Genomic DNA, 482,679 nt, shown 5'->3' on the forward strand with positions numbered 1-482,679 from the left:
TGAATTTGAATGTTGGCCTACCTTGCTAGATTGGGGAAGTTCTCCTAGATAATATCCTGCAGAGTGTTTTCCAACTTGGTTCCATTCTCCCAGTCACTTTCAGGTACACCAATCAGACGTAGATTTAGTCTTTTCACATAGTCCCATATTTCTTGGAGGCTTTGTTCATTTCTTTTTATTCTTTAAACTTCTCTTCTCGCTTCATTTCATTCATTTGATCTTCCATCACTGATACCCTTTCTTCCAGTTGATCACATCGGCTACTGAGGCTTGTGCGTTTGTCACATAGTTTTCTTGCCTTGGTTTTCAGCTCCATCAGGTCCTTTAAGGACTTCCCTGCATTGGTTATTCTAGTTAGCCATTTGTCTAATTTTTTTCCAGGTTTTTCAATTATTTGCCGTGGGTTCGAACTTCTTCCTTTAGCTCAGAGTAGTTTGATCGTCTGAAGCCTTCTTCTCTCAACTTGTCAAAGTCATTCGCCATCCAGCTTTGTTCCATTGCTGGTGAGGAGCTGTGTTCCTTTGGAGGAGGAGAGGTGCTCTGATTTTTAGAGTTTCCAGTTTTTCTGCTCTGCTTTTTCCCCCCATCTTTGTGGTTTTATCTACCTTTGGTCTTTGATGATGGTGATGTACAGATGGGGTTTTGGTGTGGATGTCCTTTCTGTTTGTTAGTTTTCCTTCTAACAGTCAGGACCCTCAGCTGCAGGTCTGTTGGAGTTTGCTGGAGGTCCACTCCAGACCCTGTTTGCCTGGGTATCGGCAGCAGAGGCTGCAGAACAGCGGATATTGGTGAACAGCAAATGTTGCTGCCTTATTGTTCCTCTGGAAGTTTTGTCTCAGAGGAGTACCCGGCTGTGTGAGGTGTCAGTCTGCCCCTACTGGGGTGTGCCTCCCAGTTAGGCTACTCGGGGATCAGGGACCCACTTGAGGAGGCAGTCTGCCCGTTCTCAGATCTCCAGCTGTGTGCTGGGAGAACCACTGTTCTCTTCAAAACTGTCAGACAGGGACATTTAAGTCTGCAGAGGATTCTGCTGCCTTTTGTTTGGCTATACCCTGCCCCCAGAAGTGGATCCTACAGAGGCAGGCAGGCCTCCTTGAGCTATGGTGGGCTCCACCCAGTTCGAGCTTCATGGCCACTTTGTTTACCTACTCAAGCCTGGGCAATGGCGGGCGCCCCTCCGCCAGTCTCGCTGCCACCTTGCAGTTTGATCTCAGACTGCTGTGCTAGCAATGAGCAAGGCTCTGTGGGCGTAGGACCCTCCGAGCCATGCGCAGGATATAATCTCCTGGTGTGCCGTTTGCTAAGACTGTTGGAAAAGCGCTGTATTAGGGTGGGAGTGACCTGATTTTCCAGGTGCTGTCACCCCTTTCTTTGACTAGGAAAGGGAATTCCCTGACCCCTTGAGCTTTCCGGGTGAGGCGATGTCTTGCCCTGCTTCGGCTCACATGCGGTGTGCTGCACCCACTGTCCTGCACCCACTTTCTGACACTCCCCAGTGAGATGAACCCAGTAACTCAGTTGGAAATGCAGAAATCACCCGTCTTCTGCGTTGCTCGCACTGGGAGCTGTAGACTGGAGGTGTTCCTATTTGGCCACCTTGGCTCCACCCTCAGGGAAGTGACTTTTAAGCAGACACTTAAATGAAGTAAGGCAGCCAGTAATGTGAAATTCTGCAGGCAAGCCAATGCTAGACAGTGAACAGCAGGGGTGAGGATTGTGAAGCCAGAACCAGCTTGAAATGCTCAAGAAACAAGAAGAGCAGAGGACACCAGGGCTGGGGATGGAAAAGCGATGGGGATGAGGTTGGAGAGGTGGCAGAGTGGACCACAGTGCAGGACTTCGCAGACCATGGAAGGAGACTCAATTTTATTCTAAATAGTGATGAGAAACCAATGAAAGATTTTGTGCAAGAAGATACTTGATCCAATTTTCATCTTTATTTATCTTTTTGAGGCAGTCTGACTCTGTCACCAAGCTAGTGTGCAGTGCTGCAATCTCGGTTCACTGCAACCTCTGCCTCCCGGGTTCAAGCGATTCTCCTGCCTCAGTCTGCCAAGTAGCTGGGATTACAGGGGCATGCCACCACACCTGGCTAATTTTTTGCATTTTTAACAGAGAAGGGGTTTCACCGTGTTTGCCAGGCTGGTCTTGAACTCCTGACTTCAAGTGATCCACCTTCCTGAACCTCCCAGAGTGCTGGGATTACAGGCATGAGCCAGCACGCCTGGCCAATTTTCATCTTTAAAAGATGGTTCTGATTACCGATGACGCAACATGCATGGAGGCTGGGAGATCTGGTAGGGGCTACTGTAGTAGTCACAGAAAGAGAGAATGGTAGTGGTGGAGGTGCTAAGAAATGGTTGAATTTGGAAGACCAGGGGAGGTAGAAACAGTACATGTTCATGGACTAGATGTGGAATGTCAGGGACACAGAGGAGTCAAGAATGATGCCTGACAACTGAGCAAGATAGGAAATAAGGGGGAGAGAAAATCAGGCATTCTTTTCTGGACGTGCTATATTTCACCTGCCTAATACACATGCAAGTGGAGAAACCAAGTAGAAGATCAAATAGGAAGACCTTAAGCTCAAGGGAGAGAAAGTCAGCATCTACATGGCATGAAGGCCATGAGAATATGTAGGATAAATTGGAAGATGTTGTAGAAGATGCAAATGTTCTCTGCTAACCATTGGATTTTCACAGTGCAATAAGTGACAAATAGAAGGAATGGCTGCAGGGAGCTTAGAGAGGAGTTTTGAGAAAGTGGTCTTGGGTCAGGAAACAAGAGACTGAATTCATTAGGGAAGGGTGGCAGGATGGATGTGAAGGGGCTGCCAGCTTCTGAAGACTGTGATAAAGTGAGAGCTATCGTGGTTATGTTTCTCCAGCAATATTCAGCTGCTCAAATACAGGGCATTAGTCAGGGGTCCTCAGAGAAACAGATCCAATAAGATATATATAACCAGAAAGAAACGGATTATAAGGCATTGGCTCATGTGATTATGGAGGTTGATTATGGATACTTCATTAAGTCCCACAAGCTTCTGTCTGCAAGCTGGAGACCCAAGAAAGCTTGTGATATAATTCCAAGGCCTGAAAGCCAGAGAGCCAATGGTGTAGATTCCATTCTGGGTCAGAAGGCCTGAGAACCAGGTGCTCCAAGGACAGGAGAAGATCAATAAGGCAGCTCCAGTAATCAGCAGAGAGTGGACTCAACCTCCCTTTGCTAATAGATTGGGTAATGCCCACCCACAAGGGCTTTACTCAGTTCACCAATTCAAATGCTAATCTCTTCTGGATACACCCTCAGAGACCACACAGAAATAATGTCTGAGCAGTTATCTGGGCATCCCATGGCTCAGTCATGTTGACACATAAAATTAACCATCAAATATAGACTTAGAGAGTTGGATTTAGCTGTGGGTGGGATTTTTGAAGACAAATGTAGGGAGGGGAGGGATGAGGAGGGAGCTGAGGGTATATACAAATGAAATTATACTTATGGATGAGAGATTCTAGACTGTGGAAGGAGGGAGCAGTGGACATTGAAGAAAGTGGCCTCACTGGTTTGGAAGTCATCATGGGCTAGCATTGTTGGAGAAGTGTCACTAGAGGGACTGTGCTGAGAAAAAGTGGAAATGAGGCTGGGCGCGGTGGCTCACGCCTGTAATCCCAGCATTTTGGGAGGCCAAGGCAGGCAGATCACGAGGTCGGGAGATCGAGACCATCCTGGCTAACACAGTGAAACCCCGTCTCTACTAAAAATACAAAAAATTAACCAGGCATGGTGGCAGGCACCTGTAGTCCCAGCTACTCAGGAGGCTGAGGCAGAAGAATGGCGTGAACCTGGAAGGCAGAGCTTGCAGTGAACCGAGATTGAGCCACTGCATTCCAGCCTGGGCGACAGAGTGAGACTGTCTCGAAAAAAAAGAAGAAAAGAAAAAGAAAAAGTGAAATGAAATAGTTTGGGAGCAGCAGGCCAGAGTTTGGTGGGGAAGATTACTAGGAGTAAGGAGGTCAAAGGACCAAGAAGCCAGGGCCGCTGGATGGACTGTCTGTGAGAGGGAAGTCTCCAGAACAGTTGGGCAGAGAAAGACAGCCAAATACTTGTATGAGGAAGGGGTAAGGATGGTCTGTTCCAATAGCACTGCTTCAAACAATGTGAGGGTTTTCAGAAAAGAAGGAAGAGCAAGGGTCTGGAGGGGCTAAAAGAATAATCACCTCACCCCAGGCCCAGTGGCACAGAGCTGGGATGCAAACAACCCTCACTTGAGAAGGTTGCTGGGAATACACAGGTTTTCAGTTAGGGGTAGAAGGTCAGAGGAACTTAAGGGGTGGTGGTGATGGTTTTGCAGGTGACAGATCATTCGCTGCAGAGGGCACAGGCGAATGAGGAGAGAAGAGGATGCCTGCTGACTGTGATGAAAGGGAGGATAATCTTTCCTGACCCTTTTCAAGCACAAATGGAATCAGCAAAGCTCACACGAACAGTTATGAGTTACTCACATGAAGCCAAGTTTTGCTTCCTACCAGATTCTTGCCATGTTTTGAATTACTGAGTTCGCCAAATAAGAACCATGTGAAAATTAGTTATTATAGGTGATATCATTTATTACACTTTAATTATGTAACGTCTTTGAAGAAATAAACATATCCTACAGGTTTCATCTATCTTCAGACATCAAAGTTATACATTCTAATTAAAGTTCATTAGAAATTATTTTTAAAAAATGGGATTCCAAGCAAGAATGTATGTTAATTCACATGTAACATCCACTCAGGCCAAGGTATTCTGACCTAGCAATGATATCACACCTGACACAGCAGTTGCAATGGCGACTGCTGCTTAATTGAGTTTGCCATGGACCATTGTCATCCTCCAGGATCTGTCTGGTTTTTGCAGGGCCCACGCTTGTGAATTAAATGGCAACATGATGGGGTCCATCACCCTGCATCTTCTGGTCCTTTAGGGATGACACTAATTTCTGCCATTCATTTTGGAATGCTGTATCGCTTTGGACGCACTGTCTATGGTTATAGAGGGGGGTTCATTTCAGAGGATTCCCCTTGGTCCTTTCTACGATGATAGTCTTACCCTAAGCCTAGGAACCAACAAATGAAGCATGTCTATTTCCATTATACATTTGGGGTCCAGAGACGTGACCACTTGGATGAGTCTGCAGACCCAGTGGACACACCATAAATAGGCAGGATCTGGGCCAGTCTCCATGTTTTAGCTACTCCAATATTCTCCGCTCTAACAGGGGCCCAAGATGCCCGTTTGTGTCTCTAGGTATTAATGTCTACTAAGACCTCGTGCAACAGTCACTCAAATGTTTGGGTAATCCTTGGTATTCAGTGACCCAAGTATATCCCTTTGGTAAAAGCCTGGGAGACCCAGGACCTCACCCTCTTGCTGTGTGGTTTTGCAAGGCTCTGCCTCCTAGGGACACAGTCTTTTCTTTAGTCAATGCACCTGGGGCCAAACAGTGGCTCAACCCCAGAAACTGGACAAGGGATTGTGACTTTTTATTGGTGACTTTCAGGTTCCTGATCACGCATCCTTGATTTCTCTTGGTTATACAGATTGAACAATCTCTTGCTGGCTGCCCATCTGTTTTGTTCCTAGGGATGCAGTAACTCAATAGAATTTTGAGTTAACTCCCTTGAGTGTTATTTTTGGCCAGGGGAAGAATTTTCTGAATTTGGAGAAGAGAGTATTTGTGAATATTTCTTGGCCAGAGAGGCAGACTGTGACAGTGACAGCTAACTGTCCACCAAAGCATCATTCTCTCCTTATGTACAATACAGTTGCTATGGAAAGGGCAGTTGTCCAGCTTGAAGCTGCATTTCCCAGCAGCCGCTGCATCCATTTCTCAGCATCCCTTGCATGTAAGTAATGCCACATGATTAGGTCTTGCTAGTGGATTGGGAGCAGAAGTGAAGTCACTTCCAGGCTGAAAAGGTTAAGAAGTGAATGTCCTTATTCAACAATTCAATGGACTGTTTGTTTCCTTTCTGCCAGCTCTGCCCAGCTCCACCCAGGGAGACCTTGGAAGCTAAATGTAGAAGGCAGATCCCCTGTCAATCTGGGCCCCTGAAGAGCCGCAGGGAGTAACTACCACTCTCCCAACATGATGTCGATATTGGACTGTCACAGAAGCAAAAAATCATCTTTCATTATATTAAGTGGTTGAAACATAGGAATTTGTTGGCTAAAGCAACTAGTTACCCTAATACATACTCTATAAATTCTATATCAAATATAAAAATTGTTTGTCTGAATAGATTTTTACCAATTTTTTTTTCTTTTTTTGAGACGGAATCTTGCTTTGTTGCCAGGCTGGAATGCAGTGGCACGATCTCAGCTCACTGCAACCTCCGACTCCCTGGTTCAAGCGATTCTCCTGCCTCAGCCTCCCAAATAGCTGGGATTACAGGCATGCACCACCATGCCCGGCTAATTTTTGTATTTTTTAGTAGAGACGGGGTTTCACCATGTTGGCCAGGATGGTCTCTATCTCCTGACACGATCTGCCCACCTCAGCCTCCCAAAGTGCGGGAATTACAGGTGTGAGCCACTGCACTTGGCAATTTTTACCAAATTTTAAAGGTGTGTTTGTGATGGTCTGACATAAGAGTAGAGATGATATGACATTAAATTCACTCCGAGGGGCCCAGGGGATGTCTCATGAGGCTCAGTATTTATTCCTTACAACAGCTGAAAATGATGTTCAGCCAGCCCTCTGTACCTGTGGGTTCCACATCCGTAGATTCAACCAGGCAAGGACTGAAAATACTTGAAAAAATGTTGCGTCTATATTGAACATGTACAGACTTTTTTCCTTGTTATTGTTCCCTAAACCATGTGGTACAACAACTATTTACATAGCATTTACACTGTACTAGGTATTACAAGTAACCTAGAGTATATACAGGAGGATGTGCCATTGCATATCAGGGACTTGAGCATCCTTGGATTTTGGTATCCATGGGGGGGGTCCTGCAGCCAATCACCCATGGATACCAAGGGATGACTGTATCATAAAAGGCAGTGATAATACAGTCAACATATACACATTTTCTCTGTCCACACCTTGTTAATATAAGTGATTGTTTTCTATATGGGTCCCTGGATGCTGCCTCTCTTACCTACCTCTTCAGGTTCCTTGGCCTCATCTGTCCCCCAAGCTCTTGGAAGCTTGGTCCACTCAGCACCAAGACAGTTGACTGACTCCACGCAGGCCTTCGATTTTCCACCCCTGAAGACTAACCAGCTGTGTACCTGGAGTCTCAAGATCCTCCTGCCAGAGATTTCGATGAAATGCTACCTTCAGGGCATGTGAATTCGTTTCCTGTTGCTGCTGTCACAAGTTACCGCAAATGTGGTGGTTTAAAGCAACAGAAGTTAGTTTGCTCACATTTCTGGAGGTCATTGTATGAAATGAGCTTCATGCTTCTAAAATCAAGATGCCAGCAGGGTGGATTTCTCCTCCTGTCCTCTCCAGGCTTGCGGAGGTTGCTGGCATTCTCCCCGCCGCCCGTGGACCCTTTCTTGCCTCACTCTTACTCTTGCTTCTGTTGTCACATCTCCCACCCCTGCCTCTGATTTTCTGCCTCCCCCTTCAAAGACCCCTTGGGATTACTTGGATAACCTAGAATAATCGCTCCATCTCAAAACTCTTTTTTTTTGAGATGAAGTCTTACTCTGTCACCCAGGCTGGAGTGCAGTGGCGCAATCTTAGTTCACTGCAACCCCCACCTCCTGGGTTCAAGCGATTCTCCTACCTGAGCCAAGTAGCTGGGGCTACAGGTGCCTGCCACCACATCTGGCTAATTTTTGTATTTTTAGTAGAGACGGGGTTTCACTATGTTGGCCAGGCTGGTCTTGAACTCCTGACCTCGTGATCCACCTGCCTTTGCCTCCCAAAGTGCTGGCATTACAGGGGTGAGCCACCCCACCTGGCCTTAAGACTCTTAATCTTAATCACATCTGCTGAGTCCCTTTTGCCATAGATAACATTCACAGATTCTGGGGATTAGGATGTGGTTATCTGTGTTGGGCCATTATTCAGCCCATGTCGGGGTAGGATATAACTTTTTTTTTAAATTTTATTATTATTATACTTCAAGTTTTAGGGTATATGTGCACAACATGCAGGTTTGTTACATATGTATACATGTGCCATGTTGGTGTGCTGCACCCATTAACTCGTCATTTAGCATTAGGTATATCTCCTAATGCTATCCCTCCCCCCTCCCCCCACCCCCCAACAGGCCCCAGTGTGTGATGTTCCCCTTCCTGTGTCCATGTGTTCTCATTGTTCAATTCCCACCTATGAGTGAGAACATGCAGTGTTTGATTTTCTGTCCTTGCGATAGTTTGCTGAGAATGATGGTTTCCAGCTTCATCCATGTCCCTACAAAGGACATGGACTCATCTTTTTTTTCTGGCTGCATAGTATTCCATGGTGTATATGTGCCACATTTTCTTAATCCAGTCTATCACTGATGGACATTTGGGTTGGTTCCAAGTCTTTGTTTATTGCGGCACTATTCACAGGAGTAGCCTTATCTCTGAAGACACAGGAAGGCAGAGGAGAATCTAAAGAAACAGGCCTTGCTAAATTCCCTGAGTCTATTAACATTAAATCTACGCACTTTGTCCAATCATACTTCTCCACAACTATCCACCTCTTCATCCAACCTAAGCATAAAACATAGTTTCCCGTGTTTCTTTAGGCCTTTATTCTAAAGGTTCCCATGCCATGTAAAACTTACATTAAATACATTTGTGTGTTTTTCTCGTTTACCTGTCCATTTCTTCTAGATTTTCTAGTTTATTTGCGTAGAGGTGTTTATAGTATTCTCTGATGTTAGTTTGTATTTCTGTGGAATCAGTGGTGATATCCCCTTTATCATTTTTTATTGCGTCTATTTGATTCTTCTCTGTTTTCTTTTTTATTAGTCTTGCTAGCGGTCTATCAATTTTGTTGATCTTTTCAGAAAACCAGCTCCTGGATTCATTAATTTTTTGAAGGGTTTTTTATGTCTCTATTTCCTTCAGTTCTTCTCTGATCTTAGTTATTTCTTGCCTTCTGCTAGCTTTTGAATGTGTTTGCTCTTGCTTCTGTAGCTCTTTTAATTGTGATGTTAGAGTGTCAATTTTAGATCTTTCCTGCTTTCTCTTGTGGGCATTTAGTGCTATAAATTTCCCTCTACACACTGCTTTGACTGTGTCCCAGAGATCCTGGTATGTTGTGCCTGTGTTCTCATTGGTTTCAAAGAACATCTTTATTTCTGCCTTCATTTCATTATGTACCCAGTAGTCATTCAGGAGCAGGTTGTTCAGTTTCCAAGTAGTTGAGCGGTTTTGAGTGAGATTCTTAATCCTGAGTTCTAGTTTGATTTCACTGTGGTCTGAGAGACAGTTTGTTATAATTTCTGTTCTTTTACATTTGCTGAGGAGTGCTTTACTTCCAACTATGTGGTCAGTTTTGGAGTAGGTGTGGTGTGGTGCTGAAAAGAATGTATATTCTGTTGATTTGGGGTGGAGAGTTCTGTAGATGTCTATTAGGTCTGCTTGGTGCCGAGTTGAGTTCAATTCCTGGGTATCCTTGTTAACTTTCTGTCTCGTTGATCTGTCTAATGTTGATAGTGTGGTGTTAAACTCCCATGCAATAATAATGTGAGACTTTAAGTCTCTTTGTAGGTCACTAAGGACTTGCTTTATCAATCTGGGAGCTCCTGTATTGGGTGCATATATATTTAGGATAGTTAGCTCTTTTTGTTGAATTGATCCCTTTGCCATTATATAATGGCCTTCTTTGTCTCTTTTGATCTTTGTTTGTTTAAAGTATGTTTTATCAGAGACTAGGATTGCAAACCCTGCCTTTTTTTGTTTTCCATTTGCTTGGTAGATCTTCCTCCATCCCTTTATTTTGAGCCTATGTGTGTCTTTCCTGAATACAGCACACTGATGAGTCTTGACTCTCTATCCAATTTGCCAGTCTGTGTCTTTTAATTGGAGCATTTAGCCCATTAACATTTAAAGTTAATATTGTTATGTGGGAATTTGATCCTGTCATTATGATGTTAGCTGGTTATTTTGCTCATTAGTTGATGCAGTTTCTTCCCAGCCTTGATGGTCTTTACAATTTGGCATGTTTTTGCAGTGGCTGGTACTGGTTGTTCCTTTCCATGTTTAGTGCTTCCTTCAGGAGCTCTTTTAGGGCAGGCCTGGTGGTGACAAAATCTCTCAGCATTTGCTTGTCTGTAAAGTATTTTATTTCTTCTTCACTTATGAAGCTTAGTTTGGCTGGATATGAGATTCTTGGTTGAAAATTCTTTAAGAATGTTGAATATTGGTCCCCACTCTCTTCTGGCTTGTAGAGTTTCTGCAGAGAGATCAGCTATTAGTCTGATGGTCTTCCCTTTGTGGGTAACCCAACCTTTCTCTCTGGCTGCCCTTAACATTTTTTCCTTCATTTCAACTTTGGTGAATCTGACAATTATGTGTCTTGGAGTTGCTCTTCTCAACGAGTATCTTTGTGGTGTTCTCTGTGTTTCCTGAATTTGAATGTTGGCCTGCCTTGCTAGATTGGGGAAGTTCTCCTGGATAATATCCTGCAGAGTGTTTTCCAACTTGGTTCCATTCTCCCCGTCACTTTCAGGTACACCAATCAGACGTAGATTTGGTCTTTTCACATAGTCCCATATTTCTTGGAGGCTTTGTTCGTTTCTTTTTACTCTTCAAACTTCTCATCTTGCTTCATTTCATTCATTTGATCTTCCATCACTGATACCCTTTCTTCCAGTTGATCGCATCGGCTACTGAGGCTTCTGCATTCGTCATGTAGCTCTCGTGCCTTGGTTTTCAGCTCCATCAGGTCCTTTAAGGACTTCTCTGCATTGGTTATTCTAGTTAGCCATTCGTCTAATCTTTTTTTCAAAGCTTTTGACTTCTTTGCCATTGGTTCGAATTTCCTCCCGTAGCTCAGAGTAGTTTGATCGTCTGAAGCCGCCTTCTCTCAACTCATCAAAGTCATTCTCCATCCAACTTTGTTCTATTGCTGGTGAGGAGCTGCATTCCTTTGGAGGAGGAGAGGTGCTCTGATTTTTAGAGTTTCCAGTTTTTCTGCTCTGTTTTTTTCCCATCTTTGTGGTTTTATCTACCTTTGGTCTTTGATGATGATGATGTACAGATGGGTTTTTGGTGTGGATGTCCTTTCTGTTTGTTAGCTTTCCTTCTAACAGACAGGACCCTCAACTGCAGGTCTTCTGGAGTTTGCTAGAGGTCCACTCCAGACCCTGTTTGCCTAGGTATCAGCAACGGTGGCTGCAGAACACTGGATATTGGTGAACCACAGATGCTGCTGCCTGATCGTTCCTCTGGAAGTTTTGTCTCAGAGGAGTACCCGGCCATGTGAGGTGTCAGTCTGCCCCTGCTGGGGGGTGCCTCCCAGTTAGGCTGCTCGGGGGTCAGGGGTCAGGGACCCACTTGAGGAGGCAGTCTGCCCATTCTCAGATCTCCAGCTGCGTGCTGGGAGAACCACTGCTCTCTTCAAAGCTGTCAGACAGGGACATTTAAGTCTGCAGAGGTTACTGCTGTCTTTTTGTTTGTCTGTGCCCTGCCCCCAGAGATGGATCCTACAGAGGCAGGCAGGCCTCCTTGAGCTGTGGTGGGCTCCACCCAGTTCAAGCTTCCCAGCTGCTTTGTTTACCTAATCAAACAACTAACTCGGCAATGGCGGGCACCCCTCCCCCAGCCTTGCTGCCACCTTGCAGTTTGATCGCGGACTGCTGTACTAGCAATGAGCGAGAGTCCGTGGGCATAGGACCCTCTGAGCCATGTGTGGGATATAATCTCCTGGTGTGCCGTTTCTTAAGCCCTTTGGAAAAGTGCAGTATTAGGGTGGGGGTGACCTGATTTTCCAGGTGCCCTCTGTCACCGCTTTCTTTGACTAGGAAAGGGAATTCCCTGACCCCTTGTGCTTCCCGGGTGAGGCGATGCCTTGCCCTGCTTCGCCTGGTGCATGGTGCACTGTACCCACTGTCCTGCACCTACTGTCTGGCACTCCCCAGTGAGATGAACCTGGTACCTCAGTTGGAAATGCAGAAATCACCCATCTTCTGCGTTGCTCACGCTGGGAGCTGTAGACCGGAGCTGTTCCTATTCGGCCATCTTGGCTCCTCCCCCTGAGACAGAGTCTTTGGATATAACTTCTTAAGTGGCTTTTAAAGGCATCAGATAGGCCAGGCATAGTGACTCACATCTATAATCCCACCACTTTGGGAGGCAGAGGCAGGAGGATTGCTTGAGGCCAGGAGTTTGAGACCAGCCTGGACAATATAGAAAGACCCCATCTCTACAAAAAATTTAAAAACTTAGCTGGGTGTGGTGATGTGCGCTAGTTGCTCTAATTACTTGGGAGGCTGAGGCAGGATTATCTCTTGAGCCTAGGAGTTGCAGTGAGCTATGGTCATGCCACTGCACTATAGCCTGGGCAACAGAGCAAGACCCTGTTTCTAAAAAAAAATAAAAAATAATCGTACCAGATGGCATGGACGTGTGGGAGCTGACTCCCCAGGTAGTGAAAATCATCCAGTGGGAAACAGGAGACAGGACCAAGCCGAGAAGATACATTTCTTCTCTCTGGAGGACTGCTCTGAGGCAGGACTTTTCTGCACAGCCTGTGCAGAGACATTCCATAGAGCCAAGCAGATGCTCCACTGAGCAACTGGCTGGATCTCTTTCTGGCTCATGGTGAAGAGGGGTTGGCACAATAAAGCCTTGGCTGGCATTGACTCCCATCCATTTCTGCCTTGCTCCCACATCCTTTCTGCCCTGGGATTGCATTTCTCAAAGCATCAGCAATTCATCTCTGCCTTCATCTCACCTGGGGTAGCCCAAATTGAAAGTCATACTTTATTCCTTCATTTATTGAAGAAATAATCACTAAGAACCTACTCTATTCAGATACAGTTCTGATTAACAAAGTGACAGTTATAAATATGAAAAAATGTCTGCTCTCATTAACTTCCATTCTAACTGGAAAACACATACAATAAACAAGACATCATTTAGTGACAAGTGATATTTAAAAGATGGTGATGCAATAAAGGCTAGTTATTTTATTAATATATTTGGTGGTGAGGAAGGGCCTTTCTGGAGGTGACATGTAACCTGAGGACTGAATGACGAAGAACTATTTATGCAGAATCAGGAGAAGGGGAGGTGGTGTCTTTTTTTTTTTTTTTTTAAGACAGAGTCTCACTCTGTCATCAAGGCCAGAGTGCAGTGGTGCCATCTCAGCTCACTGCAACCTCTGCCTCCCGGGTTCAAGCAATTCTTGTGTCTCAGCCTCCCAAGTAGCTGGGACTACAGGCACAAGCCACCACGCCTGGCTAATTTTTTGTATTTTTAGTAGAGACGGGGTTGCGCCTTGTTGGCCAGGCTGGTCTCGAACTCCTGACCTCAGGTGATCTGCCCTCCTCAGCCTCCCAAAGTACTGGGATTACAGGCATGAGCCACTGCGCCCGGCCAGGGAGGTGTTCTTAATAGCAGGTATCAATGTGCAATCAGTGCTCTTCTCACGTGGATGCTTCTAGATAGGTGGTACGCTCAGTTGAAGAGCAGCAGAAATTTACTTTAAAAAAATTCATAATTCTACCAAGTAACAGAAGGCTGGCTGATATAAAATATAAACATTTCAAGCAGAAGCTCTCTAATAACCAATAAATGGGACTTCCTCTTTGTCGTGAAGGGATGTATTTTATTTTACAAGTTAGATTCCCTTACTATATTTTACACTCAGCATAATTTAGAAGAAGGGTGATCAAAGTAGGAGTTATGAAGCTGTAGCTTTCTTAGCTGTTTAACAAACACATTAGGATATATACCCCTATTTCCTTCCATTGCCAACATATTTTCGCTTTTATGGTTGGCTATTTGTAGCAACAATTTTCCTTTGTCATTTCATATGTTTTGTGGATCAGTTTACATCTTGTTCAGACTGTAGCATCAGGAAGAAGTCATGGGCTTTGACATTAGATAACGCACTATTTCATTTAGATTTTCACTTTCTCTTAGATATTAAATGTTTTTAATAACATCATAAAAGGTATTATTTTTACATTTCTATAATTCATTGTTGGTCCTATATAGAAATGCAGTTAAAAAAAAAACCTGACTTTTTATCTAGTGATCTTGCTACAACCTTTCATTAATTCTTTTTTTCTATTGATTTTTTCTTTTTTTATTATACTTTAAGTTTTAAGGTATGTGTGCACAACGTGCAGGTTAGTTACATACGTATACATGTGCCATGTTGGTGTGCTGCACCCAGTAACTCATCATCTAACACTAGGTATATCTCCCAATGCTATCCCTCCCCCCTCCCCCAACCCCACAACAGGCCCCAGTGTGTGATGTTCCCCTTCCTGTGTCCATGTGTTCTCATTGTTCAATTCACACCTATGAGTGAGAACATGTGGTGTTTGGTTTTTTGTCCTTGTGATAGTTTGCTGAGCATGATGGTTTCCAGCTTCATCCATGTCCCTACAAAGGACATGAACTCATCCTTTTTTATGGCTGCATAGTATTCCATGGTGAATATGTGCCACATTTTCTTAATCCAGTCTATCATTGTTGGACATTTGGGTTGGTTCCAAGTCTTTGCTATTGTGAATAGTGCTGCTATAAACACATGTGTGCATGTGTCTTTATAGCAGCATGTTTTATAATCCTTTGGGTATATACCCAGTAATGGGATGGCTGGGTCAAATGGTATTTCTAGTTCTAGATCCCTGAGGAATCGCCACACTGACTTCCACAATGGTTGAACTAGTTTACAGTCCCACCAACAGTGTAAAAGTGTTCCTATTTCTCCACATCCTCTCCAGCACCTGTTGTTTCCTGACTTTTTAATGATTGCCATTCTAACTAACTGGTGTGAGATGGTATCTCATTGTGGTTTTGATTTGCATTTCTCTGATGGCCAGTGATGATGAGCATTTTTTCATGTCTTTTGGCTGCATAAATGTCTTCTTTTGAGAAGTGTCTGTTCATATCCTTTGCCCACTTTTTGATGGGGTTGGTTGTTCTTGTGAATTTGTTTGAGTTCATTGTAGATTCTGGATATTAGCCCTTTGTCAGATGAGTAGATTGCAAAAATTTTCTCCCATTCTGTAGGTTGCCTTTTCACTGTGATGGTAGTTTCTTTTGCTGTGCAGAAGCTCTTTAGTTTAATTAGATCCCATTTGTCAATTTTGGCTTTTGTTGCCATCGCTTTTGGTGTTTTAGACATGAAGTCCTTGCCCATACCTATGTCCTGAATGGTAATGCCTAGGTTTTCTTCTAGGGTTTTTATGGTTTTAGGTCTAACATTTAAGTCTTTAATCCATCTTGAATTAATTTTTGTATAAGGTGTAAGGAAGGGATCCAGTTTCAGCTTTCTACATATGGCTAGCCAGTTTTCCCAGCACCATTTATTAAATAGGGAATCCTTTCCCCATTTCTTGTTTTTGTCAGGTTTGTCAAAGATCAGATGGTTGTAGATATGCAGCGTTATTTCTGAGGGCTCTGTTCTGTTCCATTGGTCTATATCTCTGTTTTGGTACCAGTACCATGCTGTTTTGGTTACTGTAGCCTTATAGTATGGTTTGAAGTCAGGTAGCGTGATGCCTCCAGCTTTGTTCTTTTGGCTTAGGATTGACTTGGCAATGTGGGCTCTTTTTGGTTCCATATGAACTTTAAAGTAGTTTTTTCCAATTCTGTGAAGAAAGTCATTGGTAGCTGTGAAGAATGCCATTGGGGATGGCATTGAATCTATAAATTACCTTGGGCAGTATGGCCATTTTCACGATATTGATTCTTCCTACCCATGAGCATGGAATATTCTTCCATTTGTTTGTATCCTCTTTGATTTCGTTAAGCAGTGGTTTGTAGTTCTCCTTGAAGAGGCCCTTCACGTCCCTTGTAAGTTGGATTCCTAGGTATTTTATTCTCTTTGAAGCAATTGTGAATAGGAGTTTGCTCATGATTTGGCTCTCTGTTTGTCTGTTATTGGTGTATAAGAATGCTTGTGATTTTTGCACATTGATTTTGTATCCTGAGACTTTGCTGAAGTTGCCTATCAGCTTAAGGAGATTTTGGGCTAAGACGATGGGGTTTTCTAGATATACAATCATGTCATCTGCAAACAGGTGACATTTGATTTCCTCTTTTCCTAGTTGAATACCCTTTATTTCCTTCTCCTGCCTGATTGCCCTGGCCAGAACTTCCAACACTATGTTGAATAGGAGTGGTGAGAGAGGGCATCCCTGTCTTGTGCCAGTTTTCAAAGGAAATGCTTCCAGTTTTTGCCCATTCAGTAGGATATTGGCTGTGGTTTGTCATAGATAGCTCTTATTATTTTGAGATACGTCCCATCAATACCTAATTTATTGAGAGTTTTTAGCATGAAGGGTTGTTGAATTTTGTCAAAGGCCTTTTCTGCATCTATTGAGATAATCATATGGTTTTTGTCATTGGTTCTGTTTATATGCTGGATTATGTTTATTGATTTGCATATGTTGAACCAGCCTTGCATCCCAGGGATGAAGCCCACTTGATCGTGGTGGATAAGCTTTTCGATGTGCTGCTGTATTTGGTTTGCCAGTATTTTATTGAGGATTTTTGCATCGATGTTCATCAGGGATATTGGTCTAAAATTCTCTTTTGGTTGTGTCTCTGCCAGGCTTTGGTATCGGATGATGCTGGCCTCATAAAATGAGTTAGGGAGGATTCCCACTTTTTCTATTGATTGGAATAGTTTCAGAAGGAATGGTACCAGCTCCTCCTTGTACCTCTGGTAGAATTCGGCTGTGAATCCATCTGGTCCTGGACTTTTTTTGGTTGGTAAGCTATTAATTATTGCTTCAATTTCAGAGCCTGTTATTGGTCTATTCAGAGATTCAACTTCTTCCTGGTTTAGTCTTGGGAGAGTGTATGTGTCAAGGAATTTATCCATTTCTTCTAGATTTTCTACTTTATTTGCGTAGAGGTGTTTATAGTATTCTCTGATGGTAGTTTGTATTTCTGTGGAATCGGTGGTGATATCCCCTTTATCATTTTTTATTGTGTCTATTTGATTCTTCTCTCTTTTCTTATTAGTCTTGCTAGTGGTCTATCAATTTTGTTGATCTTTTCAAAAAACCAGCTCCTGGATTCATTGATTTTTTTTTTTTTTTTGAAGGGTTTTTTGTGTCTCTATTTCCTTCAGTTCTTCTCTGATCTTAGTTATTTCTTGCCTTCTGCTAGCTTTTGAATGTGTTTGCTCTTGCTTCTCTAGTTCTTTTAATTGTGATGTTAGGGTGTCCATTTTAGATCTTTCCTGCTTTCTCTTGTGGACATTTAGTGCTATAAATTTCCCTCTACACACTGCTTTGAATGTGTCTCATAGATTCTGGTATGTTGTATCTTTGTTCTTGTTGGTTTCAAAGAACATCTTTATTTCTGCCTTCATTTCTTTATGTACCCAGTGGTCATTCAGGAGCAGGTTGTTCAGTTTCCATGTAGTTGAGCGGTTTTGAGTGAGTTTTAAAATCCAACGTGATCAGCCAATAAGCTAGGGGCTTCATCATATCAGCTGTGAATAATAACAGTTGTATATCTTTTCCATTTCTTTCTTTTCTTCCTCTTTCTGGCTTGCTGAAGTGGCTGGAACCTCCTCAGTGAGCATAGCATGTCTCTATTCCGCTTGGCATCAGACGAGGCAGCTTGAAGGCTGGAGACTGGAATCATGTTAAGAGCCTTGTGGTTGGTACCTGGAAGACTTAAATAGATGGGGGTTGGCACAGCTGGGAATCCTTGGGTATCTTTCTCTTCACCATGGTGGCTTTAGGGCTCCAAAAGCACATGTCCCAAGGGAGAAGGAGACACAAGCAAAAGTTATGGTGTCACCGTCTATGACTTGGCTTTGTGAGTCACACAGTATTTTTCCTGTCACCTTCTATTTGTCAGAAGTGAGTAAACTAGGGCTGCCCCATATTCAAGGAGGGGACAATTAGACTCCACCTTTTCGTGGGAGGAGTATCACAGAATTTGTGGATGTATTTTAAAAGCAGCACAATTGATGTTCTAGCCCAAATTATTTACATGTTTCCTTCATGCAAAATACACTTGCTTCATCCCAGGACTTGCAAAGTTGTATCTATTAAGAGATCAGGTTTAGGTTTGAGGCCCAGGGTCTTGTCATCTAAATCATGTTCCCACATGGGTGAGGCTCCTTGCGGGTAGTTCCTCGAGTGTAGATCATGGAAGATCATTTTCTTGATCTGAAGATCTATGTACTAAGGAGACAAGTCTTCTGTCCTGCTGATGCCACATGCAGTGGTGGGTCTGGCATAAGATAACTGCTATAGACACTCTAACTCACACAGTGGGGAGAAAGAAGCACACAGAACTCCTTGGTCCATGGCACTTCTGAAATCCAGCTGGACACACATGGCTAGTGCCTTGATGAAGGCTCAGTTCCAGCAGCTGGGAAACTGGGAATCATCCTCCATGGTTTCTTGGATATATCCTCTGAGTCAACTTTTCTTTTTCTATAAAATGTAGCCATGTTTGCAGCAGATTAGATTTTTCAGTCTGTGTCCTGCCTGTCAAAATTTTGTTCCATATAATCCTCTTACAACATTTTGGGTTTACTATGTAACCTACTGGAATTCACTCCATTAAACAAAAGCCTCATCTATGTATCTCAAGATAAGTCTTTCTACACTGGGATCCCTGAAAGGTGACTCTGGAATAATTCATTTAAGATTCTTGGCCAGGCATGGTGGCTCATGCCTGTAATCCCAGCACTTTGGGAGACTGAGGCAGGTGGATCACCTGAGGTCAGGAGTTCAAGACCAGCCTGGCCAACATAGTGAAACCCCGTCTCTACTAAAAATAAAAAAATTAGCCAGTCATGGTGGCATGCATCTGTGGTCCCAACTACTCAGGAGGCTGAGGTGGGAGAATCGCTTGAACCTGGGAGGCGGAGGTTGTGGGGAGCCCAGATTGTGCCACTACACTCCAGCCTGGGCAACACAGCAAGACTCTGCCTTAAAAAAAAAAAAAAGATTCTTAGAAGCCCAAGTTGTGTGGTGGAAAGGATCTACCCTGATGATCTCTAGAGAACTTTGATTTTAATTCTAAGAACGTCACATAGAGTTTTACAATTGCACCTTTGGGTTCATCTTTAGACTATGTTGTCCTGACAGTGCCCTGAATTTGATATCTTCCAGAAACCATTTCTTAATTTTAGCAATCACTATGTCAATTGGAGAAACTAAGAATGAAAATCAGTTTTATTTTCAACTCAGAAAGTCCTGGCTCCTTTATATTTAACAGTTCTTTCTTTAGCTTGCTTTAGCTTGTCTATTTTTTTATAGCAAAAAGAAACTGGGTGGTACTTTCAACACACTCTCTGGAAATCTCCTTAGCTGGAACATTTAGCTCATTAGGTGCTTTTTCTATTTCCCACATTGCCACAGGCAACGGTGTTACTAAACTTCCTGCTGTTGCATCACGAAGGTTTTCTTTTTCCAGCTTCCAATAATATTTTCCTCACTTTCCTGTAAGTCCTCACCAGCAATCCTCCAGAGGGTCATCAAGCCTCTGCTAATGATTTCTTTGAAGTCCTTGATGCTTCACTAACATGTTTCTTAAGTCCAGCTTCTTCCCACTGCTCAGTCCCAAAGCCACATGCTTTAGGTTTGGTTATGGCAGCACCTCATGTTTAGAGTGCCAAAATATGTCCAGTTCTCTACAGTTGTGAAACTAACCACCACTGAACTTAGTGATCATTTTAAACAAGTTATTTTGCTCATGAAACTGCAATTTGGACAGATCTTAGCAGGGAGAACTTAGCTCTGCTCCCCTCAGCTTGAGCTGGGGTAATTCAAAGCTAAGGGCTGGAATAATCTAGAGACTCACTGACTTATCTTATGGCTGAGGTTGGGAAGACAAACAGCTGAGGTATGGTACCTCTGGGGTGTGTCAAGCTTTCCTCTCTGTGTGGCCTCCTTAACATAGTCTATTTGGCATGGCATCTTTTGGCTAGGGAGACTTCTTACATGTCAGAGAAACAGTAAGTAAAGATGTACCACTTTTTATGACCTAGGCTTGTAAGTCATGCAGTATCATTTCTTCCACATTCTCCTCATTAGAAGTGAATCACTATGGCTGACCCATATTCATAAGAATTAGACTTCACCTTTTTATGGGAGAGGTAACAAGAAGTTGCAGTATGTTTTAAAATGGCCACACACACTAAGCTGCACATGAGGCTGGGAAATGTATTCTGTGGCTAAGCATGCATTGCAAGCCAAAACGTAGGGGAATTCTGTTACTAAAAGGTAAAAGGAGAGAAAGGCCAGATTACTGGGTGTTAGTTAGCAGTCTCTGTCACAGGCAGCTTTGTATAGAAATTAAAACCTGAACCAAGTTATCATGGATGAAGAGAATGTGAATAGGGAGAAAGGTCATTTCAAGCAAGAGAAGAATATGAGCAGAAACTTGGAGAAGGTAATAAGATTGTGGGCATGTGTGTGTTTATGCTGAAAGTACATGTCTAATTAAAGGGAGCTGGTGATCAGATGGTAAATTATGCCACATAGAATGGGTGTGGTCCTATCAGGAGGCCAGTGAAAAATAGAGAAACTGCTTGGATTTGGCATAGTTTTGTGATGAAACGGCAATGTGTTAGGCCATTTTTCCATTGCCAAATAAATACCTGAGACTGGGTAATTTATAGAGAAAGAAGTTTACTTGGCTCATGGTTCTGCATGCTCTTCAAGCCTGGCACCAGCATCTGCTTGGCTTCTGGAGGGCTCAAGGAGCTTTTACTCACGGTGGAAGGTGGCATGGGAGCAGGCACAGTACATGGCAGAGTGGGAGCAAGGGCAGTCGGGAGGTGCCACACTTTTAGAAACAATCAGATCTCATGAGAACAAACTTGCTATCGTGGCACCAAGCCATGAGGGATCCTCCCCCAGGATCCAAATACCTCTCACCAGGCCCTACCTCCAACCCTGGGGATTACATTTCAACATGGGGGATTTGGAAAGGGACAGATAACCAAAGTATATCAAGTGAGATTTGGAGACGGATGACCCTGGACCTGAATTCCCTGTCCATAATAGTCTTGTGATTTTCAGCAAGTGCTATAGATTACAAAAGTGGCCACAATTCTCCAACTTTTTGTTGAATGACTTTACAGCAACTTCCATAAAGTTATGGAGTCTATTTCCCTGCCTCCTGACAATGCTCTGGCATTATGTCTTGCTTTGACCAGTAGAATGTGGTGGAACGAACAATGTGCCAGTTTTGAATTTTAATCTCAAGAGGACTTGCCTGTTCCCATTCATTTTCTTGGGACCTTGCAAAATGCCCCATAAACTGGCCAAGGCTAGGTAACTGGAGGATGAGCGAACATGTGGAGTGGAGCTCAACTCTCTCATCCAAGGTCCCCAAAATGAGAAAGTTGGACAAGGTTAACTTTGTTCACCTCGCTATAGTTGAACTGAAGAGCCATGAGCGGGCCCAGCAGGGAGAGGCTGCCCAGGTGAGCCAGCTCAAACTGACAACACCTTGAATCATGAGCTAAAGAAGTGGATGTTGGGCTGGGTACGGTGGCTCACGCCTGTAATCCTAGCACTTTGGGAGGCCAAGGCGGGAGGATCACCTGAGGTCAGGAGTGCAGCCTGGCCAATGTGGTGAAACCCCATCTCTACTAAAAATACAAAGAATTAGCTGGGCATGGTGGCACATGCCTGTAATCCCAGCTACTTGGGAGGCTGAGGCAGGAGAATCACTTGAACCTGGGAGGTGAAGGCTGCAGTGAGTCGAGATGTCCCATTGCACTCCAGCCTAGGTGACAAGAGCAAAACTCTGTCTCCAAAAAAAAAAAAAAAAAAAGAAGTGGATGTTATTTTAGCTACTGAAATTGGGGTGATTTGTTACACAGCAAAGCTAACTGTTACAGCAAGTTAAATAAACTCTTTTCTAAATCTCAGTAGCTTCACTAAAATAGATATTAAAATAGATCATAAATAGTGCCTATCTCATGGCAAGGACAAAACCAGACACTTGGTGCCAAGCCTGAAACGTGTGCTGAGCAAATGTTAACTAATGCCATTGATTACATCAAAGAGAGATTATTAACAGAGTAACACAAAGGAAAGAGTGTAAGAAAGAATTACTTTAGAAATCCCCATTCTGCTCATTTTTGCCTCATGACTTTTCGCCATTCTTTGGTTCCACTGCCCTGGCATGTGCTCACTCTGCATACCACAAATCTGCATCTGGGGGCTAAATGTTCTCCCTTCAAAACTTATCTCTTTGAACACTTTCTTTCTGGACCCCTTCAACACAAACCCAGATGGTCCACATACTCTGTTAATTGTCTTATTGCCTTATATATTTATATATTTTACTAACAGCCTCTAAGCAACTTAATAAAGATGGTTGGTGTTGGTCTTTGGGGTTATCTTATCTCCAGTTAAGAGGCCTGTTAAATTTCCTGAATGCCAAGTCATTCAGTGAACTCACAGACAACTATTCCCCCAATAGATGGGATTTGTAGGAATCACTGGGTATTTTCCCCAGCATATCATGAGGGAATGATGAGAACTTGAATGTAACAACTGGTTCCCACCAAGCAAATGTCTGAATACTTTAGAGTCCGTAAATCCTGTTTATGTCTCAAACTGCTTATCAACTGTAACCCAGTTATTACTTGAAAGTAAAAATAGAAGTCCTTGGGAAAACTAAAGATGGAAACAGATGCTATACTACATTTTTAATTTTCCCACCTTAATTACACCCCCTACCAAAACAGGCTGGAGTGCTTAAGGCTTTGTAAGTTTCTTCTTTCTACTTCATTCAGAGGTTGTCTTCTGAACCAGCAAATATCATTTTTAAATTTAAACAAAAGACATCTCTTCTCCATTGTGTTTTGTCGGTGGTGTGCAGGACCTCTGGCTCCTACCGGCTTGCCAGAGGTGACTGTGAGCTGTGTGCATCTCATTCCAACTCCACTTCCAGTGGTGATACCCTGGAGCCTGAAATTGGCCATGGTAGGGTTATTTATTTACACCAGAAAAATCAGCAAATTCTGTGAAGCAGGGTTTTTGTTTTTGTTGTTTTTTTCCCCCAGAGAGCCAGTTGGTAAGCATTTACCAACATATGATGGCCAGATCGCCATGGGCTTAGAAAGTACAGCTTCTGTCACCAGGAAACATTCATCACCTTCGTCATTGCAGAATGCTCTAAGTTGTGAGACTGGTAAAATGGGAACTCAATGAAAGCATGACCAAGACAAATGCTGCTAAGCCACAGCCAGTCCGGCTGGAATATGAGTGAGGTAGAGAGAGGCTTGAGACAAGGCTGGAGGGGCACGCAGAGGCAGAAAACACAGGGCTCGGCCGGGTGCAGTGGCTCACGCCTGTAATCCCAACACTTTGGGAGGCCGAAGCGGGCAGATCACAAGGTCAGTTCGAGACTAGCCTGGCCAACATGGTGAAAACTCATCCCTACTAAAAATACAAAAATGAGCCAGGCATGGTGATGGGCGCCTGTAATCCAGCTACTCGGGAGGCTGAGGTAGGAGAATCACTTGAACCTGGGAGGCAGAGGTTGCAGTGAGCTGAGATTGCTGCACTCCTGAGCGACAGAATTGGACTCTGTCTGGCGGGGCGGGGAGTGGGGGGCGGGGGAAGAAAAACACAGGGCTGTAAAGGAATAAACATTTACGTTTCAGTGGTATAGAAAGTTATGGTTTCACATAGGAAATAAATATATTTGGGTTTATGTTTTCTAAAGATCTCTCTAGGTATCTGGTCTGTGGAGAATAGGATAGACACATGGTGGGAGGGCAAGGGTGGAAGACTAATGAGGACACTATTTTGGATCGGGACAAGGGAGCCACAGCATGGCTTCTGACCCCTGCCTTGCACCTGCCCCATGCCCATCTCCACACCCCACCTGCGCTTGTGCTCCCAGCGCTCTCCACCAGGAATCCCTTCCTCTCCCATCCCAAGTCCTGCCATATTGCAAGGCCAGCTCAAGGTCCACACCCCTCCACCTTGCATCCTCCCCCCCGACCCCCGTCATCCCAGTCACATCAGTCTACCTGCCTTGGCACCTGGAATACTACTTCCTGATTATCACAAGACTTGCTGTGCTACCTTTTGTGGTCATTTCACATTTTATGTGCATTTGTCTGATCTCCATAAGTTGCTTAAAGTTTATTATGGAGATCAGTGGTATGATCTATGGCTAAATTGAGCGCCCAGAACATTCCAAGCAGGCACGATGCTAGATATCTTGGGGCACATAGAGGGAAGATAGAATCTGGTCCCACAGAAGCTTTCATTCATCTGTGGATTTATCAAATACAAAGATAGGTGATGCTAAGCCACTTTGCACTGATAAGGAAATGCAGGGAGGGAGGAGATTCATGCAAAACAGTGGGTAAGAAACACTTAAAGCAACAATCTTAAAACTGGGGACTGTATTCCTTGCATCACACATGGAATCAAAATTCTAACTGTAGCTTTGCTTCTAAAGGAAACATACTTCCATAATTACCTGCAACAGAAGTCAGCACATTCTTTCTATGAAGAACCAGAGAGTAAATATTGTCAGCTTTGTAGGGGGCCTCTGTTGCAACTACTCATCTCTGCTGTTGTGGTACAAATGCATACATAGACAAACCATCCACAAATACACAGAGATCTGTTTCAATAAAACTTTATTCACAAAAACAGGTGGCAGGGTAGATTTGGTCTCTGTACTGTAGTTCACTGACCCCTGATCTAAAAGATTACATACTTTGAAAACAGCAATGCCAAACCTTGAATCCAGGTCCGATATTTTCCAGCAATCGTGATGCTTCTCTGATCAACTGAATGAAACAGTTATAAATGTACTGGCTAAATTTAGCTTTATGCACTTGTTTTGTCCCCTATTACAGTATAAACTTTTGGTGAATAGGGATTTTCAAATTAATTAAAGCGCTTATTTTTATACCCAATACACACAAATACAGAACTTTACTATAGCAGATTTTTGACCCCAATTTAGTGTGCTATCTGAATAAAAGGCTTAGTAACTAAAAAAAGTGCTGTCTTAGATTTCTGAACTATTTTTTTTTTTTTTTTTTTTTTTTGGAGACAGAGTCTTGCTCTGTCACCCACACCAGAATGCAGTGGCACCATCATGGCTCCCTGCAGCTTTGACCTCCTGGGTTCAAACGATTTTCTCATCTCAGCCTCCCCAGTAGCTGGGACTACAGATGCGCACCACCACACCTGGCTAATGTTAATTTTCTGTGGAGACAGGGTCTTGTCATGTTGCCCAGACTGGTCTTGAACTCCGGAGCTCAAGCGATCCTCTTGCCTCGGCCTTCCAACATGCTGGGATTACAGGCGTGAGCCAGCATGCCTGGCTGAAACTATTTTTACAGAGAACTTAGGTGGTGATATGGTTTGGCTCTGTCCCCACCCAAATCTCATCTTGAATTATAGCTCCCATAATCCCCACCTGTCACGGGAGGGACCTGATGGGAGGTAATTGAATCATGGGGGTGGGTTTTCCCATGCTGTTCTTGTCCATAGTGAGTATGTCTCGGAAGAGCTAATGGTTTTATAAAAGGGAGTTCCCCTGTGCAAGCTCTCTTGCCTGCTGCCATATAAGATGTGCCTTTTCTCCTCCTTTGCTGTCCACCATGATTGTGAGGCCTCCCCAGGCATGTGAGACTGAGTCCATTCAACTTCTTTTTCTTTATAAATTACCCAGTCTCAGGCATGTCCTTCTAGCAGTGTGAGAATGGACTAATACAGATGGCCTTATCCTGTTTTTCCACAGAGCTATCTGAGGTACTATATAATCATCAAAAAGAATAAGGCAATTCTATAGGTATTAATGTAGGATTAGAGCTAAAATACTATGCTGAGAAAAAAGTAAGCTACAACAGTTTGTTTCCATCTATTAAAAATGAGGATGGGGATATATATGTATGTATGAGTAAATGATTGGACAGCTTAAATTATTTTTGAGAGAATATTCAATAAAACAGTAAAAATAGCTGTTTCTGGGAAAGGAAAATGGGTAATTAGGGCTACAGCTGGAAAAAAGTAACATTTTACTTCTAGTTGTTTTTTTTTTTTTTTTTTTTTTTTTTTTTTTTTTTTTTTACAAATCACCTATATGTATTAGCTTTCAAAAGATTTAAAAATTAAAAATACTAGATTGTCAGCGTCTGAAGTGATAAAATACTTTATGCTGGTGCCTCCTCAGTAACAGACATTCAAAACTACAGTCAGCCCTCAGTGTTCATGTGGTCTGAATCCAACCACAGATAGAAAATATTTGAAAAAACTTTTTTTGGTGGGGCACAGTGGCTCACACCTGTCATCCTAGCACTTTGGGAGGCTGAGGTGGAGGACTGCTTGAGCCCAGGAGGTTGAGGCTGCAATGAGCTGTGACTGTGCCTCTGCACTGTAGCCTGGTGACAGAGTGAGACCCTGTCTCAAATAAACAATGTTTAAAACACAGACACACACGGTATAACAGCTATTTATGCAGCATTTATGTTGTGCTAGGTATCTGTAACCTGGAGATGATTTAAAGGGTAAGGAAAGATGTGTGCAGGTTCTATGCAAATATTATACCACTGTATAGCAGGGACTTGAGCATCTGTGAATTTTGTATCCTCAGGGGTGGGGGGAGGGGGTCCTGGAACCAATCTCCCTTGGATACCAAGGGACGACTGCACTTCACTGACCTTGTTGAAAGCAACTGACATCACACACACCAATGAGTGCATGTAAAAGCAGTAAAATTGGAATAGGTTCTGTGGCTAGGGGAAGCTCAACGGTACTTTGTCAGCTGTGATGCTGCTCTACAGTGATGGGGGATGCTACCACTGGGGAAACTGAAGGGCACGCAGGCCTCCCTGTACGTTCTGTTGCAACTTTCTCTGAGTCTGTAATTATTTCTAAATAAAAGGCTAAAACAAAACCACAACTATGCCATGTAAAGGCTCACATGTAAATCTATGTTCTAACTATGGTGCTGCTCTAACCCCCCCAATCTGAGTCATGCCTTTCCTTGCCTATTTCCCCATCTATAATTGAGGGCGGGCGACAGCCTTCCAGAGTAAATTAAGTCACAGAGGGAATCCTGAGAGGTGAGCAGTAGAAAGAAGACTTCTGTCAAATTCTTTCTGAGCCTAAAATAAAAACAAAGACAACACACATCCAAGTCTTTGCCGGCTTTCCTTGGGTGCCTGGCGGGGCCACAGGCTTCAGGCAGCACCTGGCTTCAGGTTCCATCCCAATCCCTGCAGAATGGGAAGAAGCCATCCGTGAGCATGAGCAGAGGGTGGGAGTCAGTGGTCTGCAAGAGAAGTGGCGCTTGCTCATGCTAGACGCCTGGCCTGGTGGTTTGGGTACATTGGCAACCAAACTGCCTACCTGTGTGTTCTGGTCCACAGGGAGGTGCAGGCAGGTTCTAGGATCCAGGGTTGCAAGATCAGGCACACTTTGGGGCTGACATAGGGGACTGTCTGACATAAACACATTTCAAGTCCTCAGCTGTGTGTGACTTCATTTACCAGTCCCTTCTTTTGCTTTCTTGAAGTCACACTCAGTGTCTACAAGAGCAGTGGAGACAGCTGCAGATCTGTGTTTAGACCTGATGAGCAAGTCCATGAAACAAACACAAAGCCCAGACACTGAAACCATAGCATTAACACCAAAAAGCCGGCCGGGTGCGGTAGCTCACACCTGTAATCCCAGCACTTTGGGAGGCTGAGGCAGGTGGATCGAGACCAGCCTGGCCAACATGGTGAAACCCCATCTCTACTAAAAATACAAAACCTAGCCAGGCGTGGTGATGCATGCCTGTACTCCCAACTCCTTGGGAGGCTGAGGCAGGAGAATCGCTAGAACCCAGGAGGCAGAGGCTGCAGTGAGCCGAGATCACGCCACTGTACTCCAGCCTGGGTAACAGAGTGAGACTCTGTCTCTAAAGAAAAAAAAAAAAAACCACCAAAAAGCCAAAACAAAAATAAGCCTCCCCTCCATGGTTTTTAGAGCCTCCTCTGATAAAGGAAACACACAGCGTGTTAGCTAGTATCTTTTATTGTCAGAACTTCTGTGAGCCAACAAACAGTTTTGCATGGTTGTACACAAAGGGACAAGGCAAATTTCTTTTTTCGTGTGGGTAGACTTAGTTGGCCCAAGTCCTTAAAACTTTTCCATATAAAAATAAAAAGTCCAAGACCAGATTATTTTTCTTCTGGTCATAAATGCTGATTTATTTACAGGTGCCTTGTTCAGACCACCATTATAAACTTGGGATAAAATATGTGTGTATTAAAGCCTCAGCATTTAATGTCAGGGTCCTTTGAAGATTCACTCAAGTGTTAAGACGTTTCTGGAATGCAGCGTCTCTCCCCCATAGTCAACATGGTTATTATATCTGTAATCTATCCAGAATGATAGAAGCTAACCTTCCAAGTAACACTTTGTTTTTAACTTAAATCTTTTAGACATGAAAGACTCCAAAATGACTTCATTCTTGTTCTAAAACCAGCACTGGAGCCAGCTGTTGAAGAGTGGTTTATAAATACAGTTATCTTGTAGGCTGCTTATCTGTTTATAATACAGCAGACACAGATGGCAGACTTTGCTACATGTAAAACAATGGAGTCAACACGTGTTTTTCAAAATACAGCAAAGACAGGAAAATCCAGGATTTGGGTTTGTTAATAAAACCACCTTATAAAGTAACAATTGAGACTATAGCTCTGCATTATTAAAATATACAGACTGTGTACACCATTACACATCCTTTTTCCCTTTGCTTTTTAATGCTCATGAAACCATGATTAAAGTGTTGAGTTTATGAACACATGCACGAACAGGCAAGCACGTACACTTAAAAGATGAAACAAAGAAAAAAGTTGATTCATGTCATTCCATGAGAAAGGCTGCCCGCAGCACTCCAGCTCAAACACACTGTCCCCTCGAGCTCTCCATCCCCCTTCCCACTCCCTCACCTTCCCTCAGATTCGGGGAAATCAGGTTGGGAGGTTAGTGCATCATTGACAGAGAATGCCCCCCTTCCACGCTCTGTTAAGTCTCCCCCAGAAGGGGGAAAGGCAGTTCCCTTCAGTAGCACAGTTACGGTCGATTAGTGTTGGTTCCACAAGTTAAGGCACTTCCGGCTGCTTTGGTGGCAGCGTGGTTCCTCCCCTCCTTTTTTAAGGCATGTGTCCTCTAAGAGTAGTAAAGCTTTGGAAACTGTGCAGACTGTTAAAGTTGACAGCTTAATACAGGATCAATGAAGGCGGCAGGCAAAAGGATCCTCGGAGACACCTCCCTCAGACCAGAAGCTTCCAGAAAGCCTGGGCAGCTCTGTGTTTGTTTTGGCTGGGCATGGCACACTGGAGCCAGCCTAGGCCAGAGGGTGGTGCGTTCAGGTAGCAAAGACAGGTGGGCTCTGTCCCGCCTTCACCTGGAGCTGCCCTGGCTGCTGGCGGAGCGTGTCGTGCTGTAGCGCTTCTTCACGATCATGCTGATGTAGGCTTTCATGAGCTTGGCCACATCCACCACCTGCCCAGGGGGAAGCAGAACCGACACAGCGTCACAAGTCTCCCCCAGGCAAAGGGCCCTGCCTAATAATCCAGACATTCCCTGGGCACCCTCCCGTAGCCTTCCATGCTAATCGACGGATCCCATTTTGCAGGAAGCCAGAAGTTTAACCACTTTCACCTTCCTCATCAGGGAAAGGTGGAATCTCAGCTTTTCCAAATACAATGTGCACCACCTGGTGGCACAAACGTGCCAACTTGGCTTGATGGAAACTGTCAGACTTTGCACATTAAAATCCAGAACTAACCGAGGACGCTGAAGTTACTCGGTGTCAACAGTGCTGGGATTACTATCCCCGCTTAAAATAAATGTGAAATGACAGAGTCCACAATTACAGCCTTTAAAGACTGGATCATCTAATTCTAGTCAACTCCTTAGGAAGCAGCTGAAGAAACAAGATAACTGAGGCCCCAGGGGCTGGGAGAGCGGCCAGCTCCCCAGACGCCAGGCCAGCTTCTGCTCCACACCAGCCACCTCCTCCAGCTGGGATCTCCATTAGCTCCCTCCCATGATGTCCCCGTCATTGCCACCCCTTCTCACAGCTGGCCTGGATCCCTGTGCAGGCATCATAACCGGCTTCCATATCCCTGTTTGCTCTCTTCCCTTCCAGTCCCACCCCAGAGATCACTGTCTGTAAATTCACTGTTATGCCATGCACAATCAAAGATCCCACAGTGGTTCCTTGTTGTCTACTGGATCTCACCAAATCCTGCAGCCTGGCACCTGGGACCCTTGAGTCAAGGGCTCTCCACCCTCTTCCCTCTCACTGCACGACTCCCCATCAGCCTAGGGAACCTACAATGCCACATCCTCCAAGCAGCTGGAACGCCCTCCTCAATGCCTCTCCATTCCAAACCAGGCAGCAGGTGATTCCTCTCCACTCACCACGTTGACTTGCTAGCTGTTCCCTTTGTGGAAGCCTCAATAAGCTTCTTGTATTATATTTTTTAAACTTGGAGGCTGGTAGCACATATATTTAGAGGCCTTTTAGTGTGTGTGGTTTCACAATCCAGAATGAGCTGCACCCAGGATGGTCATGCTCCCGGCTCCCTCCTGGTCTCAAGAGGCCACCAGAGCCGAGTCTCACAGCTGTGACACCGCTATAATTGCTAACTAATTTTCATAAGGTTTTGTTGCAAATAATATACTTTTTCAGGGACATCTATGTCACTTCCCTTTCTCTGCCTTTCCTCCAAGGGTAAGACTCCTTGGCAAAATGGAACCAGATTCCTCTGTTGCAAAAGTATACAAAAAAAATATGGTGATCTCAGATTTTGGCCTGCAGGGAACCGGCAGCTGGAAAGGGACCACCACACTGTATTTTCGTGTTTTGAAGAAAAATATTCAAAGAAAATGACCTGGTCAAAGGCATGAGGAAATGGGGTCCTGTTTTTCTGTTTTGTCAAGACCATGAATAAAAAGATGAACTTGCTTTGCCTCTTACCTCACTGGTTTCAAAGAGCAGCTCCCTCTCATCGACCACGATCTTATACGTATTCGCCAGGGGTGCCCCAAAAGAGAGGATGTGTTCATACTGGAAGACTTCCAGTGGTCTTCCCTCTCCACGCTTGTAGACGGAGACGGCGTCCGCGCTGACACCCAACCAGAGTTCCTGAGGGAAGCCACCTTCCTTGCACTGGTGGGCAAGAGTCAACAGAAGAGTTAAGTCATGAAGTGGTTGGCAACAGAAAGCATCTAAACCATAAGACAGGCTTTGAGTGAAGTCCTCTGTGCAGAAGATTAAATATATTCGATGTGCATGCATGCATGGAGGGGCCTGAAATATGAAAAATGGCACCTCTCTGGCTATCTTGATTTCTAACTAGTTAATCTCACGCTTTTGGGAAAACCTCACTAACTGGCAGAGTCTAACATCTTGCTTTGACTCTCCACTTCTCAGCATTATTCTACTAGCTGTTTGGATTAGCTACGTGGAAGTGGCCTGGAAACGTACATGCTTGGCCGGGGGACTTAAGGAAGCTTCCCTGCAACCCAAGCCAAGTCTACTCTTGTATTAATATCTCCAGTTCTGCCTCCAATCCTCTTTGCGGATGGTTAGTCTTCAAATACAAAATCTAGGATCACAGAGGAAAATTCTCCAAATCACGCATGCTGAGCAGTTCTGGCTCCTCTTCACAAGGAGCAGCAATGGCCTTCCATATGCAGAGTGGGAACAGGGACTTTACCAGTTTAACTGTAGACTTTCCTGTACAGATTGGTGGAAGAAAATAAGACCCCATATGAAGGGGCTAACAACACAGGGCTGATCCAAACCTGGACAAGCAGGAGGGCTATAAATTGGAGACGCTGAAAAGAGTCTCTAGTTTATATCCCTAATAACCAGACATTCTCTGCATCCTCCATGCAAAAGCCAGTAGCTTTCTTTTTTCTTTTTTTTTTTGACGGAGTCTCACTCTGTCGCCCAGGCTGGAGTGCAGTGGCGTGATCCTGGCTCACTGCAACCTCCACCTCCTGAGTTCAAGCGATTCTCCTGTCTCAGCCTCTCGAGTAGCTGGGATTACAGGTGCATGCCACCACGCCCAGCTAATTTTTTGCAGAGATGGGGTTTCACCGTGTTAGCCAGGATGGTCTCGATCTCCTGACCTCATGATCCGCCCGCCTTGGCCTCCCAAAGCGCTGGGATTACAGGCATGAGCCACCGCGCCCGGCCAAGCCAGTAGCTTTCTATGCTAATTCACAGCTCACGTTTTGCAGGAAGCCAAGAGTTTAACTGCTATTATCTATTCCTTGTCAGGGAGAAATGGAATTATGGCTTTGTACAAAGCACCTGATTTTTTTATACTTAAAAACAGGCATAATTGAACCAACCAAACCAATCAAAAACATCACCTAATGAAAAGCCACCCACGGATTCTAGAATTTATAATATTTAGAATTTTATACAGCCTCAATATAAAGTCATCAGATATACGCTGAATTACTGTGATCATAAAAAATGGAAGCTAATCTAGACGATGAGCTGGCACACTTATCTGTTAAGGGCTGCATAGTAAAGATTTTTAGACTTTGTGGATCACATGGTCTCTGTCACAACTACTCAACTCTGTACAAAAACAGCCAGGGAATATATCTAAAGGAATGAGCTTGGCTGTGTTCCAATAAAACTTTGTTTAGAAAAAAGGAGGCAGGCAAGATCTGACCCACAGACCAGTTTGCCAAACTCTCATCTAGACAATTAGTAAGATTTCTTTTCAATAAGCGGTCTACTTAAAACAAAACAAAAATCAGTACTGGGTTGATGCCAATGGCTAAATTCCATTACGAGATAGACATTCTTCCTTTCAAACAGATGGCTGTAAAGAAAAAACAAAGTAAAATGCAAGTATATCCAAAGTTTCTAATTTGTATATACAGCTATAACATTTTTTTAAATGTAGATTTTTATCAGTGTTTAAAAAATTAGATCTATAGCTTCCCTAAGGAAGGGTAGAAGAATAGATGACATCTTAATTTTGCATTCATTCCTAATATTACAGATGTGTTTACTACACAGGAGAAGAGAAACTGTGAGGAGAAGGGAGGCGTTAATGGTACAATTCTGGGGGCTCGAATAAAAGAGGTTGAGAGAGCAAAATGCTCCATCTTGTCTTCTCTCCACATGAACTTGGCCGTGATCCATGTTCTCAGATGCCAGCACCCAGCCCACCCCAACACACGGCAGCCAGTTCTCACCTCCACATCAAACAGCGTCGAGCCATAGCCAGGCCACTCCTTGATCAAGGCCATGTACTTGGCCATGGCCTGTTCCTGGTTCATTCCCTGAAATTTCCTCCACTTGTCAATGATACTGGCTCGAGCAGAGGAGACTTCTTCCTTAATCCACATGTCCAGCATCTGCTCCTCCTCGACCTTCTGCCGGACCACGGATCCTGTCCGGAAGCTCCGCCTCAGGGTCCCCTCTAGGAAGCTCGTCCGCCTCTTCTCCAGCCGTTCACAAGGGGTGAAGGTTTTGGTTGACTGGCTGATGCGGGCCTTGAGTCTCTGCAGGGAATAAACCTCTTCGAGAGGTGGGATGGCAGCGTGCAGAGTATAATCCCCCTGCAGATACTGGAGTCGCAGGGCAGCAAGAACCTGGAGGTTTTCTTCCGGGGCTGGATGGTGGCCATGGATAACCGCTTCGTGGGCCTGAAAGGAGACAGTCAACAGCTTTCCGGTCAACGCACTGCCATGCCATGGGATGCCCACGTCGCTTGCTCCCTCACTTCATGAGGGTTTCTCTCAAACTCACCTTCCCTGACTGCCCTGGCTAAAACTGTACCCTCACCCCTGGCTCACTGCTTTAAATTTAATTTTCTCCCTAGCACAGATACCATCTAACACACGTCACATATTTTATTCCTTGTGCTCTCTCTCCTGTCAACTAGAACAGTCCCTGGAACGGAGGTTCAAATAAAATGTGTAGCAGGTTTCATTCTACAAACGAATGAAAGAGCAGCTGGTCTTGTCTTTGCTGGGAAATCCACAGGTGTGCCTCATTTCTAAGTACCAGTTAACTTACAAGGCTAAGTATTAACAGGTTTCACCCTTGCTTGCCGGCAAAGAAATCTGTTTCTAACTATTCCTTTTACCTGTTCAAACATAAATGCAAACTCCACACTGTCTTTTGGCACGTTGTCTGTGTCCAGGAAGCAGTAAAGTTTGAAGTAGAATTTCCATGGCAGGTCCCCAACCTCGGATGTGGCAGCCAGCCTACAGAGAGGAGTCAAGAGAGGCTCAGAATATGAACGAGAAGGGCCTTCAGTGACCCGCAGGGACCTGACTTTACATGGTGTATTCTAAGGACACAGACATTCTGTCCGGGCCCAGAAAACAGTGGATAGAGATGGGGATAGAGGAATAAACAGAGTGAAAAAACGTACTTTCATCCTGATTTTGCTTTAAGAAAACAAACAGGCAGCCCCTAGTTTAACCAGCTAACAAGTGTTTTCAGAGAGCCGCATTCGAATTAGTACCAGCTAAGCATTATGCTGAGTCCACGGGAAGAAAAGAAACAAAAGCCTGTTTCTTTATTACCTTTACCAAGCCTCAGATACATTATGATAACATTTATAAAAATTGATGTGAATACTCTTGTATGAGGGCTGTGTTTATACTAAGCAGGAATACCTTCGCGCTACTTCGAGGATATGAAGTCACAGATCAAATAGCGTAGGTCTACAGGCCAGGTGCAGTGGCTCACGCCTGTAATCCCAGCACTTTGGGAGGCCCAGGTGGGCGGATCACCTGAGGTCAGGAGTTTGGGACTAGCCTGACCAACATGGCCAAACCCCATCTGTACTAAAAATACAAAAATTAGCTGGGCGTGGTAGTACATGCCTGTAATCCCAGCTACTCGGGAGTCTGAGGCAGGAGAACTGCTTGAACCCAGAAGGCAGAAGTTGCAGTGAGCCAAGGTTGCGCCACTGCACTTCAGCCTGGGCAACAGAGCAAGACTCCATCTCAAAAAAAAAAAAAAGTAGGTCCATTTTATATTGTAGACATAACACATAGTTTAAAGAGTTTATAAGCTGGCTTCAGTCAATCAGCCCAATTTCAAAGCTAATGACAACTGGAAACCTAAAAAATCAAGAAATACCCAGACGGGTCCAACATGGAACTGAGAAAAGGAATGGGGTAAAAAACCACTGACAAGTTACATCACGTAAGACCGTAGCTTTATCTAGGAATCGAGAAAAATAGCGGATATGCAAAGTTAAACAGGCATCAACACAGGTAAAATAAAACTAACTCCAATACAGCGTGAAGCCACAAATGGAATGGGAAGCTCAAACCCTGAACCCTGCTCTGCAATTTCTCTTATTTGCTCTTCTGACACAGTAGGGAAAAGGAACCTACTTTTCAAACTTGGCTAAGACATCAGCTACGACGGTTCGACTTTCAATGGCTTTGTCGACGTGGCCGTTGTATTCAAACAAAGCAAACATGTTCCTGCTGTCCTCCATGGCCAGGCCTCGGATCAGCTTCTCCACCACCTGGAAGACACACCAGGGGGACTTCAGTTCCACAGGCTGCGGCCCCAACACGTGTTCCCAGAACGTGCCATCACCTGATCCCAGAGGGAGCTGCTGGCACAAGGGCGTCTCCAGCCTCCTAAAAATGTTACCCGTGTGGTCATCCCAGAATTTCAAAAGTACTATTTTCCCTTTGTTCTCTTGAGATTAGGTTTATCTCTTTCTTGCTGAAAATAACTCAGGGTATTTTGCCCATCGGTAGAGGCAGATGCTGGGCTGATTTCTTGCAAACCTATATTAACAGGAAAAGCGGGTGAAAAGCTTCAGTCCTGTCTTTTGGCTGATAAATTTATGAACTCCAAGGAACAACAGAGACTCCAGATGACGTTTTTTTTTTTTCCATAAGAAGCCTTGGGGGGTGGGGGTCGGGGTGGTGGTTATTGGATTACCACCCTTTTGGCCAACTGGTTTTATAATAGTAAGTTCAAATTTTAAAAAGAAAATGTGTTCATCTGATATTCATCTAGCTAGTCACGTGCAAACAAACACTTTGTTGCAGAAGCACTGCAATAAACCCTCATCAAAGTGGCTGGACCTGAGCCAGGTCTGCAGCTCTGCTAGACACTCAGCTGCTTCTCAGATTAGCAAGATTATGTCTCAGGTACTTTATCTCTGTGTTTCCACTCAATATATATATTTTTATCTCTATATTCGTGTGGTTGCTTCTGGGTTACATGCATTTCCTTAGTATTGAGAGCTGTACTAAGCAAACTGCAACTGTGCAGGACAGCCACTCTAATGCTGCACAATGTTCCTGACGCAGGTGTATCTGCAGCAAAGGCATCTAACAGAACAAGCAGCAGCTGCCTCTCCTCACCTCCCCAGCGGTGGTGTGGGAGTTGATGGTGATCTTGCAGGAGCCGCCGCCATGGCAATAGACCGTGGATGTCATTTCCTGCCTGTGGATCAGAGCTTCTATTTCATCTCGGGAAGGCACAAACTCTCGGCATTTGGTTTTCTTAAGAGATTCGTAAGTGAAGAGAGCGTATTTTTCCATCTCGCTTCCTGGAAACTGTTCCCGTATCCTAGGAGGCAAACACTAACTGTTAATTTTTAGACTGATGGGGGCTGGCTGCTGGGAGGAACTAGGCTGTGCCAAGGTTCTGTAGACCAAAGCAGTGAATGGTCCCCCACTGGTGAATGGAGCAAGCACCAGTGACTTCTTGGCAAGGGCCCGCTTCATTTTGTGCAGTTCAATTTAAATACAAAAAACCCCTAAAGAGCCAATGTCTCACTGGGAGCAACTGTGCTGCCAACTCACCTCTGCAGCGTTGTTAATACTTGAAAGAGTCATGCCTCATCCTATCATATGAAAATTCTTGGCCGGGCGCCGTGGCTAACGCCTGTAATCCCAGCACTTTGGGAGGCCGAGGCGGGTGGATCACCTGAGGTCAGAAGTTCGAGACCAGCCTGGCCAACACGGTGAAACCCCATCTCTACTAAAAGTACAAAAAATTAGCCAGGCGTTGTGGCGGGCGCCTGTAATCTCAGCTACTCAGGAGGCTAAGGCAGGAGAATCGCTTGAACCCAGGAGGCAGATGTTGCAATGAGCCGAGATCATGCCATTGCACTCTAGCCTGGGCAACAAGAGCAAAACTCTGTCTCAAAAAAAGAAAAGAAAAGACACTTCTTTTTCTATAGCTAATCAAAATCTCAATTAGATTGTTTCTATCTCTTTGATCTGGAACAAATATCCAAGTTTTTTTTTTTTTTTTTAAATATAGAGCAGTGGTAATTAATTGATCCAATGTCCTATACATTAGGACATTACACCAACGGTGACTTGGTCCCTGAAATAACCTTGTGTGACTTAAAAAGGATGGCAGCATTCTCTAAGCTTGCTCAGGCAACCCACAAGTCTGACCCAGAGGTCCCTGTCCTACTAGAGGTGTCTTCTGTTCAAAAGCCTCTTTATCTGAACGAGGACCCAGTGCCCCACCTGTGTAAGCAGCTCTGCCCAGCTCATCTCCCGTGCCCCCATGCTTTACCTTTTCAGATGGAACTTGAGATACTTGAGAATCCCTCGACTCGGCAGGAAGGTGCAGCTCAGGCATGTCAGGATCTGCCAGCTGTACAGGTTGCCCACACTGCCGGGGTGGGGCACTTTGTTGGTCTGTTTGATAAGCTGGCAGTACAGCTCGTCCCGCAGAGGTCGCAGGTCATGCCCTGTCTGTAGGATGCCCTGGATTATTGGAATTGGGTCAGACATGGACTCCAGTTGCTGCAGGGAATTGAATATCTTGATGGCCTCATCCTGAAGGGTGGTATAGCCTTTGTCTTTGAGCACTAGGACAAGCAAAACAAACACGGAACTCATCTGAGGGGTTCAGAATAGGGCATGAGCATAATCGGAGCAGTAGTCAAGACAAAGGAATAAATGAGGAGGACGGATGCAATGCCCACCACACTCCCTATACATCTCAATCAGTTGAACACAGATCTAAAAGCACAGAGGTGGGTAAGTTGACACTGTTTTGTTATCTAATTGAACTTCTTACCACATAAAATGCTTACTTAAAAGGTAATCTGTTGCTGAACAAAATCCTTTTTTGGAATGCAAAATTACTTAGGATCTGGTTGTCTGGCTACTCGGCCAGGTGCAATGGCTCACACCTGTAATCTCAGCACTTTGGGAGGCCGAGGCAGGTGGGTCACTTCAGGCCAGGAGTTCAAGACCAGCCTGGGCAATATGGCGAAACCCTGTCTCTATTAAAAATTCAAAAATTAGCTGGATGTGGTGGCGGGTGCTTGTAATCCCGGCTACTTAGGAGGCTGAGGCATGAGAACGACCTTAACCTGGGAGGCAGATGTTGCAGTGAACCAAGATTGCACCACTGCACCCCAGCCTGAGTGACAGAGTAAGACTCTGTCTCAAAAAACAAAAACAAAACAAAAGGCTACTCTCAGTTCATGGGGAGAGCTGGCATTTTCTGACTCCTTTAAATCTCTTCTTTTACTACAGCAATCAATCTTAGCATTACTACAACCACACTCTAGAAGTCTTGCTTTAATAATGAATCTAAGTATATTTCATCTTTTCCTTCCAATTCACGACGAATAAGAGAGTCTTTGAGATAAAAACAAATGCTTCTGTGTTAAGCTAAAGAGTTAGCAGGGCAAGTGGAATCATGGTCTCTGAGGAGTCGGGGTGGAGCTCTGGACTTACAGTTGAGATTTATGTCCCCATACGGAAGGGGCAGGAGCGGGGAGTGCAAGGGGTGATGGGTGTATCGAAGGATCGGGTTCCGCTTGTAAATCTGTTCCACCACATCCGAGTTCAGGCAGTTCTCCTAAAAATAAAGCAAGCAAGCTTATTGTAAGAAACCTGTATTTTCCTACATATAAATATTTTTCAAGACTCTCAAATATCCATAAACCTAGTGGGGCAAAGATGGTGGAAATCCAGTGTTAGGTGGTTTCATGGACGAAGATACCCATAATCTGTGTTTGAAGACAAATCACAAAAATACATTCTTACAGCTCATTTCTTATTTTCTCGTGCGTGTACTTCCCCATGTGATTTTAAATTTTCTCCCCTGGAGATTACATACATTTAAAAAATTTCATCTCAGCAGAGCACGGTGGCTCACACCTGTAATCCCCGCATTTTGGGAGGCTGACGCAGGTGGATCGTGAGGTCAGCAGTTCGAGACCAGCCTGACCAACATGGTGAAACCCTGTCTCCACTAAAAATATGAAAATTAGCCGGGTGTGGTGGCTGAGTAGCTGTAATCTCAGCTACTCATGAGGCTGAGGCAGGATAATTGCTTGAACCCGGGAGGCGGAGGTTGCAGTGAGCCAAGATCATGCCACGGCACTCCAGCCTGGCTGACAGAGCGAGACTCCGTCTCAAAAAAAAATTTAGGCTGGGCACAGTGGCTCATGCCTGTGCATTTTGAGAGCCAAAGGCAGGAGGATCACTTGGGCCCAGGAGTTTGAGACCAGCCTGGGCAACATAGTGAGGCCCTGTCTCTATAAAAAATAAGAGAGCAAAATAAAAAAAATTAATCTGATCTTCTGTTATTGATTTAGCCATCAGTAGCTAAATCATGTTATTTTTATCTATAGTTCATTTCATAAACACATTTTGCTAGTTCTTGAATTGCTGTTTTCTATTCTCTCTATACCTGAAAACTACACACATTAATATATTCTTGGGGAGACTGTCCTTCCACGTGCCACCCTTGAAACCTAAGAAAGTCTTTCACGGAATTTCTTCATCATGTACCTATGCTCCTAAAATGGTCATCTGGATATGAAAAAAACAAAGTTACTTTTAGAACCTTAAATAAACAGAAAAGTTGGAGGAGAGGTAATGAATCATTCTATCGTGGTAATTTCATTTCCACTATAAAACTTTTTCAGTAATATCCAATTGAAGGCCATAAAAATTTTTTAATTACTTAAATAATTTATATGGACTGATTTAGGGTAAGTTGACTCATTTCTTAAGAAGCATGGCTTTGTATTTGAAAAATTATATTTACTCTTTTAATGTCTAAATTCAAATTGATTCAAACAATTTTATGGACTTATTTAGGGTAACTTGACCTTTTTTTTTTTTTTTTTGAGACGGAGTCTTGCTCTTTCGCCCAGGCCGGAGTGCAGTGGCGCTATCTTGGCTCAGTGCAAGCTCCGCCTCCCGGGTTCACACCATTCTCCTGCCTCAGCCTCCCGAGTAGCTGGGACTACAGGCGCCTGCCACCACACCCAGCTAATTTTTTGCATTTTTAGTAGAGATGGGGTTTCACCGTGTTAGCCAGGATGGTCTCAATCTCCTGATTTCGTGACCCGCCTGCCTTGGCCTCCCAAAGTGCTGGGATTACAGGCGTGAGCCATCGCACCCGGCCAACTTATTTCTTAAGAAGCATGGCTTCATATTTGAAAAATCATATTTACTCTTTTTTTTTTTGCAGACAGAGTTTCGCTCTGGTTGCCCAGGCTGGAGTGCAATGGCGTGATCTCGGCTCACTGCAACCTCTGCATCCTGGGTTCAAGCGAGTCTTCTGCCTCAGCCTCCCAAGTAGCTGGGACTACAGGCACCTGCCACCATGCCCAGCTAACTTTTGTATTTTCACAAGAGACAGGGTTTCATCATGTTGGCCAGGCTGGTCTCAAACTCCTGACCTCAGGTGATCCACCCACCTCAGCCTCCCAAAGTGCTCAGATTACAGGCATGAGCCACCATGCCCAGCTGAAAAATCCTATGTACTCTTTTAATGTCTGAATTCAAACTGAAGAATACAAAAACAGGTAAGTTCCAGCACCGAAGACTGAGTGTGGCTGATACATGATAGTTTTACTCCTTTCAGAAGAAATCTTCAAAAAATAAATTTTTTAAGGCTAAAAATGAAATTATGTGTAGCCAGTGCCCTGGGTTGCATGGAAAACAACCTGAATCTGGTTCCAACTGGGCTGGGTGTGGTGGCTCAAGGCCAGTCCCAGTGGCTCATGCCTGTTATCTCAGCACTCTGGGAGGCTGAGGTAGGCAGATCACCTGAGGTCAGGAGTTGGAGTCTAGCCTGGCCAACATGGTGAAACCCCATCTCTACTAAAAATACAAAAATTAGCTGGGCGTGGTGGTGGGTGCTTGTAATCTCAGCTACTCAGGAGGCTGAGGCAGGAGAATTGCTTGAACCCGGGAGGCGGAGGTTGCAGTGAGCTGAGATCGCACTACCGCACTCCAGCCTGGGTGACAAGCAAGACTCCGTCCTCCGTCTCAAAACAAACAAAAAACAACTGGCTTGCCAGAATCTGGTTCTAAACACCTAAACACCCAGAGAACATACCACTTTGGAATCAGGAGGCCAATTTGATTTTGATGGAAAATTATCCACCACTGATGGATTAGATCCTCTCCCACCTCCACAAAAACTGAGTTCCCTCTTGGATCTGGTTAGCTAATTTCCTTTGCCGTCCATCAGTAAAATACCTGCCTCACCATCATTCTAGCACCTTCTCTGTCACAGCCCCAGCTCTGTCCCTTGCCCTGGGAATCTGCCTGCAGGACTGCTTGGAGGGCCAGCAGTCTCCCTTGACTTGGTTCTGCACCCGGGACTGACCGGCTACGTGGGCAGTGCAACCAGAACATCCCCCGTCACCGTTCCATTTCCGGAAAGTGAGGGTAAGAATCCCCGCTCAGGGCTGCCATGCAACCATTCATTCCTTCATCTCACATAGATTTACTGAGCGACTACACGTACTTATAAACAGCAATTTGTAATGTAACATGCTCGGTGTTAATAGAGAGACTCAGGAGCTTCTGGAAGTTTGCACGTGCCTGAGAGGGATGCCAAGTGTTCTTCTAGACCACCCTGGGCTCCTTGGGAATTCACTCGTGTGGTCTGGAAACTGTACAGTGACAGTGGAACTAGCCGGTTACTCCTAGAAGGTCTCCAACTGAGGCTGAGGGAGAACCTGACGCAAAGCAGGTGGTCCCCCACGCAGGTCACCACATCCCCATGAGCAGGGAGCCCCACAGTGCAAGCTGCAGACCTCATCCTTCTGCCCACAGAACCCAACAGGTGGGATCGGGTGACTCAGCGAAAATGTCTAACACTTCCCTAGAGACAAAACATTTTTGGTCTAAAGTTTCTCATTTAGATTCCCGAAAGCAGGGTACTCAAACACAAATTTAACCAAGCGCTAGTTTTTTGGGTGTTTTTTTTTTTTTTTTTTGAGACGAAGTCTCACTCTGTCACCTAGGCTGGGGTGCAGTGGAATGATCTCTGCTCACTGCAACCTCTGCCTCGGAGGTTCAAGCAAGTCTTCTGCCTCAGCCTCCTGTGTAGCTGGGATTACAGGAATGCGTCACTACACCCGGCTAATTTTTGTATTTTTAGTAGAGATACGGTTTCATCATGTTGGCCAGGTTGGTCTTGAACTCCTGACCTCAAGTGATCCACCTGCCTCAGCCTTCCAAAGTGCTGGAATTACAGGCGTGAGCCACCGTGCCGGCCAACCAAGCACTAGTTTTGATTACAGAAAAAAAACTGAGCTTCACTAATGCTGAGGTCTTGGTGCTCTAAGGGTAGAATCTCTGAGCTGTAATCACCCACCTTGATGGGCTTGTCTTGGCTTACCTTGATATCTTGAATCAGCTGCTGGGTGGGGGTGTCGATCGGGGCCTTGGTGTCAGTCACGTTTTGAATGGCACTGGACCACCGGGTGGCCTCGTTGAGCAGCTTGGTGTAGAGCCGGTAACAGTGCTTGCGCCCGTACACGGTGACGTTCCAGTAGCCTGCAATGGCAGGGGTGCCCAGCACACGCACGTCAACGCCAACCTCGGGGACTGAGGCAATGCCTGTGTCCTCTCTGACCTCAGTCCCTTTAATTATTCAATTCAATAGACACTGGCTTAATTCCTACATGTGTCCTGTCCTGCCCTGCACTAGGTATCTAGTGATGAAGAAAAAAAGTGTCTCTTGCACTGTGACATTTACAGCTGAGATGGGGAGATGAGTATTAGAACAATAAACCCATCATTAAATATATAAAGATAAATGATAACTGGCTCTGGAAGGGAAAAGGGTAAGTTAATGTCTCTTTTTGGGCTCTGGAACAGGAGTGAAAACTCTCTCTGATTTCTGACTTTCCTTCTTACTTCCTATTTCTTCCTTTCCTTTCTTTAGCCTCTCCCTTCAGAAGACAGCACTTGGCCTGGCAGTGTGTGAGTTCAGAGGCAAGCTGTCCGAACCGTCACCCAAACCTGACGCGAATGGAACAACTGTGTTACACAGAAGCACAAGATCACAACCAGCAACAAAAATCAAAATAAGCCATCTTCTGGAAACACTTTCATAATACTACAAAAATTACAAGAAACCCTCTAAGTTACCTGTGTACTTTCTATGCTACTAGGCTAAGTTCATGGACAGTCAGGATTTATCTTTTACAGGTTGCATAGGACGCTCATCGTACAATGATGGAAAACAGCCTGGCCCACATGGCAAAACCTGGTCTCCACCAAAAAGTATAAAAATTAGCCCGGTGTGATGGTGCGTGCCTGTAGTCCTAGCTACTCCTCGGGAGGCTGAGGTGGGAGGATTGCTTGAGCCCTGGAAGGCTGTAGTGAACCAAGATTGCACCATTGCACTCCGGCCTGGGCAACAGTGTGAGACCCTGTCTCAAAAATGAGAAGAATGAAAATTAAAAGGATGAAAACAGTATATGAAAACCAAGCTTCCCGTACGATGCCCTGCATCTGTTGACATTTTCTTGTCCTTGCGAGAATCTTCCTACCACTCCATGAATCGACCTCTAGTACGGCTTAAACACTAAGTGGTCACATAGCTAACCCCAGACAGGCTTAGAAGATAAACCAAGAGGACAACTTCTTTGGGGGGAAATAAAGTACACACTAGGAAGGAATCTTATTCCTTTGCCCGGAGCAAGCCCAGACTTTAAGATTTGATGCTCAGGGTTCGGGCAGCCAGCCTGGTTACCTGTCTCTTTGAATATCTTCTCATCTGGGGGGACGACAGAGCAGAGGCTGTTGAGGACCAGGGTCCCCAGTTTGAGCGCGTTCTTCTCTGAACTCTTGTAGTAATCCAGGGAATTGTGGGTGAGTACAAACCACCGTTTCTTCAGTTTCAGTGAAGACATCTTTGGACTGTTCTTCACCTCTTTGTGCAACCATCCTGGAAAAAAAGATTAAAGTGTAAATTAAAATCTGTGAGGAGAAACCCCAAAGACCACACAATCATCTGCATAATGCTAACACATGGGTGGGGTTTCTAGCTGTTTGCCAGAAAAAGACCACGAACACCCCAACCCGATGTAAATGGAACGACTACATGAAAGAAAAGCCCAAAATCACAACTAGCAACAAAAAACATGACCCTCTAGAAACACTTTATAATATCACAAATTAAAAATCACTTACAAAATCTCCAACAGTTAAAATGACTGGGAAAAGCAGCTCGAAATGAAAATGCTGCAGATGTCTATATGCAAATGGAAAGGGGAGTCTGTTAAGCAGACCGAGGAAGCAGGGCAGGCAGTCACCTCTCACGATGAATTCCTGGCCCTCCACTCTGGTGTCCCCTTTGGACCTCTGCAGCAGGGTTATCCAGTGGTGCATCTCCTCCGGCGTGTCGGCGTTGCAGTGCAGCACCCGGTTGGCCGTGATGATCACAAACGAGTTGGGTCTGAGCCACAAGATGAGAAGGAAACAAAGCCCCTTAGCCCTACCGTCAGCATCACCTCTGTGTGAACCGAGACTCAGTGCCTTCTTCCTGGCTTCTGGGTCACGGGATATACACTGCTAGGCTATCTGTGCTTTTATTAAGGCAAACGTTGCTCATTTCTGCAGAATTTCTTTTACGCATCATTAACCTTTAAACTTGGAGCAACACATTCATTCTGAAGGTCCTGGAAGGGAAAACATTTCTTCATGCAAAACTTTCCAGATGAAACTCAGTTCCGGGAAGGCTAAACAAGGTGACCATGAGGGAAAATTTTTTTTTGATGCCTCTCCAAAGTCAATTTCTTCCTGCCTTGGGTAATATTTCTGTGGGTTGGTAATGAAATGTCAGACACCAGCAATAAAAGAGGATCAGTAAATAGGTGTAGGTGGAGCATCTTAAATGCTTGATTACGCTTTATACAAAAAGCCACCTGGGTCCGGGTTTCCAAAGTGATCTAACAAGGGTGCATTTCCTAGTCACGGATAACGTGATAATGGAAATTTACTTTCTCCCTCACCTCTTTTTGTCTGGAAATGCCCTGAACCTCTCTCATAGGCCCTTGCTAATATAAATACTAACTCCTCTATCTAACGGCTTAAGCTAGAGAATGTGAACTCTTTCTTGCAAGTCTTCAAATGTTCACTGTAGTTAGGTGACACAAAAATTTAAGAAAAAGAGTAACTGGACTGCAGGACACAGGAAAAGCTATGCAAACAGGCTAAACTTGAGGTGCCCCTTAAAAATAAAAAATAAAAAAAGCCTTTTTCTATAGTTGGCAAGGGAGAAAAGTGGCCAGTTGAGGAAGAGAGAAAACCCTGAATGAGGATGCAAAATTCTAAGGATGGATCATCACATGCCCAGCCTGGAGGAGTGAAGGGCTTGGGAGAGTAAAGATGTGGAGAAGGTAAGGTAGAAACTCACATACCAGAATAAGAAGCACCAGGGCTTTGATTACGGATATGACACATACGTGTTAAAGATTCCTGAGCCAGTTATAAGGGGTGCAAGCTGACTACTAAAAACAAAGGACCCATGGTTCAGAAGGGCTCTTGTCAACGGGAGGGTGACTGACAGAGACCCCAGCACTCTAACTCTGCCAAGGAGGCACTATATTTTGTTGTCAATTTTAACACACTCGTATTCACTTTCCAGCATCTTACTGAGGGCAGAAGACAATTTTGATTCTTTCTCTGGTCCGTCCTAGAGAAACTTTTCTTAAATTCTGCTGCAGGCCAGAAGTAGAACTTACAAGATAATACAGAAAAACAGAGACAATAAAGATGAAGTTCACTGGGCACAAAGACGCGTAAGATCATCTCCAAAGATGATTTGCCTTCAAAAATCAAAACCAAAAAGGGTGCCAAGAAAGAAGAAATGTCAAGGAAAATCAATGTTTGTGGTTTATTAATACTCTACATATACATTATCATCAAAATCCTTTTCAAGTTTATCGTTAAGTTCAGAAAGGAGAATGACTCCCTTCCCCTTTGCTGGAATATCATTTTCCTAAACAGGCATTTTCTTCCTGTATAAATCCCAAGTTTGTCCCTGTATACACATTAAAAATATTCCTCATGCTTTTTAAAATTGTCCAGGTTCCCACGGTTTTCCCCAGGACTCCAAAGATACCCAGAGAAGGAGACTTCCAGGTGATGTAAAATTGGGTACCAAGAAGGAAGACTGGATTGCTGGGGTTGACAAGGTGGGAACACACAGCCTTGCGTGATTTCACAGCCCTGTGAAGAGGGTCGTGACCCAGCAGCACAGACACCTGTGGACACACACAGGTGATGAGCTGTTTTTGTTAAGAGCCACATCTGAGCTTACCTATCAGGGCTGTCAGAGGCACACACAGAATCAATCAGCCCCACATCCAAGGTGCCCTGGAAAAGAACAAAAAGTAAACAGAATGAGAGAAGCACTAAAGTAGGGTGCACACTACAGTAATACCTCTAGCCCACAACTCCCAATCAGACAGAAAAGGCTCTTTTCTTTTTAACTTCAAAATAATAGTTATCTATGAGACGACTCCTCTGTTGTGTGAGTACAAATAGCCTCTACACGGAGCAGAATCTATAGGCCATTTATTTTTTAAAATTACAAGTTAATCATTACCTCTTAACCTTTCAATAATTTATTTCTTTGTTTTTAAAAATATTTTAACTAAGTTTTCTACAAGTACCTCTATTTTAATTTAATTTGTTTGTTTTTGAAACAGAGTTTCACTCTGTTGCCCAGGCTGCGCAATGGTGTGATCTCAGCTCAACGCAACCTCTGCCTTCCAGGTTCAAGTGATTCTCGTGCCTCAGCCTCCTAAGTAGCTAGGACTACAGGTGTGGGCCACCACACCTGGATAATTTTGTGTTTTAGTAGAGATGGGGTCTCGCCATGTTGGCCAGGCTGGTCTCAAATTCCTGGCGGCCTCAAGTGATCCATCCGCCTTGGCCTCCCAAAGTATTGGGATTACAGGTCTGAGCTTCCGCACCTGGCCCCTCTTATTCTTAAAATATGTTCAGTGAACAGTGTTTATGACCTTCTTTCAATAGTACAAATTTCCTGATTATATTGTGTCCTTTAATTAAATCTTACACTTCTTCTCCTAAGAAACTTTATTTCAAGATTTTCTGATGAGGAAATAAAACTTGGTTTCCAAAGCAGGGTTTTGTAACTTTGTGTCTGGGATAGAGGGAAGACAAAGAATACAATTTGGATTTCGGCCCAGCACAGTGGTTCACGCCTGTATCACCACTTTGGGAGGCTGAGGCATGTGGATTGCCTGAGCTCAGGAGTTCCAGACCAGACTGGGCAACATAGTGAAACCCTGTTTCTACTAAAATACAAAAAATTAGCCGGGTGTGGCGGCAAGCGCCTGTAGTCCCAGCTACTTGGGAGGCTGAGGCAGGAGAATTGCTTGAACCTGGAGGCGGAGGTTGCAGTGAACTGAGATCTCGCCACTGCACTTCAGCCTGGGTGACAGAGTGAGACTCCATCTCAAAAAAAAAAAATAAGAATACAATTTAGATTTCACCAAGTCCTCTGAAGAGTAAGTGTGATGTGTACTTCCGTGACTTCATAAAAAGTAGGATTATTTCTTTTGTTCTTTTAAAGGTTTGAGGTGAGAGAACTGGAATGTATTACTACTTACAACCTTCTGTAATTTATTCGTTTTTGTTGTTTGTTTTTTTAGGAGACAGGGTCAGGCTGCTGGAGTTCAGTGGCGCAATCATAGCTCACTGTAGCCTCGAATTCTCAGGCTCAAGCAATCCTCCTGCCTCAGCCTGCCAAGTAGCTGGGACTACAGGCCCATAATACCATGCCTGGATAATTTTTAATTTTTTTCATAGAGGCAGTGTCTTGCTATGTTTCTCAGGTTGGTCTTGAACTCCTGGCCTCAAATGATCCTCCCACCTCAGCCTCCCAAAGTGCTGGGACTACAGGCATGAGCCACAGTGTCCAACTTAATTTACTGTATTTATTATTGTATTATATTGTACCACTTATTATATTTATTATTGTATTGATTCTAAACTCAAATGGTCCTGTTTTTCTCCTTAATTATTCTATATTTACCTTTTAAAAAAAGACTGTCTGGAAATTCCCAATCTTTCCCTTTTTTACCATCCTGACGCCCTCCCCGTCCCTGCCCCTAGACGCCCCACCCCCATCCCACACAGTGCTCCCGTACCACAGCATTCTGTGGGTTTGCCTGCTCATCATGCATCTCCTGGATCTCCTGGTCCGTGGACGCGTGGACCTGACTCAGCACGCTGAACCACTGGCTGTGGGGAAGAGAGAGCAACTGTCAAGGAGAGGCCAACCTCGTACTGGCAAAGCAATAGTGCCCTACTGCACGTGCTCTGTGAAAATGACATCTCTAAGCACCTTTGCTTTTAATTTGATTACTTCTTAGGGGTAAATGTCAGTTTCATTACCAAAGAATAAAGTGAGAAGAAGCAGATAAAGTACGTGTAAATGCCTTTTAGTGCTATATTATGTTCTAACTTTAGGTCAATGGACGGCCTTTTCTCCAGGTCCCATAGACCTTTACAGACATTTGACGATGATGAATGAGTTCCTTGAGAAATTAACAGCAAATAATAAATCCTCAGTTCTACCCAAAATACTTATATCAAGGATCCTTACTTAAGATATTACTTATAAACTAGGGAACATTCAGGTGCTTTTTCTGTTTTAAAACATAAATTTTAAGGTGAGAAGATCAATATAGGTTGAGCATCCATAATCCAAAACAAATCTGAAATCTGAAATGCTTCAAAATTCAAAACTTTTTGAGCACCGACATGATGCTCAAAGGAAATGCTCACTGGAACATTTCAAATTTTCAGATTAGGGATGCTTAACCGGTAAGTCTAATGCAAATATTCCAAACTCCAAAATCTGCACCACTTCCAGTCCCAAGCATTTTGGGTAAGGGATACTCAACATGTAATGGAGAGTATCATATTGGAATGGCCACTAGATGTCTATTTTTTTTTTTTATGAGATGGAATGTGTCTTCTTGCCCAAGCTGGAGTACAATGGCACAATCTCGGCTCACTGCAACCTCCGCCTCCCGGGTTCAAGTGATTCTCCTGCCTCAGCCTCTCGAGTAGCTGGGACACACCACCATGCCCGGCTAATTTTTGGTATTTTCAGTAGAGATGGGGTTTCACTATGTTGGCCAGGCTGGTCTTGAACTCCTGACCTCAGGTGATTCACCTACCTCGGCCTCCCAAAGTGCTGGGATTACAGGCATGAGCCATTGTGCCTGGCCTAGATGTCTATTTTTGTTATGTATTCCCAGGATGGGGTTTTCAACCATCTAACAGCATTTCTACTCAAGTCAATAAAACCACAGGAGAGTTGGAAATGAAAAATAACTGTTTTAAAGTAGAAAACTATTTTGACCAGAGAACTCTTCCATCTTTATTTCAAATGAGTACTCTCACATCCAACCTCATCACAATCAGAAAATAAAGGAAAACGTGTCTGGGCATGGTGGCTCACACCTGTGATTCCAGCACTTTGGGAGGCCAAGGTGGGAGGATGGCTTGAGCCCAGGAATTTGAGACCAGCCTGGGAAATTTACTGAGGCCCAGTCTCTACGAAAAATAAAAAATTAGCTGGGTGTAGTGGTACATGCTTATAGTCCCAGCTACTCGGGAGGCTGAGGCAGGAGGATCACCTGAGCCCAGAAGGCCAAGGCTGCAATGAGCCACGATTATTCCACTGCACTCCAGCCTGGGTGACAGAGCAAAACTCTGCCTCACAAAAAAAACAAATACAAAACGAAACAAAACATGTCAACTTAAGAAAAATCAAGCAGAACAAAGCATCAGGAAAATGACTATGAACAGACATGCATCCATCTAGCATTTACTGACCAACTACAAAATGTGAGCGCTATCAAATATGAAAGAGACGCTAGGGTATCCTTCTCCTGCTGGGGGCTTATAAGACACAAAATATATATATACTCCTACTGTTTAAGGCAGAGGGGAAGTACTTGGTATCCAATGGCATGTTTAAGTTAAAAAAATGACACCATATGTAAAGGTAGGCTGTGCAAACGATTTACAGCAAAGCACTAAAATCTATCTCGCGTGCTTCCTAAGGGAGAAAAATGTGACTACAAGCTTGAAAATATTCAACATATACAAGAGATATGCATATCTCTTGTATACAACAAGGAAAACACTTTAATATAAATTTGCACTATCCATTCTGGTTAACCAAACAGCAAGACTTCATTGCTTTGCTCATCTCAAAAATATCCCAAATTAAACATTGAAAAAGACATACATTCAAGTTGTAGGAATCACATACACAAAGGCATCAAATTTGTTGCACTTTCAATTCTGTCTAGATTAGACTCTTAAATTTATAAATTTCTTCTCTTGAATCAAGTATAACTTGGAATCTGAAAAGGAATTTTTTTAAAATAGTGTTCCACTGGTCAGGAGAAAAAGTCCTTGGCTAAAATATTCCAAAGGTTAAATTTAGCAGGTTCATCGTGGCATAAAACAGACAGGGCAGCTGCCAAACGCTGGGCCTATAATTCAGCTGAAAAGCTGCAGGCATTCCCTGGGCCACAAACAACCACATGTGGTCTCCAGGAGTCCCAGACAGAATGATGGGCTATAATTCCAGGTTTGCTTGTTTTTCCAGTTTGTGTTAGAATTTATGGGTCTAAGCAGGTGTTTTAGTTTGTTCCCATGGGAAGAATTATTTTCTGGTGTCTTTACCCTTAATGTTGCTATCATGGTACTGTATCAACTCAGAAAGATTCAAAGGGCAAGGGGTAGTGAGGGGTCCTGAGAACATACTAGAAGGTCCTAATGATCTTGGGGCTGAGAATTGAAGAATTCGGCTATTGGATGTTACCCTCGTAAATTAAAAGACGTTCTCAGCCAGGAAGAGGCTCACGCCTGTAATCCCAGCACTTTGGGAGGCTGAGATGGGCAGATCATCTGAGATCGGGAGTTCGAGACCAGCCTGACCAACATGGAGAAACCCCATCTCTATAAAAAATACAACATTTGCCAGGCGTGGTGGTGCATGCCTGTAATCCCAGCCACTTGGGAGGCTGAGGCAGGAGAATTGCTTGAACCTGGAAGGTGGAGGCTGCGGTGAGCCAAGATTGCACCAGTGCACTCCAGCCTGGGCAACAAGAGAGAAACTCTGTCTCAAAAAAAAAGAAAAAAAAAAAAAAGATGTTCTCTGGCATTGCTCAGACACCTCCAGCATAACCCTGCAGACTCACAAACTCACAAGCTGCAGGAATAGACAGGACAGACGTTCCACGGTGTCAGATCCACAAGGTGACCCTGTGATCCATCACACTGAAGAGCAAATGCTAAGTCTCCTTAATTTTGTGCTATGTCTCCTCAGCACTCCAGCATGGAAACCTGAAGTCCAGGAAGCTACAGACAACTTGCCCCAGCCAATGAAGGCCTCCACCCTCTTCTAATCTCAGTCAAAAGTTAAAGCTCCTTAGGAGCAAATGTTTTTAAGAAGTTCAATGTCTCCATTCAACAGAATTGAGGTTGCACTGCATTACAAATGATACTAACCGTTCTCTGTACCCTAGTCTCTTATTCTGCAAAGTATGGATGATGGTAATAATTAATGTCTACCTTGCAGGATCCAAGAGAATCAAAAGAGTTAATATTTATGAAGCATTTAGAATACTTCCTGAAATACTTAGGTATGAAACATTTAGAATATTAGCCTGAAATATAATTGTGATTACTTTTGCACCAAGCTAATAGTAAGTTCTGTGTAAGTTAGTACCTCTTCCGTTGAATTCTTCAATATTAAGATCTTTAAAACCCCCCAGTGCCATAGCACTATCAGTTACTTAAACAGCCATTAGTTACTGCTCCCTGCCCTTTTTCGTCCTTATGCAAACACAAATGATTCACTTTCAAAGCTCAGAAGCTTCCAGAGGGTAGATTTTCAGCTTCATGCAGCTGTATAATTTACACACGCTACCGGTGACAGTAACAGCCTGAGAGACAGGTGACAATGGATCTGTCTAGTGGCACTGGAGGCTGGAAATCCTGAACTCTGTGCTGTACTTGAACACATTTGCCCAGGGAAAGATTCCCCAAGGGACAAGTGCATCAATCTCGTATGACTCTTGGTTCTTCAAAAAAAGTCAATTAAAATTTTTCAAGGCCAGTACAGTAAACAGTGCTCTGTGTGATGCTCACACCTGTGCATGAGGGAGCAGGATGTGGGTAACACAAAGTCAACAGCGCAGACTCACCTGGCATCTTCTGGGGACTCTGCAATCAGGTGGAAAGTCCTATCGGCCATAATGATGTCGATCCCATTCTCCTTGGTGGTGTTATCTATGATCTCTCTGCAAAGAAGCAAAAGCAACAAACGCACATCAGGAACACCAAATTCTGAATAACTGAGGAAAGCAACTAATGAAGCCAATGACTAGAGTTGGGAACTGTCTGTTACTGACGAAACGGTACACAGTTGGCTCTCCATATCTGCGAGTTCAGGATTTGTGGGTTCTGCACCTGTGGATTCAACCAGCAGCAGATCAAAAATAAAAATCCAATTTAAAAAATAATAATACTACAAATTAAAAAACAATACAGTGTAACTACTATTTACAATGCATTTGCAACATACTAGCTATTGTAAGTAATCTAGAGACGATTTGAAGCATGTGGGAGAATATGCATAGGTTACATGCAATGACTACATCCTTTTATAGCAGGAACTCGAGCATCTGGGGATTTTGATGGCTGCAGTGGGGTGGGGAGTGGGGTGGTGGTTCTGGAACCCGTCACCAAAAGACATGGAGGGACCTACAATGGTTTTTCTTTTAGCAATGATGAAGACACCCTCTAGGGGGAGCCAGTCTCATCTCTGCTGCCCAGGGAGGAGGCTGCTGGTGTGGCCAGGGATAGCAGGGTTCCCCTGACTTCTCTAGGGGAGAGGCTCTCTCCCCTCACACTGGTCTGCCCAATGCCCACCCCTGCTCAGGACCCAGACAGGCCAGGGGCAGCAGCCCCCACTCCTGCCTGCAACTTCCTTTGGACCCTTTCTCAAATCTACAAAAGCCAACCTCGGCCCGGCGTGAGCTCTTTCCCTAATTCATCACAGCTCTCTCCCAGCTTAAGGCCAGGGCATCTGCGTCTGAATTCTGCTTGAGATGTGCACATTATTTCCATCAGGGGTGCTGGGAGTGAGGCGCAGGATTTGGGGTGTTTGGTCTCAATACCATCTTGATCTCATCTGCAACCCTCCCTAAACAACACTAGAGAAATAAAATTGGTGAACCAGGTTAACAAAATCAGGGTAAAACAGCAGCAGATGTTAGGATCAGACCAGAGATAGTAATACGTTTGATGAAGAAGGGTTTGGGGCATAAAGCCAGCTTGCTCTGATAACTAAAGAAGTGCAAATGTTCGGCCGGGCGTGGTGGCTCACGCCTGTAATCCCAGCACTTTGGGAGGCTGAGGCGGGCGGATCATGAGGTCAGGAGATCGAGACCATCCTGGCTAACACGGTGAAACCCCATCTCTACTAAAAATACAAAAAAATTAGCTGGGTGAGGTGGCAGGTACCTGTACTTCCAGCTACTCGGGAGGATGAAGCAGGAGAATGGCGTGAACCCAGGAGGTGGAGCTTGCAGTGAGCTGAGATCGCGCCACTGCACTCCAACCTGGGCGAAAGAGTGAGACTCCGTCTCAAAAAAAAAAAAAAAAGTACAAATGTTCACAATAAAACATGTATTTTACAGCAACAAAACTAAAATAGTCTGGTTAGAAAATAAGTATTATCTGACCTCATAGCTAGAATCACTGAGATGAAATATTTAAAAAAAAATCAAGATCAGGGCCGGGCGTGGCGGCTCATGCCTATAATCCCAGCACTTTGGGAGGATGAGGCAGGCGGATCACTTCAGGTCAGGAGTTTGAGACCAGCCTGGCCAACATGGTGAAATCCCGTCTCTACTAAAAATACAAAAATTAGCCAAGCTTGGTAGTGCACACCTGTAGTCCCAGCTACTCGGGAGGCTGAGGCAGGAGAATCACTTGAACCCTGGAGGCAGAGGTTGCAGTGAGCCGACATGGTGCCACTGCACTCCAGCCTCAGTGACAGAGCGAGACTCTGTATCAAAAAAAAAAAAAAAAATCAAGATCAGAACTACTGCTGACATCACAAGAGGACAACCAGCTACTCTAAGCCTTCTTAACAGAAATCAATACCAACACAAGTGAAGCACTCTTAAACAGAAAGAAAACCTGAACTCGATCACTCTCTAGGTCTAATGACCAATTCACAAGAAACAAATGAGAAAGAGAAACACGTTCAAACACATGCCCATATAGGGTTGGTGAAATCTAGAAACCATGGGATAAGCGAGCTAACATGTTCCATTACAAACAGCAAGTGAAAGAAAGGCAGAGGGGCATCTATACATTAAAAGAGACTTGAGTGATCTAAAAACCAGTGACAACATCTAGACCTCATTTGGATTCTGACTTGAAGAAAATAACTATAAAACCAACCCAAACCAACAAGAACACTACCACCTCCACTTATAAGGAAACTGCAGGCCAGGCACAGTGGCTCACGCCTGTAATCCCAGCACTTTGGGAGGCTGAGGTGTGCGGATCACCTGAGGTTAGGAGTTTGAGACCAGCCTGGCCAATATGTGAAACCCTGTCTCTACTAAAAATACAAAAATTAGCCAGGCATGGTGGTAGGCACCTGTAATCCCAGCTACTCAGGAGGCTGAGGCAGGAGAATCGCTTGAACCAGGGAGGCAGAGGTTGCAGTGAGCCAAGGTTGTGCCACTACACTCCAGCCTAGGCAACAGAGTGAGACTTGGTCTCAAAAAAATAAAAATAAAAATAAAAAAATAAGGCCACTGCAGAAATCTGAACAATGACTGGGAGTTTGGATAATATTAGGAGCTAACATTATTTTTTTAATGTCATAATGGTATTGTGATTATGTATTAGAATGTTTAAATACCTACTAAATATTTACAGAAGAAATTATATGATAGGGACTTGCTATAAAAGGAGGTGGTTTGCTGGGGGAGCGGACTGGATAGAACTGTGGATGAAACACTCTTGGCCATGGGTGGATAGCCACCGAAAGCTCTGGAATAAGTCCGTGGTTTATTATATTCTTCCACCCACTCTTGCCCATGATTGAAGTTTTCCATAATAACTCACTGTTCCTGTTCTATAGGAGGTGACAGAAATGGCTGAATAAGAGCTAACATTTCCATAACTCAGTATAATTCTGATGAAGCACCTAAGAATAGAGCTTTTATTAAGCAGCATACAAAGTGAGTTGCAAAAGAAACATACATCAATGTACTCTGGTGAAATTCAATACTATGCCTCCCTCTCTCACAGCTTCTTGGTGCTTGTGGCCCCTTCTATGGGATAATTAAAGAGAAACATCATGGCCGTAATCCCAGCACTTGGGAGACCAAGGCAGGCGGATGGCTTTGAACCCACGAGTTTGAGACCAGCCTGGGCAACATGGCGAAACCCCGTCTCTACCAATAATACAAAAAATTAGCCTGGCGTGGTGGCACACACCTATAGTCCCAACAACTCGGGAGGCTGAGGTGGGAGGATCACCTGAGCCCAGGAAGTTGAGGCTGCAGTGAGCCGAGATCGTGTCACTGCACTCCAGCCTGGGCAATGGGAGTGAGACCCTGTCAGTCAATCAATTGATCTATAGACAGATGAGGAACATCACGGTATGTGAGGCTGAGAGAAGATGGCAGAGGCAACAGAGCCATGCCTTGCTGTGAACCCTTGCAGGATTCAGACCCAGGATTCTCACAAGCGCACTCCCGCACCTCATGAACTCCAAAGGGACAGCCTGGAAATGTCCAATATTCTGCCGTCTGCAGAGACATGAGTTTTCCCTTACAATCAAATACATAAAAGACTTTCTTCTCCTCATTTAACTTTCCACTTTACAATGAATACTTTTCTGAAGTTGCGGATGCTGGCTGATTAGAAACATTTTACTTTTAAGGCTCCTGACTTCAGGCATTAATTTGATCCCTCAAAGATTATTTTACTACTTTTCTAAATATTTGAGGTCACTCAGTTTTGAGTGGAGTACGGCTACAGGTTATCCCCAAACATGTTTTCAGGCTTAGTATCTAGTTACCCCAGAAAACCAGCTGCTTGTAACTCCCAACAATTTTCTGGAAACATTACTTAGTCTTTTAACAAAAATAATAGGCCCTCAATAGTCCAAAGCTTTGGTTCTATAAGGGTGTGGCAGAAAAGGGGGCATGTTGGATTTGAAGACCAGCCCTGTTCCTCTCACTGCTGGGAATGGGGATGGCTAGTATAACCAACACTGGTATAACAGAAGAGAAGTGATTTATTTCGGAAAACTCCTCCAGTCTGTCTGCTTTTAATTTAGCTAATTTATCTGCTGGCAACAGCTGGAGTAAGGAATTGAAAGTGATACATTAACCCATAAAAAGACTCAGCCACTTGTTCCAAATTCACACCATTCTTCCTCCACACATTCAATTCCGTTTCCACCAGGCAACTTCCAGATCCAATTGGCTGGCCATCTTCCAAATGACAGCCACATGTCTGAGTGTAATCACAAAAAGCAAAGTACTCATGGATTAAGTCTTGCTTCCCAGTTTCCTAGTAATTTAACCTACTGAACTGAACTATCAGGACACCTGCTACAGGCTACTGCCGCTGCAAGGAACTTGCACAGCATGGCTCTATGACCACCAGCATAAACCATGAGCAACCCATCGGGCCACAGCCAGGCTTAGCAACCTACTTTGCCGTTCGCACTTCTACGGTGCCCTTGAGCTTCTCCTCGCTGTCGTTTTCAAAGTACATCAGCTTGGACTGGCGGAGGACAAACCAGCGCTTCTTCCAATTTCTCCTGGACAGCGTGGAGGAGCCCCCCCCTTTTTTGTGGAGCCAGCCTTGCTTGAGGGCCTCCTGCTTGGAGCGGAACCACAAGAAGGTTTCATCCTTGAGGACGCACCAGCGGCGTTTCCAAGAGTTCATCAGGCCACCTGTTCCCCGTGAGATTGGGTAGAGAGGGGTGAAAGAAAAGTCAGTCAAGTTGGATGACAACAACATGCATAGCAGGTGTTAAGGTCTAGCCGAGCTTAGACTCTGCCCCAGCCGCAGCACCGCAGAGACCCCTCAGTGAGGAGTGGCACTGCTAGCTCATGTCTGGGGGCACCACACAGATGTCACACCAGCCAGGCTGGATTATACAAGAATCCTTCTATCCAAAGGAGTTCCTGCTCACTTAGCTGAGAAAGCTTTGAAAGGAGCCAATAGAAAAGCAAGTAATGAACTGACACTCTAACCCAGGAATGAGTCAAAAGCCAAGGGTGAGAACCATGTCCCTATGTATGGATCAGGCTTATCCCAAAATGCACCAGAGAGGGAAAATTATTTTAACATGGTGTCAAAGTTTACCAGTTTCTTTACCCGTTTTTTGGGCCAGGAGCGGTGGCTCATGCCTGTAATCCCAGCACTTTGGGAGGCCGAGGCGGGTGGATCACTTGAGGTCAGGAGTTCAAGACCAGCCTGGCCAACACGGTAAAACCCTGTCTCTACTAAAAATACAAAAATTAGCCGGGTATGGTGGTGCGTGCCTGTAATCCCAGCTACTTGGGAGGCTGGGGTAGGACAATCGCTTGAATCCGGGAGGAGGAGGTTGCAGTGAGCAGAGATTGTACCACTAGACTCCAGCCTGGGTGACAGAGTGAGACTCCGTCTCAAAAAATAAACAAAGTTTACCCATTTCCTTCCATATTTGGTCAATGTGCGAACAAGAATTATCAGTGATTCCAGGGTTGACTGATAAAGTCTAACTTACACAGGTAAAGACAATATGGCTTTTTGGAGAAAAACATCTTTTCAAAGAAAAGCATCATCTGAAAATGGTTTACAGGTATAAGACTGAGACTATGAAAAAAAAAAAAAGAAAGCAAGAGTACAAACTACACTAAGATTTGAACTTAAATATACAGATGTTATCTTTCATAGGATAAAAAAATCTTGCTATGCTCTTCAGGGAGGATAATTTTGTATTCCAGATTCCCCAACCTGCTCAAGATCAACATCTGACACACATCTGTTATTATAAGACTGTCCACACATTATTTTCTTTTGACCAACCAGTAATGAAAATAAGGGTCATTTAAACATGGGATATTTAAAGTAAGTATAATCCTATCCTTTTATGCGTTCACTGTGTGAAAACCAGACAGTGCACTTGCTTCACTGAACTTTCTAGACTCCTCTCCCTCCTTTTGTCCAAGAGGCCCCTGCTCATCTAGCTGAGACATCTTTGGTAATTGTGCCAAGCTGCAGAGCCGTGTCCTAACATATGGCAAACTTGCCAACGGCTACCAGAATGAAACATTATTAGTGTTTTGATTTGTGACTTTAATCTGGGTTTCTCAAAACAAGCCTGGAGGAAAACTGTGCAAAATTATTCTATTATCTTGTTGTTGTTAAATGATAAAGCTTATTCACAGTTGTTTCAAAGATTAGAAGAGTCATCACGACAGCTCTCACCATTAGTTTATTTAATCTAATTGATTAATTAGATTTATTTATTTATTTATTGATAGCACTCACTCTTGGCCCTCCCTTTGCAATTTCAGGCCCTCTCTTGATAATTCATCATTTAGAGAATCACTTAATGCTATAATTTCCTAATTGCAAACATCTTTAGTAGGTTATTTGGTTGTAAAAATTTATTTATGCCCATAAAATATAAATTGGTGATTAGATTTTCTTTTTCATTCATTCGTTGCTCTGAAACTTTTTGGCTCTGCTTTAATTAAAGTTTTATTAAGTATTAAATGAGGCTGCATTTACACAATAGCTTTAAGAGATGCCGAAAACTCACCCATTTAACTTCTTTGACCCTGATTTTAATACTTTGAATGTGTCTTTACTTTTTTCCTACTCTTACTGGTTTTAATCCAGTAACTGTATAATAAATCAATGCTGCCGGGCGTGGTGTCTCACGCCTGTAATCCCAGCACTTTGGGAGGCTGAGGCGGGTGGATCACAAGGTCAAGAGTTCAAGACCAGCCTGGCCAACATGGTGAAACCCCGTCTCTACTCAAAATACAAAAATTAGTCAGGCGTGGTGGCGCACGCCTGTAATCCCAGCTACTCAGGAGGCTGAGCCAGAAGAATAGCTCAAACTTGGGAGGCGGCAGTTGTGGTGAGCCGAGTTCGCACCACTGCACTCCAGCCTGGGTGACAGAGCGAGACTCTGTCTCAAAAAAAAAAAAAAAAAAATCAATGTCATACATTAAGAGGAATATTGAAGAGAATTTTCAAATTAACTTAGGGAATTAAAAATTGAGGAATGGGAATTATATATTAGTAAAAACAGTTAAGATGATTTCTAACTGAGAAAATCTTAAGATGCTATGATTAAATACTTATTGGATCAAAGGTTCTGATTTGCAATGACATTTTTTCCTTTGTCAGGTGTTCCAGTGCTGGCTACCTCACCCTTGATGTTTTTCATTCCAACAGTCCTACTAAAAGTCTCCCCTAAACCAAACCTTCTAGGGGTTTCATGAGCACTGTGGGGCTCCAAAGCTGAGGATGGCAGAACTCTGAAAGGCAAATGACTGACAGTCGTCACTAGACCCATGTTTTCTAAGAGGAGCAGGTGAAGCAAAAAAGGAATCCAGCAAACAAAGCCACAAGTGAAGAAAACAGAAAAAAAATATTGAAGATAACAAAAGAAAAGACGTGGAAAAAAACGTAAAGAAGCTAACAGAAAAGAGAAGCACAGAAAGAAAGAAGGGAAAATGGAATAAAAGGGTTTTCATGGCTGGGCGCGGTGGCTCACTCCTGTAATCCCAGCACTTTGGGAGGCCAAGGAGGGCAGATCACAAGGTTAGGAGTTCGAGACCAGCCTGGCCGACATGGTGAAACCCTGTCTCTACTAAAAATACAAAAATTAGCTGGGCATTGGCGTGTGCCTGTAATCCCAGCTACTCAGGAGGCTAAGGCAGGAGAATCACTTGAACCCCGGGGGTGGAGGCTGCAGTGAGCCACGACTGTGCCATTGCACTCCAGCCTGGGCAACAGAGCAAGATCCTGTCTCAAAAAAAAAAAAGGTTTTCATGGTGGTGAAGACAAAAAAAAGAAAATGTAAATGTAAATGAAGAAAGACGGCAATAAAAAGGAAAGTGAAGAAAAAGGAAGAAGACAAATTTAAAAATCAAATATGGGAGAAAGCAGGAAGAGGAGACCTGGGGAGGAAGGTTCTCATATCCCTGCCCATCTCCACCTTCTCGACTCTCTCCCCTCTCCAGTCTAGGTCCATGCGAGAAACAGGACGGTCCCTTCTTTTTAACCATCCACGTAAAACTCCTGCCCAAAATTGGTGATGATTATGGTTTCTTATTATCCCTGTCACTGAGTTACGAGTCAGAGTCAAGAACAGGAACAAAGCATAAATATGAGGTCCCAATTAAATAATTAAATAATTTTCTGGCTAGGCATGGTGGCTCATGCCTGCAATTCCTGCACTTTGGGAGGCCAAGGTGGGAGGACTGCTTGAGGCCAAGAGTTGGAGACCAGCCTGGGCAACATAGTGAGATTCCATCTCTATAAAAAATTAGCCTGGCATGATGGTGTGCGCCTGCAGTCCTAGCTCCTATGAAGGCTGCGGCAGGAAGATGGCTTGAACCTGAGTTCAAGGCTGCAGTGAGCCATGACCACACCACTGCCCTCTAGCTTGGGTAACAGAGCAAGACCCTGTCTTAAATAAATACCTAAATAAATAGATAAATAAATAGTAAATAATTTTCCAAAAGGAGTGTGCCTCAAGGCCCCTAAGTGTTAAGGTTCAGCAAAGTATACTCAAATGTTAGTAACAATCAAAGCATACAATGCAAATGCTCATCATGAAGTAGGTATGGTGAGCAGTTCAAGCCAGCAGTGGGCCTCAGTGAGATCTTCACTTTCCCCCATGTCTAGCACATCCTTTTAGGCTCTCTAATATCCCTGGCAGGAGAGAACATGCAGTTTTTTTTTTTTTTTTTTGAGACAGCGTCTGGCTCTGTCGCCCAGGCTGGGGTGCAGTGGCGCGATCTCGGCTCACTGCAAGCTCCGCCTCCTGGGTTCACGCCATTCTCCTGCCTCAGCCTCTCAGGTAGCTGGCACTACAGGAGCCCGCCACCGCTCCCGGCTAATTTTTTGTATTTTTAGTAGAGACGGCGTTTCACTGTGTTAGCCAGGATGGTCTCGATCTCCTGACCTCATGATCCACCCGCCTCGGCCTCCCAAAGTGCTGGGATTACAGGCGTGAGCCACCACGCCCGGCCGAGAACATGCAGTTTATCATGAGAATGGGTCTCGACCAATTCCAGCAGCAGCAGCAACACACACATTGGTTTGTATGTCTGTATATATGAGAGAGAGCAATGAGACTGAGACAGAGAGGGAGACAGTGAAAGAGAAAGTGGGAGAGAGAGGGAGAGAAAATAGAAGGATGAAGAAAGAGCTAAGAAAGGAAAACGAGACAGGGAGAGACAGGGGAGAAGGACTGATACTGGAGGCAGTGGTTGCAAATGCTTCGTCCTGCCACTCTGCACCAAACCAGGGGAGTCACGACTGTGTTCATGCTGGTAGGACCACAGCACCCATGTCACACCAACATGACAAGGTGTCCCTTCATTCATCTAAGTGGCCCAACACTGAGGTAAGGGTAGGTAGAACGACTTTCCCAGTCCCCATCCATCAGCCCAGATACAATAACACCTCCGTTATTTCCCACCGCCATCCATCAGCCCGGATAAAATAACGCCTCGCTCTCCCCCTAACCCAGACTCCATGGCGGCTGCAGTCATACCTTTCATGTACAGAAAGCTGTGGAAATACGGCAGAGTGACACAGCTGTACACAGAGTCACGCCGGTATGAAAGCTCATCATCTGTATCAAACCTGGAATCAAAGTCCTCTTCACTATCTTCAAACTGGACCGAGAGAGAGAAGCCAACGGTGAGGGAAAAGGCCACAAAGCAAGCCACGAAGATACCCAGCATGTATCATCATTGAAAAAATACAAAAATACAGCTACTCAAGAGGCTGAGGCAGCAGAATCACTCGAACCCAGGAGGCAGTGACTGCACTGAGCAGAGATCGTGCCACTGCACTCCAGCCTGGGCAACAGAGCAAGCCTCAGTCTCAAAAAAAAAAAAAAAAAAAAAGGGAAAAGGAAAAAGAAAAAAAACAACTGACAAGCAATACGCCTGATTTACGGTAGCACACAAATAATTCGGAATTAAAAATACCAACTTTTAAGGTCAAATGGTCAGTTGAATTGATACATGAAAGACAAGATATACTTGAATCCAAAGGCTATCTGCCCTAAAACTAACAATGCTTTTTAAGGCTATAATTTTAATCAAACCATGCAAGAGTTCACCCCCTCTGAATTACTATATTAAATATATTTTCAAATCTTTGAAAGTCAAGAGAACATTCAATGCACGACCAAAGCGACAAAATAAAAGTAAACTACAGATAAATCCAGAAACTGGAAAAGAGTACATTTAAGCCCTGCAGCTTCTTCCTTTACAGCCACTATAAGAAATAACATCGTGTGGTTTGGATTGTGAAGTTAGTACAAGGAAAGTTTGCCAGTTCACCCCTGGCAAGTCTTGTTCCAGTTCAGGATGTGTCTTCATTTCCTAACGCAGCACGGCAAAGCTAAAAGTTCCATTCAAATTGTAAAAAAAGGGAAGGAAGAAATAAAATAAAATAAACAAAAGTTCCATTTAAAAAGCCAGTTTTAAGCCGGGCATGGTGGCTCACGCCTGTAATCCCAGCACTTTGGGGGTCCGAGGCAGGTGGATCACCTGAGGTCAGGAGTTCAAGACCAGCCTGGCCAACATGGTAAAACCCCATCTCTACTAAAAATACAAAAATTAGACCGGTGTGCTGGCGGGCATCTGTAATCCCAGCTATTCAGGAAGCTGAGGCAGCAGGATAGCTTGGACCCGAGAGGTGGGGACTGCAGTGAGGCAAAATCCTGCCAATGCACTCCAGCCTGGATGACAGAGAAGACTCCACCTCAAAAACAACAACAACAACAATAAATAAATAAATAGCCAGTTTTCTGAAGTCTTGGGCACAGCTCAGCTCTAGGCTTTGTGCTAAAACTGAAACAGGCACATCAAAGTTCTACTTATGAATGCAATTGGCTTATGGAATAAGCAAAAGGTTTAAGATGATCTCTAAGACCACGACTCTGCAATCTTTGCACAGATATCCTACGGGTATCTTCATTCAACTTGAGGATGCAACAGGGGTGGGTGTGACCGGCCACCCATTTCACTGGGACACGCCAGGCAGGTACTTACCGAGGACTGCGCCCCCTCAGAGCTGAACCGGTAGGCACCCGAGCTGTTGTAGGTCCCCACAGAGCAGCGGTAGTCGGGGGACCACTGGCTGCCGTAGGAGTTGGAGAAGGTCACGCTGCTGCCGGAAGTGATGGCACCGTCCTCATAGTCATCCTGGTCGTAGTCGTAGTCGCCGTCTGGGGAGGGCAAGTCCCCAGCGTTCTGGGGCATGCAGTAGGTGGACTCGCCGCTGGAGGAGTTGTGTAGGCTCCCGGAGTCCTGCACTGATGGGGCGAGCAGCACCGTGCTGTCCGCACTGGGGCTGGTGGGCACCACCGTGTCGTTCATGTATGGGTCCTCCTCTGAAGAGTCATCGCTGGTCCGGATGCCACTTGTTCGCTGGTCTGAGTGGCCGTGCTCGCTGGGGTTGGGGGAGTCCTTGAAGGCGTCGTCGTCGGCTTCGAAGCCCTCATCGACCTCCTCCTCTGGGTAGGGCTGGCTGAAGTTGAAGTTGGGCTTCTCCTCGCATGCGCTCTCAGCCAGCTCGCTGGAAAATTCGCTTCCCACCGACAGGGACCGCTCGATATTCCGGACACACTCGTCGATCTCGTCGAAATTGAGGGACTCGAGGAACTCCTGGGCCGCCCTGCACGCTTCCTCCTCCAGCCTGCGGAGCTCCTGGTCCCGCCGCTCCTGCAGCTTCTGCAGGGAAGCCTCGGTCAGCGACAGCTCCTGCTGCTCCTTCATGCGCTGCAGGTCCTCGATTTCTTTCTCCAGACGGAGGATCTCTTCCACCTGCTTATTTTCCTTCTGTTTCTCCAGTTCACGGGTCAGTTCAGCTTCCTTCTGGCTCTTCTGCAAGGCTTCGAGTTCTTGCTGCTTCCTCGTTTCTTCTTCCTGGACAGAAGCAGAAGGGAGATTTCAGAAGGCTTCAGTACAAAAGTCCAAGCATAGCTCCCGCTTTGCAACCAGGATGAAATATGGTCATTATGAGTTGGACTGTGTCCCCATAAAGTCTATAGGTTGAAGTCCTAACCCCAATACTGCAGAATGTGACTGCATTTGGAGATACAGCTTTTAAAGGGGAGACTAAGTTAAAATGAGTTCACTAGGGTGGGCCCCAATCCAAGATGACTGGTGTCCTTTTGGGAACAGGAGACTAGGTCACACAGAGAAAAAAGGCTGCGTGAGGACACACTGGACAGACGGCCACCTGCAAGCCAAGGGGAGGGGCCTCAGAAGACATCAAACTTAAGGATAACTTGATCTTGCAGTTCCGGCCTCCAGAGCTGGGAGAAAATCAGTTTCCACTGTTCAATCCACCAGTCTGTGGTATTTGGCTGTGGTGGGCCTAGCAAACTAACACGCTGGTTATACCGATTTAGAGAAATTATACTCTTGTGATGCACACTAAAACCTCAGCCATTCACTACGCTTTACCCAATTGTAATAGGTCAGAAATTGGATCATAAACACATCCTCTTAAATTGTTCTTCCTGTTATCTTTCTACTTTAATTCAGTTTTGAATCCTAGAGTCCAAGCATTAGAAGTGGGAAGGAAGTAGAAACACAAGAGGCTAAGTTGTCACTGCACTCATTACCTGCTGGGCGCGGAGCTCGGCTTCTCTTCGCTCTCTCTCTCTTTCTCTAAAAATAGTAAAGGAAAAGTGAAAATCAACAACAATAACCCTGGAACCACTTTTCAGAGAGATCTACGTTTTTAAAACAGCTTTGCCAAAGACAGAAAGCATGAAAGACAGAGCCCCTTCCTCTGGCCATGGATTTATTCTGTATGAATAAAAATATTCACAGAACTGGGTCTTTAATGCTGCCAAGGAATTTTATATTCTAGCCACCTAGAGTTACTGTTTCAAATTGTAGGTTCTGGGGCATCTGCTGGGATTTCTGGCTGCACAGACAGATACCGAGCACAGCACTCAAAATGTATCCATTTGTTTCATCCCAGCAAGAAAGGTACTGTACCTTTCTTCTTCCTCCCGTTTCTTCTTTTCTTCCTCTTCCTGTTTCTTCTTTTCTTCTTGCTCCCTTTTCTCTGCCAGCAATTGTCTGTAAACTCTCCGAGCAATCTGACCTCTGAGTTGCTTCTGGAAAACTATGGCTGCCTTTTTCAGGTGCAAAAATCTCCTCCTCAGAAGGAATGCTCTGTAATTCTTCTGTATTATCACCACACAATAAAGGACCTTTCTGTATTGTTTTCTGAAAATGAAAGAAAACAAGAGAATCGGCATTGAAGTAATGAGGCTTTGAGCTATTCAAATGAGCTCACATCAAGGCTACAAGACAAAAGAGGACCCAGTTTTAGAATGAGACTCTCATTATGGAAACTGGAGAGAACAAGGAGGCCCCTTTGGTCAAAACAAAACAGGAGAAAAACAAAGAAATAATAACAAACAAAACTAAAGTAAGAAGCCTATCACTATCTTGGCTAAATAAACACATAACCCCTCATGTTGGCTTTAAGTAGTCTTGGCAGAAAGTTGGGTAAATAGTTCCCAAAGAGATCTGATATATTCTCCTGTTCATATGAAAAAAATCATCACAGCAGGACAGCTTTGTGCTTCAGAAAATGTAACACGTAGTGTTTCACGGGCATAGTGGATGCAACTAAAACGCACATGAGGAGAAGTTGCCTCAGGCCAGGTGCGGTGGCTCATGCCTGTAATCCCAGAATTTTGGGAAGCCGAGGCAGGCGGATGGATCACGAAGGTCAAGAGATCGAGACCATCCTGGCCAACATGGTGAAACCCTGTCTCTACTAAAAATACAAAAATTAGCCAGGTGTGGTGGCATGCACCTATAGTCTCAGCTACTTGGGAGGCTGAGGCAGGAGAATCACTTGAACCCGGGAGGCGGAGGTTGCAGTGGGCTGAGATCGCACCATTGCACTCCAGCCAGACGAGCGAGCGAGACTCTGTCTCAAAAAAAAAAAAAAAAAAAAAAAAAAGAAGTCACCTCATTCCTCAAACAGCTGGAGGATGGGTCTCTATAGCCAAAATGATAACACCAAGGTGAACAGCCAGGCCGCTGTGGCTTCAAGACCTGACGCAGAGGAAGTAAGCAAATAATTTAAATATCAGGAGAAGGCTGGGTACGGTGGCTCACACCTGTAATCCCAGCACTTTGTCAGCCGGGAGGATCCCATGAGCCCAGGAGTTTGAGACCCTCCTGGGCAACATGAAGTGACCCATCTCTAAAAAAAAAATTTTTTTTTAATTAGCCAGGCATGGTGGTGTGTGTCTGTAGTCCCAACTACTTGGGAGTCTGAGGTGAGAGAATTGCTTGAGCCCAGGAGGTCAAGGCTGCAATAAGCCATGATCGTGCCACCACACTCTAGCCTCAGAGACAGAGTAAGACCCTGCCTCAAATAAATAAATAGATCTCAGTAGAGTTCCCTGCTGTCACTGTTCTTTCTACCTGAGAAGTCAAAAAGTGCAGAGCTCCCTTTCCTACCTGCTGCCCAGTCAGGCTAGCTAGGTTTCGGGAGTGGCTGCTTAGGAGGCCTGACCTGAGGCTCCCCTCAATTCAAAAACCTCAGGCCACTCCACTGGAACACACTGGGAAGGAAGGACCCCCTCATGGAGCTTCCTGCCTTATCCCCTCAGCGTGGGGTTCTTACCGTGCTAAGAAGCCCAAGACATGGGCCCGAATCACCATGGCCGCGTGGCTCACTTCCTCTTCCCTCCGCTTCTCCAGTTTCTGTTCCAAGGATTCTCGAAGAAAGACCTGCTCAGGACGGAGTCACATGTCAGAAGCAAAGAACATGGCCAGCAGAAGGAAGGCATTTCTGAGTCAAAGATATCTTCTGGAGTTAAGGCTTTTTTCTCTTAGTTTGATCCACCACATGGCCATGCTTTCTAGAATAGTGCTTTTTAAAGGTTCCACCTGTCATGGGCTAAAACAGTTGCAAAATCCAATAAAGATATATTACAAGGAAAAACAAAAATGCTGCATACAAATACAAGTGCCTTTTATGGTTATTGTTACTGAATTCAACAGGCATAAGATGACTACCAAATTGCTATCTAAGCTTCTCAACACTTAACACATCATGGGCTGGGACGAATAGTTCATGGACCAGCATTGGTCACTACATTGAGTCTACGTAATATGATTCAGAGATACAGAAAGCAGAGGAAGGAAAGGAGGAAGGAAGGGAAGCCAAGAAATTTCTAAAACGTTATTTTGCCTTTATGTGGAAATCCTCTCTTTGTGCCTGCTATGTGATTACAATCAGAGTATCTTGGCTTCAAAAACTTAAATGCACTCAAAATATTGACGTTAAGAACATTATTCTGAAAACTGAGTTTAAAATGAGAACTGAATTATTTCAGCTACATCTCAGTTTGACTAGCACAAGCACAGTGGAATCAGGACTAAATAAATTGTAGCTGTTTGCTTGCCTATGTCTGAGAATGGACACGTCCATCCTCTGCTTATCAAATAAGTGTGTCAGGTAATTGGCACTTTGTATTAGAATTCCTAGTTTTTGAAAAGATATGAAAATACCAGGACCTTCTCTTGATAAAGTGGCTTTTAATTTTGCCATTTCAGATTTAATACACGCATAAGAAATTTTGAATGATTCCCTATAACAACCAGTATCAAACATTTTCATGCTTTTTTGTTAACAATCCACACAGATGCATTTTGGTGTCTCCGCAATTTTTTACTTTACGCTTCCATGCGTCATTCTGGCCTAAAATGGTGCATCACGTTCTCCCAATGGCACATTTTTCCAGGTTCTCTGCTCTGTGTCCTCCATGACATTTGGGCAAAAAAGCAAATAAAGAGTCCTACCACCTTGTGACTCACAGCCGTACCTATTCCTGCTCTGGGTAAAACTCCATCACAAATCATTCTCCTAGGAAAGCTCTTCATACAATCCTCTCCTTATAATACAATTATTATTGTATTATATATACAATATATATTCTGTTGGCCGGGCGCAGTGGCTCATGCCAGTAATCCCAGCACTCTGGGAGGCCGAGGCAGGTGGATCACCTGAGGTCAGGAGTTGGGAGACCAGCCTGGCCAACATGGGGAAATCCTGCCTTTACTAAAAATACAAAAAATTAGCCAGGCATGGTGGGGGTGCCTGTAATCCCAGATACTTGGGAGGCTGAGGCAGAAGAATCGCTTGAACCTGGGAGGCAGAGGTTGCAGTGAGCCAAGATCATGCTGCTGCACTCCAGCCTGGGCAACAGAGTGAGATTCTGTCTCAAAGCAACATATATACATATATATACACACACGTACATACTCATATATATACACACTCATATATATACACATATACTCATATATACACATATATATTCACATATACATATACATGAGAATATATATATACACACACACACACTCTGTTGGTGCAGAAGCTACAAGTGTAAAGTTTGTTGGATGTAATCATCATTAAAGATGTTCAGAAATACAGAATTCCCTGTACATATCAAAATCACGTAGCAAAAGCAGTTTTCATCAAGACTGGACTTTTAAGGAAGCATTTCAACTTCTCTGAGATTTTTGTTTGGTATTACATATCTTACTCTAATGCTTTTGCTCTTATGAGTGCTTAAAAGGAAAAATAACAGCCAAATCTTGGGGAAGGGGGTGGTGGTGACGAAAGAGACAAAAGTGTCAACTCTCATGAGTGACACAGCGATGACGTGAACAAGTGGAAACCTTTGTGAAGGAACAAAGGTCTTCTCCACCATTGGAAGTCAAAAGAATGTCTTGGTTAGAATCAGAATCAGACAAATACTTGCTTTAGTTTTCAGTCCATTAAAAAGACAGCTCTCAAAATAAATAAATAAATATGTTTTTAAAAAGCATTCTTCCACATCTTTATTTACATTCTCCTTCACCAACCTAAAGGGCAAACAAATAGAGAAAATGCTTTTAGGGACCTGTCAGTTTCATTAAGAACACGAACCCTGAATTAGACAATGACAGAAGGAAAGTGATAGGTTTGGCTGTGTCCCCACTCAAATCTCATCTTGAATTGTAGCTCCCATAATTCCTATGTGTCATGGGAGGGACCTGGTAGGAGGTAATTGGATCATGGGCGCAGGTCTTTCCCATGCTGTTCTCACGACAGTGAATAAGTCTCATGGGATCTGATAGTTTTAAAAAGGGGAGTTGCCCTGCACATGCTCTCTTGCCTGTTGCCATGTAGGATGTGCCTTTACTCTTCCTTCATCTTCTGCCATGATCATGAGGCCTCCCCAGCCATGTGGAACTGTGAGTCCATTAAACCTCTTTCTTTTATAAATTACCCAGTCTCGGGTATGTCTTTATTAGCAGTGTGAGAACAGACTAATACAGAAAGTGTTTCTGTGAGCCCTTGTGTCACTTTGCCATGTTCCCAGGACTCAGCCAAGACCAAGTTGGCACAACCTAGTGACTGGGAATGTGGCATCAAAGCAGGCACCAAAGCAGCTGAGCAAAGGGTGGTACCCACTCAGGCGCTGCTTGGCTGAACTTGACTCAATATCCAACAGGAACCATTTCACGTGGTTCTTTTTCACTTTTATCTTCTTAGGTAGCTTAAGATCCTGTGGGTTATTCTAGTACACTGTCTTTATAAAAATACCTCCTGCATGCTTCATTGCCACAGAACTGAGGAAGAAAAGTCTGACACTGAAGTCCAGAGGGTCAGAAAAGTAAAAGTCTTGAGTCTTCAGGAATCCTTGAGGCAGTGGGAAAAGCCAAAACCAGGAAGGAGAGGGACCAGCTGCCCACCTCAGTCACCGTAAACGCAGCTGTTCAGCAGGGAAATACATTGCAATCTCCTCCCCACGGGCTGTGCCGTGAAGCATCCGACAGGCCGCTTCAATTCCTAGTAATGCTTCTCCAGTCCTCTAGGTAAGAATGCTTGCCTTACAAGAACAAATATGTTTTGGATAAGTCAGCCAGTTCAGACCTGGAGCCATGTCTAATTCGCTGCCTTCGACACTGGCTAAACTTGCCTGTTGTGTACGGCAGACATTCCTTTACCAGAAGACCAGAAGTTCATTAGAGGTTTGAGGCTTTAAACAGAAAGACCTTCTGGTGGCAACACACCAAAACACCTGCTATCCAACATGTAACTCAAACACTGGTCAAGATCAAAGCTATCAAGAAGCCACAATTCAAATGCTTTGATGTTTGCATTTACTTCCTAACATGTCTGTGGAAAAATAAACTTCCATCCAACTTCTACTCCCAACTTTTCACCAATTAAAACTGAACTCCTCTTTAAAAACTTCTTCATCTTGAATACTTCCTTGATCATTTCAATCCATAGGGATCTCTCTCCTGAAGAAGCTGTTTCCTTACTCCTTTAAAAAGATTGTACTGCATGATTTAATTCATCCACTGTGTGTGAATATCTTATCTTCCAACACAGTAAACTGAGGACAACGCCCATGTCTCTGTGTCCCCTATGCTACACTACGTCCCAAGCCTGCCTTGGGCCTGATTTCCATAATGTAAATTCTAAGTGAAGCTGGATTAGTACTTGGAGCCCAGAAAAGACTGTTAATGGCTGGGTTGAGTTTTAATGATCTCTAATGTTACTCCACTGTAGAAGGCAGTGAGGTGACTCGTTTATAGAGAATGCAATTTCTTTTTGTTTTTGAGACAAGGTTTCACTCTGTCGCCCAGGTTGGAGTGCAGTGGCATGATCAGGGCTCACTGCAGTCTTGACCTCCTGGGTTCGAGCAATCCTCCCACTCTAGCCACGCGAGTAGCTGGGACTATAGGCACATGCCACCACGCCTGGCTAATTTTTCTGAATTTCAGTAGAGAAAAGGTCTCACTATGTTTTCCAGGCTGGTCTCAGACTCCTGGGCTCAAGCGATCCTTCTGCCTCAGCCTCCCAAAGTGCTGGAATTACAAATGTGAGCCACTGTGCCTGGCTTGCAATTTCTTTTTGATTAAACAAAATCAGAGCAGATTGTATTGCACTGCCAAGAGCTCCACTTGAGCCATTTTCTTCAGAAAGTTTTCCTAATAAATGTATGACATCCTGTGTCACCTCTTATAGTTTTTCAGCACCTCATAGACACTGATTAAGCTCAGCACTGTGTAGAATGAACAATCAGCTCTACATGCTCTACTGGGTGATCGTAGAGAAGCCAACAGCAAGACAACAGGACAGCATATGAAGTCTACATCAGGGCTAAGAAGAGGATGACCTGGGACAACAGAGGAGGGGGCTTACCCCAGCTATAGGGTGCACTGAGGAATGTCAAAAAAGGAGTCCTTTCAAAGTCTACCTCTAAGCCAAGACCTAAAGATGAGTTGGCTACAGGAGTGGAGAGTAAGATTCCAGGCAGAGAGACCTATCACCTGCGGGGGGCACACCCTCAGGTGGCCCCCAGTGGGTTACAACCCTCTTTAATCTTCCTGAGTGGGGGTGCAATCTGGGACTTGCTTCTAGCCATTAGACTGCAGCAAAGGTGACGGGATATCACTTCTGTGAGAACGCTACAACCCTACGCTGGAGCATGTGGTTATCCTGCTGGCCTGAAAGAAGTGAGCTGCCATGTGTCAAGGAATTTTGAGGGCTTCTAGGAGCTGCGAGTGGTTCCCAGCCAACAACTAGAAAGAAAACAGGGACTTCAGTCCTCAAAAACACAGGGAAATGAATTTTGCCAATGACCAAGTGAGCCTGGAAGATACCCTGAGGTCCAGAAAAGAACAAAGCCCCAAGATACAGGGACTGCAGGCTTGGGGGACCCTGATCAGAGGACCCAGCTCAGCTGTGCCCCAGCTCTGACCCTTAGATACTATGAGATAATCAATGTGTGTTGTTAAAGCCATGAAGTTTGCAGTAATGTATTACAAAGCAATAGCTAGCTCATGTGATTATCTCTGCATGCTATCTCTACCCTGTTTTGTGTTTATATCTCAAATCCGTCAGCAGTAAAAAATTTCCCTAGAGCAGGGAGGTAGTAGGTCCATCATGACTTTCCCTTGCTGAATGTCCAGGAGGTGAAGCCTAAGTACTTTTCATCAATCTCACATTGGTCAAACTGCAAGACATACGTCTCTCTCTTCCCCCGCTTTCTCCCTCTTTCCTTTCCTCTTTTTATAAAGCAAGAAACTTCTAGATTAAAAACAGCATATTATGAGTGGAAGCTTTAAAATACTTCTCTGACATTGCACTGCTGTGTGTAAGGGCAGAAGGAGCGGGAATGAGGATTCACTCTTCGAGGACACATGTGTCCTCAGCTGCCTGCATTTCTGTGTCAAGTCACATTGCTGTCTTTCCCATGTGACAAGTCATTGAAGGTGGGTGGGGAATGAGAGTGGAAGCCAAACGAGGTTCTTGGCAGTTCCCTGATCCAGAAAGAAGAAGTCATACAACAAATTTTGTGACTAATTTTTTATGTTCAGGCCCGACTGCCCATACTCTGCTCCTATCTGGAAAAGGGGGTTAAGGAGCCTCTGCCCCAACAGCATCTTCAAACGTAGATTTTCCTTTTTGCTTTCTGGACTGAGTTTTTGACAACCAGAAGGATTTCAGACCGGCTACTGATCTCTCGCTCAGTCGCTGCTCTGGTTGCAGGGATAAAAGCCAGTATTTGAATTAGAGAAAGTTAGAAGGGTCTTGGGGTATCGCTTTGTAGACACTGGGGGCTGCCTCCTACTTCCAAAGTACTGTTATTCGTCTGCCAACATTTGTTACTGCCTGAACAAATACCCACACACAAACAATTAGGATGAGATGTTTCAATGTGTTCTCTAATGAAACAGAGTCCCTGACAAGTCAAGGACTTCACTTCAAATAAAATAGTAACTGTTTGGGAGACAAAAGGTTATGGTAGGCATGGCAACAGGAGTATCTTCCCAATGTGAAAGAACAATTGTATAGCGGTGTCATAGAGCCCTAAACCCTGTGAGCATCACCCCGAGATCTGTCAGGGATTCGGTGGGAGTTGCTCTTTCTCCGCATCGTACCTTGGTCTTCCCCAGCTGCCACTCGCTGTTGGAGGCATCATAGAGCTGCAGCAGGCTCGTGCACTTCCCTCGGACGTCCTCAGGCAGAGCCAGATTCCTCATCAGCACTTTATACCTGCAACGTGAAGACACACAGGGTCACCTTCTGCGATGGTTCCCTGTTTTCTCCAACCCCTTTGAAAAGAAAGAGAATCCAATTCAGCTCCCTCTTGCCTTTTGTAAAAGTCCTGAAAGGGTCTTCGGACCGCATACCCAGCTTTGCGGATTCTCACAGTCTCCAGCATCCCTGAGTACCGCAGCTGGTTCAGCACAACCGCCTGGTCAAACTGGTCTGGCATCTAAACCATGCAAAAAAAAAAGATGGGATACCATTAGAAAAAATGGAATTCGATAAGGGAGGCTTAATAAAGCCACCTCCATCATTGGTTTACCCCGCTTCAAAACACATACGAGAATCTTGAACCTACACAGAAATAGAGACTAGCACAGGAACCCCAGTGGAACCATCACCTCGCCTTAACAACCGTCAACCCCTGCCAATCCTGCCCCATCCACAAGCTACTTCCTCCCTCCCCTTATGTTTAAGAAAATCCCAGCCGGGCACGGTGGCTCGCGCCTGTAATCCCAGCACTTCGGGAGGCCGAGGCGGGTGGATCACAAGGTCAGGAGTTTGAGACCAGCCTGGCCAATATGGTGAAACCCCGTCTCTACTAAAAATACAAAAATTAGCCAGGCGTGGTGGCACGCGCCTGTAGTCCCAGCTACTCGGGAGGCTGAGGCAGGAGAATTGCTTGAACCCGGGAGGCAGAGGTTGCAGTGATGGCGCCACTGCACTACAGCCTGGTGACAGAGCAGTCTCAAAAAACAAAAAGAAAAAAAGAAAAAAAAAAGGAAAATCCCAAACATCGCATCACCTCATTTGCAAAGATTCTACTATATGTCATGTGTTAATATAACACTAGTATCATATCTTAAAAGATAACAATAATTCCTTTATATTAATATCCATGTTCACATTTCTGGCTGTATCACAAATATCATAAATGTACCACCACTTTAAAATCTATTTTTTCTGCAAAGACTTTAAAGTGTCATACAAATGTCACTTTATTTTACTTTTTAAATTTGAATTTAAAGTCATTTTTTACCTAAGAACACAGTGACTTGGTGATGGGTGGATACCCACACTGTGGCAGGTGAGGTGGGGGTGGGGGTGGGGATGGGGAAGGGGAGATGACCACGCTAGCCGGTTTGGAAGACATAGAGGCGAAAAAGAGTTTGACTTTGCTCAAATTCTAGTCAAATACTTATTTATTGAGAGCTCCATACTCTGATCACTAAATAAGCCTGAGAACACACAAATTAAAGACAGAGGAAATCAGAACCAAGACTTAATGCTCTGAAATGTGTTCTTTTATTTGTTCAGCTGCCAAACAAACTGGCACTGGGGCCAGGACAATAGGTTTTCAGAGGAAAGCAAAAAAGTGGGCCATTTAGGAACTCTGGGGACAGTGGTTTGTTTTTTCAGTCCACCCACCCGTGTTCCCTTTAATTAAGCTGCATGTTGTTATCCCACACAACTGTGAATACAATGACAAAAAAATAGTGCCATAGGACCTAACTGTTAAAAAAATACAAGAATGCAAAGTGGCTTAATTTGTGACCCTTAAAAATGCAGTCATTAACACAGAATTAGGCATAAAGCCGTGTTATTCTGCAAGCTTTCAAAATTGGCAAAAAAATAAATTTAAAGAATGCTTTGCAACTGTCCCTCACAGCTTTTGATGGAATAGCTGCCATCAGCCCTAGTGGGCTGACTTCTCTCATATTTAATTTCTTCTACAAACACTGTGGTCAAATTGTCTTTATTTAGCAGTATTCCAAACAAGTGCAGCCAGCAAATTAGGGCAAACATCCAAAGAACTGTGGTTCTCTGTTTTTAGTCTTGATTAAATTATCCTCAGAAAAGTAAGAAAAGCATAAAAATATGAAAACAAAATTAGCCTTGGTGACTCTTATGCCGTATCTCTGGATTTAAAAATGCGGGTTGGGGGGTGGCTGACTGTTCTGAAGGCATTTGGTTACAATGCTTCTGTGAGATTTATTTGGGAATATAATCTAAGCAGCACTGTATAGAGCAAATATAAAAGGAACACTGAATAAAGTATCAGACTTACTTAACTTTGTTAAATTTATACTACCAGAGAAGCCTTCTAAACTTAATATTTAATCACTTGATGCGCAAAGACTTTCATCCAAAATATCTCTATCTCTCAGGCTTTCCCTGTTCCTGATCCCCTCTTTTCTCCCAGTCTCTATAGAACAAAGTCTGTACAATTCCCCAGTCCGAAGCTCGAGTTATTAAAACTAAAGATATTACACCAAAAGGGCCTCCCCATCCAAAAAGTTCAGCCACACTCACCATCTTCCTGTCTCTCCAAGGGGCATCTCACCTTCAGTTTGGCTCTTGGGCCAAAATTCATATGGAAAACAACTGCCACACTGACCTTTTCCCCACAGCTAAAGACATGGAACAATAATGAACACCATTCCTGTGCTTTAAAAAGTGCCCGGTCGCCATGACAACCCCTTCCATTCTCGGGCTAATTAGTGTGGTGTGGTTGTAGGATTTGACACAGCCAGGGGAGGGGAGGGAGGGAGCAAGGAGCGGCCTCGAGATCCAGGCTCCCATTGCGATTGTGTCCCTGCCCCTTCCCAGTAACTTAACCAGGGGAGGGGGATCTATAGGCTGATTGTCGCCCCGGGCAACCCACCCTGCGATCACAATCACGAGGGGGTAGATCTGGATTTCCATTGGTGGTTTTCTTTTCGGCTGCAATTTCCTTTTCTGGTGAATTGAATGTTCAAAGATGACACAGCTGGAGGCTGGACAAGGCACAACTTAAAGGCATTTCGCCTTTCAAAACTCTGCTACTGCGCTGCCTCCACTGGTAACTAACTAGTTTTCCAGAACCTGAGCTCACTCCAACAAAGACTGCCTGCAGTGTACCGACAGGGAAGTCTCGATGGCGACAAATAGGTTGGAGTTTGGAAGAAACAGCCTCTAACCAGGGCAATTACAGTCACTTGATCCATTTACTGAATATTTACTGAACACCTACTATGTGCAAGGTTTTGTAATTCATGATCAGGGAAGATTTTTTTCAAAAAGGTGGAAGCTGTGTTTTGTTTCCAAGGACCCTGCAATTTAGGAGGGTGGACAGGTACATCAGTACTTAGATAGCGGAAAGCCTAATATTAAACTATAATTAAAGATTAAAATTAAGTTCCTTGGAGAGAGAAAAATACTGAGGGGGCATGGGAAGTGCACAGATTTGAACTAGAGCTCGGACTCTTAAAATGCTGGAGGGAAGGGGCATTCCCCACAGGAAAAAAAAAACAGGAAGAAAAGCCAAGAGGAACCTGGCAGGTTCAGTCAACAGGATGGGATGGAACAGAGGGGGAAGGACCTGGGTGGAAGATGGACGCATGGTTCTTGTATTCAAGATAAGAAGGAGTCACAAGGAGTCACTGGAGGCTCACAGTAGAGACCAACGGGGTCAGATCTGTGCTGGGTAAGGATCCCCTCGGTGGCAGCAACAACACTAGGAACAAGAGCATCCCCAAATGGGCAGCAGCTGGGTATATTCTGATACCACGCACGTCATAAAAATGTCATGCAGCCAATAAGACCAAATGCAGGAGATTGAGACCATCCTGGCTAACAGGGTGAAACCCCGTCTCTACTAAAAATACAAAAACAAAATTAGCCGGGCGTGGTGGCGGGCGCCTGCAGTCCCAGCTACTCAGGAGGCTGAGACGGGAGAATGGCGTCAACCCAGGAGGCAGAGCTTGCAGTGAGCCAAGATTGTGCCACTGCACTCCAGCCTGGGCGACAGAGCGAGAAAACAACAACAACAACAAAAACAAATTGTAGCAGGGAGTGGCGATGGTTACTGGGTACAAAAAATAGAAAGAATGAATATTTAGTATCTGATAGCACAACAGGGTGACTATAGCCAATGATAATTTAGTTGCATATTTAAAAATAACTAAAAGTATAGCTGGATTGTTTGTGACACAAAGGATAAATGCTTGAGAGGATGGATACCCCATTTACCTGATATGATTATTACACGTCATATGCCTGTGTCAAAATACCTCATACATCCCATCAATACACAACAAAAATAAATTAAAAAAAAATTTTTTAAAAGAACAACATAGGGCAATTGGACAAAAAAAAAAAAAAAAAAGATCAAATTGAAGACATACCTATTGACTCTAGGGCCTTTCATGAGGTATTATTGAGTGAGAAAAACAAGCTAGAAAGAATCTTACTTAAAAAAAAATAAAGATGATCACTCCTCTCCAAAAATCCCTGCTCTAGCTACATATATGCGTATAAATGTAGTCATGTACCACATAATGATGTTTCAGTCAACGACAGACTACAGATATGGCGATGGTGCCGTAAGATTGAAATTTTTTTTTTTTTTTTTTTTTTTTTGAGACAGGGTCTCGCTGGGATTACAGGCATTTGTCACCACACCTGGCTAATTTTGTATTTTTAGTAGAGATGGGGTTTCTCCATGTTGGTGAGGCTGGTCTTGAACTCCCAACTTCAAGTAATCTGCCTGCCTCCGCCTCCCAAAGTGCTGGGATTACAGGCATGAGCCACCTCACCCAGCCTGGGGGTTTCTTTTTGAGGTGACGAAAATGTTCTAAAATTGACTCTGGTGACGGCTGCACATATCTGTAAAAAATTTTAAAACTCACTGAATTGCAGATTTTAAATAAGGCAATTACATGACATAAGAACCATATCTCAAAAAAGCTGTTAAAAAAATTTTTTAAGTACATTAAGGCCAGGCGCGGTGGCTCACGCCTGTAATCCCAGCACTTTGGGAGGGCGAGGCAGGTGGATCACCTGAGGTCAGCAGTTCGAGACCAGCCTGACCAATATGGTGAAACCTTGTCTCTACTAAAAATACAAAAATCAGCCGAGTGTGGTGGCATGTGCCTGTAGTCCCAGCTACTTGGGAAGTTGAGGCAGGAAAATTGCTTGAACCCAGGAGGCAGAGGTTGCAGTGAGCTGAGATCGCACCACTGCACCCCAGCCTGGGCAACAGAGTGACACTCCGTCTCGAAAAAAAAAAAAGTACATTAAGTACCAGTCTAACACTGAGGCATTTAAAATGGACAAGAAATGGATGGAAGAGAAAGTTTGCATCCTGGAGACAGGACGAAATCTATGTAGTTTTAATGTATACTTTGGATAATTTAATCCTACCAAAAATAAGTAGAAATACTTATTTCCACACAATCTGAAAAATACTATTTCAGAATGCCTAGATGATTAATAATGATTAATAACAGGGCACACTAAACCCTCTACAAAAATCACTTACAGGCAATCCTTACCTCCTGCAGCTTATTTAGATAAAGGACAACAGAGGTGCTGACAAACAGGGACACCAAGAGCAGGGAGGGTGCTTCCCAATGAAGACAGAAATGCATTTATTTATGTATCAATGAATCCAATTGCCCTGAACATTACCGAGCCTTCCATAATTTCATGAACAGTGCATGACAATAAGAAGTATGACAGTGGATTTGGAAACAGCCATTTGCCTATGGTAAGGGGACATTCAATCTGTGCTTATTTAATGAAAGAAAATACAGTGAGTTTATTATCCATGGACCATTAAAGTTATAATGTTTTTCAGCATTTGAGAAACTCGCAAAAACCAACCAAGGCATCCTGAGAAGAGCCCAGGAAGACGTGGCTGGGGGTGGTAGGAATCCAGCTTGTCACACAGGAGCCATGGGTTTTTCCAGAGCCGGCCAAGATTTTAGGGAAAAGCCATTTTGTAGATAACGAGACTGGAAATTAGGAAGGCAAAATGACTTGTTCAAACCGGTTATTTTTTTTATTTTTTTGAGATGAAGTCTCACTCTTGTCACCCAGGCTGGAGTGCAGTGGTGTGATCTTGGCTTACTGTAACCTCTGCCTCCCAGGCTCAAGCAATTCTCCTGCCTGAGCCTCCCAAATGGGTAGCTGGGATTACAGGCATGTGTCACCACACCTGGCTAATTTTGTACTTTTAGTAGAGATGGGGTTTTCCCATGTTGGCCAGACTGGTCTTGAACTCCTGACCTCAGGTGATCCACCCACCTCACCCTTCCAAAATGCTGGGATTACAGGCTTGGGCCACCACGCGCGGCCTTAAACTGGTTTTAACATTTGCTTAAATCAAGAAGTTAAAAAGTAAGTCTCAAAGAGCTTTGCGTTCCTGAAAACTAGCATGTAAATCAAACTCGTATGCATCAAACCTATTTTCCTACTGACACATTATAAAACTGGGAAATATTACCATGGGATATAACTCTGAAAGGAATGAAAACTTCTTTAGGGAAAAGATTAAGTGGAACCTAGGCAGAGAATGTGGTCTATAAGGTATCATTCCCAGTGGCAATCCGTCTTCTGGAAACACAGACATTCTCTGGAGATTTAAGCACAAGGAACATTCCTAGAGATCAACTTGTCAGGTACTGACTTGGTCTAATACAGGCGACTTAAAGATCACAATTTTAAGGGCCACGACCACATCGATAAGAAATCAGTTTGCTACATTGTGAGTTCAGCCAAACATCTGCATATGGAAGCAACTAGAGAATAAAGAAGAGCTTTTAGAAAATCAAATTGCAAACTGAGCAAATCCAACTCTGGCTACTCCCATAAACACGGACAATCATCAGCGGACCATATCCTTACTTCGCATATCAACCTCTGATCACTGACAAACAATTCAACTGTTCTTTGACCCACGGGGATTTAACTCCATTTGCATCTCATACTGAGAGGTGACAGCACACTGGCAGTCCTCAGAGCCCTCACTTGCTCTCGGCACCTCCCCTGCCTGGGCTCCCACTTTGGTGGCATTTGAGGAGCCCTTCAGCCCCCTCACTGCACTGTGGAAGCCCCTTTCTGGTCTGGCCAAGGCTGGAGCCCACTCCCTCAGCTTGCAGGGAGGTGTGGAGGGAGAGGCACGAGCGGGAACCGGGGCTGCGTGCAGCGCTTGCGGGCCAGCTGGAGTTGCGGGTGGGCGTGGGCTTGGTGGGCCCCGCACTCGGAGCAGCCAGCCAGCCCTGCTGGCCCCGGGCAATGGGGGACTTAGCACCTGGGCCAGTGGCTGCGGAGGGTGTACTGGGTCCCCAGGCAGTGCCAGCCCACCGGCGCTGTGCTCTGTTTCTCGCTGGGCCTTAGCTGCCTTCCCGTGGAGCAAGGCTCGGGACCTGCAGCCCGCCATGCCTGAGCCTCCCACCCACTCCATGGGCTCCTGTGCGGCCGGAGCCTCCCTGACGAGCACCGCCCCCTGCTCCACGGCGCCCAGTCCCATCGACCACCTAAGGGCTAAGGAATGCGAGCGCACGGCGCAGGACTGGCAGGCAGCTCCACCTGCAGCCCTGGTGCGGGATCCACTAGGTGAAGCCAGCTGGGCTCCTGAGTCTGGTGGGGACGTGGAGAGTATTTATATCTAGCTCAGGGATTGTAAATACACCAATCAGCACCCTGTGTTTAGCTCAAGGTTTGTGAGTGCACCAATCGACACTCTGTATCTAGCTGCTCTGGTGAGGACGTGGAGAACCTTTATGTCTAGCTCAGGGACTGTAAACACACCAATCGGCACTCTGTATCTAGCTCAAGGTTTGTAAACACACCAATCAGCACCCTGTGTTTAGCTCAAGGTTTGTGAGTGCACCAATCGACACTCTGTATCTAGCTGCTCTGGTGAGGACGTGGAGAACCTTTATGTCTAGCTCAAGGATTGTAAATACACCAATCGGCACCCTGTGTTTAGCTCAAGGTTTGTGAGTACACCAATCAACACTCTGTATCTAGCTGCTCTGGTGGGGCCTTGGAGAACCTGTGTGTCCAAACTCTGTATCTAACTAATCTGATGGGGACGTGGAGAACCTTTGTATCTAGCTCAGGGATTGTAAACGCGCCAATCAGCGCCCTGACAAAACAGGCCACTCGGCTCTACCAATCAGCAGGATGTGGGTGGGGCCAGATAAGAGAATAAAAGCAGGTTGCCAGCATTAGCAACCCGCTCGGGTCCCCTTCCACACTGTGGAAGCTTTGTTCTTTTGCTCTTTGCAATAAATCTTGCTACTGCTCACTCTTTGGGTCCACGCTGCTTTTATGAGCTGTAACACTCACCACGAAGATCTGCAGCTTCACTCCTGAGCCCAGCGAGACCACGAGCCCACCAGAAGGAAGAAACTCCGAACACATCTGAACATCAGAAGGGACAGACTCTAGACGCGCCACCTTAAGAGCTGTAACACTCACCGCGAGGGTCCGCGGCTTCATTCTTGAAGTCAGTGACACCAAGAACCCACCAATTCCGGACACAATACCCCCTCCTTGGGTGCCTGCTAAGGGCAGGTGTCTGAGCATGAGATGACACACCACAGTGGACAAGGGACACACTGGTAACATGTGGCACTGTATCCCAAGGATGATGCCCTGCATGTGACAACGTATATAATAACGACTGCTTCTGCTTTAATAACAAATATCAAATACAGTGTGACAACTCCTTGGGTGCTTCTGAATACATGTTATAATTTATTTCTAGAGTGGATCCTTTCCTATCATTTTTGGAGAGAATTTACTCAAGGTCTAAAACTTTCATGTGATCACAATGTCTTGAAGATTATGTAAAAGTAAACAATTATTTTAATCAACTAAAAATATTTATTTGGGCCAGGCACGGTGGCTCACGCCTATAATCCCAGCACTTTGGGAGGCTGAGGTGGGTGGATCACCAGAGGTCAGGAGTTCGAGACCAGCCTGACCAACATGGAGAAACCCCATCTCTACTAAAAATATAAAAATTAGCCAGGCGTGGTGGTACATGCCTATAATCCCAGCTACTCAGGAGGCTGAGGCAGGACAATCACTTGAACCCAGGAGGCGGAGGTTGTAGTGGGCCGAGATTGTACCATTGCACTCCAGCCTAGGCAATAAGAGTGAAACTCGGTCCCTAAAGAAATAAATGTGTGTGCGTGCGTGTGTGTGTGTGTGTGTGTGTGTGTGTGTGTGTATATGTATGTATGTATTAGAAGCCTCCCATAGACTAAGCACCCACACAAATAACTAATGGTGTGGGATGTCCAAGAGCAAACCCAGTCCCTGCTCTGCCCTGACAAATGCAGGCCCTTCCCAGATTAGATCTGCTTAGGATGCAAAATGGTAGAGAGCCCGAGATCTGGCAACACAGGAGATCCTCAGAGCCCTGACAAACAGCCCCAGAAAGCCAAACAAAGGAGCTGAGCATCACACCGACAGTAAGTCAATTGCCTTTACTGCCTTAACTTGGGAGCTTATTAAAAGAATTTTTTGAAGACTTTATGTCTTATAAGACCAACCTCCACATTGCTAGACTATTTCTCAAAGTGAGTGGTACTGCATTCAAAATTTAGAGTTCTACTTTTCCACTATTTTATTTTTATTTTATTTTATTTATTTTATTTTATTTTAATTTAATTTTTGAGACGGAGTCTCGCTCTGCCGCCCAGGCTGGAGTGCAGTGGTGCGATCTCAGGTCACTGCAACCTCTGCCTCCCAGGTTCAAGCAATTCTCCTGCCTCAGCCTCCCGGGTAGCTGGGATGGGAATATAGGCACGTGCCACCACACCCGGCTAATTTTTTGTATTTTTAGTAAAGACGGGATTTCACCGTGTTAGCCAGGATGGTCTCCACCTCCTGATCTTGTGATCCACCCGCCTTGGCCTCCCAAATTGCTGGGATTACAGGCGTGAGCCACCGCGCCCAGCCTCCACATTGTATTCTTTAATGGCACCTGACCTACTTTAAATGAAATACTTTAAACTTTACATTCATATTGGGTCTGCAACTGAGGGACTCATCGCACAGTTCATATTGTGGAGATTAGTATGCCACTATCTTAAGAAACATAAAATATGTGAATTATGTAATAAGAAAAGCCATTACATAATTCATTACATGAATACTGTATGTGTGGGGCAGGGGGCACTGCTACAGAGAGGATTTAAAATATTAGGTATATTTGTATTTGCATTTCCATTATGGGATATACCTCTACCCCATTTAACTTTAAAAATAAACAACCTTATCTTCTGATAACCCCTCTTCAACTTTAAGAAGTTAAAGACTCCATAAGAATTACCCAAAGACAATTACGCTACATAACAAAATATCATTCCCAGTCCTGTAACTACTAAGAAAGCCTCACAACAGGACTCCCATCCCCTCCTCTTGCTGATTCACAAAGAACTCTGCAAGGAATCTCAGTCTATTTGCTTTCTTTGCTACAATAAACTCTCAAGAGTGGTGAATAAATATTCTCAGATAAGAAGTTTATCATGCTTTGAACAATGTTCAAAAGCATCGTAACTAAAGCAGCAATATAACTTTCCTGACCTTGAACAGAAGGTAAATAAAAGTCACTTCAACTGGCGACAAAAGTCCTTTGTACTTACATCAGTCATTTCACTCCGGGGCTGTTAAACACTTACACAGTGGTTGCTACTTGCTAATTTTCACATTTTTAGAAAAGAGGCAGAAACTAATTTCCCCTAGAGAAGAGGCAACCCCCGCAGGTGAGGAACAGGAAGGTAGTAAGCAGGGCCTGACTGGCGAGCAAGCTGTCAGTCAGTCCTGGAGGTCAGATTGTAGGGTCTGGAAATTTCTCACTCACCAAGTACAACCTTCAACCCACATACCCGCTGAGACTAAGTACAGCTGTCACCCTGAGCAAGGACACTCACACTCTGTTACAGCTGCAGGCGCTTACCTCGGACCCACACAAACCTCAACTACCTAATGGGAAAGAAAACACTGGAACATAAATAACATGCACACATACATGTCAATCTTTCTAAGGGATAGCTCTGGTTGTATCACAGCCCTGTTCACACAGAGCCAGCACATGCCAGTTTAAGACAAAGGCTTCGATTTCCCATTCGAGGTCCTCACAGTATGGCTCCAATTTACCTTCCCAGTCAATACGCCCTTATACAAATCCTACCTTTTAGTCCAACCATAGATCATTCTACTTGTTTCTTGATTAAAATGCTCACTTCCTGTCTCCACCTCAGCTGAAACTGGCCTCTCCACCTGAAATGTACCATCTGTTGAGCCTGATGGATCTTTTAGGTGTCTCTCAAATGCTCCCTCCTGCGTAAAACTGTCCCGATGCATCCCACAGGTGCCATCCGTGATGCTCTCACCCCTAGGTTCCCAGCACACGCTGTACTTGCATGAGGATGTGACCCCTGGTCACACTCTTTTTCATCTTAAGCATGTCCATGTGAACTCCCCATTAAATTACACATTCTTGCAGCGGAGCAGCTGAATTCTATGAATGTCTGAGTTCACTACATTGCCTGGTGTGTCACCCTACGTATCAGATACACTCTCACTTACGCTGGTATATTTGCATGAACAAAATTGTGCTTCTGTTTACAGCTGTTTCTAATATATTTGTTTAATTAGCATTAAATAGGTTTTGCCTCTCTTACAGATTTTGGAGAAATGAAAACGTTTTTTTGCTTTTTAAAAAGTATGTCAATCTACACAACTATAATCAAATGATTTTTGAGCAATGTGCAAAGGCAATTAGAGAAAGGATAGTCTTTCTAACAAATGGTGCTAGAATAATTGGACAGCAATATGCAAAGATATAATCTAGATGTGGACATTACAACTTTCACAAGAATTAAGTAAATCATAGACCTATGTATGTAATGTAAATCACAAAACTATAAAACTCCTAGATGATAACATAGGAAATAATCTAGGTGGCTTTGGGGATAACTTTGATACAACAACAAAAGAATGTTCCCTTAAGGAAAAAATAGATGTGTAGGATTTCATTAAAATTAAAAACCTTCTTCCGAGAAAGATGCTGTTAAGGCAATGAAAGACAAGTAACAGACTGAAAAATATTTGGAAAATACACACTAAGAAAGACTGTATCAAAAATTTACAAAGAACACTTAAAACTAAACAATATGAAAATCCAATTTTTAAAATAAGCAAAAGATCTGAAGAGACACTTCACCAAAGAAGATAGGCTAATAAGCATATGAAAAGATATCACCTGTCATTGGGGAATTACAAATTAAAACAGGCCAGGCGTGGTGGCTCACGCCTGTAATCCCAGCACTTTGGGAGGCCGAGGCAGGCGGATCACGAGGTCATGAGGTCAGGAGATCGAGACCATCCTGGCTAACACAGTGAAACCCCGTCTCTACTAAAAATACAAAAAAAAAATTAGCTGGGCGTGGTGGTGGGCACCTGTAGTTCCAGCTACTGGGGAGGCTGAGGCAGGAGAATGGCGTGAACCTGGGAGGCGGAGCTTGCAGTGAGCCAAGGTTGCGCCACTGCACTCCGGCCTGGGTGACAGAGCGAGACTCTGTCTCAAAAAAAAAGAAAAAAAATTAAAACGATAATGAAGTACCACTACATACTTATTAGAATGCTTAAAATCCAGAAAATTGACAATATCAAATGCTAGCAAAAATGTGGAGCAACAAGAACTCTCACCCAGAATTGGCAGGAATGCAAAATGGTGCAGTCAATTTGGAAGACAGTTTCTTAAAAGCTGAACACAGTCTTAACACATGATCCAGCGACTGCCCGCTGAGGTATTTTCCCATTTAGGCAAAAACTTACGTCCACACAAAAATCTGCACATCAATGTTTATAGGATCTTTGTTCGTAACTGCCAAAAACTGGAAGCAATCAAGACATCCTTCAACAGGTGAATGGACAAAGAAACTACGGTATATCCATACAATGAAATATTATTCAAAAGCTATCAAGCCACAAAAAGATGCGGAGGAACCTCAAGTGCATACATAGTGCTAGGTGAAAGATGTCAGTCTGAAATGGCTATATACTATTTGACTCCAATTATATGACATCCAGAAAGAGACAAAACTTCAGAGACAGTAGAACAATCAGTGGTTGCCAGGGGTCGGGGGAAGGATGAAGAACTAAAGCACAGAGGAATTTTAGGGAAGTGACACTATTCTGTGTGATACTGTAATGGTGGATACATGACATCATGCATTTGTCAAAACTCGCGGAACTTTAGAGCACTAGAATAAACCTTTGGGGAAACCAAGAAATAATGTAGATTGTCACAAGAGAATCTAAATGAATCGACCTCACTAAACAGGGTGAGGGAAAAGACGCTGACTTAAATAACGCTGGAAACATATAGAGTCTATAAGACTAAAAGCATAAAGAACTGCATTTCAGCTCTGTACTATAGTTGATAAAGTTGTTTTCCCCAGGGGTATGGAGTCACAACTCTGGATACTACTGTACATGTACACTGGAATTAAACAAAAAAATGAATGGCAGATGATGGGAGCCAGGTTTCTTACTGTTGGAGCGAGAATTTTGCAAGAAAACCTAAACAAAACCCATTCTGTCCAACTGGATTTGATTTACTGTCATGAAAACAGCACAGAAAATCTCAGGGTCCTGACACTAGTTCAAATATGACTCTAAAGGAAGCCAGCATAAGGTCCAAGTAGCCCTCACAATGTGTTTCTAGAGAACATGCCCAAAACGCAGCTCGATACCCAGTTATTTTTTTTTAATGACTCACATGACACGACTGGAATGTGTTTCTATGGGGGTTCCACTGCAAGACGTCATGAAGTAACTCTTCAGTATAGTGTTTAATGAGGAGGGATGCAAAAGAAATTGGGAGATTACAGCCATCTCTTTTTCCCCACTAACTAATTTGTTGTTGTTAAATGAAAAAATAATACACGCAAAGGATCTGGGTGTATATATGCATATATAATACATACACATACATACATATACAAAAAAGCATCTGCCATAAAAACCCCACAGCTCTCCTGAGGAAGACCATTCGTACTAGTTTCCTGTGTCTCCTTCAGGCACAGTCAATGCATGTATAAACACAGTATGCATGTGTGTGTATATGCACGCTCACGTGTGTGCAGATAAATACACGCACTGCTTTTTTAAAAATGCAAATAAAAGTGTTCCACATTTTGCTTCTCTTACCTAACAGAATCTTAGAGACAGTTAACCTGTCAGGATATACAGTTCTCTCACCTTCTTCTTCTTTTTTTTTTTTTTTTTTTTTTTTTTGAGACAGAGTCTTCCTCTGTCATCCAGGCTGGAGTGCAGCGGCATGATCTCAGCTCACTGCAACCTCAGCCTCCCGGGTTCAAGCGATTCTCCTGCCTTAGTCTCCTGAGTAGCTAGGATTACAGACATGCATCACCATGCCTAGCTAATTTTGCTAATTTTTGTATTTCTAGTAGAGACGGGGTTTCACCATGTTGGCCAGGCTGGTTTCGAACTCCTGACCTTGTGATCTGCCTGCCTCGCCCTCCCAAAATGCTGGGATTATAGGGGCGAGCCACTGTGCCCAGCCAAAATACTACATCTTAAATTGAAAATCGAGTAATAAAAATAGCAACTACCCAGCCCTTGAACAGGAGCTATGTTTCTACCATTGAACTGAGCACTTTACATGTGCCCACTTAATCTTTACAACTACTCTATGAATTAAATCAGTCCATGATGATAAAATTAAGTGTGTGATATACATTTTTAAAAAAGCAATCGTGTGGGAAATGCTCTCAGCTAATATTTCCACAACACTCTACAATTTCCAAAGTACTTTACCTACAATTTGCTCTATCACCCTGTGAGGTGGGTAGGGCAGCCATTAATTAGCATTTTCATTAAATAGGGTCAAAGAATGTTGTGTGACCTGAGTCATATCATACAGCAATTACCAGGCCAGAGAAGCAACAGGTACCCCCTTTTTTTTTTTTTTTTGTGAGGCGGAGTCTAGCTCTGTCACCCATGCTGGAGTGCAGTGGCGTGATCTTGGCTCACTGCAGCCTCCACTTCCTGGGTTCAAGCGAATCTCCTGCCTCAGCCTCCCAAGTAGCTAGGATTATAGGCGCACGCTGCCACGCCAGGCTAATTTTTGTATTTTCAGTAGAGACAGATGACCATGTTGGCCAGGCTGGTCTCAAACTTCTGACCTCAAGGTGATCCACCCGCCTCAGCCTCCCAAAGTGCTGGGATTACAGGTGTAAGCCACCGTGCCCAGCCCACTCAAGTCTTTTAACATTAAATCCTTGCAGATCATGCCAGATCTCCCCTAGAGTGCAGTAGCACATCTGCTGACTGACAAGTTTACGTCCAAAGTGATACCATATTAGTGGCCACTATGGTCATCTGTGGACGATCATCAAGTCAGCATGGTTCCATTCTGGCACATAGGTTGGTTTGTATGTATGGATCTCTATGGTGGTGGTGGTGATGGTGGTAACAGCAGTACTAACACCACTAGTAGTAACAGTACAAGTAGTACTTCCAGCAGCAACATTAGTGGCAGAGGAATAACAAAAGCTATCATGTACCAAGGGCTTACTGTGTCAGCTTTCATTTAATTTTAGCAACTCTATGAGGTAGATATTATTGTCATCCCCATTCTACAGATGCATAACCTGAAGTGCAGGGTGGTTAATTAACTGTCTAGGGTCACAAGGCTCATGCTTAATTAACACAGCTGAGCTTCAAATCCAGGCATCGTGACAGCCAAGCCAGCACTAAGCACCACTAGCTATGCGGCTCTTCCTGAAAGGTGCAAATTCAGGAAAGGGGGAGTTCCTGTAGTTCCAACGTATTCATTATTTAACAATGGAGTATACTTCCTGGTACATATTTCCTGAATATTTCTGAATGAAATTTATCACAATAGCTATCTTGGTAGCAGCCCAAAATAGAAATCAACTTCTGAGCATTAAAACCCACGAGATGATACATTTAGTTAGAGTGAGGGCTTGTAAACCACAGCCTGCCAGCCATATCCGGCCTGCCACCTGTTCTTGTAAATAAAGTTTTATTGGAACACAGCCACACATTGTCTGTGACCACTTCCACAATACAATAGCAAAGCCTAAAATACTTACTATCTTGCCAGTTACAGAAGTTTACTAATCTCTTGAGTTAGAGAATAAAAGCTAGACAAACAGGGTGCTCAACTGGTGCAAATTGAGTTGTGCTCTAGAGATAATTACACACCAGATTTCAAAAACTTAGTATGAAAAAATAAAGTATCTCATTAATCATTTTGAAATTTATTACATGTTGAAAGGATAACATTTTGGATATAGTAAAAAAAATATGTTGTTAAAACTGCTTTCACAAAAAAAACAATTTTTTTTTACACTTCTAAATGTGGCTACTAGAAAACCTAAATTAGACATGGTGCTCACATTCTATTCCTATTGAACAGTGTTATTCTAAAAAGTTAGGGCTTCTGGTTTATAAGGACTTGGAGAGTAAAACAACAAGGCTTAAAATTCTAATTTGATTACAATTTTGTTTGATACCTGCAGCATGTTTTGTATAAATACACTGTCAGACTATTTTGATATAAGGCTTGCATGTTTAGAGACTAACACATATTCCTTTTCATAACATTACCCATTTTTCAAAGATAAAAAACAATGCTCATGCAAATACTGTGAAATAAAGGCCCCATGAAGGGTTCTCACGAGGCTAATGACTCTGAACAAATAAATCAAACACGAAGAATTTCCATTAACATCAAATAAAGTGTCAAATAATCTTTCAAGATCAAGACAATGATTCTCAAACAACATATAACTAACTACTTTCCCTAACAAATTTATATTTAGTTTTCAGGGATCCCCCAAAAGATTCCTAGGACATTAACTTTGATTTTTGTTTTTTAAAACAAACTGTTGAAGCCAGCATCTTCCTTGCCTATGGGGATGCTGAAACAGAGCCAGCGCTGAGGACAGAGCTGTAATAAAGCTGGATTAAACAAGATAAAACTGGGGCACATACACTCCGATCCTTCCCCCCAGCCCAAAAAAAAAAAAAAAAAAACTAGCAAAGAAATGCCTGGAAAAGCTATGCCTAACAGCTCTCCAGTGTTTAGTACAAGCCCTTTCTCTTTAATTATGTCCATGGGACATTCACTCATTTGAATCTTGGCTGCCTCTGTGCCTGGTCACATACTTGTTTCCAAAACACACAAGTGGCCTGAAAATCACGTGTTGAGCGTGTGATTGAATGCTTCCTTGAGCTCTAGGAACATAGGCCGCCCTCCGCCATGGCTTCTTCCTTCCATTCTGGTTTCTGCCTCCTGGCTTCCTGCCTTTCACAGCCCTGCACCTGCCGCTCCAACTTCCTCTCTCTCAATGGCCCTGCGTGTGCATGGACTACTGCACACGGCCAGGGTCGCTTGTCTCCTCTCCTGCACACTGGACAGATTTCTCAACTCTGCCTCCTTCTGCGGGCTGCCCTCTGGGGAAACCCTGTAGGCAGATCCCAAACTTCAGGCCACACACCAGCTTGCACACCAACTCCTTGGGGATGAGGTACCTGGGGACTTTCTTTTGGCTCCCACCCCTCCAGCTCTTTGGGAAGATAGAAAGCAGAACTGCCTTTTGCTGCAAAAAGGGAACCCCTGGATCGCCAAAACTAGAGCTTTTTAATTTTCAACACTGAAAAAAAAAAAAGCTACATATAGTCTCCTTCCTGAATTAAAAGTTAAACGGCATATAATGACACCTAATATTTAAATATGAATTACCATGTACCAAGGCTTTCCATGAGTCTAATTGAATATCCAAGAGCCAGTGGGCAAGACAAGACTATTATTCCATTATATACCTGGAGACCCTGATCCAAGTGGAGTGGCTTGCTCAAGGTCACACGACTACTGTGCACTAGGACCTGTGTCTAGTTCTGTGCCCTTCGTCCTCGTGGGAAAACCAGAAGAGCGTGACTCCAAGTGTGGCCTGGGACGGCTGCCTGTCCATGGCAAGATGGCCACCAAAGGTGAGAATAAGCATTTAGGAACTCTTACAGCGATCTGATGTGGCTGCATCGTTTTTACTGTATTTTTTTACTGTATTTTTCTTTTCTTTTCTTTTAAGCAGCAGCAAGAAGGGGACCCTTTTCTTTTCTTTTAAGCACAGCGTGGAAGGGGACCCGAGTGGGTTGCCGATTTTTACTGTATTTTTCAAATGCACCAGTCCTCAATGAATTGGCAATGAAAAACAAAACACTGCTCTTTTGACTCTTTGAGATGCATTGTTCTAGAAGGTACTAAGGTCAATTTTGAGTTAAAGCTCCTAAGATATTTATTTGTATTGGTGTATATAAAAATCCACTGTTATTACAATATTATTCTGTAATTTTGCATGACGTACTAAACTTTCTCTTCCTATAGTTTAACATCAAGTCAGACTCAATGGATAAGAAAGTGTCCTTATTTAAATTCTTCTTCAAAACTACCACAAGTCTAAAACGTGGATTCAGAAAATCTGATATTACATCTATTAAAAGTTACCTAAATTGTACAACGATAAAATCCAAATATTTTTGTATTTCTCTCTACCTTCACCCCTTCCACTCTTCATCTAAAGTTGTATTTTCTATTTTTTTTTTTTTTTTGAGACGGAGTCTCACTGTGTCACCCAGGCTGGAGTGCAGTGGCGCGATCTTGGCTCACTGCAAGTTCTGCCTCCCGGGTTCACACCATTCTCCTGCCTCAGCCTCCCGGGTAGCTGGGACTACAGGCACCACACCCGGCTAATTTTTTGTATTTTTAGTAGAGATGGGGTTTCACCGTGTTAGCCAGAATGGTCTCGATCTCCTGACCTTGTGATCCACCCGCCTCGGCCTCCCAAAGTGCTGGGATCACAGGCGTGAGCCACCGCACCCAGCCTAAAGTTTTATTTTCTAGTGTGGCCCAACAGCAACGCTTTGCTAAAAGAACTCCAACTGTACCCCAGCCAACCCTACGAACTCATCCACTCACTTTCTCAGCTTCCTGTGGAGTGAGGCTCAGCAACCAGGCCCAGTCCTGGCCAAAGAACCAAGCAGAGAAACGAGGAAGATGTCACGCAAAACTACTGAGGGGCTCCTGGGGAAGATTTTCCTTCCTAATTAAAGGAAGAGGGGCACCGAGGGGAGTCTCTTTGGTCCCAACCCTGATTCTTTCCAGGATTAATGTTTACTCTAAGAGGGTGAGGTCTTTATTTGCTTTACTCAGAGATGTATCACAATGGCATAACAGATGCTCATTGAAAAAAATGGAATGACAATGTTTTGTGAGGAGGTGATGGCTGTAGCTATGGCAACCATTTTGTAACCTTGAGGAAGGACCAAGAGAACTACAGGCACATGGATCCAAGTCCTGACCCTGTGGAGCCTCTAAACAAACGCTTCTTATTAAATGTGGGGTTTTTACATATTAACCGTGTAGGTCATTATTGGCAGAATTACTCTGTCTTAGTGCTGAAAAGTTGGACTCTGCCTGGAGAGAGAGAAGGGTATGTGACATACCGGTACAGTCTGTTGGTAGATGGAAGAGGTGCTGTGGTGGAAGGGAAGGATTATCCCTGGGAAGGAGGGAGGCTTATGGGGAAGGGGCTTAGTCCTCAGTGGATTAAGGTGCATGGAGATATTGCAAGGCTTGTATATAGTTTAAAACTCTTCAGTGGTTAACACTGTGAGCCTCAAAAATAACCAGAAGACAAATCAGTATGGAGCAGAGGTCAACAGGGGCAGCATCAGCTGGTACGGGATGCCAAAACCAGAGGGACATCACGGGGCAGTGTCAAGTTCAAGCCCAGCCAGAGAAGCCAGAAACAAAGACAGAATACAGAGACCCAGGTTCCCTGGCCCCTGTGAGAATTACTAGGTGGGGGCCACATCTGAAGCAGCTAAATGCCTAGACAACCTGAGATGGGAGAGACTTAGGAACTCAAATATATTCAAAATATAGAGAGGATCTGACAAAGGCAGAAAGACAGGGATGCAGCACGCTGCGGAGGATGGAAGGTGGGGTGGCTGATGTTAGATGCTCTCAGTCCTTTGATGAATTACAAGGTGAGGTCGTGGGCTGTCATGGGAAGGTTGAAATCAGGTTCAGGGATGTGGGAAGGTATGGGGGGAGTTGGTGAAGAGCAGGGAGGCCACCTCCAAGGCTGGCACAAGTATGTACTAGCATTGATCAAAACACACTTTTTTTTTTTTTTTTTTGGAGACTGAGTCTCGCTCTGTCGCCCAGGCTGGAGTGCAGTGGCACGATCTTGGCTCACTGCAACCTCCACCCCCTGGGTTCAAGCAATTCTCTGCCACAGCCTCCTGAGTAGCTGGGATTACAGGTGCCCGCCACCATACCTGGCTAATTTTTGTATTTTTAGTAGAGATGGGAGTTCACCATCTTGGCCAGGCTGGTCTTGAACTCCTGACCTCATGAGCCACCCACCTCAGCCTCCCAAAGTGCTGGGATTACAGGCATGAGCCACCACGCCCAGTTTTGTTTTGTTTTGTTTTTAAGATGGAGTCTCACTCTTGTCACCCAGGCAGGAGTGCAGTCATGAGATCTCGGCTCACTGCAACCTCTGCCTCCCAGGTTCAAGCGATTCTCCTGCCTCAGCCTCCTGAGTGAGTAGTTAGGACTACAGGTGTGTGCCACCATGCCTGGCTAATTTTTTGTATTTTGAGTAAGAACAGGGTTTCACCATGTTGGCCAGGCTGGTCTCTAACTCCTGACCTCAAGCAATTCGCCCACCTTGGCCTCCCAAAGTGCTGGGATTACAGGCGTGAGCCACCACGCCAGGCCAAAACATGCTTCTTGATATTGTCCAGCAACCCTGTGGAATTGGAGACAGAGAGGAAAGCGTGGACATTACCCAAGACAAGGCTGGCAATCTGGACAGCGTGGAGGGCATGAAGCCCCAGGAGGTGACGGAGGCCACCAGCTTGGGATAGGGCGGCTCCCCATCTCCTGCCTGGCCTGGGAGTGTTGTCACGTGCTGTGTTCACTCTGGGATCATTCACGGCTGGACACATGACTTGAGAACTCATTTTTTAGTATGCATGCTATGCTGCCATCAGAAAAAAATGGAAGGCTGAGTGATAAACCAAGCAAGGAAAGAAAATGAGGAAATTCTGAAGGGGGTTCATGGAGATACCAAGAGCAAGGAGGGACTGAGGGGGTCTGTGTGAGGAATAGGAGCAGGTCCGTGCTCTCCTGGAAGGGTGAGAGATAAAGCTGAAGGGGAACATTTCATATTTTGAGTAGATCATATAAACTTAAAATTAGGGGTTTAATAATTCAACATATAAGAAAATGGATACTGCAAATCAATTAAAGTATGCTGAAAGAGACTTTCAGAAAAACCCAAAGAAACAAAGGAAGGAAGGAGGGCAGGAGGGAAGGAAGGAGGGATGGAGAGAGGGACTACAGATTTGTTCCAAATCAGACCCAAAGCCCTGGTGAAGACAACAGAAGGTTCAACCCTTTGCACAAATCCCATCTGGAAATCCTCACAGGGTAGCCTCCCCCTTGGGTATAATCTGTTGCCCTTTTATCTAGTGAACCTAACGAAACCTTTTTATCTGGCTAAACTAAACCTCCATCTCACTCTATTCATCTGTGTTCTATTTCTACTTCTCTGTCCACCATATTGAACAGGTCATCAGCTCCTTTATTCAGACGTGTTCTGAAAAATCATGCTGAGAAATACAAATTAGGAGGGCAGCTGTCTCTCTTTGTAGATGTTGCCAAGGAGGCCCAAATCGGTCATTAAAATGCTAAAATAGCTGTGAAACTCACTAAAGCACTTACACGATCACTAAGGTTATGTCCACGCAGTGAGGACTGAGCAAGAAAAAGAAGGGAGGAGATGAGGAGGGAAATAAGAGGAAAATGCATCCAGCAGCCACAAGTTCCTCAATATCCAAAGCCGGGAAAGTGGTCAAACTGAGATTTGGAATGCTTGGCTGAATATTTTTTATAATGCTGCATTAACGGTATTGTAAGAGCTGAGCGCGGTGGCTCATGCCTGTAATCCTAGCACTTTGGGAGGCCGAGGTGCGCAGATCACTTGAGGTCAGGAGTTTGGGACCAGCCTGGCCAACATGGCAAAACCCCATCTCTACTAAAAGTACAAAAATTAGCCAGGCATGGTAGCGGGTGCCTGTAATCCCAGCTACTCAGGAGGCTGAGGCAGGAGAATCACTTGAACCCGGGAAGTGGAGGTTGCAGTGAGCTGAGATCGTGCCATTGCACTCCAGCCTGGGTGACAGAGCAAGACGCCATCTCAGAAAAAACAAAACAAACAAACAACAACAACAACAAAAATACACACACTCAGAAAAATCTGAGCTAAACATCCAGTCACCAAACAGATGCCAAATATTAAAAAGACCACAAGGTCATCAGATTTATATTAGTGGAGTGCTGGAAGGGGCTTGAGAAATCACCCCACCCCATCATCCCATTTCTACAGGAAGAAACTGAGATCAAGTCAGCCCTTTTCATTTCATTAAAAACATAGCTAAGAAAAGAGTTACTTCTTTGATAATAGATATAGCTGATTTATAAATATTCATGAATATATACTGAGATACCAGAAGAAAAAAAAAGTCACATGGAGAATTTTCCTTGAAAATTGCTCAGTGCCGTCTGCTCTGAGATAAATGGTAATTTATTGGCAAGTCCTCGGTAAATTCTGCTTTCCAGAAGGAAGGAAGGCCTGGTGGGAAGAGGGTATTGGTGAGCTGCGCATCCTAGGAGTCCTTTTCTTGCTTATTCATGTATTAAAGTGGTTGCCTGAAAGTCATAATGGGAAATTAGCCAGCCTTAGATCACAGCCAATATCTGTTAAGTATAAATTAGAAACACCACAAAATATCCCATTGAGCAGTTGGGAGTTGCTAGGAAACGGGAGGTCAGGCAGCACTCAAAGGCCAGGTTATTCCCATCCCCGGGCCTCTTCAGGACTCTCCAGGCTGGACTCTGGGCAGGGGGCGCCACGAGTTGACGGCTCGGCATCGCAGCATCCACGTCCAGGCAGGGAGTCCAGGCTTCTGAGCTGGGTGACTCGAACTGCTTAATTGTTAAGTGCCTCCCTCCTGCTACCAGCAGGAAAGGGTCCAATGTGTGACATGCCAGGCTGGCTTCAGGGGCAGCCTGACGCTTTCTCTAAGATAGGAGTGCCTGAGAATTCGTATGAAAGAGTTTTAAGTTGAAGACTCTTCCACAGATTAAGCACAATGTTAAAAATAAAAGGGATGCAAAAAAAAAAAGAAAGAAAGAAAACAAAGGAGTATATGCTCCTAAATCCAAGAAGCAGCAGACAGAAGGCTATTCATGAGTGACAGCTTTCTCCTCACCTGTCCTTATTAACACATTTCATCCACTTCCTTCAGCGATCCAATTTGCTTTACTTAACATCTACCACATCTTTCGACTTAAAAGAACAGCTTTCAGGGTTCTGATCATATTGCTTCCATGAATTTGATATTCCCCACGCCTACCCCAAAATGAACGTACGTCCTTCACAAATTCTACCTGGCAATGTGCTGCTGAGTTCAGTCAACGGTGCCCACGTTCAAATGACAGATCACGAGAAGAAACGAACACACCTGTTTTTTGCTGGGAGAGCCACACAGTGAACACCAGAGTTCTCTACCAAGACTCCCGATGTCAGGCCGGGCATGGTGGCTCATGCCTATAAATTCAGCACTTTGGGAGGCCAAGGTGGGCGGATCAACTGAGGTCAGGAGTTCGAGACCAGCCTGGCCAACATGGTGAAACCCCGTCTCTACTAAAAATACAAAAATTAGCCGGACGTGGTGGCGCACACCTGTAATCCCAGCTACTTGGGAGGCTAAGGCAGGAGAATCACTTGAACCCGGGAGGCGGAGGTTGCAGTAAGCTGAGACTGCGCCATTGCACTCCAGCCTGGGTGACAAGCACGAAACTCTGTCTCAAAAAAAAAAAAAAGACTCCAATGCCACTTCTTTCCATAATGATGACTATGACTGCTGTTTATCAGCCACCACGGCCATCAGTGGTGTCTCCGTCCGTGCCAGAGTCTGAGCCAGGAGTTTTACAGACTTGCTCACAGTTCCTCTTTGTACCTACCCTACAAAGGGTGGCTTCTGTACTCCCTTCCCTGATGGGAGAACAGAAAACTAAAGTGACAAACCAATGACCTGTGGCTGGTAAAAGGCAGGCCGGATCAGTGTTAAAACCTCATTTGGTCCACCATGATGTGTGGCCTCCCAGGACAGCCTCATCCATCATTTTACTCCAGAAATGTTGAAAGAGTAACTTGCTTTATCATCTTGTTCGCCATAAATTGTCTAAAGGAGAGGTTGCTTTTATTCACTGAGCAAACAGCAACAAATCAACTTGTTCCTTGAGAGGAAAACCTTATGCTGTTAGCCCTGGAATAGGTAGAAAAACGCCCAGGTTAATGAATTGCTATAGAGTCATCAGGCTAATGGAGAGAGCTGTAGGGCAGAGTCTAAATGCTGTGATTTACACGAGAAAACCGTGGGACCAGGCCACGGTGGTGAATGTTGTTTAAAAATGCTACCATGAGGCCAGGTGCAGTGGCTAACACCTGTAATTCCAGTAATTTGGAAAGCTGAGGCAGAAGGATTGCTTGAGCCCAGGAGTTCGAGATCAGCCTGGGCAATATAGGGAGACCCCATTTCCACCAAAAATAAACAAAATTAGCTGGGTATGGTAGTGCATACTTGTGGTCCCAGCTACATGGGAGGACTGTTTGAGCCCAGGAGGTCAAGGCTGCAGTGAGCCGAGATCCCACCGCCACACTCTAGCCTAGGCGACAGAGCCTCGGGAAAAAAAAAAAAAAAAAACCCAAACCCAGAAAATGCTATTATGACACATTACACACTGGCAGACACTCTAAAAAATCCTCCCTGTCTGTCTCCGCATTCAACTCCAACAATATCTTGGCATCATGAACTATGATCTGAGGCTGGTCTGTGACACAGTAACAGAAACAGAAAAAACTCAGACATGAGCTGCTCATCTCTTCACTCTTTCCTACATTTTTGCACCCAACCCTCACTAGAGCTAAATCTCAACTGAAGAGTCTCTACTCATCCACACCCGCAGATCAGGGCCCCTTTCCAGGTACTGCTGCTAGTTTCTACTCTCCACAGCACCGAATAAAGCACAATCTATGTCTCAGATACGCGACTACACATTTACCAAAACGACCAGGACAAAGAACAAAAAAAGCCTTTGCATCCAGGCCAGTTGCTATAGAGTCTTTGAATATTCCCAACCTGCCTTCTCTATCATCTAACTACTTTGTAGCGACAGGCTGGAACAAGAAGAATGGATGTGCTGTGAGCAGGCAAGGTGAGAAGTGGAGAACAAGCGGCGATTGTACTGTAGTTAATTATTTTAATTGAGCATGAGAAGGGAAAGGCTTGAACTCTAAGGACGTTGGCAGAGCCCCAGAGTTTATGTAAACCAGGAAATGCCTCTAGCACGCCCCAGATAGCAGGAGCAACTGAATAGAAGTGGCCCATCTGCTGATGCAACAGCGCTGCAAACAATGGCTGCTCTGAGAGAGGGTCAGTTCCACAGAGTTTTCAGAGGTTGTACACCTCTTTGTTCCTGCATGCTCACAGGCTGTGTTAGAAGCCTGGAAATCCCAGTCAAATGATGTCACGACCAGGTCCAACCTGCCCTTCCACTTCTGCACAGGACCTTATTTCCCTAATTCGCAAGGTACCTCTGATTAAAAGCCTCTAAGAGCTGCAACTCTGTACACTTGTAGTCCAATGTAAACTGACTAGCTCAAGCTTTACTGAAAGCAATGCCATGCAGTCAGTGAATCAAATGCATAGGCCAACGTTTCAGTCAATACCAGAAAAAGAAAAGAAGAAAAAGAATGTGGTAGGCTAATTTTCCTTCTGCAATTCCTCAAACCACAATTAGCATAGTAACAATGCCTTATGTTTGGCCTTCATAATCCAGCGGGATTTGTTTTGGCTCAGCAAAGGGGATTTGTTTTAGCTCAGCAAAATTTGTCGTAGACCCCTACTTATGTGTTATAATAACCATATTTAAACTTCTGTGGTCCCGTAAGAAAACACGACCAAAGTATGCCTACGAGATTTCATATTCAAATCATGGTCTTTTGCCAAACGGCTAAAAGCTGAAATCTCAGTTATTCAAACTTATTATGCATACTCTTACTTAATATTCTTATTTATCTGAAGAGTTCTTTCTTAAAAAAATCACTAAATAGGGTCTAAAACATTGGTTTGCTAGTGAATTTTTCACCATCCTAAATGTGGAGGGTGAGGGGAAAAATGTTACTGTATCTTTAATAGGACCACTTTAATTTTGTAGAGGCAAACTTTGGGTATATTACAGAATTCCAAAGCCAAACAGTATTCCCTTTTAAGTGAAATACTGACAAATGAAGCATCTGGCACACTTTAATGAGCTGTTTTATCCTTTCAGAGTGGCTGAAACTAGGACAGCCATTCATCTGAGACAGTGGCTAGCACAGAGCAGTTACACAATGACACAGGACGCACTGATACTAAGCCCACCACCACCATTTCCCATCTCCTAACACGACTTACTAAAAAGGGAAACAAAATAGACATTTAACTGAATGACTAAGTACATCCAGAAAGTGTGAAACGATACACCATTTTCTATTTTAGTTGAATAGTAAAACACACAGTTAAAAGCAATAACAAATGCTATATAACAAGTTAACTTACATGTAGATGCCGTTTTTATTGACAGCAAATAAAAAATAAGAATAAAAACCAAGAAATCATCAGCATCGACAGCCCAGTGGTTTTCAAGAGGAGGTGGTTTTGCCCCCTGGGGGGCACCCGGGAAAGTCTGGAGACGTTGAGAGAGGAGAGTGTTACTAGCGTCTAGCAGGTAGATGCCAGCGCTGCTTTGAAGCCTCCTTCAAAGCTCAGGCTAGAGCCCAACAACAAAGAATAACCTGTCCAGCTCAAAATGCCAGTACTGCCGAGGCCAAGAACCCTGACTTATCCTGATACATAGGAAAAGGGTTAAGCAAGAATCATCTGTTTGAGATAGCTGACGCGGAAGGAAAAGGATGTGAAGTTTAATTATGGACACATTTCAGTTCAAAGTGCTAAACAGGTGAAGCAGAGTAGCACGGAACTAGAAAATCTAGAAAACTAGGAAAATCAAGTAAGTTACAAAATTAAGGGAGATGATGAGGCCAAAGCTTAGAGGAGGGTTTTGAGGTGGAAATACACAGGGGAGAGGTACTCACCTAGCCTGGAGCTGAAGGAGAGAAGCCAGTGTTTCTTTTGGAGCCCAGCGAGTGAGAAACTGGGGGCAGAACCCGAGGCCATGCCTACCTCCAGAGGAACCAGTCAAGAGGAGGAGGGGTGGTCAGAGAGGTGTCAGGAAGGAGGGGTGGTTAGCAGTGTCCCAGGCCTGGGAGCAGGGGTGGGGATTAAGAGGCAGGGCAGAGAGAAACTGTGCTGGCTGGGAAGCTTCCTGCAGAAGGGTAGCAAGTGCAGCCTTGATTGCCTGGCATTAGAAAGAAGAAAATAGTCACAGACTCTTTTTGGAAATGTTTAGCAGTGAGGAGAAGATTGCTCAAGGTGAGGGAGCCCAGTCAAGTTCCTATTCGCCCTCACTTCTCCCTTCTCAGCAGGTGTATGTGTATGTATATCTATATAATCATTCAGCTCCCAGGGGAGGCAAGACAAAGTTAAAAAAACAACAACAACAAAAAAAGAGGCCGAGCATGGTGACTCAGGGCTGTAATCCCAGAACTTTGGTATGTCAAGGCGGGTGGATCATGAGGTCAGGAGTTTGAAACCAGCCTGGCCAACATGGTGAAACCCTGTCTCTACTAAAAATGCAAAAATTAGCTGGGCGTGGTGGTGCACGCCTGTAATCCCAGCTACTCAGGAGGCTGAGGCAGGAGAATTGCATGAACCTAGGAGGCAGAGATTGCAGTGGGCCAGGTTTGCACCACTGCACTCCAGCCTGGGCAACAAAGGGAGACTCCATCTCAAAAAAAAAAAAAAAAAAAAAGTACACAACTGTTCTTCAGAAAAGGTTGCAACAATTTATACTCCCAGCAGCAGAATAGCAGAATCCATTAATGGCAGTTTCTTCAAATAGTCACAGAAACCAAGAAGTGTTATTAAAAAGCAACACAGAGCCAGGAGCAGTGGTGTGCCCCTATAGCCCCAGCTACTCCAGTGCCGAGGCAGGAGGATCTCTTGCAGCCAGGAGTTTGAGACTGTAGTGTGCTATGATTGTGCTTGTAAATAGCCCCTGCACTCCAGCCTGGGCAACATAATCATGTCCCAAAAAAAAAAAAAAAAAGCATAAAACCATTAAACCATTCAATCCTCACACTAGCAAAAGTATCTCATTTTAAACTTCATTTATTTGATTACACTATTGAGAACTTCAAGTAATTTTATATTTCACCTTTTGCAAATTTCTTGTTTCTGTTTTTTACTCGTTTTTCTACTAAAACATGTTCTTATTGATTTGTGAAGGCTCTTTATATATTAAAGCTATACATCCATTGTTATACACATTGGATATATATATCTTGTTTGCTGTTGGCTTTAATGAGGGCAGTTTGGCTATATATACATCAAAGTCATAACAACGTGCATATTCTGATTGGCAAATACACTTTCAAGAATTTACCTTAAGGAGAAAGTATTTGTGCACATGAAAAATACAGTACTATTATTTGCAACAACAAATAAACAATCCAGTAATAGAAATCTGACTTGAAAGTATAGCCACTGACAGAATTTTATAGTCATGAAAAAATGCGAAAGAATGTTTCAAGATTTATTAAGTTAAAAAAAAAAGTAGGTTACAAAATTAAGGTAAACTATGATCCCAATTTAAAGGGAAGAAAAGTATATACACAACAAATATAAAGAGGGTTGTCTCTGGCTGGTAAAATTATGGGTAACTAATTTTTAAAACATTTCACATATTTCCCTAATATTTTATAATCAGTAAGAATCGTCTTTATATTGAGGAGGGGTGAACGCAAACCCCAGCATCTAATGCGGTGGTGTTTTTATTATTGTCACTATTCTTTGTCGCATATTTTTGAGGGTCATAGAAAGAACTTGCCGGAGAAAAAAACAAGGAAAGTACCCCTAGGATGAAGAAGAACAGAGTGAAGTGCTGAAGAGCTAATGAAGCAGAGTGGACCATCTGCACAGATGAGAGAAGACCCAGGGGAGTTTCAGACCCTGATCTTGAGAACCGCAGTCCACCCCTAACCTCTGGTCTCCAGTCTCAAACCTGGCCCTTTGCTCCAGAGTCTTCTGAGGGAGTGACAGCTGGGAGGGAGGCTGATGGGGATTTGGGAATTGGTCCTTTGTAGCCGCTGGGGGAGCAAAGTGAGCTTTAGAACAAAGTCACTACCAGAAAGCACACATTGAGGGGGCTGCCCGTGAAAACGTTAATTCAGGGCGGCTAATGCTTAGAGGGGAAAAAAAAATATCTCAGTCTGCATGAGCTAGACGGACAGGGGTGGGAGTTGGGGGTGCAGGTAGGGGAGGGAAGGGATTTGCTCACAGTGGGAGCAGGAGTGCCATTCAGATTGGACATGATTCAGTAAGTTCATCAGGATAAGCCAAAGTAAAAATGCAGTGGTGGAAGCTGCAATTATGTACACCCCATTTTAGCAGCTGGCACCTCCCGGGAGGGAAGCCGACCGACTGGGGTCGCCTCTCTAATTGCACCACCTTCCCGTACATATCCTTCAGCCACCGAGGCATTCAGCAGAGAGAGGGAAGCACTTCTGTATTCCATCATTCCAGCCCTCTCGCAAGCAGCAATGCGGTTCCGGACCTGAGGACCCACATTTGTAAACTAAACAGAAGCGAGGTATGAGAAAACCAGTTTAACGTTGTAAGAGAGGTAGAAAATATGTGGCATTTTCCCATAGACAACTTACCTTTGCCTCTTTCTTATGAGGGTAATAAGTGTGTGTCAGATTAATTACTCTCTAAAATTGATGGCAAAAAAAAAAAAACCCAACATTCTCATACTTGGTTTTCGCTTAGCACCAGAAATCTTATCTACGCGACGAAAGCAGATTTAGCCTAGTAGCAGTCAGCCAAGTGCTTATTCATTTCTTTTAAATGTAACTCGATTTAATATGAAAGACCACTTTCACAATGAAAACACCTCCCTTCCAGGGCACATTTAGCAACTGAATAGACATCAACTGAACACCATTCCTCCATCGGGGGGAGGCAGAGATTAGCATTTCAGTCACTCTTTATTTTGTTCTTTCTTTGGGGACCTCTACTTCGGGGAGTAAAGGGAATCCCAACAGAATATGCCTCATCAGGTTTTTCCAGGCCGATTGCAAAATTCCAACATGTGTATGCTTGTGTGAAACAAGCACATGATATTCAACAGATGACCATTCAACTCCGATAACATCTCACATTTCCATACTTGCGTATGAACAGGTTTATAATGCGATTAAAAAAGAGATTATTCTTGTGCAGATTTCTTTAAAGGTTCCTATAAAGCACGAGGCAGGGAAAAGCTGGATGACTGCAGTGTATAAACTCTTAAAGAAAAATACTTTGGAAAAAATTCAAACAAAAGAAACCACCAATTTCCCCCTTCAACCTAATATTAAAAAAGAAGTTTTCCTATAAAAGGTGAATTCCATATGAAAATATATTGCATTATCAACGCCTTAACTGATCAGTGAATTGTGTCCTTCATTTTTACAAAAAAAAATTTGTAGTTCAAACTTGTACATGCAATCAAAATCAGCACTAACCCACTTGTAAACACTTCCGTGCCTGGAGAAACAGCAAAATCTGTTCCCCGTGTATGATCTCTGCAGTTTTACAATACCATCATCATGGCAAGTTACATGAAACTTTTAAGCAGAACAAGAAAGAGAAAAATCCCTACCTTGGGTTTTCTTTCACCCCTTCAGTTTCTGTCCACTGTAAATAGCTGCATCTTTAGCAGTCCGGGCAAGGGCATCTAAGCTGACAGACACAAAAATGGGCTTTCTTCGGCTGGCTGGTGTTCCCAGCCTTTTATGTGGTGCGTCTCGGGCTGTGCTGCTTAATTCATTCCTGATTCTACTCAAAGGAAGTCCAGCCTGGCGAGGCTGACGTGATAGGAACTGCTGAAGACACTTTTGACTGCAGGGGCAAACTAACCATCATGCACGCATCAACAAATGTGTAATTACATTTCAGGGCCCAAAGATTCTTGATTTTAAAAGCCAATCAATAATTTTTTTTTAAAAAAAGTCCCAGGACAAAATCAAGCAGTTTAGTTGTGATCTTGGAAAATCCACCCAGAGAACAAGAACAGCACTCTTTGCTGGTGCTGAGCTTCACTCGCTGCAATTTATCCTGATCTCTACAGAGCTCTGATGAATAGTTTCCATGACAACTTGGTAAACAGGATGGAAGTGACCACTGAGGGCTTTACTGGGATTGTTTTGTTTAGGGAGAAGAATGGTTGCTTTAAATGCTTCCTTTACTAAAATTTCCTCCAAAGGTAAAAAGGCAGCTTTTTACAGGTCTTCTATATGAAATGTTTTCAAAAGTCAAAGATGCTGGCAATGGGTGCTCCAGGTGCAGGAGACAGTCAAAACAACAGGGGACATGAGTGGCAATCAAAAACCAGAAGGGCCCGCATGGTGGCTCACGCCTATAATCCCAGCACTTCGGGAGGCCTAGGTGGGTGGATCATTTGAGGTCAGGAGTTCGAGACCAGCCTGGCCAACATGGTGAAATCTCATCAACACAAAAATTAGCCAGGCATGGTGGTGGGTGCCTCTAATTCCAGCTACTCGGGAGGCTGAGGCAGGAGAATTGCTTGAAAACAGGAAGCGGACATTGCAGTGGCTGAGATCACACCACTGCACTCCAGCCTGGGTGACACAGAGCAAGACTCGGTCTCAAAAAAAAAAAAATACATACATAAAAAGGCCAGGCGTGATGGCTCACGCCTGTAATCCCAGCACTTTGGGAGGCTGAAGCGGGTGGACTGCCTGAGGTCGGGAGTTCGAGACTAGCCTGGAGAGCATGGAGAAACCCCATCTCTACTAAAAATACAAAATTAGCCGGGCATGGTGGTGCATGCCTGTAATTCCAGCTACTTGAGATGCTGAAGCAGGAGAATCTCTTGAACCCGGGAGACGGAGGTTGCAGTGAGCAGATACTGTGTCACTGTACTCTAGCCTGGGCAACAAGAACAAAACTCCACCACAAAACAAAACACCAGGAAGGATTATGGAATGTCAACGAGGTGCTTTCCAGTAAGTACACAGAGGAAATGAGCCATTCCCAAAGACTAACCAAATGCACAGAGGAGTGAAAGGGGCTGACAACCTGGATAATTCTAAGAAGTCCTAACTCGCAAGTTGATGCTTCTGCCCTCTCTATCCTTCCATTAATCTTGTCCATATCATTCACCAGTTCTATAGTGAGCAACAGAAACTTCATTCTCAGCTGGACACGGTGGCTTACGTCTGTAATCCCAGCACTTTGGGAGGCCGAGGTGAGTGGATCACCTGAGGTCAGGAGCTTGAGACCACCCTGGCCAACATGATGAAATCCCATCTCTATTAAAAATACAAAAATCGGCCAGGCGTGGCAGTGCACACCTGTAGTCCCAGCTACTCGGGAGGCTGAGGCAGGAGAATTGCTTGAACTCGGGAGGCAGTGGTTGCAGTGAGCCGAGATTGCACCACTGCACTCTAGCCTGAGTGAAAGAGTGAGACTCCATTGCAAAAAAAAAAAGAAACTTCATTCTCAATGCTTCACCCTTTGACCAGGGAATCAGAAACCTCCCATTCTTATAGAAAATGACTTGGAAAAAAATGTTTGTTACATTATGAACTGATAATAAACATCTGGCATTTTGACACATGACAGTACTTATTTGTCAAAAGTCAAAGAACCATACAACACAGACAGTGGACTCCTAATATCAACTTTGGACTTTAATAATAATGTAGCAATACTGCTTTATTATAACAAATGTACCACATTAGTACAAGATATTAATGAAAGGGAAAATGGTGGTGGAGGGGGGCAGTGTGGAAACAGTCTGTAGTATATGCTCACATTTTCTGTAAATTTTTTAATGTTCTTTAAAAAAGTCTATTAATGTTAAAAATCAAGATAAAAATGTCCATCCCGTGACAATGCCAAAGACTAAAGGAAAAACTTTTTTAAGGCTCCTTATGACAATCTGTCAGAAGTGATTTAAAACTTAAGAGAGAAAAGGTCTTAAAACAGTTAGATTTTCCTGTGACTCAGCTTAAATTTGGGATTAAATTTGTTAGGACAAAATAAGTGGTAAAAATATAAACATATAATGTAAGTATGTGTTATTTTACATACACAATAACATGTAGCTGTATCATGTCCCCATGACCTCACTTAATACACATAACCACCCTCCCTCAGTAGGTACTGTCAATACACACACGTTAAACACAGGGAAAGGACGCCCGGCCACACAAGGTGTAGTGATGAGGCCTGGGCGAAACCTGGGTGCACACCTTTGATCTATTGTATCGGTGGCTTCATGGCTCCTCTGCACCTGGGTGGCTGTGCGATACCCTTCCCATGCCAACGGGATTATGGTGTATCATAATGTGCTAGACCCAGAGCACCCCGACACCCTGGGTCTCAGCAGGCGCGGCGCAGGGCTTCCTGTGCCCTTGGTGCAGGACATGAAGGACTGAGTCACCCAGGCCCTGCGGGTAACTAAGCAGGCTTGCAGAGGGAGCGGTGGCTGGGGCTGGGGAACAGGTGGGGTAGTGGTCAATGCAGCTGTGGGAAAACAGTCACAAAAGATGAAACAGAAAATAAAAACAAACAACATGAAAGCAAACACAGGCAGTAAAAAGGTAAGCAAAGCTCTAAAAAAAAAAAATCCTAATCGCCCACAAGAGCTTTGAGATGGTATTGCATAATGTGTTGATGTTTAAACAAAAATTCCGAGATAAAATTATGCTCAGAGGCTGTTTACTGGAGCAGGAAAATGTATTCTTATTAAGAGCTTAAAAATATTTGACACGCTCCTATGAACGAATATCTGACATTTTCACATTAATCTCAAATGGCCAGAAGAAGAGCAGCGAATGGAAGATGCAGAAATGCAGATTTCATTCATTACAATTAAGACCTTTCCCAGGCCGGGCGCGGTAGCTCACGCCGGTAATCCCAGCACTTTGGGAGGCAGAGGCGTGTGGATCACCTGAGGTCAGGAGTTTGAGACTATCCTGGCCAACATGGTGAAACCCCGTCTCTACTAAAAATACAAAAATTAGCTGGGAGTGGTGGCGGGTATCTGTAATCCCAGCTACTCTGGAGGCTGAGGCAAGAGAATTGCTTGAACCCGGGGGAGGTGGAGGTTGCAGTGAGCCAAGATCGTGCCACTGCACTCCAGCCTGGACCAAAAGCGAGACTCCATCTCAAAACAAAAATAAAAACCTTTCCCATGAACACTAAGGGCTTAAAAAACAAAAATTCAAAAGCAGACCAGGCACGGTGAGTCACATCTGTAATCCCAGCACTTTGGGAGGCCAAAGCAGGAGAATCGCTTGAGGCCAAAAGTTTGAGACCAGCCTGGGCAACACAGTAAGACCTCGTCTCTATGAAAAATTAAAAAATTAGCCAGGCCCAGTGGTGGTGTATGCCTGTACTCCCAGCTATTTGGGAGGCTGGGGCAGGAGATTGCTTGAGCCCAGGAGTTCAAGGCTTCTGCGAGTTATGATAGTGCCACTACGCTCCCGCCTGGGCAACAGAATAAGACCTTGTCTCTCAAAAATGAAAAAATTAAAATTAAAAAATTAAAAAAGCACCTGGCTACCTTTAAGTGTTAGGAAAGATTAAATTCTCTGTTTCTGAGGGTTCCTTAGGAAAAGGGAGGATGATCCCTTTATGTAACATTTAAAAGAGAGAACTAGATCATATTTCCTCAATTCTTAATGCATACATGCTCCCATGTGGACATGCTGAAACTGGGATGTGTCTCAGACATGCTGTTGTTCTAAGAAAGAGGTCCCCGTCCAGACCCCAAGAGAGGGTTCTTGGATCTCATGTAAGAAAGAATTTAGGGTGAGTCCATAGGGTAAAGTGAAAGCAAGTTTATTAAGAAAGTAAAGGAATAAAAGAATGGCTACTCCATAGACACAGCAGTCCCAAGGGCTGCTGGTTGTCCATTTTTATGTTTATTTCTTGATGATATGCTAAACAAGGGGTGCATTATTCATGCCTCCCCTTTTTAGACGATATAGGGTAACTTCCTGAGGCTGCCGTGGCATTTGTAAACTGTCACGGTGCTGATGCGAGTGTCACAGTGAGGACAACCAGAGGTCACTCTCGTGGCCATCTTGGTTTTGGTCAGTTTTGGCCACCTTCTTTACGGCAACCTGTTTTATCAGCAAGGTCTTTATGACCTGTATTTTGTGCTGACCTCCTATCTCATCCTGTGACTTAGAATGGCTGCGTCTGAGAATGCAGCCTAGTAGGTTTCAGCCTCATTTTCCCCAGCTCCTATTCAAGATGGAGTTGCTCTGGTTCAAACATCTCTGACACTACCACCCAAGCAGCCACCATGCTGCGACCAGTGCCTGGATGTGAGTGAATTTCATCATAATTTTTGTACTATCTTTGCAAATTATGGACACTACTGCCACTCCTCACATCAAGTCCAGCTGTCTTTTAAGCGGAGTTGAAATATCACACTACAGATTTACCAGTGAAACAGAAAGTTATTTTATCTGCAAAAAGGCCTGGAAACAGAAAAGCAAGGTGCCTATTTGTGGTGGATGAATGACCTCCATTTCATACTTTCTGCAAAGCAACGAGCAAGAGCTAAGCGATAAGAAATCATTGTGCTCTGCTGTAATCGGTGGTGCCTTTGCTTCCACAGTGACAGGAAACAAGGATGCATTTTACACTCTTGGAATTTAGATTCTGTGAAACATGGCAATAAATAATGTTTGGACAGAGTGAATAGTCTATAATTCCAGAAAGTTCCATCTCAATGTTAAAATCTAATGTTTAATTAACCTTTCAGTTTAAACCTTGTCATGTGGCAGACCCTCACACCCAGACTCCCTGCCCAATTGTGGCAGATAACAAAGGCCTGTGGGTGAATACCCATTTGGAGATGGGGATATTTGTATATGAAGCATCAGCCCTCAGATCAAGAAGTATTTGTGAATGAGCCCCTGGTGCTGTGCTTGGCTGTTCCTAAAGGGCCCTGAACCTGAGGTGGGGCTATGTCTAGAAGGGGTCAGCTGAGGGAGGTAGACAGGGCGAAGGAGCATGTCAGCATAAAAAGATTGATACACATTAAAGACACCACCCCAATACTGACCTACTGGCGATGCCCGGGTATCCTCCAGCTACACAAATCAAAGATGATCAGAAGAGAAAAGCATGCCAAAAATAAAATAAATCAACTAAAACAGAATCTATGGCAATAGTTACGTTTTTATCTTTCGCACAGTTGAGCACTCACACACCATGAGCAATTTCTACAATGTACCATGATGAGTAACTCAACGTTACTGAGCACCTATAAATAGTCTGGACCCTGAGGTGTGCAGCAGGGTGCAAAGGCTGAGACAGGCCCTGCAGAGCTGCACTTGGTCTTCTATATTCACTGAACACTTTATTCACAAACTAGCATTAGGGCAAAGAGACCAAAGTCAAAAGCTTAGTAAAGCTAAAGAGAAACCAGATGCATAAAAGAAGATAGAGGCTGGACGCGGTGGCTCACACCTGTAATCCCAGCACTTCGGGAGGCCGAGGCGGGTGGATCACGAGGTCAGGAGATTGAGACCAGTCTGGCTAACACAGAGAAACCCCCGTCTCTACTAAAAATACAAAAAATTAGCCGTGCGGGGTGGCAGGTGCCTGTAGTCCCAGCTACTTGGGAGGCTGAGGCAGGAGAATCACTTGAACCCTGGAGGCGGAGCTTGCAGTGAGCCGAGATCGTGCCACTGCACTCTAGACTGGGCGACAGAGCGAAACTCCGTCTCAAAAAAAAAAAAAAAAAAAAAAAAAAAAGAAAAAAAAAAAGATACAGGAAGAAAAAAAAAGAGAAAAAGATAGAGGAAGAATAACATGGGACCCAAAATTCAAGGCAAGAAATGTGTCACATTATCATCCGAACTTTTTAAAGAAATATTTTGTCTTTGTTTTTTTCTTTGAGACAGGTCTCACTGTGTTGCACAGGCCGAAGTGCACTGGTGCGATCTCGGCTCACTGCAGCCTTGACCTCCCAGGCTCGGATGATCCTCCCACCTCAGCCTCTCAGGTAGCCGGGACTACAGGTGTACACTACCACTCCTGGCTACTTTTTGTCTTTTTGAAGTTTTTTTTTCTGAGACAGAGTCTCACTCTCACCCAGGCGGGAGTGCAGTGGTGTGATCTCAGCTCACTGCAACCTACACCTCCTGGGTTCAAACAACTCTCGTGCCTCAGCCTCCCAAGTAGCTGGGGTTACAGGTGTACACCACCACGCCCAGCAAATTTTTGTTTTTTTGGTAGAGATGGGGTTTCACCACGTTGGCCAGGCTGGTCTCGAACTCCTGGCCTCAAGTGATCCGCGCCCCCCCGCCCCCCATCAGCCTCCCAAAGCGCTGGGATTACAGGTGTGAGCCATTGCTCCTGGTCAGGTCTGAAATAAAGAAAGGAAATGAAGAAAGGAAGAAAGAAAAGAAAAAGAGGGAGAGAGGGAGAGAGGGAGGGAGGGAGGGAGGGAGAAATAGCAGGCAGCACCTGGATTACATAAATATAAATCCCCGGGAGGAAATGTGCTAGATTCATTAAATTCATTCATCAAATTATTACACCTCTGGAAACAAAAGGCTCATGCTTCCATAATGTCTGCACAGAGCTCTCACTGCATGTGTGTGGTCATGAGTTGTCTAGGATGTTGTCAACCTGAGGGGCTGAGTCTGACCTAAGAAGGAAGCCCCGTGGAAGAGAGGAATACAGGTCATCAGGACTCATTTATGTGAAAGGAGCTGACATCCCCCCAAAGTCCTTTACAGAAGACCCCTGTGTGAGATGGTTTACACATCCTCATCTTCATCCTTGTGTCTCGGGGTAGAGACAGATGGGGCTCCAAGATCGACAGCCCACAAGGCTCACGTGACCTCCCTAACTCCACTCCACGTCTCCAGCTTCCTTCTCTCACTTGATATTCCATTTTCCAGCAAATTTGGCTGCATGGAAACTCTAGCCCTGCTGGTTTCCCTCCCCTGAGGCCTGGTCTTCAGCCTCCCCCAGCACAGGCATCTTTCCCTTCTTCCCTTCCGTAAACCTTACTCCATGCTGCACGCAGTGGCTCCCAGCACTTTGGGAGGCTGAGGCAGGTGGACCACTTGAGGTCAGGAGTTTGAGACCAGCCTGGCCAACATGGTGAAAAGCCATCTCTACTAAAAATACAAAAATCAGCTGGGCGTGGTTGCACATGCCTGTAATCTTCGCTACTTGGAAGGCTGAGGCAGGAGAATCGCTTGAACCCGGGAGGTGGAGGTTGCAGTGAACTGAGATTGCGCCACTGCACTCCAGCCTGGGTGACAGAGAGACTCCACCTCAAAAAAAAAAAAAAAAAAGATAAACCCTATCCCAAGAGGCTGCTTGTGCTAGAGGCCTTCTTCCACCAGAAACCAGTCCCAGAAACATTAGGTGATTAGGCCCCTGCCTTTCTGGAGAAGGCTGGACTGAATCTTTGAGGGTATTGTTCTGTCAAGTCAAAGATTTAAAGATGATGCTGCTGGAACCCATGACGTTTCCTTCCTAGAATCTGCATCCTGGACACAGCAAACCTAAAGACCAAACAGGGAGGAGAGCCAGCCAGACGTGTTCCAAGAGGCAGCCCAGGCTGAATCTGCAGGCAACTGCGGGCAACTGGTTCTCAAACCCCAGAAGGTGTTCCTGATGTGTATCAGTCTGTTCCCTTCTTTAATTCTGCCCTGAACCTCCTCGGGGCTTTTCTGAAGAATGTTAATGAGAGACTTTTCTGCCTGGAACTTACTTGCTAAAACACCAGGCAGGGACACCCTTGGGGAGGTTCTGATGAGGAAAAGCAGGTTTTCTATCTTAGAGAAATCTGTGGTTGGCTGGAGCACTTTTGGGTACCACCGCCACCGCCCAAGCAAATCACAATCAAAAAAGCTAGAAGTCCTCATTACCAACGAAAACTCGTGGAATGGAGAAGTCTACCCTTTGTGAACTCTGAAAACTCTAAGTTCAGAGGAGGGTAACATCCAAGGACAAGGCCCACTGCAGACTGGCGTCTCTCGGGAAGCAGGCTTTTCTAGGTGCTTCCTCGCTGAGCGCCAGTGAGGCTAGCAAACTGCCTTCTATACAATACCCAAGATTAGTAAAAGGCTGTTTATAGAAAAAGAAAAAAGCCCACATATTGTGACAGCCGAATTGACATATGCGTTCAGCATTTCAATTATACACTCCTCCTTTGCACCTGTTTTTCAAAACAATACATAGAAAACCCAAATTAAAAAAAAAAAAATTAACAACCCAAACAAAAGCTCACAAAGGATTTCTAGATTCTTCAACCCCAGATGCGCGTTCTGGGGTTCAAACACTTGGCAAGGAGGAGAGGCAGCCTGCCGTAGCAGCCAGGGCGGGTAAAGGGGGTGTGCTCCCACTAGCCCGGCGAGTGTGTGAGTCTTTATGCCTGAAGGCACAAAAGCAGCTACAGGTGTTTCTGTTGTTCCAATGCTACAGGTCTCTAGGTTATGGACTTTACAGCTGCCATTCTTATGTCTTTAAGATCATATAACACACACAAAAAGATACTTCTGACCAGGCTCAGTGGCTCACACATGTAATCCCAGCACTTTGGGAGGCCGAGGCAAGGAGATCACCTGAGGTCAAGAGTTTGAGACCAGCCTGACCAACATGGAGAAACCCCATCTCTACTAAAAATACAAAATTAGCAGGGCGTGGTGGTGCATGCCTGTAATCCCAGCTACTCAGGAGGCTGAGGCAGGAGAATCGCTTGAACTCGGGAGACGGAGGTTGTGGTGAGCTGAGATTGCACCATTGCACTCCAGCCTGGGTAACAAGAGCAAAACTCTGTCTCAAACAAACAAACAAACAAACAAAAAACTTCTATATTTTCTAAAACCCATGCTCCTTGCTTCTGAATAATACACAAAATACCTAAATACACACATATTTGAATACGATCTCCCAAGTCCTTCGGTGGACTGCGACTGGAGAGGAAAATGAGGTGAGGAGAAACCGTCTCATCCCTCCACGCTGAAAATACACATTCCCCATCTCTGGAGAGGAAGAAGGCAAGATTTTTCCTGCGAAATTTCTATAAGAATCTATCTTTGGATTAAAAAAAATATATAAGGAAGTCTAAATAAAGGTCATTTGCACACATTTCACAGAACATAATAGGTGGTGACAGTCCGATATTTCCAGTGGAACCAAATGAATGCTAATCGAGCCATAGCTATCTTGCCATAATCAAATTAGCATCTCCATCTACCATCACACCTGCATTTTAGGCCTCAGACAAGTCAGCTCTTGTGCCTCTGCCTTCACTTGCTGAGTGCCTTTATTTTTTCATTTTTTTGAGACAGAGTCTCACTCTGTCGCCCAGGCTGGAGTGCAATGTCGTGATCTCAGCTCATGGCAACCACCACCTCCCAGGTTCAGGTAATTCTCCTGCCTTAGCCTCCCAAGTAGCTGGGATTACAGGCACGCGCCACCAAACCTGGCTAATTTTTTTTTTTTTTTTTTAGTAGAGACGAGGTTTCACCATGTTGGCCAGGCTGGTCTCCAATTCCGCCCATCTTGGTCTCCCAAAGTGCTGGGATTACAGGCGTGAGCCACCGCCCCCACCGCTCCCAGCCTTCTGAGTGCCTTTAAAAGGGCACCAAGACATTCTTGGAAAGGTTTCTATAGCCTATCACTGGTGCGTTATTAATTAGTGTCTGCCATACTTCAGGACATGTAAAGTGAGCCAATACAAATGCAAACGTGAGGTTGAGTTAGTTCATTTTCTAAATGCAAAATTCAAAGCAATTAGGTACTATCAAATCTCAGCATGGAAAAATAAGGTCGGTTCTGCAATAGTCTGGCTGCTGAACTGCTTCCAAGCAGGCCTAATTTCAAAAGCTAGTACAATTTATAGGAAAAACTAACTCTGTGCCATCCAAGAGAGAAAACAGAAACACTGGGGACTGAGTATTTCAAATTAAAGTTTCTACTTTATTATAGCACTGCCAGGGCAGGAATTTAAGATGCCTACGATTGTAAAACTGTTTCACACCACGAAGAATGGGAAAAAAGCTTCCAATTAGACTATGGCTCACCAGAAACTGTGAGATGCATCCCAGCAACCGAGACTTTATTTTTTTAATTTGTATTTTTTGAAACAGAGTCTTGCTGTATTCCACAGGCTGGAGTGCAGTGGCGTGATCTCGGCTCACTGCAGCCTCCGCCTCCCGGGTTCAAGCAATTCTCCTGCCTCAGCCTCCCAAGTAGCTGGGACTACAGACGTGTGCCACCACGCCTGGCTAATTTTTGTATTTTTAGGAGAGACAGGGTTTCATCATGTTGGCCAGGCTGGTTTCGAATTTCTGACGTCAAGTCATCCAACCTATCTCTCAGCCTCCCAAAGTGCTGGGATTACAGGCGTGAGCCACCACGCCTAGCCAAACACCCAGGACTTTAAATTGACAAAAGACCTTGCACGTTTGAAAGATTAAATATGGCACTATCATCCTTATTGTAGAAAGAGGAGAGAACGCCATCGGATACTGAGCAACTCCTGGGAGTCTACATCAAGCACCAAAGCCCACTTCTATTGTCTGGTAAATACTGCCCACCAGAGTGTACAAAGCAAACCAAGTGGAACATAAACCAGCTACGTGACATAGTGTTATCTATGGAGAGATGTTCCAACTATTAATTTCCTACACTATGTCCCCAAAAAAGCTATGCATTTTTTTATGTTACCATTTTTTTGGTGATAACCTTAAATATTTTGACATACTTTTGAAAAACGGAAAGATGGGTTACTTTTTAAACTACCAGAATCATGCACATAAAGTCAGCACAGATCTTCAACAGAAAACCACTTTGTCACTTCAGGTCACACAAACACCAAATTCTCACCATCATATCTCACAGTAAGGTAACAAACTGAACAGGTTATTTTCTCTTAAAGAGATGTCCAATTTTGCCTCTCTAGAAGACAGATAATTCAACATTGTGGTTCTGGTTTTTTGTTGTTGTTGTTTTTGTTTGTTTGTTTTGAGACAGTCTAGCTCTGTCGCCCAGGATGGAGTGCAGTGGCATGACCTCAGCTCACTGCAAGCTCCGCCTCCCGGGTTCAGGCAATTCTCCTGCCTCAGCCTCCCAAGTAGGTGGGACTACAGGCACCTGCCACCACACCCAGCTAGTTTTTTAATATTTTTAGTAGAGACGTGGTTTCATCATGTTAACCAGGATGGTCTCCATCTCCTGACCTTGTGATCCACCCGCCTCGGCCTCCCAAAGTGCTGGGATTACAGGCGTGAGCCACCGTGCCCGGCCTTTTTTTTTTTTTTTTTTTTTGGGAGACAGAGTCTGGCTCTATCTCCCAGGCTGGAGTGCAGTGGCAGATCTTGGCTCACTGCAACCTCCACCTCCTGGGTTCAAGTGATTCTCGTGCCTCAGCCTCCTGAGTGGCTGGGATTACAGGCACGTGACACCATGCCTAGCAAATTTCTGTATTTTTAGTAGAGATAGGGTTTCACCATGTTGGCCAGGCTGGTCTCAAATTCCTGACCTCATGTGACCCGCCCACCTCGACCTCCCAAAGTGCTGGGATTACAGGCGTGAGCCACCATGCCCGGCTACTGTGGTTCTTATAAGCATACATCTTTAAACTATAAATGAGGAATCCATGCAATATTAAGCCAAAGGCAACTGGTTGGCATTATAAAAGATAAGATCCAGCATCAGTCAAATTACCAGAATATAATAAACCAAGTCTCATGGGAAACAGTTCAGATCAGATTTTTTACCTTAAACCTTATGAGGATGGCATCTAGTTCTTTAACATTAGCTCTTAAAATTACAATTAAATTTTACAATTTAATTACATTACAATTAAATTACATAAAAATTACATTACAATTAAATTACATAAAAATTACATTACAATTAAAATTTGTAGGGGTTTTCTCACATAAGAAGCATTCCTAAGAGGCTGTTTGCTGAATCAAAATAATTTAAATGTATTAACAATACTTTAAGACAAGCTACCTAATTAGCTGTGGATTCAGCGACTGCATATATCTAACACTATAGTTTCTTTGTTTAGGTAGCTTTTCCTTTTTAAGCTCACATTCCTTGTAATCGGATTATGAAATTAGAAAGCTAAAATCAAAGAGCCAAGACATTAATACTTATGACAACCTTTAGAGTGCTTTCTAATTAGTTATAAACAACTATTTAAAGTACTTAAAATCTAGCATTACTACTTAAAGCCTCTTCATCGTGTTTAAAATAACAATAAAGCAAAAAAAAGAAGGAAAGAAAGACAAATAAAAACTTTAAAAAAAAAATCAGCCACCACACATCAAATATTTCCTGTAAAATGATGTATCACACTCTGAAACTTTTCCCAAGAATTTTAAACCAAACGCTAAAAAAAAAAAAAAGTAAAGGCTTCACAATGTTTCCTTTTCAAATAGATGTCCCTAAAGCTTAATAACATCACTCAAAAGCAGACTAACAGGCCCAAGGGACAAAGGGAACTTTTTCATTTCATGTCAAGTTATAATAATGTCATATCCATTTCCAACCATCTACAATGAAAGGACTTTGGAGAAACCAAATCTGTGAGTAACCACCCCAGGAGGCTGTGTCCCTCGAGACAGATCCCAGCCTAGGACTGTCATCAATCTTACCTTCTGCATGTTTGGCTTGATACAGCGAACAAAGAAAGGATTAGAGGAGCTTAGCGTTGCCATTAAGGAATGCAGTGAGTCCTATTAGAAAAAGTATATGTTGATTTAGTCTCTTATTATGTCATTCTTTAAATTTCTCAGTACTCTAGGCACTTAGAAACAATAATTTAAAAAACACAATATAAATCATAGGACTAATAACTTAGAGGTTTTCATTTTTTAATTGTCATTCTAATATAAAATAAACATACTGAGTCAATGTATTAATAATTGAAATTATTCGATAATACACCAAACTCATTTATCACTTCCTTTGAAATAGTAAAATTCTATTTTATTTATTTATTTATTTATTTGAGACGGAGTCTCGCTCTATCACCCAGGCTGGAGTGCAGTGGCGTGATCTCGGCTCACTGCAAGCTCCGCCTCCCGGGCTCATGCCCTTCTCCTGCCTCAGCCTCCAGAGTAGCTGGGACTACAGGCGCCCGCCACCATGCCCGGAGAATTTTTTGTATTTTTAGTGGAGATGCGGTTTCACCGTGTTAGCCAGGATGGTCTCGATCTCCTGACTTCGTGATCCACCGGCCTCAGCCTCCCAAAGTGCTGGGATTACAGGCGTGAGCCACCGCGCCCGGCCTGAAATAGTACAATTTTAATAAACCATTCTGTCAACAAACAAAAATCATCCTAGGATATTTCAACGTTTAGTACAGAAAAACTGAGAAATAGCCACTCTTCCACTGTCATTATTCTTCCCAATTCATTAGTTCCATCGAAATGACAGTCTATGCCAGCACTTCACTGGTCTCTGAGCCACAATCTCTCACTCTTACCTTCAAATCGCCAGACTTACAGACTCCAGATCAATCTTTAATACTACTTTCTTTTCCAACTTTTTTTTTTTTTTTTTTTTTAGAGTTTTTAACATTTACCAAAGCAGACAAAAGCATACAATGAGTTCTCATTACCAGCTTCAGCTCAGGGCTAATCTCATTTCGCCTGATCCACACATACTATACCCACCCCTGTGGAAAAGCAAATCCCAGACATGATGTGATTTCCTCCAGCAGCATTTCAGTATGTAGGATTAAAGGCTAAACACTTTAAAGCACTGTGTAACCACAGCATCATCACACCTGAAAAGATGACATTAATTCCTTAAACTAATATTAAAATGTGCAATGGTCTCACATTTCATATTAAAATGCTCAACTGCTTCAAATTTTATGATTTTTAAAAATTTTATTATTTATTTATTTATTTGAGACAGGGTCTCATTCTGCCACCCAGGCTGGAGTACAGTGGTGTGATCACAGCTCACGGCAGCTTCAACCTTCCAGACTCAAGTGATCCTCCTACCTCAGCCTCCTGAGTAGCTGGGAATACAAGGGCATGCCGAATAACTTTTTAATTTTTTTTGTAGAGATGAGGCCTCGCTATGTTGCCCAGGCTGGTCTCGAACTCCTCGACTCAAGCAATCTTTCCACCTAGGCCTCCTAAAGTGCTGGGATTACAGGCATGTGTCACCATGCCCAGCCCATAAATTTTAAAGGGTTTGTTCTTTTGCATCAAAATGCAAATATGGTCCATTCATTGTAATTGGTGGATGCATCTTTTCAGTCTCTTTTAATCCACTGGCTTTCCCTCCATCTGTCTCTTTTTTCTTCTCATAATCTTGTTGAAGAAAACTGAACTGTCTGAACACTACATGGATTAATTACTTCTCCAGCTCAGAAAACTTTAAAATTTCTCACAAGACAAAACATCCTGACATTCACGGCCCTTCATATTTTGATACCATCTTAAATTCTCACGAGGTGTCCTGTCCGGCTGGTGTTCTACTGTCTGTTGACAGTCCTCAGAGACAGGACTTGCATCTCTGTGTCTGGGCTCTTCTCCTGCCTTCGCCTGCACCTGGAAAGCTCACCCACCCTTTTCCATTTCCTTCACTGCTAGTCCAGTTTAAAGTCTCAAACATTTCAAAAACCCAAGGGTGGGTGCAGTGGCTCACGTCTGTAATTCCAGCACTTTGGGAGGCTGAGGCAGGAGGATCGCTGGAGGCCAGAATTTTGAGATCAGCCTGGGCAACATAATAAGACCCCATCTCAGTAAAACATCTAAAAATTAGCCGGGTATGAAAAATTAGCCATGCGTAATGGCGCATGCCTCTAGTCCCAGCTACTTGGGAGGCTGAGGCAGAAGAATCTCTTGAATCTGGGAGGTAGAGGTTGCAGTGAGCTGAGATCGTGCCATTGCATTCCAGCCTGGGTGACAGAGCGAGACTCTGCCTTTAAAAAAAAAAAAAAAAAAAAAAAAGTCGGGTGTAGTGGCTTACACCTGTAGTGCCAGCTACTCAGGAGGCTGAGGGGGGAGAATCACTTGCGCCTGGGAGTTTGAGGCTGCAGTGAGGCGTGATTACACCACTGCACTCCAGTCTGGGTGACAGAACAAGACCCTGTCTCACACACACACAAACACACACACACACGCACACACACACACACACACACACACACGGAAAAAAAAAAAGCTTTCTCAGAGAAGTCCTGGCAAACCGACCTTCTAGAAAAAGAAAACTGAAAACCTCTGCTGGAAGATTAAGAGCCTAGGACAAGGTAACTGACATCAGTCTCATCTAACCAGGGGGAAAAAACATCCAGATATGAGAAGAAATATATCCCATTTCCACATGAGTCTCTAAATACAAATCAGAGTGGTCCCAAATGGCCTTAAGGAGTTTGCTATTTCAAAAGCTTAGAAGAAATAGCCATTTATTTTTTTAAAAAGGATCTACATGTTTTCATCTGACTCAGAGAAAAAGTCTATTTTATTTCTTTTCTCTCTTTTTTTAGACAGAGTCTAGGTCTTACGCTGTCACCCAGGCTGGAGTGCAGTGGTGCAATCACAGCTCTCTGCAATCTTGATCTCCCAGGCTCAGGCAATCCTCCCACCTCAGCCTCCTGAGTAGCTGGGACTACAGGCATGCGCCACCGCACCCAGATAATTTCTGTATTTTTTGTAGAGACAGGATTTCACCATGTTGCCCCGGCTGGTTTTGAACCCCTGAGCTCAGGTGATCTGCCCACCTCGGCCTCCCAAAGTGCTGAGAATACAGGCGTGAGCCAAAACTCTATTTTATTTCTAAAGCACTATCTGGTTTAAAAGCATGATATAAAAGGAAACAAAAATAAACAAATATTCTCATAGACTTCACATACACCCAAATCCTCTTTTCAGTTCTTAAAAATACAGTAACGACGGATTCCTCTAAGCCAGCAGTGAAAACGAACCTTGAACTGTGAGCTGACTGTAGGCCGCCGATGTTTGCTTCCACATTTCAAGGTATCCTGGTTGTTGCGGCTTGAAACATGTTCAAAAAGATCGTAGATAAAGTCAAATCTGTGTGAGGCAAGAGCAGGAGGTCAGTGAGGCACACACACCCATTATTAGGTGCAAGATTATTGTAATTAATGGTGCCCTTTCTCAATGATAATTCAAAGTAATACACCCTAGGCCTGGAAGAACTAAGACAGCTTCCAAAGATTTCAAACCAAACACTGCCAAAGAGCTTTAGGCACTGAAAACACGTGGCAGTGTCAGAGACCAGAGTCTTGCAGAGAAGGGGACTGGCATGACAGTGACAAAGGGTGGAATCCCACTTAGGAGCTCTGTGCTTTCTGGAATGCCATCTAAGCCTCTGTAGCCTCGGTCTCCTCACTTGCAAAAGTGAGTTATTAGTTTTGCCATCTTGCAGTGTTGCAAAGATTGAAGCAGTTAACGGATGGAAAGGTGCTCCTGGGGAACACTAATTACAGGGTGAGGCAGGCGATGGTTCAAATCCTGTCTCCCCACTTCCCAGCTGTGTTGCTTGGGCAAGATGTTTCATCTCTCTCTAAGCCTCAGTTTTTTCATCTGGAAAATGGAGATAATTTTTTAATTTATCCCCTAATGCCAGGTGAGAATGAAAGGAGAACATGCATGTAAAAGGCAGAAAGCATGCTACCTGGCATATCATATATATTGATATTAGTTATTATTTAAAAAGTTCTGTAAAATCCATTGCTACTATTAACAAGGTAAAAGTGAAAAGCTTCCCAATAATTTTTTTTTTTTAGACAGAGTTTCGCTCTTTCACCCAGGCTGGAGTGCAGTGGTGCGATCTCGGCTCACTGCAACCTCTGCCTCCCGGGTTCAAGCGATTCTCCTGCTTCAGCCTTCTGAGTAGCTGGGATTATAGGCGCCTGCCATCACGCCTGGCTAATTTTTATATTTTGTAGTAGAGACAGGGTTTCACCATGTTGGCCAGGCTGGTCTTGAACTCCTGACTTCAGGTGATCCACCCGCCTCGGCCTCCCAAAGTGTTAGGATTATAGGCGTGAGCCACCGCGCCCGCCCAGCCTTCAATGATTTTTAAATCTTCCTTGCATGGAAGGTATCATGGGCTATGGAGCTGGTGGGGTTGGTGGCTTCACTGTCACCAGGACAGTCAGGGAAGACTTCTGAGCATCTGCCTCCCCACAAGCGGCAATATTAGAGCTTTCCCTGGTCGCTTCTTGCTTTGCCCCAACCTTTTTCATTTTTGTTCTCGGGTGCTCTTTAATGCTCACTCTCTTAAGTTCTCTAACTGTGCTTTGAGCTCTTTGGAGAGAAGCTTTGGTTCCATTAAAATGTCACAGATGTCAAAGGTGAAAGAGAGTGAAGCAAGTGAACAGCCCCAGCTCCTCGGTTTGCAAGGGGAAACCTGGGGTTGAGACAGGAAGTTCTTTACACCACTCACAAAACTGCTTCACGCTGGCACAGAGGCAGCTGGCGAAACTCCACCTCGCTGGTCTCCAGGCCTGCAATCTTTTCACTACGACAAACTGCCTCTACTTAACATCAATACAGGGCTTTTATTTAAACGTATCGCATTAAACTAAGAAATTGCTTTGACAGCATGCTATGGTGTTTTTTAAACACCCATCATTTTTACAGGTCTGAAAACTCACCTAAAAATAAAATAGCTAACAATGTTGTATATAGTGAACCCTCACATAGAAGAGTTAAAATAAGTTTGAAGATCAAATGTTTCAAATTCTGAGTTTCTAGGCTGATACTACCTTATATGGGCTCCCTTTGTCCCAATTCATTCCTATCTAAGTGACAGGTGGCCATCTAGTATTTACATTTCTAAAAGTATTACAGCTTTTAAACTTTTTTGCTACTTTCCTTCCTTAGATATAAACATGTGTTTTTGTTACAGATTCCCACCAGATCCAACACAGGTGCTGAAAGCTTTCAGGAAAGGGTTTTTTCCCTAAACTCTTTCTCTCTTACAAAGCCTCCTAAAAATAGTACACTTCCGCCGGGCATGGTGGCTCATGCCTGTAATCCCAGCACTTTGGGAGGCCGAGGTGGGCGGATCATGAGGTCAGGAGATGGAGACCATCCTGGCTGACATGGCGAAACCCTGTCTCTACTAAAGATACAAAAAAAAAAAAAAAAATAGCCAGGCGTGGTGGCGGGCACCTGTAGTCCCAGCTACTCGGGAGGCTGAGGCAGGAGAATGGCGTGAACCTGGGAGGTGGAGGTTGCAGTGAGCCGAGATTGCGCCACTGCACTCCAGTCTGGGTGACAGAACGAGACCCTGTCTCCAAAAAAAAAAAACAAACCAAAAAAAAACCAAAAAGGACACTTCCTGGTCTAATACATACAAATAACTTATCACTGCAAGTTTCTGTGTGTTTTCTTTATTGATTTAATGGTGTAAATTTATAATTCATGAACGAATAAATGAATATGTAATAAATTTATAATTATAGCTGAATTAAGGCATTTATTTTACTAACTAGAGACACAGGAGTCCTATAAAACCAAGGCTGAAATCAGCTTAACCACGCAGCTCTAAGCTCCCTGTGAAGACAGCAGACCACACTGCTTAAGATATTAAGGTTCTCAAGCCAACCAGACCAGATCAAAACTGGACTCGATGGCTCACTGGTTACCAGTTGAGAGGTCTTGGGGAAGTCACTTAACAGCTTTAACTGCTTCAAGGCTCGGTTTCCTCATCTGCATAAGAGGATTAATAACAGTATGTTACTTATACCTCTGTGGTTGGTTTATTTCAGTACCTCACTAAATGGCAGTCATTGCTTATATTATTATTATTATTATTAATTTATTTATTTATTTATTTATTTTGAGACAGAGTTTCACTCTTGTCACCCAGGCTGGACTGCAATGGCGCAATCTTGGGTCACTGCAACCTCCACCTCCCAGGTTAAAGCGATTCTCCTGTTTCAGCCTCCCAAGTAGCTGGGATTACAGGTGCCTGCCACCATGCTTGGCTAATTTTTGTATTTTCAGTAGAGATGGGGTTTCACTATGTTGGCCAGGCTGGTCTCAAACTCCTGACCTCACGTGATTTGCCCACCTTGGCATCCCAAAGTGCTGGGATTACAGGCGTGAGCCACCATGCCCGACCTTGCTTGTATTATTGTTATACTTTTGAGTTACTTCATTGATGAAGTATTACCTGGGAAAAACAATACTAAGTTTCTTACATAACAGCAATTTGTTCTATATTTGTGAATTAAAAGCATTTGCACAAATATTCATTTGCTTGCTAAGTACTTCTCGGTGAGAAGACTGACATACCGGCTTTCTCTTAGCAAATTGAGAAGGTCATCTCGAAATGTATCTCTGTTCTTCTCCAAGATACCTCGGACATCATATTGCACCTAGTTTTAATAAATAAGAGAGGAGAAAACTGATTGAAAGAATAGTTTCAGGTCATAAGCAACTTCCCTGAAAGAGCCACAAAAAGAAATCATTCCAAGAAATTTATTTATTTATTTTTTAAGAGACAGGGTCTTGCTCTATTTCCCAGGCTGAAGTGCAGTGACGTGATCATAGCTCATGCAGCCTCAAATTCCTATGCCCAAGCAATCCTCCCACCTCGGCCTCCAGAACAGCTAGGACAACAGATGTGTCACCATGCCAGGCTAACTTTTTAAAAAATATCTTGTAAGATGTTTTTTATATCTATGTTGCCCAGGCTGGTCTCAAACTCCTGTCCTCAAGTGATCCTCCTGCCTCAGCCTCCCAAAGTACTGGGACTGTAGGCTCATGTGAGCCACCATGCCCAGCCCAATAAATTCATGATTGGCTTCTGAAACCACTGTTTTCTCTGAATACCAAACAGGCAAATATCAATAGGTATCTTAATAAAAAGTTACCTCTCCAGCATAGTGCTTCACTCCAAAATTGTTAACTGCAACTCTGGGCTTCACATAAAAGTGGTTATTCTAAAAAAAAAAAAAAAAAAAAAAAAAAAAATACAATGCCTTATTTCACTCACTGATTTCCTTTGACTTCCAGAGAACACTAAATACAAAAGACAGTGAAAATCATTTCCAAACTTGCCATGGATCTGCGTTTCAGGACACGGCATATGGTGCACTTTATAAAAACCATGTTAACTCTCGATTGTGTCATTATAATAGATTAACAATTTTACGTTCTCTAAATAAGCTTGGGCATTCTAACAAGTAGCTCCAAATCTAACCCTTTTGCTTATTTCAATTTAGTTCTAGTAATAGAAGAACAGCTTTGGTTTGAGAATAAATGTTCAATGTGGGAGGCACAGTTGGGCCAGCGGACTGACATGTCTGGTGTGTAATCCCAACCCACAGACGTGCTACTCCAATGTGATGAAGAATTGCAGGTTTTGACATACCGCATGCTGACTGTGTAGCTTCTCCAATAAGGTGCTGTCTGTGGCTTGAGGAAAATGGCTTTCTTCATTGATAAGGGCTAGGAGGCCAAGTTTCTAGAAGAAGAAAAAGAAAAAATGAATTAAAAGTTGAATGTGGCTGGGTGCATGGGTAGCTCATGCCTGTAATTCCAGCACTTTGGGAAGCCAAGATGGGCAGATCATTTGAGGTCAGGAGTTCCAGACCAGCCTGGCCAACAGTGAAACCCTGTTTCTACTAAATATACAAAAAAATTAACTGGGCGTGGTGGCATACACCTGTAATCCCAGCTACTGGGGAGGCTGAGGCAGGAGAATCACTTGAACCTGGGAGACGGAGGTTGCAGTGAGCCAAGTCTGTGTCACTATACTCCAGCCTGGGCGACAGAGTGAGACTCCGTCTCAGGGGAAAAAAAAAAAAAAAAAAAAGTTGAATGTGTGCGTCCCAAACTATTTGAGAGCTCTTCTCTACTCTCTAACAAATGAGTGGTTAAAAGAAAAGGCATGGTAATTTCTCGATTGGAAAATCCATAATGATACACTATAGAGAAAACCAATTAAGTTCTTATATAAATCTTAAAAAAAAATTGAACCCGTTGCAATTTTGGGGATAAAACTTTTACAACTGGCAAATCTATATTGGTACTGGCAAGGCTTTGCTTCTGACTTAAAATCTAAGGGAAGCCAATTCACACACTGTTGATTCTAAAATACTGAGTTCAATGAGACAATAGGTTTGAAGCAGCCAAGTATTTAAATTCAACCTTGCACATTTACATTTATGTTTCCAAATGGTCCATTGTGTTCTAAACATTCACATCGTTGATGTGCGTGTTCGTGCACGTTATTTTGTTCCCATAAATATGAATCAGTCCAGCTGGACCCCCTTGGGACTGTAACCATTCTTCAAAAATACATTACCTTCTCAATCAAGTCCAGGCATTCTCCATTGTCTATCCAGTCAATATCTTCCCACACTAATCCTTCCCTGTAGAAAGATTTTAAACAGCCAAGTTAAATGAAAACATAGCTTCAAAACGAATCTAGTTGCTGCTTTAAAAAAAAAAATTGAAATGGAATTCTATGAGTGCTTACCGGCTATATTCTAGTTGTTCTAAAGAAAAAATATGCTTGTTGAAGTACTCCTGAAGTTTCTCGTTTGCATAGTTTATATTGAACTGTTCAAAGTGATTAACCTAAGGGGGGAAAGCATTCAATAAGTATCTTTAGTGTACTCACGATTATATAGAAAGGTGAAGAAAAGACAAAGAAAAGATCTGCAGAGAAAAATATCAATGCCTGTTGTCTGGCACAGTGGCTCACACCTGTTATCCCAGCACTTTGGGAGGCCGAGGTGGGCAGATCACCTGAGGTCGGGAGTCCAAGACCAGCCTGACCAGCATGGTGCAACCCCGTCTCTATTGAAAATACAAGAAAAATTAGCCGGCTGTGGTGGCAGGCACCTGTAATCTCAGCTTCTTGGGAGGCTGAGGTGGGAGAATCACTTGAACCAGGATGTGGAAGTTGCAGTGAGCTGTGATCACGCCACTGCACTCCAGCCTGGGATACAGAGTGAGACTCCTTCTCAAAAAAAAAAAGAAAAAAAAAGAGTTTGCTCACAGAGATTTGTTCAATAGCAGCTAATCATGGACAGAAGAGAATTCACGTGCTGCACTGTTAGGAAACCTACCTCAAAGTTTTCAAATCCAAAGATGTCGAGGATGCCAATAGACTTGAAGTCCTCATTGCCTTTGATCCTGCTGTTGATCTTCTTGATTACCCACTCAAAGCAGCACGCATACAGAGCCATGGCCAGGGAGTCCCTGCTGTCTACTGCCTGTGGGAGAGAAACCAGCACAGACTCAGCTGACCCCGGGCACCCCAGACAGGCAAGGCCATCCATTCCCCACTTGAGAGACACACACAAGACTAGCATAGCATCTGGCCCTCCAGTGTGAAGTCAATCGATCTCATCTAGGAAAGGACAGATATCTAAAGAAAAGATAAACTGGAATTCACATATTTCTCTTCTGTTAAGATTAAATACCAGGATTCCAAACTCAACTTGCTATGCTGTTATACAAAAGAATCTAAACCATATATACAGGTACAAATGTTACCAGGTTTTTTTTGTTTTTTGTTTTTTTGAGACGGAGTCTAGCTCTGTCACCCAGGCTGGAGTGCAATGGCGTGATCTCGGCTCACAGCAACCTCCACCTCCCAGGTTCAAGCGATTCTCCTGCTTCAGCCCCCTGAGTAGCTGGGATTACAGGCATGTGCCACCACACCTGGTTAATTTTTCTATTTTTAGTAGAGATGGGGTTTCTCCATGTTGGTCAGGCTGGTCTCAAACTCCTGACCTCAGGTGATCTGCCCGCCTCAGCCTCTCAAAGTGCTGGGATTACAGGTGTGAGCCACCGCACCTGGCACCAGGTTTAAAACAATAATTAAGATGTGAGCTCTTTTTAAAATTTTTCTGATTTTCTATTATACTTTGTATTTACAAAGTTTTTCTTCATAATATGGTCAGCATTTTCATTTATCCAATTAAAAACATATTAGAGGAGTGTGATGGTTAATACTGAGTGTCAACTTGATTGAAGGATACAAAGTATTAATCCTGGGTGTGTCTGTGTGGGTGACATCTGAGTCAGTGGGCTAGGGAAGGCACATCCATCCTTAATCTGGTGGGCACAAGCTCCTAGTGAAAATAAAGCAGGCAGAAAAATGCGAAAAGGCGAGACTGGCACAGCCTCCCAGCCTACATCTTTCTCCCATGCCGGATGCTTCCTGCCCTAGAACATCGGACTCCAAGTTCTTCAGTTTTGGGACTCAGACTGGCTCTCCTTGCTCCTTAGCTTGCACACAGCCTATTGTGGGACCTTCTGATCATGTAAGTTAATACTTAATAAACTCCCCTTTATATCTATCAATCTATCTATCATATTCTGTCCCTCTAAGAAAACCCTAATACAAAGAGCTAGCACATATACATTGGCTCAGCGCAGTAGCAGAGGCAAATATAAATAAAACATATTATTATATTGTTTTCATTATAACAACACATTATTGTCGTAAGTAATGTTTATTTAGCACTTACTCTGTACCAGACATTAAATGCTCAGCATATATTTGTTATTTTTCTTATAAGAGTCCTATGAATTAGGTATAATTATGCTTGTCTTATAGTGGAGGAAACTGAGGCATAGTGACTAAATTTCCCAAGAGCAGACAGTAGTAAGTAGAAGGGTCAAGTTCAAAGTCAGGCAATCTGCATTCGACCCATCCTCTTAAACAACAATTCGATGTTATTTTAGACAATTAGACAGCAATTCAATAGCTTTGTCTATTCCCAATCCTTTGGTATCTTCTTTATTTTTATCATGAACCAGTCATTTGAACAGTTATTAATATATTACAGTTACAACTGTTATTATAATTACATATTTCAATCAAACCTATGGATCTGAAAACCCAGGAGTGTCTAGTAACGCAAGATCAGATGGCAAAGCGTGTGTACCTGTTGAACATTGAGAGGCGTGAGGATCTCTTCTCCCCTGAGGAACATTGATCTCTGGGTCAAAGCATCTGTGAGCTGTGTTGGGTCCAGCCCAAGTAACTCCGCAGATCTGCCCAAAGCTGCAGAGAATAAGACAAAGGTGAATGAACCCACCGCCCCCAAGAAGCTAACCAGGCTTAGCGATACCTTAACGCAGAGAACACACCTGAATCCCTCACGCAGAGTTTAGAGATTGCATGTTATTGCTAAGTTACTCATTCCCTTAGTGAATCCTAGATTAGTAGCATAGAGCCTCGTGCTTGGACGAAGTGTGGTCTGGGAATCCTATGGGTGTCCCCAAGATCCTGTCAGAGATTTGCAACTCCTTTTTTTTGAGACGGAGTCTCGCTCTGTCGCCCAGGCTGGAGTGCAATGATCTCGGTTCACTGCAAGTTCTGCCTCCCGGGTTCACGCCATTCTCCTGCCTCAGCCTCCCAAGCAGCTGGGACTATAGGCACCCGCTACCACGCCTGGCTAATTTTTTTGCATATTTAGTAGAGATGGGGTTTCATCATGTTGGCCAGGATGGTCTCAATCTGTTGACCTCCACGTTGGCCAGGACGGTCTTGATCTCTTGACCTCATGATCTACCCGCCTTGGCCTCCCAAAGTGCTGGGATTACAGGCATGAGCCACCATGCCCACCTACTTTCTTTTTTTTTTTTTTTTTGAGATGGAGTCTCACTCTGTAGCCCAGGCTGGAGTACGGTGGCATGATCTCAGCTCACTGCAACCTCCGCCTCCCTGGTTCAGATGATTCTCCTGCCTCAGCCTCCTGAGTATTTTTAGTAGAGACAGGGTTTCACCATGTTGGCTAGGTTGGTCTTGAACTCCTGACCTCAAGTGATCTCCCTGCCTTGGCCTCCCAAAATGTTGGGATTACAAGCATGAGCCACCATGCCCGGCCTACTACTTTCATTAATAACACTAAGATGTTATCTGCTTTTTTCACTCTAATTCTCTCACCAGTATACAGAAGAGTATTCCAAAGGCTACACATGAGGTACCTCAACAAATTAAAGGCAGAAGAGATATGACAACCCAACTGTCTTTTTTTTTTTTTTTTTTTTTGAGACAGAGTCTTGCTTTGTCTCCCAGGCTGGAGTGCAGTGGCATGATCTCGGCTCACTGCAACCTCCGCGTCCTGGGTTCAAGCGATTCTCTTGCCTCAGCTTCCCAAGTAGCTAGGATTACAGGTGCCCGCCACCAAGCCCGGCTAATTTTTGTATTTTTAGTAGCGACGGGTTTCACCGTATCGGCCTGGCTGGTCTCCAACTCCTGACCTCACGTGATCCACCTACCTTGGCCTCCTAAAGAAAGTTCTGGGATTACAGGTAGAAGCCACTGCGCCCAGCCCCCAACTGTCTTTCAATATGCCAGACATTAAAGAAATTTGCAAAAAGATAAGACAATGTGACTATCCTTCCTGTTTTCTGATTTGGAAAACAGTCTTTTAAATAAAAATAGAACATTTATTTTAGTATGCAATGGGTTTATTATTGTTCTTTTTAAATTAATAAAGAATATTTTTTAAACATCTCATTTTAACTTTTGATTAGAAGTTTTCACTTTTTTTTTGAGATAGAGTCTCACTTTGTCACCCAGGCTATAGTGCACTGGCATGATCTTGGCTCACTGCAACCTCCACCTCCCAGGTTCAAGAGATTCTCGTGCCTCAGTCTCCCAAGTAGCTGGAATTACAGGCGCACACCACCACGCCTGGCTAATTTTTGTATTTTTAGTAGAGACGGGGTTTCACCATGTTGGCCAGGTTGGTCTCGAACTCCTGACCTCAAGTGATCCACCTGCCTCATCCTCCCAAAGTGCTAGGATTACAGGCATGGGCCACTGTGCCCAGCCAAAAAGTTTTAACTTTTAATGTGGTAAACATCAACAGATACAACCCACATAAACAAAAGCTCTCGGGGGTTCTATGATTTTTGAGAATATTAAGAGGTGCTGGGTAGAACCAGACATTTGAGAATTACTGGCCTACAGTTCTGGTCTCCTCTAGAACCACTCTGAACTTGAACTCATCCAATTTCCAGCTTCCATGACCTCATCTCTTGCTTCCATCAGAAAAGTTTTAAAAATTAATACATAAATCACTCAAGCAAAATGACAACTGACGTAGCTATATGGTAACTCATTTTATCTTGACAGCAAATCTCTGAGACACTGTACAGGTGAGAAGTCATGAGTATTCAGGGGATAAAGAACACAGGAAACAGTATGAAGCAGGGGAGGGCTATGAAGCCAGCATACTGGCTTGCAAAACAAAGGGACTTAATTAACCATTCTACCATGCTGGCACTCAACAGGACAATGCCACCTGACTCTCAACATTTTCCTATGTCGATTCCTGGTTGCTCATATTTCCACGTACTTGACTCATTTTCCTTCTTTTTAAAAAGAGAAAATGGCTGCTATCCCAATTGACTAGTAACTTTTCATATACTCTGAGCCTTTCCTAACCGACGCTTCATATCTGACACAACTAACATTCTGTAGCTCTCTATTCAAGGAGTCAGAACATTTTCTCTTTTCTTTTTTTTTTTTTTTTTTTTTTTTTGGTGATACAAGATCTCACTCTGTTGCCCAGACTGGAGTGCAGTGGCATCATCTCAGCTCACTGCACCTTCAACCCGCAGAGGCTCAGGTGATCCTCCCACCCTCTCCTCCCAAGCAGCTGGGACTACAGGGGCACACCATCATGCCTGGCTAATTTTTGTATTTTTAGTAGAGATGGGGTTTGGCCACATTGCCCAGGCTGGTCTCGAACTCCTGGGCTCAAGCAATCTGCCCGCCTCCACCTCCCAAAGTGCTGGGGTTACAGGCAAGAGCCACCGCACCTGGCCAGAATTTTCTTTCTGAAAGGCTAGACAGTCAATAATTTAGGTTTAAGTTTCCCACGGGGAACAAAGGGAGCGAGGAGGGCAGGCAGGCATAATCTTACCTGTTTTGAAGGAAACCTGTGCCCCACCAGCAGTGATAAATTCTATGTTCCCAAGATGCAGTATACCAGCAAGCAGCCTCGACACTTCCCGAACTTCCTCCTTGCTGAACTGCATCACGTCCATTGCCGTCTAGAAGAAAATAAATGTATTTAATTTTATGTCGTTTTTTCACACTGAAGAAAATGTAGAATATCCCTGATAATATAAAATTACTAGGTGTTATTGAAAAGGCAAAGAAACAAAAAATAGATGCATAACCACTCACTTGTTTTTTTGTTTTGAGACAGTCTCGTTCTGTCACCCAAGCTGGAGTGCAGTGGCACGATCTTGGCTCACTGCAACCTCCGCCTCCTGGGTTCAAGCAATTCTCGTGCCTCAGCCTCCCGAGTAGCTGGGATTACAGGTGTGTGCCACCATGCCTAGCTAATTTTTTGTGTGTGTTTTTTGTAGAGACTGGGTTTCACCATGTTGACCAGGCTGGTCTTGAACTCCTGACCTCAAGTGAGCCACCAACCTTGGCCTCCCAAAGTTCTGGGATTACAGGCGTGAGCCACCGCGCCCGCCCAATAGCAACTCACTTTTAAAATGATGAGGACATTACATAGTGCACATAAGAGGAGGAAGATAAAGAACTATAGCATGCTCAGAGATAATCAATGAAATAAACATAGTGTCCCCCTTACATACAAGCCTCCTATATATGCTACAAAAGAATTACCTCAGGGAGTCACAGTCATGACAACAATAAAGAAACAGTTTTCTGTACAGCTATCAGAGTGTAATGAAATATTTATTATTTTCTTTAGATGTAAAAATGTGGAGAGGGAGTACTTGGAGAGGGGGTGTATTTTTGTTTTGTTTTGTTTTGTTTTGTTTGTAGAGATGGGGGTCTCATGTTGGCCAGGCTGGTCTCAAACTCCTGGCCTCAAGCAATCCTTCCAGCTTGGCCTTCCAAAGTGCTGGGATTACAGGCGTGAGCCACCATGCCAAGCCAAGAATTTTAAAAAATTAGCCAGGTGTGTTGGTGCACACCTGCAGTCCCAGCTCCTGGCTTGGCTGAGGCAGGAGTATCGCATGAACCCAGGAGTTCAAGGTTACGGTGAGCTATGATCGCATGTGTACTCCAGCCTGGGAGCCTGGGTGACACAGTTAAGACCCTGTCTCTTAAAAAAAGAAAAAAATTAAATAAATGCTGATGGAAAATCTAAATAGATCTGGACCTATCTTCCTTAGGCACTCATCACATCTCTATTTTTAATTTCTCCAAAGGATTTTTTATGGTCTTATCTTGGCCTGAGGATACTAAGTGGAAGTTAACATAATGCTGTTTGAGGAAAAATAAAAATAAACAGGCACTTACAGGAATCTGTTACCAACAGTATCTAAACAACTGAAGCCAGGTGTTTTCTGAATCATATCTAAGATTTGCTGATTTTCTACTGTGACTGAGGAGCTGCATTCTTGTGACCAAAAAAAGCTATTAAAAAAGAAAAGAAAACCAGACACGTACACACAAACTTGGGGGCAGACTTGTTGGCAATATCGATGAAAATGACCTACAAAAAGAACTTGGACTCACACAAGGACCATAGGAGAGTGGGAAGAAGGAAACCACGCACCGCTCTGAAGCAACATAAATTGCAAAAGGAAACAACTGGAGATTTAACACTGCGAAAAGTTCAATTTCTTTCCCTTTTTTTTGTTTTCTTTCTGAGATGGAGTTTCGCTGTTTCGCCCAGCCTGGGGTGCAGTGGCACGATCTCGGCTCACCGCACCCCGTGCCTCCCAGGTTCAAGCGATTCTCCTGCTTTAGCCTCCTAAGTAGCAGGGATTACAGGCATGCGCCACCACGCCTGGCTAATTTTGTATTTTCAGTAGATACGAGGTTTCTCCATGTTGGTCAGGCTGGTCTCGAACTCCCAACCTCAAGTGATATGCCCACCTTGGCTTCCCAAAGTGCCAGGATTACAGGTGTGAACCACCACGCCAGGCCAAGATTAATTTCTTTATAAAGAAAAAGCAATAATGGCAGGAAAGAAAAGGCAAACAATGGAGAGGGAAAGAATTAAAAGATCCACTGACATATACATGAGCGATAAAAATAGGGAGAAATGCAAATCCAGAGTACTGTTTTTTTCCTTCCTAGAAATCGAACATGTACAAATTAAGGTAAATATGAGATCAGTTCTGTCAAATTAGCAAAAAATTTCAGAATGACAAAGATTAGTAGAAAAGAGACATTTATACAATGGTTGTTAGTACTATAAATTAGTATAATCTTTTTGGAAAACAACATGATTATCTGACAGAATTGTCCTAGGTATATAATATGTATATAATACTAGAATTTTCATATCTGAGAGAAAAACCAACAACAAAGGTTCAGAGAAGAAAAATAACTTTCTCAGGGTCGCACAACCAAAATTCAAACTCTGGCCCAACTGACCCAAATCTAGGAACTTACTATTATGATTTATTATTATTATTATTATTATTATTATTATTATTATTATTATTATTTTGATACAGGGTCTCACTCCTGTCACCTGCACTGGCGGGCAGTGGTGTGATCAAGGCTCACTGCAGCCTCGACTTCCCAGGCTCAGGTGATTCTCCCACCTCAGCCTCCTGAGTAGCTGGGACAACAGGTGCACACCAACACACCTGGCTAAATTTTTGTATTTTTAGGAGAGATGGAGTTTTGCGGTGTTGCCCAAGCCAGTCTCAAACTCCTGCGCTCAAGCAATCTGCCCACCTAGGTCTCCCAAAGTGCTGGAATTACAGGCATGAGCCACCGTGCCCAGCCAGGAACTTATCATTATTATTATTATTATTGACCCAACTCTGTTACTTTATAAAGACATAAAAAAGAAATCTATATAATCTCCAATAATTTCAATGCTGAAAATTTGTTTCAAGGAAAATTTCAAGAAAAGAAAAAAAACCTTTAGAAAACATTCACTACAGAGTTACCTTAATTAACACTTTCACAGAAAAAATAATTCTAATTATTCTACAATTATACAAGTCAAATATAGTAAGTTATATGAATATTGCATACTTTTTTTTTTTTTTGAGATGGAGTTTCACTCTTGTTGCCCAGGCTGGAGTGCAATGGCATGATCTCGGCTCACTACAACCTCCGCCTTCCGGGTTCAAGTGATTCTCCTGCCTCAGCCTCCCGAGTAGCTGGGATTATAGGCATGCACCACCACACCTGGCTAATTTTGTATATTTAGTAGAGACAGGGGGTTCTCCATGTTGGTCAGGCTGGTCTCGAACTCCCGACCTCAGGTGATCCACCCGCCTTGGCCTCCCAAAGTGCTGGGATTATAGGCGTGAGCCACGGCGCCCAGCCTATGGTATACTTTTTAAAGAAAATTATGCACATGATATAGAGGCACAGTTATATTTACAGTAGCTTTTTGTAAAAAAGCAAAAAAGCTATTTTGTACCTATATTATTTTTAAAATGCAGTCTGGGAAGAAAATTTACAAATTTGAAACTAGTTCCAATAGTTACTGTTAAGGGTTAACTGTGAGTTAACAGTGCTGGCAAGCTCATGAACATTCTATTCTATCATGTCTTTTAATGTTGCTGGCAATAAATACTTTTACAACAAAAAATGAGACAATCAATGGGTGAATGGATAAACAAACTGCTGTCTATTCAACGGAATACCAAAAAAAGCAGTGAATAGTGATACGTGCCACATGGATGGCTGGAGGAAGCTGGATACAGGACACTACATAGTGCATATTTTAGTTACATGGAACTCTAAAGAAGATAACCGTATACCAGAGGGACTAAATTAGATCAGTAGTTTCCTAGGGCCAGGTGTGGGGGGGTTGGGATTGCCTGGGAAGGGGCACAGAGAAACTTTTGGGGCAGAGGATTCCCTTTTATCTTGATCACAGTTGTGGATAAATGGGTGTGTAAATTCAAAATTCACTGAAATGTATACTTTAAATGGACGTATTTAATTATGTGTTCATTATATCTCAATAAAGTTGATTATAAAAATTAAAATACCATAAATTACTTGAAGGTGGGAAGGCTATCATTTCATGCATACAAACAGAAACAAAGAATAAGAACTATTTGCCAAGTGCTTATCAATTTTAAAAAGCCTATGAGAAAATAATTATTCAAATTTAAAGATATTTATCAGTGATTTCTTCTAAAAGGTAAAAGCAAAGAAATACGGTTAAGAAATACAAATAATTTGTTATTCTCAAGACTTTTTAAACTGTGTTAAAGACCATATCAGATATCAGCAAAATAATTATAATGCACCTACACTGTGCAAAAGTTAAATTTTTCCCTTTCTATGATTAAAGTTTTCTTCATCTATGACAAGATATATTCATAACTAATATATAATCATTTTTTAGCCTGGCAACATAGCAAGAACCCCATTTCTAAAAAAAATTAAAAATTCGCCTAGTGTGCTGGCATACACCTGTACTCCCAGCTACTTGGGAGGCTAGGGCAGGAGGATCATCTGATCCCAGGAGTTCAAGGGTGCAGAGAGCCATTATCACACCACTGTGCTCCAGCCTGGGCAACAGAGTGAGACCTTGTCTCAAAAAAAAAAAAAAAAAGTGAAATAAGTAGTAGAAAATTTCTAACTGCCAAATAAAAAATATTGACACATATCCCATAAATAAAAATTTTTGGTTAAGTTCTAAAAAAAAATACAAAGGTTGTATAAGAAGATATGTAAGCAAATGAACAAATGTGTTTACTATATTAATAAATTTGTGGACTTCTTTGCTTTCTAGTCTAACTCTAAGTGATTGGGCAAGTAGTTAGTAGTGTTGTGATAAGCGGCAACTGCATTAATCATAACATGGAATAATTTAATGTCTAAAACCAGTTCTCGCCAATGCAGACATGTATGCTAAAACTCCAGCAAGAGTCTCTATTTATTGTTTCTTACTCTCCTATTTACAATCTTTGTTAATAAGCAATCTCCACCCCTTTGACAAGAGTAGCCACTTCAAGGCTTATTATAATTAGTATTTCAACACTAGGCTTCAAGACTGAAAAAACCATGGGAAATTCTATGATTCAGCACATAAAAAACAGATGCTTGTGAACGTGAATGTGTGTTGGGGGATGGTGGCGAATACACGGCAGAGTCCCAATCATCATGCACAAAAGGAGCTCAGCTTGTCACCCTGGAAACAAAGGGAGGAGTGTCACCCTCAGAGAAGGTACCTCCAGAAGAAGTCAACAAATGGTGTGTCTGAAAGGGTGACAGGGGAGGCTATTTTGGGCACAGTAAATTACAAGTAAGTAACTCAGTAATAATTTATTACATCATGTTACTTATTTATTTATTTTTTTAATTTATTTTTTTGAGACGGAGTCTCACTCTGTTGCCCAGGCTGGAGTGCAACGGTGCAATCTCAGCTCAATGCAAGCTCTGCCTCCTGGGTTCACGCCATTCTCCTGCCTCAGGCTCCCGAGTAGCTGGGACTACAGGCGCCCACCACCACACCCGGCTAATTTTGTGTATTTTTAGTAGAGACGGGGTTTCACTGTGTTAGCCAGGATGGTCTCGATCTCCTGACCTCATGATCTGCCTGCCTCGGCCTCCCAAAGTGCTGGGATTACAGGCGTGAGCCACCGTGCCCGGCCAATGTTATGTTTTATCAAGTAATATTATATTATTTTAAAAATACTTTATAATATAAAATTGGCTGACCACCCAAGTTTTCCAACACTGAAAGAGACTGACATTTCCAAGTTTCACAACATGAAAGTAAAAAGTTGGTCCTTTAAATTTTAATAAAATCTGACTCATGACAAATGAATTCACGCATGCGTACACAAGGTCACACACCATTCAAGCCCCACAGATATACCCAGGAAGGTCCATATGGTCAGGAAACCCCAGCCCTGCTCAGTGCCAGGCACGCTGTAAACATTCGATATTTGTGGAGTAAAAGAATAAACAGATGATCACTCAGCAAAGACTCCTGTTACTTCATACACATTTCATCAGCCACCAACCTGGTGGGCCAAATGCAAGCAATAAAATAAACCAGTTGTTACTACTGACTTGAAATAGCTTTTCATCCTGACCTAACACTTTAAGGGGCAATTTGAAGGGCTGTATAAGAAATGCCTATGAAATTTAGCATAGGTTCATTGCCTCTGCCCCAGGAAAAACCAAGACGCTCCTAAAACTGTTCAGAATACCTCATAGGTACTTTTTTATATTAATGTTTATTGCGACCAATGATAAATTTTAAAAATACATTAAGGCAAATTCTCAATGAAATAAGCAAAATTCTTAAAAGGTCCTATTGCCAGAATACACTAACATTAAAGTTGATAAAAAGAATCATGTTTTTTGTTTTTGAGACAGGGTCTTACTCTGTCATCCAGGCTGCAGTGCAATGGCATGATCATGGCTCACTACAGCCTCGAACTCCCTGGGCTCAGGTAATCCTCACACCTCCAAGGTAGCTAGGACTACAGGTACACCACAATGCCTGGCCAATTTTGTTTGTTTGTTTGTTTGTTTGTTTTCTCGAGACAGAGTCTTGCTCTGTCGCCCAGGCTGGAGTGCAGTGGCGCGATCTCAGCTCACTGCAACCTCCACCTCCCAGGTTCAAGCAATTCTCCTGTCTCAGCCTCCTGAGTAGCTGGGACTACAGGCACGTGCCACCACGCCCAGCTAATTTTTGTATTTTTAGTACAGATGGGGTTTCACTATGTTGGCCAGGCTGGTCTTGAACTCCAGACCTCGTGATCCATAGCCTCAGCCTCCCAAAGTGCTGGAATTATAGGCATGACCCAATTCTTTTTCTAATTTTTTTATTTTTGAGATGGGGCCTGGCCCTGTCGCCCAGGCTGGAGTGCAGTGACATAATCTCGGCTCACTGTAACCTCCATCTCCCAGACTCAAGCCATCCTCCCACCTCAGCCTCCCAAGTAGCTGGGTTTACACGTGTGTGCCACTACACCCGGCTAATTTTTGTATTTTTTTGTAGAGATGGGTTTTTGCCATGTTGCCCAGGCTGGTCTTGAACTCCTGTGCTCAAGTGATCTGCCCACCTCAGCCTCCCAAAGTGCTGACATTACAGACATGAGCCACTGTACCCCGCCTATCCCCCAATTCTTGATTCTCATAGGTTTGGGAGAAGAAAATCTTATTGTATATAGAAAGGAATATATTTTCCTCCCTCTTTCCCAAAAGTTACACTTTTTTTTTTCTTTTTCTTTTTGCTGCACTGCTTAGAATTTCCAGTACAAGGTTAAAGAGTAACGGGTTAAATTTTGCTATTATTATAGCAAAAATGTCATGTTTGTGATATTAATAAACATCAGCTAAGTTTTCATTGATACACCTGCTAGACTAACACTAAAAAGTAATTGCAAATTAGATATTTAAGGATCTATAAATATCTTTTATAAGTAGAATGTATTAACTAGAATAAATTTGTTAGGTATGCTCATTATGTCAATTTCATGTATAAATTTCTCTTCCTTTCTAGGTGATTGACATATCCTTTTGTCATAAAATCAAATTTCAAATGCCAAGACCTATTATTTCAATGTAGCAATAAAAGCTAGCAATCACTGAAGGGAAGCCAAGTTCCAAAAGTTTACTTGTAGCTGACAAAAAGAACAGACAGTTCTGAAGTGGAAAATGATGTCCCGAGAGAACACAGAGTACCAACGGAGTATCTGATTTCTCAGGGCCTTCCCAGGACAAGGGAGCTGCCACTGCCAAGTGCTCCCTAGCGGCCAACAAGCGAGCTCGCAGGTGATGGGACCTGCAGTGACACTGCCATGTGGATAATCAGGTGTCTTGTCTGTATTCTTTTATCACAAATTATTGTTCGTTACTTCAAGAAAGAAACAAGAAATAAAATAGGAAAAAAGCCAGAGACAAGTCTTTTTTTTTTGCCCTGCTCCTCAAAAACGAGAATGAGAATTTATTCTAACACATCATCTTTTCAGCAGACAGTAATAAATGAACCGTGATGGAAGGTTTGAGTAGTGAGAGGTCTAAAGGGCCAATATAAAATTGGAAAAGATAATTAAAATACTTAGAAAAACACTGCATAAAACCCAACGTGCAAGGCCAAATCCCACACCTCCGCAGGCAGATGCCAAAAGGTGCTGTCTGCAGGAGGGTTTTTGTTAACAGGTTAGAAAATAGGAGAGATGGAGCGAGAAACCGCTCTGCATTATAAATGGCAGGTTGTGACATCTTTAAAAGGGAGGCAGAGTGGAAAACAATCATGTATATAGCCTAGTCCGTTTGGAATTTCATTTTCAACTTAAGGAGACACATGTTAGCCATAGAGAAATGATGCATGATTTATATCCATTTGTTAAAAATATTCTGATTTCATTCCACAGACAGTTGTAACAAATAATCTATGACAATGAAAAGGAAAACAGAATGAAGAGCTGCTAGTCTTCCAGCGGCAGCCTAGGAGGACGAATCTGAGGTGCACTGAAACCAGGTATTACTGCATCGCGGTTTAGAGTGTGGGATCCAGAGTTAGACTGTGTATGGATATGGGCTGCACCAGGTACTGGGTAAGGTTAGGCTGGTCACTAACTTCTCTGAGTCTTAGAATGGAGACAACCATACTTCCTACCATCAGAGGGTTGATGAGAGTGATTGGAAAGTAAACTCCATGTGAAGTTCATAACAGTAAGTGCTCACTAAATGTCAGCTGCATTTGTGATGATTAGAATGATAATGACGCCACCCTAGGTGCATTGCATCTAACTTTTTTTTTTTTTTTTTTTTTTTTTTTTGAGACGGAGTCTTGCACTGTCACAAGGCTGGAGTGCAAAGGCGTGATCTCAGCTCACTGCAACCTCCGCCTCCCAGGTTCAAGCGATTCTCCTGCCTCAGGCTCCTAAGTAGCTGGGACTGCAGTCGCCCGCCACCATATCCAGCTAATTTTTTGTGTGTTTTTAGCAGTGACGGGGTTTCACTATGTTGGCCAGGCTGGTCTTGAACTCCTGACCTCGTGATCCGCCTGCCTCACCCTCCCAAAGTGCTGGGATTACAGGCATGAGCCACCGTGCCCGGCTGCATCTAACTGTTCTAATAAGGGCTCTGGTAAAGAACTTAAGATCACAGTGATGAAATCTCCTGGCCAGGCCCGATTGGGTGGGGCTGTTCGCAACGCTCGATGACTGGGCTATCTTAAATGCAGATACCTTGTAACAAAGCCCTTGCAAGAGACCATGGCATGCCACAATGCAGAGACAGGATGACTAATGCTCACGCAACCAGAAATGGCCATCACAAGCCACGAGGGCTGGATGATACCTTAACATGAGACAGCCAAATGCTTAGGCAGATAAAATGGGGTCCCTGGAGAATCTCCAAGCGTCCCAAGAATGTTTACATTAGATGCTTTTGGGTCGATGAGGGAACCTGCCCAGGGCTTGTCTGGGCATCCCACAGTGAACTGGAGCCTGACGTACGCACTGGGGGAAGTGGGTGGGGCCACGGGGAATTCTTCCACGGGGAAGAGAAGCCTGCTCTCTTCCGCTCCTGTAGTGACCTGGAAATCAACATGTGAGGTGGGGGCCTGTTAGCAGGAACACCTCTCGCTTTGCTGAGGTTTTTTTTTTTTTTTTTTTTTTGAGACGGAGTCTCGCTGTCTCCCAGGCTGGAGTGCAGTTGCGCGATCTCGGCTCACTGCAAGCTCCGCCTCCCGGGTTCACGCCATTCTCCTGCCTCAGCCTCCCGAGTAGCTGGGACTATAGGCGCCCGCCACCACGCCCGGCTAATTGTTTGTATTTTTAGTGGAGACGGGGTTTCACCGTGTTAGCCAGGATGGTCTCAATCTCCTGACCTCGTGATCTGCCCGCCTTGGCCTCCCAAAGTGCTGGGATTATAGGCATGAGCCACCGCGCCTGGCCATCTTCCTTTCACCCAATAAAACCCTGCTCTACTCACCCTTCAACGTGTCCCTGTGCCTAAGTTTTCCTGATCGTGTGACAAGACCCCAGGTTTTAGCTGAACAAAGGAGCAAAATTCTGCAACAACAGTCACCTGGGCCAATGGCTGGCAGATTTGTTATTAGCTATAGAATTTGTTTTTCAAAGAAATCTTACTTGTAAGCCCCAAAATGGAGGATCTGCTGGTTCCAGAGTGAAGCCCATGATTTGGGGGGTTTTTTGGGGGTGGAAGGTACACTTTCTGAACACACTGTCCCAAGTAAACTGCCCATCTGCCCTGAATGACACATTCGCTCATCTTCTAAGGAAAGAAGAGTCCTCAAACCCCTTTCAGCCTAGAACTTGGAACAAGTTCATGACTTGGAACAAGAAGGAAATACCTGTTCTCACCCACTGGTCCAAATGGAATTACTTCTATTTCTATTTAAAAAAATCTTTTGAAACCGAAAATGAAATCTGTTACTCTTAATAAGGTATCTGATATCTTAATAGGGAAAACATTTAAAAGTAACTTACAATAACTTCCCTAAAGGATTCCTGGTCACTGATTGTCTTGTCTTCTACACATCCAGACTGATTCAAGTAGTGGTAGTTTTCTGGCGTAGATAAATAAAATTCTTCTACAGAAAGACAAAAACATGATGTCACAGTTCTCCAGGACAAGATGAAATTCAGAGTTTTCACTCTGACTTTTTAAAGTATATATATATAATTCTGTGCTCTTAACAGTCTCCCATAAAGATAATAAAGTTCCCTCTTAGTTACCATCTAGGGAAAATAGAAAACAATTACTGAAACTAAATGAGATTATTTAAAAAATGTTACTGAAAGAACAACTGATGAGGATCCTGTTTGTTTTCTCTTAAAAAATCTTTCTTTTTTCTTTTTAATGAAACAGAGTCTAGCTCTGTCACCCAGGCTGGAGTGCAGTGGCACAATCTCAGCTCACCGCAACTTCTGCCTCCCGGGTTCAAGCGATTCTCCTGCCTCAGCCTCCTGAGTAGCTGGAATTACAGGCACGAACCACCATGCCTGGCTAATTTTTGTGTTTTTAGTAGAGACGGAGTTTCACCATATTGGCCTGGCTGGTCTTGAACTCCTGATCTCCAGTGATCCGTCTGCTTGGCCTCCCAGAGTACTGGGATTACAGGTGTGTGCCACTGCACCCAGCCAAAAATCAAATATTTAGAAATTAACTTTATTCAGGGTGGCTGAAAAGTGAAACCAGCTGTAATATGTATTTTTAATAAACATCCTTTACATTAAAAATGTACCAAGACTCAAAAAAAAAAATCTAAGGTTTCTCTACTGATAATTTTCTCCCTATTATTTCTCCCTACTGTAAATTCAGCATCTTTTTGGTGTTCGCATAGTGTACATTTCATTGCTATCGGTGAAATGTCAACATTAAAACAGATGTTCTCTCATTTACTGACATCTATTTAAATGGAAAATGAGTTGCTAGTCCACATTATCCAGCTGTCGTCCCACTCACCTCTTTCTTCATGTTCCAGCCCTGCCAGCAGTGCATAAAATATGTGATAATTCCTTTCCCCGGGATTTTGCCTTACTACTCGGTTCTGGGAAGATAAATCAGATTTATATTCAGAGATGTGTCCTGTGCTTAATTCACACAAACCAATAATTTCTGAAAATTGTTATTATGGAAGAAAATGTGGATTAAATCACGTTTACTTACTTTTTCTAATAAATCTTCATGTGAAAAGCAATGGCAAGTCAAGGAAAAAAACAAAGCTATGTGCCATGCTCAACTAGTCTTTCATTTTCTATTCTTTGGTGCTCAAATAATTACAGTTCCCTGTTCCTTTGACATAGAAGCTTCCAGTGCCAACAGACAAGCAAACAAAGTATAGACTATTTCATCTAAATCTAATTCCAGGCCTGACACATGGTACCCTGTCAGGTACCAAACTAACTGACACAGTTGATTTCAAACAAATACCTGAAGTTTAATGATGAAGTCAATGTTTCAGATTATGGAAATTATATCAGAGATTTATAAAACAAATACGGTTCTTTATTTCACAGAATTTTTTTTTTTTTTTTTTAACACAGTGTCTCGCTCTCTCGCCCAGGCTGGAGTGCAGTGGCACGATCTCGGCTCACTGCAACCTCTGCTACCTGGGTTCAAGCGATTCTCCTGTCTCAGCCTCCCAAGTAGCTGGGAATACAGGCACACGCCACCAAGCCTGGCTAATTTTTGTATTTTTAGTATCGGTGGGGTTTCACCATGTTGGCCGGGCTGGTCTCAAACTCCTGACCTCAAGTGATCTGACCACCTTGGCCTCCCACAGTGCTGGGATTACAGGCATGAGCCACTGCGCCTGGCCGCACAGAATAATTTTTAAAAATTATTTTATTTTTTTAAGAGACAGGGTCTTGCTATGTTGCTCAGGCTGGCCTCTAACTCTTGAGCTCAAGCAATCCTCCTGCCTCAGCCTCCCAAGTAGCTGTAACTATAGGCACATGTACCATGTCCATCTCATAGAAAAAATTAACAGGTATACTAACATTAGAGCAATAACTAACTGTCTAATTCGTTAAAGAACCAGAGAAAGAAATGTTTCACATTCTTTTTCAATCCTTATAATTAGTGAGAACAGTTTCCACTTAGAGAATCAATTACTATAGATAAAAATAAATGAAAGAGGATACAATCTACAATTCTCCCGCCCTGAATATTTCCTTTCTGACAGATGTTCAGCTGAACAAACTTCCCAAAGCGACTAGAGTTGTTGTTGTACACGGTCTTCGCATTGCCGAAAGCTTCCATGATGGGGCTGTGAAGACAGTGAGGGCAGCAGACAGCATTAATAAGGGTGGGTCTGAAGACAGCAATAGCACTTCTCACAAATGTCAAAATATACAACTGCAAGAAAAATCTGAAACCAAAAGGACTGAGGGTGGCAATGTTTATTTCCGGAAGAGCCAGATTTTCAAAATGCTTGTTGAAATGGGCTTATCTGCATATCCATCTTAGTGAGCGTAGCTGTGCTGCCAAGGGATGCCACACAGTTAAGGGGACCGCAATGGCTCGTTCCTGCACCAGTGAGTGTGGCCTTACATGCACAATCCAGGGACTGCACAGAAAAAGCCCACCCCAATTCTAGAAACTGAAGAAGTTCCAGTCCTGGAAATTTCACCTATTTGTTGTATGTCCCGGGGGCAACTCATTTAATTTCTTTGGGTCTTTTCCAAGTGTAAGATGGAGTCTGACTAGATCAGGGGCCGGCAAACTTTTTCTGGAAAGGACCAGACAGTAAGTATTTTAGGCTTTGCAGACCACGGGATCTCGGTTGCAACTACTCAGCTCTGCCACTATAGCCTAAAAGCAGCTGTAAACACTACTCATGAGTGTGGCTGGGTTCCAATAAAACTTTATTTATAAAAACAGATTACAGGAGGAAGATGAAGTTTTGGAGACAGATGGCAGCAATGGTTGCATAACAAACATGAATGTACTTAATGCCAACGCCACTGCGCCGTACACTGAAAAACAGTTAACACACATTTAGTGCTAGGTATATTTTACCACGATTTTAAATGGTGTGTTTACATGCTAAAAAACAAAAAACAAAAACAGGCTGCAAGATATGGGCACGAGGCTGTGGTTTGCCGACCCCTGGACAAATCTCTAAATAATAGGGTGTATAAAGTCCCTACCGGTTCTAAAGTCTTATAAGGCACAAACCATCTATCAGGCAATGACATAGTTTATACAACAACTCGGGTGACACCTAGCCCTCTTTCTAAGTTTTGAGGCTCCCTGTTATATAGAATGCATCACTCATCTTCCACACACGAGAGGCCCGTTCTGCTCATGTTAAGCCTCCAAGCGGTGGATGCTGACCTGAACCCTGCTCGTCTCCACGCTAAGCCCCCTTTTACACAGTGGCTGGGGGCTGACATTTCTGCTGCTAACAAGGCCTCCAGAAAACTAGTCAAGTTTATTCTTCTCCATAAACTCCAATACAAGTGCCTTATCTGATGCAGGTGCTTCAAAAACACATGAAGCTGGAGTCAAAGGCTCTGCAGACAGCCATTGCGCGCCACTCAGTCCCCATCTCAGACCTGGCCTGACGATGAAGGGGCAGGAGGCAGAAGGAGTTGTTGCTGGGTTCATGAGATATTACTATGTGCATGGCAAGACCTTTTCTTAAGGAATTGTAAAAGAGAAGTCAAGAAAAAGAGAAACGCGACCAACTAATTTTAACTCTTCTTTAAATAAGCCATACCATAAGGAAAGTGAATCCTATTAGTTGGAAACAAGAAAATCAATAAATACCTGCTTTCAAGAATAGCTCGTTCAACACAGGATGTCTTCTCCTTTAAGGACAATTCCAAAGACTGTTGACTGATGACTGACAGAAACTTGAGGATCAATTTAGTGCTTTCGGTTTTACCTGCCCCACTTTCACCACTGAAAGACAAAACGGAAAAGTTTGTGCTTCTAACTATAATTTTTAAAAAAAAATCAGCTTTGGTCAATGGCACTATAATTACTCAACAGAACAATGGTAGAAAGGTGGGAAGAGGGAGATCAAAATGCCTGTTTCCAAAGAGCTGAGTTAAAAGAAAGCAAAAGTCCTTTCTCCTGCTGGCCACATTGTGTCTGGCCTTACTCGCCTCTTTTGGCAAATGAGGCAAATAGAACTACCTTTTCCTAAGGAAAGGTCATAAGATGTATGGTGCCTCACAGGGAAGGTAAGCTCTGGGAAAGAGGGATCTTCATTTTGTTCACTAGTTCATCCCAAACACCTCCACTGTGTAAACGTTTGGTTAAATGCATGAGCTCACTAACATGATCTTTCTGAGAAACTTAAAGCAGGTACACATGAATAAAAATGCAATCATTCATGAGTAATACTGAGGGGACAAGGCAATGAACCTGCGGGTACACAACCCACACTAACTCATGTTATTCCCACAATAATCCCATGAGGGAAGCATGGCTGAGTGTCCGAGTTGGACTCTTAATGCCAGCTCGGCCTGATCCAAAGTCCTGCCAAGGTCACGTGTTAGTGATAGTTAAGGACAAGTGAACAAAAAATCCAGAGGGAAGGGAGGCAAAGGACAGAAGTAAATAAGGGATGAGTTATGCCTTAAAAGACCAGCAAACATGAGTCAGGCCAAGAAAGCACAGAAACCACAGAAGCTGGGAAAGATTCTTATGGGAGAATGAGATCCAGGTCTGGTTAGGTCAGCTGGGCTGAGACGAAAGGCGGCAGAGAAGATGAGCTGAGGTTCAGCTGGATGCTTCAGAGGCAAGTGCAGGAGCTGGAGGGTGGTGATGACCTCATCAAGGCCACCTGTAGGAAACGCAGCTCTGGAGGAAAAGCTCTAGAAGGACCGAAGGGTCCCTCGGGAGACCAGCTGCTGCCGTTGTTTAGGCCCGCGGTGGCCAGGTCCCAAACACAGTTAACAAGGCTGGAGACGGAGAGGAAGATACGGACATGAGAGAGACTTGAACGGAGAAACCCCATCCATCTGGCATATGGCACCATGCTTGGTGTTGTGCAGAGAACAGAAGTAGCAAAGAGGCTGGAAACTTACAAGAAAGGTAAACTGAAGGGATAAGCAAGAGCACAGCCATACAAACGCCATCACGAGGCAGCACGCTGACAACCGCTGAATGGTGGGATGGGCAGATGAGCCCCTTTTGCGTTCTAAAGAGAAGTCCTGTGGAGTACCAAGAGCTGGGACGTTATCAAGAAAGAGGAATTTTGCTAAAAATGTGAATCAATTGCATGTAATAAAAGAGAAGAAATGACTCAGAGATGACGCCAACATGCCGGGCTGGGTGCAGGGGTCCCAGGGATCTCCACTGGTCTAGACAACCACAGTCCTTTCACCTGCTCTGCTAGCGACAGGCCTGGGCAGGGGCCAGTGTCACGATTCCACAAAGACATAATGTCGTAATGTCAAGGGTACTGTGGGCTCCTAGGGGAGGTTTGCGCGCACACACACGACACTGGGCGGAAATGTCCCTTTTGCGGCAGACAACAAAGATCTGACGATCTAAACCTGTCTTGAAATCATAAAGCAAAAGCCAAGAAAATCAGAGGCAAGCCCAGCCGGGGCGGGGGCTGAATCCACATCCCTGAAACTGCCCTGCCTCATGTAGTCTGAAATAGTAAAAGGCAGCATAAATTAGGCCACCTTTAGTTGGGGTTTCCCTTACCAGCCACCAGAATCTTCCCAGTACAGAGCTTAGCATACATTGAATAACTGGCATCTGCTCGGCCCAGTGCCTGGCACGGGGGAGGCATTCAACAACAGTGCACAGAATGACTCACAGAAACCAAGAGAGACAGTTTCAAGGAACGATTTAAATCATCTTCCATATTTAAAACATATCTATATTGACGCGACAGCTGTTGGTGGCTGAGTTATTAAAACAAAAACTAGAAGGTTAAGTTGTCTAGTGAAAATGGTGAGGCCGAAACAATGTTATGTGTTCCTCAACCTACCTCTTTATCCTCGGGCACACAGAAGCCGAAAACATTTAGACTCCCTTGCAGTAAAAACAGCAGGCAGAGGCCGGGCACTGTGGCTTGCGCCTGTAATCCCAGCACCATGGGAGGCTGAGGCGGGTGGATTACTTGAGGTCAGAAGTTTGAGACCAGCCTGGCTAACATGGTGAAACCCTGTCTCTACTCAAAATACAAAAATTAGCCGGGCGTGGTGGCGCACGTCTGTAATCCCAGCTACATGGGAGGCTGAGGCAGAAGAATCACTTGAACCTGGGAGGTGGAGGTTGCAGTGAATGGAGATCACACCACTGCATTCCAGCCTGGGCAACAGAGCCAGACTCCATCTCAAAAAAATAATTAAAAAAAACAAAAAAACAAAAAACCCGGCAGGCAGGCAGTAACAAGGGGACCAAGTGTAGCCAGTTGAACAACTGAGCCATGGGGCTATCAGCCACTTCTATGCCTGGTAGCTAAAAACCCCCTTCACAGTCCTCTGGGCTCCACCTTCCGCTTGCCACCTAAGTGTCCTCAGAGATGGTACATCTCCCAAGCAAAGAAGCCTACAGAGTAGACTCGAGTCCCTCCCCTACCCACCAGGGGCCGGAGAGGAGCAAGAAATAGACCATCCCTGTGTTACACCCCTAAGATTTGATGGCTGTCTGTCATAGCAGCCAGCCTACCTTGGCTCACCGAATATGGCAAAAATACAATTATGGAGAAGATACGATACTCTTCAAACTCTACAGCAGAGGCTTGGTCAAAGAAAGAAAACCCAGGATTCTCGTCGTCATAAAGATGCTTCAAGAGTGTATGACACATTGAGAAAAAATACGGCTGGAAATGGACCAAGTCATGGATATCAATCTCTGTCAATCTCTTATACAGGTGGAAGATCTCCTATCTGAAATGCTGGGGACGAGAAGTGTTTCTGATTTCAGATTCTGGATTTTGAGAATATCTGCATTACACCAACTGAGTAACCCTAAATCTGAAAATATGAAATCTGAAATGGTCAAGAATCTGAAACTTTTTTTTAGTGCCAACATGACATTCAATAGAAATGTTCTTTGGGGTTCTTTGGGGCAAATTTTCACATGAGGGATGCTCGACCAGTATAATGCAAAGATTCCAAAATCCAAAAACATTGGAAAAAACCTGAAAGCTGAAATATGCCTAGCCCAAAGCATTTTGGATAAGGGATACTCAAGCTGTGCAAGTAAAACTTGGAAAAACCCTCAGATTTGCACAGAGCTCTACGGTGGTGGCTCTCAACCCTGGCTGCATATTAGAATCACCTAATAGGTCCCTCGTCCAAACCTGTGGGTGTAGAACTCTGTCATTTTTATTTAAAAAAAAAAATTTTTGGCCGGGGGCAGTAGCTCACATCTGTAATCCTACCACTTTGGGAGGCCAAGACAGGGAGATCACTTAAGGTCAGGAGTTCGAGGCCAGCCTGGCGAACATGGTGAAACCCCGTCTCTACTAAAAATACAAAAATTAGCCAGGCATGGTAGCGGGTGCCTGTAGTTCCAGCTACTCAGGAGGCTGAGGCAGGAGAATCACTTGAATCCGGGAGGCGGAGGTTGCAGTGAGCAGAGATTGCATCACTGCACTCTAGCCTGGGTGACAGAGCGAGACCCAAGACCCTGTCTCTCTTTTTTTTTGAATGATTCTACTATGAAGCCAGGTTGAAGAACTGCTACTCTGGAAAGCAGCCTCACATAATTCAGATAGGACTCTACCAGGAGGTAAGTGGTGTCTACTCATATATTGGGCTGTGGAAGTGTTTTACAAACAACAGGGCAAAGAAGAAATATAATTAAATAACTCACAAACTGCTAAAACCCAGAAATATGCCAGATGTCCCGAGATACTAATGTCAAGGTCACAGACTCTGCAGGTAGTACATTTCTGTCTAACCCGTCTCCTCCTCCTCCAGCCTGCAGTTCCACTTGGTCCTCATTAGCCCAAGGCAATTACAGTTCTATGCCTTGTGCCAGCAGGCCAGCCAACACAAACACAGGCTTTGGCAAAAATGTGTGCATTCAGATTAACCAAAAGGAGCTTATATTGTTTTGTTTTGCTTTAAAAAAAAAAAAAAAAAAAAAAAAACTTTCTAACTATAATAATGAAAATGTGAAAACAAACCCAAAGCACTGATGGGGGGCCACAGGCTGTATTAAAAATTGTGAGAATTTTTTGTAAGCACAATGGAAAGTCACAAGACAGTTCCTAAGCAGGAGAGTGTCATGATCAGATTTAAGCTTCTAAAGGATCGTTCTTTTGTGTGTGTGTGTGTGAGTTTCGCTCTGTCTCCCAGGCTGGAGTGCAGTGGCGCAATCTTGGCTCACTGCAACCACCACCTCCCCAGGTTCAAGCGATTCTCCTGCCTCCCGAGTAGCTGGGATTACAGGCGCCTGCCACCACGCCCAGCTAATTTTTGTAATTTTTAGTAGAGACGGAGTTTCACCATGTTGGCCAGGCTGGTCTCGAACTTCTGACCTCAGGTGATCTACCCGCCTCGGCCTCCCAAAGTGCTGGCATTACAGGCATGAGCCACCAGGCCCCAAAGAATCATTCTGACTGTTGCGTGGAGAATGGACAGAAAGGAGGCAAGAGAAGAATCAGGGAGACCAAAAAGGTGATGCGGGAAGGGCCGCGGGGGCAGCAGAGATGAAGTGAGAGGCCCAAGAAAGACTGGAGGGAAAGGGACAGGATTGCTGAGGGGCCTGGCCAGGGGGTGGGCAGCAAGTGACAGGGAGGCATCAGGGATGACTCCTGGGGCCCCTGAGTGTTTGCTGGCGTGATGATTCAGGAATTGGTACCACCAGGTTTGTGCATTTGTCAAAACTCATCAAACTGGATGCTTATGACTGGCATACTTTACCGTGTGTAAGTTTACCTTAATTTGGTGGCGGCGGGGAAGAATCACTTCCAGATCTCAGGCTTGGGACAGGGTAGGATGGAGAGGCTACTGGCTGAGAATAGGAGGCACAAGAGGAGGGACAAGTTTCTGGGAGAAGATGATACTGACTTTAGAACATGCCACCCCTGAGACATCTCAGTGATGACACCTAAGGGGCACTGGGACTTAAGTCTGGGACTCAAATGAGAAGTTGAGGGTGTATAAACTTGGAGAGTCCTGCAGACTCAGAGAAGAAAACGCAGGTGGGTGAGAAGACAGCAGATGAAAAATGACTGAGAAGCTGAGGAGTGGCCGTGGAGAGCCAGGAAGAAATATAGGATGGGGCGCCATGGTGGGGGGCGTGGGGGCAGCTTGCTGAGACGAAGGAGTAGTTGAATGAGGCTGTGGAACCAAACGAGCATCTTTTGTATTTTTTTCCAAGATGGAACATACTAAAAGATTTTGAATAACGTCAACAATCCAGTTGAGAGAGAGGTCAAAGAATCCAGGGCAAGGAGGCTCAGAGATGCAGCAATGTCCTCGGGTGAGCAGAGAGGAGGGATCCATGACACACCTGAAGGAAAAGGAATCTGATACGAGCAGGGCCTTTGGTGCACAGGACACGCTAGCCTCCCAGCAGCACACATCAAGGCTGGCAGTTTTCTAGATCCAGCCCATGTGTCAGCAAACAATGGTCCTCAACTCTGACCTGCTGCCTGTTTTTATAAATAAAGTTTTATTGGAACACAGTGCAGGCTGTGCGTTGCATACTGAGTGCTTTCACACTACAAGGGCAGAGTTGATTAGTTGCAACAGAGGTGCTTTCGCCCACAAAGCCTAAAATATACACTCTTTGGCTCTTTACACAAAACTTTTTGCTGCCATCTATAACACTACTTAGAAATCAATTCCCTTGATCCACATGATTTTCTCAAAATATAAATCGGATCATTCCTTCAATTGTTAGATGAACTTGGGAAACTTCTCTACTGCCTAAAAGATTAACTCCAAAGGTCTTAGCAAGCCAAACAAAGCCCTTTTGTTTGGAAGCTGTACCAGAAAGTAGGATTCTGTTCTGGAAATACAGACTTCACTCATGCCTGTAATCTTAGCACTTTGGGAGGCTGAGGCAGGCAGATCATTTGAGGTCAGGAGTTGGAGACCAGCCTGACCAACATGGTGAAACCTCATATCGTAAAAATACGATAAAAAAAAGTTAGCCAGCCATGATGGTGCACGCCTGTAACCCCAGCTACCTGGGAGGCTGAAGCAGGAGAATTGCTTGAACTTGGGAGGAGGAGCCGAGATTGTGCCACCGCACTCCAGCATGGGCAACAGAGCAAGACTCTATCTCAAAAAACAAACAAAAAACAGAAATACAGACTTCACAGGCAGAGAGACTGAAGTTCAAATCCTATGTTTGTTGCCAATAGCTAAAGTTTCTTCAGCAAGCCAACCAAACAGTTCTGGGCCTCGGCTTCCCTACAGAAAATGCCTCTTGGGCCCCTCTGAGGAATACACAAGAATAAGTCTTCTCGATGAATTTCAGTTCCTTTTTCTTTGTGTTTCCCACTCCACCTCTTTCATCTGCTATATTACAAGAGCACGCCCCCATGCCTTATTCTGCTTGGTGCCTTTCTAATCGAGGATGCAAGTTTTGTTCCGCATTCCAACACTATCACCTCTAAATGTATTTCTAGAAATAGAAAAAGACCAAACACTCAATTACCAGTCCAGGACATGGTTAAGTAGAAATCACTCAAGTTTTGAAAAACCAAAACACACAAAGCAAGCAAAGATCCTGAACCAACAGTCATTCTGTATATTCATCCTTTGATTGGCAGCTGTTGAATGCTGGTCCTCTCCCAGACACTGTGCTGGGTACCAGGCTGCAAAGATGAATTAGCCACAGGCCTTGTCTGTATTATACACCTTAAGAAGTCATATGTACTGCAAAGACCACATGATATGGTTTGGCTGTGTCCCCACCCAGATCTCATCTTGAATTGTACTCCCATGGTTCCCGCCATGTTGTGGGAGGGACCTGGTGGGAGACGACTGAATCATGAGGGTGGTTTCCCCATGCTGTTCTCGCAGTAGTGAGTGGGTTTCATGAGATCTAATGGTTTTATCAGGGGTTTCTGCCTTTGCATCTTCTTCACTGTCTCTTTGCCTGCTTCCATCCATGTAAGACGTGACTTGCTTCTCCTTGCCTTCCACCATGATTGTGAGGCTTCCCCAGCCACGTGGACCTGTAACTCCAATTAAACCTCTTTCTTTTGTAAATTGCCCAGTCTCGAGCATATCTTTATCAACAGTGTGAAAACGGACTAATACACCATAATAAACTAAACCCTGTCTGGCCTATACGGTGTATGAAAAACTAGAGTCAATGTCAAATGTACTAGAGATCAACCAAAGTCAAACACTGACCTTATGAGATGGAAAATTCAAGTAAGTTTTAAATTTATATATATATATATATACACACACACACACACATATATTCAAAACTGTAATAGCATGAGCATTCATTTAAATGTACACAAAAATGGCAAAATTAAAACTAGACCTTAAGAGAGGCAACAACCTTGAAAATGAAATCAAAGGAAGAGGCTTGGACTAGAAGCCCAGGGACCTGGCATTGCCACCAAGTAGCAGAGGAGCCTATCCAATCGATGTTCACTTATAAAGCGAGAGAAAAATTGATCTATGAAGTCCTATATAATTCAAACAGGCTTATTTTCTCAAGCATGAGAATGTTTTTAAAGTAGTAAAACACATTTTAGCCAGCAGGGGGCAGATCATGCCCAAGGAAATCTAAACAGGGCTCCTACGTCCAGCAACTCCTATTTCTATATTCCATTTTCTCTTAATTCCCACAGCTTCAACCCCCACTTTAAAAAACTGCTGAAGAGAGCTATTAAAACTAAAACACATTTTAATGAGAAATCTATTCTTAAAGTCTCTGTTTCCTGAATTAATTTAGATAAATACAGTTACTCTGTTCACATCAGCATTGCATAATTGGAGCTTTCTGTTTGGGATCCACCCCCCTCTCCCCCTTATTTTTAAATACCATGAAAATGCCAACCTCCTTCCGTTTTAATACATACATACACACACACACACACATACACATATGCACAATGATCTCATTTGATGTTTCGCTTTCTTCTTTAGCGGCTCTGTCTAGCAAATGATATATTAGTCATGCTCTCATTTTTTCCACTGAATGTAATAAATACAAGCAATTATCAATGGCAATTATTTAAGGATCTAAGTGTGGACACCAACTTGATCTGTTAAAATAGATTGTTTTCTTCCCTTCTGTTAATCTTCTTAAATTATATTCTGTATGCTGAAATAATGATCTTTAAATTCTAACTCCAGAACTTTTATGAAGTCATTTAGAAGAGCCCACAAATAGTGGTTCTAGTCACAGATTAAATTGTTTTATTGGGTATGTGAATCTTAAAAGCTGTTTCTATATTAAGCAGCCGCTTCATTTCGATTAACTGCAAGCCGTTATGATCCCTATCTGTTTAACTGAATACACTGACAGTCCCTCTATCCAAGTTGTTTCTATGGCCCAACACATTATTAGTCCTGTTAGACTTTAGGTAACGAGAAGACAGTACCTCTGCCCATATGCTCCCCTCCTGTTAGACACACACATACATACACACACACACACACACACACAGAGAGAGAGAGAGAGAGAGAGAGAGAGAGAGGGAGAGACAGAGACAGACAGAGACAGAGACAGAATTCAGCTGTTCATATACATGTAATCCCCATTTGTTTAAAAAAAAAAGGAACTACAAAAAAGATAACGGGTAAAAACTGCCAGTGAGAAGAACACAACCCCTGCAAATGGCTTTCCGTGTGTGGCACCTGCAGATATCATCATAGAGCACCCAAATCAAAGGGCTGTCAGGGGTTTCAATGTGCCGATGCCTGGCAAGCTCTTGGCACAGAGTCCAACACGCAGAATCCTTCAGAAACCATGAGCCATTATTTCTTATCCATCCTCAATCAGCTCTCACATGGGATAATGCTAACATTCTCCATCCATTTCCCTGCCCCAGGGTTTCAGAGGGGCCTCCTCTGGCACCTCTGTCCTCCCCCAACCCCAGTCCCTCCCCACAGGAGCGGGGGGCGGGGGGCTGCTCTAAGTGCTCTGGGGTGAAAGGAGAAAGGCAGCACCTGCCTGCTTTTCTCCACCATCTGGGAATCAGTTTCCCACAGTCATCATGGCCACCAGTTACCTGGCTATACCCATGACCAGGTGGGTCTGTCTGTGTGATTCGGGGCTGCAGTGCTCACAGGCCCACTTGGCTGGGAGTCTTAGGCTGACATATGGCTCTCCATATGTCTCCTGTGGTCTTACTTCCACTGAATCGGAAATCCGGAGAGAGGGGTCTTTTTAGTGTCCCCCCCTCCCCCGACATCACCCGCCAAATCCAAACCACCCTTTCCTCTCCCTTTCCCATTCCTCCTGAAATAACATAATAACTATTCTGAGGAAATAATATAATTATTCTGAGGACGAGAGCCAAGTTGCCACAAGTTGGGACTAGAAAGCCATCTGAAGCAGATGTCGGAATCTTCGTTCACACTGGCAGCTTTACAAGACTGTGGCTCCTCAGTAACAACTATACCCCGTGAGTGAACTCCTGCGAGGAGAAATGAATGAAGAAATGCTTGGCGCCTCCACGGAAACCTCACTAGAAGAGACTGACATGCATCCCGTCTGCTCTGAGTATCACCCAGGGGTGTGAGGATCATCACTAGAGCACAGGTCCAATAGAAATAATTAACAAACTCCAACAGGATGTCAATAGCATACATGTGATGAGGTCAATTTGAATGTTAATAATAAAAATTAAGAAATTTTATTTATTTATTTATTGAGAAGGAGTCTCACTCTGTCACCCAGGCTGGAGTGCAGTGGTGTGATCTCAGCTCACTGCAACCTCCACCTCCGGGTTAAAGTGATCCTCCCATCTCAGCCTCGCAAGTAGCTGGAACTATAGGCATGAGCCACCGCGCCTGGCTGATTTTGCATTTTTAGTAGAAATGGGGTTTCATCATGTTGGCCAGGCTGGTCTCCAACTCCTGAACTCAAGTGAACCACCCTCCTTGGCCTCCTAAAGTGCTGGGAGTACAAGTGTGAGCCATTGTGCCCAGCCAATAAATATTTATTTTAAAAATACTCGCCGGGAGCGGTGGCTCACGCCTGTAATCCCAGCACTTTGGGATGCTGAGGCAGGCGGATCACCTGAGGTCGGGAGTTTAAGACCAGCCTGACCAACACAGAGAAACTCCGTCTCTACTAAAAATGCAAAATTAGCTGGGGTGGTGGCGACGCATGCCTGTAATCCCAGCTACTCGGGAGGCTGAGGCAGGAGAATCACTTGAACCCAGGAGGCGGAGGTTGCAGTGAGCTGAGATCGCACCATTGCACTCCAGCCTGGGCAACAAGAGCGAAACTCCAACTCAAAAAAAAAAAAAAGAAATTCTACTACTTTTTTAGACAGTTTCTAGTAATAAAGGAGCTGATATTGGGGCTCCTAATAGTTTCTTTGTAAAAGCGAGTACGACTCAGCTAAAATAGACATGCCAAGTGCCTTCTCACCCACTAAAAAAAAATATTGAAATAAACATGCCCTTAACATACACACAGTAAGCCCCTCTTCTGTGGCTAATTAACTTTAAGAGCACCCTATTATTAAAAATTCCTAAATTTGGGAGATTCTATCTAGAGTTATTTTATTGCAGTAGAGAAAAAAGAAACCTTGTTCACATACATAAGCCTTGTGAGTAGCACTGTAGGCTATATAAAACATTTAAATTTGAAAGAACTATGCAAGATTTCCTTAAACAGATAGAAGGACCATGCCTCATCATTGAAATAAATCAAAGAATAATTAAGGCAAATAAATGTTGCTTTAAAAAAAAAAAAAAAAAAAAGGAACAGAATGGAATAATTATTCTGAGGACAAGAGCCAAGCAACATGGTCCATCTGCTTTGCTAAGTAAGCTCCTTCTGAAAGCTGAAGTTACCATGCCATTCAAAACAGAAAACTCTGTCGGAGAAACTCAGGCGGTTGTAAAAGCTTCCTCTGGTTAATGCCCTAAGGAGGCTGGGGTTGGGGGTGCGCGGAGGGACTCCTGGGCCATGGGAAAGTCCGACTGGCTGTGAGCCCCGTTACCTGATGAGGATGCACTGGTTGTCGTGGCGCTTCCACAGGCAGCGGTAGCACTCGTTGGCGATGGCGAAGATGTGCGGGGGCAGCTCGCCCAGGTGGCGCCGGCTGTACTGCTCCATGGTGGCAGGCTCGTACAGCCCGGCGATGGGCTGGTAGGGGTTCACGGAGGCCAGGATGGAGCCGATGTAGGTCTGCAAGCACAGAGTGAGACAGGGATGCGTCACTTCTAACCCAGGCCACTGGATGAGCTCCAACAAAACCCACCGAGTGTGCGCCAGGGGGAAAGACGTCTTCTGTCTCCCGGGTGCACACTGTCCCTGCCTTTCTGGGTACCAAATCTTGATATTCTGGACAAATGAATGAAGCCATTTCAAAGAGGGATGGCAGTGAAAGGGAAACAAGAGAAGGAAGATGGTGAGGCGGCCCAGGCCCAGTCCCTGCTCCCCAGGCCCAGATCCCTGCTCCCCGCTGACCTCACCAATCTTAATCCCTTCCCATGGGCAAAGGACTGGCCAGGTCCAGTCTCCTGTCTCATTAAATGGCTACTGTGAAACAGCATGGTTAAAAAGTGACGGGACAGAAAGGAGAAGAGAGGTAGCCAGGGGTTGGGGGAGAAGGACATTTACAATTTAATGGGTGCAGAGTTTCTATTTAGGGTGATGGGGAAGTTCTGGAAGTGGGCCGGGCCTGGTGGCTCATGCCTGTAATCCCAGCACTTCCAGAGGCTGAGGCGGGCAGATCACCTGAGGTCAGGAGTTCAAGGCCAGCCTGGCCAACATGGTGAAACCCCATCTCTACTAAAAATACAAAAATTAGCCAGGCATGGTGATGCCTGCCTGTAATCCCTACACAGGAGGCTGGGAAAGGAGAATCACTTGAACCCAGGAGCCAGAGGTTGCAGTGACCCGAGATAGTGCTACTGCACTCCAGCCTGGGCGACAGAGTGAGATTCCATCTCAAAAAAAGTTATGGAAGTGGTTGGTACTTGTGGATGCAGAACATTGTGAATGTCCTTATTATTATTTATTTTTATTTTTAATTTTTTTTGTAGAGACATGGTCTTGCTTTGTTACCCAGGCTAGTCTCGAACTCCTGGTTTTGAGTGATCCTCCCTCCTTGGCCTCCCAAAGTGCTAGGTCTGTGAATGTACCTAATATGACTGAATTGTACACTTCAAAATAGTCAAAATGGCAAATTTTATGCTATGCAGAGTTAGCTACAGCTTTTAAAAGATAACGTGACCATTTCGAAAATGCTAGGTATCAGACCGAGCGCAGTGGCTCACGACTGTAATCCCAGCATTTTGGGGGGCCGAGGTGCGAGGATCTCAAGATCAGGAGACCAAGACCACCCTGGCTAACAGAGTGAAACCCCGTCTCTACTAAAAATACAAAAAATTAGCCAGGCCCGGTGGCACACACCTGTAATCCCAGCTACTCGGGAGGCTGAGGCAGGAGAATCTCTTGAACCTGGGAGGTGGAGGTTGCAGTGAGCCAAGATTGCGCCACTGCACTCCAACCTGGGCGACAGAGCGAGACTCTGTCAAAAAAAAAAAAAAAAAGAAAGAACAGAGAGAGAGCGAGAAAGAGAAAGAGCGAGCGTGCGAGAGAGAGAGAGAGAGAAAGAAAGAAGGAAAGAAAGAAAGAAGAAAAGAAAGAAGGAAAGAAAGGGAAAGAGAGGAAGAAAGGAAAGAAAGGGAAAGAGAGGAAGAAAGGAAAGAAAGGGAAGAAAAAGAAAAGAACAGAACACAACACAAAAGAAAAAGAAAGGAAAGAAAGGAAAAAGAAAGAAAAGAAAGACAGAAAGAAAGAAAGAAAGAAAGAAAGAAAAGAAAAGAAAAGAAAGAAAGAAAGAAGGAAAATAAATAAATAAATAGAGGCTACAGAGTTACCAAAGCTTAATGCCTTAGGCCTCTCCATGTGGACATAACTATTCACTTCTACTTTTACAGGAAATACTAACTCTGATTACCTGGCTTCCAGGCTCAGACACAACTAGGGAAGTCAGTCAGACAGGGGTGGGAGCAGAGAGTCCTGCAACCACCATCAACCACTAACCACCAACCAACTTTTACAAAGCTCGTACAGTGTGTCTAGGGCTTTATGGGCTGTTAAGGGCTGATTCATGCCTTCTCCCCAAATTCACATGCTGAAGCCCTAATCCCAAGTACTTAAGAATGTTACTATGCTTGGAGATAGGGGCTTTAAATAAGTGACTAACTTAAAATGAGGCCATTAGGGTGGGCCCTAATCCAATCTGACTGGTGTCTTTGTTAGAAGAGGAAATTTGAACACACAAAAAGACACCAGGGATGCATACACCCAGGGGGGTTGGCGGAGGGTAACAAAAAACAAGAAAACTAGACAGAAAGTCCAAACATCCTGAGAGCATCTATACCATATTATAGCAATTTGTAATATTTTATATTCATAGTATCAGCCAGGAACATCAAGCAAAGTATTGTTTTGTTCAGTATAACTTTTCAAATGCAAATAAGTCCATACAGGTTGAGTATCACTAATCCGAAAACCAAAATCTGAAATGCTGTAAAATCTGAAGCTTTTTGAGCACCAACATGATGCTGAAAAGAAATGTTCATGGGGGCATTTCAGATTTCAGATTTTCTGATGAGGGATGCCCAACTGGTAAGTATAATGCAGATACTTCTAAATCAGAGAAAATATCAGAAGTCCAAAACACTTCAGGTCCCAAGCATTCTGGATAAGGGTTACTCAACCTGGAATGTGTTTTGGAAATAATATGAAGCAAAAGATTTAAAAAAAGGTTAAAAACATAAAAGATATTACCATATGACCCAGCGATTCCACTCCTAGATACATATCAAAAAGAAGCGAAAGAAAATACTCAAACACTTGTACACACATGTTCACAGAAGCACCATTCACAACAGCCAAAGGTGGAAACAATGCCAAGGGCCCATCATCAGATGAATGGATGTGGCATACCCACACCATGTAATATTACTTAGCCACAAAAAGGAATAAAGTGCTGATCCATGCTACAATGTGAATGAGCCTTGGAGACATATTAAGCCAGACACAAAAGTTCACATATCCAGAATAGGTTAAGTCCATAGAAACAGCAAGATGGGTGGTTGCTAAAAGCAGACAGTGGCAGGAGAGGGGAATGACTGCTTCACTGGTACAGGGTTTCCACCTAAGGTGATAAAAATATTGTAGAACTAAGATACAGGTTGTATGGTTTGAATGTTTGTCCCCTCCTAAACTTGTGTTGAAATTTAATTGCCATTGTAACAGTATTAGGAAGGTGATTACAAAGGTAAGAGCTGATTATGTCATGGGGCTCTGCTCTCATAATGGATTAATGCCATTATTGCAGGAGTGAGTTAGTTATTGCAGAGTGGGCTCTTAATAAAAGAGTAAGTTCGACATGCATTCTCTCTGTCTCACACTCAAGCTTTCTCATCATGTGATGCCTCAGGCCATGACACAGCAAGAGGGTCCCACCAGATGCCAGCGCCATGCTCTTGGACTGGCCAGTCTCCAGAACCATAAGCCAAGTAAACTTTTGCTCCTTATAAATTACCCAGTGTGTGGTATCCTGTTTTGGCAGCAGAAAGCATACTGAAACAGAGTTGTTGGTTGTACAGCATTGTGAATGTACTAAATGCCACTGAGTTGTACACTTCAAAATGGTTAATTTTATGTTAAATGAATTTCACCTTAATTAGAAAAAAAAGATCTGGTGCTTTTATGAGTAAATGTTCAGGTCCTTGGAAACATCAACTCTCTAGAAAACCCATTTTGTCCTGTCGGAGCACTATGGGGAAGATTTGGCCAGAAAAAAAAAGATGGAAGTTGGAAAAAAAAAAGTGTCCTACTCCTTGGGATGCCTCCATCCTCCATCAGTGCCTGGACCACAGACACTCCAGTGCCTCCTTCTATCTAACATCTGCAGAGGTGAGGGAGCAGGCAGACAATACTTGAGGCTGTGAGTGCCTGGCCCCTTCCACTACTTTGTTTAAAATGCCATGTTTGTTTTCTACCTTTTTGATAGTTGTTTACATTATTTTCTTTTTTCTGCTAAGTATCAAAAATGTTCATTTTTACTGTGAAATACATTCTTATTTTTTTCCCTACTGTGACAGGACTGTCACTCTTTATGCAGCCAGGTAGGTCAGAGGAAGCTGACAAGCAACAGTCAACACTGCCAACCATCAACACGGCGGGCTCAACTGAGCACACACCAATCCTCTTCCTCAGTTGCAAGCAGAGGGTGAAAGCCACAGTCATGGGCATTAAGCTTATTATTAAATTTAATTAATTTATTATTAGGATATTCACCCATCATTAACACACCTTTTAAAAAATGATATGCCCATATCATTTTGCATGCCCCATTCATGACACGTTTGTATGGTTGCTGTAAAATTCTAAGATGAGCCTTTCTTTCTTAAGGCACTGATTTACTTATAAAACCATTATTAAAACTTCTTACACAGCTTTCTTCAAAAGAATGATCATGTTTTTTAAACCATATTCCTCCTCCTGGTTGGGGAACCTCACTAGCCATAGAGCATCCTTTTAAGATACTGCTCGTTCTGACAGTGTGGATGACATGGGCTTTGAATGAAGGTAGAAGACAAAGTGGCATTAAGCCTGTTAGCAAAGGTGAAGACGCAACATCCAAAATGGTCTCATGCTTGACTTTTTACAGTAATTCACACCACACCTTGTCCAGTGAAATAGTTTTTAAATGTTTCAGAATGACAATGTAGTAGCTGTGGCAACTAGAGACAACATATGCAACCCAGAAATCAATGTCCACAGGTCCTCTTCCACCAGAATCAGCAGTGCTTTAGAAGAGAAATACTTTTTTTTTTTTTTGAGACTGAGTCTCGCTCTGTCATCCAGGCTGGAGAACAGTGGCACAATCTCGGCTCACTGCAACCTTCGCCTCCCGTGTTCAAGCGATTCTCCTGTCTCAGCTTCCCAAGTAGCTGGGATAACAGGTGTGTGCCCCTACGCCCACCTAATTTTTGCATTTCTACTAGAGACGGGATTTCATATATTTTGGCCAGGCTGGCCTCAAACTCCTGACCTCAGGTGATCCACCCACCTCAGCCTCCCAAAGTGCTGGGATTACAGATATGAACCACTGTGCCCGGCTGAGAAAGGACTCTTAACAGCGGACGCTCCCTGGGGAGGCAGCCCACAGACTCTGCAGAATTATGTGGCATCCTTGCTGATGGTCACGCAGCTCACAAAAGGCATCGGGATACTCTCCTCTGCTAAGCCGAGTCCCTGCCACCCCACACTACTGCCACCAATCAATTCTGAGTCACCATCTTTCAGAAGAAAAGATAATCGGGCATGCTGTGAAACAGAACACTTTACCAGATGGCCTCAAAAAGCACACGGTTCGAGAGTGAAAGACCAAAACCATCCAGCTGGTTTAGTTATAGAAGATGTTAATCATGGCCAATGACCAGCACAGCTCTGGTGGTTGCACACTTTTCCTACAATAATATTGATCTTTGTATCTGACTCTTACAATAAAATGCATGCTTCATCTGTCAGTCAGCCTAGTGAGTTACCATGAAAAAAATATGGTCCCTCATTACTACACATTGTCAATAAATTTAAAATCCCGGCCAGCTACGGTGGGTCATGACTATAATCCCAGCACTTTTGGAGGCCAAGGTGGGAGAACTGCCTGAGCCAAGGAGTTCAAGACCAGCCTGGGCAATATAGGAAGACCCCATCTCTACTTAAAAATATATTTTTAAAATTCTGCATAAATATTAATAACAGACTGTTGCTGCTTTAGGCAAGAAAGCCTTGATTGTTCCCGTTTTGATGAGAAGCTTCTGAAGGGTACAGCATGTGCTCGTGGGTTCTTTACCCAGGTTAGGAACCTGATTTCATCTTTTCTTGAGGATTCTGGGACTCATTCAGGCTCTCCGCCCATAAAAGCGATGCCCACAGCAAGTGAGGAAGACTCTATCTTCTAATCTACAATGAAACCACCCCAGGCTCCTAAGCTTCCGCTGTTCTCCAATCTGCTTGGCCTCACTACACTGGTTCTTTCTCAGCCTTGCCATGCGCCACCCCCGTGGCTGTGTTGGAAGGAAGCGCCAAATCTCCTGTGGAATGAAAGGCTTTTCCTCCAAGGGCCACTATGTCAGGGGGTATTGAAAAGTGTTTTCAGGTAAAAGGTCGTCTGAATGCGTGGTTAACGTAACAGAAGATACCAAGCCAGGCTTTTATTTTGCTTTTCATTTTACACACCATATATCACATCAAGTGAAAAAAAAAAATTCTTTTCCAAAAAGATTTGTATTTCAGTATGTTTAAAACCTTTCACCTTTTAAGGTAAGTAATAAATAAAAGTTACGTGCACCCTAGAAGCTGCCTGCCTCAGATGTGTGACGATCTTTCATGCCCCATGATCTACTTTATAGCTTTAAACTGAACCATGAGTTGAACTCCCCAAATTCCTCAAAAAATGGTCAGGACCCTTTCTGCTTGTTGGGTAGAGAAAGAGCACTTAAACAGCTGCTCCTGATTTTTAAAGATCAATCATGCATTTATTTATTTTTGAGACAGAGTCTCGCTCCGTTGCCCAGGCTGCCGTGCAGTGGTGCAATCTCAGCTTACTGCAGCCTCCGCCTCCCGGGTTAAAGCAATTCTCCTGCCTCAGCCTCCCGAGTAGCTGGGATTACAGGCGCCCACAACCACACCTGGCTAATTTTTGTATTTTTAGTAGAGACGAATGGGGTTTCACCACATTAGCCAGGCTGCTCTCAAACTCCTGGCTTCATCTGGCCTGCTTGCATCAGCCTCCCAAAGTGCTGGCATTACAGGCATGAGCCACCATGCCTGGCTAAGATCATACATTTAATGGTACATGGCTATATTCCAACATGACTCTGTAAGAATGTAGGTGCTACTGCTGTGGTCCTTCTCGTTTTGTGATTCATATTCTGAAAAGAAAAAATTCATACTCTACAAAAATTTCTAAACCTATGGTTTAGACCATATTTCGTACTCTAAACAAGAGAAAACTAAGATACATATGTTCATAACATGTCCGGCATCTGCTGTTTTCAAGATTTTCCTTAAACCCACATCCTCCAAGCACTTTCTTATTCTTTTTTGCATATTGCCACTAACTCAAGGATGTTTTTTCAAACTTTTTATACCATGTATAAAAAATATTCAGTAAACAACAGCCAAAAGGTAGAAGCAACCCATGTGTCTGCCAATAAATGAACAGATACAAAAAATGTGGCACATCCATACAACGGAATTATTCAGCCCTGAAAGGGATGGAAATTCAGACCCTTGCTACAACATGGATGAACCCTTAAGACATTATGCTAAGTGAATTATGACAGTCACAAAAAGATAAACACTGTGCGAGTCCACTTGTATGAGGTATCCAGAATACTCAAATTGATAGAGAAAGTGGAAATGTACAATTCCACTTATATGAGGATCCAGAATAATCAAATTGACAGAAAGTGGAAGGGTGGTTGCCAGGGGCTGGAGATGGGGGAAATGGGGAGCTGTTGTTTAATGAGTATGGATTCAGTTCTGCAAGAGGAGAAGAGTTCTGGAGATTGCTGCAGGGTAACGTAAATATACTTAACGCTATCGAACTGTGCATTAACAACGGCTGTGATACATTTTGTTCATGCATTTTACCAAAATAAAATTTTTTTTTTAGTTTAATAAAGAAAAAAATAGGAGCCGGGTGCAGTGGCTCATGCCTGTAATCCCAACACTCTGGGATGCTGAGGCGGGTGGATCATGAGGTCAGGAGATTGAGACCATCCTGGCTAACAGGGTGAAACCCCGTCTCTACTAAAAATACAAAAATTAGCCGGGCGTAGTGGCAGGCGCCTGTAGTCCCAGCTACTCAGGAGGCTGAGGCAGGAGATTGGCATGAACCCGGGAGGCAGAGCTTGCAGTGAGCTGAGATCACGCCACTGCACTCCAGCCTGGGGGACAGAGCGAGACTGTCTCTAAAAAAAAAAAAAAAAAAGAAAGAAAGAAAAATTAAAAAAAATAAGTAATGCTGGGAATTATGGTGTTGTATAGAATACATTAATCTCTAAGTATAAAGAGAGATTAAAAACAAGCACAGACTTGAGAGGAAATAACAAGAAACATTATGCTCCTTAACTTTAAATAAAAAGTTTTAGAGGTTGGGTGTGGTGGCTCACGCCTGTTATCCCAACACTTTGGGAGGATCACTTGAGCCCAGGAGTTCAAGACCGGCCTGGGCAACACAGTGAGATCCTCTCTCTCAAAAAAAAAAAAAAATTTACCCATGTGTGGTAGCACATGCCTGTATTCCCAGCCACTAGGGAGGCTGAGGTGGGAGGATGGCTTGAGCCCAGGAGGTCAAGGCTTCAGTGAGCCGTGATTGCATCACTGCACTCCAGCCTTGGTAACAAAGTGGAAACCTTGTCTCTTTAAAAAAATTTAAAAAAAAAATTAAATTTAAAAAAAGGCCAGGCCTGATGGCTCATGCCCGTAATCCCAGCAGTTTGGGAGGCCGAGGCGGGAGGATCACTTGAGTCCAGGAGTTAACCAGCCTGGGCACTAATGTCAAAACCCTGTCTCTACAAAAAATACATTAAAAAGTTAGCCAGGTATGATGGTGCACACATGTGGTCTCAGCTACTCAGGAGGCTGAGGTGGGAGGATCACCTGAGCCCAGGAGGCAGAGGTTGCATTGAACCAAGATTGTGCCACCGCACTCCAGCCTGACAGAGTGAGACCCTATCTCAAAAGAAAAAAAAAAGTTTCAGCATACACACCTTCAAATTTGAACCCAAATTAAATAAAAATGTTCTGGTGACAAGCTATAGACTATTCAGGAAGAGAGAACAAAAGGCACTGATATTTTCAGGGAGACAGTAATGTCAGAGTTTAAATAATTAATAAAGATATTATGTTGTGGCTGGCGGTAAATTCAGCAAATGAACTCCCACAAACCAACAGGAACATCAAACGACCAGATTTAATTGGAACCAAAACTCAATAATCTGAAATCTCTTCCTTGAAAAGCAAAAAAGGAAAGAATATGTAAAATGTGTGTCTGGCTGGTACAAAGAAAGAACCTGATTTCTTAAGATTATAGAAAATTTTGCCTCATTGTATAAAAATTACTCAGTAGACAACAGCCCAATATTACTTACTTATTAATAATTCAAAGGCCTCCCTTAGACTACCTACCTCCATTTAGTACCTATGGCCAAAAGGATTGTTTACACATTCGCACACCCACTCATTTGCTCTTCCATAACCCTGTGATGGGCAGCAGAGGTCACTGCTCCTGCCTCTTCTGACAGGTAATGGAACCGGCAAGGGGACAATAAGATATTGTCCCTACGGTCACGGAGCCCGTGAGTCAGAGTGAAGGCAGGAACCCTGGATTTTTGAGAATGTGCCACACTGTGGATCTACAGCGAATGCCTTCTCCATCACCCATCCACCCACAGGGCTCTGTCAGCCTCATCACCTCATCACCTCATCACCATGGCTGACGTCTCCTTGTCCCGTGTGTTCCACTTTTCATTAACTCCAGGGCGACCCACCCACTCCCTTCATCTGTGCTGTCCTGGTCTGCTCAGGGCCTCACCTTGCATTGACTAACTTCCACAAAGGCTCCTTCCTCTGAGATTTCCCTCGGGGTCTTTACCCCCTTAATCCAATCACCAAAAGGTGATACAGCAGCCCAAGCCCTAATGAAGTATTTTCGTAACAGGTCACCAAAGGGAGTGGGGGAAGGGCTTCAGCTCACAGAAGGACTTCACTTACTACTGGGTTTTTACTGTTTGTGTCCATGCACATGACAAATGGCACTTCTGAACCTGCTAAAACAGGGATGTAAAATAACACCGGCAACCATAGTCATAGTTCCCAATCGTTTATTTCAAGAAAGACAAATTATGGTCGCGCGCAGAGGCTCCGGCCTGTAATCCCAGCACTTTGGGAAGCTGAGGCAGGAGGATCACCTGAGGTCAGGAGTTCGAGACCAGCCAAGGCAGGAGGATGGCTTGAGCCCAGGAGTTTGAGACCAGCCTGGGCAATGTGGCGAAACCCCATCTCTACTAAAAATACGAAAATTAGCTGGGTGTGGTAGTGCATGCCTGTAGTCCCAGCTACTCGGCAGGCTGAGGTGGGAGGATCACCTGAGCCTGGGGAGGTCAAGGCTGTAGTGAGCCATGACCACTGCACTCCAGCCTGGGTAATACAGTGAGACCCCACCTCAAAAAAAATTATTTGAAATGTCAAGCATTCTTTGGCAAAAATAATTACAGTCAAGGACATCTTATCTCCCCCATCTTAAACTTACCACCCCACTCTTCAATTTGCATGGATGACTTTGTCACTGAAGTATAGGCTACATGTGTAAGAGGTTCACTGAGTAATAAGAAAAGTTCAACATGTAACGTGAGTAAAAATGGCAGCTGGAGGTGGGGAAAGAGCTAGCTTGTTAAGTGTCAAGTGAAGCAAAGATAAAGTGTGGTAAGAAATTCTGGCTGGGTGCAGTGGCTCACACCTGTAATCCCAGCACTTTGGGAGGCCAAGGCCAGCAGATTACTTGAAGTCAGGAGTTCAAGACCAGCCTGGCCAACATGGTGAAACCCCGTCTCTACTAAAAATACAAAATTAGCCAGGCGTGGTGGCGGATGCCTGTAATCCCAGCTACTCGGGAGGCTGAGGCAGGAGAATCGCTTGAACCCAGGAAGCAGAGATTGCAGTGAACCATCATGGCACTGCACTCTAGCCCGGGCAACACAGTGAGACTCCATCTCAAAAAAAAAAAAAAAAAAAAAAGAAAAGAAAAAAAAGAAATCCTAAGGTCTATGAGACAACATTTGCCATGGGCTCACGTCATTTCTCACTCTATGAAAAGATATTGTTACCGCTCCACAAACGGCCATGATGATGCCATGCAGTTTAAGACTGTGGACACATGCAGCTCCCAAACACGAGGTGGGGCCACGTACCGGTTTCCTCATGTTGGATTTCAAATTCCACAAGAATAAATAAGCTGGTCGGTTTAATGGCTTTTCAGAAATAGGAAGTACATTCTATTTTGAAGCACATAAAAACATTTTCTTGTCAGAAAAGTTCCACATAACTCACCCCCAAAATACATTCCCTTGCCCATTTTAATAATTTGGAACAGCTGCAGCACAAATTGCTTAAAAATGTTGGAGAAGCTCACTTCATCTCTTCAATCTAAAATCTACCAAGTCAAGGTTTTCAAAAGGCCTAAGGGTATAACACCTAGTGTCAAATTTCACACCCCCAAAAAATCAAGTATCATTTGACTTCAGCATGCATATGTATATCAAAATATCATGTTGTGTATCTTAAATACAGCCAATAATTTTTTTTTAATCAAGTGTAACTGGCCGGGTGCAGTGGATCACGCCTATAATCCCAGCACTTTGGGAGGCTGAGGCAGGTGGGTCATTTGAGGTCAGGAGTTTGAGACCAGCCTGGCCAACATGGCAAAACCCCATCTCTATTACAATTTAAAAAAAAAAATTAGCTGGGCATGGTGGCGGGCACCTGTAATCCCAGCTACTGGGGATGCTGAGGTAGAAGAATCGGGAGGTGGAGGTTGCAGTGAGCCAGAGGTTGCAGTGAACCGAGATCACGCCACTGCACTCCAGCCTGGGCCACAGAGTAAGACTCTACCTCCAAAAAAAGGCCGGGTGCGACGGCTCACACCTGTGATCCCAGCACTTTGGGAGGCAGAGGCGGGCGGATCACGAGGTCAGGAGATCGAGACCACGTTAACACGGTGAAACCCCATCTCTACTAAAAATATAAAAAAATTAGCTGGGCGTGGTGGCGGGCGCCTACTACGTAGTCCCAGCTACTCAGGAGGCTGAGGCAGGAGAATGGCATGAACCCAGGAGGAGGAGCTTGCAGTGAGCCAAGATAGTGCCACTGCACTCCAACCTGGGCGACAGAGCAAGACTCCGTCTCAAAAAAAAAAAAAATCAAGTATAACTGAGAAAACTTAAAGTGACTCAGTGGCCTCATACAGGATGCTTATAGAGACCAAGGGACCCAGGTTGGATATCACAATCCCAATGCAGAAATAACTCATCTAAACAGCATGGTTTGGTCAAGTCAGAAGACACCAAGTCCACAGCCCTGAAGAACCTCCCCTGGCACTGCTTCACTCCCCCGGGACTAAGATTCTGATCAGTAACAACAAGGGATCCTCTGTTACCCCACATGACCGCTATGTGCTACAGAAATCAGAGGTATGTATCATCGCTATTGTTAATGAAAATAAAACCACAATGCTTTTCGTCATGTAGTCCTGAAAAGCTGGATGTAGAAGATACAATTTGAAATGCACTGGGGAAATGGGTTATTTAAAGTCTGTGCTATGGCAGCTAAAGGGAAGAGTTGTTAAGAAGTGAGATCCATTATCCAGATTTATTTCGTACTCACCATCCCCCCGTTTCCTTCTCTCTCAAACACCTCGGCTAAATACGGCAGTGACTTACTTCCTAAATCTTTATCTTGAGTGCAACTTCAGCTGTAAGTTACAGATCCATATGTTCAGTGGTCCACTGGCTCAAGCTCAACAGACATGGCTAACCTCCCCCAAACACCTGTTACTTCACACATAGTGACAACTTGACAAATGGCACCACAGCCTACCCAAATGAGTAATCCAGTAATCCTACAGAAATTCAGCTTACTTGGCCCCCAAACCCAGTTAAACACTTAGCATCTACCTCTCGGTATCTCACACAGTAACCCCTCCTAACTGGAAGCCCCTCCTTTCTCATCCACCACCCTGTGACCAAGTGACGCTTCCCCAAAACGCATGCTTAAAGTTATCCCCTACAGCTTTCATGAGTCCGTTCAAGCTCACTGAGTTGCACAGAGCCATTCCTTCCTCCATTGCTCTCGACCGCCTTGCCAGCCAGCAGCATGCAACCTTTGTTCTGGCATCTAGAATGTCCTGCGTTGGATATTAAATAACAATGCATCACAATATTTCCGTCTTTCCACATGATGATCTGCTGCCAGGACAGCTATCCTCCTTCTTGGCCAAATTCCTCTACATATGCTCAAAACTCAGGCCAACTATTAATAGCACCTCAGTGAGGAATCATTTTCTGACCCTCTCATCCCCTCCTCATTGTGACGCTCCTTCTTTGTGTTCCCATGTATTTTTATCACACCCATTGTCACCCTGAGCTATTGTTCATCGTTTGCCTGTGTCTGTCTTCACTAATCAATTAGGGACCTTTCATTTACTCAGTCTTTCAACAAGCCATTCCTGTAAGCCAGAGTCATTCTGCATCCCTGGAGCCTAACACAGAGCCTGGTACCCAGGCAGGGCGGCATCAGCATCGATATGCTGAGGACACATGATTTCACCACCAATCCACCAAATAAATTCATGTTTTAACTGTCTTCTAGTGCTTTATGCCCACTATCTTCTACATAACCCAATTGTCTGATGTTGTCCAATTAAACAATTAGAAACATTTCAGCCACGTGTAGTGACTCATGCCTGTAATCCCAGCACTTTAGGAAGCCCAGGTGGGAGGATCGCTTGAGGCCAGAAATTTGAGACCAACCTGAGCAACACGACAAGCCTCCATCTCTACAAAAAATTTTAAAAATACAAAAAATTAGCTGGCTGTGGTGGCACGCACCCATAGTCGCAGCTACTTGGGAAGCTGAGGTAGGAGGACTGCTTGAGCCCAGGAGTTGGAGGCTGTGGTGAGCTATGATCGCACCACTACACTCCAGCCTGGGCAAAAGAGTGAGGTCTAAATAATAATAAATAAAAATAAAAAATAAACACTTAGAAACAATTTTTTAAAAATCGTGAAGCATTCAAGTTTGTTGAAAATTAAACCATCTCAAGAGACAAGCTGTTAACTGAAGTCAAGGTCTTCAAGGTAGAGGCTGGCATTTCCATTTCACCTGAGTGACTTTCTGACTAAAATTCTCTCCTGATTGAAAGGAATGTATCTTTTTTATTATTATTATTTTTGAGACAGTCTCACTCTATTGCATAGGCTGGAGTGCAGTGGCACAATCTCGGCTCACTGCAACCTTCTCCTCCCAGGTTCAAGCGATTCTCCTGCCTCAGCCTCCCAAGTAGCTGGGACTACAGGCACCCGCCACCACGCCTGGCTAATTTTTGTATTTTTAGTAGAGATGGGGTTTCACCATGTTGGCCAGGCTGGTCTCAAACTCCTGACCTTGTGATCAGCCTGCCTCGGCCTCCCAAAGTGCTGGGATTACAGGCATGAGCCACCACGCCCAGCCTTGAAAGGAATCTAAACCCAAAGAGAGACAAGGAAGAAAAAAAAAAATCACAAAAAAACAAGTTTCAAATTGCCACTCTCATGTGCTGATGTGGAAGCGGCCACTCCGGAGCATAAATGTTTGGTAAAGTTTTAAAATACATATAGTCAGACAGATGGTTACAATCATCTTTTGGCTACGAGTCTTGATTTCATGTGGAAAAAAAAAAAAGCCAAAAAAACCCAGAAAGTCCTGACTGTGTTCATCTGCCCCAAGTGTGTTCAAACTGCACTGCGTTCATCTGTCCCAAGGGCACCCCAATGCCAAGGCAGTGCTAACCAACCAACCACGCGGCCTTCAGGCCACGCTGCCTCCGTGAGAGGCGCGCTGTGACTTGACTCGAGCCTTGGAAAGGGATGTAAACAAGCCAACCAAGTCTACCTTGGGAAGACTCAACTCAAGAAAATGAAACACAGATTTCAATTTGCAAGATTCCCAAACAGTCCAGTCCACGGCAGGGTATGCCCAGCCTTCACATGGCAAGCAGGCCGTGACTTCCCTGCAGGTGAACTCTGTTCAACCGGCTGCTAAAATCAATAGGCCTTTCTCTGGCTGATGCCTGCTAACACATTTTGCCTGACAGATGCAGGCTTCAAAGTTAATTCAGAAGCAACATCAAACACATTTGCAGATTTGGGCTGGAATGCCACCTAACCAAAGGAGGATATTTTTGAAACATCTAAAAATACATTAGCTGTGAAGCATAGTTCGTGCTTACTGAAGCATTTATCTTTAGAAACAGCCCCATTTCTTAAAATTGGCTCCTTTGATTCTGATCTCTGTGCTGTTTGTTCGGCAAGACAAACAAACTAACCAAAAGGCTGGGTGGAACAGGGAAGAGCTTCCTCTGGAGCCAGCCTCAACACCATAATTGCAGGCGACCGCTGAAGTTCCCTGCAGCTCTCCCCGTGATGTGGTTTTGAGCCATTCCTTAGAGACTGGGAGAGGAGTCTCCTCTGCGCAACTGACCCAGAGCTCCACAATCCCTGTAATGAAGAGAATGTGCTTCTCTTCCATTCAGCAGGAAACAAAACTGCCACGCCTCGGAACCTGGCAGCCCTTCCACTCTGGCCACTGAGCTTGCCTTCGGTGCAACAGAAACCTCTCCTGCTCTTGTCAACACTGTGCTTAGATGCTGGGTACATAATAATTTGAGATGATCCAGGGCCAGAGAGCACAGGAAGACAGAAAACAGGCACCTAAAAAACACTTGTTCTCACTCTGCTCAGGAGCTTCCAGGACGGTGCCACGTTTTCACAGCCACAGCACTTGACAAGACCGGGAGACAGTGACATGGAGCCTCTTCCATCACCTCCCTCCCTACAGTCCCCATGACTTTTCTCCCATCTCTACCCTGGTCTAAAACCCTCAGCCCTCCCCTACTGAATTACTGCAACACGCCCTCAGCCCATCTGTCCTTTCTCATCTCAGCCATATCACTTCCCTCTTAAATCTTCTGAAATTTTTCTTAGAGAAATTCTCCTTTCAGAAACCTTTAAACAGACTGGGTGCAGTGGCTCATGCCTATAAATCCCAGCACTTTGGGAGGTCAAGGTGGGAGGATGGCTTGAGGTCAAGAGTTCAAGATCATCCTGGACAACATAGCAAGATCCCAGTCTTGACAAAAATTTAAAAATTAGCCAGGCGTGGTGGTGCGTGCCTGTAGTCCCAGCTGCTCTAGAGGCTGACCTGGGAGGTCAAGGCTGCAAAGAACTATGATCACACCATTGCACTCCAGCCTGGGTGACAGAGCGGGATCCTGTCTCTAAAACAAAATAAAGGCCAGGTGCAGTGGCTCACGTCTGTAATCCCAACACTTTGAGAGGCCAAGGCGGGTGGATCTCCCGAGGTCAGTTCGAGACCAGCCTGGCCAACGTGGTGAAACCCTGTATCTACAAAAAAATACAAAAATTAGCCGGGTGTGGTGGCGGATGCCTGTAATCCCAGCTACTCAGGAGACTGAGGCAGAAGAATTGCTTGAACCCAGGAGGCAGAGGTTGCAGTGAGCCGACATGGCACCACTGCACTCCAGCCTGGGCGAAAGAGCAAGACTCTGTCTCAAAAAAAAAAAAAAAAACAAAAAGAAAACTTTAACAAATATAGTGGGGTCTGTGTACCATCAGCCCCAAACTTTCCAGGTGAGCTGATGGTAAGTGGGGGGGGGATGTTCTGGCACCACTGACATCTTAGGCCAGATGACTCTGGGGCTGCCCCAGGCACTCCGGGATGTTTCTCAGCATCCCTGGCCTCTACTCAGTAAATGCCAGTAGCGTCGCTTGACCGTAGCTATGAGACCAAAAATGTCTTTTAGATATTACAAAATGTCCCCACGGCAGAATCATCCTAGGTGGGGAACCAATGGTTTAAGGCTTCTAACCTCAGGCTGCCCATCCCACCTAATTTCTGCACATTCCCCAGCCAGCATCTGATTCCATGAGCAAAGACAGCCTTCTCCCGCTGCGATGAGGCCGCATCAAGCTCACTCTCAGCTCTCCATCTTCATGTATGGTGTTCACTGGCCTTTCCTTCTCATCAGTTCTTTTCTTTTTCTCTTTTGTTGAGACAGGGTCTTGCTCTGTTGCCCAGGCTGGAGTACAGTGACACAATCTCGGCTCACTGCTGCCTCAACCTCCCCGGCTCAGGCAATCCTCCCACCCCAGCTTCCTGAGTAGAAGGGACTACAGGGGCACGCCACCACGGCTGGCTAATTTTTGCAATCTTTTGTAGAGATGGGACTTCGCCAAATTGCCCAGGCTTGTCTTGAACTCATGGGCTCAAGCGATCCTCCCGCCTCAGCCTCCCAAAGAGCTGGGATTACAAGCATGAGCCACCATGCCAGGCTTTCTACTCAACCCTGATTGATCTCATGCCTTTGTAGCGTCACCACCACCACCACCTCCATAGGGCTTCCTGAGCCACACATAGGTTATGTCTCTGTACCACAAACACATACCCTGCTCCTCCTCTCCTTAGCGGGTATTTGCCCTTGCCAGGTCTTAGCAGGCGGTGACAGGAGATGAAGAAGTCTAGGCCCTCATCAGACCCATTCCAAGGAAGGGGACAATCAGGAGAGAGCCAACCCCCTCTCCTCAAGGCAGCAAACCCATAGCCAAGAGGTTCAGGGTGGAAACCTGGGGCCCCTGGCTGGGAACTGGGAGCAGAGCAGGGCTCTAGTCTTGAAGTGGCCAGAGGAAGGATAAGATTGATGAGGGGAAGTCTCAGGCAGGAAGAGCCTGGGGTTCCAGGAAGAGAATCTAACAGGGGCATAGAAGGCCGGGCTTCTGCACAGGCAGTTACAGCCAGCGCAGAGGGGCTCTAACCCAGGCACTGCAGCTTAAACCACGCAGTCCAGACCTATGGACACTGGCATCAAACTCGGTACGGCCTCTGTCCCCTCAGCGACAAGCCTGGGACAGGAATGCACCCACAGGAATAGCTAAAGGGCCCAGCGGTAAGGTTCAGGGGCTTCATAAGCACACTCAAACCCAAGCCTGTGTCATCATCACATAACCCTCAATGACAGGACTTCAGCTATCCAAGGCCATGTGCTGTGAGCTGGCCTTGGTGTTATCTCCCCACTAAATTGCAAGCTTTGAGGCTAGGGATGATGCTGTAAACTTCTTCCAAATCCCCCTTAAAATGGAGCCAAGTTCGAGGCAGGAACTTTCTAAATAAACACTTGTTGCTATGAGATGGCTAAGATGGAGACAAAGGTACAAAGGTTAAAGTTCCCAGAGCTTTCACTTCTTTTACTTTAAAACATCCCTGTTAAGAGGGATTATGATATCTGACCTTTGAAAACACGTTTATTTTAAAAACTGGTGTTCAGAAAGATTCAATTATCAATACGGAGCCAAAGAGGAGGTTAGTGAAGAAAAGGGAAGATCAACTCTAACTTGACTATTCTGGGTGCTTTTATTTTTTTTTTTTTTTTATCACTTTCTACCCCATTTCAATAGAAGATGCCAAAAGCTACAATAAAAAAATATTTTCCTGGTTTCTGACAAAGTTCTCAGATAAAAAGACCAGTCCCCAAGGAGAAAAAGCTAACATTACTCCTTAGCAAAGAATGGCAGCCTCTCTACCTGGCGATGAGCCACTTGCCAGCAACCCATGGAACCTGACAGCTCAGAACAGAAAGTCAACAAATAATGAAACATCCAGACGCCAGCAGGGGGAAAATGCCACAGGAGTCCCTCCTCAATGATATGACTCAAAGGAGAGTACCTGGCTGGATGCGGAGGCTCATGCCTGTCATCCCAACACGTTGGAAGGCCCAGGAGGGAGGATCACTTGAGCCCAGGAGTTCAAGACCAGCCTGTGCAACATAGCAATGTTTTATAAATTTAAAAAAATTAAAAAAACTTAAAAATTAACCAAGTGCAGTGGCTCACACCTATAGTCCTATATATTATATACTGTAGTACTATATATATACTCAGGCGAGAGGATCACTGGAGCCCAGGAGTGAGTTAGAGGCTGCAGGGAACAGCGATCATGTCACTGCATTCCAGCCCAGGAGACAAAGTGAGACCCTGGCTCTAAAAAAAAAAAAAAACCAACAACAACAAAAAAAGGAGGACACGTATGGTGGGCAGAATAATGGCTCCTCCCGCAAAGACATCCATCCACACTCATCCCAGAGCCTGTGACTAGATAATGTCACATGGCAAAGGGGCTCTGCACAGGTGATTATGGTTATGAAGCCTGAGATGGGGAGATCATCCAGGGAGGCCCAATCTAATCATGTGAGGCCTTAAAAGCAGACAGCCTTTCTTGGCTGCAGTCAGAGAGAGAGAAAGAAGACAGTGGAGGAGAAGGAGGAAAGATTTGAAGCCATGAGAGGGAAACAATACATGGTTACTGGCACTGAAGATGAAGAAAGGGAGCCACAGATCAGGAGACCAGGGAATGTGAGCGGCCTCTAGAAGCTGGGAACAGCCCTCAGGTGACAGTCAGCAAGAAAACAAGGACCTCAGTCCTCCAACTGCAAGTAACTGAATTCAGCCAACGACACAATGAGCAGGAAACGGATCCTCCTCTAGAGCATCTGGAAACAGACGCAGCCCTGCTGACCCTTTGATTTCTGCTGGTGAGACTTATGGGACTTTCAACCTACAGAACTGTAATCTTCATTTATTTATTTTTTCCTGAGACGGAGTCTCGCTCTGTCACCCAGGCTGGAGGGCAGTGCGCGATCTCGGCTCACTGCAAGCTCCGCCTCCCGGGTTCACGCCATTTTCCTGCCTCAGCCTCCCGAGTACCTAGGACTACAGGCGCCCGCCACCACACCCGGCTAATTTTTTTGTACTTTTTTTTTTAGTGGAGACGGGGTTTCACCATGTTAGCCAGGATGGTCTCGATCTCCTGACCTCGTGATCCGCCCGCCTCGGCCTCCCAAAGTGCTGGGATTACAGGCGTGAGCCACTGTGCCTGGCCGTTTTGTTTTTTTAAGTTGGTACACTTATGGTAACTGGTTATCCAGCAAAAGAAAACTAATGCAACATCTCTGGAACAATTCAAGTCATTTTATTTTTTTTCTCTTTTAAAGATATAGACAGGCATTGCTCCGAGCCAGGATCAAATGTGGAGAAGCAGTGGCTGTTCTGACAGGTGGCGGTCTTGTCTCGATGTGAGCGGAGTCCAACAGACGCTGACATCTCCGGTGAATGGCTTCAATGATAATTTTAAAAAATCATGGTGGCTGCTTTATGGATAATATACAATTTTGCAAGCCTCAAACGGAAGGTCTACAATGGCATAATTAACTGAACTGAACTGCAAATTGGATGCACAAAAATCCTACGGGTTTCCCCTTAGAAAGGAAGAATATGACCTTATTCCAAGACCAAGATCTTATTCATAGTATGTATTGGCAATTTAGCTGTCAGGTTTAACATTATTATCATGAAAAGAGGAAAATAAATAAAAAACTTTTTAAAAGGGTCTGCCTTTTAAACCCTTGTGTAGTTTTTTTTTCCTTCTAATTTACTTACTTTTTCTTGACTATTGAAAATGTACAATAACAACTTGTGTCTAGGTGGGCATGCTGGCACGTGCCTGTAATCCCAGGTACTCAGGAGGCTAAGGCAGGAGGATCACTTTAGCTCAGGAGTTTGAGTCTAGCCTGGGCAACATAGCAAGACACTATTACAAAAAAAAACAAACTTGTGTTTTTTCTCTAATGACAGCAAAGTATGAGTTTCAAAATATAGATTGAGCATCCCTTGTGTGAAATGCCTGGGACACAAAGTGTTGTGGATTTCAATATTTTTTGGATTTTGGAATATTTGCATACTATGTACTGGTTAAGCATAATTTAAGTTAAATTCAAAATCCAAAATATTCCCAATGAGCATTTCCTTTCAGCAACACATCAGCATGCAAAATGTCTTGGATTTTGAAGCATTGTGGATTTGGAGTTTTTGGATTAGGTATATTCAACCTATCTGCACCTACAAGAGACATACACCAATAAAAAATTTTAAAATCCAGGTTCACATTTTATCAACTACAAGACTTTGTAATATGAATGGCATTTATTTTATAAACATTTATTGCACAACTACCAGGTGCCTGGCAGTGTCCTTGGTTCCAGGAAGACAAAATAAGTCCTTGACAAACCTAGCAAAGAAACTGCTATGTAAACAAATAGTTACACGACAGTGTCAAATATTTAATAATAACAACACACGCACAGTGCAGCGGTCATGTGGATACCTATGCAGTGGTATTCTATGGGAAAGAGGTGGTTCACTGGTCATCTACAAGGGGATCTTTGAGATGAGAACAGAGAAATAAATGCACATTATGCCAGCTCATGCAAAACACAGAATGCATCGCCACTTTCACACCAACAGGTATAAACATTACCTTTTCTGAACATATGGAAAATATTTTAATCTAAAGACAGGACAAGCTAGCTCAGCAAGTCAGAGGAAGACAGCATGATTGAATTTCTCTGGACAGGGCTGTTTGAAAACATTTGGCAAACATTAGGTCGATTTGACAAAAATGACACTTTCACAGTGTAAAAAAAAAAAAAAAAAAAGGGCGGGGCACAGTGGCTCATGCCTGTAATCCCAGCACTTTGGGAGGCCGAGGCGGGCGGATCACAAGGTCAGGAGATCGAGACCATCCTGACCAACATGGTGACCTTGTCTCTACTGAAAATACAAAAATTAGCTGGGCGTGGTAGCACACGCCTGTAGTCCCAGCTACTCGGGAGGCTGAGGCAGGAGAATCACTTGAACCCAGGAGGCGGAGCCTGCAGTGAGCCAAGATAGTGCCAGTGCACTCCAGCCTGGTGACAGAGTGAGACTCTGTCTCAAAAAAAAAAAAAAAAGGCAAATACACTCTTTTTTTTTTTAACTGAGGAAAATTTAGCAGTTTAAACCCATAAATATATAATTCTTTCTCTTTCCCAGCTCCTTTCTCAGTCTAAGGGTAGATAAATTGGAAGAACCTGAATATTAAGCATGCCTTGAGTTTCAATTAGCACCTACTATCCATTTTAAGGCTGATTTTTCTTTTTTTTTTTTTTGAGATGGAGTCTTGCTGTCGCCTGGTTGGAGTGCAGTGGTGCGATCTTAGCTCACTGCAAACTCCGCCTCCCAGGTTCAAGCGATTCTCCTGCCTCAGGCTCCCGAGTAGCTGGGATTACAGGCACACGCCACCACGCCCAGCTAATTTTTGTATTTTTAGTAGAGACGGGGATTCACCATGTTGGCCAGGATGGTCCGATCTCTTGATCTCGTGATCCGCCCGTCTCAGCCTCCCAAAGTGCTGGGATTACAGGCGTGAGCCACCGCACCTGGCCTTTTTTTTCTGAGACAGAGTTTCGCTCTGTCACCCAGGCCGGAGTGCAGTGGCGCGATCTTGGCTCACTGCAACCTCTGCCTCCCGGGTTCAAGCAATTCTCCTGCCTCAGCCTCCTGAGTAGCCGGGATTACAGGCATGTGCCACCATGCCCAGCTAGTTTTTGTATTTTTAGTAGAGATGGGATTTCACCATGTTCGTCAGGCTTGTCTCAAACTCCAGACCTCGTGATCCGCCCACCTCGGCCTCACAAAGTGCTGGGATTACAGGTGTGAGCCACAGCACCTGGCAAAGGCTAATTTATTATTAATCATAATCACAAACATATTGGCAAAGAAATGTAACTCCTAAAGAATAAAAATGACTAAAAGATCAAGAGTTTTTAAAGTATTATAATTTTGGCTTAAAAACTATATAAATTTGAGCTGGACAAGAGAAATAAACATACATAACCAGTTGCCTTTAGTTTCCTATAAAGACTTGCAAACAGGCAGATGGAAAAGGGGAGAAAATCTGCAGGTCAACTGATCTTGACAGATAATGCAGTATCTGTACTTTCACGTCAAAAATTTATAACAAGTGATTCTTAAATATCACTTTATAATACAGGTATAGTCACATTTCATAGAAGTTGAGAGAAAAATGTGCATGACCACTTTTTATGTATTTCTCCATTCAAAATAGCAAACAGGAATCCCACAACTTAGAAAGATGGGTTCCCTTGAATGCAAGTTATCACCCTAGGGTGGGCTTCAGAGCCAGAAAAATGACTGAAAATCCACAGAAAGAGAAAAATCCAGAAAAGACAGCTTAAGCTCAAGTACTCATGTCCACAAGTCAACATTTTCCCTCGGTCAGTCTACAACTCCATGACTTCTTTCCGTGGCAGAACACTTAGAAACTGAACACAACACAGCGTATTCACAAGCAGCAAGGTCAAACTACCTCGATGTGCAGAAGGCCCTTCCACAGAAAGTAAATCCCCACTAATAAAACCTAGGCAATAAACTCTAGGAAAACATGATTTTTGACCCAAGTTTCTAATGTGGCAAATCCCTTGAAAACATAATTTTACTTAGATTAACAAGAATTCTCAAAAGGCAAGAAATACTCTCTGAAAACAAAAATAAGCATTCACTCAAACGTGAGGATCTTTTTAAAGGAATTACAAGTGGAACTTACATATATTTGATTTCTCTTATACCGCTGGAATAAGTTATACATGATGGAGCCGCCATGGAGCTCTGTCAAGGACGCCATGTCATCCACGCCCTCCTCGTTCGTGGGGTGCATAGCAGTCACCTTCTGGTGGGTAATTGTGCTCTGCTTGTAAGTGAATACCTGAGGGAGGGAGAGGAATTCAATTATTTCATTATCAGCAGTAAGTGATTTTTCACACAAGTTTCCCAAACTGACAATACAATCTCAGTATAATTTCAGGAAAAAGATTCTAAATTGGACAATCAAAAATATATCGCAAAAATCTCTTTCATTTTATGTCACCTATCTCTCTCTCTCTCTCTGTGTGTGTATGTATGTGTGTGTGTGTGTGTGCGTGTGTGTGTGTGTGTGTGTGTGTGTGTGTATATATATATATATACACATATCTTTGTTGTTGTTGTTGTTTTGAGGCATGATTTCACTCTGTTACTCAGGCTGGAGTGCAGTGGCATGATTACAGCTCACCGCAGCCTCCACCTCTGAGACTCAAGTGATCCTCCCACCTCAGCCTCCCGAGCTGGGACTACAGGCATGTGCCACCAGCCAGCTAATTTTTGCATTTTTTTTTTTTTTAGATACAGGGTTTTGTCATGTTGCCCAGGCTGGTCTCAAACCCCTGGGCTCAAGCAATCCACCTGTCTTGGCCCCCCAGAAGTGCTGGGATTACAGGCATGAGCCACAGAGCCCAGCTGTCACCTATATATTTCTAAAAGAAGCAATTATTTTGACCATTGCTATTAGATGTTCCTAAAAGATATTAGTTCAAGTATGAACCATCTTTTGGGAATCACAGAAATTATAAACTTATAGTTCACTTCTCTGCATTATTTCTCCATTTGATATAAATCAGTAACAATTAAGAAACTTTCTAAGTTTTAGAAAGTAATTTGGTTTCCCTATATAATGTTTCATATTGAATCACATAATTTCAAAGCTTTATAATAGTTATTCCATTTAATTATTAATTTAAGTACTTTAAATATGGTATACGTTCATATTGATTAAATAGTCTATATATCTTTTCAAAGACTGGAACGCATCATCACAGGAATGTTTAGAAAATCTCCTTGGACAATATTCCCTTTCAACCAGGATATATAGCATTTGTGTACTCTCTCGGCAGAACAAATGCATTCTGATTTAAAATAAAATTGGTTTTTTTGTTTGCTCAAGAACCTATCTTCTTTAAAATTCCAAAAACAGCAATGAGCGCTACAGACATGTTATAGCATGTACATAAGGTGACTCTGGTACCGTCAGATTGCTGAATTTGCATGGATTTCTAATGTCTACTCAGTGCTCTTCGTCCTAAGTGATTTGGTTCAGGATTAACCACATCACATTAAGCTCCATCTGTTGACCAAAGCTTGACCAGCTTTACAAACTCAAGCAATAACAAAATCATTTGATTGCGGAGTTCCACTCTGTATTTACTCATTTACTAGAGTTGGTAGTTTTTAAATACTTGGATTACAATCCTCCTTTAAGTAAAATAAAAACATCAAGAGATTTAAAAAAAAAAGGATGTTAAATAACATGAAAAGTGCTCAGCCTTCAGACACGCACAAACTGGCATGTGCATGTGTGCACACAAAACAATTTTCTGCAATCATATGTGTGGAATGTTTTTATTGGAGAGGCTATTTTTAGATACTGACTGGCTGCCTACATGGCAACAAATGGTATGTTATTGCAAAGGAGAATGACACACTAAGAAATGCAAAAGTACCAATCCAATGGTTTTTTTTCATGAGCCATGACAAATGGCATGTTTCATTTTTCTAGAGAAAAATTACAACTTCAGCAGTAGCATTTCTGCCACATGAACCACTAGAGTTGGTCAAGCCAGTCCTGAGAAACTGCTCGAGGCCAAGATAGGGACCCACCCGTCTCTTATGAAGAAAAGCCACTGTCCCCAGCTGCTTCCTGGGCTCAGACATCCACCAGGAGAGGAGACAGTCCTAGTGGCCCCATCTCATGGTAAGGTGGCCAACCCTGCCACATGAGCCCCACAGGGCTGGCAGAGGCCTGGGGCCACCTAGGGAGCAGGGTAGAAGTGCTTCGCACCCAGAAGGCACAAGGACATTCAAGAGTGAAGAAACATGTAGACCCTTCATTTTAAGTCATCAACACCATGGAAGAAAGTTAAGAAACAGAAACTTAGGCCAGAGTCAAAGCAGCCTTGGGGCAACCTAGAAATTCCCAGAAGTTAAATAGCTAGAATGCCCTGCCTTCCCCTAGCACGCCACATCCCCATGATGCCAATCCAGGCACATTTTCAGAAGAGCTACAACCAGACAGGTACTTGCGTCTTCCAAAGAAAAGTGCCGACCAGGGTGGGGCAGAAACAGAACTTGCCTGCTGGTCAACTCTCGGCCAACCAAGTAGTATAAAGTAGGGCCCATGCCACCTGCCAGCTCCCGGCACACACCTGAGGTCTCATCTCACTCTGCTGACTCAAGGCTCCTGCCAGCGCAACTCGAGTTCCCTTCCCAAATTTTCTTCTAAGCAAGAAGACAGGGCACTGAAGCCAGCACAACTATCTCCCTCTCCAGCCCCTGCAAACTCACCAACAGCAAGTCCTTCTCAACGTGAAAACAAACAGCTTCTACTAACTGTCACTCTAGGTATACTGAGAAATCCAGATTTTGAAGATTTAGAATATTATAATTTTTACTTGTATTTATAGATACATATTCTGCTTTCTGGAAATAATCATACATAATACTTAAGACACTACAAAACACAGACACTAATTATATTTTACATATATGTAATATACACATACTTATTACATATAATGTGTATGGTATATATTTCACACATATAAAACATCTTATATGTAATACATATATCTTATATGTATTTTACATATATAAAACATCTTATATATTATATATTATACATCTATACATATAAAACATCTTATATATATTATATAAGATCTTATATCTTAAGATACCTTATATCCTAATATATTATGTAAGATGTTTATATACATATATGTATAATATATAATATATAAGATGTTTTATATACATATAATGTATAATATATAATATATAAAATGTTTTGTATATGTATGTATATGTATGTATAAAATATCTATATAAGGTATATATATAAAATGACTTAATGTTTACATCCTATGTAATTATCTTGCTGTTCCTGGTGCATCAAAAAAGACAATGAAATGTGTACATCCTATGTGTACCTCCTATGTGTACATCCTATGTACACATTTCATTGTCTTTTTTGATGCACCAGGAATAGCAAAATCATGTATAGCCCAAGTGAACAGTTCAGAGCTGGAAACCATCACTGAAAAATAGGGCTATAACCTGTAAACTAGAGTTCCCCACCTTCATACATTTGACTTCCTTTCCTCCTATTTTCTTTTTTTTTTTTTTTTTTTTTTTTTTTTTTTTTTTTTTTTTGAGACGGAGTCTCGCTCTGTCACCCAGGCTGGAGTGCAGTGGCGCGATCTTGGCTCACTGCAACCTCCACCTCCCAGGTTTATGCCATTCTCCTGCATCAGCCTCCCGAGTAGCTGGGACTACAGGCGCCCACCACCACGCCCAGCTAATTTTTTGTATTTTTAGCAGAGATGGGGTTTCACTGTGTTAGCCAGGATGGTCTTGATCTCCTGACCTCGTGATCCACCTGCCTCGGCCTCCCAAAGTGCTGGGATTACAGGCGTGAGCCACCGCGCCCGGCCCCTTTCCTCCTATTTTCAGGAGCACATTACGCATGCCCATTCCAGGGGTGGAAAAATCAAGAGAACTAGAACCATTCCTTCTCAGGACCACAGGAAGACAGAATCATGACGGGAGACAATCGCTACATGAATAAAACAGAAGGCTAGGAAGAGGGGGAAAAAAAAAAGCATTATTTCAAGATACAGGATTGCAGCTGCTCAAAACAATGTGTATTTCAAAAAAAAAAAAGAATAGTAGAGAAAAATGTATTTGTGGAGGAAAAGCAAGGATAAACCATCCATTCAGAGGTGGGCTCCAGTTGGTAAAGACCTTAGAACATTGTCTGGCATTCAGAAGGTGCTAAATAAGGATCAGATACATTTAGAAATTTGGGGAGAGCATCAGGAAGAATAGCTAATGGATGCTGGGCTTAAGACCTAGGTGATGGGATGGCGTGTGCGGCAAGCCACCACGGCACACGTTTACCTACGTGACAAACTAAACTTAAAATAAAAGTTGGAAAAAAAAAACGAGTCAAGCAAATAATTCCTATGAGGAAAAAATTTTAGAAATTTAGAAAATCACTCATTCAAGCAAATTTTTAAACATTGTTTGGCTGGTGTGTTCTAGGCACTGGGGATCGAGCTTACATTCCAATTCAAGGGAAGAAAATAAAAAACAAATATACAAGTGAATAGACAGTATCGCAGGTGGTGATGGAGTCTATGAAACGTAATGAAGGTCAGGGTGGACTAAGGAGTACCTGGGGGTTATAATTACATCAGGTATTCAGGGGCAGCCTGATGGATTAATATTAAAGGAGAAACCCTAAGGAGGTGAGAAACAGAACCAGCGCCCTGCGTTCTAGTATCTTAATACATTATTGGGTGAGTGAACACCTGATTTAATTTGGAAATATTTTTTTTTCTTTTTTATTTATTTTTATTTTTTTTTTTTTTTGAGACGGAGTCTCCCTCTGTCGCCCAGGCTGGAGTGCAGTGGCACAATCTCGGCTCACCGCAAGCTCCGCCTCCCAGGTTCAGGCCATTCTCCTGCCTCAGCCTCCCGCGTAGCTGGGACTACAGGCGCCCGCAACCACGCCCGGCTAATTTTTTGTATTTTTAGTAGAGACGGGGTTTCACTGTGTTAGCCAGGACGGTCTCGATCTCCTGACCTCGTGATCCGCCCGCCTCGGCCTCCCAAAGTGCTGGGATTACAGGCGTGAGCCACCGCACCCGGCCTAATTTGGAAAGATTTCAAAGGATTAAAGAGACCCACAATCTTACTGAAGAATTTCTTAAGAGAGATTCTTGAACTATCAAAAGTCACCTCTATGTGCAACAATTAGCAGGGTATTAGTCGTGCAAGGTATACAGCAGGAAAGAAAACTCTAAGTTTAAAGAATGGCATTACTGGCTGGGCTCAGTAGCTCACGCCTGTAATCCCAGCACTTTGGGAGGCTGAGGCAGTCAGCAGATCACTTGAGGCCAGGAGTTCAAGACCAGCCTGGCCAACGTGGTGAAATCCCGTCACTACTAAAAACACAAAAATTAGCCAGGCATGGTGGCACGTGACGGTAATCCCAGCTAATCAAGAGGCTGAGGCATGAGAATCACTTGAACCCGGGGGGCAGATGTTGTAGTGAGCCGAGATGGCACCACTGCACTCCAGTCTGGATGACAGGGCAAGACTCCATCTTGCGCGGGGGGGGGGGGAGTGGGGATTTTTTTTTTTTTTTTTTTGTGAGACAGAGTCTCACTCTGTCGCCCAGGCTAGAGTGCAGTGGCACAATCTCGGCTCACTGCAAACTCCGCCTCCAGGGTTCATGCCATTCTCCTGCCTCAGCCTCCCGAGTAGCTGGGACTACAGGCGCCCGCCACCACGCCCAGCTCATTTTTTTTGTATTTTTAGTAGAGACAGGTTTCACCGTGTTAGCCAGGATGGTCTCGAACTCCTGACCTCGTGATCTGCCCGCCTTGGCCTCCCAAAATGTTGGGATTACAGGCGTGAGCCACTGCGCCTGGCTGGGGGCGGGGGGCGGGGGGCGGTTATTTTTATGGAACTTTTCCTGAAGGAAACAAGGGCCACAATACTGTAACAAGATGTTTTTCTAAAAATCACAAGTTGGAATAAACTGAGTTACTTTAATGGAGCATAAACTATGGAAAAGGAGGGAAGGAATGAGCAAAACATGGAGGATTAACAGACAAGAAATCCACTTGGATAAAATGATACCTGAGAACAAACTGTTCTGTTCTAGAAGTACAAACCGCTGGTAACATGGTGAACTGGATTGGCGTGGGGGCAGAACAAAGGAAACTGATCAATACGACTGAAAACATAACTTGGAGAAGGGGCTTATACACAGATTTCTTTTATTACAAGTCATTAGGAGCCCCCAGTCTTAAAACCTAACTTTTCCAACTGAAGGGAAATTAAAATGAAAAAATAAAAACCCTAATCGCTAGATGACATACAGAGTATTCTCAAGCACAGCATCTTCCTCTCACACTAGCTTGGCTTTTCTCCTAGAGTAGAGGTTCTCAATCTCCTTCCCGCCCCCGCCACTGCTGGGGACACTCGACAACACCTGGAAAGATTTTTGGTTGTTAGAATTTGGGGGAGAGGAGAAGGGTGCTACCTGGCATTAAATGGGCACAGACCAGGAATGCTGCCAAACATCAAAGTGATACCCAATACTACCCAAAATGACAATAGTACGGTCTAGAAATGTCCTGAGATGCCAAACAACCAGATGTCTACCCAGACACTAAGTAAAAATGATGACAATAAGCCAATGCCTGTAAGTAAAACTTTTCATAAATCATAAAAACATCTTTCAGCCGGGCGCGGTGGCTCACGCTTGTAATCCCAGCACTTTGGGAGGTCAAGGCAGGCGAATCACGAGGTCAAGAGATTGAGACCAACTTGGCCAACATGGTGAAACCCTGTCTCTACTAAAAATACAAAAATTAGCTGGGCGTGGTGGCACGCACCTGTAGTCCCAGCTACTCAGGAGGCTGAGGCAGGAGAATCGCTTGAACCCGGGAGGCGGAGGTTGCAGTGAGCCAAGATCACACCACTACACACCAGACTGGGCAACAGAGCAAGACTCTGTCTCAAAGAAACAAAACAAAACAAAACAAAAAAACTTTCAAAAACAATCGAAGAAATAAAAACACTGAACAGAGGTAAATCAAAATCAGCATGACAATATTATGTCATATTATATTCATTCGTTTTTATTTGACCCAAGTTAAGGAGGAGGAGGAGGATTTCTAGGAATTGGAGACTGTTTACATTTTTGAGATTTTCTAATTGTACTGCATTAATTATGGTCAAACAATATGGTCCACACTATCTCTGTTTCTGAGAATATTCCTTTGCTCCTTCCTGGCCCTGGATCTTGCACCTCTTCCCATGTCTGGGCAACTGTCTTCCTGCTACTCTCCTCCTTGGGGTCTCAGCTCAAATGCTATCCTCTCGGAAGACACCAGTGGTCTTGCCCAGAGGCACCCCTGCCACTCTCTTCCTTATTCTATCACGTGTGTGTCCTCATTGCTCCTTATGACACATTATAATCACTTATCCATTATCTTGTTTAAAAGCCATCACACGCCCACCCTGGAACCTCTTGGTCAGGATCTTTCACACTCTTCTGACCACGACCCACAGTGAGAAATGTTTTTCCCTGTGAACTACTGTAGTTTAACAAAAGTTTCCTAACACAACACTCAGCATCACAACGTTTGATGCCTCCCTATATTTTATATCCTATTTCATTTCTTTTAAATGCCAGCTATGACCCTCTCAGTTGACTTCACGTTTCACTACTCTGAGGCAGGAACCCAGCCCATCTTGTCCCCAGTGCCCAGCCCTGGCAGACTCAACAAATACTGAAGGAATGGTCCTGGCCCTCAAAATGGGTATTATACATACAGAAAGGCAGAGTGGACAGCCGGATGCAGTGGCATATGCCGGTAATCCCAGCTATTCAGGAGGCTGAGGCATGAGAATTACTTGAGCCCAGGAGGCGGACATTGCAATTTGCTGAGATCACGTCATTGCACTCCAGCCTGGACAAGACAGCGAGACCCTGTCTCAAAAAACAAAACCAGGCCGGGCACGGTGGCTCATGCCTGTAATTCCAGCACTTTCGGAAGCCAAGGTGGGCAGATCAAGGTGGCAGGTCAGGAGATCGAGACCAGCCTGGTCAACACGGTGAAACCCTGTCTCTACTAAAAATACAATAATTAGCCGGGCATGGTGGTGGGTGCCTGTAATCCCAGCTATTTGGGAGGCAGAGGCAAAAGAATCGCTTGAACCCGGGAGGCGGAGGTTACAGTGAGCCAAGACTGCACCACTGCACTCCAGCCTGGGTGATATAGAATGAGACTCAGTCTCGAAAAACAAAACATAGTAATAAAAAAAAAAACACAACAAAAAAGAGTGGAATAAGAGGCAAACATGGCCTTAGAATCATTTCTAGCTGGATTGACCTCTCCTAGATCTATGCTACCTATAACTTAAGGACAACAAACAAGATTTTCATTTCTCTGGCCCAGTATTTTCTCCGTCTGTAAAATAAGGATGATGATCAGAGACAACTCATAGAATTACCATAAAAACTAAGGAAAATAATCTAGGTAAAAGTCACAGTGACTGGCATACAACAAGAACACAATAAAAGGTAGCAATTCCTATCAGGGGAACAGAATACAAAGAACAACACAGAGCATTCTATGAGGAAAAAGCAAGAGTCTCAGGGAGTGCGGCAGGAGGAGCCCAGGCTCTGAAGATGAGAGAGAACACACTCTCCGGAACAGCTCCTGTGCGGGAGGAAGGAGCGGGCAAAGGGAGGCTGCGTGTGCGTTCTCCATGTTTTATGACAACCTTGCCTGTAAGCTCTCTGATGAAAATCTATTTGTCATAACACTCTCTTCTCCTATTTTAATCCCTTTGCACGAAGTTGGCTGGCCTCGTTTAGATTTTTCCTGGAATTCCACGTTGTTTCTGGGGATGTCGCTCTTATTTTCCTCCTTTCGTGTATTGGCTCTTTAATTCATGAATCAAAGTAGTGATCAATAACAAAGGTTGTTAAGATATCTGCCTCCTGACATATGGCTGAAATTAGCAATCATGTAAACAAAAACGAGCTTATGTTCAGCTTCACTGACCCTGTGCTTTCAATGACTGGTGTATGCGTGCTTAAGCTCCATGATTATTTTGTACTGAGTAATTTATACTTTTATGGCGTTCCTTTGCAACCAAGAAGAGTCTAAGAAGAAAACAATCCACCTAACTGCAAATCTGCCTTTTCCTATTGTTTTTGCTGCTTCCTCACAAGACTGGAGAAATTATTTGGGGGCAAGAAAACGTCAAGTCCCCTAGAGAATTTCATTGGAATCTAATCAAAAGGAAATTCACACAGGTCTACTCTGCTAGCGTGCGGAGGAAAAAATAGCAATACTGCCCTGTTTTCAGCTCAAACTTGTCAGAGATTTGGCACTCTAGTTACTATAGCCTAGGGGTTAACATTATCTTTTTTTGTTTTTTTGGAGACGGAGTCTCACTGTCACCCAGGCTGGAATGCAGTGGCACAGTCTCGACTCACTGCAACCTCCTCCGCCTCCTGGGTTCAAGCAATTCTCCTGGCTCAGCCTCCCGGATAGCTGGAATTACAGGCAAGCACCACCAAGCCTGGCTAATTTTTGTATTTTTAGTAGAGATGCGGTTTCACCATGATGGCCAGGCTGGTCTCGAACTCCCGTACTCAAGTGATCCGCCCACCCTGGCTTCCCAAAGTGTTGGGATTACAGGCGTGAGCCACTGCGCCCAGCCAATGTTATCTTTATATACGTAACTCTTCTGCTACTTTGTTAGATAACTATGAAGTATAGATAACACAAAGATTGTTAGTTTCTTTTTCAAAGACTCAAACTAGTTTGTGAAATTAAGTCCTTTAAACTGTCATCAGGTTTTCAATGCCCAGTGTATCCTTTAGGTGCCAAAACAAAATAAGAGGGCCAAGCAGAGGGAACGGGTTTATTAAGTGCCAGCTGCATGCATCAGACATTGCTAATGTTACCTCATTTGATCCTCAGATGGGGAGGTAATACTGATGCTCATTTTTAAAAGGATGAATTCACAGAGGATCAGAGAAGTCAGGAAACTTCCCCAACAGCACACAGCACAGGGAGAGTTCAATTTCTTGGTATCATGGGGAAGCATGCGTGGTAGAGTCAGACCTTAGAGGGCCACGTGTTCAGAGATGGCCTTTTGAATTCCAGCTCCGCCACTTCCTTACTGGCTATGAGTCCCTGGGCACATTCCTCACCCTGAATTGATGTTCGAATGTATACGGTAAAGGCATTAGTATCTCCGCGGCAGAGATGCTGAGGCTTAGATTGGTGAGGGCAGCACACAGCTCACCCCTGCCTGGCCCACTGCTGGTGCTACTGTCCCCTTAGCCCTCCACTTTGCTTGAGTTGCTCCTCTTTTAAATTGACAAAGAGAACGTGGTGTGATTACATCATGAAGATGAAGGCAAAGAGATCGCTGAGGGTGGATGCCCTGGGAATGGAGTCAAAAGCAAAGAAGGTATAATCCCAGCACTTTGGGAAGACGAGGTCAGCATTTTGGATCACCTGAGGTCAGGAGTTCAAGACCAGCTTGGCCAACATGGTGAAACCACCACCCCCCGTCTCTACTAAAAATAACAAAAGTTAGCAGGGCACAGTGTCACATGCCTGTAATCCCAGTTACTTGGGAGGCTGAGGCAGGGGAATCACTTAAACCGAGGAGGTGCAGGTTGCAGTGAGCTGAGATTGCGCCACTGCACTCCAGCCTGGATGACAGAGAGAGACTCTGTCTCCAAAAAAAAAAAAAAAAAAGCAAAGAATCCCAGTGACCCTTCAAAGGAGAGGGCAGGGTAGAGAGGAGGAAGGACAAGCTGATTTTGCATCACTTTCCTGGTACACTAAGTTTGTTTTGTTTTGTTTTGTTTTGAGACAGGGTCTCACTCTGTCACCCAGGCTGGAGTGAACTACAGCCTGGAACTCCCGGGCTCAAGCAGTCCTCCCGCCTCAGCCTACAGAGTTAACTGGGACTACAGGTGCACACCACCATGCCCAGCCCCAGTGTACTAGGTTTAATCTCACTCATTTATTCCATTACTTTTCATTTATTTACTCTCTTTTAAGTTTCCTCAATCACTCATGGTGGCCTGTTAGCTGGACCCTGGGGATACAATGATTAATTAAACAGCCCCTCCCTGCGAAGAGTTTACAGTCCACTGAGGGTTCTGAAAAATAGGCAATCCTGACAGTGCAGTAGGGGCTGTTATGGTAGAAATGCCCAGGGCACAATAGAGATGATCCATGTGGGACAGGTAATGGCCAGGAGGGACACAGATGCAAGGGTGATGTGGCACGGGGCATCTGTGGTTGAGCGTGGCTGCAGCAGGGGCTGACTTGGGAAGGGCCCCCTGTGCCCTGGGTGCTGCCTGGCTTCTGACCTGAAGGACATGAAAGGCACATAAGTGGTTAGGGAGGGCACAGAATCTTCTCTACCTGCTCATCATCATGGGCAACACTAACATCAAACACAGCACCGAGACTTTCTAGAGACAAGAGATAAAGAATAAATCTCACTGCAAGATGCAATTCAACAGAAACTCCACAGGAAAGCAATCTTCTGAATCCTCTTGAGGAGCAATCGCCACAAACACTGCTGTTCCCAAAATGGAAGGTTTCTTCCTGCCGTCATGTACACAAATCGCGCACCCCCAAAAGTATCAGGGATGGTGCACACAACATCATAAAGCTGCTGGCAGACCAGTCACTGAGCGGTAAATACTAACCATCCAGCTCAAACCTTTCTGACAGCGCCGCAGGGCTGCAGGCAGGCTAACAGGATAAGTCAAGAAGTCTGAAACATCCAGGGGCTAGTGTGCCAGCAGCACATCTGCCAGTGGAGATGCCACACAACAAGCAGTGCAGACGCAACGAACACACTTTCACAGTAACTACTCAGCAACCAGAAAGGCCTCGGTGATACCCAGGCCCTGAGCACTCTTGGTAACTTAAGAGGAAAAAGTTAAATGCCACACAAAGTTAGCTCAGTTGGAAGGAACGGCTAATACACACACACACACACGCACACGCACACGCACACAAGAATATACTAGGATAGTTGTACATTAAGGAAAACCAGCCAGGTGCGGTGGCTCACACCTCTCATCCCAGCACTTTGAGAGGCCGAGGCAGGCGGACCACGTGAGGTGAGGAGTTCGGGACCAGCCTGGCCAACGTGGTGAAACCCCTACTAAAAATCACAAAAATTAGCCGGGCGTCATGGTGCGCGCCTTTAGTCCCAGCTACTTGGGAGGCTGAGGTTGACGAATTACTTGAACCCAGGAGGCAGAGGTTGCAGTGAGCTGAGATTGTGCCACTGCACTCCAGCCTGGGCGACAGAGGGAGACTCCATCTCAAAAAAAAAAAGGGAAAACCAGACCTCAAATTTGTATTTATATGTAAGGTCAGGAACTGTGATTTTATAGACTCAGGTACAGATTTCCTTTAAATCCTCAACTACAGTACTTTGTTTATTCACAAAAGAAAACTTTCTGTATAATTTTTAAGGGACATCTACTGCACAAAGAAAAGCATCCTTGTTGTTTTCGTTATGCTAAGATGTGTAATTAGAACGCTTTCTTGTTGCTTATACCCACTATGCAGGCCAAGTCTATCAAGAAAAAAAAAAAGATGTTCAAACTCTTCGAGCCAGTCTTTCCACATTTAGGAATTTAGTGTGCAGAAAACAATCACTGTATAAAAATGGTTTTTTCATTGTGGAGTTATACTAAAATGAATTTGTAATAAAATTCTACTATGCATATATGTAGTATAATCCTAACGTTATTTTTTTAATAGGCACACACACACACACACACACAGGGCGACTGTACTCTTGGGCCTTCATTCTAAAAACTTACATTTGCAAAAAAACTTGCACACAAATATTTATAGCACATTTACAATAGGCAAAAGCTGAAAAAGCCAATTCCTGGTTACATGCTATGTGATTCTATTCATAGAATATTCTTGAAATGACAAAATTACAGAGGATGAAGAACAGACTGGTGGTTGCCAGAGGCTAAGGAGGGAACTGGGCAGGAGGGTAATGAGGATGGCTGTGAAGGGCAACAGGAGGGTCCTGTGCTGATGGAAATGATCTGTATCCACTGCGTCAATGTCAATATCCTGGCTGGGATGTTACGCTCTGGTTTTGCAAGATGTCACTGAGGGAAGCTGAGTAAAGGAGACATGGGACCAAAAGATGATACACAAATGGCCAAGAAACATATGAAAACATGTTCAACACCCCTAATGATCAGGAAATGCAAATCAAAACCACCATGTGACACCACCTTACTCCTGCAGGAACGGCCACAGTCAAAAAATTAAAAAAGAATCAATGTTGTCATGGATGCGGTGAACAGGGAACACTTCTACACTGCTGGTGGGAATGCAAACAAGTACAACCACCATGGAAAACGGTGTGGAGATTCCTTAAAGAACTAAAAGTAGAACTACCATTTGATCCAGCAATCCCACTACTGGGTATCTACCCAGAGGAAAAGAAGTCATTATACAAAAAAGATACTTGCGCACGCACGTTTATAGCAGCACAATTCGCAATTGCAACAATGTGGAACCAGCCCAAATGCCCGTTAATCAATGAGTGGATAAAGAAACTGTGGTATATATATATACAATGGAATACTACTCAGCCATAAAAAGGAATGAATTAATGGTATTCACAGCAACCTGGATGAGACTGGAGACTATTATTCTAAGTGAAGTAACTCAGGAATGGAAAAACAAACATCGTATGTTCTCATTCATATGTGGGAGCAAAGCTATGAGGATGCAAAGGCGTAAGAATGACACAATGGACTTTGGGGAATCAATGGGAAAGGGTGGGAAGGGGGTGAGGGATAAAAGACTACAAATTGGGTGCAGTGTATACTACTCAGGTGATGGGTGCACCAAAATCTCTCTAATCACCACTAAAGAACTTATTCATATAACCAAACACCAACTGTTCCCCCAATAACCTATGGAAATAAAAAAATTTATATATATCAGAACTCCAATAATGTGTGGCAAGTTTATAGGTTTTTGGGTGTGTGTGTGTTTATTTATTTATTTTTGAGACAGGTCTCACTTTGTCACCCAGCCTGGAGTGCAGTGGAGCAATCTCAGCTCACCGCGGCCTCCACCTCTTGGGTTCAAGTGATGCTCCCCGCCTTAGCCCCCAACCAGGTAGCTGGGACTACAGGCGCATGCCACCACGCCCTGCTAATTTTTGTGTAGAGACAGGGTTTTGCCACGTTGTCCAGGCTGGTGTCAAACTCCTGAGCTCAAAACAATCTGACCACTTCAGCCTCCCACAGTGCTAGGATTACAGGTGTTCCCCACTGCACCTGGCTTTGTAGGTGTTTTTAATACTTTTCTATGACTCTTTCCCTGTTTTCTAAAGCTTGTATACATTTCTAGGCTTAAAAAGGAAATCAGTCCAATCAAAATCACTATCAGTGAATGTATCTGGATAAATATAAGGGGTTTAATACATTTTTATAAAATGAGCATTGTAGAACAGCTTTCAAAAAACAACAAAAACAAAACAAAAGATCTACCCAAGGAGTCACAAGCTCTCAGAAGGAAAAAAGGGCTTCTCCTCTAACCCTCTGGTTTTAAACATAGTAAGTTTCAGTCTAGAGAAATTCAAGAGGCATGGATGGAACCCCCAATTCTTGGCTGCTTGCTCCTCAACTACTGGTGGATGAGCTCTCACCTCTGAGGGCCCTTTACTCCTGACCTCATGTCCCGGTCTTAATTTTAGAACCCCTTTTGGAGCCCTGTCTTCTCAGTCATAAGCCCAGATCCCTTCAGGTAACATGGCTATCACATGAACTTAAACTCTGCTGTAAACCTCCATTCCTACGACTCCAAAACACCTTGATGTTTCACAAGCATCTCAAAACAAAAACTGACCTCGGCATCTCCTCCTGTTCACCTTGTGGCTACTTCCTTACCCCTTCCTCAGGGAATGACACCTTTGCTATCAGCTACCCAAGTCAGAAACCAGAGTCAACCTAAAATCCCTCCATTGCCAACCACTGCAGCCACATTGCAAGTCCTTGGGATCAGATAATAACACAATCTAGAATCCACCTTCTCTCCCCTCTACTGCCTCCCCTCTACTCCACCTCCTCCTGCCTCTACTGGGGCTCCAGTACTAACATCTTTCAACCCAGACCTCTACAACTGCCTCCAAATTCATCTCTCTGCCTCTAGCATCCTGTGGCATAAAGCCAACGTTTCTCAAATTAGAGTCCAAGATATGTTTCTTTAAATTTTGAACTTTAATTTTAATGATGTTTTAAAATATATTTTACTAGGTTTGTTTTTTTTTTTTTTGAGATTGAGTCTTACTCTGTCGCCCAGGCTGGAGTGCAGTGGCATGATCTCGGCTCACTGCAACCTCCGCCTCCCAGGCTCAAATGATTCTCCTGCCTCAGCCTCCTGAGTAGCTGGGAGTACAGGTGTCCACCACCACACCTGGATAATTTTTGTATTATTAGTAGAGACGAGGTTTCACCATGTTGGCCAGGCTGGTCTCGAACTCCTGACCTCGTGATTTGCCCACCTCAGCCTCCCAAAGTGCTGGGATTATAGGTGTGAGCCACTGTGCCCGGCCATTTTACTAGTTTTAATGACAATTTTTCTTGGCCTTGATAATATAGAATTGAAAGGTATTTTCAGAGATAAGATTTTGGTTTCTTTGGCTGCTGTTTCCCAAAACAGGATTGACTAGAATCTTTCCTCCTTCAAGGGAAACTGCTCAAGTTTGCAGAACATGAGATTTGGCAGTGCTGAACTCCACTCTGCACCTCACTGGCTGAGCAATCTTAACTTGTTCCAGTTACTCTGCTCTCCAATCCTTAGTTTCCTCATCTATAATATAAGAATAATCCAAATGGCTATGTTTCTTAGTGCAAACAGAGTGAGATCATGCACATAAGTATTGTACACATTTAGCACAGTTCTTGGTACTGTGTAAGCAACTCTGATATTTCAGTTAGTCATATTACTGTTATCAGTGATGTAATCTGGCCATACCCTGATTGGAATTCTCTGACAGTTGTTTCCCAATCACTTCGAGGACAAAATATCAATTATTTAATGTGGTTTCTCTGCCAGGCCCCCCCGAACGCCCCATTGTTTCACCTGCCAAGCTGACTCCATACGCATTAGATTAACTTTGAGTCCCTGTAAGGGTTAACTCTCCTGGGGTCTGTCTGTCTTTCCTTCCTTGGCTCAGCACACCCTCCCAGTCACCCCTCTTTTGAGTTTCCCCACCACATCTAGTCTGAGCGGGCTGGCCTTCTCTCCCACAGCACCTTGGACAGAAACCTCTCAGGTCACTTACATTCTATTGTAACCTCGGTTTTCTTACCCCTGCCTAGTAATCATCAATCAAGGAGAGAAACTTCCAGCTCATATGCCGAAGTGGCTGATTTCCTGGTGCACCGTGATGAGGACGTGGAACTGCATGTGGGTAGATGGGAAGGAGGGCAAGAGCAAATCCTGGTGTCTACAATAGCAGGGGGTGCTGAGGACCCCCTCTCACCACCCTCGTATGGATCAATCTGTGGGGACCAGGACTTGTCTCACAAAAACTTCTGGGTTCTCACTGTCTCATCAAATTCCTGGAACTAATGGCTGCTTAATAATTTTCTGCTAAAGGGATGAACAGCAGCTACCACGTGTGGTACTAAGATTACATGATGAGGACTTTACGTTTGTCATCTAAAACCAACTCCAAAGACTGGGTCACAAATCAACACTTTTCATTTACAGGTCACCTTGAAATTTTCTTAAACTAAATAATAGGACAGTAATTCCTTGGCTGCCCTTAAGTGAAATGAAAAGGACATATTCAAACCAAATATGAATACACCTCTTAGTTTTAAACAAAAATCAATGGAATGAGTCCTAGCTTTAAACATTATGTGTTTTCCAAGCCATTTTTGGCAGATGGGCACATTTCCAAGTGCCCATTGAGAATTTAGAGATAACAGTTGGGCGCAGTGGCTCACACCTGTAATCCCAACACTTTGGGAGGCCGAGGCAGGCGGATCATGAGGTCAGGAGTTAAAGACTAGCCTGGACAACATGGTGAAACCCCATCTCTACTAACAATACAAAAATTAGGCGGGCCACCGTGGTGGCACACGCCTGTACCCCAGCTACTCGAGAGGCTGAGGCAAGAGAATTGCTTGAACCCAGGAGGTGGAGGTTGCAGTAAGTCGAGATTGCGTCACTGTACTCCAGCATGGGCGACAGAGTGAGACTGTCTCGGGTGGGTAGAGGGGTGGGGAAGAATTTAGAGATAACACACAAGGTATTTATTAATCCAGTAAACAAAAACAGAATCAGGGCCTGGCGTGGTGGCTCATGCCTGTAATCCCAGCACTTTGAGATAGGGTGGGCAGATCACCTGAGGTCAGGAGTTCGAGATCAGCCTGGCCAACATGATGAAACCCCATCTCTACTAAAAAATACAAAATTAGCCGGGCGTTGTGGAGCATGCCTGTAATCCCAGCTACTCGGGAAGCTGAGGCACAAGAAGCTGAGGTTCCAGTGAGCCGAGATCACACCAAAGTCATTTTTGGCTGTTTTTTTTTTTTTTTTTTTTTTTGGTGAGATATGTACAAAGACAGCAAGATGTCAGCTTGGCTCAAACTTATGGTACAAAAACTAGGAGAACTCACAACATCCAGAAGATAACAAGCCACATCAGCTCAGAATATGACATAATTATCTCCCCACACTCTTCCTGTCCACCAACCCCATCCCCACTATCAAGGAAATCTGTAGAAATATCAGGAAAACACTCTCTGAATTAATGGAAAGATTAGGGAAAGGCAGAAGGCCAGAAAGAAGAAAGACCCCAAAAAAAAGTAGGTTACTAATTAAGGAGGGCAAAAGTCTTTAAAAAAAAAAAAGACATTTTTGATAACAAAAACATTAATATCATGCTCTGGGAGAGTTTTCCCAGTACATGGATCATAATAAAAATAAGGTCACTTGTTCCCCCTACTCCTCTCAAATGTGTCAACAAGAAATTGCTGTGTCTTTGTAAGTGTCTATGAAAGCAAAGGATGTAAAAGCCCTGCACAGCTTGTACCAGAAATCTGGTCTGAATATCTAAGAGCCAGAGGATCTGAGGGTTAGGGAAACTGATGGGAATCAGGGTGAAACCTCCTAAGAACAAAGTTTAGGAGAGATAGGGGCATACTATCGTCAGTATCCTCACTCCTTGCCTAACTTCTCATCCCCCTCCCAAAAAGAGTGTCTGGAGATTCTTTCTTTCTGGTGATATCCTTGTAATCTTATCTATTCAAATTTGCATTTTAGAATGCGATGGAATCAAAACACAGTGTAAGGACAAAGGGGCTCTTACACTCTTTCAGTAGATAACAAATGGTCACTATTCATATGAGAGAACAGCTCCTCCTCCACTGTTACAGACAAAAATAGTAAAAATTTAACCCCTATTCCTACTTTGGTTATAACCCACCTCCAGTGGTTTGCATCTTCATCCATCAACTCCACCTCATTTTCTACATTCCAGAGTCAAAGATAATGAAGAAGGCCAACAGCAAAAACTCAATGACTACACATGTGCCCAAGAAGATGGGCAGATGGAAACTGATGAAAATATGACGGACATGCACCAAGGGGTATACAGCCCCCACCTTGCGGATATCTGAAAACTGGGAAAAGCTGTATCTCATTCAGAGCAGTCACGTCCTTCAGAGACTTTGAGATTTGGATCAGGATTTTTTTAAAACTTAAAATTGTTCTCTGCTCACTTGATAGTTGTATTTATGCCTTTTAAATATATATGAGTTAACTCATGGCTGGTGGGAATGTAAAATGGTGCAGACGCTTTGGAAAACAGTCTGGTCATTCTTTGAAAGGCTAAATACAGTTACCATATGATCCAGCAATTCACTCCTAGATATATACCCAAGAAAAATAAAAACGTATGTCCACACGAAAAGGTTACCATGAATGTTCGTACCAGCATTTTTCCTATTAGCCAAAAGTGGAAACAACCCAAATGGTTGTAACAGATGATAGATAGACATAATGTGGTGTGACTATACCAGGGAGTATTATTTGGCAATAAAAATGATGTACTGATAGGCAGGGAGAGGTGGCTCACACCTGTAATCCCAGTACTTTGGGAGGCCGAGGCGGGCAGATCACCTGAGGTCAGGAGTTCGAGACCAGCCTGACCAACATGGAGAAACCCCATCTCTACTAAAAATACAAAATTAGCAGGGCGTGGTGGCAGAGGCCTGTAATCCCAGCTACTTGGGAGGCTGAAGCAGGAGAATTGCTGAAACCCGGGAGGCACAGGTTGCGGTGAGCCAAGATCACACCATTGCACTTCAGCCTAGGCAACAAGAGCAAAATTCCGTCTCAAAAGAAAAAAAAACATACTGACGAACCTTGTAAATATGCTAAGTGAAAGAGTCCAGACACAAAAGGCTATATATTATTATGTTTCCATTTACATAATATGTCCAGAATAAGCAAATTCATAGAGACAGAAAGTAGATTAGTGGTTGCCAGGGGTTAGGAGGAGGGTTATAGGGACTGGCTGCTAACAGGTACAAGGTTTTCTTTCGGGGTGATGAAAGTGTTCTAAATTTGACTGTGGTGATGACTGCACAACTCTGTAAATACACTAAAGAAGTTGCTGAATGGTACACTTTGAGTAAAGTCTATGGTTTGTGGGTTACATCTCAATAAAACTGTTATTCTTTTTTAATACACATGAGTTAGGCACTTAGCACAGAACCCAGGGAATGCAAGGTGTCTGATATATGCTGGTGCCTTTCCCTCACTGGCAAACTGAGCCCACCTCAAATACAGGCACACCTCGTTTAATTCACAGACACTGCATTTTCTTACAAATCGAGGGTTTGTGGCAACCCTGTGCAAGTCTACTGCTGCTGTTTTTACAACAGCAGGTGCTCACTTCACATCCGTGTCATATTTTGGTAATTCTCACAATAATTCAAACTTTTCCATTATTATAATATTTGATCTTTGATGCTCCTATTGTAATTGTTTGGGGGCGCCACAAACCACACCCATACAAGACAGTGAACCTAATGTGTGTTCTGACTGCTCCACCGACCAGCTGTTCCCTGTCTCTCTCCCTCTCCTGGGGCCTTCATATCCTCTGAGACACAACAATATTGAAATTGGGCCAATGAAATAACCCCACAATGGCCACTAAATGTTCAAGTAAAAAAGAGTCACGCATCTCTCACTTTAAATCAAAAGCTACAAATGACGCAGCTGAGTGAGGAAGGCATGGCGAAAGTTAAGACAAGCTGGAAGCCAAACAGCCAAGTTGCAAAGGTAAAATTCTTGAAGGAAAATTTCTTGAAGGAAATTAAAAGTGCCACTACAGTGAACAAATGAATGAAAAGAAGGTAAAACAGTCTTGTTGCTGACATAGAGGAAGTTTGAGTGGTCTGGATAGATCAAACCAGCCACAACAATCCCTTCAGCCAAAGCTTAATCCAGAGCAAGGCCCTCATTCTCTTCAATTCTATCAAGGCTGAGAGGTCAGTAAGCTGCAGAAGAAAAGTCTGGAGCCAGCACAGATTCGTTGATGAGATTTAAGAAAAGAAGCCGTCTCCACAACACAAAAGAGCAAGGGGAAGCAGGACATGTTGACAAAGAAGCTGCAGCAAGTTATTCAGAAGATCTAAATAAGATCATTGATGAAGGTGGCTACACTAAAAAGGTTTTCAGTGTGGACAAAACAGCCTCCTACTAGAAGCTGCCATCTAGAACTTCCACAATTAAAGAGGAGAACTCAAGGCCTGGCTTCAAAGGACACACAGACTCTCTTGTTAGGGGTTAATGCAAATGAGGACTTTAAGTTGAAGCCAGTGCTCATTTACCATTCTGAAAACGTTAGAGCTCTTAAGAATTATGCTAAATCTACTCATCTCTATAAACGGAATAACAGAACTGAGATGCCAGTACATCTGTTTACAGCATGGTTTTAGTGATATGTTAAGTCCACTGTTGAAACCTACTGCTCAGAAAAAAAGATTTCTTTCAAAATATTACTGCTCACTGACAATGCACCTGGTCACCCAAGAGCTCTGATAAAGATGTACAAGGAGATTCATGTTTTCATGCCTGCTAAGACAACACCCATTCTGCAGCCCACGGATCAAGGAGTAACTTTGACTCTCAAGTCTTATTATTTAAGGAATGCATTTCATAAGCCTATATACCTAGTGCCATAGTAGATGGTGATTGCTCTGATGGAGCCAGGCAAAATACATTGAAAACCTTCTGGAAAGGATTCACCATTCTAGATGCCATCAAGAACATCTGTGATTCATGAAAGGAGGTCAAAATATCAAGATTAGGAGGAGTCTGGAAGATTATTCCAACCCTCATGTATGACATTGAGGGGTTCAAGACTTCAGTGGAGGAAGTCATTGCAGATGTGGTGGGAATAGCAAGGGCACTAGAATTAGAAGTGGAGCCTGAAGATGGAACTGATTTGCTGCAATCTCATGATCAAATTGGGACACACAAGCCAGGTGCAGTGGCTCACACCTGCAATTCCAGCACTTTGGGGGGCCAAGGTAGGAGGACTACTTGAGCCAGGAGTTCGAGACCAGCCTGGGCAACATGGCAAAACCCCATCTCTACAAAAAATACAAAAATTAGCCAGGCACGGTGGCGTATGCCTGCAGTCCCAGCTACTCAAGAGGCTAAGGGGAAGATCACCTGAGGCCAGGAAGTCAAGGCTGCAGTGAGCCGAGATCGCACTACTGCACTCCCACCTGGGTGACAGAGTGAAACTCTGTCTCAAAAAAAATAAATTAATTAATTTAATTAATAGGCTTTGTGTGAGATGATTTTGCCAAACCGTAGGCTAATGTAAGTGTTCTGAGGATGTTTAAGGTAGGCTAGGCTAGGCTATGGCGTTCAGTAGGTTAGGTGGATTAAATGCATCTTTGACTTGAGATATTTTAGACTTATAATGGGTTTGTCAGGATAGAGCCTCATTGTAAGTCGAGGGGCGTCTGTACTTTAATTCCAAGCTCAGTGGAAAAGTAAGGAAGAAAGTGAGAGTCTAGATTGCAGTGAAAGATGGGCTGACCTGTATATGTGAGAAGGTGAGAAGGTACAAGGTTAAGCAGAGCTCTGCCAGGTTTCCTACAAGTAGACAGTAACACGGCAATTTAAAAGAAAGAACAGGCCGGGCATGGTGGCTCACGCCTATAATCCCAGCACTTTCGGAGGCTTAGGTGGGTGGATCACTTGAGGTCAGAGGTTCGAGACCAGCCTGAACAACATGGTGAAAACTTGTCTCTATGACAAATACAAAATTAGCCAGGCATGGTGGTGCACACCTGTAATCCCAGCTACTTGCGAGGCTGAGGCAGGAGAATCGTTTGAACCTGGGAGGCAGAGGTTGCAGTGAGCCAAGATTGTGCCACTGCACTCCAGCCTGGGCGACAGAGCGACACTCCATCTCTGAATGAATGAATGAATGAATGAATGAATGAATGAAAGAAAGAAACAGAAGAGCTTAAGCATACCTGTCCTGTGAAATCCTTTGCACATGTCACTAGCAAAACACGATCCTTTCCATTCTAAGAAGCCCTTGTGGAAAATACTCTGGTCCTGGCACTTATGACTCTTATGACTACCAGGAACAGAGCCACTACAAGCACACTGTACACCAAATCATACACATAAATGCATATGTGTCTTCACAGTGGGTGTTATAATTGACAAGAAAACACAATAAAAAAATGCAATATGCATTTTTGTTGTGCAATATGCACAACAAAAATATGCAAGCCCATATTTAAAATGACTAGTTCCTACTAATAAAGTTAAAACCAATACATGAGAGAAAAAAGGAGATCCAACATAGGGAGAGTTATCTTTAAAATTTTTTTTAAAAAAGGAGATTTCAGGCCGAGTGCAGTGCCTCACACCTGTAATCCCAGCACTTTGGGAGGCCAAGGCAGGCGGATCACCTGAGGTCAGGAGTTCGAGACCAGACTGGCCAAGATGGTGAAACCCCATCTCTACTAAAAATACAAAAAAAAATTAGCCGGGCGTGGTGGCAGGTGCCTGTAATCCCAAGTACTTGGGAGGCTGAGGCCAGAAAATCGCTAGAACCTGGAAAGCGGAGATTGCAGTGAGCCGAGATCTCGCCATTGCACTCCAGCCTGGGCAACAAGAGCGGAAATGCATCTCAAAAAAAAAAAAAAAGGAGATTTCGAATGTTTAGGAGCTGCTTACATAACCCTGAAGACAGATTCAGAAACAGTTATTATTCAGAAACAATGCACATTTTCAAATGAATCAGTTTTAAAGTCATTTAGGTCTTTTCATGGTGTGCTAGAAGAACTGAGATATTAAAGACAATTATTTTGTGAGTTGAACTACGCCCATTAAAAGTTCTGTACAAAAGGTCAGTACTTATTACTAACAACACAAACAACTGTGTTAAGCAGGCTGAAACTCCAATAGTCAGAAGGATTTTCCAGATTTTTAGAAAAAGGGCTTAAAATGTCTTTAAGTTAATCCTGACACCAAAATTTATCTCTGCGAACTTAATACCCTTTTTATTATGCACGAGCAAGCATGAAACGGCAAAGCTGGAGATTAATGTTCATTTGAAAACTTTAAATTTTTCCCATTTCTCTGAGAGAGAAGGATGGTTAGGTTCCATGAGCTCCACAGACCATCACAACGCGGCAGCCTTTGTGGTCTGAGACACTAATAACTAATTCAGGCTCTCCTTCAACAAAGCCAAGTTCTATTTGAACTTTTAACAATGGAAGCTGACTTGTTTGCCAACTCTTCTCGCAAACTGTTTTTCATTAATATGGCTTTTTTGTAAGTGCGTCTAATAATAAAGCTCATGATCTCTTTGTCCTGGCTTCATTATTCCGGACTCTGGAGGGCTCGAGGGCTTGGAGTTTTTCTGAACATATTACGGTTATGTTTCAAACACCCAGGCAAAGCCATAATATTTCCTGCTGAGATTAGCACAATATCTGATAACTAGACAAAGAGGACTCAATCATAGAAGGCATGACACTTGACTTTGGGGTGGGGGGGCTTGGTGGGGGTGGGGGCAGTTCCACATAATAGGCAGAAAAGCAGGTGGCACAGATATTCTTGGTTTCATAGTATAAAGTAAAACTTTAAAAAGAAGCATCTTATAGAACCCTTTATATGTATAAGCACATTTAGATCATGTGCCCCCAGACCTATCGCAGTTTAGATATGTGTAATTTCTGACTCTGGTGATGGAGGTAGAAGTTGTATGCTTGCCTGACCTTTGCTAAAAGCTCCACTGTTTAAAATGTACTGATTCCAGCCCACCACTGCACAAGAAGCTACAGAAAGAGAGACAAAGGAGAAGAGGTACTGAGAGCCAGTCAAGTGAAGAGCAGAAGGGGAAACTGATCCCCAAAAGTGCCTTTAGAAGATGCTGCAATCAAAGCGTAGGGGCTCCAGGCAGAGGGAGCCCAGCTCCACCAGGGAAGTCATATCCTCACCAGCCCTGGGCTTCAGCGGCAGCCTCATCACTACGAGATGTGGCCTGACACATGTCATACCTCTTCTCAGAAACCTCCCTTTCTGTCTTCCTAATCTGTCCAAAGGAGGTAAGAATACTTCCCCCTTCCCTCGCTCACAAAGCTGCTGTAAGCATCAACACAACTGATTACAATGCATAAGACTAAGGAACTTGGAAGGTTCACGCCTGTCATCCCAGCACTCTGGAAGGCCAAGATGGGAGGATCGCTTGAGACCAGGAGTTTGACACCAGCCAAAGCAACTTAGCAAAAACCCCATCTCTACAAAAAATTAATAGTCCCAGCTAGTCGGGAGGCTGAGATGGGTAGATTGCTTGAGCCTGGAGTTTGAGGTTAGAGCAAGCTATGATTGCACCACTGCACTCCAGCCTGGATGACGCAGTGAGACCCCGTCTCTACTAAAAAAAAGAGAGAGAAAAAAGAAAAAGGAAAAAAAAAAAAAAAGGAACTTTGAAATACAGGCTGCTGCCAAGATAAGATGCCTGCTCCTACTTGACACCCGTTGGCTCAATCATGAAACTGTCAGGACTCATTTCCTTGGAAACCCTGCTATGGTTTCTGGTTCTGCTTCATTCCTCCTGTTCCCCTTGTACTCGGCCCCCGACCACACATGCACCAGCCCATTCCCTGACAGGCCTCGAGCCAGCTGAAACCACACTGAGCTAGCCCGGTCCAGCACTGACTTCCACACGTCATAGAAGCTTCCACGTGCTCCAGCTTCAAGTATGCTCCACGCCCCATTCTCCCCTTCTAATTTTCTATGGCAATGACCTAATCTAACATTTTTGCAACTTGCATGTGTATGCAAATGTCTATATACCCATATATGCATTCATATATACATACACACATACATACATATAATTATGGCCATTCTTACCTGTATAACCTGGCAAATGCCTCTGCTGTATCCAGCAATCAGCCCTCTGGCAAGGTGATATTCTTATCCCAAAAGACTGAAGCCCACAGAGCTTAAAAATCTTGCCCAGGGTCCCACAGTTAGTAAGCAGCAGGCAGGGCTAGGAGTCTAGCATCCAAGTGTTGGAACAGGTCAGCTACTGGGCACCATCACTATGTTTCAAAATATGTCTTATTTGTCTCCATAAGGTCCTGGACTCCCTTGTCTAACTTTCTATCAGCAAGCACTCTTGACTGCCCATTGCTAAAAATCAAGTTAAAATGAAACAGTATTTTTAAATGGCATTAAGTATTTGGACTTTAGTAGAGCACATCAAATATATAGTGATGGGTAAATTACAGAAAAAAAAATTTTTTTGAAGGAATGGAACAGGCACAGGAAATGGAAAAATATCCCTTAACTACAAAAAAGCTTCTAGGTCTTCTGAAGTTCATTAACAGCATCAAAACCAATCTGCACAAGTTAACCTGAAAAGGTTAAGTGAAGACACTACTAAATAATAATTACATGGTTATACAAGAACTTCAAATACTTAACTCATATTATTTTATTATAATTTCTCCCAACAAGCACAAAGATTGACACGCTGCAAGTGGGGGAAAACAGACAGCAGATAAGTGGGTTGTCCCGTCACTCATGAATCAGCTGCTGACTAGCAACAAATCACAATCCATTTGCTTTTTCTCCTTCACCCCAATAAAATTGGGAGACTCTGTTTCATTTTTCCATTCATTGTTCCCCAAGTATCCTTAAACTGATTCTCTCAAATCATATTACTAGATAATAATTTTCTTCCAAACTATTTTTATCCACTCCTTTTTTTTCTTTGAATAATTATTTATCGAATTCAGGATCGGACTCTGAGGATTTTGCATAAATCACAGGAGAAACAAATATTTCACTATCAGGTCCACATCACGCATTAACACAGATCTTTAATGATGTCAATATTTATCCGCTTTCTCCAACGATTTATCTAACTGGCTCTTCTCTTTTCATTTTTTTTTTAGTGTCACAAAGTGAAAGGGCAAATAGTCATGAAAGTAATTATGGTAAGAAAAGAGGAATATCTAAAGTACGAAGCAAGAAAACTTACTCAATTTAACTCTTTGCTAGTTAATCTACCAGAACTGAATGGTTGCTTTTTGAAAAGCAAAGGTGGTGTTGGTGCATATTATGATGTAAAATTGGCATAAACAGGATTCTAGTGCCTAATCTATACTCAACTACTAATTCTAAATTTCACCTTGTATATTAGGTTTTGCCCTTAAAGCTATGCAAAACCAACTATAGAATTAGCTGAAAGTTACAGCAATATTAAAAACAAATACCATTGTAGACTAGATTATGCTCAATCAATAGATTTTAAATCAAGATCTGCAGAACTCTAAAAGTTTCACAGAAACCACTGCTAAGAAATGGGGTGGGGGGTGGGAGGCTGCTGTCCACCCCTTCTTACATTGCCAGTAAAATTTGTTAAACTCTCCAACAAGATTTTATTCCAACAAAGTAATTCCAGATACACACACACACACACGCACACACACACACACACACACACAGTGTATTTCCCTTTTCAAATATGACTGATCTATATTATCTTACCAAAGCCTACAATTGACACTTTAACTTGATGTATTAAAATGCTCAAAAACCTTACCTTTAAGCAAAGGGAATGAGAACAATTTAAAAGTGCTATACAGAACTGAACCTCTTCCTGAGACACGGCCCAGAGATTATACCTGCAGGTGGCAGTACATTTTTTCCTGAAAGGTAACAGATCCTTACTGCTGAATTATCTGTAGCAGAAATTTCCAAACCCTTAACTGAGACTAATTCTCAATAGCCAAATGAGAAATATAAGACCACAGAGATAATTTCTCATAAAGTTTAACTCCTTCCATTTTAAAGAGCTGTCCCACGATTATGTCCTTCCCATTTTCGGCGTGTTAAAAAAATGTCTTTTAGGCTGGGTGCAGTGGGCTCTCACCTGTAATCCCAATATTTTGGGAGGCTGAAGCAAGAGGACTGCTTGAAAGAAGGAGTTCCGCACCAGCCTGGGCAACAAAGCGAGACTCACGCCTCTTAAAAAAATGTAAAACTTAGCCGGCGTAATGGTCCACACTTAGAGTCCCAGCTACTCCAGAGTTGAGGCAGGAGGATTGCTTGAGCCCAGGAGCTCTCATGGCACCACTGTACTCCAGACTGGATGACATGGTGAGACCCTGTCTCTTGAAAAACAAAACACATCTTTAAAGATGAAAATAAGCTGGGCACGGTGGCTCACACCTGTAATCTCAGTACTTTGGGAGGCCGAGGCGGGTGGATCACAAGGTCAAGATATTGAGACCATCCTGGCTAACATGGTGAAACCCCATCTCTACTAAAAATACAAAAATTAGCTGGGCGTGGTGGCACGCACCTGTAGTCCCAGCTACTCGGGAGGCTGAGGCAGGAGAATCACTTGAAACCAGGAGGCAGAGGTTGCAGTGAGCCGAGATCACACCACTGCATTGCAGCCTGGTGACAGAGCGAGACTCTGTCTCAAAAAAAAAAGAAAAGGAAAAGAATGGCAAGAGTTATTAGATGCCCTTACTTGATAAAATAAAAAATGGGACAACTCTATGTTGGTCTCCTATAATTCCCAGATGCTCAAATCCAAAGTTCTGGGAGCCACAGAATACAGTGTCCAGGTGTTAAGGTGTATCAAGTGCTCACAGATCTTGGCAAACTTGTTTGCATGGGCTACATACTGACTTTGTTTTCAAAGTGAAATGAAGCCAAACAGAAAGACAAGCTATTGGCAGACTAATTATAACACTACCGTCTCTAAGTACCATGAGACTAAACAGGATTTGGATGAAGTTTCCTGCCTGCCAAACTTTCTGCAACATTAAAAACCACCTTGAAGTCACTCAAGGATGACAGTCACTTCTGTGTGTGAGACAAAATGTTCTAGAATGGACCTGCCAAGCCTGTTTTCTTCCTCCTTCCCACACCCAAGCATAAAGGCTAACACCTGGGCCCGCAAAGTCTACAATCATAAAAAGAAATTCTCCCAGATTTTGGTCACCATGAAAGAGCGCAGGCTTCACTGATTCACTTTCAAAGGCTATATTATCTTGATTCTTTGCTGTCAAAAATAGTTGAAACCGGTTGAGAAGGAGGGTGGCCACAAACAGGTCCATAATTAGCATGTTTGGTAGCAAAAGGTGGGAAAGGTCATCATCATCGTTGTGCAGGGACTGCCTTTGGGATGACAAGTCATAATATGTGACAAGTGTTAAGTATTTACAACATCGGACACATCCCTAAGCAGGCTCATACATTCCCTCCCTATTCTGCAAACCAACCTAGAAAGGTAAGTATTGCCATCAACATTTTGCTAATGTGTAAACAGGGCATTAAAAGTTATTTAAGGCCACGTGCGGTGGCTCACGCCTGTAATCCCAGCACTTTGGGAGGCTGAGGCAGGCGGATTACCTGAGGTCAGGAGTTTGAGACCAGCCTGGCCAACATGGTGAAACCCCATCTTTACTAAAAATACAAAAATTAGCTGGGTGTGGTGGCACACACCTGTAATCCCAGCTATGCGGGAGGTTACGGCACAAGAATCACTTGAACCCAGAAGACAGAGATTGCAGTAAGCCGAGATTGCACCACTGCACTCCAGCCTGGGCAATAGAGTGAGACTCTGTCTCCAAAGGAAAAAAAAAAGTATTTAAAAATTGCTGGCCGGGCACAGTGGCTCATGCCTGTAATCCCAGCACTTTAGGAGGCCGAGGCAGGTAGATCACGAGGTTAGCAGACCATCCTGGCTAACACAGTGAAACCCCGTCTCTATTAAAATACAAAAAATTAGCTGGGCATGGTGGCAGGTGCCTGTAGTTCCAGCTACTCAGGAGGCTGAGGCAGGAGAATGGTGTGAACTCGGGAGGCAGAGCTTGCAGTGAGCCGAGATGGTGCCACTGTACTCCAGCCTGGGCAACAGAGCGAGACTCCACCTCAAAAAAAAAAAAAAAATTGCTAGGCAGGGCCAGGTGCAATCACTCACACCTGCAGTCCCAGCACTTTGGGAGGCTGAGGCGAGAGGATCGCTAGGCCCCAGGCACTGGAGATCAGTCTAGGCAACATGGCAAAACCTATTTACAAAAAATACAAAAATTAGCCAGGCATGGTGGTGCACAACTGTAGTCCCAGCTTCTTGGGAGGCTGAGGTGGGAGGATCGCTTGAGCTTAGGAGGTTGAGACTGGAGTGAGTCGTGATTGTGCCACTGCCCTCCAACCTGGGTGACACAGTGAGACCCTGTCTCAAAAAAAATTGCTGGGCACTGTGGTGCACAACTGAAGTCTCAGCTACTCAAGAGGCTGATGCAGGAGGACTGCTTGAGCCCAGGAGTTTGAGGCTGTAGTGCTTTATAATTGCACCTGTGAATAGCCACTGCGCTCCAGTCTGGGCAACATAGCAAGACCCTGTCTCTAAAAAAATAATAAAGTTACTTTAAAATACTAGAACATCCAAATGGTACTCACATGCAAGTGATAGCCTAGAGAAGACAAGGTTGATATTAACTGATTAACATTGGTAATAAGAACCCAAATGAAAACAGCAACCACAAAAAAGGAAGCATCACCTAGCCAGCAGTTCCCAAAGTGAATTAAGGTGAATGGGCACTGATTTTATGAACAGCTTCTCTGGCAGTTTGGGAAGCATGATTAAGCAAAGAACTACACATTTCTTTTTTTTTTTTTTTTTTGTGAGAGAGAGTTTTGCTCTTGTCGCCCATGCTAGAGTGCAGTGGCACAATCTTGGCTCACTGCAACCTCCACCTCCTGGGTTCAAGCAATTCTCCTGCCTCAGTCTCCCAAGTAGCTGAGATTACAGACATGCGCCACTACGCCCAGCTAATTTTTGTTATTTTTAGTAGAGACAGGGTTTCACCATGTTGGCCAGGCTGATCTTGAACTCCTGACTTGAGGTGATCCGCCTGCTTCGGCCTCCCAAAGGGCTGGGATTATAGCCATGAGCCATCGCACCTGGCTAAACACATTTCTTTACTGCAGAAATTAAGATCAAATGCTGCTCTGATTTTCTAAAAATAATAATGATGATGTCGCCTTTCTCAAACTTAATTTAATCCACCCCCCACCACCCACTTCTCCCAACATCACGTGGGGTTTGTGTTCCCTCCAAGAGTCTTTGGGAAACGCTCGTCGTTATGGCTGCCATTAGTAAACACCTGGCGATACCTCCCCGCTACGGATGGACGGCAGAAGGGCTAGTCTCTGCTCAACAATTCAAGAGGCTAGTTTGTCTACAGCGGCACCATCACCAACACTGCTGGTCTCAGTGGCTATAATTGGAAACACTGCCTTAGGGTGTTAAGTCCTGAGGATAGAGACCATCTTCAGCTCTTCACAGCACCTACATAACCTGTAGGCACATAAGTTTTTCCAACTACATTTGTAAATATAAATACTACTCAGGAAGGTTAAAATAACGGCAACCAGGAAAACACCAAATATTATGTATTTGAATTAATTATTACTTCTTCTTGAAACAGGGTTTCCCTCTGTTGCCCAGGCTGGAGTGCAGTGGCGCAATCATAGCTCACTGTAGCCTCGAATTCCCAGGCTCAAGTGATCCTCGCCCGTCAGCCTCCCAAGTAGCTGGGACTACAGGTATGAGCCACGGCGCCTGGCAATTAATTAGGTATTTTTAAAGTACTTTTGCCCTTCCTATTTGATAACTGAAAAATAGCTTCAGTCTATAATCTGCACATAACATACATTTACTGATTTCTGCAACCTCATCTGCTATTAGAAAACATTAGAGATTGTATCCCTCTCTCTTTTTCGGTAATATAATGGTTTTTCCACAGGTAACCGAAAATAAATTCAAAAGCTGGCTTCTAGGCATACTCTTCAAAGTGGCAAAGTCACATAAGTCAGTTATGAGTAAATGTTTACTAATGGTAGAGTTTGTGCCACTAGAATCAAGTTTGTATGTATAAAAGCACAAGTTAGCAAAGAGAGATAGAAGGGAATTAAGTGGATATATCCAGAGATTCTTATAAGATTTTGTGGTTCAGAGAGCAAATGTTATTCCACAACATTTTCCCATATTATGTTAATATGTTACCAATATATTTCAGGATCCGATATTCTTTCCTTGCATATGCTGAAACCAAATCCTAGCTGCATGATTCAGATGAAAGTTAAACATCGGGCCAAAGAAACAGATTAACAACAAATTTGGAGAAACATCTAAATGATGTTAAATTAATGTACTTATTTCAGGAGATACTTGTTCGCAAAATACTTGAACTAGTAAACTTAGTTGTGGGGGAAACAAAAATCAATGTATTTTGTTCTTTCCCAACTTGGTTTGAAATCTTTTCAACATTTCAAAGCAGCTAAAATATCCGCCAACCCATACAAAAGAAATTAAGATGGCAGGCTGCATACATCTGCTTTGACCCAAAAACAAAAAGCCATTTTGCGCTGTCTTTAGAGCCAGCATAATGAAAGCACAAAAGCCCAGATGGCTTAGATTTTTCTTTACACAAAGTAACTGAGAGGACTGACATCTAAACTATCTATTCAGCAAGTCTGATCCTAATGGCAACTTTAGACCCGGAATTTCTATAAGACAAAGAGGAATGCTTTTAGGCAAGTAAAAAATTTATTGGTCTACACTGATATCCTTCAGTGTATTCGTATTTGTCCACTGTGCCTGGAGATATTAGGGAAAATGTCTTCATCAAATGGCACCATCGATTCATTCTGCTATTCTTTATTTACAATGCCTTAACTTATTAAATCTGACACTCCAACCTCCAGTTGCTTATTTATTTATTTATTTTTATTTATTTTGAGATGGAGTCTCACTCTGTTGTCAGGCTGGAGTGCAGTGGCACGATCGCAGCTCACTGCAACCTCCACCTCCTGGGTTCAAGCGATTGATTCTTCTGCCTCAGCCTCCCGAGTACCTGGGACTACAGGCGCGCACCACCACACTCAGCTAATTTTTGTATTTTTAGTAGAGATGGGGTTTCACCATGTTGGCCAGGCTGGTCTCCAACTTCTGACCTCGTGATCCAGCTGCCTCGGCCTCCCAAAGTGCTGGGATTACAGGTGTGAGCCACCATACCTGGCTGCTTATTTTTTTAAATAATTTTAGAAAGAAAAATGAAATATATCCTCAGTTAAATAGTATATGACTCAAATGTCTGTTGGCAGGAAGGAGGAGGAGGAAAAGACCACATATAGGTAAGCTCAACCTAGTATCAATTCTGATGCCTTAATGTGATCGCTCTAAAAAGTTTGGGGAAGGGGGCTGGTCTAGGTTTTTCCTGCAGAGTAAAATGGCTTTTTGGAGGGGGTTACGGGCGGGGGGGTGGGACATGGAGTCTTGCTCTGTCGTCCAGGCTGGAGTGCAGTTGCATGATCTCAGCTCACTGCTATCTCTGCCTCCCGGGTTCAAGCAATTCTCCTGCCTCCAAGTAGCTGGGACTACAGGCATGCACCACCATGCCCAGCTCATTTTTGTATTTTTTCTTTTTTAGTAGAGACAGGGTTTTGCCTTGTTGGCCAGGCTGCTCTTGAACTCCTGACCTCAGGTGATCCACCCGCTTTCAGGCTCCCAAAGTGCTGGGATTACAGGTGTGAGCCACCACACCTGGCTTCAAATGCCTTTTAACCAAAATAATAGACAGCGTAAGACTTTATTTCTACCATGAGCTCAATTATACATTTCTGAACTTGAAGTCCTTCAGGGAAAGAATGAAAAAGAAGACATTATGTTCCGGAGACTCTGTTATTTGTTCCCTTCATGATTTCACATTTTTTTAAGAAAAAGTTATACTTCAACCCAGAGCAGTGGCCTTAGTAATCACATCCCAGCTATGCTAGTTAGCTTGGTTTTATACTGGAAAGTAAGGTCTCCAGTACTGACTGATCCTGGAATTGCTTCAGTATATGCAACAGAGAAGTAGCAATCAACACATCTTTACAAATGACACTTTAAAACTCGGAAACTTGGGTCACATGTTTGTTATTAGGATCAATATCAGAGCACTCAAATGAAAATATCTTATGAACGTTAGAGAATTGTATAAATGTAAGGCCCAGAAAGCACCTCCACACAGGTGATCTCTTTAGTGCCCAGGTCATAATGTGAGCTCACTGTCCTTTTGAGGATGAAGGATGTGAAACCTTCATCATGGTTTCACATTTATTTGCCATGCTAAGTCCTCTGCGAAGATCAAACCAAATAATGCAAACTTAAAATGATGTCAATTAATATATAAATTAGGATATCACTTGTTAATTTAATTGAAGAAAGACTTAATGGCCGGGCGTGGTGGCTCATGCCTGTAATCCCAGCACTTTGGGAGGCCAAGGCGGGCAGATCACGAGGTCAGGAGTTAGAGACCAGCCTGGCCAACATGATGAAACCCTGTCCGTACTAAAAATACAAAAATTAGCTGGGCATGGTGGCAAGTGCCTGTAATCCCAGCTACTCAGGAGGCTGAGACGGAAGAATCGCTTGAACCTGGGAGTTGGAGGTTGCAGTGAGCCAAGATCGTGCCACTGCACTCCAGCCTGGGTGACAAAGCAAGACTCCATCTCAAAAAAAAAAAAAAAAAAAAAAAAAAAGAAGACTTACTGATCACTGGGAAGGAAAGAAGGAAGGAAGGAAGGGAGGGAAGGAGGGAGGGAGGGTGGTTGGTTGGTTAACTGAACAAGCCCAGTAAAAAGACTGTGTATAACTTTAGGTACATTAAAAGGACAATATACAATTGAGAGTACAGGCTAAAAAAAAAAAAAAACAGGCACAAAGAAACAAAAAGTATAGATTCTAGGTCACCAGTGACATTTATTATTGCTGTCACTGAATGTGCAAAGGGGCTTAATCGTAGATGTATAGAAAAAGTTCTTCTCCCCATGCATATGTAAATTAACTCAGTCATCAGTTAGGGTCTTATTTTCAGTTTTTATCCTAAATGCATTCATTCAGAAGAGTTTTTTGGCCAGCAGATATAAACAAATTAACTGACCTTTTTTTTGCCTCTGGCTTTTAGACACTAATCAAATTTCTTAACGGTTTTGTGAATTCCTGTCATGATTCCCTAACCTGCTGGCTGACTACTCAAGGGTTCGTCTGTATTATTTTCCAGGCCCAGACTAGCTGGACCTCATTACCTTCAAGCAGAAGATAGCCCGCAAAAATTGAATGAGGCCTGATCCATACATGAGAAGCCCTCTTTTCTCCCTATTCTTCTGTTTTCTCATGTGACTTTGATCAAAGCGCTCTGGACTAAGCCTGGTCACACGTAAATGACACAGCAAAACTAAATGATCTGGAAAGTCCTTTCCTGCCCCCAAATTCCCTGAGTTTAACAGACACCCAATAAATGCTTGAATTAAAATGCCCCACATAAACCTCATGGGAATTTCTTCCAGGAATTCCTCAAAAGCCTTTGCCAAGAAGGCACAGAGAAATTGAAGAATAACAACAGTAAACTGTCCACGTCAGGACTAGTGAGGGTAGAACTAGGAATGAAATGGGAATGGTTCTCACCCTAGAGCTGACATAAGCCAATATTAGTCACTACCTAAAAAGAGAGCCTCGAAATCCATTATAAAAAAAAATCATGATCATATGTTGGCCGGGCGCGGCGGCTCACGCCTGTAATCCCAGCACTTTGGGAGGCTGAGGTGGGCGGATCACACAGTCAGGAGATCGAGACCATCCTGGCTAACACAGTGAAATTCCATCTCTACTGAAAATACAAAAAAAAAATTAGCCAGGCATAGTGGTGGGCGCCTGTAGTCCCAGCTACTCGGGAGGCTGAGGCAGGAGAATGGCATGAACCCGAGAGGCGGAGCTTGCAGTGAGCTGAGATCGCGCCACTGCACTCCAGCCTGGGCGACAGAGTGAGACTCCGTCTCAAAAAAAAAAAAAAATTCATGATCATATGTTATGTCAGTTCTCTTCTTAAAAAGTTTTATCTTCCATCTTTAAAGATTCCTACACTTCTACAACATTGCCAAAATGTCAAAGCCACCTGCAGTGGTCACTGTCTCTCCTTTTGAATGCAAGGAAATATTCATGACAGCCTCTCACCTACTTCAACAGAAGAGGCATGAGGAAAATGATCCCTGGTAATACCCAGGTGTAAAATCTCTGGCATTACTCTTTTCCCAGACAGCCAAGAGGCCAGCTATTTATTGTCAAAGGCTGTCACCCCATCTGCTGTTGTGCCATCCTATACTTAGGGGGCCTCAGTGTCACTTTGCCCTGTGTGCTATCATCTCTCCCGTCCAGGATGACATCCATTCTTCACAGTGGGAGAGAAGAGCGGGTCCACACTGTCTACGTAAGTGTGTTCATCAAACCTCTGCTTTCAACCTCCTATCCTCCTCCTGGCTACAGAACCCTTTCCCTGAGCTCCTGTCACAGAGCCCGTTTTCTAAGCCTTCCTTATCTTTCAATCTTCTCAGGACTATTAAAAAAAAAAAGCTGTGCTCATTTTCAGATATGAGACTATAACTAGAAATAGTGCCTAAGAGTCTACGGCCTTACTATCCTGAAGGTTCGTGATCTCGTCTGATCTCGTGAAGCTAAGCAGGGTATTGGGCCTGGTTAATACTCGGATGGGAAACATAGTCCTAAGACAGACAATCTAAACTGATTTTTTCTAACAGCATGTAAGAATTATCTCACTGCTCTTAACTATATTTCTGATCTTAAGTATATATAATATCACTCTTACTTTTAGAAATATGAAATGCATGGCCCAATATTAATGCTGTAAGAATTAGTCACACATGGCTAGCTATATTTCTTCTAGGTTTTATCTTTTTCTTTTCTTCTTAGGTTTAAAAGACTATTCCTTTTAAATAAAATGTAGCATATTCATATAATGGACTATTACTCTGCAATAAAAAAGAGTGAAGTGCTGGTACATGCTGCACCATGGGTGACCCCTGAAAACATTATGCTAAGTGAAAGAAGCCAGACACAAAGGACCACGTATTGTTTGATTCCATTTGTAAGAAATGTCCATAACAGGCAGAGCTATAGAGACAGAAAGCAGCTGCCCAAGGCTGGGGGAGGAGTGAGGGTGGAGGGAGAGCTTGGGAATGACAGCTCAGGGTTACAGCGTTTCTATTTTAAATAATGAAAATGTTTCAACATCTATTGTAGTGATAATTTCACAATTCTGTGACTATACTAAAAGCCACTGAATTGGCAGTTTAAGTGGGTGAATTATATCACAATCAAACTGTTCAATTAAAACAAAACAAAACAAAACAAAACTATTGGCCGGGCATGGTGGCTCACATCTGTAATCCCAGCACTTTGGAAGGCTGAGGCAGGTAGACTCCCTGAGGTCAGGAGTTCGAGACCAGCCTGGCTAACATGGTGAAACTCTATCTCTACTAAAAATACAAAAATTAGCCGGGCGTGCGTGGCGGGCACCTGTAATCTCAGCTACTCGGGAGGCTGAGGCAGGAGAACTGCCAGAACCTGGGAGGCGGAGGTTGCAGTGAGCCGAGATTGCGCCATTGCACTCAGCCCAGACGACAACAGTGAGACTCCATCTCAAAAAAAAAAACCAAAAAAACTGTTGCTTTGTATTTCAGACCATCACTCAAGCTAATGCAAGTTGTTAACGAATCAAATCCTAGGTGCTAAAATGTGGCTTTAGCTGCTTTTCCTCTTGTAGCTAAAAGTAACATCTGCAAACTATTTTAAAATCTCCATCAAAGATAGCAATGAGCCAATAATGAATACTCAAGAGTATGGCTTTCCTCAAATGGCAGGAATTATTTTTTCTCTATGGTATTTACTTCATCTTAACCATTGCAGATAATGTCCCGAACAGGGAACATCCAAAATTCAGGGAGTGGATGCTGAAGTCTACACTCGCTGGTGCTACCTCCAAACATCCATGAGGCCCATGTATTACTTTCCAAGGCAAGTTATGACCTTTTGGTGGAGGGAAAAAAAATAAAGCGAGATACATGTTTTAAATAAACTATCTTCAGATGTTAATTATAAATACATCTTATATCAGAAAAAAATAAATGCTAAAGTTGAAATAGCTGCAAATTTTAATCTCCCTGGTTTATCACTGCTCGGGGAAGGAAATTAGGTTAATCGGACAGGATTTGCCCTTTACAAAGGCATGTTGGCAACATTCCCTGGAGGCCTGATCTCTTTTGAGTCCTTTGTTACAAAAGCTTCCTGAAACTCGGGACAGCATATGCTCCAACCCATTGTCATAAGAGTGACTGTCTCTCAGCTCAGCCAGTTAACATCTGTCATTAGCTCTGTTTGCAGGAGCAAAAGCAGATGCTTGGAACAAGGCACTGTGAACTCTGACGTGGCGGGGAGATGGATGCATTTTAGAACAGCAGATCATTCCAGGAGACTGAAATGCTCACTGAATTCTCAAGGGTTAGCTACCTGTTACCCTCACTGGAAGACCTACGCTATTATTAATTATCCCAAAATGATTCCCAGAACCATCTGTAACATCCAAACAGCAGCCAGATGAACGACGGACTTTAACGTCTGAAACGAAGCAACTGCATTTGAAACTTCTAACACAGGCCACGAGCTGAATTTACAAATGGAACAGTATTGTTTTCTGTGAGATTGCACACGCCTGCATTCAAGTCTTCATCTAGGAAACCCTCTGGGGATTTCTTTTCCCTTAAAAATTCATTAGAATAATCAATCGTATGACACATCACAGCTTGTACTGCAGCCGTCTCATCTTTAACAAGTTCAGGAAAATGTGTCAACACAGATATTTGCAAATTCTAAAGAAAGACCTGTTCAAGACCAGGCACTGTGGCTCACGCCTGTAATCCCAGCATTTCAGGAGGCTGCATCATTTGAGGCCAGGAATTCAAGACCAGCCTGGCCAACATGGCAAAACCCCATCTCTACTAAAAATACAAAAACTAGCTGGGCGTGGTGGTGTACACCTGTAATCCCAGCTACTCAGGAGGCCAAGGCAGGAGAATCGCTTGAACCTGGGAGGCGGAGGTTGCAGTGAGCCGAGATCGCACCACTGCACTCCAGCCTGGGTGACAGAGTGAGACTGTGTCTCAAAAAAAAAAAAAGAGCGAGCCGTTTCTTTCCTTGGAGTATTTTAAAGGTATCAATGAATCATTCAAGCAAAGTAAGTGGAAGAAGGGAGGTGGAGTCTACAGATGGGGCCTCTTGTCTTAGAGAGTCTTGCTCAAGCTTCCGGGATCTGATGGGGGCAGGGACGAGGGTAAGGAAGCAGGTGCCAGCATGCATGATTTAGGGATGAGTCCAACGCTGCAGTCATGCATGACCCTGAGTGAGTGGTTCTTAAAAGTTTCCACCCAAGGGCCTCCCCTTGCCTCAGCCTTCTTCTGGCCATCTTTCTGGTTCCTTCATGCCAGGTGGCATGGACAATGGGATAAAAGACCATATTAGAAATCTATGGAAACTTTGGGAGTTCCAACAGAAGCATTTAAATAGGAATCGAGCTTAGAAAACAAGCAATATGTATCAGCCTATCATGGCAAATGATAAGTTAACGATTTAACTGATCTTCCATGTTAAAAATAGGCATTATATGTGTCAATTAGGTTAGTATATGCACAATCAACTCGCTTTCTGAAATACTTCGAGGAGGAGAGCTTCCTTGGAAATGTGCTGGGCTCTGATGAACACACAACACACAGGCTTGTCCTCATTTTGCTGTCCCTGAAAGCAGCTCTCCCTTAAGCCAACCCAGAAAACAACACTGGGTTACAGACTAAGCCACTGGCAGGTGTTAGTATTTAAAACTAAGCACTCAAGACTACATATGGTTTCTGACACAATACTGCTCAATAAGGATTCCTTTACGGCAGCAGCAGTTGAAAAAGGTACTCAGGCTGTGAAAGTGACCACCTGTATTTTTAAAGAACATGCTTTGGGAGGAAGACGGTGTATGAGATGCTTTTATTTAGAGCATGGATTTCAAAAAACAAATCCCCACACATAGCCTGCCAACCCCTGCAGACCCATTTTCAAAGTATGGCTTCTAGACTAGCAGCATCAGCAGCACCTGGGGACTTGTTAGAAATGCACATTTGCAGGCTCCTAAAACACCTGCTGAATCAGAAGCTCTGGATTGAGACCTAGAATTCAGTGGTTTCACAGGTCTTCCAGGAGGTCCTCATCAATTGAGCCTACTCAATTTTGAGAGCCACTGCCCCACAGGTAGCAAGAAACATGAGTTTTGCCACGGGCTACTTTAACCTCTTGAGCAAGGAACCTCCTCTCACTGGGAAAACAAAGCAATTGGGCTTAACAACAGACTCATCCTGGCTGGTCGCACTGGTTGCAAAGAGTCCTGGGCTCACCTCCAGGGAGGCTGTACCATTTGGTGTGGCATAGTGGCCCAGGAATCTCATTAAGTAGCTCCTCAAGTCATTCCAATGTGTAACCAGAACTGGGAACCCTGGAAGATCCCCTGAAGCACTAAATATCATATCAGAAGTAATTGGGGTAAATGAGCCTTTAGATCAGGCTTGGCAAACTTTTTCTGCTAAAGGACTGACGGTCCATACGTGAAGCTTTGCAACTCCTCAGCTGTGCCACAAAAGCATCTGCAGGGACAAAGACCATAGCAAGGCCTTTCCACAAGACGCTACCTGCTGTGAACGCAGTCACAGATAAGAGGCCGATGAATGGGCATGGCTGTGTTCCAATATAACTTTATTAAATTTGAATTTCACATGATTTTCACGTGTCAAAATATGCTTCTCGTGAGTTTTTCCAGACATTTAGAAATGTAAGAAACAATCTCAGCTTGTAGACCATACAATTCAGGCTGTAGGCAAGGGCTGCAGTTTGCTGCCCCTGTTCAGTCGCACACTGGAGTCGTCACATAAGCTTTACACAGGAATGCTGTGTTGATAACATCTGTCACTTCAACATACACACACAGCTGCTTTCAAAAAAGCTAGATGCTACTTTTGTAAAAAAAAAAAAAAAAATCGAGGTTTAATTTGCATGCAATAAAATACACAGCTTTGATGAATCACGCAGAACAATATATTGAGCATTTCTGTTACCTTTGAAAATTCAATCCTCCGAGGTAACCATTTAGTCTGATTTTTTAGATGTCTGTTATCTTTAAAATGGCAGCACAATCATATGGTTTGAAATAAAAGCTGAAAGTTCAGGCTTCCATTGCAGTTCTACGTAACACACAGGGCCGGGTGCAGTGGCTCATGCCTGTAATCTCAACACTCTGGGAGGCCGAGGTGGGCGGGTAACGAGGTCAGGAGTTTGAGACCTGCCTGGCCAACACGGTGAAACCCCATCTCTACTAAAAATATAAAAATTAGCCAGGTATGGTGGCATGTGCCCGTAATCCCAGCTACTCAGGAGGCTGAGACAGAAGAATCACTTGAACCCGGGAGGTGGAGGTGGCAGTGAGCCGAGAGTATGCCACTGTACTCCAGCATGGACAACAGAGCAAGACTCCATCTCAGGGGAAAAAAAAAATAAGTAACATACACCACTTGGCATAAGCTCTGGTCTCTCTCCAACATGGGGCTCCTGTTTGGGATTTACCCGCCTGCTCTTTATCCTGTGTTCTCATCCAGCCCACAGTGGGGTCTTTTAAGCCAAGGAGGGCAGGGGTACCCCTGGAGTAGAGTGGAACAAGCTGGCTTTAGTCCATTTGGGCTGCTGTAACAAACTACCACAGACTGGATGGCTAATTAACAATAGAAATCTATTTCTCCTGGTTCTAGAGGCTGGGAAGTCCAAGAGCAAGGATATTCTGCATCTGGTGAGTGTTGCTTTCTGGTTCATAGATGGGACCTTGTAGCTGTGCCCTCATGTGGTGGAAGGGACAAACAAGCTCCCTTAGGCCTCTTTTATATGGGCACTAACTCCATTCATGAGGGGCCCACCCTCATGACCTAATCACCTCCTAAAGGTCTTACCTCCCAATACCATCACATTGGGGGCTAGGATTTCAACATAGGAAGTTTGGGGCCAGGTGCAGGCACCTTATAATCCCAGTGCTTTGGGAGGCTGAGGCAGGAGGATCATTTGAGGCCAAAAGTTTGAGACCAGCCTGGGCAACACAGTGAGATCCCATCTCTACAAAAAAGTTGAAAAATTACCTGGCCATGGTGGCACATGCCTGTAATCCCAGTTACTTGGGAGGCTGAGACAGGAGGATCACTGAAACCCAGGAATCTGAGGCTGTAGTGAGCCATGATCATGCCACTGTACTCCAGCCTGGGTGACAGGGTGACACTAACTCAAAATAATAATAATAATAATTTTGGAGAAATACAAACATTCAGACCATGGCAAGGCCCTTCCACAAGATGTCACCTTCACCCACCCCCAGAGCTGTTCACTCCCTGAGCATCCCTGGCCCACCCCCACCCAGGGCCGTGCCCTTCCTTCAGGCCCCAATTCTCTCTCTCTCAAGATAGAAACAGGTAAGGGAAATTTCCTCAGAAACATAAATATAACTTAACTGAGTTATCTGAACCCAAAGACCACCCTTGATGGCCACCATGTATGTAGCTCAATGGAGGGGAAAGAAGATATTTCAGGAAGCTGCTTTATCAGTGGGATTTCTCTACAAATTAGAAAAACCTGCACACTATTAACTCACAACGTGGAAGAAGCGGCCAATCACTGGGTTCTGTTTTAGACACAAAAAGAAAAGAGGGCAGGGCCATAAGAAAGGGGGAGAAAAATGAGAGAAACAAATGTCTCTGGAGATTTATACCATCAGAAAGGCCAGCCCCTCCTCCCATAGCCCCTACACCCACAGGGCAGGAAGTAGCTCGACTGGAAGTAAATAGCAAATAAGTGGAAAGTTTGGGGTAGGGGACACAGTGAGAAGAGGAAGAAGAAAGACTTTCCAATTGATCTCAGATCAAAGTACCCACTGAGTCAGTGGTTCTCTAATTTCAGTGTGAATAAAATCATTCGGGCAACTCGTTAAATGCAGATCCCAGGCCCATATTTACTGAGAAATGGATTCAGGCAATTTTGAAATGAGTCAAAAAACCCTGCATTTTTAACAAAGGCCCCAGTGGTTATGAAGCAGCTGGTCAGAGAAACGCACTTGCAGAGACACTCCGTTAGTATCTGGGACACTTAAACCCAAATGTCCTCCTCTAACAGAGTGTTCAACTTGAGAGGATGGGAGAAGGAAGGAAGAGATGGGAAAATCAAGAGTAAGCAGAGGCTCTTAAGAGAGTCAACGGATGAACTCCAGGGCCTCTGACAGATGAGGGCCCGTGATGAACGATGGGTGGGTGGAGGGGTGGATGGACGGATGGAGAGAGGGAGCTATTCCAAATCAACGCAAGCACCGAAGACATTCTACAGAACCAGCTAAGAAAGGATGGCCAAAAAGGAGCTGATTACTACCTAGGAAAAACAAAGGCCTCGTTAGCACTTTCTAAGCCCAGCTTGCAAAAGTGTGCTTTCACAACAATTTTTTAAGGCAATTATTTTGATACGATGGCCATTTCATCTATGAAATAGTTCTGAACCTGGTTGCTCATTAAACAGCACCCAGGAGGCTTTTAAAAAACATACCATGGCCTGAGTCTCACCTGAGATTCTGATTTCATTATTCTGAGGCAGAGCCAAGGCCCTTGGTAGAAGCTTCCCAGTGAATTATTACGTGCAGTCAGGGTTGAGAACCACCCTGTCAAGGGCGCAGCGTGGAAGCTGAGATTGTGAATACAAGACTAGGGAACATTTTTTTTTTTCTTTAAATTGGCCCTTCCATTTCCCTACAGCAATAAAAAAAAAAAAAGTGAAGAAAAAAAGCAGCCAGGCGCAGTGGCTCATGCCTGTAATCCCAGCACTTTGGGAGGCCGAGGCAAGTGGATTACCTGAGGTCAGGGGTTCGAGACCAGCCTGGCCAACGTAGTGAAATCCTGTCTCTACAAAAATAAAAATAAAAAAATTAGCAAGGCATGGTGGGCAGGCACCTGTAATCCCAGCTACCTGGGAGGCTGAGGCAGGAGAATCACTTGAACCCAGGAGGCGGAGGTTGCAGTGAGCTGAGATCGCGCCATGGCACTCCAGCCTGGGCAACAAGAGTGAAACTCCATCTCAAAAAAAGAAAAAAAGCTATTGCAAAGTAGGGGTAAGTGAGAAGTGGCATGAGAACCTTCCAATCTTAAAAAGTAACTTCAAGAGAAAGCATAAATGTCATTGCAAGAAAGCGGAGGACAGGTACACTTAATCCCTGGGGCCTGCAGAGAAAAGAAGTGAACACAGCAAAGACACCAACTCCCATTACCAGTCTCACTCCGTCTTGGAGAACTAAGGTGAAAAAGTGGAAAGATGATAAACTCTGGATGCAAACCCCAATACTATCACTCCCCACTAGCCAGGTGTGGACTCCTGGACGTGTTATTACACCTAGGCTCAATTGCCATCTCATTAAAATATGGCTGGTTAATATTGCCTTCCTCATGGGATACTTACAGGAATTAAACAGGACAAACAGATTGGCATGTACCAGCATGGTGCCTGCTGGAGAGATGTCACCCAGCAAATCTCAATCTCTCCCCTTTACCCATCCGAAATGCCAACCCTGATAAGGCCCTCATCCTCACCAACTATGAGGAGGTCATGGCTTAGAACTGGGTGCCCCTCTTCCCACCACTCAGCAGAAAGGGGACCACGGGAAGAATGGGATTCCCTAATGTCAGAACTGTGGCACCCTGGGTTGGAACTCCAAACACACGTTTAAAGTTGGAATGAGGCAACAAGAGGGCTTCAGCATCATCCCTGCCCTCAGTGCACTGTGGATGCCTGGATAGGTCTTTGCAGACCAGCTGGATGATCAATTCACCATGTATATTACTATTTGGAAAGACTTGTTCCAAATAACAGGCCTAAAAAATGCATTTTTGAAACGGAATGCAACTCATTCACAGACAGACAATTGCCTGTATTGAACAAACTGCCTCTGATTTCTCTTCTGAAATCACACCGGCATTAAATGATGCTGTCTGATTCCCAGGGATAATTTCTGAACTGTTTTTTGTTCCCAAACAAGGCCTTCGCATTTTTCACAAAATATGACTTTGTTAAAATAAATATAATTTTATTATACAACAAAAGCATAGTATTTATTTAAGCATTCAAATAAAAGAATTACGTTTGATTCCGTCCGTTTTCTATTTTATTCCAGTCACAAATTACTGCCTGGTCGGAGCTTAGCATCCAGTATTAATTAGCGGATTATTTTCAGTATTCACAGGGACCAAAAATACAAGACAGTAGCCCACTTACCTTCAATTTAAATTTTCAAAGCTAACCACAAAATCGAAAGCAACCACAGGGGTCAATAGCACCAAACATGAGCCCTTTTCTTTGTGCCCAACACCAGCACTGCAAGACCAGGAGGCTTGCCAGTCATGGGAAAAATCTGGACATACAACAGGCTTACACAGGACTAAGGGGGCTGAGCTACCTAGAAGCTGAGTCTGGAATCTGGAAGTCAAACAAAGACTGGAAGGATAGGCCGGTCAGAGGCATGCTTGAGTCCAGATAAACAGACAGATTCTAAGGGTTGGGAAGAAGAGGTGTAGTCTACAGACCCAGGGAGGAAAAAGGAGGCCAAAGTCTAGGAAGATCCACTAAGAAGAAAATCAACAAATGGACCCAAAGGAGAACAGGAAACCAAAGAAGGTCACGACCCAGGGCACAGGCCATTTGCTCTCCCTTGCAAAATATTTAATGCATGTGCATTCGGCTAGAACCTCGCTGGGCCAGTAAATAGTCCTAACAGATCTGATCCCCTCCCCACCCATCCACCCACCCACTGGGGAGAAGCCCAGCTGTTCAGTCCAAAGGGGCTGGGGTGGGAAGGCAAAAGCCATGTTCTAGGAAAAAGGGTCAGAAATAAGCTGGATTCACTTAAAGGGGCCAGGCCCCAGAGACCTCCTGGTCTCACCCATGGATTTTTCAGTGGTGCTGGGAACAAGGTGGGTAACAGAACAGAAATGCTGTGTACCTTTGGCAAGCTAAGGTCTACAACACCTCACATAGCCCACATTCCTATAACACAAACGTAGCTCATAATGTTTGCCACTGTAAATGGTTTCAATATGACTGTTGAAATATACAAACAACAATCTCAGGGTTTACAATGCCATACTTTAAAATAAGATTCTGAGCCAAACTCAACACTCACCCCGAGAGATGAAAACAGAATATGTTTCTAGAGTTACTAAGTCAAAGAATTCCCTTGAAAAAGCCTCTCTTCTACCCTCTTCATTTCATTCTGGCCCTAGGGCCTGAGTGGTTTACACACTACCAGAGTAGAAACAACAGTGAAACTCCGGGCCAGGTGCGGTGGCTCATGCCTGTAATCCCATTACTTTGGGAGGCCAAGACAGGAGGATCATTGCAGCTCAGGAGTTCGTGACCAGCCTGGGCAACAAGGCAAAACTTCATCACTACAAAATATACAAAAATTAGCCAGGCTTGGTGGCACACACCTGCAGTCCCAGCTACTTGGCAGACTGAGGTGGGGGGATTGCTTTAGCCTGGGAGGCGGAGGTTGCAGCGAGCCAAGATTGTACCACTGCACTCTAGCCTGGGTGACAAAGTGAGAACCTGTCTCCAAAACCAAACAAACAAAAACTCCCACCATGATTCTTCTGCTATGTGGCTATTTTTTTTTTTTTTTTTTGTCACTTGTGGTCCTTTTAAGACTTGTAACTTCCTTATGAAAATGCCATATGATCACAGTCTTAATGAAGCATGCGCCATTCTGATGACTTATTTGGCTTCATGCTGATTACAAATGGAGCTTCATTCATCCATTCAGTGTTCATTATAAGGGGCCTCTCTGGGCCAGGCTCGGCTCCGAGGTGCTGATGACAAGTCCCCATTCTAAGAGACCTTGGTGAGGAGAGACAGAAAAAAATCTAACACACACACATGATACAGGTGGTGGCTCTTTGAAAGGGGGCCTGAATAGGTGTGTGAATACACACCTTGTATTCAGAGCCTTGTGTATTCAGCTAGAGCCTGCATATTTGCGTTCGTGCATTTATCCCTGAAGGAAGGCAGAAGAGACAGACATCTCTGTAGGAACCAGGTTCCCAGGAGAAAGGACAAGAGCGTGGCCTGCTTGAGTGAGAGTCTCCCAGATTACAATAAATGAGCTTTCTGTGCAGATTTGTAAACATGCACATGTTTAGCCTGGAGCTAAGTGCGCTAATAAACAAGCAGACGAGTTTTTTTTCTTTCTATAATCCCAGAGTGAAAATTAATGGAAACATCTGACTTTCCATCTTTGAGCCACAAAATGCCAAAGCAAATTCTTGGAAGAGGTCTAGGGAGTCAGAACCACGTGGCTTCCAGAGCAGAAAAGATTCTTAAACTCAAAACCAAGTTAAGCTGGACAAGTTGCATTTTCCTTGGTCTTGAAAGCAAGAATGAAAGTCCCAGTGGTGTTCAATCTCTGGAGTATAGACCGCTGATTTTAAGGAACTCTGTAGGCTGGTGTTTAGTGTCCATCTCAGAGGTGGGTATTTCCAGGAGCAACAGCAAAATGTGGGAAAAGCACAGAGAATTGAAGAGCTTCCCAGCTCAATGCTGTCTTTTTCATACAGCTGCAACTGTTTTGATTGAAGTGAATTCCAAGAATAACAGATGGAGCACTATTAAAGTTTCAAAAAAAAAAGAAGCCAAAAACTATACATCGGATTTTAAAAAATTATCTGTCACTTATCACTAGCACAGTCCTCTTTCCCTTTACTTTTAGGGTGGCTGTGCAACCCACCTTCCTCCAGAGAAGGACCCTTCACCCGCATGCAGGGATAGCCCACCCACCCCGATATTCATAGCACGTGGCCAGGGCTCAGCGGTCTGGCATCCTCAGCAGATCTAAGCTGGGCTATCGGATTCTCCATTCCTAGAATCTGGGGCTGAGTCTCAACAAATCTTTCTTGACGTTGTCTATTTCTTAAGAAAAGATACAAACCATACTTTCGAATGTGCTATTATTTTGTAAAACAGTACAAAAAAGGTATCCAAGAGGAAAGCAGTTTAAAAATAAATTACAATGCCTGTAATCCCAGCACTTTGGGAGGCCGAGGTGGGTGGATCACCTGAGGTCAGGAGTTCAAGACCAGCGTGACCAATATGGTGAAACCCCGTCTCTCCTAAAAATACAAAAATTAGCCGGGCGTGGTGGCAGGCGTCTGTAGTCCCAGCTACTCGGGAGGCTTAGACAGGAGACTTGCTTGAACCCAGGAGGTGGAGGTTGCAGTGAGCCAAGATCGCACCACTACACTCTAGCCTGGGTGACAGAGTTAGACTCCGTCTCGATAATAATAATAATAATAATAATAGTAAAAAATAAATAACAAACGGAGTTATTGCTTAACAGGCTCGGAGTTTTTGTTTGGAGTGATGAAAAAGTTTTGGAAATGGTGTGATAACACGACATTATAAATGTGATTACTGCCACTAATACATTTAAAATTGTTAAAATTAAATGGTAAGTTTTATGTCATATTTATTTACCCAAACACACACACACACACACACACACACACACACACACACACACACAAAACAATAGAGGAAAACCCAAGCTCTAGTCCAAAAAAAATTGTGTATTTATTCATTTTCCTTTCAATTCAAACGTGGGTATTTGCCGAAGAAACTAGTAATAGCAAATCCTTCAGACACCCAGCAGAAAAAGTGAAAACCCCAAAAGGAATACAAATGTTACAGCTGTGAGCAAATGCACATACGCAACGGCACCAGCGTTAAAGCTGGCAGACTATTTTAGGGATACGCTTTGCCTCTCAACTGGACTGCGGAAAAACATTTGTATTTTGTTGAGCCATACTGTCATCAGACAGAAGAGTCACCAGAAAAATCCTATCTTTGAGCCATGAACAACAGATCAATGATAAGCTAAAAGATACCACATTAAAATGGAGGGCCATTAACTTGCTATTAGGCTGAACCATATGTGATTGCCGATCTCTAACCCTTTATGGCCTCTAGAAACGGCAATTTCATATGGTTCACAGGAACCCAGAGGTTAATTGGGTTGGAGGCAGCAGTTGCAATACAAGAGACATGTAAGACTCAGGGGCTACAGCCATGATGCAAATGACCTCCTGTTTCTTTCCTCTTGAGAGAAAAAGGGGTAAGATGTCTCCACTTTATGATGAAGATAAAAATATACATTTAAAAAAAAAAGACAAAAAAGCAAGGGAATTATGTCCAGGCCAGCTGACTGAAAAGAATCTAACCCTATCTGTCCCTGAGTTTGGTTTTGAGAGTCATTAGATCCTAACCACACTATGTTTGCATTATAAATGTGGCCCCCAACTGCCTTTTCCTCCAACCTCACGCATTTACTGCCTCCCTGCTGGTCTCCACCCACAGCCGCTCTTCCCGGGAACCTGGAGCTGCCCTCCCGGACCCCAGGTGGTCCCCTCCTGCCAGCTGCCCGACCTGGAGAGCGGGCCAGCTGCCACTCACTCAGTCTCCCTCGGGCTCCACATACAAGGAAAGAGTTCACAGTGAGCAGTGGGACCGTGCTCCTGCGCACCCGGGCAGCTGCCTTGGCACAGCAGCTGGCTTTGCGTGAGAAGCCTGGAATGCAGCTTCCCTAGCTGCTGGAACGTGTGGGCCTTCCTGGGCTCTCAGATAAGATTTTTCCCTTGGCTCAGATGTCTAGATCTGCCACTTCCCTTCAGCACTCAGATCGGTCCTCCTCAAGTTGAAGTCACTGGGTTCTAGTTGCCCAATTCTTCCTAATAATTCCTGGGGTCAGCTCCAAAGGACAGACCCGCCAGGCTGTCCCCTACTGACCATTTTCCTGCATTCAACAGGCTTGCGGAAGATTTTTCTGGGAGACAGGAGTGTGTGCAGATGGTGTACTGAACAGGAGGGTGTGAAAAGGTCAAAAGGTCGCCTACATCCACAAGGCATTCAAGGGACATAAAAACGACACCAATAGGGGCAAAGGGAAGGGGAGGGGGGAGCAAAAGAAAACCAGCTGGACAGGGTGGAAAGTGTGTGAAAACAACCAAAAATGCAATGAGAAGTCACTACATTAACTCACCTCTTACCAAGTTTCACAAAATTGGGCCGATGGCATTAACTCCAACAAACCAAAACCAGAGAGTCAAACCAAAAAGTCAGAGACGGCTTTAAGTGGGAGCTGCGATTGCTTTAAGTGGGAGCTGTGATTATAAATAATTAGTGCTGTGTTCCCAGTGTGGCTTGAAGAAGTCTGACTCTCTTAGCAGGTGGGAATGACTTGAAAGTCCCATGCAATCCCATGATCTTTTAGTGGATTAATAAAATGAGAAGAATTTTTTCAACCAAGCTTAGTTATCCTTGTTGCAAATAGAGAGAAGGACATGGAGGAGGTTGTCTACTTGCAGATTTGGATGATTAAATCCTCAACTAGTGAATATTTTGGAAGACCCTATAGAGAGACAATTCAAACAGAATACCAAACGGAATCCCTGCACAGAGTAATCGCCTTGATGAAATGGGCTGCAGTAAACTGAATAACTACCCCTTAAAATACAATTAGATAAACTGATATCACTCTAAACTATTTCAGAGCAATCAAATTAGACTCTTTCCAGAAAAAGATAATAAAATAGTTCTAATCACCAAGGTGAAAAATCTAATTTAAAACTTATTAATCAATTTTACAATGTTCCTAAAGAGTGCTACAGTGACTGCTCGTGCACCTCCTGGATGTTCCAGAAAAGACAAACGTTTAGTGCTGTCTTCCTTCTTACCCTTTTACATGAGTTGATCACCTGCAGAACCATGGTGCTTTTAAAAATCTGCTCTTCAGCTGGGCACGGTGGCTCATGTCTGTAATCCCAGCACTTTGGGAGGCCAAGGCAGGCAGATCACAAGGTCAGGAGATCAAGACCATCCTGGCTAACACGGTGAAACCCCGCCTCTACTAAAAATACATAAAATTAGCCAGGCGTGGTGGCACCTGCCTGTAGTCCCAGCCACTCGGGAGGCTGAGGCAGGAGAATCGCTTGAACCCGGGAGGCGGAGGTTTGCAGCAAGCCAAGATCGCGCCACTGCACTGCAGCCTGGGTGACAGAGCAAGACTCCGTCTCAAAAAAAAAAAAAAATTCTGCTTTTCTGAAACTCTGTCCAAAGCCTGTGGTCCAAGAAGACAACTGATTTCTAACTTGCAGGATATGTGCTGACCCGCCTGTGTGCTGGGGCCTTCAGAGGCCACAGTTACATATTTTTCAATAAAGTGTGAAAGAGTGTCATTTGCTCATTTCTTTTTCCATCTGTAAATACTTCACAGCAAGTATAAGTTACAAGTCAAATGGAATACTTTGGTTCTCTGTATTCCTAGTATCAACCTATAGTAGTTTAAATTTTAGAGTGGAATGAAATTTTAAATTAACATTAGAACGATCTCCTTGGCAAAAACAAACAACAAAAAAACAAAATTCCTTAAAGACTGAATGAAATAAGAAAGCATGGGTTGGGCAGTGGCTCACACCTGTAATCCTACTGCTTTGTTTTTTGTTTTTTGTTTTCAGACAGAGTCTCGCTCTGTCGCCCAGCGTGGAGTGCAGTGGCGCCATTGCGGCTCACTGCAAGCTCCGTCTCCCAGGTTCACGCCATTCTCCTGCCTCAGCCTCCTGAGTAGCTGGGACTACAGGCACCCACCACCACACCCGGCTAATTTTTTTTTTTTTTTTTTTTTGTATTTTTAGTAGAGACAAGGTTTCAGCATGTTAGCCAGGATGGTCTCGATCTCCTGACCTCATGATCCACCCACCTCGGCCTCCCAAAGTGCTGGGATTACAGGCGTGCACCACCGTGCCCAGGCCTATTGCTTTCAAAGACTGAGTCAGGTCACCTGAGGCCAGGAGTTCCAGACCAGCCTGGGTAACACAGTAAGACGCCACCTCCAGAAAAAATTTTTCAGGCATGGTGCACCCCTGTAGTCCTAGCTACTCAGGAGACTGAGACAGAAGGATCACTCAAGCCCAGGAGTTACAATGAGCTACGACTGGACCACTGCACCCCAGCCTAGATGACAGAGCAAGACCCTGTCGCTAAAAACAGAAGGTGGCCGGACGTGGTAGTTCACGCCTGTAATCCCAGCACTTTGGGAAGCCAAGGCAGGTGGATCACCTGAGGTCAGGAGTTCAAGGCCAGCCTAGCCAACATGGCAAAAGCGCATCTCTACTAAAAATACAAAAATTAGCCGGGCGTGCTGACGCATGCCTCTAATCCCAGCTACGTAGGAGGCTGAGGCAGAAGAATCGCTTGAACGCAGGAGACAAAGGTTGCAGTGAGCTGAGATTACACCACTGCACTCCAGCTGGGGCAAAAGAGCAAGACTCCATTTCAAAAAACTATAATAATAATAATAACTTAATAAAAACAGAAGGAGAAAGGAAGGGAAGGGGAAGGGGGAGGGGGAGGGGGAGGGGAAAAAAGAAAAGGAAAGGAAGCAGGCAGGTGTGCCCTTTAGTGATCTCACACGAAACAATACACTGTGATCTCCTGACACCCCGTGTTTCTGAGGTTCCATTTTAGGATTTTAGACACACATGGCTCTGCTTTTTCTCCAACACTAAACAGGATTTTAAAATTGCTTTTTAATTCACCTGAGAATTATGATGCCGCAGTCAGCCCAACTCCTGGCCGCTGGAGGGGAGGGCTCAGAGAATAAAAAGGAAAGGAAAAGCTTCGAAGTGCAAGAAAAAAACCTTCTAACTTTACCCAAAGCCCTCCTTCTTTGCTTTATCTTTGCTTCCTCCAAAACACTAATACTGGTGGAATACGGAAGGGCTTGAGTGCTTCTTGCTCTTCATTTTAAGTAATTATGACCCTAAGGCATTTTTCAGGAACGTCTTCAAAATCCTTACTACTCCAATGTGGTTGGTCCAGCAACATAATATCACCAAGGAGCTTGTGAAAAATTCAGCCCGCTCTCCAGCCCCACCCCAACCTGCCTGTCAGAATCTGCATTTTAACAAGATCCACAGGTGATTCGTATGCACCACTCTAAATCAAAGGAAAATTACACTAATAGTTTTGTAAACTCTTTGTGGATTCTAAGAGGTCACCTTTGGGTAAAATAAAAATTTCGCAGCAGGCACGGTGACTCACACCTGTAATCCCAGCACTTTGGGTGGCCAAGGCGGGTGAATCATCTGAGGTTGGGAGTTGGAGACCAGCCCGACCAACATGGAGAAAGCCCATCTCTACTAAAAATACAAAATTAGCCGGGCATGGTGGCATGCGCCTGTAATCCCAGCTACTCAGGAGGCTGAGGCAGGAGAATCACTTGAACCCAGGAGGCGGAGGCTGCAGTAAGCCGAGATCGCGCCATTGCACTCCAGCCTGGACAACAAGAGCAAAACTCAGTCACACACACACAAAAAAAATTCTCTGAAATTGTTTTTAAAGATATAGACAAATTGTCATTTGACAATTTCTACCATTTACCCACCATCTGACCTCAAACATGGTATTTCCTCTGTTGTGTGTGTGTTTACATATATGCTAACATAAAATGTTTCAGCTTAAGCATGTTTTAGTGCACAGTCTAGTGGCATGAAGTACAATTACAGTGTTGTGCAACCATCACCAGCATCCATCTTCCAAACGTTTCATCTTCCAAAACTGAAACAATATCCCCATTAAACAGTAATGTCCAAATCTCCCCTCCTCTCAGAAATACCAATATCTTAACATACCAAGCTGGGTCAAAATTAACCAATTTCCTTTAAAGTAACCAAGGACAGGCTTGATCAAGGACAAGACCATGCTCTAAACTTTTGACTCTGACTCCTTCAAGAATCTATGCCTGGCCCAGCACAGTGGCTCATGCCTGTAATCCCAGCACTTTGGGAGGCCAAGGCAGGCAGATCGCTTGAGCTCAGGAGCTGGAGACCAGTCTGAACAACATGGCAAAACCCCATCTCTACAAAAAATGAGTCAGGAGTGGTGGCATGTGCCCGTGGTCCCAGCTACTAGGGAAGCTGAGGTGGGAGGATCACTTGAGCCCAGGAAGTGGAGGCTACAGTGAGCCATGGTCATGCCACTGCATTCAAGACTGGGTAACTGAGCAAAATCCTGTCTCGAAAAAAAAAAAATCTATCCCTGGCCAGTTAAGTGCAGTGTTCCTGTCCTAGGCACCAGAACCAGTTAAAGAACTTCTCCTAATGCTTGGCGACGATTCCTGCATGTTCCACAGTGAACTTGTAACGTAAAGAGGGGAAGACTATGTAGGTCAGTAGAAAAACAAACTAGAGTCTTTGGGCCACTGACAGTTCTTGATCCAAGCCTGAATCCAATTTTAAAAATCTTGCCTCACTTTTCTCATAACCCCGCAATTCCTACATGAGTCACCAAGCTAATTATACTTGTTATATTTGGGAATGACAGAGTGGACAACATAAAACTAAGCATTCGATGACCAAATGAAGATTAGAGGTCAAGGCTCAGCGTTGTTTTCACATTTAAGTACACATTATCATAGTTCAGTTCCTTCCAAACCCACAACCCATAAATACTGTTGAAAATGATCAGAACTACTGACCCAACCAATCCATTCCACTCCCACCTCACTAAGAGCTGCCCATGGACAACAGCTGGCAAGGGCTTCACATGGCCCAGACTGCCGACCACAAGTCAAGGGCAGTGGCACCCAGAGACTGGTAGAGCTGTTGAGCTAGGAGCCTTTGTCAGAAAGCTTAGTTAGAATAGGAATAAAAAGTATCTTGAGAGCCTTAGGGACATCATGCTAAGTGAAATAAACCAGCCACAAAAGCACATATACTGTATGAGTCCACTCACTGAAGTATTTAAAGTAATCAAAGTCATAGGAACAGAAAGAAGAGCAGTTACCAAGGGCTAGAGGAATTAGTGATTAGTGGGCATAGAGTTTCAGTGCTGCAAGATGAAAACATTCTTGAGATCTGCCACACAACAATGTGAATAAACTTAACCCTAGTACCCTTAAAAATAGTTAAGATGGTAAAGTTAATGTTATGTGATTCTTACCATAATTTTTTTAAAAAAGAAAAAAGTTAAAAGACTAAAAGGAAAACATCTTTGGGATTAAAATATAATTCAATAAGAAAGGGAAAGAATGCTATATTAGTCTGTTTTCATGCTGCTGATAAAGACATACCCAAGACTGGGAAGAAAAAGAGGTTTAATTGGACTTACAGTTCCACATGGCTCCTCAGAATCATGGCAGGAAGCGAAAGGCACTTCTTACATGGTGGTGGCAAGAGAAAATGAGGAAGCAAAAGCAGAAACCCCTGATAAACTCATCAGATCTTGTGAGACTTTTTCACTATCACAAGAATAGTACAGGAAAGACTGGCCCCCATGATTCAATTACCTCCCCTCTGGGTCCCTTCCACAGCATATGGGAATTCTGGGAGATACAATCCAAGTTGAGATTTGGGTAGGGACACAGGCAAACCATATCATTTCATCCCTGACCCCTCCAAATCTCATGTCCTCACATTTCAAAACCAATCATGCCTTCCCAATGGTCCCCCAAAGTCTTAACTCATTTCAGCATTAACCCAGAAGTCCACAGTCCAAAGTCTCATCTGAGACAAGGCAAGTCCCTTCCACCTATGAGCCTGTAAATTCAAAAGCAAGCTAATTACTTCCTAGATATAATGAGGGTACAGGTATTGGGTAAATAAAGCCATTCCAAATAGGAGAAATTGGCCAAAACAAAGAGGTTACAGGGCACAGACAAGTCTGAAATCCAGTGGGGCAAATTTTAAAGCTCCACAATTATCTCCTTTGACTCCAGGTCTCACATCCAGGTCACACTGCTGTAAGAAGTGGGTTCCCATGGTCTTGGGTAGCTCCACCCCTGTGGCTTTGCAGGGTACTGCCTCTCTCCCAGCTGCTTTCATGGGCTGGCGTTGAGTGTCTGCAGCTTTTCCAGGTGCACAGTGCAAGCTGTCAGTGGATCTACCATTCTGCGGACTGGAGGACAGTGGCCCTCTTCTCACAGCTCCACTAGGCGGTACCCCAGTAGCGACTCTGTGTGGGGGTTCCAACCAACATTTCCCTTCCACACTGCCCTAGCAAAGGTTCTCCATGAGGGCCCCACCCCTGCAGCAAACTTCTGCCTGGGCATTCAGGCATTTCCACACATCTTCTGAAATCTAGGCAGAGGTTCCCAAACCTCAATTCTTCTGTGCACCTGCAGACTCAACAACACGTGGAAGCTGCCAAGGCTTGGGGATTCTACCCTCTGAAGCCACAGCCTGAGCTGTACATTGGCCTCTTTCAGCCACGGCTGGAGTGTGGAGTGGCTGGGAGACAGGGCACCAAGTCCCTAGGCTGCACACAGCACAGGGACCTGGGCCCGGCCCACTAAACCATTTTTCCTCCTGGGCCTCTGGGACTGTGATGGGAGGGGCTGCCGTGAAGGTCTCTGATATGGCCTGGAGACATTTTCCCCATGGTCTTAGGGATTAACATTAGGCTCCTTGCTACTTATGCAAATTTCTGCAGCCAGCTTGAATTTCTCCCCAGAAAATGGGATTTTCGACTGGGCATGGTGGCTCACGCCTGTAATCCCAACACTTTGGGAGGCCAACGTGGGTGGATCACAAGGTCAGCAGATCGAGACCATCCTGGCTAACACGGTGAAACCCCATCTCTACTAAAAACACAAAAAATTAGCTGGGCATGGTGGCAGGCGCCTGTAGTCCCAGCTACTCAGGAGGCTGAGGCAGGAGAATGGTGTGAACCCGGGACGTAGAGCTTGCAGTGAGCCGAGATCGCGCCACTGCACTCCAGCCTGGGCGACAGAGCAAGACTCCATCTAAAAAAAAAAGCGGGGGGGGGGGGGGGTTTCTTTTCTATCACATAGTCAGGCTGCAAAATTTCCAAACCGTTATGCTCGCTTCCCTTATAAAACTGAATGCCTTTAACAGCCCCCACATCACCTCTTGAATGCTTTGCTGCTTAGAAATTTCTTCCACCAGATGCCCTAAATCATCTCTCTCAAGTTTGAAGTTCCAGAAATCTCTAAGGCAGGTGCAAAATGCCAACAGTCTCTTTGCTAAAATATAACAAGAGTCACCTCTGCTCCAGTTCCCAACAAGCTCCTCATCTCCATCTGAGACTATCTCAGCCTGGATTTCATCATCCATATTTTTATCAGTATTTCTGTCAATGCTATTCAACAGGTCTTGAGGAAGTTCAAAACTTCCCCACATTTTCCTGTCTTCTTCTGAGACCTCCAAACTGTTCCAACCTCTGCCTGTTACCCAGTTCCAAAGTTGCTTCCACATTTTCGGGTATCTTTCCAGCAAGTATCCATGCCTGGTACCAATTTACTGTATTAGTCCATTTTCACAACTGGGAAGAAAATGAGGTTTAATTGGACTTACAGTTCCACATGGCTTGGGAGGCCTCAGAATCATGGCGGGAGGCAAAAGGAACTTCTTACGTGGAGGCGGCAAATGAGGAAGAAGCAAAAGCGGAAACCCCTGATAAACCCATCAGATCTCATGAGACTTATTTGCTATCACAAGAATAGCATGGGAAAGACTAGCCCCCGTGATTCAATTACCTCCCCCTGGGTCCCTCCCACAACACATGGGAATTCTGAGAGATACAATTCAAGTTGATATTTGGGTGGGGACACAGCCAAACCATATCAAGTGCCATGAAAAACCTATTTTACAACGCTTTCAGGAACACAGTTTTGTTAAACGAATGACACTGTTTAGATATTGTTTTCCCTTTTCACATCATCTTGAGAAGTATGTACAGGTCCTGAAAGAAACCAAATTCTCATCTGGGGAAACTGAGACAGAAGACAGGCGGAGTGACAGAAAAATGTGGCCAGTCCTATCCTACAGGGAAACTTAAACATTTAAGCAGTGCCTGATACTAAAGTTGAGCAAAATTCACTTATTTACTCCCTAGACTACAGATCATACTATACTACCCGAGACTCTGATGGAGAAGGAACTAGACTGGGTGTTGGTGAAGTGTCCACACTGTCAGTGACCATTAGACATGCTGTCTCTTTGTTCCCCCTCTCTCCCCATACCCTGAAATCTATATCCACAAAGCACAGTTATATCTATATACTGAAAATCCATTCAAGACTCTCAGAAGAAAAAGAAATGAAGGAGTTACAAACACAGTATTAACTACAGCTTATCAAATCAAGAACTAAGAATGGTTCCACCAAGTAGACCGCCCCTGCTAAGAAGTTTTGATAACCAAGTAGCCCGTCTGCCTCAAATTATGGAAACTGGCCCTGAAGCTTTTATTCTCAACACAACAACTTACAAACTCAATTCATAAACTATGTGGTTTTGGCCAGGGATGGTGGCTCACTTTGGGAGGCCAAGGTGGGCAGATCACTCGAGGTCAGGAGTTCAAGACCAGCCTGGCCAACATGGTGAAATGAAACCCCATCTCTACTAAAAATACAAAAATTAGTTGGGTGTGGTGGCAGGCACCTGTAATGTCAGCTACTCAGGAGGCTGAGGCAGGAGACTCACTTGAACCCAGGAGGCGAAGGTTACAGTGAACCAAGATGGTACCACTGCACTCCAGGCTGGGCAACAGAGCAAGAATCCATCTCAGAAAATAAAAAAATAAATAAAAATAAAAACATAAACTATGTGTTTTAGATCCTTGCATTTGACTATCTTTTATTTCCTTAAGTCTTAAATTTTAATATGTACCTCTGAGGTAGAGGCCAATTTATAACATTAAATTAGTTTCCTTAGTAAAATGGACGTGCCAGGTTTCTCTTATAATCATCAGAATATAATCAAGCAAACCAGTTTTTGGATTTACATATTTAATTTTAGTGATAGGACTTTTCATTCATTTTACACTAAAGAAACAAAATCAGGAACAGTGGTGCTCCTATAAACAGGAGAAACTTCTTCAGTTGCTTAACAAGGTAGATAAATAGGCTCAGCTTCAGTGATTTAGTCAGTCTTCTTCTTACAGTGATCAGGACAACATTACCCTAAATTCTCAGTGGGATCCTAGTATTTTCAACACTCTATTTGTGATTAACTGGTTTGTTTTCTGAGAAGGAGTCTTGCTCTGTCACCCAGACCTGAGTGCAGTGGTGCAATCTCGGCTCACTGCAACCTCCGCCTCGCAGGTTGAAGCAATTCTTCTGCCTCAGCCCCCCAATTAGCTGGGATTACAGGTGCCTGCCACCACAGCTGGTTAATTTTTGTATTTTTAGTAGAGACGGGGTTTCACCATGTTGGCCAGGCTGGTCTTGAACTAAGGACCTCAAGTGATCTGTCCGACTCGGCCTCCCAAAGTGCTGGGATTACCGGCGTGAGCCACTGTGCCCAGCCTGAACTGAATGTTTGTATTCTCCCCCCAAATTAATATGTTGAATTCCTAATCTCCCATGCAGTGCTGTTAGGGTCTTTGGCAGGTGACTTGGTCATGAAGGTGCAGCCTTCATGAATGGGATTAGTGCCCTTATAAAAGAGGCCCAAGAGAACTCCCCCTTCTACAATGTGAGGCCCAGCAAGAAGCTGGCTGGCTATGAACCAGTGAGCAGAGGCCTCACAAGACACACAACTGCCAGCATCTTGATGGCCTTGGACTCTCCAGGCTCCAGAACTGTGACATCGATATTTGCTCTTCATAAATCACTCAGTCTATGGTATTCTGTCATGGCAGCCCAAACTGACTAAGACACTACGAAAGTTTAAGAATTTTAAGAGAAAGTAACAAGTTAATCAGTCAGCAAATATCATATACTTGAACTTTTGCTCAAATTACTTGCATCCTCTACTTCTGATAGCTGAAAAAGATGAAAGAAGGCAGAAAAGATACCCAGGAGGGAAACCAGGCCAGTGCCATGCCCTTCTGTCCCCACACTAGTTGGAATATTTGCTGTGTTCCATTTGAGAGAACTGTATTGTATCTATTACACACACATGGTTTACATTCTACATTCCCACTGGGATTTTGAATTATCACTTAGGAAAAAAATGTAAAGCGTGTGTATGTGTAGGGGGGCCAAGCACACATGCCCTGGGCACGAATAGCTACAAAGCAGACCATGGATGTTGGGAAGCTGCAGGGACTTGTTCTCACCTGACCATAGTCTGTCCGGAAGACGACGATGCCTTCTGCACAGGAATTTACAGTACTTGGAAAATGCTGGCCATTTTCTCTCAGCCAGACCCGTGTTCCCTGTAAACAAAACAAACAAGACTGAACTGAGTTTGGATTGCATTTTGTGGCGAAACTGTACTGTCGAAATTACCCTAACTCCTATATTCCTTTAAAAAAAATCTTCTTGAAAAGTAAATGTCTTTCTCAAGCAAAGAACAAATCTTCGCAAAGCATCATCCACAGGCTTTACTATCCACAAGTGTGACTGAGAGTCCCATCAGACATAGAAGGCAAAGAGGGACTAAGAAAATAGTAGCTAGCCCCTGTGTTCTCACCATGCAACTGATTTAGGTGGATTACGTCATTTGAGATGATGAAGCAGGCACTATGACCATTCCCATTTTACAGATGGAGAACCAGAGGCCTAGAGGTAAACTAACTTGCCCAGCATCACAAAGACTGAGCGAGTGCATGACAGGCAGTTGGGCTCCAGAAACCAGAAGTTTAACTAGGTCTCAACAAGCCTTCACCCTCTTTGAGAACTCTTCAGAAACTAATGGCTCCCATTCTCTTAGGTCAAAGTCCGGTACACTTGCCCACTTGGAGGACATTAGACCACTCCCTTGACTCCTACTTATACCAAAATCCATGTGTAAACTGGACTCTCCAAAAGAGGAACTGAAGTTTCTAATATTTATCAGAACTCAGTCCACCAGCACAAATTTTGTTAGGATTACATGAGACACCTAATGAACTTCAAAGTTCAGGATTGTATCTTAAAAGATGGCAACTTCCAGATCCCACGTTTTAAATCTTGGGCACATTTTTTGGCATTGATCTCATTTCCACTTATTTATTTCCCCACTGGACAAATGAAATATCATATTGAGCTTTTTCAAGGCTCAATTTCATCTTCCTTTGATTTAATCACATGAAACTTTTTCAAACACAAGTGATAAAGTTTGGAGGAATTACTGGGTGTTCACTGGTCAAAGAATTACCTTCATGAATACTACTCAGCCATAAAAAGGAATGAAATAATGGCATTCACAACAACGTGGATGGAGCTGGAGACCATGATTCTAGTGAAGTCACTCAAGAATGGAAAACCAAACAACATACGTTCTCGCTTATAAGTGGGAGCTAAGCTATGAGGATGCAAAGGCATAAGAATGACATGATGGACTTTGGGGACTCAGGGAGAAGGGTGGGAGGGTGGCGAAGGATAAAAGACTACACAACAGGTACAGTGGACACTGTTCGGGTGATGGGTGCGCCAGAATCTCAGAAATCACCACTGAATAACATATCCATGTAACTAAACACCACCTGTCCCCCCAAAAACTAATGAAATTTAAAAAAAAAAAAGAAAAAAAAAGAATTACTTTTATGACGTTTACCCATATGATGGAATGCAACACTGAGCTTCAGTATCTCATTAAACTTTTTCTACTCTGCTCAACAATTTCAATTCCAACAAAAATGACACCAAGCACATCCTTATGAATCAATGTATTCAAGTGGAAATAGAACAAAATTATCACTTGACATAGCACTTGATTTTTTTCTCCCTCCCTCCCTTCCTAAAATAGCACTTTAACTGAACAACTCCTTTTCTAGAATTTTCTACCTCATTTCATTTATTTCTGTTTTGTTAAATATTTGAAATATGCTGGTTATGGTATGTTCCACTTCTAGTTCAAGGAGGTAGTACTGCTCTTTAAACACAGAGTTGGCAGGGGATAAATGACACACCAGTAAACTCCTCATTTTACGCTACTTTAAATGGTGCCAATCAATAGCAAACATAGTCACCTCCAGTAAAGGAGTGCCCCAGATATATCAGGGTCATGTGCTAAGAAGTCTCAATGACATTATATTGAATACTAACCTTCTGTAAACTAGGAATCCTCTCAATTCCAAGAGGAAATTGCAGCTTGGAGCTTAAGACTTTGCCCAGTGCCACACAGCTAGTGACCTAGGCAGGTCTCTCCAAATTCCTAACCCCATGCTCTTCCCACACATCACACTGACTCCACTTGTCTCCTGAAAATAATTCATAAATAAATCAAAGGCACTCATAAATCAGCCAGCAATTAAAATCTAACAACACAGAGTCACCTTAAATGGCCTGTTATCACACGTAACTATTTGTTCTCTCTCATCTTCCTAGGAAGGAACATTTAAGACGACACAAAATCTGACGTAAAGGTTACTCCATTCCCTCAGTGCCCATGATAACACTGTTTAAAATCCACGAGCCAGAGGCCGGACGTGGTGGCTCACGCCTATAATCCCAGCACTTTCGAAGGCCGAGATGGGTAGATCACTTGAGGTCAGGAGTTTGAGACCAGCCTGGCCAACGTGGTAAAACCGCGTGTCTACCAAAAAAGTACAAAACTTAGCCAGACATGGTGGCGCATGCCTGTAATCCCAGCTTCTCAGGAGGCTGAGGCAGGAGAATTGCTTGAAACCAGGAGGCAGAGGTTACACTGAATTGAGATCGTGCCACTACGCTCCAGCCTGGGTGACAGAGTAAACTCTATCTCAAAAAATAAATAAATAAGTAAATAAAATCCACAAGCCAGGACCTCAAATGTTAACTGTTACTCGGGATCCATAGTTGTCACTCTTTGTTTGATGAATGAATCTGGGGCGGGCCAACAGGAATCCCCAGAAGGAGGTTCTACAAACATTTCTAAAATCACAGTGGCTGGAGATCCCAATATTGAGGTGGAACAGACTCCTTTCCCCACTGACCAACTCACAGAGTTCCCCGGAGAGTTATACGACTCTCCTAGTATCCCCTATTGTGACCTTATCTATAAGAGGCCCTCCCCATAGGCACTCATTTCCCTGGTACATGCTATGGAGATTCTAAGTTGTTTACTCCATTCATAGATCTTCAAAGATGCTCCAAACAGGAGTTTAAATCCTCTGCTATAAAGATGGAAAATAGCATCAAAAATGAATATTAAGTGCTCCTATATAAATCCTGAGGCCTGCCTATGTAAAGAACACACAGCACCAACAGGGGCCAGTACCTATTTGCACACAAGTCCCTCACCCCCTACTCTTGCTTCAGCCTGAGACACTGATAACACACATGAAGAATGAGACTTAACAACTGCCTGTCAGTCCTGATTTCTTTATTAGCAAACAGCTGCTTCCAAAAAGAACACTGACTTCAGGCATCTGCTACGACGCTGGTCTCTCAAATATCACTCCATACCCAAGCCACATTATTTGTAACATTCTAGAAAAAGATTTCAAGTGCCTGATGACTTTTTTCGGCCTCTCTTTAATTCACATGTCAGGGACTGCAATATTTGAAAGCTTTTAAATATACACCTCCCAACACACATACACGCCCATGCTCGCAGCAATGAAAATGTTCAAAGTGATATAAGGCAAGAACTTTTACTCATTAGGTTAAAATCAGGAAACAATAACTCCCAGTGTAACTCCAACCCAGAACCCCTAGTCCAAAGCTTTCTGTGTATTGTGACCATCACTAGCATTGTTTTCATTAAAAAGGATTTCACACACCTGTTTCCCAATCAAAATTGTCTATTTAGTAAGAATGAAATTGAGATTATGCAACATTATCAAATTAATATAAACTGTCAGCAGGATTAATATGTACCCTTTTGGCTTCCACAGGCCATCCAGAACATATTTTTTCACTCCAGCGTGCAGTTTCTTTGACTTAGCATCTCACTGTGGGTCTCTTTACCCTTTCGTTTGAAAGTACTACAAAAGCCCTTTGTTGACACAGTGCTTTATGATCAAATACACAGTTCAGCTCCTGCAGTCCAAAGGTCTTCTCCAACAGGTGTGAAGAACTGCTGATAAGCAACTTTTACAAAATCCAGCCCAGATTTCAAATCCACAGCCCATTGGCCAGTTTTCCTAGGTCTATCACAAACAGCTGTCTTCCACAGGTGGGAAGGGAAATGCATTCAAAACACCCCCTTTGTTCTTTGAAAAAGTATTAACTGGCAATTTTCATAGAATCGGAATTGCAAAGTTAAACTGCTGAAATAGGTATTTTTTACATAGATTGTTCCTGGTGCTTTCTCTGAGACCCCAATCTTTCTACTTCCACTCTATTAGAACACATGTGCCCAGGTCCGAAAGAGGCCACCCACAAGCATTTGAAAACAAAGTCACAGGCAGACATTTACCAGACCATCTAAGTTGGAGTGGGAAAGAAAAATTTGCCCACCGTATGCAAACTATTACATTCAGTCATTGTTAAATAAGGCTGATAATTTAATACATTATATAGGCAACCTAGCATATGGAAAAGGCTCACAATTTGATTAAAAAATTGCCTTTATAAGCAGGTGGAACAAGTTTGATCATAACATACACATTTTATTAAAACGTGGACAAGTTTGCATCTTAATTTCTGAGACAAATATGTGAGTGTTAATATAATGGCTAAAAATTTTTCTGTACATAATCACCAGAAATGTTTCTGCAATATAAAGCACTTATGCATAAATTCCTATCCCCCTTTGAACTTTAAAGCAATCCTATAAGACAGAGAGGCAATACCGTCCCTTTCTTCAAACGTAAGGTTCACAGAGGTTCCATTTTCTACTGCCAACAATGATTTCCTGGATATAATAAAAGGGGCTGACTTTATCAAATGTTGGTGAGGATGTAGAGAAACTGAGAATGTAAAATGGTACATCTGCTTTGGAAAATGGTTTGGCAATTTCTTAAAAAGCTAAACATAATCTTATCATATATGTCCCAACAATTTAACTCCTAGTTGTTTACTCAAAAAAAAATTTTTTTAAGTCTTGTGTGCAAATATTCATAGCAGCAATATTCTTACCAGCAAAAATACTGGAAACAATTCAAAGGTCTAGTAACTGGTATAGAGATACTCAGAATAAATCCATACAATGAGACTCCTCAGTTATTTAAATTAAAAAAAAAAATCACTGATACATTCACCAACAAAGATGGACCATACACATCATGGTAAGTGAAAGAAGCCAGATACAAAAGGCTACATATTGTGTGGTTCCGTTTATATGAAGTTTCTGGAAAAGGCAAATCCATAGACACAGACAATAGATGAATGGCTACCCAGAGCTGGGTGCGGGAGGGACAGTGACTGAGTGAAAAAGGTGGAAATCTGTCCTAACACTGCCCTGTGGTGATGGCTGCACAATTATATACATGTGCTGAAAATCATTCTACTGGGCACCTATAATGGGTGAATTTCTCTCTATGGAATTATAACTCAATAATATCAAATCATTTTTATTTATTTATTTTTTTTTTGAGACGGAGTCTCACTCTGTCACCCAGGCTGGAATGCAGTAGTGCAATCTCGGCTCACTGCAAGCTCTGCCTCCCAGGTTCACGCCATTCTCCTGCCTCAGCCTCCTGAGTAGCTGGGACTACAGGTGCCCACCACCACGCCTGGCTAATTTTTTGTATTTTTAGTAGAGACGAGGTTTCACCGTGTTAGCCAGGATGGTCTTGATCTCCTGACCTTGTGATCCACCCGCCTCGGCCTCCCAAAGTGCTGGGATTACAGGTGTGAGCCACCGCGCCCGGCCATCATTTTTAAAAAATTGTTTTCCCAGCCTACGTATTTCTCAAATGCACATGAACATTCTTAACCATTCCAGAGTAGGAAAGCCCAATCACATTTCTGTAACTGAGCAACAGAGGTGTTGAGAAACATATCAAAACCACCACAACCCCATAATGATGAAATTCAAGGGCCATGTTGAATTCATTAAGTCTCTGCTCTCCAGTAACATAGACTAGAGGGGCTAACAGACCACGCAGGAGACTTGCCCAAGCTAATCTAAGGATGAGGTTGTGATGGATTGTACCATGGTGTCATTGTGGACAATTATCCCCTTCCCTGGAAGAAAATCATAAAACCCTGGCCAACGGCCTCCTGCTTGGTGATACCTCCCCATCTGGCCCATTCATCACCTATTATCTATGACTCCTTCCCACTCCAATGGCAAAGTGAAGCTGCTGCACAAGGCCTAAAATATTGACACACAAAGTTGCTGACCTCTGCTTTAAGATAAAGAGGATAGTATCACCATCACAAATTTTAACCTCCTGTTGCCCTTTTAAAAACTATTACATTTCTCTTCTGATTTCAAAAATGATTTTCTTTCCTGAACTCTGATTGAAAAAATAAGTTTAAAAATAAGTTAGAGAAACAACCCTAAAAAGAGATGACAGTGGACTTTAAATACCATTCTGTACAGCATGTTCTAATTACAGGTTCACGAAAAAGAGAACATTCTTTAGCCAAACATACAACTTAGTCTCAGCCCCGGAACAGGGCACTGTGCCTGCTCATCTCCCACAGCTGTTTCTCTCGCCTATGTTAAGTACCTCAGTTCAGGATTCTCTGGCCACCTACATGACAAACTCAAAATTTGCTCTTGAAATGTGATCTGCTTTTTCCTTTTTAAAGATGCAGAGGGCTGGCACAGTGCCTCATGCCTGTAATCCCAGCACTCTGGGAGACCGAGGCAGGCGGATTACCCGAGCCCAAAAGTTTGAGACCAGCCTGGGCATCCTGGAGAGACCCTGTCTCTTATTTTAAAAATGCAAAAAATAAGCCAGGCGTGGTGGTGCATGCCTGTGGTCTCAGCTACTTGGGAGGCTGAGGTGGGAGGATCACCTGAGGCTGGGAAGTAAAGGGTACTGTGAGCCATGATTGCACCACCTCACTCCAGCCTGGGAGACTCTGTCTCCAAAAAATAAAAATAAAAAATAAAAAGACACAGAGGTCAAATAACTTTGTAATGCATAAGATAAATTAATATGGCTATTTAAATCTGCAGTAAATTCAACAGCCAAAAGAAAGTTTTCCTCTTTTTGCCTGCAATGACTCAGTGAAGAAGTCACCTGGTTTAGGAGATCTCTAATGTAGGGCCTAGGGAGTGGGGATATTGGTTCTTGATGAACTGCAGAAACGGGTTGTGAGCACCAAGGACTTAAGCAGCACTTTTTCTCCTGTTTTCGTCTTTTTTTTTTTTTCCTTCTGTTGGAAGTAGGAGTTATCTTTCCAACTTACCAGATGCTTTTTTTTTCTGATTCTTATTACTCAAAGACACATCAAAGCACACGTGGCTTTTATAACATGAAGTTGTAATACAAGTTTCTCCACCTCGGTGCTATTGACATTGTGGACTAGATGATTCTTTGTTGGGGACTGCAGGATCATTCTAGTTGAGAATCACTATTCTAGAGTAATACAGTGTTCTAGAGCCATGGCCAAACTGAAGGTGTTTACAAAACCATTCACTGTCAGTGACCTAGTTAATTGAAAGCAGACTCTGTTGTCTAAATCCCATGAACTTCAAAAATCCCAACAGATAAAGTATCGCTGGGGCAGACCTAATTTCTGGTATCATTAAAACCGGGTACACAGAGAATAGAGAAAGCAGCCTCTGCAGTCTAATTCAAATCCTTTGACAAACATAAGGAAAAGAGGAGCAGAGGCCGACAGGTGGGCAGTGGTGCTAGAAGAACACTCTTCCTCCTCTCTGTCCACTCTGCTTTTTTTTTTTTTTAAGGGAGAGCCGACTTTTAATGCAGATTATTGGAACCATGCAGACACAGCCTGTCCACTGTGCTCTTTAACCTCAGATGCTGTCTCAACTCCCAAATGCTTGCAAACCCCAGTGCAAAGCTTGTCAGAAAACTTAGCCATGTGCAGATAAGAATGGAGAGAAGAGCAAAGCAAGGTGCTCATCGGCCGGGCACAGTGGCTCATGCCTGTAATCCCTGCACTTTGGGAGGCCAAGGCAGGCGGATCACCTGAGGTCAGGAGTTCAAGACCAGCCTGGCCAACATGATGAAACTCCGTCTCTACTAAAAATGCAAAAAATTAGCTGGGCGCAGTGGTGGGTGCCTGTAATCCCAGCTACTTGGGAGGCTGGGCAGGAGAATCACTTGAACCCGGAGGACAGAGGTTGCAGTGAGCCAAGATCATACCACTGCACTCCAGCCCAGGCAACAGGGCAAGACTCTGTCTCAACAAAAACAACAAAAAAAAACGGCGGGGGTTGGGGGGTGGTGGCATCATCACAGGTATAAAATGAGTATGACAAATGCAGCGCTAACGCGAGCCACAAGGATGAGGGAGCACTGTGAGCTGGGGCACAACCCTAAGATTCAGAAATGAAGGGGAAGGTGAAATCTAAGACTTCTCCCCTGCAGAGACAGCCACCCTCAGCAGGGGACCTGAAGTGGTAGCAGCCAGTCCCCAAGCATCCCTGGACACCCAGGCATCCCCCATAGCAGTCGGTGGCCTTCATAGGTCCTTGCCATAGAGTACTCAAACAGAGTAGGGCACCCACGACAGCTAAATGAGTCCCTCTGACTCAATTCCTTGTCTTGAGACTACAGGGTTTTAAACCCGAAGCTGGCAATCATTTCTGAAGAACTGCATCCAATTCTACAGAGGAAAGCTTCAGTTCAGCCACGGCCATGTAGGCCCTGAAAGGAACACAGGCGGTTTTTAGGCTCAGGTCAAAGGATGCGGAGCTGAAGGAGATGGCAAGTCAAAGCTCCACCCTGACCAACTACAGAGGAAGGAAAAGTAATAAAGTGAGTCTCAAGAGAGAAACTTGGTGAGCACATAGTTGATAAAGTTGGAAATGTGTGGTTTGAGAGTCCCGAGTTTGTAATATTTTTCTTTGGGCTGGAGAACAATTATAGACGTTTGTTCTCTATATAGGCAACCGCAAGAACAACTGTCCCGTGCCCATCAGAGAGCTAATCCCAGGGGAAAATGTGTTCCTGACATTGTGCTTCAGAATTCCGACATAATTTCTTCTCAAAGGCGCTGCCAGAAGTGTTGGGTAACTCCCCAGACTGGCCTATTGCTGAAATGCTCTACATTTTTTGAAGGAATATATTTCAGCTATTTATAGCTTTCAGCTACATCATCATCGTCATCATCATTTCTCAAGCTTGCCTATGGGCTAAAAGATCATTTGTAACACTACTGCGGCTGGGCACAGTGGCTCCTGACTGTAATCCCAGCACTCTGGGAGGCTGAGGAAGGCGGATCACTTGAGATCAGGAGTTTGACACCATCCTGGTCAACATGGTGAAACCCCGCCTCTACTAAAAATACCAAAATTAGCTGGATGTGGTGGCACGGGCTTGTAATCTCAGCTACTTGGGAGTCTGAAGCATGAGAATCGCTTGAACCAGGGAGGCAGAGGTTCCAGTGAGCCAAGATCGTGCCACTGCACTCCAGCATGGGTGCCAGAGCGAGACTCCATCTCCAAAAAAAAAAAAAAAAACAAAGCAAAAACAAAAAAACACTATTGCCACTGAAGACCACAGTGTTCCAAATACTAATAAACACACCTAAAAAAAACACAGTAGGGTTGTAAACTGAGGCCTGCCTGTGCTCATTACCATAAAGTTCACAGACCAATTTGTCCCATGTTTTTGGTCCTTCCCAGCTCTCTAGTGCACCGGATGGGAAGGATCGAATAGCACCCACATTCCTTCCCCTTATCCTGCCCACAGTGTCAAACTCTGTCACCACTAGGAATAGCAGCTTTCATCCAGAGGATAACATGAAAAGTTTACGATAGTAAGAGGTGGAGAGGAAAAGAAAGCGGTAAAAGGTATCACCAACAATACACTAATCTTTGGTCAATGTTCCAAAGGAAAAGATACAAAGATTCACCGCCATCCCACACTTCCAATCAAAATCAAAACCAAAATGAACTATGCTAAATGGCAGGATGCCTCAATTATAAATGTGTGATTCTGTAAAGAGTTTATTCCCATAGTTATGGGTTCCAACTTGCCAACTGATTGAGTCCTGAGTTTTATTATTATTATTATTTTTAGATGGAGTCTAGCTCCGCCGCCCAGGCTGGAATGCAGTGGCATGATCTCGGCTTACTGAAATCTCTGCCTTCTGGGTTCAAGTGATTCTCCTACCTCAGCCTCCCAAGTAGCTGGGGCTACAGGTGCGCACCACCACACTGGGCTAATTTTTGTATTTTTAGTAGAGACTGGGTTTCACCATGTTGGCCAGGCTGGTATCAAACGACTGACCTCAGGTGATCCACCCACCTCAGCCTCCCAAAGTGCTGGGATTACAGACGTGAGCCACCATGTCTGGCCTCAGTCCTGAGTTTTATAATCTGATTTCCCCCACCTTCCTCACAATTCCTTAAAACACCTTTTCAGTTAATCTTTTAAACTACAGTGACCAGAAATAGTCCCAGAAACAATTTTTAACACTAAAAGAAATGAGACATCTCCAAATTGCTGAGAGTACCTCAAACATTGTAGGAATGTGACGATACAACAAATAAAAGTCAAATTTTTCCATCTATTAGTTAACCATCATTATGTAGCCAACACATATATGTTTATTAGAAAGTGGACCTAAAGAATCAGCCAACATGCCTAAAATAATTCATCCATCTGTAAATCGTTCCACCCACTCACCCATTCTTCCATCCCTCATACTTCCACAAGTCCATCCTTCCACCAAATATCTCCTAACACCCCCTCCCCAATCATATACCAGGCACTAGGAAAGAGTGGACGGCATGTAAAATAATTCTAGCTCTAGGCTGGGCATAGTGACTCACACCTGTAATCTCAACACTTTGGGAGTCCAAGGTGGGAGGATTACTTGAGCCTCAGAGTTCAAGACCACCCTAGGCAAGATGGTGAGACTTCATCTCTACAACATTTTTTTTAATTAAAAAATTACTCAAGACCAGCCTGACAAACATGGAGAAACCCCATCTCTACTAAAAATACAAAATTAGCTGGGTGTGGTGGTGCATGCCTGTAATCCCAGCTACTCAGGAGGCTGAGGCAGGAGAACTACTTGAACCCAGGAGGGAGAGGTTGTGGTGAGCCGAAATTGCGCCACTGCACTCCAGCCTGAACAACAAGAGCGAGACTCCGTCTCAAAAGGAAAAAAAAAATAGCCAGAGATACTCCCATAGTTGGGAGGCTAAGGCAGGAGGATCCCTTGAGCCCAGATGTTCGAGGATACAGTGAGCTCTGATCGTGCTACTGCACTCCAGCCTGAACAAGATAAGCCAAGACCCCCATCTCTTAAAAAAAAAAAGTAAAATTTGAATTAAATAAAATAGTTCTGGCTCTAAAAAGCACAGAGGTAAACTATGCCCACTCTAATGCCCTTCCTATCTGTTCTCTCTGTTCCATAGGGAATAATTACATAATATAAACAATAGGCCAGGCCAGGCAATGGTGACTCATGCCTGGAATCCCAGCACTTTTGAGAGGCTGAGGTGGGAGGATCGTTTGAGCTCAGAAGTTTGAGACTAGCCTGGGCAATATGGCAAAACCCTGTTTCTGCAAAAAACATAAAAATTAGCTGGGCATGGTGGCACATGCCTGTAGTCCCAACTACTCAGCAGGCTGAGGTGGGAGGATGGCTTAAGCCCAAGAGGCGGAGGTTGCAGTGAGGTGTGATTGTGCCTCTGCACTCCAGCCTGGGTGACAGGGCAAGACCCTGCCTCAAAATTTAAAAAAATTTAAAAAAAAAAAAAAAAAATCAGCCTGGCCAACATGGTGAAACCCCATCTCTATTAAAAATACAAAAATTAGCTAAGCATGGTGGTGGGTGCCTGTAATCCCAGGCAGTCGGGAGGCTGAGGCAGGAGAATTGCTTGAACCCAGGAGGCGGAGGTTGCGGTGAGCCGAGATCACGCCACTATACTCCAGCCTGGGCAACACAGCAAGACTCCATCAAGAAAGACAGAAAGACTGACAGAAAGAAGGAAGGAAAGGAAAGGAAAGAAGGAAGGGGAAGGGAAGAAAAGAAAGAAGGAAGGAAGGAAGGAAGGAAGGAAGGAAGGAAGGAAGGAAGGAAGGAAGGAAGGGCGGACGAAAGGAAGGAAAGGAAGGAAAGAAAGAAAGAAAACAGCAGAACAAGCCAAGAAAGACAAGTAAGTAAATGGAGCTAGGAGACACAGATTTTATAAAATGTATAAAACTGTCCCACTAAGAACTCTCAAAAACTAGTGGGAAATCCTGTTTTTAAAGCACACAAAACAAAACAGCTGGTTTAAGAACTGCATTCCACTCCTCTTGGTGGAAGCAGTAGGAGGTACAGGACAGAAAGGGCAATAAAAGACCAGCACAAGATGTTTGCACTCTGCGTGAAATCTGATACCAGACATCCTTACCTCCCATTTCCCAGTTTATTGTCCTTTCCTCCTCTTGATAAGAATCATTTTTGTGGGGAGAGGGGGAGAGAAATGCCTACAAATAAACAAACTGATAAGATTTTCTTAATGGAATCCCAGTTGTGTTCTGGCTACCATCTGTTTTCAGAAAAAATACACAAGTATGCTCAGAACAGGAGTTTGTTGTTACTTCATAAAAATGAACGACCCAAGAACACAGTGGGAAGAAAATAAACTTAAAACAGCCATTTGTCATTTCTGTTTCATACATATTAATTAATTCCTTTGCAGATTTCTATCACATATCGAAAACAAATTTTTTTTCACAAAATCATACTTCCTGGATTAAAAGGTACATAAAAGATAACCTAGTCCAATCAAAATGACACATAATGTGTTGGCAAGAATGTGGAGAAACTAGAACCCTCGTGCACTGCTGCTAAGAATGTGAAATGATGCAGCTGCTGTGGAAAACAGTTTGGCAGTTCCTCAAAAAGTAAAATATAGAGTTAACCATATGACCCAGAAATTCCACTGCTAGGTAAATACCCCAGAGACGTGAAAACATATGTCCACACGAAAACTTGTACACAAATGTTCATAGCAGCATTATGTGCAATAGCCTGAAAGCAGAAACAACCCTCATGTTCATCAACTAGTGAATGGATTTTTTTTTAATGTGGTCTATTCATACAATGGAATATTATTCAACTATAAGGTTGACGTGGTGGCTCACGCTTGTAATCCCAGAACTTTGGGAGGCCGGGGCAGGCAGATCACCTGAGGTCAGGAGTTCGAGACCAGCCTGGCCAACACGGAGAAACCCTATCTCCACTAAAAATACAAAAATTAGCCAGGTGTGGTGGCACATGCCTGTAACCCCAGCTACTCTGGAGGCTGAGACAGGAGAATCACTTGAACCCGAGAAGCAGAGGTTGCAGGGAGCCAAGATCATGCCACTGCATTCCAGCCTGGGCGGCAGAGCAAGACTCTGTCTCAAAAAATAAAATAAAATAAAAATGAACAGAGAACTGATACATGCTATAACATGGATGAGCCTAGAAAACACTATGCTAAGTAGAAGAAGGCAGTCACAAAGGACCACATGTTGTATGACTCCATTTATATGAAGAAGTTAAATCCATAGAGACAGAAAGTTGGTCAGGCACGGTGGCTCACATCTGTAATCCCAGTACTTTGGGAGGCCGATACAGGCGGATCACATGAGGTCAGGTGTTAGAGACCGGCCTGACTAACGTGGTGAAACCCAGTCTCCACTAAAACATAACATTAGAAAATTAGCCAGGCGCGGTAGCAGGTGCCTGTAATCCCAGCTACTTGAGGCTGAGGCAGGAGAATTGCTTGAACTCTTGAACTCAGGAGGCAGAGGTTGCAGGAAGTCAAGATTGTGCCATTGCACTCCAGCCTGGATGACAGAGTGAGACTCCGTCTTGAAAGAGAGAGAAAAGGAGAAGAGAAAAGGAAGGAAGGAAGGAAGGAAGGAAGGAAGGAAGGAAGGAAGGAAGGAAGGAAGGAAGGAGAGAGAGAGGAAGGAGGAAGGAGGGGCAGGCGGAGGGGAGAGGAGAAAAGAAAGCTCACTGGTGGTTGCCCGGGGCTGGGAGGAGGGGAGAATGGAGAGTGGCTGCTAACAGGTACGGAGTTTTGTGGGGGGTTTTCTGGAGTAGGAAAATGTGATAAAATTAGATAGTGATGATGGTTGTACAATCTTGTGAAGATACTAAAAACCACTGAATTATATACTTTAAATGGGTGAATGTCATGATGTGTGAATTATATCACAAATTAAAAGAGACAGGGAGGGAGAGACAACTATGCAGACAAATAGGTAGACTCACACCTGACCTCATTCACTCCCTGGAATCCGTTATCCCAACCACCATCTTCATTCTTGACCCTCCTTATTACATATGCAAGAAGGTCCTCTTTTCAGTTTGCACTAGTTTTTGTGGAGTTTCCATTATTTGCAAGTAAAGGAATATCAGCTCTCATTTTCATCACACACAAATGTTACAGGTTTCAGAAAACATCTAGAAAGCAGTTCACAAGCGAGACCTGTACAAATGTCTCTAATTTTTATATACTTTCTCTAGAACACCAAAACAAGTTATTTCAGTGCTTTGACTAGTATTTACATCATATTTATATCATTTGTATTATGGGAGGCAGAAATGGATTTTACTTGCTGTGGAATCCTCAGCACCTAGAACAGGGCCAGACTTATTGCTCCGTTGAATGGTAAATGCATCTACAGAAACCATGCTACCAAGAGAGAGAGGCAGGGCTGCTGGAAGGTTTCAGTATGAGGTTACAGAAATGGCACTGGGTGCTCCCCTAGAAGACAGGGACTCAAGCTCCAGCTCTTCTACCCATAGCTCAGCACAGTTATTCATTACTTGAGATCTCTCTGCACAAAATGAGTTGACACCTAGCTTATCTGATACATAACACAAAAAGATCACATGAGACGGCTAACCAAAATGCTTCAAGCCATGGGGTTGCCGGGCACGGTGGCTCACGACTGTAATCCCAGCATTGTGGGAGGCTAAGGAAGGCAGGTCACTTGAACTCAGGAGTTCAGGATCAGCCTGGGCAACATGGTGAGACCCCCGTCACTACAAAAAAATTCAAAAATTAGCTGGGCATGGTGGCATGCGCCTATAGTCCAAGCTACTTGGAAGGTTGAGGTGAGAGAGTCTCCTGAACCAAGGAGGCGGAAGTTACAGTGAGCCAAGACTGCGCCACTGCACTCCAGCCTGGGTGACAGAGCGAGAGCCTATCTCAAACACAAACAAACAAACAAAAGATGCCATAGGTCTTCAACCCAACAAAGCAGTACCTGTATTTGGGGTCTTGCTGCTGGCACCTTACTGGGTCACATCCAGATGGCTTTCAGCCCTCATATTGCTTTAATTTAACTCTCCTCTCAAGGCCTTGCTACAGAACCAAAGAATGCACAGGCCTCGTTCAACCAACGCACCACAGTTTCTCCAAACCAACAACATTACCAGCCCAGCTACTTTCCAGACACAAAACATTGAAAAAGAACTTACAGGCCAGGCACGGTGGCTCACACCTGTAATCCCACCACTTTGGGAGGCCGAGGCGGGCAGATCACGAGGTCAGGAGATCAAGACCATCCTGGCTAACACGGTGAAGCCCCATCTCTACTAAAAATACAAAAAAAATTAGCCGGGCGTGGTGGCGGGCGCCTGTAGTCCCAGCTACTCGGGAGGCTGAGGCAGGAGAATGGCTTGAACCTGGGAGGCGGAGTTTGCAGTGAGCCGAGATTGCGCCACTGCACTCCAGCCTGGGTGACACAGTGAGACTCTGTCTCAAAAAAAAAAAAAAAAAAAGAACTTACAATTACAAGCTACCCCCAACAGAAAAGCGATAAGGAGGCTGAAGAGGATGAGAAACATTTAAATGACATAAATGCCTCTTTGGTCCTCTTGACACTAAGATTTTGTCTATAGAAAATTATTTCTCTCCTGCTGGGCACCATGGCTCACGCCTGTAATCCCAGCACTTTTGAGAGGCTGAGCAGGCAGATCACCTGAGATCAGGAGTTTGAGACCAGCCTGGCCAACATGGCAAGACTCCATCTCTACTAAGAATACAAAAATTAGCCAGGTGTGGTGGTGCATGCCTGTAGTCCCAGCTACTCAGCAGGCTGAGGTGGGAGAATCGCTTGAACTCGGGAGGCAGAGGTTGCGGTGAGCTGAGATCGTGCCACCACACTCCAGCCTGGGTGAGGGAGTGAGACTCTGTCTCAAAAAAAAAAAAAAAAAAAGAAAATTATTTCCCTCCTACAGCAAAATTCATTTTCATTTCTCTCCATATTACACCTCCTGTTGGGTTCAACAGAGACTTTGGAACAGACTACACTGCTAAAAACATAAATAAATAAATAAATAAGTGGGGGCAGCACTTCTGATGGCCCTGTGACTAGCCCTAGTTATATCCCTCCGTCACTGTTACGTGCTGAAATTGGAGGGGACTCTTCTCCGAGGACACAGCCTCTCCCCAGCAGTGGGTGGGCACCAGGCAGCGAGGAGTGAGGGTACCCAGAGTGTGTGACAAGCCAGCCAGGCAGTGGAGTGCAGTGGGCTTAGTGGTGGCATTGTCATTAAGTTGTTAAGTAAACTTTTCATTTTAGAATAGTTTTAGATTTTCCAGACAAGTTGCAAAGATAATACAGGGAGTCCCTGTACACCTCTCACTCTGGTTCCTGTTCTTATATCTTACATAATGTGGACATTTATCACACTAAGGAACCGACACTGGCACCTTACCATGAACTCAATGCCACACTTCATTCAGAGTTCTCCAGTTTCCACCTAATGTCCTTTTTCCGTCCCAGGACCCCTTCTGGGACATTGGATGTAATCGTCATGCTCCTTCTTTGATAGCCTTGACGGTTTTGAGAAATGCTGGTCAGGTATTCTGTGAAACATCCCTCCTCTGTGGGCTGTCTGAAGTTTTTTTTCCTGGCTAGACCGAAGGATAGTGGTTTTTGATAATGGCTCTATCCAGGGGGCCAAACCGCCTGGACAGGAACCCTGGCTTTACCACATCTTAGCCATGTGGCCTTGGACAAATGAACCTCCACGGGCCTTCATTTCCTCATCGAATGTAGAGGAAAAGCAAATACAATCTACCTCCCAGGAACTGTGGGGATTAAAGAGGCTAACTCTGAGAAAGAAGGTGAGTGGATAATCAGAAATGCTTCATGGAAAGCAGAGGTGGCCACTGACGCATTTAACAACACAGATACTGTGCCAGAGATCCAGCGCAAAGATTAGTAAGGGACACGCCTCATTCCCAGATGCCTGCAGTCCAATGGGGATGAAGTGCAAACAGATCATTGAAACTTGACACCAGGAGGACTAATGTGGGGATACACAGAGGACTGGAGCCTGCGGTGTTGGAGGGGAAGCCAGACTGCTGAGGGATGAATAGGAGAAGCCCCCACGGAGTAGAGGGAGGAAGCCCCATGTTGAAAGGTCCAATTTTCTGCAAATTAGCCAAGTGCCAGTGTAGACTAAGACACACTGTAAATTGGCTTATGCAGCGCTACTTAATCACCCTCCATAAACTATTAACAGCTCTACACAATGAAACAATGAAGACATTCACCTTTGTCCAGCACAAGAAAAAACAGTCTCAGACTAACCCGCCAAGCTCTACAAACCACTAAGGACTAAAATCACCTCCACCCTTACCAATAAAATGTGGGCAAAATTACTGTTTTACAATGCAGTATACTCTTTTCAAATTATGTTTTAAAAGAACCACACAGTAGACAAGTCATTTTGAAGGATCCATTTTTAATTCTTTCTCAGTTTGAAAGGCCTTCAGTCACTCAAAATTTGGAAATTCCCAAGATCTCCCTCAGGGGAATCAAGGGGTGGGACAAAGCAGTGGCAGGGGGGCTGCAGTGAAGACCCTGCTGCAGTGAATGGAGAATGGGCCGAGCCCAGGAGGCTGACGTCTGAGGTCTGTCCATCAAATACAGCCATGTCCTGGTGAGGCAGCTCACCGGAGGCTCTGAGGCCCGAAGCCAAGGAAGGAAAGTTCCTCCTAGTTCCTACTGGCTCCTCATCAGCTTCTCCACTACCCCTGGATGACACGCCCCATCTAGACCAGAACAAAGGCCCTCTGCTTCCCCTATCTCGTTCCCAGGAAGCCTCTCACCTCCTGAGGACCAATGGTAAGAACACCCAACAGGCTCAACCCAACAAGAGCTCCTTCCCCAGCAGGACACTGAGACACCCAAAGGAATTTCCTAGGGGTGGATTCCAGCATCCCCATCCATCCATCTCCCTCCCACCCCATCCATCCTTCCCAAATACTCTGGCCATGATGTAAGCCGCCCCCTCCCCAACACCACAACACACACACACACACACACACACACACACACACACACACACACACACACTCTGCCACCTGGTAAAAAGCCAAACTCCTGGCTAGAAGCAAGGACATGCGTGCAATAAACTTGCAAAACCCCCAGTGGTAAAGCCTTAATGCAAGGGGGGCCCTGCCGCACAGCAGGGCGGGGGCAGGGAGGAGCAGGGCAGGAGCTCCCCTGGGAAGCCAGCATGCTGCTCCTCAACCGGACTGCAGACGACAGCCCCAGCTCCTGCCCTCTCCGCCTCAACACTCCTGGCCTCGCTTCTGCTCTCTGAAAAATGGAGTCCTTCTCTCCTTCTTAAGCCTCATGGAAGGAAGGAAACTACAAGCAGAGTAATCTCAGGACTCAGAAGGCACAATCAGCAGTAGCCAGGCAAGCTCCCAATAAGCTCTCAGGTGTTTAGGTGATATGGCTCAAGCCTGTAATCCCAGCAGTTTGGGAGGCAGGGGTGGGAGGATTGCTTAAACCCAGGAATTCAAGACCAGCCTGGACAATACTGTGAGACCTTATCTCTATATTTAAAGAAATGGTCTTGGCCAGGCACGGTGGCTCATGCCTGTAATCCCAGCACTTTGGGAGGCCTAGGTGGGTGGATCAACGGAGGTCAGGAGTTGGAGACCAGCCTGGCCAACACGGTGAAACCCTGTCTCTACTAAAAATACAAAAATTAGCTGGGCATGGTAGCACATGCCTGTAATCACACCTACACAGGAGGCTGAGGCAGAACTGCTTGAACCCAGGAGGCAGAGGCTGCAGTGAGCCGAGATCGTGCCACTGCGCTCCAGCCTGGGCAACAAAGCAAGGCTCCATCTCAAAAAAAAGAAAAGAAAAAGGAAAGAAATGGTCTAGAAAGGAGGCTCTCACCCCTGTCTTTACAGCAGAATCAGACAGTACCCAGGCACCAATCCAGCTGTGCAGAAGTGGAATGACAGGAGCTGGATCTTAGCAGCCCCCCCAGGATTCTGGGGTGCAGTGGGGTGGCAGGGCACTCCTGCACTGAGCCAGTGCTCCAGAGGGTGAGGTCAGGGCCTTCTGGGTGGTTACCAAAAACACAAGGGTGCCTTCCCCACCTCTTGTCTGTGGATTCATCAATTCGGTGATTCTCAAACCTGGTCTGCCTCCAAAACAATCTTGCATTAGCTCCGAACAAAGGAAGGAAGGAAGGGAGAAGGGAGAGAGAGAGAAGGAAAAGAAAGGAGAGAGGGAGGACGGGAAGGCAGAAGGAAGAAGGCAGGCAGGCAGGAAGGAAGGAAAGAAGGAAATCATATAAATTTTCTGTCAAGGAAACAACGCATTGCTCCTGAGTAATCTACTACAAAATGCTGGTATATACACCTCTGTGGCTATGATTTATTCCAATAATTAATGCTCACTGCAATTCAAGTATTTGTTTTGAAACTGTTTAGTTGAAAGACCAGTCATTTTAAAAGATACCATTTAAAAATTATTTTAGAAGTTCCCACAGAAGTATACATAACAAAACTGGCTTGCTAAGTAAATATCGCCTGAAATTTACACTTCGTAAAAAAAAAAAAAAAAAGTCCTTTATCAGCATGATTCAGAAACTCTGCAACGCCACCACAGATACTCCAATAAAATACCACAGCATCCTAGTCCAAGACATCCAAGACCTATGCAAAGACGTACGCCCTACTGGTGTTTGAAACAAGCATCCCTAGATGAACCCACGTAAAAATCTGTGTTGAAGTGCATACCTTGGCTTTTCAAAGGGCAATAAATCTTCCTTGCAGACTTCTACAGAATGCAGATGTGCTGCTCTCTCTCACCAACACCAGCAAACTGGAAGGCCTCCTGAGTCCCACGGTCTAAACTCTTTGTTCTCTGTGCAAATGCCACAGAGGTTTGTCAACAGACAATGAAAATCTAGTGCAACATCCACTTATCTCCACGGCCTCCATTTACAGGCTACCCTGACAGCTCTCCCTGCGGGTGTGCCGTCATGGGCTACAAGATCTAGCGTGATTGTAGGGGGGCAGAGCCAAAAGGGTTGAAACCCCTCCAAGAGGTTTGTTTAAAATGCAAGAGTATCCTAGAAAAAGTAGCAACAGCAAACAATGCCTAAGTGGCTAGCAGAATTCAGAACCATTCTCGCCAACCAACTGCTTTTGAGCATTTCAAGAGTGTTACTCAAACTCTGCGGACCCTAATCATCTCAAGAACCCCTTGAACTCTTTTGTTCTAAGAAAGAGCTGGTCTGCAGGCCTGCGTGCCCTCTTGCTGTCATCAACCCCAGGCTGGGAGATAAGCACTGCTGGCAGGTAGGAGGGTCCCAGCAGCTGGACCAAGTATGGACAGTTCTACTTGGGGAAAAGCAGCGAGAATGACCACAAGCAGCTCACAGGGCCCCAGGGATAAAGCTTTCGGGAGCCCCCAGGTCAGCGTCTTTCAACCAGAGTTGCTGGGCAGAAATAAGGCAAGCCACATATGTAATTTTAAATTTTCTAATAATCACATTAAAAAAAACTACAAAGAAACAGGTAAGATTACTTTTAATATTCTGTTTTTTAACCCAGAGATCCAAAGTATTACCGTTTCAAAATGTCATCATAAAAAAACACATCAATGAGCTAACTGGCATTCTTTTTTCCATACCCATTCTCAAATTTCTTTCTCTTTTTTTTTTTTTTTTGAGACAGAGTTTCACTCTTATTGCCCAGGCTGGAGTGCAGTGGCGTGATCTCAGTTCACTGCAACCTCCGCCTCCAGGGTTCAAGCGATTCTCCTGCCTCAGCATCCCGAATAGATGGGATTACAGGGGCCCGCCACACCCGGTTAATTTTGTATCTTTAGTAGAAACGGGGTTTCACCATGTTGGCCAGGCTGGTCTCGAACTCCTGACCTCAGGTGATCCACCCACCTCAGCCTCTCAAAGTGCTGGGATTACAGGTGTGAGCCACCATGCCTGGCCCCATTGTCAAATTCTGATGTGTGTTGCATGTTCCCTGCACATCTCAACTTGGAACAGCCATATTTCAAGTGCCCAAATATCACAAAGTCATAGTGGCTAAAGCACTGGACAGACCAGTTCTAGATGCTAAAATCTAGAGATGTAATTCAGTAGGCAAAAGTACATGGTGGCTCACGTCTGTAATCCCAGCACTTTGGGAGGCTGAGGCGGGCAGATCACCTGAGCCTGGCCACCTGGCCAACATGGTGAAACCCCGTCTCTACTAAAAATACAAAAATTAGCTGGGCATGGCGGTGGGTGCCTGTAATCCCAGCTACTTGGGAGGCTGAGGCAGGAGAATCACTTGCGCCCGGGAGGCAGAGGTTGCAGTGAGCCGAGATCATGCCGCTGCACTCCAGCCTGGGTGACAGAACCAGACTCTGTCTCAAAAAAAAAAAAAAAAAAAGTGCTAGCGTGTGAGCAAAGATAACAGACACAAATGCAATGTTTTCATTATGTTTGCTTTTCCTCATTTTAGGAAACAATGTACAAAATTCCCCAGTGACAACCAACCTGCCTCATCCTAATCTACTTTACTTCAACATTCACCTGAGGAGACAAGCAGAAAAATATTTTTCCCTACTTCTGAAATAATAAAAGAATGTGGCTGGGCGCGATGACTCACGCCTGTAATCCCGGCACTTCGGGAGGTGGAGGCGGGCAGATCACCTGAGGTCAGAAGTTCGAGACCAGCTTGCCCAACATGGTGAAACCCCCGTCTCTACTAAACATACAAAAAATTAGCAGAGCGTTGTGGCGTGTGCCTGTAATCCCAGCTACTCAGGAGGCTAAGGCAGGAGAATCGCGTGAACCTGGGAGGCAGAGCTTAAGCCGAGATCATGCCACAGCAGGCCTGGGCAACAAGAGCAAAACTCAGTTTCAAAAAAAAAAAAAACAAAAAACAATGTGATAAATCAGAATTGCTACAAGAATGTAAATTGTACAGGTCCAGTGTATAAAATAATTTAAGCCAGGTGCAGTGGCTCTCGCCTGTAATCCCAGCACTCTGGGAGGTCGAGGCAGGTGGATCACCTGATGTCAAGAGTTCAGGGCCAACCTGGCCAACATGGTGAAACCCCAACTCTACTAAAAATACAAAAATTAGCCAAGAGAGGTGGTGGGTGCCTGTAATCCCAGCTACTTGGGAGGCTGAGGCAGGAGAATTGCTTGAACCCAGGAGGCAGAGGTTGCAGTGAGCAGAGATCGCAGCACTGCGCTCCAGCCTGGGCAACACAGCAAGATGCTGTCTCAAAAAAAAAAAAAAAAAAAAAAAAAAAGATTTAAACAGCTCTGGGAAACTTAGTATAAAAATTGCCCTGTGATATCTTTCATCAAGAGAAGGAGGAAAAACACATCTGTTTCCTAAAGTACAAAACTCACAGCAATTTCAACAGCAATGTTTTCTAAATTCTTGAACACTGAATTGCACAGGTCGGTTCCTTATTTAAGTTATTGGTCGTTCAGAGTTAAGACAAATAAAACTAGACAATTAATTATATGCCAAATAGCAGAAAAATATGTGCTTTCACCTAAAAACTGCCCTCTCTGCCTCCCAACCATGCTCAGATAATTTCAACATGATCATGGAAAGAGAGGAGTTTTGCAGATGTAGAAACAGCGGTCTAAGGCAAATGTGTTTTTAATTAGAGTTTGCAGGGGCTACAGGTTAGACACTGTAGTGTGCCTGAACAGAGAAAAAAACTACCCTGGAACCTAGAATGTGACAGGTCTGAAGACTGACTGCAGAAAAACGTGTAAATTCCCACCACCTCCCAGCAGGGAGGTGAGCAGCTTTCAAGAGGCAAATTAGCTTTTCAAAAGACGGGGGACCGATCCATCCGGTGACAATTGGATAGAGCAGCCAGGCCATCTGTTCTCACCACCTCCCAGGTCCAATTCCTCTCCCTAGTCCCCCAAACCCACCCCATCCCTCTTCATTCTATGCCAACTAGCAACCAGCATGATCCTCCCAAAAGTACACACCTCCCTAAATCTTGTTTTTTTTTTTTTGAGACAGAGTCTTGCTCTGTCGCCCAGGCTGGAGTGCAATGGTGCCACCTCGGCTCATTGCAACCTTCTCCTCGTGGGTTCAAACAATTCTCCTGCCTCAGCCTCCCGAGTAGCTGGGATTACAGGCACCCACCATCACACCTAGCTAATTTTTATATTTTTAGTAGAGACGAAGTTTCACCATGTTGGCCAGGCTGGTCTCAAACTCCTGACCTGAGGTGATTCACCCACCTCGGCCTCCCAAAGTGTTGGCATGAGCCACCACGCCTGGCCCCTTGCTTAAAATCTTTTTTATTCTAACAAAATTCCTCCGGAGCAGCCTGTAGACTGTGCATGATCTGGCTCCTGCCTGCCCCTCCAGCGTTGTCTCAGCCCCCCTCTCCCGAGACTCTTCTCAGCTCTCACCCAGGCTGAGCTCATTCTCACCCCAGCCTGTTGCTTTGCCAGCAACACCAATGCATCCTCTGGCTTCGGCATTCACATACATTACCTCCTCTCAGAGGCCCTCGCTGGCCTGCTGGGCGCCCCTCCTCCGTCAGTCAGCTTGCTGCATGTACCTTTGTCCCCAGGTGCCAGCCCTCCCTGCCAGACCACCCGTGCTGGTTCTACTCTCCATCCCAGCACACAAGGTGGTGCCCAGCAAAGAAGGCAGGAAGGAGGATTTCCAACAACCCAAGAACCTGGTGAACTTCAGTATAAACTCCACCCATCTGGAAACTTTGCCAGAAGAGCGTATTTGTCTCTTACCAGCCCTGCCCTATTAACAATGACCTTCACCTTTCGCGTCCAACTCACTTCCCCAAGCTTACCTCTACGGCATTTAAATAGGTGAGAAGACTCCTTTTACAGATTCTACAGTTCCCATTTATAGAAACCAATAATAAAAGTGATACCCACACCCTAAAAATACATCAAAATCCTAAATTACCTACTGACACCCGCCATCTTTTAGACTTCCCTACAATGAGTACCAGGCACCTGATTCACTCACAGCCTTGCCCTCTGTGCTACCCCAGTGCAGAGCGGCCTGTCGTTTTCTAGATGCAGAGAGGGCAATAGGAATTCCCATTCCCACCCCTAACTGCTTGGTTCCCTGGCACGTTCTAGAGCCAGACCATCATGAAGCCATATTTTCCACACAGAAATGAGTTCATTTAAAATGTCTGATTTTGAGAAGCTGTTTGCTTTTTCAGCCCAGGCTAAGGTACACAAAAGTATTTTCCAGAAGTCTAACACAGCGTTCTGCTTCTTTCATGCACCCCAAGTTATGTTCTTACCTTTTATTTTCTTTATTTTTTATTTTTTTAAATTTGTTTTGAGACAGATTTTCCAGGGTGGAATGCAGAGGCGCAATATGGGCTCACTGCAACCTCCACCTCTCAGATTCAAGTGATTCTCCTGCCTCAGCCTCCCAAGTAGTTGGGATTACAGGTGCCCACCACCAGGCCCGGCTAATTTTTTTTTTTTTAAAGTACAATTTCCATTTTATTTTTCTCCAGAGAATAGTCTGTCTTCAGTCTTTAAGAACTCAGCTCCTTACATGGGCTTTGGTAGGGGACATGGGGCAGCACCCGCAGTTCTAAATCAGGGTGGGGGTGTTCGGTCCTTGCGGGCTTCACGAGATCGATTCCTGACTACTTTGCTGAGAACTGCACAACTCAGACAGTAATGTAACTTCACATACAGCTTGGGAAGCACATAGGCATCGAAGACGCTCGCTTCAGACATGTCCCTGACTGCTGCGGCCTCCACTATGTTTCGAATGACGAATTTCTTGATGGCCTTGTCCTTGGGCACGCATCGGGCACAGTTAGTGCAGCGAATAGGCTGCACGTGGCCGCGGCCCTTTTTGGCACGACCATTGTTCCTTCTTTTCTTTGTCATCTTGGAAGCATGGACCGGAGAGAGGCCCGGCTAATTTTTTGTATTTTTAGTGGAGATGGGGTTTCAGTCAAGCTTGTCTCAAACTCCTGACCTCAGGTGATCCACCCGCCTTGGCGTCCCAAAGTGCCGGGATTACAGGCGTAAGCCACCGTGCCCAGGGCCATCTTTTAAGTAAATTCATTTCACCTGGAGAACAACCACCATCAAAAATTTCAAATGCATTTATTCATGCTACAAATATTTATTTAGCCCTCGTGGCTGACAAGGCACAGTGCCAGGCCCAGAAGGACATGGAATTCAATGGCAAGGACATGGGCTTCTGAATCCAGACCAGGCTCTGATCTCCCAATGCCTCGTAACCTTGGAGAATAATCCTAACAGCTGACACATTGACCATGTGCAGGCCTCTGTCCTAAACGCTTCACACGCACTAACTTGCTTAATTCTTAAAACACCCTGTGAGTGAGTAACTAATAACACTCCCTACCAGGCGCGATGGCTCACGCCTGTAATCCCAGCACTTGGGAGGCCAAGGCGGGCGGATCATGAGGTCAGGAGTTGAAGACCAGCCTGACCAACATGGTGAAACCCTGTCTCTACTAAAAATACATAAATTAGCTGGGCGTGGTAGCGCATGCCTGTAATCCTAGCAACTCGGGAGGCTGAGGCAGGAGAATCACTTGAACCTGGGAGGCGGAGGTTGCATGCAGCGAGCTGAGATCGTGCCATTGCACTCCAGCCTGGCGACAGAGCAAGACTCCATTTCAAAAATAATAATAATAATAATGCTCCCATCTTACAGACATGGGAAACGAGGCATGGAGCAGATAAAGAACTTGCCCACGGTCCCAGAGCTAACAGGTGGTAAACGGGTTCAGTTTTTCTCCTCTTTTTGAAATAGCTTTACTGATTGGCTTTCATAAGCCACTTTCCTATTAATATTTTACAAATGCAGATAATAAGCATCAGTCCACAAAGCAGCTAAGAGGTTAAATAAGGGAACAAATATTAGAAAATAGTCCAGCCTAGCACCTGGCATAGAGAACTGCTCAACAGCCTGAAAAAGGAATAGAAGCCAGCCTGCTCTCAAACAGTTTAATCAGAGAAAAACCTTGTAAATAACAGAAAGTGGCCATAATAAAGTGCAGAGAGGAATGACATAAGAAGTGCACATAAAATACAAAGGGAGATTATGGGCTTAGATGGGAGTGAGGACCTGCGTTCCATGAGCTGAAGTATTTGAAAATGACAGGCTGGGTTGTGGGGTATTGTGAAATACAGATTTGGTCAGCGTCATTGTCCTCTGACATCCAACTCTAAGATCCTTGCAATCTTCAAAGTGTAAGTGTCTTGTATGCCATGAGTTGACTGGTGGCTGGTAGCCCCTAGGTGGTTTCAGGATGGGGGCTGCTCACAGGAAAGACCAAGGCAGGGAAAGGAAAGGGGCTGAAGGTTGACCAGTAACCAGTGAAAGAAATCAGTCATGGTTGCGTCATAAAGCTTCTATAAAAACCCAAAAGGACAGAGCTTCCGGACAGCTGGACACATGGGGGTTTCTGGAGGGTGGCACACCTAGGGAGAGCACAGAAGCTCCCAGACCCTTCCCACACACCTAGCCCTATGCGCCTCTTCATCTAGTAGTCTGGGTAACCTTTGTGATATCCTTTACCACTAGCCAGTAAACGTAAGCCAGTGTTCCCTTGAGTTCTGTGAGCTGCTCCAGCAAATTAACTGAAACCCAGGAGAAGATCAAGGGAACCCTGATGTACAGGCTGCTGATCAGAAGCACAGGTGCAGCAACCTGCGGCTTGTGACTATCATCAAAAATGGGGAGCAGACTTACAGGACTGAGCCCTCAACCTGTGGGGTCTGACGCCGGGTAGACAGTGTCAGAACTGAACTGAATGAGGGGACGCCCAGCTGGTGTCTGCTGCAGAACTGATTGCTTGCCTGGTGTCTGGGGAACCCCTCACCCCACAACATCTGGTGTCAGCAGTGTGTTGTGAGGCTGGGCGCGGTGGCTCACGCCTGTAATCCCAGCACTTTGGGAGGCCGAGGCGGGCAGATCAAGAAGTCAGGAGATCGAGACCATCCTGGCTAACACGGTGAAACCCCGTCTCTACTAAAAATTCAAAAAATTAGCCGGGCGTGGTAGCGGGCACCTGCAGTCCCAGCTACTCGGGAGCCTGAGGCAAGAGAATGGCGTGAACCCAGGAGGCGGAGCTTGCAGTGAGCCGAGATCACACCACTGCACTCCAGGCTGGGCGACAGAGCAAGACTCCATCTCAAAAAAAAAGAAGTGTGTTGTGAAAGTTTAGTAGAAGAAACTCAGTTTACTTATTCCTCTACCTCCTCAGAGCTCAGATTGCTGAGTTTAATACTGGGACTAAATCACCCAAAGCACAAACTATATCAGAACAACCCAGTGCCTCTACTCAGTGAGTCTTGCATATGTAACACACCGAACATCAGGCAGCAAATCTCGCTTGATGCGGAGGGCACGCTGCATCCCTTGTTCTAGAGATGGTATGGCGAACTGTAAGCTACCCAGCACACAGGTGGCTTCCCAAGCTTCTGAAGGAAAGCACCTCCAAGAATGGACTCGGTATTCCACAAAGACTCAACCTCCCATCCTTGTCTGGGCTCATTCAGCAAAGCTCACTGTTACTAATATCTTCGGAGGACAACAATCTCCCTCACCGACCTTGAGCCCTTACTGTGTCTGAGTGTGCCCTTACACCCAGAGTCCACTGCTCTCAACAGAAGAGAGGGCAGGGGGACAGCTGGAGGGAAGGAGCAACAAAAGGAATATTCTCCCAACCCTAAGGCTAGTAGGTCTCCCTGCAATCAGAGCCACCTCCCTGACACTCACCCTCCCGTCCTGCAGGAACAGCCACCAGCCAGCCAGCCAGCCAGGGCAATGAGTCCATCTCAGACCTCCACTGACCGATGAGTGCTGCAAAACAAGAAAGTTCCATTCCAGAGTCTGCCAAAGAAAAAGATGGGTACCTTGGATGCAACTCACTTCCAAATACATGTTGTGGCTCTCAACGACCCAGTGACACCAAGCGATCTTCTTTTGTTTGCTTTAACAAATAAATTCCCTGCCACCAGTAAAAGTAAGAAATTTAACTCCTGATTGCAAAGATCAGGAGTGGGTGGGTAGCGTCTTCACACATGAACAATGTGTGTGTCAAGGGTGAGAACTTAAGGAGTTAGAGCAGCTTGTTAACAAGGTGACATCTGAGTAGGGACAACCACTCAGTAATTGCTAAGTCCAATTTCCTGTTCCCTATCTTCCATGGCAAGTTGAAAAAAAGAAAAAGAGAAAGAAAAGCACTCATAGATTAGAATGGATACATCCTCAACTGCAACACCTGTCAAATGCAACAGAGATTTCTTACACTTGGCATTTCCACAAAAAAAGTGACAACAGTGTCACACATACCCCATATCCCTTAACAGGCCTTGAAGGCAACTCCTGCCTGGCAGGACGGCTGCTATCCCAGTCCCCATGCCACTGGCAGACTTTAGGGTGCACCTGGTAGGTGCCAGGGGTAGGGTCCAGAATGGACCCCCCCATTCCTCAACACCACACCCTGGAATGAGGAGCCAATGGGGCGCTCCTAGGATGAAAAGAATTTGAGTCCTTCAGCTCGAGGGTCTAAAGCACTTTTCTCAGCAGCAACACCACTGACACTTGGGGCTGCATAACCATATCCTGAGGACGGTAGGAAGTTTAGCACCATTCCTGGCTTCTACTCCCTAGATAACCCTGCCCCTAGGTGTCACAAGCAAAAATAGCTCTAAATATTGCCAAATGTCCCCTGGAGGCAAAATCGCACTGTTGAGAAACCACCACTCTAGAGAGAAGAGAGCTACTGCTTCTTCAGGCCCAGGAACATCCCACCTGGAAACAACTTTAAATCATTAACTACCAAGGGCTGGATGTCAGAAGCCAGCATGGCCAAAACCACTTTAGCATCATCATCTCTCCAACTTCCTCCTTCTCTATGCCTATCTCGAAGGTCACTGCAATCACTAGGTTGGCCAAAAAGGACAGTCTCAACACTTTCATCCCCCACATCCAAGAAGTGCCAGAAGTTACCCTTCTGCAGTAATGTCTCCTGACCCATCCCCTTGCCTCTCAAGCCCCTTGGCTGATGTGGAGAAGAAAGAAAAGTATCTGGCCAGGCACGGTGGCTCACGCCTGTAATCCGAGCACTTTGGGAGGCCGAGGCGGGTGGATCACCTGAGGTCAGGAGATCGAGACCATCCTGGCTAACACGATGAAACCCCGTCTCTACTAAAAATACAAAAAAATTAGCCAGGCATGATGGCACACGCCTATAGTCCCAGCTACTCGGGAAGCTGAGGCAGGAGAATCACTTGAACCCGGAAGGTGGAGGTTGCAGTGAGCCAAGAACATGCCACTGCACTCCAGCCTGGGCGACAGAATGAGACTCCATCTCAAAAAAAAGAAAAGAAAGAAAGAAAGAAAAGCATCTATATTCAGGAACCCACAAGAACATCGCCATTTCTGGTAGCCACTTGAAACATTTTATATCCTGTTTCTTTACTTGCCTCTTTGTTAACTTTTATTTATTAAATGTTGGAGCCAGGATTCAAAACTGAAGTAATTCCAGGGCACACGCTCTTGTAATTATACTACACTGCCTCTCAAATGGGAGGCAGAGAATGAGCCAACAAAGGAAACCAAAAATAATGGTTTCAGCACAACAGACTCAGAAGACCCAAGGAGAAGGCATCCAACACTATGGAAAAGAATAAAAGTCCCCACTGATCACCAAGTCTGCTGATCAACAGGTCACGGGAGATTGCATTTCCCTTTAGAGTGATTTATTGAAAAAAAGAAAAAAAAGGTTACACAAAAGGACAATTTCATCCATCCTGAAATGAGCCCGGGCACTAACAATGTCCGAAAGGATTATGCAGACAATATTAAAAAATATTTTTCATTACAGGATTTACATAAGGAGACATATGCTTCCTCTTTAAGAAACTACCCACAGAATACACAACTCACTGTGGGAAAAGGGCAAGCAAAGTGTATTTATGGTTTGGTTTTTAAATGTAACTATCATAGAAAACATAAGAAATCTATGCTTTGGCATTTCCAGAGAGCAGCTGCTGAGAAGGCAATGAGGGTGGGTAAAGGATACATTCACATGGTTTCCTTTTTCTGAGCTTTCAACTTTACTGGAAAATGTAATATAAAAATTTATCTTTACCTCTCTTTTATTAAAAAAGCAAAACATTTGATGATCACTTAAAACTAAGGCAAACATGGCCAGGCTCGGTGGCTCACGCCTGTAATCCCAACACTTTGGGAGGCCAAGGCAGGTGGATCACTTGAGGTAAGGAGTTTGGGACCAGCCTGGCCAACATGGCAAAACCCTGTCTCTACTAAAAATACAAACATCAGCTGGGTGTGGTGGCATATGCCTCTAATTCCAGCTACTCGGGAGGCTGAGGCAGAGAATCCCTTGAACCCAGAGACAAAGGTTGCAGTGAGCCAAGATTGTGCCACTGCACTCCATCCAGCCTGGGTGACAGAGTGAGACTCTTGCTCAAAATATAATAGGCTGGGCACAGTGGCTCACACCTGTAATCCCAGCACTTTGGGAGGCCGAGGTGGATGGATCACTTGAGGTCAGGAGTTCGAGAGCAGCCTGGCCAATATGGTGAAACCTGGTCTCTACTAAAAATACAAAAATTAGCTGGGTGTGATGGCACACACCTGTAATCCCAGCTACTCAGGAGGCTGAGGCAGGAGAATCGCTTGAACCCAGGAGGTGAAGGTTACAGTGGGCTGAGATCATGCCACTGCACTCCAGCCAGCAAGACTCTGTCTCGAAAAAATGAAATAAAATAAAATAAATTTGTTAGGTAAACCAATTAAAAACAGAGGTACAAAGTGGAGCCTTTGGGAAATATGCCATGACACTAATAAAAACAGATCCAATCCAATCTCTTTAAATATGGGCCTTCTTGCCAATAGAAATCAACATAAATATTGAAACATACACATTATATATAGATAGATATAGATATGATAAGTATATAACCATATTTGTTACAATGCATTTTACACACATTTACTCATATAAAACAGAGCCAACACTGGAATATCGGAATGTACTGATGCATGCTACAACATAGATGAATCTTGAAGACATTATGCCCAGTGAAAGCAGCCAAACACAAAAGGTCACCTATTGTGTGACTACATTTACATGAAATATCCAGAACAGATAATTCCATAGAGACAGAAAGCAACTTGGAGGTTGTCAGGGGCTGGGAAGAAGGGAGAATAAGGAGTGACTGCTGAACAGGTGCTATGTCTTGGACATTGTATTAGTCCATTTTCATACTGCTATGAAGAAATACCTGAGACTGGGTAATTTATAAAGAAAAAGAGGTTTAATGGACTCACAGTTCCACATGGGTGGAGAGGCCTCACAATCACGGCAGAAGGTGAAGGAGGTGCAAAGGGCATGTCTTACATGGTGGCAGGTAAGAGGGCATGTCCAGGGGAACTGCCCTTTATAAAACCATCAAATTGGCCAGGTGCGGTGGCTCACGCCCGTAATCCCAGAACTTTGGGAGGCCGAGGTGGGCGGATCACGAGGTCAGGAGTTCGAGACCAGCCTGACCACATGGTGAAACCTTGCCTCTACTAAAAATACAAAAAATTAGCCAGCTGTGGTGGTGCACGCCTGTAATCCCAGAAATCAGGAGGCTGAGGCAGCAGAATCGCTTGAACCCAGGAGACGGAAGTTGCAGTGAGCTGAGATCACACCACTGCACTCCAGCCCAGCCAACAGAGCGAAACTCCAACTCAAAAAAAAAAAAAAAAAACCATCAGACCTTGTGAGACTTATTTACCATCACTATTGCGAGAATAGCACAGAAAAACCCTGCCCCCGTGATTCAATTACCTTCCACTGGGTCCCTCCAACGACACATGGGGATTATGGGAGCTACAATTCAAGATGAGATTTGGGTTGGGACACAGCCAAACCACATCAGACATGATTTGTTTAGCCCTACCAAGTCGCATGTTGACATCTGATCCCCAGTGATGGAGGCGGGCCTGGTGGGAAGTGTTCATGATCGTGGGGGCAGATCCCTCATGAATAGCTTGCAGGAACTCATTCTTACAGGGAAGAGTGAATTCTCACTCTTAGTTCCTATGAGAACTGGTTGTTGAAAAGAGCCTGGCACTCTCCCCTCTCTATTGCTTCCTCTCTCACCGTGTGATCTGCATACGGAGACTCCTCTTTGGCTTTTGCTCTGAGTGGAAGCTTCCTGAGGCCTCACCAGAAGCAGATACTGGTGCCATGCTTCTTATACAGCCGCAGAACCATGAGCCAAATAAACTTCTTTTTCTTATAAATTACTCAGCCTCAGGTATTCCTTTATAGCAACAAAAATGGACTAAGATAACAGGTATGGGTTTTATTTAGGGGTATTGAAATTGTTCTGAAACTAGAGGTGATAGTTTCACAACAATGTAGATGCACTGGCTGCTACTGAATTGTACATTTAGAAAAGGTTAATTTTGTTATATGAATCTCACCTTAAAAAATAAAATTTTTAAAAATCAGAGCTGAAAATCCTGAAACAATCCAGTTTGTCTTTGTTTTTGTTTCTTTTTTCCCTGTTTACATCCAGGAAATTTGAGTTGAGTCCAGAAAGACTGACTTGCCCAAGTTTGCACAGCTGACAAATGACCAGGTCAGAGATCCACCCAGGTCTTCTGCCCTTTATTCCATAGTGTGACATCTATAAAATGGGAATCATAATTTGTTCTTCATAGAGTTGGAAGGACCACGTGAAAATGATGTGAAAATACCTATAACAATGTCCTACACTAAAGGGGCTCTCAGATATTTTATTATAATTAGTAAAAACTAGTAATAGAAACTAAACTACCTAATGCTTTTTCAGTGCTCACTAGGCATCCATCACTCCTCTAAGCATTTTTAATGCATTCACCATTTCATTCCCTAGCGACCCTGCGGGATGGGTACAGTTAAGATTAAACCCATATTACAAAAGGGAGCCTGAGGCACAGCATGGGGGTGTGGCTTCCCCAAGGTCATATCCCCAGCAAGCATCAGAGCAGTGTTCAAACCCAGATACTGTGTTTCTAGAACCTTCCCATTTATGCTACACTCTGTCTGAGGTAGTCTATGGGGAAAGGGACTCAGTCATTAAACAAATGCCAGGTTTTATGAACAAGTATCTTAGTATGACATCTAGTCCTCCAAACCTCACAGCTCTTAAATAAAAAAAAAGACATTAAGTAAACGTTTAAAATAGAAAAATAAAAGCTTTTCTCCCCTTCAAGAGACAAGATTATCCAATTTCTACCCCTGCATGATCCATAAAGAATGGGCCAGGCCAAGAGGATCACTTGAGGCCAGGAGTGTGAGACCAGCCTGGGCAACATGGCAATACTCCATCTCTAAAACAAAATTTAACTTAATTTAAAAAGACTAACAGAGATCTATGAGGATCCATTCAGAAAATACATAAATCTAACCTAGATACCACCCTCTCAAAACTACTTCACAATAAATATTTTTTGGAAGCAAGCTAAAACTAACCTAAACCAACCCAAAGGAAAACATAAGCCATTCCATTCCCTTCCTTTGCTCCAAAGTTACACAGCAGCACTTCTTCACCATCTAAAACAAACTTGTCCAACCTGCAGCCAAGGACGGCTTTGAATGCAGCCCAACACAAATTTGTACATTTTCTTAAAACATTATGAGATTTCTGCTGGGCACTGGGCTCACACCTCTAATCCCAGCACCTCGGGAGGCTGAGGCGGGGGGATCCCTTGAGCTCAGGAGTTCAAGACTAGGCTGGCCAACATGCTGAAACCTCGTCTCTACAAAAAATACAAAAATTAGCTGGGTATTGTGGTGCACGCCTGTAGTCCCAGCTACTTGGGTAACTGAGGCAGGAGGATCGCTTGAACCTGGGAAATCAAGGTTGCAGTATGCCGAGATCGCACCACTGCACTCCATCCTGGGTAACTGAGTGAGATCCTGTCTTAGACCAACAACAACAACAAAAATTGGCCAGCCGCGGTGGCTCATGCCTGTAATCCCAGCAGTTTAGGAGGCCGAGGTGGGTGGATCACCTGAGGTCAGGAGTTCGAGACCAGCCTGGCCAACATGGTGAAACCCCATCTCTACTAAAAATACAAAAATTAGCCGGGTGTGGTGGTGGGCACCTGTAATCCCAGCTACTTGGGAGGCTGAGGCAGAATTGCTTTAACCTGGGAGGCGGAGGTTGCAGTGAGCCAAGATCATGCCATTGCACTTCAGCCTGGGCAACAAGAACGAAATTCCGTCTCCAAAAAAAAAAATTAGGTTGTTTGTTTGTTTGTTTGTTTTTAAGCTCATCAGTCGTCTTATTGTTAGTGTTAGTATATTTTATGTGTGGCTCAAGACAACTCTTCTTCCAATGTGGCCCAGGGAAGCCAAAAGATTGGACACCCTGATCTAAAGACTTTAAGCCACAGCCAAGTTTTGTTCGGCCCACTAGGTAAAAACCAAAACATTTTATGTTACTTGTCAACATTTTGCAAATTGCAACATTTCACAGAAATCTAGGTTTCTGATCTCTCTTTAACAACTAGAAGGCCTGGCAACACTGAGCCCTAATTCTTCCAGGTCAGTGAGCTCCGGTGAGCCACAGTCCCCACCACTCCCTATGGCACACGACCTAACTCAGTGCACGCACTTTCCTTACCTGAGGCCCCATATTTGTAGCCTTTGTACACCGTGCCTTACATAGTCTGGGTCTCAATACTGGTTTTGAAAAATGCATTATTTGGTACATAATGCCTCCATTCAGGGTAAGCTTTGGAAGGGAAGTTTCAGTTATTTAATGGGCTTGTCAAGCAGTGATTTTAATTAAACCTGGCTCTAATCAAAAGAAAAATGAGTATGTTTTTAGGCCAGCGTTGGATATAATATATTGAATCATACCTTAATTCTGACCAAATGGCAGACTAAAACCCTTTTAAACAGTCTGTATTTCAGCCACCCAAGTGGGTTGAGTATTCTGTTTATAGCTGCCAAGGGTACAACTTCCAGACTTCCTTCACCTACCACCCTGCACACACACACACACACACACACACACACACACACACACACACACACCATGGTACCTCCAAGATTGAATTTCAGCCTCCAGCAAGTCAGGCTTTTTCTCTTAGTTTGGGATGATTCCTAAGCTACAGGCATGCTTTCTGGCCACCTGCCAATTGAACACCAGAACGCAAGGATATTGTTTATTCCCAAAAAAAAAAAAAAAGCCAATTCTATCTTCCCTTTGGTTTTAGTAAAGTTCACCAAAAAAGGAGCTTACATTTCTCTCAGTGCCTCCCTTCTTTTGTGACTGACATCAAACACAAAAATAAACCATTTCTTTCTCCCCAGTTATAAAACAAACTCTTTTCTCACTTCCAAGATTAGGTTATAGAGGAAAAAAAAATCATGCTTGGCATTTAAAGGTGCTAAAAACTCAAAGACAAAGATACAAGCCACTGCCAAAATTCTCTTAACACTCCTGTCAGGTCATTTTAAAAAATCAAATCTTGAGTAATAGTCAAGTCTCCTCTAGCAATAAAGCACAGAGATGCATAGTTGGTAATGCTAGAAGGAATCCAAGCCTTTAGGGTATGAATTGCATATGAACATTTCAAACTACAATCTTCTGCTTCTCCTTGTATATACGTGTATGGCTGTCTAAAGCTCAAGACTGAATGATTAATTTTGGTTTTCACCCTGGTATCGCAGAATTTCCTTCTTCTCAAGTTTGTGAATGAAGTCACTTTTGCAAAACTGCATCTGCCACTGTGGAGGTGGCCAGTGCCCAGAGTGCCAGGGAAGGCTGGCAGTGGAAGACAGGCTACTGACCTGCCTGCTTACAGAAACACAGCCAACCCCAGGCAGTGGACAAAGCAAGCGTAGGTGTGCAATGTGGGGTTTGGGTGTGGCTAGGAGCCTGCAACATCTTGAGTCAGAACAAGAGAGACAAGTGAGAACCAGGATACGTAAGTATGAGCTGAAGTTCAGAAATAAGGCCAGCAAAATTCTGAGCTCCAAGAACAACAGGCCAGGCAAAGACTAGACCACCATGTGGCAAGAGAGGGAGGAGGTTAGGATACAGTTGCTCGAGACAAAAAGACAAGAAGGAGAGGGAGCCAAGAGGCACCAGGAGGAGGAATGACCTGGATCACGTGGGATACTACACTCAGCCCCTTTTATGGGATTTCAGTTAAGACAAGAAACAATACAACACAGCTAACCTGGGCTCCTCCCTGGAAACACACCTGAAGATACCAACTTCAGTGGTGGGGCAGGAAAAGCAAAGGAACATGAGCAAGTCTGTCCGATCCTGACCAAATGATAAAGACCTTAATGTTCCAGCATGGTACTGCAAGCTGGGCCAAGGGTTCAAGGTGGCATTTCTTCCTACAGTACCTACGGGAAGCTGGGTAGAGACCAGGGTGTTTTATAGGAAGTGCGGGCGGCTTGGCTGAGTGCCCACTGCCAGAGCCAGCTCTGCCGATCCCAACAGCTGGCCATGCCGCCTTCCTTCGCTGCCATTCCACATGATTCCTGCCTGTGACAAACTTCCCAAGGACCTTCAGGAGCTTCTGCTGGAATACACTAAGAAGCCTGCAAGCCCATTCTTATAAGAACCTAACATGCGTTATCAGTATCAGATAGCGGTCAGCAGAACAGATCAATATGCCCCATGACCTCACTGGGATCAGTGATATCTGACAGAACCTACGTGGCCCACCTATGCCACTGTTAATTCTGCAGACCTGTTCTTTCTGCTGAGTCTACTACTTTTGTTTTGCCTATTTGTAAATACTAATTTTTCTAGCCCCAGATATGTCTTTCCTACATTTAAGGGAGTCCTAGACAAAACATGCCTTCCACTGGGTACCCCAGACATGAAAATAACCTTGAGATTTAATCACTGCCTAGTATGGGATCGTATCGCACTAGAAAAAGTCCAAATATTTTATAAGGTCACTGCCAGTCCTTGGAACCGGCAAGCCACCTGGCCGTGAGAGCAGTGATAAGCTCTTGAGACATCAACTTGTAAGAGAAGAAATGAACACACAAGCTCTGGGGGAGCCAAGAAACTTGGGATCCCATCTGGCTGTGGGACTTTGCAAGGGTGGAACTTTCGCAGCTGATTAGAAATTAATATTGTAATATACATACATCACAAGATTAAAAGTATAACCTTAAATAAACGGAAATTTCCCAGAAATGCCAAAGTCACCAGCAGCAAAGAAAAAGGCTCTGGATTCATGAACAAGCTCTTCAAAGCTGGGCAAGGGACTTACATCTTGGGGTGAAGATTCTGTCTACAAAATGAAGAGGTGAGAATAGATGATCGCTAATGGCCAACTGCAAAATAATATTGATCACACAAATAAAATCCAACAACCAGGCCCTTTACACTGAACTAAGGTATATAGTGCAAGACAAAAAGAGTACTTTCTGAAGTCAGAGTCCCACCAGGGAACACAACTGGGTTCCAAGCCATAGGTAGTTCATCTCTACATGAGATTAACAACAGTTCCTAAGATGCAGAGGATTCAATGAGATCCAGGATATCTGTATATAAATGGCTCAGCACAGCAAATGGCACCAAATAAGTTCCTCACAGATGTCCTCTATGATTATCGTTATTTTTAAGGGTTTATAGATAAATCTGAGGGACCCTCCAAGGTGCATCAGTCAATCAGTCGTACTTCCTTGGTGTCCTCCGCATCCCCCTCCACAGCATCATGGTCTCAGTAATGGCAGGGGATGGGAACCCTCCTAGCTACCAGTACAACCACAGCAATGGCAGGCCAATCAGAGGTCAAGTGGCAGAGGTGAAGGCACGCTGAATTCCATCAACAGTGGTCTTCAACAAGCAGTCATCTCTGATGCAAAGAAATCACTCACCATTGGCTGGGCGCAGTGGCTCACGCCTACAATCCCAGCACTTTGGTAGGCCAAGGCGGGCGGATCACCTAAGGTCAGGAGTTCGAGACCAGCCTGGCCAACATGGCAAAACCCAGTCTCCAATAAAAATATAAAAAATTAGCCGGGTGTGGTGGCATGCACCTGTAGTCCCAGCTACTCAGGAGGCTGAGGCACGAGAATTGCTTGAACCCAGGAGGCAGAGGTTGCAGTGAGCTGAAATTGCGCCACTGCACTCCAGCCTGGGCGACAGAGCGAGACTCTACGTCAAAAAGAAAAAAAAAAAAAAAATCACTCACCATACATTTCTTATCCTGAATCTGAATTAACAGAGCTGGTGAGTAAATATTCAAAGCATGTCGCTTACCAGTTGAATCGCTTGGTCCCGAGTGTTAAGCCTCAGCCTTGGTAAAGATGTCATCGCTGAAGTCTCATTACCGACCCATCAAGCCCAGATTTCCACCATGAACCATCTCCAGAGACCTTCGTTCCGCCACGTCAGGGTCAGCTAATGCTCAGCAAATTATCCACTTAGTAAATTCATTTCACCGTCAACAGATAGTGGTGCAGACTCGTGTTCTAACAAATTAAATATCCCATTCGGAGTTCTGAGGAGTCTTTTTAAGTTATTCCCAATCAATAAGAAAAGCACACATGACACTAAAGCTCCTCTAGAAAGATGGCTCATTTCTCTTCCAATGTCAAAAAGCCATGAAGTAAAAAAAAAAAAAAAAAAAAAAATCAGATTACATTAAATTACTTGCTTTTTTTCTCCTCTTGCTAGGAAGGGAAAAGAGGAGAGGAGAAGCATGGAAAGAACTCACTCCTAAATCACAGATTAAATCCAGGAAGTTTAAGATGATCCAATTTCATTTCCCTCCTGCCTGAAGATTTGATGAGAGCAGCAAGGGTGTGAACCTATAAGCAGCCTTCCATTTATTTTCAGCAAATAAAAAAGTTTTGCCTGCTGATTCAACTGCCCTCACCAAGCTTTTAGAGTGATTCATCACTGTGGCTGGCAAGAAAACAATAGGCTTGATGAAAATTAAGAAGAAAAACCACACACTTACTCATCAAAATTGGGAGAAACGGAAAAGAAAAAAGATATGAATTCACTGGTAAAGGTTCACGTACCCCATTCAAAGAGGCTGCCTCTTGCATTATCAGGGTTGGTAACAAAAATGTTGGTAATTAACTAAAATAATTAGATGACACGAAGAGGTCCAAAGAATATAGTGTAGATTGCTAACGTCAGCCCCTTCAATCTTTCTTTCATCTCAGAAATATACAAATCAGGTCCGTATTGTCTGTTCCTTCGCTTCTTAGGATCAGTGGAAACTCAAAGTTGAGAAGGCCTAGAAATAAAAATGGCTTAATATCCCAACTATTAACCAATGCTGCAGAAATCAATGTTGGAATAAATAAAACAAACATATAACTATAGATCTAGATATTTAATATAACCAAGTTGTACTAAATATAATGCCGGTATTAAAATTAATAAAAATCAGATTAATGCATCATTCACACACACCCCGAAGAGTACACTATGGAAATTACTTTAGGAATAATGATTTTATTTAGAAAATGCAGCATATTAAAATAAAATACAAGAGGGAAGATTCTTGTAAGTCAATCTTTTATATCAGGTTTTCTTACCCTTAACACTATTGACCTATTAGACTGGATCAATCTTCATTGTGGGGGCTGCCCTCTGCAATTGAGGATGTTTAGCAGCATCCTCAGCTTCTACCCACTAGACACCAGTAGTCACCTCCCATCAGTGTTAACAACCAGAAATGTCTCCTGATACTTCTAAATATCCCCGGTGAGGCAAAAGTGCCTCCAGTTGAGAACTACCATTCTATGCAAACCAGTAACTCTAGCAGGACATGGTGGGTCATGCCTGTATTCCCAGCACTTTGGGAGGCTGAGAGGGGAGGAGAGGATCACTGGAACCCAGAAGCTCAAGACCAGCCAGGGCAACACAGGGAGACCCATCTCTACAAAAAAAAAAAGGAAAAAAAAAAGAAAAAATCAGATGGGCATGGTGGCACACATCTGTAGTCCCAGCTACTCAAAAGGCCGAACGGGGGAGAATCTCTTGAGCCCAGGAGGTCCGGGGTATAGTGAGCTGTGATTGCATCACTGCACTCCGGCCTAGGCAAAAAAGCAAGACCCTGGGTCCAAAAAAAAAGTAATTCTAACCTATGTATCCATCCCTTGATAACTTCCAGGCTACATACTTTACAACAAAGAATATTTCTGCTGATCTAACCATGCTAGCCACTTTCTTTTTAAACTACAGAATACGTATTCCATAGGAATAAAAAATATTAGCAGCTGCCAAGTAGCACCACCTTAACTAAATCACAGCCTTCAAAAGCTGGTTTAAATGTAAACCATCCATTACCTTTTAAAGTCTCACACTACTAGGAGAGTCAATTTCCAAAATAGTTTCTTAAAATTGTTATCATTAAACTTGAAAGAAACAGTTTCAAGTTTAATGGGTAAGGAAGATGTGAAGAGTCCAAAAGCCCAAAGCTGTGACTAGACAGCTGCGTGTCACTTCCATCTACAAGGCAGATAGAAGCATCAGCTCAGCAGCTCAGCAGATTACAAGCAAGATTTACAAACTGCATATGGATTCCAAAGCAAATACACTTTCCCTCAATATTGCTTCATGGAAGCTAGAGTTTACCAGAAATAGACGAAACTCCAAAAAAATAACTGATGAAATTCAGTGTGGCCTTGGCATTCCACACGGATGCTCCCTGGAAACACAAAATTTCACTGAAACTATTTTTCTTTTCTTTTTTTTTTTTTTTTTTTGAGACAGAGTTTCGCTCTTGTTGCCCAGACTGGAATGTAATGGCACAATCTCAGCTCACTGCAAACTCCGCCTCCTGGGTTCAAGCGATTCTCCTGCCTCAGCCTCCCGAATATGGGATCACAGGCATGCACCATCACGCCTGGCTAATTTTTGTATTTTAAGTAGAGACAGGGTTTCTCCATGTTGGTCAGGCTGGTCTCAAACTCCCGACCTCAGGTGATCCGCCTGCCTCAGCCTCCCAAAGTACTGGGATTACATGCGTGAGCCACCGCGCCTGGCCCACTGAAAGTATTTTTCGAGCCCTCACTCGGAACAGGGATCACTTACTTACGCCAATCACTCGGGATGAGTGTGCAGTTGCTGTCATCACAAAAAGAAGCAGAAGGTCTATGTTTCTGCTTTTGCTTGGCTATAGGAAAATTTCTATTCCTTGTTCCAGTCACTGGCAGAAATCAGCTAATTCCTTTTGGACTTGTATTACCTGACTGTTCTGCTCTGTATGGAGAAGCAAATATGCATTCCTGAAGATTTCCACACAGTCTCTATTCTTCCGACTTCAAAAGCCTACCAGAACGGCCAGGAGTGATAGCTCACACCTGTAATCCCAGCACTTTGAGAGGCCAAGGCAGGCGGGATCACTTGAGGTCAGGAGTTCAAGACCAGACTGGCCAACATGGTGAAACCCTGTCTCTACTAAAAACACAAAAATTAGCTGGTCGTGGTGGCAGGCGCCTGTAATTCGAGCTATTCAGGAGGCTGAGGCATGAGAATCTCTTGAACCCAGGAGACGGAGGTTGCAGTGAGCAGAGATCATGCCACTGCACTCCAGCCTGGGCAACGGAACAAGACTCCATCTCAAAAACAAAACAAACAAATAAACAAAAATCTACCAGAACAACTGCCTTCCCCTCCAAATGAGTTCATGGAGCTAGAGCTCTCTGGCCTCCTATCCTGGCTCTATCATTTCCCAGCTGTGTGAACTTGAGCAGACTACCTCCCTTCTCTAAGACTCTGTGTTCTCATACATAAAATAAAGATGTAAACAATACAATCACTTAGGACTACCAAGCAGATTAAATGAATTAATACATGTAAAAAGCTCAGCACAGTCCTAGCCCATGGTAAGTGTCCAATAAACCTTCACAAGTTAAATAATGGAATAAATAAACACACAGGCCGGGCGCAGTGGTTCACGCCTGTAATCTCAGCACTTTGGGAGGCCAAGGCAGGTGGATCACCTGAGGTCAGGAGTTTGAGACCAGCCTGGCCAACATGGAGAAACCCTATCTCTACTAAAAACACAAAAATTAGGCCGGGTGTGGTGGCTCACACCTGTAATCCCAGCACTTTGGGTGGCTAAGGTGGGTGGATCACGAGGTCAAGAGATCAAGACCATCCTGGCCAACATGGTGAAACCCCGTCTCTACTAAAAATACAAAAATTATCTGGACATGGTGACACATGCCTGTAGTCCCAGCTACTCGGGAGGCTGAGGCAGGAGAATCACTTGAACCCAGGAGGCGGAGACTGCGGTAAGCTGACATTGTGCCACTGCACTCCAGCCTGGCAACAGAGCGACATTCAGTCTCAAAAAAGAAAAAAAATTAGCTGGGCTTGGTGGCACATGCCTGTAAACCCAGCTGCTTGGGAGTCTGAGGCAGGAGAATCACTTGAACCCGGGAGGCAGAGACTGCAGTGAACCGACATTGCGCCACTGCACTCCAGCCTGAGTGACAGAGCATGACTCCATCTCAAAAAAGCAAATAAGATAAACAAAATAAATAAAAGTGTTCCTGAACAATGCAATATTACTTAATAATAAAAAAGGAACAAAACCGGCACGTGTACCAACATGGATGGGCGGCAAAGGCACTGAGTGAAGAAAGTCCGTCTCAAAAGAATATGTACTGATCGATTCCATTTATACAATACTCTCAAATAACAAAACTATAGAGAAGGAGAAAAAAGAAGTAGGTGCTGGGGGTTAGAGGGAGGGAGGCTGGGGTGCCACCAAAGGTGAGCCCAAGGGACTGTCATGGAACAGTTCTATATTGTGACTGCTGGTGGTTGTACAAGTCTACACATGTGATAACACTGTTCAGAATCACACACACATAAAAAATGCATGTATGCAAAACTGGTGAAACATGAATAAGGCCTGTAGACTGCAGGAATGTCAATTTCCTGATTTTGACACTGTATTTTGTTATGTAAGATGCCACCACCAGGGAATGGCAGGTACACAGAAAGGGCCTCTCTGTACTATTTGGGTGACTTCTGAATCTAGACTTCTTTTTAAAATGGATACCAGAATAGGCCGGGTGCGGTGGCTCACGCCTGTAATCCCAGCACTTTGGGAGGCTGAGGTGGGCGAATCACTTGAAGTCAGGAGTTCCAGACCAGCCTGACCAACATGGTGAAAGCCCATCTCTACTAAAATACAAAAATTAGTTGGGGCGTGGTGGTGGGCGCCTGTAATCCCAGCTACTCGGCAGGCTGAGGCAGGAGAATTGCTTGAACCTGAGAGGTGGAAGTTGCAGTGAGCCAAGATCGCACCACTGCACTCCAGCCTAGGTGACAGAGCGATACTCCATCTCAAAAAATAACATAAGATAAAATAAAATAAAATAAAATAAACGTATACCAGAATAACACCATCCAAGATATATGTGGGAGAAGGCAGCAGATGTAATTTACCTTGACATAACTTGACATGCCCTCAAAGCTTTGCGAGAGAATACGACCTTTTTCCTAGTGGAGAACAACTGTCAGTTTAATTACTCAGTATAATAAATATTTCTCTAACACTCTAGGGAAAGGAACTAAAAAAGCACTTAGGGGGTGAGGGGTCTGAGAACGGGGACCAATGAAAGCCTTAGCGCAGTGGTTCCAGCTGGCCAGGAATATTCTAACTAGGCTGAACAACTGAACACATGACTCAGACAGTAAATAATGATTGTAAATGCCCAAACCTTATGGGGAGAGTTTGGATCCCAAAGAATAAAATTTCCACACTGATAAATGTGTGGTCTCCCACACATTTACTACTGTGAAAGGCCATTAGGAAACAGTAGATCTGGTGGAATTCAGGGTCTGGAAAAAAGAAAAGGAAAAAGAAAAAAAAAAAAAACGAAAACAGTGGAGATGAGGAAGATCGAAAAAATACTATCAAGTTTCATCTGTGGCCTTAAGAGTATAGACATGATACAGTTGTTCTCAACTGGGAGCAATTTTGCCTCCTAGTGATGTCTGAAGACAGTTGGTTGTCACAACCAGGAGGTGAGGGTATGATCCTGGCATCTAGTGATTCAAGGCCAGGGAGGCTGCTCAGAATCCTACCATATGCAGGACGGCCACCACCGCCCTCACCCACCACTGCAACAAAGACTGATCTAGCCAAAAACGTAAAGGGGGCCGGGCACAGCAGCTCCCACCTGTAATCCTAGCATTTTGGGAGGCTGAGGCAGGTGGATCACCTGAGGTCAGGAGTTCGAGACCACCCTGGCCAACATGGTAAACCCCATCTCTACTAAAAATACAAAAATTAGCCAGGCGTGGTGGTGCGTGCCTGTAATCCCAGCTACTCGGGAGGCTGAGGCAGGCAAATCACTGGAACCCGGGAGGCAGAGGCTGCAGTGAGCCAAGATCCCACCACTGCACTCCAGCCTGGGTGACAGAGCAAGACTCCGTCTCAAAAAAAAAAAAAAATCAAGGGTGCCAGGGTTCAGAAGATCTGAAAAAAGGGCACATGGGCCCACATCTGAGAATCCGAGGGGGAAAACTTCCAGAGGGCTGCACACCTTGGCCCTTAGCTCCAAGCCGCCTGCAATGATCAGATAATCAGATGTTAAGAGAATCCAGCTTGTGATAGCAAAGTTTCAGAGAGATAAAACAACAACAGTAACAAATTTGGGGAGATATAAGTAAGATCCAAATAGATGACTGGCTCTCTAGAAAATGAAGTGTAAGGGAAGGCTGAAACAGCTCAGTATGTTACTGGTCTAAAAGGAGTGTGTGACCCATTCAGCAACCTCTAGGGTCAGGAGAGGAGAGTGTGAGCTGCAGCAGGCAGCAGAGGAGGCAAGGCTAGCCAGCAGGTCCATGGTCACCGTCTTCAGGATCCTGGGCCAAGGCAAAGTGTTCATGTATCTACTCTAGGGTTGTAGTTTCGTTTCTGAGAATGGTTAGCTCAGCCATCTGGACAGGTGGGTTTTACAAACTTGTGCTCAGCCATGTGTGATGGCTTACACCTGTAATTCCAGCACTCTGGGACGCTGAGGAGGGAGGATAGCTTGGGCCCAGGAGTTCAAGACCAGCCTGGGCAACATAGTGAGACCTTATCTCTATAAAAAATTTGAAAATTAGCCGGGCGAGGTGGCACATGCCTGTGGTCCTAGCTACTGGGGAGGCTGAGGCAAGAGGATCCCTTGAGCCTGGGAGGTGGAGGCTGCAGTGAGCTGTGATAGTGCCACTGCACTCCAGCTTCAGAGACAGAGCAAGACTCTATCTCAAAAAAGAAAGAAAAGGAAAAAGAGAAGAGGGGAGGGGAGGGTGAACTAGTGCTTTTTCCTGCAATAGTAAGTTGTCCAGTTTCAACGAGAGTTCTAGTTTCTTCAGCCTTCAACTGCTAAATCCCCCTGGGTCACATCATGAGAAGAACAAAACATGGGTAGAAATAAACAGAAGTAAACCTGTATTAAATGACAATTTAAATGACAATGGTATATACATTGTCAGAGATGTAGTGTATTTTCACCTGGCACTAAACTCTTCTTTTTTTTTTTTGAGGCGGAATCTCGCTCCGTCGCCCAGGTGGAGTGCAGTGGCACGATCTCAGCTCACTGCAAGCTCCGCCTCCTGGGTTCATGCCATTCTCCTGCCTCAGCCTCCCAAGTAGCTGGGACTACAGGTGCCCACCACCACGCCCGGCTAATTTTTTTGTATTTTTAGTAGAGATGGGGTTTCACTGTGTTAGCCAGGATGGTCTCGATCTCCTGACCTCGTGATCCACCCGTCTCGGCCTCCCAAAGTGCTGGGATCACAGGCATGAGCCACCACACCCGGCCACCTGGCACTAAACTCTTATTTCAAAGTCCAGAAAGATTTCCTAGGTTAATAAATAATAAGCCTTAAACACGCCCATACACACACACACACACACACACACACACACACTCCCTAACATCCTGGCCACCTAACATGTGAACCACCACGACATAGTAACTGTTGTTGCCTAGGGTTAACTCACAAGGATACTAAAATGCAAAGAAATAAAAATCAAAAAATTGGCCAAGTGCGATGGCTTGCACTTATAATCCCAGCACTTTAGGAGGCCAAAGGGGAAGAATCCCTTGAGCTCAGGAGTTCGAGACCAGCCTGGGCAAAACAAGGAGACCTCATCTCTACAAAAAATGTAAAAATTAGCCAGGCAAGGTGGCACAGGCCTGTGGTCCCAGCTACTCAGGAGGCTGAGGTGGGAGGATCGCCTGAGCCAAAGAGATCAAGGCTGCAGTGAGCCATGATAGCACCACTGCACTCCAGCCTAAATGACGGAGTGAGACGCTGTCTCAAAAAACTAAAGTAAAACTCCATACAAATAATTCTCCAAATGAATGTCCACTGGCTCCCCAGGCAATGTACAGCCTAGTCCCTTGAGTGTGCTTTGGCCTTAAACGAACATCAACAACCACGCTGGGGGGTGAGATGAATGGAGCATGTGAATCAAGAGCCTTGTTTGCAATTAACAGAAAAGATGGCCTTCTCCTGGTTCACAGAAGACCTAAAAATGGAAATGAAAATCTAGTATCATGAGCTAACTTCCTCCGCTAATCAATGTATTTCCTTAAGCTTCTAGTAAGGAGTTACAAAATCCCCGGGGTCATAAATACATCATGACAGGGTCTCTCAGCTGCGCAGCTGCCAGCTGCACTGACACCTCTCATGAAACTTCCACTGCCAAATAATCCAAATAAGAATCTGCAAACTTTGTGATCCAACATTTCCACTCCCGGGAAATTTTACTCCTCAGGAAATAATCAAATAGGCACGCAATGACTTAGGTACAAAAGCGTTCATGCGCTGTTTTCTAGAAACAACCTAAAATTGTCATATAATTGATGATACAGCCACAGGAAGAATGGGCAGACTACTCTTGGACCCTCACACCCCTGCACATCAAAATGGCAAAAAAATAAGTAAATATGCAGAAACTCCTCAAATAAAGTACAAATCATGGTCGTGGGTGGAAAGTGATATTAACTTTGAATTTCTATTGGCAGGAGTTATTTGGTATCAACTATCACTTTATCACTTTTTTTTTTTTTTTTTTGAGACAGAGTCTCACTTTGTCACCCAGGCTGGAGTGCAGTGGCACGATCTCTGCTCACTGCAAGCTCCGCCTCCCAGGTTCACGCCATTCTCCTGCCTCAGCCTCCCAAATAGCTGGGACTACAGGTGCCCACCACCACACCTGACTAATTTTTTGTATTTTTTAGTAGAGACAGGTTTTCACCGTGTTAGTCAGGATGGTCTCGATCTCCTGACCTCGTGATCCGCCTGCCTCGGCCTCCCAAAGTGCTGGGATTACAGGCATGAGCCACTGCACCCGGCCTATCACTTACTATTAATAATATTAGCAAAAGTTTCCCAAAACCCAAACAGAAATAATTTGGCCATTACACTTAACAAATGTTTTGAATAATTTTAGAGAAAACTTTTCCTCAATCAGAAAGGACCTGGATGTGAAACATGCAACAAAAGTAATAATTGAAGAAAATATTTAAAAATCAGAATGAAATAAAACATCTGCATGACTGAGAAGGAAAAGATTCACATAGACCTAATCCCCAAACATTTCACATAGACCATTTTCTGGCCAATATGCATTATGGTACACGCATTACGGTATACTCCTGGGTTGCCCAGGCAACAGAGTAAGTAAGAGTAGGTGGTGCAATCTCGGCTCACTGCAACCTCTGCCTCCTGGGTTCAAGCAATTCTCCTGCCTCAGCCTTCCCAAGTAGCTGGGATTACAGGCGCCTGCTACCACATCTGGCTAACTTTTGTATTTTTAGTAGAGATGAGGTTTCACCTTGTTGGCCAGGCTGGTCTCGAACTCCTGACCTCAGGTGATCCACCCGCCTCGGCATCCCAAAGTGCTGAGGTAACAGGCATGAGCCACCGTGTCCGGCCTCAGTTTTCTTTATAACATACACAGCATTGAAAAGTTATAAAGAACCTCAGAAATACCTGATTTAAGAAATGGTGATAAATCACAATATCAGCAATAATGACTCACATAGACTGCCTGGTTATCTCTTATCCAGAAGTCTTGCTGCCAAAAGTGTTTCAGAATTTGGAATATTTGCAAGACACCAGTTCAGCATCCCTAATAAAAAATCCAAACTCCAAAATGCTCCAAACAGCATTTTCTTTGAGTGTCATTTCGGCACTCAGTAGAGTGGCTATGGTTAACATTAACTGATTGTACATTTCAAAATACCTAAAAGAGGATAATTTGAATATCCCTAGCATAAAGATAACAATTTAAGGTAATGGATATCCCAATGACCCTGATGTGATTATATGAAAGCATCAAATGATCACATGTACCTGGAAAACGTAAATCTAATATGAAAAATTAACAATAAATATTTTTTTCAAAGTTTCCAATTTGGGAGAATTTCAAATTTTGGATTTTCAGATTACGGATATTCAACCTGGATAATGAAATTAAAATACTTTGTAGTACTTCTTAAAATCAATAATCTATCATATGCAATCTCATTCTTTTTTTAATCTAAATAGTGCTGTATGAATTTCGCTGACAATGTCAGTAACTACTGTCCTGCCTCAGCAAAGCAGGCCATCTCTAGACTTAGATTAAGAAAAGAACAATCTGGCCAGGTGGGGTGGCTCACGCCTGTAATCCCAGAACTTCCGGAGGCCAAGGCTAGTGGATCAATTGAGGTCACAAGCTTCAGATCAGCCTGGCCAACATGATGAAACCCCGTCTCTACTGTAAATACAAAAATTAGCCAGGCATGGTGGCACACACTTGTAATCCCAGCTACGTGGGAGGCTGAGGCAGAAGGATTGCTTGAACTCGGGAGGTGGAGGTTGCAGTGAGCCAAAATTGCGCCACTACACTCCAGCCTGGGCGAAAGAGGAAGACTCTGTCCCAGCAAAAAAAAAAAAAAGAACAATCTAAGAACCACAAAGAAAGGTTCTCCACCTTGGTATTACTGTCCGTAAAACAAACTATTGTGACAATCTTGACTCTAACCACATAACAAGTGAGTTTGCTAAAATATGGACAAAAAAATAGATTTATGAAAAATATACTATGGAGTATACGTATTTATTACTCATGAAACATCAACAGAACACCCAGACATAGGCAACTGTAATTAAATTCACTCATGTTTGATATTTTGCTGACTTTCAGCAATAAAACCCATAGCTTTAAACATGTTTGTTGATTCTGCCCTAATGACAGATGTATTTGTCCAGGCAGAGTAGAAGCCATTTTATTTACCAATTTGTAAGCATGGTTTATAACTTTTAAATGTTTAGGTATGTGATATGGGAACTGAATTTGTACTCTTGCCTCTGGCCCCACAAATGATATTTAAAGCTTTTCTCAATCAACTCTTCAGTGAAAAACATTACAGGTGTGTTTTATCAGAAACATATATATGAAGGCATAAAAAAAAAGTCTCAATGCATCTACCACAAACATGAAGAGCCACACCATGGGAGCTTCTTTGTGTCTTCTGCTTATGGTATTTTCTTTTGTTTGTTTGTTTATTTATTTATTTATTGAGATGGAGTCTTGCTCTGTTGCCCAGGCTGGAGTGCAGTGGCACAATCTCGGCTCACTGGAAGCTCCGCCTCCCAGGTTCATGCCATTCTCCTGCCTCATCCTCCCGAGTAGCTGGGACTACAGGTGCCAGCCACCACGCCCAGCTAGTTTTTTGTATTTTTAGTAGAGACGGGGTTTCACCATGTTAGCCAGGATGGTCTGGATCTCCTGACCTCGTGATCCTCCTGCCTCGGCCTCCCAAAGTGCTGAGATTACAGGCTTGAGCCACCGCGCCCGGCCTTTAACTGCCGTAATTTAAAATGCTTTTATACGGAGGCAATTTTAATCCTTAAGAGCAGGCAGGGAGTCGGACTGGGTGAAGGTAGAGCTATTAGTTGGACAATTCCCATATGTTTCTCCCTTGTTCTAGCTGTATTTCAACAGATGTGTTGTGGCTTTGTCCCCAAAACTCTAATGTCTTTTCCTGTAACTGGCAGCATTAGATGACATGATGTCATGTGACATGAGGTGCTAGATTTACTTTAGGCCTGGTGGAAATATTTTCTGAACACCTCTTAGCAAGGCAGCAAAATGTTTTATTCAAGGAATGCTCTTGGGAAAACGACCCAATGTCCTGTCAATAACTGTTCCATGGGTATCGATAAGCTAACAAGCAAATGATAGGTGATATGAAGAAACTCCAACAAAGCACTCAGAATCTTTAACTGAAAAAGAAGATTCTATCAAAAAACCTCAAGTAACACTTCACTAATTAATTGACAGCTGGAATTAGGGAAACAAATGAGTCCCACATTTTCTTTTAATAAACACTTCTCAAATCATCTTGTTTTCTAAGTGCTTTATTTTGTTTTAATATTTTTATTATTACTATTACAATTTTGGAGACAGTCTCCCTCTGTCACCCAGGCTGGAGTGCAGTGGCTCACCGTAATCTTCACCTCCCGGATTCAACCGATTCTCCTGCCTCAGCCTTCCAAGTAGTTGCGATTACAGGCCCATGTCACCACGCCCAGCTAATTTTTGGATTTTATTAGAGACAGGGTTTCACTATGTTGCCCAGGCTGGTCTCGAACTCCTGACCTCAGGTATCCACCTGCCTCGGCCTCCCAAAGTGCTGGGATTACAGGCATGAGCACATGGCCCTAAGTGCTTTAGTATGTAAACCTTCCTACTATCCTCATGAAGTTGGGACAACCAGCTTTAGAAACCACACTTTATGGGCCGGGCATGACGGCTCACACCTGTAATCCCAGCACTTTGGGAGGCTGTGACGGGTGGATCACAAGGTCTGGAAATCGAGACCATTCTGGCCAACAAGGTGAAACCCCATCTCTACTAAAAATATCAAAAATTAGCCGGGTGTGGTGGCAGGCGCCTGTAGTCCCAGCTACTTGGGAGGCTAAGGCAGGAGAATCGCTTGAACCTGGGAGGTGGAGGTTGCAGTGAGCCGAGATCACACCATTGCACTCCAGCCTGGGCGACAGAGCAAGACTCCATCTCAAAAAACAACAACAACAACAAAAACACACACACACATTTTTAGAAGGAAACAGAAGGCGCTTGGCTTTCCCAAAAAAAGCAAATCAAATAAAAATTAGTGGCATGTTTTTTTTTTGGTTTTTTTTTGAGACGGAGTCTTGCTCTGTCGCCCAGGCTGGAGTGCAGTGGCGCGATCTCAGCTCACTGCAAGCTCCGCCTCCTGGGTTCACGCCCTTCTCCTGCCTCAGCCTCCCGAGTAGCTGGGACTACAGGTGCCCGCCACCATGCCCGGCTCATTTTTTGTATTTTTAGTAGAGATGGGGGTTTCACCGTGTTAGCCAGGATGGTCTCCATCTCCTGACCTCGTGATCCGCCCACCTCGGCCTCCCAAAGTGCTGGGATTACAGGCATGAGCCACTGCACCCGGCCAAATCAGTGGCATGTTCAAAAGCTGATGAACATTTTCCTGCGGAGTTTTCAACATTTCTAGGGTGTGGACTACTTGTTTTCCTAAACTCCCATGCAGTTTTCCACTTGAAAATCATTTAATAACTGCCCACTTTTAGGGCATTTCATCAGAGAGCCTAGAGAAGATGACGCAAGTTTAAGGCAAAGGACATCAACAGGACAGAAAAGCATGGCAGTGAAGAACTCTCTGTGGCTCTGGACACAGCCTGTCTGGGTTCAAATCCTGGCTATCGTTTTCTAGCTGTGTGACACTGAGTCAGTTACTTAACCTCTCTGTGCCTCACTTTCTTCATCTATGGATTGGGTATAATTATAGAGCCTTTCCCATAGGGTTGTTCAAGGGATTAAATGAGTCACTAAATGTGAAGTGCCAGCAACATGCCTGGCACATGGTAAGTACAGTTGTCCCTATGTATCTATAGGGAACTGGTTCCAAGACCTTCCCCAGATACCAAAATCCATGGGGAAAAGTCTACATGTTCAGTACAGATGCAATTTTTTTCTTGAATATTTTCAATCAGAGGTTGGTTGAATCCAGAGATGCAGAACCCACAGATACTGAGTACAGGGCTGACTGTACTCAAGAAACACTAGCCATATTTATTATTGTCTTCAAAGAACTGTAAGATACTTCATAATCAAGGGAAAAAGTTAGAAGCATCTCCCCTTCCCGCCATAAAATAATCTGAAAATAACCATTATGCAAGGATTGAATCTCAACCATGAGGACATTTCAATGCCAAGGAAGTGATGAAACTTACTTACAAATAAGATATTTAACCTCGCAAGGCTGTTTACTCATTTGAAAAGGGGAGAGGGTTTGTAAAGCATGTAAAGCCTCTAGCTAACAGCAGTAAATCCCTCCTAACAAGACCAAGACAGAAAGAGAGCCAGGTTTAGAGGTAAGAGAATAGAGGTCACCGTGAACTAGACCTGTTAGAGACGGTTTCAAAAAGGAGCCAGACAGGTGGGACATTCGATAGACAGAGAGGCCTGCCTGCACAAAGGATGGAGTGGAACTGGGTAACAGATCCTCTGGTGTAGGATCACGTGCGAGAAAAGAATAAAGAGAGAGTTACAAGATCAGAAAACCTTGAAAACCAGACTGAGGAATGTGGACTTAATTTTATAAGCAATAAGAACATGCTTTAGACAGAGTTCTGGAAATACAAAATCTGCCAGAAATGTACAGGCTGAAAAAGAGAAAACAAATAAATGCAACGCACCACAGGAAGCTACCTCAGAACAAAAAGCTCTAAGGTCGAGATTTCCCTGCACCAGGAGTACTGACATTCCATTCACCAAGGGCCACTGGTTCTTAATTTCAAAGTACAGTTACTGTGACCAAGCCTTTGTTATTACTCACCTACTATGTGCCAAGGGCTCTGTAAGTCCTCTCTCAAATTCGGCTGATAACCATGCAAACTAGGAACTATTACGCCCATTTACAGACCAGAGAGCTCAAGTTCAGGATTTAGAGCATCTGGCTGAGATCCCATCGGAGGGAGCCAAGCGCTACTGCTAAGATAGGATGCTCTGCACTCAGCCTGGGGGCAGTTAGGCAAGGGGAAACGCTTAATCCAGACTTCACCGGAGGCTCATTCTTGAACGTCCCCTACTAGCTAGTGACATGAAAATGTTACGTAGCAGTTACTCTAAGTCCAAACTGTTGAAACTCATGAATAATAAGGTACTCCCGGCTGGGCATGGTGGCTCATGCCTGTAATCCCAGCACTTTGGGAAGCCAAGGCAGGCGGATCACCTGAGGTCGGGAGTTCGAGACCAGCCTGACCAACATGGAGAAACCCCATCTCTCCTAAAAATACAAAATTAGCTGGGTGTGGTGGTGCATGTTTGTAATCCCAGCTACTCGGGAGGCTGAGGCAGGAGAATCGCTTGAACCCGGGAGGCGGAGGTTGTGGTGAGCCGAGATCGCACCATTGCTCTCCAGCCTGGGCAACAAGAGCAAAATTCCATCTCAAAACAATAATAATAATAATAGTAATAATAATAAGATACTCCATGTCCTACCAATCACAACAGCAGGAGAGCACATTCAAGGTTTACATCCTCAAATGTGAGCCCACTTAAAGCCAGCTGAACTGGAAAAGCAAACACTCTGCTCTCTCCCTCCACCACTCTGGTTAAACAGTGAGGGACCTGCCCATGCCAGCTTGTTCCTGGTTTGTGCTTGATTTTGCAGGAACAGCCGGCCACATGATATGGAGTGAGGAAGCAGTCCTACCCTGCCCGCCCCAGCCAGACAGCTTATTGCTCCTGCTGCAACAACTGTCCCACTGCAGCTGCTCCCCCTGGCTTTGCTGTCCCCAACATAGCAGGGGGAAAAAAAAAATGAGTACTTGACAATAGAAATGTTTTCAAACTACAGAGAAGAGGCAACACGCTATATCTCCATTGTGAGAAAAGGGAAAGGGACCCAGCTAATCTCCTGATATGATTTTATAGTCATCAAAGGGGTTGCCTTCAGGAATTGGTGATACAAGAAGTCCTCAGCAGTTCCCCTTTACACATGGAGACATATCGAGGGTGAGGAGAGAAAGCTGCCAAAAATAACAATGTCCACATTTTTCTCTAACAAGAAAAGATGTCAATAGATCACAAACAAAAAAAATATACAACCAAATGGGGAGAAAATTGGCTTGGGAACTCTACTCACTTAAAAAGCTATTTGAACAACTCCAGATAACCAACCACAACCACAGTCCCTTGTCAAGTTAAGTAGAAGAGGTTGGTGTTTCCACTTAACGTCTTTAGAATGAAGTCTGCTCTAATCCAGAGTGAACCAGACTGGAAGAAACAGGTATGTCTGGAATATTTTCCACTAACAATTTATCCCTTAAACATTAATACCTGCTTTCTGTATTTGTATTTGTGAGTATCTTACTTGTGTACATTTTACATATTTATTCTGAAAATCAAGGTGTTTGATTAGTCTCACTAATAATCCTCCGAGATCTTGTATTTGAACAGACACATCACACCTCTGCCTAACAGGGAAACAGAAAGGTCAATTTCATTTGGTACTTACTGGCCCCTACTATATTCCAGGCACTGTACTTGGCCCTGAAGACATGAAAACAGTGTCCACTTCAGCACATCAACACAAGTTTGCACAGTAGCCTTGCCCCTTTCCTGGTTGAGCCTTTTCTGTTTGCTTTTTTTATTATTATTGCTTCTGGTTACAGACACATCTAAACTTAGTTTCTGGCTGAAGTAAACTTAACAACTTACTTAGAAATGCTGAAAAAACAAGCTTCCCCAAAGCATACACACAATTAACTCGAGGGGAGCCATAAAATTCTAATGAAGGCCATGAAGAAACTGAAACTGAGGAATGTGGCATGCTCAGTTTCTCTAATCCTGGAGAACATTTTGAAGTCAGCAGCTGTCAGCTGACTGGCACAAGCTTTGCAAGCTTCCCCCTGGCGCGCAGTAAGACACTATCTATCTAATTAATCAATCAATCTAGCAGGCAGTAAGAGTCTATCTATTTTGTGACACAGGGTCTGTTGCTCTGGAGCGCAGCGGTGCAATCATGGTTCACTGCAGCCTGGACCTCCTGGGCTCACCTCAGCCTCCAGAATGGCTGGAACTACAGGTGCATACCACCACACTCAGCTAAGTTTTGTAGAGATGAGGTTTCACCATGTTGCCCCGGCTGGTCTTGAACTCCTGGGCTCAAGCAGTCCTCCCACCTCAGCCTCCCAAAGTGCTGGGATTACAGGCTTGAGCCACCGCACCCGGCCAAATCCTATTTAAAACAGGGAAGCGCAGACAAGGCTGTGCCTGCAACACAAATAGGAATTAATACCGCCAAACAACTGCTTCACAGGTCTAGCTCAGTGGATCTCAACTGGGAGTGATTTTGCTCCCCTGTCATTCAGCAATGTCTGCAGACCTTTCGGGTTGTCACAACTTGGGGGATAGGGTTAACAATTACTGAGTAGAGTCCAGGGATGCGTTTAACCTCCTACAACACACAGGACGGCCTCCAACAACAAAGAATTACTCAGCAATGGTACCAGGTTTGAGAAACCCTGGTCTAGCTAGAAATAGCAGTTGCGAATCACAAGCAGCTCCCATTTCCTTATTATTTGGCCATTCATACACAAAGCTAAACAGGCAACATCTCATTCAGTAATTTTTCCCCAATTGTTAGCACTGGCTTTAAACTGTTGTCCAACAAGCAACAAGTCATTTACCCCTAAGCCACAATGGGAAAAGTTAGCAAAGACAGAATTCTACTTAGTGATAAGGAGGCCAAACAATTTAGCTGTCCTTGGGGAATATATCACTTCCACACTCGCTGTTTCTATTCTAACAGGACATTAATTACAGCATTTTCTTCACTGGACAATTTAACAAAAGGATGCTCCATTACAAGACATGAGAGAGAGAAAGGGGAGCTGGGATCTATGTTAAGAGTATGTCTACAATTAATACCTCACTATTTAACCTCTCTGACTGGCCCTGCTTCCTTCCCACTCAAAGTGATTAGATTTAAGGGTGGAACTTTCACGGCTGATTAGAAGTTAATATTGTAATACACATACATCACAAGATTAAAAGTATAACCTTAAAATAAGCGAAAAGTTCCCAGAAATACCAAAGTCACCAGCAGCAAAGGAAAAAGGCTCTGGATTCGTGAACAAGCTCTTCAAAGCTGGGCAAGGGACTTACTCATATCTTTGGGTTAAGATTCTGTCTACAAAATGAAGAGGAGAAAGTAGAAGATCACTAATGGCCAACTGCAAAATAATATTGATCACAGAAATAAAATCCAACAACCAGGCCCCTTACACTGAACTAAGGTATCCAGTGCAAGATGAAAAGAGTACTTTGAAAAGTCAAAGTCTCACCGGGTAACAGGAGATCAGGACGCTGTAGCGCGTTATCCTGATGTTCCCCCCACTTGCACTAGGGGGCAGAGTTCTCCCCAAGGGGGAGCCACGGACCCCTGTGGTGCTCAGACAGGCTACAGGAGGAGTGAGATCCGTGCAAACTGAATACAAATTTCTATATTTTCATCAGATTTTCTAAGGGACCCAGAACACAAAAACAACAAAGTTAAGAATCATTGCCCTAGGGGCAGGGCCTCCGTTTTCTTACAGATGCAAGCAATTAAACACCGGAACTCACTGTAGCCCGAGGGTCCTTTACCACTGGACAACGTGCAACTCTTGCAGAAAGTTCTGGTGCCTTTCGACAAGCATGAAAACAAAAGTCTATGGACTAGAAAATGCGAGCGTCTCACAATTATATATATTTCACTTTTTTTAAGAAAAGGAAAAATATGTATTGATGGATAATTCCTTTCTAGTCTTCCTTCCACAATGAATGTGGGTATCACATCTGAAACACCACTTTTAAAAACTAGATATGACTACTAAACAAGAATGCATTTATCACTTTGGCCAGTATGAATAGCTGTCTGAGAATACAGTCAGTGAGCATGCAGAAAGCAGAATGACTTGAAATATTATATCCAATTAAATCAGATAAACCAAGTCGGCTAACACAGAGGCAAGCCCTCATCAATCTGATTTGCTGGAAGACTCCAAAGCGGTTCTGCACTCAGAAAACATTCCCTGGCTTTCAACGAAAATCACATCAGACTCTCTCAAGTCAACTAAGTTTACTTTGAGCCACTTCAAACCTCAAACTTAAACAGAATTTATTAAATAAACACAACCAAGAAAGGAAAGGGAGCCAAGAAACCACAGTAAGTCTCGATCCCAAAGGGGGAAAAAGGGTTCTCAAGTTAAGTTTCAGTGTCCCACCCTCAACGACCCTAAAGAGGGCATCCGTTTCATCTATTAAAATAGCCACTGTTTGCCCTAAACGAATTTTCTTTACATTCGAATTCAAAATCTGCATGGACACTCTACACAAATACATGATCATTTGATCCCAGGGTCTGGAGTTATCCCAAGCCTTAAAAGAGCACTTCTCGGCGAGCAAAGTAACCGATTAAACCCTTGCCTCTCCTTCTCACACTTCATTAAGCCGTCTCCTCTGGAAGTGTTTGAACCCCTGCACAGGAAGCCCGCACGTTTTGCAAAGGAAATACCAGACAAGACCTTTCTTGGAGAAAGGCAGGTCCCCGCTGAACATTTTATTGGGCTTCCTGCACCCGGGCAGTCGAGCGGGCGGATCGCCCCGCCCGCGCCCCGGCGCGCGCCGCCTCACCTGGCGCGGGTGTCCCAGGGCGCCCCGAGAGCCAGCCACCCACGCAAACGGAAACGCACCTTCGCTACCTCCCGGAGCAAAATGCGAGCGCGGGACAGGACGAAACAAAACCTGCCCGGGCTTACTCATCAGAGACTCCGCGGGGGGATGGGGGGTGATTTCAGGAGACTCCCAGAAAGTTGCGCCTTCCAGGGCTTAGGAAAAAGTACCCAGGGCGCGCGGCGTGGTGGGCAGACGCCTCTCTCCCTGGGCTCCGGAGGCCAGGTCGGACTGGGAGCGCACTTACCTCGGTGAAGAAGTTATCCATTGTTCCAGCGCAGTCCCGGACTCGCCGAGTGCCGCTCCGACTCGCGGAAGTCAGCGCCGCCGCGGGTCCGGGGAAACCATGCGTGTCACGGCGCCACTCCCGAGGACGCGCGCCCGCGGGGCTCCCCTGCTGCCATCGCCCGGTCCCTTCTTGTCCTTCTCACCTTTTGTTCGCCCAAACCCAAGTCCCTAACTCGCCCGTCCCGACGGCAGCCTTTGTCTCTTCTTCCTCCAAGTTCCTCACTACTGGGCGCAGCGCTCGCAAGCGGAGAACAGCTGGTGGCACATTCTTCCCCCAGGCGGGGGAAGGCGGCGGGGTGCTGGCGAGCGCGGCCCCCTCCCTCTGCGCTCCGGCCGGGGGCCCTCGGGGCGGGCAGGAGGACAGCGGGCCGCAAAGTGAGCAGGAGCCGCGATCCCCGCGCGAGCGCTTGGAGGTGAGCAGTCCCGCGCCGCGGCTCAGCCAGCTCTCGCCCGCGGGACTACAGCCCAGCGACCTCGCCCCGCCCTCCCGCAGCCGGCCCCGCCCTCCCGCAGCCGGCCCCGCCCTCCCGCTCGCGGCCCCGCCCCCAGGAGCTTGGCCCTCCGCCAACCACACCGTCTGGCCCCGCCCGGGCGGAGCGCCCCGCCCCCTTCCCGACCAGGCCCCGCCCACTCTAAGCCCGAAGCAGCCGCAGGCTCGTTAGCGGACCCGGGAGGGGGCCGCGTGTTTCCCCAGGTCTTCCCACGTAGGCGTGGGGAGGGGATTTAACTCTTCCCTCTGCAGAGAGAGACTAAACAATCACTTAGAGGGGAGGAGAAGGGACTGGGGGCTTCTGTGCCTTTCATGTTTAGCAGACCCGGGAACCGGCTCAACACGGATCTCATTAATGCAGCCCGGTAGACTAGCAATCTCGGGAAGGAAGCGCGGTCAGCGGAGCTGCCGGGGCTGCGGGGCCAGATCAAAGCGGAAGACGGAGGCTAATCAGAATTTCTGGAAGCTGCATTCCCGTGTTGACTTTCTGTCCTGCAGTCGGGTTTGCTTAAGACGTTTGCGTAACAGCGGGGAAATGTAGTTTTGAAACTGGAAGGGGACGTGGCCAATATCACCTTTAAAAATGTAACCCTTTTCTAGACCTCAAGGAAGCAGAGATGGCAGATGGCACTGAGATGGACGAATGATCAAACCCACCTGGCACTGAGTCCCGTTTCCCCTAGGGCAGTTCTTTTAACTTTATGCTGTGCGAGGGTCACCTGGGAACCTTGTTAGAACGCAGGCTGGAACAATCTGCTTTCCAGGTGCCCCTCAGGTGCTACCTGGTCCTGTGCTGAACGAAAGCTTGTAACAAGTAGAGAAATTAAGAGTAAACGTTTGTAGCAATTTAATAATGCCACGACATCCAAGCACATGATCAGTGGACTCTTTGAACCGAGTATAAACCAGTTTGGGTGTTGTCAGACTCACGTGGTGAGTCACACCTGGCGCCGCAGTGTATTGGTACCTGGCCGACTGGGAACAAAAATGGCTGGTTCTTCAGCACAAAAGATTTGAGATGCTCTCTCCAGGGAATTTGCCAACTGCTACTCAACCTTTAAAACTCAGCTCACAAAGTCACACCTTCCAGGGGAAGGAACCCTTCCCAAAGATGCTACTCCACTCACCCCACCCAAGCTCCCCGTAACCACTGGGCTAGATGCCCACTCTAGGATTTATTCCTAAGACTGTTGGGGAAGGACTGTGCTTTAAGATGAGTATCCCCAGGCTGTCTCACAGCATGAATGAATGAATGAAACATCCTTCTGTAATCCTTATGGGGAAAGTCAAGCATGTTTGTAACTTATCCCAGTCCAGTTCTTCACCATTAATATCATTGCTCCCACCTCACTTCCCTTTAGAAAGAGTCAAGGTGTAAATTAGTTAATGATATTGTGCAATGTTGTTCTGTTTCACAGGTTTACACGCTTAAGGCGCTGAGCCATTAAAGCTTGTGTCCAAGGTCGCAAGGAAAGTGAAGATGGAGTCAGGATAAATACCAACAATCCCAGTGCTTAGTCAAATGGGTCCTGCAACCACTGGTGTTCAGATACTGGAGCAGAACAATTACAGTCATTATGGTATTAATCTGCACACAACATCTCTGCCAGAGAAATTACCAGGGAGATTGTTGAAGTGAGTGTGTGGGTGTGACGTGGTTCCCAGCATCAGCCCAGCCACTGATACGTTGGGCAACCTCGCCATGTCATTTCAAAAGTCACTTTCCATATCGGCTCATCAGTTATAACAAATGTACCACACTAATGCAACATGTTAATAATAGGGGCAAGTGAGGGTGAGGGGCTGGGAGGGGTCTATGGACACTCTCTGTACTTTCTGGCCAATTTTTATGTAAGCCTAAAACTGTTTTTTTAAAGTCTACTAATCTTTTAAAGGTGATTTTCCTGCCAATTATGAAGATATCGTTAATAATTGCCCCCAATTTGACTCACGTAAAGAATGGTGAGCCAGATCCAATATATAAAGTTTAGATTTTACTGAATCATTTTATTTCTTCAAAAAGCTTACATCATCAGTTAACAGGGTAAGAAAGTTAAAAAAAAAAACTTACATCAATGTTTTATCAATGTTGATCCCTAGATCACCTTATCAGTTGCTAAAAAGAAAAAAAAACTGACTCCAAATCTCTGTGGCAAATTGATTTCCTAAGAATTTGCATTTTTTATTTCTTTACCTGTGGATTATATTGAAAGAATTTGCATTTTAATAAGCACCCCGATAACCAGTTCAGAGCTTGGGAATCGCCACTTTATCAGAATTCATCAGCTTTTCTATATATCCCCATATTCTCAAAAAGGTGTAAGATAAGCTGTGGCAGCGAAACTCTTACTTGCTGAACAGCAAAATGCATGTTCTAAATAAGATATCTAACCCTCAAGTATCTGGGGTTGAATCAGTTGTTAAAAAGCAGCGTGTTAAATTTATAAGGGCTTTGACAGGATTGGACAGAGACTGGGAAGCATTTTAAATCAATAGATTTCTAAGAATATCTAGTCTTATTACCATTTCTTAAAATTTGAGTGCTTCCTCTGAGAGAGTTGTGCTAACCACTGGACAAAGCAGTTTAGACCAAATCTATTAAACCCTGCCCTCTGAGAAGCGACAGAGGCACAAGAATGGTAATAATAGAAGGATGAGTGTGTTTCCATGAGGCAAAGGTCTGTCTCAACTCTCTGTCCTACCTGTCTTTCAAATAAACCAGGCTAACAGAGTATGACATTTTCAAAATAAAACACCCCCAAAAGCTCAAGTTAAGTTATCTTATTTAGTGGCATACATTAATCTACAATCAACAAAATTTTAATACTGATTGGATCATTTCCCCACTGAAAGAGAGAGTTGCATATGTATATTTGTGAGTTAAGTAATAACAATCTTCTGTTTTTGTTCTCCACCAACAGTTTGTTCGTTTTTAGTTGAAACGGGTTGTCTCATTTCCTTTGTGAATTCAAACTGAGTTCCTTTTGTTGTTGCTGCTGCTGCCATTCCTTGTCTTGATGTGTCTTGGGGCGTAGAGTCTTTTCCATTATCTTTTTTTTTTATTAAACACTCACCCCTTAATTGCCCCTGTTAGAATAATGGCTTAATTACTAGTTATAGAAAGGGAAAGTTCTCAAAGTTTCTTTCACACAAATTAGAAGTTAATAACTGACAATTCTAAAGTCCTTTCATGCTTAACTAAACAGCAGTCCATCCTTTGGGCTCACTTACCCTCTTGGATGTTTAAAACATCAAATGTTTTTACCTTCTCAAACAAAAGGGAATTTTTTTAATGTGATTTAAATTTTTACACAAGTGTTTCTTTTATTTCTCATACCTTAGCATTCAGAAATCCTCAAGGGAATTTTTTTCTGCTGAAACTGAAAACAATTGTAGGTGGTTTCAATAGAATAAATTTGGGAGAAAATACCTGAAATGTTTCACATTGTAATAGAAGTAAGTACAGAAGAATAAACATAGAACTAAAATGGGGAGAAGACACTGGAAGAACTCATTTCTGCCAGCGGTTGTATTTCTCTACAAGATGAGCTAGGGCAAGGATGTCATTCACCTCATTAGAGAGCATGTGATGGACAGTTAATTCTAACTAAATCCCCATCACTTCAAACTACAGCAAGAATGCCTCCTACAGCTGATAGCCTACAAAAATCATGGAGTGTTAGTTTCACAAATTAATCAGTTTTCATGTTTGGGGCTGGTCCTGTTGCGTATAATAAAGAAAAAGTACAAAAATCCCTGAAACCCTGAAAAGCTGCCTAATGATTAAGCCCGCTCGGAGCTATGTTTGACATCTCGCTTTCTCTCTTGATGTTTTTGTGTCTTTATGACCCTCTCTCTTCCATTACTCCAGGGTGGCTCAGAGACTGACTGCAAAGTTTATCATCTCTCTACCATTATTGTTAATCACAACATGTTTGCCACTTCCAAACCTTGTGTCCTCACTTATTCCTCTTGCTTGCATCTTCAGCCTTTCCCACTCAGTATCCAAGCCAATAAACAAGATCGTGTCGGCTCTATTTGAAAACAGCTGCTCGTTAACCCAATTGCTCTCTGAACTACTGGACCATCTCTCTTCAAATGCCCAACTTCTCACTGCTGTACTTCATCCTCCAAGCAATCAACCCTTAAACCCCTCATGATCTGATTTTTGTCCCCCACCCCACTCTCTTGAAAGTCTCTGTAACCTCAAATCATCAAATTCAACAGCCTGTTTTCCAATTTCACTCTCCTTGACATTCCCCTCTTTAAAAATTCTTTAACTTCTTAGCTTCAGGGCAAGCTTCATAGGTGTGCAACCCATATAGTTAATTGTATAGAGCCCTAAGCTCCTCACGCTTGGTTTAATATTCTGTTGTTCCTATCTTAAAATTATTTTACGTATTTATGTACTTATTTTTTTTGTTAGGCATCAGATAACAGCAAATACAACTTTTTCTTAATAGGATGAATGAAGAACTAGTATTTGATAGCACAACAGGGTGACTACAGCAACAATAATTTATTGCATATTTTTAATTAATTAAAAGGGTGGAATTGTAATGTTCATAACACAAAGAAATGATAAATTCTTGAGGCGATGAATACCCTAATCACAATTACAAATAATGCAATTATTACACATTGTATGCCTGTATCCACACATTACATGTACCCCATAAATATATACACTATGTATTGATAATAATTAAAAATGAAAATAATTGCCGGGCGTGGTGGCTCACACCTGTAATCCCAGCACTTTGGGAGGCCGAGTCGGGCGGATCACGAGGTCAGGAGATCGAGACCATCCTGGCTAACCCAGTGAAACCCCATCTCTACTAAAAATACAAAAAATTAGCCAGGCGCCTGTTGTCCCAGCTACTGAGGAGGCTGGGAGTCTTGAGACAGAGTCTCGCTCTGTTGCCCAGGCTGGAGTGCAGTGGCGCGATCTCAGCTCACTGCAAGCTCCGCCTCCCGGGTTCACGCCATTCTCCTGCCTCAGCCTCTGGAGTAGCTGGGACTACAGGCCCCTGCCACCACACCCAGCTAATTTTTTTGTATTTTTTTAGTAGAGACGGGATTTCACCATGTTAGCCACGATGGTCTCCATCTTCTGACCTGGTGATCTGCCCGCCTCCGCCTCCCAAAGTGCTGGGATTACAGGCGTAAGCCACCGCGCCCAGCCAAAAATAATTTATTTTATTTTATTTTCTTGAGACCGAGTTTCACTCTTGTCGCCCAAGCTGGAGTGCAATGGCGTGATCTCCGCTCACTGCAACCTCGGCTTCCTAGGTTCAAGTGATTCTCCTGCCTCAGACTGCTGAGCAGCTGGGACTACAGGTGCCCGCCACCATGCCCAGCTAATTTTTTGAATTTTTAGTAGAGACAGGGTTTCACCATGTTAGCCAGGCTGGTCTCAAGCTCCTGACCTCAGGTAATCCACCCGCCTCGACCTCCCAGAGTGCTGGGATTACAGGCGTGAGCCACCGTGACTGGCCTGAAAAGTTTTCAACATATATATTTTTTAAATATAAACTGCTTCATGAATTTGTATGTCATCCTTGAACAGGGGCCATGCTAATCTTCTCTCTGTCTTGCTTTAATTTTAGTATTTGTGCTGCCGAAGTAAGCACAAAAGAATTTTCATTTTAGACAGAGGGTACAGTGGCACAATCATAGCTCACTGCAGCCTTGAACTCCTGGCCTCAAGAGATCCTCCCACCTTGGCCTCCCAAAACACTGGGGTTACAGATGTGAGCCACTGCAATGGCCATTAATATTCTTTTTTTTTTTTTTTTTTTTTTTGTGACAGAGTCTCACTCTGTCACCCAGGCTGGAATGCAGCAGCATGATCTCCGCTCACTGCAACCACCTCCACCTCCTGGGTTCAAGCGATTCTCGAGCCTCAGCCTCCCAAGTAGCTAGGATTACAGGCTCGGGCCACTACGCCCAGCTAATTTTTGTATTTTTACTAGAGATGGGGTTTTACCATGTTGGCCAGGCTGGTCTCGAACTCCTGACCTCAAGTGATCCACTTGCCTCGGCCTCCCAAAGTGCTGGGATTACCGGCATGAGCCACTATGCCCGGCCAATATTCTTAATAATTGTTGAACAAACGGCTCTGCCTTTTCATTTTGCATAGGGTGCTACAAATCATGAAGCTGGTTATTTTTAGCTTTTGTGACCCTCTGTTTGTCTGGCTCTCCCATCTCTTTGACCACTTTCTTCCCCTTGTAGGCTCCCCTTCTCCTTCTCCCTCCAAAGTATGGTGGATCCCGAGCACATGTTCTTCCCCCTATTCTTATGTTCTCACCATTAATTCTCTGTACTTCACCTGCCATGTCTTCATAAATGATCCCCAAATCTATAATTCAAGCTATAAGAAGTCCCAGCCACAGGCCAGGTACCGTGGCTCATGCCTGTAATCCTAGCACTTTGGGAGACTGAGGCAGGTGGATTGCTTGAGCTTAGTAGTTTGAGACTAGCTTGGGCAACATAGAAAAACGCCATCTCTACTGCAACAAAAACAACAGCAACAAAATTAGCCAGGTGTGGGGGCGCATGCCTGTTAGTCCCAGCGACTTGGGAGGATCACTTGAGCCTGGGAGTTGGAGACTGCAGTGAGTGGAGATAGCACCACTGCATTCTAGCCTGTGCCACAGAGCCAGACCCTGTCTCAAAAAAAAAAAAAAAAAAAAAAAAAAAGCAGAAGAAGAAGAAGAAATCCCAACTACATTTCCAACCATTCGTTGAATTGTTCCTAGTGAGGTTCTTCTCACACTTCAAAACCTTCTTCACTCTCCCATCAACTTCTATCAACTTCCCTATATCTATTAATGTAATAGTCATAATTCAGTCACTGTAATGAGAGGGTATCTGTCTTTCAGAGCTGCCCTAAATCTTCTGATGATCTTACACACATGCAGGTCTATCCCCATCAAAGCCTCCCTTGCTTTACATATGTGACTTCGGTTTTATTAATCGATACCCTCATTTGTGGGTTTAATCTAGGAAACAAACTATGAGGAGACCAGGGAGACTCAGAGCATCAATTTCAGTGGTTCAGGTCATGGCAGAGGTAATGTTTTCATAATTTTTAAAATCAAATTATGTACATCTCCAGGGATCCCACCCACCCAAAGGGAAGCAATACAAAACAAAACAAAACAATATAAAATGGAGAGCAATACAAAACAACAAGAGGCTGGCCGCCCAAGAAAGTTGAGACTAAGATTCATGGGGTTCATCACAGGGCCAATTTTATGTAAACTCTTATTAGTGAGGCTTTGTTTTCCCCACCGAAAATTGCCTGATATCACCACTATTAATTTTGCTTCTGGAATGAGTTGAGAATATTTTTGGATTTTTTATTTCCAGAGCTTCCATCAAATGCAAGTGTGTGCTGCTGAAGTATTAGGAAAAATCAATTAAGTGCACAGAGTTGTTTATATAAGAATATCCGGACAAAATTGTTTAGAAAAGTTAAAAACCTGGCTGGGAGAGGTAGCTGATGCCTGTAATCCCAGCACTTTGGGAGGCCGGGACAGGCAGATCACCTGAGGGTCAGGAGTTGGAGACCAGCCTAGCCAACATAGTAAAACCCTGTCTCTACTAAAAATACCAAAAAAATTTGCTGGGCCTGGTGGCGCGCCTGTAATCCCAGCTACCCGGGAGGCTGAGGCAGGAGAATCGCTTGAACCCAGGAGGCGCGGTTACAGTGAGCCGAGATCGTGCCGTTGCACTCTAGCTTGGGCAACAAGTGAAAACTCCGTCAGAAAGGAAGGAAGGAAGGAAGGAAGGAAGGAAGGAAGGAAGGAAGGAAGGAAGGAAGGAAGGAAGGAAGGAAGGAAGGAAGGAAGGAAGGAAGGAAGGAAGGAAGGAAGGAAGGAAGGAAGGAAGGAAGGAAGGAGAGAAAGAAAGAAAGAAACAAAGAAACAAAGAGAAAGAAAGAGAAAGAAAGTTGGTTAAAAACCTGGACACAACCTAAAAGCCTCTCAGAAGGAGATAGGTTAAGCAAACTATGGTAAATGTGCATAGTGACATACTCTTTGTGTTAGTTGTCTGTTTTGTATAACAAGCCACCTAAAACTAAGTGGCTGAAGACAATGACTTGTTATTTCTTGATGGGGCTTGACCTCTGTGCTGTTATCTGGGCTCTCTCGGGTGACTGCAGTCAGTTAGCTGCTCAGCTGTGTCTTGTGATCTAGGATGGCCTCCCGCACAGGACAGGAGCTCATGGGGATGGCTTGGATAGCTGGTTCACTCTCTCCACGTGGCCTTTACACTACGACAGTCTCAGGAATGCATTAGGATGACAGCAAAAGCTGCAAGACCTTGTGCAGTTGCTTCTGCCATATTTAATTGGTCGAAGCCTGACATAAAGCCAGCCCAGACCCCAGACCTCAGACCCCAGACTCTTTTTTTGTTGTTGTTTTTTGAGACAGGTTCTTACCCTGTCACCCAGGCTGGAGTGCAGTGGCATGATCTCAGCTTACTGCAACCTCCTCCTTCCGAGTTCAAGAGATTCTCCTGCCTTAGCCCACCATGCCTGGCTAATTTGTTTTACATTTTTAGTAAAGACAGCGTTGCACCATGTTGGCCAGGCTGGTCTCGAACTCCAGACTCAAGCAATCTGCCTGCCTTGGCCTTCCAAAGTGCTAAGATTTCAGGCGTGAGCCACGGAGCTTGGCCCAGATCCCAGACTGTCTTGATGGAAGGAATTGCAAGGAATCTGTGGCCACTGGTGGGAGAGGGAAGGGTAAAATTCACATAACTCCAAATTTAGCATTCTCAAGTGTACAATTCAGTGGCATTTGGTACATTCACAGTGTTGTACGAGCATCACCACTCTCTAGTTCCAGAATATTTTCATCCCTCCAAAACTAAACCAATACTCATTACTTCTCTGATTCCTGTCAACCCCTAGCCTCCATTAACCACTCATTTGTTTTCTGTCTTTGTGGATTTGCCTATTCTGGATATTTCATGTGAATGGAATCATGCAATAGGTGACCTTTTAGACTGGCTTCTTTCATTCAGCATAGTGTTTGCAAGGTTCATCCATGTTGTGAATTCATTCCTTTTTATCACCTGAGTAATATTCCATTATATCAAGCTTGTCCAACCTATGACTTTGAATGCCACCCAACAAAAATTTGTAAACTTTCCTAAAACATTATGATTTCTTTTTTGCAATTTTAAAAAACTCATTAGCTATATCATTAGTGTGTTTTATGTATGGCCCAAGACAATTTTTCTTCCATTGCAGCCCAGGGAAGCCAAAAGATTGGACACCCTTGCATTATATGAATATACCTCATTTTTACAATCCATTCATCCGTTGATGGACATTTGGGTTGTTTTCACATTGGGGCTACTGTGAATAGTGCTACTACGAACATTCATGTACCTGTTTTCAGTTATGTGGGGAATATACCTAGGAGTGGAATTGCTGAATCACATGGTAATTCTATGTTTAACTTTTTGAAGAACTGCCAGACTGTTTTCCATTGTGGCCATTTTTAATTCAATATACTATCAAACAGCAAAAATGATTAATATATCGGTATTAATGTGGAGGTATGAATATGTAAAAGAAAAGTTACAGAATGACATGTTTCATTGGTACCTTATAGAAATGTTTAAAAAACAGTGACTTCAACCAGCCTGGCCAACATGGTGAAACCCCGTCTCTACTTTTTTTTTTTGTATTTGTAAAAATACAAAAATTAGGCCAGTCACACTGGCTCACACCTGTAATCCCAGCACTCTGGGAGGCCAAGGTGGGTGAATAACCTGAGGTCAGAGGTCAAAACCACCCTGGTCAACATGGCAAAACCCCATCTCTACTAAAAATAACAAAAATTAGCTGGGCGTGGTGGCGGGTGCCTGTAATCCCAGCTACTCGGGAGGCTGAGGCGGGAGAATCACTTGAACCTGGGAGGTGGAGGTTGCAGTGAGCTGAGATCGCACCACTGCCCTCCAGCCTGGGCAACAGAGTGAGACTCTGTCTCAAAATAAAAATAAAAATACAAAAATTATCCAGGTGTGGTGGTGCATGCCTGTAATCCCAGCTTCTCGGGAGGCTGAGGCAGGAGAATCGCTTGAACCTGGGAGGTGGAGGTTGTAGTGAGCCACTGCACTCCAGCCTGGGCAACAGAGCAAGACTCTGTCTTAAAAAAAAAAACAACACAAAACAAAACAAAAACAGTGACTTAAAGCAAATATGCTTATTTTTCTCTCATGAAGGGTGGAGTGCTGGGCATGGTGGCTCATACCTGTAAATCCCAGTACTTTGGGAGGCCAAGGTAGGCAGATCACCTGAGCCCAGGAGTTCAAGACCAGCCTGGGCAACACAGTGAGACCTCGTCTCTATTTATATAAATTAAAAATTAATAATGGATATGGTTTGGCTCTGTGTCCCCACCCAAATCTCGTGTTGAATTGTGACCTCTAGTGCTGGAGGAGGGGCCTGGTGGGAGGTGATTAGATGATGGGGGTGGACTTCCCCCTTTGCTGTTCTTGTGATGGGGAGTGACTTCTCATAAGATCTGGTTGTTTAAAAGTGTGGAGGACTTCTGTCTTCACTCTCTCTCTCCTGCTGGTCATGTGAAGATGTAGTTGCTTCCCCTTCACCTTTCACCATGATTGTAAGTTTCCTGAGGCCTCCCCAGCCATGCCTCCTGTACAACCTGTGGAACTGTGAGTCAAATAAACCTCTTTTTTTCATAAATTACCCAGTTGCAGGTAGCTCTTTATAACAGTATGAGAATGGACTAATACAATAATTTTTTTAAAAGGCTGGAGGACAGGGATGTTCCTTAAGGTACTCAGGACACCAGCTCCTTGCAGTTCTCTCACCAGTATTCTGGTGTGGCCCTCAGCCTCACCCATCAGGAAGGCAACCTTGCTTCCTCGGCAGCAGGGCATGGCAGGAATAAGGAAGGAGGAAAAATGAACCTGCCTGCTCTTTTAGGGACAATTTCAAAACCTCTTTCTTTTGTAAATTGCCCAGTCTCAATATGTCTTCATCAACAGTGTGAAAATGGACTAATATAGGGCCCTAATCCATTCTGACTGCTATCCTTAGAAGAGGAGACTTGGACATACAGAGAAACACCAGGGATGCTCACTCACAGAGGAAAGACCACATGAGGATGCAGTGAGAAGGCAGCTGTCTGCAAGCTAAGGAGAGAGGCTGCAGGAGAAATCAACCCTGCTGAGACCTTGATCTTGGACTTCCAGCCTCCAGCATTGTGAGAAAATGAATTTCTGTTGTTTAACCCACCCAGTCTGTGTTATTTTGTTATGACATCCCTAGCAAACTCATACAGGGAGTCAGAAGAAAATTCCCAAAGAAAGCTGTACTTGAACCAGGGCTCCATGGACGAGTCAGAGTCCACCAAATGGCGAAGACAGGAAAGCACATTCTAGGCACATGGCATATGGAAGGACCCAGAGGTATGAGAAGCATTTTTAGCAAAGGGTACCAAGTTCAGAGCGCTTAGGGCAGAGAGTGTGTGGGTGGAGTCATAAAAGACAAACTGGAAAGTTTGCTTTAAACTCCCATTCAACTGGTTTAAAATTAGTAGTATGCTGGTTAACATTGGAGAATTGACTCTTTGGAGAGGTTAGCTGTGATCTGCAACACTTACCAGTTTCTCTGGTGTAAATACTCTCACCATGGCTGATTTTTGTTTGTTTTTTTATTTTTATTATTTTTTTTGAGACAGAGTCTCTCTCTGTCATCCAGGCTGGAGTGCCATGGTGCAATCTCAGCTCACTGCAACCTCTGCCTCCCAGGTTCAAGCAATTCTCCTGCCTCAGCCTCCCGAGTAGCTGGGACTACAGGCGCCCGCCACCACACCCGGCTAATTTTTTTTTTTGTATTTTTAGTAGAGACAGGGTTTCGCCGTGTTAGCCAGGATGGTCTCGATCTCCTGACCTCATGATCCACCCACCTCGGCCTCCCAAAGCGCTGGGATTATAGGCATGAGCCACCGCGCCTGGCCTACATCTGCTATTTCGTAGGTTACTGTACTTGCCCTTGGCAGGTTTAGACTCAACAAATGAAGTAATGCATAACCAATTTTTCATCTAGCCGAAGAGATCACACAAATGCATGCACAGACAAAAGGAGCTTGAGGTGATTGCTGAAGAAGATAAGAGATTTTGGGCCTCAGAGGAGAAGGCATCTCCATGGTGGCAGTGGTAGTTTCAACCATCACAGGGCGGGAGAGATGAACCTGAGCCTTCAGGAAGAAAAGGAAGGGTAATTTTGGGCATTCAGAAGAAGATAAAAAGGTGTAGAGCTCCAGAGAGGTAGGGAGAGAGAAGACTGTGAGATGGAGAGGGGTTTGAATGAGGGAGTTTTCTGTTTCTTTTTTTAATTTTATTTTTGAGACAGGATCTGGCTCTGTTGCCCAGGCTCTAGTGCAGCGGCATAGTCTTGGTTCACTGCAACTTCCACCCCCTGGCTCAAGCAATCCTCCTGTCTTGGACTCCTGAGTAGCTGGGACTACAGGTTTGCACCACCATACCTGGCTAATTTTTTTTTCTTTTTTTTGTAGCTGTGGGGGTTTCACCATGTAGCCTAGGTTGGTTTTTGTTTTGTTTTGGGTTTTTTTTGAGATGGATTCTCATTCTGTCGCCCAGGCTGGAGTACAGTGGCATGATCTCGGCTCAGTGCAACCTCTGCCTCCCGGGTTCAAGCAATTCTCCTGCCTCAGCCTTTTTAGTAGAGATGGTGTTTTGCCATGTTGGTCAGGCTGGTCTCGAACTCTTGACCTCAGGTGATCCAGCAGCCTCGGCCTCCCAGAGTGCTGGGATTACAGGCGTGAGCCACTGCGCCCCACCTACCAGATCCTTTTGAGGCTGATAAAGCACTTTGGGACCTGCCTCCTGCCTCTGTCTCCTCCAATCCCCACCCCATAACCACATCGGCCTCCCTGTGCCCAGAGCACAGCAGCCATGCAGCTTGATCCTATCTCAGGGCCTTTGCACTTGTGTTTCTATCACCTGCAGTGTTTCCTCACCCTCCACTTACCCCCACTCACTCTGCATGACTGCCTTGTCTCTTCACTGAGGACTCAGCTCACATGTTATCCCATCAGCCTATCTAATTCTGCACTGACACATCAGTCCTACCTACCCCCACCCCACCTGATGTTCCTCACAGCATTCATCACTCGATGAAATGATATTATGTATGCTTTTTTTCTTTTTCCCCCAGGGGTCAGCAAACTGAAGCTCAAGGGGCCGATTTGGCACAAAGCCTGTTGCAGAAATGAAGTTTTATTAAAACACTTCCATTCATTTCCACATCGTTCAAGACTGTTTTTCACTCTGATGGCAGAGTTGAGTAATTGCAACAGAGACCATATGACCTTCAAAGTCTAAAAAATATTTATTATCCCTTCCTTTAAGAAGAGATGTGCTGATCCCTGGTTACTTGTTTACAGTGTTTTCATGTGATATGGTTTGAAGCTGTGTCTCCACCCAAATCTTATGTCGAATTGTAATCTCCAATGTTGGAGGTGAGGCCTGGTGGGGTGTTTGGATCATAGGGACAGATTTTCTCCTGGTACTGTGTTGAGATAGTGAGTGAAGTCTTGTGATATCTGGTTGTTTAAAAGTATGTGGTAAAGGCTGGGTGCGGTGGCTCACTCTTATAATCACAGCACTTTGGGAGGCCGAGGTGGGCAGATCACAAGGTCAGGAGTTCGAGACCAGCCTGGCCGACACAGTGAAACCCCATCTCTACTAAAAATACAAAAATTAGGTTGGTGTGGTGGCAGGTGCCTGTAATCCCAGCTACTCAGGAGGCTGAGGCAGAAGAATTGCTTGAACCTGGGCGGTGGATGTTGCAGTGAGCCAAGATCGTGCCACTGCACTCCAGCCTGGGTGGCATAGCTAGACTCCATCTCAGGGGGGACAAAAAGAGTATGTGACACAGGCCGGGTGCGGTGGCTCATGTCTGTAATCCCAGCACTTTGGGAGGCCGAGGCAGGCCGATCACTTGAGGTCAGGAGTTCAAAACCAACCTGGCCAACATGGTGAAACCCCACGTCTACTAAAAATACAAAAATTAGCCAGATATGGTGGCACATGCCTGTAATCCCAGCTACACAGGAGGCTGAGGCAGGAGAATTGCTTGAACCCGGGAGGCAGAGGTTGGAGTGAGCGGAGATTGCACCCACTGCACTCCAGCCTGGGCAAGAGAGCAAGACTCTGTCTCAAAAAAAAAAAAAAAGTGTGTGGTATGTCATGTCCCCGCCCATGGTCCTCTTCCTGCCATGTAAGACACCTGCTTCTGCTTTGCCTTCCGGGGTAAAAGCTCCCTAAGGCATCCCCAGAAGCAGATGCTGCCATGCTTCCTGTACAGCCTGCAGAACCCTGAGCCAATTAAACCTCTTTTCTTGGCCAGGTGTGGTGGCTCATGCCTGTAATCCCAGCACTTTGGGAGGCCGAAGCAGGCAGATCACCCGAGGTCAGGAGTTCGAGACCAGCCTAGCCAACATAGTGAAACCCCATCTCTACTAAAAAATACAAAAATTAGCTGGGCGTGGTGGCACACGCCTGTAGTCCCAGCTACTTGGGAGGCTGAGGCAGGAGAATGGCTTGAACCCAAGAGGCAGAGGTTGCAGTGAGCCGAGATCACACCATTGCACTCCAGCCTGGGTGATAAGAGTGAGACTCCATCTCCAAAAAAAACAATAAATAAAATAAACTCTTTCTTTATAAATTACCCAGTCTCAGGTATTTCTTTATAGCAGTGCAAGAACAGACAAATACACTGTGTTTATTGTCAGGAAAATATAACAGGGAAAAGTTAGGAAGTCAGCTCCTTGAGAGCAGAAGATTTGTCTGTTTTATTCCCTGCTGTGTGCTCGGCACCCATAATGCCTGTTGTTATTGTATAAATAAAAGAACAGGAACGGGCTGGGTGTGGTGGCTCACGCCTGTAATCCCAGCACTTTGGGAGGCCGAGGTGGGTGGATCACGAGGTCAGGAGATCGAGATCATCCTGGCTAACACGGTGAAACCCCGTCTCTACTAAAAATACAAAAAAATTAGCGGGGCGTGGTGGCGGGTACCTGTAGTCCCAGCTACTCGGGAGGCTGAGGCAGGAGAATGGCGTGAACCCGGGAGGCAGAGCTTGCAGTGAGCCGAGATAGCGCCACTGCACTCTAGCCGGGGCGACAGAGCGAGACTTCGTCTCAAAAACAAACAAACAAAAAAAAAGAGTGGGAACGAAGAGATGATAGCATTGTTAACTAAAAGACTTGAATACAAACCTGAATACTACTCCTGCTCCTAGTATTACCATTAATTATAAAGGCTGCAGTATATATACGTGTGTGTGTGAGTATATATATATATATATATATATGTGTGTGTGTGTGTGTGTGTGTGTATATATATGTGTGTGTGTGTGTGTGTGTGTGTGTATATATACATTTTTTTCTCACTTTGTTGCCCAGGCTGGAGTGCAGTGGCACAATCCCAGCTCACTGCAACTGCCGCCTCCTGGGTTCAAGCAATTCTTCTGCCTCAGCCTCCCGAGTAGCTGGGATTACAGGCATGTGCCACCACACCCAGGTAATTTTTTGTATTTTTAGTAGAGACAGGGTTTCACCGTATTGGCCAGTCTGGTCTCAAACTCCTGACCTACAGTAATCCACCCACCTCGGCCTCCCAAAGTGCTGGGATGACAGATGTGAGCCACCACGCCTGGCCAACGCTACAGTATGTTAAGGAGAGCTAGCATTATGCTGGGCGCTGTTCTGCATGCTTCTCTTGTATTGCATTCTTTTTTTTTTTTTTTTTTTTTTTTGAGATGGAGTCTCGCTCTGTCACCCAGGCTGGAGTGCCGTGGCGCGATCTCGGCTCACTGCAAGCTCCGCCTCCCGGGTTCATGCCTTTCTCCTGCTTCAGCCTCCTGAGTAGCTGGGACTATAGGCGCCCGCCACCACGCCCCACTACTTCTTTTGTATTTTTAGTAGAGACGGGGTTTCACCGTGTTAGCCAGGATGGTCGCGATCTCCTGACCTCGTGATCCACCTGCCTCGGCCTCCCAAAGTGCTGGGATTACAGGCGTGAGCCACCGTGCCCGGCCTTGTATCACATTCTTTAATGTTCATGTCAGCCCAGTGAGGGAGGTTTCATTCTACCCATTTTATACATGTGGAAACCTCCACTCACAGAATTCAAGTTCATTTTCCAAGATCCCACCATTGACCTATGGCCTCCAGCTCCAGGAAGTTTCTCAAGCTACCCTCTTTCTTCTGCCCCATCTTGCCCGGAAAGGACATAAACTTCGGTGTCAGACAGAACTGGGTTCAAAATCAGACTTCCTGGCTCTGCAACTCAGTCCTTGGCACTTTGTTTACTGTAAAGCTGGGAAATAACCTCCACCTATTTCTCAGCGTCTTGAGGATTAGATCAGACAGGTAAACTCTTCACAGAAGTGCCTGCCACATAGTGGATGCTCAAAAATGTCAGTTCCCAGCTGGGAGCAGTGGCTGATGCCTGTAATCCCAGCACTTTGGGAAGCTGAGTCGGGCAGATCACTTGAGGCTAGGAGTTCAACACCAGCCAGGCAACAAAGCAAGACCCTGTCTCTACCAAAAAAATAAAAAAATAAAAAATAAAATTAGCGAGGCGGCAGAGATGGAAGAATTGCTTGAGCCCAGGAGTTCTGGCTGCAGTAAGTCATGATAGCGCCATTGCACTCCAGCCTGGGCTACAGAGCAAGACCTAATCTCAAAAAAAAAAAAAAAAAAAAAAGAGTCAGCTGCCTTTGCTCTTTGTTAGGACAATGACTAGGACAAGTTTCACTGGGTCCAAGGTTTCCTTTCTGCCTGCTGGGGGCAGGGTGCACTGAGGCAGCCCTCTTGCCTGGGGAAGCAGGTGTGTTTGTGTCTTTGCAGTTGGGAGCACTCTCACCTGGGCTGGAAAACTTTCGTGACCTTTTCCCCCCACAGCTTTCTCTTTTTGACCCTGTCCACTTACCTTGGTTGGAAACAACCCCATGCCTCTTCAACTGCTTTACCCTTGAGCCATAGAGTTCTGCTGAGACTCATTCTGCCTCCACCCTCCCATTCCAAGCTCCCTAGTTCCAGACACTGCCCCAGAACAAACAGAGAAATTTGAACAGAAAGCAATGCCCAGCAAACCATAAAACTACCTGTGGTCTTGGCACTGGCATTCGAGTAAGCGCAGAGAATGATGTAAATGGGAAAAGTCCTGATGAGTTTTGCAGGAATCTTAAAATGTTAAGAATGTAATAAATTTGATGTTGCCAGAAAACAGACAAGAGTAGGGTAGGGGAGGTAGGGGGTTTGGGGGGACACGGGGCGGGGCCGGGGGTTGTGGGAAAAGTAACTGGGTAATATGTTAGAGGTTCCGAATTAGTCATCCGGTTCTTTGAATTAAGCAAGAAAAACCAACCCTGGCAAACGTAAGAGGGAAAATGAATTTACTTTTAAAAATTTATTATTATTTTATTTAGCCAAGTGAGACTCAAGGGGAAATGAATTTATGTGCGGCATATTGGGTAACTTGTAGAATCCAAGAGTAGAAACTTCCTCTTCCAGCACCACATGGCATTACTAGGTAGCATTTCTTCCCACATGCACCTCGATAGGCTCAGTATGACCGCTAGGCATCTTTTAAAATTCATATATGGCACTTTAGGAGGCTGTGGCGGGTGGATTACTTTAGGTCAGGAATTCGAGACCAGCCTGGCCAATATGGTGAAACCCCGTTCCTACTAAAAATACAAAATTTAGCCAGGCATGGCGGTGGGCACCTGTAATCCCAGCTACTCGGGAGGCTGAGGCAGGAGAATCTCTTGAACCCAGAAGCGGAGGTTGCAGTGAGCTGAGATAGTGCCATTGCACTACAGCCTGGCGACAGAGTGAGACTTTGTCTCAAAAAAATACATAAAAATAAAAATAAAATTCATATACGTGCACATATGTCCAAATTAAGGGACATTCTACAAAATGCCTGACTAGTATTCCTCATATTGTCAAGGTCATTGAAAATAAGGAAGGGGCTGGGCACAGTGGCTCACACCTGTAATCCCAGCACTTTGGGAGGCCGAGGTGGGTGGATCACGAGGTCAGGAGATCAAGACCATCCTGGCCAACATGGTGAAACCCCATCTCTACTAAAAATAAAAAATTAGCTGGTCGTGGTAGCGTGTGCTTGTAGTCCCAGCTACTCAGGAGGCTGAGGCAGGAGAATTGCTTGAACCTGGGAGGCGGAGGTTGCTGAGATGGCACTGTTGCACTCCAGCCTGGTGACAGAGTGAGACTCTGTCTCAAAAAAAAAGAAAAAGAAAATAAGGAAGTTTCGAGAAACTGTCACAGACTAGGGAAAGTAAGGAGACCTGATGACTAAATGTATGGTGGGATCTTGGAACAGAAAAAGGACATTTGTGGAAAAACTAGTGGAATCTGAATGCAGTCTGGGGATTAGCTCATGGTGATGTACCCATGTTGGTTTCTCAGTTTTGACAAATGGTCCAAGATGTCAACACAATACACGGAACTCTCTGTACTATCTTTGCCACTTTTCTGTAAATCTAAAATTATTCCTCCAAAGAGTGTCCTTAAAAATTTTATAAATCTGCTCACAAGAAGGTAAGGGAAATCCACAAAAGCCCCAAAGGAAGTCAAGGCAAAACCCCAAATAGCAAGTGATTCCCCAGCGAATGAGGAACAGGAGCCCAGGTCTGAGTTACTGCTAAGATTCTTGCCTAAAGCAGGAACCCTCAAGGGCCTATACCCTCAGAAATTCACAGCACTGAAAATTCCCAAGTCTTGTCAAAGGTCCTGACAAAAAAAACTTGTCAATTTAGGCTTTGATTTGGTGTAAAAAATGGAATCTCCCCTGAGAATTCTTAAACTCATAAACACGAGCAGAGTTTATTGTATTGTTTTTGTTTTGTTTTGAGACAGGGTCTCACTCTGTTGTCCAGGCTGGAGTGCAGTAGTGCAATCACTGCTTACTGCAGCATTGACCTCCTGGGCTCAAGTGATCCTCCCATGTCAGCCTCCCAAGTAGCTGAGACCACAGGCATGTACCACCACAGCTGGATTTATTTTTTAATTTTTTGTAGAGACAGGGTCTCCCTTTGTTGCCCAGACTGGCTTCAAAATCCTGGTCTCAAGCAATCTTCCTACCTTAGCCTCCCAAACTGCTGGGATTACAGGCAACAGCCTGTTTAAAAAATCCTGATTTAGAACTTTAATTTATAGTATCTGTTGTGGCCTGAATTATGTCCCTCCTCCAAATTCATATGTCGAATCCTTAACACCCAGTACCTCAAAATGTGACTGGATTTACAGACAGGGTCTTCAAAGAGATAATGAGGTTGAGGTTACAATGAGGCTGTTAGGGTGGGCCCCAATCCAATCTGACTGCTGTCCCTATAAAAAGAGCAGATTTGGCCAGCCGCGATGGCTCACGCCTGTAATCCCAGCACTTTGGGAGGCTGAGGGGGGCAGATCACGAGGTCAGGAGTTTGAGACCAGCCTGACCAACACAGTGAAATCCTGTCTCTACTAAAAATGCAAAAATTAGCCAGGTGTAGTAGCGTGCACCTGTAATCCCAGCTACTGAGGAGGCTGATGCAGGAGAATTCCTTGAACCCGGGAGGTAGAGGCTGCTGTGAGCTGAGATCGCACCATTGCACTCCAGTCTGGGTGACAGAGAGAGACTCCATCTCAGGGAAAAAAAAAGAGGGGGGGGGGATTCGGACACACAAAGAGACATGACAGATACTCACACACCAGAGGCCATATAAGGATGTAGTGAGAAGGTGCACAGTGAGAGTGCAAGCCCCTGAGAGAGGCCGCAGGAGAAACTAACCCCACCAACTGCTTGATCTTGGACTTCCAACCTCCACAACTATGAGAAAATAAATGTCTATTGTTTATGCCATCCAGTCTGTGGTATTTTGTCATGACAGTCCCAGCAAACTAAATATACTGCCCAAATGTCAAATGTCCCAGGAAAACCCATGCAAAAAAAAAAAAAAAACAATAATTTTAAGCACATACCCATACGTAGAGCCCTTTTAGGGCAAACTCTCTGGGGAAGAATTCACCCTCATCCCAATGGCCTGGGGATTCTGAGAGGCATGAACACACAATAAAACAGAAAACCCTAACATCGGGGCTTAAATAGCAGAAGCTTATTCTTCTCTCATTAAAGTAAGGTACTGAGCCAGCAAGGGTGGGTGCAGGGGCTTCACAGCTCTTGGGATTTCTGGGTCCTTTATTTTCTATGAAGCTTATTGGAATGGGTTTAAGAGACATCGGGAGAAGAGGACTGAAGGGCATTAAGCGCAGACTTGCTAGGAGTTGGTTAGAAAGGAAACTAGTGAAATGGGGAAATACCTGGAGAGAAAAGTAAAGACAAAAGAAAGGTTCTATTTTAAGAAGGAGAGGCTGGGTGCAGGGTCTCACGCCTGTAATCCCAGCACTTTGGGAGGCTGAGGCAGGAGGATAAGTTGAGGTCAGGAGTTCAAGACAAGCCTGGCCAACGTGGTGAAACCCCATCTCTACTAAAAAATACAAAAATTAGCCGGGCGTGTTGATGCGCACCTGTAGTCCCAGCTACTTGGGAGGCTGAGGCACGAGAATCAATAGAACTGGGAGGTGGAGGTTGCAGTGAGCTGAGATCACGCCACTGCACTCCAGTCTGGGCAACAGAGTGAGACTCTGTCTCAAAAATAAAATAAAATACAATTTTATTATTTCAAAGAAGGAGAACCCATCCATGCTTGGGTGCTTATGGGAATGGACTAGTTGAAAGGCGAAAGTTGGTAGAGAGGAGAAAAGCATGGCCAGAGGGATGCCTTTGAGTTGTCAAGAAGGGGAGATTTGGTATCCAGATTGCAGTGTGTGACCTGACTGTGTTAGAGGACCTCAGAGAGGCAAAGAGCACCCCTAGCTTTGGAGGTGGTGAGAGGTGAAGCCAGCTGGACTTCCCGGGTCTAGTGGGGGCTTGGAGAACTTTTCTGTCCAGCTAAAGGATTGTAAATGCACCAATCAGCACTCTGTGTCTAGCTAAAGGATTGTAAATGCACCAATCAGCACTCTGTAAAATGGACCAGTCAGTGCTCTGTAAAATGGCCCAATCAGTACTCTGTAAAATGGACCAATCAGGAGGATGTGGGCGGGGCCAAATGAGGGAATAAAAGTTGGCCACCAGCGCCAGCACCCGCAAGCGGTTCAGGTTCCTTTTCCACACTGTGGAAGCTTTAGTCTTTCACTCCTCACAGTAAGTCTTGCTGCTGTTCACTCTTTGGGTCCACAGCACCTTTAAAAGTTGTAACACGTGCTGAGGAGGTCGGCTTCACTCTTGAAGTCAGCGAGACCACCAACCCACCAGAAGGAAGAAACTCCAGACACAGTGGCACTGGGTGGAAATTGAACAAGGAGCTCTCCTGACTTAAGTCTGAGGCCCTCTCCCTGGTACAGTTGCTTCGAGGGCCTAGGCGGGGCCTTAGCAATGTGTTCCTATGGTTTTGAAAGTGTTTCATGAGCTGTTTTCATTGTAATAGATGCACCTTAAGATTCAGCTTTCCAATGTTAGCTGTGTTACGCTCCCCCCTGCATTCTGGGGGCATTGGAGTAGGCGGGAGGATTCTTGAGACCTGAGTAAGGGGAAGTTTAGTGGTATATTAGTCAGGGTTTTCCAGAGATACAGAACCAACAGGATGTGTATATATAGAAAGAGATTTGGTTTAAGGAATTGGCTCACACAATTGCGGAGGCTTGCTTAGTCCAAAATCTGCAGGGTAGGCCAGCAGGCTGGAGACCAGGGAAGAGTTGTAGTTCAAATGCTGGCAGAATTCCTTCCTCTTAAAGGGAAGTCAGTTTTTGTTCTAGTAAGGCCTTCAACTGATTGGATGAGGCCCTTTTCCATTATGGAAGGCAATCTGATTTGCCAAAGTCCACTAATTTAAATGCAAATCTCATCCAAAGACACCCTCATAGGCACATCCAGAATAATGTTTGACCAAATATCTGGTGGCCCAGCCAAGTGACATATAAAATTAGCCATCAAGGCCAGGCGTGGTGGCTCACGCCTGTAATCCCAGCACTTTGGGAGACCAAGGCCGTTGGATCACTTGCATCTAGGAGTTTGAGACCAGCCTGGCAACATAGTGAGACTCTGTCTTTACAAAAAATAAAAAATTAGCTGAGTGTCATGGTGTGCATCTGTAGTCTTAGCTACTCAGGAGGCTGAGGCAGGAGGATCACTGGAGCCTGGGAGGTCCAGGCTGCAGTGAGTCGTGATCACTCCACTACACTCAGCCTGGGCAGCAGAGTAAGACCCTGTCTCAAAAAAAAAAATTAGCCATCATTCATAGGATATATTTTTGTGCTTTGGAGTGTTTTGTTTTTGTATTTATTTATTTATTTATTTATTTATTTATTTGAGACAGAGTCTTGCTCTGTCACCCAAGCTGGAGTGCAATGGCGCAATCTCGGCTTACTGCAACCTCTGCCTCCCGGATTCAAGGGATTCTTCTGCCTCAGCCTCTGGAGTAGCTGGGATTACAGGTGCGCACCACCACGCCTGGCTAATTTTTTTTTTTTTTAATTTGTAGTAGAGACAGGGTTTTACCATATTGGCCAGGCTGGTCTCAAACTCCTGACCTCGTGATCCACCTGCCTCGGCCTCCCAAAGTGCTGGGATTACAGGTGTGAGCCACCGCACCCGGCCATGTATTTTTTTTGAAACAGAGTCTTGGCCTGTCACGCAGGCTGAAGTGCAGTGGCATGATCATGGCTCACTTCAGCCTGAACCTCCCAGGCTCAGACAATCCTCCTGCCTCAGCTTCCTGAGTAGCTGAGACCTCAGGTACATGCCACCATGCCCAGTTAATTTTTAAATTATGTATAGAAATGAGGTCTCCCTATGTTGCCTAGGCTGGCCACGAACTCCTGGGCTCAAGTGATCCTCCTGCCTTGGCCTCCCAAAGGGCTAGGATTGCAAACATGAGCCACTGCACCAAGCCATTTGTGTTTAAATGAATGCTAGCTGTCTGGGGGTAGTGCTGCAGTGAACATTCCTGCCTAGTGCATGGCTGACTCTACCAGGAAGGAGACCTGGAGACACATGGCCAGAGATCTTATTACAAAATATCTATTATATGAGCCCGAGAGGTTGAAGCTGCAGTGAGCCCTGATTGCGCCACTGAACTCTAGCTTGGGCGACAGAGTGAGACCTTGTCTCAAAAAGAAAAGAAGGCCGGTGCGGTGGCTCACACCTGTAATCCCAGCACTTTGGGAGGCAGAGGTGGACTGATCATGAGGTCAAGAGATCGAGACCATCCTGGCCAACATGGTGAAACCTCATCTCTACTAAAAATACAGAAATTAGCTGGGCATGGTGGCGGGTGCCTGTATCCCAGCTACTGGGGAGGCTGAGGCAGGAGAATTGCTTGAACCCAGGAGGCAGAGGTTGCAGTGAGCCAAGATCGTGCCACTGCACTCCAGCCAGGGAACAGAGTGAGACTCTGTCTCAAAAAAAAAAAGTAAAGAAAAAGTAAAAAGAAATGTCTGATAAGAGGGAAAAATGAAGCAGGCAAATAAATAGGTAAATTAGGCCGGGTGCGGTGGCTCACGCCTGTAATCCCAGCACTTTGAGAGGCCGAGGCGGGCAGATCACGAGGTCAGGAGATCGAGACCATCCTGGCTAACACAGTGAAACCCCATCTCTACTAAAAAATAAAAAATAAAAAAATTAGCCGGGCGTGGTGGCGGGCCCCTGTAGTCCCAGCTACTTGGGAGGCTGAGGCAGGAGAATGGCGTAAACCCAGAAGGCAGAGCTTGCAGTGAGCCGAGATCGCGCCACTGCACTCCAGCCTGGGTGACAGAGCGAGACTCCGTCTCAAAAAAAAAAAAAAAAAAAGATAATAAATAAAAGAAAAAAATAATAAAAAGAAATGTCTGTGACCTGTGCTGCCCAGCACTGGCAACAGAGGAGAAACTAGGTTTGAAATAAAGCAAAATAAAGTTCTTCCAAATCTGGCAGTTCATATATAAAAGAAATTTAAATGAAGTCTGCCCAAATTTGCTAACGATCTTAAAAATGCACATGACATTACCATTTATACTTTGTGAAGTAGAGAGAAACGCTTTTACACTATCAATAATAAAAATCAAATGTCTTTTCATCATGCTAGAGGAAAGACTGAATTATCATTCTATTCTCTCTGCAGAAGATGTTATTTATCACAGAACAAGCTATCTTTCGAAGAAATGATTAAGGAGTATGCAGCCCCAAAAATGTAGGAAAACATTATTATAGATGAGTGTTCATTAACAGCAAGCTTTTTAAAATTCGTAATTTGTGATTTCTTTATTCATTGTACATGATACTCATCTTTATCTAATTTTGTATTTGTAATTGTGTATGACTTTCCATAGAGTCCCCCAAATTGCATGGGGGATTGTGGGCCCCACAAAACCGGGATGCACCCTGCATTGGGCTGGTGGGAAGACTCCAATGCAGAAGGAGAGAAACTAGCAGGAGTCATGGAAGCGAGAGAGAGGGATATTTCAAGGGATAATAGTATCTCTGGCTGAAGGGAATGTGCTGGGACTTTAATTTTTCATTTTTCATTTTTTTATTTTTGTCTTACTCTGTCACCCAGGCTTGAGTGCAGTGGCACAATCACAGCTCACTGCAGCCTCAACTTCCCAGGCTCAGGTAATCCTCCTACCTCAGCCTCCTGAGTAGCTGGAACTACAGGTACGTGCCACCACGCCCGGCTAATTTTTGTATTTTTTGTAGAGACAGGGTTTCACCATGTTGCCCACACTGGTCTCGAACTCCTGGACTGAAGCAATCCACCAGCCTCGGCCTCCCAAAGTGCTAGGATTATAGGCATCAGGCACTGCACTTGACCACGTGATGGAACTTTATACGAAACCCTTCAGATCCACTCTCCTCACAGACAGTGCTGCCAAAATCTCAAATCTGCTTTGAGGGAGCGCTTTCAGGGAGTTATAAACAGCTCCAGCTCATGAAAACTTAGGATTTTATATGCAGTCCATCTGCATCAATATCACTAGGGATGGAGTTGCCAGATTTAGCAAATAAAGATTTAGAACGTCCAGTTAAATTTGAATTTCAGATACACAACGAATAACATTTTAGGATAAGTATGTCTTATGCAATATTAGTATCAAATCTGGCAATGGTACCTGGGAGTTTCTTTTTTTTTTTTTTTTGAGACAGAGTCTTGCTCTGTCGCCCAGGCTGGAGTGTAGTGGCGCGATCTCGGCTCATTGCAAGCTTCGCCTCCCGGGTTCAAGCAATTCTCCTGCCTCAGCCTCCTGAGTAGCTGGGATTACAGGCGCCCGCCACCACGCCCAGCTAATTTTTGTATTTTTAGTAGAGACGGGGTTTCACCATGTTGGTCAGGCTGGTCTCGAGCCCCTGACCTTGTGATCCACCGCCTCGGCCTCCCAAAGTGCTAGGATTACAGGCATGAACCACTGCGCCTGGCAGGGAGTTTCTTAAAAATATCTTCCAGCAAGTAACTCAGGTAATTTGTATGCACGTTAAAGTAAGTGAACTTGCTCTAGGCTTGAGAAAGTGTTATTTTAGGCACTTAAGTCACTGTTCAAAAAGAATCCTGTGAACTATCAAAACTGATCTCTCCATATTTATTTTGAATTCATGTCCAAAAACTGTTGCATATACTTTATTTTTTATTTTTTTATTAAAAAAAAATAGAGGTCCAGGAGCAGTGGCTCATACCTGTAATCCCAGCCTTTGGGAGGCGGAGGCAGGTCAGGAGTTCGAGACCAGCCTGGCCAACGTGGTGACACCCTGTCTCTACTAAAAATACAAAAATTAGGCAGGCGTGGTGGCGGACACCTGTAATCCCAGCTACTCGGGAGACTGAGGCAGGAGAATCGCTTGAACCCAGGAGGTGGGGTTGCAGTAAGCTGAGATTGTGCCACTGCACTCCTGCCTGGATGACAGAGCAAGACCCTGTCTTGAAAAAAAAAAAAAAAGTAGAGACAGGGTCTTCCCTGTCTCTATTGTTGCCCAGTATGTTGCCCAGACTGGCCTCAAACTCCTGGCCTCAAGCAAGCCTTCCGCCTCGGCCTCTCAAAGTGCTGGGATTATAGGCATGAGCCACCACACCTGGCCACATACACTCTATAACCAAAACAATGAAATGTTTAACTTGTGGCTCCTTTTGCCTCCCAAGCAGAATGAGGTAGTAGATTAGAGCGAATTGCCGATGAGGCCCTGAAGTAAAGTGATTGTGACCAAAAGATGTGACCCAACAGGCTAGGTGGTGTTGCCCTAATTCTCAACTCACTTCTTATAGCCTAACTGGTGGTTGTGATACTGGGCGTGAGCCGCCACTGAATGACAACAGAACAGCATCCAGGGCCAGCTCCCTGGCCATGTTGCCTGTGCACAGGCCCGGTTCACAAGGGCCTCACGCTTGAATTTCTTCAGAATTTTATCTTTGAACCTGGATTTTGCAAGTGAAGTCCGATAGGACGATGGAGCATGTGAGCAGAGAAGAAATGCATGATTTGTGTGTATTCAGCCATCCTTGCACGTAGCGTTCATGATGCCTGCTGAGCACAGAATTCTGGTGGACAAGTTCAGTGAGACTCAAAGTGAATACAAGGTTAATGTATTATGCCTACAGCTAAGGGGTGCGGGGGTCTGCTGATGGCCTCAAGAGGCCACACTTCCATTCAAATCAAGGCTGCTTCAAATGCCTAAAGAAATGTCATTCCATGTTGGAAACAGGACAAACCAAGGAGCTCTATCTAGCCTTTCTTATTCATGTTACCGCTCTGTATGAGCCAACCACAGTACCTGTGCTGAAAATGAGGATGTAGAAAGAAAGGGAAAGATGGGGCAGTGCAGGATTCTTTTTCCTTCAGGTCCTTCTTTCCTCATTAGGAAGGTATGGAGTTGTGGTAAAATCTTCCTGCATCAACACATGAAATTAAAAGGGTTGAGTGAGTTTTGTACCGCACTTCTACTGCTCCGTTTTGATATGGTTTGGCTGCGTCCCCACCCAAATCTCATATTGAATTGTAGCTCCCATAATTCCCATGTGTTGTGGGAGGGACCTGGTGGGAGATAATTGAATCATGGGGGCTGTTTCCCCCATACTGTTCTTGTGGTAGTGAATAAGTCTCAAGAGATTTAATTTTATAACAGGGGAAACCCGTTTGCTTGGCTCTCATTCTCTCTTGTCTGCTGCCACGTAAGACGTCCTTTTCACCTTCTGCCATGATTTCGAGGCCTCCCCAGCCACGTGGAACTATGAGTCCATTAAACCTCTTTTTCCTTATAAATTACCCAGTCTCAGGGATGTCTTTATCAGTAGCATGGAAACAAACTAATATGCTTTTCATTAAAAAAAATTTTTAATTACTTTTTAGAAATAGCATCTCACTGTCACCCAGGCTGGAGTGCAGTGGTATGCTCATAGCTCACTGCAGCCTTGAATTCCTGGACATAAATGATCTTCCTGCCTCAGCCTCCCTGGTAGCTGGGACTACAGGCAGACACCACTATGCCTGGTTAATTTTTAAATTTTTTGTAGAGATAAAATTTCCCTGTGTTCTTGCTCAGGCAAGTTTTAAACTCCTGGCCTCAAGCAATCTTTCCACCTCAGCCTCCCAAAGCCGTGAGATTACAAGGGTGAGCCACCGCCCCGAGCCCTTCATAGTTCTTGTAAGGACAGAACAAAATACACATGATCCGTGCACAATGAAGTGTGTAATTTGGTGATTCTGCGTGAGTTAAATGCTCTAACATTTCCCTTCCCGTGTAATTTGGTGATTCTGCGTGAGTTAAATGCTCTAACATTTCCCTTCCCCTCCCTTCCCTTCCCTTCCCTCCCCTCCCCTCCCCTCCCCTCCCCTCCCCTCCCCTCCCCTTCACTTTCTCCACCTTCCAGGTTCAAGCGATTCTCCTGCCTCTGCCTCCCGAGTAGCTAGGATTATAGGGGCCCACCACCACGCCCAGCTAATTTTTGTATTTTTACTAGAGACAGGCTTTCACCACGTTGGCCAGGCTGGTCTCGAACTCCTGACCTCAGGTGATCTGGCCACCTTGGCCTCCCGAAGTGTTGGGATTACAGGCGTGAGCCACGACATTTTCATTTAAAATGGGCATTGTGCGATATAATATGAATGTTGAGGCCGAGCGTGGTGGAGGTTGCAGTGAGCCAAGATCGCGCCATTGCACTCCAGCCTGGTGACAGAGCAAGACTCACACTGTCTCTAAATAAATAAATAAAATGGTGAAATTAATTTTTTTTTTTAATGAGATGGAGTCTCGCTCTGTCGCACAGGCTGGAGTGCAGTGGCATGATCTCGGCTCACTGCAAGCTCCGCCTCCTGGGTTCATGCCATTCTCCTGCCTCAGCCTCCCTAATTTAAAATTTTAATTTTTTGTTTAGCTTGGAATGACATTAAAGAGCAAATAAAAAACATTATGACAAGTGAAGGGACAGAGTACAGAAGAAAGGAAAAAGCTTTTTCTTGAGTTCTTTTAATGGTACTTCCCCCACTGCATATGGAACAAGAGGTCAGGCATCTTCATTTTGCACCAGGTCCCATAAATTATGTAGCCAGCCCTGACAGCGCCCTTAGTGGTTTTATGTGCAATTAGGGTAGTGGGGGAGGGCTGAGGTAGATTTTGAAGTGTCACAGTGTTATTTTAGGAAGGGAGGAGCCGACTGAGATTTCGTGAAGGAATGCACTTCAGAAAATGAGTGCAAAGATGAAAGTGCCGGGGCACTCAGCCTTTCATTATGCCCTGACTCCTCATTCTGCCACCCAAATGAATGACAGATATCCTCTACCAAAAAACTCTAAAAGATAGATGTGTAGGCCATGTTGGATGACTTCTTCAGTAAATATAATATGTCACATAAGTACAATTAAAGAATTAGAGATGAAAACAATAATGATTTTATATCATTGATATTGTTAGATAGGAAAGATTATATATATTTTTTTCATCCAAAAAGTCAGCATAAACTTTAGTCTGAAGGATATTGAAGAGGACTTTATTTTGATTAACTGATCAATAAAATAAAAATAAACTCGATTATCATACCCCATCCTTTTAGATTTTTTAACGTAAATATTTTATGAAAGTTTAAGTAAGTCTACAACTATCAGAAATAATAGTCTTGCTGTCCTTTGGGGAATTTTAAAAGTTTGTTTTCTTTAAAGGTACTCTAAAGTACTCTAAAAGTAATATCAGAAGATCTTGGATTAGTGACTTTGAAGGGTTTTTTTCTTTTCCCCTCTTCCTTTTGGAATTCTAAATATGTCCTTACACAGAAGACTTGGAATCCCTAGACAGAGAAAACAAAAAGAAATGGTGAGATTTCCTGGGCTTCTCTGATGATCTGCTGCTCCTAATCTATCAATTAAGATAGCCAGGTGACACTAAAGAAAGTAATCAAAAAGTGTCTGGTATTTGCAACCTAAGTCATGTTGAATCAATGCCATTTGTTAGGGAGAAAATTGCAAAGGCATGCAAACTCACATTTTAAAGGAATTTGTAGCCAAAGTCTCCAAGCACTAAGCAACATCTGGAGTATACTGAGCTCTTCATCATTTCGTTTATCTCATGTAAAAGTTTGACAAGAGATAGATGATCCTTTTTAATGTACTCTTGACCACCAAAATAATTTATTGATTATCTAGCTCCATACTCTACAATACAAGGGAAAATCGAAAATCTTACATAACATTAAAGACGTTTGCTGAACACTTACTTCATTTTGTGCAATTTACCTGGATTATCTTTTTTTTTTTTTTTTGAGACAGAGTCTTGCTCTGTCGCCCAAGATAGAGTGCAGTGGTGTGATCTCTGCTTACTGCAACCTCTGCCTTCCAGGTTCAAGTGATTCTCCTGTCTCAGCCTCCCTAGTAGCTGGGATTACAGGCGCTCACCACCACATATAGCTAATTCTTGTATTTTTAGTAGAGATGGGGTTTGACCATGTTGGCCAGGCTGGTCTCGAACTCTTGACCTCGTGATCCACCCACCTCAGCCTCCCAAAGTGCTGGGATTACAGGTGTGAGCCACCGCGCCTGGCAATTTTTTTTTTTTTTTTTTTGAGACAGAGTCTCGCTCTGTTGCCCAGGCTGGAGTGCAATGGCTCAATCTCGGCTCACTGCAACCTCTGCCTCCCGGGTTCAAGCGATTCTTCTGCCTCAGACTCCTGAGTAGCTGGGAATACAGGCAACCACCACCATGCCCGGCTAATTTTTTTTGTATTTTTAGTAGAGATGGGGTTTCGCCGTGTTGGCCAGGCTGGTCTCAAACGCCTGACCTCGTGATCCACCCGCTTTGGCATCCTAAAGCGCTGGGATTACAGGCGTGAGCCACCGAGCCCGGCTACAATTTACCTAGATTATCTACTTTAATCCTCCTCAAAACACTATGAGGGAGGTCCTATTGTTATTCCATAAGAAATCCAAGTGTTAGACTTTGGGCAATTTGTCTAAGCTCACAAAACTTGTAAGTGATAAAGACAGAATTTAGTATACAACTCCCCTCTGCTAAATTTAATTGGCTTAAAAAAAAAGTCAGAATTTAAATTTTGGTACGTTGGTTCTAGAATTCATTGAACTTAATTACTATGCCACACTTGCTCCTCAGAGTGTACTAAAATAATAATTCTCTTAGCTACTATATAAAGATTAGAAAAAGAGGCTTCTGGCTAGGTGCAGTGGCTCACACCTGTAACCCCAGTGCTTTGGGAGGCTGAGGTGGAGGATTGCCTGAGCTGAGGAGTTGGAGACCAGGCTGGGCAACAGGGCAAGACCCCATCTCTATAAAGAGTCTTTTGCATCAACACTTCTCTCCTCAAGGACGATTATGCTTGAGTACTTTCTTTTTTTTCTTTTTCTTTTTCTTTTCTTTCTTTTTTTTTTTTGTTGCCCAGACTGGAGTGCAATGGCAGGATTGCGGCTCACCATAACCTCTGCCTCTCGGGTTCCAGTGATTCTCTGGCCTCAGCCTCTCAAGTAGCTGGGATTACAGGCGCACACCACCAGTCCCAGCTAATCTAGTATTTTTAGTAGAGACGGGTTTTCACCATGTTGGTCAGGCTGGTCTTGAACTCCCGACCTCAAGTGATCTACTCGCCTCGGCCTCCAAAAGTGTTAGGATTACAGCCATGAGCCACCGCACTCGGCCATGCTTGGGTACTTTCTATGTTATTATTTTGAAAGGCAGTGTAGTAGAAGGGAAATATAGTAAGGTCTGATAAATCCAATGTCATTTGCCTCTGCTCAGGATTTATTTTTTTTTATTTTTTTTTTTTGAGACGGAGTTTCGCTCTGTCGCCCAGGCTGGAGTGCAGTGGCGCAATCTCGGCTCACTGCAAGCTCCGCCTCCCGGGTTCACGCCATTCTCCTGCCTCAGCCTCCCGCGTAGCTGGGACTACAGGCGCGCGCCACCATGCCCGGCTAATTTTTGTATTTTTAGTAGAGACGGGGTTTCACCGTGTTAGCCAGGATGGTCTCGATCTCCTGACCTCGTGATCCGCCCGTCTCGGCCTCCCAAAGTGCTGGGATTACAGGCGTGAGCCACCGCGCCCGGCCAGGATTTTTTTTTAACTCAAGCCAAAACCATCGGAAAGAACTAGAAGAGAACGTAATTTCACTTTGCTGCCTTAAGTCTTATGAAATGGTCTTTCTTGGCCAGGCGCGATGGCTCACGCTTGTAATCCCAGCACTTTGGGAGGCCAAGGCGGGTGGATCATGAGGTCAGGAGATCAGGACCATCCTGGCTAACACAGTGAAACCCCGTCTCTACTAAAAATACAAAAAAAAAAAAAAAAAATCAGCCAGGCGTGGTGGCTCCTGTAGTCCCAGCTACTCCGGAGGCTGAGGCAGGAGAATGGCGTGAACCCAGGAGGCGGAGCTTGCAGTAAACTGAGATCGTGCCACTGCACTCCAGCCTGGGTGACAGAGTGAGATTACGTCTCAAAAAAAAAAATGGTCTTTCTTTTTTTTGAGACAGGGTCTTCCTCTGTCACCCCAGCGCTGGTGTGTAGTGGCACGATCTTAGCTCATTGCCACCTCTGCCTTCCAGGTTCAAGTAATTCTCATGTCTCAGTTACCTGTGTGGCTGGGATTATGGGTGTGCAACACCATGCCCATCTAATTTTTGTATTTTTAGCAGAGACTGGGTTTCACCATGTTGCCCCAGTTAGTCCGGAACTCATGGCCTCATGCGAGCCGCCCATCTCGGCCTCCCAAAGTGCTGGGATTGTAGGTGTCAGCTACTGCACCTTGCCTGGAAATGTCTTATAACACCTGAGGGTTTTGGTAGTTTCAGAAAATACAAATTAGTAATATTTATATGAACCCCTGTATAATTTTAGAATGATTATTTAATCAGATGACCCAGGAGCACTTAATATACAAAATGTATTGATCACTGTGAGTTGGACTGCATTCCTAATGAGCAAAATTGCCATACTAAACTAATTTTGTAAAGGGCTACTAGAATAATAATGGAAATATTCTGCCAAACTTAACTAAGTACTTTGAAAATCGGGCCAGGCGTGGTGGCTCACACCTGTAATCTCAACACTTAGGGAGGCCAAGGTGGGCAGATCACGAGGTCAGGAGTTCGAGACCAGCCTGGCCAAGATGGTGAAACCCCTGTCTGTACTAAAAATACAAAAATTAGCTGAGTGTGGTGGCGGGCACCTATAATCCCAGCTACTCTGGAGGCTGAGGTGGGAGAATCGCTTGAACTGGGGAGGTGGAGGTTGCAGTGAGCCGAGATTGCGCCACTGCACTTCAACTTGGGTGACAGAGCAAGAGTCCATCTCAAAACAAAACACAAAAACATGTTTAACAGTTTAAAATGATAAGGTATCCATTGTATATAGCATGATTGGATCGCATTTCCTAGATGTTGTAAAAGCCTTGAAGACTTGGTCACTGCAGAAGAGATGAAATGTAGTGAGATTAAATGGGAAGTTATCTGTTTAGACTTTAGAAATTGACTCATCTAGGCCAGGCGCAGTGGCTCACGCCTGTAATCCCAGCACTTTGGAAGGATTAAATTGGAAGTTCTCTGTTTAGACTTTAAAAATTTACTCATTTGGCCGGGCACGGTGGCTCATGCCTGTAATCCCAGCACTTTGGGAGGCCGAGGCAGGCAGATCACCTGAGGTCAGGAGTTTGAGATCAGCCTGACCAACATGATGAAACCCCATCTCTACTAAAAATACAAAAAAAAAAAAAAAATTAGCCAGGTGTTGTGGCGCGTGCCTGTAATCCCAGCTACTCAAGAGGCTGAGGCAGGAGAATCGCTTGAACCGGGAGGCAGAGGTTGCGGTGAGCTGAGATTGCACCATTGCACTCCAGCCTGGGTGACAAGAGTGAAACTCCGTCTCAAAAAAAAAAAAAATGGACTCATTTAGGCTGGGCGGTGGCTCACGCCTGTAATCCTAACACTTTTGGAGGCCTCGGTTCATGAGGTCAAGAGATTGAGACCATCCTGGCCAACATGATGAAACGCTGTCTCTACTAAAAATGCAAAAATTAGCTGGGCGTGGTGGCATGTGCGTGTAATCCCAGCTACTCGAGAGGCTGAGGCAGGGGAATCGCTTGAACCAGGGAGCTGGAGGTTGCAGCAAGCCAAGATCGCACCACAGCACTCCAGCCTGGTGACAGAGCAAGACTCCGTCTCAAAAAAAATTGACTTATCTGTAGGAAGAGTTTGTATCAGTCAGAATAGGCTAGATTATGCAGTGGTAACAACTCCCAAAATTCCAGTGACGTAAGTAAGAAAGTTTTGTTTCTCATTCACCTAACACATCCCAGATGAATCGAGGTCCTCTGACACCTTTGTGCGACATTTTCCTCACTCTGGGATCCAAGCTGATGCATTTAGCCTGCTGGATTCAGCCTGCTGGAAAGCAATCATCTGAACATTGCTGCTCACAGTGACAGAGGGAAATAGCCACATAGCAAATTTCGCATCACCTTAGTCAAGCCAGTCACGTGATCACACCTAACTCCAGAGGGAGCAGGTAAGTACACTCCTCCCATGTATCCAGAAGGAGAAAGAACAGCTCTCATGACCATCGCAAGTTAGACCAGCACAACAGCTGTTCATGTGGAAAATTGCCTGAGGGTTTTAGTTGATGGCAAAAGCACCATAAGACAAGAAGGCCTTGGTTGATGAAAACGCTAACACAGTTGATTGAGGGATCTGTGGCAGACTGATAATGGCCTCCGAAGATATCCAGGTCCTAGTCCCTGGAACCTATAAATGCTATCTTCTGTGGTAAAAGGTATTTTGTACCTGTGATTACCTTAAGGATTTGGGGTGGGAAGACTATCCTGAATTATCTGGGTGGGCCTTGAATGTAATCACAAGTATCCTTGCATAAGAGGGAGACAAAGGGAAATTGGAGTGATAGGTTTTGAAGATGAAATAAAGAACCAGCCCCGCTGATACCTTGATTTTAGCCTTGTAAGACTCATTTCACATTTCTTACCTCCAGAGCTGGAAAATAATGACTTTTTGTTGTTTTAAGCCATTAAATTTGTGGTAATTTGTTACAGCAGCAATAGAAAGCTAAAACACTGTCTTTTTGTTTTGAGAGTCACTCTGTTGCCCAGGCTGGAATGCAATGATACAATCATGGCTCACTGTAGCCACAAACTCCTGGGCTCAAGTGATCCTACCACTTCAGCCTCCTGACTTGCTGGGACTGCAGGCAAGCACAACTGGCTTTTTAAAATTTTTTTTGTAGAGACATGATTTCGCTATATTGCCCAGGCTGGTCTCGAACTCCTGGGCTCAAGCAATCCTACCATCTTGGCCTACCAAAGTGCTAAGATTACAGGCGTGAGCCACCACACCTGGCCAAAACTGAGACACTATATAAAGCAAGAATTGGCTGGCCGCGGTGGCTCACGTCTGTAATCCCAGCACTTTGGGAGACTGAGGCGGGCAGATCACCCGAGATCAGGATTTTGAGACCAGCCTGACCAACACGGAGAAACCCTGTCTGTACTGAAAATATAAAATTAGCCATGCGTGGTGGCACATGCCTGTAACCCCAGCTATTCGGGAGGCTGAGGCAGGAGAATTGCTTGAACCCAGGAGGCGGAGGGTGCAGTGAGCCGAGATCGCATCATTGCACTCCAGCCTGGGCAAGAGCGAAACTCCGTCTCAAAAAAAAAAAAAGAATTATTTTGTTTCCAAGTGAAACAAGCAGAATAATAATAAACAGGCTCAGTAGCACATAATATACAGAGCCACTGAGGCTGTTAAGGATGTTTAACTTGGAAAAGAGAAAACAACAAGGGGTTTCATATATGAGGGTTGTCTTGTGACACAGGCAAGGCTTGCTCTGCGTAGACACAGCAGCCAAAACTTTGTCAGTGAGTAGCACTGTTACAGGGTCTGGCTTACAATAAGAACTAAGCCCGCTGAGTGCCAGGACAGGCTACCCTGGTAGCACTGGATATAGGCGCAGACGCTGGGTGAGCAGCGGTCGAGGATGTTGCTAGAGAGAATGCTGCGCTGGGGAGGGGATTTGGATACATAACTACTCAAGTCCCTTCCACAGTTTTTTTCCCCACCTGTATCTGGTCCTAACAGTTACCTTAATAAGGAGCCCACCTGACAGTTCACAGGTGTGGGAGGGCCTCGGGCTATATTAAAAAGGTGCTCATGATTGGTCAACCAATTGGTAAAGGTGCCTGTTAAAGGGAACAGATGTCATTAAAGTTAGAAGGACCCAATGCAAAGGCCTGGAGGAGGAAAGGTGCCCAGGTAGAACCTAGAGAAGGGGTGGCTTGGTAGAAGACCTAGAGATGATGTAAGACTTTGCCCACAGATGAACTGAGGTGCAACTGTCAAAGTGAGGGACAGAGAGCTCTGAATCAACCCTATGAAACTCACAGAAGTTTTATTTATTTATTTATTTATTTTTTTTTTTTGAGACGGAGTCTCGCTCTGTCGCCCAGGCTGGAGTGCAGTGGCGCGATCTCGGCTCACTGCAAGCTCCGCCTCCTGGGTTCACGCCATTCTCCTGCCTCAGCCTCCCGAGTAGCTGGGACTACAGGCGCCCGCTACCACGCCCGGCTAATTTTTTGTATTTTTAGTAGAGACGGGGTTTCACCGTGTTAGCCAGGATGGTCTCGATCTCCTGACCTCGTGATCCGCCCGCCTCGGCCTCCCAAAGTGCTGGGATTACAGGCGTGAGCCACCGCGCCCGGCCAGAAGTTTTATTTTTTTAAGCAATTGTTAGCATTTTTTTTCTTTGTTTTGTAAATAAATAGAGACAGGGTCCCCTATGTTTCTCAGGCTGGTCTCAAACTCCTATGCTCAAGCAATCCCCCCACCTCAGCCTCCCAAAGTGCTGGGGTTACAGGGGCACAACACTGTGCTAGGCCAAAAAGCACTTGTTAGAATTTAATGAACCATCCTCCATGTGGCTTCAAGCCACCAGGACACAGCATATATCTATATGGCATGATCTTGGCTCACTGCAACTCCTCCCGTGTATCCAGAAGGAGAAAGAACAGCTCTCATGACCATTGCAGGTGAGACCAGCACAACAACAGCACAACAGAAAGCAACCTCCGCTTCCCAGGTTCAAGCGATTATCGTGCCTCAGCCTCCCAAGTAGCTGGGAGTACAGGCAGCCATCACCAAGCCCGGCTAATTTTTGTATTTTTAGTAGAGATGGGGTTTCACCATGTTGCCCAGGCTGGTCTCAAACTCCTGACCTAAAGTGATCCACCTGCCTCTGCCTCCCAAAGTGCTGGGATTACAGGCATGAGCCATGGTGCCCAGTCCGGACACAACACACACACACACACACACACACACACACACACACACACACACACACACACATTTTTTTTTAAGACAGAGTCTCGCTCTGTTGCCTAAGCTGGAATGCAGTGGTGCGATCTTGGCTTACTGCAACCTCCACCTCCCGGGTTCAAGTGATTCTTCTGCCTCAGTAGAATACAGTAGCTGGGACTACAGGCACGTGCCACCACACCCAGCTAATTTTTGTATTTTTAATAGAGACAGGGTTTCACCATATTGGCCAGGCCGGTCTCAAACTCCTGACCTTGTGATCTGCCCCCCTCGGCCTCTCAAAGTGCTGGGATTACAGGCGTGAGCCACCGCGCCTGGCTGTATTTTTAAATCCTCTCATCATCTGTGTAGCTTAAAGCTCAGCAACCTGACAATCTGGCTTTCTTCCTCCCTCTTATTCCTTCTCGGTCTCTTTACTGATTCCTCCTCTGATCTCCTTTCGAGATCATGTTTCTTTGAGCATTGCCTGCATCAGAATCACTTGGAGTGCTGGTTAATAAAGCCAAGGTCGCAGAGCTGTGGCCTGAGAACCTTGATTTTTAGCCAGCTCCCTAGTTCATTTCTTTGCTCTTTAGAGTTTAACAATTAATACTTTAAATACTAACCTTCTTCAAAATTCTCTCCTTATGTTCTCTTACTTATTCTTTTACACTTTCACTGGCACACCATCTGGCAAGTAGCAGAGAGAAAAATTATATATATATTGTTTTGGGGTCTCTCTCTGTCACTCAGGCTGGAGTCTAATGGTGTGATCATAGCTCACTGCAGCCTTGAACTCCTGGGTTCAAGCCATCCTCCCACCTCAGCCCCGGTAGCTGGGACCTCAGGCGCACACCACTGCGCCTGGCTGATTTTTTTATGTTTTCTATTTTTGTAGAGCTGGGTCTCACCATCTTGCCCAGGCTAGTCTCAAACTCCTGGGCTCAAGCAGTCCTCCCATCTTGGCCTTCCAAAGTGCTAGAATTATAGGCGCGAGCCACCGCACCTGGCCAGAAAAAATATTTCTGAAAATATTGAATAATTTCATCCAAAGCTATAGTTTCAGGTATTGCCTATGTGTTGATGAGGACTCTCTAAATTATATCTCTAGGCCACGTCTCTGCTGAGCCTCAGACTAAATTCTCAGCTGCCAATTATACAACAGGTATTCCAAACTTAAAAACGTTATGTAAAACTGAGTTTGTTATCTTTCCTGTAAAATCCTTTTCATACTTGCAAATTCATTCCTTCTTTAATTTTTCCTCTTAATTAGCATGGTCACCATCTACCCTGTGTTTTGAGGAAAAATATGTGAGGTCTTCTTTTACTCAACCCCATTCCCATTGGGGTACTCATGAACCCCAGATTTGTATTATTGCAGTATCTTCTGATTCCGTCCCTCATCCTTCATTCTCTACTACAACTACCAAATACAAATACCAAATTTCCTATATACAACTAGCAAATCTGTATCTTTTGTTTCCAGGAAAACTGCAAGAGCCCCACAGTGAATTCTTCAGCTACCAAGCTCTCTCTCTCTCTTTTTTTTTTTTAATACTGTGTCTCACTCTGTCACCCAGGCTGGAGTACAGTGGCATGATCTCAGCTCACTGCAACCTCCGCCTCCCAGGATTCAGCGATTCTTCTGCATCAGCCTACCAAGTAGCTAGGACTACAGGTGTGTGGCACCATGCCCAACTAATTTTGTATTTTTAGTAAAGACGGGGTTTTGCCATATGGGCCAGGCTGGTCTCGAACTCCTGACCTCAAGTGATCCACCTGCCTTGGTCTCCCAAATTTTAAAATATTACCCTTAGAGAGAGTTTAGTATAGCAACAGTACACAAAACTTTGAAGTATTACAGTGGATGATGAAAAGTGCTTATTCAGTAAACAATTCAATGTGACTAGATTCAGTATGTGTTTAGATTGCCAGTTTTCCATGGGGAAAGCAATTGCCTAAACTTTCTCCCTATTCTGAGAGGCATTTCCTGGAACTCACACTCCATTTAATCATGACCATCTCGGTGCCCATTGGAAAGATTATGGCTGCTGTGGGCTCAATGTGTCTCCTCAAAATTCATATGTTGAAATCCTAACCCCAAATGTGATGACATTAGGAGGTGAGGACTTAGGAGGGAGGTAATTGGGTCGTGAGGGTGGAGCCCATGACCTAATTACTCAGAACCCAACCAGACTGACACCCTGATCTCTGGCTTTCAGCCTCCAGAACGCTGAGAAATAAATTTCTGGTGTTTGTAAGTCACCCAGTCTATGGTATTCTGTTAAACAGCCTGAACTAGGCTGAGCGTGGTGGCTCACACCTGTAATCCCAGCATTTTGGGAGGCTGAGGTGCGTGGATCACCAGAGGTCGGGAGTTCGAGACCAGTCTGGCCAACATGGTGAAACCCCATCTCTACTAAAAATGCAAAAATTAGCCGGGTGCGGTGGTGTGCACTTGTAGTCCCAGCTACTCAGGAGGCTGAGAAAAGAGAATCGTTTGAACTTAGGAGGCAGAGGTTGCAGTGAGCCAAGACCATGCCACTGCACTCAAGCCTGGGCAACAGAGCAAGGCTCGGTCTCAAACAAACAAACAAAAAAACAAAAAAACAAAATGGCCTGAATTGACTAAGAAAATGGCTGCTGATGGCAGAAATCAAAGGAAGAGAATCTTCTACTCAGTACTACAGAGTCCTACAACCAGTCTAGCAGTGGCTTAAGAACCTGGACTGGCCAGGCATGGCTCACACCTGTAATCCCAGCAGTTTGGGAAGCCAAGGCAGGAGATTCCCTTGAGCCCAGGGGTTAAACAGCAGCCTGGGCAACAAAGCAAGACTGCATCTCTACAAATAATTAAAAAAAAAAATTAGCCAGGCGTGGTGGCATGCACCTGTGGTCCCAGCTACTCAGAAGGCTGGGGCAGAAGGATTGCTTGAACCCAGCTGGTCAAGGCTGCAGTGAGCCATGACTGAGCCATAGCTCTCCAGCGTGGACCACAGAGTGAAACCCAGTCTCAAAAAACAAAACAAGAACCTGGACTTAGAAAAGATGGAGTAGTGAATTCAAACCACAGACTCTTTCTCTTATTTATTTTCTCAAGGAATGGAGGAAAAATCCTAAAAAGCAGAAAAAAATCATTTACTGCCAGCAGCCAAAAAAGGAAAGAGGTACAGCCTCATATATCATCTTCACAATGGGGTTGGAGGCCAAGAAGAGGAACAGAAGATTCTGCTGTGGTTTTGGTTAACCTCTAAGAATGCTCATCAATCTTCCCCAGTTTGGAGATATGGAGACAAGGGTAGGTCCAGAGAAAAAATAAGGGAGACATTGTAGGAACCAAGGTCCTATCTTACCACTCCAGATTTTAGCAGAGAGCTAAGAATCTGTTCAGGTTTTTTTTTTCATTTTCCAGGGTTTATCACTGAATATGGGGCCTGAGCTAGCCTCCATGAACATAGGCTACACCTCCAAATGGGTGGAGTGAGCCTTGACATGGAACACTTAACCTGAACTCAGGAGAACAGAGCCCAGGCTGATCAGTTCCAGCCAAGCTCTCCCTTCTGCTCTAGTAATATTGAGACCTCAGATAGTAGCTTCAAGGAAACGTGGTAAGTCTCAGAAAAGGCAGGAAGGCAGTCATAGAGACTTGACTCTCATCATATCAGAAAAATGAAAGCTCTGAACAGAGATGCCTACATTGATCATTAACAAGTGACCATGAAAAGGTGACTATGCAAATGTGCTATGGGAAAAAAAAAAAAAAGCATAGCATGAAAAAGATAGATGAGCCTTGTTTGAGAAGAAAAGCCACCCAAGAAGCAAGGAAATAGTATGTTTGAGCTATAATTATAGCCTACACTAACTGAGTGTCTAATACATTTCAGGCACTGTTTCAGGTTCTTTACACATTATTTCTTTTCTTTCTTTTTTTTTGTTGAGATGGAGTCTTGCTCTGTCCCCCAGGTTGGAGTGCAGTGGTGCGATCTCCGCTCACTGCAAGCTCCGCCTCCCGGGTTCACGCCATTCTCCTGCCTCAGCCTCCCGAGTAGCTGGGACTACAGGCGCCCACCACCACGCCCAGATGATTTTTGGTATTTTTTTTAGTAGAGACAGGGTTTCACTGTGTTAGCCAGGATGGTCTCAATCTCCTGACCTCGTGATCTGCCCACCTCGGCCTCCGAAAGTGCTGGGATTACAGGTGTGAGCCACGGCGCCTGGCCTTCTTTCTTTTTTTTTTTTGATTTTTAATTTTTAATTTTTATTTATTTAATTTTTTTTTTGAGATGGAGTCTCACTCTGTCACCCAGGCTGGAGTGCAGTGGCGTGATCTCGGCTAAGTGCAACCTCCACCTCCCAGGTTCATGCCATTCTCTTGCCTCAGCCTCCCCAGTAGCTGGGACTACAGGCGCCCGCCACCACGCCCAGCTAATTATTTGTATTTTTAGTAGAGATGGGGTTTCACTGTGTTAGCCAGGATGGTCTCTATCTCCTGACCTCGTGATCCACCTGCCTCGGCCTCCCAAAGTGCTGGGATTACAGGCATGAGCCACCGCGCCCGGCCAACACATTATTTCTTTGCACATGCTGTGAAGTATGTATTTTTATTGTCTTAATTTTATAGATGAACTGAGGTTAAATTACTTATGGATAGCAGGTGGCCAGTTAACCTATGTAGTCCAACTTCAGAGACCTGGTTTTGGGCATCTTTACTGTGATGATTTAGAATATAAGTAGTTGAACAAGTTGGTCCAAAATGCAATAATAAACAGCTGAATAAAATAAAAGAGACTAAACCGCTGATAAGACAAATTGAGGATCAAATAATCACAATTTCCACATTGATGAATAAAATAGGAGTGAATGAAGAGACCAGATGGAAAACAAAATTACTTACATAAAGTTTTATGATTATCAAATTGAATGGAGAGGGAGAAGACACACCTTGAAAATGATTAAAGAGGAGGTAAGTTATACAGAGGACAGACATGGTGCATAGTAAGAATAGTGGCAGAGAACTGAAAAGTGTTACAGAAAAAGTATTCAATGACTTAATGAAAGATAATATTCCTGAAATAAAGGAAAAACTGAATCTGAGCTAGAAAAATTACTCTGTTCTTTAGGAAATTTTCCTGTACAACAACTAACTCTAAACCATGTCTTGATGAAATCATTGCATTTTAAGGAGTCCCCTATAAAAGGGAAATATGATCCCTTCCCTTCCCTTCCTTCCCTTTTTCCTTTCCTTTCCTTCTCTTTTTCCTTTCTTTCTCTCCTTCCTTCCTTCTCTCTCTCCCTCTCTCTTTCCCTCTGTCCCTCCCTCTCTCCTTCCTTCCCTCTCTCCCTCTCTTTCTTTCCCCCTCCCTCCCTCTTTCTTTCTTTCTTTTTCTTTCTCTCTCTCTCTCTTTCTTTTCTTTCTTTCCTTCTTTCTGACAGGGTCTTGCTCTGTTGCTCAGGCTGAAGTGCAAGGACATGATCTGGGCTCACTGCAACCTTGACCTCCCAGGCTTGCTGAGCAATCCTCCTGCCTCAGCCTCCTGAGTAGCTGGGACTATAGGTACCCGCCACCATACCCAGCTAATGACGTTGTATTTCTTTCTTTTCTTTTTTTTTTTTTCGAGATGGAGTCTCGCTCTCGTTGCCCAGGCTGGAGTGCTGTGGCGTGATCTCGGCTCACTGCAACCTCCACCTCCCAGGTTCAAGTGATTCTCCTGCCTCAGCCTCCCGAGTAGCTGGGACTACAGGTGCCCACCGCAACACCTGGCTAATGTTTGTATTTTTAGTAGAGACACGGTTTCACCGTGTTAGCCAGGATGGTTTCAGTCTCCTGACCCTGTGATCCGCCCGCCTCGGCCTCCCAAAGTGCTGGGATTACAGGCATGAGCCACCGCGCCCGGCCACTCACATTATATTTCTTGACAACAAATGTAATGGCAGAAGACAAAGGAGAAATGTCTGCTAGGTTCTGAGGAAAGAAAAGATGGACACAGATGTTTTATGCCAAGTTGTTATTCAAGTCTAAAAGCAGTAGTCTTTCTCAAATATGGATAATATCCTATGATTAGCATTGAATGCATATAAATATAGGACTAATACTAAAGAATTATGGGAACTGGCCAGGTGTGGTGACCTGTAATCCCAGCACTTTGGGAGGCTGAGGTGGGTGGATCACCTGAGGTCGGGAGTTTGAGACCAGCCTGACCAATATGGTAAACCTTCAGTAGACAGGCTGTACTAAAAATACAAAAGTTAGGCCGGGTGCAGTGGCTCACGCCTGTAATCCCAGCACTTTGGGAGGCCAAGGCGGGCGGATCACAAGGTCAGGAGATCGAGACCATCCTGGCTAACACGATGAAACCCCGTCTCTACTAAAAATACAAAAAATTAGCTGGGCATGGTGGTGGGCGGCTGTAGTCCCAGCTACTGGGGAGGCTGAGGCAGGAGAATGGCGTGAACCCAGGAGGCGGAGCTTGCAGTGAGCCGAGATTGTGCCACTGCACTCCAGCCTTGGCAACAGAGCGAGACTCCGTCTCAAAAAAAAAAAAAAAATACAAAAATTAGCCACGCTGTGGTGGCGTGCATCTGTAACCCCAGCTACTCAGGAGGCTGAGGCAGGCGAATCACTTGAACCTGGGAGGTGGAGGTTGCAGTGAACCAAGATCATGCTGCTGCACTCCAGCCTGGGAGACAGAGGGAGATCTTTTTTTTTGGGAAAAAAAAAAAAAAGAATTATGGGAATTATGCTTACAAAGGCATATGTATTTTAAGCCTTAACAAAACAAAATATAATTGTATAACTATCAACCTTGGAAGAGGAGGTTGCAGTTAACATTTCCTTTGGTTTCATGTGAACTGCTTTCTCTTCTATTAAAATCCTGTAAAAAGACTGTATTACTATTATAATCTAATTTGAATAACCATTTTAATTTACATACCCTTTTCAATATTTATTTGATATTTCAATGAATGAATTTGTGAGTCTACGGTTTTCTGGATTGAGGGCCGCCTTAATATCTCAGGAGTTATTTCTGGGTGGTGTTGGGGGTATTAAATGATTTTTTTTTTTTTGAGACGGAGTCTCGCTCTGTTGCCTAGGCTGGAGTGCAGTGGCACAGTCTTGGCTCACTGCAAGCTCTGCCTCCCAGGTTCACGCCATTCTCCGGCCTCAGCCTCTCAAGTAGCTGGGACTACAGGCGCCCACCACCAAACCCGGCTAATTTTTTCTGTGTGTATTTTTAGTAGAGATGGAGTTTCACCGTGTTAGCCAGGATGGTCTCGATCTCCTGACCTCGTGATCCACCCGCCTCGGCCTCCCAAAGTGCTGGGATCACAGACGTGAGCCACTGCGCCCAGCTGGTATTAAATGATTTTATATTTTGCCCTTTGCATTTTTCTTCATCACTTAGTGTTTTATAATGTGTGTGTGCTTTTAAAGAATAAAACAATGAGGCTAGGCATGGTGGCTCACGCCTGTAATCCCAGCACTTAAGGAGGCTAAGGCAGGCAGATGGCTTGAGTCCAGGAGTTCCAGACCAGTCAGGGCAACATGACAGAACTCTGTCTCTACAAAAAATACAAAATATAGCTGGGCATGGTAGTGTGTGCCTGTAGTACCAGCTACTGGGGAGGCTGAGGCGGGAAGATCACATGAGCCTGGGAGTTAGGAGGTTGCAGTGAGCTGTGATGGCACCACTGCACTTCAGCCTGGGCAACAGAACCAGACTCTGTCTCAAGGAACAACAACAACAAAAGAATAAAACAATAAAGTCACTCTTATTTAAGAGAAAGAAACAAGTCCATATAAGTCCAATCTCGAGAAAGTCCTTTCTGGATTTTCCAGCTATCCCTTAGGATCCCAGCCTGCCATCAAAATCTGGCTCTTGGGCACGTGTTCTCAGCATCTCCAGAGGGCTGTGTCAGGGGCCATAATTTAAAAAAAAAAAAAAAAAAAAAAAAAAAAAAGGAAGAAAAACAAAACATCTAGCTCTCCCATAGACTAATTAAAGTGACTCATCACCATGCAAGCTTTCTTCCCTGTCAAAGAGTAAACACAGAGATGCTATCCTTTGTCTAACTAACGGAATACCTTTTTCAGAGACTTGAGAGGCTGGGAGTGAGAACTAGTTAATGAGAGTAAGAAGCACACAGATTTTTGAAAGTACAAGAACATCTCGGAAGTGAGCTAAATTTTTCATACTGGCTGGGCGCGGTGGCTCACGCCTGTAATCCCAGCACTTTGGGAGGCCGAGGCGGGCGGATCACGAGGTCAGGAGATCGAGACCATCCTGGCTAACACGGTGAAACCCCGTCTCTACTAAAAATACAAAAAATTAGCCGGGCATGGTGGTGGGCGTCTGTAGTCCCAGCTACTGGGGAGGCTGAGGCAGGAGAATGGCGTGAACCCAGGACGTGGAGCTTGCAGTGAGCCGAGATTGCGCCACTGCACTCCATCCAGCCTGGGCAACAGAGCGAGACTCCGTCTCAAAAAAAAAAAAAAACACTTTTCATACTGTTGTAACTATGTTTCAATTTCTTCCTGGAGTGACAAATCCTGCAGTTTCATTGTAAAGTAAGAGTTTTGTAGGGGAGTTTAACCCCTTTCTTTCCTTTCACTTGGAGCCTCAGCTGGTCTTGGCTCTGTCCAGTCCCTCACATCACTTTTCTGCCTGGGAGGCAGTGGATTCCTCAGGCATGAAAAGCATCGTGGCCGGGCGCAGAGGCTCATGCCTGTAATCCCAGCACATTGGGAGGCCAACGCGGGCGGATCACCTGAGTCAGGAGTTCCAGACCAGCCTGACCAACATGGCGAAACCCTGTCTCTACTAAAAATACAGAAATTAGCCAGGCACAGTGGCGGGTGCCTTTAGTCCCAGCTGCTTGGGAGGGTGAGGCAGGAGAATCTCTTGAACCTGGGAGGTGGAGGTTGCAGTGAGCCGAGATCGTGCCACTGCACTCCAGCCTTGGCAACAGAGCCAGACTCAGTTTCAAAAAAGAAAAAAAAAAGAAAAGCATTGTGCAGACGTGTATTTGATGCTGGTTTCATGAAGCTTAGATGACAAAAGCACATTTACATACGAGAAAATGCTAATATGACTAATGTTTAAGACTAATTCTTATTTAATAGAGAATATAATCATAACATTCTAGATGGTAGGGTGTGTGTGTGTGTGTGTGTGTGTGTGTGTGTGTGTGTGTGTGTGTATTAATTTTTTTTAATTTTTTGAGACAAGGTCTGGCTCTGTTTCCCAGGCTGGAGTGCAGTGGCACGATCTCCACTCACTGCAACCTCGACCTCATGGGCTCTGGTGATCCTCCCATCTCAGCCTACTGAGTAGCTGGGACTACAGGCACACACCATCATGCCCAGCTAATTTTCTGTATTTTTTGTAGAGATGAGGTTTCACCATGTTGCCCAGGCTGGTCTCAAACTCCTGGGCTCAAAGTGATCTGCCTGCCTGCCTTTGGCTCCCAAAGTGCTGGGATTACAGGCGTAAGCCATTGCACCCAGCCTGGATGTATATTCTTTACATTTTTCTTTATTTTGCAAAATTTGAAAAATGAACACATTTATGTCCAGAAAAAAAAATATATATATATATATATATAATATATATATATATAATATATATATATAATATATATATATAATATATATATATAATATATATATATAATATATATATATAATATATATATATAATATATATATATAATTAAATCACAGATTCTGCAAGGGATTTTAAAAATATTTATATTCCCTAACTATTCCTGCTCACAACAAAACAACAATTGTATTAATTTCTCCTTTAAAAGTTATACCCTTGAAGGAGGCCAACAGTTTAAAAAGGAAATTTAGAACAAATAAAAGGAAATAACTTCTTCATGTGACTTGTGGTCAGCTAGAGGAATTTGCTGTCAAAGAAGGTCAACCGGTCAAACGCAGTCCTTGGGTGGTTTGCAAGGCCAGGGAAATAAAGCCGTCTTCAGGTAGTAATTGCTGGAGGAGGGGAGCATCGCCTTGGGAGGCAAGCCGGAGCTGCCCTAATTGGCCGTTGCTAGAGGGAACAAGATGTCCAGTTTTAGTGCAAAGAAAAGTTTCAGCTTGAACTGGTAACAGGAACATACTCTCGACCTTGATTTGGATATTCGGAACAAAATCCTGCTGATGAATGGCTCATTCAAACTGAAGCTACTTTCGTTTTAATGCCACATTTGACCTTTGGTCAGGCCAATGGACTCACACTAATTGGTGGCCATGTGGTAGTCACTGTTATTCATGTACACACTGGATCTTTTATTGAATTTAAGGTCCTGGGCCAGGCCCTGGCAACACAGAAGGGCTCAAGGTCTACCAAGGAAAACAGGTACATTTAAAAAATAATAATAACTTACACCTGTAATCCCAGCACTTTGGGAGGCTGAGGCGGGTGGATCACGAGGTCAAGAAATCGAGACCATCCTGGCCAACATGGTGAAACCCCGTCTCTGCTAAAAAAAAAAATACAAAAATTAGCTGGGGGTGGTGGCGCACACCTGTAGTCCCAGCTACTCAGGAGGCTGAGGCAGGAGAATTGCTTGAACCCAGGAGGCAGAGGTTGCAGTGAGCTGAGATCACACCACTGCACGCCAGTCTGAGCAACAAGAGTGAAACTCTGTCTCAAAAAAAAAAAAAAAATAATAATAGAGCAACCCACTAATACCATGATACAAGTGAGGATAAAGTGCTATGGGGACATAGAAGGAATTCATTCTGCTGAGTTGGGGATCAGGAAATGCATTGTCCCAAACTTTCTTAAGAGTCTTTCCTGAATACTTGCTGGAAGAACAAATTCCTTAGCCCCAACCTTGACTTACTGAAGAAGGTCCAAGGGAGAGGCCAGAAATCCCTATACTTAACAAGTGCCCTGGGGGCCATTTGGGAAACTTGAGTAGGTAGGAGTTTGCCACCTGAAATCGGGGGCAGGGTTTACTCAGGATAGATAAGTGCTTCTGTGTATATGTATCACCTCTGAGTATATGAATCACCCTGGGATGTGTTAAAATGCAGATTTGGATTCAGTAAGTCTAGGTTGGGTCCAGGATTTCATTTCTAACAGGCTCCCAGTTCTGTCAAATCAGCTGGCCAACCAGCCACACTGAGCAGCAGGCTTTTATCTCTATGACTTCTTGACCAGGCACCGTGGCTCACCCTGTAATCCCAGTACTTTGGGAGGCCAAGGCGTGTGGATCACTTGAGGTCAGGAGTCTGAGACCAACCTGGCCAACATGGTGAAAACCCCATCTGTACCAAAAATAAACAAATTAGCCAGGTGTGGTGGCGGGCGCCTGTGATCTCCGTTACTCAGGAGGCTGAGGCAGAATATTTTGAGTCCGGGAGGTGGGGGTTGCAGTGTGCTGAGATCGTGCCACTGACTGTACTCCAGCCTGGGCAACAGAATAAGACTGTCTCAAAAAAGAGAAAAAAAGAGGACTTCTCATTGCCTTTACCACAGAGTACTGAACAAGGTCCTTGGTGATACGACCTCTTTCCCCTCTGCAGTCCAGTCTTTTCGACACTCCACCCTGCTTTATGTTCCGACAAACTCAATTGTGATTTGTCTAAAGACACTGGCATGTGTCTCCTCTTCTACCTGCCCTCTTTCTCTCTGTTCAGCAAGCAGAGAGAAATTCTGGTCCGAGATTCAAATTCCCATGCATTCATAATGTGTCCATAATTGGCTCCTTCTGGTGGGTTCTTGGTCTCACTGACTTCAAGAATGAAGCCACGGACCCTCGCAGTGAGTGTTACAGTTCTTAAACATGGTGTGTCCAGAGTTTTTTCCTTCAGATGTTCAGACGTGTCCAGAGTTTCTTCTTTCCGGTGGGTTCTTGGTCTCACTGACTTCAAAAGTGAAGCTGCAGACCTTCGCAGCAAGTGTTACAGCTCTTGAAGGTGGCACTTCCCGAGTTGTTTGGTCCTCTCAGTGGGTTTTCTGGTCTCGCTGACTTCAGGAATGAAGCTGCAGACCCTCATGGTGAGTGTTACAGCTCATAGAGGTAGTACGGACCCAAAGAGTGAGCAGCAGCAAGAGTTATTGTGAAGAGCAAAAGAACAAAGCTTCCACATCCTGGAAAGGGACCCAAGCGGGTTGCCAGTGCTGGCTTGGGTGGCCAGCTTTTATTCCCTTATGTGGCCTGCCCACGTCCTGCTGATTGGTCCATTTTACAGAGTGCTGATTGGTCCATTTTTACAGAGTGCTGATTGGTGTGTTTACAAACCTTTAGCTGGACACAGAGCGCTGATTGGTGCGATTTTACAGAGTACTGATTGGTGCGTTTACAAACCTTTAACTAGACACAGAGTGCTGATTGGTGCGTTTTTACAGAGTGCTGATTGGTGCCTTTACGAACCTTTAGCTAGACAGAAAAGTTCTCCAACTCCCCACCTGACCCAGAAGCCCTGCCTGCTTCACCTCTCAAATAAGACCCCAGCATCATGAGGATTTCTTCCAGGAAACATCCCTGACCCCAAATCTGGGGTAGGCACCCGTCTTGAGCCTCTAACTCTCCCTGCCACATTGACCTGGTGGTTTGCTCATCCGACTTCCTTCCCAGTCCATGATCTGTTTCTCTACTCCCAGGACACACAGCCTGGCTTTCAGGAGCTACTTTGGTTGTTCATGAGTTGAACTGGATTAGATGAAAGGTTCACGTCAAATAGCTTGGCAAACATTTGCAGAGGCTCAAAGATGGGAAAATTGTGTGAGGTGATTTTAGAATCCACGTAATAGTACAGTGTGAGCCTTGTGAATCACAGGGAAAAGGTAACTGAAAATACAGCAGGGCTTGACTTGTGCAACTTGACTCTGAAGAAACCAGCCAATATTGGAACTGTGGGTCTCAGGTTTAACCTTATTCTGAGTCAAACATTTGAGAACCTGATGAGGGCTATGGGACCCATATGACCTAAAAAATGACCATATGAACAAAAAGATATAAAGACAACATCTTGCAAATTATTTCAGGGGCAGTTTAGAGACTCCCTGAAGCCAGCGGACCCCATGTTAAGAACTTTGACATCAGAGGAGATCCCGTGGGGATAACGCTATAACTGCCTGCGGTACAGGATGGATTACATCAAGCCCTTGGGCTGTTTCTTGAACACAGTTGTTGGAACACAACTACGCCAGTTCATTTCTGTATTGCCTCTGCTTGCTTTTGAGCTCTAAATGCAGAGCTGAGTAGTTATAGCAGAGACCTTCCGACCTGCAAAGCCTGACCTGTTTCCTGCCTGGCCCTTTACAGAAAAGGTTTCTGACTCCTGGAACAGTGTGCAAGCGGTGTGACCAGAGAGGAGACGCCATGCGTGTGCAGGTCCAGTGGGTTTTCTACACGTACATTCTGCCTTTGGCAAACGAGTGAAAGAGAGGGAGAGAGGAAGAAAAGAAAGAGAAGTCTTTATGCATTTTAAACTGCTTTTCCTTTTCCAGGCTAAAGCCAAATAAACATAAACCAATGAAACCCAGAAAAGCCTGGTGCCAAATAGTGACATGGTCATTTAAAATTTTAAGACCAGACATTTAAAATTATATAAGTATTTTACGATGGGTGTGGTGGCTCACGCCTGTAATTCTAGCATTTTGGGAGGCTGAGGTAGGAGGTTCTTTTGAACCCAGGAGTTCCAGACCAGCCTGGGCAACATGGTGAGACCCTGTCTCTACAAAAAATTTAAAAAATTAGTGGGGTGTGGTGACGCATGTCTGTAGTCCCAGCTCCTCGGAAGTTTGGGGCAGAAGGATTGATTGAGCCCAGGAGATTGAGGCTGCAACGAGCTGTGATCACACAACTGCATTGTAGCCTGGACAACAGAGCAAGAAACTGATTTAAAAAGGAAATATATATATGTTTATATATATAATATATTTATATATAATTATAAACATATATAATTAATTGAATTAAAAGACTAAGATCTAAGATCTGGCCTTTTCCCATTATTTCTGGCAAAGAAGTGTAAAATTTTAAATTGTAATTTAAGTTGGCTTGAAGGACCAAAGATCTTGGATCCGGCCTTTCTCCCCTAGGTCTGGCAAAGAGGTGGTAGCCAGGAAGGAAAGCACAGGTGTGTCAGACACAGTGGGAAAGCTTCTTCTGTGACGGTAGGTAAATTATTTAGCTACAAAGCATTTCCGTTTCCTCTCTTGTAGCATAGAATAATAGATGCTCATTTTCCCAAGGATTGCTGTGAAGATTAAATGATATAATGCAGGTCTGCGTAGATTTTATTTGGTTCAGGTCTCCATAAAAAGGATTCCCATTATAAAGTAATCCAGGGATGTTTAGTAAATCCAGCCCATAGCAAAGGATCTGGCATATATTTGTTTCCGTGTAAAAGCTTTTCTACAAATGGTGAGTGGCAAGAGCTTTTTCTAAACTTCCTAAGTTGGAAATGTCTTTTAATGAATGTGGGGTGATCCAAACAGAAGCAATTCCGAACTAGATTATATTGAGGTCAGAAGCAAATTATGCAAGAGATAACTTCCAAGTCTTAAATAAAAAAGAAAAAATTTATTGACGAGGTGAGGTGGGTGTGGCCAACTAGGAAATTCACCATTTTCATTTACCTGACATCTGCCCTTTAAACGCCCTTCCCCCCTCCTTAGCCATAATTCATTTCATTCCCATCAGAAATATTTAAAGAACCCTTTGTAACAACTCCACAGTTGTAGGTTGGGATACAATTTCTCTCTTAAGTCCTTCATAGGGCCCTTTTGTTTTCTGCCTGCTCATAATCTCTCAGCATGGATGTTGCAACAATGTATGGGATGTGCCTGCATTTCCTTTCTTGTTTCTCTTAGACCCCTTAACCAAGGTTCCCAAGCACTTGAACACATTAACTCTTCTTAGAGTATTTTTTAAATGACACTAAAATATTGAGAGAATAAAGGAGATTATTTTAGGACAGGGCATAGGAGAAAGAGAAAATATAAGAAGACAATTGCTCTATTTTCTAAAAGATTGGCCAGGCGCAGTGGCTCATGCCTGTAATCCCAGCACTTTGGGAGACCGAGGTGGGCAGATCACTTGAGTCCAAGAGTTTGAGACTAGCCTGAGCAACATGGGGAAATCCCATCTCTACCAAAAATACAAAAAAAAATTAGCTGGGTGTGGTGGTGCATACCTGTGGTTCCAGTTGCTTGGGAGGCTGAGGTGGGAGGATTGCTTGAGTCCCGGAGGTGAAGGTTGTTACAGTGAGCCAAGATCACAGCACTGCACTCTAGCCTGGGCCATAGAGTAAAGCCCTGTCTCAAAAAATAAAATAAAATATAAAAAATTAAAAGATTAAGTCTCTCCCGCTTATGGATATATTGCATATAATGGGGAGTGTGAGATGCCTTCAAACTTAACAGTTACAAGAAAATACAGAATCTGCCAGAATCACAACGACAAGAAAGATTCTGAATTGTAAAATATAGACAGAGGTTGGGACAATTAAAAAATGAAGAAAATCCTGCGGGAACCCAATGCACTGAGTTTCAACAAGCCTGGGAATCCACTGTCTCTGAGACTCTCACAGCCAGCCAGAGTGGTTTTCCTGGGAAGCTTTCTGAGTTGTTCTCTATGTACAGAGAAGGCATGGGCCAGCCTGGCTTATTTCCTAATAAGAGAAGAGTGGTCTTATCCACCACCTTCTTTCCAGCACATTGCACATTTCTGGGACTGTCACCCCTGCTTTTACTACTAGACAGAAAAGAAAAAAAAAACAGCAGAGAAAAACCACAATCTTGCCCTTTTGTAAGCAAGTGTGATATTTTCACCTTCAAAAAGCAGATTTGTGAAGCTTAACTTTGTTCATCTCTATAAAGTGCTTTCATTTTTTGAAAAGGAAAGTGATCCGTGTGTGGGCTTAATCTAGGCTTAATCTGATCTAAGATGGAATTATTTAAAATAATGTCACCGTAGTTTGGGATTAATACCTCTTGTTTCTCTTTGGAGACATGGCTTTTAGGAAAGTATGAGTTAACTGTCGCTATAGACTGTGGTTCCCTCTAGAGAGTATTCAGTTTTCTCTTAAAGCAAATTCATTAGGAAACAGAGGATCAGCAAAAAGTCTAGCCTGGAGTACGATGTAATGGGTGAAAGTGTATTTCTTCCATGAAAGCTTGGTTTTGGAAGTTATTGTCATTATTTGAAAACCCATGAATCTGATATGAATCTGATATGACTTTGTGTGTGTGTGTGTGTGTGTGACGGAGTCTCGCTCTGTCGCCCCGGCTGGAGTGCAGTGGCGCTATCTCAGCTTACTTCAAGCTTGCCTCCCGGGTTCACGCCATTCTCCTGCTTCAGCCTCCCTAGTAACTGGGACTACTCACAAACGCCCGCCACCACGCCCTGCTATTTTTTTTGTATTTTTAGTAGAGACGGGGTTTCACGGAGTGTTAGCCAGGACGGTCTTGATTTCCTGACCTCATGATCTGCCCGCCTCGGCCTCCCAAAGTTCTGGGATTACAGGGGTGAGCCACTGCGCCTGGCCCTGATATGACTTATTTTTAAAAAGCAGCAATCAATTCCATGTTCTGCCTCGAAGAAAAAACATTTGCGAAATCGTGTGGAGCCTATAGTCTGAGTCTTTTATTACAGAAATGTTCAAAAAAAAAAAGGAGGGGGCCGGGTGTGGTGGCTCATGCCTGTAATCCCAGCACTTTGGGAGGCCAAGGCAGGTAGATCACCTGAGGTCGGGAGTTCGAGACCAGCCTGACCAACATGGAGAAACCCCGTCTCTACTAAAAATACAAAATTAGCTGGGTGTGGTGGCACGTGCCTATAATCCCAGCTACTCGGGAGGCTGAGGCAGGAGAATTGCTTGAACTCAGGAGGCAGAGGTTGAGGTGAACTGAGATTGTGCCGTTGTGTGTCCGGAATTGGTGGGTTCTTGGTCTCACTGACTTCAAAAATGAAGCCGTACACCCTCGCGGTGAATGTTACAGTTCTTAAACGCTGCGTGTCCAGAGTTTGTTCCTTCTGATCTTCGGATGTGTTCGGAGTTTGTTCCTTCTGGTGGGTTTGTGGTCTCGCTGGCTCAGGAATGAAGTTGCAGACCTTCCCAGTGAGTGTTACAGCTCTTCAGGCGGGGCGCCTGGAGTTGTCCGTTCCTCCTGGTGGGTTCCTGGTCTCGCTGGCTTTAGGAGTGAAGCTGCAGATCTTCGCAGTGAGTGTTACAGCTCATAAAGGCAGTGTGGACGCAAAGGGTGAGCAGCAGCAAGACTTACTGCAAAGCGTGAAAGAACAAAGCTACCAAAGCGTGCAAAAGGACCCTAGAGGGTTGCCACTGCTGGCTCTGGCAGCCTGCTTTTATTCTTATCTGGCCCCACCCACATCCTGCTGATTGGTCCACTTTACAGAGAGCAGAGTGGTCTGTTTTGACAGGGTGCTGATTGGTGCGTTTACAATCCCTGAGCTAGACACAAAGGTTCTCCACGTCCCCACTAGATTAGCTAGATACAGAGTGTCCACACAAAGGTTCTCCAAGTCCCCACCAGAGTAGTTAGATACAGAGTGTGGGTTGGTGCATTCACAAACCCTGAGCTAGACACAGGGTGCTGATTGGTGTGTTTACAAACCTTGAGCTAGATACAGAGTGCCGATTGGTGTATTTACAATCCCTTAGCTAGACATAAAGGTTCTCCAAGTCCCCACCAGACTGAGGAGCCCAGCTGGCTTCACCCAGTGGATCCCGCACTGGGGCCGCAGGTGGAGCTGCCTGCCAGTCCTGCGCCCTGTGCCAGCACTCCTCAGCCCTTGGGTGGTCGATGGGACTGGGCACGGTGGAGCAGGGGGCGGCATTCCTCCGGGAGGCTCCGGCCACACAGGAGCCCACGGAGGAGAAGGGAGGCTCAGGCATGGCGCGCTGCAGGTCCTAAGCCCTGCCCCGCGGGAAGGCAGCTAAGGCCCGGCGAGAAATTGAGCACAGCAGCTGCTGGCCCAGGTGCTAAGCCCCTCACTGCCCGGGGCTGGCGAGGCCGGCCTGCCGCTCGGAGTGCGGGGCCAGCCGAGCCCACGCCTACCTGGAACTCGCGCTGGCCCGCTAGCACCGCGCGCAGCCCCGGTTCCCGCCGGCGCCTCTCCTTCCACACCTCCCCGCAAGCTGAAGGAACCGGCTCCGGCCTTGGTCAGCCCAGAAAGGGGCTCCCACAGTGCAGCGGCGGGCTGAAGGACTCCTCAAGTGCCGCCAAAGTGGGAGCCCAGGCAGAGGAGGAGCGGAGAGCGAGCGAGGGCTGTGAGGACTGCCAGCAATCTGTCACCTCTCAATTGCACTCCAGCCTGGGCAACAAGAGCAAAACTCCATCTCAAAAAAAGAAAAACAGAGGTAGTAGGGGGCATGTGCTGCCCTAGGGTTATTAAATTTTTATCTTTGTCAAGAGAAAAGGTTTACATTAATGAATTTCAAAAAGCGACCTTATGTTCTTTATTCGCTTTTTCATTTGTTTCTTCCCTAAAGGAAAAGACACAAAGAGCTGGGCGCAGTGGCTCACGCCTGTAATCCCAGCACTTTGGGTGGCCAAAGCAGGTGGATCACCTGAGGTCAGGAGTTTGAGACCAGCCTTGCCTTCTTAACTAAAAATACAAAAAAATTAGCTGGGCGTGGTGTTGGGTTCCTGTAATCCCAGCTACTCAGGAGGCTGAGGCAGGAGAATTGCTTGAACCCGGGAGGTGGAGGAGGTTGCAGTGAGCCGAGATCACACCATTGCACTCCAGCCTGGGCAAAAGACCGAGACTCTGTCTAAAAAAAAAAAAAAAAAAAGAAAAGAAACACAGAGAAGACACATGATCTTTTCTTTCCATTCACTCTTCCTTTTTCCATCATTCCCCGTAACCTCATTGGTGCTGCATGCTACATGGGACACAGTTTAAATGTGGATGAAAGGAAAGATCTTATGGCTAGATGTAACCACAATGACTCTAACAGTTGGTGGGAGGGAAAATCAAGCTGCCTGGAATGAATTTTGCATGTCAGCTTCTAGAGAGACTGGTGTTTTCATGAGCTTTATGACTAATTTGGGGTGCGGTGATGAAGTACAGGGAGGCCTGGCAGAAACAATGCTTAATACCTTGATGTTGTCCACTGTGGAATTGCCCAGGACATGAAGATGCAATAATGGAATTGGTTGTGTTAAAATGGGATAATGAAAGAAAAGGAAATACATTTTCTTTATTGGACAGGATACAATAGTGTTGCTTTGGTGAAACACACTTCTCATTATAGAATATTATAGTATCTGTTCTGATAGTTGGATATCTACAGGAGGCATCTGTGTGGTGGCAGCCTCTTGGGTGTATGAAGTGACTTTATTCTCAGTTGTGGCATTTCCCAGACGTCTCTTTGTTTGTCTTTTGTCTGACCGCAGTTGCTTGTGGTCTTTGCAGCACAGGTTGCACAAAGAAGGCTCTTTCTATTCCCTTCAGTAGATGAGCACCAATTTCTTCCGATTTATGAATGAGTTTTTCCTGGAGAGCTGGTAACTGTTGTTTGGCATACAACCATTTTTTTGCTGCCGTTTTTATTTTCGGGACTTTTTCATATGTGCTTGCTCATTTCCTCAGCTGGGCATGATTTGTCCTTTTTTTTTTTTTTTTTTTTTTTTTTTTGAGACAGAGTCTTGTTCTGTCGTCCAGGCTGGAGTGCAATGGTGCGATCTTGGCTCACTGCAACCTCTGCCTCCCGGGTTCAAATGATTCTCCTGTCTCAGCCTCCAGAATAGCTGGGATTACAGGCGTCCGCCACCAAGCCCAGCTAATTTTTATATTTTTAGTAGAGATGGGGTTTCACCATGTTGGCCAGGCTGGTCTTGAACTCCTGACCTCAGGTGATCCACCCGCCTTGGCCTCCCAAAGTATTGGGATTACAGGCGTGAGCCACCACGCCTGGCTGATTTGTCCATTATTTCAATAAGCCTGTGCAGAAGAGCAGGAGACGGGAAGTGCCCAGTCTTCTCTCCCAACTGAATTCCATTTCTCTCCCGACAGAATTCCATTTTTTTTCCTCATTCTTCTGTTCTGAGTCTAGAAGAAGACCCAGATTGTCTGAATGGACGACAATTTCATCCACTCATCAGTTCCTTCAATAAGCACCTGCTAGTTTCTGGAAGCTTGAGTTAATTCTAGAAGGCAGACAGCTTTTAAAATAAAAATTGAAGGAAAAGGGGAGAGAAAGGTGGATATGAACAAGGAGGATCAAATGAAGACAGAAAACAGGAAGGCAGAGCTAAGAAATTGTAGGAAGAGGAAATGAAGAAAAATGAGAAAGAAAAGGAAATGGTTTAAATTTTCAAAAATGAACAAAAATAAGATGGATTCAGAATACTCCACGTGCAGCTGTTTCTGCCAGTACCGTAAGGACCACATAGATTAATTAGCTTTGGCCTTTATCTTTGAAGAATTTAGAATTAAGAGTAGAAATCAGATGAAAAATATGAGAAGACATACATGTCTTTGTCTACCCTTGTTTCCTGAGATTTATATGAAGAGAGCTTTTCAAAGTAGTTAATGGCCAGGCACAGTGACACGTCTGTAATCCCAGCACTTTGGGAGGCCGAGAGGGGAGGATCATTTGAGCCCAGGAGTTTCAGACCAGCCTGGCCAATGTGGCGAAACCCTGTCTCTACTAAAAATACAAAAATTAGCTGGGCATGGTGGCGTGTGCCTGTAACCCCAGCTACTCAGGAGGCTGAGACAGGAGAATTGCTTGAACCCAGGAGGCGGAGGTTGCAGTGAGCCAAGATTGCATGACTGTACTCCAGCCTGGGAGACAGAGCGAGACTCCGTCTCAAAAAAAAAAAAAAAGAAAAAGAAAAGAGTAGTTAATGGCCAGGCATAGTGACTCACGCACTTTGGGAGGCTGAGGTGGGAGAATCACTTGATCCTAGGAGTTCAAGACCAGCCTGGGCAACATAGCGAGACTCCGTCTCTACAAAAAATACAAAAAGTTAGCTAGATGTGGTGGCACTTGCCTGTAGTCCCGGCTGCTTGGGAGGCTGAGGTAGGAGGATTGCTTGAGCTCAGAAGTTTGAAGCTGTAGTGAGCCAAGTCACAGGGCTGCACTCCAGCCTGGGGGACAGAGCAGTACTCTGTTAAAAAAAAAAAAAAAAAGTAGTTAACATATTTTACTTCTCTTTGAAAGTGCTTCAAGTAAGTGGGATAACTAAAAAACAGAAAATGTTTAAAATTTATGCTTGTCGCTTATAAATTCCATTTCTGTCTTGCAGTTCAGGCTGGGGGGCTTTGTGGAGATCCCTCTCCTGAGGTGGTGTCCAGGGCTTGGGGGACAATTACTGGGCGTGTCCCCTCCTCTGTAACCAGAAGGCGGAACATGTGCTGACAGCTGAGAGGGAGAAAGGAGCTATTTTCTCCTCCCTTCTAAAGCTGTTAATGTCCTGGGCTCCAATAAACGATTGTAACAATTGATCTCTGTGTGGTGAATCAGATACTCATTACATCTTGCTAAGCAAGACACTTAACTGAGCAGAATTCCTTTTCTAGTGACCTCTTCTCTCCTCTTAATGGGCAGTGATCCCTGAACCACAGGGGCTTGTTGTTGGTCCAGGTCACAGGCTTACAGCCTCCAGCGACACACACAGTAGTTTGAGCAGGAAAGGGAGAGGGACACTCTTCCATAAAAGGCCTCAGTGTGATCTGCTGTGTGGCAGACAACTGTGCGCAGGTCCTTGAAGTACTGAAGAAAGTCAGAGGAAGTTTGCCTGAGGGGTGCTTGTGATATTTTTGGCAGTGATTTTCTCACTACCTGTACTGTTTGTGTCTATTATTAATGTTTACTGCAACTTGAAAAAGAATAGCTACTAAATTAGGATTTGATGAACTTCTCAGCTGGAGAGAGCTGGATCTTACAGAGAAACACCATTTGGGATTGGAGATGTTGTGTTCTCTTAGTGGTTTCATTTTGATGTTAGGATAAGGAAGGGAAAAAACACTTCCAGAAGGCAGAAACAGCTTGTTGTGTCCAGTCCATGGAAGAAACATCAACATGTTTGAAGTGAGCTTTGCAGTTGTTTTGTCTAAATAGATGAAGGGCTCCAGGCTTTGGCTGCCTCACCATCACATCCTTTTATAATTTTAGTTTGGTTGATGAGTTTTTTTTCCTCAAGATTCTGCCTGATTTCAGCAAGTGTTTGGTGCTGCTGGGTAATGTCTTTACTATTAAACCATTTGGATTTTACTCACTTTTCAAGATCAATGGCTTATTTTGTTGTTACTGGAAAGGAGTTAGAAAGCTCCACAACATCTCTTCCACTCTGCCTTCAAGGGATCGTCACAGCACAAATGTGATTGTTTCTGGACTTGTTAAGAGCCCTGAGCAATACAATGTGAAATAGCTTAGGCCTGGGCTGGAAGGAAATGATGAATGTTTTCCTTAGAGGAAGCGATTGGGGGTTTGGATGGAGGGATCTCGGGGCAAAACCCCACTTCCTGGAAGGATAATTAGTGTGTAGAAAGGTAAGCAGACACTGTTCTCGTAGAAAGTCCCTTGTAATTATCCCAATAGGAATGTGCTCAGGACATATTTTTCCCTTTATTAAAGGGGTTGTGGGAGCACTGAATGATCAGCGTTGAGCCTTTTGTCCCAAGGAGAATTTCACAAAGGGCAAAGTCCCCTTTCCTCATATTTTGCATACCAAGGGAGTAATATCCAAAAAGTAGTGGTCCATTTGTTAATTCACTTTTTAGATCTCTCTCCCTCCATGCATACCATATATAATATATACATTCTATTTAGTGTATTATATAATAAAACAAAATGCACAGAAAGGTTGCTTAAAGATCTTAAGTGTGTGTTTGTACTGTCATCCTAATGAGATTTGGAGATTAAAGTTTTCTAAAATCTTGTTTTAGAAACAAGGTTATTATCGTCAGGGATAATACATTATATTTTTTTACATGAGGCTCTTGGAAATCCATTGGAGAGACATTTCCTCACTAACCCTACGTGATCTTTTAATTTTAATCAAAAAAATTTTTTTGAGACAGGGTCTCACTCTGTTGCTCAGGCTGGAGTGCAGTGGTGCCATCATGGGTCACTGCAGCCTCAAACTCCTTGGCTCAGGCAATCCTCCTGTCTCAGTCTCCCATGTAGCTGGGGCTATAGGCATGCACCACCATGCCTGGCTCATTTTAAAATTTTTTTGTAGAGATGGGGTCTTGCCACATTTCCCAGGCTGTAATTTTTATTTTTAATTTCCACTTTATTAGAATATTGAGTCAATATTGGTCAATTAACATCTGGATAAAGAAATTGTGGCCATAAAAAGGAACAAAATAATGGCATTCGTAGCAACCTGGATGGAACTGGAAACTATTATTCTAAGTGAAGTAACTCACAAATGGAAACACAAATATCATACGTTCTCACTCATAAGTGGGAGCTAAGGTCCGGGCGCAGTGGCTCACGCCTGTAATCCCAGCACTTTGGGAGGCCGACGGGGGCGGATCACGAGGTCAGGAGATGGAGACTATCCTGGCTAACACGGTGAAAACCCATCTCTACTAAAAATACAAAAAATTAGCTGGGCGTGGTGGCGGGCACCTATAGTCCCAGCTACTCGGGAGGCTGAGGCAGGAGAATGGCGTGAACCCGGGTGGCGGAGCTAGTAGTGAGCCGAGATCGTGCCACTGCACTCCAGCCTCGGTGACAGAGTGAGACTCTGTCTCAAAAAATAAAATAAAATAAATACGTAGGAGCTAAGCTGTGAGGATGCGAAGGCATTAGAATCATACAGTGGACTCTGGGGAACTCGGGAAAGGGTGGGAAGGGGGTGAGGGATAAAAGACTACACACATTGGGTTCAGTGTACCCTGCTTGGGTGGTGGGTGTACCAAAATCTCAGAAATCACCACTGAAGAACTTATTCATGTAACCAAATACCACCTGTTCCCTCAAAACCTACTGAAATTAAAAAAAAAAAAAGAATAATAATATTGAGGCGTTGGGAATGGGGTGGGTTTTACTTCCCACTTGTTGGTGTGAATGTGATCCTCAGGCCCTGCCTCTGGGTGTGGAACTGCTGCCTTTTCATCTGCCCGCAGGGAGACTCCTCATGGCATCCAGGTCTCAGAAATTAGGCAGGGGCTCTTTCCGCTGTGCTGTACGTTCTGCCCACTCAGCTTTTAAAACCCAAGTCTTTTCTCCCTGCCATTTGCCCGCGGGTGCTGAGAAGTTGCGTTATCAGATGTTCATCCTTAACTTACTTAGTTCTCCCTGGTAATTCTCTCCTGAGGTTTACCTTTCTTTTTCTGTTTTCTGATGTGACAGCTCAAAGATATCTGAGAAAGAGAAAAGTTACTTTTAAAAGAACTTGAGGCCGGGCGCGGTGGCTCACGCCTGTAATCCCAGCACTCTGGGAGGCCGAGGCGGGCGGATCATGAGGTCAGGAGATCGAGACCATCCTGGCTAACACAGTGAAACCCCGTCTCTACTAAGGAATACAAAAGAATTAGGCGGGCGTAGTAGTGGGCGCCTGTAGTCCTGGCTACTTGGGAGGCTGAGGCAGGAGAATGGCGTGAACCCAGGAGGCGGAGCTTGCAGTGAGCCGAGATCGCGCCACTGCACTCCAGCCTCGGCCACAGAGCAAGACTCCGTCTTAAAAAAAAAAAAAAAAACAAACTTGATAAATGAGTCAAAGCTTTTTGTGGGAAATCAGTCAACTGTCTCAAACTTAGAAAATTCTTAATTATCCATGGTTAACAGTGTTCATGAAGAAAGATGTCACTGAAATACATATAATTTAAAGCCTTTGGAAAACCAATGGTACAACTTATTTCTCCAGCACACTTTAAATTTATTTATTTAGTTTTTTTTTTTTTTTTTTTTTTTTTTTTTGAGGCAGACTCTTGCTCTGTTGCCCAGGCTGGAGTGCAATGGTGCAATCATAGTTCATTTCAGCCTGAAACTCCTGGGCTCAAACTATCCTCCCACCTCAGCCTCTGCAGTAGCTGGGACTACAGGCACATGCCACCATGCCTGACTAATTTTTTACTTTTTTTTTTTTGTAGAGATGGGGTCTTGCTATATTGCCCAGGCTCATCTCAAACTTGTGGCCTCTAGTGATCCTCCCACCTCAGCCTCCCAAAATGTTGGGATTACAGGTGTGAACCACCTCGCCCAGCCCTTAAACTTGTTTTTAATCAGAGACCCTTTCTTTTTCCTGCCCAATATTTGATTATATTAAGAACCACATAAAATGTGCCTAAAAGCAGTGTGCAGACAAGTGGATTAAAACAGAGCATCAAAAGTAAGGATCAGTCGGGCGAGGTGGCTCATGCCTGTAATCCTAGCACTTTGGGAGGCCGAGGCAGACGGATCATGAGGTGAAGAGATTGAGACCACCCTAGCCAACATGGTGAAACCCCGTCTCTGCTAAAAATACAAAAATTAGCTGGGCGTGGTGGCACGCACCTGTGATCTCAGCTACTCAGGAGGCTTAGGCAGGAGAATCCCTTGAAGCTGGGAGGTGGAGGTTGCAGTGAGCCGAGATCACACTACTGCACTCCAGCCTAGGCTACAGAGTGAGACTCGGTCTCAAAAACAAAAAAAGGCCGGGTGAGGTGGCTCGTGCCTGTAATCCCAGCACTTTTGGAGGCTGAGGCAGGTGGATCACCTGAGGTCATGAGTTCAAGACAAGGCTGGCCAACATGGCAAAACCCTGTCTCTATCGAAAATACAAAAATTAGCCAAGAGTGGTGGAGAGCACTTGTAATCCCAGGCTGAAGCAGGATAATTGCTTGAACCCAGGAGGTGGAGGTTGCAGTGAGCCAATATCACGCCACTGCACTCTAGCCTTACTTGTAAAAGGAAGGATCATTTATAAATTTAATAACTGAAAGTTGAAAAATGGATTTAAGGAGAAAAAGGTATAGGTTTCTTTGTTTTAGCAACCCACTGCCCTTATCATGATTAATACATTTATTTATTTATTTGAGACGGAGTCACACTCTGTTACCCAGGCTGGAGTGCAGTGGTGCAATCTCGGCTCACTGCAAGCTCCACCTCTCGGGTTCACGCCATTCTCCTGCCTCAGCCTCCCGAGTAGCTGGGACTACAGGCGCCCGCCACTACGCCCGGCTAATGTTTTGTATTTTTAGTAGAGACACGGTTTCACCGTGGTCTCGATCTCCTGACCTCGTGATCCACCGGCCTCGGCCTCCCAAAGTGCTGGGATTACAGGCATGAGCCACCGCACCCGGCCAATTACATTTATTAAAACCATCGAAATAGCAAAGAACAAATTAGGAGAGACAGAAGGTATAATGGTGGTTGCTAGGCCTAGGTTGGGGGATAGGAATTTGAATTTAAGAGATACACAGTTTAAATTTGGGAAGATGAAGCAAGTTCTGGAGATAAATGGTGGTGATGGTTGCATAGCAGTGTGAATGTACTTAATGCTGCTGAGTTGTATAATTAAAAATGGCTAAAACTGTATATTTTATATATGCATGTTGTACCACAATAAGGTAGGGAAAAAAAAAAAAAAAGGCCGGGCACGATGGCTCACGCCTGTAATCCCAGCACTTCGGGAGACTGAGGTGGGCGGATCACCTGAGGTCAGGAGTTTGAGACCAGGCTGGCCAACATGGCAAAACCCCATCTCTACTACAAATACAGAAAAAGTAGCTGGGCATGGTGGCGGGAGCCTGTAATCTCAGCTACTTGGGAGGCTGAGGCAAGAGAATTGCTTGAACCCTGGAGCTGGGTGACAGAGCAGGACTCCGTCTCAGAAAAAAAAAAAAAAATTAGCTGGGTCTGGTGGTGCATGCCTGTAATCCCAGCTGCTTGGGAGGCTGAGGCAGGAGAATCGCTTGAACCCAGGAGGTGGAGGTTGCAGTGAGCCAAGATCGTGCCAGTGCATTCCAGCCTGGGCGACAGAGTGAGACTCCGTCTGCAAAGAAAAAAAAGAAAAATTAACAAAAAAAAAAAAAAAAAAAAAAAGAGAAAAAAAAGAATAATGCTAGAATTGGCCAGAAGAAGCTCCCAATTGAATTCACTAGAAAGTTTGTCGTTTGAGTCTTAGTAGAAAATAAGTAACAGTCTTCTTGAAAGAAATGTCAGGTCTATCTCCGCAGAAAGAAATGAGAGGAAAAAAAAATCGTAACAGCTTAGCATTTATAGGGTATACAACAGGGAGTAAAACACATATGAAAAATATCATGATAGAAGGCCTTTATTTAAAAGTGTGGTTGAAGGCTGCTGACTCACTGGATAACTGAAGTATTTGTGGCTTGAGTAATGGCTAAGCCAAGAATCCTGGAGTCAGTGAGACTCTTTCTTCCTTGGAAAAAGAAAAAAAGGAAAGATCAAGTAAATTCTATCCCATTCTGTCTTAGATATTTTGTTCAACAATGATTTTGACCAATCCCAAATTCCTCAAATGAGGGAGGAATGTTCCGTGTTTTTGTAACCTTGATTAACTGTGATATTATTCCAAGAAAGAAGCAGTATCCAGATGGGGCAGGAGGCACAAGGAAAGAGCTAAATTGGGAATTCATTTTTTGTTCCCAGTCAGATGATGGGTGTCTTATGTATGGGGTCAATGCCACATCTGATCTCATCCCGAGAAAATACTCTTTAACTAGCTGGGCAAAATGTCTGTACTGAAGTGGGAAGTAATTTGATTGACTAAACATCTGAAAGCTGTGGCTCACACCTGTAATCCCAGCACCTTCAGAGGCCGAGGCAGGTGGATCATCTGAGGTCAGGTGTTCAAGACCAGCCTGGCCAACATGGCGAAACTCCATCTCTACTAAAAATACAAAAATTAGCCAGGTGTGGTGGTAGGTTCCTGTAGTCCCAGCTACTTGGAAGGCTGAGGCACGAGAATCACTTGAACCCAGGAATTGGAGGTTGCAGTGAGCCAAGATTGTGCCACTGCACTCTAGCTTGGGCTTCAGGGAGAGACTCTGTCTCAAAACAAAAAATAACAACAACAAAAAACAAACAAACAGAAAACCCCCAAAACATCTGAAGACAATCTTACAGTCTTCTGCTATGGTATTTTATCTTACATTATTCTGATACTGATTATTTATCTTCCTAAGGTTGCCTTTATTTCATAGTGTTTTTTGGCATGAATAAAGTGATCACTTATGAATCAAGTGCTTGGAACTGCAATGGCCCAGAGACGCAGCTTTCTGCAAAGTCCACACCTACTAGGTTAGCAAGGCTCTAGTTATCTTAGGGAGGTTGTTGAGCATGGTCAAGTGAAGATGTTCTGGAAGCAGCTTTCCTGGGTATGAATCCCAGGTCTGCCCCTTATGAGAGACCTTGGACACTGACCCACATCTCTGTGTTTCAGTTTCTCTTCTCTAACATGAGAATGATCAGACTAGGCCTTACGTCAAAGGACTGTAATGAAAATATTATTTAAAACATAAGTACTCGGAACAGTGCCCAGTGTATAGGAAGTGGGCTATAAAAGTTGGCTATTATGACTATTAATCATCGATTCTTTGGAGGAAGACATGGCTAAAACAGTGAGACTGAAAGCTGTTTGGTAATTCTATAGCTTGGGAATCAGAAACCATTCATCATTTGCATTGGGGAGTTTGAAACTCCTGGCTACTATAAGCATGTAGAGCTGAAAATAAAATATTGGTGTTAATGAATTGTTCATGCATTCATTCATTTATTGATTCACCATGTGTCAGGAATTGGAGAAACCAAATCAATTATGGCATGATCACCGACCTAATGATGCTCGGTCTAGTGGTAGAAACACTCACATGAACAGATTATTATGCAACATGGAGGTGCAAAGATGGAGATATACACAAGGTAGTACTGAAATATGATGGAGGGGAACTTTAGCTCAGGGTGGGGAAGAGGAAAGAGTCATAATTCTTTGAGGAAGTAATCCCAGAACATACCTCCTTTGTCAAATAAGAAATTAATTCTTAAAAATCTGTAAATGTTTCAGTCTGTGTCTTCAAAATATAAGGATTTTCTCTTTCAACATAATCAAAATACCATTATTATTTCTAAAACAAATGACAATTGTTGCTTAACTATGATAAAAATATCCGGGGGTTTTCAATCTCCTCATCTATGTAATTTTTCTTTTAGTTGGTTTGTTTGAATCAAGAAGTATATAAGGTCACCTTGTGATGAGTAGTTGTCTCTTAACCTATGTAGTTTTCCTTTTTTTTTGGGTGACAGGATCAGGGTTTCACTCTGTTGCCCAGGCTGGAGTGCAGTGGCATGATCATAGCTCACTGCAGCCTTGAACTCCTGGGCTCAAGTAATCCTTCTGTTTTAGTCTCCCAAGTAGCGGGGACTATAGGCACACACCACAACATGAGGCTAAATTTTTAAATTTTTTTGTAGAGACAGGGTCTCGTTATGTTTCCCAGGCTGGTCTTGAACTCCTGGGCTCAAGCCATCCTCTTGTCTTGTCCTCCTTATAAGCATGAGCCAATGTGCCTGGCACTTTTTCTTTTTCTTAATTCCTTGTAACTCATTTGCCGAGGAAACTGGATTATTTATCTTGCAGAGTTTTTCATAAATGAGTTTTGCTGATGGCATCTCCTTGGTGTTCTATAACATTTTTCTCTCTTATATTTCCTATAAATATCTATTTAGGTCTAGACGCTTGTTCAGATTCAAGCTGTTTTTGAGGGAGTGGGGTAGGGCAAGACTACTCTGTAGACAGTGCGGGGCATTGCCAGCAGGAGACGTGCAATATCTGGTTGTCTCTACTTTTGAGATGCTCTCAACCCTTCATGCTCAATGGGCAGGTCCCTCCATTTATTGGGGTTATAAAGTGGTCCTATTCAAATTCTATCATTTCTTTAGCTGGGATCTATAAGAAGAAACTTCTCTCACTTATTCTTTGCTTATTCAGTGGTGTTCCTAGTACTTCCAGGAAGGGCATGACAGTTCCTGATTGAAAATTCTTTTTTTTTTTTTTTTTTTTGAGACGAAGTCTCGCTCTGTTGCCCAAGCTGGCGTGCAGTGGCATGATGCTCACTACAACCTCCACCTCCCAGGTTCAAGCAATTCCCCTGCAGCCTCCCGAGTAGCTGGGACTACAGGCACGCGCCACGATGCCTGGCTAATTTTTGCATTTTCAGTAGAGATGGAGTTTCACTATGTTCTTGATTGAAAATTCTATTCACAGTGCCCATGTGGCATCCCAGGGCTCTAAACCTTTAAAGTCAAAATTCTATCCAGTGTATAATTTTTCTAAGGCAGTAAGGTGAATGGAAGCATTTTTATAAAAACTTGTCATGGGAAGAATTTTTTTTTTTTTTTGCTGTAATATAGCTTTAAAAACACTCTAGCATACCCCCAAGCTTTTAGTAAAAGTAGTTGTTTTATTTTAACAGCAATTAGAAAAGATAATCCTGCTAAACTGAAATCCTAGACTACATCTGATATCATTTTAGTTTTCAGTGACCTACTTAGTGCATGGCACGATTTACAGTTGAGGTTTATTGCTTTAGCAAAATAATGCTTTGGTCATTCACTTAGAAAAAAAACCCTTTCAACTTTATTCTCTAGTATGGAGTGAAACCTTTAACACTCAAAATTAGTTCAAGGTTAAGTCATTATTAAAACAATTTTGTACCTCAAGTCTCAAACAGAAGTACCTATTAGACATGATGCATACAGAGTTTATGTTTCTTAAAAGACTAGGGAAGAGGCGGGGCGTGGTGGCTCACACCTGTAATCCCAGCACTTTGGGAGGCCTAGTTGGGTGGATCACCTGAGGTCAGGGGTTCGAGAGCAGCCTGGCCAACATAGTGAAACCCCGTCTCTACTAAAAATACAAAAATTAGCTGGACATGGTGGCAGGTGCCTGTATTCCCAGCTACTTGGGAGGCTGAGGCAAGAGAATCGCTTGAACCCGGGAGGCAGAGGTTGCAGTGAGCCGAGGTCGCGCCATTGCACTCCAGCCTGGGCGACAAGAGTGAAACTTCGTCTCTTAAAAAAAAAAAAAAAGACAAGAAAAGAATACATTCCCACCACTGTATACAGGATGTGTAAACTACATACACATACACACAACACCCCCCTCCCCAAACACCCACACACACGCAGGTTAACTTAAAATAGAACATTAAAGAAACATTGCACTGTGGATATTTTGTAAACGTCCCTTTTAAGTCTAGTCCCAAGGGAAATCAGCTGTTTGCTTTTGGTTGGTGACATAAAGCATTAATAGTAGTAGAAATAAGGGTCACCTCTGAGCTGTGAGGTGGACTCGGGTGTGACCTTGAGTCCCCCTAGTCCCTCCAATGAGACACTGGCTGGCCCAGATCTTGACCGGCTTTCCTCTTGCCCTCTTCCTCCACATCACTTAAACCCTTTGTCTCCAACTACATTAGATCTATTCAGTGTTTGCCTTTTTAATGCCTCCACAATTTCTAATACCTACAAAGAGCGGATTGATTCTCACCCCCAGAATATGCCAGCAGGAAGCGGTGGGGTGTGCATGTTGGCCTGGTCCCAATTTCAGGGACAAGCCAACAAGGGGGAATATTGTCTTTCTTTTCATTCTGTATTTTATTTTTTTAGAGCATTTTTCTTTCTTATCCAGATTAGTCTGACCTCAGCACAAGACAACTATATATTACTTTTAACGGCAAACTTGAATGTCGCCTGGGTTGCACTGGTGGTTTTCCATGAATGTAATGTGATAATCCCCACGGAGCCACGAACCGCTTATTACTCCTACCCTGATAGAAATACTTAGTTGGCGCTATGATGATGTCTTTTATTTTTAACCCAGCTGAAAATGGAAGCATTACAGAGCTCAGAAATATTAATGAGAAAATTCTCCGCTTTACATGGCAGAGTAAACTCCGCACGATGGACTAGAATAAAAGTATTTTGCTTCAGTTTTACCTCGACAGAAACATCTTAACTGAGGCTTTCAAGCTAGGCTTTTGAGAATGAATCATATGACACACACATATACAAAATGGAAATGCCCTGCCATCTAAAATTAACTTTCTCTTATTGCACCGGTAGTGCTAACAGTTACAAAAGAAGTTACTAAATAATGCACGCACTCGGATGATTTAAAATGCAGCTGTGCTCTTTTCTATTTTAGAAATCCTGAGGGTTAGAGCCTAATCTAATCCTTTCTTTGTTAGAGCTTCTTTGAAATGATAGGCCCTTAAAAATGTTTTATTTGTCTCGAATCTGGCCTGCGTTATTAACAGGCTGTCTGTAAGCCTCTAAGAACTTTCTAGTGTTTGTTCGTTAGCAGATAGAAATGGACTTGCAATCTTACTCCTGTTCTAAGCAAATAAACTATGCTAAAACCCAGTGGGTGTTTAAAGCAGAAGGGTTTCTTCTTTATAAAGGACATGACTTACTACTGTATTCTACTTCTAGGCACAGTCCTATCAGGATAATTTGTGAGACGGTACCATAATTATGAGTGTGAATCACCAGCAACTGAGTTTTCTTGTGTGTTTCATGAAAACAAAATAAATAAAAGTCTCCTCGTGTTGTGTCTTTGTGGGGAGGCATGATGGAACCCCACCAAAAATTTGTTCCTAATGTCGGTACTTATTTTATTTATTTATCTATTTGATAGAATTTCGCTCTGTCACCCAGGCTGGAGTGCAGTGGTGCAATCTCAGCTCACTGCAACCTCCAAGTGATCCTCCCACCTCAGCCTCCCAAGTAGCTGGGACTACAGGCATCTGCCATCACACCTGGCTAATTTTTGTATTTTTAGTAGAGATGGGGTTTCACCATGTTGGCCAGGCTGGTCTCGAACTGCTGACCTCAGGTGATGCGTCCACCTTGGCCTCACAAATTGCTAATGTCCTTACCTACGACACGACAGAAGCACCAAAAGGGTATGAAAAACTTTATTACTCACTTAGTGAGACTTTCTGGGGAGAGCAAGGCAGACCCCCAAGCAGGTTCAGAATGGCTTGCGAGAGCAGGCAAAGGGCTACCATGTTGGCTTTTACTATGATCAGGAGGTGGCCAGGGGTGAGGGGTTCCATGTGTGTCCCAGAGCTTGTGTGGTTTAAACTTCCACTGGCGTCAAAAGAGCAAGCAGCTAGGCTTCCTTATAACTTGGCCAAATAAGAGGGAGTATTGGGACTTGACTTAAACTAGATGGTTAACTGTCTTCAGTTAAACATCAAAATGGGCTCAGAGCTTTCATTACACCTCATTTTTAATTGAAGACCTAAGACACCTTGAAAGGTAGGAACTATTTCTAGACTAACACCAAATTTTCTCACTGCTTGAGAAGTGGGGCTTGTGGAATATCCTTTGAATAGCTTTTACAATTCTGCTATATATTTCCTTCCCGGGCTTTTAGGGGCAAAAACAAATAAACAAAAAAAAAACAAAAAAAAAGGACGCAGTCATTTTCTGATTAAAAAAAAACTTCTGGTAAGAAAGCCATGGCCAGGCACGGTGGCTCACGCCTGTAATCCCAGCACTTTGGGAGGCCGAGGTGAGCAGATCACGAGGTCAGGAGATCGAGACCATCCTTGCTAACACGGTGAAACCCCGTCTCTACTAAAAATACAAAAAATTAGCTGGGCGCAGTGGTGGGTGCCTGTAGTTCCAGCTACTCGGGAGGCTGAGACAAGAGAATGGTGTGAACCCGGGAAGTGGAGCTTGCAGTGAGCTGAGATCGCGCCATTGCACTCCAGCCTGGGTGACAGAGTGAGATACCAGCCTGGCCTGGAGATACCAAAAAAAAAAAAAAAGCCAGACCCAATCCCTTGCCTCATGGGACTTATAGCTCGCCTAGCTATGAACAATAGCCTCAAGACTAGATTATTATTAAGGATCCTTAAGAATTGACCCATTCCAGCATTCTCAATTAATGCTTGCTGTTGATAGATTATTTTTCACTCTCTAACCTAAATCCTTTGCACACTAGGTCAAGGTATTTCTTAGTTTTCCACACTACCCTGGATGGAATGATAGGCACTGAGAAGTTCAAGGGACATGGCCGGGTTTGGTGGCTCACGCCTGTAATCCCAACACTTTGGGAGGCCGAGGCGGGTGTATCACCTGAGGTCAGGAGTTCCAGACCAGCCTGGCCAACATGGTGAAACCCGTCTCTACTAAAAATACAAAAATTAGCCAGGTGTGGTGGTGTGAGCCTATAATCCCAGCTACTCAGGAGCCTGAGGCAGAATTGCTGGAACCCGGGAGGCGGAGGTTGCAGTGAGCCAAGATTACACCACTGCACTCTAGCCTGGGTGACGGAGTGAGACTCCATCTAAAAAAAAGGTCAAGGGACATTAGGGACTGTTTAGGATTATCTTACTATTTAGATGGAGAAACTTCTGGCCCAGTGATTTATCCAGGATCACACAAACTAGAATCCAAGCACTGAGCTTTTAAAAATGTGCCTCCACTAATTTAGCTCAGAGAATTTGATGTTATCTTATATTTTCCTGGGCTCTTAATAACAATGCTCTCTCTGAAGATTAGTGTTAAAAGCCTAGCTTTAAAAACTACATCAATTGTATATGTCATTTTCTCATAATCTTCTTTGTCTGAATATGTTGTAGGATTTTTATATGAATTATAAAATGAAGACTCTGTATTTCATCACACTGCAAATGTTAAATTATATCTTAGCATTGGGTAATAGACCCAACGACAAATCTTCCCTTTTGTTAATCGTTGTATTAACTTTTAAAATAAAATACCTTTCCCTTGATTTTTTTTTTTATGCTACATTCTGAGATTTTTTTTTTTTAAATAAGTTTTTATTGGCCAGGCACGGTGGCTCATGCCTGTAATCCCAGCACTTTGGGAGGCCGAAGTGGGTGGATCACCTGAGGTCAGGAGTTCGAGACCCACCTGGCTAACATGGTGAAAACCCGTCTCTACTAAAAATACAAAAAATTAGCTGGGGATGATGGCACGTGCCTGTAATCCCAGCTACTCAGGAGGCTGAGGCAGGAGAATCGCTTGAACCCAGGAGGTGGAGGTTGCAGGGAGCCAAGGTTTTGTCACTGCACTCCAGCCTGGGCAACAAGAGCGAAACTCCATCTCAAAAAATAAAAAATAAGCTTTTATTTTACAATGATTTTAGATTCATAGAAGTTTTGAAGATAGTACTGAGAGTTTTCATCTAGCCCACCACGCTCAGTTTCCCCTATTAATGACATCTTACATTAGTGTGGTACATTTTCCAAAATTAACCAACCTTGATACAGTATTATTAACTAAAGTCCATACTTTACTCCCATTTCCTTCATTTTTACCTAATGTCCTTTCCTGTTCAAGGATCCCATCCAGGAGACACGTCATATTTAGGGAGGCATCATGACTTCTTAGGGTCCTCTGCACTGTGACAGTTTCTCAGACTCTCCTTGCTTTGTCTGAGCACTGGTCACGTATTTCGTAGAATGTCTCTCAACTGGGCTTTGCCTGATGTCTGTCTCATGGTTTTATGGGTTTTTGGGAGGAAGACCACACAGGTAAAGTGAAATTCTCATCACATTATATCAAAGAAACAGACTATCTACATGATTTTGTCATTGTTGACATTAACTCTAATCATCTACCTGAGGTAGTGTTTATTCTTAGATAAAGGGTACAGCAGAATGTTCTGGAGACGCGTAAATGACGAGGCAGGAAGGACAGAGGGGTTTTCGTGTATGATTTCTACGAAGGAAAGTTATTCTCTCTTTCCATATTATATTCTTTGGAAAGAAGGCTTTTTGTTTGTTTTTGAGACGAAGTCTCTCTCTGTTGCCCAGGCTGGAGTGTAGTGGTGCAATCTTGGCTCACTGCAACCTCTGCCTCTCGGGTTCAAGCAATTCTCTCTCTCCTGCCTCAGCCTCCTGAGTAGCTGGGACTACAGGCATGTGCCACTATGCCCAGCTAATTTTTGTGTTTTCAGTAGAGACAGGGTTTCATTATGTTGGCCAGGCTGGTCTTGAACTTCTGACCTTGTGATCTGCCCACCTCGGCCTCCCAAAATGCTGGGATTACAGGCATGAGCCACCATGCCCGGCCTGGAAAGAAGTCTTTAAGTGCAAGTTTAATTTAAGAATGAGGAGTTATGCTCCACCTCCTTAAGGGTGGAATATGTGCATAAATTTTATTTAGAATTACTGTGCATGGGAGATTTGACTATTATCTATCTCTCCTTCTATGTATCTATCTATCCATCCATCATCTGTGTATCTGTGCATCCATCCATCCATCCTTCCATGTATGTATCTATCTACCCTTCAACCTATCTATCCTTTAATCAATCCTCCTCTCTATCCAGCCATCTGGCGTCTATGTATCTATGCATCCAGCCAGCCATCCATGTATATATGTATGTATATATATATCTATCCTTCAATCTATCAATCTATCCATCCATGTATGTATCCATCCATCCATCCATGTATGTATGTATGTATCATCTATCTAGCCATTTGTCTGTCCATTGGGTCCATCTGTCCATCCATCCATCTATGTACCTACCTACCTATCTAACCATAAGGACTCAGGGGTACTTACTTTATACTTTCTATTCTAATCCAATACTACTTTATCTTGGGAATGAAATTGTTTAAGCTTTGGCCATTGGGAGCTCTTTCAGTTGACTTCTGTTCCCCTTTGATATATCCTTATCATGTGTATGTGTGAGTTTCTTTTTTTTCTTTTTTTTTTAGACGGAGTCTTGCTCTGTCGCCCAGGCTGGAGTGCAGTGGTGCGATCTCGGCTCACTGCAAGCTCCGCCTCCCACGTTCACACCATTCTCCTGCCTCAGCCTCCCGAGTAGCTGGGACTACAGGCGCCCACCACCACACTTAATTTTTTTTTTTTTGTATTTTTAGTAGAGACGGGGTTTCACCGTGTTAGCCAGGATGGTCTCGATCTCATGACCTCATGATCTGCCCACCTCAGCCTCCCAAAGTGCTGGGATTACAGGCGTGAGCCACTACGCCTGGCTGTTTTTTTTTTTCCTTAGCACTACCTATTTTCTGGCACTGTTAAGATGTTCCAGTTTCATCTTATTTGTTTCCTGCACCAGTGTTAGGGTCAGCCATTTCTCCAAGGTGTGGTATCTTCTGTCAAAGAATGATTGTAGGAACAAAAATGTGGGTGTGAGGTGTGCTTTTTGCTACTGAAGTGTCATTGCTTCTAGGTGGTTCTCTCAGCCAACAAAGCAAGGAAATATGTTCATATTCTAACTCTTCTATATGCACATACCTGTAAATATTTCTATATGTATCCATTTTCCTTTTTTTTTTTTTTGAGATGGAGTCTCGCTCTGTAGCCCAGGCTAGAGTGCAGTGGCACAATCTCAGCTCACTGCAAGCTCCGCCTCCCGGGTTCACGCCATTCTCCTGCCTCAGCCTCCCAAGTAGCTGGGACTACAGGCGCCCACCACCAAGCCCGGTTAATTTTTTTGTATTTTTAGTGGAGACGGGGTTTCACCCTGTTAGCAAGGATGGTCTCGATCTCCTGACCTCATGATCCGCCCGTCTCGGCCTCCCAAAGTGCTAGGATTACAGGCGTGAGCCACCGCGTCCGGGCTTTTCTTCTTTTTTCTTTTTTTATGAGTCTTGCTCTGTCTCCCAGGCCAAAGTGCAGTGGCATGATCTCGGCTCACTGCAACCTCCACCTCCCAAGTTCAAGTGATTCTCCCACCTCAGCCTCCCAAGTAGTATTTTTTGTATTTTTAGTTCGTAAAAAACTAAAATACAAAAACTAAACACATTAGTTTTGTAAAAATACAAAACTAGTTTTTGTATTTTTAGTTTTGCCATGTTGGCCAGGCTGGTCTCAATCTCCTGACCTCAGGTGATCTGCCTGCCTCGGCCTCCCAAAGTGCTGGGATTACAGGCGTGAGCCACCATGCCCGGTCAGTTTTCATATTAAGCTAAACACTAGTTCATACTGATGTCTCCCTCTCTAATCCAGTACATTGGGTATCCTAGCCTCCCTCCCTTGCTTGTTTGTAACCACCCCCTCCAACAGTGGGAAACCTGGCTTCTGCCATCTGCCATCATATACTTGTTTAATTCTGGTTATACATGTGTAGTGGTTTTAGAATTGTTTATCTGGAGATATATATATATATATATATATATATATATATATATATATTTTTTTTTTTTTTTTTTTTTTTTTTTTGAGACGGAGTCTTGCTTTGTCACCCAGGCTGTAGTGCATTGCAGTGGTGCGATCTCGGCTCACTGCAACCTCCACCTCCCAGGTTCAAGCAGTTCTGCCTCAGGCTCCCAAGTAGCGGGGATTACAGGTGCCAGTGGCCACCATGCCCGGCTAATTTTTGTATATTTAGTAGAGACGGGGTTTCACCATGTTGACTAGCCTGGTCTTGAACTTCCAAGCTCAGGTGATCCACCTGCCTCGGCCTCCCAGAGTGCTGGGATTATAGACTTGAGCCACCATACCCAGCCCCGCCTAGTTCCATTTTTTAAAGCCCACCAGAGTAGATTTCTTATGCTAAATTGCATTAATAGGCCTGTGTTGTTTTTTGTTAATGTTTGTGGCACTTCAAAAGCATAGTAATTATCAATTAGTCTGAATGAGTGTAAAAGGAAGAGTTTCAAGAAATTGAAGGAAGCCTGTAATTTCAATTTAGGATTCCTTTATATCTGATCCTTCAAGACTAGAAGTCAGGCTGGGCATGGTGGCTCACGCATATAATCCCAGCACTTTAGGAGGCAGAGATGGACAAATTGCTTGAGCTAAGGATTTGAAGACCCGCCTGGGCAACATGCAAAACCCCATCTTTACAAGAATACACAAATTGGCTGGGTGTGGTGGTGTAAGCTTGTGGTTCCAGCTACTTGGGAGGCTGAGGTGGAAGGATCACCTAAGCCTGGGAAGTCAAGCTGCAGTGAGCTGAGATTGCGCCACTGTACTTCAGCCTCGGTGACAGGAGTGAGACCCTGTTCAAAAAAAAAAAAAAAAAAAAAAAAAACAGACTAGGACCCAAATTGGATAAATGGGACTGAGACTTAAAAAATATAACCATTTTCTTTCTCGGTTTCCAATCAGTCTCTCAATGCTTTTCAATAAATCTCTGCTTTTGCATTTGAGTGTGCTTGGGTCCCCTTTTTTCCAACTTCTTTATTCATCCTCTTCCTCACTTCCCTTCCAAATCAGCTTGTCTTCCTCATCCATTGGGTTTGGTTACTTCCTTTTCCTTGGTCCTCCACTCCAAAGGATCCTTGTTTGTCTGGTATGACGTGACAGTAGCTGAGTCACACCTTATGGGAATGAAGTCATCAAAAGTCTCTATCCTTTCCTCTTTTTGGAGACTGGGAATGTGAGAAAAATGGTAAAAAGGAAATGGACAGGGACTACAGCCAGCTCAGGAGAATGACTGTCATGGGTACTGGGTTGATAACAGGTTTAACGAGTTTATAGGACCTCTCTTCTGATGAGATTGAGACTGTCACCTGAAACCAGAGGCTGTTCACTTAATTTAAGAAGCGGACCATAGAAGGGAATCTCTTTTTAAAAAGTGATGCAATTTATTTTAGAACATTTTGACTTAGTCTAGGTGTGGTGGCTCATGCCTGTAATCCCAGTACTTGGGGAGGCAGAGGCGGAAGATTGCTTGAGCCCAGGAGTTCGAGACCAGCCCAAGCAATATGATTAGACCCCCGTCTTTACAAAAGTAAAAATAAAAAAATTAGCCAGGCATGGTGGCACACCCATGTGGTCCCAGCTACACAGGAGGCTGAAGCAGGAGGATCTGTTAAGCATAGGAGTTTGAGGCTGCAGTGAGCTGTGTTTGTGCCACTGCACTCCAGCCTGGGTGACAGAGCAAGATCCCGTTTCACAAAACAATACAAAAAAACCCATTTGACTTAAAATATTTACACCTACATTCCTTTGTCGATCTTTTGATGTAGGGCCAAGGATTTCTTTTTTTTTTTTGCGTATAAAGTTTTTGCCCACTGATTGGAATACAGCATCATCTTTCTTGAATAACTGACATCCTCCAGTATACCATCTATGAGTTCTAACTTTCGTTTCTTTATTACAAAGGAGAACTCAAAGAATTTGTGAAGCAATCAAAGTACATAATTCTTCTAGATTTTCATGACGCAACCCACCTTGAGTCATATATGGTTCTTACCCAAATTTACTTTGACAGCAGTTGTTAGTTACTTTTATTCCATCTTTGCAAAGTAGTAGTCAACTGTAGTTTCTTTTTCTTTTTTTTTGAGACGGAGTCTTGCTCTGTCGCCCAGGCTGGAGTGCAGTGGCACAATCTTGGCTCACTGCAAGCTCCCAAGTAGCTGGAACTACAGGCGCCTGCCACCATGCCCGGCTAATTTTTTTTGTATTTTTAGTAGAGATGGGGTTTCACCGTGTTAGCCAAAACGGTCTCGATCTCCTGACCTCGTGATCCACCCGCCTCGGCCTCCTAAAGTGCTGGGATTACAGGCATGAGCCACTGCGCCCGGCCAGTCAACTGTAGTTTCTTAGAAAAAGCAATTCTCTTTTTGCCCTTTTATTTAATTGGTTTTCATAATGGTTAATTAGTTTAATTAAATTCTTAGTTAAAATAACAAGTCTATTCCATATAAAAATATTTGAGAATAACTGACTTTGATAAGCACCAACTGAGTCTGATAGGTGACTCCGTGCTTATCAAAGTTACCTATGTTTGTCGTGTACCAGAGGGAAGCCTATTAATTTCAAGCTTTCAGCGTGTTGTGGGTCTCAGTTGATTTGCTTTACAGATAAATTGAAGAGTGTTGCTTAACCCAAATGAGTTGGTTAAGTGGAGGTCCATTGGTAGAACTTCTACTCTGCCAGATGGTTTACAAAGCTGAGTGTACTTCCAGGTTTGAAATGTGGAGTCATTGGACAATCACTACAGCATAAAGAGAACTGCTTTATTATATAGCTTAAGCTACTCTGGTAAAAACACCGTTAGGCTCCATATTTCTACCTCAATGATATACATAAAGTGCATGAAATTCCACTATTGAATAGTTGTCATTTCAGAGCATTGCCTTATGTAGGCATTCTCTCTTAAATTAAAATAGTCTCCGTTTACCTGTGGGGGACAGGCTCCAAGACCCCCAGTGGATGCCTGAAGCTGTGGATAGTACCAAGTGCTATTTATACTATTTTGTTTCCCTATATATACATACTTATAATAAATTTAATTTATAAATTAGTTACAGTAAGAGATCAACAGGCCTGTCACGGTGGCTTACACCTGTAATCCCAGCACTTTGGAAGGGCAAGGCAGGTGGATCACCTGAGGTCAGGAGTTCGAGAGCAGCCTGACTGACATGGTGAAACCCCATTTCTACTAAAAATACAAAAATTAGCCAGGCATGGTGGCGGGCGCCTGTAGTCCCAGCTACTCAGGAGGCTGAGGCAGGAGAATCACTTGAACCTGGGAGGCGCAGGTTACAGTGAGCCGAGATCACGCCACTGCACTCCAGCCTGGGCGACAGAGCAAGACTCCATCTCAAAAAAAAAAAAAAAAAAAAAGAGAGATTGACTATAATAAAATATTGTAATAAAAGTTGTATAAATGTGGTCTCTCTTAAAATATCTTACTGTACTATGCTCGACTTTTTTGTGATGGTGTAAGATGACACAATGTCTATGTGATGAGATGAAGTGAGGTGATTGACCTAGGTATTGTAACGCAGCATTGACTGCTATTGACCTTTTCACTGTGTGTCAGCAGGAGGATCACTGAGCCATGACAATGCTGGTTGACTAAAGGTAACAGAAACTGGCTGGATGTGGTGGCTCACTAATCCCAGCACTTTGGGAGGCTGAGGCGAGGGCATCTCTTGAGCCCAGGAGTTTGAGACCAGCCTGGACAACATGGCAAAACCCTGTCTCTTCAAAAAAAATACAAAAATTAGCTGGATGTGGTGGCATGTGCCTCTAGTCCCAGTTATTTGGGAGGCCAAGGTAGGAGGATCACTTGAGCCCAGGAGGTGGAGGCTGCACTGAGTCATAATCACACCACTGCACTCCAGCCTGGGCGACAGAGTGAGACCCTGTCTCAAACAAAACAAACAAAAAATACAATAAAACCCAAACAACAGAAACTGTGGAAAGCAAAACCTTGGAGAGGGAGTAATATCCATTATGACTGTAACGTATAGTTTTACTTGTTAACACCTAGATTTAGCATTAGTATCTTCTTTGAATCAGTTTATTGAATCAGTTTCACTGCCAGGAAGAGCCTTGGGAAGAGTAAAAGCTTCAAGAAAAAGAGTACAGAAAGTAGAGTTTTCCAAAGATAATCCTATTCTCTTTTTTTTTTTTTTTTTTTTTTTTTTGAGACAGAGTTTCATTCTGTCACCCAGGCTAAAGTGCAGTAGTGTGATCTCGGCTCACCGCAACCTCCTCCTCCTGGGTTCAAGCAATTCTCCTGCCTCAGCCTCCCAAATATCTGGGATTACAGGCTCCTGCCACCCCACCCAGCTAATTTTTTTGTATTTTTAGTAGACACGAGGTTTCAGCATGTTGGCCAGATTGGTCTCGAACTCCTGACCTCAAGTGATCCACTCTCTGGCCTCCCAAAGTGCTGTAATTACAGGCGTGAGCCACCACACCCAGCCAATCCTATTCTCTGTGATACTCCCCCATGCTGAATCTGAATAGAACCATGTTAGTAGCACATGAGAACAATCTAGAATAAATCATGGACTTAGCGATTAAATTTATCAACGTGTGAGATCGGTGTGATGGTGCACATCTACAGTTCCAGCTACTTGAGAGGCTGAGGCGGAGGGAATCTCGAGCCCAGAAATCTCTTAAGCCCAGAAGTTCAGGGTCAGCCTGAGCAGCATAGCAAGATCCCATCTTTAAAGACATTTTCTATTTTTATTGTTTATTTATTTACTTATTGAGACAGAGTCTGGCTCTGTCGCCCAGGCTGGAGTACAGTGGCATGATCTTGGTTCACTGCAACCTCCGTCTCCCGGGTTCAAGTGATTCTTGTGCCTCGGCCTCCCGGGTAGCTGGGACTACAAGCATATGCCACCAAGCCCGGCCATGCCACTGTACCTAGCCTTATTTTTTTATTTCATTATTTATTTTTTTGAGATAGGGTCTCACTCCCCCAGGCCAGAGTTGCCAAGGGTGGAGTGCAGTGGTGCAATCTTGGTTCACTGCAGCTTTGACCTCCCGGGCTCAGATGATTCCTCCACCTCAGCCTCCCGGGTAGGTAGCTGGAACTACAAGCATATGCCACCACGCCTGGCCATTTTATTTTTTTATTTTTTAATTTTTAGTAGAGACGGGGTTTTGTTGGTCTGAAACTCTTGGACTCAGGCAATCCACCTGCCTCAGCCTCCCAAAGTGCTGGGATTACAGGCGTGAGTCACTGTGTCGGGCCAATTTATTTATTTATTTTTGAGACAGGGTCTCACTGTGTCACCCAGTCTGGAACGTAGTGGCGCAATCACAGCTCACTGCAGCCTCAATTTTCCAGGCTTAGGTGATTCTCCCACTTCACCCTCCCCAGGTAGCTGGGACCACAAGTGCCTGCCACCATGTCTGGTTAACTTTTTGATTTTTTGCAGAGACAGTGTCTTGCCATGTTGCCCAGGCTGATCTCAAACTGCTGGGCTCAGGCGATCTACATGCCTAGACCTCCCAAAGTGCTGAGATTGCAAGCATAATTTATAGCCCAAATGGATTTTTTTATATCTACATTATCCATTATTCCTATATAGGCTAAATTAGTAAAATACTACTTGACGAAGTTTCAAAATAACTTTTTGTGTAGGTGAGAGGAGAGCTATTTCTTGAGGGGTTTGCGGATAGATCTTGGATGAAGACTATTCCTAGACTGGTGTGGTGGCTCATGCTTGTAATACCAGCACTTTGGGAGGCCAAGGCTGGAAGATTGCTTGAGCCCAGGAGTTCAAAACCAGCCTGGGTAACATAGTGAGACCCCATCTTGAAAAAAAAAAAATAAAGGACTTTTTTTTTTTTTTTTTTTTTTGAGACGGAGTCTCGCTCTGTCGCCCAGGCTGGAGTGCAGTGGCATGAACTAGGCTCACTGCAAGCTCCGCCTCCCGGGTTTACTTAGGCCATGCTCCTGCCTCAGCCTCCCGTGTAGCTGGTACTACAGGTACCCACCACCATGCCCAGCTAATTTTTTTGTATTTTTTAGTAGAGATGGGGTTTCACTGTGTTAGCCAGGATGGTCTCGATCTCCTGACCTCGTGATCCGCCCGCCTTGGCCTCCCAAAGTGCTGGGATTACAGGTGTGAGCCACGGCGCCCGGCCAAAAAGAACTATTTCTAGAAGGATGAAGAAACAGGTAATTCATTTAGCGTGTTACTCCTACATTTCCATGTAGAAAAAAATAAGCACATTTTTTTTTCTTTTTTGAGATGGAGTCTTGCTCTGTTGCCCAGGCTGGAGTGCAGTGACACGATCTCAGCTTACTGCAACCTCCGCCTCGTGGGTTCAAGTGATTCTCCTGCATCAGCCTCCCGAGTAGCTGGGATTACAGGTGCTGCACCACTGCAGCCTGGCTTTTTTTTTTTCTCTGTATTTTTAGTAGAGATGGGGTTTCACCATGTTGGTCAAGCTGGCCTCGAACTCTTGACTTCAAACAATCCACCCGCCTCGGCCTCCCAAAGTGTTGGGAATACAGGTGTGACCCACTGTGCCCAGCCAAAAATAAGTACATTCTTTTTTTTTGGAGGGGGATGGAGTCTCGCTCTGTCGCCCAGGCTGGAGTGCAGTGGCACAATCTCGGCTCACTGCAAGCTCCGCCTCCTGGGTTCATGCCATTCTCCTGCCTCAGCCTCCCGAGTAGCTGGGACTACAGGCGCCCACCACCACGCCCGGCTAATTTTTTGTATTTTTAGTAGAGACGGGGTTTCACCGTGTTAGCCAGGATGGTCTCGATCTCCTGACCTTGTGATCCGCCTGCCTCGGCCTCCCCAAGTGCTGGGATTTCAGGCGTGAACCACCGCGCCCTGCCAAATAAGTACATTCTTAAAAGTGAAAGAAACAGTTAAGCTAGGGAAAGGGGCAAAGAGCCACTGACTGTCTTGTCAGGTTCATGTGCTGATGGCATACACAAAGCTCTGATCTATTTTTAGTTTTAGCTTTAGGGCCATTTACAGGATTTCTCTAACCTGATTACAGCCCTAGGAGTTGAACCCAGTGAAAAAAATCTCTCATCACAAGCTAAGATGGTTATTTGGTTACAGACTCGGAAGCAGTGGACAAAACTCCCCACTGCACATTAAGCTTGGGGGTCATAACGTCCTGCAGGCATTCTCCAGGGGGCGGGTCCCCTGGCTCTCAGATGCATACCCTTGTCCTTGTGCCTGTGCAAGCGGGCAGGAAGGTCCCCTGTTGCTCACCTGTGTCTGTTTATTATTATTGTCCACAAAACCTTCGTAAGGACAAAGAAAATAAAACACACTGGATTGACTTAAAACAAACATTCATGTTGAATATGATGATTTTTTTGGTGAATGTTCAGCATCAACTGTCTTAGCTCCAAATGGGAAAATAATGCTCCCTGAATACCTGGAGAAGAGAATGTAAGGGACAATTGGAAGATACAAGCTAAGACTCACACAACTGCCAAGTCTTCATAGGAATGGATTCATTGATTCATTCACTTATTCTTGCAACCAGGAATTATTAAGCAAACACTAAATGCTGGACACCCTAGTCACTGCTGGGGAGACAATTCGGAAGACTTCATTTCTGCCCTCAGTGAGTTTATAGTGGAGGAGAGGAATAGGGACATAGCCAGCAGTAAACAAATACTTTTGCTTATAGTTCTATAGAAGAAACATGGCAAGATATTACATGACCACAGATTAGCATCATGAGCAACATGATCTAGACAGGAAATTCTAGAAAGGCTTTTCCAAGGAAGTTACATGTAAGCCCAGAGGTGAAAAGGAGTCAAGATTAGACAAGAAAAGAGCAGGTGGCAAGAAGGATGGGTGGAGCTGTTCTAGGGGAAGAAACAGGATGATACCTAAATTGGAATAGGGCTCAGTACATGGAATGGGCTGGAAGTTAACATTAATGTCTAGCCTTTGTGAGCCCTTACTAAGTGCCACATTGTGTGCTAGAAGTTTATGTACATTGTTACACTTAATCTTTTGTAGCATCTCCACAAAGTATATACTATTCTCAGATGAAGAAATAAAAGGTATAGAATAATTAAATGGGTCAGGTGTAGTGGCTCACGCCTATAATCCCAACACAAAAAAATTAAAAAATGAGCCAGGCATGGTGATATCAGCACACCAGTAGTCCCAGCTGTGCAAGAGGCTGAGGCAGGATTGCTTGCATCTGGAAGGCCGAGGCTGCAGTGAGCCGTGATTGCGCCACTGCATTCCAGCCTGGTTGACAGAGCGAGACCCTGTCTCCAAAAGAGCAAAAAACAAAAACCCAAGAAATAAGGTGTGTATTATCTGAAGTTGTTCATCAAATCAGGGCTCTTGAGTAGCTTCATTTTCCTGAACTGTGCGTTTCCCATGACTTAGAGTAAGGGCTGGTTGAGCAGAGAAACATTGCCCAATGAATAAAAGGGCTGTATGGAAGCTCTAAACCAGTGAGACAGATGAGGGTCTGGCCCCACCATCATTTATTCAGAAAGCCTTTACCCGTTTGGTCTGGAGTGATGAGGTCCCAGAGGAATCTCCAAGAGGCAGCCTTGCTGTTGGCTGTGTGTGAGTAGCACTATCCTCAAACTAGTTCCTAACTTTTAACGGTTTGCAAGCTCTTTTCATTATCTGATAAAAGCCATAGACTCCATTTCCCAGAAAAAGGTTATCACATACAAAATTCAGTGTATTAGTCCATGCTAATGCTTCTAATAAAGACATACCTGAGACTGGGTAATTTATAAAGGAAAGAGGTTTAATTGACCCCCAGTTCCACATGGCTGGGGAGGCCTCACAATCATGATGGAAGAGCAAGGGACGTCTTACATGGCAGCAAGCAAGAGAGCGCTTGTGCAGAGGAACTCCCCTTTAGGAAACCATCAGATCTAGGGCCGGGTGTGGTGGCTCATGCCTGTAATCCCAGCACTTTGGGAGGCCGAGGTGGGTGGATCATGAGGTCAGGAGATGGAGACCATCCTGGCCAACACAGTGAAACCCCATCTCTACTAAAAATACAAAAAAAAAAAAAAAAAAAAAAAAAACTGGGCGCGGTGGCAGGGCCTCTAGTCCCAGCTACTCGAGAGGCTGAGGCAGGAGAATCGCTTGAACACAGGAGGCAGAGGTTGCAGTGAGCTGAGATCGCACCACTGCACTCTAGCCTGGGTGACAGAGGAAACTCCGTCTCAAAAAAAAAAGAGATCTCATGAGACTTACTATCATGAGACCAGCACGGGAAAGACCAGCCCCCATGATTCAATTATCTCCCACTGGGTCCCTCCCATGACATGTGGGAATTGTGGGAGCTACAATTCAAGATGACATTTGGGTGGGGACACAGCCAAACCATATCACTTGGCACATAATTTTGGGGCATGTAGTCTTATTCATATACCAGAGGTTAAGCACACTTGGTGTTTTATACGTTGTGACGAGTAAGGAAGCTAGCATACGTTAACAACTGCCTCTTAATGGATTCCTCTTGGACCCTGGAACATCCTGTTTCAAACAAGACTGTTAATGGTGGAGGGTGTCTTGGTTCTTGGCATCTAGAACAAAGAATTCGGCAAAATGCACAAACAAAGCAAGGAAGGAATGAAGGGTTTTATTGAAAATGAAAGTACACTCCACAGTGTGCGTCTGAGCATAGGGAGTCATAGCATAGGCCCTGTTACAGAGTTTTTGTGAGTTTAAATGCCCTCTACTAGGGGTACACCCTATGTAAATGAAGAGGATGAAGTAAAGTTACAAAGTCATTTACTCAGTGTATACCCTATGGAGAGGATTATTTCCTGTTACAGCTGAAGTGTGAATCAGCCTTATATTCCCCACCTCCAGACCCTATTTTTGTGCCTCAAGATGAGGGGAAAATAATCCATCAATCACTCAATCATGGGATTCAGCAAACATGATTGATCTTCCTGTTATGCTTAATTGGGAGGTTGTAGTTAACTTCTAGGGGGAAAGGTGATGTGATTTAAATTATATCCTTTGATATGAGACTCACTCTCAATACAAACTAGTGGAATATCCTTGGAGAATAGCAGAGACAGCCTTCAATGGTTATGCTTACATTACCTCACTTCTCATGAGAACAATAGTGAGACACTTCAAAAAGTTTGCAGCTGCTAACCCTGTATGAATTTAAAAACTAAAAATGAAATAGAAAGCCTAGAAGTCTAGTCCCCATTCCTGCAATTGTTTTCGTGACACGAAAGGGAAAGAAAAATGACCAGTAAATTAATTTTTGTTCTTCCCACGATTCTACAACAGCAATGCCCTTAAAAGCTGTGAACATCAATAGCCTGAAAAAGGCCAGCACTGGAGCTGTAGCCAGTGTTGCCTGTTTTAATTGAAATCCTTAATTAGCAACAGCCTGAGGCCCTAAGTCATCATGAGTTGCTTTTAGAGCAGGACCTGTGACTGTCCAGGCCTCCAGGGCAGCACTGAATGTCTATGTGGTTGTGATCACAAGACATAGCACTCTTTTCAGAGAGCTTTTATGAAACAGAACTTTCATAAAACATAAGATAAAAACACAGTGATCTGACACAGCACATCCCAGAAAATTGTAACATACCCAAACACATCCTTATCCCAAAGAGCTGTCTGGAATAGTCTAAGTGATTGTAGATTACAGTTTTTCTTTTGAGAAAATATTGAATGAAAAGCATATTACATTTAGAGGGTTCTCAAATATCAGTGGTGGGATATGCTATGCTGTACCTGTGTGTGTAATATATGTGATGATTTATCAAATCTCAGCAGTGGTTAAATTGCAAGTGAGGCTGTTAAAATAAACTGTGCAATTCTTGAGAAATCTACATAGGCACTTAACATACTACCAAAGAAGAAAAAGTCCTGGTAGTTTCTCTCCAGGGTGTCTCTCTCCACTAACTTGTTTAATAACAAACCTTGGGGCTGGTATAATATCTAAGTGACAGATATTATTAAGTGGATCCTTTGGGCCAGCTGCATGATTTCTTGTGATTTCAGAAGGACATCTTTCCATCCAAGGGATGTCTTCATGGACAGTTAGAAACTTACTTTGCTTTTTGACAGGAAGTGGTTTCTCATGTAGTCATTTTGGGTTTTTGTCAATTTCCAAAAAGGTGGATTAAAATAACTGCTGAAGTTGGAGGCCAAGCTCAGTGAAGTGGTCTCTTCTGGGTAATGGACTGGAAATGACCATCTGATACCACATCTATTTCCCAGAAGCCATTAGTTGTTAACAAATTTAACATAGATAAGAAGTTAGCAGTTTTTTGGAGTCAGCAGAACTGAATAGGTCATATTACTAAATATTTTAACAGCTTTATATTAGAAATAATTTGGCCGGGTGTGGTGCCTCACGCCTTTGGTCCCAGCACTTTGGGAGGCTGAGGCGGGTAGATCACTTGAGGCTGGGAGTTCAAAACCAGCCTGGGTAACACAGTGAAACCTCATCTCTACAGAAAATACAAAAATTAGGCCGGTTGCAGTGGCTCACGCCTGTAAACCCAACACCTTGGGAGGCCGAGGCTGCCAGATCGCGAGGTCAGGAGATCAAGACCATCCTGGCCAACACTGTGAAACCCTGTCTCTACTAAAATACAAAATATTAGTCAGTCGTGGTGGTGCACACGTGTAGTCCCAGCTACTTGGGAGGCTGAGGCAGGGGAATCGCCTGAACCTGGGAGGCAGAGATTGCAGTGAGCCGAGATTGTGCCACTGCATTCCAGCCTGGCTGGTGACAGAGCAAAACTCTGTCTCAAAAAAAAAAAAAAAAAAAAAAGGCAAAAATAGCCAGCATGGCGGTGTGTCCCAGCTACTCACCCGGAAGGCTGAGATGGGAGGATCACTTGAGCCTGGGAGATTGAGGCTGCAGTGAGTCGTGATTGCCCCACGTGACAGAGTGAGACCGTCTCAAAAAAAGAAAAAATTCACGTATCATAAAATTAACCTACTTGAAGTGTATAGTTTCATGTTTTTAATATATTCATAGGCCTGTGCAGCTAGCAACACAATCCACGTCTAGAACATTTGTGTCCCTTCCCTAAAAACCCTGTGCCCGTTTGTAGTCACCTCCCATTCCTGCCTTGGACTATCTCATCTTTGTAAATATTTTCCCCAAACATCTTAGTTTTTTAAACTTACTTTTATTAAGCGTAGTAAACAGTGTACAAAGTATATTGTAGTACATTGTAAACACTAGTGAGGGAACACAGGGCCATGCTACATAATTTACACAGATCATTCACTTACCAAATAGTAATGGAATGACTGTTACGTGCCAGACATTGTTCTGAGGCTTAGCATATAGCTATGAACCAAATAGACACAAACTACTGCCCCTGTAGAACACACATTCTAGTCAGGGGGGAGGGGACAGCTAATACATAAGTTAAATATAACAGCATATAATATGTTACATGGTGGCCAGGCACAGTGGCTCATGCCTGTAATCCCAGCACTTTGGGAGGCCGAGGCGGGAGGATCACTTGAGGTCAGGAGTTCGAGACCAGCCTGGCCAACATGGTGAAACCACATCTCTATAAAGATAAAAAAATTAGGCTGGGCGCAGTGGCTCACACCTGTAATCCCAGCACTTTGGGAGGCCGAGGCGGGAGGATCACGAGATCAGGAGATCGAGACCATCCTGGCTAACACGGTGAAACCCCATCTCTACTAAACAAAATACAAAAAATTAGCTGGGCGTGGTGGCGGGTGCCTGTAGTCCCAGCTACTCAGGAGGCTGAGGAGAATGGTGTGAACCCGGGAGGCGGAGCATGCAGTGAGGCGAGATCACGCCACTGCACTCCAGCCTAGGTGACAGAGCAAGATTCTGTCTCAAGAAAAAAAAAAAAAAAAAAAGGCCAGGCATGGTGCTTCAGGCTTGTAATCCCAGCACTTTGGGAGGCCAAGGCGGGCAGATCACGAGGTCAGTTCAAGACCAGCCTGACCAACGTGGCGAAAACTGTCTCTACTAAAAATACAAAAATTAGCCAGACATGGTGGCGGGCGCCTGTAATCCCAGCTACTCGGGAGGCTGAGGCAGGAGAATTGCTTGAACCTGGGAGGCGGAGGTTGCAGTGAGCCAAGATCGTGCCATTGCACTCCAGCTGGGTGACAGAGCGAGACTCTGTCTCAAAAAAAAAAAAAAAAATTACATGGTGATAAGCGCTATAGAAAAAAAATTAATTAGGGAAGGGGAGTGATGAGTGTTTTCATTATTGTGAATATATACTGGTATGAAAAATTTATTTGAAAGAAGTTATGTTGGACATTTTCAAAGAGCAATATTAAAAGAGGCTTAAGAGATGGTATTTTGGCCTGGAAATGAGAGCACTTAAATTCAGCCACCTGTGCAGCACTATGAGATCCTGGAAGGGGCAATGTGTGCAGAGAATAAAGAAGGAATTGCAAAACGGAGAAACACTTAGTGTGCACCGGAGTTCGGCTATCAGCCAAACAAGGCTGACAGTGTTTACAAGGCTGGGAGCCTTGGTGCTCCCAGCCTGAAGCTTGGCTGGACCTGGAGGGAGAGCTCCTTTAAGTGTCCCCGAAAGGCCTGAGCACAGGCTGGCTGCGATGTTCACTCTGCTCACATTCCTAGGCCAATGCTGAGTCCTTGGTCTTCCCTGGTTAATTTGAAGAGGAGCACTCTCTTAAACTCAGGAGCTCAGAAAGGAGCTGGTGAGAGAGAACCTGGGAACTTTCTGCCCCAGGCCTGGAGTCTCTGTTCTAGGCCTTATTTATTCATTCTATGATGAGTCATCACTGTTGATGGCTTCTGGGGCTCAGCAGTGAAAGAGAGACAAAGACGCTGACATGATAATTTACTGGGAGAAACACTTTCTTTTTCATTTTTTTTTTTTTTTTAAAGAGATGGGGTCTCACTATGTTGACCAGGCTGGTCTTGAACTCCTAGCCTCAGGCGATCTTTCTGCCTCAGCCTCACAAAATGCTAGAATTAACAGTTGTGAGCCACTGTGCCTGGGTCTGGAGAAACACTTTAAAAGTAATTTCAATAAAGTATGGTGACCTGCTATATAGCACAGTGGTTCGGGTCCCCGACTTAGGAGCGGGATGACGTGGCTCTGCGTTACTGCTCTGTAACTTTTAGCAACTCCATTTCTTTGTGCCTCAATTCCCTTACTTATAAAATGGGGATGATAATAATGATATCTATGCCATGGGAGAAGAACAGTGCCCTACATAGTGAATGCTAAATAACTACCATAGACGTTTTCTCTAGTTACAGAAAAGAAGGCTGAGTTTGCTTAAAAAGTGGCCTCAGGGCACTATTCACAATAGCAAAGACTTGGAACCAACCCAAATGTCCGTCAATGATAGACTGGATTAAGAAAATGTGGCACATATACACCATGGAATACTATGCAGCCAGAAAAAAAAGATGAGTTCATGTCCTTTGTAGGGACATGGATGAGGCTGGAAACCCATCATTCTGAGCAAACTATCTCAAGGACAGAAAACCAAACACCACATGTTCTCACTCATAGATGGGAATTGAACAATGAGAACACTTGGACACAGGGTGGGGAACATCACACGCCGGGGCCTGTCATGGGGTTGGGGGAGGGGAGGGGAGAGGGATAGCACTAGGAGATATACCTAATGTAAATGACGAGTTAATGGGTGCAGTACACCAACATGGCACATGTATACTTATGTAACAAACCTGCACGTTGTGCACATGTACCCTACAACTTAAAGTATAATAATAAAAATAAAAAAAATTTAAAAAGTAGCCTCAGGGAAATGAAAAATCCACACCCACTGCTACCTGTATCCCCCTGGAAGATTCCAGCACAAAGATGTGGGCCAATAAAATTTCCTAGCATTTGGCTTATCCCAGATCAGCCCACGTGCTTGGGAGTGGAGTACATTTACCTTTTTTCCCAATTCAACCTAAAGGAGAAGGTTTAGGGTGGGGGAAGTACAGAGAGGGGCTTTGAATTTCTTCACCATATAGGTCAGTATTCTCACACTGTTGGTTCCTTTTCCTGATTATTCAATAGGCTTAACAGTCAGGCTGTGAACCCACCTCCATAGGCAGGTGAGATCAGTGCAATATCAGATAAGTAGAGCCTTATGTTTCTCCTGAGAGCAATGAGATTTGGTGTTTTCCTCACCCCCACCTCTTCAGCAAATGCCCCTTTGATGCTTTCCCCAGAAGCTTCTACCATAGGACAAGGCAGGGCTTCAAGTTCTTTCCAAGGACACCCTTGATTCTAGACTAGGAACAAGCCCCCAACATCATTTCCATTTTACATTACCTTTATTTAATCTGTCCAACTTAAGCACAAGGTGAAATTAAATGACAAACGTTGGTTTATAGAATCACCCCGAATCATACAGCACTGGCAATGAAAAACAAGAGAGCCATATGAATTATCCCCCATTACCCAGCGAACCCCTTTAATCCCCAGTGAAATTAAAGAATCCTAAGTAAATGTGCTTTTATCTTGTTGCCACAGAGAAATTAAAAATCAGTAGAAAGAAGAGAAAGAGAAAGTGAGAAAGAAAAAGGAAAAAAAGGAGGAACGCAGTTTCTCTTTTCCATTTGGAAATTAAATTCCAAAGCCCTCCCTCCTCATTTGTTTGTTCGTTTGTTTTGTTTTGTTTTCTTGTTTTTTGAGACAGAGTCTCACTCTCTCACCCAGGCTGGAGTGCAGTGGCATGATCTTGGCTCACTGTAACCTCCACCTCCCGGGTTCAAGTGATTCTCCTGCCTCAGCCTCCCAAGTAGCTGGGATTATAGCTGGGGTTACAGGCACCTGCCGCCACCCCCAGCTACTTTTTGTATTTGAAATAGAGATGGGGTTTTGCCAGGTTGGCCAGGCTGGTCTCAAACTCCTGACCTCCAGTGATCCACCTGTCTTGGCCTCCCGAAGTGTTGGGATTACAGGCGTGAGCCACCATGCCCTAGCCTCATTTGTTTTTAAAATTGCACTATTATCATTCCCATTTAAGAATTCATTAATGGGGCTTTGAAGACTTCCCGAATGGACCGAGCTTCCAGGGTTAGGATGACATCTCAGGAGAGCTCACTCAGCCTGTGACCAGGGAGCTGCCTGTTTCCTCTTGGTCACTTTCAATGCAGTTTTGGGTAACAGCTGTGGCTCAAGTTTGTGGTGTACAATTATCCTGATCAGTGAAAAGGAGGGTTTCAGCACACATAGTTCTTCTTTAGTTATATAAATCATTATTCGATGAATAGTAGAGACAATTAACTACTCTCTAATTTGTCCTACTTTGACTTTATAAAAGTAATCATTAAAATGATATTTTACTAGCACAAATGTATGTTAAAGTTGCAGATTTAGGAGTATATATTCAGGGCAACTTGAATCTATGTTCCCAGGTAAAAGAATGTTTTAAAAACATTTCACGTGGGCCACGGTGGCTCATGCCTGTAATCCCAGCACTTTGGGAGGCCGAGGTGGGCAGATCACTTAAGATCAAGAGTTCCAGACCATCCTGGCCAACGTGGCGAAATCTCATCTCTACTAAAAATACAAAAATTAGCCAGGCATGGTGGCACACACCTGTAGTCCCAGCTACTCGGGAGGCTCAGGCAGGAGAATAGCTTGAACCTGGGAGGTGGGGGTTGCAGTGAGCCGAGATCGTACCATTGCACTCCAGCCTGGGCAAAAGAGCGAGACTTTGTCTCAAAAACAAACAAACCAAAAAAAAAAATTTTTTTTCAGATGTCTTTATCCCTGGGATGCAAGGTTGGTTCAACATAAACAAATCGATAAATGTGATTCATCACATAAACAGAACTAAAGAGAAAACCCACATGATTATCTTCATAGATGCAGAAAGGCTTTTGTTAAAATTCAACACCCTTTCATATTAAAAACTCAGTAAATAAAATAGGTATTGAAAGAACCTACCTCAAAATAATAAGAGCCGTCTATGGCAAAGGCAGTCAACATCATACTGAATGGGCACAAGCTGGAAGCATCCCCCTTGAAAACTGACAAGACAAGGTGCACTCTCACCACTCCTATTCAGCATAGTATTGGAAGTCTTAGCCAGAGCAATCAGGCCATAGAAAGAAATGAAAGGCATCCAAATAGGAGGAGAGAAACTCAAGCTATCCATGTTTGCAGATGACATAATCCCGTATCTAGAAAACCCCATAGTCTTGGCCCAAAAGCTCCGTAAGCTGAAACAATATCAGCAACGTCCCAGGATACAAATTCAATGTGCAAAAATCACTATCATTCCTATACACCAGCAACAGTCAAGCCAAGAGCCAAATCAGGAATGCAATCCCATTCACAATTACTACAAAAAGAATTAAAATACTTAGGAATACAGCTAATCAGGGAGTTGAAAGATCTCTACAAGGAGAACTACAAAACACTGCTCAAAGAAATCAGAGGTGACACAAACAAATGGAAAAACATCCCAGGCTCATGGATAGGAAGAACCAATATTATTAAAATGGCCATACTACCCAAAGCAATTTATAGATTCAGTACTATTCCTATTAAACTACCAATGACATTCTTCACAGAACTAGAAAAACCTACTTTGAAATTCATATAGTACCAAAAAAGAGCCCAAATAGCCAAGGAAATCCTAAAAAAAAAAAAAAGAGCAAAGCTGGAGGCATCGTGCTACAGACTTCAAACTATACTACAGGGATACAGTAATGAAAACATCATGGTACTGGTACAAAAACAAACACACAGACCAGTGGAGCAGAATGGAGAATACAGAAATAAGGCTACACACCTGCAACTATCTGATCTTCGAAAAAGCTGATAAAAACAAGCAATGGGGAAAGGATTCCTTATTCAATAAATGGTGCTGGGATAACTGGTTAGCCATATGCAGAAATTTGAAACTGGACCTCTACCTTACACCACATACAAAAATTAACTCAAGATGAATTAAAGGCTTAAATGTAAAACCCCAATCTACAAAAAACCTGGAAGACAATCTAGGAAATATCATTCTGGGCATAGAAATGGGCAAAGATTTCATGATGAAGATGCCAAAAGCAATTGCAAAAAAAGGAAAAGTTGAGAAATGGGATCTAATTGAACAAAAGAGCCTCTGCACAGCAAAAGAAACTATCAACAGAGTGAACAAACAGCCTACAGAAGGGGAGAAAATTTTGCAAACTATGCCTCTGACAAAGGTCTAATATCCAGCATCTATGGGGAACTTAAAACAACTTTAAAACAAAAAAACCCCCAACAATCCCATTAAAAAGTGGGCAAATGGCCGGGTGCGCTGGCTCACGCCTGTAATCCCAGCACTTTGGGAGGCCAAGGCGGGTGGATCACGAGGTCAGATTGAGCCCATCCTGGTCAACATGGTGAAACCCCGTCTCTACTAAAAATACAAAAATTAGGCCGGGCGCGGTGGCTCATGCCTGTAATCCCAGCACTTTGGGAGGCCGAGGTGGGTGGGTCATGAGGCCAGGAGATGGAGATCATCCTGGCTAACACGGTGAAACCCCATCTCTACTAAAAATACAAAAAAATTAGTGACAGAGGGAGTCTCGGTCTCAAAAAAAAAATACAAAAATTAGCTGGGCGTGGTGGCGGGCGCCTGCAGTCCCAGCTACTCAGGAGGCTGAGGCAAGAGAATTGCTTGAACCTGGGAGGTGGAGGTTGCAGTGAGCCGAGATCACGCCACTGCACTCCAACGTGGTGACAGAGCGAGACTCTGTCTCAAAATAAATAAAAGTAAATAAATAAATAAAATGGGCAAAGGACATGAACAAACACTTTTCTTTTCTTTTCATTGAGACGGAGTCTTGCTCTGTTGCCCAGCCTGGAGTGCAGTGGCGCAATCTCACCTCACTGCAAGCTCCGCCTCCTGGGTTCACGCCATTCTCCTGCCTCGGCCTCCCGGGTAGCTAGGACTGCAGGCGTCCGTGACCACACCCGGCTAATTTTTTGTATTTTCAGTAGAGACGGGGTTTCATCGTGTTAGCCAGGATGATCTCTATCTCCTGACCTCGTGATCCACCCGCCTTGGCCTCCCAAAGTGCTGGGATTACAGGCGTGAGCCACCGTGCCCAGCCGAACAGATAATTTTCAAAAGAAGACATACATGTGGGCATCATATGAAAAATGGTCAACATCACTCATCATTAGAGAAATGCAAATCAAAATCACAATGAGATACCATCTCACACCAGTCAGAATGGCTATTATTAAAACGTGAAAAAACAACGAAGATTGGCAAGTTTGTGTAGAAAAAGGAACGCTTATACACTTTTGGTGGAAGTGGAAATTAGTTCAACCATTGTGGAAGACAGTGTGGCAATTCCTCAAAGACCTAAAAACAGAAATACAATTCGACCCAGCAATCCCATTTACTAGGTATAAACCCAAAAGAATATGTTGATACATTGTTCTATCATAAAGACACATGCATGTATGTTCACTGCAGCACTGTCCACAATGGCAAAGACATGAAACCAACCTAAATGCCCATCAGTAGTAGACTGCATAAAGAAAATGTGGTTCATATACACCATGGAATACAATGCAGCCATGAAGAAGAATGAGATAATGTTCTTTGCAGGAACATGGATGGAGCTGGAAGCCATTATCCTTAGCAAACTAATGCAGGAACAGAAAAAAATACCGCATGTTCTCACTTATAAGTGGGAGCTAAATGATGAGAACACATGGACACATGGGGGAAACAAGACACCCTGGGACCTATTGGAGGGTGGAGGGTGGGAGGAAGGAGAGGATTAGGAAAAATAACTAATGGGTATCAAGCTTAATACCTGGGTGATGAAATAATCTATACAACAAACCCCCCATTACAGAAGTTTACCTATGTAATAAACCTGCACATGTACCCCTGAACTTGAAAGTTAAAAAAAAAAAACAAAGTTTCAAATGTATAGCAACTTTAAATAAAACTAGCAAATAATAAAAGGAGAATGGCTACACATAAAATTTGGGGGTCGTGGATTAAGTCTGCAGTATTTTTTCAGCCTCAGCAGTCTACTTAGACCTTTTCTTTGCGTTGGTTGCACAGAATGGAGAAAAATCCTGATTGATGCAGCTAATAGTAAATTATAAACATTAAAAGAAAACCTTATCTTGCAATCTCAGGATACTCTCCAGTTAAACTTCATCCTGAAAGATGCAGAAGGAGTAGTGGGAACCGTTTGTATAATAGTGGAAGGACTAATAATATCTGTGGGTTTTTTCTTTTTTTTTTTTTTTGAGGCAGTGTCTCACCTTGTACTCCAGGCTGGAGTGCAGTGGTATGATCATAGTGTGTCCGGAATTGGCGGGTTCTTGGTCTCACTGACTTCAAGAATGAAGCCGCGGACCCTCGCTGTGAGTGTTACAGTTCTTAAAGGCGGCGTGTCCGGAATTTGTGCCTTCTGATGTGCGGATATGTTCGGAATTTCTTCCTTCTGGTGGGGTTCGTGATCTCGCTGGCTTAGGAGTGAAGTTGCGGACCTTCGAGGTGACTGTTACAGCTATTAAGGTGGCGCGTCTGGAGTTATTCGCTCCTCCCGGTCGGTTCGTGGTTTCGCTGGCTTCAGGAGGGAAGCTGCAGACCTTCGCGGTGAGCGTTAACAGCCCATAAAGGCAATGGCGGACCCAAAGAGTGAGCAGCAGCTAGATTGATTGCAAAGAGGAAAAAAAACAAAGCTTCCACACTGTAGAAAACAACCCCAACAGGTTGCCACTGCCTGCTACCGCAGCCTGCTTTTATTCTCTTATTTGGCCCCACCCACATCCTGCTGATTGGTCCATTTTACAGAGAGCAGAGTGGTCTGTTTTGACAGGGCGCTGATTGGTGCGTTTACAATCCCTGAGCTAGACACAGAAGTTCTCCACCTCCCCACTAGATTAGCTAGATACAGTGTCCACACAAAGGTTCTCCAACTCCCCATCAGAGTAGCTAGATACAGAGTGTCGACTGGTGCATTCACAAACCCTGAGCTAGACACAGGGTGCTGATTGGTGTGTTTACAAACCTTGAGCTAGATACAGAGTGCTGATTGGTGTATTACAATCCCTTAGCTAGACATAAAGGTTCTCCAAGTCCCCATCAGACTCAGGAGCCCAGCTGGCTTCACCCAGTGGATCCTGCACCGGGGCGCAGGTGGAGGTGGTTGATGGCACTGGGCGCTGTGGAGCAGGGGGCGGTGCTCGTCGCGGAGGCTCGGGCCGTACAGGAGCCCACGGAGGGGTGGGCCGGCGGGCGGCTCAGACATGGCGGGCTGCAGGTACCGAGCCCTGCCCCGCGGGAAGGTAGCTAAGGCCCGGCGAGAAATTGAGCACAGCAGCTGCTGGCCCAGGTGCTAAGCCCCTCACTTCCAGGGGCCGGCGGGGCCTGCAGGCGGCTCCAAGTGCTGGGCCCGCCGAGCCCACGCCCACCGGGAACTCGCGCTGGCCCGCAAGCACCGCGCGCAGCCCTGGTTCCCGCCCGCGCCTCTCCCTCCACACCTCCCCGCAAGCTGGGGGAGCCGGCTCCGGCCTTGGGCAGCCCAGAAAGGGACTCCCACAGTGCAGCAGCGGGCTGAAGGGCTCCTCAAGTGCCGCCAAAGTGGGAGCACAGGCAGAGGAGGAGCCGAGAGCCAGCGAGAGCTGCGAGGACTGCCAGTAGGCTGTCACCTCTCAATGGGTCATTGCAGCCTCAACCTCCTAGGCTGGAGTGATCCTCCCACCTCAGCCTCCTGAGTAGCTGGGACTACAGACACATGCCACTACACCTGGCTAATTTTTTTTTTTTTTTTTGGTAGAGATGGGGTGCTACTATGTTGCCCAGGCAGGTCTTGAACTCCTGGGCTCAAACGATCTGCCTGCCTTAGCCTCCCAAAGTTTTGGGATTACAAGTGTGAGCCACTGCCCAACCAATAATATCTACTTTTTTTTTTTTTTTTTTTTTTGAGACAGGTCTCTCTCTGTCACCCAGGCTGGAGTGCAGTGGCGCGATCTCGGCTCACTGCAACCTCCGCCTCCTGGGTTCAAGCGATTCTTCTGCCTCAGCCTCCTGAGTAGTTGGGACTACAGGTGCCCGCCACCACACCTGGCTAATTTTTGTATTTTTAGTAGAGACGGGTTTTCACCATATTGGCCAGGCTGGTCTCAAACTCCTGACCTTGAGATCCACCCACCTCAGTCTCCCCAGGTGCTGGGATTGCAGATGTGAGCTACCGCGTCTGGCCCAATAATAGCTTCCTGATCTGTTATTCACTCATTATTGTATAATGTGTATGACTTATAAGCCTGGTGATATGGTTTGGCTCTGGGTCCCCACCTAAATCTTTTCTTGAATTGTAATCCTCACATGTCAGGGAGGGACCTGGTGGGAGGTGATTGAGTCATGGGGGCAGTTCCCCCATACTGTTCTTGTTATAGTGAGGGAGTTCTCACAAGAGCTAATGGTTTTAAAAGTGGCAGTTTCTGGCCGGGTGCGGTGGCTCACACCTGTAATCCCAGCACTTTGGGAGGCTGAGGTGGGTGGATCTCAAGGTCAGGAGTTCGACACCAGCCTGGCCAATATGGTGAAACCCCATCTCTACTAAAAATAGAAAAATTAACTGGGTGTGGTGGCACATGCCTGTAGTCCCAGCTACTCAGGAGGCTGAGGCAGGAGAATCACTTGAACCCAGGAGGCAGAGGTTGCAGTGAGCTGAGATTGCACCACTGCACTCCAGCCTGGGTGACACAGCGAAACTCCATCTCCAAAAAAAAAAAAAAAAAAAGCGCTAGTTTCAGCTGGGCCCAGTGGCTCACACTTGTAATCCCAACACTTTAGGAGGCCGAAGTGGGCAAATCACTTGAGGTCAGGAGTTCAATACCAGCCTGGCCAACATGGTGAAGCCCTGTCTCCACTAAAAATATGAAAATTGGCTGGACGTGGTGGTGCTTGCCTGTAATCCCAGCTACTCTGGAGGCTGAGGTAGAATTGCTTGAACCTGGGGGGTGGAGGTTGCAGTGAGCCGAGATCATGCCACTGCACTCCAGCCTGGGCAACAGAGCATCTTTGTCTCTCCTGCCGCCACGGAAGACGTGCCTTGCTTCCCCTTCGCCTTCTGCCATGATGATAAATTTCCTGAGGCCTCCCCAGCCATACAGAACTGTCAGTCAATCAAATCTTTTTTCTTTATAAATTACCCAGTCTCAGGTAGTATCTTTATAGCAGTGTGAGAATGGACGAATACACCTGGTTCTTGCTGGACATTTGAATGTGCAGATTCTGTGCTTAAAAGTGAACTCCTGGCCAGGCGCAGTGGCTCACGCCTGTAATCCCAGCACTTTGGGAGGCCAAGGCAGGCGGATCGTGAGGTCAGGAGATGGAGACCATCCTGGCTAACACAGTGAAACCCCGTCTCTACTAAAAATACAAAAAATTAGCTGGGCATGTGCCTGTAATCCTAGCTACTCAGGGGGCTGAGGCAGGAGAATAGCTTGAACCTGGGAGGCAGAGGTTGCAGTGAACCGAGATCGCGCCACTGCACTCCAGCCTGGGAGACAGAGCGAGACTCTGTCTCAAAAAAAAAAAAAAAAAAAAAAAAAAGAGTGAACTCCCTTGTACAGCTCTACATGAATGGATAAGAATAGGCTTCAATTTTTAAAATCATTTATTTATCAATATACAGTTCAGCAGCATCAAGTGTATTCGCAATGCTGTGCCACCATCACCACTATCCCCTAGTTTGGTTTTAAAAGTTATTTCCAAGAGTCTATGTTATACAGCTTTGAAGGGGGCACATGTATATATCAATCATTCTTTTAAAATCACTATTTGTACTGTTGCATAATTATTAATACTTTAGTTCATACAAACCCAACTTTAATTAATTTCTTCAATTTAAACTTCCAAATAAAATAAATTAAATTAAATTAAATTAAATTAAATTAAATTAAATGCTGGGTACAGCGGCTCACACCTGTAATCCCAGCACTTTGGGAGGCTGAGGCGGGAGGATTGCTTGAGCCCAGGAGTCTGAGACCAGCCTGGGCAACATAGTGAGACCCTATCTCTACAAAAGTAAACAAAATAAAATAAACTTCCCCTCTCCCCTTTGAGTTTAAAATTCTTCTCTGTTTTCCTTTTCTTGCAGTGTTTCCAGAAAATTCAGAACCCTAGAGATGCTGGGAGTTGGGATTTGCAAACATGGCTTGATCTCTATGCAGTGTTTTCAAGACTTTAATTAGCTACTTACCCTAATTTCTTTAGTTAGTATCTTACCTGTTCCCTGAGCTAATCCTAGTGACCTGAAATCTCATCAAGTTCTGAGGAAAATGAGAACATTCACTCCTATGACATCCTTTTTCCTCCCAGAAGTAATCATTGTTGATAAAAGGTCACTTACTTTTTTTTTACTAGAATGATCCTCACGACAGCCCTTTGAAGACACTGTTGTCATCTCCATTTACAGATGATGAGATGGAAGTACAGAGAGGGTAAGTAACTCGTGCTGGGTCACACAGCAAGGGGAGTGCAGAGCCGGGACTTAAACCCAGGCAGCCAGCTCCAGAAAGCTCCAGAGCCCACACCTGGCCTCCAGAGCCCCACACCTTGCCTTCATAGCAAGGACCAGTGTTTTTGCTGACTTCTCCCCAGAGCTTCAGTACCATGGAAAAATTTGTGTCACAGACGAGAAAGACACAAGGTGACTGGGAACTGGAGGCACTGTCTAATCTCCCTATGTGACTTGGACACATCTCATAGCTCTTCTGGATCTTTCTTATTTCAAAAGAAATAATACACATAGAGGGATTAACATAAAGAATTCAATAGGCTGGGCGCAGTGGCTCACGCCTGTAATCCCAGCACTTTGGGAGGCCGAGGCGGGCAGATCACAAGGTTAGGAGATCGAGACCATCCTGGCTAACATGGTGAAACCCCGTCTCTACTAAAAATACAAAAAAAAAAAAAAAAAAAAAAAATTAGCCGGGCATGGTGGCGGGCAACTGTAGTCCCAGCTACTCGGGAGGCTGAGGCAGGAGAATGGTGTGAACCCAAGAGGTAGAGCTTGCAGCGAGCCGAGATAGCACCACTGCACTCCAGGCTGGGCGACAGAGACAGACTCCATCTCAAAAAAAAAAAATAATTCAATAAACATTCTCTATTATTATTTGGAGACAAATAGAACTGGCTGGCCAGGCGTAGTGGCTCAGACCTGTAATCCTGGCATTTTGGGAGACCGAGGTAGGGGGATCGCTTGAGCTCAGGAGTATGAGACCAGCCTGGGCAACATAGCGAGGTCTCATCTCTCAAAAAAAAAAAAAAAATTAGCTGGACATGGCATCCTACACCTGTAGTCCCAGCCCCTCAGGTGACTGAGGTAGGAGGATTGCTTGAGCCTGGGAGTTTGGGCTGCAGTGAGCCGTGATGGCACCACTGCACTCCAGCCTGGGTGACAGAGCAACACACTGTCTCAAAAAAAAAAAGGGAGGAAAAAGAAAGTCACGGCCAGGCGCGGTGGCTCACACCTATAATCCCAGCACTTTGGGAGGCCCAGGCGGGCGGATTGCCTGAGGTCAGGAGTTTGAGACCAGCCTGGCCAACATGGTGAAACCCCGTTTCTACTAAAAAAAAAAAAATACAAAAATTAGCCAGTCATGGTGGCAGGCGCATGTAATCCCAGCTACTCGGGGGGCTGAGGCAGAATAGCTTGAACCTGGGAGGTGGAGGTTGCAGTGAGCCAAGATCGCACCATTGCACTCCAGCCTGGGTGACAAGAGCGAGACTTCGTCTAAAAAAAAGAAAGTCACCTAGCTTTTCTACATTGTAGTTTCCTTTATGTAAAATAGAAATTATCATACATAATTTCCAGAGTTGTTGGTAGATTGCTTAGGACATTGACAGATTAGGGAACCTGAATAAATAGTAGTCTTTAGCAATATTAGCTATTATATAAAATCCCAAGTTCTAGAAACAACCAATTTGTTTTCCAAATAAAGCAGACCTTCCTTTCATTGAACAGAGAATAAAATAAGAACCTGAGTCCCATCTCCCTCTGTCTAGTCCCCAGAGAGACCACCCACCCTGAGGCCCATCAGCCAGCAATGCGTTAGTGATAAACGACTAGGCTAAGTCCCCTTGAATGATTTATTTGCCCCTAAACCCTCTGAACATATCTCATTTCTAAAAGACCTATCACTGACCCTAAAAGCCATCAGACCAGCAGGAAAAAAAAAAAAATCGAACAATGCAACCAAACACAAGCCAAAGCTTTGAGGTCTGGCCAGCTTGTAGGATAGAGATAGGAATGAATGCACAAAATGTAGAGGCAGTCCAGTGGGCCTGTATATCCATCTTAGGGACACAGCCCTGACTCCAATGTGCCGAGGTATGTCTGTTGTGATCCTACAAGTTGGAGTGATGGGACTGCTTGGTTGCCATTTGCAAAATGATCCTGAAATCTGACAGGGAAATACTGTTTGACAGTCATGCCTAATATGGGTAAAATTGAAAATCGAGTGGTAGATCTTAATTCCATTCCAGGTTATTTAAAAGAATAAGCCCAAGATAATACAAAGGATGAAATAATAGTTTCTAGGCCAATTAGAAAACAAGGTAATAGTATTAGGAGTGAGTCAGAGAAAAAAATCCAAAACAACAACCTCGATTATTTTTCTTTGTTGGGTGATGTGGTTTTAAAACAATGACCTGCACATCCTGCTTACACCAACTGCTAAAAATAGCATTTGGAGTTTTTGTTTTAGTCTCTCCTGGGCATAGGCTATGATACCAATTACCTTTGTACAGAGAGCAACTTTCATCCTAAGAAGAGGGAAGTTGGGAATTTTGGAGAGCAGCAAAATAATTCAGAAACATAAGGACGCAAGGCTGGGCTTGGTGGCTCACGCCTGTAATTCCAGCAATTTCGGAGGCCAAGGTGGGCAAATCATTTGAGCCCAGGAGTTTGAGACCAGCCCAGGCAAAATGGCAAGACCCGTCTCTACACAAAATACAAAAATTAGCTGGGCATGGTGGTGTGCACCTGTAGTCCCAGCTACACGGGAGGCCGAGGTGGGAGGATCACTTGAGCCCAGGAGGTTGAGGCTGAGATTGTGCCACTGCACTCCAGCCCGGGTGACAGTGAGATCCTGTCTCAAAAAAAAAAAAAAAAAAAGAGAAAGAAAGAAAGAAAGAAAAAGAAATGAAAAGAAATGTAAGGAGCCAGCTCTGACTCCTGTGGACAACCTTGAAGATTTATTCTACCAGAGTTGTGTCTCCCCCTCTCCTCTCTCTCCCTCTAATGATTTCACAGTTCTGCATACATTTCTTGCACACCTGCCATGTCCTAGGCACTAAACAGAGGCAGAAAGCAGAAAGCTCCATTGTGGAGACCACGTCTATCCACTGTGTGCTGTGCGATCTCAGGCGTGTTATGTAACTGTTTTGTTTTCTGAGGCTGAAGAGAAAATGGTTTCTCTGAGGAGACAGCCAATGAACCAAACATACCCTTGAAGCTCCTAAAATAAATTTCATTTAACACTTAATGCTAATGTTATCAGTCTTCTGGAAGTTCATTTCATTCCAAGAATAGCTTCTAGACTTTTTGTTGCAGTCTGTTTAATAAGTATAGACTGGATAGTTGAACAAAACATGGTACCAAAAAATGTGTCAACAGTCCCCAGGGTAGCAGGAAACATCCATTCCATTTTCGTGGATGGTGCATGACTGATGCAAACATGCTAGTTATCCATAGCTCGTTCAAGAGAAATGCCAATTCTTTTTTTTTTTTTAATTTTATTTTACTTTAAGTTCCAGGGTACATGTGCAGGACAAGCAGTTTTGTTACATAGGTAAATGTGTACCATGGTGGTTTTCTGCACCTATCAACCCATCACCTAGGTATTAAGCCCCATATGCGTTAGCTATTTATCCTAATGCTCTCCCTCCCCATCCCCCCAATAGACTCCAGTGTGTGTTGTTCTCCTCCCTGTGTCCATGTGTTCTCATTGTTCAGCTCCCACTTATGAGTAAGAACATGTGGTGGTTGGTTTTCTGTTCCTGTGTTAGTTTGCTAAGGATGATGGTTTCCAGCATCATCCATGACCCTGCAAAGGACGTGATCTCATTCTTCTTCATGGCTGCATAGTATTCCATGGTGTATATGTAGCACATTGAGAAAAGCCAATTCTAAGGTGTTATGTGTATAAGGCAGTGGACCTCTGAGTGGGCTCCCCTAGGAAATTGTTAGAAATGTCCATTCTTGGGTCCCAGATTCACTGAATCTGAAACTGTGGAGTTGGGGCCCAGCAATTGACTTTAACTGCCCTCCAGTGGATTACGATGCATGCTGATGGATGTTTTTCATAATTTCAAATTTTCCAGTCATGTCATTCTAATGTATATTAATTCTATGTAAAACTTGTTAAAAAGCCTTCTGACCAACTTTTTCTTTCTATAGCTTGAGTTTCAGGCATAACTTCCACAGGTATAACTTCCACAACTAGAACCTCATACTGCTATCACTCTTTAACTTGATAGGATCATAAACTGTTTTTCTTTCTTCCTTTCTTTCTCTCTCTCTTTCTCTCTCTCTTTCTTTCTTTCTTTCTTTCTTTCTTTCTTTCTTTCTTTCTTTCTTTCTTTTTCTTTCTTTCCCTCTTCCCCCCCCATCCTCCTCCTTCTCCTCCTCCTCCTCTCTCTTTCTTTATTCTTTCTGGTTTTTTTTTTTTTTTTTTTTCAGAGTTTTGCTCTTGTCACCCAGGCTGGAGTGCAATGGCACAATCTCGGCTCACTGCAGCCTCCTCCTCCCGGGTTCAAGTGATTCTTCTGCCTCAGACTCCTGAGTAGCTGGGACTACAGTCGTGTGCCACCAAGCCTGGCTAATTTTTGTATTTTTAATAGAGATGGGGTTTCACCATATTGGCCAGGCTGGTTTCAAATTCCTGACCTTGTGATCCGCCTGCCTCAGCCTCCCAAAGCGCTGGGATTACAGGTGTGAGCCACGGAGCCCGGCCCGTACTGTTTTTCTTATAGCACCTTAAAACACTCTATTTCTGGGCTGGCATGCTGGCTTATACCTGTAATCCCAGCACTTTGGGAAGCTGAGGCGGGAGGATCACTTGAGCCGAGGTGTTCGAGACCAGCCTAGGTAACATGGTGAGACCCTGTCTTCAAATAAAATAAAATAAAAAATATAAAAGTGCTCTATTTCTTACAAAGACATGAGAGTTTTAATAAAAGAGAACAAAGGACCATCAAATACTTTTCAGACAGCTGATGTATAGATTCTTTACAATATTTAAAAGAATGTTACTACTAGTAGAATAATAATATGACTAGTGGGTAGTAAATGTTCTTACGGGGCTGAGAGAATACATCACGTACGACTGGCAATCATGAGCTAAGTCAGGTATAGAAAAATTTCTTCTCCAGGACGGCATCATCACCTAAATGCAGCAGAGCGTCTGTCATTTTATGTGGCTTTTAGGGGTCCTGTCGTTGGAAGAATGAGCAGTCGTCTGTTGGGGCTGGCTTGTGCTGCTCAGGACAGTGTAAAAGCCAGCTCAGAACATTTCTTCCCAACTCAGTGTTTGGAAACATCACGTTGGCATCGGCCATGCCTGGAGAATTTACACCATGAAACTGGCAAACACTATAAGTGGGAACTTCTTAAGTTTTTTTATTTTTTGAGAGCTGGCTCACATCACCACTGAAGTTAGAAGAGTATGGAGCTCCAAGACAGGGCCTACTGACTGAGCTCATCTCCTCCGGAATAGCAGGCTTTGGAAGTACTGTTTTAGGATCAAGACTCATCTTTATGCTTGTTGGGATGGTACTCACACTGGGATGCAAAACCAACCTGTTGGAGGATTTGTCCGTGCAACTTAATTGTTGCTGTTCTTGCTCCTTCTACACAGCCTCTGTGGACCTTGTAGGCATCTATCAGGCACTCCTGTCTCCTGCCAGGTCTGCACCTACTGCAGGAGGGAGGCCTAGGAAGTGTCAGAACTGATGGGCTCAGCCATGCAGCGGTGACCCCCTATCCCCCTCTCTGTCTCCTCCTTTTGTAGTCTGCTCCAAGGTCAATCAAGGGACCAGAGGTTTTAGTGAAAAAGCTAGTTCCGGCTGGGTGCAGTGGCTCACGCCTGTAATCCCAGCACTTTGGGAGGCCGAGATGGGCGGAACACTTGAGGTCAGGAGTTGGAGACCAGCCTGACCAACCTGATGAAACCCCATCTCTACTAAAAATACAAAAAAAAAAAAACAAAAAAAACAAGGCGGGGCGCGGTGGCTCACGCCTGTAATCCCAGCACTTTGGGAGGCCGAGGCGGGTGGATCACAAGGTCAGGAGTTCGAGACCATCCTGGCTAACACGGTGAAACCCTGTCTCTACTGAAAATAGAAAAAAATTAGCCAGGCGTGGTGGCGGGCGCCTGTAGTCCCAGCTACTCGGGAGGCTGAGGCAGGAGAATGGCATGAACCCGGGAGGCAGAGCTTGCAGTGAGCTGAGATTGCGCCACTGCACTCCGGCCTGGGCGACAGAGCGAGACTCCGTCTCAAAAAAAAAAGAAAGAAAAAGAAAACACTAGTTCCACTTCAACGTACAAAGTTAGCGTTTACTAAGCACATAATATGACCCAGGCACTCTGCTAATAACTCGACAAACACACCCTCATTTAATATTTCCAGAAGCACCAAGAGATAGGGATTTCTCGTATCTTCATTTTTCAGGTGAGAAAGCTGAGATTTTGAGAGGTAAGTGACAGCCATGATCACCGAGGATTTGAACTTGGTGTGTCTGACACCTGTCCTTCTCCCTTGAATCAGAGGTGAGTTCATGGTGCGAACATAGGTCTGAGTCACAGACACCAGACCTTTCTTTGGATTCATCTTGTGCCTGGGTTTTCTTTTCTTGGGCTGTATGATCTCCCTGGCTCCCTTTTATCTTTCGTGCAAACAGACATCTGGTAGGTCGGTCTCATGAGGTCACCAGATGTGCCCTAGTAGGTTTCAAGCCCCGGATTAGACACAGTGTAGGTTCAAGCTAGGACAGCCTCCTCCCAGCTAGTCAATCAGGGCTTCATTAAATGCTTATTAGAGTGATTTGGCTTTATAATTACCCACAGAGCTTTAAAAACGCAGACACTTTAGGTCCTACCCTAGAAATCTCAATTTATTGATTAAGGCATAAGGCCTGGACATTTTCTATAAGCTCTCTCTCTCTTTTTTTTTTTTTTTTTTCAGAAGGAGTCTCTCTCTGCCGCCCAGGCTGGAGTTGAGTGATGCAATCTCAGCTCCCAGCACTCTCCACCTCCTGGGTTCAAGCGATTCTCCTGCCTCAGCCTCTCAGATAGATGGGACTACAGGCATGCACCACCACGTCTGGCTAATTTTTGTATTTTTAGTAGAGATGTGGTTTCGCTATGTTAGCCAGGCTGGTCTCAAACTCCTGACCTCAGGTGATCCACCCACCTCGACCTCCCAAGATGCTGGGATTACAGGCATGAGTCAACGTGCCTGGCCTTTATAAGCTCTTGAAAGGGTTAACAACTAGAAAGTTCTCCCAGTGTTAGATACCTAGAAATGCCAGACAAAATTTTGCAACATCATTTTCAATGTATAATTGAGCTCTCAAAATAGTAATGAAAGCTGTCTTCAGACAGCTCTCAAGACAATATCCTCTGGGGCCAAAATCATGGAAGGAACTGGAAACCAGGCTGTTGAACACACGCGCTGAGAAGTAGCTGTGCTTGGTGACAGGTGGTGGTGAGAGGAAGGGAAGAGGGTCCTTTCTAGCCATCAATCGGGACTATTTTCTACAATTATTTAGTATTGGATACACCCCCAGAATACTATCCTTTACACCAGATACTTTAGATCCTACCCTAGAAATCTCAATTTATTGATTAAGGCATAAGGCCTGGACATTTTCTATAAGCTCTCTCTCTCTGGTTTTTTTTTTTTTTTTTTTTTTTTTTTTAGATGGAGTCTCGCTCTGCCGCCCAGGCTGGAGTTGGGTGGCGCATTATAACATTTGACCAAGATTCATCCGTGTTGTTGCAAGACGTAGTTCATTCATTTCTTGCTATATAATATTCCATTTTGTGGCTGAACCACAACCCACCTATTCCTTCTCCTGTCAATGGACATTTGGGATGTTTCGAGTTTTTTACCCTCAGGCAGTTATGAAATTGCATGCACAGGCCTCCCAGTACACACATGACAGATTTTTTTCTAGGAATAGAACATATTCAGAGCAGAACTCTTGATTCTTCCCCCCAAGCTTTTCCCACCTACCGTCTCCCCGATAGCACATCATAGCAACTCCACCCTTCCCCTTGCTCCAGACAAAGCTTTGGCACCATCTGTGTTCATTTTCTGTGGCTGCTGTAACAAATCACCACAAACTGATTGGCTTAAAACAACACCAATTTATTATTTCACTTTTTTTTTTAGATTAGAAGTCCAACATGAGGTCTCATCAGATTAAAATCAAGACACCATCAGGGCTGTGCCCCTTCTGGAGGCCCTGGAATTAGATGCTGCCTGGCTTTTCCCAGCATCTAGAGTCCGTCTCTATTTCTCAGCTAATGGCTGCATGCCTCCATCTTTACACTCAGCAACTTTACACTCATGCCTCCATCTTTACACTCAGCTGAGTCTTTCTCAAGATGCCATCTCTCTGATTCTCCCTCTTCTGCCTCTCTTTTCTACTCCGAAGGACTCTTGTGATTACATTGGGCTCATTTAGATATTCCAGGATAATCTCCCGATGTTAAGATCATCTGATTCGAAGTCTTAATTCCATCTGCAACCTTAATTCATTCCCCTTTGCCGTGTAACCTCAAGTAATCACAGGTTCTGGGGACTGGGACATAGACATCTTTGGGGAACCATTATTCTGCTTCCTACACCATCCTTGAAAACTCTCTTCCACATGATATAACCAATCAGCTAGAAGACCCTGCCTACTCAGTTGTCAACATAAATTAAAAATCCACCACTTCTTAACACTCTACTGCTGTCCCTACAGCAGTAGAATGGTAATTCCGAGATACGATGGTTCAATCCACCATCATCTCTCTTGGGGCTATTAGAATAGTGTTCTGAACACAGGTCCCTGTGTTGATCCTTGCAGCCTCATCTCAATTACCAGCCATAATGATCCTCCTAAAATGTAAGTCAAATTATGTCACTCTTTACACAAAACCCTCCAATGTTTTTCATTTTTTCTTGAGACGGAGTCTTGCTCTGCCACCCAGTCTGGAGTGCGGTGGTGTGATCTCAGCTCACTGCAGCCTCCGCCTCCTGGGTTCAAGTGATTCTCCTGCCTCAGCTTCCCGAGTAGCTTACAGGTGCCTGCCGCCACGCCCGACTGAATTTTGCAGTTTTAGTAGAGACAGGGTTTCTCCATGTTGGCCAGGCTGGTCTTGAACTCCTGACCTCAAGTGATTGGCCCGCCTCAGCCTCCCAAAGTGCTGGGATTACAGACGTGAGCCACCATGCCTGGCCCAGTGTTTTTCATTTTCTCAGAATAAAAACCTAGATTCTTGCAATGGCCTATACAGCTCCTAGACTCATGCACCCTCTTCCACTCCTGACCCCTCTGCCTCATCTGCTACTACTCCTCCTCCCATTATTCACGCCTCACCTTTAACTTACTATATAATTTACTTATTATTGTTTCCCTCCTTCTTTCTAAAACAGTTAGGTTCCATGGGAGTAAGAGTTTTGTCCACAGATATCTACGCAGAGTTTGGAACTCAGTATTTATATTAAAAATGATTTGTTTCCAAAACAGCAGCATGGATAGAAGATGAGGCTCTGGGCTAGCAAAAGAGGGGAGATGAAAACACGACCGCTACATGAATCTGAGAACCTAAAAAAGTTTCTCCCTGCTGGGCACGGTGGCTCACGCCTGTAATCCCAGCACTTCAGGAGGGCAAGGCAGGTGGATCACCTGAGGTCAGAGTTCGAGACCAGCCTGGCCAACATGGTGAAAACCCTTCTTAACTAAAAATACAAAAAAATTAGCTGGGCATGGTGGCGGGCACCTGTAATCCCAGCTACTTGGGAGGCTGAGACAGGAAAATTGCTTGAATCTGGGAGGCGGAGGAGGTTGCAGTGAGCCAAGATCACACTATTGCAGTCCAGCCTGGGTGACAGAGTGAGACTCTGTCTAAAAAAAAAAAAAGAAAGAAGAAAGAAAGAAAAGAAAGAAAGAGAAAGAAAGAAAGAAGGAAAAAGACACAGAGAAGACACATAATCTTTTCTTTCCATTCACTCTTCCTTTTTCCATTATTCCCCATAACCTTATTGCTGCTGCAGGCTACAAAGGACTCAGTTTAAATGTGGATGAAAAGAAAGATCTTACGGCTAGATGTAACCACAATGACTCTAATAGTAGCTGGGATTACAGGCGTTCGCCACCATGCCCGGCTAATTTTTTTTTGTATTTTTAGTAGAGACGGGGTTTGGCTATGTTGGCCAGGGTGGTCCCGAACTCCTGACCTCAAGTGATCCACCCGCCTTGGCCTCCCAAAGTGCTGGGATTACAGGCCTGAGCCACTGCGCCTGGCCGTTTCCCAAGTCTTCTAAGAAATTATTATCAAAGGCCTACTGTCAAGTGTGTTTGGGGTTGAATTTATGCAACCTGCATGGTCAAGGTATTCTGAAAGCCAAGAAATTAACATCAGAAGTGGTCTTAATGACTGGCATGGTGGCTCACACCTGTAGTCACAGCACTTTGGGAGGCTGAGGTGGGCGGATGACTTGAGCTCAGGAGTTTGAGACCAGCCTGGGCAACATGGCAAAACCCCATCTCTACAAAAAGTACAAAAAACTAGCCGGGGATTGAGATGCACGCCCGTAGTCTCAGCTACTTGGGTGACTGTAGTGAAAGGATAGCTTGAGCCCAGGAGACAGAGGTTGTAGTGAGCCGAGATTGCACCACTGCACTCCAGCCTGGGTGACAGAGCCAGATCCTGTCTCAAAAAAGAAAAAAAAAGGAGAGAGAGAGAGAGAAGAGAAGAGAAAAAGAAGTGGTCTCAGGCTGGTGATACTCCTGAACCTTTGAGAGAAGCAAGTAAGTCTGTAACTCTCTGAAGGAGGAACATGCCCTCTACCCAGACTTCCCTGGATTTTCATAGGCAAATCCCCATTGATAATGAGCTCACCATCCAAAATTCCACATCCCACAGGGGACCTCTCCATGTGAACTGAGTGAAACCAACAGCAGGTAAAATCAACAGCTGGGTCAAGCTGCCAATAACTCTAGACAATAGAACAATGGGATGAAGACCATGGTGTATATTTGCTGTGGTTTGTATGTGTTCCCTCCAAAATGTTGAAACTTAATCCCCATGTGTTGATATTAAGAGATGAGGCATTCTAGGAAGTTGACAAGTCAGAAGAGTTCACCCTCATGAATGAATTAGTGCCTCATAAAAGGGCCAGAGGGAACTAGCAGAGGCTTTTCTTTGCCCTCTGCCTTCCAACATGGGAGAACACAGTGTAAAGACCCTCATCAGACACTGAATGCCTTCATCTTGGACTTCCCAGACTCCAGATCTGTGAGAAATAAATTTCTATTGTTTGTAAATTACCCAGTCTGTAGTACTTTGTTATAGCAGCATGAATGAACTAAGACAATGTTTAAACTGAAGAAAGGCCAAAATAAGTAAATACTTCGAAAACATGAAAAGAAAAAAAGCAATAATCAAGAAGACCAGCAACGTCTGAAAAAGAGCAAAATTGGCTGGCTATGATGGCTCACACCTGTAATCCCAGCACTTTGGGAGGCCAAGGTGAGCAGATTTGCTTGAGCTTAGGAGGCGGAGACCAGCCTGGGCAACATGGCAAAACCCCATCTCTACAAAAAGTTAGCCGGGAATGGTGGCATGCACCTGTAGTCCCAGCTACTCTGGGAGGCTGAGAGGGGAAGATCACTTGAGACCAGGAGTTCACAGCTACAGTGAGCCATGATCCTGCCGCTGCACTGAAGCCTGGGTGATGGAGTGAGACCTTGTCTCAAAAAAAAAAAAAAAAAAAAGAAAAAAAAGAAAAGAAAAGAAAAGAAAAACTTTTGGTGATAGATAAATGTAAATGCTGGTGTCTACATAACCAGAGGAACACTTGGGCAGAACTTGATATCCAGGAGATCTGCCTTGCAGCCATTTCAAAGTTGGTTTACTGATAACTTCTACTGAAGACCAGAACACTGCTTCATCTTTAACATGTAGTTAATTAGTTAGGTAACTTTGCAATTCTGTGAGAATGTTAAACATTTACTACACTCAGAATAAAGATACACTAAGATAGAAAAGGTGTCTTATCATCTCAAATTGGGTCCTGTTAGGATCAAAGCTTGGGGGTTTGAAGAAGTCAACAGACTTTAGCATATAGTAGGATGATCAGTTGGGTCATCCACAGTATCAGCTAGCAGTGCTTGTAAAGTAAACAACTCTGGAAGAGGTAGTCTGTGCTGTAGGACATATCTCAGTTCTCTGTGTAACACACAATGCTTTTTAGCTTGATCAGGACTGTTAGGAACACAGCAAAAATATCTGGAGCAAAGTAACTAAGCAATGATTCAATAGAGTGCCAATGGCAGAAGTGAAAGAGCTGATCACAACACTCGTGGCAAACTTCATTGGAGAAAGGAAAGACAGGTTCTTGTAATGATTATTTGGAAAATATTTTCTCTTGCCTTTCCTATCTTGGTAAATTGTACTACTATCTACCCGTTTCCCAAAATAGAAAAAGTGGCATCCTCTCTCTTTCTCTTTCTCTCTCTCTCTCTCTCACACACACACACACACACACACACGTGTGCTTCATCTGATCAATTACACTTCCCATCCATTTTACCTTCTAAATAGTTTTCTAGGCCGGATGCTGTGGCTCACGCCTGTAATCCCAGCACTTTGGGAGGCTGAGGCAGGCGGATCACAAGGTCAAGAGATTGAGACCATCCTGGCTAACACAGTGAAACCCGTCTCTACTAAAAATACAAAAATTAGCCGGGCGTGGTGGCGGGCACCTGTAGTCCCAGTTACTCGGGAGGCTGAGGTAGGGGAATGGCGTGAACCCGGGAGGCGGAGCTTGCAGTGAGCCGAGATCGTGCCACTGCACTCCAGCCTGGGCGACAGAGCGAGACTCCGTCTCAAAAAAAATAAATAAATAAAATAAAATAAATAGTTTTCTAGGATAGTGGCCGGAATAGACTACTAACGTGGTAAATCACTACTTTTTTGTGTGTTACTTTTTTCAAACTGATAATCTTTAGGGGATTTAGAATGATAAATTAGTCACAATGATACACTAGAGATTATAAAAATTTAATAGGCTTTTGGTTGGGTACGGTGGCTCATGCCTGTAATCCCAGCACTTTGGGAGGCTGAGGCGGGAGGATCACCTGAGGTCAGAAGTTCGAGACCAGCCTGACCAACATAGAGAAACCCCACCTCTAGTAAAAATACAAAATTAGCTGGGCGTGGTGGCGCATGCCTATAATCCCAGCTACTTGGGAGGCTGAGGCAGGAGAATCACTTGAACAGGGGAGGCGGAGGTTGTGGTGTGCCAAGATTGTGCCATTGCATTCCAGCCTGGGCAACAAGAGTGAAACTCCATCTAAAAAAAAAAAAAAGAAAAAAAGAAAAAGCCCAGGCGCGGTGGCTCACGCCTGTAATCCCAGCACTTTGGGAGGCCGAGGCGGGTGGATCATGAGATTAGGAGATCGAGACCATCCTGGCTAACATGGTGAAACCCTGTCTCTACTACAAATACAAAAAATTAGCTGGGCATGGTAGCAGGCGCCTGTAGTCCCAGCTACTTGGGAGGCTGAGGCAGGAGAATGACATGAACCTGGGAGGCGGAGGTTGCAGTGAGCCGAGATTGTGCCACTGCACTCCAGTCTGGGCGACAGAGTGAGACTCTGTCTCAAAAAAAAAAAAAGAAAATTAATAGACTTTTATCTGAGTTTGGAATTTAATATACTGTGTAGAATATCTGGAGAATCTGAAAACTAAGCATGATGACTTTTTCCTCTTATGAATTGTAATTTTCTAGGCATGTTGGCGAAGCTAAGGCAGTATAATGAGGTGGCCCTGGAGCTGGAGTATCTGGTTTGAATCCTGGTTTCCGATCTGTGGCTACTTTTCTAATCCTTGGCTCCTCCAGCATTTGCCTGGAATAGTACAATTCCCTCCTAAGTGTTTTCTGTTTGAGCTCTTTTCTATTTCATTAACGTTACAGTGATTTATTTAAAGTACCATACAACTTTTTTAGCTGGGTGCAGTGTCTCACACCTGTAATCTCAGCACTTTGGGAGGCCAAAGCAGGAGGATCACTTGGGGCCAGGAGCTCAAGACCAGCCTGAGCAATATAGTGAGACCTCATCTCTAGCAAAAATTAAAAAATTGGCCGAGCACAGTGGCTCACGCCTGTAATCCCAGCACTTTGGGAGGCCGAGGCGGGCAGATCACGAGGTCAGGAGATCGAGACCATCCTGGCTAATATGGTGAAACCTGTCTCTACTAAAAATACAAAAAATTAGCTGGGCGTGGTGGTGGGCGCCTATAGTCCCAGCTACTCAGGAGGCTGAGGCAAGAGAATGGCGTGAACCTGGAGGCGGAGCTTGCAGTGAGCCGAGATTGCGCCACTGCACTCCAGCCTGGGCGACAGAGCCAGACTCCGTCTCAAAAAAAAATAAATAAATAAAAATTAAAAAAGTAGCTGGGTGTGGTGGCATGCACCTGTGGTCCCAACTTCTCAGGAGGCTGAGGCAGAAGGATCGCTTGAGCCCAGGAGGTCGAAGCTACAGTGAACCATGATGGTACTGTACACGCTTTTTTCATTTCAACTGTAAATATTTGTATATGTTTGTATGTAGGGGTGTGTGTGTGTGAGTGTGCATTTTTAATTAGTGTCTATGGCTAAGTCCTGTGAAGGTTACAAAGATGAATGGCAGAATGAAAATTGTTCCAGCTCTCAAAGAGCTTATAAATTAATAGGATATTTTAAATAATTTAACTGATTTGTGTGATTAAATATAAATTTTAAAAAACTATCTTCATTTTGTTGATGCTTGAAGAACAAGGCAGGATGCAGATTCCTATTAGTGGAAGTTAACATGGTCAACAATAGCATGACCTCACATTGCAGGTTCACATTATCAACATGGTGCCAAGTTTTGTTTAAAAACTTTTGCATATTTTTTGTGGCAATTTGTACAACAATACGACTGAAAACAAGCTGGTGTGATGGCGTGGGAAAATTCAACGCCATTGATCAGATTTCAGAGGTCATAGATGAAATACTCTTTTAAGCTTAGTGCTTACTGGCAGGAGGGGATACAGATGTTAAACTCCATAGATTTGTGTGAAATAGAATTTGTCCTTCCAAAGAGGCTTTTAATGTAGAAAGTGCTGAGAATCTTTTTCTCTAGGACATGACAAAGTCTTGTCACCATTTGATGACACTGCTGAGATTGTGGAGACAAGGTCTTGCCGTGTTGCTCAGGCTGGTCTCAAACTCCTGGGCTCAAGTGATCCTTCTGCCTCGACCTCCCAAAGTGTCGGGATTACAGGCATGAGAAACTGCCCGGCCGCTGTCGTACATTCAATTTCTGGAATTTCATAAACTTTGAGTGAATGAATGCTATGTCTGGGTGAAATAGATGCTTTATATCCCTACGTTGAGCACCCAAAAGCCAAATGTGGAGCTGAACAATGCATTTAACTGGGATAGATTACCAATGGAAAGGCAGGAATTATTTTTTTCCCAAATGACAAAGCTTTAAGTAAAGTGGGATGATAAATTACCCACTGAGACAACTCAGAAAATACAGAAAACTTTTCTTTAATGTTGATTTTTGTTTTGTTTTTAGGTTTTCAAGTTTATTTTCAATTTTTGTGGGTGCATAGTAAGTTTATATACTTGTGGGGCACGTAAGATATTTGATACGGGCATGCGATGCATAATATTCACAGCAGGGTTAAAGGGAAATCCATCACCTCAAGCATTTATCTTTTGTGTTACAAACAATCCAGTTGAACTCTTTTAGTTATTTTAAATGTACAATTAAATTATTTTTTACGGCCAGGCACAGTGGCGCATACCTGTAACCCCAGCACTTTGGGAGGCCGAGGTGGGCAGATCACCTGAGGTTAGGAGTTTGATACTAGCCTGGCCAACTTGGTGAAATCCCATCTCTACTAAAAATACAAAAAAAAAAATTAGCTGGGCATGGTGGTGGGCACCTGTAATCCAAGCTACTCGGGAGGCTGAGGCAGGAGAATCGCTTGAACCTGGGAGGCAGAGGTTGCAGTGAACCAAGATCACGCCACTGCAGTCTCCAGCCTGGGTGACAGAGCAAGACTCTGCCACACACACTATATATATATATATATATACACACACATACACACACACACACACACACACGTATATATATAGAGAGGTATATATATATTATATATATACGTATATATATATTTTATATATATAATATATATACGTGTATATATATATTTTATATATACACATATATATTTTTTATATATATACACGTATATATATTTTATATATATATGTATATATATTATATATACGTATATATATTTTTTATATATATACGTATATTTTTTATATATATACGTATATATATTTTTTATATATATACGTATATATATTTTATATATATACGTTTATATATTTTTATATATATATATGTATATATATATTTTTTATATATATATACGTATATATAGAGAGAGAGGTGTATATATATATATATTTTTTTTTTTTTTAACTATAGTCACCCTGTTGTGCTAGCTAACACTAGGTCTTATTCTTTGTTTGTTTTGAGATGGAGTCTTGCTCTGTCACTCAGGCTACAGTGCAGTGGCACAATCTCGGCTCACTATGACCTCCTCCTCCCGGGTTCAAGCCATTCTCCTGCCTCAGCCTCCCAAGTAGCTGGTACTACAGGTGTGTGCCACCATGCCCGGCTAATTTTTTTGTTTTGTTTTGTATTTTTAGTAGAGATGGGGTTTCATTATGTTGGCCAGGCTGGTCTCGAGCTCCTAATCTCAGGTGATCTGCCCGCCTCAAAGTGCTGGATTTATAGGCGTCAGCCACTGTGCCTGGCTTGTTTGTTTCTTCTTTTCATTTTTTTTTTTTTTTTTTTTTTTTTGAAACGGCGTCTTGCTCTGTCGCCCAGGCTGGAGTGCAGTGGTACATTCTCGGCTCACTACAACCTGCGCCTCCCATGTTCAAGCGATTCTCCTGCCTCAGCCTTCTGAGTAGCTGAGATTACAGGCGCATGCCACCACACCCAGCTAATTTTTTGTATTTTTAGTAGGGACAGGGTTTCACCATGTTGGTCAGGCTGGTCTCAAACTCCTGACCTCATGATCTGCCTGCCTTGGCCTCCCAAAGTGCTGGGATTACAGACGTGAGCCACCGTGCCCGGCCTGTTTGTTTCTTTACCTTACTTTTTTCTTCTCCTTCTTCTTTCTTCTTCTGGTTACCCACATGCAAGAGCTTATTCATTCTTTCCAACTATGTTTTTGTACCCATGAGAATACAGACATTTATTATATATATATGTTTGTTGTTGTTTGTTTTTGATTTTTTGAGACTGGGCCTCACTCTGTTGCCTAGGCTGGAGCACAGTGGTGTGATCATGGCTCACTGCAGCTTTGACTTCCGGGGCTCAAGCCATCCTCCTGCCTCAGCCTCCTGAGTACCTGGGACCACAGGCGCACACCACCACCCCAGGCTAATTTTTGTATTTTTTGTACAGACTGGGTCTTGACATGTTGCCCAGGTTGGTCTTGAGCCCCTGGGCTCAAGTGATCTTCCCGCCTCGGCCTCCCAAAGTGCTGCCATTACAGGCATGAACCACTGCACCTGGCAGAATATAGAAATTTAATAAGTTTTCATTTAAATTTACGATTGAATATATAGAATATCTGAAATATTTAAAAATTACATATGAGGCCAGGCGCGGTGGCTCATGCTTGTAATCCCAGCACTTTGGGAGGCTGAGGTAGGCAGATCACGAGGTCAGGAGTTCGAGACCAGTCTGGGCAATAAGGTGAAACCCTATCTCTACTAAAAATACAAAAATGAGCCAGGCGTGGTGGCACACACCTGCGCTACTTGGGAGGCTGAGGCAGAAGAATCACTTGAACCCGGGAGATGGAGATTGCAGTGAGCCGAGATCATGCCATTGCACTCCAGCCTGGGTGACAGAGCGAGACTCCGTCTAAAACAAAAAAATTAGACATGAAGACTTTTTTCTTTCATTAGTCGTGATTTTCTAAGCATGCTGCCCAAGCAAAGGCAGTGTCAACAGGTGGCTGCAGCACTGGCCCACCTGGCTCTGACATTCACACCCCGAGGGTTTGGACAAAATGCTTCACTCCCATTTGTCTCAGTTTGTTTATCTGTAAAATAGGGGTGCCATTGTCAGTACTTATCTCTTTGGGTCCCATTGAGGAATCACCCTGATAATATAAACAACGTGCTTTGAATAGAGTCTGGCTGAACTTGGCCCATCCTGAATTGCTCTATAAATGTTAGTGCTTTTGTTCATATCCTCTGTAATGGGACTTAACCACAGACTTTTGCAGATCACTTTGGAGTTCTGCCTTGGCACCAAATGAATATGGATGAAATCGAAACAAGAACATAAGGACGGTGATGGACAGATAGCTTAAGAACCAGAAGCCAGACACTGTTGCAGGGATGTCTGTGATTTCCAAGCAGAACTGATATGTGATTAGGCTGTCTCCCTCAAGAAACCCAGCTATGGTCATCCTTATCTGGGACCCTTGAATTGTTTGTTGTTTTGTATCCATGCAAACAAAGATAGGAAATCTTCACATAAGCAACTTACATATTTGCTTCAAAGGAATGTTAACTTAATTGTTCTATCTTTGTTTCCTTGAGAACTGCTTAGATATATTTTCTCTCGTGTTTATCAGAAGATGAAAATTTTATAAAAACAGGCTTTACTGAGGAATTCTTCTATATATTCAAAGCTATCAGCTGGGTGTAGTAGATCATACCTGCAATCCTAGTGCTTTGGGAGGCCAAGGCAGGAGGATTGCTTGAGCCCGAGTTCAAAACCAGCCTGTGCAACATAGTGAGACTCCGTCTCTACAAAACATAGAAAAAATATCTGGGTGTGGTGGTGCATGCCTGCAGTCCCAGCTACCTGGGAGGCTAAGACAGGAGAATCGCTTGAACTAAGGACATCGAGGCTGCAGTGAGCTATGATTGCATCACTGCACTCCAGCCTGGGTGACAGAGAGAGAAAGACCCTGTTTCAATAAAAAAAAAAAGAAAAAAGAAATGTTAGCTAGTGAAGTTGATGCAAAATCCTTGGAACTACACCCGTGTCTGCATATGTTTCTGTGAGATAAACCCTCTGAATGGCTTCCCTGATTATGCGAAGTAGTAGCTTGAGTTTTCATAGGTGACCACTGTAGTCTTTAGTTTCTCCAGAGTCAAGGTTAATTGGAGGAGGCGATTACACTGGGAATCCAGAGAAGCAGACACACAGCATCCTGGGAACGGCGGCTGTTTGGAAAAGTCTCCTTGGCCACTGGTTGCTTTACGGCAGGCAGATGGAGGCCAACCAGGAAGCAGCGTTTTTCTCCCACGTTGGCGGTGATTCCCACTCTAAAAGAAACCTCTGGGGTCTCCCAATGTAAGGAAGACCACTGTGAAAAACGCGATCACTTTGATTCCATCAATGTTGCTGTGCTAGGAAGAGACCTAAGTCACCCCTGGCATCCTCCCACTGAAATCCAATATCTACTTCTCTGCTCCTTGTATCAAGGACCTAGAATTTCACTTTGTGTTTCTTCTGGAATTCTAAGATCCTATCCCTAACCATGAAGGTCATGAGCTCATTAAACGTTTCTATATACACCGAGTATTTTAAAAAAATAGCAGACTAATGCTGACAATGTTAAAAAATAATGTCGATAAAAATAATACTGATAATATTAAAATATTTTGGAGTGGCTCTCCTTTTTTTTTTTGAGACAGGATCTCACTCTGGAGTGCAGTGACGTGATTTTCAGCTGACTGCAGCCTCGCCCTCTTGGGCACAAGTGATCCTCCCACCTCAGCCTCTCAAGTAGCTGGGACTGTAAGTGCGCACCATCACTCCTGGCTACTTTTTGTAGAGATGGGGTTTTGTCATGTTGCGCAGGCTGCTGGAGTGGCTCTCTTTAAATAATAGTTTAAAAGGAATAATTTATCTCACTTGAGCAAGTTATTAAAATGAAGTTTCAAATGCAATATTTATTTTTCTTTTTTTTTGGTGTTTTTTTGTTTTTTTCAAATGCAGTATTTAAACAGTCAACTTTATATCAGTCATGACCAGCAATTGCCCAAATAAACAGAAAAATGCAACTTTCTTTCAGTTTCTTCATAATGTCTATAATTTTGAAGTAGATGACTGAAACGATGAGAAAAAAATAGAAAAATTGACAATTTTACTGTATTTAAAATGACACCATTTTCCTGCATAGTTTGGATTCCATCAGTCAGCATTGATTTGGGTTTACTTCAGTTTAATTTAGTAGGAACCCCCAGCTAAACTCCAGAAGGGGGAGGAGTACAAATTTTCATTTTTACCAAGGTCTTGTTTATAAAGAGCCTCAAGTTTCTTCAAAAATGGGGATAATAACACATTTTCTGTGAGAATCGGTAAGTATACGCAAAGACAGTCTTCACACACCAGGCATTAAAATACATAAATATCAAAGACCGTATTGGAAAATTATTTGGTCACTTAGCTAAACTAAAGGATAAGATTAGAAAATCAAAATGGAACTTGGTCTAGGACAAAGCTCACGATGTATTTGGGCCAAAGTGTCATTCTACCATTGTTAGGGGAATTCCCATCAACTGCCAAAGCTTGGGCTCTGCCCAGAAAGGGATTAATTCCAAGACAGTGTTCCCTGAGTGCCTTCCAACCACACCCACTACTACTCAGTGCCTTCTGGACACCCCAAATGTTGTCTTATTCATGCCAACTTTTATATTTTTGAAATATGCTTCTGCAATACAATTTATAAAGAGGGGAGAACACAGACTTTAGGGAAGGCGCTCTCTCTCCAGTCAGTTTCCTCAAGGCTCATAAATTCCCGGCACCTGGCTTCATTCTCAGACAATGAATCCACGATTTTCTGGCTTCAGTACAAAGCAGGGAGGACCTAGCTCCTGGCTGTTTGTGAATCTCTTCGATTTTCCGGCTTCAATACAAAGCAGGGAGGACCTAGCTCCTGGCTGTTTGTGAATCTCTTCGTCTCCTATAAAACAACAGTTCTGGCCTGATGCAGTGGCTCACGCCTGTAGTCCCAGCACTTTGGGAGGCCGAAGCAGGGGGATCACGAGGTCAGGATTTCAAGACCAGCCTGACCCAACATGGTGAAACCCCATCTCTACTAAACATGGTAAAACCCCATCTCCACAAAAAAATGAGCTGAGTGTGGTGGTGCATGCCTGTAATACCAGCTACTCAGGAGGCTGAGGCAGGAGAATCATTTGAACCTGGGAGGCAGAGGTTGCAGTGGGCCGAGATCGTGCTATTGCACTCCAGCCTGGGCGACGAGCAAGGCTCCATCTCAACAACAACAAAAAAAAAAACAAAAAAAAAAAAACAGTTCTGGCTGAGTGCAGTGGCTCATGCCTGTAATCCCAGCACTCTGGGAGGCTGAGGTGGGTGGATCTCTTGAGGTCGGGAATTCAAGATCAGCCTGGCCAAGATGGTGAAACCCCATCTCTACTAAAAATATAAAAATTAGTGGGGCATGGTGGCTCATGCCTGTAATCCCAGCTACTTGAGAAGTTGAGGCAGGAATATCATTTGAATCCAGTGAGCTGAGATCGTGCCACTGCACTCCAGCCTGGGCAACAGAGTGAGACTCTGTCTCAAAAAAAAAAAAAAAAGAACAGTTCTTCCTGCATAACAGCACTAAGTATTGCCTCCTCTCCTCTCAGTTTTGCATTTTTTTTCAGGTAGAAGAGATTATCTGCAATATGGAATTTGCACATTCGTATTGTCTTCTCCTGGGAAGTTGCCTAGACACATGCCCCAATTTGGAAGTCCTTTTGTAATTTAGCTATGCCGTTTTCCTGGGGTTGAAGTTCAGGGGAGAAGCACAGCCTGAGATTTACTCTCCTCTCTTCACCTTTGCTTCTCCCTCTCAAAGTAGAGTCTCATTCAAAGCAAAGTGTCCTTGGCAACCAGTTTAGCAAGTTTTTCTTTTTTTTTTCTTTTGGGATTCTTGGCTGCCAGTGTGGGGCTGTTCGAGATGAGCCTCATCCAGCAGTTTTAATCTTGTGGCTCTAGGTGGGACTTTTACTGGATAAGCTGAGACTCAGTAACAGGCAGAGTTGTCTGGAGGTTGGCAAAACCTACTGGATGACCCTCAAGCTCTTTAACACGTCTACTATGTGTCTGCCTTTGTTACAGTAGCTTTTCTCTGGGGCAGTATGGGACAAACGGGCTGCCTGCCAAGGTAAAATGTGACTAAATTCATTTCTTTATAAACAAGACCTTGGTGAAAATGAAAATTTGTACTCCTCTCCACTCTGGAGCTTAGCTGGAGGTTCCTACTAAATTAAACTGAAGTAAACCCAAATCAATGCTGACTAATAGAATCCAAACTATTAGGCTCTGGAAGGAGGCTCTGGAAGCCCAATGGCAGAGAATTAAGAATAGAAATCTCCCTTCTGGCTCCTAGGCCTGTGGTCTGAATTATTTCCTGTACTTCTGCCCTCTTGTCTACTTGCATCAGTGATTAAGAACATTTGGGGCCAGCGCAGTGGCTCACGCCTGTAATCCCAGCACTTTGGGAGGCTGAGGCCAGTGGATCACTTGAGGTTGGAAGTTTGAGACCAGCCTGGCCAACATGGTAAAACCCCATCTGTACTAAAAACACAAAAATTAGGCCCGGCAAGGTGGCTCACACCTGTAATCCCAGCACTTTGGGAGTCCAAGGTGGACGGATCACCTGAGGTCAGGAGTTCAAGACCAGCCTGGCCAACATGGCAAAATCCCGGTCTCTACTGAAAATACATAGATTAGATGGATGTGGTGGTGCATGCCTGTAATCCCAGCTACTCAGGAGGCTGAGACAGGAGAATTGCTTGAACCCAGGAAGCGGAGGTTGCAGTGAGCTGAGATTGTGCCATTGCACTCTGTCTCAAAAAATAAATAAAATCCTTTCTCTAACATCAGAGTTTTAGCCTTTGCACATGGCTATCTTCTTAGGCACAGTTTGTAGAAGAAAGTATTACGTTTATTTAATTACTCATTCATTCAACAAATATTTATTAAACATGTGTGCTAAGCAATCTTCTAGGTGCTAAGGAGACGGGTGAGTTGTGAGCACAACAAAGATCTCTGTCTTTGAAGAACTTACATTCTAGTGCAAGGAGACAGATGGAAAATGACATAGATAGCTTGGACAACATGGTGAAACCCCATCTCTACAAAAAAATACAAAAACTCGCCGGGCGTGGTGGTGCATTCCTGTTGTCCCAGCTACTCGGGAGGCTGACATGGTAGGATCACTTGAGCCCAGGACGGGAGGTGGAAGTTGCAGTGAGCTGAGATTGTGCCACTGCACTCCAGCCTGGGCAACAAGCAAGACTCTGTCTCAAAAAAAAAAAAAAAAAAAAAAAAAAGAGAGAGATAGACCAGGGAAATCTATGGCATCTTAGAAGTGATAACTGAGCTGGGGGAAGGGTGGGGTACTATGTAAAAAGACCTACCTAGTGGAATGAAGACCTGAAAAGAAGAGAGGGAATGAGCCACGAAGGCAAAGGAGAGAAGGCAGGAGAGACCCTGGCATATTCAATGTATCTGGAGAAAGTGAGAAAGGATCATGAGGTGAAGACAGGAGGGTAAGGATGGGGCGGTCCTGTGTAGACCATGGAAAGATCATGTAAAGATCATGCACAGATCATAGATCATACATAGATCATGAACAGATCACACAGAGCTCACAGACAGGTCATGGATCATGCACAGATCGTAGATTATGCATAGAACATGAGATGGGAAGCTGTTGGACAGTTTTTCAATTTTAAAAATTCAGTTAATTAATTAAATTTAAGAGGCAGGGTCTCAACTGGGTGTGGTGGCTCACGCCTGCAATTCCAGCACTTTGGGAGGCCAAGGCAGGCGGATCACCTGAGGTCAGGAGATCAAGACCAGCCTTGTCAACATGGTGAAATGCCATCTCTACTAAAAATACAAAAGTTAGCCGGGCGTGGTGGCAGGTGCCTGTAATCCCAGCTACTTGGGAGGCTGAGGCAGGAGAATCGTTTGAGCCCAGAAGGCAGAGATTGCAGTGAGCCAAGATCATGCCACTGCACTCCTGCCTGGGTGGCAGAGCAAGACTCTGTCTCACAAAAACAGACAAACAAACAAACAAAAAAAACAGTGTGATCTGATTCATGTTTTAACAAAATCACACTGATTTCAAGGTTGGAAATTGGCCTGTTGGTAAACAAGGGTGGGAGCAGGGAAGCCAGTAAGGGCTCTAGCGAGTTATTCGGGCAAGAGATGGGGGTGGCCTGGACCAGGTTGGTGGCATGGAGGAGGTGGATGGTGGTCAGATTCTGTATATTTTTTTTGTAGTAGAATTGAAAAGATTTATCCACAGATTACATGGGTGTAGAAGAGTCAAAGATGATTCCAAAGTTTTTATTTGTGCAACTGATAAGAATGGACTGGCTATGTACTGAGATTGATGAGAAATGTGAGAGTACCTGGTTGGCTGGAGGGAGGGTATGGTTGTCAACAACTTGGCTTTGTACATTAAATTTGAGACGATTATTAGACATCCCACTAGAAATATCAAAAAATATATATTGGATAAAAGAGTTGAAATTCAGGGGAGGTTGGGCATGGTGGCTCACACCTGTAATCCCAACACTTTGAGAGGCCAAGGCAGGAGGACCTCTTGAGGCCAGGAGTTCAAGAACAGCCTGGGCCACGTAGTGAGACCCCCTAACTCTACAAAAAATTAAATAAATTAGCCGGGCATGGTGGTGCATACCTGTAGTCCTAGCGCCTCAGCAAGTTGAGGCAGGAGGATTGCCTGAACCTAGGAATTTTAAGCTGCAGTGAGCCATGATCATGCCACTGCACTCCAGCCTGGGCAACAGAAGAGACCCTGTCTCTAGAAAAAAGGAAAAAAAAGAGAGTTCAGGGTAGATGTCTGAGCTGGAGGGGCTCTACATTTGGTAATTATAAGCATTGTTGACGGCATGTAAAGCTAGACCACTGGATGAGCTCACTAAGGAAGGGAGTGTATCCTTGGAGTTAGAAGGTTTGGGTCCAGGTTGCAGCTTGAACACTCAGGGGTCTGTCACCCCCTGCATGGTGGCTCCGCTTCTTCAGCTGTAAACTTGCGATTATAATATTTGCATCATGATGGTACCCTTAGGATAGACCTAAAGTGGTGCCGGATGCTCAATAAACATTGGCTGCATATTGTCAATGAATAAATAGAATTCCTGTGTCTAAACAGCGAAGAACATTTATTTTACTTGCCAAGTGTCTCTTTATTTTACTTGCCAATTGTCTCTTCATTTTGACATTCACTCATTCACTATCAGGGAGTCTCACTATCAGTGAGGAGAAAGGTGGGATGGGAGGGCAGGAATTCTAGTGTATCCGGACAAATAAGCCACTATTAACTGAGCATTTATGAGGTGCCTGGGGCTGTCATCTCTTTTCATACATTGTCTCATTTTATTCTCATAGCAACCTTAGGAGATAGCTACTTCAAGGTTCCAGTTTTACAGATGAGACTAGGTAGTGTACCCAAGAACATGGCAGCTAAAGAATCTGAAGTCGGATTAGGACCCAGGTCCAGCTGATTCCAAAACTCAATTATTATTTACCCTTCCTGCCATGCTGTCAGCCGAGGAGGGCTCTCCTAAGTCTCTCCACTGACACTGGGTGAGGCTCCCCGTCACCTCCCATCTTCTCTTTCTTAGCCTAAGGTTGCACAGCTGCCAAGTAAGTGGTGGGATCAAATTTCTTTCTTTCTTTCTTTTTGAGGCAGAGTTTGGCTCTTGTTGCCCAGGCTGGAGTGCAATGGAGCAATCTCGGCTCACGGCAACCTCTGCCTCCTGGGTTCAAGTGATTCTCCTGCCTCAGCCTCCCAAGTAGCTGGGATTACAGGCATGCGCCACCATGCCCAATTTTGTATTTTTAGTAGAGATGGGGTTTCTCCATGTTGGCGAGGCTGGTCTTGAACTCCTGACCTCAGGTGATCTGCCTGCCTTGGTCTCCCAAAGTGGTGGGATTACAGGTGTGAGCCACCGCACCGGCCTAAATGCTACACAATTTAAGAGCTTGTTTGGATTAATGCAGGACCCACAGCTCATTACTGAACAATCACTGAGTATACGTGTTCCAAATGCACAGGGGGTTATTCCTAAGAAAGCAATCAGCCTAGTGGACCGCAGAATGCCATTATAAGGTCGGTTTGCTCTGAGAAGGGGACTGCCCAACTCTCCCTATAAAATACCAAGTGAAGCCCCCCAGATGAAGCAGTTAATATGCTTCATATGCAAGCCATGGTGGACTAGCTTTATATTCTCCCAGCAAATAGGCCTATTACCCAGGCCATGGTAAATTCGGGGCCTAAGGGGACCCCTTTTACATGGGTGCCCCTCCCACAGAATCATGGGACTGTTTAAGCAGCCTTGACAAATCTGCTCTCCCTCATAGTGAGAGGTGACAGCCTGCTGGCAGCCCTCCCAGCCCTTGCTCTCTGCGTGCCTCCTTGGCCTTGGTGCCCATTCTGGCCGCACTTGAGGAGCCCTTCAGCCCGCCGCTGCACCGTGGGAGCCCTTCCCTGGGCCGGCCGAGGCCGGAGCCGGCACCCTCGGCTAGCGGGGAGGTGTGGAGGGAGAGGCGCGGAGGGAGAGGCGAGGGCGGGAACCGGGACTGCCGCGGGGCGCCTGAGAGCCAGCGCGAGTTCAGGTGGGCGTGGGCTCCGTGGGCCCTCACTCAGAGCGGCCGGCTAGCCCGCCGGCTAGCGGCAGAGAGGAGCTTAGCAACTGGGCCAGTAGCTGCTGTGCTCGACTTCTCCCGGCCTTAGCTGCCTCCCCGCAAGGCAGGGCTCCGAACCTGCAGCCCGCCATGCCTGAGCCTCCCCCAACCACACCCCGCTCCGCTCCTGCGCTGCGGGAGCCTCCCCGAGGAGCGCCGCCCCCTGCTCCACGGCGCCCAGTCCCATAGACCACCCAAGGGCTGAGGAGTGCGGGTGCATGGCGCAGGACTGGCAGGCAGCTCCACCTGCGGCCCTGGTATGGGATCCACCGGGTGAAGCCAGCTGGGCTCCTGAGTGTGGTGGGGACTTGGAGAATCTTTATGTCTAGCTAAGGGATTGTAAATACACCAATCAGCACTCGTATCTAGCTCAAGGTTTGTAAACATACCAATCAGCACCCTGTGTCTAGCTCAGGGTTTGTGAATGTACCAATCAGCACTCTGTATCCAGTTAATCTGGTGGGGACTTGGAGAACCTTTTTATGTCTAGCTAAGGGATTGTGAATGCACCAATCGGCAGTCTGTATCTAGCTCAAGGTTTGTAAATGCACCAATCAGCACTCTGTGTCTAGCTCAGGGTTTGTAAATACACCAATCGGCAGGCTGTATCTAGCTAATCTAGTGGGGACAGAGAACTTTTGCGTCTAGCTCAGGGATTGTAAAGGCACCAATCAGCAGCGTGTCAAAATGGACCAATCAGCTCTCTGTAAAACAGACCAATTGGCTCTCTGTAAAATGGACCAATCAGCAGAATGTGGGTGGGGCCAGATAAGAGAATAAAAGCAGGCTGCCCGACTCACCAGCGGCAATTTGCTTGGATCTGCTTCTGGGTCATGGAGGGTTTATATTTTTTTTTTTTGTTTAGTTTTAGCTGTTTGCAGTAAGTCTTGCTGCTGCTTGCTGTTTGGGTCCACATTGCTTTTATGAGCTATAACACTCTTTGAGAAGGTCTGTAGCTTCACTCCTTGAAGCCAGTGAGATCACGAACTCACCAGGAAGAACGAACAATTCCAGACGCGCCATTTTAAGAGCTGTAATACTCACCGTGAAGGTCTGCAGCTTTACTCCTGAGCCAGTAAGACCACGAACCCCACAGAAGGAAGAAACTCTGAACACGTCCGAATGTCAGGAGGAACCAAGTCTGACCACACTGCTTTTAAGAACTGTAACACTCACTTCGAGGGTGCACGGCTTCATTCTTGAAGTCAGTGAGACCAAGAACCCCCCAATTCTGCACAGAATAGGTCTTACAGCTGTAATTCTGGGAACCCAAACCCTTTTCACCAGAAAAGGTAAAATGGTCTGTGAGAAAAAAAAGGGTTTCTGAGTCCAGAACATAAAAACATACAGTTTAGGCTGGGTAGGGTAGTTCATGCCTGTAATTGCAGCACTTTGGGAGGCTGAGGGGGCAGATCATGAGGTCAGGAGTTTGAGGCCAGCATGGCGAAACTCCGTCTCCACTAAAAATACAAAAAATTAGCCAGTCATGGTGGTGGGCACCTGTAATCCCGGCTACTTGGGGGGCTGAGGCAGGAGAATCACTTGAACCCAGGAGGCAGAGGTTGCAGTGAGCGGAAATCATGCCACTGCACTCCAGCCTGGGCGCTAGAGCAAGACTGTCTCCAAAAAAAAAAAAAAAGTTTAATCCAATTGTAAAATGCAGGATGTTTAAGCAAGCTTTACATAAGGTAGTTATAACCCCCTTTACCTAAAAGTCTTAGGAAAATGGGTGCCATATTTAATGGGGGGATGCTTTTCCCCTTTCCAGTACTATAAAAACTGAAGATACATAAATTTGCTCTTTTAGGAAATGTTATTTGAATACACTAAGTAGGAACTAGTAAAATTGTCTAAGCTTACAAAATATAGGATAAAACTGGAATACTACTCGAGACAATTCCTCTGTTGCATAGCCTTTTAAGTGGAGTTTTTGTTTTTTTCCTTTATCAGGGCCGATGCCAAAAACTGAGTACTTTTTCAATAATAGCTGCTGAATTAGAGAATTTCTGTTTGGGGCATTTACTGCCTTGCTATGGAACATTAACTGAAGCTCCCCCTATGCTAATGGAAATAATGTTTCCCAGAAGAGTCCATGATAAAATAAAAATGGTTTACACAAAATCTTGCTACCTAGTAAGTAGAGAGCCTCTTTTCTAGGACTAATTGCGAGGAGCTGCTAAATTCTACAGGGCCTAATAGCTCTCATGAGCTGTTTGGCTTGTAAATGGCATTTCCAAGGTAAACAAACATCTTGTTTTAAAAGCTGCTGCTCTGGTTAAAGAAGGGTCAAGAAAATCTTTTTTCTTTTACGTTATTTGGGTAAAGTATGTTTTTGCAAGCAAATTTACTTTTGAGTCCTCCAAAATTCAGATTGTAATTTTATGACAATATGGTTGTCTGCATAAGTTCAATAATAGTTTTTTTTTTTTTGATTGGAGACACTGGTTATTTTACCAAGACTGAAACTAAAATAGCCTATTTTTAGGTAAAGTTTCAGCAAAACCAACTCAAAAGGAGTCTATATGGCCAGTCAATTCTTGCTGCATTTTATGCAGATAGTCAGATAAGCATAATAAGCCTAAAACTTATCTTGCACACAAATTGGCCTTGCTATAATTTTCTCTTTGATAAAAAAGGTGGCTAAAAAAAATTGTTTCAAGGATAAAGCATAACACTTAATACTAGATTTCAGCCCTAACTTTTTGAATGCAGATTAAATCATTATTTCTTGGCTAGAAAGCCAGATTATAGGCGGGGCATGGTGGCTCACGCCTGTAATCCCAGTACTTTGGGAGGCCGAGGCGGGCGGATTGCCTGAGTTCAGGAGTTTGAGACCAGCCTGGTCAACATGGTGAAACCTTGTCTCTACTAAAAATACAAAAATTAGTCAGGCATGGTAGTGGGTGCCTGTAGTCCCAGCTACTCGAGAGGCTGAGGCAGGAGAATCGCTTGAAATTGGGAGGCAGAGGTTGCAGTGAGCAAGATGGTGCCATTGCACTCCAGCCTGGGGCACAGAGCAAGACTCCATCTCAAAAAAAAAACAACAAAAAAAACCCAGATTATAATTTTTTTCATATTTTTATTTGGTGCCCTAATGGAATAGGTTCCTTTTTCTATTCTGACATATGAATTACTCTTGTAATTCTCAAACTGTAAATGTTATTTATTTCTCCTTGTTTTACTTCCAAGGAAACCAAAATCATGGTATTTTGAAGACCAGAGATATGAGTCTCCGTTGTTTGGCATCCCACTGACCCCACATCTGTTTCGCTGCTAATGCTCTGCTGCCAGAACTATCCAAGCTGCCTCCCTCTGGGCCCAGGGACTATTGCTGAAGAGGTGGGTGTGTAAGATTGTAAGAGCTGGCTTTGTGGGAAAAAATTAGGTCAAGGTCAAACCCTCCAAATCAAGAAGGAGGTACAAAAATGCCTAAACAGCTGGTAAAGCAAGTTTAGTTGTCTTCTAAACTATTATGTGTCGCTTTTACATCCACCCCAACCAAAAAATATTCTGCCTACTTTCATGCGCGTCCGTGTGAAGAGACCACCAAACAGGCTTTGTGTGAGCAGTAAAGCTGTTTATTTCACCTGGGTGCAGGTGGGCTGAGTCTGAAAAGAGAGTCAGCGAAGGGAGATAAGGGTGGGGCTGTTTTATAGGATTTGGGTAGATAAAGGAAAATTACAGTCAAAGGGGAGTTGTTCTGTGGTGGGCAGAGTGGGGGTCACGAGGTGCTCAGTGGGGGAGACTTTTGAGCCAGGATGAGCCAGGAGAAGGAATTTCACAAGGTAATGTCATCACTTAAGGCAAGGACCGGCCATTTTTACTACTTTTGTAGTGGAATATCATCAGTTAAGGCAAGGACCGGCCATTCACACTTATTTTGTGGTGGAATGTTATCAGTTAAGGCGGGGCAGGGCATATTCACTTCTCTTGTGATTCTTCAGTTACTTCAGGCCATCTGGAAGTATACATGCAAGTCACAGGGGTTGCGATGGCTTGGCTTGGGCTCAGAGGCCTGACACTTACTATAGAGTTAAAGACAATTATTTACTAACAGGATGAAAATACCTTGTAACAGGCTGGGCGCAGTGGCTCACGCCTGTAATCCCAGCACTTTGGGAGGCTGAGGTGGGCGGATCACGAGGTCAGGAGATTGAGACCGTCCTGGCTAACACGGTGAAACCCCGTCTCTACTGAAAATACAAAAAATTAGCTGGGTGTGGTCGCGGGCACCTGTAGTCCCAGCTACTTGGGAGGCTGAGGCAGGAGAATGGCGTGAACCCGGGAGGCGGAGCTTGCAGTGAGCTGAGGTCCTGCCACTGCACTCCAGCCTGGGTGACAGAGTGAGACTCCATCTCAAAAAAAAAAAAAAAAAAAAAAAAAATCCCTTATAACAAGCCTCCTAGGTATAACACTCCCAATTATGAGTTGTGAAGATAAATCTCTGTCTCTCTATCTGTATTTTTCAGAACAATGCTTATATTTTGTGTAGTTAATTGCTATATATCTGTAACAAAAACCAAGCTCACAGGAGTTCAACACATAGAAGTTAAAAATAAGTCGGTCTTGTAACTTTTCCTTTTGGTTTTGTTGTTGGCTTTTTAACTTAATAATTTTAAGAAGTAACAAATGCTTGTCCACATCCATTCCTATCTGGCCTAGAACAATTAATTGGCTATAAGCCTTTTGACTCTTTTTTTTTTTTTTTTTTTGAGACGGAGTTTCGCTCTTGTTGCTCTGGCTGGAGCGCAATTATGACTTCTGTGACAAAACCTCCTTTCCTTTCCCAAATACCAGTATATGTGCAATACGAAGGTGGTAGGAAAAATAGATTTGTCTACTGTTAACAAGTCTATAACAATTTAGACATTTAGGACCAGGCATTCCTTGCACGTGATTTATACTCTTCTCAGGATGTTATACCTATGGAGATAAATTGGCTAGGAGAGATATTAAATTTATTGGATTCTGAGTTAATGTTGGTTCTACAATCTTCAAGTAAGATTTATCATAAAGTTCGGCCCGGCGCAGTGGCTCACACCTGTAATCCCAGCACTTTGGGAGGCCGAGGGGGGCGGATCATGAGGTCAAGAGATCGAGATCATCCTGGGCAACATGGTGAAACCCTGTCTCTACTAAAAATACAAAAATTAGCCGGGTGTGGTGGCAGGCACCTGTAGTCCCAGCTACTTGGGAGGCTGAGGCAGGAGAATCGCTTGAACCTGGGAGGCAGAGCTTGCAGTGAGCCGAGATCGTGCCACTGCACTCCAGCCTGGTGACAGAGCGAGACTCCGTGTCAAAAAAAAAAAAAAAAAAATTTTTTTTTAATCATAAAATTCGAGTGACCCTTTATAAGGAGGGTAAACACATTGTGAGTCTAATCAAAGAATATGATGCTGCGTGCAGTGACTTTTTTGGGCTGGTTAGGTTGTTTACTGCTCTCTGACTCATAATCTTATTGGATGCCTAATCTTTGCTATCTTTATGATATTTGTCACTGTATTAGCATTATATAGCTCCTGTAAATGTTACGCCAGATACAGCAAAAGGAAAAAGGCACAACTGAAGACCCAGATCATGATAGCTCACAAAATGGATCTGTTGCCAGATTTTTTTTTTTTTTTTTTTTTTTCCAGACTAAACCCTAGGCCTGACTTCATCTCACCCCTTAAACAATTGGCTATTATATCAGGTCAGACCGTGTCCTCTCCCCCATGATCCAAATCGCTAATATTTTAAAACTGTTACCACCAACCAGACTACTCCAGGAATGAGCCTTCCTAGCACTGAGAGACCTCGCCAAATGACCAAATCAGATAACTCTAGGAATGAGCCTTCCTAGCACTGTGGGACCTGTTGCTGTTTGGCCTGTATATGCATGCTATGGAATGCTTTTCGGCCAAGAGTGGGGACTGAAGACTAAACTCTGATTTTTTTTTTCTTGCCCAAATTCCTATCTAAGGGGTCCAGTCATGCCCTACGAACATAAATTCTCATCAGATGGGTTTTATTTGACCCTATATATCATGATTTGCTTCCCAACCTGACTCTGGCATAACATTACGAGACAAAGAAGAAAATAAAAATATTTTACCCCAAAACATGTTTCTTTGTCATATTTTGAAATGACCCTGCAAAGCTGTTCTTTGTGGGGGAAAATTTGCGTCTGTAAAGAATTGCTATTAACATAGCTAGATCTTTTTCTTCTAGACCCTCCCAATCCTAAAAAGATTAATTAAGGTCTGAATAGGAAACATTTGTCATCTATTATCTCTAAGGGCAGCCACTGTAAGACTTCAATATAACTTTGGTTTCCACAATCTTTATCTTAACCTGAACATTCCCTTTCTATCTATCCCAGGACTAGACAAACTCAACCAATTGTCAATCAGAAAATGTTAAAATTCACCAATAGCCTGGAAGCCCCCACTTTGAGTTGTTCCGCCTTTCTGGACCAAACCAATGTATTTCATGTATTTCTTAAATGCATTTGATTGATGTCTCATGCCTCCCTAGAATGGATAAAACCAAACTGCACCCTGGCCACTTTGGGTAGATACATGTTCTCAGGACATCCTGAGGGCTGTGTCACAGGCAGGATCACTCGTTTTTGGCTCTTCAAATATTTTACACAGTTCGACTCTCTTCGTCGACACAGACGCTATAGTTCTTTTAAAATAATTTTTTAAATTTAATTTTTTTTGTTTTTTTGAGATGGAGTCCCGCTCTGTCACCCAGGCTAGAGTGTAGTGGCTCGATCTTGGCTCACTGAAGCTCCGCCTCCCTGATTCACGCAATTCTCCTGCCTCAGCCTCCCGAGTAGCTGGGACTACAGGCGCCTGCCATCGTGCCCGGCTAATTTTTTGTATTTTTAGTAGAGACGGAGTTTCACTGTGTTAGCCAGGATGGTCTCGATCTTCTAACCTTGTGATCCACCTGCCTCTGCCTCCCAAAGTGCTGGGATTACAGGTGTGAGCCACTGCGCCAGGCCATGAATTTTTTTTTTTTTTTTTTTTTTTAATATAGTGATGGAGTCTCAGTGTGTTGCTCAGGCTGGTCTTGAACTCCTGAGCTCAAGCAATCCTTCTGCCTAAGCCTTCCAAAGTACTGGGATTACAGGTGTGAGCCACCTATCCAGCCCTAAACCTAGTAGTTCTAATTTCTTTTCTGTTCCGGAACACTCGGTTGGAAGGATAGACCACACCTATCTGGAGTGGATAACTGTAAATTGAACATGTCTCACAAATCATCTCGCCTGATGGGTATGGGTATCCTATCCCCACCCTGAGGCCTTTTTCTTGAGAATCAATAGTGTGAGGAAAATAAGATGGATTCAGGTCATTTGGGGCAGCCAATCGAGGATGGCTGAGCTTTTGGAATTGCTGATACACACACCTGTGCAAGCTTGGATTTAGGAAAGACAACTTCATTTTATCAACAAGAAAAATTGGAGTCCCTGAAAGATCTCTTTCTGTTTATCTTTTTCTAATATGTCTTTTCTGGGGAATAAGTGACTGTGGAGTAGTTTAAAAGCTGCCGCTCCTTGGCCAGTGGATCTCTACCTTGTAAAAATATTAGTTCTTGCTGGGTGGGAATTTGAATATCTTGGAGATATGAAAGGGTGTGCTTGCTGCTCTATTTAGAACTGACTACAATCAGCACTTAGCGTGTGTCCGGCTGGCTCGCCAGAGGGAGAGTAAGAATCCTTGAACTAGCCACAATAACCCTTTCCTTCCAACCTTGTAGCTCTGTGCACGCCCTTAGAGATAAACCAGCCTACTCAATGCAAGGGCAACTCCCATGCCACAGTTTCTCTCGGGCTGCCGTCCAGGCAGGTGTCTGGAAGCGTGATTTACGATCATGATGAGTAGGCAGATTGGGGCTGCTTCTTCCATTGTTGTTTGCCTAAGGGACTAGTATGACTCCCACTCCCCCATTTCTGGGAGTTTTTGAAGTCCAAGGATAAAGATTTAATACGTGAAGGCATGAGGCCTCTCTGCACATCTTCTGCACGCTTCTCTGACCTGGCTTTCATTGGGGGTGGTCTGACTGGGCCGAAAGCCAGATGAGGGATGAGGCCAGAGGCTCATGTTTGCCCCCTGGCCGCCCTTCTGAGGTTCCAGGAATCCTCTCTCTGTCGCAAATATCTTGCCAACTTGAAAACTCCTCACAGACAAAGAAATCTATATATTTTAAGTAGCATTGAATTCCAGAATCCAGCTAATGCAGGATCTATTACAGACCAGTAAACCAGAATAATATGTGTATAAAAAGGTAGATGCCTAGGAGAGCCTGCCTCACCAGCCAGAATGTGGATCCATTATTACATTGTAAAATATACAAGCTGTATGTGAAAATATACATGTATAATTTAAACAACACAATAAACAGCTTTTAAACCATCATCTATGCCAAGAAATGGAACATCACCAGTCCCCCAGAAGTTTCCTGTGTGCTCCACCCAGATCGTATATCCTTCCTCCTCCCACGCCCCTCAGAGATAACGACTGTCCTGAATTTCGTGTGAATCACACCTTTGCTTTTTAGTGCATATGTGTTTCAGTAAACAGTGTACATGTTTAGTTTTGCCTGTTTTGAAAATGTCTTTGAAGTCATACTTTATGATTGGCTTCTTCGGCTCAGTATTCTTTTTGAAATTCAGCCAGACTGGCGTGTGTAACATGATCTATTCATTTCACTGCTGTGTAATAGTCCATGGTATGGATAACCGGTACCTTTAATCATTCCACTGCTGATAGGCAACTTGAATTATTTCCTTAATGAAGAGTACTACTAAAAACACGTGTCAACATGCTTCCTGGTGCACGGGTGTCAAGTTAAATTTGGACTGCTGTTCGTTTACCAGACTCTTCTCATTGAGGAATCATCAGCAAATGAGAAAAGTCCTCAGAACTGGAGCTGCCAAACATTTGTCCTATTTTAAAAAGTGGGAAGAGTTGGCATCTGGAATCCGTTGACCAATGGGCATGATGAGGAATCTTGGCAAAATTCTGAAACAAAATTCGATGTGATTTGTACTTAAGAGTACAGCACTTAAAGAATGAAGTTCCCATTAACTAGTGTAATGTCACAAAAAATAAGCCAAGACATATTATTTTAATCAGCCCTTTTGGTACAGTCACTGCACTGATAGGTCCAAGAAGTGCTACATTAGCCTTACTTTCCATGGACCATTCTATGAGGCTCTGTATAGATTCCCCATTATAGAACTACTCACAATGGCTGGTATTTATCTACTTTTCTAAATTTCTATATTTGTTTGTCTACTTTTCCATATCACAGACTCAAGTGGGCAGGGCTCTTGTTCATCTGAGAGTGCTTGGCTCCAAGCTTGTCTTTTCCAGGCATTTGTTAGATAGATGCTCTTTTTGAAGACAAGACCAAGAACATAAGATCTGCAGTGGCGTGAGACCAGCCTGGCCAACATAGTGAAACCCCATCTCTATTAAAAATACAAAAAATTAGCCGACCATGGTGGCGGGCACGTGTAATCCCAGCTACTCGGGAGGCTGAGGCAGGAGAATCACTTGAACCCAGGAGGCAGAGGTTGCGGTGAGCCGAGATCATGCCACTGCACTCCAGCCTGGGCAACAGTGTGAGACTCCGTCTCAAAAAAAAAAAAAAAAAAAAGATCTGCAGTGATATAGACTAGGCAGGGGTGTAGGCAGTGGTATAGACAGGGATATAGGTAGGGGTGTAGGCAGGGAATCTAGTAGTTTTAGAACCATCATATCTAATAGCGATCAATTAGCAGATAAATATCTCTTTAGAAACTTACATTAAAGCTTTTGCCTTGCTCGATATTTTTTGAGGGTTCAGATGAGTTTATATATTTTATCTTACAATGTCATTGAGATATAATTCATAAATCACCCACTTAAATTGTACAAGTCAATAGTTTTTACTATTAATAGGTAACTGTCACCTATAGCAGGTAACCATCACAATAGAATTTAATCCACCAAAATAATCTCATAACCATTAGCAATTACTCTCCACTCCATATCACCTCAACCTTCCCAGCCCTAGAAAACCACTCATCTGATCGGGCGTGGTGGCTCACGCCTGTAATCCCAGCACTTTGGGAGGCTGAGGCGGGCGGATCACGAGGTCAGGAGATCGAGACCATCCTGGCTAACACGGTGAAACCCTGTCTCTACTAAAAATACAAAAAATTAGCCAGGCATGGTGGCATGTGCTTGTAGTCCCAGCTACTCGGGAGGCTGAGGCAGAAGAATCGCTTGAACCCAGGAGGCGGAGGTTGCAGTGGGCCGAGACCCACGCCACTGCACTCCATCCTGGGTGACAGAGCGAGACTCTGTCAAAAAACGAAACAAAAAACCCATGGCTAAAACAAAAACGAAAACAAAAAAACACACCACTAATCTATTTTTTTATTTTTTAAATTTTTAAATAGAGTTGGGGTCTTGCTATGTTGCCTAGGTTGGTCTCGAACTCCTGGGCTGAAGTGATCCTCCCACCTTGGCCTCCCAAAGTGCTGGGATTATAGGTATGAGCCACTGTGCCCAGCCCACTAATCTACTTTTAGTCTTTTTATAGATTTGCTTATTCTGGATGTTTTATATAAATGGAATCATACAATATGTGGTTCTTTTTTGACTGGCTTCCTTCTCTTAGCATAATGTTTTCAAGATTCATCCATGTTTTATTTAGCATGTATCAGGACTTCATTCTTCCTTGTTGTTGAATAAGATTCCCTTCCATGGATATAACACATTTTACTTATCCATTCATCAATTGGTGATCATTTGGGTTGTTTCCACTTTTGGGTTATTTTGAATAATGCAGATATGAACGTTTGTGTACAAATTTTCGTGTAGATGTATGTTTTCATTTCTTCCTAAAATGTTTTCATTTCATGTCATTTCTCTTGGGTATATGCCAAAAAGTGGGATTGCTGGGTCAGATAATAATTCTAACTTAACTTTTCTAGGTACTTGTCTTGGCTGATATTTTAATAAGTAATGTAGATAAAGACAACATTATAATGGCCAAACTTGTGAATGGTACACATCTACAAGGAGTCAGTGCTGTGGAGTGGCACTGTTCAATATGGTAGCAACTAGCCACATGATTGCTGAGCACTTGAAGTTTGGTTACTCTGAATTAAGATGAGCTAGGAATATAAACTATGTACTAGATTTCAAGGTGTTATTATAAAAAGTAATGTAAAATATCTCAATCATTTTTAAGCTGGCTGGGCACCATGGTTCACACCTGCACTTTGGGAGGCTGAGGTGGGAGGATTGCTTGAGTGCAGGACCTTGAGACCAGCCTGGGCAAGGGCAGGAGCTTGAGACCATCACTACAAAAAAAGTAAAAATTAGCCAAGCATGGCAGCTTGTGCCTGTTGTCCCAGCACTTTGGGAGGCTAAGGTGGGAATATTACATGAACCCAGGAGTTTGAGACCAGCTTAGGCAACATAGTGAGACCCCATCTCTACAAAAAAATTAAGAAACTAGCTGCGCATGGTGGTATGTGGCTATAGTCCCAGTTACTTGGGAGGCTGAGGCAGAATTACTTGAACCCAGGAGTTCAAGGCTGCAGTGAGCTGTGATCACACCACTGCATTTTAGCCTGAGCAAGAAAGTGAGACTCTGTCTCAACAAAAAATATTTATGCCAATTACACTTTGAGATGATAATATTTTGGCTATATTAAAGTAAATAAAATACCTTATTAAAATTAATTTTACCACTTCTTTCTTTATTTTTTGAGAGACATGTTCTTGCTCTGTTGCTCAGGCTTGAGTGAAGTGGCAAGATCACAGCTCACTGCAGCCTCAACTTCCTGGGCTCAAGTTATCCTCCCACCTCATCCTTCCAAAGTGCTAGGACTACAGGCCCACACCACTGTGCTCAGCTAATTTTTACTGTTTCTGTAATGGGGTCTTGCCATCTTGCCCAGGCTGGTGTCAAGCTCCTGGACTCAAGCAATCCTCCTGCCTCACCCTCCCAATGTGTTGGGGTAACAGGCATGAGCCACTGTGCCCAGCCATGGAATCTTTATACTTTTTAAATATGGCTACAGTTGTGCCTTGCGTTATACATAAGTGCCTCACATCGTATTTCTATTGAGCAGCGCTGCTGTATTCTTTTGTGTTGATTTCCTCCTTCAAACATTGGGTGGATACTAACCTGGTAGGGTTTGGAATCAGTCAGACCTGGATTCCTCGCTCTGTCACCCAGGCTGGAGCGCATTGGTGCAATCTCTGCTCACTACAACCTCTGCCTCCTGGGCTCAAGTGATTCTCGTGCATCAGCCTCCCCAGTAGCTGAGATTACAGGCGTGTGCCACCACACCCAGCATTTTTTTTGTATTTTAGTAGAGATGGGATTTCACCATGTTGGCCAGGCTGGTCTCAAACTTCTGGCCTCAAGAGAGTCGTCCGCCTTGGCCACCCAAAGTGCTGGGATTACAGGTGTGAGGCACTGTACCCAGCCTCAAAACCAGGTTCTTAGCTGCAAAGCTATGGACAAGTTACTTAATATTTCTAAGTCTCAATTCTGTTAACTGTAAAAATTAAGCAATAATAACTTATTTTATCAAAATGTTACAAGGATTCAATAAAAGCAATTACATAAAGAACTTACCTGAATGCAAGCACATAGGAAGAGCTAAATAAATGTTCCTTCTCTTTCTCCTTTCCTTTCCTCATTTCCATTCTGTTAAGTGATAAGTAATTAACCTAGTCAGATGATATACAGTTCTGGGTGGTAACATGTGCCACCTTGCGTGACTTACAGTGTATTTACTTTAATAAGGGACTTCAAGATATTATGCATAATGGAATGACTTCAGTGGTTGCATTTTTGGGTAGGCAAGATCTCATAAATAATATGAATAGCCACTTTTATCTCTTCTGTTATCAGGGTAGAATTTAACTTAGCCTGTTTGCAAGGCGATATACTCCAAGTCTTAAAATAATGCCTAGTTGTTTGAACTTTACCCAGCACGGAGGATATGTGGAGATTGAGATGGTTCACATGTGTTTCAGGATGTCATTTGAACCACTCAGAACTCATTCAATATGGAAAACTAAGTGAGAACTTCTCAAGGGAACTTGTTCTCTTTCCAGAGGTTGCTGGAATTTCCTGTTTCTGTTTGGACTCAAAATATCACATAAAATTCTATTTTCTCTGAACACTTTGGGTCCTGGCTTGACCCAGGAAGGCATATTTTAATTTAAATGAAAAACATACACGTCGGAGACTCTTCACCATCTTCCTCAGTTCTGAGGTATGTCTTGTTGACCAAAAGCTGTTTTTCTCCCAACAACATTGATCACAGATTGCACTCACTTCACCTCTACTGAGAAAATTTACATCTTCTCCAGAATCAGCAACTATCCACATTTTTGTTTTTACTGTAGTAAAATGCACAAAACATAAAGTTTACCAACTTAACCTTTTTTTTTTTTTTTTTTTTTTTGAGACGAGTCTCACTCTGTCGCCAGGCTGGAGTGCAGTGGCATGATCTCAGCTTACTGCAACCTCCGCCTCCTGGGTTCCAGCGATTCTCCTGCCTCAGCCTCCCGAGTAGCTGGGACTACAGGCGTGCACCACCACGTTCAGCTAACTTTTGTATTTTTTGTAGAGGTGGGGTTTCACCACGTTGGCCAGGATGGTCTCGATCTCTTGACCTCGTGATCCACCCACCTTGGCCTCCCAAGGTGCTAGGATTAGAGGCATGAGCCTCTGCCTAGGCCCAACTTAACCATTTTTAAGTGTACTGTTCAGTGTCATTAAATACATCCGTAATGTCCATAATGTTACACAACCATCACCACCATCCACCTCTGTAACTCTTTTCTGTCTTGTAAAACTGAAACTCTTGTACCCATTAAATAATTGCTATTCATTCTCTCTTACTCCTATGCCCTAGCAACTACCATTCCACTTTCTGTTTCTATGATTTTGACTACTCTAGATATCTCATGTTAGTGAATTCATGCAGTATTTGTCTTTTTGTGAAAGGCTCATTTTACTTAGTATAATGTCCTTAAGTTTCATCCAAGTTGTAGCATATGTCAGAATGTACTTCCCTTTGAAGGATGAATAACATTCTGTTTTATATAGATAACACATTTTGCTTATTCATTCATCTGTTGATGAACACTTGTGTTACTTCCATCTTTTGGCTATTCTGAATAGTGCTGCTGTGAGCAGGAATGGATCATTGAACTTTTTGCACTTTTGGAAGCTGATAGAATAGCAAACACAGGCCGGGCATCGTGGCTGATGCCTGTAATCCCAGCACTTTGGGAGGCTGAGGCAGGAGGATCACCTGAGCTCGAGAGTTCGAGAGCAGCCTGACCAATATGGTGAAATCCCGTTTCTATTTAAAATACACAAAAATTAGCTGGACATGGTGGTGCACGCTTGCAGTCCCTGCTACTTGGGAGGCTGAGGCATGAGAATTGCTTGATCCTGGGAGGCAGAGGTTGCAGTGAGTCAAGATTGCACCACTGTACTCCAGCCTGGGAGACAGAATGAGACTCTGGGAGACAGAGAGGAAAAATCAGCCTCTGACAATTTGTTTCATGTAATCAAATAAAACGTCTTGATGCACTAAGAGTTCCAGGTTCATTGCTATAGGTTGTAAGAAGATAGAGACATAAAATTCTATTATCATTATTTAGCATTAATTACTTTTTTCTGTACGTTTTTCCTCAGGTGATCTATATCTAGAAACTCCTATTTGGTATTTGGTATGTAGTTAAAAAAAAATAAAAAGTAGGCCAGGCTCATGCCTGTAATTCCAGCATTTTGGGAGGCTAAGGCGGAAGGATCATTTGAGCTCAGGAGTTTGAGATCAGCCTGGACAACATGGTGAAACCCTGTCTCTACTAAAAATTCAAAAATTAGCTGGGTGTGGAGGAGCGTGCCTGTAGTACCAGCTACTTGGGAGGCTGAGGTGGGAGGATCCCTTGGGCTTGGGAGGCAGGGTTGAGTTGGCAGTGAGCTGAGATGGCACCACTGCCCCACTGCACCTGGGCGACAGAGTGAGACCCCGTCTCAAAAAAAAAAAAAAAACAACTAATCTCCAAATACTTTTGGAGAAGCGTAAAGAGTTTAATCTGGGGTAATAGAATGGGTACCCTCTGCAGTCCCTCGGACCATCTTGTTTCCATTTACTTGATTAAGAATTAAACATATTGCAGCCATGTGTGAACTTGGCACATTCAAGATTCCTGCTAAAAGTTAGAATTCCTTTGACATCCTACCGCACCCTTTAGAGAAATTTCTAAAGACTTCCTTCCAGCTGTCACCAAAAATGATAAAAGGCCATTTACGGACAGCGTTGCTTTGATTGCCCCTGCCTAAGTGTACAATGGGTAGAAATGCATTTACTGCCATTTCTAGGGCAGTAGAATATTGGAAATAGTAACCTTTTATATGTTCTTTGCCTAAAGGATGGAAGAGGCCATGGCTGTGTACTGACAATATTCTTCTACTGACAAAATGCTGTTGCTTGAGAGTGCAGCTGAGGTTATGCCATTTCTCATAAAGTCAAGTAAAAAGTAAAGCAGTGTTGACTTACTAGCTTATCAACTGAAAGAACGCCTTGTAGCTTCTAGTCTGTAAAGCCTCAACTTATTTCTATTATTTACAAAAAGGATCAGTTTGTTCCAAGCCTTTTGAACTGAAGTGCTGCTGTTCCCTGCAGCAGGAGAGAGGTCACTAAGAGGAAGCCAGAGAATCACACGGATTGCTTCTTCCTCCAGCTCTAGAACTGAGATGGCTCCTCGCCTCCCGAAAAACAATGCGGCTGACTCTAACGAAATTCACTATCACCCACAGGCAGTAGCCAGACACACCTACTTTATTTTCAAAATTAAATTGTTTGATGACAGACAGATAAGGAACAGATGGCAGGGAAGGTGGAGATAATAATAGGTAAGTTTTGTCTTCTGGGTTGATGGGTTTTACCCTATTCCTATCAATGTTGACCAGAAATCAGAACATTATTCATTTATTTTGGAAATTACTTCAGTTGATTAAACAAATGTAATCAGGATAAAAAATAAACCTAAGGAGGCCGGGCGTGGTGGCTCATGCCTGTAATTCCAGTACTTTGGGAGGCCGAGGCGGGTGGATCACAAGATCAGGAGTTTGAGACCAGCCTGGCCAGCATGGTGAAACTCCATCTCTACTAAAAATACAAAAATTAGCCCGGGCATGGTGGTGCGTGCCTGTAACCCAGTTACTCTGGAGGCTGAGATAGGAGAATCGCTTGACCCCAGGAAGCAGAGGTTGCATTGACCTGAGATAGCGCTATTGCACTCCAGCCTGGGCGACAGAGCAAGACTCCATCTCAAAAAAAAAAAAAAAAAAAAAAAAGGAATAATTAACTCATAATCCACTTCTTTAACATGACAACTCAATTTTTTCCCAGTCTTTGTCCATAATAATTCAGATAAAATATTGCTTTTTTACATTTGATAACTAACCGTCATGTCATTTAACCAAATGGTTTGATACAAGGTTTGAAGCTGTAGAGCTTCAATGAAAACATCCATACCTATTAAATGGGACAAAGAGAAAGATTATTTAATGATAAAAGTGTATAAGCCGCAAGAATGTATTACAGTCATGTTTATGCCAAAGCAGGAAAAAAGCCGAATACATAAAGCAAAAACTCATGTCAAGATAACTTAAAAACAAACAAATTATTCTAGGACATTGTAATATATCTCTTTCAGAGTTTACTAGGCCAAGCAGATAAAAATAAGGAAAAATAAGGTTTGAAAAAAATATAATAAACAACCTCAACATTATACATGACTTTATATCCAGCAGAAAATATATGTTCTTTTGTGACTTTGGGCATTTAGATGATTCAGTCATTAATTGGCCACAAAGAAAACATTAACACGTTCCAAATATCGGAAGTGGATGTTCTGGAGGCCATATTCTTAACTCTTATTCCAATAGAACTAGATCAACAATGTATATATAGATACACCAAATTGAAGAAAGCTCCGCTTAAACTAGTAGTAGAACCTAATTTAATGTCATATTTTATTGGCAAGGAATAACAAATGGTTTAGAGCTTATATCAATTTACAGCTTGTGAGTACAGGTACAATCAAGAGTACCAGGTGATTGAGAGATTAAAATTTTATTGATGGATCTCATCTTTAGAGTATCTGCATTAGTCATCAATCCTGTGAAATATTCTCATAGGTTCAGAAAATCTCCGTAAGGAATGAACATTTGGATCCAAACAGATTACAAACCAAAATGAGTCTTCAATGTTATTTCTTGCTTTTCGGTGTGAAGGAAACAAGACCGCTGTAACAATGGAGCTTTTCCAAAAGCTGCGATAAGATCTTCCTTCCGTGTCTGGAACTGCACTCTGAAGCGCTGGACTCTTAATCAGCACAAAGAGGAAACCAAGGCTTCCTTCCCAGGTCAACTGGCTTCCATGGACTGCAAAACTACCTTTTACAAAGCGCTCTGGATGCTGTTAGCCTAGGAACCACTTTCTGTTTCATTCCCCTTGGCATTAGACTAAACAAAGCACTGTGTTTCCATTTTAATATGTGGTCCCTTAAAAGACATTCTTCTCTACATCATAAGGATAAAGCAGCATAGGTTGTGCTTATTCAGCCTGTTCCATCACTATCACGATTATTTACATTAAATTAAAAATATAGTTCACAAGGCAACCAGTGTGGGTTGGCTTGAGAGGGGCAGGAGTTGTCTTTGATGAACGAAATAATTTTAGATAAAGTTACCCTGGTATATCCCTGCTTAGTGACAATAAGAACATTTTATTCGATCCATTCAATAAACCTCAGAAAGGTAGGTTCTGAAGATGTGAGAAGGGTATAGATGGAGGCGTGGGGCTGTCTCTGATTCTGATGTGCAAACAAGCTGTCTGAAGTCTTTCCATATTTTAAATCCCCAGTTGTGAAATGAGATCCATTAGTAAATTGAAGATGGGATGACATTGGCTGGGTGTGAATCATCTCCTGGTAAAACCTTGAGCTTCCAGAAGATGCCACATTGCAAGACATCTAAAAACACCCAGGGGACCGACGATAGCTTTGTTTTAAAATAAAATGGTTACCTTGGAAGATTGGAAAAACTTAAAAGGTGCAGGCTTGCAAGCTCTTGCTTGCATCTTGCAGGCTTAAACACATAGAATTCTATTGCAACAGTGGTGTTGACAGAGCAAGCGTGTTTCCTTGAAACAAGAAGCCGCCCAAATTAATAATTACTACCTGATGAGGCCCTCAAATATTTCCCACTGATTCCTCCTTTTTTTCCTCTCCCTTTCTTGTTTTGGTTTTTGAGACAGGGTCTCTCTGTCACCCAGGCTGGAGTGCAGTGGGCAGGATCACAGCTCGCGACAGCCTCGACTTCCTGGGCTCAAGCAGTCCTCCCACCTCAGCCTCCCGAGTAGCTGGGACTGCAGGTGTGTGCCACCATGCCCGGCTAATTTTTAAATTTTTACTAGATATGGGGTCTCACTGTGTTGCCCAGGCAACATAGTCTTGGAACTCCTGGGCTCAAGGGATCCACCTGCCTCAGCCTCCCAAAGTGCTGGGGTTACAGGCATGAGCCAACCACGCTCCGCCTTTTTCTCTTCCTTTGTACCACCCCCTCACTGAGAGCTCCTGCACACCGGGCCTCTTTTTTTTGGAGTCCTGCTCCTTCATGGTGCAGCAGTGGGAGGCGAGGGTTGGGGAGACAGTGTCCATAATGAGCTCTCAGGTCCCTCAGCTTGGCTCCTGAGCCTACTTCTCCTCCACTGCTGGCCTGGCCAGGCCGTGACATTCAAAAGATGAAAACACCAGGAGGCAGCAACAGAAGGAAGAGGAATTCCCACTCTGCCATCACTCTACCACATTCTTCCATGGAGTGTAAGGTTAGGCCAGACCAGAACGTGGGCTTTCCCTCAACCTCCTTTCTTACAGAGGGGAGCGAGGTTCATTATATTCTTATTGGGAAGAAATCTGGTTTGGAAACTTGTGGAGCTGATTACTAGAGAATGAAAATAATGCCCATGAGCCAGAGTTACTTCTCCCCCTCATTGTTTGCTTATAACATAAAAGAAGAAGTATTTATTGTCTCGTGTGTAGTAATTGAGAACAGATTTGAGAACAGATGCAGGCACACACATGAACTTTTTAAAAAAACTTCCTGCAGTTATTTTATTTTATTTTTTTTCAGATGGAGTCTCACTCTGTTGCCCAGGCTGGAGTGCAGTGGCGCGATCTTGGCTCACTGCAAGCTCCACCTCCCGGGTTCATGCTGTTCTCCTGCCTCAGCCTCCCAAGTAGCTGGGACTACAGGAGCCTGCCACCACGCCAGGCTAATTTTTCGTATTTTTTAGTAGAGACAGGGTTCCACCGTGTTAGCCAGGATGGTCTCGATCTCCTGACCTCGTGATCTGCCTACCTATTAGAATAGCCCAGCCAAGGAAGCTTTTCTAATGTCTAAAATAGCAGAAGCCAGGTGCGGTGGCTCACGCCTGTAATCCTAGCACTTTGGGAGGCTGAGGTGGGAGGATCGCTTGAGCCCAGGAGTTCAAGACCAGCCTAGGCAACATAGTAAAACCCTGTCTCTACAAAAATTAGCAGGGCATGGTTGGTGGCACATGCCTGTAATCCTAGCTACTGGGGAGGCTGAGGTGGGAGGATTGCTTGAGCCCGGGAGGTCAAGGCTACCTTGAGCCAAGATAGTATGCCACTGAACTCCCCCCTAGGCAATAGAATGAGACCTGTCTCTAAATAAGTAAAATAATGCCAGGTGTGGTGGCTCATGCCTGTAATCCTAGCACTTTGGGAGGCTGAAATGAATGGATCATCTGAGGTCAAGAGTTCAAGACCACTCTGGTCAACATGGTGAAACCTCGTTTCTATTAAAAATACAAAAAAAATTAGCCGGGCATGATGGCGGGTGGCTGTAATCCCAGCTACTCAGGAGAGTGAAGCAGGATAATCGCTTGAACCCAGGAGGCGGAGGTTGCAGTGAGCCGAGATCGCACCTCTACACTCCAGCCTGGGCGACAGAGCAAAAACTGTCTCAAAAAAAACAAAACAAAAATATGTAAATAAAGTGGCAGAAATGTCATTATTTAGCAAACTTCAACTAATTATTATTTTTTATATATTTTTGAGATGGAGTTTTGCTTTTGTTGCTCAGGCTGGAGTGCAGTGGCACTATCTCAGCTCACCGCAACCTCTGCCTCCCAGGTTCAAGTGATTGTCCTGCCTCAGCCTCCTGAGTATCTGGGATTACAGGCAGGTGCCACCATGCCTGGCTAATTTTGTATTTTTAGTACAGATGGGGTTTCTCCATGTTGGACAGGCTGGTCTTAAACTCCACGCCTCAGGTGATCCACCCGCCTAGGCCTCCCAAAGTGCTGGCATTACAGGCGTGAGCCACCATGCCTGGCCTATTTCATTATTTAAATATGTGATTTGATTGTTTGGCCCATCTAACAAAATTGGGAACAAATAATAATCTAGTACAAGGCAGGAAACAACAGAGTAAGAGCATTCATTTAGGCATAAGTTGAAGTTATTAAGGACAGCACTTCCTTCTATTATATTGTAATACTTATAACAAATTTGCACTATAGTTAAAATTTGCAACCCAAGACACTTTAAATTCGTTGACTGCAGATGAGGTACACGACCTCTCAGGAAGCTGAGGTCAGTAGAATAAATGTGTAAGTTTGTATGTCTCAGGTGGGCTCTTGCTGCCTACCAGAAGAGCAAACTTTTAGGATCAATTAGCAAAGGGTGTGCATAAAGGCATTAGACAGTTTTACTCTGCAGGAACTTTTTTTTTTTTTTTTTTTGAGACGGAGTCTCACCGTCACCTAGGCTGGAGTGCAATGGCAAGGGCAAGAGCTTGGTGAGGTGACAGCGTGCTGGCAGTCCTCACAGCCCTCGCTCGCTCTCAGCGCCTCTTCTGCCTGGGCTCCCACTTTGGCGGCACTTGAGGAGCCCCTCAGCCCACCGCTGCACTGTGGGAGCCCCTTTCTGGGCTGGCCAAGGCCAGAGCCGGCTCCCTCAGGTTGCAGGGAGGTGTTGAGGGAGAGGCGCGAGCGGGAACCGGGGCTGCGCGGTGCTTGCGGGCCAGCTGGAGTTCGGAGTGGACGTGGGCTTGGCGTGCCCCGCACTCGGAGCAGCCCGCCGGACCCGGGCAATGAGGGGCTTAGCACCCGGGCCAGCGGCTGTGGAGGGTGTACTGGGTCCCCCAGCAGTGCTGGCCCACCGGCGCTGTGCTCGATTTCTCGCCGGGCCTTAGCTGCCTTCCCGCGGGGAAGGGGAGGGGAGGGGGAAGTGTTCCTCCAATTGTTTTATCTGCTCTTACAAAATCCTGAGCGTTTAAATAAATGCTAGGACCAGAGGGATTGGCAGTGGGGATGACAGCTGACAAATACTTAAAGGCAACTACCAAAATTGGTGGGGAGTACAGTAAGTCAATCAAAAGGTGAAGAAAAGAACTTTCTCTTGTTACCCACAGGAAAATACCTAGAGAAAAACCCTCAGTTGAAAGACATCCTGCATTGAATCTATGTGATTATTTCCTTCCCTTTTTACTACCAGTATAAGCAGCGTGTAAGTAATTGTTTGGTCTTTTCCTGGAGCTTAACATCCATCATATTGATCTGCTTAGCTTGTATTTACTTATGTGGTACTTAGGTATTTGTCTGACTTTTTTTTTTTTTTTTTTTTTTTTTTTTTTTTTTTTTTTTTTGAGACAGAGTCTCGTTCTGTCTCCCAGGCTGGAGTGCGGTGGCACGATCTCGGCTCACTGCAAGCTCCGCCTCCCGGGTTCACGCCATTCTCCTGCCTCAGCCTCCCGAGTAGCTGGGACTACAGGGACCAGCCACCACGCCCGGCTAATTTTTTTTTTTTTTTTTTAGTAGAGACGGGGTTTCACCGTGTTAGCCAGGATAGTCTAGATCTCCTGACCTCGTGATCCGCCCACCTCAGCCTCCCAAAGTGCTGGGATTACATGCGTGAGCCACTGCGCCCGGCCTTTTTTCTCTATTTTTTTAAGGTTAGGGTCTCACTCTGTCGCCTGGGCTGGAGTGCAACGGTGCAATCGATGCAGGATTTTTTTGCTCCTTAGTTAAGCTAAAATCGGGTTCTTGTCTCACGACCAGGAAACACTAGGTATACAGACACATTGAAGGGTGAGGAGGGTGGATTTATTAGGCGAAAAGAAAGCTCTCAGCAAAGAAAGAAGGGGTCCTGCCAACAGGGTCCCACCTCACAGATTGAACACCAGGCCACCACATGAGCTGAGGCGGCCAGGCTCCTCCCCCTGCATAAGGCGCGAATTCCTGGTGGCTCTACCCCCATTTCCCCAGTGCGCATGTGGGCCCTGAGTCTCAGCCACTCCACATTGATTTATTTCTCTTACTACACATATGTTAAGGGATGGAATTTTTCACCATGGGCATGCTTATGCAGGCCCCCTGTGCACAATGACCTGGGCAGCCTTTGGCTATCTCCTGCTTCTATCATAATCATAGCTCACTGCAGCCTTGAAATCCTGGGCTCCAGGTCCTCCAGCTTCAGCCTCCTGAGTACCTGGTACTACAAGTGCACACCGCCACATCTAAGTAATTTTTAACATTTTTGTAGAGACAGGGGTCTTACTATGTTGCCTCGGCTGGTCTTCTGGACTCAAGCAGTCTTCCTACCTTGGCCTCCCACAGTGCTGGGATCACAGGTGTGAGCCACTGCGCCTGGCCCATGTCATTTTTCAGAAAGGCTCTTTAAAAGGATTTCTCAGGAGCAAGTGGAGAAAGAAGTTTCTTAAACCCTTTGTGTACCACAAGCCAGGAAACCATGAGCTAGAATTGAGCATCGTTTGTTGTAATTCACAATTGTTCTCAAACCTGGCTGAATTGAAAAACTACTCAGAGTGTTTTAAAGAATACTGATGTGATGCTGAAATATTTAGGGGAGGCACACTGACACCTATCACTTACTTTGAAATGTGTTAAAAAATAAGATGGGGCCAGGTTCAGTGGCCTGTAATCCCAGCACTTTGGGGAGGCTGAGGTGGGAGGATCGCTATCGCTTGAGTCCAGGAGTTCGGGACCAGTCTGGGCAACATGACAAGACCCTGTCTCTACAAAAAATTTTAAAATTAGCCAGGGATGGTGTCCTGTCTGTAGTCCCAGCTACTTGGAAGGCAGGAGGATTGATTGAGCCTGGGAGGTTGAGGCTGCAGTGAGCCAAGATTGTACCATTGCACTCCATCCTAGGCAACAGAGTGAGACTCTGTCTCCAAAAAAAAAAAAAAAAGGGCTGAGGGATAGCTAGAGGGCTGGCTAGACAAATAGGTATGTGATAGGAGAAGTATTGTAAGATGCTAATTGGAGAATATAGGTTTAGGGTGAACATGCTTTTACTGCAACATTATTTTTATGCATGTTTGAAACTTTCATAATATGTTACGCAAAATATAGGAAATATGTAATATTTACAATCAAAAGCAAAAATGATGGAATACATAGTGGATCTAGTATTCCACTATGTAGACGAATGAATTAGTACATTTTAAAATTAGATTTAGAAACCCTTTTTGAAAAAAAAACAAGCAGGAAAGAACAAAGAACTAGAAAATATATAATTATGAGGTATATGGGATGGTCACAGGAAGAATCCCAGAAAAATAGAAAAATAAAAGTTGAGGAAAGGGTATCTTTGAAAAAAAATAAAGGAGAAATAAAGGAGATGAAAAAAGCACATGCTGGGTTTCTTTCTCCCTTCCCTTATTGATGAAAGCTGAGTTTCAGTGGGTGGATCCAACACTGGCATTATTTGGAAAGCTCCCCAGTTGACTTTAATGTACATCTAGGGCTGAGAATTGCTGGTTGAGAGAAGGAGCCTTGGGAGACTAATATGCTTTAAAAACAAAACAGTTATAAGAGTATGGAAATCATGAAAATGAAGCAAATTTTAAGAACAACTTGAACTTTCCTTAGGTTCTGAAAGATTGACTTTTATCTATTGGTAACTTCTCAATTGAAATAAAAATAAGGCTGGGCGTGGTGGCTCATGCCGGTAATCCTAGCACTTTGGGAGGCTGAGGAGGGTGGATCACCTGAGGTCAGGAGTTCGAGACCATCCTGGCTAACACGGTGAAACCCCGTCTCTACTAAAAATACGAAAAATTAGCCGGACGTGGTGGCAGGTGCCTGTAGTCCCAGCTACTTGGGAGGCTGAGGCAGGAGAATGGTGTGAACCCTGGAAGGCCCTGGAGCTTGCAGTGAGCCCAGATCGCGCCACTGTACTCCAGCCTGGGCAACAGAGCGAGACTCCATCTCAGAAAAAAAAAAAAAAAAAAAAAAAAAAAGAACCTCAGGTGGGCCGGGAGTGGTGGCTCACACCTGTAATTCCAGACTTTGGGAGGCCGAGGAGAGCAGATCATGAGGTCAGGAGATGGAGACCATCCTGACCAACATGGTGAAATCCTGTCTCTACTAAAATACGAAAAATTAGCTGGACGTGGTGGCACTTGCCTGTAGTCTCTGCTACTTGGGAGGCTGAGGTGGGGAATGGCTTGAATGTGGGAGGCGGAGGTTGCAGTGAGCCAAGATTGCACCACTGCACTCCAGCCTGGTGACAGAGCAAGACTCTGTCTCAGAAAAAACAAAAACAAAAACAAAAACAAAACCAAAAAAAACAAAAACCCAAAAAACTTCAAGCGAAGATAGAGACACGAACATGGGATGATGTCGTGCGAACATGAAGGCCGAGACTGGGATGATGCTATCTACAAGCCATGGAGAGGGGCCTGAGCTGTCTTTTCTCTCACAGCCTGACTTCTTGACCTTGGTCTTCCTTGCCTCCAAAATTGGGAGAGGATAAATGCCTGTGGTTAGGCCACCCAGTCTGTGGTGCTTAGTTGCAGCAGCCCGAGTGGCGAAGACACAGTATGTCCCTCTGATGTTTGCTCCTTTGCCTCCATTATGTTTAACCCTTGCCCTCGGACAGGGCTCTAGATTTGATGCAGGGATGTGACACATTTCAGGGTTGGGGTATCTTTCAGTGCCACCTTCACTGTTTCCTGCTGGAAGAACTGTCCAGCTATTCTTCCCAAGTCCCTATATGGTGTCTCAAATCAGGTGGCTCTTAGGACTATGGTGCTTTCTCTGTATGGCTCCAGGTCTGAGGGAATTATGTCAACTCTGTTTTTCACAGTTTACGTACAGTTTTAATTTTTGTCTTCACAGTTTTTTTTTTCTTTGGCCCTTATGGCTTTTATTTTATTTTTATTTTTTCTGAGACGGAGTTACACTTTTGTTGCACAGGCTGGAGTGCAATGGCACGATCTGGGCTCATTGCAACCTCCGCCTCCCAGGGTCAAGTGATTCTCCTCCCTCAGTCTCCCGACTAGCTGGGATTACAAGCACTTGCCACCATGCCTGGCTAATTTTTTTTTTTTTTTTTGTATTTTTAGTAGAGATGGGGTTTCGCCACATTGGCCAGGCTGGTCTCAAACTCCTGACCTCAGGTGATCTGTCCACCTTGGCTTCCTTAAGTGCTGGGATTACAGGCGTGAGCCACCACGTCTGGCCCCTTATGACTTTTAGTTAAAACACAGGTTTCCAGTAACCTAGGTGAGATATTTTTCTCTCCATCATCGTCATTGAGCTTATGTCCTACATTTGTAATGCAGTTAGATTTAGTGTCACAGCCCGAAATTCATCCTTCAATTCCCTATCATCTTGGTTGAGTTAAAAAAAAAATTCATAGAGTAAACTTCACTTTCAAAAGTGTACAGTACAATGGGTTTTGATAAATGCATAGTGGCACGAATCCATCACTAGCATAGCATACACAGCAGTGTATGCTTTGGGTGATGAAATACACTATGCTATGTATTTCATCACCCAACGAATGTCCCTGTGTGGTCCCTTTGTAGTCAACCATTTCCATTCTCCTATCTCCTGGAAATTGTCATCTCTTTTCACTGGTCTCTTATTTTGATAAATTTAATCTTTTCTGGCCGATGTTCTTCTACTTTTTGGTTTGAGGCAGAAGACTTTCTTTTGAAATGGAGTTTCCTTATATTTTTTGTTTTTTGTTGCTTTTGGTGGACTTCGGTGAATGCAGTGGAGTCAACATGACTCTCCTCTGTCATCTCTAAGTAGGCATTTAAAGAAGACTTTTGGTGACATTTAAATTTCCTTTTGCTGGGTGTGGTGGCTGATCCCAGCACTTTGGGTGGCTGAGGTGGGCGGATCACCTGAGGTCAGGAGTTCGAGACCAGCCTACTCAACATGGTGAAACTCCGTCTTTACTAACAATACAAAAAATTAGCCAGGTGTGATGGCGGGTGCCTGTAATCCCAGCTACTCGGGAGGCTGAGGCAGGAGAATTGCTTGAATCCCAGAGGCGGAGGTTGCAGTGAGCCGAGATCATGCCACTGCACTCCAGCCTGGGCGACAAGAGAGAAACTCCGTCTCAAAAAAAAAAAAAAAAAAATTTCCTTTTCTATTTTTTCTTAGATGGCTCTGTTGCCCAGGCTGGAGATCGATAGTGCGATCTCAGCTCACTGAAGCCTCAACCTTCCAGCCTCAAGCAATCCTCCCACCTCAGCCTCCTGAGGCTGAGACTATAGGTGTGCAACACCATACCCAGCTAATTTACAATTTTTTTTTTTTTTTGGCAAAGATGACATCTCTGTATGTTACCCAGGCTGGACTGGAACTCTGGGCTCAAGCCATCCTCCTGCCTCACCTCCTGAAGTGTTGGGATTACAGGTATGTGAATCACTGCACCCTTCCTGAATTTCCATTTTTCAGATAAGCTCAGACAAGGAATTTATTTAAGAGTAAGAGATTCATGATGAAACAAATATGATATCTTAGATTATCTTAAGATTCTCTGCATGCCCATAGTTTAGTTTAATTCAATCAAAAACAGTTACAAAAATACCTTTGTCAAGCACTGGGCTGAGTATGGGATGTTACCATAGTCTGTTTGTGGGACATAAAATTGTAATTATAATCCTGTGTGGTAAGTGCAACACCAGGAACATGGATACACAGATTCACTGGAGTGGCGTCTGGACTCCAGATTCTAGAGGAGTAATTCTACACTGATTAGTAACCGCTGGCTTTAAAGGTGAGATTTGTTACTTGTAGAAGCTGATTTCATCTGGGATGGACATAATTGCTCCCAGTGCCAATGAAACCAAGCTTCCAGGACCAATCCCACATTTAAGGTTTTTTTTTTTTTTAAATTAATTAATTAATTAATTAATTATTTTTCAGAGACAAGTTCTCCCAGGCTGGTCTTGAACCCCTGGGCTGAAGGGATCCTCTTGCCTTTGACTCCCAAAGTGCTAGGATTATAGGTTTGAGCCATCACACCTGGCCTCCAAATTTAGTTTTATTCTGGGGGTTGACAAACTCTTTTGGAAAGAGTCAGAAAATAAATATTCTAGGCTTTGTGGGCCACACTCAGTCCTTGCCAGGGGCATACAGTGAGTCACGCTACACTGCTCTCTGAATCTTAGGAATGGCCCTAAAGCCGTCAGAAGAGATCTCAAATAGGAATGTCATTGAAAAAGGACCAAAATTCAAACATGTTGAAGTGTGGTGGACTGTGTTTTTCTTCTCATTGGCTGCCCTATGTGGAGGGTTGAACACATCCACTCCTGCCATGGGGTTGCTCTGTCTACCCTGTGGGTGAATTTACTTCCCCACACACTGATCTCAAGCATGGCCACACAGCCTGCTTCCATAAAATGTCAGTGGGAATGTGGTGTGCCTCTTCCCAGCGGATACTGAAGAGCCATTGCGTGCTCTTGTCATTTGCCTTCTCCTTCCCCAAGATCAACATGGCCCAGGTGAGCTTGATCCCAGAATGAAGACACACAGAGCAGAGTCACAGCTCTCAGCTGACCTGGAAAATAAATAAGAATTAAACCTTTGTTCTTAGAGGCCTGTGAGATATTTTTTTTTTGGCTGCCACTGCATAATCTAAGAAAGCTGACTAGTACACAAAGACACGTATACCCACTGAAGCTATTTCACTCTGGTCCCATACGTCTGAGCTAAGCAGGCATAGATCAAAATCATGGAGTACATTTTAACTTATGAATAAACTGTGAAAAATATAATTCTCAAATTATGTTTTTTTAAGAGATGGGAGTCTCACTTTGTGGCCCAGGCTGGTCTCGATCCTCCAGCCTCAGCCTCCCAAGATGCTGAGATTATAGGAATGAGCCATCACACCTGGCCTATAATTCTCAATTTTTAATTTTGTCTATAAAGTTGTTTCATTTTAAAGAAGAGGTAAAGCTTGCTATAGATTGCTCAGAGTTCTAAGCAAGGAAAGTTAGTAAAGTAGAATGAACAGGCCAGGTGTGGTGGCTCATGTCTGTAATCCCAGCACTTTGGGAGGCTGAGGTGGGCGAACTACTTGAGGACAGGAGTTTGAGACCAGCCTAGGTAACATAGTGAGACCGTGTCTCTAGAAAAATACAAAAATTAGCCAGGCATGGTGGCGGACACCTATAGTCCCAGCTACTGGGGTGACTAAGGCAGGAGGATCCCTTGAGCCCAGGAGGTGGAGGTTGCAGTGACCGAGATCACACACCACTGCACTCTGGCCTGGGTGACAGAGTAAAACCCTGTTTCAAAAAAAAAAAAAAAAAAAAAAAGAGGAACTGGTATGCATATCAAACTAGTGTCAGAATAGCTGATTCTCCAGGAAACCCAGAGAATAGTGAACTCAACGAAACTGTTGCCGTAAAAATAATCTGTTTTTATGAATAAAGGATAGCTAAAAATGAATTAGCAACACCAAAACTATTTCTAAATAATGATCTGTAAATAATAAGCATAGTTTTAATTACTAGACTGAATGATAAAAGCCATCTATAGTGCTGGGCCCCGCTGGGGACCGTTTCAGAGCATCAGTTGCTCAAAAATGACTGTACCTTCCAGTGTTAAGATCTGTATCTTTGGATTCCAGAGTCAATTCAGGATTTCATCCCTGCCAGTTAATGGATATCCATGATGAACTTTTCATCTGGGTGTGCTTTTGCAGATTGCTCTTACGGGTCTAAACATATTGATTAATAGTAGTAACTGACATTTACTGAATAGTTACATGTGCCAAGTATTGTGTTAAGTGCTTCAGGTGCCTTCTTCAAGATCAAGGGGACCCTTAACCCTGGACCGACTGTAAAGCAGGTACTGTTATTAATTATTTCTAGCTGCAAAACGAGGAAGCTTAGGCGTAGAGATATTAATTTACCCAAAGCTTCACAGCTTACGGTCAGGATTTGAATTCAGGTCGGTCCGACCCTGGACCTCATGCTCTGGCTTGGAGGGCACCACCACCTTGTGTTTAGCTGTCTCTTTCTCTCTCTGCTGCTGCTGCTGCTGTGAGGCCACGGGACCTCATAAAAGCTAAATGAGATCACATCTGTGAAAGCCCTTTGAAAACTGCGACACACTGTGCAGATCGTAAGGTTTGAAGGTGAACTCCTTTTTTTTTTTTTTTTTTTTTTGAGACAGAGTTTCGCTCTTGTTGCCCAGGCTGGAGTACAATGGCGCGATGTTCACTCACTGCAACCTCCGCCTCCCGGGTTCAAGAGATTCTCCTGCCTCAGCCTCCCGTGTAGCTGGGATTACAGGCGCCCACCACCATGCCTGGCTAATTTTGTATTTTTAGTAGAGATGGGGTTTCCCCATGTTGGTCAGGCTGGCCTTGAACTCTGGACCTCAGGTGATCCGCCCTCCTCAGTCTCCCAAAGTGCTCAGATTAGAGGCGTGAGCCACCGCGCCTGGCCAAAGGTGAACTCTTTATATAACTCCAAATTGTCCAGGGGAAATAACAAACAGCCACATTGGTGGGTCCAGGAGGGAGAAATGTCAAGGTGTGTGCGTGTGGGGTCTCTCCTTGGTGTGATTAAGGGATAAGAAGTCCTGTTCATCCCAGAAGCTGGAGCTGGGGACTCAATCCCAACTGAATTTACAAGGGAGAGCTTGTCTTCTGGCCTCACACCTACTCCCAGGGTGAATTCGTTAGCACAGCATCTCATATTTTCTAGGGTAAGCATAATATGTGGCCTGAAAACCAACCCCTGGAGACCAGTCCCTTTGACTTCCAACACCTGATTTATTGGATCAAATGTCTAGCATTTCAGGCTGATTTTAAAAATGGAAACCAATCAGGAGGCAGAGGGTGCCCCTGGGATCTGAAACTGGTTTTTGTCCTCTTTTCAAGTAAGAACAAACTTAGGAGATTTATATTTAAATCAGTTGGGTGGAAACCTCATGAAGGACGAGCTAAGGTTTGAAAGTGGAAGGTGAGAAGCAAATGCATTTTCTGGGTTATCGCAGGGAGAGTTCATACTCCACTCAGCTTAGGAGAGCTTGCAGCCAGGCTTTCAGGGGCTGGATTTAAATCAACATGTTTCATGCACTAGTGGTTTTCCAAAGTGGGGTCCCAAATCCATGAGCTAGCCCAGAACATAGCTCTGATTTTTTATGGAGTTGGGCCATCTATGACTTTTATAGACCTGGGAATGTAATAGGGTGCTTAATTGTGAAAGGCTTAAGATCAGAGGTGGGGGGGAAGAGACAGGAATAGAAGAGAGAGAGAGATGAATGAATGAGGGAGAGAAGGAAGGAAGAAGCTTAGGATTTGAGACGGATGAGGAATATGTTGCCCTCAACATCAGGTTGGAAAAGAACCCAAAACCAAAAAGCAGTCAAAAAAATCTAGTATTGAATTACAAACAATATATTTGTTCTTTCACTTAAGATTCTTGTTCTTTTAATTTCCAACTTCAAGGTATGAAAATAGGCTTTCAGGCTGGGCATAGTGGCTCACGCCTGTAATCCCAGCATTTTGGGAGGCTGAGGTGGGTGGATCACGAGGTCAGGAGATCAAGACCATCCTGGCTAACACGGTGAAACCCCGTTTCTACTAAAAATACAAAAAGTTAGCCGGGCATGGTGGCGGGTGCCTGTAGTCCCAGCTACTTGGGAGGCTGAGGCAGGAGAATGGCATGAACCCGGGTGGCGGAGCTTGCAGTGAGCCGAGATTGTGCCACTGTACTCCAGCCTGGGCGATGAGCGAGACTCTGTCTCAAAATAAAAAAATAAAAAAAAAGAAAATAGGCTTGCAACAAATCATGGAAATACAAGGCTGACAGATCCTCTTAGGAAAAATCTCTAGACGTTAATCAGAAGAGGATCAGAAATTTCTCTATAATCATTGATTGTTGGAACATAGAGCAGTTTATGAGTGATTACTTATTTCTCTTAGGAGTCACTGTCACTAAATAGATCATGCCCATAAACATTAAAAAAAATTAAGTCCTGGCTGGGTGCGGTGACTCACGCCTTTAATCCCAGCAATTTGGGAGGCTGAAGTAGGCAGATCAATTGAGTTCAGCAGTTTGAGACAAGCTGGGGCAACATGGCAAGACCCTGTCTATACAAAAAATACAAAAATTAGCCAGGCATGGTGGCACACTCCTGTAGTCCCAGCTACACAGGAGTTTGAGGTGGGAGGATGGCTTAAGCCCAGGAGGTAGAGGTTACAGTGAGCTGAGATCACACTACTGCACTCCAGCCTGGGCAACAGAGCCACATCCTGTCTCAAAAAAAAAAAAAAAATTTAAAGAAAAAAAGGAAAAATTAAGTCCTAGTCTAGCTACGTTTTGACTTTCAGGGAGTCCAGATTGTTACTCAATTTAGAAGTTTAGGCCGAGTGCGGTGGCTCACGCCTGTGATCCCAGCACTTTGGGAGGCTGAGGTGGGTGCATCACCTGAAGTCAGGAGTTTGAGACCAGCCTGGCCAATGTGGTGAAACCCCGTCTCTACTAAAAATACAAACAATTAGCTGGATATGGTGGCACGTGCCTGTAATCCCAGCTACTTGGGAGGCCAAGGCGGGCAGTTCACGAGGTCAGTTCAAGACCAGCCTGACCAACGTGGCGAAAACTGTCTCTACTAAAAATACAAAAATTAGCCAGACATGGTGGCGGGCGCCTGTAATCCCAGCTACTCGGGAGGCTGAGGCAGGAGAATCTCTTGAACCTGGGAGGCGGAGGTTGCAGTGAGCCGAGATCGTGCCACTGCACTCCAGCCTGGACAACAGAGCAAGACGCTATCTCAAAAATAAAATAGAAGTTTAATAAATTCCAAAATTCTAAAGTTTTAGAATGAATTCTAATTCTGATTTAGTGACAATTTTAATACATCCTGAATTATTTCCTTTATTTAAAAATTAGCATGTTTATGGTACTGTATATCATATGCATCCCTTGTTTTCTCATTGTTATTTTACCAAGAAAAGCAAGTGTGCTTTCAGCATTAGGATATATTTGATGAGCATGTCATCCACTTGGTAGTAATGGGACTCTGAACCAGCTTGCATACGTTTATCAGACTTAGTAAGAGATAAAAACATCCTATTCTAGTCCATGGATAAGGCAGAACTAGAGTCTTAGACTTGCTTTCATCAGCTCTACTTCTGCCAGGATTTTGGCTCTTCAGGCTGTATCAAATGACAAGAGTTGGCTTTTAATATAAAAGTTCCAGTCATTGCTATTATTGAAATGCTGCCTATATTCACTTCTACCACCCACGCTTTTGAAAATTGGCAGCAGAGGGAAACTTGAACTACTCTTTAGAATCATGCAATAGAAGGAGGAGAAGTTTACCTTGTAATTGTGGGAGGAAACGGCTGAGGAAGTGTCAAACTGCATAAATCCAACAGAAGGGCGAGGCCGCACTCCACTCCGGTTGACTGCTAGGGATTATGAGGTAGCCGACATAGAGGCATGCGTTTTCATCCACATACATAGCATACATGAATTTGAGTGGAAATAGTGATGGAACAGATTTGTGCTGATTTCTAGTGGTCTGAATTTACAAAATGGAACTAATCTTTGCAGTGTTCAAGCAGAGTCTGAAGAAGGTGATTTTGGGAATGACATGAGGGTTGTAGGGACCAGCCCCCACAGGGTCGGTGGGTCTCTCCCCGTGTGCGGCGACGAGAGAGTGTAGAAATAAAGACACAAGACAAAGAGATAGAAGAAAAGACAGCTGGGCCCGGGGGACCACTACCACCAATGCGCGGAGACCGGTAGTGGCCCCGAATGTCTGGCTGCGCTGTTATTTATTGGATACAAAGCAAAAGGGGCAGGGTAAAGAGTGTGAGTCATCTCCAATGATAGGTAAGGTCACATGGGTCTCGTGTCCACTGGACAGGGGGCCCTTCCCTGCCTGGCAGCTGAGGCAGAGAGAGAGAGGAGACAAAGAGAAAGACAGCTTACGCCATTATTTCTGCATATCAGAGACTTTTAGTACTTTCACTAATTTACTACTGCTATCTAGAAGGCAGAGCCAGGTGTATAGGATGGAACATGAACGCGGACTAGGAGCGTGACCACTGAAGCACAGCATCACAGGGAGACGGTTAGGCCTCTGGATAACTGCTGGTGAGCCTGACTGATGTCAGGCCCTCCACAAAAGGTGGAGGAGCAGAGTCTTCTCTAAACTCCCGCGGGGAAAAGGAGACTCCCTTTCCCGGTCTGCTAAGTAGTGGGTGTTGTTCCTTGACACTTTTCGCTACTGCTAGACCATGGTCCGCCTGGCAACGGGCATCTTCCCAGACGCTGTCGTCACTGCTAGACCAAGGAGCCCTTCTGGTGGCCCTGTCTGGGCATAACAGAAGGCTCGCATTCTTGTCTTCTGTTCACACCTCACTATGTCCCCTCAGCTCCTATCTCTGTATGGCCTGGTTTTTCCTAGGTTATGGTTATAGAGCGAAGATTATTTTAATATTGGAATAAAGAGCAATTGCTACAAACTAATGATTAATGATATTCATATATAATCATATCTAAGATCTATATCTGGTATAACTATTCTTGTTTTATATTTTATTATACTGGAACAGCTCGTGTCCTCGGTCTCTTGCCTCGGCGCCTGGGTGGTTTGCCGCCCACAGGGGTTCTTATATCTGATGGGAATTTGGACTCAGTAACACTATTTACCTTGAGATTTTGTGAATTGCATGCCCCAGGCCTCCACAGACCTGCATTTTATATGCAAGAAGTACATGGCTGACATTCCATGTGTGTCCCTGGTTCACAGTGAGATTCTAAGTAAATGTGATTAATGAATCTGAGCTAACGTGAAAACCGATGAAGTGAAATCTAAGGCTTTCCTGCTTTCTCCAGTGGAATATTCTTACCCTTCTGGAAACCGTGCACCTGCTTGGTGATTTAACCCAAACAAAGGATTCTGCTGGGGGATTTCTTAAGCAGGAGAGGAGAGCAAGCTCCTGAAAGATTTCACATATCTCTATAAACTCCACTCTGAAATTAGTTGCGTTCTGGAGGACGATGCTTTGTGCAACCTTCATGACTGTAGGGAATGATGTTTGTGGAGAATCAGAAGGTCTCTCTGTCTCTGTCTCTGTCTCTCTCTTTCTGGACTTACAATGGGTTTTGTATGTCAATGTGTACAGTGCACAGAAGATGGGGGCAGCAAGTGATATCTGAGCATCTGCCCCTCCCCGTGAAGTCTGCTTCTTTGGTCATGAAAGAGGGCACTCATGCATGATCGATGGCTCATCTAAGCGCCACAATAAATCTCCGATGGATCTTTCCACCCCTCGTCAGACTCCAGCTCCTCCCTTAACTCCCTTCCCAGGGAAATTCCTTTGGCTCAGTGCCTCAAGGTGGATAAATAGGCAGGAAGAGTGGGGCGCGCGTCAGGGACGTGCCTGTACTCTTCTTTCAGGAGGAAACTGCATCTGAAACCTAAGCCAGGAGGTGCCTGCCATGCGCTGCTGCTGCTGGGAGAGAGACTGTTATAACCCAGAGGACAAAGAAGACAGTGAGGGGGAAACCCCGCTGTGAGAATGCTGTGTAAATAGTGCGAGCATCATCTAACCATGCCTCTTTTCTGAAAAAGTCATGGCACTTGACTGAAACCCACTCAGATGGTCTGGAAGCAGATCCAGATCTTAGATACTAGAAAGTATCTAAGTAGCAGTGCAATTTTCTGCAATGATGGGCGTGTTTAATATCTGCACTGACCCGGATGGCCGCCACTAGCCACAGGTTACTACTGAGCACTTGAAATGTGGCTAGTGCCACTGAGGAATTGGCTTGTTTCATTGACTTTTAATGAATTTACATTTATGTATGTATTTTTGAATTTAAATTAAAATGTGCAGAGTTGCACATGGCTAGTGGCTGCCACATTAGGTGGCATGGTTTACAGGCATCTGTATAGGAGGCAGCCTAGACTGCTGCTCTGGAAAGACTTGTTCTCATTTTCTTTCTTTCTTTTTTTTTTTTTTTTTTTTGAGACAGAGTTTTGCTCTATTGCCCGGGCTGAAGTGCAGTGGCATGATCTTGGCTCACTACAACCTCTACTCACTGGGTTCAAGAGACTCCCATGCTCCTCCCGAGTAGCTGGGATTACAGGCATGCACCACCAAGCCTGGCTAATTTTTTTTTGAGACGGAGTTTTGCTCTTCTTGCCCAGGCTGGAGTGCAATGGTGCGATCTTGGCTCACTGCAACCTCCATCTCCTGGGTTCAAGTGATTCCCCTGCCTCAGCCTCCTGAGTAGCTGGGATTACAGGCATGCGCTAGCATGCCTGGCTAATTTTGTATTTTTAGTAGAGACAGGATTTTTCCAAGTTGGTCAGGCTGGTCTTGGGTGATCCGCCTGCCTTGACTTCCCAAAGTGTTGGGATTACAGACGTGAGCCCCCGCACCCGGCCAATTTTTGTATTTTTAGTAGAGATGGGGTTTCACCATGTTGGCCAGGCTGGTCTCGAACTCCTGGCCTCAAGTGTTCCTCCCGCTTTGGCCTCCCAAAGTGTTGGGATAACAGGCATGAGCCACTGCGCCCGACCTTCACCTTCCTGTCTTGATGTTGGTGATGTCTCTCTAGGTTGAAGAAGAATGACTCTTAAGATCAACCTTCCCCTTTCTCTAGTTACCAACTTGTTTCAGGAACCTGTAAGAAAACTCAGAGCAAAGTATTCAGAAGATGCTCTTCACCCCCAAATGTTCTCTCTGTGGACACCTGGGTACCAAACCCAGCCTCCACTCCGGCTCTGCCCCCCTTGCTGCTCTCTTGTCTGCCCATGGGACTCCCTCCCTCCCTCCCTTCCTTCCTTCCTTCCTTTTTCTTGAGATGGAGTCTGCCTCTGTCGACAGGCTCGCATGCAGTGGCGCGATCTCGGCTCACTGCAACCTCCGCCTCCCGGGTTCAAGTGATTCTCCTGCCTCAGCCTCCCAAGTAGCTGGGACTACAAGTGCCCGCCACCATACACAGCTAATTTTTGTATTTTTAGTAGAGACGGGGTCTCACCACGTTGGCCGGGCTGGTCTCGATCTCTTGGCCTTAGGTGATCCACCCGCCTCGGCCTCCCAAAGTGCTGGGATTACAGGCATGAGCCACCGCGCCTAGCCTACCCTTTCTTTCATCTCAAGGCCGATCAACTTAACTGTGGTCAAACAGCTTGGAGATGCGCTTGGCTTCATCTGGATTCCTGCAGTGTTAACAGCCCTACTCATAGCACTTGGAAGGAGGACCTGAGCTGCCCTGAAACTTCCCATCTATCATTCCTGGATTTCTCCTCTCTCAGTCAGTGACCCTTAGAAATCACGGGACGAGGCTGGGTGCAGTGGCCCATGCTTGTAATCCCAGCATTCTGGGGGGCCAAGATGGGAGGATCACTTGAGCCCAGAAGTTCAAGGCTGCAGTGAGCTATGATAGCGTCAGCCTGGGCAACAGAGTGAGACCCTGTATCTAAAAAAACAAAAAAAAAAAAAGAAAAAAAAGCAAGAAAGCAGATCACCTTGTAGCTTTATTGCTCTATATTATAGGTGAGAACCCTGGGGCCTGGAGAGTTAAAATGACCTGCTCATGGTCACACAGGTAGAAACAGAAAACTGCAACCAGCTTGGCTGGCTCCCAGCTGAGAGCTTTTTTATCCTATCACACTGCGTCCCCAGAGGTGTCAAAATCCAGAAGGATAAGATTAACATTAACCAGCATACAACTGCAGGACAGTGTAATAATGCCCCTAAAACGCAGTTTAATTTTAATTAATTAATTAGTTAATTAATTTATTTTGAGACAGAGTCTCACTCTGTCACCCAGGCTGGAGTATGGTGGCGTGATCTTGGCTCACTGCAACCTCTGCCTCCTGGGTTCAAGCGATTCTCCTGCCTCAGCCTCCTGAGTAGCTGGGATTACAGGTGCGCACCACCACACCTGGCTGATTTTTTGTACTTTTAGTAAAGAAGGAGTTTCACCATATTGGCCAGGCTGGTCTCAAACTCTTGACCTCAGGCGATCCACCCACCTCAGCCTCTGAAAGTGCTAGGAGTACAGGCGTGAGTCACTGTGCCTGGCCTAATTTAATTCGATGTAATTTTTTTTTTTCCTTAAGACAGAGTCTTGCTCTGTCACCCAGGCTGGAGTTCAGTGGCCTGATCTCGGCTCACTGCAACCTTCACCTCCTGGGTTGAAGCGATTCTCCTGCCTCAGCCTCCCAAGTAGCTGGGACTACAGGCTCACGCCACCGTGGCCGCCTAATTTTTTGTATTTTTAGTAGAGACAGGGTTTCACCATGTTGGCCAGGCTGGAATGCGATATAATTTTAAGAGGTCAGATTCCCTCCTGGGTGTGCCAGTCCTTCAAAGTTGCCAGAAGAGCCCCTAGCGGCCGGTTTTCTTCCACCCACCAACCTGGCCACGCTCAGTCACGGCTGTATCATCTATGACTGCTTTCATACTGCAATGGCAGATTTGTGGTCTTGGCCTGCAAAACCTAAAATATTTACTACCCAGCCCTTTGTAGAAAACATCTGCCCACTCCTGATGTAAATTAAGATGTAGTGAAAGGTGTATTCATCTCTTACTGCTGCTGTAACAGATTAACACTAACTTAGTGGCTTGAAACACATAAATTTATTAGCATACAGTTCCAGAAGTCAGAAGTCTGACAATGGATCTTACTGGGCTAAAATCAGGCATCAGTCAGCAGTGCTACTCCTGGTGGCCTAGGACAGGGCACTTCCTTGTCTCTTCCAGCTTCTAGAGGTCACCTGAATCCCTTGGTTTATGGCCACGTCCTCCATCTTCAAAGACAGTATGGAACATCTTTATTTTTATTATTTATTTATTTATTTATTTATTTATTTTGAGACAGGGTCTGGCTCTGTTGCCCAGGCTAGAGTGCAGTGGCAGCGATCATGGTTCACTGCAGCCTTGACCTCCCAGACTCAAGCGATCCTCCCACCTCTCAATCTCCCTTGTAGCTGGGACTACAGCACATGCCACAACGTGCAACTAATTTTTATATTTTTTGTAGAGATGGGGTTTCACCGTGTTGCCTAGGCTGGTCTTGAACTCCTGGGCCCAACTGGTCTGCTTGCCTCAGCCTCCCAAAGCGCTGGGATTATAGACATGAGCCACTGTGCCCAGCTGCCCAGCTATTTATTTATTTATTTATTATTGTTATTATTATTTTTTTTTTAGAGAAGGGGTCTCGCTGTGTTGCCCAGGCTGGTCTTAAACTCCTGGCCTTAAGCTGTCCTCCCACTGTGGCCTCCCAGAGTGCTGGGATTACAGGTGTGAGCCACCGTGCCTGGTACATGACTTTTTTTTTTTTAATAGTATTCTATGCAACACTTTTTAACAAATTGTGTAAACACATCACCTAGCATCACGTTAGGTGTGAGACTGATGCTGAGGCTTTGTGTAAACACATCACCTAGCATCACGTTAGATGTGAGACTGATGCTGAGGCTTTGTGTAAACACATCACCTAGCATCACGTTAGGTGTGAGACTGATGCTGAGGCTTTGTGTAAACACATCACCTAGCATCACGTTAGGTGTGAGACTGATGCTGAGGCTTTGTGTAAACACATCACCTAGCATCACGTTAGGTGTGAGACTGATGCTGAGGCTTTGTGTAAACACATCACCTAGCATCACGTTAGGTGTGAGACTGATGCTGAGGCTTTGTGTAAACACATCACCTAGCATCACGTTAGGTGTGAGACTGATGCTGAGGCTTTGTGTAAACACATCACCTAGCATCACGTTAGGTGTGAGACTGATGCTGAGGCTTTGTGTAAACATATCACCTAGCATCACGTTAGGTGTGAGACTGATGCTGAGGCTTTGTGTAAACACATCACCTAGCATCACGTTAGGTGTGAGACTGATGCTGAGGCTTTGTGTAAACACATCACCTAGCATCACGTTAGGTGTGAGACTGATGCTGAGGCTTTGTGTAAACACATCACCTAGCATCACGTTAGGTGTGAGACTGATGCTGAGGCTTTCCACACCCTTGCCATGGCTGACAATTCTGTGACCACTTGGACTATGTGGCATCGACATCCACAGCTGTCGGTTGCTGGCCCTGTCCTGCCTCATCTTTTAGGAACAAAGGGCTGTGCCCCTCATCTCATTCATTCCACTCAGGGCCAGGTGGGTCAGAGGAAAAAATATTGTGGAGGAACTGAGCTAGGCTCTTCCTCTATACGGTGTCTTTCTGGAAGTTTATGTATTTTCTTTATGGCTGAGGTTCTAGGTACAGAGACACATTGCATGAAACCTTTATAACTGAATCTTCACTACCCGTACCAATCGGTAAGTGAACTCCAGAAAAATGCCCAAGTTTAACCACTCTAAACACTGCCTTATTATCAGAATTCTAAATAGCGTGCCACCCTATATGTGATCTGCAGTAAGACAAGCTTCCCCTGACAAATTGGTTGTGCAAGTAAGAGAGATTCCTTGAGATTTAAGGCTCTCCCTCTGGGTGAAGGTTACATAGCTAGTAACAAAAGAGAAAGTTCTTTTGTTCCTTTAAAGCCAACACAGATATCAAATCCTTCACTTTAAGCTTATGAGTAAAAAGTGAAGAGATTCCTAAGCTACTGGGAATATTAGCTACCATTACTGATCATTTTCAAGGTACCCAGCATTGTTCTAAGGGCTTTGCATTTACTAACTCGTGTAATTCTCCTAAGAAGTGGGCACTACTATTGTTAGTTCCGTGCGAAAGTAATCGTGGTTTTTGCCACTGAAAGAAATGGCAAAACCGTGATTACTTTTGCACCAACCTAATATTATTGCCATCTAACAGATGAAGAAACTCAGACAGAGGGAAATTGAGTAGCTTGCCTAAGGACGCACAGCTAGCAGGAGGTAGAGTCAGGTTTCCAAGCCAGGCAGGAAGCCCCATACCTGTGCTAGTGAGCTGCTGGAGTGGCTGAAAGGAATTAGTATCTTTCTCCATTTTTTTTTTTTTTTTTGAGATGGAGTCTTGCTTAGCTGCCCAGGGTAGAGTGTACTGGTGTGATCTTGGCTCAGCGCAACCACCGTCTCCCAGGTTCAAGTGATTCTCCCATCTCAGCCTCAAGACTAGCTGGGATTACAGTCACCTGCCATCTTACTGGGCTAATTTTTATATTTTAGTAGACACAGGGTTTCACCATGTTGGCCAGGCTGGTCTCAAACTCCTGATCTCAGGTGATCCCCCCGCCTTGGCCTCCCAAAGTGCTGGGATTACAGGTGTGAGCCACCGCACCCGGCCTCTTTCTCCTTTTTTATCTCTTTTCTAGAGTGGGGACAATTCCAGAAGAGTAAGACAGTCTTGCCAATAGAAAAGAGTGGAAGAGCTGGGGGCGGTGGTGCATGCCTGTAATCCCAGCACTTTGGAGGCCGAGGCGGGTGGATCACCTGAGGTCAGGAGTTTGAGACCAGCCTGACCAACATGGAGAAACCCTGTCTCTACTAAAAATACAAAATTAGCTGGGTGTGGTGGCACACACCTGTAATCCCAGCTACTCCGGAGCCTGAGGCAGGAGAATTGCTTGAACCCCGGAGGCAGAGGTTTCAGTGAGCTGAGATCACTCCATTGTACTCCAGCCTGGGCAACAAGAGCAAAACTCTGTTTAAAAAAAAAAAAAAGAAAAGAAGAGTGGAAGAAACAGGGAGCCAAGGACCAGTGTGGGTTAGACTTGATATTTTCTAGCATGTTTATTATGCATTAAAGCCATAAAATCAAAGTGAATTCCATTATTTTCATTTCTTCCAGATTTCTTTGTTCTCTTTGTTATCCTTCTTGCTGATGAGTTTATTATTATTATTTGAAAATGGTCTCAGGGCAAGCTTCTCTTTCTCAGCGTTCTTCCCTTTTACAATGGAACCCTGTCAGCATTTTCATCCTGCTTCCTCCTTATCTTTCTCATAGAAATGTAAATTCCATAATAGCACTGACCTTCTGCTTTGTCAATACTTTTAAGAAAGAACAGAAAAGCAAGCCACAACTCGATACAGACATCCAACCTCTTGGCTTTTTAGCAGCAGGATTTGTTGGTTTGTGTAGAGATCATGCATCTTGCTGGAAGCACGTTTTACCCCTTAGTTTCAGGGGACCACCACAATGCTGCAGCAGAATCCAAAGAAGGGTTGCTACCTATGTGGGTCAAGATGACGGAAAGTGCAAAATCATATATCTGTTGTTACAGTGGGGGCACTTTGCGGGGGGCGGTGGGGGTGTGGGTGGGAGAAGTGATCTGAAACCTTATGAGGTGAGGTTGTGTGCTGCTAAGGAGCATTTTTTTTTCTTTTTCTTTTCTTCTTCTTCTTCTTTTTTTTTTTTTTTTTTAGGGTCTTGCTCTGTCACCCAGGCTGGAATGCAATGGCTGATCTTGGCTCACTGCCACCTTGACCTCTCTGGCTCAAGTGATTCTCCCACCTCAGCCTCTCGAGTAGCTAAGACCACAGGTGCGTGTCACCATGCCCAGCTAATTTTGTTAATTTTTTGTAGAGACAGGAGCTCTCTGTTTCCCAGGCTGGTCTTGAACTGCTGACTTCAAGTGATCCTCCCACCCCTCCCTCCCAAAGTGTTGGAATTACAGGTGCAAGTCACTGCATGCCCAACCAAAAGCATTTTCTTTCTCTCTTTCTTTCTCCTTCCTTCCTTCCTTCTTTCCCCCTCGCCTCTTTTTTTTTTTTCCTAAGTTTTGCTCTGTTTCCCAGGCTGGAGTGCAGTGGCGTGATCTCAGCTTGCTGAAACCTCCACCTCCCAGGTTCAAGCGTTTCTCTTGCCTCAGCCTCCTGAGTAGCTGGGACTACAGGCGCGTGCCACCACGCCCAGGTAATTTTTTGTATTTTTAGTAGAACGGGGTTTCACCGTGTTAGCCAGGATGGTCTCGATCTCCTGGCCTCAGGTGATCCACCTGCCTCGGCCTCCCAAAATGTTGGGATTACAGGCGTGAGCCATTGCGTCCAGCCCACATTTTTTTTCTTAATCCCGGCCCTGGAAAACATTTTGATCTATAGAGGCATTTGTAAGGCTAGATGTCTTTGTACAATTTGTTAAGTAGTGTTCTGCAGACGATTGTAAAAATGGGTCAGGGAGTAGAAGGTGATATAAAGTATCCCAGAATATTGGTGAGGAAAGAAATCTGGAGTCATGTGTGGGAAGCACAGAAGGAAATTTTTAAGTATACAAGAAAGTTAAGAATGATAACTAGACTGCCTGTTCTGCCTGTGGAGTAGCCATTCTTTTATTCCTTCATTTTCTTAATAAACTTGCTTTCGCTTAAAAAAAATGATAACTAGACTGATAAAGAAGACATTAGCAATGAATGAATTGGATGAGTAAATCTTCAGTCAGAATGAGAGACCTGCTTGCTGTTGAATCTCTTGGAGGTCAGTCCTTTCACATTCAATAAATATGTATTGAGACCCGTGTCTTCAGGGCTCTAGGTGCTGGTGATTCAGTGGTGAATAAAGCCAAGGACATTTTTTTTTTTTTTTTTTGAGACAGAGTCTTGCTCTGTCGCCCAGGCTAGAGTGCAGTGGTGCGATTTCATCTCACTGCAACCTCTGCTTCCCGGGTTCAAGCAATTCTCGTGCCTCAGCCTCCCGAGTAGTTGGGATTACAGGTGCCCCCTCAGAACCCCTGGCTAATTTTTGTATCTTTAGTAGAGACGGGATTTCACCATGTTAGCCAGGCTGGTATTGAACTCCTGACCTCAGGTGATCTGCCCACCTCTTCTTCCTAAAGTGCTGGGATTACAGGCGTGAGCCCTGCCAGCCAAGGCCATCGTGTTACCTACTTTACATTGTAATGCAGGAGCCATCTAATAAATCAATAAACAAAAATATAATGTAAGGTGGTAGGATGACAGGAGAAGCTTGCCTGAGAAGGTGACATTTGAAATGACAACAGAAGGAAGTGAGCTGTGCAGATATGTAGGGCAAAGAGCATTCCAGGCAGAGGGAACAGCAAGTGCAAAGGCCTCAAGGCAGGAACATATTTGGGGCTATTCAAGGGCTAGCAAGAAAGGCAGGGGGAGAGTGGAGGAAGATGACATGGGAGCAAGGGGACATTGCAGAGTCCTTGTAAACCATCTGAGGATGTTATTTTCCATCCTAAGATGAAGGCAGTGAGTGGTTTGGAGTACAGTGGGGGCGTGATCTGGGTTAGAAGGATCACTTTGCTGTATGTGGAGCCAGGCCATGGTGAGAGAACGGCTGTATAGCTATAAAAACTCTCTTCCAGATTTGCAAAATGTCGATGAGAATAACTGCTTTAAAATATCTTTATAGAATACTCTATCCAGTTAAAAGAAACAAAAGTTTGGCATGATCTTCAAATAACCCAAGGGGGAGAAAAATATTAGGCAAATATAAACAGCATTGCATTCAAGAGGTGAAGTTGAGACATGCTTTCAATCTAGCCTCTGCAACAGCCAAGTCATCACAGCGCAATCAAATCCAGCTGGGACCACGGAAGATGACTCCATATCCTGTGGATACTCTGCTTGGCACAATGTGGGTGGGAGCCAATGAGGGCTGGATGGATGGAGGCCCTGAGACTGCTGCCAACCCTTGTTCAGAGCTAGTGGAAACTTCTGACTCTGAAGTCTTCTTTGCAGCTGGAAATGGGGAAAGGACTTAGGGAAGGTGCTGAAGCTGGCTTGGATAAGGCAATGTCCCACTGGAGCTATTTCTGAGCATTTTATTATTACTCAAATCCGTCTTCCCTCCCCCTTTTTTTTAATTGGTAAGTTTTTATGCTGGTAATAATAGGTGATGCTTATTCATTAATTTACAATGTGCCAGGTACTATGTTAAACTTATCATATTCATTATCTTACTAATTTAAGCCTTCACAACAGCCCAATGTGGGAGGTGATATTATTATTGCCCACAATGTTTAGAAGTGGGAACACAAGTTTAGAGACTTGCATAATTCCAGTTAGTTAGTAGCACAACTGAGATTCATCAGAATCCAGCTCATCAGAATCCAGTCTGTGCATTTGAACAATAGCACACTGTCTCTGACTGTTACTTGCCAAGCATCTACGTGAGGAGTTGCCCAAATGGCGGCAAAGTCTGTTCTTACTTGGTTTCCTTTTAATATACATTGGCAGACGTTTTGCATCGCCATGAGGTCTGCTGACTCCCAGTGCAGGAAATCAGTAGCCACAAGGTATTAGACTGATGTGAGAAAATGCTTATAACCAATATGCAAACCTTATTTTATTTTATTATTATTATTTTTTGAGATGGAGTCTCGCTCTGTCACCCAGGCTGGAGTGCAGTGGCGCGATCCTGGCTCACTGCAAGCTCCACCTCCCAGGTTCACGCCATTCTCCTGCCTCAGCCTCCCAAGTAACTGGGACTACAGGCACCCGCCACCGCACCCAGTTAATTTTTTCTATTTTCAGTAGAGACGGGGTTTCACTGTGTTAGCCGGGATGGTCTCAATCTCCTGATCTCATGATCCGCCCGCCTCGGCCTCCCAAAGTGCTGGGATTACAGGCATGAGTGGCCGCGCTTGGCTGCAAACCTTATGTTAAGCAGACCTGGTAAGAAGAAAAAAAGACTTATAAAACAGGCATTCGAAGGACCTACTCATACTTCAAAAATTTTTATTGCATAAATTGGTATATACTTGCACATGCACACAAAATTATTACTTTGCCAAATGAATTGCCAGAGTATTCCTTTGGATAGACATCTAGCACATAATGCAACTCGTGTACAATTTACTCTAGGACATTTATGCTTATGACATAATGTATCCAAGCACATGATGCTTATGACAAATATAGCTGCATGATGACAATCGTGGACAGTCAATGGCTGTTATCTGGGGTAAAAAGTCAAAAGGCTTATCTGGGGTAAAAGCCAACAAGCTGATGTTGACCATCAAGCATCACAGTCTCATCACAGAACTTTCCTACTGAAACATTTTTACAAGTTGCTAACTTTAAAAAAAATCTTTTATTTTATTTTATTTGTCTATTTATTTTTTGAGATGGAGTTTCACTCTTGTTGCCCAGGCTGGAGTGCAACGGCGCAATCTCGGCTCACCACAACCTCTGCCTCCCAGGTTCAAGCGATTCTCCTGCCTCAGCCTCCTGAGTAGATGGGATTACAGGCATGCACCACCACGCCCGGCTAATTATGTATTTTTAGTAGATGCGGGGTTTCTCTGTGTTGGTCAGGCTGGTCTCGAACTCCCGACCTCAAGTGATCCGCCCACCTCGGCCTCCCAAACTGCTGGGATTACAGGTGTGAGCCACTTCACCCAGCTTATTTATTTATTTTTTTGAGACAGGGTCTCACTCTGTTGCCCAGGCTGGAGTGCAGTGGTGCCATCTTGGCTCACTGCAGCCTCAACCTCCCAGGCTCAAGTGATTCTCCCACCTCAGCCTCCCAAGTAGCTGGGACCATGGGCATATGCCATCACGCCCCACTAATTTTTGTATTTTTTTGTAAAGACAGGGTCTCACTATGTTGCCCAGGCTGATCTCAAACTCCTGGGTTCAAGTGATCCTCCTGCCTGTGCCTCCCAAAGTGCTGGGATTATAGATGTGAGCCACCGCTCCTGGTGAAAGTCTTTTATTGTAAAAATTATTTTATTTTATTTTTTACCAGGAATAAAAAAGTAACTTTTAACCACAGCTGAAACCTTTGCTTGCTACATCATAGCAAAGAAGCCCTGTGCATTAAGTATCATGTTTATAACTCAAAGTTACTTTCACCACATGGAGATGTTTCCCCTAGTCTTGTGGTTCGTAAAAATGGCTAGATATTCCAGTGTTAAATATTCTGCAGATGATATTTTATTAATAAACTGACAGGGGAAGGAAAGAGATGGGAATGGAAGGATATCACTCTGTTCTTTATTCTGACTACACATTTTGATTCATCCATACTTTGGAGAGATGCATGTCCGGAATTTACAGCCAATGGTTACCATGGAGAATTATGGAATTGGCAAACTCACCCCTCTGCCCTGAAGGGCAGTGGACAGAAAGGTGAATTCAGTGAATAATTTAGAACCCCAGGCTGGGTGCAGTGCTCACACCTGTAATTCCAGCACTTTGGGAGGCTGAGGTGGGCGGATCACCTGAGGTCAGGAGTTCAAGACCAGCCTGACCAACATGGAGAAACCCCATCTCTACTAAAAAATACAAAATTATCTGGGCATGGTGGCTCATGCCTGTAATCCCAGCTACTTGGGAGACTGAGGGAGGAGAATCGCTTGAACCTGGGAGGTGGAGGTTGCAGTGAGCTGAGATCATGCCACTGCACTCCAGCCTGGGCAACAAGAACAAAACTCTGCCTCAAAAAAAGAAAAAAAAATTTAGAACCCCATTTCCAGAAGACTAATTCCTAATGTAGACTACCAATCTAAGTTTAGATGAATGAAGCACCATATTCCATGTGATACAGTTTTCATTCTAGCACAAAACGTAATTCTCACTATCCATGGCCTTGTTGATAACTGAGGATCTGATACTGGCTTCCTGATGTTTCTTTTTTTTTGGAGACAGAGTCTCGATCTGTTGCCCGGGCTGGAGTGCAGTGGCACAATCTTGGCTTACTGCAACCTCTGCCTCCCGCATTCAAGCAATTCTCGTGCCTCAGCCTCCTGAGTAGCTGAGATCACAGGCGTGAGCCACCACACCTGGCTAATTTTTGTATTTTTAGTAGAGACAGGGTTTCACCGTGTTGGCCAGTCTGGTCTCGACCTCCTGACCTCAGGTGATCCACCCTCCTTGCCTCCCAAAGTGTTGGGATTACAGGCGTGAGCCACCATGCTCAGCTGCTTCCTGATATTTCTGAAAACTCTGTTTTTACATTTTCTGTTTTGGAACACTTCAATCACATGCTATTTTTTTTTCCTTAATGAGAGTAGATGTGTGGAGACGCTTTCCAGAGGGGATTTCCCCTAGCTTACTGTAAATTCTTTCAGTTCCCTTTTTTGTAGTATTTTTCCTAATCATTAATTTTTACTGTTCATAAGCATTTCCTCAAATATTATTAAATATATTATTTAAAATAGAATCAGTACCTTTAAAAAATCTCAATATCAAATAATAGTATTAAGTCGTATTTATATTTAAATATCATTAATATGAAATAATATATCTATTGTTTAAATATTTATCAGTACATTTTTCCCCCTTTAAGTTAAAAAAATAAAAGACAAACAAGAGAAGGAGTACTTCCTCAGACTTAGTTTATGCTTTTGGCAAACTTTTCACCTTTTCAGTTGAATTAGTGACAATGACTTGTTGCATTAGAAGACTATGGGAATGACTTCAAAGAGCTGTAACATCTTATGTGTGTCTGTAGTCCCAGCTACTCGGAAGGCTGACGCATGAGAATCGCTTGAACAGGGAGGTGGAGGTTGCAGTGAGCAGAGATTGTGCCACTGGACAGAGCGAGACTCTGTCTCAAAAAAAAAAAAAAAAAAAAAAAGAGCTGTAACATCTTAAAATGCTTTAGCAATTCAAATTAGTTCCAGTATATCTTACTTATTTGGAGTTATACTTTAATGATACAAGTTGGCCACTTTTGCTTATTAATATTAGAAAAAAACTTCGTCTTAATTACTTTTCTGTGGGGAAACAATTATAATCTGTACTATGTAACCATTTATACAATTTATAACAAAGACATACCCATTCTTTGGAAGAGAGCTATTTGCGCTAGCTGTTTTAAGTATGTTTATGTGTGAGCCTCTCTGGGAAGTTTATATTTTGGCGACAAAAATTTTTTTTTTTGTCTGAAAACTGGCAGAATGGATTTTTTTAAATAAGAATTTTTTAAAAAAGCATTTTCTCCCCAGATTAGGTCTGCCAGTGGAAGTAATTATGGCCTGGTGTTCCTTGGGTTCTTTTGCACCCTTTGGTCAAGGTGGCTTGTTGCTGAGAGATCATTTTGCTGACTGCACATTGGATTTCACTTCTAGATGCCTAAGCTCTATTTAGTAAGCTGGGTGAGTTTACACAAAATAGCAACCCTGAAGTGGAAATATCCATACAGTTTAGTAGCTGCCATGAATATATCACACATCAGACTCAATACACCATGAAGACATCCCCAATAGTTTCTAATCATTTACATATGTTCTTTCCTTAACAGCATTTGCATTATAATCACTTTATTCATAAATCAAATGGTCCATTTAAAAGAGATTATATAGAGGAAAAATTATTTCAAGACTTGTTTACCAGTGTTTTTACTTAAGCTAGTTCCCAAAGCCTATAAATAAAAAGGGTTATTTTCATGTGAACTGTTTAACTCATCAATGTGTACAATGCATCTTGTGTAGAAGTTAGTCCTCCTCTGAAAGAAATTTCCAGAAATATATTTTTATTTAGGAACAAGAGCTTAAGTTATAAGACACTCTAACAAAGTGTGTGTATGTGTTTGTATGTGTTTTTCTAACCATAGAAAACATTATTTTAGTGAATGTTCAAATACACAGTGGTACTGTCTGCTTCTCTGGAAGTTTCTGTGACAATAGGGATACAGGTTAAATGTACCATGTGTTATATTGAATCAGGTTCCAGGGAGAGGGCTATATATCATTGAGGAGAAAACAGGCCTTTGCTTTCAGAAAGGTAATCTGGAAATCTAAAATATAATAATCCCACCACATAATGTTGTATCTTCATAATGATGAACTACTAACATACTACTTTAATTTTATCCCTAAACTCACCTAGAGTCTACAAGGAATTTTTACAATCTCCTTTTCCTTTCCCTCCCCTCCCCCTCCCCTCCCCCTCCCCCCTCCTTCCCTCCCTCCTTTCCTTCCTTCCTCTTTCTTTCTTTTTCTTTTTTTTTTTTTTGAGGGAGTCCCCCTCTGTCGCCCTGGCTGGAGTGCAGTGGCGCAATCTTGGCTAACTGCAACCTCTGCCTCCTGGGTTCAAGCGAGTCTCCTGCCTCAGTCTCCCGAGTAGCTGGGATTACAGGCATGTGCCACCAAACCAGGCTGATTTTTGTATTTTTAATAGAGTCAGGGTTTCACCATGTTGGCCAGGCTGGTCTCGAACTCCTGACCTCAGGTGGTCCACCCACCTCGGCCTCCCAAAGTGTTGGGATTACAGGCATGAGCCACTACGCCTGACCTACAATCTCCATTTCTTATAACGAATTCATTCAAACTATGTGTTAAGGGGAAGAAGATAAGTAATCATAGTTCTTGCCCAGAAGGAGTAAGAACAGGAGTAAGAACGAAATGCTATGGACTCAGTACATATGTGTAAAGGCCATTAGCTCTATAACAATTTTAAGGTGAGGCAGGAGCTTCATTCGATTCTACAGGTTTGAGCCTTTTTATGTTTCAGTGTAAGATGTTTATTTTATGTAAGTCAATGTGTGATAATGTTAAATCCATGCAAGGAAGACACAGGCAGCTCAGTGGTTGGCTTTGGGGAGCAAAGGATGAAAGGAAAGCTGCTGTGCAGGCTGGAAGGGAGAGGACAGGGGATTTTTCTTAGGAATCTTGGAAATTTTCTCAAGCTTCTTGGCTGCTCTGAGGAAGTAGTTTGACCTTTGCCTGGCTGCTCAGTATTGGAATGAGATCCTGAGAGGTGAAGCCAGCTGGACTTCCTGGGTCGAGTGGGGACTTGGAGAACTTTTCTGTCTTACAAGAGGTTTGTAAAACGCACCAATTAGTGCTCTGTAGCTAACTAGAGGTTTGTAAAATGCACCAATCAGCACTCTGTAGCTAGCTAGAGGTTTGTAAAATGCACCAATCAGTGCTCTGTAAAATGGACCAGTCAGCACTCTGTAAAATGGACCAATCAACAGGACATGAGTGGGGACAAATAAGGGAATAAAAGCTGGCCACCCCAGCCAGCAGGGCAACCTGCTTGGGTCCCCTCCCACACTGTGGAAGCTTTGTTCTTTCACTCTTCACAATAAATCTTGCTGCTTCTCATTCTTTGGGTCCGTGCCATATTTAAGAGCTGTGACACTCACCGCAAAGGTCCGTGGCTCCATTCTTGAAATCAGCGAGACCACGGACCCACTGGAAGGAACCAGCTCCAGACACAGTCCCATCCTAGAGACTCCTCTCTTGCAAAAGGCTTGGAATATTTTGTTTCTAGTTTTTGTTTCTATATTCTTTCCAGTGAAAAAGTATCTGGCAGAGTGTGGTGGTTCACACCTGTAATTCTAGCCATGTTGGAGGCTGAGGTGGGAGGATTGTTTTAGCCCAGGATTTCAAGACTGCAGTGAGCTGTGATTACTGCTACTGCACTCCAGCCTGGGGGACAGAGAAATACCCTATCTCAAAAAAAAAAAAAAAAAAAAGCAATTAAGAAAACACTTTAACATTAACATTGTATACTTAGTTTAAACATTGCATTTAGGCCAGGCATGGTGGCTCACGCCTGTTATCCTAGAATTTTGGGAGGCTGAGACAGGTGGATTGCTTGAGGCCAGGAGTTCAAAAACAGCCTGGCCAACATGGTGAAACCCCGTTTTTACTAAAAATACAAAAAAATTAGCTGAGTGTAGTGGCAGTCACCTGTAATCCTAGCTACTCGGGAGGCTGAGGCTGGAGAATTGCTTGGACCCGGGAGGCAGAGGTTGCAGCGAGCTGAGATTGCGCCACTGCACTCCAGCCTGGGCAACAAGAGTGAAACTCCGTCTCAAAAAACAAACAAAACCCATTACATTTAATATTTAACATTAACATTATGTATTATCAGTCTATCAAACATTAAAATGATTAACAAATCCATGCCACGTCAGTACTAACACACTTAACTTGCACAGATGTAGACGGAATACAATTTGTTGGAAGCAACTTAGAATAGGAATTCAGCCTCCTGCTGCCACCAGACATCCCCAGGGCTCTGTGAGGACAAGGGATTGTTTTGGGTTCAAGGCAAGGTAAACCACAACACATTGAGCAGGGACCAGTCACCACTTGGAGGAGATGATACATATCTTTTTCTAGAAGTTTGTTTTTTTCCATTATATGATTTAAAGAAAAGGCAGCCACAGTTCATATGGTGTTAGAGAATCTTGAAAAAACAAATTCACATTCTTTTCTCTCCACTTGATCAACAACTGTGTAATTCTAAATTCCTGGGAGGCGTTGGGTTTGACTTTATTGGATTCAGCCCATAGTCTGAAATGAGGTGGTTTCTTTATTTGATAAGTTCCCCAGCTGAAGTTTCAGCAACTGTTCTTAAGGAAATGTTATCTCTTTATCGTAAGAAAAGCTTTTCGTACCAAATTTTCAGTGTTCTGGTTGTTCCAAAATAGTAGGAATGGAAATGTTGGCTGTCAGAAAGTCTCTTCCTCTATTGGTGGAAAAGAAAAATAGCCTATCTGAATCATGAGAGGGATCGTAGAGATTTCCCATTCCAAAGTCCCTTCCTTTTTCAGACGAGGAAACTGAGGCCCAGGAATGTTAACTGAAACAATACCGAGGGCTTGCCCTGCACTTAGGGTGGGAATGAGATCCCTGGGTTTTTAGTGAATGGAATGGGATTCTTCAAACATCCTAGCCTGCTTATAAATTGCACGTTAACTCCCTGATGATGTGGAGAGGCTGTGAGCTTGACTGAGCGTTACTGTTCACAAGTGTATCTTTTTACCTAAGGATTAGGAACTGTGTGCTGACTTAGCCCAGGTGAGCTTTGATTTTGCCCCAGGTCAACATCGGAAACCACGTCTTTTATAGGAAAGGAACAGGAAAATCCAGTATGAGATTTCACATACATATTTATTCTCCTGATAAGACTCCAGGTTCCTGGTGCAGTTGCTTTCGCTTCCCTGTTAATGATTTGGTCGTGTTACCTCTCCTTTGTGATGTAGGTTTTTCTGAAATGATGTAAATAATGGTCTAAATCATCTTCCTTACTCAGTCAATAAATATTTGGCTCTAGTCTGTATTATTTTCTTTTTGCTGTTTAACATATAACTCTTTGTTGGTTATTTTTTTTTCTGAGTGAATTTCACACCACCCCTAAGTGAAAGCTACATGAAGGCATCAAACCTAGCTTAGTGTTTTCACATCATTAATTCTAAGTAACATTTCTGAAGCTACTTGAAAAACTAAAATTTTATAAGGTGAGCTACTGAAAAGTCATTACATCAAGGCTTTAATGTATTGTCTTGGTAATGATAAATTTCCATGTGTCAGAATTGCACAGAGCACTATAGAATTCCTACAGCCACACAGGTTCCTCTTTCCCAGGGATTTCTGTGTACAGGTCAAACCTCTATAAAATAAAGCTGTCAAAAGACAAAATTACAACCACTTTAAAGATCGAACTGCCTTTTATGTGTGATGCTAGAATGGGGCAGCGCCTCCTTCTACACGGTAGAGTGAGTGTTCTGATGGGCGGAGCACAGGAGGTTTGCTTTATAGGCAGAAAAAGGCTGAAGAGAGCAAAAATAGGGGACAAAAAGTGGATTGATCATTTCAAATTTACTTTCCCTACAGATGGTTAAAACAGAGGGGAACTTCCTTGTCACTCAGGCTCTGGTACACTAGGCTCCTTTTGCCTGGTTGTTGTATAGCTTCTGTTTTGGGAAAACAGGCCTGTTTCAGACCTGCTAATTTTTGTATTTTTAGTAGAGACAGCGTTTTACCATGTTGGCCAGAGTTCATTCAGATCTCATGGCAATTAGCCTTACTGACTCCATACTGGTCACTCAGGCTAATTGCTGGGGCCCAGAGTCGGAGCTCAGTCCAAACAACAGCCTGCCATAACTGTGTTTAGCAGAGGTTGCCATTCCTTTCTTGGTCCCTTTTGTCTTAGAATCAATTGTCTGAATTACCAGGTATTGTCATCTCCAAGGGAGGATCTGTCTTGGAAATTTCTAGCTAGTTCCCTTTTCCTAATAGTGGACACGTGTGTTCCCAAAAGGAATGACTATGAATGGGCCAGTGTTTCATGGACCATGTCCTCCAAAACTCCTGTGTATTTACTTACAGACGATGGGCCGGAACAAGTGGGAAACACTGCCTTTGGCTTGATTCCATCCAGTCCATAGGATGACATTGTGTGGCCACTGGTCTTAATGCCCAGGCAATATTTTCCCTCTGTAGCTATGCCTTTAAGACAGAAAACTAAAAGGCTTAAAACCACTAGACAATTCCAGGAGGAGGCTACTTTCTTTGTTGTGCTTCTGTTGTTGACACTTCTGTTCTCAAGGTTAATTACATATTTGGTTAACTGATTTAATTAGTTAATTGGTTTGCTGGGCCTGCCTCCTTGGTAAGAATTCAAATGCAAATTCACACTGGGATATGCCCTTTCATTGTTAGTGGCCTATAACCAAGACACACACACACACTACTTAATTATAAGTGTTTGTTTTGGGGAATTTGCTACTTGTTCTCTGAAGCAGATTTTCTTTTACACGAGGAGAGCAAATGCCAGTTTACTGCCAATTCCAGAAGTCTGCTCTATTGCAGCAAAGAAGGAGATGGGAATGGCAGTGTCTAGAAGCATGAGACGTCTCTGACGTCTGCTCTGATCCTCCCAGTGCCTGGTGGGTTCTGGGGCCAGAACTGGGCACGGTGACTCAAAATGTGAAGATGTCCTCCTTCTGGGGTGTGTCGTGTGTCCTCTCTACCTCAGCAGAGAAAACAAGAAAATGAAACGGGATTCAGAGTGTCAATTCTAAACGTTAACACTTTCTGAATAATCAATAAAAAACGAATTCTGGCCGGGCATGGTGGCTCACATTTGTAATCCTAGTGCTTTGGAGGCTGAGGCAGGTGGATTGGCTGAGCTCAGGAGTTCAAGACCAGCTTGGGTAACATGGCAAAACCCTGTCTCTACTAAAAATAACCAAAAAAAAAAAAAAAAATTAGCCAATTGTGGTGGCACACGCCTGTAATCCCAGCTACTCAGGAGGCTAAGGCACAACAATTGCTTGAACCTGGGAGGTGGACGTTGCAGTGAGCCGAGATCACGCCACTGCACTGCAGCCTGGGTGACAGAGCGAGACTTCGTCACAAAAAAAAAAAAAAAAAGAATTCTGTCTGGGTTGCTGGTGGAATAAGAAAAAGCAGAGGCTGGTCATGGTGGCTCATGCCTGTAATCCCAGCACTTTGGGAGGCCGAGGCAGGTGGATCATGAGGTCAGGAGATCGAGACCATCCTGGCTAACACAGTGAAACCCCGTCTCTACTAAAAATACAAAAAATTAGCCGGGCGTTATGGTGGGCACCTGTAGTCCCAGCTACTCGGGAGGCTGAGGCAGGAGAATGGCGTGAACCTGGGAGGTAGAGCTTGCAGTGAGCCGAGATCGTGCCACTGCACTCCCTCCTGGGAGACAGAGGGAGACTCTGTGTCAAAAAAAAAAAAAAGTAAAAGCAGAAAAGGTGTTTCACTTAGGTTTTACGGTATTAGATTAATTCTCTAATCATTTCTAGTCCTTTCTATTTTCAGTCTGCCTGATTGAAAACAGAAAAATCAGGCTGGGTGTAGTGGCTCATGCCTGTAGTCCCAACACTTTGGGAGGCAGAGGCGGGTGGATCACTTGAGGTCAGAAGTTCAAGACCACCTGGCCAACATGGTGAAACGCCATCTCTACTAAAAACACAAACAATTAGCTGCGCATGATGGCCCTTACCTGTAATCCCAGCAACTTGGGAGTCTGAGGCAGGAGGATTGCTTGAACCCGGGAGGTGAAGGTTGCACTGAGCTGAGATTGATCTTGCCATTGCACTCCAGCCTGGGCGACAGAGCGGGACTTCATCTCAAAAAAAAAAAAAAAAATTATATTTTTCACAGATGACTTTATTGATGTCGAGCAAATTATTAGCCTCTCTCTTTTTTTTTTTTTTTTTAGGGCTAGTCAAGTGCAGTAGTGAGAAGGAGGGAAAGAGTAGAACCAGGAGTTCAATCTGTAACTGACTGAATAATCAATTGAGATAACTCACTACCTTCAGGCCAGTCTATCAGCCTACTTTGTTTGGCATCTGGAAGATCAGAGTTTGGAGAAGAAATGCTCCAGGGTCCTCAGTCCTTGATGAGTTGTACTCATAATAGAGTGAGTTGAGGGTTGCTCTTGCCATGTGTGTTTGCTTGTGTGGTTCTGAGAAATCTGGAAAGAACTTGGCTGATGACTTTAAAGCTGGTGGTAGATCCTTTTAACTGGAGAATGGAGCCTGTCCATTGTTGGAATGACATTGATTTTTATTTTCTCTTTAATTGTTGAGTTTCTCATTTCTGCTGCAGGGTTAACAAATTTGTAACCTCCTTGGCAGTCTTGCCTGAGATTCTTCTTTCCTCTCATAATTAGAGAGCTTTTTGTAATCTTTCATCAGACTTTCCTTTGAACTAGCTTAATTATGTCTCATTCCAGCTTTATTGATTGGTGTCGCTAATTGATCGTTTTTCTTCCATAATATTGCTTTATGCACTTTAAAAACAATTATAGCTCTTTTTAATTTATTTTTTATTTTGGAGACAGAGTCTTGTTCTGTCGCCCAGGCTGGAGTGCAGTGGTGCGATCTCCGCTCACTGCAACTTCCGCCTCCCAGGTTCAAGCGATTCTCCTGCTTCAGCCTCCCAAGTAGCTAGGATTACAAACACGCGCTACTACACCTGGCTAATTTTTTGTATTTTTAGTAAAGACAGGATTTCTCCATGTTGGTCAGGCTGGTCTTCAACTCCTGATCTCAGGTGATCCACCCTCCTCGGCCTCCCAAAGTGCTGGGATTACAGGCGTAAGCCACCACGCCCAGCCTAATTATAGATCTTTTCATGTCCATCTTCTCCATTGCCAAAATACTCTTTTAAAAAGGTAGAATTATTTTTTAAATTGTAGAAGTCATATCACAGTGGTACCATTTGACCTTTGTTTTTCCTTCTGAATCAGTCTTTATATTGCTCCCTACAAATCATACTTCAAGTGACGTTTCCTTTGGATTTGAGGTTGAAAACCCAAACATGAGACCAACATCCTATAAGCAGTGCGGAAGTCCATGGCAGAAGTTCTCAGGCTGTGTGCTGTGTGTGGAACTCTTGTTCATACATCGCAGTGTCAGAGGCCATTTCCTCTTTTTATAGGGAGGCTTGGGAGAAAGGCGGGTGGCAACACTGTCTCATTGATGACTCATGTTCCTGTGTCTGTGAGCGTTAGGGAGAATGACAGAGCTCTCCGGAACAGCGTCCTCAGGGCCTGCAGCACTACTCAGTGGGGTCTGATTCCTTCTGCTTTTTATAGTGAGGCGTTCATAGAGTGTCACAGCCTTCATGAGGAAACGGGAAATGAGATGGGGGCCCAAGCAGACAGACCAGACTTGGGAGGAAGAAAAGAAAAGAAAAAAAGGAGAAAAATAGAGAGGGGAAAGAGGGTGATTAAAGGCAGATAAAGAAAAGAGATGCATCGAAACAACATTGAGAAAAATGAGAAGTGTATGGAATGGCATTTAAAAGTCACTCTTAGGCCAGGCGCGGTGGCTCACGCCTGTAATCCCAGCACTTTGGGAGGCCGAGGCGGGCAGATCACGAGGTCAACAGATGGAGACCATCCTGGCTAACACAGTGAAACCCCATCTCTACTAAAAAAAAAAAAAAAAAAGAAAATACAAAAAAATTAGCCAGGCGTGGTGGCGGGCACCTGTAGTCCCAGCTACTCGGGAGGCTGAGGCAGGAGAATGGCGTGAACCCAGGAAGTGGAGCTTGCGGTGAGTGCCACTGCACTCCAGCCTGGGCGACAGAGTGAGACTCCATCTCAAAAAAAAAAAAAAAAAGAAAAGAAAAGAAATGCATAGAAACAACATTGAGAAAAATGAGAAGTGTATGGAATGGCATTTAAAAAGTCACTGTTAGGCCAGGCGTGGTGGCTCATGCCTGTAATCCCAGCACTTTGGGAGGCCGAGGCAGGCGGATCACAAGGTCAGGGCTTTGAGACCAGCCTGGCCAATATGGTGAAACCCATCTCTACTAAAAATACAAAAATTAGCTGAGTGTGGTGGCACGCGCCTGTAGTCCCAGCTCCTCAGGAGGCTGAGGCAGAAGAATCACTGGAACCCGGGAGGTGGAGGTTGCAGTGAGCTGAGATCCCGCCACTGCACTCCAGACTG

At 44.2% G+C, this 482,679-nt stretch overlaps 1 protein-coding gene, 1 long non-coding RNA gene and 3 pseudogenes across 6 annotated transcripts, besides 20 other annotated features; 1 reads left to right on the forward strand and 4 right to left on the reverse strand.

Annotated features, from left to right (window-relative positions):
- Positions 19,418-19,712: a silencer, noted in NCBI's record as "tiled region #7757; HepG2 Repressive non-DNase unmatched - State 24:Quies". NCBI's record gives its function as "represses a minimal TATA promoter and a strong SV40 promoter by Sharpr-MPRA in HepG2 cells {active_cell/tissue: HepG2}" and the evidence as "EXISTENCE:reporter gene assay evidence [ECO:0000049][PMID:27701403]".
- Positions 24,765-299,146, reverse strand: MYO10 (myosin X). Of its 5 annotated transcripts, NM_012334.3 has the most exons (41): positions 298,646-299,146; positions 240,467-240,565; positions 180,867-181,025; positions 157,504-157,691; positions 146,193-146,327; positions 144,563-144,687; positions 143,586-143,599; positions 143,382-143,466; positions 142,403-142,506; positions 131,932-132,061; positions 128,938-129,056; positions 127,108-127,254; positions 126,513-126,613; positions 126,339-126,405; positions 125,403-125,495; positions 124,903-124,971; positions 124,322-124,404; positions 120,976-121,084; positions 117,686-117,766; positions 73,979-74,103; positions 73,766-73,880; positions 67,437-67,543; positions 65,783-66,016; positions 65,401-65,446; positions 63,821-64,696; positions 62,308-62,431; positions 57,229-57,472; positions 52,682-52,777; positions 48,596-48,689; positions 46,738-46,793; positions 44,729-44,871; positions 44,167-44,361; positions 42,805-42,962; positions 38,889-39,012; positions 37,711-38,008; positions 36,540-36,747; positions 35,547-35,683; positions 34,280-34,400; positions 33,384-33,836; positions 31,135-31,326; positions 24,765-29,651 (listed from the first exon to the last, which is right to left on the reverse strand). In NM_012334.3, the coding sequence occupies exons 1-41, from the start codon at positions 298,664-298,666 to the stop codon at positions 29,550-29,552; spliced, it is 6,177 nt and encodes a 2,058-aa protein (NP_036466.2). In that variant the 5' UTR covers positions 298,667-299,146; the 3' UTR covers positions 24,765-29,549. The 5 variants fall into 5 exon arrangements, with proteins under 5 accessions (NP_036466.2, XP_006714538.1, XP_005248364.1 ...); XM_006714475.4 differs by lacking the exon at positions 124,903-124,971; XM_005248307.3 differs by lacking the exons at positions 117,686-117,766; positions 120,976-121,084; positions 124,322-124,404; ... (14 more) ...; positions 240,467-240,565; positions 298,646-299,146 and adding an exon at positions 104,662-104,767.
- Positions 73,920-74,421: an enhancer, noted in NCBI's record as "H3K4me1 hESC enhancer chr5:16711171-16711672 (GRCh37/hg19 assembly coordinates)". NCBI's record gives its function as "activates a minimal SCP1, AML or CMV promoter by ChIP-STARR-seq in primed H9 embryonic stem cells {active_cell/tissue: H9 hESC(primed)}" and the evidence as "EXISTENCE:reporter gene assay evidence [ECO:0000049][PMID:30033119]".
- Positions 80,880-81,461: an enhancer, noted in NCBI's record as "H3K27ac-H3K4me1 hESC enhancer chr5:16718131-16718712 (GRCh37/hg19 assembly coordinates)". NCBI's record gives its function as "activates a minimal SCP1, AML or CMV promoter by ChIP-STARR-seq in primed H9 embryonic stem cells {active_cell/tissue: H9 hESC(primed)}" and the evidence as "EXISTENCE:reporter gene assay evidence [ECO:0000049][PMID:30033119]".
- Positions 84,494-85,183: an enhancer, noted in NCBI's record as "NANOG-H3K27ac hESC enhancer chr5:16721745-16722434 (GRCh37/hg19 assembly coordinates)". NCBI's record gives its function as "activates a minimal SCP1, AML or CMV promoter by ChIP-STARR-seq in naive H9 embryonic stem cells {active_cell/tissue: H9 hESC(naive)}" and the evidence as "EXISTENCE:reporter gene assay evidence [ECO:0000049][PMID:30033119]".
- Positions 103,785-104,689: an enhancer, noted in NCBI's record as "OCT4-NANOG-H3K27ac hESC enhancer chr5:16741036-16741940 (GRCh37/hg19 assembly coordinates)". NCBI's record gives its function as "activates a minimal SCP1, AML or CMV promoter by ChIP-STARR-seq in naive H9 embryonic stem cells {active_cell/tissue: H9 hESC(naive)}" and the evidence as "EXISTENCE:reporter gene assay evidence [ECO:0000049][PMID:30033119]".
- Positions 104,690-105,595: an enhancer, noted in NCBI's record as "OCT4-NANOG-H3K27ac-H3K4me1 hESC enhancer chr5:16741941-16742846 (GRCh37/hg19 assembly coordinates)". NCBI's record gives its function as "activates a minimal SCP1, AML or CMV promoter by ChIP-STARR-seq in naive H9 embryonic stem cells {active_cell/tissue: H9 hESC(naive)}" and the evidence as "EXISTENCE:reporter gene assay evidence [ECO:0000049][PMID:30033119]".
- Positions 117,417-118,057: an enhancer, noted in NCBI's record as "NANOG-H3K4me1 hESC enhancer chr5:16754668-16755308 (GRCh37/hg19 assembly coordinates)". NCBI's record gives its function as "activates a minimal SCP1, AML or CMV promoter by ChIP-STARR-seq in naive and primed H9 embryonic stem cells {active_cell/tissue: H9 hESC(naive and primed)}" and the evidence as "EXISTENCE:reporter gene assay evidence [ECO:0000049][PMID:30033119]".
- Positions 118,058-118,698: an enhancer, noted in NCBI's record as "H3K4me1 hESC enhancer chr5:16755309-16755949 (GRCh37/hg19 assembly coordinates)". NCBI's record gives its function as "activates a minimal SCP1, AML or CMV promoter by ChIP-STARR-seq in primed H9 embryonic stem cells {active_cell/tissue: H9 hESC(primed)}" and the evidence as "EXISTENCE:reporter gene assay evidence [ECO:0000049][PMID:30033119]".
- Positions 157,084-157,611: an enhancer, noted in NCBI's record as "H3K4me1 hESC enhancer chr5:16794335-16794862 (GRCh37/hg19 assembly coordinates)". NCBI's record gives its function as "activates a minimal SCP1, AML or CMV promoter by ChIP-STARR-seq in primed H9 embryonic stem cells {active_cell/tissue: H9 hESC(primed)}" and the evidence as "EXISTENCE:reporter gene assay evidence [ECO:0000049][PMID:30033119]".
- Positions 157,612-158,139: an enhancer, noted in NCBI's record as "H3K4me1 hESC enhancer chr5:16794863-16795390 (GRCh37/hg19 assembly coordinates)". NCBI's record gives its function as "activates a minimal SCP1, AML or CMV promoter by ChIP-STARR-seq in primed H9 embryonic stem cells {active_cell/tissue: H9 hESC(primed)}" and the evidence as "EXISTENCE:reporter gene assay evidence [ECO:0000049][PMID:30033119]".
- Positions 168,747-169,247: an enhancer, noted in NCBI's record as "H3K4me1 hESC enhancer chr5:16805998-16806498 (GRCh37/hg19 assembly coordinates)". NCBI's record gives its function as "activates a minimal SCP1, AML or CMV promoter by ChIP-STARR-seq in primed H9 embryonic stem cells {active_cell/tissue: H9 hESC(primed)}" and the evidence as "EXISTENCE:reporter gene assay evidence [ECO:0000049][PMID:30033119]".
- Positions 169,248-169,748: an enhancer, noted in NCBI's record as "H3K4me1 hESC enhancer chr5:16806499-16806999 (GRCh37/hg19 assembly coordinates)". NCBI's record gives its function as "activates a minimal SCP1, AML or CMV promoter by ChIP-STARR-seq in primed H9 embryonic stem cells {active_cell/tissue: H9 hESC(primed)}" and the evidence as "EXISTENCE:reporter gene assay evidence [ECO:0000049][PMID:30033119]".
- Positions 172,232-172,731: an enhancer, noted in NCBI's record as "H3K27ac hESC enhancer chr5:16809483-16809982 (GRCh37/hg19 assembly coordinates)". NCBI's record gives its function as "activates a minimal SCP1, AML or CMV promoter by ChIP-STARR-seq in primed H9 embryonic stem cells {active_cell/tissue: H9 hESC(primed)}" and the evidence as "EXISTENCE:reporter gene assay evidence [ECO:0000049][PMID:30033119]".
- Positions 192,442-193,362: an enhancer, noted in NCBI's record as "H3K27ac-H3K4me1 hESC enhancer chr5:16829693-16830613 (GRCh37/hg19 assembly coordinates)". NCBI's record gives its function as "activates a minimal SCP1, AML or CMV promoter by ChIP-STARR-seq in naive H9 embryonic stem cells {active_cell/tissue: H9 hESC(naive)}" and the evidence as "EXISTENCE:reporter gene assay evidence [ECO:0000049][PMID:30033119]".
- On the forward strand, positions 216,852-216,972 carry RNA5SP179 (RNA, 5S ribosomal pseudogene 179; annotated as a pseudogene).
- Positions 259,682-259,851: an enhancer, noted in NCBI's record as "experimental_83741 CRE fragment used in MPRA reporter constructs". NCBI's record gives its function as "activates a minimal promoter by MPRAs in K562 erythroleukemia cells, with activity observed for the introgressed 5:16897018 variant allele {active_cell/tissue: K562}" and the evidence as "EXISTENCE:reporter gene assay evidence [ECO:0000049][PMID:34662402]".
- Positions 260,301-261,161: an enhancer, noted in NCBI's record as "H3K27ac hESC enhancer chr5:16897552-16898412 (GRCh37/hg19 assembly coordinates)". NCBI's record gives its function as "activates a minimal SCP1, AML or CMV promoter by ChIP-STARR-seq in naive and primed H9 embryonic stem cells {active_cell/tissue: H9 hESC(naive and primed)}" and the evidence as "EXISTENCE:reporter gene assay evidence [ECO:0000049][PMID:30033119]".
- RPS26P28 (ribosomal protein S26 pseudogene 28) lies at positions 265,085-265,524 on the reverse strand (annotated as a pseudogene).
- Positions 304,701-304,809, reverse strand: RNU6-660P (RNA, U6 small nuclear 660, pseudogene; annotated as a pseudogene).
- Positions 314,052-314,336: a silencer, noted in NCBI's record as "fragment chr5:16951303-16951587 (GRCh37/hg19 assembly coordinates)". NCBI's record gives its function as "represses an EF-1alpha promoter that drives an FKBP-Casp9 reporter gene in an ReSE screen in HepG2 liver carcinoma cells {active_cell/tissue: HepG2}" and the evidence as "EXISTENCE:reporter gene assay evidence [ECO:0000049][PMID:32094911]".
- Positions 357,268-357,820: an enhancer, noted in NCBI's record as "OCT4-NANOG hESC enhancer chr5:16994519-16995071 (GRCh37/hg19 assembly coordinates)". NCBI's record gives its function as "activates a minimal SCP1, AML or CMV promoter by ChIP-STARR-seq in naive H9 embryonic stem cells {active_cell/tissue: H9 hESC(naive)}" and the evidence as "EXISTENCE:reporter gene assay evidence [ECO:0000049][PMID:30033119]".
- Positions 428,757-429,338: an enhancer, noted in NCBI's record as "NANOG hESC enhancer chr5:17066008-17066589 (GRCh37/hg19 assembly coordinates)". NCBI's record gives its function as "activates a minimal SCP1, AML or CMV promoter by ChIP-STARR-seq in naive H9 embryonic stem cells {active_cell/tissue: H9 hESC(naive)}" and the evidence as "EXISTENCE:reporter gene assay evidence [ECO:0000049][PMID:30033119]".
- On the reverse strand, positions 468,886-480,344 carry LOC124900947 (uncharacterized). Its single transcript, XR_007058707.1, has 2 exons — positions 480,219-480,344; positions 468,886-470,168 (listed from the first exon to the last, which is right to left on the reverse strand). It is a non-coding gene; the product is annotated as an uncharacterized LOC124900947 (long non-coding RNA).
- Positions 472,298-472,592: a silencer, noted in NCBI's record as "tiled region #7707; K562 Repressive non-DNase unmatched - State 24:Quies". NCBI's record gives its function as "represses a minimal TATA promoter and a strong SV40 promoter by Sharpr-MPRA in K562 cells {active_cell/tissue: K562}" and the evidence as "EXISTENCE:reporter gene assay evidence [ECO:0000049][PMID:27701403]".
- Positions 480,345-482,679: the final 2,335 nt, after the last annotated feature.

This window comes from Homo sapiens, chromosome 5 (genome assembly GCF_000001405.40).
Source record: "Homo sapiens chromosome 5, GRCh38.p14 Primary Assembly".
NCBI lineage: Eukaryota > Metazoa > Chordata > Mammalia > Primates > Hominidae > Homo > Homo sapiens.

Bases quoted from the DNA above. Each gene is read 5' to 3' on its own strand.
- MYO10 (NM_012334.3), bottom strand. From the start codon at position 298,666: ATGGATAACTTCTTCACCGAG. The intron at 146,328-157,503 runs GTAACGGGGCTC...TTTGTCTTTCAG, and splicing joins AACCAGTGCATCCTCATCAG to TGGTGAAAGTGGGGCAGGTA. The intron at 35,684-36,539 runs GTGAGGAGAGGC...TGTGTCTTCCAG, and splicing joins CCCACACCACCGCTGGGGAG to GTGGTGGAGAAGCTGATCCG.